The sequence below is a fragment of the Mauremys reevesii genome, linkage group 1, assembly GCF_016161935.1.
Source record: "Mauremys reevesii isolate NIE-2019 linkage group 1, ASM1616193v1, whole genome shotgun sequence".
Lineage (NCBI taxonomy): Eukaryota > Metazoa > Chordata > Testudines > Geoemydidae > Mauremys > Mauremys reevesii.
Window position 1 is genome coordinate 201,742,241 of NC_052623.1, and position 540,542 is coordinate 202,282,782.

The following is a 540,542-nucleotide window of genomic DNA, read 5'->3' on the forward strand; positions in this document are numbered from 1 at the left end:
GCCCACTCCCACCTTCAAATATGAAATCGACCACGTGGGAAGTAGCCATAAAAGAGGCGCTGTAGAGTAACAAGCACTTTGAAACTCCAGACAGAGTGTAGAGAACTATCCCAGGCCATTTGGGACACTAAGGCAGAGAGAGATTAGTTCAGGCCCTCATAGCACTGCTATGATAGAGCCAAGCATGGGAAAACGGGTAGGGTGACTAGCGGTCCTGATAAAATCAGGACTGTGCCCATATTAAGCAGTTTGTCCTGCATCCTGACCGAAGCATGGTCAGGATGCCATTTGTCCTGATATTTTGTTTTGGGCACAGCGGCCCGTTTTTATTTTTTCTGCTTAGGCAGCGGTGAGAGATCGGAGGAGTGCCTTTTCAATTGTTACACTTACCTGGCACATCCATGTCTTCGGCAGGCGGGTCCTTCAGTCGCTGAAGGTCTTCAGCTGAATTTCAGCGGCGGGTACTTCTTTCTTTGGCAGCAAGATTTATTATCCGCTGCCAAAGACCCGGATGCAGTGAGTATAAGAATTGAAAAGGCGCTCCCTTGCGGCAGTCCCGATATTTTGAAGTTATCTGGTCACCCTAAAACTGAGGAAGCAGCACTGGCCCCACAAGGGAGTCCATATGACCATCTCTGATACTTAAAGAGAATGGAAAGCTTAAAATGCTATTTTCTTATATAATACAGTTTGGCTTTCAATTTATTTTAATATAATTAAACAAATGTGCACCAAAACTATTAAACTCCTTGATTTACTTGCTCTTCATGTTTAAAATACACCAATCAGGCAGATGAGGATCTGAGGAAACAACTCAGGCCAAAGTCACCTCATGCATGGTAGCTGTGAATCTGGGCCCTTAGCTCTCTGCTGTGATAGTCTGTGTATTGTGACTTTACAGTTGCAGCTCCAGGTACCAACCATGGAATGGTTAAGGCTTATTCACTGGAGATCAGATCTTATATAGCCAGGTTCTAGTGAACAGTGATGTCTAGTGATGTCCATAAACATCACCATATTCCATTCTTCCTTTACAAAGAAGGACTTCCCCTAAATATAGTTTTCTAATGATTTGGTTCTACAGACTGCCAACTAGATTGTTTTGGTCGACCTTAACACTCAGAGTTCAACTTTGCATGACTCATGCCCCTTCATTTCCATATTTCTTATTCTTAATATTTGTTAGAAGTGTTTCTTCCATCTGGATAATTTCAGTCAAGGTTCCAATTATAGCAAACACTTAAAAGGTTGGTGTCTGTTGCCTATCATTTCTTTAACGAACAAACTATTAGCGATACATGGAGCACTGTTCTGTGCAATAAGCTTGGCCTACACCAACTAAAAAGTATGCAACACCCTTGTTTAGATATTTAGATGCACTACAGTTATTTTGCATAAATAATGATTTACTTAACTCTCGTACTTATCACTTTCTCTAAAAACTACAAACCTACTAAAGATGCATTTGAACAGGGGGCATGTATGGTGCAGTATGTTAAAGTACAAATATGCCTTTAACTCCTGCTAACCTAGACATGGTGTAAATGGAAAAGATGTTTGATTTTCATCCTCATGACATTTATTCAGCTCACAAAAGCACCCCATAATTCAGCACAGTTGGCAACCTGGTATGAAAAAGAGATGGTGCCACAGCTCAGACTTGAAGAGCTTGAAGTGGAAATATTGGAGAGAGAGCCTCAGCAAAGAGAAGTGGGAGGCTTGGTGGCATGGGAAACATACCTGTTAGGAAGACTCCTAGAAAAACACTAAAAATAGTCAAATCTATAGATCCGAAATTCAGTAAGTTTTGGAAGTTATAGTTTTGTAATATTTCAATGCCAGAAAAACTGAAAATAGTCTTTTAAAAGTTGAACTCACAAGGCTTGAAGGCTGTTTTTTGGGTACTGTTTTCTGCAACAGCACAAGTTAGTGGTACATAGAAGGTATATTTTTAAAGGGCAAATTCTCTATGCAATTTAATAGAATCTCTATACTAAAACAGGTAAGTTACATGTGTGTCTCAGTACTTCGGAAAACAAATTTTAAAATCATAGTTGGTAAAAATCAATACTGTTGAGGAGCAGGTTACAGTAGTGGAATGGTATTTGCTCATAACAGAAGCTAAACTGAAAGAGCAGGAAATGACTTATTAAATCTAAAGAGGATAATGCAATTAAGAAGGTATCTCCACAGATAAGACATTAGAACTAAGAATTAGCAATAAAGGCCCCAGTCCTGCAAATACTTATGCACATGCTTCAGTTTACATATAATTAGTCCCATTGGTTTATTAATTAAGAAATGGAAACGTGTGCTTACAATATCTACTCTAAAAGCAGCAAAGAGTCCTGTGGCACCTTATAGACTAACAGAAGTATTGGAGCATGAGCTTTCGTGGGTGAATCCGACGAAACGGGTATTCACTCACGAAAGCTCATGCTCCAATATGTCTGTTAGTCTATAAGGTGCCACAGGACTCTTTGCTGCTTTTACAGATCCAGACTAACACGGCTACCCCTCTGATACTTAATGTCTACTCTACAACTAAAATCCCACAGCTGGCCCATGTCAGTTGACTCTGGCTCATGGGGCTTGGGATAAGAGGCTGTTTAACTGTGGTGTAGACATTCAGGATTGGGCTGGAGACCTTAGACCATTATCCAAAGAGAGTTAAATTAAACAGAGAAAGAATTCCTCAAAAATAGAGGTAGCAGCTTCCATTTTACATCCAGAAACACTGAGGGCAACACACAAACATCTTTTCCTGTAATTCAGGACCCTGTAAGCTTCTAATGAATAATAAAAAGAAATAAGAGGAAGATAGAGAGGGAAGATAAATAGGTAACATTCTGAATCTTCTAATATATCCTTCCTATTTATAGTGCACTCTACACTGTAATTGGATTAGTTGTTTAGCAAAAAACTGCTGTGTAGCTACTTCATATTAAAAAAATGCAGCCTAGTAATATGAATTGCAAACAGTCTCCTCCTCCAATTGTGGATAATTACTTTGTGAGATACAAAAAAATAAACAAATACTGAAAATGTTTTTCATAGATTGTCTTATATAATTCTGTAGGATAAGAGGCCTGCAAGCAACCTATGAATTATCTCAGAAATGGTTAGTTTTTTATCATCCCTTTTGGTGGCATAAATTATGAATTCCATAATATTGGTGATGTTTAACCTACAGAGATAAACATAAGTTTTAATGCAGAGTTACTGTACCAGTTAGCTAAAAGGACATATATTGTTGATAATGAAGCAGTGTATATTACCTTCCTCCTATGTTTGAGATAAGCATGGCTAATTGTTATTTTAAAATAGAATGTGATTTTCACTATGAATAGCTGGATTCTTCAAGATATTAGAAATACTTCAGCTACTTGTGAAACAATTATACCCTGACTTCCCAAGTCAGTAATATAATGCAAAATTGTTTTTCCCTCCTCCCACTAATAGTGAGCAAAAATTGTTATATATTAATATGCCGTCAATATTTTTCGTAACAAAAATATGACAGAATTAGGAATGCTTTGTAATCAGCTTTTGAATTATTCTACCATTTGTTCATTTATAAACAGCAAAGTTCAAAACATAAGCTCTGATCCCTGCAATGTTGACCGTGGTCAGCCAATAAAATTAACAGAATGAATTTTAATGATAGGTGAACCATATATTTGTAAGTATATTACTGACAAAATGGAGCTTTGTCTATTTTCTACTGTTATATTTCATTTGACCTATGAAAGTGTTTCAAAATGAAAAGCAAACATAAGTACTTTAAAAAAAAATTCATACCAGCTGCCTGTGAACTGTAGCCAACTACTTTTCTCACTTTAAGTATCTATTTCACACACACACACACACACGTTACTTTTAGAAAAACTATAGTTAGGCCAACAGAAATCAAACAGTGCAAAATTAAATGCCTTCTGTTAGAACAAGTTATGTTCAAATTGTTCTGGTTTATTTACAATTGTAGTTATAAACAGTAACACAAACATCTTTACATTAACATTATGAAAAAAAAATCTCATTGCTGAAGTAGACACAGAGTCAGAGGCTCTTCAGAGGCTAGGAAGGGGGGAATGTAATACAACAGCTGCAGGGCAGAACTATAAATACAGGAGCATTGGGCCAGGTGCAATTTCATGCAAATACTTTCAATAGTTCAAGGTCTATTGGTGTTTATTCAGATATTTAAAAAAAGGGAATTTGTTCCAGAATTAAGGTGCCTTAGCTTGATTCCTACTAAAATAACTTAAAATAGCTGATTTTTATAAAGGTCAGTTTCATTTATTTCTTTATGATACATCAATTTTACATTTTATTAACTGTAAATACTAAGTGGTTTCCACACAGTACAGCTGATTCCCATAATCATCATTCCAAAGTTTTTGTTAATTTCAGCATCAGCATGCACAGAAACTATTCCATGGCCATAAGTGCATTCCTGGATTGGCTTGCTAACTTGAGAATCAAATTTAGATCAAATCTGAAAGCTGCAGATTAGTGAAAGCTATTTTAGATCAAATCTGAAAGCTGCTAGAATAGTTGTCAGTTCTGTGGCATTAAAGAATTTAAAATGTTATTCAAAGGAAAAATCCATATGGCCTTGAAAGTAACGAATAGTTATCACAGATATTCAGTGCTTTGACCACTTTGCTTTATTTGTGTGCATTAGTCTTGAGGCAGAACACACCTTCAAGTTAGTACAAATCCATCTGCGCTGAACTGAAGGGCTTTGAAATGACAAACCAAATAATATATTTTATTAGATATTTCACTTTTGATGGAGGCAGACAAATCACTTTCACCTGGTAATATGTCATGTGAAACATGAATTCCAATTTCATTTGCTCAAAAGCACTCACACATTTGTACTACAATAGTAACACTGCCTCAACCCAGGAAACATTTAATTTGCATAATTACAAAATGGTAATTTTTGTTCTTATTGTATACAGTTCAGTCTAGTATTTAAAAACAGTCATTTAACCATTCAAATTATTTTACCTGATAGTGTATACTAGGTTTTAAAAAAAAAACAACAACAACTTTTTTTCCCCCTCCACAGTATGGTTTGCATTTTTCAATCCCCTGGAGTTGAAGATTGATTGAACTGGATTCCAATCATTTTGAGAGGAGTAAGTTGTATTACTGAGCTTTTGTCTCTTCTGTTTACAAACCTAAGAATTGATAACAATACTTGATACTACCAGTAGGCAAAATCAAATTTACAGGCATTAGGCTTTAGACATTTTTGACTTCTAATTCTCAAGTTTACTTACGACACTTCAACTATTTTTCCATACCTGAAAGAGCTGCATTTCCTTCATATAGTTCTACACAACTGAACTGCTACATTAAAGCTGCTTTTAAAAAAACCTGACCTTTATAATAAACAACCTTTGCAAAAAACAAAATTGTTAAAAAAAAATAATTGAAATCCTGCTGAGAAATTAATAATTTACCCTATTTTAAGCCTGCTACTCAGGCATTCCCATCAGCAAACAGAGATGTTCTCTTAGGTTAGTATTCAGTTGGAAAGCAGTCATTTTGTGTCCACATACAGTATCTTGGTTGCCTCTTTTCTTTTTAAATCATTATCTTAAAAGTTTTTTGTTATTAGTTCTCCAACGCGTCCAGAACTTTCATGATCTGTTGTTTTATGGCTTTGGTAGCATCACCTGCATTTGGAATCAAATACCTTTAAAAGAGAAAGGACCCTCATTAATACATTGTGCCAACTTTCCATGCCACTCATAAAAACTGATGTCTGAATTCATCCTCTAGCTTTGTCTCAGTAACATTTGGGGAAAATCCCTTTTAAAATGTAAAACTATTGGGTAAACAGTAATATCCTTCATAGTTGGAATAAAAGAAAATTTTCTTCATGTGAATTCAATGCTGATGAAAAAGTATTCGGTTGAGAACCCTGGAGACTGAAGACCTTGATTTATTCATAGAAAGGTACAGAATGGGCAACAGCAGGGCAAGATTTCTCCATACATTACTCCATCAATGCATACCAATCCTAATCTGGAGAGACTTCTATGGACAAGAGAACAGTTCGTTTTCCATGCTTACCATTCAGTTCTTGCTCACTATATGGAAACTTCCAATGAAGTAGTGAATTAGTGCCATGTGTGGTGGCGTTTTTTGTGGTATGGACAACTTACTGCTGGGAACTGGACCAATACCACCAAATGCATTTCCCACAGGACACCCAAACAGGCATCAGATGATAATATCTTTTAGACACTACTGATCTGGGTAAAAAACCCTTCCAAAACAAGATGCTTCACTGCACATGCTTCTCTCCCAGGGAGAGGATGAGAGAACAACTAACCTGTGACATATGTTAGTCAAGTTACTTAATGCACTATTGGAAGGCGCTTTGTATTAAAGTGATGAGTCCACTATAAGAATTGATATAGAACAGATTTTCACCAGCAATCTTCAGGTTAAAGGCTGTATATCATATTACTTAATTCTCAGCTGTCCAATCCCCTAGGGACCAGTTTTTAAAATATATTTATAACTCTCAACTGCATGTCTTGTAGAACACAGACTTTACAGATAGCCTTAGGTTAATTTTATTCTGAAGACAATTATTTTGGGTCTGATCTCAAGTCCACTGAAGTCAACAGTCTTTGGATCGGACTCTTTATGGTTGGGAAAAATCAGACGTTCAAGAATCTGGAATCCATTATTTACATCACCAGGTAACATCTGTTTGTTAAGCATGAGCCTTCTTTATTAAAACAAAAACAAAAAAAATCCTTCACCTTAATGCCTTTAAAAACTGGCGTTTCACACACACACACGCACACAGAAATCTAAGAGAAACTATACACTGTAGTGAAAAAAAGAAGCAAGCCCAAAGCCCAAAATACTTCTCTTGCTTTGGAGGCTATGCCCTCCCTGCCCTCTCTCAAAATGATAAACCAACATCAACATCTTAGTACTGCCTTTTCAGATGATACATTTGAGGCTCTTGTAGCAGGATAGAAACTTGCATATAACCTCTTACATAGACCCATTACTAAGAGGACACTTTCCAGTAAAATGGTTACCAAAAGGAGTTATCTCAAAAATAAAAAAGCTAACTTAAAAACTATTTCAGAGGCATTTATACAGAGGTACGGGTGGAGAAGGAGACATTTCTCTACACGAATGATCTTACAAATTATTAGACCAAATCAGGCTACAATAAGTACTTTTTTTCCCTCTAAAATCCACAAACTCAGTATTCCTTGAGAGAGACTGCAGATCTGCTGTCTATCCTGATTCATGTCAGGACATTACAGCTATTAAAAATAAAGTGTTAGCTTTGGGTCTGATTCTGGAAGTGCCAAGTGCCTCTGATATCAACTGATATCAAAGGAAGTAGTGGCACACTCTACCTTGCAGGATGAGGCCCTTTGTTTTGTGATCAGTTCGTATTTGAGAAACATTCTTACCTTTCAACTGCCAAAATTTCTATGCCCGAAGTACTGCTGTTTCCATATTTAAAGGTGATTAGTTCTGGGTGTTTCTTCTTGGATGTAATTTTAACTACAGAGTTTAGGGCCTGACGAGACTGTATGTAAGCCAATCCCCTTCGTGATGGAATCTCCCTCAAACAGTACATGTGTGTTGCAGTTACTAAGAGATGACTTTAAAAAGAGAAAATTTACCAACAAATGAAGTAAAGGTCAAATATACAGAAAGTTTAATATTAAAGATAACTCTCACTCTGAGCTAGCTAACACACAGTTTTCAAATGCCAACAGTTTTATATTTATGCAGCACATTTAATTCAGAATTCCTAAACACTTTACGAACTTCTCTCAGAACTGAAATGCAAGCACTTCCGAAGTCAAACATGGCAGCTGTTTAATAGCACATAGCAAAACCATATAGCTTGTCAAGAACACTGACACTGCACAGGATTTAATAGCTAACATGTATATCTCACAGGGAGCCAACTCAAAGGTCCTGATCCTGCATCCTACATACATGCACAAGTATTTGGAGCTTTTGGGCTTTATCATCCTAGGTAACATTTTTAGAAAAGCGTGTTTTTTTTTCCTGGATGAGCTTTTCCAGGATGTAAATGTTTAGTTCTTTGGAACTATGATAAAATTCAACAGTGAAACACTGACTGCAGTCTCTGGTCAAATTCTAAAGTTTTACCTTCCACCAGATTCTTTTTAATAAAAATATAAAATAGTTTTCTGTCTGTCTCGCTAAATAAGAGCAAAACACAACTTTAAGCAACTTAGTGTTTTGAGCAAAGGACACCATGCTTTACACTACAGCCCAAGTTTGTTAGGTCCCTACAGTCACACGCTTCGGGTCAACTACGGGAAGATGCACTATGCATCATGCTCCAGTACCTCCTACTGACCAGATAAAAAGGTCACTGCAATTGTGTCCTGATTTAGAGGTAGAAGTGCCTCTGCAATACATTCTTGCGCGGATATTGACAAGGAAAGAGTGCAGCCCCACTTTGGACGTTTGGGGCCCTGATGCTGAAAATAAACCCAAACTTATTGAGAGTATTTTCTGAAACAACTTGTTTTGCAAAGGAGTTAGTACTATTATTTCTAGCAGTAAAATTCTGTACACATGCTGTAGAAATAGTCAAGGAGCATATTTGTACAGCACCTAGCACAACGACTAGGGCTTCTAGGCACTGTGACAATACAAATAATAAATACTACAGCTCTTAGTTACTTAGTGGCTCAGACGCTTATTGTTCATTATAGACAATATCCAGACACAACAACACCACCACTAGCTTTTTCATATAGCTTTTCATACTCAAGAATAAACAATACTTTAGTACCTAGGAAACATGTGTCCATTTTCTTTCACTTCATTACAGGGGAAATGATGCTTCACATCTGGTTTATTTATCCATGTATGAATGTTGACTACCTCTTTTCGGTCATCATCCGACATCGAGGCACTATCAATTTCATCTATATGGAAGAGGAAAAAATAACTTACACAGACAGAACATCTGTCAACTCTTCAATGTTTACAATGTTACTGCTTATTAAAAATAAAAATAATTAAGTTTCATATCCCAATTAGAACACTGAAGAATTCCAAACAGTATGTTTGATGTAAACCACAAAAGTGCCTGGAACCCATTATCTACTAAATCCAACCATCTTGCATCCACATTTGAGTTCTCACCTCCATTTTTTTAATTACTCCCTTTTCAAAGCTATTTTTGCATGCTCTAGTTTAAATTGCTTTGAAATAAACAAACATTCTGAGTTGTAGCTATGCACATCCACATCTAAAAAGGTAATATTTTAAGAAGGGACACTGAAGTTAGAAGCCATGGGACAAATTCTGCTCTCAATTACCAGGGGCGGCTCTAGGCATTTAGTCGCCCCAAGCACGGCGGCACGCCGCGGGGGGCGCTCTGCCGGTCGCCGGTCCCGTGGCTCCGGTGGACCTCCCGAGACGTGCCTGCAGAGGGTCCACTGGTCCCGCGGCTCCGGTGGACCTCCCACGGCATGCCACCCCAAGTAAGCGCTTGGCATGCTGGGGCCTGGAGCCACCCCTGTCAATTACACCGTTGTAAATCCAGTGTAACTGCACTGAAAATAGTTTCACTTTTTTTGTTCTTCTGCACTAGCACAATATATTTGTGCAATGTTGGTTTTGCTCATACTGCAGTATTTGTTTTAAAAAAAGAATGTTAAATTTAAAAAAATCCAAAAAGCTAATTGTTAAACAGTTTTTATTAAAAAATACGTAAGTACTATAGACAAAGCCTTATTGTGGACCTAAATTACCTGATCATATCCATTCTATACACCCTAGTCGGTAACATCGCATCCTCAAATGGAAATGGCAGAAATATTTGCAAACAACTTGTGAAAGTTACGTGTGGAAAGAGATTTTTCTGGGGGACAAGAACACACTGACAGAATTTACTGAACTGACAGTGGAAAAGCTTGTGCCCATCCTGATGGCAGCTATGTGATTACAGCACTCAATGACAATCAATCATTGATACAGTCGGTACGCATCTAAGGAGCATGTAGTCTTGGTTGAATAGCCATTAATGTGAACTATAAACCTTTTAGTTTGTGACTGCAGTGTCCACATAGAGGTGTTACAGCACAGCACTCCGGTGTGCACTGCTATTCACACCCTAGTCCAAACTGCAGAGCAGTATACACACAGCCTAACTGCCGGCCAAACAGACAACCTAGGATCTGACAATCAGATCGGATTTTTTTCTTCTTGCTCATTATCACCAGTAATAAAAGGTACTGCAGGCCAAAGTGTTTAACCTCAGTGGAGGTTAACAGTGTTGCATGGGTGTAAGTGATGACAGATGTCGGCTTGCAAGACCTTTAGAACAATGAGTGAAAACGAGAATGCAGTTTGACTGTCAGATCCCCAAGGTGAATTTGCAGAGTTGGCAGTTAAAGGGGGGGGGGGAGAACCACTCTTCAGGGTAGCGATTGTTTACTGTTCTGTGTTTGTACAATGCCCAGCACAATGGGGCCCTGTTCTTGCTTGGTCATTAAGCCCCTCTAATCTGATCAATAGCAAGAATCATTATTTAAAAATATTTTTGTAAATAGAAAATATTTAATTTGTAGTTAATGATAGACAACAATGGTACCCTGTGACAGTCAAATAGGAAAGAGGTCATGGTATGTGTCTAAATTAAGGGGACTTCAAATAAGAATAGAGTTTCCTACTGTACCAGTATCATATTCTTCTTCGTCTCCAATGCTGAATACCGGTTTTACACCACGGTAGGGTTTTCCCAATCGGTCACTGCTGCTAACATGTCTGTTGGCATGGGAAGAGGGCAGGAGGAGGAAAAATATTTTCAGATCTAATGGTACAACATTTCCTATAGCAGCATGCAATAGCGAAATGTGACCATATCTGTGCAACCAGAGAGGAATCCACAGGCTCAAAGTCTACTACAAGAAAGCTGGGAGTGGCCCAGAAAGCACCAGATTAGTAAAAGCAAATCATGGGGTTATTTGCCAGACTGAACACTTTTAAGCACTGTAACTGAAAACCAGGTAGTCCTGCATCTTGCATACAACTTCTAACCGTTCTCTCGAACAGCAAAAACATACTAAAATTCCAAAACATTTAAGGAGGTGCTTTGAAATACCCAGCAGAGCACTCTAGTGTTTGTCTGAATTACATTTTAACATTCTGTATGGCTCTGGAAGGATTGTAAATTGGGGTGGAGGGAAAAGATGGAGAATATGAAGAAGTATATTTGACAGTTCGCTGGACTGGCAAGAGGGTCACTCTGGGAGAGATTTTCCCAAAAGGATAACACTGTGTAGATACAAAAAGGAAACAAATCTGCTTCAGTTAAACATCTATAAAGCTCTGTTCCTGTTTTGAGCGAATATATTGATGCACACTCATTTATGCACATCTATTGAACTGGGTCCAAGCGGGTACCTGTGCCTTTAGGACTATATTGAAGAAAGCCGATATTTATCTATCCGTGAAAGTCTAACAAGTTGCTACATCTTCTAGGACTATTTGATTAGAAGTTACCGAATGAGAAAGAACATGGAAAAACTAATTGTTAATTGAGAAAAAACAAATATGCTATACAAAAAAAGCAATATAAAAATGTGCTCATTAGTGACTTAAGACAATAAGCATCAATGACACTGACAATCCAAGAGGGCAGTGATTCTATTTTATTATTTAGCTAGACTTTTGTGCATATAGAATTTTAAGAAAAAAGAATGAGGAAGAATACTGTAGATTACTGATTTGGTAAGAGGAGGTTATGTTTAATAAGATTATATATTTATAGTGTTAATTGAAATTCATAGCTAGGGTTTAAAAGAGGTCATATTTGCATTAACAGAGTAAGGTTAGCCAAAGCAAAAAAGAAAGGCCTACTATATAAAATTTTGCACCATATTAAACTAGAAATGGGGAATTCTACAGGAATTTCTGTTAAACAGTGCTAAATGAGACCAGTTTGTGGTACAGGTATCATTTAATCTAATTCCATTCAGTTGATAACCTGGAAAATCAGACTGTTTTTGCTAGTAAAGATACAATTGACTGAATTAATGAGACAAAAAGGTTTCTTTCCACTTTATACAGCTGGAATTTTAAGAAAAGCTTAGTCTTAGTACATTAATTTATCCTTGGTTCTAACTAGTTAATATTGTCAGTACAACATTCCAGTGGAAAAAAAAAGATGATTTGACTGTAGGGGAGCAATATTCCTTTAAGGGACAAGTACAAACTCAATGCAGCAATATTTCTTCATAACAAACAGAAGGTAGGATGGTCTGTCAGTTATAAATCACCTTAAGTACAACATTAAAAAGCTGCAAAGAAACAATTTTATAGTTTAATGTTAATGTTTCCTAAGAGGTTTTTATTTTTATTAAAGTAGCTTTATAAATCCTGAAATAACCATGTGTCTCAGTTTTACTGGGACATTTCTGTTTCTTTCCAAGGACTACAAGGATACCCTTAACAGTAACTATTGTTTTTGCTCACCCTATACCATCTCCCTTCTCTGGTAACGTTGGATGACCTAGAATAGCCAGCATGATGTTCCCCCATTCTCAGAGAATGGGCAAATCTACTAGAAAAAAGTGAATAAAAAATCCTTAAAACCAGAACTGATTTAAAAAAAAAAATCTATGACTTTTTCAGCACCCACTTCCATACAGCGCAACCTGCCAAGACTCAAATGTGGGACGCAATGTGTGACAAAGACCCAAAAATTAGGGAGACCAAAGTATTTTTTGTGCAGGAAATGCTGTGGATTCCTTCGTTTCACATAAGTAACTTTTTATAACCGCAGTTTCAAAATTATTTACATCAGAAATAATCATAACATTAAAAGTGAAAGGATACTAAATTTGTGTGGAACATAGTTAACTCTGGGAATGAAACGAGGGACAGTTGAGAGGTATGCCCGTTTTTCTGGCTCTGTTTGCTGGTCCCACAGTGTGAGCATCTCCATTCTGACTAGCATATTCCATCACTACATGCTAAGAATGTGCTTGGAATACGCAGTATTGTTGTAGACATGTCAGTCCCCAGACATTAGAGAGAGAAGGTGGGGTGAGGTAATATTTTTTATTGGACCAACTTCTGTTGGTGAGAGAGAGAAGATTTCCAGCTAACCTGAAGAAAAGTTCTGTGAAAGCTCAAAAGCTCATCTCGCTCACCAACAGAAGTTGGTGCAATAAGATATTACCTCACCCACCATGCAGTACTTTTAAATTTGCTCACAAAATTCCAAGAGAGCTTTAACAGTCTTAGACCATCCTGAGCTCTAAAGACACTTTTTGAACAGCTTGTAATAGGTCTCCTTTGAAGCTGAAGTCTCTCCTTCTGAAGCTCAAAATCGAAGCCTGCTAAATAAAGGCTTCTGCCACCATTCCCTACAACAAATAATTAATAAAAACTGAAGTGACTTGATTTTTAAAAAAAAAAAAGGTTTAAAATAAAAAGGAAGGAAACTTAAAGACTGAATAAAAGCCAAGAGAATAAGCAAGCACTGCAAATATCGCCCTTTTCTTCCCCTACCTGCAGAATAGCACTTGAAAAAGTTAAGACTTTGATGCAAAGCATAGCTTTTTAAAGTTGATATATAGAATTTCAGAGATGTCAGTGTGACCAATGCTTACATTGTGAAGTCATGCTAAAAAGGACAAAGGTGTTTTTAGTCAGATTGGTCTACTCATTGGCTTACCGCTCCATGCTTGCTCTGTCTGGCCAGGGAAGACTGAAAGACATTCTATAGCAAATTGGGGCAGAGGACAAAACAAAGTAATTAAAAAAAAATAAAAAACCTAGTATAAAAAAAATGAAGTGCTCTGTATCAGCAATTTTCCCCTACATATCCTCAAACCCAACAAATATTTCACCAGACCTAGCCAGGGACCACAGGAAGCTTAGAAGAAATTCTTTTAAGAGGCATTTCTACATTAGATGTGATTTCTATATGAGTCGTATTTGAATCTTAGTGCAACAGAAACAAAAGGGTATTTTTATTACAAGATACAGCATAGTTTAGGGCAGAAGTAAGTGGTAATTGCATCATTGCTACAGAGAAACCAAGCTGTAAACAACCCTTTTAGTTGAACTAAAAATTAAGTAGGTGAGGATTTGAGAACCATTGTTCACTATAGCAGCCATCCTGAGCCCCTCTAACAAGTAAACATATCTCAGTGCTGTAAAGGGTACTCAATAGCATCCATCTTTCACAACCTTGCAACTATTAAGACTTATAGTAATTGTTAAGAAGAGTTGTAAAATAGGCTACCAAATTTAGACTTAGTCACAATAAATATTTAGAAAACATCTTCTACTTTAAAACTAAAGCTGTCACAGGAATATTGATTTCACAACGGGTTCTGTTTTATTGTTGGGGAAACAAGACTCTTAAAACCTCTCTAGCTGAAAGGGGAAGTCTATGCCAGAACTGTGCTTAGAATGCAGGAGTTCATGGATCTCAGTTCTGAGTTCAAGCCACGAAGTCAGGACAAGCACTTTTTATATTTCTTTTTGTTTCAGCTCCTCCCCTTTAAGCAAATGCATGTGAAATGAGCAAAACTCTTTAAGATAGAGATTTAGGGTGGGATTTTCAAGAGTATTCAGTGTTGATTTAACTCTGCTCATACTCAAGTCAATGGGAGTCTAACAAACACCTTTGAAAAACCCATTCTAAATGCCTTTAATAAGTTTACAACAAAGAAACCTGTCCAGTGATATAGTGGCAGTTTGCTGAAATATCATCCAGAGATGATGGTGCAGATACTGGCCTTGGAATTATGAGCCAGCAACCTAGTCACGCTTTAAGACGATGATATATTGCAAATGCCGGTGAAGGAAATTCAAAAAAAAAAAAAGGGGGGGGCGAGAGAAGACAAATAAAACACACTCAAAGGGTGATAAACTGAAAGCTATCGTCTCTTGATTCTTATTATTTAGTCTAATCTTCATACTTGTAAAAACATCCAGTTGAAATGGGGAGGCATTCATCACTGATAATCACAATTACATATAAATAACCCACCTGTCCACAGGAGTTGATGTATTTTCAATAAAACTAATAACTTTTTCTTTCACATTCACAGATTTAGTCTTCAAAGCAACAGTCATTTTATTTACCAAGGACTTGACTCCTTTTCCATCACTTGAACCATTAGGAGAATCACCCTGTAAAAGTAAGTGCTCTAAGAATTAATTGTAACACAACATTTTTACTATCAGTAATTTGTTAAGAATGGAAAGTTACAACATACTGAGCACGATCACTTGCTACTGTTTACAGGAAAGTTCTATAGACAATTAATACTGTTTATCGTGGAAACAGGATTTAAAAAGAATGGCAGCCATACAGGACTAAAGTAAAGACCATTTAAAAGATAAGCTATCAAGCCCCACTACTTAGAAACATGCTCTGAAAATCCACTGAGAGGAAACAGTTCTAACCATGTAGAAATGTAAATGTATATAAAAATTAAAAGCCATATTCTACCTACCCCTAGAAGGGGCACAGAAGATTCAGGGAAGTTTCTTGGAATATTCCAAGGAAGGAAGGAAAAGACAGTTACTCACCGTTGTAACTGTTGTTCTTCGAGATGTGTTGCTCATATCCATTCCATGTAGGTGTGCGCGCGCCGCGTGCACGTTCGTCGGAAGACTTTTACCCTAGCAACACTCAGTGGGTCGGCTGGGTGCTCCCTGGAGTGGCGCCACCATGGCCCCAGATATATACCCCAGCCGACCCACCCACTCCTCAGTTCCTTCTTGCCGGCTACTCCGACAGTGGGGAAGGAGGGTGGGTTTGGAATGGATATGAGCAACACATCTCGAAGAACAACAGTTACAACGGTGAGTAACCGTCTTTTCTTCTTCAAGTGATTGCTCATATCCATTCCATGTAGGTGATTCCCAAGCCTTACCTAGGCGGTGGGGTCGGAGTGAGACGTGGCGGAATGTAAAACCGCCGAGCCAAAGGCTGCATCGTCCCTAGATTGCTGGACCAGAGCGTAGTGCGAAGCAAACATGTGGACCGATGACCAGGTCGCTGCACGGCATATCTCCTGGACCAGTACGTGTGCCAGGAAGGCGGCTGAAGAAGCCTGAGCCCTGGTAGAATGGGCAGTGAGGTGGCCCGCTGGGACATGGGCCAAGTCATAGCATGTGCGGATGCACGCTGTTAGCCAAGAGGAAATCCGTTGAGTGGAAACGGGAAGGCCTTTCATACGGTCCGCCACTGCCACGAAAGGCTGGGGGGACTTACGGAAGGGCTTTGTGCGGTCAATATAAAACGCAAGCGCCCTGTGGACATCTAAGGAGTGTAACCGCTGCTCCCGTGGAGATGAATGAGGCTTAGGGAAGAAAACAGGAAGGAAGATGTCCTAATTGGTATGGAAGGTCGAAACCACCTTAGGGAGAAAGGCGGGGTGTGGCCGCGATTGAACTTTGTCCTTATGAAAGACAGTGTAAGGGGGGGTCTACGGTGAGTGCTCGGAGACCCTCCTGGCCGAAGTAATGGCCACCAGAAAAACTGTCTTCCATGAAAGATATAGGAGAGAGCAAGTGGCCAGCGGCTCAAAGGGCGGACCCATAAGCTTGTTCAGTACTAGGTTAAGGTCCCAGGTGGGGGCGGGATGACGAACCTGAGGGTAGATGCGGTCCAGTCCCTTGCGGAACCTAGCAACCACCAGGTGAGAAAACACCGAGAGCCCACCTTCACCGGGATGGAAGGCGGATATGGCCACCAAGTGGACCTTCAGGGAAGATCAGGCAAGGCCCTGCTGCTTGAGGAGCCAGAGGTAGTCTAGAATGACCGGAACAGGGACCCTCAAGGGCGTAAGATCCTGTGACATACACCAGGCTGAGAAACGCTTCCACTTGGTCAAATATGTGGACCGAGTGGAAGGTTTCCTACTACTGAGCAGAACATGCTGCACAGGGGCGGAACAGCGCAGCTCCGAAGTGACTAGTCATGCAGGAGCCACGCCGTGAGGTGGAGAGACGGAAGATCCGGATGGCGGAGACCGCTGTGCTCCTGGGTTATATGGTCCGGGCAGAGGGGGAGGGTGATCGGGGAGGATACGGAGAGGCTGAGCAGCGTGGTGTACCAGGGCTGCCTGGGCCACACTGGAGCAATCAAGATTGGATGCGCCCTGTCCTGTCGGAGCTTCAACAGAACTTTGTGAACTAGTGGAAACGGGGGGAACGCATAGAGCAGCTGGTGTTTCCACTGAATGAGGAATGCGTCCGAGATCGATCCCGGTGAGTGCCCCCGGAACGAGCAGAACGCTTGGCACTTCCTGTTCGCACGAGTCGCGAATAGGTCCACTTGGGGAAAGCCCCACTTGCGGAAGATCGCGTGGATAATGTCCGGTCTTATGGACCACTTGTGGAACAGGAAGGATCTGCTCAGGTGATCCGCGAGAGTGTTCCAAACTCCCGGGAGTTAGGATGCCACCAGGTCGATCGCATGCGCTATGCAAAATTCCCATAGCTCGACGGCCTCGAGGCAAAGAGGGGAGGATCGGGTCCCTCCCTGCTTGTTTATGTAATACATGGCCATCGTGTTGTCCGTAAACATGGAGACTCAACGGCCGGACAGAAGCTTGTGAAATGCGTGGCATGCCAGGCGAACCGCTCTGAGCTCCCACACATTTATATGGAGGGAGAGTTCCTCCAATGACCACAGGCGTTGGGTGCGCAGGCGACCGAGGTGGGCTCCCCAGCCGAGGGATGATGCATCTGTCGTCAGAGACAGGGTGGGCTGCGGTGGGTGGAACGATAACCCCGCACACACCACGGAGGGATTCAGCCACCAGTCGAGGGAGCGCAGAGTACTCGGCGGAATGGTGACTAACATGTCCATCACATCCCTGCCCGGACGGTACACCGAATGTACATGCTGCCATGTGGCCTAGGAGACCGAGGCAAGTGCGGACCGAGGTTGTGGGAAAGGCCTGCAGACGATCGTGGACATGGTGAGGAATCCCGGCTGAGGCAGACAGGCCTTGGCTAGAGTGGAATCCAAGGTAGCTCCTATAAAGTCCAGCCTCTGCATGGGGACCAGGGTGGATTTGTCCTCGTTGAGCAGTAGGCCGAGACGTGTAAACAGGTCCTTTGCCACTTGTACATGTACCCTGACTTGCTCCTCGGAGGTTCCCTTGATGAGCCAGTCGTCCAGGTATGGGTACACGTGGAGCCCTTGGCGATGGAGTGGGCAGCGATCACCGCCATATATTTCGTGACTACTCAAGGCGCCGTGGAGAGGCCGAAGGGAAGGACCGAAAATTGGAAATGCCGATGGCCGGCTACAAAGCGGAGGTATCTCCTGTGCGGAGGAAAAATGGCTATGTGAAAATAAGCGTCCTTCATGTCGAGGGCAGCATCCCAGTCTCCGGGATCCAAGGACGGGATAATGGTCCCTAGGGAGACCATCCGGAATTTTAACTTTATCAGGAATTTGTTGAGGCCGTGTAGGTCTAGGATAGGCCTGAGACCCCCTTTTGACTTGGGGATCAGAAAGTAACGGGAGTAAAACCCTTTGCTCCATTCCTCCCTTGGCACCTCTTCTATCGCTCCGATGGTGAGAAGCGTCTGGACCTCTTGTAAGAGGAATTGCTCGTGAGAGGGGTCCCTGAAGAGGGACTGGGAGGGAGGGCGGTAAGGCGGGGTTGAAGCAAACTGGAGGTGGTATCCGTGCTTCACGGTGCGCAGGACCCAGATGTCTGAGGTCAGGTGGGACCACGCAGGGAAAAAATAAGAAAGGCGGTTGGAGAAGGGAGGGAAAGGATCCTGAACAGGAAGTGGTATGCTGTCCCTGGGCGCGCCTTCAAAAGGACGACTTCGGGTCCGGTTGCGGTTTGGAGGAGCTGCGGTTTTGGTTGGACTGAGGGCCTGAATAGCGCCTGCGGCCTCGGCGTCTGCCGAAATCCTGTCTCTGCCTAGGGACAGAGTACGGACGGAAGGGCTGGGGGCGGTAGGTGCGCCGCTGGGTCACTGAGGTATGCATGCCCAGGTTACGCATAGTGACCCTACTGTCCTTCAAATTCTGGAGTCTGGTGTCAGTCTTCTCCGAGAATAAACTCTTGCCCTCGAAGGGCAAGTCCTGAATAGTAAACTGAAGTTTGGGCAGAAGGTTGGAAGCCTGCAGCCAGGAGATGCGCCTCATGGTAACACCGGCCGCCAAGGTTCTGGCTGCGGAGTCCGCCGCGTCTAGGGAAGCCTGCAAGGAGGTCCTGGCCACCTTTTTCCCTTCCTCGAGGAAGGCTTTGAACTCCTGGCGGGAATCTGGGGGAAGCAACTCCCGGAATTTAGCCATCTCCACCCAGGTGTTATAATCGTAGCGACTCAGGAGAGCGTGCTGATTCGCTATGCGCAGCTGCAAGGCGCCTGCCGAATATACCTTGCAGCCCAGAAGGTCCATCCACCTGGCCTCCTTGGATTTCGGAGCGGGGGCTTGCTGTCCATGGCGCTCCTTATCATTGACGGACTGGACCACGAGGGAGGAAGGAGGAGGATGCATATACAGGTACTCGTACCCTTGGGATGGCACCATATATTTACGCTCGACTCCTTTTGCTGTCGGCGGAATAGAGGCCGGTGATTGCCACAGTGTGTCAGCCTTGGCCTGAATTGTTTTAATAAATGGCAGAGCCACTCTTGTGGATGCGTCAGCCGCAAGGATGCTGACGACAGGATCCTCGACCTCTGGGACCTCCTCCACCTGTAGGTTTATGTTAAGGGCAATTCTCCTGAGGAGGTCCTGGTGTGCCGTAAGGTCTATTGGGGGCAGGCTTGAGGACGATGAGCCAGCCACTGCCTCATCCGGCAAAGAAGAGGACGAGACGCCGGGGGCGAAGGCATCCTGTATCTGCTCTTGAGCCTGCTGGGGCTCCTGCTTGAGCTTCGCCAGTGAGGTGGATGTTTGAGCCAACTGGTCGTCCATGTCAGCTGGTGGAGGACAACTAACCGTGGCCTCAGGAGCCCGATGCTCGGAAGAGGCGGCCCGCGAGGGAACCAGAGGAGCACCTTGGGCCTGATAGTACACCCATGGTGTCCAAAAGTGCCACTGCTGAGCACCATGCACTTGGGAATGGGCTTCCTGAAACAGGCCCTCCAGCACATCCGCTTCATGGTCCTGGGAGTAGTAACTTCCCACCTGGGACGAAGCCGACGGATGTCTGGAAGGCCATGGCGGAGCAGAGAGGCCTTGGGCCCATGTCCCCACCGATCTGGTGCTCTTCCGCACGGGGGACCGGTGCCGCAAAGAACTCCGGTGCCGAGAACGAGACCGGGACCTACGACCGGCCCGGTGCCGGGAGGTCAACCAGGACCTGGAGTAGCGGCGTCAGGAGCGGCTCCTGGGTGAGCGGTGCCGTGAGCGGTCCCGGGATAGTAGGACAGCGACCGGGATGAAGAACGGTGCTGTGAGTCTGACCGGCGCCGCACCGTGGAGTGGTGCCGGGACTGCGAACGGCGCGAAGAGTGGGAACGGCACTGGGACCTGGAACGTCTGCGGGACCACGATCGAGAGCGGTGCCGGTCAGAAGCGCTGACAGAAGCTGGTCGGATTAGGGCCGGCTTCCCAATTGACTGAATCACCCGCACCGGCGGTGCCGGGGGTGGTGGCGGTGCCGGGTCTGACAGCGTGATCAGGTCCTTAGCCACTTCACAGACCTCCGGCGTGGATGGTATGATCAGCTCAACCACGGCGGGTGCTGGGGAGTCAGGTGCCGGGCTCGACGGCCCTTGGCGGACCGGAGTCGATGGCGTCGGCTTAGCAGGTGCCGCGGTGGGAGCGGGCACCGGGCGGTGCAACAGAGCCGAGCCCTCGTGCCGCGCTTCGGGTGGTGCCGGAGCGGCAGGGGTCTTAGCCTTCTTCGCTCTAGGAGACAGCGAGCGCCTCAGGCTTGACTTGGGAGCCGGGGACATCCGGTGCCAGGAAGGATTGGATGCACTGGTGCGGCTCAGTGCCGAAGAGGAACTTCTCGAGTCCGATGGTGGCGCACTCGGTGCCGAGAATGGAGGGGTAAGAGCCGCCTCCATAAGGAGCTGTTTAAGCCTAATGTCCCGCTCCTTTTTAGTGCGAGGCTTAAACGACTTGCAAATCGAGCACTTAGTAGATAAGTGCAACTCGCCGAGGCACTTCAAACAGGAGTCGTGCGGATCTCCTGTCGGCATCGGCCGATGGCAAGTCGAGCACGGCTTGAATCCCGGGGAGCCGGGCATGTGCACCGGTCCCGGTGCGGGGAGGGCCTAAGCCCCGAACCAGACTAAACCTACTAAATACTAACTTAACAACTAAGAACTAACTTATCTAAACTTAACTAAATCTACAACTATGTACAGAAAGAACGAGAACTGCGAGAATGCTAGGGAGGTGGAGGTCAGCTAAGCCGCACTCCACTGTTCCAACGACCGACACGGGCGGAAAGAAGGAACTAAGGAGTGGGTGGGTCGGCTGGGGTATATATCCAGGGCCATGGTGGCGCCACTCCAGGGGGCACCCAGCCGACCCACTGAGTGTTGCTAGGGTAAAAGTCTTCCGACGAATGTGCACGCGGCGCGCGCACACCTACATGGAATGGATATGAGCAATCACTCGAAGAAGAATTAGAGGTGCCATGAAAGTAGCTTCCATACCCTATGGATCCCTCAGATGCATATATAAAGGAGAATTTAGCCTCCCAGTGCACCATTTCTTGGAGATGGCTGGTCAACCTCATGCTGAAGTCATGTTGCTACTGGCTTTCACTAACCCATTAGACCTGAACAACCTCTCTTTCTGAAATAAGTGGCATTAGATATGTAATAGACCTGACGTGGGATTATGAAACAGTTTTGGAAGGACCAGCCACTGACTTGGTAAATAACTGGTTGAGTTCTTCTACACCTTTGGGAAGATTTCTTGAAATTCCAAAAGGATTTCTTATCATCCCATGTTCAGCCTTATGTATTGTATATACCCCAGAATGAGGAAGATCTAAGAATGGTATCTATTCCATATATTTTATTGAAATGCAACCAATGTGAGATTTCCTCTAAAGATCCTCTCTTCTAAGACAAGATGACTTCTGGCTACTTTCAGAAGGATATAAGATAGTTATCTGCAATTAAATATACATCTAAGAACAATTATAATCTGTAGCAATACATTCTGCAGGGTAGACTTGAGGTAAGAGAAGGGTAGATTTAGGCCATCTAGGACCCATCTTATCTACATCTATTGGACAGAGCAATAAATTATGTCTTGGATCCTTCTACCAGATATACACAGGTGCCACACAAGCGCAACACTCTCCACACAGATCCAATTGCAAGATTGGGGCCTAAATTAATAAAAACATGCACTTTGCGTTTATAGAATAGAAAGGCACTACGGAATACGCACCAAAAAAATCACTACTTCTTGTCATTTTCAAATGTACCGCCTGATCTATAAATACACTTACATCAACAGAGGAGTTTATGCTACTTCTTGAGCCTGAGGTACTAGCAATCCAGTGGCCATATCCATTTTCAGGTCCTTCCACATTGATGTCTGCTAAGTGCTGCTGGAGTGCTGTTAGAAAGGGCATTTTTAAAAGAAGTTCGGAGCCACATTTGAATGAGTCATTTGATCATGTCTCACTTCAGACTGCTGATGTCAACATTTACTCTAGATGATTTACAAAAACGCAGATAAGTTTAAATGCTACTCCTGCTACTGCTTTCTCCTTTCAATACTACAGAGCCTCTACACAAACTTATTGTAATGAAATAAAAGACAGAAAAAAACATTATGTAAAACATAGAAGCACCAGGAAATAATTGGCAGCTTCATTTTTGAACAGATGGAGAGCGTGTCAAAATAGTGCTATTAGTCAAAGTAGAAGCTATTAGTTCCTGATCCTACAATTTAGCACATGAGTGGACCCCTACACTCACGCAGAGCCTCACTGACTTCAATTGTGGTCTGCCCATGCATTGTAAATTGCAGCACTGGGAACCAAGTTACTGATGTTTAAGAAAACAAAGTAGTGAAAAATTACAGCACTGTTAACAAGTATTATTAGGAAACATTGTAGTTGTTTTTACATACATAGAAAAAACACTAGGGAGGATAAAGGTATTGGGAGGGAAGCTTCCCAGCCATTCATGATTAATTCAGAATTCAGGATACACTGTGACAATTGTAAAGCTAATTAAGAATGAACATGCAATTGCACAGTGTTCAAACAGCACATGACAAAAAGCTAGTGAATAAACTATGTTTGCCATCCATTTAACTGATTGCCAAACAACTACCAACAGTAATCCTAACAGCATTAAAAAACATATTCAAAGCTTTGTCAGGCCAAGAGTGAATGTAAAAGACATTATTAAATCAAAAACTTACCCATGAATCCGCCTTTGGCAATGCTTACATATTCCTTGTTTTTCTGCAACAAGAAAAAACACTGGAAATCATATTTGTGACACTCATGGATTTTCAAACTTAAGGCAGAAAAATAGGTCCCTACTCCAAGGGTGTGACATATGCGTAGCATACGTTACTTGATAAATTTGGAGTTTCTTTGAACCAAGGAAGTCTTATTTTTAAAAATGAGAGTGATAAAGTTATGGTCTAATGCCTTATTCCTGCACAAGCTTGTACATGGGCTTACCTTTAATCATTGGAATACTCTTACTGAAACCAATGGGACTACTCATGGGGTAAAGTTAAGCATGTGTGAGTGTTTACTATTTGGGATACTCAGGCCCTGATTCTGCAGAGAAGCAAGCTGCAAGTACCAGAGCATATATATATTTGTTGCTTGCTTTTCGACTTTCCTCCACATCACAAAGTTGCAGTCAGCTCCCTCTTCTTCATCGTAATGCCCCAGTATGTACCATAAATGGTTTTCACAGCTATCACAATACATAACTGACTCCATGAAGGCCAATCATTATTTTATTTGTAGCTAATGGCATGGTTCTGAAAAGCTTTTAAAAAATATATTTATTACATCTCAGCTTGTGTAAATTCCATCTTCAAGAATCTAAGTCACTCTACAAATTAAAACAATACCTACATTAAAAAAGGGATGGCCTAGAAAAGTCAGACACACTCACCAACAATGGGGGATGAGGTGGAGGAAAAATCCAAAAAGAAAAGCTGGTATAAAGGGAAGTAAAAATTGTTAAGGTGAACTGACTAGTGGAAAAACCTTCCATTTGGCACTCCTCTAGGACACCAAAAGAAATTAAGATCAGTATGCATTCAGTCGTAATAGTTTTGGAGAGATGTAGGAGAGAGAAGTCATTTCCCTTGGAATTTGATTTCTGAAGATGCCATCAGCTACACTTTGAATTGAATTCATGGCAGACTGCAAAAGGCTGGCATTACAAATGTTCTTTACAGGAGTAAAATTTTGTAATTGTGGCAGCTTCTGAATCAATTAAAAAGAAAATTAAGTATGAGTTAATTACAATAATTTTAGCCAGGATGTAATGAAAGTATGAATGACCATAGTGAGGCCCATGATGCACAGCTTTTACAGAGAACTGGAGATGGTACAGTTACAGCCATTCTGAAGCATTATTGCAACACGAATTTATAATCCCTAAATACTATTCCAAACCATATCATTATAACCCCAATCACTTATCTGAATCTCTACAGATTGGCTCCATGGTAGCTGTGAAATCACAGAACTGGTGGCAATAGCTTTGGAGGATTTCTATGGGGAATGCTCAGGTAAGATACTTCAACTTCAGACTGCATTAAACTTTCCTCCAGAGCTTCTTGAGATATGAGACTAATCCTTATAAGAGCCTAGAAGCAGACAGTAGAGAAGGGACTCTGACAGTGTGGTTCCAGTTAAGCCAAGGATTCTGGAGGGCTAAGTCAAACCGGGTGAAGGCATAACACCTCCATATCTACGTCCCTAGCTCTCTGATGGATCCCAGGTATCTGATCCCTGCATTTTCTCAGGGGAGGAGAAGAAAGAGCAGGAGGGAAGGGCAAGAATGAATCTTACCTTGCCATAGAATAATATGGAGAGAACTGTGCAAGTGCACCCTTGCAGAATTTTCCTGATGCCAAGATCCTCTACTGTGTATTTGTTTAAAGGAAGGCAAGATCTGGGTTGAAGTGAACAACTAATTTTGGTTGTCATTAAATGACTGCTCAAAACATGTGCAGTTATAAGAACAGTTAATGTGTAAAGAAAGTCTATTTTGTCACTTGTTACTATGTGTGAAAGAACGTAATTCTTCAGTTCAAACAATAATTCCAATATCCTAGCTGTACCTGTAAAAAGTGTGCCAACACCATGTTCATATACATGTCCTCCTCTTCCCTGCCACTTCCCATGAAACAGAGGTGCTCCCCACTAGCTATGGAGCCAGACTCAATGGATTGCTTCTGTGCTTCTAACAAGGATTTTACAGACTGTGCAAACTCTGATGGGTTCTGGAGCATCTACAGAATAAAATAAACAGAATGTTAACTATTTACTTTGCATACAACTTGTCAGCATACACACACAAAAAGACATCAGGGCTCTCATTTATTTGTTATTCGCTAAGCACTGTGTGCTCAGCACTTTACAAGGCAAATTAAAGACAGTCTGTGTCCTAGAGGTCATATTAGCTAACAAAGACACACACAGAAGACTTTTTGAGTAAAAATCCTCAGAATACTCTTGACTTTTATTAACAAACTGACAGGCTTAAGATATCCAGATGGATGAAAGGGTTATCAGTACACTTCAAAAGCTAAAACTGTGTTAGCCTCTAGACTACAGACCAGAATACATTACAGGCCAGATTTATCATACCAACAACAACAACATGAGCAGCCTGTCAAAAAGGGGAAGAAAAGTGGACTTCCCAAACCCAATGACACTTTTCTCCCCCCCTCAAGGAGCAGGGGCTTAAGAAGGGAAACTTAATTGAGACCATCAGAAAAATTCAGCTTACACAACAGGTTTTAAGATTTTTTATTTTTTTTAAAGTCCAGTTTTCTAGTTGGACTGAATAATGAGGCACAAAGATCTAACATCAAGGTGACACAGCAAGTCAATGGTTCAACCCAAATTAGAACCAGGATCCTCTTACAGCCAAATGCTGTAATTATTAATTACTGGTTAAACCCCACTACTTCCTGCCATTAAAGCCATTACATGGAGTCAAATACTTATTCCCCCGGTGAAAGTACTGTACTTGGTACATGTGAATAAAATGCATTAAGGTTACCTGAATAGCTTTTATTTTCAATCAGCAATTGTTTGAACATGCTGCTTCTTACATTAAATCCTCCACAATGTACCCCCCACCCACACACAAATAGAACTGCAACAGGTTATTTTTATTAATTGAACGTGTTTTCATCAGTTATATGACAGTTTGTCTTATTTATTCAAGTAAGGGCAATTATAGCCAGTCAACTGTAAAACTGCAGCAATTAATCCCAGTTTATATCTAATTTAAATGCCTGACAATTTTAATATATCCAGTACATTGAAAAGGGAAGACAGCAGTTTGAAGGACATAATTTTGATTAATAAAACGTATTATTCTATAACATTAAGCAGTTAAAGGGGCCTATTTCTACCTCAATGAACAGAAACATTCCATTAAGGCTAATGGAGTTATTATCCACAAGCATCAAAAGGAAAATATGTAAATTTCTTTCCTACATAAATATTGGTTTACTTGCAAAAAGAACTTAACTATACAGACAATAATTGTATTTAAATATTCAGTATTAACTATCTTCTGATTATTAAAACAATATTACAGAAACATGAAAACTAGTGATATAAATGAAAGACATTAAAACTTTCACTCATAACAACATAAGAACAGCCATACAGGGGTCAGACCAGTGGGCCATCTGGTATCCTGTCTTCCTAAAGTGGCCAGTGCCAGAAGCTTTAAAGGGAATGAACAGAACAGAACAATTATTGAATGATGGATGATCTTCTGTCATTCAGTCCCAGCTTCTGGCAATCAGAGGTTTAGGGACATCCAGAGTATGGGGTTGTGTCCCTGACCCTCTTGGCTAATAGCCCCTGATAGACCTATCTTCCATGAATTTATCTAATTCTTTTTTTAACCCATTTATAATTTTGGCCTTCACAACATCCCAAAAGTTCCACAGATTGCTGCTTTTACAGTCAAAGAATCCTGTCTTCGGATGCAAACAAAGAAGTTGTTTGCATCCACGAATTCACCCACGAAAGCTCATGCTGCAAAACGTCTGTTAGTTTATAAGGTGCCACAGGATTCTTTGCTGCTCTTACAGAACCAGACTAACACGGCTACCCCTCTGATACAGATTGACTGTGCACTGAGGGAAGAAGTATTTCCTTATGTTTGTTTTAAACCTGCGGCCTATAAATATAATTGGGTGACTCCTGATTCTTGTGCTATGCAAAGGGGTAAACACATCCCTATTCACTTTCTCCACAGCCTTCATGATTTTAGAGGCCACTATCATATGCCCACTGAGTCGTCTCTTTTCTAAGCTAAACAGTATCAGTCTTTTTAATCTCTCCTTGTTTGGATGGAGAGATCATTTTTGTTGCTCTTCTCTGTACTTTTTCCAATGCTAACATAGTGGCCATGTCGAATTAGGGTAGGTGTGGATGGAATTTGACGTTAATAGCTCTGGGAGCTATCCCACAGTGCACCACTCTGACGCTCTGGACAGCAGTCCAAGCTCGGATGCTCTGACCAGCCACACAGGAAAAGCCCCGGGAACATTTGAATTCCTTTTCCTGTCTGGCCAGTTTGAATCTCATTTCCTGGTTGGACATCGGGGCGAGCTCAGCAGCACTGGCAACGATGCAGAGCTCTCCAGCAGAGGTGTCCATGCAATCTCAGAATAGAAAGAGGGCCCCAGCATGGACTGATCGGGAAGTCTTGGATCTGATCGCTGTGTGGGGCGATGAGTCTGTGCTTTCGGAGCTGCGCTCCAAAAAACGGAATGCGAAGATCTACGAGAAGATCTCCAAAGCCATGACAGAGAGAGGATACAGCCGGGATGCAACGCAGTGCCGTGTGAAAATCAAGGAGCTGAGACAAGGCTACCAGAAGACCAAAGTGGCAAACGGACGCTCGGGATCCCAGCCCCAGACATGCCGTTTCTACGAGGAACTGCATTCCATTCTAGGTGCGGCCGCCACCACTACCCGACCACTGACCGTGGACTCTGAGGATGGGATAGTGTCAACGGCCGGTTCCTCGGAGATGTTCGCGGACGGGGAAGATGAGGAAGGAGATGAGGAGGATAAGGCAGTTGACAGCGCTTACAACACTGATTTCCCCGACAGCCAGGATCTCTTCATCACCCTCACGGAGATCCCCTAACCAACCCTCCCCAGCCGTTATCCCGGACCCTGAATCAGGGGACGGATCAGTCAGTAAGTGCTTTAAACATGTAAACATTTATTTTTAACAGAACAGGAATATTAACTATGCGAAAAGAAGGTCAATATATATGGGAATGGAACAGAAATCCTCATGGGAGATCTCCACGAAGCTCTCCTGGAGGTAATTGAAAAGCCTCTGCATGAGGTTCCTGGGGAGAGCGGCCTTATTGCGTCCTCCGTGGTAGCACACTTTTCCGCGCCAGGCTATCATCAGGTAGTCTGGTATCATTGCCTCGATGAGCATGGTGACATAGGGCCCTGATTTTTGATGGCTTTCACGCAGCATGCGGTCTTTATCTGTGTCACTGATCCTCAGCAGGGTGATCTCGCTCATGGTGGCCTGCTTTGAATTAGGGGAATGTTTGTATTGGGACTGCTTGACTGTTCCTTTACATAACTATAACCAGCGGTTTACAGCCACGTGGTGGAGGCTGAACAGGGGCAGCATACAGGGATCTTTCCCGGGGACAGCCGTGAGGGGGTGGGACAGGGGCAGAGTTCATGCTTTCTGGATTGCCGGCAGCAGGAACAGGCCAACGCTAGGAGCATTGCTTTGACCGTGAAAGGAAGGCACTGCTATAAATTAAGTTTTAAGCAGCCAAAAGTCTACGGCTTACCATGTCTGCCTGCTATTCAAATTCTGCTGTGCTGCCCCGCTTGTCTGATCTCCACTGCAAGACCCCAGGCACTGAATGCGAAGGCCGAAAAGTCGACCTTGTCCTAAGTGCGCATGAGATAGGTGCTGTGCATGGTCTTGTTCACAAAGACAGACTAGACTATGTTCATTGTTCGCAAAAATGTATCTTTGTAAGGAATTCACTCCCTTTTCCCCTCACACAGCTGCGACTGTCTCCCGACCTACCCCAGCATCCCCCTCACAGAGGCTGGCGCAGATTAGGCGGCGAAAGAAAAGGACATGGGACGAGATGTTCTCAGAACTTATGGGCTGCTCCCAAGCCGAGGCGGCACAGCAGACCCAGTGGAGGGAGAACATGTCGCAGCACCAGCGCTCACACAGCGAACGTGAGGACAAGTGGCGGCAGGAAGACCAGCAGGCGACTCTAACGCTGCTTGGACTAATCAGGGAGCAAACGGACACGTTCCGGCGCCTTGTGGATGTTGCCTCCGGAGGCAGGAGGACAGAGCCCCCCTGCAGTGTATCTGCAACCGCCCTCCCCCGCCACAAAGTCCCATATCCCCCTCACCCAAAGTACCAAGAAGGAGGGGCGGCAGGGGCCGTGAAAACTGTCACTCCACCCCTGCAGAGTGCTCAATTACAAGCAGGCTCTCATTCCCAAAATTTTGATAAGTCCTTTCCTTCCCGCCTCACCCAAGCCCCCGTCCCAGTTTCATCCCCTGTCTAGTTGATAATAAAAAATACTTTTCTGTTAATTATTGTTTCCGTCATGTTCTTTTAGAGGAGACTGTGTTTGAAGGCGGGGGGGAAGGGGGTTGGTAATTGGACAGGACAGTCAACTTTACCAGGGTACAGACATGGGGGCAGGTTCAGCAGCAGGTCACACACACAGTGCAGTCACTAGGCATCCTGGTCAGTCTGGGAGGTGGTTTTCATGTTCTGTGACTATGTGACTTTGTGGCGGGGGAGGGTGGTTAGAGATCTTATGCAGTGGTCCTTATCCTCGATCACAGAGCCACGCAGCAGTGTATTTGTAACCGTCCTCCCCCACCACAAAGTCACATAGCCCCCCCACACAGAGTCCCGAAAAGGAGGGGTGGCAGGCTCCGTTGAAACAATCAGTCCGCCACTGTGGACCGCTCTAGGAGCGGGAGCCTGTCATTCCTCGAGTTTAGAGGTGGTCTTTACATCACTACACACCCTACCCACCACAGTCTGCGTCCCAGTTTCAACCCTTTACCGCGAAATCAGTAATAAAGAAAACGGTGTTAATTAACAAAGTTCCATGTATTTTATTTTTAAGCGTGCGTTGGAAGGGGGGGAACGGGGTATGTAATTGCAGAGCATAGTCAACATTAGCTGGGTAAAGAAACGGGGGCAGGTTCAGCTTCTCTGTAAACAAACTTAATAGTCACAGGTTACCCTGCTCACTGAGGAACCTAGCTTTCAAAGCCTCCCGGATGCACGTCGCTTCCCGCTGGGCTCTTCTAATCGCACGGCTGTCTGGCTGGGCGTAATCAGCAGCCAGGCTATTTGCCTCAACCTCCCATCCTGCCATAAAGGTCTCCCCCTTGCTCTCACAGAGATTGTGGAGCACACAGCAAGCTGCAATAACAATGGGAATATTGGTTTCGCTGAGATCTGAGCGAGTCAGTAAGCTTCTCCATCTCCCCTTGAGACGTCCAAAAGCACACTCCACCACCATTCTGCACTTGCTCAGTCAGTAGTTGAAGAGTTCTTTGTCACTGTCCAGGGCGCCTGTATAGGGCTTCATGAGCCAGGGCATTAGCGGGTAGGCTGGGTCCCCGAGGATCACTATAGGCATCTCCACATCCCCAACAGTTATTTTGTGGTCCGGGAAGAAAATACCTTCCTACAGGCGTCTAAACAGACCAGAGTTCCTGAAAACACGCGCGTCATGAACCTTGCCCGGCCATCCGACGTTGATGTTGGTAAAACGTCCCCTATGGTCCACCAATGCTTGCAGCACCATTGAAAAGTAGCCCTTTCGGTTAATATACTGGCTGGCCTGGTGGTCCAGTCCCAGGATAGGGATGTGAGTTCCATCTATAGCCCCACCGCAGTTTGGGAATCCCATCGCGGCGAAGCCAGCTATGATGACCTGAACGTTTCCCAGGGTCACTACCTTTGAGAGCAGTAGCTCAACGATTGTGTTGGCTACTTGCATCACAGCAACCCCCACGGTAGATTTGCCCACGCCAAAGTGGTTCGCTACTGACCGGTAGCTGTCTGGCGTTGCAAGTTTCCAGAGGGCTATGGCCACTCGCTTCTGCACAGTCAGGGCTGCTCGCATCCGGGTGTCCTTGCGCTTCAGGGCAGGGGACAGCAACTCACACAGTTCAAGGAAAGTTCCCTTACGCATCCTAAAGTTTAGCAGCCACTGTGATTCATCCCAGATCTGCAGCACTATGCGGTCCCAACCAGTCTGTGCTTGTTTCCCGGGCCCAGAATCGCCGTTCCACAGCATGAACATGACCCATTGCCACCATGATGTCCACGGCGCGGGGTCCCGTGCTTTGTGAGAGGTCTGTGCCACTCTCAGACTTCATGTCCTCACCGCGCTGCCGTAGCCTCCTCGCCCGATTTCTCAGCATCTGACTGTGAAAAAGGTGGACGATAAGGTGCGAGGAGTTGACAACGGCCATAACTGCAGCGATGATCGCAGCGGGCTCCATGCTCGCAGTGCTGTGGCGTCCGCGCTGTCACTCACCAGAAAAGTGTGCGAACTGATTGCCTGCCGGCGCTTTCAGGGAGGGTGGGCGGGAGTGACGGTTGAATGACGACAGTTACCCAAAACCATCCTCGACACATTTTTTCCCCCAGCAGGCATTGGGGGCTCGACCCAGAATTCCAATGGGCAGCGGGGACTGCGGGAACTGTGGGATAGCTGCCCACAGTGCACCGCTTCCAATGTCGACGCTTGCCCCGTTAGTGTGGACTCTCAAAGTCGAATTACTGCCCTTAGTGTGGATACACACGTTCGACTTTGTAATATCGGTTCCACAAATTCGATTTAAGTAGAATCGAACTACTCTCGTAGTGCAGACATACCCTAAGATCTCTTTCTTGAGTGGTAACACTAGTTTAGATCCTATCATTTTGTATGTATAGTTGGGATAGTTTGCCAATGTATGTTACTTTGCATATAGCAACATTACATTTCATCTACCATTTTGTTGCATAGTCACCCACTTCTGTGATCAGAATGAACAATGATCAAAAAGCACTTTTTGAGCTACATTTATGGAATTCACTTCACTGAGCAACAAAAAACAGCCATTGCGGAGGTGAAAAAACTGCACTTCAAGACAGTTTAAGACAATAAGCGAATAACGTTATGGCACCCAACTGAAATGGCAGAGACAATTTCAAGAAGGCAAAAATGTGTAAAAAGAGTTCACACCCATACTTGTACAGTAATTCCAGTGGGATCTGTAATTAAATTAACAGGATCTCAGTATAACATTTCAGCTTCTCTCATACCTTCTCTCATAGTGCCATGAGAGCCAGCAGCACAGTGCCCCATAAAGCCACAATGTGGTCTTGCTTTTGTACTGACAAAGAAGAGTGACACCTACTCAATTATTCTGAGTTCTCATCCAAGCAAGATGAAATTTTGTGACACCAGGATTTTGCTTATGTTGGCTTTCTCCTGGTGTCACAAAAGATTAAATTTGTCAGCAAGATGGCTTATACCAGCAGTAAACTCAACAATGTAAATACACATTTAGTTTTAGATAAAATATATACTAAGTTTTAAGGAATACTATTTGCCAATATAACATTTCAGGGGAAAATATCTGGGGCAAAATGGGTGGAAACTTAAAAAACCCTAGGACTTTTAGAAAAAGCTCACTTCTGAAACATGGGAGTATAAACTGAAGACCACCACCAAGTGCTCCACTGACTAGAATTTGAGAACCAGTGGTTTGTGAAACTAGACACATCTCTCTCAGTTTTGTTTTAACTAAGGAAGTTAAAGAATAGCTTTTGTTGAAAACATAAAGCATACTAACCAAGTCTGAGTCAAGGTGAAATGCTGTTGATAAATGCCCAGCATTGTATTGTTCCGCAGGACGACAATCCACTACAAAGAACCTTACTCCTTCCTGAAAGAAAAACATTTTACCTGCTGCGATTTACTAATTTAAAGTTTAAAATAATTAAATGGGAAAGTCATACCATTCAAATGGATTTGTTATGCAATCACTTTTTAGTAAGAACTCCTATGCTATAGGGATGGGTCTCCTGATGTGACTTACTAGTTATCAAAAAATCTATGTTCAGTGTGGGAGTGTCCAGCTAGAGCAGTATAGCAATAACACCAAGAATGCCCTAACAGTGATCTTACATTAATATAGCAGTTTTCATTTCCAACAGACTCCAAGTGCTATATGCACAATGAAATCATTTTACCTATCAATGGGAAGAAATGCAGCCCCTACTTAATAGCGCACAACAATGCACAGTGAGAACCAACATTAAATTAAAGCTAAGCATGTGATTAAGTGCTTAGTTCAAAAGGGATAAATGTAAGCATATGTTCAATGCTTTACTGAATTGAGGCCAGAAAGCTGTTATTAAAAAGACAGGTACTTTTTAAAAGACAATACACTGGGCTTACATCAAACTACAACATTATTCATGTATTATACTAAAATATTGAGAATAAAGTCTCTGCATGCTCGTATATTTGTCTTACAAACTATTACACAAATACTTAGATCCTTAGCACAAATTAACACTTCACAACCCAAAGGCAGGATTCTCTTTTAGCAGTATTTTAGTCACAGTTGATCTTCCACAGGAATATTGTGTGTGCACACGTGCACGCAAGTGTGTGTTTTGTTTGGCTGTTTTTAAGTCTGCATCCCTATTTCAGGACATCAAATTAAGGGAATGTAACACTAGGCTCCTCATCTCCCATGAAAGGCTTGCTATTTTTGAGGTGGGGGGAAAATCATTGCCTCTCATAGCAAGGCTGCACTGTGGCCAGAAAATCCTTTACAAGAAAGCTAGAATCTCAAGGCCTGAAATTATTTCTAAATTAGCAAACAGTAACTTGTATTTTCAGCTCCTGGAAAATATTTCACCTAGATGGGGAAATAAAAGATTTTGCCTCTCCTTTTGGAAAACAGTAACGTAGTACATCTAGTTACTGACCCCTTGTTGCTGATTTGCTTGAAGAATCTCAGATACTGAAACTGCTAGACAGAGAGCTTGGCTCAAGTCTGTGTCGTCATCCTTGAGTCCCAACAAGCTGCTGCCAAAGAGACTGTGGTTGTTCTATTATGGTAAGACACAAAATACCTTTAACATTAATTGCAGTTATTCTACTTTAAAAAAAAAATCAGACTCCAATCTAAGATGGTTACTTCTACAATGTTACAGGTGTACGTTGGACTCTATAGACAAGTTAAAAGTAAGAGTCAACCATATCTTGGTCACATGAGTTTTTCCCATCAGAGAATTTCTGAAAACCAATAAAATAGCCAGACTTCCCTTTCATTCAAGTTTGTCAAAATAATAGTTTGACGTCCCAATATCTCTACGGTTGTGTCAACGTGGTTAAAAAAACCCATTTTTTCCATCTCAACAAACAAAAGTTGGTGTTGAGGAAATCCTGCCCCTTTGATTATCCCCATTACTTATCTACCACAAAACATCTGTACACCATGCTCAGAAGAAAGCACAAGTAAGCCACAAGTCATGAATACTAGTTACAAGTTATTAGTTGCACTGGAGTCAGTGGGACTATTTGTGACAGTAGGAAGTGCAAGACTATCCACTATACTAAGAGTCCTATTTATCCTTCATCTCAATAGCTTTTTCTGCTCACTTTCTCAAAATTCCATCCAAGATTGCGATCTGATCCCTTCCAGAGAACTACTGTCTCAGTTTGGCCTGTCTGAATTGCTCAGTGTTCAAAAAAAAATAATCACCAAGTTATAAAATAATTTCCTCAACTGCTTGGCTATTACCTTTCTGAAAGAAGCTGGAGTTTTACTATAATAATATTGTGCCAAAGAGAAAAGGTCTTCTATATCTTCTATATCCAAACTGGCTGGGGAAGTTTCTAGGAATCCTGTAACATGCAACATATGGAAATTAATACTTCAAACATTTAAATAAAACATTGCATGTGGCCTTTTCAAACAGTAAAATATACTTTCTTTAATAAAGCACAACACAATTAATTTTTTCAACTAACCTGCATGTTAATTTATCCTCTCATTCAGGAACATAGTTGTTTTGGAAGTTACATATTCAAAATATGTGGTATTTACCAGTACATTTGTGAATATAGCGCTGGCTTCTTAAGCTGCCTCTATTGTTGAGTGATGGGATGGGACTGCTATTCAAATCTCATTAGTTACAGACTGGTGGAGCCAGAAAATACAGGAAATATTTGTTATCCCCTTAAATGTTTCTGAACCTCAGAAACACACCACACACATGCATGTTATTTGCTAGATGTCTGAGCTTCAACTCAGAATTGCTCATGTTTAGTGCATTTCTATCTAAATTTAGAGTTTAACCCTCAATCAATACTTCATCTAGTAAAAAGAGAGCTCAGGAAGATCTGGGGAAAGCACCAAAAAATCTGAGTGACTATTGGACACTTATCCATCCATCACGATGAAAGGGTGCAACTCAGCAGTGTACGCCAATATGGCAAAAAAACCAAAACAACTTTATTGCAATTTATTTAAAAAAAAAAACACACTTTTTTTTTTAAAAGATTTAATCATTCATGGACCAGCATTTTCATTGATGTGAACCCAACTTTAGAAATATAATAGATGAGATCCCTACCCAAGGAGCCTACAGTCTAATTCATATAAATGAAGACAAGAGGGAAAGAACAAACACAAAAATGGGTGCATACAGCATCTGAGAGAAAGAGTTAGTGAGGGGACTGGATCATGAATAAAGAGAGGTTGTTTCAAGCACATGAAGAAAGGCATGCTGCCAAGTGTGGGAGAAGGAAAGGGAAATGCAAGAAAAGAATGGGTAGGATGCAAAAAGTGACAGGGGAGCAAAGGAAGAAATGAACGCAGAATACGAGCAGAAACAGTGTTGCAATGCAGAGATTTGAAAGTGACAATCAGGAACATTATGAAAAGAAACAGCTAGTGAGGGGATTTGCTGAGGAAGTGATGGAATCAGACTGGCAAATGGGGAAGATTATTTTAGCAGCAGCATTACAAGAGCAGTACGTACTTATCATTTCTTCTCTGCTGTCTGATTCTTGTTGTAAAATAACATCTCTGAAAATAGTCGAAACACAAGTATGGATTAAGTCAGTAAAAATAAACACCAAATATGGACAAAGCTGTGAGACCAACGAATTCATATTAACAACTATGTACTCACTTTGCATTGACAAGGATGATTAACATTAAGAAATAAATAAAAAATGGATCTGCTTGTTGTAGGTATCCATCCCATATTGCCTGAGTGACTTCAGCTGAGCAGTAATATGAAAAGAGGCTTCCAAGCTGAAAAGTTGGGGAATAGCGTGAGAGAAAGCAAAAGAGTCAGGAACAACTTTAGCAGGACTACAATACTGCTAACAGATAGACAAGCTAGCTAAAAGAAAAACATCAAAGTCACTTGAAATTGTACATCTGCACTGTGCACTGAAGGGTAATTCTACCCTTAAAAATTACTTTTGAAAAAGTTGCATAGTGGGGATCCAGATGGTTTCTCTATTTTTACATATGCTCACTTCACAGCTGAAGGGGTTTTTTTTGTTTGATTTTTGGTTTTTTTTTGCTTTTTTTACTGCCAGCCCTGCAAACTTAATTTGTGATCTGAAAGTTTGGCTGGGTTATTTCTGGCTCATCTGCCTCAGCAATACAGGTTTTGAAATTTAACTTAGTTAATAATTCTGATGAAGCGTAAGCCATAATAGAATTAATTCCCTACTGTTTTGTTGGCTCTGCAGAGCTAATCTTAACAAAAAGTAGTGAAATAACTTATTCTAGTCAGTAGAGCAAGCAGACATGACTTTGAATACACTGTGAAACAGTGAATACTTATTAAGGTGGTGCCATTTTTTCATGGCCACTTTTCACAGTTGAACCAGACTTCAACTTAAAGAGGGTCACACACTAGTTTGGCAGTGAGACACACCTCCTAAGTTTTAAATCATTAAGCTGACAACTGAGTTACTATCTATCTGCCAGGAATGGCGTGTTTTATTACCATTATAAAAAAAGTAATCTTTGGGCACACACACTTTTAAAAAATGCATCCTTTCCACTACACAGAAAGTGCAAAGTGGATGAAAGAAAACAAGCTGTGAATTTCCTTCCATGTGACAACATTTGTAATGATACTTAACTGAACGGCATAGTACATGGCTGATTTAGGGGCTTGCTGAGCCTTCTGTTGTGCCCCAGATGGGATGGCTACAGTCATGGCTTTCAATAGCACTTCACCTACTTTTAAAAGCTATCTTGAGAGCATTTAACACCTCCCAATTTGCTATTGTAATAAGGGTCGGAAGGTTTGAACAATTTTCAGTCACGCTCTGTTGAAAACGGTCTTTCTTTGAAGGACAATGGTGCACTGACAGATATAAATGGTGTTTCTTACAAACTTTTGTGTGTTTGAATCCCCACTCCCAATCCCTCAAAATATAGTGACCTTAGAAAGAGAAGTCATCCTAGTTTAACCTTTTAAAATAAAGTGAAAATCTAAGAGTAGCCTCTTAGCTAGTACAGCTACAAGTAGGATATTGAGTGCAACAACAATTCTGAAGGAGCCAAGGAAAAAACACTGAGCTAAAATGTGTTTTTTCCCCTAAAATTTGATTTTGAATATAATAGTTATTGAAACATACTTTCACTAGGGAGTAATATTCAGATATACTAGACAGACTACAGCCAAATCTGACTGCTGCTTTAGATGTTGACTGGCCAAAGTTAGATTTTATTTATTTGTGTGTTTGTGTGTATATGAATATTAGATTTTACCTGCTGCAGTTTAGTATTAAGTTGGTAGCAGCACAGAAAGCTCTAATTAAAAGAGGAGCTACTTTATACCCAGTTTTATGGCTTTTTATTCCTCTACCTTGAAGTGAAGAACCTTTGAAAAACTTGGTAGAGCCCAAGAATGCAAAAATAGATCCTAGCAGTCAGGGTGTATGTTTCATGGTTTACCACCAGTGTCTTTACTATATATACATTTTATAGACTTCTCTTGCAAAATATAATTTAAGAAAATTGTCCCAGAAACAATTTGGATTTTGATTTCCTACACTACTCTCGAGTTTGATCTTCCAGTCTTTTGATGCACATTCACGTTGACTTCAATATGATGTGTGACTACAAAACAAGTGCCAGGTCATATTAATTAGCAAATTAAAGGTGGTGGGGGGGGAGCCAATTCTTTAAGAGACAGTGATACACAGTCTTGGGCTGCAATCCTGTAAAGAATTATTTTAGTATTAGTTCTGTCAATTCAAATATTTTAGTTACGTGAGGGAGGAATTTAAAAAAACAGACAACAACTTGAATTTATAAACGGAGTTAGCCCTATTGTAATCCACAATCTCTGAACTAATGTGCATATGCAAAACAACTGAATATGTGGGGCAGGGCCGGATTAACTTATTGTGGGCCCCCCTGGGGAATGATTGTAAAAGGGGTCGGGGGTAAAAGCACAGTGGGGCAGAATCTAGGGTTGATCTCTGGAGCAAGGGAGGGGTCGGGGTCAGGGGCGGCTCTAGAAAATAGGCTGCCCCAGGCAGCGCGGTGTGCTGCGCCGCCCTTCCTCGGTCCCGCGGCGGGTCCCCTCTTCCCGCGGCTCCGGTTGAGCTCCCGCGGCAGGTCCACCGGAGCCCCGGGACGAGCGGACCTGCCGCAGGCATGACTGCGGGAGCTCCACCGGAGCCGCGGGAACAGCGGACCTCCCGCGGGCACGGCTGCGGACGGTTCGCGGGTCCGGCGGCTCCGCTTCAGCTGCCGCAGTCATGGCTGCGGGAGGTCCAGCCGAGCCGCGGGACGAGCACCCCCTCCGCAGTCATGCCTGCGGCAGGTCCGATCGTCCGCGGCTCCGGTGGACCTCCCGCAGGCATCACTGCGGCAGGTCCACCGGCCCAGCCTGCCGCCCCCTAGATTTGGCCGCCCTAGGCAACAGCTTGGTTTGCTGGTGCCTAGAGCCGCCCCTGGTCGGGGTAAACTTCAAGGGCTGGCGAGGGGGTAAACAGGATCCTCCTCCCCCCCCACATAGAGCGGGTACCTACCAGGTTCTAGCCCATTCTCTTTGTCTCTCTCTGCACTGAGCTGCCCCTCCTCCCACAGCAGCAGGACAGGTTCTCTTCCAGCCCTCTGGGATGGGTGTTGGGAGTGGAAGGAGCAGAGGCTAATGTGGTTACTCCTATAACCGGACATTTAGTTTCTAGTCAGCACTGCTAACCGGACACTCAGGTCCCATTTTCTACTGGAGTTTCCAGTCTAAAACTGGACACCTGACAACAGGGCTGCCAGAAAAACCTGAGGGAGGGAGAGGGGCAAGCAATCATTTTTAAAAGTAAGAGGGCTAAGCCTTAAGGGGGGGGGAGGCAAGTGGTGGGTGGGCTAGGGAGTGGTGAGGAGCTAGTGGGCAGGGCCATGTCTGCGGTACTGCCCAGGTAGGTTGGAGACTGTGGGGACCAAATGACACAGTATCCAGGGCCAGTGCAAGGATATTTTGCACCCTAGATGAAACTTCTGCCTTGTGCCCCGCCCCGAGCATCGCTTATTATAAATTTTAAAAAATGAATCCAGTGGAGTCACATCTTACATGCGGGGGTTAGGTTCTAAGGTCAGCGCATAAGAGGAAAATCGCGTATAGTGAAAATTACCATAAACTACAGTATACACTAGAACAAGGGTCCTCAACCTATGGCACACGTGCCAAAAGGTGGCACGCGAGCTGATTTTTTTTTTTTAAGGCAGGCTGCGGGTCCCAGCCACCGCTGAGCCTGCTGCCAGCCTGGGGTTCCGTTCACCCAGCTGCCAGACGGGGTCCCAGCTGGCAACTCCGCTCAGCCTCCTGCCGTTCACCCAGGCCGGCAGGAGGCTGAGCGGGGCCGGCAGCCGGAACCCCAGATCATCAGTGCGCTGAGCAGGGTTGGCGGCCGGGACCCCGGCTGGCAGGAGCCGGCCCATTGCTGGCCCTGCTCAGCCCTCTGCCGGCTGAGTGAACAGAATCCTAGGTTGGCAGCAGGCTCGGCGGTAGCCGAGACCCGCAGCCTGCCATTAAAAAAAAAAACCGGGAACGTAGCATGGTGGGAAAGGAGGTGGGGGAGGAGCCAGGCTGCTGCCAGCAGAGGCTGCCACGGAGCTGCAGCAGCCGGCAGCATCAAGCTTCTGACCCCACAGAAGAGAGCGGGAGGCGAAGAAGAGCAGGCCAGGGCCCCTTTCGACCGTGGGCCTGGTGCCATTGTAAATCCGGTATTGATGTGGGGAAGTGGTATGCAGTACTATTTAACCACCTTTTGGAAGTAGCAGTCAATTCAGACACTGCCACTCATACTTAATATGAACCACTTCCAATCCCTTGTATCAATAGCTTAGGTTTTATTTCTACAGTAAGGGTCTAATGTTCACAAGATCTCACCTTCTATTTGGAATGGAAAGGCTAGAGACTATAAAAGTGACATACTAAAAAACATACACCTTTGTGTTCTTCCTCTATTTCAGAACACTTTGGAAGTGATTAAAAAAAACCCTCCAAATTCCTTTTGCATCACTATTCCATAGCTCAGCAGTTTGTACTTAAAAGTTTCTACAGAAATTTATTTTTCATTATGTTTCCCTACTTTCACTTTATTACCCAGTTGAGTGCATACGAGTCCGGTGTCATCTTCTTAGTATCAAGAAAGGAGCAGAGTTCAGGCTCATGATACTGGAGGAGAAGCCTAAATAGATGAAATGGTCTCCCCTTCTGGAAACAATCCCTAAAAAGCAAGTAGAAAGACAATGTTTATGAAAACACCCTAATACTCCAGTCATTAGGCTTATTTTGGCAATTCTTAGCTAAGAAGAAAATATAACTTCATGTGTATTAAGAGGAAACATGTAATCCCTTCACTCATACAAGTGGCCACATCAAAGCTGATTAGATGGTATGGAGAATTAACAAATACTTTAACATTTTTAAACAATTTAAGCCACTACATTTAAATATCAAAATAAAGTTTAAACATTCTTTTGTGAAAGGCACTTTGGGCAGGAGTATGCCTCAATCTAAACAGAGAAAATTGTTAACTATTCTAATAGAACTGACCAAAGTGATTTTAAAACATCTCCACGTACACCTGAATAAAAATTTCACATTAAGCAACTAGTGGAGAGGGAAGAGAGGCAAATTATGGTATGGAGTAGGACAAAATAAATTTGGAAGACAGTAAAGACATCTTTCTTGTAAGTTAAGTCCACTCAATACACAGCTCTCCCACTCAATGTAGTTCACTTGAGTGTCTCTTATGTTGGCAATTCTATTACTGTATGTTGACGTTTCAAGTGAAACATTCCACCAATTTAATGTGTTATTTTAGTTATTAAAATATTTCTGCTTTCCCATTCAGTTAACAGTATAATGGTAAAAAACTGAAGAAAGACATTACATTGTCTTATTTTTTGCGTAACAATTTAGTCTAAAAAATTAATTTAAACCTGAATGGTTAATAGAAGAGTTCAAGTCACTCACACTTTACCAGCTACCAATATTCAAAATGGACTCAAAACTCTTTCAGAATTTAGAGAATTAGTTTTAGCTTACGATTGTAATAAAACCTCCATTTCAGACATAGTAGGATTTTTCTTAAATTGCTCTGCTGAATAAATTGCTCCCTACTACTGTAGTGGCCTGTCCAGATGTCTAGTTCTTGGGGTTCTCAAACTGGGGGTGGCCCCTCCACAGCGGGTCACAAGGTTATTACATGGGGGGGGGTCATGAGCTTTCAACCTCCAATTTATAATAGTGTAAAATATATTAAAAAGTATTTTTAATTTATAAGGGGGGGGGTCGCACTCAGAGGTTTGCTATGTGAAAGGGGTCACCAGTACAAAAGTTTGAGAACCACTGCTCTAATTGAAATGCAACTCACTGCCTCTCAAGAGCAACGAGTTCAAATACCTACCTCCTCACTCACTGGAGGGATGAAAAGGCAGAACGATACAAAAAGAAAAAAAAAGTGTTTGAGATACTGATTTAAGTATCACTCTCTAGCCAAAGAAAGAAGAGAGTTGACCACCTGAAGAGGAATCTGTTTTTCACCCCTCACTAGAGGGAATGTTAACATGGGAAACCAGAATTCTCAACCTAACACCTGCCAGCATTATCAAATGAGGATGGGAAATCCTGTAGACTCTACTATCAACCATTCACCAACTTTCTAGGTTGTTTATCACTATTTCAGATCATATACTAAAACACATTTTGTGCTAATGCCTATCTTTGCAGGATGTGATAAATGTGTGCTCATCTGTTTTCATTTTCTTCTGGTGAGTGGTAAAGAAATAACCCTTTATTAAAAACAGATGTGTCAATATTAATGGCTTGACATTTTCATGTAAGCAGTTAATTTACTCTGTCCAGCTACTCGAATCATTATTATTCTACAGGATAAGGAGGGAAATATAGCTAGCTGCAGGGAGAAGAGAACTTCCTTATTATTACAATAAATAAATAAACTTTCGAGAACAGGTACCACATGTAGCAAAGGTTTGAAAATCATTCTCTAAGAAAAATTCTATTAATTTTATACATTGTGTCTTCCTTCCCTTGCTTTGTTAAATAAGCTCTTTTCAAGAGAAACTGGCTATGGTTTAACAGTTCATCTGCTCTTTCTGCACATATCCCCACCTGATGTCAATGTTCTGTTAAAACAACCTGCTTACAATTAGGATTGCAGGTAAGTATCAGCAACAGGTAAATTATTAACAAGTGAGTGAGTGAGTGAGTAAAAAGTATAAGGATAATCCTATAGTTAAAACACTGGACTTGAACACAAAAGATCTGGGTTCTGTTCCCAACTCTTACAGACTGCCTGTGAAATATTAGCCACATTATTTAAATCTCTTCATTTCTCATTTGTAAAATGGGGATAATACTTCCTCTCACATCCTTTGTCTCATCTAGACTAAGATCTTTGAGCAGAGACTGTCCATTAGTATGTATATGTACAGCAGTTTGCACATTTGGAGTCTACAAGCACTACTGTAGTACAAGTAATATTAATTTTAATATGAGGGTGTAAATGTAGTGGTTAAAACAGCAGGTGCTGCTTAAGGATTCCCGAGTTTTATTTCCAAATTGATGATTACCTACTGTGTAGCTTGGGAAATCAGACCTTTCTGTGCCTCAGTTTACCCACCTATAACATGGGGACAATAGTATCTACTTCCTTTATGGGGATGTTGAGAAACTTAGTGTTTGTGAAGTGCTTTGACGTCACTGGAAGGCAGGCATCATAGATATGCAAAATGCTAATAAGGGAAGAGAAAGTTCATCTTACAGAACATATAGGCAGAACAGTTTCTAAACAAGTACTTCTGATATTGCATGAGGTGATAATGTGTTTTTTAAAAGGTTTAGGGAATGTGTGCCAGTTACATGTGAATTAGTTAAATCATGAAAACTTCGGTAGTCATTTTCTGGAATCATATCTAACATGTCTGTAGCATTTAGATTAGTTACATTTTCATACACTTCCAATTTTACAATAATCTGAGGGAATGTGGCAGTTTTGCTACAAATAATGTTACTCCTTTATTACTCTATACCATTTGCCAAAACCACCATAATGTATCTTTTGAGAAACTAGCTCTGAAAAATATACACATTCGATGCCAGCAACAGTAGTTCGTTTTCTCTCTCTCTCACACACATACATGTGCGCGCACACATTTTACCTAGGAATATACTTGTTCATGATAGCATAAAAACAGTTGTACAAATCACTGCGTGGAATTCGAAGATGCACCAGTGGCTTCAATAGATGTATCCAACCGAGGCAGGAACTGTATTTAACATTACGCGATTTACAGTAAAAGGTAGTAACGGATTCAATATCCAAAAGTAATACTGACTTCTCTTCTTCTGGCACTGACAGCTGTTCTGGAAATAAAAAAGTATAACAAATACTTCAGAAGCAGAGGTTTCATATGGCAGTTACACTCACATACAGAACTGTAACTGACTGCAGATACATTAGTTTGAATCAGGTTTTTAAGTGATGGTGTGAAGTCTAGATCTTAACATAGGTTGTCACAAATAAAAGTTTAATTTTGAACAGGCTTATTTTATAAAAAATGTGAATAAAAATCCATTTTAACTAAGTCTGATTTTTACTTTTAAAAGATTTTTCACACATTCCCTTCCTCTCTCTACCCTCCCCTCCCCCCAGTTCAGTCATCTCTCTTTATGTAGCTGAATTGGGTAATGACAAAAAAAGGGGAACGACTGACTATGTTTAATTAAAAAAAATTGAAAGGCAACCCATATTTAAGATGCTATAATATAAGTGTGTCCAGATGAAGTTTGTGGTGACAAGTTATTGTGCCACAGGGACCCCATGACCCATAACTGATGGTAAAAATTATCTACGAAGGAAGCATTTAAAAAGGGTTCCTTCGCAAAAGTTGATAAATATTTTTTATAATATATAAAAGAAAATGCACGTGTCATGTGAAGAGCTGTATAAATTTGCAGATGCAATACCTCACTGAAGTGTGAAATAGTGGATTTTAAATCCTGCTTTAAAAGTCTTAGATATAACCTTAACACCATGTTACACTGATTAGATTTATTACTTTAGTACAGTCACAAAACTAGTTGTATTAAAGTTTTCTTTTGGCTTGACTGAGAAAAGGGGGGGGGGGGGAACCACAAGGAGTAGTGACTTTACAGATGTAATGTGCCATAGTCCAATACAACATTAAAATTGATTGTGCCATTTTACTGTACTCCTGAAAAGCTAAGTAACTTAATAATATTAATAGTGGGGGTTTAGATTTTTTTTTTCTATTTACTTAAGTGATATTTTTTTCAGAAGTGAAACGGAAGAGGAATTCACACAGGGAACAGCTTTTTCTTCTCAATAGCTAATATATAAATACAAAAACAATATAAAAACTATTATTGGATAATAGGAAGTGGTAAATGAACCTGAGAGTCAGCATTGACTCAATGTTTTAGCATTGTGTTAGGAGGCACTGTGTCGCTTTTGGCATAAGCTGGCAACACATCCCAAAGTTCAAAACCTGAAGGGCATTATATAAAAAACATCAAACGCAATAGACCAACTTTTCTGAAGGTGGTAATTTACATTTTTCAACAGTCTCAATCACAGCCCTTTTTCCATTGGATTGTGTTTGGATTATGCAGTTTATCACATAATAGATAATACTTTGCACTTCCTTCGTGTCTTCCTTTCAAAGATAAAGTTCTGCTTGCACATCGGAGATATTCAATTATTATTCTGTGCTAAGCTTTTACCTTCCCCATCTAAAATCCCCTTCACAGTTTAAATACTAGTGAAGGTAATTATGTTAAACAACATGACGTTAAGAGAGCAGGCATTACAGAAATGTAGTTATCAAACTTACCAATTAGCTCTTGGCAATCCTTGTGAATTATGCTCTGTTCTGGTAGATCTAAACAACCATCCCAGGATGCCAGACTGTCCCCTTTTCCTACAACATTCAGTGCAATCTGAAAACAAACAGTTCTTCAATGCATTACTAGCTGTACCTCTACAGAGATCTAGTTACTGCACTCAATGAACTCTACAGATTTAAGCTCAAAAAAAGAGTAAACATTTCAAAACTGAATTAACACACATTTCAGAGTTCTGTATGGCACACATGCACCCACAAATTGGGGGTGTGTGTAATCATTTTATAATTATTCATGATACTGAAGCCATCAGCTTCAAATAAAAATATATCTGCAAGTATTATCCTCTTTCTTTAAAGTCATAGTTACCTTCCAGACTTTGGCTCTCGAATCAGCAGGCAGTGGTCTCCCTCGAATTATGTTTCTTACTGTTTCAAGGTCACAACCTCCTTCTTCTAGAGCTTCTTCAAGGTCTTTTTCCCTACAGAATTTTTAAAAAAATACATTTAAAAGTACTTTAAACAGAAAAAATGTTTTGATTATTCAGCATCATCCTGTATGTATACACATGTGATATCTGCTAAAGATCCCTCCAAGCTGGAGGATGCCATCAACCCCTCCTCCTTCCCCCAAAAAAATTAAAAATAAGTTTCCTGACCTGTTTATAAAAACTTAGATTATTGAAACCAAATACTGTAAAACCTGATTTATTTTTCACAGTGTGTGTGGTCTGCTTGACTTCGAATTCCACTCAGCTTAAATAATGAAAATGAATTATTTCATTTTTTGATTCTCATGAAGTGGCACATTACTACAAAATTGGTCTAACATTGCAGAAGAATGTTTAAACCTAAGGAGCTGCACTATTTTCCTTGATACGTTAGAGAGTCTAAGGAAGCATTTTTTTCACCCACACATTACACATTCAAATACAAATTCGAGACCTAAATTAGGTGGCAATGTCTCATTAAATAAATCATTAGATGACCTAGATACTGGAAAATATTTTTCCAGGTTTATCAATAGTTATCTCTTAACCCGTATTTCCTTTTTCAGATGCGTTCATGTCATGGGATGCTAGCCAATTAATTAACCTAGTCTTCAGTTTTATCTGGCATAATTAGTGTGACAAACGTGAAAGAAAACAAAAAAAACCCCAACAAATCAATGGATTGAAATGATATCAAAAAGCTTTTAACACTAATACTGCAATCTAATAAGTTAGCATATAATGGAATACTCAAGATATTCTAGTTGTAAGAATTTTTTTAATGTCTCACCAAAAATGTTTAAATGTAGACAAAACAGGTGATTATTCAGAAAGTGAAAACTTTGCATGTATTTTCAACAGATAAATATCTTCTTGATGGCTGCAGTTGAACATTTCACACACTTGCAGACTGAATGCACCTGCTGAGCTACCTCCTACAATTTCATGTAAAGTTACAGTGATGGCAAAACGGCAGGTGCAAGGGAGTAGCAGAAATGACAGTTAAACAGTTTGTCTACAGAGTGAGTGGAGCATGACATACTTGCCATATATTAAGTACAGAATGATTCTACCCTAAAATACAGAGATGTATATCTTGTGAATCAATTTATATACTTGCACATGTGGGTACTAAAGGGTAGTCAATGCAAGCCGTCTGTTAGTAACTACTGATGCCACACCACGTTCTACTTAGTGAATTTCGCTGTTCTTTAAAAAGGTATGTTTCATAAGGAAGAATTGTGGTACTGGCTGACATTAAATTAGAACATTCTATAGCAGACCCAATAAAATGCCTCATATTTGGGCACTTTTCTTATGGTATGTATCTGCCCATGGTCTTCAGTAGCTACAGTTCCTATTCCTGTAATGGATATACCAAGTCAGATGCTGAGTTTAGTATGCTACTTTTAATGTTTAACTACCCACTCCCAATGGAATTCCTTGATCAAGACATATCAACTCTAGTCTCTTAAAAGACACACACACAAAAATCTGATTTTCTAAAGATTAATCTCTATATTTCAAAAAAAGGCAAAGACCCAAACCTGTAAACATTTATGCACATGTTTAACTTTAAGCATCCATGTGTTCCATTGAAAACTACACAGGATGTTAGATGTTAAAGTTAAGTACCCGCACAACTGTTTGTGTCTTTTTCCAATAGGCTTATAAGCATAAGTGCTTTATATCAGATTTTATATGTAGATTGTGTGAAAGCCAACATATTCACACCCAGTTTGGATGAAAATGTAGTAAGACTTTGTAAGAAGAGGTTTACTTTTCTAGGTTTTTTTTTTTAATTAATCTATTATTTGTATAGCGGAAGTGCTTAGAAGCCCCAACCCAGATCAGGACCTCATTGTTCTAGGCACTGTATACGTACAAAGAGTTTACAGTCTAAGGCTTTGGTCAGGCAAGATACCTGCCCTTACATGTTACTCTGTAATTAAAAGTTATTTAGAGTTTAATAAGCAGCGCCCCAGAACGCTTGAAATAGATTACAGGTACATATCTGTTGGAGAGGAAACCCCCCCCCACACCTTCCCAAAGCTATTATGCACGTTCATGTTAGAGCAGTTGCTGATTTTAGATGAGAGACAGCAAAGTTGTCTTCATAGCTGTGCAATAAATGACCGTCTTAGCAGTACGGTTATGTCGAGAGGGTTATGATTCTAAATTGGGGAGTCTAAAGAACCAGCAGTAGCTGCAAAGCTTAATGTTTTATCTATTGTAGTATAATGCTTCCTACCTACCCCCTTAATAAATAGCTTATAACATCATTCATTAGAGCAATTCAGTTATAACTTTTCACTCCCATCTAAAAGAGACATGAGGAAAGCCAAGCTGCTCACTTGAATAATCTCCCAAATAGAAGAGATCCTCATTGATCAATACAAACCAAATGAGAAAATAAAACAACCAAAATATTTGCAAACCTGAATTCATTTGAGTGGTGAACAAATCCTTTCTGTGTTTTAAGACTTTAGAAAGCCTGATCCATATAGAACTAGAGATAAAATAAAAACTAAAAAATTTAGTGAGGGCTGTGTTTTGTGGTTCTCATATATTTATAAAATGGCCACACTAGCCACTTGATTTCTTTTTCATATGCTTCCTCTTGTGCAATCTGTTATTAGCACAATAATGTAACCTGTACCTAGCTGAAATTAATGTTCTGTTCAGAAGTCCAGTTTGACAGGTGGCAAACACAGGGTCAAACTTCATTTGACAAACACCAGACATTACACACAGCACAGCACTACCCAGTGTTTATCATCAGCACAATATGCTCTACGGTTTTAATGCCTGTAATTTCGGCATATAACCCTGCAAGGCAAAATAAATTAGCATTCCTTAACACACAGGACAAACATGGTTGAGTGGTGTCCACATACTGACACACAGTTGGGCAAAAATATGCAACCCTGTTTGCTCAGACACCCCTAATCTGTCTAACTATATTTGTACCAGTGCATTCTGGAAAATGTGGGCAGCGAACCCATTCTTCCATATTAGAAGATAAAGCACCTGGAGGACATACACACAGATCAGAACCAGCAGTATGTGGGCAATGCACTCTGGGATATCCAGGTACACAGAGGAGTGAGATGAAGGAGAAGCCACCAATCCTGTTAAGCAGGCACAATTAGGAGGTCCCATGGTATTGTAAAGCTCTAGTTTGTCAAACTGATTAGAGAGACAATCAAGTGTCAGATTAGGCCTATAGCATGGGTAAAATATGGTTAGCGGCTACAGTTTACTATCCAAGTATTAACCATGTGTGTGGAAACAAACCATGGTTACCACCAGCTACATAATTAACTGGTTAAAAGTCATAGTGTAGCTAGAGCCTCAGGCTGTAATATATAAACCATGTTTCAACATGTATTGGAGAGAACGTAATTAAAGACGAACATACCTACGGAACAACTATTCTGGAAATAATTAAGCAGACTAATTACAAACACACCTGGAAGAGAATTTCTAATGGACCCACTAGTTTTAATTCTGCAGCTACCAATACCTGGTATTTATAGATTAAAGAGCTGTGTATTTGTACTTGTATCAAAATTGGCTTTTGCCATAACGTAAATGGAAACAATCACACAGGGGGGAAATACCCAACAGTATAATGCCAGCTTAAAACAGTCATTCCCCAGAAATTCCATCATCAGTACTTTGTGCCCTGCAGAGCAAAAAAGAGGGATGGCACTGGTCTACTGCCTGACCTTGAAGAGTACTGAACTGATAGCATGGTTTGTCACTACAGAGGTGTTATCACCTTACATTAGATGGACAGCAACATAGAAGTTGTTTATATTACTCTGCTGTGGCTATGACAATCAGACACTCTTTTCTTCTAGCACACCTACAAAAACTGTTCAGAAGGGTGCGTGATGTAATCAACTGAGTTTATCATGGCTTGGTAAGAGAGCAGAGTCTCAATTGCTAATAGGAGCTTTCGGTTTTGTTTTGATTTTCCTCCAAATAAAAAAAACAATCAGATTCAGACTGATTTTAATGTTTCTTATGAAAGTGATATTACAGCAAGAAACTCCAAGAGCAAACTGCAAATGAGCTGGGCTCCTGTCCTTCATATGACTGGTGAAGGCCTGCACAAAAGTCAGTCCATTACTAATTACATTTATTATACCTCCTTTGGGAAGGATACAGCATCTCATCTCTTGAACAAGGCAAGCTAAGAGCCCTTAATAGCTTTGGTTTACATTCTGTGCCGGCTTCTCTGCTTTTATCTGGGTACAATTCAAAGTTTTGGTTACAGTCTATAACGTCTTGATTGTAGCTGGACCATTTATCTGAAAAACCAATTCTCTTGCACAAGGCATACCATTGCTGATGCCTGGAATTAGCTCTTTACAGCTAACAGCAGGTCTCTCTCAGTAGAGGTCCATTGCCTCTGAAATACACTCCCCCATCAGTCTATTAGAACCCAAGTTCAGCAAACTTCAGGATATACAGCAAGACTTGTTTGACCAAGGCTTTTAAAACTTGGGGAGGAGGTTGGGATGAAGAGAAGTCAGTCTTCTGTTGGTCCTTTTATGTTTAAAGACTTGTACTTTTTATGTAATGTTTATTTTATGTATGTAAGGCACCAAGGTGCTTGGTAATGACAACCAATAAATATTACTAAATGAATAATTACAAAAGCAGAACTTTCCTACCCACCAGTACTACCTTGGATGGAATTGGGAAGCACAGTTACAGAATGCTGCTTTTCACGAGATACATAAGTCATTACTTTGCAGTACAGTTTCTTTTCCCCAACTTTTCCAATTAGAATAAACAAAGGAAGCTGAGGCTTTTTACCTTTAATCTCTAAAAACCACCAGAAACTAGTCTGAAGCTTCCTCAATTTCTAGTGCAATTTGAATTCAATGTTCATAAACACTCACTTTTATTAAGGACCTATTTTAGCAAGTGCCCTGGGTGGCTGATTGATTATGTAAGGAAGGTTTCACTGTAGTGACATTTCATCATGTCTATGGTTGAAAATTATTTTCTTAGCAAATTAGTTATGCAAATTTTGCATGTCTAAGTTTGTAAATATTATAACAATACAGTGAAAGTAATTAGTAATCATGTGGTTTACTGAATTAGTTTGTAATGCTGAATATAAACCATTCAGGAAACTTTGACCAAACAGCACACTACTTCTGATAAACAAGGTGGTTTTTTTGGTCATCATAAATAAAACTAAGCTAAACGTCTAAACAAAAGGAATCCACATGCTCCTCACAATACAAATGATTCTATATATCTAGACAGAGAAAGAGAGAGCGCGCGAGTGCACTTTTTCTTGGCCTTTTATACAAGATCAAGCATAACATCAATATGATCTCTAACTGAGTGCATCCGGGACTATATCTCGCTCTTGTAGTGGGATAAATTCAAGCATCTAGTAGCCATTTTCCATCTCTAACTACCTCTAATCCTGACTCCTGTTAGTCTTTATGGAAGTTCACATAAATTACTGAGTGCGTTGAGTTCCTGGAAAGTTCTTATTAGGAAGACAGTCACCAAATTAGACCACAATTAAAATGTGAAAGCCAAATTAAGATATTTCATTCTTAACCCTTCAATTTCAATGGGGTGCTTAGAGTTAAGACGAGCACTTTCAAATAACGTTGATAGGACCTGCATGGTAAAACCAGACCTAATATTTCTGTATAGGTTTGCAGTCAGCTCCTTCCACACCTGTGAAGCAGCTCCATAACCTTGGCATACACATGACAAAGCTGCCAAATCAGACTCGAAGCTGTTGTGAGGTAAACAAGCAGGAAAGAGAGAGAGCAGAAAATATTTCTGGAACCAGATCACAGACAGAGGAGAGGCTGAACAGAGAGGCAAAACTACTGAGGAACTATTACTTTCACATATTTGGCAGTACAGCAACCCTTTATGCAGCTGCACAGCTAGCGTAGATCAAAGACCATCACTTGGATGATGCTTTGAAAACGTACCGCTTACATTTTTTATTCCGAGAAAGACACTTAGATATCTTACAATAAGAAATTACACCTCTACCCCGATATAATGCTGTCCTTGGGAGCCAAAAAATCTTACCGTGTTATAGTTGAAACCACGTTATATCGAACTTGGTTTGATCTGCTAGCGTGTGCAGCCCCACCTCCCACCCCGGAGCACTGCTTTACTGTGTTATTTCCGAATTTGTGTTATACTGGGTCACGTTATATCGGGGTAGAAGTGTACTATGTTACTTTTCTCCCCTATTTAGCTTAAATCCATGTGGCATCCACAGGCTAATCCAAAATTAGATTCTTTCATCTATTCTTGTTTACAGTCAATCAGTAATACATATCCTTCTGGTAAACCATCACACTCATTCATTAGTCTGTACAAACCTTATAAACAATTATCTCCACCCAGATTGCTACATTGCTTAGCCATATGCTGTTCGTAGATCTGTTTGTGCTACTATACTTGAAAAGATGCTCTCATTACTTGTATCCACCCTCCTTAGACGACAGCCTAGTATCATACCACTCATTATTTGCTTTAATATACTGCCCATCTTCATGGTAGCAAGCAGTACTGTAAGCATGTATTTGTTAGGTATGATTAACATTCATGCCCCCTGTACTTCCGGGGACAGAAACAAGGCTGCCATCAGTACACCCTGTCACACTCCCATCCTATCCATGCACACACCTAGCTCCTACTACCTTATTGGTCACTTTTAATTTAACCTTAAAGCAATTAATAAAAAAAAAACAAATAAGTTGAGAAATGTAAACAAGTCTAAACAGGACCTGAATTTTGAGTCCCTACCACTGTTTCATCTGCTGGCATCATGGCATTGGAACCTGCCCCTTTAAATGCTTTACATCTTGGCATTATCAGGAACATGGGCAGAAAAAGGAGAAAGCAGGAGCATATATGGCATTGCTGTTGTCACAGGAGATAAGGGGAATATGCATGGAGATCCATGCTAGCACAATCAGGGCTGCTAGCAGAGATCTATTAAGAAAATAGTACTCTCTCACTCAGAACAGAAAATAGATACAGTTCAAATTTACTTTCATCAAAGAAGTTCTTTTGTGGAGTCCCATGAAGTCATGTACAGAACCAGATAACCACCTTGTGCGTCTCTGGCTCTTTTATTTCAGTCTCATCACACTACTTCAAATTAAGGAGGAAAAGTTAAACCAGCAATGCTGGATTTATGAAATGTTTCTTGCAGAAACCACTTCCAGCTATACCGATTGGCTGAAAAGAGTACACACTTAAGGTCATGTTTTGCATCAGTTATAAAAATATTTGATAAAATACACATCATAAACTAACATACAGTAAATAAAAAACAAAACAAAACCTGCTGGCTGAGTGACCAACAGTAGAACAAACTGTCAGAGGCAATAGGGTTCATACTATTATATCTTGCAAATCTTTTTTAAAGAAAAGCTTTCTACTATAAAAACTTCAATCCACATATATTTTTCTACCCTCCAGAAATCTCTCTCTCCCCCACACCCAAATGTTTTGTAACCTAAGTTACCCTCTGGTTCCTATTTTTAATTAATGATCCTCTCACTGGAATGGAAAAGTTCCAGCAAAAGCTATTTTGTATTGATGTAAATAAAAAAGATCTTCAACTTTTAAAAAAGAGGTGCAGTGAAACATGCCCCAAATGCGGCACCATTTTGAATAACTCAAAAAAGGGTATTTTCCCCCTAAATGTGTTACAGTATCACATTTAACCTTGAGGTTTTGCAGATTTAGGAAGTAGTGTCATGAGCATCAAAAACTATTTACCATTGCAATACTATTTTATGTCGCATTACACTGTCTCAAACAGTTTAATTATGGTTCAGGAACCCAATGGTGAAATTTGGAAGCATAAGTAGTGATTACATCCACAATGAAAGCACCATTCGGTTTTCCAGTTAAAGTAGGTCTTGAGACTGTTGAATTGCTGATGTTGTTTAAAAAAAAAATGCTGTTGCATCCACTTGTGTGAGGCTTGAAAACTAAATAAGAGGGTAAATATATTAAGCACCTGCCAGTAGATTTTCTCAACTGTTAGGTTCATAACCATGTTTGCATCATATCACTATAGTTTTAAACGTAATCCTGATGTAAGGGAAACTAAATAGGATGTATTTTATCTCCTTCTCAACTGATGTTTCAAACTTTTAAATTACACTTAATTTCAATGAGAAAATGTGTATGCGCACAAGTAGAGACATACCAAAAATATGCTAAAAAAAGGAACACAAACTATTTGTTTCATTTAAGGGTTTCCACCCATTGTCTATTTCACAATGCATTTAGGGTTAAATGTTGACAACTATTCTTGCTTCAAACAAAAGTAATGATATTGCTGAATTCACACATCATGTTTACCCAAAAGTGGCAAATCGGCTAAAATGACTTATTTTGCAACCACGTATTAAATAAATATTTCCTACTTAAAAAAAAACAGTCCAAACAAATAAAACTCCCATGAAGTGGATCATAGCAATGTTGCACATTGTTTCAAAGTATATCCCCATATCAAAACAAAGACTTCTGGTTATTATCTGTTGACTATATACCCTAAACATCACTCTAAAACTTACAATTTGTTTCTTTTAAAGTTAGAAAACAATTTTATTGTTTTCCTCGATTTATGAGCTAAAATAGAGTTCTCTTACCCAACATGCCTCAAATTTTCATAAATCTGTTCTTCAAGAAATAAGGAAGAACTGTGGATTCTAACAGATATTTACAATTAACCACTAAAGAGAAAAATAAACTGACTATTACAGCACAGAAGGCTGTAGGTTTCCTACAGAATTTCTTCAGTAAATAGGTTTAACATACTTTTTCTATGTTCTCCTACGACAAAAGTGCTTGGATCCAAATGACTTGGTTTCACTGAGTTTCTCTGTATTTGTAGAAATCAAGTATTTTGTCCTTAAACTTCTCTGGAACTAGTGAGACAAAATGACCCGCCTCTCCCCCAGCGTCTCTCCACAACATGTTGATATTTTTAAAGCATACTATCTGGTGACAGCTGATTTTTCTTCATTTTTATTTTAAAAAAAGCATATCAAGCATTCAATCTGGGATCTTCGGGATCTACAACTTTTTGCTGGCTTTTAACTGATCCTGGTCATTTGTCCGAAGAGCCATGCCTCATCACTGATCTATATTCACAAACCTACACGTTTTGTGAAAGGATTAAGGGTAGTATGTGTCATTAAATGTTGCTAGATCCTACAAATTCAGGATATTATCACAAGCTCTGATCCTGTAATCAGATCTGTATAGGTGAATCCTTGCATCAACATGGAGCCTCTGACTCCAGCGGAGTTCTACCCATGAGATCTGAATCCAGGACCAGTTGGGATGAAGAGGAAAACAAAATGGTGTCTACACCTTGAAATGAATGTTTCAACCAGCAATGCCAAGTACAGTGTTATGCTCTCAAATCTTACATTAACATGGAGTTTTACATCAAGAAATATACCAAAGTTCTTTGCATACTATCCAGAGACAACACTTCATTCACCCCTTAAATTCCAACTACCTCTTGAGCAAAGCAGGTACTTAACAGCACATTGAAACATTATAAACACAATAAATTAAATTAAAAAGCAGATGGAATGTAGTGGGGACAGGCAAAAGGGTAATTACATCGATTGATATTTGGGCCAGACCATAAATTCTTGAAAGAGAAAAAACAACAACATGACATCTGTAGTCAAACAATCAGGATCTCAGTTTTACATCTCACCCAAAAGATACACTGCTAGCAACACGGTGACACTTGACATCATAATGTAGTTTTTGATTCTGAAAGAAAAATCATCCCCACAACTCCCTACAATGCCGAAGTTTTCACTGGGAAGCTCTCCCATTCAAATAATACCATCCCTGTTTAGTTTATTCCAATTACAATTGAATGTTACTATTCAGCATGGTATAAATACAGGCCACAAAGGGTAACATCTTCACAATTTTGCACTGAATCTGTATAGAACCAACATTGCTCATGCAGAACTCACTATTTAGTTTTTTCAAAAGCGCTTTAGCAATGTTTTGAGATCTTGAAGGTTGCATGTACTCTCAGCAATTAATATTGGAACTGGTAGGACTGGAGTATTTTTTCAAAGATTCTTTAACATGATTCAGATTTCATCTCAAGGATTATGCTTCAATGTTCCAAGCCCAACAGTTTTACAAGTGGGTGCTCTAGTGCAGAGGTTCTCAACCTTTTTCTTTCTGAGCCTCTCCCCCCAACATGCTATAAAAACTCTACAGCCCACCTGTGCCACAACAACTGTTTTTCTGCATATAAAAGCCAGGACCAGTGTTAGGGGATAGCAAGCAGGGCAATTGCCCGGGTCCCCATGCCACAGGGGGCCCTGCGAAGCTAAGTTGCTAAGGCTTTGGCTTTATAGGAACGGCCATACTGGGTCAGACCAAAGGTCCACCTAGCCCAGTATCCTGTCTTCTGACAGTGGCCAATGCCAGGTGCCCTAGAGCGAATGAACAGAACAGGTAATCACAAAGTGATCCATCCCCTGTCACCCATGCCCAGCTTCTGACAAACAGAGGCTAGGGACAGCATCCCCGTCCGTCTTGGCTAAAAGCCATTGATGGACCTTCAACTGCAGGTGGCAGGGCTTGGCTTTAGCCCCAAGCTGTGGCGGTTTGGCTTTCTACCTGGGCCCCAGCAAGTCTAATCTCAGCCCTGCTTGGCAGACCCCTGAAACAGTTGAGAACCACTGCTCTAGGGCATAATTATATATCCATATGAGTAGATCTTTATTTAGAATTGACAACACTTAGCATTTATACAGCGCTTTACCTGTAAAATGTGCTTCATAACTCTTAATTAATGAACACTGTACTTTATTAACTTTTCTGTAATCAGAAGAATGCAGTCAGTTTACAATTGCAAATTAACAAAACGGAGTAGTTAGATGTCTATACTACAAATGGCACAGCTGCAGTAGCAGGCAGTAGCTATGGCAGGGTTTTTTCTGTCAGTATAGTAAATCCATCCCCAGGGGAAGTGGAACTTTCCTTCACTTGAGGTGGGCAGGGGTGGGCAACCTACGGCCCATGGGCCAGATCCAGACTGCCACCCCTGTGGCGCCGTGGGGCTAAGGCAGGCCCCCTGCCTGCCCTGGCCCCATGCTGCTCCCAGAAGTAGCTAGCACCACGTCCCTGTGGCCCCTGGGGGAAGAGGGAGAGGCAAAGGACTCTGTGCGCTGCCCTCACCTGCGGGTACCTCCCCTGAAGCTCCCATTGACTGTGGTTCCCCGCTGTGCACCCCTGCCACCCTGGAGCCGCTCAAGGTAAGCGGTGCTGGGCTGGAGCCCACACCCCGAACCCCTCCTGCATCCCGCACCCCAATCCCCGCCACACTCCTCCTGCATCCCAGCCCCCTGCCACACCCAACCCCCTACTGCACCCCTCCAGCACCTCAACCCCCTGCCCTGAGCCCCCAACCTCCTGCCCTGAGTCCCGTGCCACACTCCACACCCCTCCCTGCACCCTAACCTCCTGCCATGAGCCCCCTCATACACCACACACCCCTCCTGCACCCCAACCCTTTCCCCTGAGTTCCTTCCTGCACACCGCACCCACTCCCATGTCCTGCACTCCCTCTCACACCCCAACCCCATGCCCCAGCCCTACATTCATGGCCCTGCATGCAATTTTCCCACCCAGATGTGGCCCTCAGGCCAAAAAGTTTGCCCACCCCTGACCTAGCTGCATCTACAGTGGGAGTCAGGTTAACTTTACTACGTTGTTCATGTTTTAGATCATGTAGACCAGGGCTTAGTTACACCAACATTCACATCAAATACAGTTCCTTTACGTTAGAGCTAGACTGATCAATAGAAAGCATACCTAGTACTGTACTAAATGTAGACTCTAAATACACAGACAAGTGGGCCAAAACAGGTGATTGGGAATTGGAAGATCACAATGAGTGGGGCAACTGCATAGGTGGCTGCACACAAGGGAACCAAAGGAAGCCTGCAGGTGTGTACGTGGAAGGGACAAAGAGCAAGGAGGCAGCAGAGGAGAGAGGTCACATGCAGGAGAGAGATACAAGGAGAGGAATAAAAAGGAAGGGAAATAGTTCAAGTGTTTAACCTTGGTATTCAACACCGCACGGAGCAAGATTTAGTCTCAAGTGACCATGAGAAGCCAGGCAGGCAGCACACACGGCACGTGGAGTAGCTACGGGGCGCACACTGCCCAAGATCCCATCCCTACGGCCACCGAAGGAGACGGGCTCTGAAGGCGCGGCGGGGCTTCCCCTCCCTCGGGGCTTCTCCAGGGGCACGGCCCTGTCTAGGGGTATCACCAGGGAAAGCCCGTGAGATGGGCCCCAGCTCAGAGGAGGAGGAGACGGAACGAAGCCGGAGGCAGCCGGCGGCTCTCGCCGGGCAAAGCCTTTTCACCGGGCGACACCAGCTCCCAGGAGCCGGCCGGACCCGCTGCCGCTGCCCCGGGCCGGCCCAGCCAAGAGCCCCCCCGCCCCGGCTGCCCCGGGCCGGCTCCCCCCGTCCCGGCCCGGGGAGCCGCAGCCGCGGGGGCGCCCCTGTCCCGCCCAGGGGCAAGTCCCCCCGGGCCGGCCGGGAGCGGAGAAGGGGCTCGCGCCCGGGCTCGCGCGAGGGGGTGACGGGCGCTCGCTCACCAGCCGCTCGGCAGCGCCTCGTCCCCTTCCGCCATAGCTGTTGACGTGCCCTCGCTTTGCCGTCAATCGCGGTCTATTTTCGACAGCCGGAGAAAACATTCCCCCAGCCCGCGGCGCTGTCGTAAAGACCAGGCTGGCCGTAAAGCGCGGAGACGGCGGCCGGTGACGTGAGGCCCTTGGGAGTCGTCAGGATGTGACGTGCGCGAGCTTCTTTTAGACCCGCCCCTTTGGAACGCTTTGGAAGGCGCTGCGCGGCTCGGGATACGTCTGTCCCAGGGGGCCAAGAGGCATCTGCTGGAGCCCACGCGCCGCCTCAGCTTTAGCGCTGTGTGCGGGCAGCGCGCGCAGGGTCTGCTCCGGGGCGGGGGCAGCTCGGTGCAACCACCATAAACATAAATCATAGCAATGGAGCTGGGGAGGGGGGAGCATTGCCCCACCCCACCGCCCAGTGTGGGATTTGTTGCAGGGGGCGGGGGGCTGAACCGAGGAGCTGAAGGAGACTGTGTGTCGATTACCTTGTTTTCTTCGGAAAGGCAAGGTGTTGCTCTAAGCGCAGTTACAAACATATTTTCGTGAGCCAATGATGTAGTTGTCACAGGGCTCTGTTATGCGAGTGGAGGAAGGGGGAGTTGATTCGCAAGAATAATCTGCTAAATTATGATCCACATTATGGAAAGATGTGAGAATCCCTGAGCAGTGTTATCAAGTGGAGTCAGGTGGAAGCAGTAAAAGTTACCTGAAGTCAACACAGGACTGCAGCTACCGCATGTGCATAGCAGAGATCAGCAGCTGCTATACCTGATAATTTGGCAGCTTGGAGGCTATGAAAAACCCTTCCCAAGAACAACAGGTGTGCATGTGTGATATGGAAGTGTGAAATAAAAGCACAGTAACTGAATGGGCCCCTTTGCTTTACTTAAAACCCACAACAGTTTACAAAGAAGCACCAGCAGAAAAAAATCTCCTATTCACCATGTTACAGAGAAACTTCAGGCTTCCCCGTAACTTCTTGTAAAGTTGCCACGTACAAACATGGAGGCCAGAGAAACCTGTGTGCCACTTCCCCAAGATAGAATCTGGAAGTCTGGGTAGGGTCTGGAAAGGAGTATTCCTTTTCTAGTGAGTGAGATGGAGGCTGTGTAGCGGAAAATGCTACAAAGGACCACTGCACTGAGCTACCCATGATCCCATCATAATTTAATGCAAAGTGATCTGTTGCCATTTGATCTGCTGCCTGTGAGGGACAGAAGAGGAATATCCCATCCAGGTTCAGACCTTTTTCTCCACTATTTAAGGGTAAGAGGTATAGATCAACCATGCTGATTGCCCAAGAGTGGAGGGGATACAGACACCACTTTCTGATCTCTCCTTTTCCTCTTGGTTGCACATCTAAAGGCCACTCAGCTGTAGGACAGTAACCAGAGGGAGTGGTGAGCAGTGGAGCTCCAATGCAATGCATTCCCCCGCCCTTTTTTTTTTTGAAGGAGGGAAGGAATCATGTTACTTCCCAATACATACAACACCCCTCCCTCCAGGCTGCCAGGTGCTTTCTGCAAGGGAGGGCATAAATCCTCCTCCAGTCTCCCCCTACAACATGGACATCTGTCTCTCTTAAGGAAGTAATTTCTTCCTGGTTCCCCAGGCTGTCAGGTTTTTAGGGGTCAAAGATGCTCCTGACCCCCACCTGTATGATTTAGTTGGGGATTGGTCCTGCTTTGAGCAGGGGGTTGGACTACATGACCTCCCAAGGTCCCTTCCAACCCTGATGTTCTATGATTCTGTACATTTAAGCAGTTGTCTTATCAGGTAGCCTCGACCCCTAAGCTGCTCCTTGGAAGGTATCCATACTTGCTAGTAGCATGGACCAATTTTTAAGCTAGAGGACCTGTTGTGGACACTGTCCCTTCCAATCCTGTTCTTCTACCTTCCGTGCCTCAACCACAGGGCTTCATTGCATGAAAATGATGGAAATAAATTAACTTTAATATTATATTATTGTGCAGCTGTTTGGTGTTAAAATATTTTTGTATCTGTGCTATTTATTTCTTCTTACTGTGTAGACTTTACATTTATTAGGATCGAATAGCCACTTGTTCCCCGCAGCCCCTGCTATTTAATCTCTCCAGGTTACATGTTCTTCTGCTTCATGGTTTGCTTCTGTGTCATCTGCTTATTTAATTATTTTGAACATATACCAAAGAAATACATTAAGTAGTCACACTGATTGAAAGACTTGTGTAGTTTGTTTATCTAGTTAGGTTTTGTTAGTTCAGTTAATTGCCTTGCTAAACAAGAAAGTGTGTGTGTGTGTGTGGGGGGGGGGCTGTTCCAAACATAAGGGAGAAGAAATATGGTGAGAGCCACAAAGCCAAGAGTGTCAAAGGGGCAGTAAAGCAGGAGAATTAGAAAAAGCCTGGAGGAATAGAGGGATATGATAGCAGAGATGCAAGCAGGGCCAAGAATATGTGGTGCCTCAAAAGGTGAAGACTCAGAGCTCAGATTTGATGTGATTACATGCAAAAAGTAATTTACAGAATTCAGAGGTCAGTGGTAGTCATGGAAAGAGTGGAATGGCAGGAGAGAAATAAAAGTAAAAGAACAAATGAGGAAAAAACACTCTATAAATAACAGATGTAAATAAATAGTTCCAAAGAAATTCCCCTCCAAAAGATGTAGGAAGACAAAATGGGTCTGAATTTAGGAAGATATTGTTTCCCAGGTAAGTTTTACTTAAGTGAAAGATTACTTTATTTGTATCTTCTAATCTAATGGACTGATTTATTATTTATACTTACTTCTATTAAGTGCCTATCTCCATCTGTAGTCATTTTTACATAACTCCAATACACAGTGCAGAGGTTAAAATTGCAACTTACATAATGAGCTACTTGTATTATATCATAATACTTGCCCTCCATAATAATAATTATTAAGCTTACATGTAATTCCCCTATAGCCTTGAAATGCACACACTCACTCTCCTCTCCCCAAAAAGAGTTTGGTAACAGGCCCCGAGTGTTAACGAACAGGGTTAGATTAATTTCTATGGAGCAATTGTGCCATCCCCTGATTATTTAAGGTAACTACACATATATATTCTTTCACACTATTGCCTTGGGCCAGTGGTTCTCAGCCACAGGCCCAAGGCCCCCTGAAGGGCATGAGCAGGTTTCCGGGGATTTGCCAAGCTGGCATTAGACTTGCTGGGGCCTGAGGCAGAAAGCCGAAGCCCTATCACCTGGGGCTGAAGCCTGAGTAACAGCTTCATGGGGGCCCCAGGCAGTTGCCCTGCTTGCTACCCCCTAACGCTGGCCCTGTCTTTTATATGCAGAAAAAGAGTTTTTGTGGCACAGGTGGGCCATGGAGTTTTTACAACGTGTGTGTGTGGCGAGGGGAGGGGGGTCTCAGAAAGAAAAAGGTTGAGAACCCCTGCCTTAGGCTATATTTCATGTATTCCATGTATATAAATGTATTATAGATCTGATGATAAGTGTGTGGCTTCTTTTTATAGAAAGATCAGGAGTACTTGTAGCACCTTAGAGACTAACAAATGTATTTGCGCATAAGCTTTTGTGGGCTACAGCCCACTTCTTCGCTGTAGCCCACGAAAGCTTATGCTCAAATAAATTTGTTAGTTTCTACGGTGCTACAAGTATTCCTGTTCTTTTTGCGGATACAGACTAACACGGCTGCTACTCTGAAACCTTCTTTTTACAGCATATTCATTTGTTGCATCTGATCATTGTATTTATCTGCTCTTTTGTTATTTGTGTACTTTAATTGCTTTTGCAAACAATAGACTATACATATATTATTATTTAAAATGAAGGGTCTGCTTATAAACATTGTGCTTCACTCAGACTAAGTGAACAATGTTTCCTTGAGTTTATTAGCATGATCTTTGGCCACAAACTTGAAAACCCACATGTACTTAACTTTACTACTGTGAATAGTTCCACTGATATCAACAAGACTACTCACAGTAGTAAAGTTAAGCCCATACATAAGTGTTTGCTGGACCAGGCCTTTAATTCTCATTAATATGTTAATTAATACCTGTTACTAATATTTCACTGCCTCAAAGTAGAATTGTTAAATCTTCAGACTGAGGCCACTTTTCCTTTACTAACAATGGGGCTTTGAATTGATTCCAGAGATCGTAAATACATTGCAAGATTATGCTGTTCTGTACACTTCCAAGGATATTTGAAGATTTACACTCAAATAAAGGACCAAATAGTATTACATTTCATGAGAGAAGACAACAGTTTCAAAGCAATTGCTACTGAATTATTGCATAAATATGATTTTTATCTTTATAAAGTATTTATTATATAACAATATATGTATTGCAACTTTTTGTGTAAATGTAAATGTCTCAAAATACTTTTCATAGCCAGTTACATTGTATAGCCTTCATCCTGCACATTTTTAGGAAACTGAATAATTTAATTTAGTTGGTTGAGTAGTCCCATTGACTTCAGTGGAACTACAGTTGTGACTAAAATTACACAATTCCTTAAGTGTTTGCAGGATCCATGTTCTATATGTGAAGAGGTGAAAAAGTTACAGGGTTACAATATATTTTCACATATTTATAGTCCTCTCTCAGGCAAGAGGTTATGAAGCATCACAATAAAGAAAGTAGATACACCGCTACCCCGAAATAACGCGGGGCAGGGCTGCAGCGGTGATTTAAAGAGCCTGGGGCTCCGGCCGCGGGGAGCCCCAAGGCCCTTTAAGTCACCTGTGGAGCCCCGCTGCCACAGCTCCAGGGTAGCGGTGGCAGGGCTCCGGCTGCTGCGAGGAGCCTGGGCCCTTTAAATCGCCAGCCCAGCCCCGCTGCTGCAGCTCAGGGGTAACGGCAGCAGGGCTCCAGCTGTGACTTAAAGGGCCCGGGGCTCCCTGCAGCAGCTGGAGCCCCGGACCCTTTAAAATGCTGCCTGAGTCCCACTGCTGGAGCCCCGGGGTAGTGGCGGCAGGGCTTCAGCGGTGATTTAAAAGGCCCTGGGCTCCCTGCAGCAGCCGGAGCCCTGGACCCTTTAAGTCACCACTTTAGCCCCACTGCTACCGCGCTATATGCGAACCCGTGTTATATCAGGTCACGTTATAGCGGGGTAGCAGTGTATCTCCACTCCCAGGGCCAAACAAGACAGATGCAGTCTGACTTAAATAAACATAATGAATGGTTGAGTTCTAGCTGCAGCTCCTTTTTCCCCATTGCAATCTTTGATTAACTTGATTGCAGCACTTGAAAATGGAACAGCTATTTTTTCTTACTACTTACTAATAAAAGAGTTGTAAAATATGCATGGTGAACAAAGGATAATAAATAATTTCAATATTACATGATGGAAAGCATCCTTAAACCTGCCAGACACATGCATATGTGCACAGATATGTAAGTACACTACAGACACATCACCTATCCATACTACACATGCTATTTGTACCCTGCCCTCCCCCCTTTTTAAAACGCCGGTCTTTTTCCCAAGCTGTCAATCCGAAAAGTTCTCCTTCACTGCTGGGTTTCAAAGAGAGTTAAAATACATTTCCCTGTTTTTCTCCCCACCAAACGGTCTTACGTCTGCGCTAACTCCGCATGCACATGTGCATATGCACACATCACATTCCCGTGAGGACACACTAGGTGCCCGGGCTTAGACACACCATGCGGACTCCACACACGTGGGCGCCTACACCACGTGTGCACAGGACTCCCGTGCACCCACGCCGCGCGCAGACAGCCCGAGTGCGGAGCCCTTTGCTTTACCCCCGCCGCAAGCCCGCCCCGCTGTGCCAGGCTCGGTAGCGAGGGGGGCGGGTCTCTGGCGGGAGGGGGCGGTGTCAGCAGGCGGCGGCGGCGTCCCCTGGAGCTGGTCCCGGGTTGCTCCCGGACGGTGTGGGGTAGCGGCGGCGTGGCGGCCTGCGGGGCGGCTGGGACACATGGGGGACGCGCTGGACGAGCCTTGGTGGGAGCCGCAGCCCGGAACACACAGTAGCAGCGACAGCAGTAACCCAGGTACCTGCTCGCGGCGGGGGGAGCTTGCTCCTCCCTTTGCTGGGCTCACAGCAGCAGCCCCTTCACTGGACTCCCCCTCCTCCTCCTTTCATTTCTTCCCTTTCCTCGTCTCCCTCACCGCCCTTCCTCTCTCACACAGACCCACTCCTCCTTTTCTCTCCGCGTGCCCCCTGGCTCCTTCCTTCCTCCCTCCTATCTCCCCTTCTCTCCAGAGTTGGGTGCAAACATTTCAAGTTTGCTTGTAAACAAAATGTCCAGTCTACATTCCTCTTCCGCAGGAGGAGTTATAAACATCAAACAGAAATTGTCACTGAAATAGACAATTTATATTTAAATAAAGATGGGGGAGAGGAACGGGATGCTTTGAGGTTAGAGCTTAACTGGTCCCTGGCTTTATTAAGCGTATAAAGTGTATTCTCTTCTGATTTGGGACTTCTGGTCTTCTGGGTATTGGCAGGGCTGTGTACTGTACATTGATGATACTTAGGTTTCTAAAAAGGCTTTTGAAACGTGGCATTTATAAAACTTTTGGAGGTAAACACGTGCAGCAGCTGGTGGGACTGGTCACTGTTTATCACTAGTGTCATGTATCTCAGAAGGATAGGAACTGAATTCTCAGCTCTTCCCTCAACCACGTTATTTGGCTGATGCTCTACAACTGCTTTGCCTGATGATAATAATTATTAATATATAACTCTTATAGTGCTTTTTCCTCAGTAGATCTCAAAGCACTTTAGAAAGGATATCTATTAAGGTATTAGGCTGCTGCCAAACTGTTCCAGTTAACATTGATGAATTAAAAAAAAAAAAAAACGTCTACACTGCATAGTAAATCTGGGTCTGCTAAACGAGTGGGCTTGGACCTGTCCCATAGTGGGACTCAGACCCATGCATCTTGGCAGGTTTGCAGGCCTGCGTCCTAAGAGGTTTCTGGCATAAGCCAGAAGGATTTGTGTGTGAAGAGTATGGGGTTTGGTCCTAAACCTGAGTATTAGCCTGGTCTAGTTATGGTACAAATATAAGTGAATTGGAGGACCTACCTAAAATATGGTTATAATAATAATTGGAGATATACCAATCTCCTAGAACTGGAAGGGACCTTGAAAGGTTAAATTCTGTCTACGACTGGTTCTCAACCAGAGGTACAGGTACCCTTGCGGGTACGCGGAGCTCTTCCAGGGGGTACATCAGCTCATCTAGATATGTCTAGGTTTACAACAGGCTGCATAAAAAGCACTAGCGGTCAGTACAAACTAAAATTTCATACAGACAATGACTTGTTTATAGTGCTCTATATACTACACGCTGAAATGCAAGTACAATATTAATATTCCAATTGATTTATTTTATTATTATAAGGTAAAAATGAGAAAGTAAGCAATTTTTTCACTGATAGTATGCTGTAACACTTTTGTATTTTTATATCTGATTTTGTAAGCAAGTAATTTTGAAATGAGATGTAATTTGGGGGTATGCAAGAGAAATCAGACTCCTGAAAGGGGTACAGTAGTTTGGAAAGGTTGAGAGCCACTGGTCTATGCAACAAACTTTAACTGTGTTGCAACTGTTTTAGGTGACAGCTGTGTCATAGCAGGGTCCTCTGAGTTGGTTGTACTGAGGGAACATTAGGGGTTCATAGGGAGGCCTTAGTAGTTGAGAGTGTTAAGTGAAATCCTGTGATATGATATCTGTATGGTTGGATGCAGTGCTTTGTTTTTGTGAGAGCATCTTGTAATTATTTTATTGTGACATTTTAGATTTTACAATGATTTCTTTTTAAACTTTGAGGGCGTACCTGTGGTTCGAGGCACCAGAGAAATACTTCGTGAAATCCTCTAGGGACTTCAGTTTTGCTATCTATTTTCTGTGGAAGGTGCTTGATACTCTGGTGATGGGCAGAAGTATAAAACCCTAAAATAAATAAAAAATAGAATACATTTATGTCACAGCCCTGTCCCCGTGCTGGATGCACAGTAGTGTTTGGACCCACATGCTGGGTTCATGTGCATTAAGTTCTCCTGGGCATTAGGAGGCTCTTTCTTTGGCCCCTAGGCTCACTGTCTGGGCATTGATTCTCTGTCTGATACCCTCTTCTTAAATTGGACTGTGCAGCCTAGCTGCCTTAGCCCCAGGACCAGTGCTTCTCTCCCCTGTAGATTAAGCACATCCTTTTCAGAGCTCCACTCTAGTGTGTGTCATGGTTACTGGGTTAGCTGCACTACTGTCCCTTCTTGGGGGTCTCTCTGAGTGCATCCCACAGATATCAGGCTGGAGTGGAATTCCACAACTCACCCACTCTCAGACCCCAGGACCTGGGTTACACCCCCCTGGTAACTAACCCGGACCAAGTGAGCAGATCCAGCTGCCGATGGACCCTGCCAGAGTTTCCCTTTGGGAGCTGCTGACAGCAGTTGACGAAGTGACTCAAAACTGCTGCTTCAAAACAAAGTTTTGTTCATTAATTTCTCAAAAGCACAAAGTATTTAGACCAAAGTGTAACAACAGTAAAAGGGCTACATGCAAAGGTGGTGTTTATACCTTTATAAGTTCCCCTCAGCTCAGTTAACTTCATCGCTTGCCATGAGTATCAGCTTGTCTTGCTCACAGCATCTGTATCTCTGTGTGTCTCAGTCACACTGTCAGTCTTTTCACTGTCACATCCTGGCCAGCCTCTCAGTTTACCCTCTAAGCTGCCTCCCTTTTCTAGGGTCTTTAGTTTTTTTGCCTCCTTTGATCCCAGGCTTGGGGAGGATGCCCCATTCTATCCTGGACGGAGGCAACCATTGTTATCTTACCTCCTTTGAAGTTGGGTACATCAGAGCTATCTTGTCTGTGTCATTGTTTTACCTTTCCTGGATTTCTGAACAATCCCCCTTTTCCAGCCTCCTTTGATTCAACTGTATGCATCCAGGAAGTGTTAATAATGCTAAACTGAACAGGGAAACAGAGTCACGTATAATATTTATAAAAATATAATACAGACATTTTCTCATTTTGTCACAGTGAGTACTGTGTACAGTTTAATTGTTCAGGGACACGTGGATGAAGCCAATAGGACACAGACTTTGCAGAGGGATTTCTTAAATTAGTGACTCTTTATTTGAGACAGCACAAGAGATATACAGATCCATGTAAAATAAGAAACACCTCTATGCCATTTCCTGCTTAAGTTTACTCACCACTCTTTAGCATTCTTTGGGATTTGGTCATTGTCCTTTCAGGCTTCCAAATCCCCTCTCCTGGGCTTCTCTGCTCCTCTACACATTTCTCTTGGTGAGAGAGAGAGCTGGTCCTTTTATAACTTCTAGTCTTCTTTCCATGTGAACCCTCCTGGTCATCCTCCAGGTCCCCCTCATGTCATCTGATGCTTGGTTACCACCCAACTGGAGTCCAGATTTGAAAAACTGGTTTATTGCAGCTTTGGCCACAGTCTTTGGCATAACCATTGCTCAGCTAGAGTAGGGGCAGGCCCTATTCAGTTCTGTTTGTGGTTCTTAAAGACCATTTCAGTCAGAGGCAGGCACTCAGGCGCTGCTCCCTCTCTCCTTAACATAAGAAGTGTGATGTACGAATACATACAAAAGGTAGTCAAACAGCAAATATACAGAGAGTTCATAACATGAAACTGGAATTCATAAATTGTATGTAGATAAGTCCCCCAATTGTCTTATAAAAATGATGGGCCATAAATCTTATTGGAATAAGTCATACAATCTTTTCTTGCAAGAGTGAGGTGTGGTATAAACTGATGTCAAGTGGATGATGTTTCAAAAATTGCCAATTTTGTGCCACTCTGTGGATGGTAACATCCTGAATTATTGGTGCAGGGCCACATATACTTGTAATGGATTGCATTACTGTAGTAAAAGAGTGTTCCACTCTAATAATACTCTCAGTGCTCTCAGGGCCAGCGCAACCCATTAGGTGACCTAGGCGGTCGCCTAGGCCGCTAACATTTGGGGGGCAGCAACCGGACCTTCTGCCGCCTCTGTCGGGGGCGGGACATTCCGTTGCCTAGGGCGGCAAAAAAGCTGGCGGCGCTCCTGAGTGCTCTTATCCTGTAAGGCTTTGAATTCCAAGTGCTGAATTTCAGACTGTTTTTCACTTCTGTGTTGTATTTCTCAGTAATAAAATGTTCTGTTAACATTAAAGCTGTCTTGTATCCAGCTCTCTGTGACTTGCTGAATACAGATTATTATTATTTTTAATAATACTACATGTTCATGTTTGGCAAGGTAAAGTGAGGTGGACTCTTGTTGACTAGATATTTGATGTTGGAAGCGAGCAGCAAAAATGAAACAAAACACTTCTGAAATTCAATATGGTGAATTCACAGGCTTGTGAAAAGGGCTGTAAGCACTGACCCGCAGTGCATGCTTTTCCTCTTCCCCTCTCCCTAGCAATACATTGGGCTTGTGCCCATTGTTTTTAGCCCTGAGGCTAATTGCTCCATGCTGTGCCAGTAGTTATTGCAGAATATTCATCCAAAAATAAAATGTGGTTGGTCCAACTGGAAAAGTAAGTGTAATGACATAAAATGTGGAGCTCAAGAAGCAGTGTTCTTTTTTTAACTGAGAACATTACATAAAAGAGCACTGAAGGATCTGAGTACCTAAGCATCTTTTCCCATCATTTAATCCACATAATATGATGATACCTGCATACAGCCAGCTACAGTAATTATTTTACAGTCCATTAAATAATTACATTTTCAGATAGCATGTTTGAGTATTACTGTGCAAGATGCTGTTGGTCACAGAATATAAGCAGCTTTTTAGGTTGTGCACGTCCTGGAAGGTGGTGTATCTGGGCTCCATGGCAGTCTGACCTAATCAGAGCCCAGTAATGTTAAGTGGTAACAAAAACTTGTAGTGAACAAATTGGCATGTGGTATATAGTTGCATCATCATTCTTAGCTCCATTTATGCTGAATTCACCATCAATTATCCTGTGGATAGGACTCTGAAGTAAGAATTTTTTGAAACCTGCCAACCACAAACACATAAGTACTTGGTTTCTCGAACACACAGGATAATAACTGTATGATGGTTACTGAAGTAAAGTCCCAAAATGTGCTCTAGCAAATCGAATTTAAAGCATGAGTATGGAGGAAGTTATATGGTAGATACATAGGAGCCCCTTTTCTCTCAAAATCTCTGTGATATTACTGTGGTATTGTACTTGATTCCCTCTTTATTTTGAGATCTCTATATAATTTTGTTCTCTGTGGTGTGCATTAGTAGCAGTGGGAACAGGTGATTACTGTACAGATCACATAATCTGCAGTCTACATCCTGTATCTGTGCTCCTGTCGTCAGGGTCCCTCTATGGAGCCAGTTGCTGCCACATGCAAGTACTTAGTTTGATACAAGTGACCATTAAGTTAAGAAGCTGTTACAGAATTTTCCCTTATTTTAATTCACTTCTTTATTCTCTGCATAGGATAGATGAAAAGTCTAGTGTTCAGTTTAGACTGAATAAGATGGACAATATAAAATGCTTTTACATCGTTTGACATGTAGGAGGAAATCAATCAGAATTTACAGTGTGAGATGCATACATTTAAAATATCCTGCCAACTTTGGGATTAAAAAAATAAAATGCTATTTTCTTGTCTAACTTTATTTGTTCAGATTTTTTAAAAAGCGCTTTTCCTAAAGCTGAAGGCGCTTATCAGAATAATATTTAAGATATAACACCAGTATACATTGACAAGCCCATCTACACCAACTCCAATGCACAAAATATAAGTCAACCAATGGGATAAGCTTCTTTTTCCAACCAATGCATTCCTTGACAGCCTCCCCCCTGCGGCGTGTTCTGTACCTTAGCAAAATTTTAAGTTAGAAGAAAACACCCATTAAAACAAAGGGTTTGTTTGAAACAGATTTTCAAATTCACCTAATAGGGATAAAAACCACAAAATATATATCCAAGCAGGTAATATGGGAGTTATCATTTGTGTATTTTTGGCCACACCATTAGAATGATTTATTATGTCAGCTCCTCTTTCATGATTATATCCTCACAACTGTTGAAGAAAAAAACAAATTTATTATTTTGGTAATAGTTCTCACTTTTTTGCGGTGTGAATATATATGCTGTTTGTAAGTGATTAATTATGCAATGATTTTTAAGGCTGGAAGGGACCATTATGATAATCTAGCCTGAAGAACCACACCCAATAATTTCTGCATCAAGACCATAACTTCTATAATCGGAGATTGGGGTTCTAATTTAAAGCAATGAGTTGGTGTGCTTGCTTCACAGCCAATTACTACATTGTGGAATATAAAAAAAAATGTTCAGTGTAATATCTCCTCCCCCACATCATGATGCAACTTTAAAACATCATGTTACTAACACTTTAAAAAATATGGTAGTGATATTGCATGGAGTTGGGGTGTGTGTGTGTGTGTGTGTGTGTGGAAGGGTTGATAAGGGACATTCAACAGACTTTTGAGGTTAAATTAGTGCAGGTGAGAGATGCTGGCTTGACAGCCATGGAGATTGAAGTCCTTTCTCTGTACAACAGGAGGAGCACCAGCAGCAATGGTGCAAGCTCCATTCATTGCCTACAACCAATGTGCCACAACCCTCTGAGTTGAAGGGACCACCTCCGGGAGCAGGGGTGGTCCTATGTTGTTCAGGGATTCTTTCTGTCCCCTTCCTGTCTGTGACCAGGTCTCTCCATATTTATTCTTCATACTTTCCTTGTCCCCCTCAACTCCATCAGGTTGCGGTGACTGACTCTACCAGTTGCTTGTGTGCTTCCTTTGGTCAATGCTACGTGGACCAGGATGCCAGGGGGTGGAGATGAATTGCAGTATTCCAAGAAGGGAGCAGGGCCAGGAAGTTTAATTTCTGTAGTGGCTCACCAGCACTAGAATTGTGTGGAGAACTGGAGGTGGTACTGTAGCTGGTGGGTTTGGGGCCTAGTCTCATAATGTAAGGTGCAGACTAGCATTGTCAAATTAGAAGTTAGTTCAATTGGAATTTTCATTTGCCAAGCCTGTTCAGTTTTTGGTCTCTCTATGGAGACTGGGAATGATGGTGCTAAATAGTGTCAGTCATAAGAACGGCCATACTGGGTCAGACCAGTGGTCCATCTATCCCAGTATCCTGTCTTCTGACAGCAGCCAGTGCCAGATGCTTCAAAGGGAATGAACAGAACAAGGCAACACCAAGTGATCACTCCTCTGGTCATTCAGTCTCGGCATCTGAGAGTCAGAGGCCTAGGGACAACTAGAGCATAAGGTTGCATCCTGGGCCATCTTGGCTAATAACCATTGATGGACGTATCCTCCATGAATTTGTCTAATTCTTTTGAATCCATTTATAGTTTTTGCTTTCACAACATCCCCTTCAACAAGTGCTACAGCCAGTCAGCACTCACTGGGAGTGGAATCTAGCTGGTGACCTAGATGTGAAAGACATGCTGATCTTATGACTTACCAGTCTCCTTCTGATAGGTTTCTAATATGAGTTAGGGGGTCTGCTGAAAATGAAGCCTGACTGGAGACATTTCTCCAGAATTGCTCTGATGAAATTTATAACATAATATATAATCAAATTGATAACTTTTTTTATAAGTAATCTCTGCTGTGTTTCTTGGTGGTGTAATTATTTTGAAACCATTATTTGTAATACACACTAAGGCCCAGTGCTGCAAGGTGCTGAGTGTCTCGTGGGGGATTATGAGCACCCTTTTTCCCAAAGACTTCTTTGGGATGTGAGAGTTCAACACCTTGCAGCACTGGGCCTCTGGCCCTAATAGCCTACACTTTATCTTTCAGATAGATGTAAGTATGGTAAATGAAATAATTAGAAGGAAGCCTACAGGTTTCTTCTTATATCTGAGGAAACTAGTTCTTGACTACTTCCTGTAAGTTTATCACAAAATACACCTTGTAGGGAGAATTTTGAATACATTTCTCACTAGATTGACTCTTTAATATTTAAGTACTGAGGGGGAATTTCTGATCAGTTGTTTAGAGCCATACATATTGCAGTCACACATTTGCAGAGATTGCCACAACTGTGCTTGTAGGATGTGTTGCCATAATGTCTTTGATTGAAGCAATTTAAAGTTCTAGCTATGAAGTTAAAAAATAGTGTTGGTTGGGTGCCAGGATCTTAGTTTTGCCTGGAGCAGAACAGTCCTGAGCCTCGTTGTTGTGGTCACCACTGACTTTCACTTAATTTGGGAATTAGAAATTCACTCTCGCTGCAAAAAGATCCATGTTAGCCTAATTTCAAAACTGCAGCTGTCCCACAAATCACATTTAGTAGGACCATTGGAATGAGTTCTCTAGAGGGGAAAAGGATGGGGGAGATAATGACAAGAGGAAGTCAAAACCATCTGTAGCACAAAACCCTATGAATTGGTCAGTGTTACAGGGTACACAACATTATACTCTCCAATAGCAAGGTTTTGTTTTTCATTTTAGACAAATAGCATCAATATTTTCAATGCACTCTTCTATAGTATTTGTTCACCTTTTCATGATGACCGTTCTGACAATTCATAATGACAATTATCCTTCAAGAAATAAAACAGTGTTGTTGTATTCTTATACAACTTGTTTATGTGTAACAGTTTTCAGTATCCTTATAGTAACAGTCCCTTTGCTGGAAAACACAAAGCCTTTTTTTTTTATTTATTCAAAAGCTGAGCAGAGACTCAAGTAGAAATGATTCTTTTAGCTAAATGCATAAATTCAGTAAAAGATCTGTAATAGGTATCAAGTAGACTGATCAAAAACTTCACAAAGATGGAGTTACAGTTGCAGGTACATATGTTGTTTATGTGTGAATGTTTGAGTTTGGTGGGGGGCGGGGGGAGGAAATCCCCCCAGGATATTAAGAACTAAGATTGCACTTCTGAGTGTAATATATGTTAATCTTAATAACCACAACTTTAACCCTGCTCCATGAGAGACAGCATGCACAAATGAGATCTAAATACCATAATTCCAGTAAAACTGCAAAGGTTAATACAGCTAATAAAAAAATAAAATAAAGTAAGGTCTCAGTTCTTGCATAGACTTTCATCATGCAGTGTTTGCTCACAAACAAGTGTAGTGACATCACATTAGTTTAATATGTTAGGGAATTGACCCTTTTCAGATTCCATTTTAAAAATTAATGGTGTGCTCATCCAAAGGCTCTGCATTTATTTAAGCTCTAGAAATCACATAATCAATGGCAGGTTTCATTAATTCCTCCATTCATAGAATCAGAGACATACAAGGCTGGAAAGAACCTGGAGAGGTTATCTAGTTCTAGTCCATCCTCCCCTGTGCTGAATCAGGACAAGTATACCTAGACCATCTGACAGATGTTTGTCTCACCTGTTCTTAAAAACCTCCAATGACAGGGATTCCACAACCTCCCTGGATAACCTCTTCTGGTGCTTGCTTATCCTTCTAGTTAGAAAATGTTTCCTAATATCTAACCTAAATCTCCCTTGCTGCAGATTGTCAATTACTTCTTGTCCTATGGTCAGTGGACATGGAGAACAATTGATCACTGTCCTCTCTATAACAACCCTTAACATATTTGAAGACTATCAGTTCACCTCTTAGGCTTCTTTTCTCAAGACTAAACATGCTCAGTTCTTTAAATCTTTCCTCATAGGTAATGTTTTCTAAACACTTCATCATTTTTGTTGCTCTCCTCTGGACTCTCTCCAATTTGTCCACATCTTGAAGTGTCGCACCCAAAACAGGACACTGCAGCTGAGAACTCACTAATGCTGAGCAGAGTGGAACATTACTTCCAGTGTCTTAAATATGACACTTCTCTTGTTATACCCCAGAATACTAGCATTTTTTTTTGCAATTGTATCACCTTGTTTACTCATTTAATTTGTGATCCAGTATAACCCCCAGATCCTTTTCAGCAGTACTACCACCTAGCCAGTTATTCCCCATTTTGTAGTTGTGAGTTTGATTTTTTCCTTCTGGAGTGTAGTATTTTGCACTAGTCTTTATTTTATTTCATCTTGTTGATTTCAGACCAATTCTCCAATTTGTCAAGGTCATTTTGAATTCTAATCATGTCCTCCAAAATGCCTGCAAACCCCTCCCAGCTTGGTGTCACCTGCAGATTTTATAAGTATACTTTTCATTCCGTTATGTGACTCATTAATGAAAATATTGAGTAGTACTGGACCCAGGACAGATCCCTGTGGCACCCCTCTAGATACACACTCCCAGTTTGAAAGCAAACTGTTGAGAACTACTCTTTGAGTAGTCTTTCAAGCAGTTGTGCACCCATTTTATAGTAATTTAATCTAGACTACATTTCCCTATTTTGCTTATGAGAGTGTCATGTGGGACTGTGAGAAAAGTCTTACTAAAATCAAGATATATAATGTCAACTGCGTCCCCCCCCACAGTAGGCCAGCAACCCTCTCAAAGAATGAAATTGGGTTGGTTTGGCATGATTTCTTCTTGACAAATCCACATGGCTTCTCATTTATCACCCTGTTATCCTCTAGGTACAAATAGATTATTCAGTAAATTGTTCCAGTATCTTTCCAGGTATCAACATTAGGCTGACAGGTCTATAATTCCTCTTTGTTCCCCTTTTTAAAAGATATAGATACGTTTGTCCTTGTCGAGCCCTCTGAGCGTCACCCGTCCTCCAAGGATTCTCAAAGATAATTGCTAGTAGTTCCGAGATTGTTTCAGATAGTTCTTTAAGTATCGTAGGGTACGTCTACACTACCTGCCGATTGGCAGGTAGCGATCGATCTATCGGTGATCGCTCTCCCGTCGACTGCTGAACTCCAGCAGTGCGAGAGACGGAAACAAAGTCGACAGGAGCCGTGGCCATCGATCCAGTGCCACGAGGACATGAAGTAAGTAATTTTAATTAAATCTAAAATACATTGACTTCAGCTACAATTCCCCCCCCGCCCCCCAGTGTAGACCAGGCCCTAGAGTGAAACTCTTCAGGCCCTGCAAACTTAAATGCATCTCACTTAACTAAGTATTTTGTAACTTGTTCTGTCTTCCTTCTTCTGTGTTGTTAATATTCGTTGTGTTAAGCATCTGATCACAATTTAATTTTTTTAATGAAGACTGAAGCAAAATAGGTATTAAACAGCTCAGTCTTCATGGTGTTGTTGGTTATTAGTTTTCTCTTCTCCCGCGCCCCGCTCAAGCAGAGTGTGGCGCGGCGATGACTCACTGGTGTAGCTCCTCCTGCTGGTCATCCTGGGAATTGCTCTCCAGCTCCAGAGCGCCCTCTGCTGGCTGATGTCCTGCTTGCCTCAGGCTCCAGTGTCCCACCCCTTTATCTTGGGTGCTGCCCCCTGGCAGTACCCCCACTCTCCAGGTTTCCCCTGCCCAGGAAACCCCCAACCCTCTATCTCCATCTCGCCTCAGTGGCTACTGCCAGTCGCCATCCAGCTCCCACTCACTGGGGCAGACTGCAGTCTATGAACCACTCATCATCGGCAAGGGGGGTTTGGACCTGCTGCCTTTACCTACCCCTGGGCTGCCCCTCTGCAACCCCAGTACCTGCTTTAGGCCTTCAGCAAGGCCTGCAGGCTGTGTGAGGGCAGAGGTTTCCAGCCTGGAACTCCCCAGCTCCTCTGGCCTTTCCCCCAGCCCTGCTCCACTCCAGGTACCCTTCTCAGCTCACAGGCAGCCCAGTCCTTGTCTCTCCAGCCAGAGAGAGACTGCCTGAACTACTGCCTCATAGCCCTTTTATAGGGCCAGCGGTGGCTTGATTGGGGCGTGGCCCAAGCTGTGGCTGCTTCTTCCTTTCTTTCATTTGTATCAGGATAGTTTGCCAAGTATTATATTCTCTCACTTAGACTCATAGACTTTAAGGTCAGAAGGGACCATTATGATCATCTAGTCTGACCTGCACAATGCAGGCCACAGAATCTCACCCATCCACTTCAATAACAAACCCCTAACCTACGTCTGAGTTACTGAAGTCCTCAAATTGTGGTTTGAAGACCTCAAGCTGCAGAGAATCCTCCATCTCTTCACCTAATATTGCTCAGCGGAACTCAACATTTTCAGCAAAAGTTTACAGGCGATTAAGAAACAATTGCACAATAACTATTACTGTATATACTCGATCATAAGCCGTTTCGTTTATAAGCCAACCCCCCACTCCAAGATGGATAAGTAAAAATGGTTTAAACCTAAAAATATCCACATTAAAACACAATTTCATAAGACCAACTGAAAACAAAATCCTTGTGTGGTAACTTGTCATTATGATTGTAATCAATGTTGTAAATCTACTAGGGTGGAATTAAGGTTGTGGTTATTAGTTGCAGACAGTGATGAGCTGCCAAAATATTAACAACAGGTTCCCTCCTCCTCACCTCACGGGGGGGTCGTGCCCCATCCAACCCCCCATGTTCCTTGACACACACACCCCCCCCGGGACCCTTGACCCATTCCCCCCTTCTCTGTCCCCTGACTGCCCCTTGCTGCCCCATCCAACCCCTCCTCTCATTCTTGATGGCCCCCGGGACCCCTGCCCCATCCAACCACCCCTTCTCTCTGTCCCTGACTGCCCCCACCACCTCATCCAACCCCTGCTCCTTCCCGACTGCCCCCGGGACCCTTGGCCGCATTCAATCCCCCTGTTCCCTGCCCTCTGACTGCCCTGACCCCTATCCACCCCCCCACAACCCACCGAACACCCCCTCCCTGCTCCCTTACCACACTCCCTGGGGCTGGGACCGGGTCCGCTCTGCCGGGACCGCGACCGGCGCCGCAGGGCCAGACTCCCCGGGCTGGGCCGGAGCCGCTTGGCCAGCACCGGGGCCAGAGCCGTGGGGCCCGACTCCTCGGGCCGGGCCGGAGCCGCTCAGCCGGCACCGGGGCCGGCGCCGGGGGGCCCGCCTCCCCGGGCTGGTCCGGAGCCGCTCGGCCGGCACCGGGCTGGAGCCGCGGGGCCCGACTCCCCGGGCTGGCCTGGGCCGGAGCCGCTCGGCGGGCACCGGGGCTGGAGCTGCGGGGCCCAAATCCCCAAGCCGGGCCAGAGCCGCTCAGCCGGGACCAGCCCGAGCCAGTGCTGCTTCGCTGGGACCGGGCTGGGGTGCTCGGCCAGGGCCAGGGGGAGCCGCTCAGGTGGAGCTGGATTGGGCTGCGCGCGCGCTGTCACCCCGGCCCTGCCCCGTGCCCGGCCCCGCCCCGTGCCCGGCTTACCTGCCTGTTGCTTGTTTCAGGCTTTCCGCAAACATTTGATTCGCGGGAAGCAGGGGAAGGGGAGGAGAAGGAGGGTGGAGCATTCAGGGGAAAGCGGGAGGTGAGCTGGGGCTGGGTGGACAGCTGCCCAAGCCTTTGTTAAATTTAAAAGCTTTTTAGAACCGGTTGTCCTGGAACCTCTCTGTGCCTCAGTTCCCCACCATCAAAATGGAGCTCACCACTGGTTGCAGAGGTGTGTGTGCCAAATTTTGGTTTATAATAGAAACTCATTTTGCAATTTAATTTGTCACTTCATGGTAAGGGCCAAATTCTGTTGTCATTTAACTTGCAGTAAATCAGGATTTACACTGGAGCACCGAGAGCAGAGTTTGGTCCAGAGAGCGTAACTGATGCGTTGTGGTTCTAGCCTGAGTGTTGCAGTCTTTTTTTACAGATCTGTGAATAGTTTTATCTCACTACTTGTGGAAACATTACCTTTTTCTGAAACAGCCCTTTGAAGTATATTTTACTCCTGGACATTGCAGAGAGTTGTTTACCTTTTCCCTCCATTTTGAAGGTAAGTGTTAGATACAGTTCTCATGATGTGTCGTTTTCCAGCATTGCTTTCTTGGAGTGGTTTGTTGAAATGCCCAGTAGGTGTTTTCACAGGTAATTTAGTCGTGCTCATGGACTTTGGTTTGGGAATCCGAGTGGGAATTGTACGATGGAATACATCAGCAATCTTGAAATAAACCAAGAAAAAATGTAAGCAGTTAGGGTGGGTGGTTTGTATAGTTCTTTAGTGCTCTTTCTCAGCTTTTCAGAAAAGAACATATACATTGATCTGATTAAGAACTGTTGTCGTAGTTTTCCTTGATTTTCAGTTTTGTTTTATTTTTAATGGTACACTGAGGCACATGAAACGATAGTTTTTGAATGTGAAAATGTTGAGGGAAGAATGAGTGCCTTGTTACTCTTTGGAGACTGTTGGAGGTTTCTTGTCTCTACGTGGCAGCAAAGTCTGTGTAATTCAAGAAAAGTCTCAGAAGAGTTTATGGGGTTTTGCAGCAACACAAGTGTTTTATTCTTGACTGAGCTATTACAGTCTACAACAAAATGCACCTTTTGGCTAAATCAACTAAATACTGAGAGGAAAAAAATGTATTTTAAAGATGGTCATGTTAGATGGGGTGGGATCTGAGTTACTACAGAGAATTCTTTCCTAGGTGTCTGGCTGGTGAGTCTTGCCCACATGCTCAGGGTTAGCTGATTGCCATATTTGGGGTCGGGAAGGAATTTTCCTCCAGGGCAGATTGGCAGAGGCCCTGGAGTTTTTTTGCCTTCCTCTGCAGCATGGGGCACGGGTCACTTGCTGGAGGATTCTCTGCACCTTGAGGTCTTTAAACCACGATTTGAGGACTTCACTAACTCAGACATAGGTTAGGGGTTTGTTACAGGAATGGGTGGGTGAGATTCTGTGGCCTGTATTGTGCAGGAGGTCAGACTAGATTATCATAATGGTCCCTTCTGACCTTAAAGTCTATGAGTCTATTTCTATGCAATGTGATAAGGGAAAAAATGCCAATGCACATCAAGATGTGTAACCTAAGGCACTATATCATGAAGGACGGATGTGATATTGATAGCACTTCCCTGTACAGCTTTCGTGAGACCTGCCTCAAGTATTGATTTCAGTGCACCTTGCCTTCCAGGGATGCATCATGACACAGCACAGGACTGAGAGTGAAGATACCTGGGATCTGTTCCCAGCTCTGCTATGGGCTTGTTGTGTGACTTTGGACAAATCATTTAATGTCTCCAGTTTCCCTACTTGTAAAATGGGGATGATATTAATCTTCCTTCATAATTTAAAAGTATGTTGATGTCTATTGATGTAAATGACTGTATGAGTACTTACTGTTGTTCTGGGCACCTCCTTAGTGTTAATCTCTCTCTCGCGCGTGTGTGTGTGTGTGTGTGTGTGTGTGTGTGTGTAAAACCCTAGACCAGGGGTCGGCAACCTTTCAGAAGTGGTGTGCGAAGTCTTCATTTATTCTAATTTAAGGTTTCATGTGCCAGTCATACATTTTAACATTTTAGACGGTCTCTTTCTATAAGTCTATAATATATAACTAAACTATTGTTGTATGTAAAGTAAATAAGGTTTTTAAAATGTTTAAGAAGCGTCATTTAAAATTAAATTAAAATGCAGAGCCCCCCAGACCGGTGGCCAGTACCCGGGCAGTGTGAGTGCCACTGAAAATCAGCTCGCGTGCCGCCTTCGGCCTCCCTGCCCTAGACAAACTGGAGAGCACCAAAAAGAGCTGGAGCTGCCTTATTAGCAAAGATTTAAAGAAATACTTAGGCATAACTTGGCCAGATGGCCATTTCATGGGGATGCATAGGTTTAATTGTTTGAAGAATGTGAACAGTAAAGAGAGAGTAGAATTGTTCTTTTTAGGGGCGCCATTGTACTGGGCTTTGTACAAACCAATAAAACAAAGGCTCCAGAGAGCTCACAGTCCAGGATTCAGTCTATATGCAGTTGGTGACTGAACTAACAAATGAGGGGGTGACAAGGTAACAGTACAGTTGTTTAGGATGTTCAAGGGGTTGAGTGTATCATAATGAAATTAAGAAAAAGAAAAATTTACACTGACTTTCCAGGATTAGAGCGTCTCAGTATTGTCATTTAACTTCCTTCAGCAATAGAGTAATTTATTTATTTTTGTGCTGGAGGCAGAACTTGCTCTGAATACGTTTATTGTATTTATCTTAACTGTATTAAGAAATCAAGGAAAGAATTAAGAAAGAAAAGTAACTTTTTTTTTTCTTTCTTGTGTGTGGATGTGTGTGGGTGGATGGGAGATATGTTGTTGCTTTATAAACATAAGGCAAAACGGCATTTGATTTAAACAGAAATATTTTGAGAAAAAATGGTAAACATTCCATTAATGCTGGTGAGGTTGCTGTGGATTAGTAGTTTCGAGGTTAGTTATAAGAGCAATTGTGATAAGTGGATAAATAGTTAAGTAATGTTTTTCCTCTTTCCTTGAATTGTTGCTGGAGGTTTAACAGCATTTTACAATACAGTTTTTCCCTTTGGGGAGACATTCCAGTGTAGGTAAACAATTTAAAATAAATCAGTTGAAGTGCTCATGCAATAAGTGGCTGATCACCTTTGTTAGCCTTCTTAAAACATTCATTTATTTGTTAACAATTTCCAGCTGATGTTAATTTTTTGTTTGTGTATTTTGCAGGAATCAGATTTCCCATTCCAGAAAAAGGTTTACTTGATGTTTTAAAATTATGATTTAATGTGGCTTTGCAGTTTCTCACTGATGTTTCAGGTTCATTTGATATTGTTACTGATATGTGTATTAGAGAAATGATTCATTTGATAAGGCCTGGTCTACATAGTTTTTGTATCTGTAAAACTCTTTTGGTTAAGGTGTGATTTTTTTTTTTGTTTAATTTTTTTAAAATTTTAATTGTGTGAACCAAAATAGTTATGCCATTACAACCCCGAGTGTGGATGCAGTGGCTGTAAAGATTCTCTATACTGGTATAAGACTTATCCATGTGTGAGTAAGCTATAGCGGTCCATGTGTTTCTAAACCAGTATAACTGCATCCCCACCTAGGGTAGTAGTAGCACTTCGACTATACCAGCATCGTTTAAGGGGTGAAACTTTTATGTGTAGACAAGGCCTTAAACCGATAAAACTGTTTTTATAGTTCTTTCCCTCCTCTTCCAGCACCTGAAAGTAGTTTTCTTTTTCACCAGCCCTGTCTCACAGTTGTTCAAGAATGAATGCTCAAAGAGAGAGGGAGGAATGAATATAGTAAAAAACACGAATGTTCAGTTTTCAAAACTAAAGGCTGAATCCAGTTAAAGCACCTAAGCACATGCTTAACTTTGTCTGACAGTCTCCTATTGACACACGTAAAGTTAAGCACCTACTTAAGTGTTTGCAGTGTTAGGGACTAAAAGATTGATTGAAAAATGTGAATCTCAGATATGAATGTTGAAAAGAACATTTTTGGGTTACCTTACCTAGATCATCCCCTTGCGTCATGGTGAGAATTATTGTCTGTAACGCATGTTTAGATTCTTGGGTGTGAAGTACCACAGTTGTTATGGTTATATGGTGAGAGTTCTATAGAATGAATCCTCAATTAGTTCCTTGTCTAGTCTTGAATGTACAGCATGGCAATGGTTATGTTCTAGTTATTACGTTTACTTCATCTGATGAAGTGGGTTCTAGCCCATGAAAGCTTATGCCCAAATAAATTTGTTAGTCTCTAAAGTGCCGCAAGGACTCTTCGTTGTTATTACTTTATAGTTATTACCGTTGCATTACTTGGAAGGTGTCAACCATTAGAATATTGTGTGTGTTGTTTTTTGTTTCTTCAGTGTGATATTAGTTCTGGGTCAATGAAGGAAAGTAAGTATTCCCATCAAGAATAATTTCTGCAAATACACACCACCCTCTTGCACACTGATTCCCTCTCCTCTGTGTCCCTTCCCTGGGAAGATGAAGGGTTCTCTCAGCTTTCCAGTCTTCTTTCTGACAACCAGAAGAAGCATTCCCTGAGCTGGTACAGCTGCTTGCTCCCTCTGTCCCTCAGTACTGCTGTTGGTCTCCCTGACTTCTCCCATGTAAATGCCCTCCCCTCTCTGCCTGCTCCCTGTTCAGAGAGTTGGCAGGGGGTGTGGAATTCAATTCAATCATCCTTTAAGTAGCAACTGATGCTTCCCAGCACCCAGCGTCCCTTTTTCATCACAGTTCCCACTTCTGCTTTCCAAACACCCCTAGAAACTAGCCCATTCCAAGATACTATCTACCTGGGATGTAGCTATTTCCAAAGTTTTCCATTGTGTAATAATACATACAGGTCTACTAACTAAGGGGAAGTATAAAAAAAGACATTCTTACTGTTTAGGCTTTAAAAATAGGCCTTGTTTGAGATGTGCAAAGCAAGCATTGAGTCTCAGTCTATAAGCACGATAGTAAAACATTAGATTCAGATATTAATTTCGCAGAATTAGATTAGCTTGTAAAATATGTTAAGGTTTGTTGGCAGTAATGTCAGCAGTCATTAAAATGATAAGGAATTGTAATGATGGCCCTGTTTTAAATTAAACACTATCAGCTATTTTAACAAATTAGAATTTTTCTCCTTTTATGTTTTCCGACTCATCTGTGTAAATTAACCCTTTTTTGGGGTACAGAAGTGTGTGTGTGTGTGTGTGTGTGTGTGTAAAGCAGGACGTGGGGGGGACGGGACGACAAGATGGGTATGTTGAAAGGTACCAGTTCTAGCTATCTGATGGCTGTCTCCATCTGCTTGAACCCTAGCTCTCCACTCTGTGGTACACCTAGCATGACATGTGGCTGCATGTTTTCCTGTTTTAGGGATTTATGCCTTTCATTAATGGACAAAGGGAAGGGTGCAGTGCTCATGGCTAGCTTTCCTCATATATCTTTCTGCCTCAATTATAGAAATGCATCAAGGAAAGATAACATTAAATTCGGTTCTTTTTCAGCACTTTGGTTTGAAAGGTTTGAACAGCAGAGGGAGTCCTCTCTTAATTTTTGTTCTGCTCAAACTCTCTGTTGGCTGTGGGACGGCTCTGTACAGACCTGTTATGCAAACAACCATATGCATATCTTGACAGATCTTAGTTTGTCCTTAGATTGCTGAGGGCAGTTGAAGTCTGAGCCTGGTCTAGAAAGGGCATATGGATGAGGCTGCCAAAAAGAAATGTGGTTATTGCTTACCCCTTGTTTTAAAACATTTATCTATGTGCTTTCTGAAGTCATTAACAGCTCAGTCCTGCTGTCCTTTTCAAGAGTGAGTTAGGGCTAAGTAAGGAGGGCAGGATTGAGCCCAAAGTAGCATTCTCTTTTAAGTTGCCAAATGATAAATTGTTGATTTGTATAGTTCTCTCCAGCCTCCCCCACCCCAACGCCCTTCCAGTTAGTCCAGGGGGTCTCAAACTGGGGATCGGGACCCCTGAGGGGTCGCGACTCACGAGGTTATTACATGGGGGGTCGTCAGCTGTCAGCTTCCACCCCAAACCCTGCTTTGCCTCCAGCATTTATAATGGTGTTAAATATATTAGAAAGTGTTCTTCATTTATAAGGGGGGAGGGTCACACTCAGAGGCTTGCTATGTGAAAGGGGTCACCAGTACAAAAGTTTGAGAAATACTGAGTTAGTCCTGTTTCACTGAGCTGTACTGTTCTGCAACAAAGGTCCCAAATGCTGCATCTTGTTGCTGTAGGGGTTTAGGTAACTGCTGTAGTATTTTGTTTTTTACAATTGCTAATGTGCTCTCTTCTGTCTTTGCCTTATGGAACCCTGGTCAACACTCTTGAGGCCAAGAATTCCCAACTTGATGCTTAACTGTAGACAGCCTACGTACCCTCTGAAGATACCAAAATAAGTAGTCTGACTTTTAAGAGGTATGGAGCACCCACAGTTCCTCCCTTAGCTGAGGGAGAAAAAGACATTTTGGAGCTGAGATTTGAATAAAGAGAAGCAAGTTGATAGGGTAGAGATGTTTGCAGGAGCCGCAGAGGAGAAGGCCTTTGTGCAGACACTTGGAAGATAGTGGGATGTACGTAGAACACAGTGGGTGTGACCAGAGGGAAGCTGGTCCATGGAGGATTTTCAGAAGGTCTGAAATGAATAGGAATCCAGTAATGCTGAGTAGCTTCACTTAAGTCCTGCTGTAGTAGTTCATATACCAAACTGTCACTAGATTGTTTATTCCTCTCCAGAGGTATTAATGTTAAACAAAACCAGTTTAGTTACAGAAGCGCAAACAAAGCATCTGCAACCACGTTTCTCTGTAGTTTCTGTCTTCTGATTTAAAGGGATGCTGTCATGGCTGACTTTTTCAAAATATGGCCTGTCTTTTTCATATATCTGTAAGTAGTCAGTATAGTGAGTTTACACAGTGCCTTTCCTCTCAAAATTTCTTCTTCTATGCTTTTTTATTTTCTTTATTCAAACTGCAGAGGCAGTGCCCATGAACAAACCCTACAGTAACTGACTGTAGTGCATGGTTAGGGTGCAGAATGGAGAATCTAGACACCTGTATTTTAATCCTGGCTATGCCCCTGACTCACTTTTTGACTGTGGGCAAGTCACTTCACATTTCTGAACCTGTTTCCTCATTTGTGAAGTGGGGTTAATGATTCTTGTCCTCCTTTGTAAAATGCTTTGTGTCCGATTGTGATACCCATTTAAGAACATAAGAACATAAGAAAGGCCATACCGGGTCAGACCAAAGGTCTATCTAGCCCAGTATCTGTCTACTGACAGTGGCCAATGCCAGGTGCCCCAGAGGGAGTGAATCTAACAGGCAATGATCAAGTGATCTCTCTCCTGCCATCCATCTCCATTCTCTGACGAACAGAGGCTAGGGACACCATTCTTACCCATTCTGGCTAATAGCCATTTATGGACTTAGCCACCAAGAATTTATCCAGTCCCCTTTTAAACATTGTTATAGTCCTAGCCTTCACAACCTCCTCAGGTAAGGAGTTCCACAAGTTGACTGTGCGCTGCGTGAAGAAGAACTTCCTTTTATTTGTTTTAAACCTGCTGCCTATTAATTTCATTTGGTGACCCCTAGTTCTTGTATTATGGGAATAAGAAAATAACTTTATGGAACATGTGGATTCGCTTAAGATTTTTACTTCATTTGAATCTACACTTTCTTTCACATGTAGTGGCACTCCTCCCCCTGCACGACCTGTTCTGTCCTTCCGATATATTTTGTACCTCGGAATGATTGTGTCCCATTGGTTGCTCTCAGTCCACCAGGTTTCTGTGATGCCTATTATATCTATATCCTCCTTTATCACAAGGCACTCTAATTCACCCATCTTATTATTTAGACTTCTGGCATTTGTGTACAAGCACTTTAAAAACTTGTCCGTGTTTATTAGCCTGCCTTTTTCTGATGTGCCAGATTCTCTTTTATGTGACTGTTTATCATCTGATCCGGCCCTTACATTATACTTTTCAGTCCTCTGCTCCTGACTATAACCTGGAGATTCTCTATCATCAGACTCTCCCCTAAGAGAAGTCTGTGTCCGATCCACACGCTCCTCTGCAGCAGTCGGCTTTCCCCCATCTCCTAGTTTAAAAACTGCTCTACAACCTTTTTAATGTTTAGTGCCAGCAGTCTGGTTCCACTTTGGTTTCAATGTGACTCTTTGTGGTACAAGGTACCATCGAACATGTATAACACAGGCTGGCCTTTTGTGATCTGTGCCTGAGACGTATCATTATTAATTTATTATTAAAATTTATTTATTTGTTGTTACAATTAGTAATGGGGGAGGAAGATATCAATAAAACCGTTTCAGCTGTAAGATGGTGGCTATTGCACCTAAAGTGCACATTGGCATTTCAAAACCTGTAGGAGAAATTAAAAAAATTCTGGCACTGCCTTTAATTAAAAAAAAAGGCTAATTGATGTTGAATTGCATATAGAACTTTAAAAAAAAAAGGGGAGGGCGGGGCGGGGAATTGCTCCTGGGTATTCAAGCCTGAATGCCAAGCGTTAAACTGGATTATATTTTTATGGTTGAATTGTAAACGCCTTAGAAACTGGTGTCTCTGTAAAAATACTGACAGGTCCTTAGCTGTAGCAGTGTGAATAGCTCACTATTACCATATTGTAAAGTACCAAGGGTGTTGAGCCAGTTGGCTCACTGGATAATCCTAACCCTATAATTTTGCCTATAATGAACAGCTCATGCTGTGGAACGAAGGACTCTTGGATTTTGCCATTTTTAACTGTTAGTCACTTTAAAATGGAAGTTAGAGGAGGAAAGGATTGGAAAAAGGTTAATTGTAATAACTTGTGGTGTTGATTTTTGCTTTACAATGCATATGATGCCCCAAGGGTATCTTGATTTTTATTGTAGAGTGTTTTATTTTCAGTGAGAGCAGGATAGAGCTGCTTAGTTTCATGAACTTGAACTATTCAGAAGGAAAATTCCTTTAGAAGTAGATGCAATTTCTGCCCCTGTGACATGATCGTTGTCAAAAGCTCAACCACACAGGCGAGGTCTGGTGCACAAAGATATTATTTTTTAGACTTTTCTGTGGAGCTCATCTCCACAATATCTGAGCCGTATAAAAAAGGCAAGTCTTAATATCCCCATTTTGATGGTGGGGAACTGAGGCACAGAGAGGTTACACAGGGAGTCAGGCAGAGTTGGGAATAGAAGCCAAAATATCCAGAGTCCCTTTCAAAAACCTTAACTACCAACATTTTATCATATACCCTTCTTCTCTTCAGGATTGTCTTAACTAGGACATTTTATCATCTTTAAACTTGGCTTTTAATAATTGAGATACCTGACACAGTGCTGACTGGTCAGCATAAACAAAGACATTTTGTGCCCATCATCAGGTCATCATCAATGAGCTGTGGGTAAAGTCTATCAGGACCAGGGTTTACCCAGGAGTAGCTGATGTGATGATGAACACAATTTGTTTTTGTCTGCAGTGACTAGTCATTCATGGTCAGTGTTGTGTCACCTAACTCAGTAGTTAAAAATTGTGTTTAAATGCAATTAAATCGTCTAGTGAAGACAAGCCTGTGCTCCAAAAGCAAGGTACTGCTTGAGTTTAAAGGGAAATCTCCATTTTCTGTTAGTAATTTAATTAGAGGATTTATTCACTCTGTAGTCTGGCCCCTAGAAGTGCCAGTACTTGAGTAGGATTGATTCTATCCAGTAGAGGGCAGTGTTGACACTTGTATGTTAGCCCATTACCTCCATGTACATTGGTAATGTTTTCAATAAACTCATTTCCTCTTGGTTTAAATCTGTTTATCTATTCCTTGCATATGATTGTTGGCAGCAGAGATTCTTTTGTACAGATTCTGGGCAACTAAGGATTGCTGTGATAACTTTTTTGGTAGTGTTTTGTTTTCAAAATGATTAGGGTGACCAGATGTCCCGATATTAGGGGCTTTGTCTTATTTAGCCAACTCTACCCTCCCCCCCCCTCCCCCCCAAAAAAAGTCCAGAATTTTCACACTTGCTCTCTGATCACCCAAAAAAAGATGCATATGAAGCTGTTGGACTAGGCATAAATGTATTTTAAAGCAAAAATTTCTTCAATACTGGGATTGATTGTGCAAAAATGTAAATACATATCCTCCCCCCTCCTTTATTATTTAACATACTTTGCAGGAGCACACAGAGGTCAACCATGATGGGGCCCCATTGTGTTGGTTAGTGCACAAACATTTGGAAAAGAACAGTCTCTGCCCCAAAGAGCTCACGAATGGGGTCCACATTTGGATTCTTGGGAACTGCTGTAGATTTCAGGATAAGTTTTTTCTTTTGTGAAATCCACATTTTAAAAGAGTTTTAACCAGGCTCACCTTCTAGTCTGTGGTGGGATGTTTCTGTTTTTTGTTTTTTGTGGTGTTCACTTCTAAAAGAGAAACACGGTCTGTAATGACCTGAGTATGAGTTTAAGAACTCCTGAGTTTTAATCTTGTCCAGGACTCGCTCTGTGGCTTTGAAGAAGTCACTTAACCCCTCTATCTCAGTTTCTCCAGCTATAAAATGAAGACATTGTTTCTTTCCTTCTTCACAGGGGTTCTGTGAACATTAATTAAAGTTAGTATTGTACTTTGAAGATGAGAGTGTTACGTCCTGTATGGGCTAAGTATTTTTGAGGGTAGTGCCAATATCTAAGTGAATACATACTTTTTCCCTTTTCAGAGAAACCATCAACAAGATGAAAGCCTTTTCTGGTATATTTAAAACCTCTTTATATGTGAATCCCACTCTGTGCCCTATTGTGAATCATGTTTGGTCATAACAGTTGACTAAACTGATTATTTCGAGTGTGTGTCTCTATGTTTGAGTCCCCTCAGTATGTTGGACAGGAGGTTATGTTCTCGTGCAGAGAATGCAATAATATTCTGTGGCTGTTGATTGTAGGATTTGTCCTTGTAATAACATTTCACAGTCAGATTATATTTGTCAAAACCTTCCTGTTACTGGGGTGGTTTTAGCATTTGATTTTAGCATTAAAATGTTTCTCTCACACCCACCCGTGAACTCTTAAGATCTTCTTTTCTTGTTACATTGGTAACATAATGTTTGTTCTACCCATTGCTTAAGTCTGGAGATTTGGGAGTTGAGTCAGCTTTTGTTTAGCCTGTCTCAATATCTAATATTTCCTAGTCATCAGGCACATGGTTCCTCCATCTCCATGCCCCAACCCAGCAGCATCAGAGTCATTTTAATCGTTCTGCCATAAAATTATTTCCCAATTTTTTTCTATGTGGGGAAGGATGCATTTTAAAACCTTGTAAGAGATGTAAGGAGTCCCAGGTTTTTTTTTCTTTTTTTCTTCCAGCTTTACTTGTCTATTCTTCTGGATAAGGAGGATTTAGCTGGCTGTACCTTCAATTTTCATCAATTCATCTCCTTAACTAGCTATTAGGGATTGCTGTTGAACAATGTCAGGCACTGTCTCTCATTAATCGGAAGAGCACGTTACTTCTGTAGTATTTTAACCTGTGAATTTTCCAAACAGCAGAAGACTAGGACCAAAAGTCAAAAGTATGTCTCTTGCAAGAAGGTAGAGAGCACTGCCGTGCTACTAGGCTGGCCCTCCTCCCAATGGGCAAGATTTTCAAACCTGTGTGCCTAAAATTACTCTCCTTTTCCCATATTTAGACACCTAAATAAATGGTCTGACTTCCAAATGTGGTGAGCACCCAGCAGCTCCCCTTGAGCTTATCGTCAAAGTGAAAATCCAGTACATCTGTCATGGGAGGATGCGGTTGAGGACACACAGGGAACAGTCATGTTGGGCATCAAAGAAGTGTGCTGAAAAGGGTGCTAGCTCCTCCCTTTCCATAACCAGTTAACCTCTGTTCTCTTTCCCTGAGGGTTTGACGCCATATCCAGGAGAAGGGTTTGTTCAAAGGCTTATTAGGAGAAGGGCTCACTGAAGGGTCTGGGAAGGGGTTGGTGTCAATGCATGATGAGACTTGCAAGAGTGGCCTTTGAAATGCTGGCAGCTTCTTAAGGTGATCATTCTGCAGGGGTTTACAAAGAACAGTGCAAAATATTGGTTTCGGACATTCCTGTTTTTCAAGGGCATATAGTGACCCTTACTGCTTGTCTTATGAGAAGGATGGAAGAGAGGCCTTAGTTGAACTTGCTTTCTAGGGAAATCTTTTGTGTACACCTGATCTAGAAATGTTTAATTTAATAATCAAGTATCTTTTTTTATCATTTTTTCCCCATAGTTTGCTAATTTCTTAAAGTCAAAGGGGGAGAAAACACTTTTTCCCTGTAGAAGTGAACCATGAAGCAGAACAGAGCAACTTGTCTTGTTTTTTTTGTCCTTTACTGCTTCCGTGTGACGTATAAGAATAGCTTCAAGCTTGCTTCCGCCCTCTGGCACGCGCACACGCTCATACAGTTTGTTTTTAACATTAGAAATGGCAGGGTCTCTTTTTTGGTAGAGAACGCTAGCAAGATCTTCTGAAAGTCTGAATTGTGAGATGCTGTTTGAGGCTGTAAACCTGAGTTGTAGTTTTCTCTCTTTCTCCAACTGAGACAATAAGAACAGCCATATTGGATCAGACCAAAGGTCCATCTAGCCCAGTATTCTGTCTTCTGACAGTGGCCAATGCCAGGTGCCCCAGAGGGAATGAACAGAACAGGTAATCATCAAGTGATCCATCCCGTCACCCATTCCCAGCTTCTGACAAACAGAGGCTAGGGACGCCATCCCTGCCCTTCCTGGCTAATAGCCATTGATGGACCTATCCTCCATGAACTTGTCTAGTTCTTTTTTGAACCCTGTTATAGTCTTGGCCTTCACAACATCCTCTGGCAAGGAGTTCCACAGGTAGACTGTGAGTTGTATGGAAAAAATACTTCCTTTTGTTTGTTTTAAATCTGCCTATTAACAATCTAACAACAGTTTACCTGTGGCAATGTGGATGGCGGTATGGGCTAGCTGCCCGAGTGCAGTCCTGTCTGTGACCCTCAGTAAGTACTCGAGTGGTTAATCCGTGTCACTGCCTGCACTACTGCAGCTACACTATGGTTTTTAGCACACTAGCTTCATCAAAGCTAGCGTGTGTACACCTACGCAACCTGGAATTATACCTCCCAGCTACAGTGTAGATGTACCCTAAGACTAGGCAACCCCTATACTCTTTGCCTTTCAAGACCAAGAATATTCCCCTCCCCTCATCTGTGTAGAGGGAGAGCCGCACTTCAGGTTACAACCTTATGAGATATCGTACTTCCAGAAATCTTGCTGAAATCTTCCAACAAAAAGAGCTGCACTTTCTATTGTAATTATGTAGAACAAAATATTTAAAAAGCTCTTTGATAGTCTTCATACACAATAATGAAGCACAGTAAGAGGCTTAAACTTTTTTTGCACTTTTCTGGTAATCTTTAAATACAAGAACCCAAGATTCAGATATGTCCTACTCTTATTTTTGTTCTGACTTCTCACAACAAAGGTACAGTTAAAAATGGAAAGAGAAGTAAGGGTAGAATGGAAGAGAGTCAGTGACAATCTCAAGGAATCTATACATGGTACAAGGAAGAAGATCACCAAATGTATCCACCTCCACTTTCACTCTAGAGATTGTTCCATTTCTTGTGATGCTAGTATGGTTTAATATTATGCTAACAATATATCCAATATATCCAAAGCAATGTCCATTTTTAACATCCAATTTAATTATTTTTAATTACTTTATAAATAAAAGGACAGCAAATTTTCTTCAAAACCTTGGGTCAGTGGCCGTTACACAAAATCTGATGTCTTTCATTTTCTCTTTCTCTGTCTGACACACATGCATGACATGCAAGTCTGTGTTTTGGTTAGCAAAATATTCAGTTGATGTGGTCTACTTATTTTTTTTTTCCCCTTCAAAACAGTCTGTGTTTTGAGCATGGCATGGTGTTCTGTTCCAGAGGTTCAATTCATCTGATCCAGCCTGGTTAACATTTTCTGTATCCATACTTTCACTATTATTATTATTTATTTGCATTATTACAATAGTGCTTAAAGGCCCTTCTCAGGTTTGGGGCTTAGCTGTGCTAGCTGCTGGAAAAACACAAAAGGTAGTTTCCACTTGCAAATGAAATAGTGATACTGACCCTATTTTTGTAAAGTATTTTGAGATCTTCTCATGAAAACTGCTTTATATTACCTAAATTGTTGTTCATTATTATATTTTAATATTATAATGCTTTGACCTTTTAATATAGCACCTTTTGTCAAGGGCTCATAAAGCAATTTATAGATAAATTAACTGAGCTTCATCCTCCACCCCACATAGGTAAATATTATCATGCCTGTTTTAGAGATGGGAAAATTGAGAGCTGGAGAGGTGAAGTGACTTGCCCAAGATGACATAGGGAAGTAGTAGCCGTTACTTCAACCACTAGACAACGATTCCTTTCTTTGTGACAACCTTAAAGCTACCTTCTTTTAGTTAAGAAAGTTATTTAAAATGAATTATGCTACAGTCTGTAAATATATCCAGAAACGCATTTGCTCCCTTGTGCACTACTGATCAGCTCTTTGGAATAAGAGAAAAGTGAACAATTTGTCTTCTGAAAGCCTGACTTGTAATTGAAGTTGTTGCTCCATCTTGCTCCTGTGGAAGTCAATGGCAAAAATAAATACATCATGGAGTCCATGACCCTGCAAGTATGATATGTTTAGTCTCTTTGGCAGAGGGCATATCTGTTGATCTTAATCAAAAGGTATACTGTTATGGGAAATGTGACAAAGATGCTCACAGGCAAGTTTGATACAACTTTTCTGTGAATAATAATATCCTATGGCTGTTTCCTTTGCCTTTTGTTCATTAAAAATTATTTTCCTGTAGTGAAAATGGTCTGTTAGTAAAAAATGAACACGGAAGAATAAACACTATCCGGTTGAATAATTAAACTTTTTAATGGTGTGATCTCTGGTCTAGGTCTTTTAATTCACTTAACATAGAACTCTTGTTCAGAAGAACAGGACAACTGTCCAAAGCACAAGAAATGACTAAATCTAATTCTTGCTGTATAGTTAGTTTTTTGAAAGACATTGTAACAGATTACTGCCTAGTTGTTAATCAACTAATTTCTGTGCATCTGGTTAGCCTGCAGGTGCAAACCAGAATATTTTGTTTTCTACATAATTTTAAAATAAAAACAAAATGTAATGCTAAATGTATGAGGACAGTAATAGGATTTTTTTTTAAAGGACTCTGGCATTTTCAGTATTTTCAAATATCTGCTAACAGAATATTGGTGATTACTGCAGAGTTATGCACTGTTGTAAAATGTGCACACCTACAGGATCTTAACAGTGTATGTTGAAAATTAGTTATGTAGAGATCTATTGTCCATTTTGGATTGGCATTGCAGAAAAGAATGCTAAAGCCAAATGTAATAGAGTATATGTTATTACCATCATATAAGATTATGCTCCTTTCGGTCTTGATTCTACAAGATGCTGAACACCTAGTGATAAGTAATTCCCATTAAAGTCGGTGGATGCTGAAGTCAATAAACCCCTTGCAGGATAAGAGCCTTAAGGAACCATCACATGCTGAGCCTGATTCTGGTTCCACTCAGTTCAGCTTTTGAAGTAGTTGAAGTTAAATGGATGTAAAACAGGAGCAAAGGGCTTGATCCAAAGCCCACTTTGGATCAGGCTGTAAGTGAGATTGGGTTGGGCTCACACTATCTTGCGTAGTTTAAATCTTTTAAAATATGCTGTTGTAATACTCTGGTGCACTTCTTTCTAGCTACCCAATGGGACCCAGTGCTCAGTCTAGAAGATACCATCAGAGATGCTTAGTTTTGCAGTTCTCAAACTCTGGATTTGTGTCTCCAGAGATAACATGCTTGTTCACAGCAAAAATGGTTTAAATAAATAATCTATAGAGGTGAGAAATAACAGACCTCAACCCTATTGTCCCTCTGCAAATTTGTGTACACAGAGTGAATCCCTTACCCAAAAAGTTCAGTGAATAGAAGATTGTTGGGAGTGGAATAGATCTGGACAAGGAGAAGAAGTCTGGAGATAAATGTGAGAAGGGAGGGACAGGCAGTAGAAACAAAAGTGAAACTGTTTGAGCAGCATATTGCAGAAGTCTTGAGGTCTTTCTGAGTGTAGCCTTCATTGATTTGAGATCTACCATACCATTCTCTCACTAGAAGGGAAAACCTATAATGGCAGCAGGCCATAAAAGAGACCCAGCTTGGGAATATTGTAATGAAGTTCCTCTATCTGTGGGTAAAACAAGCATGTGTGGAAAATGGAAACAGCGTAACAAAGAAATGCAAAGCCTGGTTGCCCAAATGAAATAACATGATGAGAAATCTATCTGGGGATTGGTCCTGCTTTGAGCAGGGGGTTGGACTAGATGACCTCCTGAGGTCCCTTCCAACTCTGATATTCTATGATTCTTTAAAAAATTATTTAATTGAAACTCCCATGGACCTTACTTTTATTTCTTTTTCCATTATTGCTGATTATCAAGATACATTTTTGTGTTTTCTGAATAGAAACTTTTCTTTTTACAATCAGTCATTGTCTTCTGTCATAATCATTAGCTCCCCCTTCAGCTTTAGCATGTGCTTAAAATCCTTTGTTGAATCAGTATTGAAGGACAATTAATATCACAGTTCATAATCATGGAAAAGATTATCTTTATTCTGACCAGTTCATCTTGAGCTGTGATATATGAAGTAGAGAGCTTCTATTTCTGCACAAATGTCTTTATGATGATTAGCAAAGTGGTGAAAAGATTTGTTTTCTAAATGCATAATTAAAATTGATGTTTAACTTTTTAAAAAGCTGTTTTTAAAAGAGTGAATTTCAGTAGTAGCTCCTTATTTAGAGAAAGAGAGGTGTTGGGGAAGTGAATTCAGGATCTTTTGGCCTTATAAATAATTCAAAATGAAGCTCTGGTGTCACTGTATGTAATGTTCTCCAAGAGGTTAGCATTGATTGCTTCTTACTCTTGGTATACAGACAAATTGAGGCCAGCATTGCTTATACTATTGTCATTATTTATTATTATATGCACTAATATAGCGTCCATCGCTGCGGTGCGTGACGCAGTTTTGTCTAAATAGCGGCATTGTATTATTAGTGTCTGTACTATGTAAGAATGTATAAATTCAAATAGCTGGACTATAGTATTCTCATTTTTTGTAACCAACTCATTTTATCATTTCAGAAATTATAATGTGTCCTATCATTCATTTTGCTTTCTCTTCTTCACTGTGCCTAACTAATATGTAGAATGATGGACTGTAATCTAGGTTCCAACCCTGCTGCCTCCTTCCCTTCTACTTTGAATAATAAAATCATGTTGTGGAGCCATTCTTCTGGTTGGTCTTTTTAAAATGTAAATGTGCTGTTAACATTCTTACAAAGTCTTTAAACGTTAGTATTTTTAATGTAGACTAAGAGCTTACCGTACAGAAAAAGAAAATATTTCTGTGATATAAACTTCTCAGCTCAACCCAATTACAAAGAAAAGATTTGAAGGAGGAAACAGATTGAGTTTTAACAGAATGACAAAGTGTTTAAAAAAATCCACACTCTCAAAATCCCCAGTGATTGACATGCCCCAAAACATGTGATTTATGCATCATGCACTTAAAATTGGTACTGTACATGTGATTTTGTGTGTGTTTGATCTAAAAATAACAATTTGAGTAATAAGGCTAGGAAACATTGGAGAATAGAAGGAAGGTAATGGAACCATTCTTATCTGTATTTAGCAGGCATTTCAGGGATTAAAATAAAAGTCTGTCATACATGCAAAAATACAAAATGCGCGCACACACCCACACACCAAAAGAACAAATAATTCTGCAAGCAATGGTAAAAACAACCAATTATTTACTGTTTTGTAATGTTAAAATATTTCACCAATACACCTTGCAGTCAAAAATAATGTGAGTTATGGAAAATGGAAATACATAAAGATGCATTTATACAAGTGGAAGACTAAATATTTTACATAAAGATATTTCAGTGAAAAGATATACAGTAAGTGCACACTTGATATGACTAAGCAGGCAAAACTTAACGTTAGTCCCAAATAGCATTGTACAGTTCATGCACAGATCTCTCCCAAAATAAAGGGGGTGTTCCAAATTATTCTTGCTGGGATGAAAAATAAGATGGGTTGTTGGTAAGGGAGTCAGCATGGATGGGGATCAGTTATAGACATTACTTACTGTAATTTGTGATTGCCGTGGGAGAGGAGTGGCTGTTGGTGTGATTGTGATACTGCTTGTGATTTTACTAGTAGGCTTACTGGGTGTTCCATTAGTTAGTGCTGGAGTTCTGTTATCCTGAACTGGAGTACAAGGTTTTGCTGAATTAGCAAGAGCCTGAACATAAGGACTTCCTAAATGAATATGGATTTTATTATCCTCAGTAGTTATTACACTTGAACCAGTGCTGTTAGATCTTTGAAAGTGCCATGATGATTGCCTGTCTGGGGATACTCTAAAAAGAGTATGCTTGGCACCTATTTCCAAAGGCTCTGGAGAAAGCATTTGTTCTGGAGAACTTGAAGAACCTGTCAGAGCCAACGGAGACATTGTCCTTTCTGGAGTTATTGAGCCACATGATTCAGGAGTTTGAGATCTTGCAAAAGTAGCCAATGTGATAGGTGGCATGGCTTGCTCTGGACTCATGTAACCGTCAGCTATTTTTGATTTTAAAGGCGTTAAAGAAGTATTTTGAATAATGGTTATTCTTTGCTTTGGTGTGCCACAGTTGGGTATAACTGCTGTACTAGTGTAAGAGTGAGGACTGTCTGTAGTAGGGCTTGTTATTTCAAGGGTAGCTGTGTTTTGTCCATGGTCTGGTGTAACCTTTATATGAAGAGGTTGACCAGGTGTATGACTTAGAACTAAGTCTCGTGGCTGTGCACAATTTCCATTCTGTTTGTCATGAATTTTTCCATTTTGAGAATGGCTTTCTTTGGACTTCATCCATGGGATCCATAACTTTTTGTTTACTGCATTTGCAATGGATGAATTGCATTTGAAAGACACTGTTTGCTCCTCATCATTGTTTTCGTCTTCATTATCACTCTCTTCGTACAATTGCCCATTTATGACTGCTCGTTCTAAAGGAACAAGGCTCTTGTAATCAGGTGGTTCATTGTCTGCTGGATCTGTCTGGACTTCTTTAGAGAGAACCTGCAAGTCAGAAATTCTCCTTCCATTAAGACTCGGTCTAAGGCTCTTACTGAAACGTCTGTATCTCTCTAATTCTTTGGTAAGGCTATCAATTTCTCTTGCTAACTCTCTGTTTTTCTTTTCTTGCTGGGTGAATTTCTTCTGAAGGACCATATGATCACCCCGTAGATGACATATTAGGTCTTCTGTTGCCATGTACTCGTGAATTTTCTCTTTCAATGCATCTACCTCTCTAGACAGGTGCCCTGACTTTGCTTCTTCTTCTTTAAGTTTTTTGAAAAGCCACTGTTCTTGGTTGGACTCGGCCTTCTCTACTAATTTATACTTAGCCAGTTCCATTTTCACACCCTCCAGTTCTTCTGATAGAAATGTAGCTTTGTCTCGTTCATTGATGTATCTTCGCTCTAGAGACTCAAACTCATCTTCAGTTTTCATGAGATCATCCTCTATGGCCTTCATTTCTTTCAGCTTATTTTTCAGCCTCTCAACTTCTTGAGCAAGTTCTTTAATCTTGTTGTTCTCCTGCTGTAAGGATGTGCTTGATTTAGTTGTCTCTTTGAGTTTATTTTTAAGAAACTCTTTTTCAGTGGCTTCTAGTGACTGAAGCCTTTTCCTTAGAATATTTACCTTGGAAAAGAGATCATTTCCTTTCTCTTCCTCTGCTTTAAGTTTGTTTTTCAGTTCATCTCGTTCCTTTGTTACACTGGACATTTTTTCCTCTGCATCAGATTTTGATTTCAGTGCCTTTTTACTTTCCTCAATTAGTTTTTCTGTAACTGACATCACTTTCTTTTGCTCCACCTGAAGCTGGGAAGTTGCAGATTGTAACTTTTCTTCTGTTTGCTTTATTTTTCCACTCATTGTCTTTCTTTCATCCACAAGCATGACCGTTAATGTTTTCAGTTTAGTTAAATCTTCCTTGAGTGTGAATTCTGTTTTTTCTAACTTGATTTCAGTGGCTTCAAGCTCTCCAATTCTAGCTTTTAAGCCTTCCAACTCCAGAGACAATTGCTTTGTTAACATTTTTTCTTTTTCGAGATTGCATTTCAGAGCATAACATTCTTGTTTGCTCTTATTGAAAGCATCTTCTAATTTCTCCAGCTCCATAATTCTTTTGTTGAGTTTGTCAACTTCTGCTTTAAAGTTCTTGTTTTGTGCTGCTTCTTTTTCTAATTTTTTATTAAGCTCTCTACACTGATCTTCTATTTTTATGAGCTCTTCATCTTTACCTTCCATTTCCAGGACACGTTTCCGTAATTCTTCTACTTCAGACATAAGGGTGGAATTTCCACATTCTCCTTTATTTATTTTTTCCCTTATGTCTTGCAGTTCTTCCTCTGCTTTTCGTAAAGATTTATTAGTCTCCTCTAATTCATCAATTTGTCGCGTGAGTGCTGTTAATTTTATCCTGAGCTGGCGATTCTGGCTGTCCTCATTGGTTAGTTTGGCCATCATTGTTTCTTGTTCTTGGGAAATCTTATTGGTTTGCGCTTGCAATTCTGCTTCCAGCCTGATGGCTTTCTGCTTCTCTTCTTCTGCTTTTGCTTCCGCAATGGTGAGTTTCTCGTGTACTTGCTCTGCAGTAATGATGAGCTCTTGGATTTTTTGACTTTGTTGGTTCAACTGTTCTGTAAGTCTTTGCTGTTCATCCACCACCATTAAAGCAAATGATTTCAGTTTTGTCAGTTCTTCTTTCAATTTGGTTATTTTCTTGTTGTTTTCCTTCTCTTTTTTTGCCTGATACGCTGTTTCTTGGTCAATCAGCTTTTTCAATCTGAAAAAACACAAAGTATGTTTGTTTTATTTTGTAGTAGTTTTTGTAGTAGAGTTTTTCAAAATACATATGTTTAGAATTATGATACCATCTAGAGTAGAGGTGAGCAAAGTACAATCTATGATGTAACCTGAGGCTGCCTGACTTTGTTGTGCAGCGGAAAAGGCCACAGAGACTAGAAGTCCTCACATTAAGTGCTTCATTTTAACCGGAGATGCCAGTCCATGTTGCTTATTCACATCTGTGGGCTCTACGAACTGTTTCTGCAATAAAGGTACAGTACAGCCTTCAGGCTTCTGCATTTGCCGGTGCAACTCCATCAATTGGGCAAGCTTCAGACACCCACTGTAGAACAAAATTAAATTGTCTGGTTCCTAAGGTCTGGTCTGCACAAACTGTTTTTATAGCTATTTAGCTGTATTGGTTATTTAGAAATTGATGTAGGTAAATCAATACTACAGTCTAATGTGGATGTCCATAGTAAGGGGTTGCATTGATTTAATTATGTCAGTGTAACAACTGATACAGCTAAATTAATACAAAAACAGTGTGTCAGCCACTTCTAAGTGAAAAGGGATCCTTGCCATCTTGTAGCAGTCTAATTCTGCTGTAAACAGGTAAATGCATAGGTTGGTAGTTGTTGTTTTGCACCTCAAAAATCCCAAATTCCTTGTTGTCCAAAACTCAGGTCTGATGGTGTATCTGAAAGTCATAGTATGAAACCTTGCCTTTTCGTGAAGGCTTGAGGTGTTCCTTGAGATTTTCCTAAAATCAGGTTTTACCTGTAACTGTTGTAGCTCAAGTACATCGCTACCTTGATATAACGCCACCTGATATAACACGAATTTGGATCTAACGCGGTAAAGCAGCGCTCCCGGGGGGCGGGGCTGTGCACTCTGGTGGATCAAAGCAAGTTCGATATCACATGGTTTCATCTATAATGCGATAAGATTTTTTGGCTCCCAAGGACAGCGTTATATCGAGGTAGAGGATATTTCAGTGGTAAAAGGTGTATGTTAGGACTGTGCATTTGTGTCCTGCAGGAACCGGAATAAACCCAAATATCTTAGTATTTAGATCTTTTCATGGGCCTTTCTTTTTTGTCTCTGAGTCATTGATGGGGCTGAAATAAAATGTAACCTGACCTTTTCACTATTTCTGCCTCCTTTCCATCAGCTCTTTTTACTTATTTCTGACCCACAAAGTAAGCTCCTTGAAGCGTTAAAAAAGCATGTGAAAAATATAAGTAGAAACAAAAAACATAATAGAAACACAAATACTAGAATCTCTGCACACCAAGTGTCTGTGCGTGTAATATCTATATTAAATAACATTCATTAGGAAAAAAGAGATTATGCGGCAAGACTCTTTCTAAAAGCTCATGTTACCATCATCATCATCTCATTCAGGAAGAACTAGGTGGTACTCCCATCCATGCTGCTCCTTAATAAGCTGTTCAGTGACTTGAGGAACATAGTCCTGAGGGCTTAGCATGCAGTCTCAGCAACACCTACCCATTTGGCAGTAATAGAGCCTGGATTCTTACATGGTAGTAGAAAGCTGCTGATACTATTTAGGTTGATCTGGTACTTGTCTCTTTCTAATGGTGGCAGTGAGTAGAGGTTTCCGACATTGGCTATACAAAATCTCTCACAGCACATTCACTGTACCCAAGGTATTTATTCTGTTACAGCAAATAAATCATTGCTCCTGCAGTGAAGTTCTTTATGTGCAAAATTGACAGCATGAACAATAATAATAAAATGTAGTAAGCTTAACTTATATGGAATCATTCTTACAAACATTGTTAAATTATTTACAGAGCTTTTAATAATATAATTGGGAAATGGACATGAAAAGACGTAGGCAAGGGGAGAATTTTTTTAAATGAACTTTGAGAAATGACAGTGGGTTGATAAGGCAGATGAATACAGGAAGTCTGCTCAAGATGGCAGGAGCAACAGTCAAAGACTTATTACTACATTGTTGGTATTAAAAAAAAGTTCTGCTTGACTCTTTCATTTTATATATTACAACTTGCATTTGTGTTCCCAACAGTGTAAATCTCCCTGTCTTCCCCACCCCTACCTCTGAGTGCTTTAGTAGTGAAGTTCAGTTGATGATTTGGTGTTGCCATAGACACAAAACCATAACAGAAGCATAACTAGCAGTTTCACTTGGATTTGTTCAGCTTTTGTGTGTGCCTGAGGTTAGCCATCTTATAATAATTTTGATTGAATTTATTCCAACTTATTAGTCTTGGTTTTACTTTATCAATTTTTTTCCTTATCTTGATCATTCTTTTTTAAAGGGATACTTCTGGACAAGGACCAAATGAGAAATACCTAAATTAGCTGTTGAATATATTACTGATTATCTTTTAATTAGGTGATATCTACTTTTCCCAAAAAACAAAAATGTTTGAATTCTTGCTATGCCTTAAAGTTTTATTTCTAGAGGACGTGGTTGGCCACAAAACCTTAAACAGTTCTAACTTTTCCATGGTTGTTTTATAGTGATTTTATAATGCAATTTAGTTAACAGATTTTTCTTTAATTTAAATGTTTCAGTTGACTGGTGTCTGAGTGAGTAGTCACAGAAATCTTTCAATATATGTACTGCATATGCATTCCAGTTTGTATCTTCATTCTCTTCTATAGCATTATCTCACTAGTTACTGGGACTGCTTGTTAAAGTAAGGGACCACCTGAGTTTTAATAAAGTCTTTGCTGAATTAGGGCCTGAGACTCAAGTGAGGTACACAAATTGAGCTTTGATCAAGTCTGTTCTGCGTCTGTAAGCTAATTATATTACTGGTACCTGTCCTGGCTCAATGTCTAATCTGGGTGAATTCTCTGGGGCCCAGTCAGTTTGGTCATTCTGAAGTCCTAGTCAGACATCTGGAAGGGATGTCTGCAGTATATTGAAAACATTATCCTCACTTAACTTTTTTTTTTTAATGGAATTTTGAAAACCTACTGGTAATAAAAAGCAAGTGTTTCTGTACCCACAAATTCATCTCTTCCCCAGCCTGCAAAAAAAAACAAAAAAACAAAAAAACCCAACCCAAGTAAACAATAGCTATCATCACTTTGCTTCTATGTTGTATCCTATTCCCATTCCCTTTCCCACATCTGTCTTTGTAAAATGTATGCTTTTGGGGGCATGGATTATATCCTCCCTGGGTTTAGAAAACACCAAATGCATAGAGGACATCACAATAATCTAAATAATGTATCTACCTTACCTTAAAATCCTGTTGCATATACATATAATGTTTGTCAAAAAATGGAAATGCATATAAACAGTGCAAAAATAAAAATACAAAACACATTGGTTTCATGTTTGTTTTCCTAAAATTTCTTACCAAAATTAGAGGAAAACAAAAAACCACCAACAGCAACAAAACACATACCTCTTACATTTAGGACAATGTAGAAATTACAATAAAATTTCCAAAATATTTCAACTGTATTTGTATTTTTATCTAGGTTTCTTAAAAATACTGTTTAACTAGAGAAAATCAAATACAAAATGGAATATTTTGATAATGCTCATAATTTCTTCACATCCATAATTGTAAGATAATTGTCTGGTTTTTGGAAAATAATTTTAGGAAGGTGACTGTGAAACTAATGTGTATGTTAAACTTTAGTTTTTGTTTCTGTATTTTAGACATATAGTATATGTGTATACAATATGAGATTTATGGGATTTTATCAGTGCTGTTATGTATTTGTTGTTGAGATGACAAAAGTAAAATAAATTGCCTTAATATCATAAATATTTTCATTGTCTTTTTTGATTGGATGTGAACATTTCCCTGTAGTGTTTGCAATTCAGGCATCACACTACAGTACTAGCCAACCAGAAAGTGAAATTGATAAGAAAAACATGAAACTGACTAGTTAGTTTTCATTGACCAGATTGAGAATCCCTTCCTGCAAATACTTAAGACGTTGATCCTGCAATGAGCTCGGTGTGGGTGGACCTTGAGGGGCTCTCTCTAGGAGTCTTCCTATGTGGAGCTCATTGCAGGAACAGGACTTGACTACCTAGAGGGTGTTGTGGGACTTTTCACAGTAGCAAGCAGTACACCTGGTGGGCAATGTGCACTTACTTTTTGTGCTTCACTGAGTCAGTCCTGAAACAGCGTAAAAGATGACAAGCAAATTTGATTTTGTACAGTGTTTTGAGGTTTAATACTTTAAGTTGTATCTATAATATAGCTAATTCCCTCCTCCCCCGTCCTTTTTTTTTTAATGTGATTTTTAACCTGCCAAGTCTCCTCTAAAGGACACTAATACATTTTACTGGAGAGTGATCAGGAAGGACAGGAAATCATCAATAAATCATCAGACTGTCCAATTAGGTTAAATATTTGAATTATTTTCATTTTGAGTTGTATTTCATAAGAATGTAGTTACATTTTAGACAAAGATAGATATATCATTTAGACAAAGCATTCATAGACAATTCCAAGTACTTGATCCCATGGGACCACAAGAGCACTTATTGAATCTGGTCCAGCAAAAACAGGTCTTGGAAGCTGTTTTTATAGACATGAATGTTAGGTAGTTAAACAGAGTCAAAGCAGTGTCTTATTACTGCTTGTCTTCAGAGCTTCTGTTATAGTTATATAAGTTATTAACCTTATTCTGGTTTATCATCACACATATATGAAATGCCAATTGCCTGTTCTTTAAAAAAAAATCATATTTGTCATCCTTGAAACTCTCATTTTTCATCATAATTAACTTTTTTCAATGCACATATTATAGCCTATTAGAGTCTCCATACGTATTAAACTCTTCTCCATACCTAACTGCTGGGTTAGATTCAACTGGGTTAGATTGCACTGATTATATTTAGTATCATATGACTCTCTGCCTCTTACAAAACATATCTAACAGCACCTTGTTTTACGGTGTCATGTGTTATGTTTTATAAGTGGGGTTTTCCAGTATCTTCATGTATTATATTACGTTAGTATAGTTTGACTTGAATTTTTGTGGGACAGTAGGGGAAGTGCTCTCTTAAAGTTTGTGTTGTGAAGAAACTAAAGAGATTGTGGCAGGAATGTGATCATAAGATCCTTGTTTTTGTAATCTTTTGCGTCTCGCTCTGTTTCTCATATTTAGTCTGTTCAAGAATGAAATATATATTTTTAAGTACCAAGAGTAAAACAGACCAACGTTTCTGCACAGTGAACCCTTGAAAAGGACAAATTCTCAAGGATTTAACAGAAAGGGACCTCGGCCTATAAAATTTGGACCTCGACAAGTCTCCCTTCAAATAGTGAAGAAGCAGCTGTAGCTAGAGTTTTGGTTCAGGACATGGAAATGACAGATATTTTAAGTGCCTAAGACACACAGAGACTTTTTTATAAAGCTTCAGATTCATATTTTTGAAGAGAATTCTAGTGTCTGTCTTGGAAGCTGTGTGTAAACCTAAAATATTTTCTGTATTTGTAAAGCTTACGGATGTGTTTATAGTTAATTTTAAGATGTCATTCAGCAAATATTCTACAGATGTCAATTTGAGGAGACTTGCTAACATGTTTTTGGACATGTATTTGAAATTCCTTTGTATAATGTAAACAAAAATTTTAAGCTGAAAGTTTGAAATGTAAATGAAATCATGATTATTACTCTGTCTGAGGCATTCTTCCCAGTAACTAGAAAAGCCAAAGCCTGGCCATTAACAAGAAAAGAAACATGCTTTATCACTTCTGGTAAGTCATACAAATTGGTGTGAGTTTTGACACCAATAGAGTTAAGTATTTCTTTCCGGAAGAAAGTCAGTCTTGCATTCCTTCATAGTTTATGGCAGTAAAGCTTGACTTTACTAATTATTTTCCAATCTTGGGACGTGTATGCATAAATTTTTCCTCCCCTACAATTCTACTTATTGATGTATAATGTTTATGAATACCTATGTTATGGCTATTTTTGTGTCCTATGTATTATCTTTATTGGTGCTTACTTTTTTCCTTTTATAAAGAAAATCAAAGGCTTCTAAAATCATAGCAGCAACAGCATGCTGCAGGTATTATATAATGTATTGGCTTTATCTGGATCTGTCAGCACTGCCCAACAGAATGGCAACACTTTATTTTAAAATTGTGCATCTCAGTATTTGACATTATTTTTAAATGATTTTTTAAGAATTAAGTCCAAATTTGAGCTAAAGGAAAATAAAAGACACATCGGATACAAGATCCAAAAGCATTTCCAGACAAATGTCTTGATATGAAAGTTTAATTTAAAATGGGAACTCTTACATTAAGGTATGTTCTCCACTGGGCAGTTAATCACATCTTGATATCATCCTTATAATTCCAAATTGTTTTATAAACTTAACATTCCTAGACAAATAACTAAATATACAGGGACCTGTGCTGCCGCCTCTGGGATGAAACGCAACAGAACCAGTTTAGGACAAGAAGTGAGGCATACCTTCTTCATCTGTAATTGTAGAGAATAGGTAACCAGAATATATTTACCTGAGTTGGAAGTTAGTCACGATGCTGGATGTGTACACAGACACACAGAGACAAATTCAGGAGGGGAAGAAAAAGTAATAGTCTCTATAACAACCAATGATGATTGGGGCTTTGGTTTTAGTCTTACTCTAAAATGCAATGCTCCTTTAATATCCTCCCAAAGACACCAGTTCAGTATTGACTGCTAAGAAAGTGTATTAGCTCTTGAGTTATCCACCACAGTTCTTTTTTATCTAAATGTACTTTGGTGATTATCCCTCCATACAACCTAATCAGATGGAGATCTGTTGGGATCATAAACAGAAGGCTTTGTGGTCTGGATGCACGAGTAACTTAATTTATGGAAATTAAAATGAAACACGCACAGAGAAAATAATATACCCCACTAAGTATATCAAGATATAATTTATCTGCAAGGCTGCGATGTATGTCTTTAAAAGGGACATGTAACTTGACTCTTTTAATTGACTAATTTTAGAAAATTTTAATATTTTGTTAGAACACGTACTTTGACAGTGCCGCAGAATCATTAAAAAAAGAGAGAGAGAGAGAGAGTAGTATGCACAGCCTCTCAACATTCCTTGAAAAACACTTATAACAGTTTGCTCTCCTTTTGATGTTTATTAAGTCTTTTGAGCAGTCCTGAGAATAGCAGCAAAAAACATGCTAGAATCTACCGTCTCCCCACATTATCCTTCTTGTATATGACTGCCTCCTTGGTTTCAGTTCAAATTTTGCTATTATTGCTAACTGTTCTCATGCAGGGCTTTGGGAAGTGTGTTTCCCAGAAACTCCTCCCCATCAGAAGTGCACAGTATCACACTAGTGCATAAGACAGAAGTTGAACTGACCAATAAAAAAAAAATCTCTGAAAATGACTATACACAACAACTGCTGTCAATGCCAAAAATCAAAGGTGAATATAGCTGAACCGCTTGATAATAGTGAACGTAACATAATAAAATGTAACATCCCGGGGGTGGGGTGGGGTGGAAGGGGAAGAGAGAAATACCAAAGCATAGCCCTCCACAGTAGCATTTAAGTTCAGAAAGGAACTAGACAAAAATCAGGAAGCTAGTTAAAAAGAAATTAAAAGGTACAGTGCCAAAAGTGAAATTCCTGCAAGCTGCATGGAAACTTTTTTATAGACACCATACTAGAGGCTCATTTTAAATGTATACCCCAAATTTAAAAACGTAGTAAGAGAACCAAAAAAGTGTCACCATGGCTAAACAACAAAAGTAAAAGACGGAGTTAGAGGCAGCAAGGCATCCTTTACAAAGTGGAAGTTAAATCCTAGTGAGGAAAAGAGAAAGGAGCATAAACTCTTTCAAATGAAGTGTAAAAGTATAATTAGGAAGGCCAAAAAAGAATTCAAGAACAGCTAGCCAAAGAGTCATAAAGTAACAGCAAATTTATTTAAAGTACATCAGAAGCAGGAAGCCTGCTAAACAACCCGTGGGATCAGTGGACGATCAAGATGCTAAAGGAGCACTGAAGGACAATAAGGCCATTGCAGAGAAACTAAATGAATTCTTTGCATTGGTCTTCACGGCTGAGGATGTGAGGGAGATTCCCCAACCTGAGCGGTTCTTTTTAGGTGACAAATCTGAGGAGCAGGAGGTTTTGGAACAAATTGATAAATTAAACAGTAATAAGTCACCAGGACTGGATTGTATTCACCCAAGGGTTCTGAAGGAACCCAAATGTGAAATTGCAGAACTACTAACTGTGGTAGTAGCCTATCATTTAAATCAGCTTCTGTAACAGATGACTGGAGGATGGCTATTGTAATGCCAATTTTTTTAAAAGGCTCCAGAGGTGATCCCAGCAATCACAGGCTGGTAAGTCTAACTGAAGTACCAGACAAACTGTTTGAAACTATAGGAAAAAATTATCAGACACATAGATTAACACAATTTGTTGGGGAAGAGTCAACATAATTTTCGTAAAAGGAAATTGTGCCTCACCAATCTACTAGAATTCTCTGAGGGGGTCAGCAAGCATGTGGACAAGGGGGACCTGGCTATAGTGTACTTAGATGTTCAGAAAGCCTTTGACAAGGTCCCTCACCAAAGGCTCATAAGCAAAGTAAGCTGTCATGGGATAAGAGGGAAGGTTCTCTAATGGATCAGTAACTGGTTAAAAGACAGGAAACAAAGGGTAGGAATAAATGGTCAGTTTTCAGAATGGAGAGAGGTAAATAGTGGTGTCCCCAGGGGTGTGTTCTGGGGCCAGTGTTGTTCAACATATTCATAGTGAGGTGAGCAATATTTGCTGATGATAAAGTACTCAAGATAGGTAAATCCAAAGCAGACTGCAAAGAGTTACAAAGTGATCTCACAGAACTGGGGGAGTGGGCAACAAAATGGCAAAAGAAATTCAAAATTGATAAATGCAAAGTACAACACATTGGAAAACATAATCCCAGCTATACATAAAAAATGATGGGGTTTAAATTAGCTGTTACCACTCAAGAAAGAGATCTTGGAGTCATTGTGGGTAATTCTCTGCAAGCATCAACTCAGTGTGCAGCGGCAATCAAAAAAGCTAACAGTGTTGTGAATCATAGTACAGAAAATATCATATTGCCTCTATATAAATCCATGGTACACCCACATCGTGAATATAGCATTCAGATCTGGTTGTCCCATCTCAAAAAAGATATATTAGAATTAGAAAAGGTACAGAAAAGGATAAAAATTATTAGGGGTATGGAACAGCTTCCTTGGAGGAGAGATTAATAAGACTGGGACTTTTCAGCTTGGAAAAGAGACGACTAAGAGGAGATATGATAGAAGTCTATAAAATCATGACTGGTGTGGAGAAAGTAAATAAGGAAGTGTTATTTACTCCTCATAATACAATAACTAGGAGTCACCAAATGAAATCAATAGGCAGCAGGTTTAAAACAAACAAAAGGAAGTATTTCTTCACACAACGCACAGTCAGTCTGTGGAAACCTTTGCCAGAGGATGTTGTGAAGGCCAAGTCTATAACAGGGTTAAAAAAAACAACCTAGATACGTTCATGGAGGATTGGTCCATCAATGGCTATTAGCCAGGATTTTCAGGGATGCAAAACCATGCTCTGAAGTGTCCCTGGCCTTTGTTTGCCAGAAGATGGGAACGAGCAACAGGGGATGGATTATTTGATGATTACCCGTTCTTTCTTTCCCTCTGAAGCACCTGGCATTGGCCACTGTTGGAAGACAGGATACTGGGCTAGGCGGATGATTGGGTTGACCCTGTATGGTCGTTCTTATGTTCTAAATGGTTTTGGCTTACTCCCAGCAGTTTGTATGCTGAAAAAAATTGTTTTGTCTATTTTCTTATAGTTCTTGTAATCGCTGGTGTTACAAGTAACAGTGGGTAAAATTTTTCCCATGGAAATCTGGTTTTCAAGTTATTGGTGTGTCTCTGTAATTATTATTATTATTTTTTTTTGGTCTCAAAAATTTGAGTGCGAGTTCTTTTGAAAAAACATAGTTACAAGTGAACTCTGTACTGACCAGACTACGGTAATGAGCTTTACTTGGGGTTATCCTTGAAAAACTCCCACAGAAGAGAGACAGCTTTTGGAGGACATGGAAGTATGAGTGCTGAGCTGTACTGTTCTGATGTTACATTTTGAGATACAGCTTTCTACGCCCCCCCCCCTTTTCCTGGATTTAACTGCTATTTGAATAATTTCTGTTTGATGTTAGAATTGACATATATTATTGTTAATATGACAATTGCATATAATTGTGCATGCAAGATAAATGTTAATCTTTTTCTGTTCTGAAGACTTGGTTCCTCTTTGACTGTCAATTTTAAATGAAACTATGAACTATTAGTGTGTGGTCACACCTACATGATGCTTTTATTTTCTTGGCTAATGGTTTGTTGTTGTTTTTAATATTACCATAGTGCATCCTTTTCCCAGCTTCCTTTCTGCAAAGCAAATTGCCTGTGAAGCCAGAAATAAAGAAAGTAACTTCAGATGCAGCACCAGAATTTGGAACTCCTTGAATTTACGTCAGCCAGGAAATTATAGTCTTGCAGATGGAAAGCTTACAGGAGGAAATGGAAAGATTAGTCTTGAGAGATGTGGTATAGTGGTCAGAGAAACAGGACTATGAGGCAAGAAATCTTGAGGTTTAATCCAGACAGTGCCTCTACCTTCCTCTTTGGCTTGAAAAAGTTAAATTCTATACCTCAACTTCTGCATCTATAAAATGGGGATAATAAGGTTGACCTATCTGACAGTATATTTTCAGAATCAAATGGTTAACCTTGAAAATGCTTTAAAAGGTCTAAGTATTGCCATTTCTCAAAAATCAAGACAAATCCAATGAAATCCATTACTAATTTTTGTATTCAAAGATTACAAATCCACTACATTTTTAATAAATTGAATTTATGGGGGAAATCTGTGTTCTACATCCTCCATTTTTTAAAAAGTGCATACTGTACAATTTATTGCTGGAAAACTCTACCCTTCTCAGCAGCCAGATATTAAATCCTTGCAAATAGCTCCTGTTACAAAATACTGAAAGCCTTGAAGATAAGCAACTATTGTGTTTGCCTTGGAATTCTTGTTGTTAAATTTTCTCTATGGCCAAGTATACATGGAGGTGGGTTTTGTTATTTCTGCAGAATATAAGTATCAGCCAGCATGCTGCTGCTGTAACACAGCAAGTGAAAACTATGTGCAAGAATTTATCTGTGGTTACAATAGAAAATCTTTTTATAATTCTTCCATAGCATCTTGAGCATCTCAAATCGCTACAAAAATTAATGCTTTAATCTTCCCCACTCCCCTGTGCGGTAGGAAAGTATTTTTCCTCTCTCTTCACAGGTGGGGAAATTAAGGCAAAGACAGATTAAGTGACTTGCCCAGTATAAAACAGGAAGTCTTTGGCAGGGCTGGAAATAAAATTAATATTTCCCAGTCTGTGACTAAGCATTGCATTACTGCAGTAAATGCTACCTACTGTGAAATGTGAAATTTCTAAGTAAATTTTATTTATTATGCATAGAATTGCAGCCGCGCTTGTGCAATAACATTTTCTGCCCCAGTTCTGAAGTCCCAAGGGGAAAATAAATTAGCTTGGATTTCAGATCTTAGAGCTAAGCATGCGTAATTACTTCTAAGTAACATACATACCACAATATTCTTAAATTTTAAGGGGTGACAATAAAAATACTATATAGGAGAGCCTGTCTACATTCTGTTTCAATGTAGTCCATACACCAGGATTAAAACTGTGTTTTTTGGCCCATCTATACTGAGTGGGTAAACGGAAGACCTGGTCTTACAGCCCTTGGTTGTGTGAGTGTGTGAGTGGTGCCGCTGACTTCAATGACTACAGGACAGAGCCCTCTATTTTAAAGCTGTTTAGCTGGAACTATGTTTGAACACTTTTAAAAACATGATGGAAAATGCCAGAGTAGAAGAAGAATGAAGTTTGTCTTTAGTTTCTGATCAGAATTATTTTAAAAAAATGAGTGAAATGATTGAATTGCCTAGGCCATATTCAGCTGAATGTAAGTCCTGTTGATGAAGCCCGTCATGAAACTTGCAACTTCAAGTCCCTATCAGAAGTGCAACCCCTTTAAGTCATCCCTGAACATAGCATATTACTGTTCAAGTCTTCAAGAATATCTCTGACATGCATTCTTTAGGTGGTTTCTACACAGATAACTGTTTTGTAATTTGTTGGTTCTTCTGTTCCTTTCTATGACATGTAGATCCATAGTTGTGTATTACATGATGCTGTTGTTACTCTTTTGTCTTTATGGTACGTGTTCCACCAGGAGCTGTGCTGATATCTTAACCAGCACTGAGTATAGTTAAACGAGTACCCTGATACAAAAAAAATTGTACTTAAATTTAGCTAATGTTTTTAGGATGACTTTGAGAATGGCTGTTTTCCAACAATAACTCATCACGTTACTCAGAGGAGACTGGCCATAAATGTCATTTTCCCACAGCATTTCCAGGAACTAGATGTTCTCTGAAATAATTTTAACATGTATTATATAGAAATAAATGTCTGGGCCAAATTCTCAGCCAGGGTCAGAATGGGTGGCATGACTGCATATCTGTTGTATACTGCTGGATGTATGAACTATGACCCTATTCATATACACCTTCAGCAGGCCTGTAAGTACTATGAAGCTAAAGCAGAAAGCCTTTAGTTAATAGCAGGCTGCTATAGTTACCAGAGTCAGCCTCTAGATCACATGGTGATCACTTGCATTATACATTCATGCTAATCTGGTTATAATTTCATTGTGTGCAATTACTTTATTTGATGTAGTTTTGTGGGGAAATCCATTGTATTTGTAGCAGAAAAAGTGAACCTTAATTGACACCATAAATTTTTGTTGATGCTAAATTTTCTGAAGTATTACAGTCAAGCCTTTACAAACAAAGACCCTAGTAAATTTGGTTTACATAAATGGCCTGTATTTGTTTAATAACAAAATCAAAAGTAAATGGAAACTATATTTGCAGTGAAAAAACCCTTATAGATAACTTTCATTTCTGATCTAAAAATGAATCTTTTCATCTACACCTGGTAAGGTAAATCCATCCATTTCTTGCTAATGTGGCAATCTGAATTGATGGCAATGTGCTGTACCTGAGGTTATTAGTCAAGACCACTTTAAAGCTATCACTGGTGCAGACTGCCACCACTTAGGCCTGCTATAGAGTGTTAATTTCAGAAAATATGTTATCAATTCTCCAAAGATTGCTTTTTTGCTTCCAAGTACAATTCAAAGTGTGATGGGATCTTTGGATATCTGGGGGACAGCCTGTCTGTCTATGATCTTCACCAGCCTTTTGAGGTCAGCTGAATCATTCCTGCTAAACATCGTTAGATCTGAACAAGTTGGTTGGAAGTGTGGAAATTGCATCATATTCTGGTTCACTAGAATCTGAGTCTGTTGACCATAAGCCTTGAACATGTCAATAAGAATATTTCCTATCCCAGGCTCTTGCCTGAGGGGCTGATTGTGAGGTAGTTGCAGGTTGGTTGTTTTAAGAGTAGATTGTAGGATGGGAGTCTACAGTCAAAAGCTAAAGTTGATATTACTCAGTGAATCGTGTGTATTCTTTTAAGGACCATATTGTAAATGTGACTAAGGGCTATTAGATAGATACATTTGATAAATTTAAATAACTCCTTTAATAATACATGATGGGACAAAAATAGCCCCGTTGAAGCAACTATTCTTAATCTTTTAATTAAAGCAGGGGTTAGGGTTCTCAAATGGGGGGTCATGACCCCTTGGGGGTTGCGAGGTTATTATGTGGGGGTTGTGAGCTGTCAGCCTCCATCCCCAGCATTTATAATAGTGTTAAATTAAAAACTATTTTTTAAATATTTTTAAGCAGGGGCCGCACTCAGAGGCTTGTGGTGTAAAAGTGGTCACCAGTCAGGGGCGGCTCTAGACCCCAGCGCGCCAAGCAGGCGCTTGGGGCGGCCATTTCCCGGGGGGGTGGCATTTGGCTCCAGTTGAGCTCCCGCCGGCATGCCTGCGGCAGGTCCACCGGAGCCCGGAACGAGCGGATCTGCCGCAGGCATGACTGCGGCGGGTCCCGTCTTCCCGCGGCTCCGGTTGAGCTCCCGCAGGCATGACTGCGGCAGGTCCGCTGGTCCCGGGCTCCGGTGGACGTGCCGCAGGCATGCCGGCAGGAGCTCAACCGGAGCTGCGGGAAGAGGGGACCCGCCGCGGGACCGGGGAAGGGCGGCGCAGCGCTCCGCGCTGCTTGGGGCAGCCTACTTTCTAGAGCCGCCCCTGTCACCAGTACAGAAGTTTGAGAACTTCTGGTTGGGGATCTACTATTGACTATCAAGAGCCAAAGATCAGTTGTTTCTTGTGTATCAACATAGGGTTTTCTGTTTTCCTGTTATTTGATGTTTTACTGCATTCACATTCAAATTCTCTGCTTTAACATGAAGGCCACAGTTGGAGATCCTTTTAGTCATATACCCACTTCAAATGTGAACAGTAGTTTGTTTCCAGAATCTGCTTCTGTTGTCGAGCTGTTTAAACACAGGCAGTGGCTAACATGCTTGCTTTGGAAACCAAATGTTTCTTTCTTTCATGGGGGGGGGGGGAATTATAATTGGTAGGGTGGAAAAAAGTAGATTTACTGGGTATAGCCATGCTCACTGTGGCCAATAGTTTCTTAATGTAGTTTATAACTGGTCTATCCCTTTAAAGCCAAGAGAGAGACTTATTTTACCATAACTGCACCATAGGGGTGTGATTTTTAAAGTGCACTAACATGCTGTGAATTAGTGAGTCCATGTAGACTTTGCTGGTGCACCCTAAAGGTTCCCTAGTGCACTTCAACGTACATCTCTGTTAAAGTGCACGAGGGAGTCTACATGGATCCATTAATGCACAGCATGTTAGTGAGTTTTAGAAATCACACCCAAGCCCAAAGATAGAATCATAGAATGTCAGGGTTGGAAGGGACCTCAGGAGGTCATCTAGTCCAACTCCCTGCTCAAAGTAGGACCAGTTCCCAACTAAATCATCCCAGCCAGGGTTTTGTCAAGCCTGACCGTAAAAACCTCTAAGATAGGCTCTTGTGAAAGCAAGTGGCTGTTTTCCTTGTAAAATCTATATACTGCATACAGTTTTCATGGAACATAGGAACTGCAAAATTATTCTGGATGTTCTGTCTGATTTTTTCCTATCCCAATATCATTCCTGCCTTTGCTGCTGATCTGTAGTGTTTAGGATATATTTCCCTATTTTCAGCTGTCACTTTTATTCATTATATAATAAAACTTTTTATCATTAATTTAAAAGTGAGTTCAAATGCAGAATGTGAAAAGAAAACCTTATCTCTAGAAGTTCTTGCAGTTGATTTGTTACCAAACCTTGTTAGCCTGAGTATATCTAAGGGTCAATGACAGGACCTAAATTGGACCCTCCCTAAAACCTGCAATTTTTTAATGACTCCTCGTCAAAGTAGAAAAAATCTGTCTTCAAAAGGATGGTGGAAACAGTTTAAACCTCTAGGCTGAGGAGACCAGTCAAAGCAAGAGCAAACCCAGCCTGTCTGGGCCAGAAATTTCCAAAGTGGCCACTGATTTTAGGGTACCCACCTCAAGGAATATTGAATCTTATTTTTCAGAGACGCTGAGCACACACAGTTCCAATTAAAGTGAATAGGCATTCAGCATCTCTGAAAAACAAGCTTGAAGGTGTCTCAGTTTGGACACCAAGAAATGGAGGTATCTAAAATCAGTGGCCACTTTGGATAATGTTGCCCTTAGTGTGTTAAGATGGATGTAGTTGTGTAATGTATACTGTATTGCCTTTCTGTTCTCCTGCCATCTCCCTTTTATGAGTGAGCAAGGGATTTAAATTGGAGAGTTTTGTCACTTTTAGTCTACTGCCAACCCAGAGAGGAGCAGAAGGACAGTGAGTGCATGTGCATATTTATTCTCCAGTCACAAGAACAACTGCCTCTGATCCCCAACAAATCAAGTCTCCCTGGTTTTCTTTGTTTGGGTTTTACCGTTTACTAGATGCAATATTAAGATTGTTGCGGAGCTTGTTTTGGAGGGTCGATAATTTTCTCCCTTGTATCAGGGAGACCTGTTTAGAAAAAAAATTGAAATTTAGGAGAAAATCAGTTTGGGCCTCTCAATATTAGCGATTTCACTGTCCAGAATGCAAGTCATTGTAGTTGGGAATTTCATTTATGTTGCTGGTGACAGGCTTTATCTCCTTATGTAAATGGTGCTACTTTGCAAATCAAGAATATTTTTGTAATAGGGAGAGATCTTTTCACATAAATTAACTGAACACTTGTTTTGTTCACATGCAAAATCATTAGCAGCACTTGGAGATCCGAAGTTTTCAAAAATGTGCACCCAAGTTAGGGTGCTCAGTGGTGGATTTCAGGTGTACAGCTGTGGAGTTGGGTGTCCTGTTTAGGCGTCCATCCTTACGAATTAGGCCTACTTTATTCATGCAGCGGTTTCACAGAGATCTGAAACAAAAATGTTCCACTTGAAAGTTCTGCTAAACCTGAAAAAAAGTATTACACTGGGAGGAATATTTTAAAGTTGAAAACTAGGCTCTAAGGGGGTTACTAGGCATCCCCCCATGTAGTCTATGTGTAGCTAATTATAATACACATAGGGTTTAGGAGTTTGTTTTCCCTGATGTGATGGATGACATCAGGTGTATAGTTCCAGGTGATTTATAGGCAAGTCTGATATTGTTAAAATCTCCTTATTTCTTATAGTTTGGATATGATGACTGCATCTCATGTAAGTTTTATACCAAAATATGGACAGAGACAACTCTTTTAAAGAAACAACTAGGTTAAAAATAATTTAAATCTACTTTTTTTCTGTTTATGCAGTTTACCTTTTCTCAGGGCAGCGACAATATGCTACTGAGGGCTTTATGTGGCCTTGAGTTCGGACTATGGGGGATGTGAATTGTAGCGCACAATAGCATGCTGCACTCTAACTGTCTTGTGTGGATGCTGCTTGCATGAGCTAAAAGGTACCTAGTTTGCATTAACATTGTCCTGACTAAGTCAATGCGAACTATTGTACCTTTTAGTTTTCACCAACACAATATGCTCTGGGCAGTTGGAGCATAACAATTCAGTGTGGGCTGCAATTCGCACCGCAGTAGGCTACACTGTGGCACAGTGTAGACCTAGTCTTAGTTTAAATTGTGTTTCTAGTTTTCTCTTTTAGTTTGTCATGTACAAGCTGCAATATTTGCTTTGCAAACACTGAAGGAGAAATTCATTAATTAACAAAAAATCCAGCTGTTTACACTGAATTCTAAAGACAGTTCATTGAAATGCTAGGTTTAAGACATATCTTTATAAAATGTAAATTGTTGCCAAAGTTGCCTTGACATTGGAGGATTATGTCTATGCTGCTGTTTCTTGGCAGCTCTGTGGGAGCCTACAAAGGAAAATGCAATTGGACTTGTGTCGTCTTTGTAGAATTTTGAAATATTAAAAAAAGCCCTGAAAATTTTTTGTCCGAAAAGATTTTTTTGCTTTAAGTTTTTAAAAGTTGAAGTAGCACTTAAAGATCCCAATTTGGATTGAGACCCATTGTTCTGGGTGCTGCACAAACATAGAAATGGACATTCAGTTCTGGTCTATTCTGGCAGAGATGAACGACGTCCTTGTAGGATCAGTAAGGGTGTGCTTTATTTTTTGTTTTTAATGAAAACCCACCTAACTGTTCACAAAGGCTTCTAAAGGTCCAGAAAACCCTGATTCTGATGGTGGTAAATCAGGTTTTACTTTTCAGGACAGAAAAGTGCTGCCCTCTTAAAACCAAAATTTCCAAAGTAGTCATGTATTTTGGGTGCCCAACCTGATATACATAGGATCTAGTTTTCTGAATGGTTGAACACCCACAATTCTAATTCATGCCATTAGGAACTCAGCAACCCCGAACATTAATCTGTAAGGTGACTGTGTTCCGCTCAGATGGCTCAGTATCTGTATACTCTGTTCTGGGGAAGTCAACTGGCTGTGGGCTCTGCCTGAAGCTGAACTAAAAAGCGGCTACACATGTTGCCAGCATGTGCATGATGGGACGTGCACAGAGGGTGGCCTTTGCGGCAGTAAAGGGCACGGTGCATTGTACACCTGAATGAGCAGGATAAAAGGAATCTTTTTTTATATGTTTGTTTCTGAAATGCCCTGTAGTCAAATTGGTTTGAACATTCAGCAGTTTCTAATGAGATTCATCCACTTCATTTACTTTTTTTAAAAAAAGAATTATATTATGACATTATTTTGTCATGTATGCCTTAATTTTCCAATCACAGAATTTGATCTATTTCTACCTGTTGCTTAAAGTTTTCTCTTCCCTTATCATTTCCCTCTTCCTCCTCCTTTTCCTCTCCCACTTAAGCTGCCCTAATGTGGAGACAGCACTGAGAGAGAGTTTGACTTTGGATTGTTTGCAAATTCGAGGTTACTCATCGCTACAAATAACACTTTAAAGACTTTTTCTCCTGAGTCTATGAACGCTTGAGAGAGACAGTTCTAAAGGCCTGATCCTGCACCATTGGTCAGTCAATGAGAGTTTTATTATTGACTTCAATAGGAGCAATCTGGACCCTGAAAACTCAAACAACACTGGCTCTTGTCTCAGGCCTGGTCTACACTGTGTGTGTGTGTGTGGGGGGGGGGAAGGGGGAATCGATCTAAGTTACACAACTTCAGCTATGTGAATAATGTAACTGAAGTCAATGTACTTAGATCTACTTACCAGGTGTCTTCACTGTGGTAAGTCGACTGCTGATGCTCCCCCGTCAACTCCGCCTGCACCTCTTGCTCCGGTGCAGTACCGAAGTCGACAGGAGAGTGCTCGGTGGTCGATTTATCGCATCTTCAGTAGATGCGATAAATCAACCCCTGCTGGATCGATCGCTCTGGAGGTAAGTGTAGACATGCCCTCATTAAGAGAAAACAGTGTTAGACTTCAAACTAAGGGCCTAACCCTGAAAGGTGCTGAGTGCCTCAGCTCCCATTGACTTAATTTACCTAAAAGGGCGTTAGATTTATAATTTTTTGGCAGTACCTTATACCCACCTGGAGATGAATACTAAATGGTTTTTGAAGAGTCAGTGGTTGAACTGACCAGCCTATCAGCTGCGTCAAACTAGCTCAGAGGTGTTTCAGAAGTTCCACTCAGTAAGAGACAGACAGACATAAACAATTCAAAATAGTTCACATTAGCAGTAATGTATAGTTATGTTCTTACCAGTGAGATGAAAGGTGAAAAGCATTAGACTGAACTCTTAGTCAGAACTTAAAAACTTTACTTAATGGTCTTAAAGGTTTTAACTACGTTTACAGTATAAAATATTTAGGATACTATCTTACAGATACCAGTTTTTAATTGTAAATGCATCAGTATTATTTAGTTACGACCACACCAAGGAGTTGACAGAAGTTGCTTGCAGAACAGTTCCAACAGAATGTACACCATTAGTAATCTTTCACTTTCCCATCTCTAAGTATGTTTGGCACAGATCTTTATTAAAAAAGGCATGAACCTTTTGAGAATTTGTACATAATGGGAATTTCAGTTGGGAGTGAAATTAAGAATGGCTTTTTGGATCTTTTTGAAGAATCCGTCCCAGCATTATATAAATCATACAAAAGTGCCGGTAATTAGCAGATTCATGCAGTGTCCTGATTTATCTAGAATTGATTGAGGAGGCAGGAGATTTAAAGTACTGTTATTTAGAGATGGAAAACTAGTTACATATTATTTATTTTGTTGCGGGAGAGGAAATAGGGGCATCATGCAGTTTTTCTTAGAAATTATATTTCATACAACTAATGGGCTAGTCTTAGTTATCATGGACTATTACCTTTTCACACTGAGTGTTGTAATGTTTTCTACCATAATACTACGTTTAAATAAAGAGCTATACGTTTGAAGACTGTTAATCAAATGTCCTCAATACATTCCTCAGGCAATTAATCAAAATAACAAGTATTATTGATTTTGGAAAGTGGGAAAAAAAGATAAAGACGACATTTCTGACTTCATCATAATGAGATCTTTCCCTAAAATAGGCTGTACCCAATTTAAATACATTTGTATTAAATTAAAAGTCAGTACAGGTAGGGAGAAATAATACACACTAGCAATAAATGATAAAATGGGGGAAGGAGCAAAGCAAAGAGCTGTAGATGTATAAATTCAGAGGGCCAACTTCTTCAGTCAAGTTTTTCCAGATTTATGCCAGTGTAAATGAGAACAGAATTGGCTTAAGAAAGTGCAAAATAAAGTGTTTCCCCTTAAAATTAAAAAAAAAAAAACTGACTACAGGGAACACAGGTGTTAAGGCATTGATTGATGCTATGATTTGAACCAGGCTTACTGCAGTTTATAGTACAGATGGTTCTGTGGGTATTGTTGAAACAGTAATTCATGGTTTCTGTTTCCCTCCTTCTCTATTAGATTCAAAAGAGCTGAATAGTCTAAGGGTGGAATTTTTCCATTTCCAGTTACAGCCTTTATCAAATAAACAGTTTTCTATTGCATATGAAATATTTCCATATAACTGAGTTGTCTATGGTTGTTTCCTTGTCAAATTGTGAACTCTCTTGTTCTTTGACTAAACGAGCAGTTTCTGAGACTCTGTTACTGGACTCTGCGTTAAGCAGTCTGGTTTATTTTTTTACTTCAGTGAATATTTCTCCTTTGTACATTTGGTAATTACATTGTTTAACTTTCTAAATCATGCATTAATTAAATCTGTTGGACATAATGATTAGGGAACACCGTTACCTCTGTGTTTTCTTAAACGATCATTTGGCGGAGGGATGGGGGGCAGAGGATAGAAGGCCACAGGTATAGCGAAAAAGTTGTAGGGATTACGACAGTGGAATCCAAACTTTTATTTAAAAAAATTAAACTTCCAATTATTGTGGTTGCTAGGATTCTTTTCACTCTGCAAATCAATATAGCATTTTCTTGTCAGCTGTGCAGCCAGCCAGACTGAAAGCATCAACCAAGGTGTGAATGCTGCCTGTTCATTATAATAGGGATTATCTTGAAAGCAAGGATGAGAGAGATTATTACTTAAATGCCAATGCTAATAATACAGGAGTACCAAATTTACCATTGAAATTAAATTTCAGTTTATAAATTAAGTTGTTGGAGCTATCTGGAAAATGCCTACTGAGCCAATTTTTTGCCTAAAAGCAGAACATTTTATAATGAAAATATTAAGACAATGTTTTACTTTTCCAGTCAGCCCTAGTTCTTAGTCTATTGTGGGAAAAAAATCTTCTTAAAAAAAATTCATAACAGTAAATTTTGTAGTTCGTCTTTAAAGCCACATATAGGTGACAGTGCATCAGTGGTCACGAATGCAATAGTTTTCATTCTTCCATGTATACTGCCAAACTAGAATATTGCAGGTTCTTTAACATTTCATAAAATAAAAGCAAACCTCTGCCAACGGTTTATACAGATTCCTTTTGATCTTGTGGACAGTAAATAATAGTGCTTTTTTGGTTTGTTTGTTTTTTTTGTTTACTTGGTGGGTTAATGTATAGGATGTGTTAGTCTGACTTTATATGTTTTAGAACTTAATTTGCGTATGTAATTTATTGACTGTAGAATAACGAAAATGTGATGTACACTTGGGACTTGATCCTGCAAATCTTTGTGCTTGAGTCTGTGCTTGTCTGCATAGTTCAGTTGCCTGCACTTGGATTATGCCTATGCGTAAGGATTACTCCTGTGAGTAACAGTTTACAGGTTTGGGTGTATAGTCATATAAGAGAATGGAGTGTTTCTGCAGGATGCAGACATAAAACACAATATCATATTAGAGTCTGATTTTGCAACATTCTGAGCACCTCCTAAAAAGTGCTGAGTACTCTCAGCTACTGGAAGTTTAGGACCTTGCAGAATCAGCCCTAGAAGGTAATGAATTACCTCTAATTTTTAAAGCATCATCACTTGCTATATGGCCAATAATTAAAATTCTTGAAACTAAGATCTGACAGTTCTTTCCTCTTTCTATTTGACATTTGCACACAAGACGCAGGAGTGCCTAGGACTTGAATAGTTTGTATAAATTAAATTAGTTTTATGGTTTTAAACAATGTGTAACCTTATTACAAAGTTGTGCTCCCAGCAATATTTCAAAACTCTGAGTACAATTTAAATGCCTCTTTGTAAACTACAATAAAAGATGTTCAAAAGTACAAATAAATTCTAGCATGCATGTGTGTACACATGTCTTCTAATATATCACATACACATATAAACACACCATATAAAGAGAAATGCAGTAGCTCTATTTAATGTATTACAATACAGTTGGATTCTTTCCACAGTCTTAAATGCAGTCATTATTCTGTCCGGCCCATTTGGAAAGTGTTCGTAATTCATAGCTCTCCCACTACCCCTTTAACATTAAAGAAATGCCTCATCTGCAGGATTTTTTAATTTTTTTTTAAAAGAAGAAAAGTTTAGAAATTGTTTCAATAGTTATGCTAGCTTTGAGCAACAGGACACATCTTCTGAATCCAGTGTTTTTGGAAATAATTATTGATGCTGATGATTTTTTAACCAGAAATGGCCATTGGTTGCTAAAAGAAGCTTTCCTCCCACTTCTCTCTTACCTTTTATGCATGGACTGTAGAATTCCCTGGTTTAGCTATTGCTCTATGGTGTTGGGATTTCAGTTCTCCTAAGCATCAGAGATGTGAGCATTCCGGCAGTTACACCAAACAATGAGAGATAGACTCCTTGCATGCCCCAAGCCTATGGAGCATTACGTCATTGCATTGCCATATAAGGAACTCCGTGTTGTGCAGACTCGTCGTGTCTGACTAGTGTACTTTAGTGATAGCCAGAACTTAGAAAGCTTATTAATGTATTCTGGCTCCAGCTGACGCTCAGAACTGTGTGAAATATTTCATTTGTCTACCCAGGTCATGGCCAAAAAGAATGTGCGGAAGGCATGGGTAACGGCAGTTCCTCTTTATTATTGATAATAAAGTCATGGAAAGTCGTTAGCTGATTATTTTATAATGTTTTCCTCTTCGTTTCTTAGCCCAGCATTAGAAAAAACATGGGCATCTGATTTAATAAAGTTGCCTGGAAGGGGTTTCTTTTTTTTGTTTTTAAGATGACAAAAAATGTGAGTTTAGCTGAACCCCTCTGAGAGTGATATGAGCTTCAAGCCTTCTCTTTTTTACTTTCTGTAAAGAGTCAGGGTCCTCAGAGGATAGTATTTTATTTCCTGATGATGTAACTACAAAACAATTCTTCAAGTGATGATGGGAATGCCAGATGAAATCCTATTTTATTTTCTTCAATGTTTTTCTTACAAAACCCTTTTTTCCTTTTCACATGTTTGTGTTTCAGCTAAGGCAATTAGGAGTTTGACCAACTATTTTTAGTGAGAAGGTTTTAAAAGAAACAAATCATTTCATTAAGGGACTGAGGAGACAAACAGGAAGATATAACCGTAAGACTTAAAATATCTCTCTGATTTCCTCTTCTGCAGCCCCACCACCACCCCCTAAAAACATTGGGGGACTATCTGCAATATGTAGGGGATTTGCTTGTTGAAGCCCCATTTAGGGTTAATGGGAGTTAACTGAATAAACCCCTACATATTGATATGAGAATTAGTCCATTAAGTACTTTCTAAACTTATGTTCTGCTCTGCTAAATGGATTATGGATGCATCTGCTTCATTTGCACCCCTTGAAATTTTAGTCTTCAGATGAGTTGGTGTGTGTGTTTACTTGAATCTGCTAAAAAGCTCATAATAAAACATTTTTTATTTAAATGCGAATAAGAAGGCCAATGTGATGGACAGTACTTGTGTTTAGATAGGGATGTTGTTTCCAGGTGCTAGAACAAATAAATACCAAAAATACGTATTTTATGGAAAAGACAGTGTAAGTATAATAAACACATGGGATCAAACTTCTGTCCCTTAAAAGATGTTCATGCTTTACTCAGAAATTTCAGTGGATCTCTTTGTACCACTACTGCAGTGGAACTTATTCCAAATTCTGTCGTGTGTGTGTGGATGTGGGTATGTATGGGTGTAATGGGTGTATACATACATGTGTGTGTGTGTGTGTATTGCATGAGAAGGGATCAGATCTGTACATCTTTCAAACCTAGTTGGCATTATAAATGCCCATATATAAATTCCTCCCGACCTGTATCTGGGAGACTGATATGCCTTATTATGAGAGAGACAAGGTGAGTGAGGTAATATCTTGTATTTTGTTGGTGAGAGAGACAAGTGTTCGAGCATTGTTATGGTTTGCTAATCCTATGGACAGAACAACATAATTTATTTAGCACTATGTGTAGATAACTGTCCATTGGCTGAAATTGTTGTTCGGATCCTTTAGCTAACACATGTTTGACCAGGAAATAATATTTTACACTTGTACAAGTACCTTTCATCGGAGTGCTTTACAAATGTTAATTAACCATCACAATACCACATTGAGGTGCTGTAACTCACTTCACTTTCCACTGAAAAGCCACCTCCTTAGTGTGGGTCTCGGCATCTGTTTAACAGAGCATAGCAGCACTACATAACATTTTAAGATAGGAAATGTAAGCATTTCTTTCCCTCGTCCTTCTCCATTCCGTTTTCTTCCATGTCACACTCTCCATGCTTCATGCCTGCTCTCCATTGATTCATCCTATCTCCATGTTAAGTTTACCTAGGTTCCAAGTGCCCTTCCACATAATATGGTCTGTTAGAATTGTGTGTGCAAAACTTTGAGGAGTAGAACGGTCCCAGCATCCCTATAAAACAAAAGGACCATCCTTCCCAATCTGGCTCTGTTTTGATGCTGCTACAGGAACACCCTGCTGTTAAGGAACAAAGCCCAGATAGTGCTCATTATAAGCTTGTGACATTCTCCTGTCTGTGTGTGTTGGGGGGTGGGGGGGAGAGGGAGTGATGCAAATCCCCCTGTTTATAAATCCGTGTTTACAGCAGGGATGGCCAAAGTATGACCTCGTAGTGTTCCTAATTAATCCTGCTCTGCAATAAAAATGTTCACCTCTGTAGCCTGTTGCAAAGCAGCTTTGCCACAGTGCATCTGCCAAGTATGTAATTACCTGTTTCCACTTGCTTGTTCTATAATGTCACAGTTTAATAACGGCGGGGATGGACGACTATTCCAAGTACTAAGTTGAAATACACCTCTACCCCGATAGAACGCGACCTGATATAACATGAATTCGGATATAACGCGGTAAAGCGGCGGGAAGCCCCGGGCCCTTTAAAGCGCCACCCGAGCCCTGGTGCTTTACCGCGTTAAGTCCAAATTTGTGTGGAGCCCCGGGCCCTTTAAATCACTGCCTGAGCCCGGCTGCCGGAGCTCGGGCAGTGATTTAAAGGTCCAGAGGCTGTGGCTGCTGCGGGGAGTCCCAGGCCTTTTAAATCCCCACCCGAGCCCCGCTGCTGGAGCTCTGGCAGTGATTTAAAGGGACCAGGGCTCCCTGCAGCGGCTGGAGCACTGGGCCCTTTAAATCACTGCCGGGGAAGCCGGTCCAGTCTGGCACGGCGTACCGGCCCGAACCCGATATAATGTGGTCTCACCTATAAGGCGGTGAGATTTTTTGGCTCCCAAGGACCGTGTTATATCGGGGTAGAGGTGTAGGGAAGAATTTTGTGTCAGGAAATATGTTATAAGTATTTCAACCCACTGATTAAAAAAATTAGTCTCAGTGTAATAGGTTGCCCAAGAGCCTTCCTTGGTGCTTGTTACACCTCTAGCCCAGAGTCTTTGGATGAAATCCTGCCCTTATTGAATTCAGTGGCAAAATTCCCTTTGACTTCGATAGAGCCAGGAATTCACCCTCTGTCAGGATATGTCTACACTGCAGCGTGGGTTGACTGACCTCACGTGCTAAAAACAGTAGCATGGACATTGCAGCATGAGTGGGAACACAGGCTACCCACGCTCGTACTGACCCCGGGGGTGAAGTGGGTTTGAACTTGTTGGTTAGCCCATGCTGTAATATTCACACTGCTATTTTTAGTGCAGTAGCGTGAGCAGAGCTAGTGCTTGTCTGCCTACCTGGGCTGGGAGTCACAATCTCAGCTACAATGTAGCCCTACCCTCAATGACAACTGTGCACCTTGTACAGGTCAGTACTCGTTTGTTTACCCCAATCAATCAGTGATTCCGTTTTGTCATTATACTGATTTGCAGTGTTTCTGTCATAACGAATGCACATACCCAGGGCCGGCTCCAGACCCCAGCGCGCCAAGCGCCTGCTTGGGGCGGCGTGTCGCGGGAGGGCGGCAGGTGGCTCCGGTGGACCTCCCGCAGACGTGCCTGCGGAGCATCTGCTGGTCCCGGGGCTTTGGTGGAGCATCCGCAGGCACGCCTGCGGGAGGTCCACTGGAGCCACAGGACCGGTGACCGCCAGAGCGCCCCCCGCGGCGTGCCGCCCTGCTTGGGGCAGCACAATTCCTAGAGCCGCCCCTGCACATACCTAACATTGTACGCTGCCCATGAGCCTTCAGTTTTGTAGCTCAGAGTGGCTTAAACCCAAACTGTGGCCACTTCAAAGACTCCATAGACCCTGCTGCTGAAACTGAGGTTTTCTGGTTTCAGTGAAGATGCTGAAGTTGTCAGGATGCTGGAGTGTCCTGTTCTTTTCAATTAATTTTATATGCAAACCAATGGAAACACTGTAAAAAAATGATTTATTTTTTAAAACTCTATGTGCATCCTCCAGAAATGATTGATTATGCTCACATGTTTCTGTGGTATCAGGGCACAATCCTGCAAGATGCTGTCTATCATATATGTATCAAGTATCAGGGGGTAGCCATGTTAGTCTGTATCCACAAAAACAACAAGGAGTCTGGTGGCACCTTAAAGACTAACAGATTTATTTGGGCATAAGCTTTCATGGGTAAAAAACCTTATGCCCAAATAAATCTGTTAGTGTTTAAGGTGCCACCAGACTCCTTATTATCATATATGTATGTTAGTACTGAATATAGAGACAGTCCTCTTAGCACTAATGAGTGTTTTAGTCATGCATCATCTTCCAGGAGCTTCTTATAGGTTTGTGTCCTTACAGAGTTTACTGATATTTCAGTACCCAACACCATGTTTTACGCTAATCCTTTGCTATTTTAAGGTTGCTAAGTGACTTTAGTGTTATTATCAGAGGGGTAGCCGTGTTAGTCTGGTTCTGTAAAAGCAGCAAAGAATCCTGTGGCACCTTTAGACTAACAGACGTTTTGCAGCATGAGCTTTCGTGGGTGAATACCCACTTCGTCGGATGCAAGCAGTGGAAATTTCCAGGAGCAGGTATAGAGATAACGAGCTTGCTTCTTGCTTGCTTATATATACCTGCCCCTGGAAATTTCCACTGCTTGCATCCGAAGAAGTGGGTATTCACCCACGAAAGCTCATGCTGCAAAACGTCTGTTAGTCTAAAGGTGCCACAGGATTCTTTGCTGCTTTTAGTGTTATTGTTATTTATTACTTGTACTCCAGTAGCACGTAGGAGCGCTAGTCATGATCAGGACCCTGTTGTGCTAGGCAGTGTACCAACAGAGCAAAAAGATAGTCCCTGCCCCAAAGAATGGACAATCTACATAAATTCTTTCATTGCTGCCAGTTCAGATTTTAGCAGGAGGAGTGAAGCGATCTTCATTCTACAAGGTGATTGGTCCGACTTTGTACTCACAGTGTGTAAAAAGATGCAGTCCTTGTGAGTGAAACTCACTGCATCATTGGGAGGACTGCAGAACATTAAGGTCTGACCACCATTCTCTACCATAAAAGAATTAGATAAGAGAGGGGAAAGCCTATTATTTAGGTCATGTTGCTTCTCTGTCTCCCTGAAAACAAGCTCTGTTTCCTTAGTGACTAATCATAGTTTTCAAAATTGTTGTTGCACTCGCAAGTATTACGGCAGGATAGAAAAACCAAAGAATCATAGAAATTAGAGACAAAAAGAAAACCCTATTAAGTCATCTAGCCTGTCTTATGCCAGAGCAGGACTGCTCCCTGTAGTGTGTTCTCGAATGCATTTTGTTTTTGACTGATTACTCTTTACATTAATGTTACTATTTAAACTGTGATAGTGTCTACTCTGTGGAAGAGCTTACTTGAAGAGAAGATCCCTACTTTGAAGAGCTAAAAAGGCACAAGCACATGAAGGATAGGGGAAGAAATATATAACATGCAAGGAAAGTGATTGGGGTGGTGATTGGCATGTGTGTTAGTTACATGTTTTAACTTTAAAATTAAGTTCATTAAATTCTTCCCCTTCTGTCCATTATTAAATCTCTTGTCCCACCTCCCTCATCACCCAGCCATTCCTAGCTACAGTTTCATAACCCTAACCATTCTAGCATTTGATTCTCTTTCCTTTCCGATTCACATCAAAGATAAAAAAAAAAAAAAGGACCTCAGTTCGGCAAATCATTTAAACATATGCTTTGTGTTTTGCTGAATAGGATGGACTTAAGCACCTACTTAAGTTTTATCATGTGTTTTAATGCTTGGCTGAAATAGGTCCTCAGTCAGCTGGTTCATGTTGGTGTTGCCTGAATAATTTTTTTTTTTACTTTTAAAAGGATACCACCAAGTAGTTTAGGTCCAAAATTTGAATTATAACAAATAGCCACAGAAATTGATAATTGTCAATTTTTTCAGTTAAAATTGTAAATACTTTTGAGACCATTTGTTCTTCTGGAGAACAGTGGTTGTGTAATTGGATATAAACATTTGCACACAGTGCTGGAAAATCAGAGGTAACAGAAAGCAGTGTTGATTTCAGGAATGAGCACCAAAGTGAAATTGACCAGTCTAGTTTCATTGCCTAACATACATGATGAACAGGTGAACTGCTGTCCAAATATTTGTTCTAATAACCTTGTATTTTATTTCTGAATACATGTCTAACCTTGTTCTATTGAAGTCTGTGGGAATTTTGCCATTAATTTAAATGGGAGCAAGATCAGGCTATACATTTATTTTATAATTTGATAGTATCCCTTTTAAATGATTAAAGCAGTTTAATTTGATTTTCCTCTTCCCGTAACATCTTATTCCATAGACTACTAGATCTCACCGTAAATTTTTTTTTTCTGGTTTTCAGACTAACTTTTTCTTCACTTTAGTTTCTGCACTTTAGTGAGATAAATTTTGAGGCTTTTATGGCTAAGTAAGAGTCTGAACCCCATTGATGTCCAATAGATTGTATATGTGGGGGGAAGCAGTGGAAAGTTCTTAAAGTAACATTCTCTTGTATCATTTGGCGTTCACTATGGGCCATGGACAGAAGCAGATTCAGATCTTCATTCCTTTGGCAGAGGGAGAGAATTGGGTATCCAAACTCTTGTATTACCTAGTGCAGGGGTTCTCAAACTTTTGTATGGTGAACCCTTTCACATAGCAAGCCTCTGAGTGCGACCCCCCCCCCTTATAAATTAAAAACACTTTTTTATATATTTAACACCATTATAAATGCTGGATGCAAAGCAGGGTTTGGGGTGGAGGCTGACAGCTTGTGACCCCTATTAATAACCGCATGACCCCCTCAGGGGTCCTGACCCCCAGTTTGAGAACCCCTGATGTAGTGTTCCTTCTCTCCTGTTTGGCAGATGCCACCAACTTCTAAGCCAGTTCTTATGAGGATTAGTTAGGTCCTTTTTCCTCAAGGCACAGCCTCAAGACATATAGTGACTGCATCTCTTCACTTAACCACTGATTCCTTTTCCCTTGACAGAGTCAGAAGACATTCCCTACCGGGTAATGCATTTAGTTCCTTATTGTGTATATGTGACCTTGAGAAAATTTTAGAAAAATGCACTGTAGGACAAATAACTACAAAGTTTGCCCAAAAGCAATATAAAAACATTTAATATACATTCTTCTTCCTAACCTAAACTAATGCTCATTTAAAAGGGGTGTTAGAAGACATGATACATAAAGAAGAAAATTTGGGATAGCTGAGATTTTGTCTTTAGGTAGTGAGTTGACCAGTCAACTGAATGTTATTTGACTGGTGAATTGGCAGGTTTTCTAAGCCTATAAACAGGGCATTAAAGAATGTCTCTCTTTGTTTCTGCTCCAGCAGAAAAGGCTGATGATCTAACACAGACATGGGCAAACTACAGCCCGCAGGCCGACCGTCCTGCCCTGCCCCTGAGCTCCTGGCCGGGGAGCCTAGCCCCCGGCCCCTCCCCTGCTGTTCCCCTTCCCCCGCCGCTCCCGCTGGGCAGCGTGGGGAGCGCAGCTGGCTCTGGCCGGGTGTCGTGGCTGCGGGGCTAGGAGCTGGGAGGGTTGGGTAAGGGAGCAGAGGGTCCCGGGGGGCCTGTCAGGGGGCGGGGATATGGATAGGGCTCGGGAGGGCAGTCAGGGGACAGGGAGCAGGGGGGGTTGGATAAGGGGTGGGATCCCAGGGGCAGTTAGGGGCGGGGGTCCCTGGAGGTGGTGGTCAGGGACGAGGATCAGAGGGCGGTTGGATAGGGGCTGTGAGTCCCGGGGGCTGTCAGTGGGCGGGGTGTGGATAGGGGTCAGGGCAGTCGGGGTACAGGGAGCAGGGGGGTTGGATAGGAGGCGAGGGTCCCGAGAGGGGGCGGTCAGGGGACAAGGAGCAGGGGGTTGGTGGTTCTGAGGGGGCAGTCAGGGGGCAGTAAGCGGGAGGGGGCGGATGGGGGTGGGGGCCAGGCAGTTTGGGGAGGCACAGCCTTCCCTACCCGGCCCTCCATACACTTGCACAATCCTGATATGGCTCTTGAGCCAAAAAGTTTGCCCACCCCTGATCGAACATCTATGTTTAATCAGGACAACATTAACCCTATCCTAACAGGTCAGGTTTAGAGTTTTCCCTACTGCTCTTCAACTTCAGATCTACCTCACCATGAATCCTGGTCCCTGTTACGATTTGTCTTTGTAAGACAGTAGCACTGGCTTAACCTAAGAAGTGAAATGAAGCAATTTAGTTATACCTGTATAAACTCCTCTATGGATATTCTTGCATTGGTTTAACTGAATCAATTTTAAAACACAATATAAGTTAAACCAGTACAACTTTTCCATGTAGACAAGGCTTCAAGTAGTGTCAGGAGAGGGTTTTGCCTATCAAGGCCTTGAAACAGATAGGCCAGGGTAGTATTTCATGGTGTCTTAAGTCCCTTCAGCGTCTTAGCACAGTTTTATATCTCCTCCCATCTGACTCTTCACATGCATGACTGAGACCTCCAGTTACCCTGCTTGTTATTCAGTACACCTGCTCCAGAGATACCTTGGAATGTGAAGCCCAGCATGCAGGCTGAAGTGATCTGTCATTGTGTTGCTTCTGGTATCCCAAAAGCTACAAGATTCATTAAGGGCCATGGCCTATCAAAAGTTTTACTGATCACTGATTAGGGCCAGTCCAGGACTAAAATATACTCAAATCTTTTGTTATTGTAGGTTGGTTTTTTTTCCTTCTCAATTGTGGCTTCCCATCTCCCCCTACCTGCAGCTTTAGCCAGTGAAAGTGTAACCATTACAGAAAGTTTCTGCTGAAGGTAGTTGGGTTATGTTAGTTGTGATTCTGAGCACTGCTGCTTACTGTATATGCGTATAAACGTATATAAAAATATATTCCTCAAATGATATTTTTTGTTAAGATTCACTGTCACCAAAAAATCTTTTTTTGTCTCCTAAGTGAACGCAACTCTGCTTCTTACTATCCAAATGGCCAGACACTAATCACTGTATAACAATACAATGGCTATAACAGTATTTTAAGGATACTGATCATTTTGGTATCTGCTTAAGAAATCTGTGCTGAACTAACACAGTGGTTAATACATCCCAGATGAGCTGTTTTGAATTGTGGATTTCTAGGGATGTAACACAACTTGAAAAACTTTGGTCCATTTGGGATTCAGAAATGCTGTGCTATTTGATGAGTTAATGATTTAGGAATTTGTCTTGGTTGTGTGGTTCAGTTCTCTAGTCTGGAAAAGTATTTACGGAATTTCTTGATCTCCTAGTGTGTAGTACATACTTAGTTTTTTGTATGAGCGTTGCCCATAGCTCGTACTATTCAAGGGAGTCTGTTGGATTTGGGGGATTTTTTTGCAGGCTTCAGATACCAGTTTGCTCCTGAGGTCTGCAACAAAAATTCCACAATATCCTTGAGGTAGGAGGAGAGCGACTATATTCAAAAGGGTATTGGTCAGGGGCGGCTCTATGGTTTTTGCAGCCCCAAGCACAGCAGTCAGGTGGCTTTCGGCGGCTTGCCTGCGGGCCGTCCGCTGGTCACGGAGATTCGTTGGCATGCCCGCAGGAGGTCTGATGGTGCCGCACATTCAGCATCCCCGCCGCCGAATTACCGCTAAAGCCGCGGGGCTGGCGGACCTCCCGCAGGTATGCCGCCGAATCTCCGTGACCAGCCCGCAGGCGAGCCGCTCTCACAGCAACCGGCAGGCTGCTCTCCCTTCCCCCCGGCTTGCCGCCCCAGGCACACACTTACTGCACTTGTGCCTGGAGCCGCCCCTGGTATTGGTTAATCTCCCATTTTTATGGAAGCTTCTGAAGGACAAGTCATCAGAGATGTTTTCATCTTAAATTCAGCAATAATAAGGATACATTGGTATTTGGGAATGCTTTCGTTAATCTGATAGTTTCAGGTACACTGCGTGCAGACTGGACTGTTGCTAAGAAAACCATATAGGGGATGATCTGAATGCTTGAATAAATTGTAAAGTGTTTCATACCAGAAAACTTTTCAGGGGCTCAAGGGAGTGACTTTAAAGCAATTCATATTCAGAGCTTAAAAAACAACAAACCACCAAATCTTCTGTTCCCTGAAATTTCACTTTTCTCATACACTCTTTTCAAAATAGTTTGCCATGGTGTTGTTGAGTGTTTGTTTGTTTCTTTTTTTTTTTTGATACCTCAGTTAGTTCCAGTTAACTTTATTCAGCTCTATTATCCATTTTTTAATTAAATGGATGGATAAAATTTCTGTTCTATTCCTTGTAATGTTATTTCCCACAATAACGTCTTCCAAACTAAAGGAATTTCAGTAGAACCTCACTTTTGGTTTACATTGGCTCCAGCCTTCAAGCTCAGATGTTCATTTTTCTAGTCTGCTGCTTTGATCACATCACCCCTTCTCTTTGCATCTTTCCACTGACTCCGCATCTTTATCGTATCAAACATAAGCTTCACAGCAAATTCTCCAGCCTACCTAACACTTCTCATTCCATATTGAGCTGTCAGTGCTCCAGTCAGCTCAGATGCCAGCTTGTTAAATTGCTTAACAGGCACCTTTGTGTTTTCTTCCATGCTTCCCCTCACACTTGGAAGGTGCTTCTTGTAAACGTCTACTAAGCTACATCATTGTCCTCCTTCAGATCCCTCTTAAAACTCTCCTTTGTCATGACACCTACAAAAACCTTGACAACAGTTAGGCTGTTGGTGTGCTGAGACCACTGCCGATCATGCTGACCAATATTGCTTCATTGTTTCCTTGTACTCCCTCATCTGTCTGTATCCATCTCTAGTTTCATGTCTTATAATTGAATTGTAAGCTCTTTAGGGTAGCAACCATCTTTTTGTTCTGTGTTTGTACAGCGCCTAGCACAAAGGGGTCCTGGTTCATGGCTGGCCTTCCTCAGACTACAATAATATAAATGAATAATGTAAAGTTTAATGCTCTTTAGATGAAGGATAACTACAGTCCATAAACAAAGTTGGTTTGTAATCATAGCACATATGTTTGTGTTTGATTTGTTTTTGTGTAGGACCAAGTGTATTCTAAGAGATGCATTGGTTTGTTTAATATAGTGGTAGAACGTTAGATTTAAAAAAAATCTAATGTGGAATACAGTTTTAAATTTAGGGTCTTAATGACTTACTCTCTGAGAGATATTATGTTGTTACTTAACAGAAAGATAAACAGAGTCGATCAGCTCCCTGAACTGGCATAGCATAAGTCATATTCCATATAATACTATTCTATTTCTCTTACGTGACTGTTTTTCCTAACAGTGACATTGCAACAGAAGAATCACAAGAATGTAAAACTTCTCTGCTCTTGGGTGATCCCATAGGTAAAAAGCTTTGGGCACTGTTTCTTTTTCCCATAGAAAATGCAAATATTTGTTCATAGTAGCTCAGTGGTTTGAGCATTGGGCTGCTAAACCCAGGGTTGTGAATTCAATCCTTGAGGGGGCGATTTGGGGATTGGTCCTGCTTTGAGCAGGGGGTTGGACTAGATGATCTCCTGAGGTCCCTTCTAACCCTAATAATCTATGATTCTATATCAGAGGGGTAGCCGTGTTAATCTGGATCTGTAAAAGCAGCAGAGAGTCCTGTGGCACCTTATAGACTAACAGACGTATTGGAGCATGAGCTTTCGTGGGTGAATACCCACTTCGTCGGATGCATGTACATGCATCCGACGAAGTGGGTATTCACCCACGAAAGCTCATGCTCCAATACGTCTGTTAGTCTATAAGGTGTCACAGGACTCTTTGCTGCTTTTATGATTCTATAGTTTTCCTCCTTCTGCCCCCTTCTGCCTACTCCTGGCTGTACCTATCTTAGTTACTCTTCTGCAATACAGTAAACAGCACTTATAGAATCTTTCCTATACAGTGATAAACTTCTCTTTTTTGCTAATTGAAATATATATATTTTCATACACACACACACACATATATATATATATATATATATATATATATATATATATATATATATATATATATATATATATATATATATATAAAAGAGGTGTTTGAGCTCAACGTATGATAAAGAACTACAGGCACAGATTACACTAGATATCCATTCTCAATCCCTAAACCTTTCTGTGCTGGTCAGTAAGACCCAATCATGACTTATTGGACCAAGATTAGTATTTGCATGCCTCAGATGGTTTAATAGTTTTTGAATACTTTAAATTTTTTATGAAGCCTGATATATCCTCATTATGCCTTTTTTGTTTGTTTATTTCATGGTATTCTTAGTAGATATACAGAGAGCGGGTAGCACATATGATGGGTTAATACTTTATATCCCTGGTGTGAAAAGGAAGAAGGTGAAGTGGACACAATTATACTAAATTAGCAGACAACATCCTGGTACAGGAAAGCCTTATCATATGTGTGAAATGACTGATATTTATAGCAAATGTAATAGGAATCAACATTTTATTTATTTATTGAAAATTGAACTTGGCACCTTTAACTTGTAATATTAATTCTGAGTCTAAACTGGTCTCAGTAGTGTCTGAAAGTTATTGCTGCATATTGTTTGTTACGTGGTCATTGTGGGGTGAATTAGAATTTTCTATACAGTTCATAGTGGACAGGTATCCACATTACACCACCACCACTGCAAGTAGGACCAATTGACATCCTAGTTGTTAGTTTTGGCTGAGAGGCCAAGATTTAAATGGGCAAGTAGGCAAAACTCATTTCTAACTCTTAGAATAAAAGAGCAGGGGACACACACACACCATATATATATGTATATGTATATAAATATTATAGGATCTAATGAATACTTTGGAATTGGACATGAAAAATCAAGTGACATGCGGTATTTTGTCACACGTTAAAATCTTTTATAGATGTTTGTGTTAGGAGACTTTTATATCTGAAAGTGTATCCAAGAAGTTTATGCTTCAGGACATGATAGCATTTCCGTTATCGGCTAGTTTAAACATTGTTTGACTCAGGGTGAAGTAATGGGGTCTGTTTAAGCTCTTATGGTTGATAGCCCTGAGGTTCCTGATTTCTTCAGTTCCTGTGGCTTTTGAGATGTCTTGGTTATGCTTTGGAAGGAGTGATTTATCAGCAGTGTTTCTCAAGACCTTGCTTTAAATGCAGCACTGACATTTGTTTTGGTGACAACACATACTTGTAATAGTGCTATCAACACAGGTACTGTACACATATTGATGTCAGAGTCTGGGTTGCTTAAACATACTTTGACTCATTGTTATTGCTCCATTGTTACCAGAAATGAATTCTTGTAGGCGTCTTTTAAGGATATATTGTAAGCAATAGAGCTGGCCCTCTAGGAAATGAATTCCCAGATGTTTCAGAGGATGGTTTGGGCTTTTTATGCTTAAGGTGTTTAGAAAGGAGCTTGGTATCATGTCTGAACATCTTTTTCCAATAAGGATTAATTATGTCTTTTTTGGAAGATGCAAGGATGTGAAAGTGGAGGTGGCTGAGTTTCTGAAATCCAGTTTCAGTTAGAACAAGATGGTAGCTCCATCTACTCTATACTGAAGCATTAAGGCAAGAGAAATCTAATTTTCTTTCTCTCCCAGCTGTTAACTCAGGGCTTGGCTACACTTGAAAGTTGCAGCGCTGGTGGAGGCTTTCCAGCGCTGCAATTAGTAACCGTCCACACCTGCAAGGCACATTCAGCGCTGCAACTCCCTGGCTGCAGCGCTGGCTGTACACCTGGTCTGGTTGGGGTGTAGCGATTGCAGTGCTGGTGATCCAGCGCTGCTCGTCAAGTGTGGACACACACCAGCGCTGTTATTGGCCTCCAGGGTATTAGCAGATATCCCAGAATGCTTTTAACTAAATTACTCTTTGTTTTGTTATGCTGCCTCTCTTTGTTTTGTTGTGAACTCGGAGCTCCGCGGAGCTCCGTTGCTCCCAGAGCTGCTTATCTAAAAAACAAACACAGCTCCTGTTTGCTGTGATCAATCTGTACCTGGCTGTGAACAATCAAATGAGATAATGAGGCAGGCATGGAAACAGCAGGGAGTCCGTTGGCTGCAGGCTGTTTGCAATTAAGAGTTAAGACTAAGGGGTCGGGAACATTTTCTGATTTTTCAAGTCAGGAAGCTAACACACAGTGTTGGCTCCAAAAATCCACTCTCTCTCTCTCTCTCCCCCGCTCCCTGTCACACTACGCCCCACCCCACCCCGCTCTTTTGAAAAGCCTGTTGCTGCCACTTGAACGCTAGGATAGCTGCCCATAATGCATCACTCCCAACAGCGCTGCAAATGCTGCAAATGTGGCCACACACCAGCGCTGGTAGCTGTCAGTGTGGCCACACACCAGCGCTGTCCCTACACAGCTGCACGACCAGCGCTGTAACTCCCAGCGCTGCAACTTTCAAGTGTAGCCAAGCCCTCAGAGGCCTTGTGTGCACTACTGGGGTGAGTTAACATAAGTTATGCTGCTCCAGTTTCTTACTCTTACTCTTCTTGGGGAGCTGGAGTACCAGAGTCAACCGGAGAGTGCTCTGCTGTTGATTGCAGCAGCATTGATCTCCCTGGTAGTGAAGACAAGCCCAGACTCTAGAAGTAGTCTGAATTCAGGAATGAAGCTGGTCTTTTTCCTATGCATGGAATTGGCTTCCATGCACCTTGAGAGGCCCTTCCATCAGATGGAGCTGGGTTCTGCTGTGGTCTGCATGCTGTCAGGGCTAATGAAAGCGACCCACTGTTTTGGCATGTTTTGGTGGTTTCTGTGACATTGGAGAAGAATGATCTCTTAGCTGCCAGGCTTCTAAATGTTTTTCATTTCAAACAATCTTCATTTGCTGCCACTGTCACTCAAGTTTCTGTCTCTCTCCATCTGTTTATCTTTCTTTGCCACTCTTTGCTACTAATCGTCTTCATGGAAGAATGAAAATTGAGATGATAATGGCAAGGACAGTCTGTTTTTAAAGTTCTTCAGTCCTTTTGGAGATTATCTTCTAAGATTCTCAAGAAGTAAAAAGGTTTGCCTTGTGTCTTCATGAATAAATCCTACTTTGTAGTCCTGATGTTATGGAACTGACATAGGCCACATGAGAGGACCACTTATTTATTGAGAGTGTATCTACAAATGTTGCAAGACACTTCCTGCATCAATGGAAGGGGTTTTTCCATCACTATAGTAAATTCATCCACTTGAAAGATGGTAGTTTGGCCGACAGAAGAATCCTTCTGTTGACCTAGCTGTGTCCACTGTGGAGGTTAGGTCGATCTAATTACATTGTGCAAGATGCAAAAAATGTTTACAGCCCTGAGCAGTGCAGCTACGTTAACCTAAGTTTTAGGTGTGGACCAGGCTTAAGTCAGATGTGTATGAAAAATTTAAACAGTCACAGGACATTCAAATATTACTGTTTCCACTTTATATAACAGTGAGATTTGTAGAAATGTGTTCCTTGTTGTAAAGATTATGTCTAAATCTGAAGGAGATTCTGATTAGTAAAAATCCTTCACATCTTTGAGTTACAGATTACATTTATGAAATATTTTCCCATGTATCTGGTATCTATTAAGAAATGCACAATTCATACATATATTCCTTTGACATGATGCTGCTGGGAGAAAAAAAGTTCTCCTTTGCCTGGATGCATTTCTCATGATTAGCATGGTCTTAATACACTGCTAGAAAACTCATTTTTCATATTATTGGCATTCCGAGGCTTAATCACAAATGCAGGTTTTTGAGACTGATTCCATTTGGAGTAAGATTTAGTGTAAATCTGACCACATAATCTGCCATCTCCCAGCAAGCTACCAGCTAGTGCTCCATAAACCACATGTGATTCATTGATCACAGTTTGAGAACTGCTAGGTTAAACTGAAACCATTTTTTCTGGGTGACTTCTTTGGAAAATGCAGTGAATTTTTAAGTAATTGTTCTTTCTTTGATTTGAGATAACATTATGTGTCAGAAATTTAGTGAGAACTCATAAGAGAGGTTGGTCAGGAGAGTAGGCGCAGCACTTTAACAGTTCCATTAGAAGTCAGCTCAAACTGAAAATGCTCAGACTTCTGGTTCACACCAGGTATGCTCAGAAGCTTGAAACCTATATAGCTAGGTCACTTCCATGGTGACATTACATTATCACAATTGGAGAATCACGTCAGTACTTGTCTTTGCATGCACAAAAGCTCCCCGGTGGGATATAAAATTTAAAAACATTACACCATCAGAGCAAAGGCTTATTTGGTTGATAAATGATACTGTAGCTGCTTGTGGAAGAAGTAACCTTATGAAATCGGTCTTTTCAGAGGCATTGCATTGTAGGTTGTAAGTATACCAGTGTATTGGTCCAAGCAGGCTGAATTACATGGAAAGGGTATACCTCAAACAGATGATTATTATTTTATTATTTTATTTTGGTACCAGTTCATTTTCATTTCCTTTTTTTTGTGATTGTTTTTTTTTTTGGTTCAAACTTTTACAGCTAGGTTTACAGACCATTTTGTTGAAATTTCAAATGTCGTAATTGCTGCTGTAATGAATTCAAACAAGGCAGAGCAATTTCCACAGTCATTGGTTTAATTTATTGGAGAGTGATCCACTTACAAACACTGGAAAGAAATCTCTTCAGTCATGGAATATTAAACTTGTCTTATTATGCTATTTTAAGCCCCGTTTAGTGTTGTTCACTTGTTAAATACCATATGTGTAAAATTGTTTGCCAGGCCACTTCAAGTATCCAAACTCAAAACTGATCTAATGTTGAGCTAGAATTTTATAGAAGATGTGGTATTGGGTTTATACTCCTCAGTTTGTGTTGAAGTGATATAAAAATTTCATTGTTATTGAGTGTTCTGATATTTTTCCTTATATTCTAATCTTAATGAAGTATATTGTTTTACAAACTGATCTTCTAAAAATAATAAGTCTCTTCGTGTTTGAAATTAAATCTCTTTTAAAAAAAATCACAATTAAAAAAAATTGCAACCAACCTCTTGAGTTTAAGGATATGATAATCATATTGTTGACTTTTTAATTTTTCTGTGGATTGAGTTTTCATTTTGAGGGTCATAGTTAAATCTTACTGAATAACTTTAGAATTAGGTCTGTGTTAGTAGCTCCCTTAGGCTAGGTCTTTTTATTTTGAGATTTGCATGTCAAGAGGTGGGTATTTAAGTACCATAACAGAACACTACTGCCTTCATGTTTGTGTTAGAACCCCACATTTGGGTTAGTCCTTCTACAGAGCACCCAAATTTCAACTGAAGTCTTTTTTGGGCACCCACAATCAGAGACTGCTTCTGAAAATGTTGGCCTTAACTTCTAGGCCTCAGTTTTCTCTTCTATAAATTGTGGACAATATCTCGAAGATAGTCGGATTATAAATGTTTGTAACATTTGAGATCCTTTGATGAAAGGTGCCAAAGAAGTGTGAAGTCTTTTTATTTCAGATGCTACTGTAGTTGTACCAGTCCACAACCGGCAGCAGAGTATTTGTACTTTTACCTATTTAATACTTCTGCCCTTATGCCCTCACAGGGAGAACAAGGCCAGCACTATTTACATTGATAATTAGTTAGTAAATAATGTCCATAAGGCGTTTTGAAGATGTAAAGTGCTATACAAGTCGCAATTACTATCAGCCAGAGGGGGTTTGGTACCATGCCATTTGTTTTTTGCTTGTTTCCTCTCACTAACCATCCAGCTTAGCAAACAATCTGTTCCTCTCTGTGTGGCATTCCCTCCCTTGGGAGGGTCTTCTTGTTGCTCATTAAGGTGGGGCAGACATCCTTATTTTCCAAATTTCCCAATAATCTTTGCACCAACTGTAGCAGTATTCCAAAGCAGATTCAAGCACAAAGGATTATGGTTATGTTTTGAGCAATAAATGTGCCTTTTTGTTCATCTGTGTTTACAAACAAGGATTCCATTTTGGATGGCTGTCCAGACTGTTACAACCCCCTGAGGGATTTGGGACTTACCCAAATATAGTACAGTTTTAGTTCCCCCTTCCTCATTATAATAATATATAATTAATGGATATCCTATCTCTTAGAACTGGAAGGGACCTTGGGTCATGGAGTCCAGCCCCCTGCCTTCACTAGCAAGACCAAGTACTGATTTTGTCCTAGATCCCAAAGTGGCCCCCTCAAGGATTGAACTCACAACCCTGGGTTTAGCAGGCCAATGCTCAAACCACTGAGCTATCCCTCCCCCCATTGCTTGCTTAACTAATACCAAAAGCCCTTCCTGGGGGATTGTTCAAAGCACAGAGCTTTCTTCTCTACTGTATTCCATCAGTGAAGGCAGGTGATTCAAGGCACACAATAGCTGCTGATAGGTCCCATTAACAAATTATTTTCTCATTACTACTGTCTGAAGATCGTTTTGGTAAAAACTACTTCAAGTACAGTTCTCCTCTACAAAATTTGTGTGAAAATAGCACCACTTTACATAAGAGAATGCTTGGGTCATATTGCTCACATTAAATGACAAAAGTCAGTTACTGCTGCATTTTACTTCTGTTATTGTTGCACAGTTAGCCCCGTGAGGAGATTGTGAACTGGGGTTTTTTCCCTTCTTTCTTGCATGCCAAGAGAGTTGCTTACTAAATTCCACCACTGAGATGGCACAAGTGTCAATGACAGCAGCAACTTTAGTATTGATGATGATGAGCAAGAAGAAAAGAACACTCAGCTTGACTCTCAGATCACAGGCTCAGTTTGCAGGACTGGCACTTTAGTAAAAACATCATGGAGCATGTTTAATTTGAAGTTGTTTAGAGGTAATCAGTATGGAGCACTTTGATGTAATTTTTACAGTCACTTTTTCAAAGCAGATCTACACTTTCAACTATTTAACTATCTTCTTCTAAAATTAATAGCTTATACCCTGACTTTCATCTCATGCAGCGTAGAGCAAAACATATTCCTTTGACAATACTTAGCCTCTCTAGTCCTCTGTACCTAATTGCCTGTTATTTAAAAGCAATAATTTTTAAGAACACAGGTTATGTGTAGTTCTAGTTTGTCCACTGAACGATTTAATGTGTGTTAAATCAAATAAAATTTATAAGGCAGTTATTTGCATACCGAATAGTAAAAGAATGTAAGAGTTCCAGAGAAGTGAGTAGCTGTTAGGATACGCATTATCTTTAGTAATTTCATTTTAGCTTATTTTTAACAAACTTTTTTTGAATTATTTTATAATCTATAAAAAGGGAAATAAGGTCAACCCAGGGAATTACAGACCGGTCAGGTTAACTTCTGTACCCGGAAAGATAATGGAGCAAATAATTAAGCAATCAAAAAGATAATAAGGTAATAAGTAACAGTCAGCATAGATTTGTCAAAAACAAATCATGTCAAACCAACCCGATAGCTTTTTTTGACAGGGTAACAAGCCTTGTGAATAGCGGGGAAACGGTAGATTGTGGTATATCTTGATTTTAGTAAAGCTTTTGATACTGTCCCACATTAACTTTTCATAAAGAGACTAGGGAAATGCAACTTAGATGGAGCTACTAGAAGGTGGGTGCAAAACTGGTTGGAAAACCATTCCAAGAAAGTAGTTATCAGTGGATCACAGTCATACTGGAAGGGCATAATGAGGTGGGGTCCCACCGGGACCAGTTCTAGGTCCGATTCTGTTCAATATCTTCATCAGTGATTTAGATAATGGCATACAGAGTACACTTATAAAGTTTGTAGACGATACCAAAGTGGGAGGGGTTGCAAGTGCTTTGGAGGGTAGGATTATTATTCAAAATGATCTGGACAAACTGGAGAAATGATCTGAAGTAAATAGGATGAAATTCAACAAGGACAAATGTCAAGTACTCCACTTAGGAAAGAACAATCAGTTACACACATACAAAATGGGAAATGACTGCCTAGGAAGGAGTTTTGCGGAAAGGGATCTAGAGGTCATAGTGGACCACAAGCTAAAGTTGAGTCAACAGTGTAACGCTGTTGCAAAAAACCTAAACATTCTGGGATGTATTAGCAGGAGTAGTTGTAAGCAAGACATGACAAGTAATTCTTCTGCTCTGCTCCGCGCTGAATAGGCCTCAGCTGGAGTACTGTGTCCAGTTCTGGACACCACATTTCAGGAAGGATGTGGACAAATTGGAGAGTCCAAAGAAGAGCAACAAAAATTATTAAAGGTCTAGAAAACATGACCTATGAGGGAACATTTTAAAAATTGGGTTTGTTTAGTCTGAAAAAGAGAAGAGTGAGAGGGGACATGATAGCAGTTTTCAAGTATGTAAAAGGTTGTTACAATGAGGAGGAAGAAAAATTGTTTTTCTTAACCTCTGATGATAGGAAAAGAGGCAATGGGCTTAAATTGCAGCAAGGGAGGTTTAGGTTGTACATTAAGAAAAACTTCTTACCTGTCAGTGTGGTTAAGCACTGGAATAAATCGCCTAGGGAGGTTGGGGAATCTCCATCATTGGAGATTTTTAAGAGCAGGTTAGACAAACACCTGTCAGGGATAGTCCAGATAATTAGTCCTGCCACGAGTGCAGGGGACTGGACTAGATAAACTCTTGAGGTCCCTTCCACTTCTATGATTCTATGAATATGAACATAATAGTAAAACAGTTTTGATTTTATGCAATTATTTTTTAAACAATTAAATTGGTCGCATTGGTTTTACCCTGCAAGGAATGTGTGTGTAGAAACCACCATTCAATTCTGCACACGATTAATGCTGGATAAGTACCTGTCACCTACAGTTGGTATAGTCTTGATGCAGTCCCATAAAGTCAAACATTTTGTGCAGATAATTAATATATAGCTATATATGGTTGTAAAACTACACACCTCCCATTGCTTTTATATTTGAGTTGAAATCTACTTAACCCTTATGATTTTAAGATTCAGTTATACTTTAACTAGTGTTTTTTTCCAGTATCTTTTAGTTTTGAAAGATTTATTATGACTATTACTAAATGTTATTTTATCTCTCTAAAGCTATTCAACACATTTTGTTTTTACACTAGATTTTGTCCTTATGCTGTCTGACTAGAATGACTCACTCTGGGAATGTTTGGTTATTTTTGTCCCATATTTTAACATATGTTCTGATGGGTTAACTTCCTGTTACCACTCTCCACTGCTAGGATGCCTAAAATGTAGCAGCTATCATCCATTTCAGTGTATGACTCATAATTCAACAACTGACTTTGCTCTACTGAGCTAGCACAGAACTTAGATAACCTGCTCTCCTGGGCTCTCAATCAGCTGGATTTCCAACTTTTGCCCATGTAGCAATAGTAGTAATCCTCAGGAGACCTGATGGAGTTATAGGCCATCACAGTGGCTTGAGATTTTTTTTTGTTTTTGTTTTTAAATGTTAGTTTCTTACTGAAAGTTTCTTTCTGTGTTCTGTGAAGAAACGTGTACATGGGTTTCCCCCTTCACCATTTTGTTTGGGAGAAAAATGCTGCTTTTCATTGTTTTCTGCTGTCCACTGCTTTTGAAAAACCTAAAAATGCACAGACTAGTCTGCTGCTGAAAGAAGCGATCCATAAAAAGATAGGGTTCTAAACACTGGTAAACTGTAGCAATGAGTTTACAAGAAAAGAATGTTGGATTACCAGTGTTTGATGCTTGGGTAAGCGATTCACAAAAGAATCCGCCATCTGGAAACCTAAAGGAGAAAAAGTTTATTTAAGGTGGCCTTAAAAAAAAAAAAAAAAAAGCTTGGTTTTGCAATACATGGCTAAAGTTATATATTCTGCAGCATGAGTCATGGATGTCTTTAGAGTTACACATCCTTGCATAGAAGGAATAAACTTTAAAGAAAAGGAAGTTAAGAGAAAACAGAAGTGTGAATAACTGCTAATGGTGCTCTCTCTCTGGCTCCATTCAGTCTGCCATTTCATCATACATAAAGGGGGTAGTTCAGAGATTCCTTTCTTGGCACATAAGTGGCAACACATGTTTGAAACAGTGAATGGAAACTGTAGGAAAAAAATGACAGGCATATGGCAATAGGAAGGCAAGGGAAAATTTGTTGCCCTAATGTTAGCCACATAATTGGTACACTTAACTACTGAAGGATGATTTATTTAAAGAAAAAACTGTATGCCCCACTTAGGCAGGTTTTCTGTATATAGTCTGTATCTTTCCAGTTCCTTAATAACTTGCCTTGCATACAAGTTAAACCCAGGGGCATGCAGCTTCCAGAATGGATGGCAGACAAGGGGGTGGCAGACAAGGGGGTCTGCATATGTGAGATGTAGGGGATCTTTGTTGAGGAGTAGAGGGGGGAAACCTGGGTATAAAAACAGTCCCTTGCTCATACACAAAAAATTAGTACATTTTAAGGGGGTGGGGAGGCAAGTAAAGTTGAAAATGGTTTTTAATTAATGTTATATTCACAATGTTTATGGCTTTTACACAACTTAATGTATTCATTCATTGTAGGAATGTAGGGCTGGCCAGAAATAAGTAATTAAATATGGGGGAGGCCTCATTTCTTGGAAGACAGAAGTAGGGAACTAAATTAATTAGCAGGCTGAAAACAGAATATTTGTGTAAACTTAAATAGCAGATGGGTCAGTAAGTGAAGAAGACTGGATGTTTGAGCCAGCTAAGATAAGAGGGAGAACACCCAGGGAGCCATTTGCTCCAAACAATATAACAATGGACCAAAAGTAAGTTAGGAATGTAAAGATGGGGTAAAAAGTAGGTTGAACATGGATTGTGGACACAGTATGCTGCAAAGGGATTGGTTCCTGCCAGGTAACCCAGCCAATCCAAAAATGTGTAATGCAACATATAGTAAATGTAATGAGATATGTAAATTTATATGAGGGAAAAGGTTTGCTTCATAACACTTCAGTCTGATCAACTCAGCCCAGCTTTCCTATAAGCCAAATAAAAGAACCTTAGTGACAAAACTGGAATTGAACTAAGTTCTTGGGAAACCAAATAGAAAAGATCTCAGGGGAACCACAACACTCAGTGTTTGGCCAATGTTTTCAAGGCTAAATACACACAGATTTAGTACTTTAATCTGAGGGTGTTGTGTTTTTAGGGTGTTGGAACAATTACTACCACTTTTTCTCTCTAATATCCTGGGACCAGCATGGCTACAACTATGCTGCATAATTAGTACCCTGACATTTAGGTCTAATTCATGTCTCTCCATTCATGGGTGTGCTACTGGGGGACAGGTCAGGAGAAACTATGTTTCCCAGCACTCTATCCAGGAAGAAGGCATAATCTGTCTCCAGGAGGGCCGGTGCTTGAGTGTCAGAATCAGAATTAGAACTGGTTGAAAATGGCTTTTTTCCTGCTAAAAATATTGACTTTTTGTTTAAAAAAAATGAAAAAGGTTTGGCCAGAACCCTAACATTTTCAGCCAAATGTAGACCTTAAAAAAAAGAAGATGACGAAGAAGAAAAGTGTTCAGATGAAAACTCAATATTCCATTGAAAAAACAGTTTTGACAGAATTTTCAATCAGTCCTCATCAGAGTGTCTCCAGCTATTTGTTCTCCTCTTGCTTGGCAGAGTGATTGAGTCCCTGGAGAGTTACAGTTGGGTGGTCAGAGTGTAAGCTGATCCCATAGGAGCTTACATTCTGAGGAATTCTTTGCCCATCTATAGCATGGCACAATTGAACAGGTGCATCATCTTCCTCTGAAGCCTCAGGTATTCGCCCCTCCCCCCCCCCTCCCGGCTGCAGGACTTGATGGGCCAGTAATGTGGCAAGCGCCATATTGCTGCTACAAGAAATGATAGACAGTGCACCCAGCATTACAAAGAAATATCTGTTTATAAGTTGGGTGTGTTATACCTTCCAACAGCACTTATCTTAAAGGTGACAAGTACCAAGAGTTTGCCAACTTTATTTTAAAGAAGAGAGGAGTTTAAGGTTCCAAAAAAGGCAAAATGTCTCTGGCTCTTGTTTAAAAAATGCAATTAGTGCTGTATTTGGACAAAACTAACTAACTCCCTAAAATCTTGAGAGATCTGAGCTACATATTCCCTGATTTCTTGATCAGAGTGAATGACGTCACAAATACTGTAGACAAAAGGAATGAAAACAAGGGTTTCAAATGGAAACCTGTTTATGGTATTTGAGGTGTCACTCATTCTAGCAAGAAGCCAGGAAATATGCAGTTCAGAATCAGCAGGATTGTAAAAGAGATGGTGACTGTCTGAAATTTTGTTAAAATACAGAAATATATATTTTTAAATAATGACCCTATTACTATCTCTCTCAAAATCAAACAAGAATCTTGGGAATTATAAACAAAATATCACCTTTCCAATTATTTTCATATTTATTAACCTACTGAAGTGTGTCTGCTCAGTTGTCCTACAGATTTCTCTGAAGTAACTAATTGACTTCAGTTGGATCACTTGAGGTTGCAGGACTGAGGAGGGAGACTGATGGCAGCGCTTTAACGTGGCAGTGCTTTAATGTGGCTGTATAATCACTGTATAATCACAGCACAGCGCTGGGAGAGCGCTCTCCCAGTGCTGTAAAAAACCCACCTCCACGAGGGGAGTAGCTACCAGTGCTGGGAATGTGGCTACCAGCACTGGTGCATTGTCTACACTGCCACTTTACAGCGCTGAAACTTGCAGCGCTCAGGGGGTGTTTTTTCACACCCCTGAGCGAGGAAGTTGCAGCACGGTAAAGTGGCAGTGTAGACAAGAGAGCATGCATGTGTATGTACGCTCCTGGACCCTGAGAACACCTAGTCTCAATAAACAACAGGTTTAGGGCTTGATAATGCCATCTTTACTCACATGAGTAACTTGCATCAGTTTCAACTACCCCCATGCTTCCTAACCAGTATTCCTCCACCCAAGGGAACAACTGTAGGGGGAAGAGGCTAGTTTTGTCTCCATGGAACATTCAGTCTTTGCCATCTCTTCTGAGACTGAGAACAAGAGAGGAGCCAATTAGCAACAATTGTGTAGGTGAAATATGAACCGAGGTATGCATATATATTTATAAGAGGACTAGCACACTGACATAATAGGCTGCCAAGCAGTCATTAGTTGGGAATAAATGTCAGTTACTATAAACCTGTACTGCATTTGAAATAGTGATCTAGAAATGGTATTTATATCCTATTACCAGTCATCTGAGTCAACTCAGTCCCTTCCTGTTAGATAGATTTCATTTTGACTGATATGAGTTTAAGAGGAGAATATGATTCTTATTAACCAGCAAGTGCTTAGAAATTATCCAGGGGTGTAATACACTTATGGAGCAGATACTGAGTAAACAACTTTTTTTTTTTTTTTTTTAAGCCTGGAATGCGTTTTGATGCTCCTTATATATATATATCTAAACTGTTTGCATGTTTTTAAATTATGTAAACACCAAGAATACTGGCTAGTTGAGGCAGTTAAAAAATAAAATACATTTAAAATAGCTTACTTGCAGACAAATAAATGAAATGTTAGAACATATGCACAGAAAGGATATTACACAGGTTACTGTGAGTTGTAGGCTGTATGCATACACGTTGAAATATTATGGTCACCATGTTAGGATTTTCCCAAGTACTTAAATTTTTTTGATTTAAAACATTAGTAAGTGTTTCTTGTCTTTCACAGAATAAACATCACAAAAATATATTTTAACCTTGAATTTTAAGACCCTTTTTGTGTGTGTTATGTATGTTTGGGTTACAAACTAGTACAGTCAACTTCATTTATAACAGCATGGTTATAGGGAATAAAAATACTTCCCAAACCAAACAAATTAAATTCACTACATTTTTTCTTGTCATTTCTGGTAATTATGGATATTTCCCAGCCTTTTTATAGACATTACTAAAGCAACAAATGAAAATGGATTTGGCAAATATAAAACAAAATTAGAGCAGATACATAGGTTTTTGCTAATAATTAATTGTACATAGACCTTACACTTATTTGACACATACTTTTGGAGGCAAAGGTTTTATTTTTTTGATAAGGGTATTTGTCACAGTATTCTGCACTAGCTGAATTCTTAGTGATCTTCAAAAGTAGCCACAATTACAGGACATTGAACTAGTCCTGTAATCTCAAACTGTGGTCTTCCTGGTGGTCCAAAGAATAATGTACTTGGAGAACCACGAGTGAGGTTTTGTGAAAGGAGGTAGATCCATGACAGGATCATAATGTCTTACTGTCATACTCTGCCTAATGGAAAGGTTAGAGAACCACTGTAGTTTTCTAGTCTTGAGGATAACCGAGGTGAGGTCTGCAACTGAGGTGAACATCTGCAACTTCTTAACCAGATATAAATGGAGTAAAGCACTCAAAGCTACTGCTGTTGTCAGATAATTCAGGTGCAAACAAGTACCAAAGAACACATGCACAACCCCACTCCATGATGGCCAAACCACAATAACAATAGACAAATTCCCTCAGCAGAGTAAGCAAATATTATACTTGTCAGAGTCTCCAAATGGGTCCCCAGCTCACCTGGATCACCTCAGTCTGTTCTAGTGGGAACCTCAGACAGCTTGTTCTCCTTCAAGTTCCTGTCTTACTCACACAGTAGGGAAAATAAGGTCACTGTGCTATCTGGGTCCAGCTGCAGATATGCAAGTACATTATGAACCTCTAGGAGCAAAATTGCCCCAAAGACTACAATGTGTTTGCGATTTGTGGTATGTCTCTTCTGTGGAAAACTTCATCTGAATCTTCTACACTAAGCCGGTGGAAATCTGGAATGTTATTAGCACCCTGAGAAGTGTGCATACCCTTCCTCATAATTTTTATGTCTTGTGTATTTTATAGAGCTGATGGATCACAAAATATTAACTATTTAAAGATACCAACTGTTTAACAGCTTGTGTAATAGGTGGTTCCTACAGGCTGAGATGACTCTGGACAAGTTGTTTTACTGGAAAAAGGAGGACTTTTGATTGCATGGAAACAATGCTGAGTCTCTTGTCTTCACTGAGGACCTACTGGCTCTTCCTTCCCTTTTTCTCAGCCTGTGTTTCTCCTTGTCTCCTACCCGCACTCCCAGTTCCTGAGGTGGTCCTTTTAAGAACCAGAAGGAGGTGGCAGTGCAGTGAGCAGCAGGCAGTTATTCCAGCATCAAGGGAGAGCGAGGCAGTAGCTCAGGTAAAGTGAGATGGATACATGAAATTCTCCACCTTTGGGAAATGGGTGTGAGGAATCTCCTCCAGCATTCATGCTGTGGGAGCTGAAGGAACAGAGGGAGGCGGAGTTGCAACTGAGTACAGGGGATGGGAAGAGAGAAAGGAAAGGGGAAGGGGCTGAATTCACTTTTCCTGGAAAGGTTGTAGGAGTTAAACAAGTTAACTTTAAGATATAAAAATCAGACACTCTATGTATCCATGGCCACCTGCATGCAGGTACGTGTCTGTTTGAAATTTGCCATTGGAAAGGTTAGCAACCCTGTTGATTAAAAAAGGCTGTGCAAATTGTTTGGAGTTTCTCACATGATTAAAATATCATATTTTGTGACCACAGTTTCAAAGCTGTGAAATATACCACTGCTTCCTGAAATTAGACTGATATATTTAACCAGTATACTGAAGCAAAATTCTTAACAAGAGCCAGGGCAAGTCCCCAAAGCATTTTAAAGGCAATTTTAAACCTATATGATAGCACTATGAGGATTAGCTAAAGTCAGCTGACAAACTACTTCTTATGTAATAATGCTACCACCACCTGATAATTATTGGTTCATAAAATAAAATTTAAAACAAAACACTACAAGAACAACTTTTCTTAAACATGCTAATTGTAATACTAAATATTACAAAGGAGATGAGGGAACCACAATGAGGGCTTAACATGTCTCTCAACCAATTCATGTCCTTGTCAACTAACTGCTGGAGTATGGGGAACTTACTGAGACAATGGATAACAAAGAACATGGCTGCCACATCTGTCACCAACTCCAGCCCACTTCCCTCTTACAAGAGCTCCTCTTCCCATATTTCTAGTCTGCGGGGTTTACATACAAATTTCATTCTCTTCTCGGTTTGTATTTAGCACTGGTCTTCCTTGGAAGACAGAACAGGAGGCACTGCAGAGACACATGACCAGTGTAGCTGCCAGCAAGGGAGCAAAAAATGTTTGGAGCCTTGCAGAAACAGAACTTACTTACATGAGACAGAAGGTGTAGAAGACAGTGAACACATACGCTGTGTCAGTAGAACTATGAGGCTGATAGAGAATCTTTGGTGTTAAAGATGGAAAAAAATCTATTAGATCATCTACTCCGTCTCTCCCTGTTAAGGAAGGATTGTTCCCTACAGTATAACTTCTGGTGATTTTGTTAAATCTAATTTAAAGTGCCTCAAATAAAGGAATTTTCACTGCAAGTGGGTGAAGATTACACATCCTACAGGCCTGATCCTGAAAATTCTTACTCATGTAGGAAGTCCCGTAGACTTGAATGGGACATAGGTTGCAGGATTGTCCTTTATTTATTTTATGGTGGATAAAAAAGGCACGAGAGAATTTTTTTCCCCAATTTTTTCTCTTAATTTTTTAATCTAAGAATTATTAGGAATGCCATATGTAGCCTTCCCTCTTTTCTTGCTGGACTTCTCCCTTGGTGGATCCAGAGATGTAACTCCTTGGGGAATTGATACTTTTAAAAAAAGAGCTTTTCCTCCCTGTTTGTAAAATGAGAAATAGGTGCTAACAAAGTCAAATCCGACACTCCTCCCTGTTGCCACCACCATGACCTACACAGAAACCTTTCAAAAGTTGTGTATGAAGTACACTACCCTTCTCAATGAATCAGGTTTTATTTTTTGGTTACACATATCTTTGATACCCACTGCCTTGGTATCTGGTGTCATAGACCAACTAATCATCCAAAGGGGATCTGAATTTCTAAAGCAAAAACATGTAGAAATAAAAAGAACCACCGACAAGCCTTACAGTCCTTCTTCCTTAAGAATCATCCTTCTTTATACATCACAAATAAATAAATTAAAATTTTAAAACAGCGCCCTTCCCCCCCCCCATTTTTCACCTTCTAGGCCGAATTTAATATAATAGTTTGAAAAGGAAGGAGGCATAAGCATTCATTAATCAGTTTAAATTAGAACAATTCTGTTGCCCTCATGGCAGTGATACTTCTCCCTGCGTTCTTATATGAAGGGTTTTTCCAGTGTTTATCATCAAAGTCCAAGAGAATCCATAGCACCTCATTCCACCTTATCTGGAAGGGCTTCCTGTTTCTACTGAACCACATGCAGCATTTTCTGATCCCAGGTGTAATCTGGAATTTATTTGTACCCATATTCAGATGGTTTAAAACGAGGTAACTTGTCAGCCAGCACAAAGAATTTCAGTGCATATTTACAACTGGAAAACATTGAACTGGACACAGCACAACTAGTTTTGGAAGCCCAGTCTTCTGGACTGGTGCAGATAGGAAATTGCATTATTGCTCTCCCTTTGGATTGTCACCCTAACCCTAATGGCAAAAAACAGTGATGCCAGCTGCTGATTGTAACAGAGGACTTGCCATGTTGGATGAGACCTAAGGTTCATCTAGTCCAGTATGCTGTCTCCAACACAGGCCTGCACCAGCTACTTCAGAGGGAGGTGTAACAACCTCACAGAGGGAGGTAATCTGTCCCCCACATTAGGTCTCATTTTGATCTCTAATAGATATTGGCCAAAGCTGTGAAGAATGAATTTTTTCCCAAACTTTTCAAATTTTTTTGTTAACTGCTGTAACTCTAGGTATTCTTGTTATCCTATAGATGTCAGGTCCATTTTTTTTAATCTTACTAAATTCTTGGCCTCGACAATCTCCTGTAACCATGAGTTTCACAGTCGAAATATGCATGAAATTGTGTGAAAATATTTTTTGTTTTGAATTTGCCACCTTTTAATTTAATTTAATGTAATGTCTTGTGTTATGAGACAGGAAGAACAGAAGCTACTTATCTACCTTCTGTATACATTCATTATTTATATGCTTTTATCATGTCCCCTCTTATAAAACTGTATGAAGTAACAAGATGGTATAGAGAAGGTAGATAAAATGTCTATATAAAGCCTCCTAAATACAGACATTCCAGTTTAAAGTTGCAATGAAATAAAGAACATTTTCTCTGCAAAACTTTTTAGCAAAATGCATTTTGTGTGTAACGTGTGTGTGTGTGTGTGTATGTGTGTGTATATATATGTGCATGAATATAAAATATTTTACTATAATATAATTTTAAGTTAATCTCAAAATTAATACTAAATCCTCAAAAGTGTAGTGACGAGCGATGACTCATTTTAGCTCATGTCAAAACAATGCACTTTAGTAATTTCCCTGTCCCTTGAGAAGCTATTAAACACTAACCAAATGCCTCAAAATGGAAGTGATGGAGTGTTTTAAATTATGCACTTTTGTTTGGCTTTTTGCCAGCATCTCATTGAAAAGGATTAAGGCAATGCAAGACCTGTAATTTACACTGACAATGATCATACACAGTTTACTAGCATCTTGGCCCTAGGTATTTTTAAACTAAACATTCAAACAAAACTCAGGTTCTTAATGTAAACAATTTTTGTAACTCTATACTTAGCCAAGTGATTAAAAAAATACAGCCACCTTTAGACTGGATATGTTTCAATATTTTCCCTTGTTGATAAATAAAAATATTGACCTTGAATATGGAGAACAGCAAGTAGTCATTTTGAGAAGATATTTTTCTTTTACTCTTAATTTAAATAGTTTTGGCTTTAACACCAATTTCCTAACTGTTTTCAATCTTTTACTGCCAAGTGGAACCTTGTGAGAAATAATTCAACCTCCCTACACAGAGTGTTGGCCAACCCAGCTCCATTTAAAAAGAACAGGAGTACTTGTGGCACTGACAACAGAATAGTGAATGAAAGTTAGTAGGCGTGTATAAACTGTGTAGCTTCCAGTTACTTTTAGGATTTTGCTTTTTCAAATGTGTGACCTTTCCAAAAGGTATATTTATTCCATGTGAAAAGAACTAACATGAGAGCTGTCTGCTATATGGGCACAATGATCTGCTGTGCAGTAATAATACTTTAGAGAGGGAGTGAGAGAGAGCACCTTTCATCTGAAGATATCACAGCCCTTCATAAAGTATTAAAATCCAAACATTATTTAGGTTGTAATCTTATGTCAGGGACCTTATTATAAATGTTATTAGGTAAGTGCCAATAACATGCACTTGGGGCTGCATAAGAGACACAAAAGACAAAGCTTACATTTTAAAAGAGACACACAGAAAATGAGGTGCACTGGGAGACCTAGAGGATGGTGATAACCTCTGTTCCACATCCTCCTTGATACTTTTGCAGCATCCAGTCCTCCCTGTTGTTTCTCTCTCAAGGCCCTTTTGCTTTCCCTCTACATCTTATCCCTGGACAACCTAATCCACTTGCACAAATTCAACTAACTTCTCCACGCTGATGATTCAAGTCTCTCTCCAGACAGGATCACTCCATCCTGTTCCATATGGAACTATCTCTCCGATGTGTTTACCTGTGTGGCCAGAGTGTGGCCCTTATCACCAACTCAGGCTCAATATGAACAACAACTCAAGCTTTTTATTTTTCCTGCCCTGGTTCTCTCTGTCCTTTCCCCCTACCTTATTATGGACATCACCACCATTATCCCCAGCACCCCTGTTCTCAGCCTCAGAGTCATCTTTTGATTTTCCTCCCTTTTATTTTTTCACAGACATCCAGGCTGTTAATGTGTCGGCTTGGTGCTTCCTTTGCAATATATTTATTGGAAAAGGGCTGTGTGGGCAGGTGGGACTTGAGAAGGGAGTCGGAGGCATTCAATGGCACCAGGTCCTTAGGTGAAGACCTCAGTGGGGGAAGAAAGGCAGAACTGTTTTATAAGATGATAGCATTGACGTTGAGGAAGACCATGAGGCCTCTGAAATGAGAGAAGGAAGCAAAGGTGGGATGTCATCCAAGGCTGGGTGGGGTGGGGTGGATGTCAGAGGGATGAGCAATGTGTTGTGTGCATGTGTATTGGAGGCAGAGGTGTTGGAGAGAATGGAGTTGAGGATTTGACTGTGGAATCAACTACAGTGAAGGAAAAGACAGGAACCTCAGGGTGTAGAGGTGCAGAGAGGATGGGGATGTTATAGAGTGGAACATTGTAATTGCCATAATGGATTAGACAGATAGTCCCACCTAGTTTAGTATCTTGTCACTGAGTATGGTTACTACAAGATGCTTCAGAGGAAGGTGCAAGAAATCCCATAACAGAAAAATATGTAATAACCAGACCATAGAGGAAGTTTCTTCCTCATCCCCTAGGCAGTTAGAAGTCATGTTTGTCTATTCTGTAAAGTACCTCACAGACTTCTGTGTGTAAATAATAATGAGGCTCAAATTCTGCTCTTGAATGGGCATGTGTAACTCCCACTGAAGCCAAAGGGAGGTGCACATATCCCACAGCACAATTTGCTCCTAATTAGTTAAGCATAATATCACCTTTGAGGTAAATATTATACCTATCATACAGATGGAGAAACTGAGACAGAGAGAGATTAAATGAGTTGCTGCCACGGTCACTGACAAAGCATGAAATAGAGCCCGGGACTCATGAGGCCCAGTTGTGTGCCTCTACCCATTAGACCACAAACATCCAAGTAAGCATATGTGAGAAGATTTTTAGGATTAAAATCATGGACCTTTTATGAGAAAGCGTCCATTTTGTTTCTGGTTACTTGTGATGTGCATGAATCCCTGCTGTGCCATTTCCTGTTAGCTTTGAGGTTTTTGTCACATAAATCCTATTAGCAACCTATTACCACAAGACCTAGGTGAGAGGATTCTGGGATTTTCCCAAATTGAAAGGCCTATGATAGAAAATTGATTCGGGAGTAATTTACTCCCCCTAATCCCTGTTGTTGTGTCAGAGAAGTGGCCTGATTTACTTAAATGCAGCAGAGATACATGTTTAGAATTATTGTGACAGTAGGCAAAAAATGTATTTCATCAGTTGCAAAACATGTATAGAACATGTATAGAAATGATGACAAGAATAAAAGAATTAAGAGAACTAGAATGATTAATGTATTATTTAACAGCTGAAGTATATGAGGAAAGATGGACCAAGAGGAATAAATTCGTTAAAATATAATTTTTTTAACAGTAATGTGTATGCTAATTATACCCCGTAATCTGTACTGCCTATACTCCTGTGTACACCTTTATCTTGTTTGTTTGTTATATTAAATGTCCTGGTGCATTTTGTGAAAGGTAATAGAATATTCCAATGCTGATATTTTAGTTGTTTATCATTATCCCCATTTAATATGTGGAGAAACTGAGGCATAAAGACGAGTGATGACTTGCAGCCACATAGCAAGTTATTTCCTGATCCCTGTTTCCATGGCCTAATTAAGAAAGTTGAGTTGACAAAACATCTTAAAGAAGATTTTCTTACTGAATAGGAAAGTGGTGCGGCTTTCCAAATGGGCATAAATTTACTTTGCAAAAGCAATCTTAGTGTCTGTGTTCCCTGCAATTGGAGTTGTAATTTCCGGTTTGGGTAGATGTACGCACACTCACATTCAGCGAGTGTGCTAAAGATAGCAGTGTAGCCTTGGCACCACTGGCTAGCTGCCTGAGTACAGTCCCATTTGAGATTATAGGTAAGCACTTCTGTGGCTTGTCTGCCACCCATGCCATTGTAGCTACACTGCTATTTTTAGCATGCTTACTTAATCAAAGTTAATGTGTTTGTCTACTTGGGCTGGAAATTAAACCTCCTGCTGCAAGGTAGACTGCCCCGTGTGTTCATCAATATTCTGGCTCTGAGCATCCCCACCCACACTATCTGTATTGCTATTAAGCACAGGAGCGATCTGCATGGAAAGGATGTACATAGCAGCCCCTATTGCAGGTTTTGGGAGTTTATACATGTCAACGTATGTCTCTTGCCTGGTTACACACATTGATGATTCTTGTTGCAGAGGGCCTGTGAAGCAATCTCTGCCACTTTCAGATGACTCTGCCACAATTATGATGACTTACCTTTTTTTTTTTAAAACCACCTCTCCTATATTGTGGCTTTACCTGAAATAATCTTTAATAGCCCAATTTTCAAAAGAGCTCAGCTCTCATTTAGGCACCTAAAATGAGGAGCCAGATTTTCCAGTGAGCTTTGCACTCAGCAGCTCCTATTGCTCATAATAGGACCTGCTGGTGCTGAGCTCTTTTGAAAGTCTGGCCCCACTTCATTTAGTTCCTAGATGGGAGGTGAGCTTTAAAATACAACCCTGGTTGTAGATGCTGAATGCTTAAAAATCTGGTGTTAAATATTTTTTTAAAGTATAGATTTTTTTTAAAGGCACACCTGCCCTTAGTTCTCTCACTGCACTTTTTACTTTTTTTTTTTTAAATCAATAAATAAAACAGTTCATTATGTAGATGTTGCCACAACTCTCCACATCTCAATCCCTCAGAAACGGGGAGGTTGGTATATTTGATGCTATCTCTTTTACTCTATGTGGTCAGGCAGGCTCTTGAATGTTAACCTTTGTGAAAATAGCATTACTTAATGCAGAACTGCAGCTTACAACAAGAAGTAGGTTTTCTGACTTTTTGGTTTCATTTGGATGGGCTCATATTACTTATGGGTGGGATATTCAAAAGTGCCTAAGCGATTCAACAGTACGAGCTCCATTGAAAACAGTGTGACTTGTGCCAAGTCACCTAGGTGTTTTTGAAAATCCCATCCTACTTTTTTGTGCAGTTAGATACGTTATATGCCTTCAGATAGTTTGTGTAGTTCTCCTTGGAAACCAATTCCTATGTGAAAGGAATTTCCATCCATACTGCCCCTGAATGATTTTCATCGAGTCACTATTGATGGGTTATTTGCTAACTTCAAGACCTGTAAAAACTCTGCCTGGGATCTGAGAGTTAAGGTGGGTCTCTCCTTGTTCATCATCATAAAAATAAAAGATTCAGCTCTATTACACTTGTACAGCCTCATTGGGTTTGCACAGGTGTAGCTGACTGGAACTGAGTAAACAATTTTGTTGGTGCACAAATCCAGCTGTGTTTCTTTTTTAGCTGTACTAATTCTGCATTAAGGCTTACAGAAATTAAAAGCACTAAAAACTTATTTTTTGTCACTGTGTCGGCGGATATAAATGAATACACACAATGATCAGAGTAAGCAGGTGCCACAGTAAGTAGTGTTGAGTTAGGAGGTGCCATTTTTATGTAGTAACCTTTCAGAATAGAACTGCACTATCTTAGCACTACATATTTAAAATAGGCAAGGTTTTTTCCCTTGTTAGAAAAATAACTATTATGATATACATCTTATTCTATTTCAGAGTAACTATCTTTCTCTGGGTGATGCTGTAACGCATGGAACATAGCTAGTCTAAATACAAGTACTAATTTATAATGCTGATATATCCTGAGGTAGACTGTAGCTCTGTTCTGAAATCTCTACTACAGGATTGCGTGCTTCATTTAAGAAAACCAAGATCTCTAAGGGCTTGTCTAAACTTACTGGGGGATTGAAGAGTGGCGATCAATGCATCAGTGGTCGATTTAGCAGGTCTAGTGAGGGCCTGCTAAATCAACCGCAGATCACTCTCCCTTCTACTCCTGTACTCCATCGGATCAAGATGAGTAGGGAGACATTGCATAGTCTCCCTACAGTAGACCCTGCAGTAAGTAGATCTAAGCTACATTGATTTGAGTTACAAACATGAAATTCAGACCAGGTTAATTCTAATGATTTGTAAAGTTTGAGAGCCTATCTGGCAAACCTGGGATGATTTGTGGTTTCAAACTGAATTCATGCAAAATTTATAATGTCACATGGTTTAGACATAAAAACTGATGAAACATGACTGGAGTTTTGTTTTCAGTTTCTTCATACCTGAAATTAAAGCAAAACTTGGAGTGGGAACCCATGCAAATCAGTACTAGAACTCTGCAAAATATTCTCCTCAACAAGTGGGACAGTGGGTGTGTGATGTTTGATGCCAACAATGGCAAAGAGTGATGAAGATCCTGTTGTTTCACTCTCTTTTGGAGCAAGGTCTTTCGAATGAGTCACTCTTTCTTGGGCCACATTCTTGAGGATATAAATTAGCGCAGCGTTTGCCCTTGTATGTGGAGCTGAAATAGGATATTTCAACCATCACTTGTTTCCAGGCCAGGCTGTCACATTAAAAAAAGTTCTTGAAGTATGTACAGGTGATTGTCTCCAGTCTCCTTTCATTGGGGGTGAACCTTCAAAACTCTGTCAGAGGGTACGTCTACACTACGGGACTATTCCGAATTTGCATAAACCGGTTTTGTAAAACAGATTTTATAAAATCGAGTGTGCGTGGCCACACTAAACACATTAAATCGGTGGTGTGCGTCCACGGTCCGAGGCTAGCGTTGATTTCTGGAGCATTGCACTGTGGGTAGCTACTCCGTAGCTATCCCATAGTTCCCGCAGCCTCCCCCGCCTCCCCTCCCCCGCCCCTTTGAATTTCCGGGTTGAGAAATTCATTGTCGCGGGTGGTTCTGGGTAAATGTCGTCAGTCACTCCTTCCGCTGGGAAAGCAACGGCAGACAAGCATTTCATGCCTTTTTTCCCTGGATTGCCCTGGCAGATGCCATAGCATGGCAATCATGGAGCCTGTGTAGCCTTTTGTGACTGTCACCGTATGTGGACTAGATGCCGCTCACAGAGGCGATTCAGCAGCGCTACACAGCAGCATGCTTTTGCTTTTGCATGATAGCAGGGATGGTTATCAGCCATATTGCACCATCTACCATACCATAAATTGGTAATAAGATGATTGTGGCTACCAGTCCTTTTGCACTGTTCCATTTGCTGCTGTCATAAGTGCCCCTGGATGCTCTTAGCCAGGGGCGCAAAAGCCAAAATTGGGAATGACTCCCTGAGTCAATCCCTCCTTTTTGGTATCTAAAAATAGAATCAGTCCTGCCTAGAATATGGGCAAGTCCCCTAGTCCTGCCTAGAATATGGGCAAGTGTACTAGAGAACCACTGTATCAGAGAACCAGAGAGCACAGCTGCTCTGTGTCAGATCCTGCAGAAATTATGAGCTGTATTCTATTCACAGGGGGTGCTCCTGCAACAACCCCACCTGTTGATTCCGTTCTTCCCTCAGCCTTCCTGGGCTACCGTAGCATTGTCCCCCCACTTGTGTGATGAAGTAATAAAGAATGCAGGAATAAGACACAGTGATTTGTTAGTGAGATATGAGTGGAAGGCAGCCTCCAGCTGCTATGATAGTCCAGACAGGACAGTAAGGAGTGTGTAGGAGAGGAGCCCAGCATCCCTCTGCTAGTTCAGGGGCACTTGAATCTTTTCTTTACACATGAAGGGTGGGGGCTGATGGAGCTCAGCCCCCTGTTTCTATGACGATGATGGTTATCAGCCATATTGCACCATCTACCATGAAAAATTAGGACCAGGCACCCTTGATCGACCTAACAGATGCTGGTCATCATGGTTACCAGTCCTTTTGCACTGCCCCTTTTGCCAATAGGCTGATGATGAGGACGGGTACCAGTCTTATTGCACCATCAGCCACCCATGGCGGGCGAAGCAAGGATGTTGGTGTTGAGTGCTGCAGCATCGGGTCTATCTGCAGCATTCAGTAAAGATAGGGTGACATGTTAAAGAGTCAAGAGAGGATTGTTTTCCCTTTCACTTCTGGGGTGGGTAGGGGGGTGCGTAAATTGCCGAGCTATGCCCTGACCCACCGCGGACACTGTGTTTGACCCTAGAAGCATTTGGAGCTCAGCCAAGAATGCAAATACTATTCGGAGACTGCAGGAACTGTGGGATAGCTTGAGTCCTCCAGTCCATGAGCGTCCATTTGATTCTTGGGCTTTCCGTTACGTTTGTCACGCAGCAGTGCGCTGAGTCCCTGCTATGGCGTCTGTCTGGAGATTTTTTAAAAATGATTTTGAATTTCGTCTTCTGTAACGGAGCGCTGATAGAACAGATTTGCCTGCCCTTACAGCGATCACATCCGCATGGTCCATGCGGGAGCTCTTTCTTTATTTTGATTTTTAACTGCATCGCCACCCGTGCTGATCGGAGCTCCACGCTGGGCAAACAGGAAATATTCAAAAGTTCGCGGGGCTTTTCCTGTCTACCTGGCCACTGCATCCGAGCTCAGATTGCTGTCCAGAGCGGTCAGTGGTGCACTGTGGGATAGCTCCCGGAGGCCAATACCGTCGATCAGCGTCCACACTAACCATAATCCGATATGTTAATACCGATGCTAGCGTTACTCCTCTCGTTAATGAGGAGTACAGAAACCGGTTTAAAGAGCCATTAAAATCGATATATGGTGCCTCCTAGTGTGGACGGTTGTGGCGTTAAATCGGTTTTACGCTCGTAAAACCGATTTAAACGCCTAGTGTAGACCAGGCCAGAGTTACAGTGTTGTGTGTTAATGTGTATTCATAGATCAGGAGAAAATTTAGTTCTAATATGAAGATGATCTACACAGGCATGATGCTTCAGTAAGAGGTGTGATTGACTAGTCATTAATAACTCAGATTTTATGGCTGTTGCACTGTATTCCAATAGTGAGCCTTTGTCAAGCATGTTTACAAGGTCCTTTTGAGTTTTCATTAAGTTTATTTAGTTTGTATTGGCTAAAGTTAGCTTACATCCCGTCTATAAGGATTTCAGAGGTTTATGGAAGACTGAAGAGAGAAAGAAGCTGAAGTAACTTTATTCAGTGAGCATGTTTATCCAAATATGTCATCGAACGTCTCAGTTTTCTTGGTAGAAAGCCAGTTAGAGATGAACTGGCTCACACTTCCATCTGATAGAATGCAAATAAATTCAGAATTCTGCTGACAAGACTATTGAAACAAACAAACAAAAAAGGCTTTTCAGGATTTCAGTTGTGGAGAGTTCTTCTCTGATAGTTCCCTAAATTAAATATAGGCTCAATTTTCACATGAGCACCTCATTCTCTATCTGAGCATCTAAATAAATGACTTGGTTTTTCAGAACTACTGAGCACTCACTGACTAGAAAGGGAGTTGCAGGTGCTGTGCAGCCCTGAAAATCAGGCCATTTGACTTTAAAACAAATTCACTAGTCATGAGTTTAGATGTCAGATTACTGTACATTGCTAACAGTTTTCCAATCTCATGACATCCCAAGTATTTGTTGTATGCAAATTGAAATGGGGCAGCGGGGGCATTTGCAAGATAAGTTGGAAGAATTTTCCTATTCGTAGTGGATTTTATTCCACTATCTGGATGCAGGAACTTCTGTTTTTCCAGCCTTTAAAGAAAGGAGTAGTTAGATTTGGATGTAATGAGATTTCAGTAGGGTCGTATTCATCATTTTCGACAGCTTGAAGAGAGAGGAGAGCTGGTAACTTATCACTTGTCTCTTAAGTTTTGTTGTTGTCTTTAATGCACCTACACTAAGAACCTCGGAAGGGTGCACCTTTCCCAAAACCAAATAAATATTCGTGTTGCAGTAGTGCTCAGAGACCTCCAGCAAGATCAGCGCCCTGTTGTGATAGGTTCTGGGAAAACACAGAGGAAGACAGAAATAAAATATTCCTCCCTACCACATCATGCTTTTAGCCGTGCTTCATAAAGGTGACTGAAGAACAAATATTTGTATCCATTGAATGTGCTAGCTTGCACCAAATTATCGAAAACTTCTTTCTAGAGGTGGCTACTCTGCAGAACATCCCTCGCAGGGCTTACATCTCTTCAAATGACTCAATTAAAGCAATGTTCTTTAGAATGCCAGCCTTAGGTCCTCATTCACAGTTCACTCATCTTTGCATAGGCAAAGTCTCATTGACTTCAGGTAGCATTTTGACTGTGTAGATATTTGGTAAGTACTTCAGGATTTGGTCCAGGAAGACATGGATTGCTACACCAAGGTAAGTGTGGTATCCTGCCAGTGGTCAATGTTGGGTGCTTCAGAGGAAAGTGTAAAAGCTCCATAATGTCTCTCATTGCTATTTCATGTGCAAAGATGGCTTGGCTAGTGGTAGCTTAACATGTATTAAAAAGTCTGTCTGTTAATACCGTTATATTTTTCTTGGAAATAAATAATTGTTGTTTTGTTTTTCCATTAGCTTTAATTGAAGCTGCCTCTGATGTGTTCCATTAGCTCACATCTGACCTTTAAAGAAGCTGTGAACAGAAAGCAACCTGGTTCTCTGTTTTCCTGAGTGCCAATGGGAAGGCAGTGTTAGAAATGCCAAACTGAACTGCCCCAGTTCTATTGAAGAATCTTGTTTTTACTCAAAGATACAGTTCCTTATTGCTGAGCATTTGTAGGAAACTTGTTAACCAAACTGCTACAGAGCAAAGCAAGTGCTGATTCACAGTACTCTCCATGGGGCAAATCATGAAGTCCTTTCTTAGTCCTTACTAATGTAAAACTCCTGTTTACTTCAATGGGAGTTGGTTAAGAGTGAGGGACTGATCCGGAGAGGTGCCAAGCACCTCCTGCAAGGTGCTGGATGACCTCAACTGTTTGGTTTTAGTGGTGTTTGAGCATGCTCAGCACCTTACAGGGTAAGGCCTTGTGTGAAGATTTCATGATTCGGCCCAATGTGTTGCTGAATCAAAATACTGTGGCTGAGTAATTTTATCATGTTAGGTAATGGACCAAACACTGAGAGATGTTGAATAACAGCAACTCCTGTTGACGTCAGTATGAGTAACAGGCGTTCCGCAGCTTTCAGGATTTGGCCCAAGATATGTATGTTCAGAGCCATCCCCATGACAGAAACAAAGTGTTACTGTTCTGAAGAGCGGTCTCACTAATGGCCTATTATAATAACTTAACTCAACTAGACAGTCTCGAAGCTGACACTATCAATACTCTTCTGTGTTGCACAGAATATCCTGGATACAAGAATGCAAGCACAAGCTGTCAAAGGCAATTCTGTGATCAAAGCTCATGGTGATATGCCATCTAGCCCATTACTTTTCTGGAGTCCATGAGTTTGCCCTTTTGCCAAACACAGAAGGGGAGAAGGGAGGACTGACAATAGTACTATGTGACTGATATGAGCCTGGAAGTTAGATGTGGTGTGTAATGGTACAATCAATCTATACAAAAGATGATTTTTTTTGCCTGTAACGAAGGGCATTTTGAGAACCTGTTGTTTGCACTCTCCCAGTTTCTGCTGTTTGCTATTTTTATTTTCATTCCAGCTGGTTGGGTAGCTATTTGGACATTTTCAACATAGCTGTATTTCCAGCTAATTTTTTGAAAGTTTCCCTTGGGGGAATAAAAATGTGCCTTCCTTATGGAGAAATATTTTTATTTCTTTTCTATATTTGTCAGCCTATCACACTCAAACTAGCACAGCAATTTTTCTTCTACACTTTAAAGTGAATTTTATTGTTGCTGAAAGATGCTGGATGGACAGCTGTGAACACTGAAGCCTTCTGTCCACAGAACTGTCACATGAGGATCAGCAGTTCAAGCTTTGACATGCCTCTCTCTCTCTGCCCGTGTCCCTCAGCATGTGTTCAGGGTAAAAGGAATGGTACAGTCTCCCTGGCTTTTCATTCCTGGGCTTTGCTTTTCTTAGACTGCTAACAAAGGTGTGTCAGTTTTAAACCTTGATTCTGCAAGATACTGAGTGCCTGAGTTCCCAAGTGAGGTGGACTTTTGGAACTGTACTGAGACAAGAAACTCATTGCATGCAGGTTATTGCCTTTTATTCCCTACTGATTTCAGCTGATGACCAAAATGTATAAATTAGCTTAGTAATGACTAAATTGGAGACATTACTGGACAGAAATATTTAGAGAGTACAAAGGCTTTAACTAAGATTAATGGGATGAAATAGAGGAAAAGGAAAATTTAGGATGAATAATAGACGAGACTAAGTGATGTAATAGGTATTCCGATACCAGTTCCTATTCCGTGAGCCATTCATTCCCTAATATAGTATTTTGAAATGGAACATCCTGACCTTTTTTACCTACCTACCTACCTATTTATTTATTTTTGTAACTCCCAAGAGGCTATTTCTGCATGTACACATATCCTAAGTCTTTATGCCTTTACTTTGGAAAGATGGGACAGGCTATGGTTCAAGTATAATGCACTGCTATTTCAGCTTAGTCACTCTGCTTGGTCTTCACACTTTCCAGTACATTCATGTATTACCTTGTCTGAGTGTGCATCGTTCTTTTGGATGTCATCCACAGTATACATTACAGACTCAAGGAACAAAATGTTTGTGGACACATGAAAAGTTGCATTTTCATGTAAGGGAATTTTGGGGTTATTTTAAAAAGACTTGACTGTAATCTTTGTTCTTAGCAGATTTGGAGCTAATAATTCACTTTACCTTTTCCTGTTTGTGTTTATTAATGCAGATTACAAGCATTGTGGCATTCATTTTCCTACAGAGCTTCAATCATAATCCATTAGAACATTTGTGTGTGTGGGTATATAATATACACCTCTACCCCGATGTAACGCTGTCCTCAGGAGCCAAAAAATCTTACTGCGTTATAGGTGAAACTGTGTTATATCGAACTTGCTTTGATCCACCAGAGTGCGCAGCCTTGCCCCACCGGAGCGCTGCTTTACTGCGTTATATCCGAATTCATGTTATATCGGGTCGCATTATATCGGGGTAGAGATGTACGTAAAAATCTCCAGTGATTTTGTAGCCAAGACATAAATAACTTTCATATTATGTCATGGGAAACTTAATTATGAGTTTTTAGACTGAATGCCTGGATGACTGATGATTGGCCTGTGCTATCTATTCTCATGGTCATTTTTCTCATCTGCGTGTTCAGTTATAAGACTAATTATAGCACTGTGAAGTAGTTCAACATTTCTGTTACAAGGAAGAGATCTTAACTGCATTAATTTTTTTCCTTCTCAGACAGGCATAAACCTTTCCCTGGACAACATCTTATTCTGGAAAATCATGGTAATGCTTTCTCACCCTCTTCTCTATCTCAGGAAATGAACTAGAGATTTTCTGTATATCAAACATTTTTTCAAATGCCCATTTGGAAATTTTAGTGCCACATTTTGTCACTTAGCCAGAAATACATGGCATCTTCTTTCGGTCGCAGACCTTATTGCAGCCATCCATGCCTTAGTCACTTTGAGATTAGAATGTGCTGTACATGGAGCAATGCTTCAAGTTTTATTCAACGACAAAACAGCAGAGTTATTGCAGAGCTAAAGATTGTTTGGTGGTATGTTGTCCCTGTGCAGAGATTTGAGTTGAAGAAAACTCAAAATTCTGAAAACCTGGAAGTGCACAAATAAGGTTGCCCTGGCAAACCTACCTCTGCTCTCTTTCAACAGTTCCTCTATATGCCCCAGTAACACATATACCTTTACTCTGCAAGCACCAGAATTTCTGAAATGTACAAATTCTTCACTTCCTTTCACATCCCATTCACTCTCACCCACAGGATTCCATCTAACACTATTAAAGGACAAAAAAATCCCAACTCAACCTATCCACGCTATCTGTTTCAAACATCCTCTACAGTGTATCTTTGGAAGCACCACATTAATCTGCCCTTAGATCAGGAAGTAGCCACTTGCACACCCTCCCCCTCCCTGATCACCCAGGAACTAGTAAAATACACGTTTTCTCAAACAACCAATCCCAAGGCTTGCCTACCACCCATCCTCATTGCCCAACACCTCGGCAGCTGTATCACCACTCCCTATCTCACCCCTCCCCACCCAGTATAACAAAAATTGTTTTTAGGCCGGCTGCTGACTATTCTGCTGTGTTCGTAGTAAACCACTCCAGAAAATAAAAATGTTGTAACAGAGACAACTTGCAGCAAGCCACATGAGTTATTATATCTTTACTGCACAGATATGCAAAGGTTTGGACTTGAAATGTCAGTGGTGGGGTGTTCACTAGGGCAGTGACATCAGCCCGTTCCCTCCAGCAAGCAGGGGCAAATACCAGGAAGGGTAAAGATCTATTTAAAATGAAGGAATGTTGGCATGAGAACAAGTGGCTATAAACTAGACATGAAGAAATTCAGCCTGAAAATTAGAAGATTTCTAACCAACCGAATGGTGAGGTTCTGGAGCAGCTTCCTGATAGGAGTTGTGGGGGCAAACAGCTTAATTAGTTTTAAAAGAGAGATGAACTAATTTAGGAGTGCAATTGTATGATGGGGTTGCTTGTGATGCTGGAGTGAGGGGGCAAGCATCAATGCCGTGGGGCTCACTTCCCATTTGTCTTATGTTACTAAAAGCTAATGCTTCAAGGTTTCAGCCAGCCACCTGCAGAGGTCAGGAAGGGATTCCCCCCTCAGCCTCTCACTCAGAAAAAGTATTCTGTGTTTTTAATTTTTAAACTCCCTCCTCTGAAGCATCAAGGATGTCTATGGTTGGAGATGGGACATTCGGTGGGATGGACCCAGGCTCTGTGGTGGTACCCAGCATTCTCTCTTTCAGGTGCTTGGTTGGCTGGTTCTTGCCCGCATGGGTCTAACTGACGGCCATATTTGGGGTTGGGAAGGAATTTTCCTCCAGGTCAGATTGGCAATGATACTGGGAGGGTTTTTTTTGCCTTCCTTGGAGGTGTGGGTCACTTGCCAGGATCATCTGGGTGTACATCACTTAGTCATTTCCCTGCCTTTGCAGGAACCTCAGTCACTGCTGCACTTTAGTCCCTCCTATGCCTGTGGCACATAATTGTCAAACTTCATGTGGGCTGTAATACTTTGGTCTAATTTTGGTTGTTGGGGATGAGAGGCGGGGTGCTGGGTGGTGGTGACGGCGGCGTTGGCTTGTGATAGGGTCAGACTAGATGATCTGGTGGTCCATTTTGGCCTCAAACTCTGTCATTCTACACAGGCAACCTTAAAGTGGCTTCATAGAAACCCACTTGTGGTTTTTTTTTTAAATTTATTGGTGCAGGTGTGCTGTAATCCTTCCAGCCTGCACATCTGTGCGAGCAAAGAAGTGACCATTTTCTTTGAAGCTATTCACAGTTTGGGTCCCCCAAAGACTTAGTGGCATGCACTACCTTACCTGACTGAGTGAGACCAATTTGGCCCTCATCACAGTGATAGTTTGATCTCTAGCTCTGAGCAAAACAAAAAACAAAACCCTGCCTAGAAACTTTTTGAAAAATGGCTGTTCGGGGGGGAGGGGGATGTTTATATCTCCACAACCAATAGCTCAAATAGGCCCATATTTGGTTCACTAACCCTACCCTGCACCCTCCTGAAGTGCACTCCAAATTTCAAAGGAAACCAGTTAAGCATGTCATATTTAGAGGACTCAGGGTATGTCTACACTACGAAATTGGGTCGATTTTATAGAATTCAATTTTTAGAAATTGATTTTATACAGTCGATTGCGTCTCCACACTAAGCGCGTTAAGTCGGTGGAATGCATCCTCACTACTGTAGCTAGCATCGACTTACGGAGCGGTGCACTGTGGTAGCTATCCCACAGTTCCAACAGTCTCTGTCGCCCATTGGAATTCTGGGTTAAGCTCCCAGTGCCTGATGGGGCAAACACATTGTCGCAGGTGGTTTTGGGTACATTTTGTCAGTCGCCCCTCCGTGAAAGCAACGGCAGACAATCGTTTCTGGACTTTTTTTCTGGGTTACCCATGCAGACGCCATACCACGGCAAGCATGGAGCCCGCTCAGCTCACCGTCACCGCTGCTGTTGTGGGCAAGTCTACTGTGGGGGCTGCTGTGATCCAAGTAGCCAATGCAATCATTGACATTCTGTTATCAAGGGTAGTGACTCTGGGAAATGTGTGGGCCTTTTTAGATTTTAGGTGCATCATATTCCTATCCTTTGTTGCTGGTCAAGAAATCTTGCATCCGTACATCCCAGTCCGGTTGGCGCTGTAACACCCCATAGCACTTCTGTGGTTGACACATGTAACAGCTCCAGGGCTCTTGCTCTTTTGCCTTGGCCGAGGTATCTTGCCCTACCCGGACCTCCAAGCATTCAACAAAGAAGCACCTGCAGCAGCTGGCGTTGCTACACAGCAGCAGACCTCAGTGCAACCAACATTCCCATTGTTATTGCTGCTTGCTGTGTGCTCCATAATAGCTGTGAGAGTAAGGGAGGGATGTTTATGGCAGGGTGGGAGGTTGAGGCAAATTGCCTGGCGTCCGATTTTGAGCAGCCAGACACCAGGGCAATTAGAAGAGCACAGCAAGGCGCACTGCGCATCAGAGAGGCTTTGAAAACCAGTTTCATGACTGGCCAGGCTATGGTGTGACAGTTGTGTGTGTTTCCTTGATGCAAACCCACCCCCTTTGTTGATTTTAATTTCCTGTAAGCCGACTACCTTCCCCCCTTTGAATAAAGTAACTATTGTTTTAAAACTATGCATTCTTTCTTTATAAAAAAAAAATGAGATAACGGACAAGGTAGCCCGGGTGGGGGAGGAGGGAAGGACAAGGCCACATTGCTTATTGTAGCCTCACTAAAAATCAAACTGTTTGAATGGCAGCCTTCTCTTGCTTGAGCCATCCTGTGGAGTGGAGTGGCTGGGTGCCCAGAGCCCCCCCTCCCGGCGTTCTTGGGCGTCTGGGTGAGGAGGCTATGGAACATGGGGAGGAGGGTAGGTGGTTATACAGTGGATGCAGCAGGAGTCTGTGCTCTTTTTGGCTTTCCTGCAGCTCCATCAGACACTTCATCACATCCATTTGCTCCCCCATTAGCCTCAGCTTCGTGTCCTGCCTCCGCTCTTTGCGCTCACTTAATTCATTCCTGGCCTCTGCCACTGAATGCCTCCATGCATTAAGCTGTGCCCCATCAGTGCGGGAGGACTGAATGAGCTTGGAAAACATGTCATCGCAAGTGCGGTTTTTTCGCCTTCTAATCTGCGAAAACCTCAGGGATGGAGATGATAGGGGGAGCATAGAAACATTATACGCTCTACGATTATACTGCCTGGTCACCTGTCTTGCTGAGTGTTGCTGAGTTCGCCACACTGACCAAACAGGAAATGAAATTCAAAAGTTCCCGGGGCTTTTCCTGTGTACCTGGCTAGTGCATCAGAGCTCAAAGTGCTGTCCAGAGCAGTCACAATGGAGCACTCTGGGATAGCTCCAAGAGGCCAAAACCATCGATTTGCGTCCGCACTATCCCAAATTCGACCCAGCAAAGTCAATTTTACTCCTCGTCGGGGAGGAGTACAGAAGTCGATTTTAAGAGCCCTTTAGGTTGACGGAACGGGGTTGGTTGTGTGGACGCATTCATTTTTAAATCGACCTAACGTGGCTAAATTCGACCTAACCCCGTAGTATAGACCAGGCCTCAGAAATGTTGACCTTTAAGAGGAAGTATTGACGCAACCTTAACTATAGTGACAGCATTGCACCTCTATAATTTAGAAGCTTAAAGTGATGTAGAATGTGAATACCTGATTGGTGAAGGTAGCATCTTGCGAGAAATGCATTATACCAGTGCTCAGTGATCTGCGCTGGTTGCTGGTTCAGTTCCAGGTAGAGTGTGTGGAGTTGGTGGTGTTTTATGAAACCCTAAACGTTCTGGTGCCTGCCAACTAGAAAGACCATCTTTCTCCTTGGGCAGTTACCGCTATGGTTGCAGTCATTGGTTGGAGCTATCAGCAAGGCATTCTTTGTGAGGGCCACATGACTTACAAATTCACTCCCCTTCCTTGGTCTGAAACAGTCTAAACCCATTGACCTTTAGGGCATGCAACAAGGCTTGTCTGTTTTCCCAGCCATGTAGGGAGGGTAGACTTTGGGTCTGAGGTGAAATGAGGTTTTGGTTTGTTTATTTTGTTAAGGTTTTAAGTGGATGGAGGTCGTTCCTTGTATTGTGCAATGTTGTCTATGATTTTAATTGATTTCAGGATGCCTAGTGCTGTAGACAAGCATCTTTTTAATTATTCAAAAATCTAAATAAATAAATAGTAATATCAGTCTAATTCCTGTCTCTAACTTCACTGGCGTCAGCGAGGTACACCAGAAATGAACTTGGCTTACAGTCCTTGGACCTGTCTCCAAATTTGTAATAGGTAGAACATTTTAAAATAACATTGAATTATGATTGCTTTTCTGTTGCTTTAATACTGATTGTGTGTTTGTGTTTTGAAGAAATTGCTTTAATTATTTTAATCTAACATACAGAAAAATGAGTTCTTAATGCATGTCAAAAAGCTCTTCTACCTCTGATGTTTTACTTTCTTTGATTTTACTTTCACTTAAAAAAAAGATAAAGTATTTTTATCATTATTTTAACCCTGCATTATGCTCAAGGAACTTTGTGAAAACCTTTGAATCATGTGGATTTTGACAAGGCTTTAGCTTCACAACATCTGTTGAAAGTTATGCTATGTAATGGTGCACAGTTTTTCATATACTAGCATGAGGTAATTAATCTGTGTGCATCACTTCCTGGAACTTGTCTTTATGCCTCAGTGGTATTAGTAGTAGGCCTATCCCATAGGGGTGTTGTATAGAATTACAGTGCTAAAGTTGTGTTTGTGGTGGGTCTCACTCATTCACCTACAAACACTAGATACCCATGAAAAAGGTCAAATGAATAGAGATCTGGCATCCATTTCACAACTTGCAAGACATAGTCTCAGGCATATGTAATATATAACCCATTGCCAGAAAACTGAAAGGAAATGATTGCATTTGAGTACAATGCAATCTACAACAATAGTTTAGTGTGCATGAAATTAAAAACTGCTGGTTACACATGTAGAATAAATAAGTCAAAAGTGTTTACTTTAGCTGTAACATTTTATATAGACAGTGTCATGCTTCTTAGAATACCTAAGAAGATTAATTTGTTTAAAATGAAGATATGAATTGTGGCAACTGTTGTAGGATAGTGGATTCTCCAGTGTAAGAGATACAGTATGATATTTTTATACCATATAAAGTGTCTCTTGAATATGTCAAAATTAAAGACAATAAACCTGATCTTACTTTTACAGTGTATAGTACCTTTTTGTCTAAATGGATTCTGAATGGCTTTGCAAGCTATACTGAATAACTGTGTCAATATAGTCTGATAGTCAATCACTTCACCTGTTACTTAAATACAGACACTAACTAATAGTGCACAACTATATAAAACATTTCTATAACTTTGCTGGAATTAAATATTGTTTCATACTGTAATGTGTGTGATGATACTTTGTAAAATAATTGCCTTTATCATTATTGAATTTAATTATAAATATGCTGAGTGTAATTAAATGTATTTAGGCAACTGGATATTTCTTCTTGGACTTCTATAGCTTATATTATCTGCTACTTAATCTAAATGTTAGAAAGCTTTGTGCTTTGCTGATTTTATTGCAACTCTCGTCTTCTACTATATTTCCTGACACAAGTGGTATGTTTCCACCTACAAGGAAGCAAAGGAGAGGACTGTCAGAGTGGATGTCTATCGCATTCCTTGCTGTTTTTTTCCCTTCCCTCTTTCAGTATGGAAGCATGGAATGCACATCTGTGCCTTCCTGCTCTTTCCTCCCCACTACCCTCACCTTCGCATCAGATCCCCTTCATATGAGAGGAAAATAAAGAAAAAGGCTTTTTTTTAGACTGTAAGTTCTTCTAGACTAGAATGTCTTTTTTAGCCTTGTACATCCCTGAGCACATTGTAGGTGTGAAGTAAAATATTGTAGCAATAGGGAATGGGAAAAAGGAGAAATGAAATATGAAGATAAGATGTAAAATGGGGAGGGAGGACGGTCAGGAGAAAAAGATGCCCATGCTGCCAAACCCTCAGTCAAATCCCAGACACTTAGGTTTTAGAGGCGCAAAATAGCAATCATCCTTAATGCTTAATCTGATGTTTTGCCTGCAGTGGCCTGTAAACAAGCCCCACAGCTCTTGTGCTGCAGTTGTGCAGGTGTGCCCTTTTTAATGGTAATAACTGCAGCTGCATGGCTTATTACTGCCTTCAGCACTGGGCCTGCATCCAGTCTCCATACAGACAACTTTTAGCAGAGAGCTTGTGGTGACAGAATGGACTCTACCAGGGTAGATAAAAATCTATGATTTAAAAAAAAAATCAGATTTTTTTATTTAAATCAGATTTTTTGATAAAATGCTTTTTGAGGGGAAAAAAACCTATCTAAAGATAGTTTTAATTAAAATACATTATAGCTCAAAGATATCTCATCATGGAATAGGGATTATAAATTCTAATTCGATAGTATGAGACAATATAGTCATGTAACGTTTAAGAAAAGTTTTGTAAATGAGTTCCAATAGTTCATGGGTTAGGGACCCAATCTTATGGGGTTCCAGGGGCTTCTGTATAGATTATTTTGGTTAATCTTTCTATCTAGAACAGGGATCTCAAACTCAAATCACCAGGAGGGCCACATGAGGACTAGTACATTGGCCCAAGGGTGGCATCACTGAAACCTTCCATGAGGCCCCGCCCCTTCTTCGCCTCATCCCACCATCATTCCATCCCCTTCCCCAAAGTCCCCTCCCCAACTATGCCCCCTCCCTGCCCCTATTCCAACCCCTTCCCCAAACCCCGGCCCCGCCTCTTCTCCGCCTCCTTCCCCGTCCCTCCTGGAAAGTCCTAAGCCTGCGAAACAGCTGTTTGGTGGTGGGAAAGCGCTGGTAGGTAGGTGGAGGAGTAGGGACACAGCGCGCTGCGCGGGGGAGGAGGGGAGCTTGGTGGGTTGCAGGAAATAACTCTGGGGATGGGGGGGCAGGGGAAATTGGCAGGCCGCAGGAAGGAACTCGGTGTGGGGGAGCGAGAGAGGGGGCAGGGGAGCTTGGAAGGCTGCAGGAAATAACTCTGGGGGGTGTGTGTGTGCAGGGGAGCTTGGCAGGCCGCAGGATGCGTCCTGCGGGCTGTGTGTTTGAGACCTCTGGTCTAGAAGATACCATCAGAGATGCTTAGTTTTGCAGTTCTCAAACTGTAGATTTGTGTCTCCAGAGATAACATGCTTGTTAAGAACAAAAATGTTTTAAAATAAATAATATATAGAGGTGAGAAATAACAGACCACTACCCTATTGTCCCTGTGCAAATTTGTGCACACAGAGTCAATCCCTTACCTCTCTCTAAAAGTGCAAAGTTTCAAAAAGTTCACTGAATAGAAGATTGTTGGGGGCGGAATAGATTTGGACAAGGAGAAGTCTGGAGATAAATGTGAGAAGGGAGGGACAGGCAGTAGAAACAAAAGTGAAACTGAGCAGCATATTCCAGAAGTCTTGAGGTCTTTCTGACTGTAGCTTTCATTGATTTGAGATCTACCATACCATTCTCACACTAGAAGGGAAAACCTATAATGGCAGCAGGCCATAAAAGAGACTCAGTTTGGGAATAAGAACCATTGAAGAAATATATGTTTGCTGATGATGTTTTAAAGAAAGTCACACCAGTGAACTGGTGGAAGTCACTTAAGCACTTGGATTCAGAGACTGTTGAAGTTAGGGTGACCAGATGTCCTGATTTTATAGGGACAGTCCCGATATTTGGGGCTTTTTCTTATATAGGCTCCTATTACCCACCACCCCCATCCCAATTTTTCACACTTGCTATGTGGTCACCATAGCTGAAGTGATAATCTCACTTTTAACAGCAGTAGCTTCTTCTGACGGTGTAGAAAGAATATTTTCTTCCTTTGGACTAATTCATTCCAAATTGAGAAATCATTTGGGACCTGAAAAAGCAGGAAAGCTTGTTTTTCTTTTCCAGATTATGAACAAACAGGAAAATGAAGGTGAAGATGACTGAGTTAGCTGCAGAAGCCAGTATTATAAGTTTCTCATGTTGACCTGGCTGACATAGTCAATTGAATTTTTTTTAAATATTTCATTTAACTATTTTAGTTAAAACAATTTTAACAAAAACAAACCTGAATTTTAAAAACTTGAATCTTTAACTAAATTAAAAAAATCAATGTGCTTGTTTTATTAAAATATTATATGTTTGCTGTTGAAGAAAAAAATCCAGAATACATGATGTTGTTGTTTTAGTTAAATAAAACAATTTAAATGTCTGTCTGGTGATGTTCTCCTCCTAATTCAGCATGGCAAGAAAATCCTCCAAATATTAGTGATTGACCCGTTGAATTGGAGATAGTTCATCTCCCAGTGACTTCATAAATATCTGCTTCGATTACCTTTGGTAAATGAAATAACCAAACAATTATTCATTTTGTGATATAGCTGTAAAACTAATCTGAAAAGTTTTCAAAATAAATCACTTAAAAAATGTATAGAGTGTACCTTCTAAAAATGAAACCTACATCTATCTCTGAGTTGTGAAGAATATGTATTAAGGTTATAACAACCAACAAGAAGGCACTTTTATGTAGAAATCCATGATTAAATTGAGTCTTCCTGACTAGTGATTTAAATCATGATTTAAATCAATTTGATTTAAATCAAATCCACCCTAACTCTACCTATTCTGGAGGCTCCAGTAGAAAAAAACAGCACCCTTCCTCTGCAGGCATAAGACAACGACTTACTCCCTGCCATGAGTCTGTAGGATTCATGCCAATCCGTGGTTAATTTGTGCCAGGGCTTGCCAGGGCTGAGCCCCGGCACCTTTAGGCTTGGCAGTTAAAAAAAAAAAAATGCTTGAGCCCTGGCACTGAATTGCTTGAGTGCCGGCACCTCTTTCATTACAAATGCCAATTCATTCCTATTTGGCCAGGGCACATACAGGTTATACTTTGTGCTTATATGTGGGAAAGACATTTCCAGTTATTATCCATTGTCCCCGCCCTGTTGCCCAGTGGCCCCTATAGTCTTCACAAAACTCTGCTTGTTTTTTTGGCTGGTAAGAATTGCAAAGAGCAGTGTGTGATACAGTGGGCTGTGTTTTAAAAAATAAGGAAAGAAAAACCAGCATTTACTCCGGGGTCGGCAGCCTTTCAGAAGTGCTGTGCCGAGTCTTCATTTATTCACTCTAATTTAAGGTTCTGCGTGCCGGTAATACATTTTAACGTTTTTAGAAGGTCTCTTTCTATAAGTCTATAATATATAACAAAACTATTGTTGTATGTAAAATAAAAAAGGTTTTAAAAATGTTTAAGAAGCTTCATTTAAAATTAAATTAAAATGCAGAGCCCCCCAGACGGGTGGCCAGGACCCAGGCAGTGTGAGTGCCACTGAAAATCAGCTTGCGTGCCGCAGGTTGCCTACCCCTGATTTTACTCATTGCAATAGTTAAATTTATTGCAGCATTTGCAATAATTCCTGTTCCTTTATTAATTTTATTATGTTTTAATAAGTAAAATAAGTGTAATATAAAATTGGCACATGTGACTGCGAATGAATAAAGGTAATGAAAGTATTAATTTTTCCTTCTGTCACTAACAAACTAGCAGCAGTTAAAAAAACAAAAAGCAAAACAACCCCGGAAAAGTAAATTCAACGTGTATCTACAGATACTTACAGTAAATCTCAGAAAGGGGATGTTAACCATCAAGATGCAATTTGGAAACCATTTTGTATTTCTTAATGAGAGAAGGCCATGGAGTGGTTGTCATAGGATGGCAACAAGAAAGGAGATTTAAAAAATAATAACAGCAAAAAACTAAAGATTTTAGCAGCCAATGTCTCGTTGAAAGTCCATCCAACATGGGTTTTCCACATCTAGAGAGCAAGCCTAAACTTCTGATGGTGGCAATTTACTAATAGTCTTGTTGCCATCCCATGAAGTCAGTCAAACTACTCCTATGATGATTAAAGTTAAACATATGCTTAAGTGCTTTGTTGGCTCAGGGCCAGCATGCTCAGCATTTTGCAGGATCAAGCCATAAGCTCTGTTTGCAAAAGAAAAGCAATGTCTGAGGAAACTACCTCAGTGGAAAGATGGAGACTGGGTTTTTTTTTGTTTTTTTGATAAATAAGTGACTGTTTCATCACCAAGAATGTCACTGAAAACTCATCATTTCAGCTCTTGGCTCCTATGCACCTTGAAATAGGAGACAGTTGCTTTCTGTTGAGATTGGAGGATGATAAAAAGCACCCAGTGATAAGTAAGAGCTGCAGCTGACTGATAGTTCCTCTAGTCTCACAACCATTTCAATGACAATTTCTAGTGCTCCAGCATAATTGGAGTTGGTTCCAAGAGATCCAAGTATTATTTTGGATGTATAATCCCGTATTATTCATAATCCCATTTGGCTTTCCTGCACACTACCCTTCCAAAGTTAAACCTTCTTGCATACACTGTAGTTTAATTATTTCATGAGACAAAGTTAGTGAAACAAAAGTTCTGGATTTTGCTTTGAAATGGAAATAATAATGTTACATAACTTTCCACGTTTAAAGGCGAAGGCTGCCTCTTACTTATGTGGAAAATTTGTTAAACTGCATTGATGAAAAACTGGCTGCTTTTTAAAAAATAGAATAAAAAATAAAGCCCAAAATCACTGGCATTGCTTTTCATGTGAAGCTTTTCACATAACTCTGCTTGTTCACAAGCCAAATGCAAAATTCGGGAAATCGGAATATTGGTAATGTTTTGAAGTGGAGTTTTGAAATGGGAAAAATGTCATTTTGTGTGTGTGCGTGTGTGAGTTTCAAACATCAAGCTCTAGAGCATAACATTAAGGGAGCTTCGCCTTAATTTATGTGAGATTTCTCCCCCCCCCCCACCCCCACTATGGCAGGCAATTGCTTAGAGATCTTGATGGCAACATCACTTGGCAAACATTTTGGACTGTGCTCAACATGTGACATCACACTCCTTCAGGGTTTTCCACATAAAATGAGTTCTCCAAAGAAAACAAAGAAATTGGGATTTAATCTGAAATCTAGTATTACATCCTCTAAGGTCTTATTAGTCACCTCAATAATTCCCTCCTCCTCCCTTGACAGATATTACTAAATGCTACAGATAATAGTAGTAAACCTTTTACAGTCTTTTTTATTATTATTATTATTATTTATTATTCCTAAAGATTCTTAATCCTACGTTTATTCCCCCCCCCCTTTTTTTTTAACAAGGATTGTGTAGTTTAGCTTGCTTTCTGTGCACACTCCCACTGATTTGGGTATAGCTGATTACAGTTTGTTTCATTTAGTATCTTGGGTTATTGTGCCCAGGCCCTTGGAAGTGAATTTCTCTTGCTTTTTGAGAGAGGTATGCGTGTTTGGGAAGAAGGGTGTAGACCAAAACATTGTCCGTTTTGTGTGTTGGCTCTTGATATATCAACATTTTACAATATGTTGGTTGGAGAGAAAGCCCACTGTGTGTCTCCTGGGAACCCTGTTCTTTCTTCTTTGCCTCCTGTGTCCATGTCCCTCTACATCTGTTTATATTTATCTATGAATAAGATAATTTTTCTTCTGTTATGTGTATAGCATTTATTTGTAATCGCAGTTCCATACATATGGCTTGGTCCTTGGTAGAAAGCCTGGATGCTGTCTGTGATAGACCTGAATGAGAGAGGTGCAGCAGCAGGAAGGGTGAAAGTAGAGAACAGTGCCAAAATACATGAAACATGATGTTATACAGGCGAAGCAGAGGAAGAATTATCTATGCATCATGTGAGTTTAGAATAGGCTTGACGTTCTCACACCCAAACATTTCCATCTGGAAGCTGTTCCTAAGCAAACGGAAATAGAGACGATATTCTCATATATTCTGGAGTAGCTGTCCAGGGAATAGGATACGTTCCTCAATTATTTTTTCCTGTACCTTTTGGGGATATGTTTGGGTTAATTGCTGTTTCAAAGAGGCGGGACATTTTAAAAGTTATTTTTTAAAGACAGTAAATGACATCAAACTCTTTTAATCCTTCCTTTGTGAGAGTCAGGGCAAAATCTTCATACTGTGCTTATGCAGGATGTTTGTGGCAATTCAGGGTTGCATTTTAGAAAGAAAGTTTTTTTTGTTTTGATACCATTGCAGGTCTGAAAGTGCTTAAGGACTTTCTCCTAATTTTCAAAGCTCTTAATAATTTTCTCTCTGCCTTTTTCAACCCTGTCTCTGTTCCTTTCAGTCTGTCCATATCTCTTCTGGATACTTCCTTTGTCTCCTTCCCCCACTCCAGACTGCATGCCTGCTTTCGAATTCGTACTATCCCGGACACTGACCTCCTTCAAAAACTTTGAAAGATGCACCAGTTCTATGCTGCATTTAGCTTATAATGTGCTCACACTTTTCTGTGATTTGTAGTATAATGTCCTTGTTATAATATTAAACTGTAAGTTGCTTGGGATGAGGATCTGTTAACTTATTGGCACACTTCACCTGCTGTACAGAGTTGTGTACATTGGTGGTTTGTATATACATTATTTTCAAAGCATTTTGGTTTGGAGATATTTTCTGGTCTTAGACTTAATGCAGAACAAGAAAGTAGAAAGCTACTTAGTCATTTTTGAATTAAGTAACATTTTGTTATCAAATGTAAAGCAACCTTACCTTTCTCGTTCTTGTTCCAGTAAATTTGTAAATTCATCACTTTTTTCCATATACTCTGTATGCTTCCTTTTCTCATCCTCTAGCTCATACAGAGTCTGTCTGTGTGATTTTTCTGCCATTAAAAGCTGCTCCAGCATTCGTTTATGAGTTTCTTTCTGTTTCTCAACAAGTTTGTCAAGCTGCAAAAGAAACAAAAACTCTTGCAGTGCTGTAAAATTTTTACTTGCTTCAGTATTTATTTGTTCACCCCAAATTATGCTAAATTCTTGCTTAGTCATCAATATTATCTTTAGAGAGACATTTTAAAGTACTACAGGCCCAAAGTTTAACCTAATAGAAAATAGAATTCATAACTTGATGGCCAAAATCTTTGGAATCTACTTGGAAAGCATTATTTAACTCCCCTTCATTGTTGAGAAATTTTAAAATAAATTAAGGTTTTATTCTGTGAGACTCTCAACTATGTTGTGATCAACAACTATCTCCTTAGCAGCTATTAACATTTACTGTTCCCAGAGCTGTGCTCATATTATCGATAATTCGGCGGAGAAACAGATGTCTTGGCATAAGGTGCTCTCTGCTTTAGGTAGGAGCTGGGGTTTTTTTGTTAAGCAAAAATAGCCATCTTAATTTCAGCTCCAATTTAAATATTACTAAACACCAATACAGTGTTTTACATTGAACCCTTTACAAACAATAACTAATTATTTTTCACAACATCCTTGTGAGGTAGGTGCCTATATCAAAAAGTGACTTCTGTCACAGTCCTCTAGCAGATGTATGGTAAAGCCAGGACTGGAACTCTGTTTCTGGCTCTGTCCTACATTCATTCCACTTAGCGCACTTCCTCCTGGGTGTGGGATGTACAAAATTTGGTGTTTATCTTACAAAAAATGACAAAACTGATGGAAGAATGCTACTTTTAAGTAACGAGGAGTTATTTTCATTATGTGACAGGATTGTTTGAAAGTAAAGTGTATGCTTTTTAGAAATATAAGCCTACATTTTCACAAGCAATTAGTGATTTGGCTTGCATCAATCTGTAAGTGCCCAACTTGAGACACCTTAAATGGGTATGACTTCCAGAGGGTAGGCATGCAGCACTTTCTGTAAATCAGGCCCCTTTTAAAGGTGTCTTATTCTTAAACCTCAGTAGTCACTTTTTAAAAATTTATGCCACATATTTTAACTTTCCTAAACAGCTTAAAAATTTATTTTGCCATTGGCAGAACTAGTGTTATTTTATTAAGTGATACTTTATTAAGCTGAATGTTGTTTATCAAAAATACCTGCGAATGCTTGATAGCTTTTAAAATTCAGTTCTCCTAAAAATGTGCAGGAATATGTGTGCAAAACTGGGAATAAAGGGTTGGATTTTGCACTTATGAGCCATTGATCTTGTTAGTGACGGTATGAGGAGGGATTGTTCTGCAGCCAGAGAAACTAGGAGGAATTCTGAATCTTTGTCCCACTGTTACTTCACCTCCTTCTTCTCAGAAGGTTGTCATTGTTCTTGTGTTGACTCAGTCATGTTAATTTCCTTTTTTTTGGACAGGTAAGTCTGCAGTATAAGGCTAGGGTCTTCTTTTAACCACATTCAGTTTTAGTAGGTCATGACTGTTTTTTAGTATTTTACTCTATTAACAGGAAAAAAATTCAGAAATCGTCAATGTCGGTAAAGCAAGCCCGGTTCTAGCTTTCAGTTGCTTCATCTTTCTGCATCTTTTCCCCATAAGGCACTTCATTGGCCCATAGAAATGCTGGAGGCCTCAGATTCTCCATGCCACCACTCATTACAAAGAATTTAATACCAAAGAGCATTATGGGTCATTGTCAGTTCATGCTCATTCAAGGTTCTCCCAAGATGAGAGATGATGGAAAATGTAAGGACTATACCTCTACCCTTCTGTCTAGAGTATAACATGAGTTTCTTGGATGAGCGAACGTTCTTTGTTCTTCCCCTGTGGGTCCCAGTATCTTCCCTAGTACCTGATCCAGATTCTTTGTAAGCTTTCTGCAGGCTGTCTTTCCTCCTCTTTAATCGTTGTTGACTTATTTGGTGATGCTGACAGTGACAAAATCAGAAGCATTTATTTATTAATATAGCATTTGTGTATTTGCCAAGCCAAGCAATAGCATTCTTAGTGGCCAAGTGGAGCTCCCGGCTTTTGGTTAGTGGACACTCCTTGACAATGTGTATCATTGTTTGATCTGCATGGTAGCTGCAGCTTGTTTCGAAGACCCCAATGGTGCTGATTGGCTGCACAGAGGCCTTACTCCGTCCAGAATTGGTTCAGAAAGGGCCCCTGATGACATGGCAGGTCATAGAATCATAGAATCTCAGGGTTGGAAGGGACCTCAGGAGGTCATCTAGTCCAACCCCCTGCTCAAAGCAGGATCAAACCCAACTAAATCATCCCAGCCAGGGCTTTGTCAAGCCTGACCTTAAAGACCTCTAAGGAAGGAGATTCCACCACCTACCTAGGTAACCCATTCCAGTGCTTCACCACCCTACTAGTGAAAAAGTTTTTCCTAATGTCCAACCTAAACCTCCCCCTCTGCAACTTGAGACCATTACTCCTTGCTCTGTCATCTTCTACCACTGAGAACAGTCTAGATCCATCCTCTTTGGAACCCCCTTTCAGGTAGTTGAAAGCAGCTATCAAATCCCCCCTCATTCTTCTCTTCTGCAGGCTAAACAATCTCAGTTCCCTCAGCCTCTCCTCGTAAGTCATGTGCTCCAGCCCCCTAATCATTTTTGTTGCCCTCCGCTGGACTCTTTCCAATTTTTCCACATCCTTCTTGTAGTGTGGGGCCCAAAACTGGACACAGTACTCCAAATGAGGCCTCGCCAGTGCTGAATAGAGGGGAATGATCACATCCCTCGATCTGCTGGAAATGCCCCTACTTATACAACCCAAAATGCCATTAGCCTTCTTGGCAACAAGGGCACACTGTTGACTCATTTGTAAGCTTTCTGCAGGCTGTCTTTCCTCCTCTTTAATCGTTGTTGACTTATTTGGTGATGCTGACAGTGACAAAATCAGAAGCCAGGCGAAGCCAGGCAGGCGAGCAGTAGGGTCTGTGATGAGGAACAGATTAGTGGTTGGTGTTAAAGCACCAGTCTTCCTGCCACAGGGACTCCGCTGTCATGTCCTGGCTTGGCAGCCTCAACCGCAGTGGGTGTCATGATGTCATGATGACAGATGTGTGGCTTCTGGGCTAAAAGGGTCATTGAACAAGGGCAAGTGTGGGTTGGCACGTACCTTCTCAAGCAGCTTGCCAGCTGCAATCTCCCCACGATGTAAGGGGGAGCAACATGGCTCAGAACTGGAAGCCATGGAAGATGAGTCAGTCAGAGAGTTCCTGTGATGATACGCATTGTTGAGCTGAGTTGCACATCAAGTTTGGTGTGTGCCGACCCACTCCTTACTGATGCACAGTACTCTGCTATTTAGGGGGGAGGGATAGCTCAGTGGTTTGAGCATTGGCCTGCTAAGCCCAGGGTTGTGAGTTCAATCCTTGAGGAGGCCACTTAGGGATCTGGGGCAAAAATTGGTCCTGCTGGTGAAGGCAGGGGGCTGGACTCGATGACCTTTCGAGGTCCCTTCTAGTTCTAGGAGATTGGTATATCTCCAATTATTACCTTTACCTATTATTACCTTTAGTATGAGATGGCAAGGACTGAGGTCCTTAGGGTTGAAGCATCTGTTCCCCAAAAAGAGCCTGTTAATTTGCTGAGAAGGTAGTTGCATGTCTTGACCTTTGCTTAGGTGGCCATTGTATGTCAGTGTTTGGTTGAGGGTCACACCCTCGATATGCGGGGTATGCTTCATGCTTCAGCCTCTGGCCATTCATTATGATGTTTAGTTCTCTTTTAGCATTGGCATGGTGGAGGTGGAATGTGCTAGGGACAGTCTTGCTGGTGGTAGGCTGAAGGCGCCAGGTCTTACAGTAGTTGAACAGCTTTGTAGCATTGTCACTCAGGGTCTTCTCCAGCTCGGAGAAAGTCTGAGTCTGTAGCCTGCAGCAAATGTTGTCGGCATAAATGAACTTCCATGACTGGGTGGATGATAGATCATTGATGTATAGCTGGAACATGATTGGGGCTAAAACAGACCTATAACCTATTCATCTGTTTTTTCCAAGCACTTGTTTTCTCACCTGCATGCACTCTGGACCATCTGTCTCGGAGTAGCAGTTCGATGGCATCAGTAACCCATGGAGGGAGGACTCTGGATATTTTAACAAGTAAATCCGTGTGCCATACCATGTGGTATGTTGCAGTGAGGTCAAGGAAAATAGTGCCTGTTTTCAAGGTTTCTTTGAAAACTGTTTTGAATGAATGTGGTTAGGGAAGTACTTGGTCACATGTGCTTCGACCTTATCAAAAGCCTTCTTGCTTGACATTCAAGGTGTTTTGTACCTCTGGTGGTGTTTGCTGTAAAATTAGATGCTCTAGAATCTTGAGCCACATAGAAAGCAGCGCATAGAGTAATGCCTGGGTTTTACTAGGTGGTGGTTTTGGGAGGCCAATGACTTTTGACATGCACCAGGTTTTCGTCCATCTTTCTTCATTGGTGACCCTTGTGAAGAATTGAGCCAGACAAGAGAAGGCACATGAGCCAAGATTTTTCAGGAACTCTGGAAGGACATTGTCATGGCCAGCAGCAGTGCCAGACTTGAAGTTATCTAGAATTCTGTCCAGCTCTGGAACTGTGAATGGTTCAGGGTAAGCTCTGGATTTATGTTGCCTTGGGAATACTCTCCATCTGCACTCAAATCTTCACTTCTTTTTCCAAGGGTTTCTTTCCCACGTAAAGCAGGTTCCTGGCTACTTGGTTAGCACTCAAAGATGATCAGCTTGGTGTCGGTGGTTGCTGGGCAACTCCAAGGTAACAAAGTAAACTCCAGTATTGCTGGCTGGAATGAGTAAAGTCCAGGTTCTTCGTTTTTTTCTCTCATCTGGCTTGGTGAGCACAGCTCAAAACTTCGATTAAGTGGTCGGCCATGTCCGGGTGACCAGATGACTCACACTGCTTGAGTAGAGCAGCACACGCCTCTTTAAGGCAGGGCATGTACACAGGGCAATATCTGTGTGGAATGGCTCTGGTGGCTGCTTTGTAGATGGCTCTACAGAAATGCCCGTAAGCCTGCTCTGTCGAGATGTGGTGGGGTGGTATTGTTACAGTACTCTGTCCCAGTGCCTGGCTGTATTTCTCCCAGATGGCTTTGTGCAGGTTCCATTGATGATGCTTTGTGCTTGTGATGCTTGGTAGCTGTATGATGGCTATTGAAGTCTCCAACATAAAGAGCTGTAAGCTTGGAAGGATCTGTTGACCCCAACTAATGCTAGAAGGCTCATGGATGTTTGCTGTCTGAAATGTGCTGATTTTGATGACATCGCAGTATTCGAAGGATGACAGATGGACCATATCTGCAATAGTAGCCCAAATGTATGTGGCAATCTGAAGCATTGGCAGGACTGTGAACTTCAAGTTGATGACATTCCAAACAGAAAAGATTATTTTTCATATGGGTTTCTTCATATGTGTCTTCTTCCTTCTTATTTTGGAAATATCCCTTCCTGTCTTTTCTTGGCACTCTTTATTGGTTGAGGGAAAGTTCTCTGTGTAGCCATGATGCAAGTAAATTCAAGTTCCATTTCAATCAAAACTAAGAATGAGAAGAAGTCATCCAGTTCCATAAATGTCAGTTTCAGCTCTTCTCTGAAGTGGCAAAAGACCTTTATTATTACAGTGGCTTAGATTTGTGCCTGATTAAGGGAAACATAAAATGGAACAGCTCCTCCCCGGCCTGCATCATTCAGTCAGGATTGGAAGTCCTTTGACCAAGAAAGTCTTGACTTGCTGGGCTGAAAGAGTCTTTCTGAGTTGGGGAAAATGTTTTCTTATTTGAAACCTAGATACGGTGGTTCTCCCAATAACCAAGACTTCATCTTGCAGTACGTTTGGCTGGATTCTGTCATGAGTTCCAGGGACGGAAGTGAGTTGGATTGAAAGATCAGCTTACAGCCCTTATTTTGTCCTCTTTCCTATTTACTGTGGTGCTTTTTCTGATCTGAGTGACACTCTTCTTTGTATGTAACTTATTATCTGTGATTTGTATGGTACTTTGGAGCTAGATGACAAGCATGGTAACATTGTTTTTTTTTAACTTGGGGTTGATGGTTCCAAGCAGGCCATTAGGATGTTCTTGACATCTCCCTCTTACACAAAAATGCATAGGAGGAGTATAAAGTAGACGACTCTCTTATCCAAGTATTTACTTTCTAAATAATTTAGTTAGAGAAGACTTGTAAATAAAAAGAATTCTCAGTCTCTTTTTATATGTGGGGAGGGTTCTGAGTTACTACAGAGAATTCTTTCCCATGTGTCTGGCTGGTGGGTCTTGCCCACATGCTCAGTGTCTAACTGTTCTCCATATTTGAGGTCGGGAAGGAAATTTCCCCCAGGTCTGATTGGCAGAAGCCCCAGCGGTTTTATGTCTTCCTCTGTAGCATAGGGCACAGGTCACTTGCTGGTTTGAACTAGAGTAAAATGTTAGAGTCTCTGTAACTTGAAGTCTTTAAATCAAGATTGGAGGGCTTTTGTAACTCAGCCAGAAGTTATGGATCTATTGAAGGAATGGGGGATGAGGTTCTGTGGCCTGCAATGTGCAGGAGATCAGAGTAGATGATCATGATGTTCCCTTTGGGCCTTAAGGTCTATATATGTCAGAGAGAGCATGGGGACAGTCTGCTACGGCCCTTTTGTTTATTAGTCAGGATATAAGAATGTTTTAGTGCTAAACTTTATCCAAAACCCATAAAAATACTCTCTTCCTGGATTAGTTTGCCCAACCATAGTGGATGGGTGGTAGATTGCCCCAGTCAGCATGGTCTCTTCTTTGTTGAATAATTCAATTTAATCAGAAAACTCCCCAACCTCTGGGGTCCAACCCATTCCTATGTGTCTATTGTGCACAGTCCAACCTTCTCAGTGCTCTCTTCTGCTTTGCAAACAGCTACATTTATAGCCCTTCTCCAAAACACGTGCAAAATTATAGCAAGACTGAACTCAAGTTAACCCCTTGTTCACTGGGGAGCAAGTAGAACTGGTGGGGGAAAAGAAGAAAGTTCAATTATTTTTAAATCTCCCCCTTTTAAGTAAAAATATAGGAATTCCAAAGCTGAAATATTTTGACCAGCTCTATTGTTCGTCAAAAAACAGAGGAAAATTTTTCTGAACATTGATTTGAAATATTTCCCAATTTTTTTAGATATTTTAATATTTCAAAATTTGTAAAAAATAAAATAAAATTCTAACCAGCTCTAGAAGCAAGTGTTCTGCGTCCCATTACACTGTGTCTGCATCAGACTGTTAAAACTTTGCTCCACACATTGTTAAAGTTCGTGCAGTCTCCTGCTCTCAGATGAGGTGTCTCTGAGGTGGCTTTCAGGCAGATAATATAAAAGTTGGCTATAAATAAGCATGGAGGAGACCCTCACTTTGGCTCAGCTGACAATTCAGTGGACTTGCTGAGCATGCTTCAGTAAGTGGTGAGTTTCTCCTGATGACGTTAGTGGAGTCACAGACAATGATATAAGGGAATGCAGGAAAATAGGCCGTGATAGGAGGTGTGAGGCTTGAGATTTTTTGGAGGTGTGTATCTGTGGGGACAGGGAGAAAGGAAGTCAGAAGTTGAGAGATCCATATGGCCATTGCTTCAGAAATGTGTATATGACTCCAATAGGGTGGAAATTGCTATCTTAGAAAACTTAATGAAACTTCTTGGCTTACATTTCATTAAAGCCAAACATAAAGGAATGGCTGGTTTCCCAGCGTATAAATGATTGTTGGAGGTGCATGCCCAGGGTAGTCACTCTGATATAATAAATGGTATTAAAAGGCAGAAAATATTCCTGTTTGTGATTCTTGGTGTGAAGGACATGGGAGCTCCCTATAGTATTTTATGAATATTATATGTTCTATCTGTTTGGAATTCCATTGTGGTGTTTGCTGTGATTACGGGAAGTTTATTAAAGCAGTGATTACTTGTATGTATGCAGGGAAGTGGGAAAAAAATTCACATTGTTCCATTCATTGATACTTAATGGACAATGCAGATGTCATTCACTTGGAAGTTTTGCCTCTGGCCTTACTGAGATCAGCAGCCTGGCTGTAACCTGGCGGGAGAGGGGACAGCAGCAGGCAGGAAACTGGAACAAAGAATTTGGTGTGGATAAAAGGACAATTCCTGTAGAAGAGGGGAGAGTGAGGCAAGGACTCTGGGGAGCAGACTGAACCTCAGTCCCCAGAAGGTGAAGGTGATAACTAGGCTTGCCTAAGCCTCTAGATAGGACAGATAGACGTATAGACTGTTTAGGAGTTTTTTTAACAAAATATTCTCTTGTTATGCTTTGATTGTACAGTTGAGAGCAAACAATACTCTGTTCTGAAAAGGCCTTTAGGGTCACTGTGTTCACAGCTTGTAACAGCTTCTGAAGGGAAGTTTTGTAAGTAGCTGAGCCCAGAGTGGCTGAGCAATCATGGTTGGTACACGGAGTACTGTAGCCAGAGGACAAGGTCTCAGAGTGGGAGAATTGTGGAATTCTGTTCAGTGGAGCAGCTGGGAGTGGAAATTTGGGTGGGTCTGACTTTCAGGTGGACGGGCAATGACAGATTGTACTAGCTCAGCTACTCCTCCCATGTCACGCCCTCTCTCTATCCCTGGTGCCGCAGATACAAGGCTTCACCTGCCAAGTGGGGCACATGCCTAGGGTGGCTCAGAAGATGGCCAGGCAGAGCTGCTGGAGCGTAACTTTCTGAAGGGCGGGTGCAAAGCTCCGTCCTGGATCTCAGGTGCCTCAGTGACGCTTTGGGCCGCTGTGGCAGTATTACACCCTGCTAAGATCAGGATGGGCCTGGAAGCTAAGTGGGTGAGCCGTGGCCACGCCTCTGATTCTGCTTTGAAAGAGGTATAGGCACAGGGCTTGTCACCTGGTGGGGTGCACTCTGAGACACTAAGGGAGGAAGGGTGAAAGGTAAAGATATCCCTAAACCATCATACTTGGTATCTACAGCTCTAGGATTGAAAGGATGTGAACTGCAATCCCAGTAAAGACACTGGATGTGAGAATTCTAAATAGGCATGATTGCTCCCAAAACACTCTGGCCAAATGTTGCATCTGCAAAAAATAGGCTTTATATACAGTCTCTGACTAAAGACCCAGAGAGTGCTAACAAGCAGCCCTGTAAATGTCCACTAAAAATATAATTACAAAGTCTTAATTAAATGATCTGTAATTTCTTCTTGCTGGCTGTGTGTTTTTGCTAGATCTAACACTTGGACATACTGTACAATACAATGGAAAATGTGAGAGGCTATTTCTTGCGTAATGATGAATAGTTTCACAAGCTAGAAGGTCACAAGAATTTAATCATTTAGAAACATTTTACCACCCACTGGTATCTAAAATCAAAACAGAATAGCATGCCTCATATCTGTTGTGCTGGAGCTGGATTCCTAAACTTTTTCTCTAGGCCGTTTTGTGTGTAGTGGCACTATGCCAGTATAAAATCTGAGAGAGTTGCTTTTCTTTATATAAATCCAATGTTCAGAGAATGAATAAATTAATAATGCCACTGTTAGAGTATGTGTGTGTGAATAATCTTTGGTTTAAGATTATATATGATAAAGCACTGTGCAGAGAGAGATTTGGGTCTTTCTGAATACATATTGGCATTTTTCCCTCCCTTTCAACAGTTTGAGCCAAATATTTGTTTAGACAAAATATACTTGTCCCAGCTACCAAGTTTCTAGCATTGATGTTACTTTTTTTCCCCCATGACTGTAATCCATGGGCACTGCCTGCCTTCTCCTATGGGCATTTGAAATTTGTAGCCAAAATGTGCAAGATGATAGAGATGCCATTGAATGTGCTCTGTTTAATAGGTGATAAGAGTGCATCCTTCTCTCAGCTGATTGGCATTGGACTTGAACAGATGGATTAAAACTTGATTGGGGCTAGACTGATGCAAGACATTAGCCACTCCCCCACCCCACCCCACCCCGCCCCACCCCACGAGACGTGATGGACAAATCTCAGGTTAGGACCCTTTGGAGTCTGACCAGAGAGGAAGGTGATGGCAAATTTCTGAGCTTCAGAGCATGAGGTCCAAAACAGCTGATCTACAGCTAATTTACTAGTGGCCATAGGGAGTTCTAAATCTGAAGTGGCTTGTTAATGATAGGGATATTAAAATAGAAAAAGAGAGGAGACTGTTAATCCTCCTATCCCTGTCTTTAAAAAAAATAAATTCAAAGTTGGGAAAAGGGCTTCCATCATGCAGTTGCCTCCAGTATGTTTGGTGCATTTCCTCTCATCTGTCAGACAAGTGGCAAGCAATCTGAAGTCAGGTTTATCCATGGCCAGTCTCTTGTCCTATAGCAGGCAAGGTAGACAGACATCGCAGGCAAATGAATCACATGTGACAGGTGTTATTCACGTTTCTTAAAGCACTACTGGAAGACACTCGGATACTACGGTGATGAGGGTAGTACAAAAAACTAGTATAGAATAGAATAGAGTTATCCCCAAATTGTTCTCTTGCCTCTCAGAGGCAGCTGCAGTTGGTACAGTCTCTTCAAGGTGTCACCTCCCCAACCCCCCCCCAGCCAAGCCTTTAAGGCTCCAGAGCCCTAATGGAGCAGAAGAAAGAAGATGGCTCTCTGAGGGAAGGAGAACAGAAAATATCACTCCTGTATGAGCATGTTCTGTGTAGAGTCCCCCGCCCCTCCCTCTGTCCTGTTGCAGTGATAGCAAGGTCAGATGGGATCAGGCTTGTTCCTGGCTCCTAATGTATGCAGCTCCTTGCCACTACCAGAGATAGAAGGAGAATGTACCATCCAGTAAAACCTAGCAAATTCAGACTCATAGGGGGAGTCCTGGGATAGGCAACACCCAGCTACTCTCTGTCCTAATTTGATTTATCTGGAGAGGGCTTCCACCCAAGGTCAGAGACTGGATCAGCCAATTGTTCATGGCCTCCCTACTGTCCCCCCAGTAGGGTATTTCTTCTCTCTCCCTAACCCAAGAATCTCCCAAAGGAGACCCTCTTTCTGCATCTTCTCAAGCCACCACCTCAGTAATCATGCAGGACTTCTTTTCTGGCTGTGAGCCAAAATATCCACCTGCTTACTTTTTATCTCATATTGGGAGTCTCTGGAGGAAGGAGAATTTGACCTGTAATCTAAGCCTTCAGATCTCTTCTGAGAATCCTGGAGTCTCTGTGGAGGAATGGGTTTAGTTATTCTGCCATCCCACTAAAACCCTGAAGATTTCTCCAATAGAGTCTAATGCCCAAGAGGATGAGGCTTGTTTGCCCATCTTTCTGTAGGGAGAATCATCGGACCAGGCTCTTCCTTGTTCATGGTAGGTTGCTAGGCCCCTGGTTCCCTTCCTTCTTGCCCCAAGAACCTGCAAAGAATCTTGTGACCGAATCATGCCTTTCATGATCTGTGACTGGCCCACACGAATGTGGGCCCAGCAGTAGCATCTCATTCCAAATCCTCAGACCGGTTCCTGGAGCCTATCATTTCCTTCTGCGATCATCTTGATCATAAAGTGGATAATATAGTCAGGAAAACCTGCCAGCTAGTAGACTGTGACCACTTCCATCTGCAGCTTTTACACCTCCAGGGTATCTATTTCAAATGTAAGACAACATTCCTTGATAGATAGAAATCTTCCATGTGCCTTGCTGAGGTTTTTCAGCCTCATCAGCATTGATCTGAGGTCCATCCATCTTGGAACTTACATCCTCAGTTCATGGGCTGTCTCTCACAGTTTTTCTAGATTCACCCTCTGGGGAACAGTCTCATCATAGCTTAATTTCCTCGCTTTCCTCTAACATCCTGGACTCCATTCTGAAAGAGGTCTCCGAGAAGAGAACCTCTCTGCCTGACATGAGAGAATTGTTTGAGAAGTGCAACTCCAGCCTGGGCAAGTAACATTCCTTTTGTGAGCTGGAATTGAAGTCCAAAATCTTTTCTGGCCAGTTCAAGACCAATAGGAATCCTTTCTGATTACTCCCATCCTGCCTCATCCACCTTTGTCTCTCCCTCTTCACCCCCACAAAAACCATCTCCCTGTTCTTTCCTCCAATGTTTACCTCAGCCCACCCTCACCAGAAAGTACATAGGAGTCTCTCATACCTATCCTCTGTCCCACCTAAACATCACCCCTCTCTCCTTTCATCCCAATGAAAATAAGCTACATCCTGTATATAAACTACATCCTGTGTAAAAATTACAACATGTTCTTGATCATGGATCAGTGTTGTAGCATGTCTGGTGAAGACGTGCTATGGCGACAGGAGAGCGCTCTCCCGTCAGCATAATTACTCCACCTCAATGAGAGGCAGAAGCTATGTCAGTGGGAGAGCATCTCCTGCTGACATAGCGTGGTATAGACATAACGTTAAGTCGATGTAACTTACGTTGCTCAGGTGGGTGGCTTTTAACACCCTTAAGCAATGTAAGTTACATCAACTTGAGCGGTAGTCTAGACAAGCCCTAAGATGTTCTGAGATCAATCAGATTGCATGAGAATCCTCAAAATTTTCCTGGTTAAAAGGCCAAGTTCCCTGCCCCTACAGTGTCTCTTGAAATCTGTTCAAGGAGGGAGAAAGCAGTGTATTTTTCTTGCCCTTAGGGGTACTCTTAATCGGTCTTAACATTTGAGTCAAGTCACAGTTTAAGCTGAATTTGGGCATTCTGCACTTAGCCCCTTGAAAGTGTTGATCCACATCATAAAACTGTGTCATAGATGTTAAAATTGGGAGAAAACGCTCAAGAGAAGCCAGAACAGCAGGCATTTTGCAGGTCAGGGCTGAGGTACATTGCCAGAGCTACATGAGGAAGTTCATAGAGTCCTTTTCCCCACAGTGTGGTTTTCCCTCACTTCTCATACATATGTACAAAAAGCAAGCAAAAAACTAAATTTTATCCCTAAAACGTAAAATAAATAAATAAAATAGAAAAACCGCCGTTTGCCAGTCCTTTGGTTTACTGAAATGTATGGCGTACCAGGGATCTGTATCATTTTTGCCATGCTCAGAATGTTTACCTCTGTCTTTGTAACTGCTAAGTCCAGTGATGTTAAAAAATCCTTTTGGTGCCATTAAGTGTTAGAAGGAAAAAAAAACTGTGCCTAAACTTATGCAAAAGAGCAGACTGCACTTAGTTTTTAAACTTCTTTTGACTGTTTTTCAAATAATTTCTATTCATACTCAAAGTATCTATGACGTAATACCATGGTGTTCTAAAATAAATTAACCTCTGCAATTTAACTTTCTGTTTTAGATTATAGCTAGAGATTTTAACCTTCCAGCTCCTGAAATGAGTCCTGACCTTTTGGCTGGCATTATTTTCTGTGAAATGAACTTTGTATCCTGGGGTATGTTTCTGTTTCTTCCATTTGGTGGAAGAAGTCTTGTTCATTACTTTTTTTTAATAACAGTAATCTATAATGAGCACTAAAATCATGTTTATCTGAATAAAGGGGGGACATTCAAGAATTTATTTGGATTAACTGATATAAAGAGATTTTTATGTAAGTGATATACACTGGGGGTCACAATTTAAATTCAGAGAAACATAGTTCAGATAGGACAACTTCTGTTGCTTAATTATCAGTTTTGTATTTCTGCCTTGATGAAGTCTGTAACCTTCAGTAATTTTAATAAATGGTAAAAAGCCAGATTCTACAGTTCTTGTGCACCATTGTAACTTCCATTGGGAGCGTAGAACATGCAAGGACTCAGGGTTGAGCCCTTAGAACCAAATTCACACCTGGCACAAGCAGAGAAATTCCCATGAAGCTAATGGAGATGTGTCTGCTTGCACCAGATATTAATTTGGTCCTCCAGAAAGCAAACTGATGCATTAAACAACATAGTTATTAGGCTAATTTTTAAAGGTCTGAGTAGACATTAACAATACTTACTACAACTTTCCTCCTTTCTCCCGGTGAAGTAAATAAATATAGAATTATAGAATCATAGGGCTGGAAAGGACCTTGAGAGGTCATCTAGTCCAGTCCCCTGCAGTCATGGCAGGACTAAGTATTATCTAGACCATTCCTGACAGGTGTTTGTCTAACCTGCTCTTAAAAACCTACCCCTACACAATTTATTCCAGTGCTTAACCACTCGGACAGTTAGGAAGTTTTTCCTAATGTCCAATTTAAACCTCCCTTGCTGCAATTGAAGGTCATTGTTTCTTGTCCTATCCTCAGAGGTTAAGAAGAACAATTCTTCTCCTCCTCCTGGTCACAACCCTTCACGTACTTGAAAACTGTTATCATGTACCCTCTCAGTCTTCTCTTTTCTAGACTAAACAAACCCAATTTTTTCCATCTTCCCTTGTAGGTCATGTTTTCTAGACCTTTAATCATTTTTGTTGCTCTTCTCTGGACTCTCACCAGTTTGTCCACATCCTTCATGAAACATGGCTCCCAGAACTGGACACAATACTCCAGTTGAGGCCTGATCAGCACGCAGTAGAGCGGAAGAATTACTTCTCGTGTCTTGCTTACAACACTCCTGCTAATACATCCCAGAATGATGTTTGCTTTTTTTGCAATAGCGTTACACTGTTGACTTGTATTTAGCTTGTGGTCCACTATGACCCCCAGATACCTTTCTGCAGTACTCCTTCCTCTAGGCAGTCATTTCTCATTTTGTATGTGTGCAACTGATTGTTCCTTCCGAAGTGAAATACTTTGCATTTGTCCTTATTGAATTTCTTCCTATTTACGGCAGAACATTTCTCCAGTTTGTCCAGATCATTTTGAATTTTAATCCTATTCTCCAAAGCACTTGCAACCCCTCCCAGCTTGGTATCATCCACAAGCTTTATAAGTGTACTCTGTATGCCATTATCTAAATCATTGATGAAGATATTGAATAGAACCGGACCTAGAACTGATCCCTGCGAGACCCCACTCGTATGCCCTTCCAGCAGGAGGAGTATGAGGAAAACAAACCTTGTGGGCTAAATGTATTGACTGCAATGGAGTTTCACCTGCTGAATTTTGCCCAGAGAGATTAAATTACTTCTCCAGGGTCATGTACCGAATTGCTGTGAGAGCCAGGATTAGAATGTCTTGGGTCTTTGCTGCATGCTAAATCAATTAGATCATGATGCCTTGTAATTTACAGCAAAGTGTATTCTGTACTTTGGTCTACTACCTGGTAGTCCATATGGGATGTGCAGTCTGAGAGCAATATCCTTCTCCCACTGAAGTCAATGGGACTTCTGCTATTCACTTTGATGGCAATATGGTTTGTCCCTGTGTGTGTATATTGAATAATACTATGCATACCTCTCCCATCGGCTTTTCATATATATCCTCTTGCCATTGTGCAGCCTTGGTTTGAATAGCATCTCGCTGGAGCGCCTCTAATACCTTTTTTGGAGTAACAAAGCCATATTGTGCTTCAAGCAAAGCCAGGTCAATTTTTTCAGCCTTAAGAACTCCTATGACTTCATCTTGAGCCTGCAGAAACACAAAGAATTCCAGTGAACTAGTTTTATGCATTGGCATGCTCAATGAGTAGCTTCTACATTAACATTTGGCAATAGTTTTTAAAGTGCTTTAAATTATATGTTAAGTACCCTTGAGATAATTGGTAAAGTGAACACTTTAAAAATATAAATATTTATAAAAATAAATATATAAAAAAGAAATATTGGTCTTTTGTATTTTCAAAATCCTATGCTTTATATATATATAAAAGCTCATATATATATATATATATATATATATATATATATATATATATATATATATATATATATATATATATATATATATATATATATATATATATATATATATATATATGAGCGTTTTAGGTACACTTTCTCTGATACTCAATATTTTGTTAAAAGTAGATTATGTAACTCAGTTTTTGTATGAACACACTTTTCATTGTACAAGAATTTAGAACAAAATGTCATTTCAGGTATTGGCATCTATTTTTAGATTTTCATGTAATTTTTAATGTACTTTGGGAAGCCAAGAAGCTTAGCATTCTCTGTTCACACAGGGTACAAAGGCAGCTTTTGTTGTTTAAACTGACTTAGAGGTAGTCAGCTTCTATTGTTACATGTACATGTTTGTGCATTGAAGCTAGTGAGGTACTTGGTGCAGAGGATGTGACCTTTCACAACATGCATTCCAAAAGCATGCAATAATGGCAGCTCTTTAAAACAAGATTAATTGCCCTTAAAGCTGGCAGAAGTGACCTGTGTGTGTGTGTGTGTGAGTGAGAGAGAGATTATGCATAGGGGAGTGTGTGTGAAATATATAAGGCCAAGATTTTCAAAAGTAACTAATAATATTAGGGTCCTCAATCCTGGGTGCCCCCTCAAGACACTTTAAAGGATGTTGAGTTACAGAAAGTGTAGAGCCCTGCTTTCTGAAAACCAGGCCTCTTTAAGATGTCTCAGGTTGCCCACCCAAAAAATCTAGTCATTTTTTAAAATCTTGGCTGCATATGTGTCCATTATACACTCTGTATATGTAATTGTATGTATTTTTCTTTATATATATAGCATAGTTACCTACATTATCTTTAAGAGTAGAGTGTTAATTTGCTTACGTAGTAGTATGTTTGCATATGTTCAGGGACAAAACAGCAGGCACGTGTACCTTTTATAAAGTTACTGTGTAACAAAGCCTATTGTGGAAACACATTCCTTGTATTTCTGGGGAGCCTATAGTATTTGATAGGTAACAAGATATAGGTATCTAAAACAAATAAAAGCAAATACTATGTAATTTTAAAAAATAAGTTCCTATTCCTTCATGGTGACAAATGTTAAGACGTTAGAGTGGGAGGAATGCCTGTAATACTAACTCTAAAAATGTCAAAAGGAAATACAGATAGTCAAGTCACTTAAAATAATTCTATACTAGGGTTTCTAGAAAAAATTGGCGATGACCTTTTCAGGTTGTACACTCAATATTGCTAACTCTCACGACTTTATCATGAGTGTCATACTATTTGCTTTTATTAAAGTTCCAGCCCCTGGAGTCATGAGAGTCTAATGAAGTAACAGTTAAAAAAAAAAAGTTTCTAACTCTCCTGGAGTTGGAAAAAAGCCGAAAAAGTGACTCAAGTAATCTCCTCTTGGAAAACAGAAGGCAAATAAAAGACACAAGATTTATAATTTTTAAAAATCTAATTTTTAAGATAATCTCATGATTTTGGGGGATTGAATCATAATTTTGGAAGGTTTGGAGTTGGTAGTACCGTGTACTGGCAAATCAGGAATCCAAAAAATTGCGTTCCTACTTTTTTTCTGCAAAAGTATTTTCTCTCTGACCTACAGGAATAACCTACAAATTACGCAGTCGCCCCAGTATGTTCATATTTTTAATGTAAACCATTTCAATTTTAAATATACTGAGAAGGTTGGACTCTCTTTTTAACTAGACAGAGATGTATTTGCTTAGAACTGTGTTTTCAGAGAGAGTGTTTGGGAAATTTGGGTCTTGATCTACATTTAGAGAGAAGGCAGGGAAACAGGTGATGACTATGAAAAACTTTAATACCACAGCGTTTTTCTTAATACACGCATCACTCCTGTGTTTTGGGCCCAGTATTGGCAGAGGGGGGGAAAGGGTTGCTAGGAATTTCCCTGTGGAAAGGGCCAAAATAACATATTCTACAATTAACAGTAGATTAGGGAGGGTGCGCATGTATATCTATGTTCAACTGGTCACTTATGTGTGTGAATGACCAGTTGAATAAACACACATGCAGAATATATATAATATTAGTGTGTGTCTACATATACATGTATTAATAATAAAAGTACTCACATAGGTAATGTCCAGATGTTAAACCGTGAAACCATGTGATAAATCAGCTCTCATTACTTTTATTAAATCACCTTGCTCGCCTCCATTTTTCTGCGAATACAGACTTCCATTCTCACTCCCAAATTATATTTGCCCAGGGTGGGCAGCATTCAGCCCTGGGCCATTGAGAGCTTTTACATATAGAAAAAGTCACAATTTTGAAATCCAATATCTCATGGCCATGGTGGGAGCCAGCACTCATTCCTGTAAGGCCTGATATAATGGACCTTTTGAGCTATTGTAAACCTATTTTAAGACATTTTAGGGGGTTTTATTGCTCCCTCTGAATCCAGTTGGACTCCAAGTAACTAATGCAGCTGGCTTTACAGGAGGTCACAAGAAATGGTCCCAATAAAAGCTTTTTATAATTTCTAAAACATTCCTAAAATAGTTATGTAACAAATATATTATATTCTGAATGCATGATGGGATTGTGTGGTATTAAAGTTTTACCAGTTGTCCATAGGGATGAATTCACACGTAGTTGCACACTTTGAGAGTAATGGGACCATTGAGCCACTAAGACGTTTCCATGATGACACCTACATATTTCAAATATGTTATATACTGGGATGAGTAGGGAAAGTCTAGTGTTTGTTTTGGGTTGAGATTTCGTGTCTGTGGTGTATGGATGAATATTTTATGTACTCTTACATTTTGCATTTGTACACCTGCACCCATTATAATAGGTGTGCTATCTAAAATGGGGTGGGGGGGAAGAGCATATATTTAGAGTAGATTATGCAATGAGCCTACAATCTGGAACATAAAACAAAAGAAGACTGCACCTGTAATTCACCCTCAAGCACACTAAGAAGAAATAGCAGGTCATCTCGAGAGAGGTCCTCTCCTTTCCTGGAATATCTTTTTTGTTTTTTCTCAGATTCAGGGCTTCTTTGGATGGTGCAGGTTTCTTTCTCCTTTTGTCCCCTTTTCATGTTTACTCTCCCAGCATAAGGAGTATCTTCCTTATGGTGGCCTCTTATCTTTTGCTGGCACTGTTTGGATTTGGTTGGACTTTCTGTGCTGTTACTTCTGGAGCGCATGTGTATGTCCCTGGAGCTGGAAGGAGGGGGGAAAAAGTAAAATATTTTAACCATCATTGAACATAGAGAATTACCGGTGGTGGCATTTACCTCAGAACAGAGGGTCCACAAAAGTCTGCATATGCCACTTAAGTGGAACAGAATATTAATGGTGTAAATGGTTCATAAGCAGACTGACCAAGTCTCCTGGTGTGTCAGGAAGATTCCCGTTTACAAGCAAAAAGCTTCCAATTCCTGATTTTTAATGTTATATCCTGCAACAGCAATGCTCCTTCTCCTGCTTGGTCCCAGCCATTCCAATCCCTTTCTCAGGTGCCTTACTGTGGGCCCCGAGGGAGAATTGGAGCGTTCAGTGCACCTCTTGCTCTCTGTGTTGGTGTGCATGCAGCTAGTCCCACCCCCGACAATAGCAAGCAGGTGCTTACACGCGCTCACACGCACTGGCCGTTTGGTCTATCTTGCTTGCACTCTGCAGCAGACAGGTTGTGGGGGTGGGATGTTGACTGGTTGGAATGTAGTGCTGGGTATCTCTGTGGCCATACTGCTCTTGCCAGAACTGTGACCACTGTGCACATTCAGCAGAGACGCGTCAAGGAGGCATGTGTCATGTGCCCCTGGCCCGCCACTGATCTCTGAAATTAGTTTGAAAATGTTGGTCAGTATGTCCCTAGGAGTTTGTGTGAACCCACTGCATTGGGATGAACTTTGCCCTCAGGATCTAAATGGATCTTAACTAGGGCATTGTGCCTCGCTGAAATACTGTCTGTCTGCATCACAGGAAACCCAAATTCCAGTGTGAAATATAGACTATGGGAATTTCACTTGATTAAGAGTGTTTTCACTGAGAATAAATTTATAATGTACCATTGTCTGCTGTTATTGGATATCTTTATGGAGTAAAGCTCTCTCTCTTTTTGGTAGTAAGTTTTTTAGAGTTGCCAATCCTCCAGGATTGTCCTGGAGTCTCCAGGAATTAAAGATTAATCTTTAATTAAAGATTATGTCATGTGATGAAACCTCCAGGAAAACATCCAGCCAAAATTGGCAATCCTGTTTTGAGATAAGGCACAGATGACAGTGCCTAGCCTAATGGAGCCCCAATCCTGACTAGGCCTTCTGAGTGCTATTATTTATATAACTATTACATCCTAAACATTGTTGTCAGTAAATTAATACTCTTACAAACATTAAATAACTCAAGGAGCTCAATCTACGCAGCTTCTCAAAAAGAAGGTGATTGGATGTCTGTATCGCAGTCTATAAATGCCTGTAGGAGGATCAGAACCATGGTCCCTTCAATCTAGCAAGCAAAGGTATAATTGGGTCCAGTGGCCAGAAATTGAAGCTAGATTAATTCAGACTTGAAAAAAGGTGAAAATATTTAATAGTGAAGGTAATTAGCCACTGGAATAATTTACCAAGGGTTGGGATGGATTCTCCACCACTGGAAAATTTTAAATCAATATTGGACATTTTTCTAAAAGATCTACTCTAGTTCAATCACACCTGTCAGATTTGAAATAGTAATTCAGGGAAGTCCTATGGCCTGTGTTATGCAGGAGGTCTGACTAGATGGTCACCGTGGTCCCTTCTGGCCAAAATCTGTGAATCTGTGAATAAGAATACTCCAGCAGAGTTTTTCCTTTTGTCTGATCCTGAATGAAAATCCTAATCCTAGGTTTATATCTTTAAATAAAGTTGGCTCCTATGATCATAACATAACAAATATAGTAGCATTTATGGTTTCAGTGCAGGAGGAGGATTCAAAGAGTAGGAGAGGGGAGAGCGCTTTTATTTCAACATAAATATGGGTTGATTAGTTAAAAGTGACTAAGAACATTTTGGAAAGGTAAGTGGAGTTAAGTATCACTGGAAATTTTCTATGGTGGTAAAGTCCCATTGTAATAGACACATAATAATTTTAAAGTATTCTTAAAGTCATCACAGGAGGAAATTTATGGTATTCCTTCTGGTCTCCCAGAGCCAGAATATAGCAGTTTTGAGGCAAAGTGCTTGGGATACCTATTTGATCAGGTTTTGCATTTGTTAGTATAAAGTTGGGGTAGGAGCTCATTGTAAGGCCAGCACCACCTACTGCATCAAGTCCCTCCTCAAAACTTATCTTTTCTGTAATATATTCAGAAGACTGCAACCTAATAATGGGTAGACAGGTGGCATGTTGTGATTACTGCTTCATTGGTTAAGAATTGTGCTTATCCTAATATTTCTGTTACCCTGTTTCTTACCCCACAACCCGACCCCACCCCACCCAACATGCTTGTTTGTATTATCTGCCTATTATGTCTTGTCTTTTAGATTGTAACCGCTTTAGTACCGGGATTGTTGTTTACTATATGTGTACAATGCCTATCACAATAGGGCCCTGGCCTGGCCCTCTACAGTCTAGGCATTACCACAGTAAAAGTGGTCAATAAGAATCATATCAACAAATACAGGGGTGATGTAGTAAATCCATTATCTGATCACCTATACACCATTATTCTGCAAGTGTAGAATGCCATGAAATGCATAAATGATGCACAAAGCCCTTCTTTATTTTTCTTCTAGTGGATTCTGCATGTTCTTTATGCAGCACCCTAAACTGCAGCTCCTGCTTGTTTTAAACTGATCATTCCAGGGCTCAAGAAGGCATTTCCTCCCCCAGGTATAGAATTGTCCTGTAGGCCAGGTGCATTACAGGGAGTTTTCACCTTCTTCTGAAAAATTAGGTTTTGCTACAACCAGAAGCAGGATTCTGGACTTGATAGAGCAATGGTCTGACCAGGAATGGCAAGTTCTGTGCTTCCCCTCCCTTTTCCCCTGCTTTTACACACACATGCTCATATCCTTGAGGACCCATGCCATGCACCTTCTTCACAACCAAAGAGGGCTGGCTGAGACCCACTTTGGAGTCTGTCAAGGCAACTCCTTAATCACCAAGACATGTCACTAGTTTCCTAATACAAGGTGCTTTTAGGGTGCCCAGTTAGCAAGTATGAAAAATAGGGACAGAGCGTGGGGGGTAATAGGCGCCTATATAAGAAAAAGCCCCAAATATCAGGATTGTCCCTATAAAATCAGGACACCATACTGCCAAGCTGCAAACACACCATCAGAGAGCCTTATGTGTTTGCAATGGAGACTGACCAGAAGAAACCTTTGCAAAGTGCGCTGTTTCATGGTCATGGGAGCACAGCCAGATTTTTTGTAATTCTCTGTTGGAGCCTGCAGCAGACAAAGGAAGGGATGGAAGCTGCTGTAGAGCCTGCTAAGTTCCATTTTAATGTTTATTAATATAGGAATGGGAGGGATTTCTGCTCTATGAACCAGTCAAAAGTTATGAGAAGCCCCAGCAAGCATGTATCCATTGATGGTGGATTGTATCCCAATGCCTTCACTTCACACACCTCAGCCCACCCCACCACGTGGAGTTCAAAATGATGACTGGGAAATGCAAGCAGTAAAAACGCCTTGAAAGTGAATTTTTACTGGAAAGGCGCAGAGTTTTGCTAGGGCTGTTCCTGTTTCCTAAAAATAATAACCTCACATTGCCACACTTGTAAGTACACCACTCTCAAACCATTCAACAGTGGAATGAGCCACTTGGAAACAGTGAACTCGTGAGTGTGTGTGTGTGTGTGTGTGTGTGTGTGTGTGTGTGTAAATGTGTTCCATTCACAAATCTAGTCCATTTTAATTAAAGGCAGTCCATAACACATTCACTGCTTTCCCCTCATCCACAGAGCCAGTTATCTCCTCATAGAAGGCAATTAGGTTAGTCAGGCATGACTTGCCCTTGGTGAATCCATGCTGACTGTTCCTGATCACTTTCCTCTCCTCTAAGTGCTTCAGAATTGATTCCTTGAGGACCTGCTCCATGATTTTTCCAGGGACTAAGTTGTCCCGGTTAACGTTGTTTTGTTGTTATGTTGCTGATCAGTTAGGGAACATGCTCATTTAAAGTTGTGCAATGCTCCACTATTACGTTGTTTGGCTGCCTGTTCCCCCCCCCCCACAGTGCCTGCCGGCAGCCCCCACAGATCAGCGCCTTCCCCCTCCTCCCCCCACCTCCTGCCCATGGCAATCAGCTGGCTTGCGGCATGTAGGAGGCAGGAGGGAGGGGGGAGGAGCGAGGACTCAGCGCGGAGGCTCCCCCTCCCTCCCCTGCCTCCTGAACACTGTAAACCAGTTGATTGCTCCGGGCGAGAGAGGGAGCCTGCACGCCAAGTCCTCGCGCCTCCCCCCTCCCTCCCATGCCTCCTGCCTGCGGCAGTCAGCTGGCTTGCAGCGTTCAGAAGGGGGAGGAGCGAGGATGCAACGTGCAAAGTAAAGGGGGAAGAAGAGGAGGGGGTAGAAGAGGCAGGTCAAGGGTGGGAGCTTGGAAGGGGTGGAGTGGATGGGCCAAGGGTTGAGCCCCCTACCCCCAGCAAAGTCAGTGCCTGTGCTTGCAAGAGCAGCAAAAGGAGCAGCTGGACAATCCATCCTCTTCCACTCTCTGACTCCACCACCTCAACCAAGCTTCATACTCAGCAGCGATGATTGTAGTATTAAATTGTTTCTTTAAAATTGTTTAAAACTTATACCTGTATTAAATTGCTTGTTTAAAATGTATATAATGCTTTTTGTCTGGCAAAAAAAAATTCCCTGGAACCTAACCCCCCCCCATTTACATTAATTCTTATGGGGAAATTGGATTTGCTTAACATCGTTTCACTTAAAGTTGCATTTTTCAGGAACATAACTACAACATTAAGTGAGGCGTTACTGTACTGAAGTTTAGTTTGGAAAAGTAACATTTTATGTCCTTGGAATTCCACAAGGAGTTTTCTTGTTCGCCTGCACCGAGCTATTTGAGACAATAACCCTCTGTCTTGTCCTAGTCCAGCCCCTCGACGTCTACAGGCTACGGAACCTCCACAGCTCACCCACACTGTGGTAGAAGCCTGGGCCAATGTACTTTCATGGACCATTCCAAGAGGAAGCATTTCCATGATGAACTTATGGTTGAAGTTCTGGACAGGGCCAATAGGCAGGTCCAGCACCAAAGACTTGTGGCTAGAGGAAAGGCATGGGGAGAGGCAAGAGGAAAGGCAGAGGCTGGCTGCACAGCTTGAGGATAGGGTTTCAGCATGGGAGCAGGCACTTCCTTCACAGTTCCTGGAACAGGAATGGTGGCAAAGGGAGAAGAACAGAGCTCAGCAGAAAGAGAGCTGTTTGAGCAGCTGGTATCACTAATGATCACAAGGGTACCAGCTCCTGCTGCATCACCCACACCATGGCCTGAGTCCCATGTGATGCTGTCCCGAAACAACTTGGAAATCTCTATGACTGGGTGGCCCATGCAAGCAGGCCCCATGGGCAGCTGGGCAGGGCAACTTTGCCCCATGCAGTCCTCTGTATTGCTTCCTCCCCTGTGGATGCTTCCACCCCCTCCCTGGCACCAAGCGCATAGCAATTGGGAAGGGAAAACAGGGAACATGCCATAGTAAGGAGTTTCTGTCTTGCACATGGTTTAGTTGGCTGCACTTATTCATGTACCTTTTTTTTTCTTTCTTTTTTTTTTTTTTAAAGTTCTGTTGTTACTGTTGTTTTGATGTGGTAATGGCAGCTGGCCTGCCTGGCAGTGGGTAAATGTTGTACTTTCCCAATATATGTTTATAAATTAAGCTTTTTATTTATCAAGCAAGTTTATTGCTATCAATGCATTGCATCATACAATGTGTATTTCAGATAAGAAAGTTAAAAACAGGATCAGGGACGCTTAGGAATTAGTATGCAAAGACTATTCCGGTTAGTTACATCAGTCTGTACTGTGACTCGCCCTCCCTCCCACATTGTTTGTGAAGATAAGGTTTAAAAAAACAACACCTTATTGTGCTGGCTTGCTGTTCAGTCTGTAGTGGATGTTCTGGGCTACTTTGGGTCCCTGTCCGTGTTACAGCGGTGTGAGATGCCAGATGAATCATCGTACACACAGATTATTAGGTTGCACATTGAATGAGTGATTTCTTTCTCCTTTCAGATTTGGTGATCATGCTGTCCGTTGATTTTATATTTTGGGAAACCTCCAACAGTGACTGAAGAACCACCATTGAAAATCTTCATGTTTCTGCAGACACTGTCCCTTTTTGTGCAGCAAACAAAGAACTACTGCAGGAGTGAAAAACATAGACTTCATCCACGCGTCTTGAAATGCTTCCCTTTCTCTTCCAAAGTGTCAGCTCCCTCCCCCCTCCCCCCCCACAACTCCAGTTGCAACATGGCGTAATGGTTGACCTTCTCAGTGCTCTTGACAGTTTAGACAGACCACTGACTGCAGCGTACTACACTGTGGCCACTGCAGAGAGATAATCCATTGTAGTGCAGATTAGGCTGGTTTTCTGTAAGGTTAGTCAGCTTTTGAATGGTTCCAGTGTAATTTATAAACTGGAACAAAGTCATTTTTAACTTTCCACTTGTGTTTTTACCTTTTTACATTGAGCAACATTTTCCACCCAGTTTTTTTTTTTAAATAGGACATGAAGTACCATGAAGTTTCTGGATATCAGCTGTCTCATGGCACCCTAAAGGGTCTGTCATCTCTTCAGAGCCAGGGTTCTGAACGTTAGCTTAATGGCTGGAAAATCTTTCTCTCTGTGTGCCTGTCTCTCAGCTGTACGCTATAACCACATCAAGAGGACCTACTTATACCAGAGATGTCTTGCAACATGGTTAAAACACTCTTCCCTCTTGTAGCGGAGATGGTAGTTCACCATACTGAGGCAATGTTAACTTCCCCTATAATCCGCATTGGAGGACAGAGCTCTCAACTGTACCGCGTTTCATGGTATTTTCTTCCTTTGAGCTAACTCAGGCTCCCCATTACTCTGTACCAACAACTAGGGTGGTACTAGAGCACAGAATGACAGCTGGTAGCAGCTGGGTAAGGAGAGGAGGAGACCTGACTCAAAGCACACCATCTTGCAACTCTGTGTGTTAATATTTATCTTTTGTAAAACAGTCTCTAGAGAGCAATGGTACTTGTACACTCTAGCTATAACATTACAAGGGGATCAGGTGCTTGCTACCTATTAAGCTTGTCATCATTCCCATGTGGAACTCTTGCTGGCCAGCTAGATGATCTTTGCCCGTTTACTTGCTTTCGGATGATGCGTTGTCTGCCTCCTTGGTAGTGTTTGCAGAGCATCTTGGAGTACATGGCAGGGTGATAATATCCCTGCTTACCAGATGCAGTGCAGCTCTCTAGACCCTGTCACAGTCACATTGTCAGACCTGAATTGAGTGGGTGTTAAACTGCAGCATTTCTCTCTCTCTCTAGTTGGAACACCAGTTGAGGGAAGTAATTTCATCAAATAGGTTTGAGACCTTAGGATCTGTTCTCATTGTGTGGGTCTTTAAAAACATTTTTTTATCTCCTAACATAAATGTTCTTTTACATTTAAGAAAGAAATCTTAGTGATGGGCTAATCTATAAGATCAAAATATGCTCTCCTTAAGAGCCACAATAACAAATGATTGAATGTTTCTATGACATTAATTTGGTCTCCACCCTCTCAATCATATTGTGAGAGATATGAAACTGCATTTGTCTCTTTGGCAGCAGTGAACAAGCAGGTGGCTCAGAAATCCCCACTGTTTTTGTGGGAAAGACAGAAATATCCTGCAGAGATGACTTCACCACAGATACCGGAGGGTTTTAAGAAACATCCATCTTTTTTTTTTCCTTTTCCCATCAGTATTTTCTCTCTTTAGCCAGTGATTGACTTATGAGCTAACAAAATCGCTCACAGGAGCAAATATTCTATTAATCCCATGGTAAGGATCTTGGATTGTTGAGAACTTGATATTCCTTCCAAGAGTCCATGACTAAGCAAGGAATTATGTGTTTCTTTTTTTAAACTTCTCTTATTTAAAGGGATATAGTCAAAACAAGAGAGCTCTTTTCTTCAACAGCTAACTCACCTGGGAGCTCTCAAGGATTCAGCGAGCGCTTCTGTTCCTCCACAGGGTCTGTAAGATGGAACTAAGTATCCAGGAGATCCAAGAGCAGGACAGGTCCTCTGCTTGCTCCCCAGTGAGTCTCTTGGCATGGTATCACAGGAGAGTCAAACTGCTGTCACAGGGAGAATAAACAAGCGGCCTGTATTTCTCTCTGTAATAGGGTCTTGTTAAAACTTGGGACCCCTGGTCTTAGCTTTTCAAGGATCCTGCAGCAGCAGTTTTACATAATTCAGGAGAGTCGTTATTCAAACTGGGCAAGAATCTGGCTCCAAGAGATCACGCAAATGTTTCCAAAGAAAGAAAGAGAGCACCTTGAAAGCCATTTCTGTGGTGGAGCCTGGTATGTTCTTTCAACTGACCAATGTTCAGTTTACCATATCTTCGGCTGGGGGAGTCCATTTGGGTCAAAGGATGACACCGGGTCTTTGAAATACATCAGAGAGAATTCTTCCGTAGCAATGTGCTCAGGCTAAAAGTGGTGTGATATACCCTCCTTCCCTATAAACTAGGTTCCTTCGTCACTAATGCCTTGCTGAGATCTGGCCCTGGAAGCCAATATAAGCCAGCAGAAGAGCACTTAAAGTACGTCTCCAAAAAACTCTCCTAGGCTGATGGGCAGACTTGAGTCTTTGCATCATTCGTGCAGTTCATGTCCCAAAGAATCAGGCAAAGGGCTGTCAGTGCCACCGAAGTTCAGTCTAGCTTGTGCCTTTCTTCCCTTTTTTAAAGCTATGGAGAGCCTGGGAAAGGTCTGGAAGGATCACTTGAAGGTCAGACTGATTGATTGTGCTGAATTGGCATAAGAAGTCTTTTCTTGTTTTAACCAGAATTCTGCAGATATTGTACATACCCTGTAGCTACTTTGCAATAAGATGTCTTGTTGTCAGTTTTAAATTTTTGAGCCTTAATCTTCAGATCAGGGATCTCCAAATCTTTCATAGTGTGGATTACATCTTAATAGAAAGATTGTCTTGTGGATTATGATTACACCAGCCGCCTTTCTTTGTATTGACATAAATCTGTTCCCCTCCCAGTCATGGTCAAATGGGCTATCTCTTCTGTTCCCTTTGGCATATGTTCTTGATGTAGCTACAGCAGTTGCTTACATGGCAAAAGTGATATTAGGAGATAATTGTGATGTATTTTTAGCTTCATATAACTAAAGTTAACAGTTGGAAACAGGGAGAAAGAGTGAATACCACGTGTCCAGTCAGCCCTCACCATATGAATAGCGAGTACTCTGTGGCTCGCCAGTGGCTTGCAGACCACAGTTTCAGAGCCACTGATTTAGAAGCAATTTTATGTTAATATTGTGGTTTGAGAACTCAAGAACTGGTATTCACAGTATACAGCTCTTAGAATGCATGCTACAGTTACCCAAAACACGCGTTAAAGTTTATTCACATTATCAGAAATGTTAAGTGCTATTAAGCATTCATGTTTAATTGTTTCTGATCTTTTGAAAGAGGTGTATTTCCATTCAGAGACTACAAACCTCTTTATGCATTAGATCAAAGTTCACTAACAAAAATGTCCACCCATTCCCAATCTATAGCACCTATATAGGGCCCAGTCTTTTTCTTATTGAAGTCAGTGGCCAAATTCAGAGATGAGTCTAAGGGTACGTCTACAGTACAGAATTAATTCGAAGTTATTTCATTCGAATTTCCTGAATCGAGTTCCTACATTCGATGTTATGTGTCCCCACTATAGCGCGTGAATTCAGCGGAGTGTGTCCACAGTACTGAGGCTAGCATCGAATGGCAGAGCGTTGCACTGTGGTAGCTATCCCCCAGTTCCCGCAGTCTCTGCTGCCCATTAGAATTGTGGGTTAAACTCCCAGTGCATGATGGGGCAAAAACATTCTCGCGGGTTTTTCTGGGTGTGTGCCGTCACTCGCTCCTCCCTCCATGAAAGCTACAGCAGACGCCATCCTGCCAGCAGACGGTGCAGCACGGTGCACCACCTGTTTCCTGGTATGATGAATCCACTTTGAATGTCCTCTCCTCTTTCTATCTACTCTTTCATCTAACAATTCCCCACCATTTCGCGGCCATCGTGAACAGAGCCACACAGCTTCCACCGCAAACTCTGCTCACGTTACCACCGCAAACTCTGCTCTCACCACTTTTTCCATGTTGTTGGTCCTGGGCTCCCGTGGAAGCTACAGAAGGCAACAATTCCCTGCTGTTTCTCGTCCATCGTGAACAGAGCCGCACAGCTTCCACCGCAAACTCTGCTCACGTTACCACCGCAAACTCTGCTCTCACCACTTTTTCCATGTTGTTGGTCCTGGGCTCCCGTGGAAGCTACAGAAGGCAACAATTCCCTGCTGTTTCTCGCCCATCGTGAACAGATCCGCACAGCTTCTGCCGCAAACTCTGCTCATGCTTCTGCCGCAAACTCTGCTCTCGCCACTTTTCCATGTTGTCGGTCTTGGGCTCCCATGGAAGCTACAGAAGACAACCATTTACTGCCTTTTATCGGCCATCTTGAACCAAACAACTCATTTCGCGCCCTTTTTCAAGGATTACCCGTGCAGGCGCCATTGTGCAGCAAACATGCTGCATTTTTGACCTTTGTAAATACCTCGCGCGTTATCCAGCAGTATTTCAGTACCTGCAAAACTGGGTGAGGAAGCGACGACCGTGCGATTGCGATTACTATACTGATGAGGACATGAACACAGACATTCCTAGAAGCACGGCATGTGGCGATTGGGAGATCATGGTGCCATTGGGCCATGTCCATGCCGTGGAACACCGATTCTGGACCTGGGAAACAAGCATAGACTGGTGGGATCGTGTAGTGTTGCAGGTCTGGGATGATTCCCAATGGCTGCGAAACTTTCGTATGCGTAGGGCCACTTTCATGGAAATTTGTGACTTGCTGTCCCCTGTCTGAAGTGCAAAGACACCAGAATGAGAGCAGCCCTGGCTGTTGAGAAGTGAGTGGCTATAGCACTGTGGAAGCTTGAAACGCCCGACAGCTACCAGTCAGTCGGGAATCAGTTTGGAGTAGGCAAATCTACTGTAGGGGCTGCTGTGCTGCAAGTAGCCAACACAATCATTGACCAGCTGCTATCAAGGGTAGTGACTTTGGGAAATGTACAGACCATTGTGGATGGCTTTAATGTGCTGGGGTTCCCTAACTGCGGTGGGGCGATAGACAGAACTCATATCCCTACCTTGGCCCCGGCACACCGGGACGGCCAGTACATAAACCGCAAGGGGTACTTTTCCATGGTGCTGCAAGCACTGGTGGATCACAAGGGATGTTTCACCGACATCAATGTGGGATGGCTGGGAAAGGTGCATGACGCTCACATCTTCAGGAACTCTGGTCTGTTTGAACAGCTGCAGAAAGGGACTTACTTCCCAGACCAGAAAATTACTGTTGAGGATGTTGAAATGCCGATAGTTATCCTCAGAGACCCAGCCTACCCCTTAATGCCATGGCTCATGAAGCCGTACACAGGCACCCTTGACAGTAGTAAGGAGCAGTTCAACTATAGGCTGAGCAAGTGCAGAATGGTGGTGGAATGTGCTTTTGATGTTTGGAAGGGCACTGGTGCAGTTTACTGACTCGGTTAGATCTCAGCACAACCAATAATCCAATTGTAATTGCTGCTTGCTGTGTGCTCCACAATATCTGTGAGAGTAAGGGGGAGACGTTTATGGCGGGGTGGGAGGTTGAGGCAACTCGCCTGGCTGCCAACTTCGCACAGCCAGACAACAGGGTGATTAGAAGAGCGAAGCAGGATGCGCTGCGCATCAGAGAAGCTTTGAAATCCAGTTTCATGACTGGCCAGTCTATAGTGTGACAGTTCTGTTTGTTTCTCTTGAAGTTACCCGCGCCCTATATATATGAAAGGAAATAAAGTCAAAATTGTTTTAAAACTGTTCTTTATTATTTTATGCACAATGCATTGAGAGCAATTATAAGGTAGACTGGGGGAGGGGGAAGGTTGGAGGGGGGGTGGAGGAGGGAAGGAGAAGTCCAAAAACCAAATCAAAAGTTTGCATCTCCCAGCTTTCTGGTGCTTGGGCGATCCTCTGGGGTTGAGTGTGTGGGTCCCTCGTAGCCTCCCCCCTCGTGTTCTTGGGTGTCTGGGTGAGGAGGCTGTGGAACTTGGGGGTGGAAGGAGTTTGATTATACAGGGGCTGCAGCGGCAGTGGTCTTGCTGCCTTTCCCACATTAGATCCACCATACAGTGGAGCATGTCAGTTTGCTCCCTCATGAGCTTGACTATAGCATCCTGCTCCTTTCCCATAGCAAGCAATGCCTGGTGGGTTTGCCATATAAAAGGAGGGCCTGCGGGTTCTCTGGGATGATCACTGCACACAACAAGCCCCCAACCGCGTGGCTCCGATCAGGCTCAGAGCAGGGAAGAGCCATTTACTCTAAACACGAACAGCCCAGCACAGCTGGGTTCTCGCCCCCCACTGCATGGCTCCGATCAGGCTCTCACTCACCAGAAGTACCTTCTCCAGGGTTATGGAACAGGAGCCGCCTTGGGAGTGAGGGGAGGTTACTGGCTCCAGCATTAAGATTAGTTCCTGGCTAGGGGGGAAAACGGATTCCCCACTTGCTGCCTGTATACTGTCCTCCTCCTCCTCGCTCCGTGCAACTCCCCTCTTGCAGGTGTCTGTGGACAGTGGTGGGATAGTGGTGGCATCACCCCCCGTAATTGCATGCAGCTCACGTTAGAACTGGAATGTATGTGGCTGTGACCCAGAGCGCCCATTTCCTCCCTGGCTTTTTGGTACGCTTGCCTGAGCTCCTTGATTTTTGTACGACACTGCTCTGTGTCCCTGGAGTAGCCTCTTTCTGTCATGGCCCTGGAGACTTTAGCGTACGTATTTGCGTTCCCTTTTTTTGGGAACGTAGTTCTGCCATAACAGACTCATCTCCCCAGCATGCAGTGAGGTCCAGTACCTCCCGTTCGGACCATGCTGGGGCTCGTCTGCGAATCCGGGACTGTGTGATCTCCTGTGATGGTGGACTCTGCATGATTGCCTGTGATGGTGGACTGTGCTGATGGTCATCTGTGCTGCTGGTGACCAAACAGGAAATGAAATTCAAAAGTTCCCAGGGCTTTTCCTGCCCACCTGGCTAGTGCATTGGAGTTGAGAGTGTTGAGCAGTCACAAGGGAGCATCCTGGGATAGCTCCTGGAGGCCAATAATGTCGATTTGCATCCACAATACCTTTAACCCGAGGTTGCGATCTCGATTTAAGCGCTACGCCACTTGCCTAGGCGGAGTACAGAAATCGAATTAAAGAGCCCTTTAAATTGAAAAAAAACTGTTTGGTCATGTGGACAGAATCATTTTTCTTCGAAATAACTCGGCTAATTCCGAAATAACAGGCTAGTGTAGACCAGGCCTACGATTGTGTAATTTACACCTTCTGGCCCCCCTTACACAATTCCCAACTGCTGTAGAGATATACCCTAAGAGTTGGACCATCTCCCAAACACATTGTTACACCTTCCTGTTAGTTGCTTTTCTTGCTAAACCAGTCTTTTTCACACACCTCTGTTTGTTACACCAGCTGTACCTCCTCTAGATTAAGTAAAGGCGTTTCAGCTTTTGTATGTGGGTGGTAGTCTGAGGGATGAGAAAGTACACCAGTATAATTTACATGTTGAAGATGCTGGAAGGAAGTAGACTTACTCAGATTCCCCTCTGAATTTGGCTCATTTGAGGATTTTGCCATTGATTTCAATGCAAGGAAGATTAGAATCAGTGATTCTGAAGTTAAATCATTTGATACCTGTGTATTATAGCTTAGCTGTAAAGTAGTGATGAGTGACAAGGCTCTGCCATTATACGGCTCTGTTTTCAGGAGTTTATAACTTTTGGGGAGAGGTAGATAGGTTGCTCTTAGCTGAAATTTCTATTGCTTATTCTCCCAAAAGTGGGTTGAGGGGAGGGTTGTTTAACTACATTCAATTGCTTATGAGATCTCAATTTGTGAAGGGAATATTTTTTCACTATTTAAATTATTCGTATGCTTATTTTATATTCAAACACTTTTTAAATAGGTTCTTTCTAATACTTTGAACTTACCATGGAACGTAGTCCTCAGTGAGGACAAGTGATTTTGATGTGATTTGAAGAAATTTGGTTAGAAAATACAGTTCTAAGCATTTAAAACGATGGGCTGCATTATCTTTTACTCCCTTTTTAACAAAGATGAGATGCTCACCTGGCATCTTCAGTACCACCCATTGAAATAAAATGCAGCTTTCTTATATTTCAGTTATTATGCCAGGTTGCATTCCAAGTATTTTTGCCTTTTTTATTAGCTTAAAACATAGTTCACATTATTTAATATAGATTTTGTGGTTTAATATTTAGTCTGCAGCTGCTGTAATTTAGCGTTCAGTATATAATTATTCTGTAATTATAGGACTATTCAAAGCAAAAGCTGGAAATCATAGAATATCAGGGTTGGAAGGGACCTCAGGAGGTCATGTAGTCCAACCCCCTCCTCAAAGCAGGACCAATCTGTAGACAGATTTTCACCCCAGATCCCTAAATGGTCCACTGAAGGATTGAACGCACACCCCTGGATTTAGCAAGTCAATGCTCAAACCACTGAGCTATCCCTCCCCCTACTGCTACATGAAAAGAAAATGTTCCTACTTTTCAAATTGTGTACCTAAATGCAGCCTTTATCATTGTACCCTAAAATTAACCGGACAACAGACAACTGTGTAGCAGAAAGACTCAGATCTTATATTTTTACAATACTTGAAGATAAATATAACCCATGTATGGTTGGGTTTTTTTGTTTTGTTTTGTTTTTTAAAGGAGAAAAGAGAATGGTATAGAGAAGGTAGACTGGAAACTTGTGTTTTCTCTTTTTCAGAATATGAGATCAGACATTCAGCAGAATTGAAAGATGGCAAATTCAAAGCTGATTAAACAAATACTTTTTTCAAATGGCCCTCATTAATCTGTGGTGCTTTCATTACCACAGGATATCACTGAGGCAGAGAGTTTAGCAGGATTCAAGAAGGAATTAGACATTAAGGAGCAGGTGGCAAACGTCCCCAGCTAAGTATAAAAGATGACTTTGCCAGAGGGCTGGAAGTTGTGGAGGAATGGAAAATTATATTAGGGTCATAGGAGCAACGAGAGGGAAAACAATGAGCAGACTCCCCCAACATCTTAGATATCTATACAAGAGGAATGACATAACTGGCATCACAGAGACTTGACGGGATAAATTTCATGATTGGCATACTGGAATAGAGGGTGATAGTTTGTTCAGGAAGGACAGGCAGAGAAAAATGGGAGGAGATGCATTGCACATCAAGAATGTATACACTTGTCCTGAGGTCCAGAAGGAGGTGAGGAGCAGACCAGTTGGAAGTTTCACAGTGAAGATGAAAGGGGGAAAAACAGGGGTGATGTTATGGTAGAGGTCTACTGCAGACCACCAAATCAGGAAGAGGAGGTGGATGAGGCATTTCTAGAACAAATATCAGAAATATTCAAAACACAAGACCTGGACCTGGTAGTGATGGGGGACTATACCTACCCAGACATATTTTAGAAAAGTAATGGCAAAACTCAAAATGTTCACTAAATTCTTGGAATATGTTAAGGATAACTTCTTGCTTCAGAACATGGAGGAAGTAACTGGTGGGGAGAGCTATTTTAGATTTTATTTTGACTAAGGGAGGAATTGCTTGTGAAACTTAGGGCTTGTCTGCACTACTGGCCATATCGACGGGCAATGATCAATCTGGCGGGGGTTGATTTATCGTGTCTAGTATAGATGTGATAAATTGACCGCCGATCGCTCTAGCGTTGACTTCGGTACTCCATCTCAACGAAAAGCGCAAGGGGAATCGACAGGAGAGCGTTTCTTGTTGACACACCACAGTAAAGACACCATGGTAAGTAGATCTAAGTATGTCGACTTCGGCTACATTATTCACATAGCTGAAATTGCCTAACTTCGATCGATTCCTCCCCACCCATCTCCAGAGTGTAGACAAGCCCTGAAGGTGGAATGTAACTTAGGTGAATGTGATCATAAGTTCATAGGCTTCATGATTCTAATGAAAGGAACGAGTGAGAACAGCTGAATAAAGACAGGATTAAAAAAAAAAGCAGACTTTAACAAACTCAGAGAACTAGTAGATAATGTCCCCTGGGGAAGAAAATCTAAGGGAATAAAGAGTTCAAGAGAACTGGCATTTTCACACAGAGACAATATGAAGCGCACAACAGCAAACTATTCCAATGCAAAGGAAGGTTAGGAAGAATACTAAGAGACTGATATGGCTCCATCTGGAATTCTTTAATGATCTGAAGATCAAAAAGGACTCCTACCAAAAGTGGAAATGTGGACAGATTTAAGAATGAATGCAAAAGAATAGCACAAGCATATAGGCACAAAATGAATTTCACCAAGCAAGAGACATAAAAGGCAATAAGTAGAGGTTCTAGAGATAAATTAGGAGCAAGAGAAAGGTGAAAGAAGGTGTAGGTCCACTACTTAATGAGAAAGGAGAGCTAATAACACAGGCACACTGCACCATAGTAACGCTAACTCAGGAACCAATCCATGCAACAAACCTCGATGCCAACTCTACCCACATATCTACACCAGCGACACCATCACAGTACCTAACCAGATCAGCCACACCATCACCGGTTCATGCACCTGCATGTCCACCAATGTAATATACGCCATCATATGCCAGCAATGCCCCTCTGCTATGTACATCGGCCAAACTGGACAGTCTCTACGGAAAAAGATAAATGGACACAAATCAGATATTAGGAATGGCAATATACAAAAACCTGTAGGAGAACACTTCAACCTCCCTGGCCACACAATAGCAGATCTTAAGGTGTCCATCCTGCAGCAAAAAAACTTCAGGACCAGACTTCAAAAAGAAACTGCTGAGCTTCAGTTCATCTGCATTTTGACACCATCAGCTCAGGATTAAACAAAGACTGTGAATGGCTTGCCAACTACAAAACCAGTTTCTCCTCTCTTGGTTTTCACACCTCAGCTACTAGAAGAGGGCCTCATCATCCCTGATTGAACTAACCTCGTTATCTCTAGCCTGCTTCTTGCTTGCTTATATATACCTGCCCCTGTAAATTTCCACTACATGCATCTGACGAAGTGGGTATTCACCCACGAAAGCTCATGCTCCAAAACGTCTGTTAGTCTATAAGGTGCCACAAGACTCTTTGCTGCTTTTACAGATCCAGACTAACATGGCTACCCCTCTGATACTTAACACAGGAGTAGGCAACCTATGGCACGGGTGCCGAAGGCGGCACGCGAGCTGATTTTCAGTGGCACTCACACTGCCCAGGTCCTGGCCACCAGTCTGGGGGGCTTTGCATTTTAGTTTAATTTTAAATGAAGCTTCTTAAACATTTTAAAAGCCTTATTTACTTTACATACAACAATAGTTTACTTACATATTATAGACTTGTAGAAAAAGACCTTCTAAAAACGTTAAAATGTATTACTGGCACGTGAAACCTTAAATTAGAGTGAATAAATGAAGATTCGGCACACCACTTCTGAAAGGTTGCCGACCCCATAATAACACATGATGCCTCACCAAGACTGAGGTGTTTAATGCCCATTTTGCATCAGTTTTCTCTAAGAAATTTAATTGTGAATGTATGCTTAACACAATATTAACAACAAGAGGGAAGAACTCAAGCCAGAATAGGAAAGGACCGGTTAAAAAATATCTAGATAATTTAGATGTATTCAAGTTGGCAGGGACTGATAAAAATTTACCCCAGGGAAAAGAAACTAACTGAGGCAATCTCAGAACTATTAGCAGTTATCTTTGAGAACTCATGGAGGCTGGGTGAGATCCCAGAGGGCTGGAAAAGAGAAAACGGAATACCTATCTTTAAAAGGAGGAGTGAAGGGGATCCAGGAAATTACAGCTTAACTTTGATATCTGGAAAGATACTGGAACAAATTATTAAACAATCAGTTTGTAAGCACCAGAGGATATTAGGTTGATAAATAACAACTAACATGGATTTGTCAAGAACAAATCATGCCAAACCAACCTAATTTCCTTCTTAGTGGTGTAGTGGATGCGGGGAAGCAGTAGACATAAGCTTGTTTGCATAAGGCTTTGGACACAGTCCCACATTACATTCACATAATGTGGAAATGTGGTCTAGATGAAGTTATTATAAAGTGGGTGCATATAACTGGTTGAAATACCATACCCTGAGTAATTATCAAAGGTTTTCTGTCAAATTGGGAGGATGTATCTAGTGGGGTCGCACAGGGGTCAGTCCAGGGTTTGGTACTATTCAACATTTTCATTAATGACTTTGATAAAGAAGTGAAGAGTATGCTTATAAAATTTGTGGATGACACCAACATGGGAGAAGTCACAAGAACTTCAGAGGACTGATTTAGAATTTAAAATGACCTTGAAAAATTGGAGAATTCGTCTAAAGTCAACTAGATGAAATTCAATAAAGACAAGTGCAAAGTCCATCACTTAGGAAGGAAAAATCAAATATACAACTATAAAATGAGGAATAACTGGGTGGGGGAGTAGTACTGCTCAGGGGTTATAGTGGATCACAAATTGAATGTGAGCCAAAAATATGAAGGAATTGTGAAAAAAAAAGCTAATATCGTTCTGGGGTGTATTAACAGTAGTGTCATAAGTAAGACACGAGAGGTAATTGTTCCACTCAGCTTGATGCTAGTGAGGCTCATCTAGAATATTGTGTGCAGTTTTGGGTGCTAATCTTTAACACAGGTGTGGACAGATTGGAGAGCATCTAGGGGAAAGCAACAAAAAATGATAAAGGGCTTAGAAACATGAGTAGGGCCCTACCAAATTTGCAGTCCATTTTGGTCAATTTCATGGCCATAGGATATTAAAAATTGTAAATTTCATGATTTCAGCTGTTTAAATCTGAAATTTCATGGTGTTGTAATTCTTGGGATCCTGACCCAAAAAGGAATTGCAAAGTTATTGTATGGGGGGGTGGGTGGGGGTTGGGCTACTGCTACCTTACTTCTGCTCTGTTGCTGATGGCGGTGCTGCCTTCAGAGCTGGGCAGCTGAAGAATGATGGCTGCTGGCTGGGAGCCCAGTGCTGAAGGCAGAGCCGCCGCCAGCAGCAGCACAAAAGTAAGGATGGCATGGTATGGTATTGCTACCCTTACTTCTGCACTGCTTCTGGCGGGGTGGTGCCTTCAGAGCTGGGCGCCTGGCCAGCAGCTGCCTCTCTCCAGCCACCCAGTTCTGAAGGCAGCACAGAAGTAAGGGTGGCAATACCACAATCCTCCTAAAATAACCTTGTGACCCCCCCTGCAACTCCCTTTTGGGTCAGGACTCCCAATTTGAGAAACACGGGTCTCCCCTGTGAAATCAGTATAGGATAATGTAAAAGCACACAAATATCAGATTTCACAGGGGGAGACCAGATTTCACGGTCCGTGACGTATTTTTCATGGCTGTGAATTTGGTAGAGCCCTACCTATGAGGAAAGGCATATTTGGTCTTGAGAAAGAAAGAGTGATGGGGGATCTGATAACGTCTTCAAATACATTCAGGGCTGTTATAAAGAGGACAGTGATCAATTGTTCTCCACGTCCACTGAATGTAGGATTAGTAGTAATGGGCTTAATCTTCTGCAATAGATATTTAGCTTAGATATTAGGAAAAATTTTCTAACTACAAGGCAATTTAAATGCTGGCATAGACTTCCAAGGGCGGTTATGGAATGTCCACCTTTGGAAGTTTTTAAGGACAGGATAGACAAACACCTGTCAGGGATGGTCTAGGTCAGGGGTAGGCAACCTATGGCACAGGTGCCAAAGGCGGCACGCGAGCTGATTTTCAGTGGCACTCTCACTGCCCGGGTCCTGGCCACCAGTCCGGGGGGCTCTGCATTTTAATTTAATTTTAAATGAAGCTTCTTAAACATTCTGAAACCTTATTTACTTTACATACAACAATAGTTTAGTTATATATTATAGACTTTTATAGAAAGAGACCTTCTAAAAAGGTTAAAATGTATTACTGGCACGCGAAACCTTAAATTAGAGTGAATAAATGAAGACTTGGCACACCACTTCTGAAAGGTTGCTGACCCCTGGTCTAGGTTTATGGTCAGAACAGGTAGATGGACTTGATGACCTCTGTTTCTTCTTCCAACCCTATATTTCTATGATTTGTATGGATAACAAGAATGTCCAGGATAGTATATTCAATATTTTAAAAAAAGTTTTGGAAGGGATATACGCTTCCGTGCTTCATGGCATAAACCAGACTCTTACTTGTCAGGGTTAGGCTTAAGCAGAATCTTTCCCTATGGGCAGGTCATTCCATAACTGCCTAGTGAAGGGTTTCTTACACTTTCTTCTGAAACAGCTGGTACAGGCTACTGTCTTTGACAGGCTATTGGTGTTAGTGCTACCTTATAATTATTTATACAAAATTGTATCCACTGGATAGTTTATTGCAGTGCTACTTAACTGGGCAAAATGTATTCATGTTTAAAACATCTTTTCAAAGCTGCCATATACAAAACGCTATAATAGAGTATAGAGAACAATTCTGTAGAGAGAGGTGGACAAAAATGAGCTGATACGCTCTAATGTGACTTTTCCATCGCTGACTTCTATGATTAAATCTACCTCCCCTCTCTCCTTTTTACCTGCCAGCGTGCTACTCACAATATGCGGATTATCCCTGTGTGGTGGTAGGTGGAATTGCTCTATTAAAGCAGAGTTTGTGATAAATTATTTGGTGATGTCTTTGTGCTCTCCAGTAATGTGGCCTAAAGTATTCTGAGAACTTCTTCCTAATCTGATCTCTCCCACGATAATCCAATTTAAGAAACAGATGGTTTTATAATGTCAGATTTATAGTTCATAAGAGGAAGTAACCACCAGGTTTTGGGATTTTACTGTTGTTTTTTTTCTTAAAGAAAAAAGTCATTGTGGCCTCTAAGTGCCCATTAGCTTCCTAACCACTTGTGTCCATCTCTGGTCCCAGCTTCATTCATTTTTGCTGTGGAGTTAGAGATAAGGCTGTATTCAAAACAGCAAAAGACAGCAATGGGAGCTCTACACATGTAGAAGAAATGTAGAATGGGCAACTGAGATTGCAGTGTGGATTGAAGAATAAAACTATACCCTTAATACAGCCCAATAAGCGCTTCCTAATTTGCTGCTCTTTTTCTTCAGGGATAGTTTAACGAGCATAGCTTTGCTGAGTGTGGGAGTGTTCTCTTCAGCATTGCTCTCCTGCACACATGAAAATAAACCACAGGCTTCTGAATATCCTGAGAATAGTTTCTTCAAAGGAAGATCAAAAGTGTTTACTAATGTCTGATGAGGCCGCATGCCTGTCTCGCTCATGAACTCATGTCTATGGTGAGCGTGTTAAAGGACAATCAGGATCATTATTCCACTTGTTTGATCATTAGCTACTTAGTTTGAGCGTAAATGACTCTTGTTTGGAGGGGGAAAGAGAAGAAAAAGCTGCACAGATGTCCCATAATTTTATCAAGACATGAGTAATACAGCTATGCACAAGCCCAAACCTCTGTTGTGCTTCCCTTGCATTCTGTGGGATGATCTACTTGAACTTCAAACAAAAATACTTGGAGTTTTTCATGTTCAAAAGTTCTGTAGAGACATTTTAAAAATTCAGTTGTATCCATTTTTATGGATTTTACAAATGATGTAAAATATCCAATTTTTGGTTTGCAAGAGTTCATCAAAACTGATTTTGGCTTGCATGGGTGTCTGGATTCACCTGGTTTTTCACGTAAACCATACAAAACTAAGGATCACCCCAGTTTGCTCTAAAAGTTTTATCAACTTCGCTCAAATCCAGAATTCTCAAACTTTTGAAAGCTTGTGCTCTACTTTCAGAAAATGGATCAATTTGTGTTCTTCCCCCCATCCATTCTGCAACTTTGCCCTGGGTTTTAAAGGCCTACTTATCTTAATTTATGCATCTTTTGTGCCCTTTGGTCTCTCCTTTGTACTTCCTAGGAGAATGCACCCCACTTTTAAGACTGCTTAGAGCAGCATTTCTCATTCCAGACATTTTATACCATACTCATCACCATGGTATCTAAACATCTGGATTTCAACAAAACTAGGTTGAGATTCAAGTTTGTAATTAATCCTAGGGTGTTGGATTTCATAACTGATTTCACACAGCCCTCATAAATGACCTTATTCTGCAGCAACCCAGAAATCTGAAAGTAAGCCTCAAAGTTCATTCAATCAGAAATTAAACCATGTAAATTTTCTTTTGTACTGTCACTTTAGAGCATTCGTCTAATTCATAATCTGGATTTTCCTTTTTCATTATAAAGCTCCAATTCAGATGTAGTTTGTTCAGTGAACCACTACATTGTGCTGCAGTAATTAGAGGAATATTGTATTATCACAATTATTCCCTTCTGTATATACTGTAATACAGAAGGTGTGATCTCACATGTTATTGTTCTCTGGTTTGTTTATTAAACATTAATAATAATGAGTTTATAATTGTAAATTAACACCTAATCATGATTATGCCAGACACAAATAACCTGCCTGAATTGGACAACAGAGGTCTTTTGTATTGTATAAGAAATATGCTGAAAAACTGCTTTCCTGGATCTGTAAACTAACACAAAATAGAAATGTTAAAAGCATTGCAGGGTTTTTCCCACCCTTACTCCTGCCCTCATGGAAGGTCATCCAGTATTTTCCATTTTTTCCCCAGATTTAGGGCCCAGTATTCTTAAAGGTGCTGATCACCAACAACACCTTTTGAACTGAGAGTAATGGGACTTGAATCTGTCAAGATCAGCTCTTCAGTCCTCTTGATGAGCTCCCTCCCAGAAAGTGCTAGATCAGTGACTCTCAAACTTTTTTACTGGTGACCCCTTTCATATAGCAAGCCTCTGAATGCACCCCACCCCAAATATATATAAAAAAGGTGTTTTTAATTTATAACACCATTATAAATGCTGGAGGCAAAGCGGGATTTGGGGTGGAGGTTGACAGCTCACGACCCCCCATGTAATAACCTCATGACCCCCTGAGGGGTCCCGACCCCCAGTTTGAGAACCCGTGTGCTAGATCCTGCTTCCTGTGGCACTGCCTAGGTTAGTCAGAGAAAGGGAATGTTGGAGAGTGATAAGAGCTTATTCCCTATCCTCTGAGAAAAGAATGCTGCTCCATCGTGCACCCAGTTCTTGTCAGTTTATGACACAAACGCTGATCCTCTGCCAAAGATCCACTCGGACCAGGTCATCCTTTGACTTGCCAGCATTCACAGTGATAATACACTGCACTGTATCTGTTTTTACTAGGAGCCCCCAGACATGCAAGGTACAAACATCATCTATGAAGTTGTGAGCGTTCTCCTTTTTCAAATTCAATTAGATTGAGGGTGCTCTCTACTTCTGCATGATTGGGACTTCAGATTGTAATCTCTTTGAGGGCATGGACTCTTGTTTTGTTTTGTTTTGTTTTAAAACCTCATTGTGCAAACTGTCTGTTGATTTCATTGACAGCAGGACCATGCCCTTTGTTTGCTACTTTCTACCTATTGTAAAGTGCACGAGGCAAATAAATAATAATGTGAAGAATATAGACGTCTCCGTGTAGCTTATCACTTCAGCTCCATGGTTGCTTGCTACTTTTTTGTAAGAGATATTTTAATTGAGATTAATTTTCTCTTATTGCCTGAAATGAGCCTAAGTAAAATCATGCCTTTGGCTCCGAGTGATGGTTTATATATTTTATATGGTTAATATTATTAATTGGTAGCTGTGGCTCTGCATATTTGGCAGGCAAATGAAGGGGAGAATGACAAGTACAGATTTTGAAAGGTAACTATATAAGGTGAAAATTCTTTTTTGTCTGTGTTCAGATTACAGGTTTTATAAGCCACGATATTCATTATTATTTATTGTAGTAGTTTACAGTTTTAGACCTTTCAGCTCTCTTGGGAATATACCCAGCTCCAATGATGTAACTTTGGAAAATGCAATAAAAATCCATTGGAAACCACAGCTTTCTAATAGGAAGTTTCTTGAAAGCAGTAAAATTAAATTGCCTCCACACTGAAAAAGGAAGTGGAATCGATGGCTGTACGCTGGGTAAAATTGACTCTTGTATGTCCCCAATTTTCGTGGTTGAAATTGTGTGTATCTAGGTTGTCATGTCTGGTTGGAGGGGTAAGGGGTGGAACTTGTAAATTTCTTCTGTTATTAGATAGCATAATTCACAATTCCACTACATAGGCTTCATACTTAAGGAAGTATGTTCCTGATTTGCAGCCACAGCTGTGATTTCATCCTGTTTTTGATTATGTTGTAATTCAGTCTTCTGAGGGTAACATGTATTTCAGAGGCGGCTTTGAACACATTGTCATTTGTTCCTTTCTTTGTTTTTCTACTTGTTCAGATAAAGATGGTTGTGGACAATTCCTATGGCTGCTGGCTGCTGGGAGTCAAGGATGGGGGGAAAAACACAGAAAGACACATGGCTATGTAGTGATACTGAGCTACAGGAGTGGCATGGTGTGGGGAGATCTCTGATTACTCAGGGTACGTCCACACTAGGGTAGCGATCGATCTGTCGGGGATTGATTTATCGTGTCTCATCTAGACGCGATAAATTGGTCCCCGAACGCATTCCTTGTTGACTCCAGAACTCCCCCAGGGTGAGAGGCGGAAGGGGAGTCCCACACCGTGAGGACGGGAGGTAAGTCGATCTGAGGGTACGTCTACACTACGGGACTATTCCATATTAAATAAATTAAATTTTAATTTTTAAAACAGATTTTATAAAATTATAAAACCAACCACAACACACACATTAAATGGTGTGTGCGGTGGTGTCGTCGGGCTAGTGTTTTTTTTCTGTTGCACTGTGTAGCTGGTAGCTTCGTAGCTCCCATCCCCCATTCCCCCCCCCCCCCCCGCCCCTTGAACTTGAGTTGAGATGCCTGAGGGGCAAAAAAAAAAAAATGTGGGTGGTGGTTGGGGGTAAGGCGTGTCTTCTCCCTCTCTCTGAAAGCTGGCAAAGCACAAGCATCTTTTTTTTTTTTTTTTTTCCCCTGATTGCCCTGGCAGATGCCATAGCATGGAGCCTGTTTTTTTTTTTTTTTGTGACTGTCTGTGTGTGTATGTATAGATGCAGACACAGCAGCAGCAGCAGGCACACACAAGCATTTTTTTTTTTGCATGACAGCAGAGATGGTTACTAGCCATACTGCACCATCTACCATACCATAAATGGGTAATAAGATGGTAGGTATCCAGTTTTCTTTGCACTGTGTGCCAGTTGCCATTTGCTGCTGCCCCTGCCCAAGGGCCAATCAGCCAAAAAAAAAAAAAAATGATGAAACCTCCCTCCCTCCTCCTGGTATCTAAAAAAAAAAATAGTCCCTGCCTAGAATATGGGTGTAGTGTAGAGAGAACCACTCATATCAGTAGAGCAGAGAGCACAGCAGCTGCTGTGTGTCATCCAGAAAATTATATGCTGTATGCTATATCAGGGGGGGTGCTCCTGCAACAACCCCACCTGTTGATTCCGTTCCCCCAGCCCCCCCTGGGCTGCATAGCATTTGTACCCCACTTGTGTGATGAATTCATAAAGAATGCAGGAATAAGACACAGTGACTTGTTAGTGAGAAAAATGAGTGGAGCAGCAGCCAGCTATATCCAGAGAGGAGAGGGACAGTAAGGAATGTGGAGAGCCCAGCATCCCTCTGCTAGTCAGGGGGCAATTGAATCTTTTCTTACACATGAAGGGTGGGGGCTGATGGAGCTCAGCCCCTGTTGCTGATGGATGATACCAGCCCACCCACCACCACCACCAAAAAAAAGAAAATTAGGGCCAGCCGCCCTTGACGGATGCGGGATGCTAGTCGCATGGTTAGTACCAGCCTTGCTGCTGCCCCCATGTGCAGTAGGCTGATGACGGTATCAGTCTTACTGCACCATCTGCACCCACCATGGCGGGGGGGAGGGAGAATGTTGGTGTTTGTGGCTGCAGCATCGCATCTCTATCTGCATCAAAAAGATATAGGTGACATAAAAGAAAAAAGAGAGAGAAGATGTTTTTTTTTTTCACTTCTGGGTGGGGGTGTGTGTAAATCTGCTGAGCTATGCCCTGACCCACCATGGGACACTGTGTTGACCCTAGAAGCATTTGGAGCTCAGCCAAGAATGCAAATACTTTCGGAGACTGCAGGAACTGTGGGATAGCATAGCTTGAGTCCTCCAGTCCTCCCCCATTTGATTCTTGCTTTTTTGGCTTTTCTTTCGTCACGCAGTCGCTGCTGAGCCTGCCCTGCTCTGTCATCTGAGAATTTTAAAAAATGATTCTGAATTTCATCTTCTTCAACGGAGCGATGATGAACGATTTGCCTGCCTGCACAGATCACATCATCCGCATGGTCCATGCTGCTTTTTTTTTTTTTTTTGATTTGGACTGCGCGCCACCCGTGCTGATCGGAGCCACGCTGGGCAAAACAGAAAATATCAAAAGTTCGCGGGGCTTTTCCTGTCTACCTGGCCAGTGCATCCGAGTTCAGAATGCTGTCCAGAGGTCACTGGGTGCTCACTGTGACCGCCCCCGAGGCCAATACCGTCAATCAGCGGCCACACTAACCCTAATCCGATATGGTAATACCGATACTAGCGTTACTCCTCTCGTTAGGGAGGAGTACAGAAACCGGTTTAAAGAGCCATTAAAATCGATATAAGGTACATCCTAGTGTGGACGGTTGTGGCGTTAAATCGGTTTTACGCTCCTAAAACCGATTTAAACGCCTAGTGTAGACCAGGCTTAAGATATGTCAACTTCAGCTACACTATTCTCGTAGCTGAAGTTGCGTATCTTAGATCGATCTCTCCCCACCCACCCCCAGTGTAGACCAGGAAATACACAGTATAAGAAGATTCTGTGGGAGTTTATGGACTGATCTTCAACAAGAAGTCAAAGATGGTTTTGCCACTGACATCAGTGGGAACAAGATTGGGGCCTTTATTGGTTGTGGTGAGTGGTTTTTTGATGGTGGTGGGACAGACTTGGGCTTTGTGTAGTTGTTTGGCTGGAGGTGAGACGATGGAGACAGAAACATCACATGTGGTTAATACTTGCATTCATGCAAAAATCTTCCACCCTCCAAAAAGTTAAACAGACACTGAACCCCACCCTAAAAGCTATTGGGAACTGTTGAGCACCCTCAGCACATATATTACTTTAGTAGGAGTTGAGGTTGCTTAGCGCTTCACAGGGGCACTCTAGCATTTTGTAGAATTGGGCCCTTTATCCTCCATGCATATTCCTTGGTGTTGCCCTTTATGTATTCAGAAGTGGCTCAGCTCAGGTGCTAATATGCCCACTTCCTTATGAATCTCGTCCATCACATCTCCCATGTTTGATGGCATACTGCACTTTTCCCATTCAGTCTAGATACATAGGCTCAACCCTCAAGTATGAGACAATATTCATATCAGAAGAAAAAATTCACTTCCAACATAGGAGGTTAGTTTGTGAACATTTGCTTAATTTTTTTTAAAGGTGCTTTTGTTGATGTTTTATTCCTGAATGGTTAGAAATGAGTAATTCTAACAGGCAAAAGGTGAATATTTAGTATTAAGACACACTAGCAGATTAAAAGTATATAGTCTTTCTGTAAGAGCATAAATTTTCTTAACACTCTGTTCTGATCAATTCAGTTTTTGTTGTGTGAATAAGTATTTAAAACATGTTGATAGTGGAGTGGTTTTACCTTGATTAAGAGAATATCCAGACCTGAACAACCTCTGGTTTCAGTACATGCCATTTAGAATGGAAGGCATGGTCACAGGTAATAAATTGGAATATTTCTCTGACAAGAAAACATTACTTTTTTTCTGCACTCTGATTATGTGTAGTTAGAAAAAACAGAATTGCTCTTATTTAAAAAAAAAAAGGTTCCTTCCTCCACTCTTGCTACTTAGCACAGCATTGTAGAAATCAGGGTATACCTGGTAGAATCCTTTGACCTTTACTCACACAAGTAATCCTTTGAAGTCTGTGGGACTATTCACATGAACAAGGATTACTTAGACAAGCCCTACTCGCATATCTGGTGACACCTAGGGCTTGTCTACACTTGAAATGTAGCACTTCAGTGTAGATACTTCCTACGTAGACAGGAGCGGGTCTCCTTTCCGTGTAGGTAATCCACCTCCCCACGAGGCCATAACTAGGTTGGCGGAAGAATTCTTGTGTCAACTTAGTGCGGTCTATACGGGGACTTAGGTTGGCTTAACTACATTTTTCAGGAGTGTGGATTTTCACACACCCTTGGGTGACGTAGATGGTTCTATCAGATTTTCTAGTGTAGACCAGCCTCAGGAAAGTGAATTTAAAGTAGATTAGTTAAACTGCATTAAACTTCTGTGTCGACACTCTCACTCAGAATAAAAGTAGCATGTAGACAAACCTTAAGGATTGCAGGATTAGGGCTTTATTTTTGCAACTCTTGTTGCCAGTATAAATCTGATGAAACATTTATTTATTTGGCTTTAAAGAGGCTATCTGGTCAGGTTCAAAATGTAGCTTTATAAAGCTTAATATTAAACATATATGTCTTCATTAATTGTTTTAGGTTCCAGAGGAGACAGTTTTTTCTTTTAGATTTAGTAATTTCCTTGCAGCATTTCCAGCTGAAATACCAAGAGAGTCAGGGCTGGTGGATAGACCAAGAACAGTTTTCATGGTAAAATCTAAGGAAAATGCAAAAAGTAAATGTAGAGTATTGATGATTACAAGTAAACAAGAATTTTTTTGTCCAAAATCCTTTCAATTTTAGTAACCTTGGATGGTGTTAGTAATGGAGGTAACAGCATTTTGTTTATCTAACTTACCTTACTGTACTGTCCTTTTAAATCGTAAATTGATCTAATAAATAGTGGGGTATTTGATAATTCCAAAGACTGTTTTAAATTTAGGGACCAATCCTGCAAACCCTATTAGGTATTAGTGCTCTCTCTTGGGAAAGGTCCTATTGATGACAACAGGACAACTGACAGTAGTGAGCACTACAGGTAATAATAAATTGTGTTGGAGTCATTAGGACTACTTACAGTAGTAAGTAGAAAGAACAGGAGTACTTGTGGCACCTTAGAGACTAACAAATTTATTTGAGCATAAGCTTGAACACCCAGTGCATTTTTGTAGGATTAGACCCTTTGTTTGCATAATTTTATTTGCATGCAAATAAAATGTTCTTTTAATGTAGGCCTCGGTTTATAAAGGTACTTCAGCACTTGCCTAAAATTACAGTACATGAGCCGTTCCACTAACAAACTAACTGTTCATATGCTTAAGTTAGGCACATGATTAAATAGTTTGAATCAGGGTCACAATGAGGCCCCTTATGGAGTGCTCTCTATACAGCAAAGAGTGTAGCAGGAAAGTTCATTGATTTAATAGACTTTTTAAAAAAAAGTTAATCATTATCTCCCACCAGGGGAGCCATGTAAAGCTTCTGGTCTGTTTTGGCTAGGATGGAATGTTGTTCTTTTCCCTTACTGCAGTCTGGGTGTATGTTCTTATTTAAGTGGCATGCTATATGACTGTTGGCTCACCTGCATTTGAAAGGTGACGTGGAAACCTTTCCGTGGTTCTATACATACCACTTTGGGTGCTGTAGATCATCCTTGTTTTCACTTCAAAAAGTTGAAAAGGATAGTTGTGCTATCATTGAAAAATGTAAGCATTTGTGCCTGGATTTAAAAAGCAAATTGTGGGTAAAAAGGACATCCAAACAGATCGCTTCCCATTAGGGCGTGATTAATAAATGTTTAATATAGACAAATCCTTATCTCGATGGCATTGTCCCCACATTTGTTAAACCAGCAATGTCCCATTCAGTACCAGACCTGTGTTCTCCCTGATAATTGGGACTTGGTGGGATATGAGGGCTAAGGTTTTGTACTGGATATAATTCAATTTAGCAAGTTTAACTTGACCCTAAATTATTATTGTTCAGGGCCTCATAAAAATAGTTTGAAGGCTTAGGCAAGACTACAGTAATAAATGTAGTGTGCAGACTTTGAAAAATATTAACAGAATCCTTGTGAAGTTATACAGACCACCTGTGCAATACGTAACTGCTGAGAGTTAGACCCCCTTATGGACTTGTACTGTACTTGTAAGAAATAGTTTTGTCGAATTTGCAGTTACCTGGTTAAGCATTGAGTCTGGGTCCTCTGCTCCCTCAGCTTGTAGATGTGACAATGGAATTATGGGCATTTTCTAGATGCAGGAGTGCCAGTTGTACCCAGGACTGCTGTTGTGAGTGGGGAGGCACTTAGGAACTTTGTCCCCATCTTGGCCCTTGCTCCTGACTGTCTCAGAGCTTTGATTAGCAGCTGCAGACTGAGTCAGATCATCAGCTCCTTCCCCCTGCTAATAAACTCTCCTGTGGGAGTAGAATTCAGTTTGCCTCCCAGCTGCACAGCAGAGGGGCAGAGGGATAGGAGAATCTGCAGGTGGAAATGGGGAGGAAATAAGCTTTACCAAAACATATATTTACGCATGCACTTTACCCCCAGGGAAAAGACGAAGGAGAAAATGAACCACATGGGATGTGTTAGTTGCTTAATGCACTTCTGGAAGGTGTGCAGATACTTCTGTGATGAGTGTAGTATAAGAAGCTGTGTACAACAGAGCATAATAGAGAGACTGCGAGTGCAGCTGCCACTTGGGCCCAGGTGACAGTCACTCCCCTGGGCTTTTTCTTGGGGATGAGGACTGAAAGGTGCATCCCTCTGTCATGCATTAGAGGCCCGAAAGTGAGAAAGCCTAGGGTGAGGGGAGGGCAGGACAGGGAAAGGAGAAGGGAGACCACTTGCGGGCCTGCTCCCATAGCTCATCCTGGTGCCTATAAATCCCAGCTGAACCTTTGACTAAGGGTATGTCTACACTGGCAGAGTTACGGCGCTGGCAGTTACAGCTCCACTCAGAGAACGCTGAAGAGAAACGGCTGTTGTGTGTTCACACTGTCAGCTGCCTGCACAACAGCGTGTTCACACTTGCAGCAGTATTTGGAGCGGTGCACTCTGGGCAGCTACCCCACAGAGCATCTCTTCCTCTTCTGCCGCTAAGAGTTGTGGGAAGGCGGAGGGGGGGGTCACGCGGCGTCCTGGGTCCTGTCCCAATGCCCCGTGATGCATTGCTTCGCATCCCAGCAATCCCTGTGCTTCCGTCCGCATTTGGCACCATCTTTCAACGGTTTGTGTACCTGCCTCTTGGGGCAGCAGGAATGGATCCCACCCTGTTGACCAGAATGCTGCTTGCTCTGACCAACACATCATGAGTGGCAGCGGAGTTATTCCTTAAACTACAAAGGCAAGAGTGCGACATTGATTTTGCCACGTGTAGTAGCTATGATACGAGACTTCTTGTGGCATTCACGGAGGTGCTGACCACAGTGGAACGTCACTTTTGGGTTCAGGAAACAAGCACTGAGTGATGGGATCACATCGTGATTCACGTTTGGAATGACAAGCAGTGGCTGCAGAACTTTGGCATGAGGAAAGCCACATTAATGGGACTGTGTGAGGAGCTCTCCCCATCCCTGTAGTGCAAGGACATGAGAATGAGAGCTGCCCTGTCATTGGAGAAATGGGTGGTGATTGCACTGTGGAACCTGGCTACTCCAGACTGCTACCGATGGGTCGCTAACCAGTTCAGAGTGGGAAAGTCGACTGTTGGACTCGTGTTGACGGAAGTGTGCAGGGCTGTTAATCGCATCCTGCTCCAAAAGACCGTGACTCTGGGCAGTGTGCATGACATTGTGGATGGCTCTGCACAAATGAGCTTCTCTAACTGCGGCGGGGTGATAGGTGGCACGGACATTCCAATTCTGGCACCAGACCACCTAGCCACTGAGTACATTAATCTGAACGGGTATTCCTCTGTGGTTCTCCAGGTGCTTGTGGATCACCGTGGGCATTTCACGGACATTAACGCAGGCTGGTGTGGAAAGGTGCATGACACACGCATCTTTCAGAACACTGGCCTGTTCAGGAAGCCGCAAGCAGGGACTTTCTTCCCGGACCAGAAGATCACTGCAGGGGAAGTCGAAATGCCCATTGTGATCCTGGGAGACCCTGCCTATGCCTTAATGCTGTGGCTTATGAAGCCATACATGGGGCACCTTGACAGCAGCAAGGAGCGGTTCAACAACAGGGTGTCTACACTGGCACCGCGGCGCTGTACCCCTGGTGCAGAAAGCTGTATGTTTCTCGTTGGGGTGGTATTTTTACAGTCCTGCAACTGCGCTGTTTCTACGCACTAAGTGGCTTGGCAGTGTGTACACCTCGGGAGTTACACCGCAGAAAGCTGCTTTGCTGCACAGAAACTTGCCAGTGTAGACAAGGCCTAAGTAATTTTTCCTCTTCGCCCATGTTTGGCAGGGCTCAGAATAGGACAAGACATAGGAGCCTAGTCCAAGGTGGAAAGGAGACTGCAGAGGTGGAATAAACAGACATACAGATAAAGTCCTAATTCCTTGTCATTGTGGAGGAAATGGGACCAGGAAAGCTGGGGTTTAGGGGTGAATGTCAGGCAATATTGTACTTTCAGCTTTGTTGAACAACAGAGTTAATATTATGCATACTTTGGAATCTCTTCTGAGGAGCACCTTGGGGATGGGGGGGAGGGGACGGGAGAGGGGGGAAAAGGTCCAATGAGCAGGACAGAGAGGCAGAAACTTCCTTCATTGACACAGACATTGTGTGTGGCCTTAAGCAAACCGCTTCTCCATACCTTGCTTTTTTCTGAAAGATGAGGATAATAGTTAATTACTTATTTCACAGGGCTGTTGTGAGGACTGAGTGGTTTTGACAGCTCTTTGAAGAAGGAAAGTACAATGTAAAGTGCTATGTCCAAAGTTGGATGTCTAAAGTTAAACACCTATATACCAGATATAATCTCCCCAAATAAATTAATGGCTTCATTTTTTTTCCAGAGGTGCTAAACACCATCGACACCCAGTAGGTAGTTCTGAAGATTTTTACTTTTGTTGGGGGTTGCAGCTGTTGAGCACATCTGAAAATCAGGCCATTTTCATTTAGATGCCTAAATGTGGATTCAGGAGCCTGACTTTAGGCATCCAAATTTAATTATTTTGGCCTGTATATCATGTTTTTTTATTTTACTTTGTTATTTAGTTATCCATGATTTGGAAGTTTGATGTTCATTCTCATAGAAATTTGGAGAGTGAAAAATAATTTGCTTAGTATAAGAAGATGCTCTGTACAAAGCAAATTTAGGCACTGGAAGGAAACAGTTTATAATAAAGCACTGTGCTTTGAGAGAAACCCAATCTTGCCAAGGTAAAAGAACGTTTTAAAAACAAAATCTAGCCCTTGCTGGTATAATAAAAATGAATTTGAGTCCAGTGTGATGCACTGAAAAGCAGTTGCTGAAGCATTAGAGAATGAATTGGGTTTCAGAGATTTACATTTGGAAAATAAATGCTCTAGATGGAGTACTAGCCCATAAATTCATCGGGGGCTTCTGATGATATCCTAAATGTAAAGGTGTATGATGTAGGATTTCAGTATCAACTTACAGTTCTTGAAAGTTGATGCTGTAACACGTTTTTTTCCATCCATTAATTAATACAGTGGCAAGGCAGAATAACTTCACATGTCTGATGCTTTATATTGCTAATTGCAGCTGCCATGAGTAATTATTTCCATTGAAAACTATTCATGTTTCTGTATATAGTAACAGGTTCTTACAACAGGTATGAAATTAAATTGCTACCCTTCTCTAAGAGGAATATTGAAGTTATGTATGGAGCTGAGACATTTCATTTGAATACACGTTTTTCAGTAGATTTGTTGGAGACTTTAAGATCTTCTATTTGCCTCTGAAGCTTTCCATGTGAAATTAGTACTGTTGAAAGGTGCTGGATTGTAGTCCTGAAGAATGAAGGTCTCTCGTTAAAGATCGGATAAATCATGGGCAGTGGCAATGGGTGAGCTTGGCAGACAGCATGGCAGACATGACTCAACCCTGATCTAAAGAAACCATCTTCAGGAGTGAGAGGCAGATCGTTCTTCAGGTCTATTCAATCCTTACCCTCTCTGCTGAGAGTGCCAATATGTATGGTGCTTTTCAGGATGTTATTACAACCAAAGTTGTAACTGATATATTTATTTTTGATGTTTTTAATATAATAGTAATATTAAGATTTGTCTCGCTGTAACTGAGCGCTCTCAGACTGCATGCAATAGAAGTACTGTAAAACTGAGTGACCTACAGGAGATGTTACTTAACTTAGAAAGGCATTTTGGGCCAGAACTGACCAAACCAGTCCTACATCATGTGCTACCTTAACTTCCCTCCCAGTGCTCCAAACGGAGTTAATAGTCCTTGAGATGAGGATTTTAGGAACTAATCTATATTAAACCCTGAGCCATTGCCAGTTGCTTCAGACTGGAATTTTAAATACTGTGGTTTTCTTTTCTGTACTCATTATACAAATTCTGTAGGGGAGAGAGAATGGAATTTGGAAATGTCTGATGTCCAACATCCTTGTTTAAAAAAAGACTTATGTTAATGAACAGCATCTGTATAAGTTTGGGATAGCATCCTGCATATTCCTAAGGAATTGGCTTTATTGTGAAGGGATGTGTCTTATGAGAATGACAATTATCGGAGGGGTAGCCGTGTTAGTCTGGATCTGTAAAAGCAGCAAAGAGTCCTGTGGCTGTGTGTTAAATCATAGGATCTCTTTATGTATTACTATATTTTGAGGGCAGCATAGAACATGTTTATCCAGCTGTGACTCAGGACTCCTATTGAATAAGAAACAGATACCTCCATTAGAGCACCAATTGTGAGTTAGTACATTTTGCATGGTTCCTAGCCTCAAAAAACAAATATCTTCATTACAAGGTATTCTGTTAAAAGAAAGATGACAGTGTAATCCCCATTGTTGAAGAACATCTTTTGATAGTTTAATGCCATTGACATTGTGAAACAACTGCAAGCTGATTATTGCATTTATCAAAAAAGCAGTATGGGAACTGCTTCAGGCTCCTTTATCTTTCAACACCTCCCAAAGCCCAAGGAGGTTTACGCAAGGGCTGCTGGGGAGAGTTGATTAAACTGATGCATGAACCTGATCTGACAAGATAAAAAAAAAACAGTATCAAAATTTAAATTTGTATTGGCTGAAATAATCTGGGCTTCTGTTGAGGTAGTTTATAATGGAGTGGGAGTGACTCAGTGTCAGAAATCTGCATGTATTTTGAGCATATTAACTGACATTTTAATATGGAACTGTAACTGCTTCAGGCTTGCATTTATGCAGCACCAAACTGAAGTCTCTACCTTTCTTTCTCAAGATCCTAGAGAGTTTTAATAGCAATTAGAGATGCAAAGAAATCATATATCCTAGAATTGATCGACTCACTGATGCAGGACTGTTCTCTTTAGTTATTTTCTACTGCTTTTCCAGTCTAGTTTTAGGTATTTCCAGGGATGAGCCTTTCACCATTTTTCTTTGGGAAATTATTTTGCAGTCTTCTTAAGGCTTACGGAAGCTCTTCTGATATTTAGTCTAAATCATGTTGGTCTTTATAGGCTTCTGTCACTGAACTTGCACCCGAACATGCAGGGATTGGCTTGCTGATAACCAGGGCCAGCTCATCAAGCAGGTGTTTGGGGCGGCACTTTCAAGGATTCGGCAGCAATTCGGCGGAGGGTCCCTCATTCCTGCTCGGAGTGAAGGACCTCCCGCTGAATGGCTGTAGATCGCGATTTTTTTTTTTTGGCTATATATATATATATATAATTGGAGATATACCAATCTCCTAGAACTGGAAGGGACCTCGAAAGGTCATTGAGTCCAGCCCCCTGCCTTCACTAGCAGGACCAGTTTTTGCCCCAGATCCCTAAGTGGCCTCCTCAAGGAGTGAACTCACAACCCTGGGTTTAGCAGGCCAATGCTCAAACCACTGAGCTATCCCTCCCCCGCAGGGGTTTTGCTTGGGGCGGCAAAACCCCTGGAGCCAGCCCTGCTGATAACCCCAGCAAATTGATTCCTGTTTTGTTTCTGATGCTGCCTCTTACTTAGAAGATAGATATGATGATACCCATTTCTCAATGGTGTTGTGAAGTTTGTAAAACTCCTTGAGTTCCTCAGATGAAAGGCAGGTGATATATTCATATTCTTTCAAAATAGATGTAGTTGCTAGACTCTCTTAGGCTATTTTTTCCTTTCCTCAGAAAGGGTTTCAAAATAAAGTTGGTCACTTTGAAATCTTGATATTTAAATTTTCATCTAAATCTTGTGTATGCCCCAGATAAGCAAGATAGTTCAGCAGGTGCCTAACATTAAGTACATGAATAGTTCCATTAATGTCAATAGTACTACTCACATTCTTAAAATTAGGCTCATATTGCTGAATCAAGGCCTTAATTCAAAAATTAAACTTTATCCCTTAAACTTTTCGTATTGAACAACTTTTCCATTCCATCAAAGGTAATTTATCCCTAAAGAATTTGCTGCTTTTATCTCAACAGAATTAGGTGCCAATTTATACATACCACACATTCAAGACAAGATTATTATGTTTTGTTTTTGAATCCTGAAGGAATGATGTAATTTTAAAATTGTTTTCACAAACTGGAATATTTTTGGGAAGATCTTGTTCAGACTCTCATATATCTTGCTAGTGAGGATGTACTATTTGGTCACTAGGCAGTATGTAACAACTGCCACAAGTCTTAAAGTTTGTTTCTTCCCTTTTTTGCATTGACACTAACTTGGATCCTGGTGTCTTGCAAGGCCATTGTTCCCCCTCATCAAATCCAATGTGGTCTTAAAAGATGGGGCAGTAAGAGAGTTTTAATGCCATGCTGCAAAAGGAAGCATCAACATTCCTCTGAGAAAATGAATCAAAATGGCTTCTGCTAATCCTCCTGATCTCATGGAGATACGGTCAGACAACCAGTGATCCAGCTTGAAAACTCAAGCAAAGTTTGTGGTGACAGTAGGAGAGGGAAATACTGGTGCCAACTTATGGTAGAGTCTATACAAATTCCATTTAGTTTCTGCTGCTTGCACAGCCTTAGGCTTTGTCTACACTGGAACTTTGTTGGCAAAACTTTTGTTGTTCGGTGTGTTAAAAAACCCACACCCCTGAACGGCAAAAGTTTTACTGATGAAATGCGCTGGTGTGAACAGTGCTTTGTCGGCAAGAGCGCTCTCCTGCCAAAAAAGCTGCTGCCTCTCATTGGGGTTGGAATATTTTTGTCGGCAGGAGAACTTTCTCCTGCCAACAAACAGCAGCTACAGCCTTTTAGCGGCACGGCTGTAGCGGCACAGCCATGTCGCTAAAAGGTGCGTAGTGTAGACAAAGCCTTAGGTATGCTTCTTTGGTTCCATTTAGTAAATATTTTTTGTTTTACAGTCAATGAAACAGCCAAGTGGGACTCAGCAGAACAACGCTGATAAGCCTTATAATGTGCTTTAAAACCTGGCTATTGTTCAGCAAGCATGCTGGAACAGTTTTTTATAGTGGGGGTGCTGAGAGCCATTGAACCAAATGATAAACCCTGTATAAGATGGGAACCACTCCTAGTTCCAGCACAGATGTTGTTCAGTGCTCTGCCCCAAGCGTTCTCTCCCCTTCCTCCACACAGATGATGTAAAGCTGGGATGCCTGGATTGCAACTGGTGGACTCTGTATCATCAGCCTTAACTATACAGGCACTCAGAAGATTGGCCTGTTGGTTAGGGTGCTAGCCTGGAACTCTGAGGACCTGGGTTCAATTTCCTCCTCTGCCACAGACATTCTTTGTGACTTCAGGCAAGTCACTTAGGGCCAGGATTTTTAAACATAGGGGTCTAATTCCCTTGATTTCAGTGGGAGTTAGGCCCCTACATTCCTTTAAAAAACTGATCCTTAGTCTCTCAGTGCCTCAGTCTTCCTTCTGTAAAATGGGAATGATAGTACTTCCATACCTCCTGGGGGATAAATATATTGAAGATTGTGAGGTGCTCATCATATGATGGTAATTGGGCCATATAAGTATCTTAGATAGGAGGATGAACCATGTGAGTGAAAGCATCCGTCTACTTTGTGATTTAAGTAATCAGCTATCCAAATTAGTTCATTTTCTGAATCAGGCTCAGTGGTCTTCAGGATTATCCAAATTTATAAAATAATTCTGCAGCCCAGCCATGAGTTCCACTGGCTATATCAGCTAGATAGTTAAGATGGCACTGTGATTATTTGTACGTGTATTAGACATTATGTTACTCAAACACAATCTTGTAAAACTGCTTGTCATCAACACCCAAGGTATTGCTGATAACATATTTAGAAAGTTCCCTACTGTGAAAGAGTCCTGTATGATGACTTTATTTTATAGTGAAGTCAATGGGAGTTATGCCCAAATAAGGATGGAATGTTGAATAATGACCTGAGTTTAGGATTTGCTTGTTATTTGTATTGTAGTAGTGCCCAGTCAGGGTGGCAGGATTAGGATGCCACTGTGCTGGATGCTGCACTAATACATAGTAAGAGAATCCCTGCCTTAGCATTTACAATCTAATACAACAAAAACAGATGAAGAGTGGGGGGGTAGAACACAAGCCAATCTGTCTGGGTGGTGATAGTTACGTATCATCTTAATTAGTTTTGTCATTCTTCCTGTCACATGAAGATGGAGGCAGGACAGCCACTGAAATATGTCCCATATTTATACTAATTATATATATTACTTCAGTGATACCCAGCCGCTCCTCAGCCTTGCCATTATTAGTTGGCTAGCTTATTGTAGTCCTTATAAGAGAAATGGATCTCGGAGGAATATATTAGTGGCCTTAAGGATCAATTGAAGGAGGGTGTTTCATGCTGAAATCGCAGTGTGGAAGAGAGCGAGAGACATTTTTGGGGGGAGGAGCAGTTTGATAACTGCTATTATGCATATTTAACCTGAATTGTAACACATCCTGGGATGCCACAATGAAAGCTTTCAGAGCCCAAATTCCCAAGGTGTAATTGAGAAGGAGGAGACCTGAATAACTTCTGTGTAAGAGCAATTTTAAATGACACACAACTAGTTGAGGAACCTGGATAGAAAGAGAATAGTGATGGCTTGGGGGAAGAAATTGTACAGGGTAGGCAGCCTACAACGTTTCAGAGGTTTCTTTCCCTCTTCCTCTGTGTACTACAGAAAATCATGCAATTTGGGATATCAAATCAGCCCTGGAAGAGTAGAACTGAACTGGGAGTGTGTTCTCTTATGAGAGCAAGGAACTAATAGAGACAATGCCTTGATAGGCCTGACTACACTACAATTCCTCCTCACTGGCAGTTTCTTCTGGCTTTTGTATTACATTAGGGCTTGTCTACATAACTCACAAGTGCAGATCACACGGGTGTGAATTGCAGTGTGCGTTAAAGCATTGGGCTGTAACTGCCTTAATGTAGACATTGCTAGCGCAAATTAAAAGATACCTAGTTAGCATTAACATAGCTCTGTTTCAATCAGGGCTATGTTAATGCAAACAAGGTACCTTTTAGCAAAGGCAAGTTACAGCCCAACACTTTAGTGCATATAAATGCTGCAGTTCACCCCCCCCCCCCGTATTCCACACTGTGGGTCTGTGTAGACAAGTCCCCAGTCAAAACTGCTGAGAAGTCTTGTCTTCACTAGGGTGCCTACATTTACTTACATCAGTTCATCTGAACAAATGATAGGGAATTAGGTGGCTAGCAAGTTAGCCAAGCACTTGAGACTATGGGTACGTCCAGACTACCCGCCGGGTCGGCGGATAGCGATCGATCTGTCAGGGATCGATATATTGCGTCTCGTCTAGACACGATATATCGATACCGAAAAGCTCTCCTGTCAAATCCGGAACTCCACCAGGGCGAGCGGCGGTAGTGGAGTCGACGGGGGAGCCACAGCCGTCGATCCCGCGCCATGAGGACGGGAGGTAAGTCGAAATAAGATACGTCGGCTTCAGCTACGCTATTCCTGTAGCTGAAGTTGCCTCTCTTACATCGAATCCCCCACCTCCCAGTGTAGACCAGGCCTCTGTTTACAATTAAACTCATGCTTAAGTCCATCTCTCTTCAACAAAGCACTTAAGCACGTGCTTAAACCTCACTTGAGTCTATGGGACTTTCACTTAAAAATATGTATTTAGGTGCTTTTTCTTTGCACAGGGATAGACTTAAGCAGATGTTTAAATGTTTTCCTGAACTGGGGCCTTATTTCTTAAAATGACCTATGTCAATAAGGTTCACTTCCCGTCAGTGCTGCTGATTAAAATCTCTGTGACCTTGTGCAAATCACTTAAATTCTCTCTGCCTTCCTTTACCTAAGCATAAAGTTTAATCCATTCTTTTAAAACAAACGTTTGAAATCATTAAATGGAAATGCCATTATTTCTGTGATGTTCACGTCAGGCTGAAAAAATTATTTTTGTGAGGCAAATAAGGAGTTAAAGGCTCTTGTAGTTTCAAAGAAACGTCTAACAGCTGCTGTAAACTATCTGTACAATCCTAGATGACCTCATTCTTGTTATACAATAGTGATAATATCCAAAAAGGGTTTAAAAAAAGAAAAAAGGACATGTTCTAGAAATGTACACGTGGTATGTAAAATGATCAGAAAAATGCTCTCTCAAAGGGCTACATACTACAAGAATAAAGTTAATTTAAATTAGATGGTAAAATTAAATTTATACAAAAATGTATTTACAGCAACAGTATTTCTGTCCAAAAGACTGTTCTTGGTTACTTAGTGTACAAATGGCAAATAAAAACTCATTTTGATACATGCTGTACGCTAATAGCCACCATTCAGATGTAATTTAATTACAGATTGCTATCTCCATGAAGCTGCTTTTTAGTGGCAATAATATATAGGAATCAGATGTGTTTTTGACAATTTTTGTATGAGTTTGGAGAGATTATTAAGCTCGCGAAAGAGTGGAGTTGAGTATCGGATTTTTGTTACTTAAATAAATTTTTCATCCTTTAGGTATCAAGCTGAATTAGGGATCTGTAGATCTCTAAATGCACATGTTAACTTATTAGCTAAATATGAGCTACATTTCTGAACTGAGTGGAAATGAAACTTTTTCGCTTTACATTCTGTATTGAATGCTTTAAAATAAAAAGGATTCTCAGGATGGTGCCAGTTCAGTTCAGGAGATATAAGGATCTCTTCCAAATCTTCTGCCCAAGAAACCACGGACCCTAATAAACTAGGAGTGTTTGAAAAATGTTGACATGTTTGATTAACAGTCACTCCACAAGACACTTTTATATAGATAATTTGAAAATGTGACAGGTTCGGATTATTTTTTTGGTTTTGTTGTTTAACACATATCTTGTAAAATAAAAACGAAGTGCTATTTCTTTTGTATTATTGGTTGTTTACTAAATTCTTAAAACATGAAAATAAAATCTTTCCTACCAGTTTTGTACTTTTCTGTTTGCAAACAGTGAGTTTTCCTCTTGGTCACATACCGTAATAGTGTTCAGAATTGTCTCTTGTAGTATGAATCTGGAATAAAAAAGAAAAGTTCATAACATAGTTTTATAACAAGCATAGGCAGGCATTACTTAAAGGCGTGATCCAAAGCCTATTGAAGTCAATGCAAAGATGTCCATTGATTTAAGTAGGCTTCGGTAAATTTCTGCAAAACAGTTTATTCGGAGGAAGCCTGTGGTTCTGTTTAGGATTTCTACCCTCTGAATTATAAAGCATACAGACCATGCTCATCATTTGTAATTGGTCAGCTTGGTCTGTGTCCATGGAAGAGGTACATAAATTGTATGTATTTGTTCCATTTCTTCTACTTGTAACACAGTAAAAATGTCATTTTCCTTCATAATGAAAAATAGAAAAATGCAGCAAACTTTATGCTGGGATTTTTTATACTAAAAATCCATGTTTACGAGTTAATAGGTGCAAGCTATGTCAAGCATGCCCCTTGGCCTGTTGTATGGTGCAGTGCCTATTGCATGGCAGATTTGGGAGTCTGATTGGGAAATGGCATTGCACTGATATTGACTATTATAAGGCTAGGAACTGTTGGTCTTTTTAATCTGAGTTACAGTGCTAGAGCTCATTGAGTTGATGTTTTAGAGAGATTAAGGATGGTCACTAAAATAAAGTGCTAGGCAAAAAACAAAAGCCTACTGTATGCTGAGGCATAAAATAAGTGGTCTGTATGTTTAGAAAATCCAAAAATGTAACAAAGAACAAAAAGGGAAAGCTGAATGTGACTCTTTGGAATCACAAAAACAATTTTTATTCTGACCTTACTGGGCAACTCATTTATTGAATACACACAGAGAGCCTTTTCAAACTAAATTACATTTCATATTTGCCCACTCCATCTGGAATCTAGTGCCAAAGTGAAAACCACATAATATATTTTTAGGATTAAACCAGCTATTACTGATAGATAATGACAGTGCAGGAGGAGAAGGCACCAGTTAGTCTGCATTAGCTCATGAATTCTGGATAACTCTTTAGTGAACTCTTAAGATTTGTGAAATTCTACCAGTCTATGCTGATGTCTCACTGCATTTTTGACATGATGAATTATCTCTATCTCTTTTCCCAAGTCACTGACAGGTCACTTCATATACCACCAAAATAGCACTCCCTCTGCTTTTTGAGGTACTGTGCCATGTAGTCCTTATTATAAAATTGAATAAAACAGATGATTTAACGTCGTCTTAGCTAGAATAATATCGCCCCTTATAATAAAACACACTTTGGGGTTTACAAACCTAATGGCCCCATTCATCTCAATTATGTATTCTGATTTAACTTTTATTTATTCCAATATTTTGAACAGGTAGATGCTAGACTTTGGATCTATAGTGACTTTCGGTGAGGTTTTTGTTCCTAAATGCCTAAGTCACTTCTGCAAATACTTATATGTGTGTTTGAAAATGTTAAATCTAATCTTTAGTTACAAAGGGATCTCACTTAACCATGAGACTGGGCAACAAAATGGCAGGTGAAATTCAGTGTTGATAAGTGCAAAGTAATGCACATTGGCAAACATATTCCCAACTGTACATACAAAATAATGAGGTCTAAATTAGCTGTTACCACTAGGGTTGTCAACTTTCTAACTGCAGAAAACTGTATACCCCAACCCAAGGCCCTGCCCCTGCCCTACCCCTTTTCCGAGGCCCCACCCTCCACTCACTCCATTCCCTCTCCCTCCGTCACTCGCTGTCCCCCACACTCGCTCATTTTCACCAGTCTGGCACAGGGGGTTGGGGTACGGGCGTGAGTGAGTGCTCCGTCGGGGGGTACAGGCTCTGGGGTGGGGCCGGGGATTTGGGCCTTGGAGTGCAGGAGTGGGCTTTGGGCTGGGGCAGGGGGTTGGGGTGTGGGAGAGGGTGAGGGTGAGGGCTCCAGCTGGGGGTGCAGGGTCGGGGGTGGGGCTGGGGATGGGGGGTTTGCAGTGCAGGAGAAGACTCTGGGCTTGGGCCGAGGAGGCTGAGGTTCAGGGGGAGTGAGGGCTCCAGCTGGGTGTGTCGGAGGGGGCTCAGGGCTGGGGCAGGGGGGTTGGGGTGCAGGAGGGGGCTCAGGGGGGTGGGCTCCAGCTGGGTGGTGCTTACTTCAGGGGCTCCCAGAAGCGACTGGCATGTTCGGCTCCTAGGCGAAGGAGCAGCCCTGGAGACTCCACATGCTGCCCCTGCCCCAAGCACTGGATCCACAGCTTCCATTGGCTGCGGTTCACGGCCAATGGGAGCTGCATAGGTGGCACCTGTGGGTGGGAGAAGCATGCAGCAGAGCCCCGCAGCCGCTCCTTTGCCTAGGAGCCTGACATGCTGCTTCCATGAGCTGTGCGGAGCCTGCCAGCCCCATTGAGCCAGCAGTGCCACCAACCAGACTTTTAACGGAATTGCCAGGGTCCCTTTTTGCCCAGGTGTTCCAGTCGAAAACTGGACACCTGGCAACCCTAGTTACCACTCAAGAAAGAGATCTTGACGTCATCATGGTTACTTCTCTGAAAACATCTGCTCAATGTGCAGTGGCAGTTAAAAAAGCAAAGAGATGAAATTAATGGACAACAGGTTTAAAAGCAACAGAAGGAATTACTTCCTCACACAACACATAGTCAGCCTGTGGAACTCGTTGCCAGAGGATGTTGTGAAGGCCAAACTATAGCAGGGTTCAAAAAAGTACTAGATAAGGTCATGGCTATTAGCCAAGATGTTGAGATGACAGCCAGAAGCTGGGGTTGGATGGCAGGGGATAGATCACTGAATAAATTGCCCTGTTCTGTTTATTCCCTCTGAAGCATCTAGCATTGAGCTAGATGGACCATTGGTCTGATCCAGTCTGACTGTTTTTCTATTCTTATGTAGATCTTATAGAGGGCATATTCCTGATGAAATAGTGTGAAATATAAAAATCACTCTAGAATCCAGTGACTATCATGTTTACTTTTTACAGGAAAAAGGAATTTACAAGAATATTCCACGCACAGCTGAATTAAGTTAATATGCAAAGTGCCACCTTTCCAGCAAAAAGAAAATAACAAATCGTAAATGTTAGAGATGAGCAAAGATATGTAAGACCAATCACCCTGTCTTCCTTCCTTTGCAGGACTGAATTGTAGATCTACTTTGTCACACCTACATATAGTTAGCCTGTTGAATTTTTGGCTGCAAGAAGGCCATTGAGCTTTTACAGACGGGATTAAAAACAAAAAACACCAGATATCTTTATGACCAATGATGATCTAATGTAAGGAGAATTGAAACTTATGCTTCAGGGTTAGGGAAGAACTTTTTGCCTGATGTGCAATATTACATAATCAGCTATGTTTTGGTTATGTATTTTCACCTTTCTCAGAAGCATCAATTATTGGACAGTCTTTGAAGCAGATTAGACTTGGATTGGATAGACCAGTGGGCTGACTAAGGGTACATCTACACTACGGGATTATTCCGATTTTACATAAACCGGTTTAGTAAAACAGATTGTATAAAATCGAGTGCACGCGGCCACACTAAGCACACTAATTCGGTGGTGTGCGTCCACGGTCCGAGGTTAGCATCGATTTCTGGAGCGTTGCACTGTGGGTAGCAATTCCGTAGCTATCCCATAGTTCCCGCAGTCTCCCCCGCCCCTTGGAATTCTGGGTTGAGATCCCAGTGCCTGATGGGGCAAAAATCATTGTCGCGGGTGGTTCTGGGTAAAGGTCGTCAGTCACTCCTTCCTCTGGGAAAGCAATGGCAGACAATCATTTCGCGCCCTTTTTCCCTGGATTGCCCTGGCAGACGCCATAGCATGGCAACCATGGAGCCTGTTTTGCCTTTTGTCACTGTCACCGTATGCGTACTAGATGCCGCTGACAGAGGCGAATCAGCAGCGCTACACAGCAGCATTCATTTGCTTTTGCATGATAGCAGAGATGGTTATCAGCCGTTCTGTACCATCTGCTTCCATTGTAAATTGACAATGAGATGATGGTTACCAGTCCTTCTTACTGTACTCTCTGCTGCTATCATGGGTGCCCCTGGCTGAGGTCGGCCGGGGGCGCAAAAGACAAAAATGGGAATGACTCCCCGAGTCAATCCCTCCTTTTTGGTATTTAAAAATAGAATCAGTCCTGCCTAGAATATGGGGCAAGTGTACTAGAGAACCAGTGTATCAGAGAACCAGAGAGCACAGCCACTCCGTGTCAGATCCCGCAGAAATGATGAGCTGCATGCCATTCACAGGGGGTGCCCCTGCAACAACCCCACCTGTTGCTTCCCTCCTCCCCCAGCCTTCCTGGGCTACCGTTGCAGTGTCCCCCCATTTGTGTGATGAAGTAATAAAGAATGCAGGAATAAGAAACAGTGACTTGTTAGTGAGATAAAATGAGGGGAAGGCAGCCTCCAGCTGCTATGATAGTCCAGGCAGGACATTAAGCAGTGTAGGGGAGAGGAGCCCAGCATGCCGCTGCTATGATAGTCCAGGCAGTACACAATCTTTTCTTTACACATGAAGGGCGGGGGCTGATGGAGCTCAGCCCCCTGTTGCTATGATGAAGATGGTTACCAGCCGTGCTGTACCATCTACTGGGAAAGATCAGGAGTTTTTTACCCAGGCGCCCCTGGCCGACCTCACCTGAGGCCAGCCAGGAGCACTAACGGGCTGATGATGAGGACAGATACCAGTCCTTCTGCACTGCACCATCTGCCACAAGGCTGATGATGATGACGGATATCAGTCACATTGCACCATCTGACACCAGGGAGGGGGAAAGAGGATACTGCAATTGACTGCCGCAGCATCGCGTCTACCAGCAGCATTCAGTAGACATAGGGTGACATTTAAAAGAGTCAAGAGACGATTTTTTTCCCTTTTACTTGTGGGGGTGGGGGTAAATTGGCGAGCTATGCCCTGAACCACCGCGGACAATGTGTTTGACCCTACAGGCATTGGGAGCTCAGCCAAGAATGCAAATGCTTTTCGGAGACTGCAGGAACTGTGGGATAGCTGGAGTCCTCAGTCCCCCCTCCCTCCCTCCATGAGTGTCCATTTGATTCTTTGGCTTTCCGTAACGCTTGTCATGCAGCAGTGTGCTGAGTCCCTGCTGTGGCCTGTGTCTGGAGATTTTTTAAAAATGCTTTGGAATTTCGTCTTCTATAACGGAGCTCTGATAGAACAGATTTGCCTGCCCATACAGCGATCACATCCGTACGGTCCATGCTGGAGCTCTTTTTGGATTTGGATTTTGGACTGCATCGCCACCCGTGCTGATCAGAGCTCCACGCTGGGCAAACAGGAAATGATATTCAAAAGTTCGCGGGGCTTTTCCTGTCTACCTGGCCTTTGCATCCGAGTTCAGATTGCTGTCCAGAGCGGTCACAGTGGTGCACTGTGGGATACCGCCCGGAGGCCAATACCGTCGATTTGCGGCCACACTAGCCCTAATCCGATATGGTAATACCGATATTAGCGCTACTCCTCTCGTTAGGGAGGAGTACAGAAACTGGTTTAAAGAGCCCTTTATATCGATATAAAGGGCCTCTTAGTGTGGACGGCTGCGGCGTTAAATTGGTTTAACGGTCCTAAAATCGGTTTAAACGCATAGTGTAGACCAGGCCTCTGTGTGGCAAATCCCATCTCATTGCAGTACTTAATAGAACAACCATCCAAAGGGGAAAAGTAAATTCACACAAACTTCACAGCTGGTTATGTCACCTTATGACGACGTAATATCTCTTAACTCATTGTGACAAAACTCTTTTGTTAAGAACCAAACAGCTGTTTGCTTTCTTTAATCACTCTGAGTCATAGATTGCAGCAAACTTTGTGTTGGTTTAGTTTGTTTTGTTTTTCTAATAACCCTGGAGAGTTCTATTATTTTCCTTGTCATACTTCTGTCCTTAGTGCTCTGCTCTTGTTAATATAAGCTATTCATATAGTCATTCAGCATTCCCAGTAGATCAACAAAGGGCAGTTGGGTACCCAACTTATTTTGAAAGTCGCGTGTTTTGAAAATCTTTCCATTGTCAAAATGCCATAAATATTTTCATCTGATTTATTCTGTATTTCAGGCAAGTTACATTTTTTAATTTCTCAAGATTATGCCATGTTTGACAGTATGACCTTCCATTCTTCCATCATCATTAGAAAGATGTTACATCAGCCATGTGTCAGACATATTAGAAAAGTACTTCTTCATGTTATACATCTGTGATCTAAACTATAATATACACATTTAATGTTATGTTCACAGTCTGAAGAAAACTTCAAATGCTGCTGTTCTTCAAAATTCTACATTTTTTCCCTTTCAGTAATATATATGCAAGACATATGCTTTTAAAATATTAAAATATAACTTCTAAATAAACAGTAATCCTCCACTCTGCTCCACCAAACTGTTATATTGCATGTTTCTACTTACATGGATTATATGTATGTTCCTATGACCTCCCTCTCATAATATTGTTTATTAATATTTTTAAAGCCAAAGGATATATTGAAGGAATTTGGAATGAAAGTACTACATTTAATCTCTGAAATCATTATAATTAGGGCTGTCGATTAATCGCAGTTAACTCATGCAATTAACTCAAAAAATTTATTGTGATTTATTTTTGTTTTAATTGCACTGTTAAATAAGAGAATACCAATTGAAATTTATTAAATATTTTGGATGTTTTTCTACATTTCAAATATATTGATTTCAATTACAACACAGAATATAAAGTGTACAGTGCTTACTTTATATTATTATTTCTATTACAAATATTTGCACTGTAAAAATGATAAACAAAAGAAATAGTATTTTTCAATTCACCTCATACAAGTACTGTAGTGCAATCTCTTTGTTGTGAAAGTGCAATTTATAAATGTAGATTTTTTTTTGTTGGTTACATAACTGCATTCAAAAACAAAACAATGTAAAACTTTAGACCCTACAAGTGCACTCAGTCCTACTTCTTGTTCAGCCAATCGCTAAGACAAACAACTTTGTTTACATTTAGGGGAGATAATGCTACCAGCTTCTTACTTACAATGTCACCTGAAAGTGAGAACAGGTGTTCCCATGGCACTTTTGTAGCTGGCATTGCAAGGTATTTATATACCAGATATGCTTAACATTCGTATGCCCCTTCATGCTTTGTTCCAGAGGACATGCTTCCATGCTGATGACGCTTATTAAAAAATAATGCGTTAATTAAATTTGTGACTGAACTCCTTGGGGGAGAGTTGTATGTCTCCTGCTCTGTGTTTTACCTGCATTCTGCTATATCCGAGACTGCTATAACGTGAAATATGATGACCGAGCATGTTGTCGGTTTTAAGAACACTTTCCCTGCAGATTTGACAAAACTCAAAGAAGGTACCAATGTGGGATTTCTAAAGATAGCTATAGCACTCGACCCAAGGTTTAAGAATCTGAAGTGCCTTCCAAAACCTGAAAGGGACGAGGTGTGGGGCATGCTTAAAAGAGCAACACTTTGATGCAGAAATTACAGAACCCAAACCACCAAAAAAGAAAATCAACCTTCTGCTGGTGGCATCTGACTAAGATGATGAAAATGAACATGCATCGGTCTGCATTGCTTTGGATCGTTATCGAGCAGAACCCATCATCAGCATGGATGCATGTTCTGTGGAATGGGGATTGAAGCATGAAGGGACATATGAATCTGTAGCGCATCTTGGAAATATCTTGCAACGCTGGCTACAACAGTGCCATGAGAATGCCTATTCTTACTTTCAGGTGACATTGTAAACAGGAAGCGGGCAGCATTATCTCCTGCACATGTAAACAAACTTGTTTGTCTGAGCGATTGGCTGAACAAGAAGTAGGACTGTGTGGCCTTGTAGGCTCTAAAGTTTGACATTGTTTTATTTTTGAATGCAATTACTTTTTGTGCATAATTCTACTTTTGTAAGTTCAACTTTCATGATAAAGAGATTGCACTACAGTACTTGTATAAGGTGAATTGAAATACAATTTACTTTTACAGTGCAAATATTTATACTAAAAATAAATATAAAGTAAGCACTGTGTACTTTGTATTCTGTGTTTAAATTTAAATCAATATATTTGAAAATGTGGAAGACATCCAAAATATTTAAATAAGTGGTATTTTATTGTTTAACGGCGCAATTAATCACACAATTAATCATGATTAATTTTTTTAATTGCGTGATTAATCGTGATTAATTTTTCAATCTCTTGACAGCCCTAATTATAATAAAATGACTTTCATGTGTTTTACAGAGTTGACAAACCAATCAGGTTTCACTGAAAATCTATTCAGATACCATTCCACATTGACCGTTTTTAGCAAGGGACTATCTAAAAACATTGTTGGAAATCTCCCAGGCAAACATCCGTGAGTTTTTTATTAAAAAGAATTAGGCAAAAATCAAGTGTCTCAAGAATTATACATGTGCAAAGCAGCAACAAATTCTGATATTTCCTACAATGTGATATATTTCTTTCCAAATGTCATCTGCATATGGACTCCTTGGCATTCTATATGGAATTTAGGCCCCTTGTTTCATGACGTTAACTGACTAATGCAGTTTCTTGAAAGCGTGAAATTGAATTTCCTCTTAGGACATGTTTTGGACACCCTTGAATTGTTCTAACAGAATGCTTAAATCCTTCCCCTCGTGGTCCCTTTCCCCCATACACTGTATGTTTGGACTGTACTGCAAATCAATTACAACCAGTAAAACACAATGTTACATAAAGTATACTATAAGCCATTAGCTCCTCATTAGCCGCTCATTATTTTAGCTTCATAATCACTGTAAAACATTCTGGTAAGTTTCATGAGAGTCAGCTTGGTGGGAGTCAGTAGACCTGGGTTCTGTGCTGTGCCACTGACCCACTATGTGTGTGTGTCCTTGAGCAAGTCAGTTCACACTCTGTGCTTCAGTTTTCCAATCTGCAAAATGGGGATAATGACACTTACCTCTCCCATGTTGTAAACTACTTTTGAAATCTATAGATAGGAAAGCAGACGGAACCTTGTTTTTAAAGGTCTCCTCCTCCAGAAGTATCATACACAGCAAACTAAATTAAATTCAGTTTATCTATCGCAAAAGAATGAAGGGTTAAGTTGGCCCTACTGGGATTTGAATTTGTTGCTCTTGAGCAGGGTTGGTCTCATGAGCCATATGCAGCTCTTTTACCATTAAAGTGCGGCTCACAGAACCCCCTTCCCGCCCACCTCCCCATTCTCCTCCTACCAAACTGGAGGGGCAGGCTCGGGATCTCTGTCTTTCAGCGGGGTGGTGGGGTAGGGACTTCTGCCTAGCAGGAAGGGGGTGTCTCGGGGCTTCAGCCCTGCAGGGCGCACCTGCCAGGGTTCAGGGCTTAAGCAGGAGTGGGCCTGAATCCCCAAGCCCCATCAGGTGCCTCCTGAGGGGCTGACACCCCAAGCCCCAGTCCCCAGCAGGTGTGCCCGAGCTCTCAAACTTCTGAACATTGTCGGCCCTGGCTTTTATATGCAGAAAACCAGCTATTGTGGCACAGGTGGGCTGCAGAGTTTTTATAGCATGTTGGGGGGCTGGAGGGACTCAGAAATATAAAGGTTGAGAACCCCTGTGTTGGAGAACACCCACATATGTAGGAAAAATATGTATGACACTGAATTGCCCCTTGGGAGGATGCAGCATGTGTTCCCATTCACAAATAACCAGCATGTTGGGGTTGTGTGTGTGTGTGTGTGTGTGTGTGTGTAAGTGGGGCATGGCAATGCATCCTTTTGCCCTTCCTGGGCCTCCTTTGGGGTGGCTAAACTCTCCAGGGGTGTGAGAAGTCAGTGGCCTCTTCAGTCAGGAGAGGGGAGAGTCTGCAACTGTGAATAGTCCTTGCATAGGGTCATACAGGGTGGGGAAGCCTCCTTTTACCCTTGTGTATCTGGGTATCAGTCTGGCCCTTAATGTATATAAGGTAGATAACAAATATGTTCTGAATAACTTCTGGTAGCACAGACCTCATTGGTGGAGACAGGACAGAGTTAATCTAAAATTCTTTTGTATGTGACATAGTGCTAAGTGGGTACGTCTACACAGCCTGTGGCAACAAGCCTCCCACCCCAAGTTGACAGACTCAGGCTTGCAGAGCTCGCGCTAGTGGGCTAAAAATAGTGGGTAGGCAATGTTTTGAAGTTGTGTCTAGGCTTCAGAGTCCAGTCTCCAGCCCAAGTCACAACTTCAAAGTGATGTCTACAAAGCTACCTTTAGAGCACTAGCATGAGCCCTGCAAGCTCATCTTGTCAACCTGGGCTGGGAGGCTCACCTGCCAGGGGCTGCGTAGACATAGCCATTATGGGCAAACTGCTGAGATATCCCCTAATAAATGTTTTAAAGACATAACTCACTTTATTTAGATCAAGGCTATGGATGCACAGAATAAATTATGGTATTTGATAGATATTCTTTGAAGTCTGAATGTAATTGTTCTAAGAGCATACTCAAGTTAGGCTTCATAAATTTTGTTCATGGTTTCTAACGCTGGAGTAATTTTGAAAGTGAAATCTGTTTTCTCACATAATTCCTTCCTTTGCCTGCACTCTCTGGACACTTAACATTCTTTTTCAGTTTTGTTTTTTCGTTTACAATTTTTTCAAGTGTTTTAAAAAAACATCTAAGTGAACTTAATGCTTTGAAAAGGGTTGGATTGAGAGATCTGGGCATTGAAATGTGTGAAATACATTCCCAGGGCATGGACATGGCAGGCCAAGTTTCCCTGACACTGGCCTGACAGTTTGCCTCAACCCTGTTTATAGAAGGGCCGTTTCTGGAGGCTAGTTCAGTCTCCGTGGCCCATTCAGCCCTCAACCAGTCTGCTGAGACTCCCAGCTTGGATGCATTTGCGGATGAGGCAGATGCCTGCTTGTTACAAATTTAGACCAATAAGTTATTTCACACAGGTCACTGAACAGCTTCCAGGAGAAAATGGCTTTCAGTTACAGATCTGGGTAGGTTTTAAATTGGTGACCTGGAGGTGGAAAGTGCTCATTTACGTAAGCCTCTGAATCATCTCAACTCTCTAGTTTCAGTTTTAATAAAATAACTTTAATCATTTAAAAAAACAGATACATATAACACACTAGGGAAACTATCCAAACTGATGTAAAAAAAGTTATATTTTCTTTATGGTTAATTTTTATTCTATATATTTTTCTGTTTAAAATGGACATATCCCATATATGAGTGAGACAAGAAGGGTGAGGTAATATTGACCTGTAGGTAAACACTTTTCACAAGGTGATCACTCTATATGTGACCTGTCAGTCCACATCTTCAAAGGAAACCTGTACAACATTTTCAAAAGACGAGCTTGGGAGCTTAAATTCATAACTTTGCTAGACACTGAAAATCATGGTTTTAATAAAGACACTGGGTTTAAGGTTTATTACAACAACTGTAATCCATTAACTCCCCTTTTTGTCCAGTAACTACAGGGCTGTTAATGGGCCACTTCACCTTGAATGGTCCCATTGAATATGTGCTAACTATTTATGTTAAACTATCTGTTCAATCTTGTATATAGCTGTGACCCTCTGGGTATGTCTACACTACAATTAGACACCCGCAGCTGGCCCATGCCAACTGACCTGGGCTCACAAGGCTTGGGCCAAAGGCTGTTTAATTGCGGTGTAGATGTTCGGGCTTGGGCTGTGGCTCGAGCTTTGGAACCCTTCCACCTCGCAGGCTCCTAGAGCCCAGGCTGCAGCCCCAACTCAAATGTCAACACTGCAATTAAACAGCCCTTTAGCCTGAGACCTCCGAGCCCGAGTCAGCTGGCCCCAGCCAGCCACAGGTTTTTAATTGCAGTTTTGACATACCTTCTGAGTACCTTTTCCAGACCTGTAGAAGAGCTTCGTGTAGGTTGAGAGCTTGTCTTGCTCACCAACAGAAGTTGGTCCAATAAAAGATATTACCTCACCCACCTTGTCTCTCTAATATCCTGGGACCAACACAGCTACAACAACACTGCATATATCACCTATGTGATAGATTATGTTACGTTACACTAGCATGAATACTGGGAAGACCAAGGTTATGTTAGCTGAGGGAGGAGGACTCATTGTAAAAGATATCAGTCAGATAGTTTAGAAGAGTGAAAGAATTTCAATACTTAGGATAAATGGTTGCTGATGATGGTGCTCTCCTGAGTGATACCCAGATCATACTGAAGCTACGTGATGTGAATGGCAGGAGCCACCACAGTTCTTTGTGACAAAAATGCCCATAGGGTAGAAAGTATAAAACTATAATTTGACTTGGCCAGTCACAAGAAAGGAAATCGGTATGCTTGCCGCCACGGAAATGAAGATGTTGAGCTGGTCAGATGTTTAAACTCTCTTTGATAGGAAATAAAACAAGTTTGTAAGGGGCCTGATGCCATTTGCTCCAGCTGAAGACAAGTTGAAGGAGGCTAGGCCATGTTGGTGTGGGCATATCCAGCAGAGACTGGAGAGCTGTATTGATTGGTAGGATGGCTCTTGCAGTGACTGTGGACAGAAGACAACCAAGAGGGAGTCCAAAGACACAGTCCGTGGACCAGATATCAGTGGACCTCAGACAGACCAATCTGCGTTATAGCTTGAATGGTTGTGAGTTTTGGAAGAATGCTGCAAAAGTTGCCAACCCAGAATAGGGAAGTGGCAACGAAGAAGAAATAATATATATTGCAATACATTTAAGTTACAAACGTATTTATTTTGTATAATACTTAAATGCTGAGTAAATATTTAAGTATTTAATCAAAGGAAACAGGAGCAGCAACAAAATGAATACAAATAATCAACAGGAACAGTAAAGCCGACAGCTGACAATGTAGATGTGACAGTGGGCTGTGGAAGTGGGAAAGATGAGGAGATTGAAGCACTAGAGCAGGGAGTGTTTGGAGGGGAGATAACCTGGTTTTGAGATGGAAAATTAAGCCACAGTCCTATGATTTGAAGTCATGAAGTTGAGACTGCTCAGCAGTTCACAGGGTTGGTCCCTAAGATGACAAAATGAGAGAAGAAGAGTTCCAGAAAACTGGAGCTAAGAAAGAAACATGCAGTGTGTTTAGCATCACAACTTGCTTATCCATTACACTTCTTAAAGTTGCAAGAACCTGAATGAAGGGTACAGGCACTGGGATATTGAATAATGCTATGGGGATATTTACATACACATATGGAGACTCCAGTAAGCTCTTGTATAGTGGACACTCCAATAATACTGCAAGTATTAACCCGCTCCTACTGAAGTCAGTGGCACAGCTCCCCTAGATAAGGCCCTGCATGGTTTGCAGTGCATCTAATAAACAATACTCCTACCTTGCTATGAAAGTTTTATTGAAATGTACTGAAGTGCAGTAGTTGAAGGATAATTTCCTTCTGCTTTAAAGTAAAATGTATAACCTTTAATTACCTGTAGGATGCATGCAAATTATTGGCAATTCTTCCAAATAACTATTCCATCCTTCTATGAAAGGGTACAGTAGCCCTGCATTCTAATTTAAACAACCTTTGTATATCCCACAAAACATTTTTACTTAACCAAGTTATATTGCAATCTTAAAAAAAAAAATTCTAAACACACTTTACATTTAGATTTGTTTTCCTAATTGTTCCCTTAATGATTTAATTAAAATATCTGTCTTGGACACTAAATGATGTGTCCTATATAACCTTATGTACATACTGCAATACTATGTTCATCATATAAGGTATTTAAGGATCTAGCTGAAGCAATCTTGGCACTGTTAGCAATTATCTTAGAGAACTTGGAGGATGGATTTGGTCCCAGAGGACTGGAGAAGGGAAAACATAGTGTCCGTCTTTTAAAAGGGAAACAACAAGGACCAGGGGGATTATAGACCAGTCGGCCTAACTTTAATACCAGGAAAGATACTGGAACAAATTATTCAACAATCCATTTGTTAGGGGATAATAAGGTTATAAGGAATAGCCAGCATGGATTTGTCAAGAACAAATCATGCCAAACCAAACTAATTTCCTTTGTTGACAAGGTTACTGGCCTAGTGGATGGGGGGAAGCAGTAAATATGATAAATCTTGATTCCTGTAGGGCTTTTGACACAGTCCCACTTCACAGTCTGAAAAGCAAACTAGGGAAATGTGGTGCACATTAAGTTACCATGAGGCGGGTATACAACTTATTGAGAGACTGTACCCAAAGAATAATCATTAGTGGTTTGCTGTCAGACTGACAAGATGTATCTAGTTGAGACCTGTAGGGGTCTGTCCTTGGTCTGGTACTAGTCAATGTTTCATTAATGACTTAGATAATAGAGTAGAGAATATGATTATAAAATGTATGGATGGCACCAAGCTGGGAGAGGTTACAGGCATTTTGGAGGACAGGATTAGAATTCAAAACAGCCCTTGACAAATTGGAGAATTGGTCTGTAATCAGCAAGATAAATTCAGAAAAGACAAGAGCAAAGTACTATGCTTAGGAAGAAAAAATCAAAGGCGCAGCTACAAAATGGAGACTAACTGGCTAGGTGGTAGTACTGCTGAAAAGGATCTGGGGGTTATAGTGGATCACAAATTAAATGAGAGTTAGCAATGTGATGCAGTTGTGAAAAAGGCTATTGTTATTCTGGGGTGTATTAAAAGAAGCATCACATGTAACACGCTGAAGGTAATTGTCCCTCTCTGTTTGGCACTAGTGAGGCCTCAGTTGGACTACTCAGTCCACTTCTGGGTGCTACAGTTTAGGAAAGATGTGGACAATGTGGAGAAAGTCCAGAGGAGAGCAACAAAAAAGATAAAAGGTTTAGAAAACCTGACATGAGGAAAGGTTAAAAAAATCGGGCATGTTTAATCTTGAGAAAAGAAGACTGAGGGGGTAATAGTTTTCAAATAAGGGCTGTTATAAAGATAGGGATCTATTGTTCTCCATGTCCACTGAAGGCAGGACGAGAAATAATGGACTTAATTGCAGCAAGGGAGATTTAGGTTAGGTATTAGGAAAAAGTTTCTATCTATAAGGGTAATTAAGCTCTGTAATATACTTCAGAGGGAGGTTGTGGAATCCCAGTCATTGGAGATTTGTAAGAACAAGATGGACAAACACCTGTTAGGAGTGGTCTGGGTTTCTGCCTCAGTGCTGAGGGCTGGAGTTGATGAGCTGTCAAGGTCCATTTGCACAATCAGAGACATCACTTAGGGAATGAACAGGGCTCTGACATCCCTGTTTACCCTGGACCACACTTTTGTATGTCCTCTGTGTGAAATCCCAGAAGTTTTCTCTCTGAGTAGTGTTCAACAGAGGGATTATTTTGTTTGGCTCATTTGTGTGTTCCTCCAGCTGCCCAGTGGCCTGCCTGCCATGAAAGACACTCTGTCTTCTTTCTTAACAAGCTGCAAAACAAAGTTTTGGTTTGAGTTTTTGAGTTACAGGTTTGGGCAGGCTCTTACTTTTTACTCAACCCCGTGTGCACATCTTTATTATTTATTGTATTCTCAATAACTGATTAATCAGTAATCCCTGAACTAGCAATTTTCCTGTGGAATGGAAAGGGTTTATTTTCTTGTGGGGCGTGTTAAGGAGTTGAAATGAAATTCAGGTTGGTCTTGAGTTTCTTGACATGCGAAAGCGTTTGTTCTGTTAGCATTGCCTTTCTCCCTGTAAATCAGACATTCTTCTTGGGTTGCATAAGGTTACTCGTGACATGATTAATGCAGGAAGGTTAGAGAGGAATGACGTAGTGGCTCATGCAAAGTTTACCTGAGAATTATCTCTAGCTCTTTACTGTTTAGTGTCTGTGTGAGTCATGTGCTGACGCCTTGCCATCTCCTGTTCTTCAGCTGGGTAAGATCACACTTACCTCACTTTATGCATTTCTTCTTTTCATGCCAGATCTGATTAGAAGCACTTTTGTTTTAAGCCCTATATTTATGAAACATTAAATATAATTTTTACAGATAAGTGACCTCTCTTTTAAGCAAAAAGAGTCATTTGATATTTGTGGTTCAAGCAACTGTGGAAACTTGGTGGGGATATTGCCGTCCTTAGATGAATTCTGTTTCTATCAACTTTAGCTCTTTTAAAATGCCTGATGATTTAATGACGATAGCTTGACAGCAGGAATGAGCTTCCTCAGATAAATATACATAAGTCCTCAGATATTGGCGTTCACTAGCCATCCTGATATGGATGTGTGTGCACATATGCAAACTTTATGCTGTAAAAATATAGGCAAGTTTGTAGCAAAGCCACTCGTTTCTAAACCCTGCTGTTGCTTTACAGCTATCTCAGCTGAGGCCCTGCCTGTAACTACAACTGTTTTAGGGAAGCTCATTATAACAGTCGATTCCTTAACAGGGTTACAACAAGGTTCCAGTTATTGGTGAAGATGGAACATGAATTTTGTCCCTGATGCGTGTTAAAGTCTTAGACTTTGTCCAGTAGTCTGGGGTCAGGCTTCTGATTAGTTTGTAGCTCTCTGGCACATGGGGGTGGGGTTCAAGATATAACTGAGTGATGGCTCACAGTTCCCCAAGTCTGGCCTACTTCAATCTCCTTTTTCTATTATTCTATTATTTTTCTTTAAGACATAGATTTCTTACAGGCTCTTGGAAGTGCGTACCGTGGAGTTAGCCACCAGGCTTGTTAGAACTAGGGCATAATTCTAAGAGATGCCAAGTGGTCTCAAGTCCCGTTTAAAGAGATCACTGTGGACATGAGGACAATGAACACCATGCAGAAGGTTCTCAGACTTTTGCAAGCTTAGCGCGTTTCCTTTGTCAGACTATCATGAAGTCTTTGGCACACTCATACACCCGAGTTTAGCATATGGTAGCACTGTGTCTGCTACTATGTGTATAAACTATATAAACAGTAAGCATTTTTTACACAACATAATACAAATAGCGATGGAGGCTAATAGTGAAAATTTGTTGTCATTTTTCAGCCAGCTCCTACTGTTCAACATGTCGAAGCCCTAATGTGGGACACAATGTGTGGAAAAAGATCTAAACTGGTTGACATAGAAAAAGGATATGTGGAACTTTAAAATGACCTGGGATTCATTCTTTTAGTGAAAAACTCTTTCTATAACCTCAGTTTCATAATTCTTAATTTGTGCTATTTTTAACAATAAAAGAAAGGAAACACAAAGTTTGTTCGAAGCATAGATAATGTTGGGACCGAAATGAATGACATCCCTCTAAATGATGTTCACTTGAAAAGTATGGGTAAGGGGAAGTATGCTTTGTAGTAAACTGGGTAATTCTCTGAATTGTACCTGACACAAACTGTACTGATGGTTGAAAATAAATGGTATAATACATAGTTGCTGATTGCATTATTGAAATGCATATTTTAACGAGATGAGAATTTATCTAGTTACACATTTAAGGTAAAGTTATACTGGACAATTAATTTTAATGAAAATAATGTAAATCTATAAGAATATGGTTTTTAAATTTAAGATATTCTAAAGTCATGGAACAAATTCTGCCGTATTATTTGTGAAATATTTGATCATGAAATTAAAGTTTGTCACAATGCATATACACAAAGGAACAGTGTTAAAATTGCACGTGCAACCTTAACATTGTTTGTACTTTTTTCCTATTAAAAAAATCGTATGAAATCTGCATTGGTTTCACTGAGTTACAAATAAAACTGTGAATGGATTAATGTTGAAAGAATTTGAAAATTTAACTTACTCTTCACCAATTAATTGTGTGTGAGTTTTTTAAATAATTTACAGTTTGAGCAATGAAAAAGGTCTGCTGTGTTTAACTTTCTTGTTCTTACGCTAACAATGGATAAGGAAAAGTTATTTACTTATTCACATAATACAAGAACTAGGAGTCACCAAATGAAATTAATAGGCAGCAGGTTTAAAACAAATAAAAGGAAGTTCTTCTTCACGCAGCGCACAGTCAACTTGTGGAACTCCTTACCTGAGGAGGTTGTGAAGGCTAGGACTATAACAATGTTTAAAAGGGGACTGGATAAATTCATGGTGGCTAAGTCCATAAATGGCTATTAGCCAGGATGGGTAAGAATGGTGTCCCTAGCCTCTGTTCATCAGAGGATGGAGATGGATGGCAGGAGAGAGATCATTTGATCATTGCCTGTTAGGTTCACTCCCTCAGGGGCACCTGGCATTGGCCACTGTCGGTAGACAGATACTGGGCTAGATGGACCTTTGGTCTGACCCGGTACGGCCTTTCTTATGTTCTTATGTTCTTAATATGTGGGTTGCAAAAGTTTCAGAAATGTATAAGTAGCTTTTCATTGAAATATTTTAAACTTGTTCAAAAAATTCTAAGATTTTGGTTTTTTGTGTTTTTTGTTCACCAAAACCAAATGTGTAGTACAAACTCTCTTTAATAAAGTAAAAATCAAAAATAAATTTTAGATATTTTCACTATGCTATGTAAAAACCCTTCCCCTAAAATCTTGAGGAAGGACTTCATCAGCAGTCCAGTTAATGTTGAACTGAAATTTCACTTAGCCACTTAAGTTAAGTAGCAAACCGTATGCAAATAACCCCATTCAGTGTTCCTTACGCAGTCAAAACTCCTGAGTTCAATGGGAGTTCTGAGTAAGGAAGGGCCGAAGGGCCCAAAAGCAGGAAACAGATTTACTAAAGACTTTCCTGGCTCAGGTAACCTAATAACAAGTGTAACAAGCCAAAATAACCAAGTTACTTTCTTGGCCAGAACTATAGTGCATTGTCTGCAATTATTTGATTACCTAATTCTTGCTTTCTGTAAGGGATTTATTTACTGTTTACACATGACATGCCTCACTCAGAACAAAAATAACTTGCTTTGTTCAATGTTTTCATAGTGTCTTGCCTTCACATGTAGTTTGTCTATAGTCAGTGCTGTTCGCCATCGCTATTTTTACCTTAATCACCAGGTTTGTTAATGTGTGTAGTTAGACAGTTTTTTTCCAGTGAGGCTTGCACCATCTTTTAGTGTTTCATTTTCCCCAGAGCTTTTCATTTTACAGATTTTCTTGTGTTATCTTTGGCAAGTGTTTAAAATGCAACAGCAGCCAACAACATTACAGTATCCCTCTCTTTGTCTCTAATGGAAACCCGTGATGTCTCTTCAAAAAAAGCAGAAAAAAAATCCATCTTTTATTAATAAGTGCAAGTATTATTGTATTTCTATTGCCATTTGCAATGTATAAATCACAGTGATGTAATAATAAGACCAAAGGAAGCATGCAGATGACAAACGTAGCTTTACATTAGATGGTGCTACTTTATGTTCTGTAGAGAATCCATGAAACCTCTGGCACCCGCTCTTCCGATTGTTAGCCTAGAGTTTGCACACTCAGTATGTAAATTAATCATATGATCAAAAAAACAACAAAAATGAAACCAACACAAGTACACAACAGCTGTCATACATCAAAATGACCAGGGGAAACTCAAAAGTAAAAAAAGAAAGGACAGTCTCAAGCAGATAGAAACAGAGCAACCAAAACCAGGAAACAGATGGTGCTGGCAGTCATGTGCATGCCAGTCAATGGAAGTGCCACATATGTAAGCACAGATGTAATATAGTTGAAAGATACAAAGAGAAGCAGTGTGGTAACCTAGAGTCAGGATCCAACATTCAAAGCTCAGTAGTTTACTGAGGAGAGTTGTGTCTTGGTCAGATTGCTCCCTTCTGAACTGTACAATTAGGGTCTTGACTCAAAGTCCCAATAGAAAATGCTGTATTAATTACAGTAACTTTATTTGACTATCGTTTGTATGGGGGAAGCCAGATGATACCTCCTTATCTGCTTTCTTTTAAGACTGTTTTGGCTTCCCCTTCTTGTGAAAGGGAGCATTAACCATGTCCGAACAGCATGGCTGTTGAGAAAGATATCATCTAGTGACCTGAGCATGGGACTAAGAGCCAGGAATGCTTGAGTTCTTTAAACTCCGACACTGACTCCTTTTGTTGGCTTGGATATGTTGCCTGATGTCTTTCTGTCTCAATTCCCATGTGTGAAATGGGACTGATAATATTATCTACCGTAGAAAAATACGGGGGGAAATTAATGACAATTCCCCCCTCCCTTTTTTTTTCAATTTATTTTTCACAGAAATTTCAAAATTCCAAAGAATGTCGACTAGCTCTAATACTGTCCCCCAGGGGAACTGTGATAATTTATTACTGTTTGTCAAATGCTTTGAAGATGAAAAAAGCAAAATATTATATGAATGAAATAAAATTATTGCTTGTATTATATTGGTAGTTGTGAGGGATAACACTCAGTAGACAAAAATCAGGAAATAGACAGGACTTAACTCCAGGGCAGCTGTAGTGTGAGAGTATAACTTTAGCAGTATGTTTTTGGTGTTCAAGCACTGAGCTGGGACTCAGGAGATCTGGATTCAGTTCCCAACTATGCCATATGCTTTATGTATAAAGTCCCTTTCCCTCTCTGTACGTCAATTTCTCAGCTGTAAAATGAGCATAATAATACTTCCTTTCTCAGTTTTGTCTATTTAGATTGTAAGCTCTTGGGGGCAAGCACTTTCTCTTATGTGTATATGCCATATCCTAAAATAATGAGACACTGATCTCAGTGTGGGCCTCTAGGTAATGCCATAACAATAATAAGGCAAAACTGATTGCATTAGCTAGTACAAATTGTTAGATGATAATTCACAATTAAATTCAACATGGCAGACTAGATTACTTGCAACAATGACATTTGAAAGGTCATTGGATTGTCTAGTTTAGTGGCGATAAGATAGATTGCACATTTTTGTTATGTTTGAGGATTCTGTATTTTTTCATAACAAACACGTCCCATATTTAATTGAGCCAACATCCCTGTGTGGGTATATATGATGTTTGCTAACCTGGAACCTGTTGTTTTTTCTTCTACAAGACTTTTATCCTGGGATAGCCCCTTTCTGTATGTGTGAAGCCTCAGTAGAGGTCTGTGTCCATTTACGGTTACTGCTTCAAGAAACTGCTTCAGAGAATAGGAAAACCCCGTTCATAACTTAGGAAAACCCCTTTCATAACTTAAATACTACTTGATTTGTAAAACAATGAAACTAAATTAGAAAACAAAAAACAAAAATACCTCACCAGCAGAACTGGATGAATTTGGGTATATAGAATAGCATGTTCATGACTGATACTACAATTTTAAGGATGCCTCACAGTAGGGAGGGACTTCTCCCAGGCCAGTTGTTTACATGAAGCTAACTTTAAGCACCAATCCATTGGCCAGCCAGGAAAAGACAATAGCGGACCATTAGAATTAATGGGAAAACATTGGAACAATATGAAACCGAAAAGAAAACCCCAGTCTTGGGCCATGTCTACACTACTACTTATGCTGGGAAAACTTATGTTGCTCAGGGGTGTGAAAAAACACCCCAAGCGACGTATGTTTGGCTGGCTTAAGCGCTCATGTGCACAATGCTGTGTCAGTGGGAGAGTTTCTCCCACTGACATAGCTACTGCCGCTCATGGAGGTGGTTTTATTATGTCGACAGGAGAGCTTTCTCCCATCGGCATAGAGCGGCTACACGAGCAATCTTACAGGGGTGCAGCTGCATCGGTACAGCTGTGCCCTGTAAGTTTGTGCAGACATGGCTTTATTAAGCCAACAGAAGAGCTCTCTCTGTTGGCTTAGAGTGTCTTCACCAGATGTGCTATAGCAGTGCAGCTGCGCCAGTGTTAATTTGTAGTGTAGACCTGCCCTAAGAGGGGAGGGAATTTCTCATACTATGAATCACCATAGTCTGAGAGAGAGAGAAAAAAATAACTGCAAACCTTTAAAAGAAAAGGAATTTGAAATGAAGGCCATCCAGAAACTGAGGGCCAGCATCAAGGTGGGTGTTGTCTGTGAAATGCTCGATCCCCTTTGTGATGGAGGTACCCTGGAAAACTGTTCAGAGGAAATAGATAATGTATTAGAAAAGGGAATCTAGTTAATACAGAAGTGTAAAACGTGAGGTTCTGTCTTTGTTTATTTTTTTGTGTAACTTGTCAGTATTTGCTTTTCCCTGACTATTTCATCTTTGATTTTTCTATCAAATAAAGCTTTTGTTTATTTTTATCCCAAGCAGGTCACTGTTGTGCAGAGTGTGTGTGTCAAAGTGAACTCATAATTGGGGTCAGGTGTCACTCTTTTGGGGGTTATGAACCAGAAGGGGAAAGTCTGAGTGTCTGGTAATTAAGGATGGGGGGTAAATGGATTTGGGGAAACCCAGAACTGGAAGGGCTGTTGGGGTCACTCTACAAAGAGTAACTAGGGTGGTGGAAGCTGGGGTGAGACTTCTATGCTTATCGGTTAGCTATGGTGTCAAGGCTTGGGTTTGTAGCAGCATAGCATTAAAGCATCTTAAGTAACAAGGCAGGTGGGGACAGCACCCCTTATTGGTCTGGATGATCCTCACAATGTCATAGCGAAGCTTGTCAGTTGTGCTGGTAAAGGTACCTGCTCCAATCCCTATGTTATTTATGTGCTCCATTTTGGGAAAGGAGTGAACAGCAAAGACCAAAACACCTGTATCAAGTGATCTAATTACTATGGGTCCTTTGTCACCAAGAGATCCAAAAACCATCCTTGTGTCCACTTCTTCTTGAGTTCTGAGCAAGGCTTGGGCTTTTTCAACACATCTAATGATGATGGACTTGCTACTTCACCACTGGAAAAGCCTCCAGTAAGGAAGAGGGTTTGTGTTGTGTATGTTTCTGCACTCTAAGGTGCCTTATGAACCATATATTCAAAAAGGAATTTTACAAGAGTCTTCCTATTGGATGCCATATTTAGAAACTTTTTCCACAGAGGCACAGGGGCATCTACCAATCACCTGGTATTTCTTTCATCCAATCTTAGATCCTGTCTAGCGTGGTTTTTCTGCAGTTTTCACAGAGTTACTGTTGTCATATCTGTCAAAGACTTTGATTACAGAATTAGCTTTGTCATATCCTTTTAGGACCTGCCTCAAGTACTCAGCGACCAGTTCATTAGATGTATGGAATTTGTCTCCAGCCATAATTTGTATGACAGTCCTAGCGTCTGATGTACACTGTGATTTCTTTGTTGTATGCTCTTAGCTCATGGATTCTTTCAGTTTGAGCTTCCAGCTGATGCCTTAATTCAACGTTGTCTGTTTTGTTGTTCCATCAGCATGGAAGAGGGATATAGATACAGGTTGTATTGCATGATTAAGAAGAGTTGCAATTGAAACATCATCTTTGCATCTTGGTAAGGACAGGACTCAGCAGAAAACAATTTCTGAACTGATAGCTGCTGTGATTGTCTCCCTTGCTAGGCTTACATTTGGTCATTTTAGCCATGTCAGCAAATGTTTGAATGCCAGAATTGGTGACTGGGCTGAAGAAGCTGTAGTGTCCCCTCAGGATCAAATACACCTTTCACAAATCTCTCCATTTGTTCTTCACCAACATCTGCTATTTTCAGCAGAGACCCTTGTATATATGATGTTACTCGCAGTCCAGTAGACATGTTGATAATTACCTCTGGAAGTGATTCAGGGTCAAACGGGTTTGTCATATTGTTGATGACATGGTTGGTAAGAGCTTTAACATGCTTTTCATCCCTCTTCAGTGCAGAGACAAGGACTTGTTTGTGGACTTTGTCCTCACAACTACTTTTTAGGCCACTTCTTTCTCTCATAACTTTTTCACGTTCATAATATGAAATGGTTCAGTGTCATCTCTAACACTGATACTGATCTGTGTATAACTATCACTGAATTAAAAAGCTAGTTTCTAGAATATTTCAAAGGATAGTGCTACATGCATAGGCAGTTACAAACTGGAACCTTCTATCAGGCATACTAGATGCTACATCATATGTACAAAAGCTTACAAATGGAGAAGCATTACATTAGGAATTCACATACATCTATAGCTACCCACTAGGCAGTACAAACTGAGGGTATGCAATCTACCGCTACTGATGCACAGCCTTCGGTATGAGACTGATCTGGTCATCAAATTTTAGTTGAAAATACAGAAAACTTATGAGATACTCTAAGAATTAACAATATGTGAACACTTTTCATGTTAATATATTGCAAAATATTGATATTCACCATTTTTGCCACATGCTAAACAGCATTATTATTTTTGGGGGAAAAAAACTTGCTCATGCAAAACCAATAAAAGTCTTTTAATACATTGTCTTTTGGTAGCTTTGACCAATAAATATCACATTAAGGTATTGAAATTAACTTAAATAGTAAAAACTGTAGTCAGTCATGTTGCAGTATTTCTGGAACTATCTAAAAAAAGGACACTTTCTCATTTTGGGTACCATTGTTTCACCTCTCCTACAGGCTTATGGCAGCACTTGATAGCTCCGCATCATACCGCTTCAAAATGGATGTAAAAATAAGCTTTCAAATAATATACGATGTGGGTGTGAGTAGTGTGAGTACATTAAACTCCGAAAAATATGGCCCTTTTTGGAGACTTGCCGCATGCCTACTATATCAATGAGGAACAAATAAACAAAGCCTCCAAAACGTCCTTGCTTATGGAGACTTGAATTTCAAATCAAGTATCGGAACAATCCTGTTCAGATTTTACTGTGGATTTAGCCACAGGTTTCATGTGACCCTGTTCATAAACAGGGCCGGCTCCAGGCACCAGCCGACCAAGCACATGCTTGGGGCGGCACCTTATAAGGGGCGGCCAATCTTCGGGTGGTGGGGTGGCACTCGGGGTTTTTTTTTGGTTTGGTGGGGGGCGGCGCTCGAGGGATTTTTTTGTTTGTTTCGGCCAGGTGGCTCTCGGGGGTTGTTTGTTTTGGCCGGGCGGTGCAGCGCTTGGGGGTGTGTGTGCGCTTCAGCGTGGCGGCTCTCGGGGGGTTTCTTTCAGCGGGGCAGGGCAGTGCTCTGGGGGGGTGTTTCAGCGGGGCAGGATGGCACTCGGGGGGGGGGGTGTTTCAGCGGGGCAGGGCAGCGCTCGGGTGTGTGTGTTTCAGCAGGGCAGGGTGGTGCTCGTGGGGGATTGTTTCGGCGGAGCAGAGTGGCGCTCGGTGGCGGTTGTTACGGCGGGGCGGCGCTTGGGGGTGTGTGTTGCGAGGCGGGTTTTTTTTTGCTTGGGGAGGCAAACAAGTTAAAGCCGGTCCTGTTCATAAAACATATTTTCCTTTCACTAGAGACCACTTGTTGCAGGATAACTAATGCCCACTATACATATTTAGGAACTGCAAAGAGTTTTCAAAAGTAAAAAGAAGCAAAGATTAATAAACACAATTAAAAAAATTATTTGTAAAGAAAAAAACTGATTTCTCTTAACTTGTAATAACTAGAGCTGGTTGACATTTTTCATTTTGAAACTTTTTAAAGAAATATTTTTGGAAAACTAACACTTTTGTGAAAAAAATCAATTTTTAAAAAATTGTCTGATTCATTTTCAACAAAAAAATGAAAACTACTTGTTTATGTGTGGTTTTTGGTCCCCAGCCCATTTTCACACTTTGCCACTGTAAACGGAAAAGAAGGGAATGGTGCAGTGAAAATTTAATTAGCTCCACAACAAATTCCTTTGATCACAGTTGTTTACAAAAGTTAACAATTATTTGGAATCAAACTTCAAAATTCAGCATGACAAGGACAAGCAAAGACACATCCCTAATGATTGCACATAACAGCCCATGCACACACGTCTGAATTCAAATAAATGTATAGTATTGCTCATTTTTTAAACACCGTGAAATATGAATGAAGGACCTTCATCTCCAGCAAGCAAGCTTCTCTCTTAAGTGACCACCTTGCAGTCTCCACATGTGGTTCTCAGTAGTTTTGTGTGAATTTTAGATGAAATCCCACCTCTATTAAGTAACCCTTTTTTTTAACTGGTCCCTTGGGTTTCACTGTACTAATACAAAATTTCCTTTATTGCTTGTTTGTATATATTAGCAGTCTCCCTGTTAATGTTAATTACTGGGTCAAAGAAATGGCAATTTCCTGTTCTGATGTTAGTGTCTTGTTTTCTTTGGGTTGTTCCATGGTTGTCATGATATCCACAATTCATTATTTTGGAATTACTGGTGTTTTTAAAGTGTGATATACTTAGTGATGATTTTTACTTTTCTTACTTGTAGGTAAGAACACTTCTTGCAGTGCTTTTGCCCTTGGTGGAATTTGACGTTTGGTAAAGTATTAACCTGTCTTTATTAAAAGCTTTGAAATTTTACCTTTCTGCTTTTCAAAGTGAAGTTACTAAGGCAAGTGGGACTTGCCTTAGTAACGGTGCATGGTTCTCTGAATCATAGGAAAAACCATGAAGACAAGATGATTACCAAGTAATTATGCGTGTTCTTAAATGCTTGTTATCAGAGCACTTGAAGTTTCATATAAATGCTTTGTTGGTTTTCATCCCCATTTTCTATGTTAAAAATGTAGGCATATTAAAGGAGTTTATAATTAGCAGGTACAGATGAGGCTGTAACTTGTTTAGGCCTTAATTAAATGCTATATTTAAGCACATGGGTAGTATGGGATTACTCTTCCGTTTAAAGTTAAGCATGTGCTTAAGTACCTCACTGAATCATGGTTTTAATGATGAGACAAAGGGTTGCAAAAGCAGGATTTCAAACTCTTGCTCTTTTGAGTAGAGAAGTCTGATAGGTCTTTATTTTATGGATTGTTTAGCAATGGAAGGGACCTCTCTGCTATATTTCCCCTCCCCACCCCCCAAGTATTGACTCTAGAATTAGCTATTGTATATTGTGATGATAGAATTCTAGGGACAAGACCATTCATTTAGAAGTTGCCACTGGTTCTCCTAGTGAGAGGAGAATTGGTACATTGTGGAGAGTATAACTATAAATATGATTTCCTGTGTATTGGACACAGTTTGCCAGTTGCTGGAAACTTTTTTAGAAAAGAGATCTTGTCTGGTTACAATTCACAATTAACTTATGGAAATTGACTTTTGGTTGAGAACAGCAGGCCATTTCTTTTTGCCAAGGATACTGTACATTGATACATAGTATTGCAGCACTGATGTTTGCTTTTTCTATATGTATATAGTTTTAATTAGCGAGAGGCCCATGCATGAGGTAATGCTGGAAAGAGACATTTAAAATCCTGTAATTCTTCATAAAGAATTATGGAAACACTGATATTGCTATCTCCTTGGTCAAAACTATGTGTCACTTGGACAGTATGTAGCTGTTTGCATCTGAGGCAAGTGAGAGCATATTTTCTGTGCTTCCGTATACTGTGTATTCCTCTGGGTTTTGTATGTTTATAGAGGACTAAAAATAAAATAAAGAAGTAATGTAATACATGCTGGGAAATGAGATCTCTTTGTCTTTAAACTATACCATCTGAATTTTCATAGATTTTAGGGCTAGAAGAGACCATTATGATTATATAGTTTGGCCTCCTGCATAGTGCAGGCTAAAGAACTTCTTCCAACAATCAAATGATTATTGGAAAAGACTTACCGGTACTTGGAATTTAGCCATAGCACTCCATTAAAATCAATGCAAGTTGTGTGGCTAAGTCCTCTAATGCACTGAAGATATAGGTGTGCTTCTTTCTTATCCCTCCATCTGTTAGATTATTTGATGGTGTTCTCAGGTTAACACTGTGGAGGCTATGAGACAAATTCTGGGAGCACATTGTTCATCGTTGCGCACAGAAGCACATGCGCAGCAGGAGGAGGAGCAAAGAGCAGGAGATTTTCATGCTGATCTTTGCTGGTGCCAAAATCCTCAAGCCCCACCTCACCTAAGGAACATAGACTTCCCATTTGGCTTTTGTACCTACATACATCCCTGATGCTCAGCTTCCCTCTGCAGATTATTTCTGCTTCTACCAAAACTATCTGGATGAGTTTGTGGTAGGGATGGTGGAATGTTCCTCCTGTGACAGGGACCCCATAACCCTGTAATATTGGTGAGCGTCTGTTCTGGGTTGTGTAAGCGTAGAGGCAGCGTTTGGCCGCAGATGCACATACAGTTTGTATACATATGCTATGCACAGAGTACAGATATATATGGTAGGCATGTGTGTAATTTTCTCTAACCTATATTCCAAGGCTGGCCAAACTGCGGCTTGCGAGCCGCATGTGGCTCTTTTACAGTTGAAGTGTGGCTCGCGGAGCCTCCCCACCCCTATTCTCCGCCTAACAGACTGGGGGAGAAACTCAGGGCTTCTTCTGTGCGGTGGGATGATGGGGCTAGGGGCTTTTGCCAGAGACCACTGGTGCATGCTCTGGTGGGGCACAATTTAAAGGTTCAGCCCCCCCAACTGCTTGACTCATGCCCCCAAGCACACCCTCCCTTTTACCCTTAGCAGCCCCTCCCTGCAGCTCCCAGGTGTTTGCCGCTGCCTCTCCCTAGGGCCGCAGCTCCCAGCTTGCCAGCTCCAGCAGCTGCCACACAGGGAGGGGGCCTGGTAGCACCATGTGACCGAGTGGGGCCAGCAAACCCTGGCAAAAATCGGGGGGAGGGGGTGAGGTGACCTCACATGCCCCCCATGTGTCACCTCTGGCTTCAGCCCAGTGGGGAAGGGGTGTCTCTGGGCTTCAGCCACACAAGAGACAGCTTCCAGGGCGCGGGGCTTAAGCCCTGAGCCCCAGCACACGCGCCCTGGCTCTCAAACTTCTGAAGATTGTCCTGTGTGGCTCGGAGAGTCAACTGGAAATCCAGCAGCCTGAATACAGCAGCCTGATTAAGCTGTAATCCTTCTCTCTCAGTGATACCCTAGACTGAAGCAACCATTTTCCCTTTAAAAAAAAACCTTAGTAGGAATGTATGATGTAGCTCATAACCTTAAAAAAAAAAAATTAATGAGTATAATCCAAATCCTTCACATTAAAATGTGATCTTTTAAATGTAACTTTTAAATATTTTGGTTCCTTGTTTTCACTGTTGTTGGATATCCTTATTTTGTACAGACAGTATCTCCTGCTGAGTTGGAAGAGTTAAATACAAACTTAAATTACTAATACATTACATCAGTTGTTCTCTAGCACTTATATTTTCTAGTAGGATACCCATTTACTGCCAGAAACATGACTCAGAAGATCAATAGCAAGCAATCTGTACAAGTTTACACAAGAGAACGAAAATATTTCATTTTTATAAGCATCGAGCTTCAAAAGCATATTACAAAAATAGGGCTGTGGGTTTGCTCTAGGGAGGTCACCTCTTTTAATTTTTACTATTGCTTGCAGAAGTAATGTTGGGAAATCCTGGGGTTTTGTTAGAAGATCACTGGTCACTTACTGGTGATGAGAGGAATTTTTTGTGGTCGTGATCCCAAATGCTATCCTTTAACAACGATTATTCATTATGTTTCTGTCCAGACAGGTAGTCATTTCAAAGCAAATTTACTTTACAAACTAGTTTATGGCACACATTAACAGAACTGAGGCTTTAGGTTTGTGTCCTTGATTCTTTTAATTACAAATCAGACTAACAGGAACAATAGTTCCCAGATTAGATGTTGGTCATGGTTTAAAATATTATTTATATCAGGAAGGCAGGTGTTTGAGGGATAGCTCAGTGGTTTGAGCATTGGCCTGCGAAACCCAGGGTTGTGAGTTCAGTCCTTGAGGGGGCCACTTAGGGATCTGGGGCAAAATCAGTACTTGGTCCTGCTAGTGAAGGCAGGGGCTGGACTTGATGAACCTTCGGGGTCCCTTCCAGTTCTATGAGATAGGCATATTTCCCAATATAAAAAATGGTGGAAGAGCTTGAGAGAAGATCTTGATTCAATAATTATAGGCCAGAACATATCCCTGGTTGGGTTATACCCACATAGGGGCAGAGAAACTTCTTGAGATTGTACATGCTGTGGAAATCATCATCTCTAGAAGTGTGTGGGGTTTGCTCCCCTCATGGAACTAGCCTGGAATTCCACTCTCATAAACCAGCAAAAACCTATAGATCCACAAGTCCTTTGCCTTCAATCTGGGTCCCAGCTTCCCTAAGGCGCTCTGACTCTATGAATCCCTGACCATCCTAAAACTTGCCCATAAGAAAGAAAGGTGTTCCTAGCTGCAGAAAGGAAATCCTGCAAAGCTAATGCTCACAGGGTCAACTTGAGTTTGCTCTCTTTTTTTCTCTTGAAGGGGAAGGGGAATGCAATATAATGGAGAACAGCCGTTCCAGCCTCTCCCGTACATGGATCCCAAGACCTGCACCACTTCTCCAAAAAGGGTTTTGTGGAATTAGATTAATGTTGTAACGGAAGTCTCTTCATCCCACCCTTATGCCACCTGCTCATATAAGGAGTTCTACAGTGCATCCCTGCAGTATGGTTTTTAACAGGAACTCTGACCCACATTGTTTTCTGAAAACTCTTATGTTGTTTATTTGCTGTTTAAATAAGGCTAAGTGGAAAAAGATAAGGAGAGTGCGAATATTGGGTTTGGAGATCCATTTTTCTTTAGCGGATCTTGATAGAATGAATTGCAGTTCTGTGTTTGCTGCCTGTTGAAACTGATAATATAAATTCCAATTGGTGGAGATTAAGGGTGTTATTGTGTACAGCGCAGGTGTGGCGCACAAAATAAAAAACGATGAGCAGAACCCGATCCTGCATTAAAGAGTGCTCGTGTGCAGCCACCAAACTGCTTGTGCTTGGTAGGAAGAATAAGGCCTAAGAGTGAAGCACATAGCTAACCACCTCATTAGCTATTGAGGACTATACGTAACTCCATGTCTCCTCGGGTGCTGTCAAGGGGCTTGAGACTTACTGCTGCTTAAATTGTAGGACTACGCCTAACACTTGCCATTACTTGCTCTAGTACGTAGCCTGCATAAACACCTGAGCTGAAGTGCAATAGATTTGTGCTTCCTGCTGTGCCCCACCAGGGACGTGTGGGAGCAAGGCTTGCGAAGGAGAACAAAAGGGAGGAAAATTGAGTAATGTTGTGCTTTTCAAGTAGCGTGTAGCCCTGTTAATTTAGCTGTTGGTGTGTAGGCACTGTAATACCTGTGCACCTGACTCTAGATGAGAACTAGTAAGAAAATATGACTTGGATTATTTCTAGAGTCAGATCCTTTAGAACATTCTGTGCAAGTGACTCCAGATTCACCATTGGCCTTAACACTCTACCTTGCCAATATTCCTCCAATTCTGTTTGTCATTACTAGTGCATGTGGCTGTAATGTTGTCTTGAACTAAAATATGTCCAGCAAAAGTTTGGAAGGATTCTTTTGTCCACCTGCTTAGTCTGCATGTACTTGCAGGAAGTCCATTTGCCATATCATTGTAACCATATTTGTGCACTACATTAGATAGTCTTGAGTGTGGTTTGGTTAATTTTGACACCTAATAAATTACAATATTACAGTAAATTAAAACTCTTCCATGATTTTCATTGGTTAACATTTGTCACAAAAGATGTCAGAATTAAACTGGTACTGAACTAATACAGATATGTGCCTCCTTTTCTGTGTATTCCCATTTCTTCTAGGTTGCTGTATTATGCTTTTTATAGAAAGCTAGCTCTTGGATTATTGGCTTAATATTTCAAACACTGCATTTGTTGATGCAATTGATGAGTAAAGTGTGTGTGTGTGTATATATATATATATGTGTGTGTGTGTGTGTGTGTGTGTGTGTGTATTTTAAAAAACAGCCAGTAAAAATAATGAACAAAACTCAGCGTTTAGGGGAAAAGCCTTTATTGCTTAGCAAATAAACCTCTCTCTAAACTCATGCTTTTTATGAAATTGTATTTGGCTTTTGATTTGACATCTTGTACTTAGTCAATGATTGTTGCACTAGCAGCAGGATATCTAGCCGTTCAAAAAGCTTCCTGCATTTCCACTGATGGTGACCTTAGCTGGATAGCATCCTTCTGTTGGACTTAAAATGTTTTGACATTTCATAAACTTCTGCTTTCAACAAAACCCACAATTAAAAAATAAAAGAGTGTGGGTCACAGATGATCAGTAAATACAGAGAAGATTTGGTAACAACCTAACTAATAAGGGCTTTTCACTTTGAGTTGATTGCTCTGGTTTGACCAAGTTTTTGCTATAATCTGTTCAAAAAGTAACAGTAAACCTAATTATTCCTACTAATTTACCCATCACAAAGTATTGTTCCTTTTTTAATTTTTTTAAAATATTCCTTGTCAAAATGCTATGACAACTAGTTGGTTTTAAGTAAACAGAACCTGGCTCTGAAAAGACAGTATATCTGAAAGTTGAACATGGATGGCAGCCATTGGCATTAGAAGGAGTTAGAAACCACAGATTGTTTTCTCATTGGACGAAGAGCTTAAAGCAGCGTAAAGTTAATTGAAGAATTCCTTGAAAGTGAAGTCAGACTAAAATAAAAGCTTCAGGTCTATAATTTAGTAAATGTGAAAGCTCTGTAAGCAGCAGTGAAGCTAAAAAAGATTGAAAAGAACATATTTTAGTAAACATATCTGGCTTGTGTTATGGATTGTCCTGTTTTAATTATTTGTCTGAATAATGTAGAAATGCAGTAGGATCTCTAATTAGGTGAAGTTTGATTTATTGAGCTGGCCCTATATAAACCATGATGTCATGCTGAACTGCACAAAATTACAGCTCGGCTCTTGCAGTTTAAAATCATTATTTTTAAACTTTGGAATGCTTCAGTTTTGTGCAGCTTGGTTTTTAGCTTCATGAACTTAAGACATTTTTTCTCCGACCAAAATGTTTTGTCGCAGTTTAATCAGCATGAAAGAACTATTGCAGTGGACTTTGGTGCACTTCTTTACAATAAATATTGTTGGTAATTAAGGAGAAAGGGGCAGGAAGGTACATGTTAGCTGTCTGAGTGATTGAGGAATAGGAACAATAGGTACTGACTCAAATTTTGCCAAGTATCTAGATGCTGATTGTATCTGTAAGTATAGGAAGGAAATCCAGGATCTACAAAGCATGAAGTAATGCACAGATTTGCCATGGGAATTTAAATGTGTACTCAGGATTGTCCAAGGTGTTGATAACCTTATGACAGTTGCTAAGCACTCTCAGCTCTTACGTCGGAGATGAGGCAGTTAGTATGTTGCAGTACTGGGAACCAAGTTATGAATTTTCATTCTGAACATTAAACTTACGGTAAACCAGAAATTCCTAGTGCTGCTGCTTAAAACTTGCACTCTCTGTTTCTATCTTTAAGAGTCTTAGGATACTTTTGTGCTATCCATGAAAATAAAAATATTCAAGATTTGGATGCCTTGTCATCTCATGTAATACTACTGAGTATACGTAGAAACTTTTATGCAGTGGGAGCTAATCCTGAAGCCCCCTTACTCAGATGTTATTTGGTGCCTTCTTATTTCCCATTGGCCTCCATGGTAGCTTAGCCTTTGTAACCACTGAGTCAGAACTAGGATCAGATTACCCCACCCACATCAATATCCAGGAAGAGAGGAGGGGGCCTTCCACACTTGGATCTTCCCACTTTTTTATGGAAAGGGGGAATCAGTCATGTCTATGATATTGTTCTTTCCCCTCTCTGGGTCTTGCAGGGGTCTCTCTAGAGGTGTGGGGTTGGGGCTGGATAGATGAGTGAAGATGGGGCCAAAGGGTACACACAATGTTTCCCTTCCAGCCCCATGAAACTTAGTCAGCAAAGACATTGCAACCTAGGACTTGCTAATGTTTTCTTTGGAGATGCTAGGGGCAGCTGTGGCCAAGGAGAGTACTTGGTAGCATGAGTGTAATGGAGCTGCGATGCCAAGAAGCTAGGGATAAGATCCAGAGCTGATGATGGAGACGTGGCTCCATATGCCCCAGGATATGCCATGTTAGGAGGCAGGCCCTGCAGTCTTTCTTCAGAGTGGGGGAGGCAAACGCTACTTCCCCAGTGAGATGTGAAGGGGATTTCCAAGAGAGGAACCTCACAGAAATTTCTTCCCATGGGTTTTACTTGTGGGAGGTGGTGATCTGACCCTGAAAAATCACTTCAGGACAGGACCTTGCTTAAGTGAATGCAAAACTGTAATGTGATGAGGATCCTTAATTATACAACAGCTTACTGTATTTATTTCATATAAGTTATATATAAACTGTATATCAAAAAGGTTCATAAACAGCCATAGGACTTCTTGGTGCAGTTTTTAAAAGGTCTTTTACAATCAATGTCACTGTTTACAGTTGGTTGTAGACCAACATATTGTTTTTAGCCCTTGAGTTCACTTGTTAGCCCTTCCACTACTTTTTCAGTTTAGTTAATGAGGTTTAGAGGAGATGCTATGTAGGAGAAGAAAGGAGCATGTAGTATAGATGGTGCCAGTGAACATAAATAGATGGAAAATATGCACCAGTTTACTAACAAATGGTATGTACAGACAGTGGAAAGAAAGTGTGCTCGTCTCTTGAGTTCAGTTTAGGAAAACATATATGCCATGTTTGTTTTGACTTCCAGAAGTTGTCAGGCAAACAACAACCTGAACCATTTAGAATAGGATTACTATTTAATCCTTTGAGTGCCTTCAGATATCCAATGTACAGTCAGCAATATGGCAGCTGTAATTCCTTGATGTCATTCTACCATAATATTGACAGAAATTGGAGAATTGTAACATCATGCTGAAGAGTTTCCATTTCTTTTATTGCAATTCCAAAATAGATTTTGTACAGAGGCTGAAATATTCCCAAAGAATGACCAGCTTTCTACCAGACAGAGGTCAGCTAGCTTCTGGTTTAGAGACAATCAGGTTAAAGATTAGTGATAGATTTCAAATAATTCCATTATTAGATGCGTGTGCTCTGTTGCGAGGAACATGAAAAAATAGTTAAATGTGAACCATTATCTAGTTAAGAGATTGCGTGACTGGAACCTTGCCATAGGATAGTGGGGTCCAGCGACTGGACATTGATCCTGTGGTGCTGCTCAATTACAGTGACTTTATCATTTGTGTGTTTGTTTGGATTTTTTATAATACTGACATTGGGCTTGGACCCAGAGTTTGCTGTTGATCCTGTACCACAGCCTTCTCTGGAACTGGTTTCAGAAACAGAGTCACTTCATGCTCCTCACTTGGAGCCTGTTGCTGGCTCCCAGCAGTCCCCATGTTGGATTCAGGAGACAGCAGGGCACCATTCCGGCTGGCCAGGTTGTCATGCACCATGGTTGGCTCCATGCTGAGCTCAGTGCCCAGCCCCCTGTCAAACTCATAAAATGGGCATGAGATTGGCGAGTTGCCAGAGGTGCAGTTCTGGTCCCTGGTCTTCTGGTACTCGCTCTTGAGCTGCTTAATCCACTCCCAGCACTGGTCACTGGTTAGGTAAATTTGCAAAGCTGTCAGCTTTTTAGCTATCTGCTGGTACTTGTGGTCATCCCTGGTACCCTGGGTTAGCATGATTTGTGTACAGAGAAAAGGCAGGTTAGGCTTGAGCTTGAGTCTGAGCCTGGGCTTACATTGCAGTGTAGACATACCCCAAGAGACATAGAAGAGACGGCCTGGTCCGTGCCTTGAGGAGTTTACAGTCTAAATCAATGTAGTTCTTTTTTATAGACCAAATGACTGATATAGATGTACTCATTTTGTCTGATAGCTTTTTGTCTGAAGTTCGACTGCTGTGTTGTTGTTGTGTATTTGTTCATTTTGTATTACCATAGCATCTAGGAGCCCTAGTTGTGAACCAAGACCTCATTGTACCAAATGCTGTAAAAACATTGACTAAAGCACTTACTCTAAGATGGTCAGTTTACTGTATATTGGAACAAGTTACCTAGGAACATGGTGGATTCTCCATCAATCAAAGTATTAAGACTGGATATCTTTCTAAAAGGTATGTTATAGCCCATCAGACATTATGGGCTTGATGCAGAAATTACTGGGTGAGGTTCTGTGCCCTATGTTTATACAGAAAAACATTTTAGATGGTCATAGTCCCTCCTGGCCTTAAAATTTTGGAATCTGGTTGCTGGATCAGACAAGTTCTTCTAAAACCATTCTGTGTGTGAAATAGGACCACACAGCAGTATCGCACCTGTGAAATTCTGCTTCCTGCTATAAAGCCAGTGAAGATGGCATGGTGATGAGTGACAGTGTAAGAGCCTACATTGGTAGGAATTAAACACATTGTTAGATAACTTGGAAATTTTTGAAAGATCGCCAACTGTATGCACTTAAATTACAGTGTTTTCAGTAGCTTCCCTTTCATTACATTTCACAATTTAAGGCAGTCTAGTAGCACTTGGGGGAAAAAAAGACTCTTTGCTAATGTGTGAATGAAGCTACTTGGTCAGCATTTAGGCAAACAACCAACACTGACGGTAGTGCATGAGGCCGCTCCAAGGAAGTTGAGAGAAAAACTTTAGCTAAGCGAGCTCTCTAAATGTGAAATCACCGTGCGTATGTCTACACTGCAATTAAAAACCTGCGGCTGGCCTGTGCCAGCTGACTCAGGCTCACTGGGCTCAGGCTTAAGGGCTGTTTAATTGCGATGTAGACATTTGGGCTCAGGCTGCAACCCAAACTCGGGCACCCTCCCACAGCATGGGGTTCTAGAGCCCGGGCTCCAGCTGCAGTGTAGACATACCCTAACGCGGCATTCAGTGAAGGACAGGGGAAGGAGTGGGTCTAGCCGCAACATAACATCAATGAGCCTCTTGGTGTTGATAACTCAAGCCATTGTCTAGTGGAGGAGATGAAGACATACTTTGCCTCTGCTGGTATCCCCTCAAACTCTGCCAGCTCTGCAGCTTAAAGCTGAGTTTCTGTACTGCACCTAGGGATCCTCTGACTTCAACTAGCATTTTGCCTGAGTAAGGACTGCAGGATTTGGGCCAGTCATTATATCTGAGTTTAGATGGCAATATTAAATGCTTCACTTGCATTCATTTAACCTAACAATACCTCCTGTAAGAGAGGTTTTACAGGTGTAGAAACGGACAGACGTGTGATGTGACTTGCCCGGAGCGACAAAGGGAGCATATTTCAGGATAAACTCCTGTGGCCCTGTCTCCAGACACCATGCCACTAGAAATTCATAAAGTACTCAAACTTCATGTTGACTTTGCCCAATTAGAACACTGTAATTTAGAATAGTTTCTAAGCAGAGCAGACATTTGTAGGTATCTTTGCATAATCCACATCTGTTAAATATAAAAGAACTACAGTTAAGCAGTCATGGAAATAAAGGATATAATGCCCTTCTGAGGTTCGGTAACTTCATAACACACGTGAGAGCCGCTATAGATCATTTATTGCCAACCTCCCAAAATGCAATTTCTTGTTGCATTTTTTTCCTATTTCAAGTACCAGAAAAGTTGTGTATCAACGTGACACATATTGACAGTAATCTCTGTGTCCTCACATGAATAGTGCGATTTTAAGTGTGCTCGACTGCTCTGCTTGACTTTTTTTTAGTCATTATCCCTTTATTGTTGCAGTATGCAATTATATCACATACTTATTACACAAAAAGATAAGGATTTCAGTCAACTGCCACTCAGGAAACTCAGCACAATGATATCCTTACGAACCCTACATGAGCATAATTACATCACTTCTTTTCCACTCCACAGAACAATTAGTCATTTTTGTCCCACACCCTTAAATAGTTACCAGGCTTAAACTCTCCTTCAGGCAGTTATTACCCTGTGCCCCATCCTCAAAGAGACTTGACAGAATGTTCAAGGAGGCAGGAGTGGAGAATTCCCAACCCTTCTGATGTGTGAGAGAGGTTGGATGTTTACATGCAGTGTTGTGTAGGAGCTTCTGTTGCCTTGCCCTGGAATAGGCCTAAATTTACGTTCACAGAATGGTATGCTCACAGTAAACAGCCTTTGCACTGATCAAAGGCTTCGGATTCACTTCAGTTAATCACCCACAAAAGCAAGCCATTAATGGCCCTCGTCTGCTGTGAACATTATCCTCTAAGAAAGAGAGCATTCTAAAATGGGTTTATTGAAAATGACAAAAATGGATAATTTAATTGAACAAATTTATTTTTATGAGATTTTAAAAGGATGCTTTTATTTTTAGTAAATAGGTTTTAGTGTCTCTGCTTTAAGTTTAAAATGTTGATGGAAAGGTGTGCGTGTGTGGGGGTGGGTGGAGGAGAAATCAGTAAAACACGTCCTCCTGGTTTTAATTTTGGGGCGCACAGATTAAACACCTAATATGTTGCTCTCAAAGGAAAAAATGTTGTTATGGACATATGATGTACATGCAGAGCAAATGCTGGCTGTTTTATGACTGAACGGTACTAAAATTCTGTTTATTGTCAGCCTTTTCACATATGAATCATGTTATTTAATCCAGATTTCTTTGAAACCACAGCCAGACGTGCAGTATGGATGAACACTCAGAGAAACCAATTGGTGTTATGCACTCTGTCGCTTTTAATTTTGTTTAGCTTAATCATGAATTGACGCACAGAGGGAGAAATGTTTATTTCCATTATCCATATATTAAGAGTTACAAGTTGAGGTAATGCTGATTAAAGGGTCACAGTCAACTCAGAAATCATACGTCTGTCAGAAAAATATTTGCGTTGTATTGTTACAAGAAACAGCTAAGTTTATTGTAACCAAAAGATATTGAAGCAGGGACTTTGTGTGTTCATACAGCACCTAGCGCAATGGGGCTCTTAGGTACTACAGTAATACTAGTACTAATTAGAGAAACATGTCTTTTGGGGTTTTTTAGTCCATGAAGTGTGCTTGGCAGTAGTGTGCATGTGCGTGTGCGTGTGTGTGTCCTATTTCACTGTTTCCCTTGTGCAGTCAGGAAGGATGAGTAAGTTTCTCCCTTTGTTTTATATGGGTCTTTCACACAATGATAGAGGAGAAGAAAAAGATCAACAAAAATTAGGAAAATTGTGAAAGAATTTGCAAAGAAATTGGCATGGAGACTAAGGGGCAAGTACCTGAAAACTCATTTAATTTCCTACTTTAAGTGAACTAGATTTGAAGTAGATGGCATCCCTTTAAAAATACAAATATCTTTGATCTTTTCTGTTGGCGGAAGCCTTTTAAACCAAGTTCCTGTCTGCTCTGTGTGGATGTTAAGGACTAGATTGTGACTAAACCTGGACAGAGGGTGGAGAGAGAGAGGATACCGAACACCCTCCCTATTCATTCACCTCTTTCTTACCCTGCAAAGGGACCAGTCATACTCTCAGGTCTTTTGCACCCTACCTCAGCAAGCTTCATAGTCAAAATTTATCATGGGTGCATCTCCTCTAGTGGTAGCAACACTGGAAACTATAGTGTAGAGCAAAATTGGGTGTTTTAATCATTGACTTGTCAAACCCTAAATACATCTGCATTACAGCTTCCATTGTTGCTACCAGGAGCAGAACTGTTCTTATACACTCATCTCCTGAACACAAGGTCTTCTCTGGGTTGCTGCAAAGTGTGGTGCTGGCCTCTGTAGAGGAAGCAGCAAGGTGAGTGTGACAATAGGCTTGCTCTCTCCCGCTCCTCAGCAGCCAGCTGACCTGGGCTAGCAAGGGGATGCGCACCTGCTCTGCTCTTTCCAAGGGAGGATCACTTTTTCCTGCTGATATCTGATAGTCCTTGAGGCATTATCCCTGATTCACACACAATGCCTCCACTCCCCTTCTGCAAGATTTTGGGTGTGCATGAGCACTCTAGCTCTAACAAACTCTTATAAGCAGTGCCATGGGATTTTCTCAGTGTCCTTGAAAAGAATGTCCCTTCCCCACACTACTGTGCAGAGGATGCCACCCTATACTGAAGAGTCAGCTGTGTTTCATGTTGCAGTACGAAGCCCTTGGTCAGCTTTCAGCCTGAAAGGAGCTAAATGTAAACCACACCTAAGTATGAACATCTAACTTACTGTATTTTCTTTTTTTCTATACCCATTCTGTAACCATCCTACACAAGTCATGAAAATCAGAGTTCTGTAGATAGGAAATAAGTGTTCCAATGCATTTATTCCTGTTGGGAATGTATGTGCATGGTAATGCTTGTGAAGTTGTCTTCTTATCCTCAGACCGTATTGCATACATGGTAATGCTTTCCACTTCTGTAACACCTACAGTCTGATGGTCCCAAACTGCTTTTCAGTCGTTAATTAAGACTGCTATTGCTTCTGTGGTCATTAAGTATATATTCTCATTTTTTCTGACACAGAAATGACATCACAGTGACCCTAAGTGACTTTTCCAGTCTTACTGAGCAAGTGAGCAGCAGTGTCACTAGAATGCACAGTTCTTGTCTGCCAGTCATCTGCTGAACCTCTAGACTGTGCTTTCTCCCGATTATATAGTTAGTATGCTACATATAGTAAATAACTAGAAATGTTTCTTCGGAGCTGATAGTAAACTGCCGTGCTGTAGCAAACATATTTGGAACAGTCAGTAAACTGAGAGAGGTCAGTTGGGAGTAATCAATTAGAACTTTGTTAATAAACCTAATGATACCATCTAAATGGGACCGAATCCTTAAAGGTAATATGCTGGTGCACTGACATCCTGTGTCATAGTCTTATGAGCAGATTTCCTTATCAGTCAAAACTTAAGCAGAAACATTTTTTTAAAATTGTTGATAGAAAATGTCTTCTATTTAAGTGCAGCCAATGAGCTCTGGGTTAAGATAGGTAAGTTCTAATATTCCACAATATATACTGTTGAGGGGAAGAGGTTGATAAGGAAATAAAGGTTTTAGCGTCTCAGTTTGGTGTGTACAAATGCGAAAATTTCCACTAATGTACAAAGGGGTCAGATCTTGCTTACAGCAGTAGGGTGCTGTTCAAATAAATAAGACTTAGTTATGTGAGTAAAACAAGCAGGATACAGTAGTAAGTTTATAGTGAAGACCAATATGTGGGAATGTTACGTTCTTACGTCTCCTAGTGAACGAGCTATAATTAACTGCTGGTATTCTTGATTTTCTTCTTTTTTATATCTGATGGTTCATTAATTCTGGTATTTTTCTTATATCATATGTGGATAGAAGAAAAATTGTGCTCATCAAATAGGAAATCAAAAATATTCCCCTCATTTGTTTTTGCAATAATGATTTTGGATGGATGCTACCTATTTCTTTATATTTTTAAACTGTAAATGATTTTCAGATAGTCCTATCACATAATCACACTTATTTTTTATTTCTTTTTGCGGCTAATTTCTTGGGGTTTTTTTAATTGTCCTTTTTTGTATCTTGAGACTGCTGTAGAAAAATAATTTACCTGTAGCAGGAGTTCAAAAGTTATTTCTTATTTGGGGAGTGAAGAACAGTTTTCAAACAGCAAATGTCAAATTTAGCATTGCTCAGACAGACCTATGAATTTTTAATCTAATTTTTAAATAATCTAAAAATTAGATCTAGAATAATCATAATAGTAAAATAATCTGTGGCTCAGTCGTGTAGTATGCTGAGTACTCACATGACTTCAGTGGGAGTTGAGAGCACTAGCTACTGTGTAGCTACACAGTTGAGCCCAATATGAGAAGAGAGGCAACTATCCCTTTTTTCCTGGCAATATTGATTAAGAACTTTTGTAAATATTTACTCTTGGTTTTGTTTTAGGGGATTAAGCTGGGTTGCAGAGGAAGATGTTCATTTAAATTGTTTGTGCTTTCCTCCTTATTCATCGTCAGTCAATTTAATGTGTAAAATCTATTATGCTATCTCCTTCCCTTCTGAAATAAGGGAATGTTTTACATTCACATTCTCAATATGATGATGCTACAGAACAGTCCTGATAATGTTTCCTTGCTCAATCAAAACAGAAGAGACTTTGCTAAAATTGTTTTTTGTTTGCTTAAAAATGAAAAAAAAAATATTTCATCAGAAATTTTCAAGTCAGTACCCTTGGTAGGACTCAGATATTTGTCAATAGTGTAGGGTCATAAATGGTTGTGAAGTGTTTTTTTTTAAGTCTGTCAAGAAATCTGAACTGCATTTCAAGTAATTTGTTTTGCCCAATGTTTTAAGGATTTATTTCCAGGAATTTTATACAGTGTCTTTGTCTGTTGGTGCAACAAATCCTGACATGTTTTTGATACTGTATGTGTGAGACGATTGGTGGTAAAGCTGGTTTGCTGTGTTATGATTCTGTTCCAAATATTAGCTGATGTTGAAACTGAAGAGCAAACAGATTTATCTGGGAAACAGCAAAAAAAAAAAAAGGGACTTGAAAATACAAAATAATTATGAATGGATTAAATGAAATATATGATGCTTCTCTTTGAAATTGTTGATGGGGTAAAACCTCTTGTGTGGGTTATTTCCATATAGCACATTAGGAACCATGTCAGATTAGATTCACCGAGATTCTGTCTGTTTACCTTGGAGGTGGATTTTGCCCTCTTCCTTCAGCATTCACTTTATCAACAGCCACAAAAACTAGAATACCATGCTGTTAATTATATTATGTTGGTTACTGCCTTTCATGTGGGTCATACACAGTATGCAAAAAAAAAAAAAAAAAAAAGGGAAATTTACAGAGTCCCGATTAGTCAAATAACATACTGAAAGTAATCATCCTCCATTTTTCATTAAGGCTGTGATTCAGGAAGGTACATATGCAGGTGCCTGGCCTTAAGCAAATGAATAGTCTCACTGACTTCTGTTTGACGTGTTTAAGTACCATGCTGATCAGGGGCCTAGAGGCCATTTAGCACCTCTCAGGTTTAGGCCTCTAATTCAATGTAGCAGCCAATTATCTAAGGCTTGATCGACACTACATACTTACTTCAGTATGCCACACCCTGAGCAATATAGTTATACAGACCTTAACACTCCCCGTCTTCCCCCGCTACACATAGACAGTGCTATGCCTGCAGGAGAGCGTCTCCCGTTGACGTAGCTACCACCTCTTGGGAAGGTGGAGTTATTAAGCTGATGGGAAAGGTCTCTCTCACCAGCTTAGAGCGTCTTCACCAGACATGCTCGAGCAGCACAGCTACACCAGTGTACTGCGCTGATGTAAATTTGTAGTGTAGACCTGCCCTAAATGTATTGTATTAAGGTAAAATATACTGATCAACTGGGCTTCATGTCTCTAATTGTTGTAAAACTACTGTACTACCTCAATGCTCTGGTTCATGCTTTTTTTCTTTACCAGTGGTTGGTTACTTTCCTTCAGCTTTAGACTATGCTACTTTGGTTCCAGGTTGACCTGTCTTAAAAGATCACTGCTTTGGTAGAAATTTCCCCACTAAATTAAGGCAACAAGCAAAAGGGACTAGAAATAGGCTCATTCACCATGGAAAGTTCTTTTCATTATGTTTCTAATCTGGGCTCTTTCTGTATCCAGAGTTTCTTTATCCTGCGTCACTGAGTTTGTTTCAGTTCATTTCTACCCACTCTCACTCCTCCACGTGTGTATCTTTTTTTACTACCCTTTTAATCATGCTGAAAAGAAGAACATGACTAGCGTGATATCCAGACAATCTCCACACCATTCACAAGAGAGAAATTTATGCTGAGGAAGGCAGATTCCTGGTGGTGGAACAATTTGTATATTGGGAGTGCTGAGAGCCATTGAACCAAACTGTAAACTCTGTATATAATAGAAATCACTTCAAGCCAGGGGGTGCAGCAGCACCCGCAGTTCCAGCACCTATGGCAGACTCATGGGCCTACAGATGCCACTGGGGTGGCATTTATGTCTGTGATTAGTTAGCTGATACTACAACAGTTTCTGTGTATCCTGTGAACATAGCAGTTATTCATTTTCACCTATGTATCTTAGGTTCTCCTATGGTCCCTACTACGGTAGTATCTGAACACCTCCTACTTTTTAATATATTTATCCTTACAGCACCATCGTATGAGGAAGTGGTATTATCTCAGTTTTACAGATGAAATAGATAGGCACAGAGTGAATTGCTTGAGGTCTCACAGTAAGTCTGTGGCAAAACAGGGAATTGAACCTGGGTCTTCCAAATCTCAGGCTAGTATAGCACTTGACATTGTTCCTTTAAATCTGATATGAAATGGCTGGTAAAGCTGTAATTTTTATGTTGTGTTTATTGTAATTCACTTTTAATATATCCCCTCTTGTGGTTCTTTGGTGTTGTGGTAATGACTGTGGTACATTTGCCCAGACTTGCAAATGTAATTCATAGTAGGGGAAGAATCTAAAATGTAGTTAACAATTAACAGGAAAGTACTGCCTGTGTGCAAAAATGACCCTGCCTGCATATGTTATATGTATTTTCCAGCACGGGGGAAATATTTATTTGCTCTTTCATTTGCATATTATATATTATTAAATATAGTAATTGTTACTGAGTTTTGACATGTTACGCTTTTTGTGCTTTTTAGTTTCTAATAAAGACATGGTTCTCAGCAAGCCTATAAATGATATATTAAAGGTTTTCCCAGGAGAAACATATGCATGGTTCCAGTTAATAACATTGGCGTTTTAATAAGGAAGAGCACAGACGTGATAGTGGTTTGGGAGGCAGCTGAGGTAACATCTAAAAACATCTGGTGCAAGTTTCTTTAGGAGCTCAAATAACTACATAGACATTAACTTGGGTAATCTTTTTTTCCTATATTCTATCCAATTTAATTATTTCAATTATGGACATTTGCATGTTCATCATTACAATGGCCGGGCCCCCTCAACTCTACTTATATGCCCTGAGCTTGAAACAATGAGTATTTATAGGGTTGTAAAGGATGATTTGTAAAAATGACTGCTTCACTTTCAAAGGAAACACAGTAAATGCATCATTTGATTTTTCGTGTAAATTAAAAAGCTTTTTGACATTTCCACTCCTATGTTCAGTGATTGTTTGCGGATAGGGGACTCTTTGGGATGTGTTGTACTAAAGGTGTCTATATATCATCTTAGATCACAGGTGGACTGAGTTTTATTTCTACCCTGTCACCCTCCATTTGCATGTGTATATAAACAGGTTCAACCTGATTCTCACTTTCTGTCATGTTTTCCAATTACAGATGAAAGAATTTTTCCTCATAGACGTTCTTGGCCTAAGAATATTTCAGGGACACTTACACAGGAGATTTGATATTTCTACTCGCTGGCTTGGTATCTCTGGTTACACTGCTGGGTAGTCGAGAATAAAATGAAAAATGTTCCAGATTCTCTGATAAACTGTCTTTTCTGTGAATTCTGATACGTTATTTCTTGGGAAGTTCGCTGAGAAGCTTCTTGTAGGCCAACTTCAGCAATATCTTGCCATCTCAAATGTTTTAGATCCTTGTCAATCAGGCTTCACACCAATAGTAACTGATTTCCTCATGGCAATGGACACAGGACAAGCATCTTAGCTAATACCATTAGACCTGTCACCAGCCCTTGACGTGTTTGATTGTGAGGTATTCTCAACACAATTGCAGGTCCCGGCATGTGTGGATAGAGTTGCTTTAACAGTGGGGATATGCTTATTGCTTTCAGAGGGCAATTGCTCTTCTTCAAGGCCTCTTACTTGTGGAATTCTAGAGGGCTCAGTTTTGGGGTCTTACTTGTCCAGCATCTAAATGAAGTCTTGGGGGAAGACTGAGGCACTGTGGGCTGCAGTGTCATCAGTCTAGTGAGGTGGTGTGGCCTCCTCCAACACAGAGGGGGAGGAACCACCCTTTGTGCCCGTGGGGGTGGAGTCAGACCTGTCTTGCCCCTCCCACCGGAAGTGGGTTCCAGGAACAGGAAGTATAAAAGGCAGAGCCTCTGGCTCAGTTGCAGTCAGGACGCCGAGGGAGACAGACATGTCCTGCTTCCTCCAGCCTGCTGACTCTGCTGCCGAGCCCAGCCACACCCTGCCTGCTGGGGAACCTATGTCTACCTTGGACCCACCAGAGCTGCCGCTTGCCACCTACCCGGAGGAGATGGAAGATGCCCCGTGGTTCCAGGTACATCCTGAGGGGAGCGGAGGAAGTGGCCCAGGAACAGCTGACTTCATTCTGCCTGTAGAGCTGTCTGAAGCACGGTCTGCATGTTGTGGCTGGAATCTCCGCTGACCCAGTAGAGGACCATTCTACCACTGTTAGGGCCTGGGGGAGTAGAGTGGGTCTGGGCCCCCCCTGCCACCCCACTCATGGGGTGGCAGCCTCCTCTCGCCAGGTCAAGAGACCTGCATTTGTCAGTTGTCCACCATAGCTAGGACACCTGACTTCTGGGTTTTTGCTCCGTCCCTGACTCTAACAGGCTCAGAGCTTAATTGACTCCAGGTCTTTTGCTCTGTCCCTGCATTCAGGGCTCAGAGCTTAATTGACTGCTGTGTTTGCCCTGTCCCTGGCTAGAGGGCTCAGAAGTGACAGATTATTGTGTTGGCCCTTCCTCTGCTTGAAGGGGCCCAGAGTTTATAGACTCTGGCTGCTGCTTAAAGAGCTCAGGGACTATAGCGAATGGGCTGCCCAGCCCCACCTAAGGGCCGCAGCCTGTTGCCCATTTGGGATCTCAGCCCTGTTAAACTGATCAGGACGCTAACGCCTGGTTTACCAATCCCCCTCTGATACTAGCTGGCAATCTCAACAACGTAGTGAGGTGGTGTGGCCACCCGATGAGGGGAGGGATGACTGCCACACCACTACATTAGTATGTTGATGGAACACAGTTCTCTGTCTCCTTTTCACTAAGCATTGGCACAGCAGTCCCAAGGCATAATGAGGGTGTAGTGGACCTGAATGTCAACTGATTAGCTTAACCTAAATCTGGACAGGATCAGGGGATGCTGGCTGTTGGAGGCATCACTTTGAAGAAGTGCCAGGGACCATGATGGTATCCTTGTTTGAGGAAGCTTGCCCACTGATTGTTAAGGGTCCACAATTTCAATCATACTGTAATGCCTCTTTACACGAAGAGCCCAGATAGCAGAGGCAGCTGGGAATGAAGCCCCCATTCATTGTCCTAGCCACAGAGAGTCATGCATTTGTCACCTCCTAAATATAATTAAAGTAACATGATCTATCTAGTGCTGACCATGGGAACTACTCAGAGGCTTCATCTGATGCAGATGTATCTCCCTGTCTTCTAAGTGGGACAGGTTCCACTTGTTGCATATGGATGATATGTCTTGAGAAGTTACTTCTTTAATTAGAAACTGACCTATTCCAATTTCTTATGTAAATCAAAGCAGTTTTATATATATTCACTATATGATAATCCAGAAAATCCATTCTAATCTCTCACATGATGTTATTGCAGTATTATTGTTACAAAGCAGATTATTGCAGTACCAGATTTTGATATCGGGCCACATGTTCTCAGATTGCAGGTCTGATCCCTTTGGGAGAAGGGGGCTTAACCAACCAACCAATGTCAAATGGGAGGGAGAGGTTGAGACCCATTGATCTTAAAGATAATTAAAATAACAAAAATATTCATAATACCCAAAGGGATAACACCATATTGTAGATGAATTGTTAGATGTTAGATGTCTTCCTAGTTATATAAATGCATAACTCTAGTCTTATATCGCTAATCTTGCTTTTTGTCCACTTATTACAAAAGTTTTAGAATCTATAATCTGTCCTGTTTTAAAAGAACATATTGCTTCCAGGCTGAGTCCTTGTATGCCAAGTTTAATTTGAGAATGACTTTTTATAGGCAAATGATAAACTCCTGAAAAAACAAACATATCCTTAATTGTAACAAATGAGTTGCTATTTTATTATGAATGTAACCTAATGTCAATAGAGCTAAATATTTACTTTCTAGCTTATTTAGTTCAGCTTTGTTCCTTTCTAAACTACACATTTCTCCGCTGCATCCCTTCATCAACTAGCTAGTCTTCCCAAACTCATAATCTCGGTATTTGTGATGTTAAAGAAACCAGAGTGTGAGGTCAAAATTTCCATTACATAGCTGGATAGGAATTTCAAGGAACAATGCCAAAATCATTTAAAAAATAAATTTACAGGAAAGATGACTCATCAATCAACAATTGCAGTGCTAGAAAATAGAATTAGTTGTATACAGTCTGGTAATAAAAAGAGGCATGACAGGCAGGGGTGAAACAGGGTGAATGTTTTGTGCTTCCACAGTTTTTTTTTTTTTTTTTTTTTACCTTGACCCCCATTTCCTGCCCTTCTCAGACAGGAGGAGATTTTGCAACTCTCAGCTCAGTGCAAGGATTAGCCATTGCAAATCTTAACTTTTCTCATGCCTCCCCCACGTTAAAGCTACCTAGTAAGAAAAGTTAGCTGGTTTGGAGTGGCTTGCACTACCATAGAATAAAAACATGTACTACAGCATAGCAGGGATTTGAGCGGGCAGGGTAAGGGGCAATTTCCCTTTCTCCAAAATACTGAAATAATACAGTAAGAGACATTTTCTGATGGTGAGATGCATTGGGCTGTGGAATAGTCTCTCAGGGAAGTGATGGAAGCCCCATTGATGTGACATTTAAAACTATATTGGACAAAGCACTACAAAGTGTACGGTATCCAGGTAATATCCTGCATTGGTTCTTCACCATCTCTCCCTTTAATCCGCCCCACACACACACGCTCCAGCAGGTTTGACTGGATGATCTGTTAGGTCTCTTCTGTTATTTTTTTTAACCCAGCTGTGTCTCAGAATGTTGAAATTGTTAGCCAGGCCAGCCTTAAGCATGAGCAAAATAAATGGCTGCTTGGAGCTTCACACATTGGGGACCCCACCTCTCCTGCAAGCTTTGCATTTCACAGCCCAGCCCCGCTTCTTTGTCTGTTAGGGGGATTGGAGTGGGTAAGAAATGACATATCATCATGCTGTCTCCTGCAAGCTGGACCAGAATGGAGACCATTTCATAACCTGAAACTTCCCTGCCAGCAGGTTTTGCCCTGGGCACAGCCATTTATTAAGGCAACCCTGATCATTAGATGCTTCTGTAGAATAACTACTGCTAATGGTAATAACTGCATCCTGGGCATCCAACAGTGTTGCTTTTTAGCCTCAGAGTTCATTAGCTCAGGATACAATTATTAGTTTATAAATAGGAAGCACCCTCATGCAGCTGCCAAACTAAATACTGTTATTCTGTATTTCCTTTTATTGCCAGGCTCTCTTCCCTGGAACAACAGTATGGAAATAATGGGACATGGGCAACTGGTTTAAAGGACGTGTAGGTTACAGGCAATTTGCCTGCAAATTTTCCTGTAATGAAGGTTGATGCTTCAACACGTTACTGCCCTGACCATGATATAACATTTTGATCTTGCCTGTGTACACTAGACCAGACCACGTTACAAGCATGTGTAACAAGCCACGTTACCTAGCTGTTGGCAAAGACTAAGCTGGATTCTTCCCTCTGTGCATTGGGGTGGAGGAAGTTTTCCCTTTGCATACATGGAATGACCAAGGGTGTTGGCCCCTGAAGCTCAAGGATGTTGAAAGAGCTGCCCGAAGCCAGAGCCATCTGCAGGGAGAGGCCTGGCTTTGCACTACCTCCGGGCTTTCCCAACTTCATCTGTCTCCTGGGTCGCATGTCTTCTCTGGGAGTCAGTCAGCCAGAGGATTGCCTGCCCTCTGCTGATCCCAGAACCTGCCCCCTCTCCAACATGGGGAGAAGTTCAGTTTGTGTAGATGGAGCCCACCACCTAAGTTCATACTGACTGGGTCACTACTGAACTTGAATGAGGAGTCCCTTAGGCTTCAAAGGTAAGTATGGCAAGAAAGCAGCACAGCTCACCATCAGCTTCCCCTTTACTTGGGTTCATGTCCCCTCAGTTCTTTTCTTCATATGCTTTTGTGAAGAGAGTCCCTCCCCGCCTGCCCCCTCCTGGGCTTGAATGAAAGGCTGGAGGGATAGCCACAAAACTCTCACCACCCATTTCTGTGCCTTAGTTTTCCCTCAATAATAATAAATGAAATAAGATCAAACCTCTACCCCCTTCCCACTCAACCAATGCAAAGTACCCCCTCTGTCCTTAAGCGTGGAAAGAACCTAGCATGTATCTATTTTCTTTTCTTTTAAGGCATTATGATACCATGGTGATAAACGAGGAATTAATAAAACCCTTGATACAGAGAGAGAGAGAGACTTTACTGAGAAAGTTCTTGGTTATTTTCCCATCCATCCAACCATAACCTTATATGAACAAATTTTTCATTTTGTTTGTTTTATGGGAGGGATTATACTTTGTTACTCTTTACATAACTATTCAGTACAAAAAATTAAAAATACAATTTAATCACCAAATGAATCAGAATAGCTTTATTGCTTAAATGTTGTACAGGAATTAATTAGTATAAACCACTTTTAACATGCATTACTGTGAGTGTAAATACATATTGAATCATCGCTTTGTTTTGGGTGTTTTTCTGTTATACTTTTTATAGCATTGTCAACTCTTGTTATAGCAGTGGAGGAGAGTTTTCTATACTGCATGCTGTTCCATTTCAGATGCAATGTCTCTGTCATCATTTTTATTACGCATAGAATCACTTGAAGTCCCATGATCCTTTAGCCTAATGTGCCGTAATCTCTCTGTAAGCTTGACGGTATCTCCTAATAGGGAGCTTGAAATTAAAAACCTCAGAAACGTCAGTATAGGCTCGAAAGCAGCTTTTCAGAGTCAATAGCTGGCAGCACCTCTCATTTTTCCATCATTAAAAACTGAATTTTTTATTGTTGACCCATTAGTAAATGAAACAAAGGTGGGTCAAATTTTAGTAAAAGCAGAAAAGCATTAATTTTTTAAACGTATGAATAATGTTAATTGTCATGGAGAACTGTGTATAGTAACATTGCCTTTTACTGTCTTTAGTATTTAAATACCAATCTGATGTGTGTGGATAGTTGGCTTGATGCAGAGATACCCACAATTCAGGAAAATCAAAGGTCAGATCTACAGTGTTGTAAAATTGTTGTTGCACTGTGCTCATCACTGTACATATCCGCCTTCTTGTCCCGTCAGCATGCAGGGCTCAGTAACAGTCTGTTTATTATGTGATATTTTAACTACAGTAAAATGACTGGCATTTAGACACCTCGGTCACTTAAACGCTGCTGAAAGTGTTACCCAATAGCAATAACGTTATTTCCTCTTTATTTTCCTGAGTGATAATCCCCTTCCTTTAGTGTTGTAAAGTAGGAAACTGAAATCTAATGCACCCAATAATCAGGTTATGAAATTTAGGAAGCAGACTAAAAATCATAGGAGGAATGATAGTCCCATTTAAGTAAAACGTTACCTATATTGTGTGAGTTCCAAGTGTAACATTTAAAAATATATATACATAGGTGAACTGTCAAGAATTGCTGTGACATTTCATTCCGAATGGTATATAAGTGGTTTTATAAAGCATTCCAACAGAGTGAAACAATTGGTGATGGTTCTGCTATGAACTTTTTTTTTTCCTGACAAGAGAGCTTCTCCCATATGGAACTTTTTCCCCTGTGTTGTTTTTGGTTTATTAAACAAAAACAAAAACAAAAAAACAAACAAACAAAAAGTAAAACAAGATGTTCTATTGGGAAAATGTATTATTTTTATAAGAAGCATGTAAAAAAGAATGATGTTGAAAAGGGATATCCTTGATTAACCAGGCAGTGCTGGAATAGACTTTACTTAAAAAATATTTTGCTTTCCTTCAGAACAATATTTCTCCTTAGCCTTTAATGAGGCTTTACCAGCACACACTGGAAAATTTTCAAAAGTGCCTAAGTAAGCCCAAGGCCCCTATTCAAAAATGACATAGGCATTTAAGTCGCATGTGACATAGGGTTTTATGTGCCGAAGTCACTTTTGAAAATGGAAATTGGGCTCCCAAATCACTGAGGTGCTTTGGGTAAAATTTTCAAAAGTCACTCTCTTTCCAAATTTCAGTCTTCATTGGCCATCCGAAAGCACAGGCCTCTAGTTTTAAAATAAAGTTAGTTTGATTTTTTTTAGCCCATGTGAGTTCTTGCTCTATCCATTACTGCAGTTATAGCTATTTAGAGCTCCCATGTTTCCTTTGTCCTGGTGTCATCCCAACCATGATCTTACTACTTCTGGATTCAATAGTGGTCTGATAACGAAACGGACTGGGGGAGCATGCAGTTGGCTTGCCTATATTTCGCATAGACTCCCTGATAACTGCCTATATTGGATATAAGACTCCCTCATAATTCATAGGCTGGGCTCCACTCCCTGCAGAGAGCCCCCTGCAGAAGTATATTCTTTGTATTTCCTTCATACAGTGTATTTAATTTTAAAACAGACAGTGCCCCAGACCAGAAGAAGAGCTCTGTGGAGCTCGAAAGGTTGTCTCTTTCACCAACAGAAGTTGGTCCAATAAAAGATACTACTTCACCCACCTTGCCTCGCTCATATTCTGGGACCAACATGGCTACAACAACACAGCAAAGAACCCAGCAAACACCAGGCAGTTTTATACAAAGAGGAAAACAGGCCATCTCAACAGCCAGACACATTTGCCTGAGGTTCTCAGCAAGATGAATCTGTTAGCAAAGTCTGTGATAGGATCGAGGGGCACTATCTGGTTCCTTATAAACTCAAGCTTCCTTTTCCCCTTCCCCTTGAAAAAGTGGTTATGGAAGGAGCTGTAAGAGTGGTTGCATGGCAGGTGGAGTGGTAGAGACTGCCTGTGGGAAGGTTGGGCATCACATCCACAAGTCAGAGGACAGAGCTGAACCTCATGCTGGGGAGTTTTTCTGTTTACTTTTTATTTAGGTAAACTTAAATGCGTTGGTAAAAACAGTCACCCTTTAGGAGAAGACTTTGCTGCCTCTGACTAGGGTTTTTTCCTGTGCAGTGTCGTTCTACCAGCTTACAAAGTGCTTCAGCATATCTGGGATCCTGGATAGTGATTGCCTGGTGAGGGAGAAGAGGACACTGTTTATAACTTCATGAGTTGGGTTAATTAAACATCTATGATTTTTATCTTTACTTTTCTAAGAAGGAGCTTGGCTACACTTGAGAGTTGCAGCGCTGGTGGAGGCTTTCCAGCTCTGCAATTAGTAACCGTACACACCTGCAAGGCACATCCAGCGCTGCAACTCCCTGGCTGCAGCGCTGGCTGAACACCTGGTCTGCTTGGGGTGTAGCGAGTGCAGCGCTGGTGATTCAGCACTGCTCATCAAGTGTGGACACACACCAGCGCTGTTATTAGCCTGAAGGGTATTAGGAGATATCCCAGAATGCTTTTAACTAAATTACTCTCTTTGTTTTGTTATGCAGCCTCTCTTTGTTTTGTTGTGAACTCGGGGCTCTGGAGCTCCGGTGCTCCGGGAGCTGCTTATCAAACACCTCCTGTTTGCTGTGATCAATCTGTACCTGACTGTGAACAATCAAATGAGATAACCCCTGTGAATGAGGCAGGCAGGGAGTGAGTGTTTGCTTGACAGAAACAGCGGGGGCAGAGGGGAGAAAGGGAGTCCGTTGGATGCAGGCTGTTTGCAGTTAAGAGTTAAGGGTAAGGGATTGGGAACATTTTCTGATTTTGCAAGACAAGAAGCTAACACACAGTGTTGGCTCCAAAAATCCACTCTCTCTCTCTCTCTCCCCCCGCTCCCTGTCACACTACGCCCCACCCTACCCCCCTCTTTTGAAAAGCACGTTGCTGCCACTTGAATGCTGGGATAGCTGCCCATAATGCATCACTCCCAACAGCGCTGCAAATGCTGCAAATGTGGCCACACTGCAGCGCTGGTAGCTGTGAGTGTGGCCACACACCAGCGCTGTTCCTACACAGCTGGATGACCAGCGCTGTAACTCTCAAGTGTAGCCAAGCCCAGAATATAATGTATAGTGGAAACCTGAGAGATGCAATGTACAAGCGTCCTTGACATACAGTTTTTTGAACTAACTGTGTTAAAATACCACCCAAGCAACTAGCAATAATCGGTTGTCTAGTAAAGGAGTCTCTCTTAATTAAAGCACGAACAGGATTATACTAGAAAGCAAGAGAACTTAGCAGGGCATTGCCTATTTGAAGTGACCATTAATGCAGGTGTCAGGGTGGTTTATGAAAATACACGGTGGAACTATGAAAATACATAGAGAAACTGTTTAAGAGGAGGAGCATCATACTCACTACGTTGAGGGGTACTTTAGGGCAATTTTTTGAGATAGACGTTTACACCGTATTGCCAGCCCGTGGATCCCAAATTCAAAACCCTTTCTTTACATTTCTCAAACATGACATGAATGGATGTTGCACTTAAAAGGATGAGTCATTACATATGTCTCATGGTACAAAGCAAATTGCTGTAACAGAATTGCCTTGGTCATAAATTTCTATGAATTGTAGCCATGTGTCTTTAAATTCCTCCTGTTTCTCATTCAAATTAAATGTTACTCTATCAATACTTACCAGATCTCTCTCACTTTCATGTCTGTCTGTCATATTTTAGCCCCTTTGATGCTATGCCATTTTTGAAGTAGCAATATCAGTCTTTAACAGTTTAAATTAGCTCATAACACAAATATTTTTATTTATCTAATCCACGCACACAGCGTACCCCTTGTCACCATTATACCTAAGCATGTAATAAAACAAATAGATTTAAATTGTGTATTTGAGCATAATAAAAATAATTAGCATCTTTACAAGTTTTATTGAAAAACTGAAACTTCCTAATTGACTGGGAATTTACAGAAGTGGCTGAAAGGGGATAAGCAAGAACCTCTTGAACAGCTCAGAAAACTAGGATCTGAAGCTTTTTACCAGTGAGTCACTAGTTCAAATCTGTTACCAGCTGATGATTGTTCAGTACCTCACATGAAATGGAGTGATTCCAGGTTAGTTCCCAATAGACAGATTCCAATCACAGAAGCCACCCACCGCAGTGGCCACTTATTGTCAACTTTGCTGACAGTCTCTGTTGAGAGGCCATAAACTACTCCCTCAACCCTAGGGCTGGTCTTCCCAAGAAACAGGGTTGAGTTAGTGTTGGGGCGAAGGTTGAGCTGGAAAAGAACAATAGGTTGCATCCTTCTCCCTACAAGTGCAAATTATAGGGTCAGGTTAACTATTGTCAGTGCAGTGACAGGTAAATTACATTTCTCTCAACCCACAAAGCCCATCTGCACCTTGGTGAGGGCTTCATCCTGAGCGAGGGGGAAGTGGTATTTCTCTCAACACCTTGACCTGAGATTTCTGCTGTGGTGGGAGCAAATTTCATTTGCTGCCAAGGCTCCTGGCAGAAGCTGCTAAGGGACACAGTGAATCAATGCATCTCCCAGCTGACCTGGCAATAGCCCTTTACCAGCCATCAGTGCCTGGTTACGTGTCTCTCCCCCCCATCCCCAAAACAACAAAAACAAAAAACCCAGAACCACCTCCTGTGTATTTTCTACCTCAGAGACCCTCCATTAGCTTTTACGCCAAGCAGCGGGTGAATCAGACCAGTTTTTGTCTCTAGAGAAGACATGTATTAGTAGTTAGTAAACTGATAATGGATTTGATCTTGGTTCTCTTTATTTCACAGTGAACAACCCTCTCTAAAACAAAGCCTGTCTGTGCACTCCATGTTCACGAGTAAGAAAAAAAATCTATTAAAGGCCCCAGACATTTTTCTTTTAATTCTTGCTGGAGTCATGTAATCTTTTGATGACTTGCTGGAGTCATGAAACTATTCTGATGTTGGCAGCTAGCATGAAAACATTGACCGATTCTCATCTCCGATACGCAGCATGCATCTCTGTGTAGCTATTTTTGAGTCACATTCCAATGTGCAGACAAAGGAAGGTCTGCTTTGCTTTTGTGGCCATCGTGTTTTTTATTTCTGAGCTGAACGCTATTGTTGCAATGGTTTTTTCCCCTCAAATTTTAGAATTAGGTCTGGCATCTCTGTGGTTCAGCATATTTGCTGGCCTTTTGACATTTGCAGTAGTCATCATAATGGGAGAACATGTATTTATCATTTTACGCAAAAGCTATTTCACTCCTGTCTACCCTGATACAGCATGCAGAGTTGAATGTTCATCTATATAAGTGGTTGATTTTTCATAACAGGTTTTTAAAAAAGAAAAGGAGGTAATTCTGATAGCATCCATAGGATCTTACACTATCCCTGTTCAAAGCCAGTAGAGTTTGTAGATTGATGCTGCTAGAAATAGCCGTGCAGCCATTAAATATTAAATCCAGTTTGTTGGATAAAACACATTTTTACACAAATTATTAAAAAACACTGCCTTATTTTTCCTCTTTTTCTCTCCACTTTTACTTTTATATTTCAATGTGTTTTTTGGGGGGGAGGAGGAGGGTCAGAGTTGGTTAACTTTTTGACTCCTCTCCATGTTGCCATTTCTCTATCTGCCTTTCTCCTGCTCGCAGATTTCAGATTTGGCCGGTCAGCCTTTCCCCTATTTTTTTCTTCAGAGATTTTCTCTTTCTCCACGTAACTTCCCTTCTCCATCATTCCTTCCCCCCCCTTCCCTGCCCTGGTCAGTTTGTGACGGGGGCCAGAGCTTGGGTTCTGCTCACCCTCCAAGTGCTGGTGAATTGACAGTCAGTTCCATATTTCTTTCTTAAGAAAAGAATCTCAGATTCCTGAATGGAAGCCCAAACTATCCCTTTTGCTCCAGAGGTTCTCCCAGTTTTTCTCCACTGGACCAGTCTTCCTGTGACTCCAAGCCCGAAGGACTGCTTCAAGTCTTTTTTCTCTACAGTTTTGTCATTATAATGTGTTGTGTCATGCACACGCTCCTCTCCACCCCTGAAGCAGGTGATACATGGAGTCATAGATTTCTTCAAGACCAGATAGGTCCATTATCATTTGTTCTGACATAGTAAATGGGACTTGGAGGCACAGTAGGTTAGACGCTTCCACTCTTCTCCCCCTTCAGAAGCTCCATTTTTAGGGATCTCTAAACAAAAAACCCCCACAACAACGTGGTGGGTTGTTATTCTGCAACTATAACTATACTTGGGATTTTTTTTTTAATTGTCAGTGAACTGTATGAGAATCAACTTAATATGCTGGTCTAATGATTTAAATATGTATGTATGTAGACAATTGTTCAAATGCATGTTATTTGTGCTGTGCAATAAAAATTACTGCAAATGCACAAAAATCAATTTTCTAACTTAAATAACAAGCTATTTTTACAAAAAGACAAAAGGTCCAGTTTTGTGGGATTGGCTAAAAACTGGCACAAATTTATTCAAAAATGTCATTTCTGGGTCATATTATAGGAGTTCAAAAATTGTCCGTCCGTGCATCTTCTGCCATTTAAAATTGTTTATAATGTCTGAATAGATTTTGTCATGGGGTTTCTATTAAGCCAATTTCATCCATGAATGAATCCTCATGTGCCACCCATAAACCGAGATGCCACTCTCCTAGCATGAACATAATCATAGAATTGTAGGACTGGAAGGGACCTCAAGAGGTCATCTAGTCCAGTCCCCTGCACTCAAGGCAGGACTAAGCATTATCTAATGCAGAATCACCAAAAGGCGAAATACTACAGAAGTGTTCTGATGCTTCCTGAGTCTCCTTAAATTGAAGAGTAAAAAATGTCTCTTTTTTGAATGATAGGTTTCTCTCTCTGACATATTTAGGCATGGCTTCAGCCTTGTGCAGTCTAGGATTTTCTATTCCATCAATGCACTTCATGTTCTAACAGTTACCTATCAGACACAGTGTATGTTAGTTTGGGCTAAGTTTAATGCAATATTAGAGTTGTATATTAAAACACAAAGAGCCAGAGGGGCCAATTTTCCCACTGTGAGACACCAGTGACTTCCTTTTTAGTCAATGGAAGTTAATTGTGTCCTGCAGTGGGAGAATCAGGAGCAAGAAATGCAAAAGTTAAGCTTCCCATGGTAATATTGTCTCACCTACATTACACTATATATTTAATACCATAGAACCTCAGAGTTACAGACACTTCAGGAAGGGAGGTTGTTTGTAACTCTGAAATGTTTGTAACTCTGAACAAAATGTTATGGTTGTTCTTTCAAAAGTTTACAACTGAACATTGAATTAATAGAGCTTTGAAACTTTACTATGCAGAAGAAAAATGCTGCCTTCCCTTTAGTGTGTGTGTGTGTGTGTGTGTGTGTGCGCGTGTGTGTGTGTCTGCTTCTGCTTCTGCCTGATTGTGTACTTCCAGTTCCAAGTGAGGTGTGTGATTGACTGTTCAATTTGGAACTTTGGTGTTTGTAACTCTGAGGTTCTCCTTTAGTCTAAATAGCGGATGGGGCGGGGAGGCGGGGGTTAACAGTGATTGAAACCTTGTACTACCTGCTTTTGAGTAGGAACTCGCAGCATTGCTTTCAGATGAAACCCTCAATCCTTCTCCAAAAACTATGGAGAAGAAGGGTGTTCATTCTAAACTTGGGCCCAGATTTTTGGTTTTGAAACAGATTGCAAAACCAGGCAAGTTTCTTATGCTTTCAGGTGTCATGGCAAAAGGTTTTCATAGTGGTAGGTTTCAGTATCTTGTAGCACACAGTGGGGGAGAATATTTTCTGCTTACTTAGCGGAGTGCGGAAGATTGTCGTTTTCTGTTTGCGCAGAGTTCAGGTACATTGTCCATCCTTCTATTTTCTTATGCAAACTGTCATAGGGAGCCCTGCTCCTGACCTTTGTGCTGTTCTTAGGCCTTTGGTTGCCCCTTCCTCATAACGAGAGATGTAGAAGCCGACTGCCTCCTTTCTTTCCTCCCTCTCTGTCTTGCGGATTGCACAAGTCTTGGAAAATTTAATACAGCATTTGTCAAAGCATGCCTTGCATTCTGGCATGGTTTAAAATAAATGTGTGTTGGAGGGGAATCATGTTACGCTGCTCGTTTTGAGGGGAATTTGGGGTCATGGTTTAGCATTCTATTGGTCTTGTCATCCAAAAGCAGTGGGGATGTCTCTGTAATCACTTAGGGCATGGACATAGTTTTTACTGAAATATATTCCATGCCATGGAAGCCTGTGCAAAACCACAGAAAGCCTGACTAATCAATTCTTTCTGGGTTGCAGTGGTGTACGTTGTGTCCATATCTCTTGCTCTATCTAACCTGTTAGCTCCCCAGTCTAGGTTTTACATACTTGTCTCCAAACCTTTCAACGGTATTTGATCTTTTTTCTATTATAAGGTGGGTGAGTTGACAGTACTACAAACATAGCGGAATCAGAGGACCTGGTTACAGCACAGTCCCAGTTCGTAGCATGGATAGGATATTAACTGCATTTTGCCAACAGATGTATCTTGTCTGGTTACAGGAGGTTAACAAATTGTCATTTACATCATAGCAATATGAAACAACAAGGATGGGAATTAGTAAAGTAGTGGTGAATATATATGCCATTTACCTCCAGATTGCCAGTTCAAATACACCCTAGGCCAGTAGTAACCGAAAGAAGGTACAATTGGATAACTGTTAAGTGGCTTGTGTGAAATGAATTTGGTAGTTTCAGTTCCATTCCCACTGGACAACTGTCTATGTTACAAACTCCCCACCCCCATATTTGGCATTACTCAGATTGCAAGTTCCTTGGGGCAGAGACCATCTTTTATCTGTGTCTGTGCAGCACCTAGCACAATGGACTCCTGCTCTGTAATTAGGGCTCCTAGGTGCAACAGTAATACATATAATTAATAATAATTGGGGTCTTGGTTTACGATTGAATGGGCATAGAAAGTGAAGTACCTTCTTGCTAGCATGTCTGAATTCTCCACATTAGAACTGAGGCAGATTGATCTAACACTAAGATGTGAGTCTCAGTTTTAGTTTATTGGTGATGGCAGGGTGAGTGCCCTTTCTGTTCTGGAAAAAAACTGATGGCAAAAAGTAAAAGTTGAGATTAGAGGATGTACGTGTGTACCTCAGGTCAGACTGGCTCCAAAATGAGGGATGTTCCTTTGTTATTAAGGCCAGCTCCAGTGATCTGAGACATTAATGGAATATTCTTTGTGAGTCCAGTTTTAAAATTTGGTTGCCACAGTTTTGCATTTGGCTGCTCAGATCACTTAGGACCAGAATTTCCCATCTTCATGTGCCTAAAAGTTAGACACCTAAATTCATCTCTAGTTGCATATATCTGAAATATGGGTCTTGTCTACACTGCCAGTTTAGAGCCCTAAAACTTTCTCATACCCCCATGAGTGATGCAAATTCTAGAGCTGTGAAGTGGCAGTGTAGACAGTGCACTAGCGCTGGTAGCTCCTCCCCTCGTGGGGGTGGTTTTTTTACAGCCGTGACCACCACTGGTGCTGCGACCACTCAGCCACATTAAAGCGCTGCCGCAGCAGCGCTTTAACCTTGGTAGTGAAGGCATACCCATGGTGTTTAACTTCAGTTGGAAAATTTAGTCCTTGGTGTCTGATCCTACAAGGTACTGAGCATCCTGATCTCTCACTGAAAGTCGGTACAAGTTGAAGGCGCTCCACAGGATTAGCTTTCTTATACTTTTAGAGAGTCATGGTAGGTGCCTATGTGCAAATTGGTCTCCATGTTCTCATCACCTAAACCCACAACCTCAAGGTCATCTTCAGCTCCCTCCTCCCACTACACACAGACCAAAACAAAGTCTCATCACTTCTTTGACTACATTCTTTAATATTTGACCCATCCTTTCTGCCCTGCAGGATCCTGCTCCTCTGATATCTTTGTTGTGATAATCTTCCTCCTCTAGCATGTTCAAACTGCTGCTTGCCAAAAGTGTCTTTCCTATTCATTCCTTCATGTCACTTAGCCCTGTTCCTTCTGACTCACTGGTTGTCTGTTGCACAGCACAGCAAATGTCAACTTTCTGTCTTTTCTTTCAAGGCTCAACACAGTGCTGATCTACATACATCTATATTTTATCCTCAAGTTTTGATTCTCCTCCCTTCTCACTCTACTCTGATAGTGACACTAGGCTCTTCCTCTTCCATTTCACCTGCTCGTAGTTGTGGCTGTGTCTTCTCCCCTGCTGCCTTTGGAATGACCTCATTGAAATCTTTTCTTAAAATCTCATCTTTCCACACAGGCCTACAAAATGTAAAAAATCCCCAAACAAACAAAAGAAGCATCTGGAACTAATGAACTTACATACCTGCCATTGCCCTGATCACTTTGCTTGTATGTTGTATCCCTTTATCACTCCCTCTCCATCTACTTTTGCATATTTGGAAATTGGGAGCTCCTTGAAGTGGGGATTGTATTTTTCTAAGAGTTTAGTGCGTAGCACATTTTGGGTCCTGCTGGAGTACAAATAACTATTAATAACTGGGTACCATCACTTAAAAGTTTGAAAACTGAGCCTTGCTGTTGAATGTTTCTTTTGGTATTCAGACCCCCTTAATCAAACAACCAAATGATTTATCAGGTATGTGATGACAATCCTTCAAAAAACAAATTCCTCATCCTTCCAACCCTCCTTCCTTCTATAAAGTACAAACATTTTGCTTCCAAAATACAAGATACACCTCTACCCTGATAGAATGCGACCTGATATAACACGAATTCAGATATAACATGGTAAAGCAGCGGGGAGCCCTGTGTCCTTTAAAGCACCACCCGAACCCTGCTGCTTTACCGCGTTATATCCGAATTCATGTGGAGCCCTGGGCCCTTTTACATCCCCACCTGAGCCCCGCTGCCAGCGCTCCGGCGGTGATTTAAAGGGCTCGGGGCTCCCCACAGCAGCTGGAGTAGCAGGCCCTTTAAATCCCCGCCGGGGCTCTGGCAGTCGGGCTCGGGCGGTGATTTAAAGGGCCCAGGGTTCTAGCTGCTGCGGGGAGCCCCGGGCCCTTTAAATCCAGGCCCAAACCTCGCTGCCAGAGCTCCGGTGGTGATTTAAAGGGCCCGGGGCTCCCCGCAGTGGCTGGAGCATCGAGCCCTTTAAATCACCATCAGGAAAGCCGGTCCAGTCTGGCACGGCGTACCAGACCAAACCCAATATAACGCGGTCTCACCTATAAGGCGGTGAGATTTTTTGGCTCTCGAGGACCGCGTTATATCAGGGTAGAGGTGTATCAAAAATAATTTCAGAAGAGTTGTAGAGATTTAATTTCAAAATTGTTTAGCTTTCAAAATTACATTTCACCTAACTACGTTCTTCCGCCAACATAGCTACCACCATTCATTACAGGTGGTTTAATGATGTTGACAGGAGAGCTCTCTCTTGTTGGCATAGAGCAGCTACATGGGAGATCTTACAATGGTGCAGCTGCATCTGTACTGCTGTGCCAGTGTAAGGTCTCTAGTGTAGACATGGCCTAAGTTAAAAGGAGGATCTGCTCCTTGTAGTAGCTGGAAGAAGTGGTAGGCAGGTTTTTATTGCAGCTCAGCAGCAGTTCATAATAACATTGTATGGACCTCAGACTATTTGGAAAGGGGAACAGGCATGTGAACAAACTGTTATATATCCTCTTTCTTTGAAGTGGTTGCCCATTTATTTAATTTTACTTTAATATTTAATAATAAACTAAACATGTTTAGTCTCTCAAAATTCCACTTTGTGCAGTTTCTTAAACCTTTGTGTGACATTAAAATAGTTTATTTTATGGGGTCTCATTTGCACTACTCCTCTCTTTTAATAATTAAATGATAATTTAATAAAAAAATTAAAATACCCTTTAAAATATCTCTGAGGTTGAGCCTGGGAATATTTCTTTTTCATCTGTTTCTCATAGTCAGCACAGTAATGTAACATTTAAGCACACAGAAGTTTCTCAAAAGAAAAGAAACAAGATCTGAATAGCCTGAACTCTCCACATTCATAAGCTTTTCTCAGTGACAAATAGCCACCTGGAAAGTATCAGTTAATTCATTCTTACTCATTCTTGAGTCTTTTAAGAGGTAGCTTTGGCAAGATTTTGTAAATGTAGAAACCTAAACAGAGAAACTAGAGAAAGATAGCTAATGAAAGACTTGGCTTTGGTGATGAAAATGCCTTACAAGTTTTATTAAAAGCTTGATTGCACCTGGATTCATGAGGATTTCCACAGATCTGCCCTGATGACATCTACAGTTAAATTAGAACTGTTCTATGAAAGACAACCTAATATGGTCTTAGATTTCATTGGTCTTCCCACTGCCCTGTTCTCCCCCCAGTCAGTTCCTCTGGAATCAGCATATACTGGAAAGAAACCATTTTATAAAAGAGGGCACTTGGTGTGTATAGTGTGGAATGATATTGTAAAATCAGCCGAGACTTGAGGCGGTAGGGTCTGTCTTTGTGTGGAGATCCTCAGTCATTTCTATAGCAAACCCAACTCTTCTCTTCACAGGAACCGAAATCAAAATCAAAATCTGAGCTGACAAATGGCTTCATAAAGACAGTGGGAGAGGTTAGACCAGTGGTTCTCAACCAGGGTACTTTTACCCCTGGGGGTACGCAGAGGTCTTCCAGGGGGTATATGGACGTATCTAGATATTTGCCTAGTTTTACAACAGGCTACATAAAAAGCACTAGTGAAGTCAGTGCAGACTAAAATTTCATACAGAAAATGACTTGTATACTATACTGCGCTATATACAATACACTGAAATGTAAGTACAATATTTATATTCCAGTTGATTTATTTTAGAATTATATGGTAAAAATGAGAAAGTTAGCAACTTTTCAGTATTAGTTTTGCTTTTGTATTTTTATGTCTGATTTTGTAAGCAAGTAGTTTTTAAGTGAAGTGAAACTTGGGGAGAAATCAGACTCCTGAAAGGGGTACAGTCATCTGGAAAGGTTGAGAGCCACTGGGTTAGAAGATCTGATCAGAAGATGTTGATTTAAGAACCATCAAAGACTACAAAAGGGGAAAAGGAAAAACAATCAGAAGTGCTGTCTTTTTATCGGTGTATCAGTTTCCCTTCATGACTACTTGTGGTGAAAGCTTTATTGATAGCTTTCAGCTATGTATCATTATAATACATACAATAGGTATTACGTAATACGAAAAATATGCCGTGGTGAGCAAGAAAACAAGTGTTAGATAGTCCTATGGACAATATCAAAATGCTCTCCCTCTTATTAAATGTAGCAACACTTCATCAGATATAATAAAGGCACATCATCAACTTAACATTCATTACACCAGCCATAGCATTTTTCAAGTAATACCCAAAGTTGCTGTAACTGAAATTGATTAGAGCAAAAAATGTTTCTCTCAGTTGTTTTCAATTGTACATTTGGCACCCTTTAATTATATTTAGTTTCACTGTTCCGCTTGTTTAGCCAGCTAGCCAAGTGAGTTTCCCCTCATTATTTGTGGGGGTTTCTGACAGCAAGGAAGGAGAGAAAAGCATTTCTCAAAAGCTATGAAAATGTGATTGGAAAACCATAAGAATGAACAGGACAACTTGGGGAGGTGTAATCTCTTTTAATTATTTTAAAACGATTAGATTTAAAGTTGACTGTTTCCCTTTATTCAATGACTATTTTCTGTGACAAAGGCGACTTGCGAAAAGCACCTGTGGCCTGCAGCACCATCTTTCAAAGAATTGTAATCCCCACCGCAAATGAAATAAGGAGGTGGGGAGCCTAAGTGCAGATTCTTTCCTTTCATGTGCAAATACAGCTCCTACTGAAGTCAGTGAGAGCCACATGTGTGCAGCTGAGATCAGACTTTAAGCCCCAGTTCAGTCCTACTGAAGTCAATGGAGTTACTCACCTTGCTGAATCAGGGCATTAGCCCTTAAATTTCTCTCATTCCAAGATTCCAGACAGTAAAATATAGTTTTCTTTAAAGTGATAATAGAAGAGGATGCCCTCCTGTGAAGAACCATTTCCTCTAAACCAGGGGTTACCTACCACGTTAGGGCATAAAGCTGTTTCTGTGAGGAATGGGGGAATGACATTTTCTGCAGAATATAAATTTTCATTGGGAAAAAATTCTATTTTTCTTGTCATTAGTAGGATCAGAAGAAACCCATTCCAAATGTAAACAGATGCAGTAATTAGGTTTATAGTATCTTTGGGAATGAGCAGTTTATGCCATTTTCAATGGCAGTGTATTCATTTTTACAGTTTTTTTAATGTGAAATTATCAAAAGTACATGCCTTTACATGTAAAGAGCAACTGTGGCCAAACCTGGCACAATGAACTTAAAAAGTATCAAATTGTTATTATTTGCAGAATGTGGGTTTGTTTGGTTGTTTTTTTCTGAAATAACACTCTGGATTCTGGGATATGATGGCTACAGGGGAAAAAGTAGGTGGTTTGGTGTTGTGGAATGAGAAAGTGGATAATGTTAGGTATGTGGTGGGGGAGAGGGAGAGCAGATTGAGAACCCTTGCTTGAAACTAAATAATCTGGCACTAATTTCCAAATATTTCCCTTTCAAGTCATTGGTTGTTTCATTTCAGTAGACAGAGCTCCTATCTGAGAAACTATTGTAAGCCATAAAGGATTCAAGGAAGCTAAGGGCAACACCTTAATCAAAATAGGGAATGTCTAAGGTATATTAATACCAGAAAAATACAAAGAAAAGATGTAGCTATACACAGTGCCTCATATATAGTGGGTTACCCCTTTTCAACCACAGTGGTTAGTCAAAATTCAGGGCCTTGTATGTTGTTTCTGTTGAAAATATTAATTGTCAATGGAAGTATTTTCTTTTATGCAGTCTTATTTATTTACAAGTAATGTACAAAGTTCTGCTCCTTGGAACTCGGGGGGTACCAAATGCATGGGATAGCCTCTTTGTTTATGGCCCCAAGCCTTTTTAGCCAGCACCAGACCAAGAACCTGTCTCTGTGTTTCTTGTCTGCAATCCAGCTTGTCTTTTCCACATACCTGATCACACCTGATCAGAACCATATGCAATGGAACCCTTCACACACACAGTCCTAGTTTCTGGGAAGACTCTATTATGGCTTGTTTTAGGTGAGGTCTCCCCAACTTATCCCACACACTTACTGAAAGAAAAAATTATATTTTATTTCGGAAATGGCATAGCTAGACCGTATCATTTTACAGCTTTACTTTTTTGGCCTTTTTCATTGCAGAATCACAAAGGACCTCACTAAAGTAATTTTTCTTATGAGTTCACACCCATTAGACAAAACCGGAAGATGACTTAAGCGTTCTTGTACCATAGTAGATTGTCTGCAGGTTTTGATGGGTGCCAGCTTGCTGAAACTTGTTTCCATTTCTGCCACAGTTACTGGCAATGTGCAAAAAATGGGTAGGGCTGTGCACACTTCACTGAAAACTAGTTGTAGTTTTTTGTTTTAAATCTCACTAAATAAGATAAGTGGTGGCAGTTCAAGTTCTTTTCCAAAAGTAGACCTGAAGATTTTTTTTTTCAGATGCAACATTTCATGTGGAAAGTTCTCCAAAAGATCCATAGGATACTTGAGAACTAGACATGTGGATGTTTGTTCCAGTTCCTCAGGATGGAGTGTGACATATATTTTAGAACTGAACGTAAAACAAATGTAATTGGACAATGTTACCTGTGAGTTGGAGCAAAGTTGCATAGAACATGTTCCTTCTGAATAAAGACTTTGGGTACTTATGTTCGATGTATCAGGGATCGATTTATCACGTCTCATCTAGACACGATAAATCAATCCCGAATCGACGCCCGTACTCCACCTCGGCAGGAGGAGTAAGCAGAGTCGACAGGGGAGCTGCGGCAGTCGACTCGCCACTGTGAGGACGCCCAGGTAAATTGAACTAAGATACTTCGACTTCAGTTACGCGAATAGCTAGTGTAGCCCAGGCCTTTGTTTCATCTTCAGAGGTGATAGAACGTGATTCCTCAGGTGTCTCATCATGAAATATTTTCCATTTTTTACCTCTCTTCTGCAGTAATTGTGGTAAAATTCCCATAGCTATCACCACAAAGCGTGCTTCTAATAGAATTTTGAGCCACTGATCTCAGAGTTGCTTTAAGTCTTCATAATATCAGCAATGAGAGTTGACCCTGAACCAAGAGAGATTCCTCAGCTTGTAGAATCTTGTTTCTCTTATCAGGACTTGAAGGATCTTTATACCAGAAGCTTGCCAATAAAAGGCATGAAAATGAAGTGAAATACTGTTTTAGTGCTACCACTTCTGATCAAGTTTTGTGTGTCAAATTTAATTCAAGAGCTCATTCCAGTGCTGTCAGAATACCTGGTATATACTTTGTTATTGAACAGACAGCTTCAGCACGTGCACTCCAACGTGTGCCTGACTGAAAATAGAGTGAATAGTGTATCTTATTGGTTACAATCTTCCACCTCTCAGACTGGCACTAAAAACATGAAAAGTCACTGTCCACAACCAAAAAGTGTTACTGTTTCAGAATGTGCGGCTACAGCATTAACTGCTATGAGATTAAGTGAATAAGAAGGGCAAGGAGAATACATAGCAAGTTTATTTTTTGGCATAATGCAAGCCTGAATGCGTTTTAATTTTCCTGACATATTAGAGCCATTATCAAATCTTGGACCTCTATAATCATCAAATGGAATGTTATGATGCTTTATGCTGGCACTTAGCATTTAGGCTGCTCTGTTTTCTACTTTTTTGATCAAAGTTGATGAACTCAAGAAATCTTTCTTGAATATTAAATGCATCACTGCCTTGTTCCTGAACTACAAACCTCAATACAACACATTTTGTTCATGATGAGAGGCATCAAGACTAACATCCCATATGACGGAATAATAGATGGCTTTCTCTCTCTCTCTCTCTCTCTCTGCAAGAACGGCCTTCTGCATGCTTTTACTGCATAATTCAATGCACTTGTTCTGCGTCTCCCATAAGAGGTAATGTACCTGTCCTTGGGTTGTTCTATCCTCTGTCTGCTTCTGTTAGACTTGAGCCAAGTGGTCATGAGTTATGTTGTCATAAAGAGCTAGTAACTCAAGAGTTCCAAGAAGGTTACTGTTGTGTGGATCACCAGTCAGATTATTGTCCCCTAGGAATGCTAAACCTCTTGAAGTGAGATGTCAGATAATATCCAACATTCTTTCCAGTATTGCTCTCCATCTGACAGTGACTGGTCTAATTCCTTCCACCGGCAACAGCAGGTTTTATGTTCTCTGCTCTTTCCATGTTCAGGAAGTTTATTATATAGTTTGTGCCATTTTTGCACAGTTGGCAAATATCCTTCACTTTTTGCCAGTACACTGCATTGTTTGTTTGTCTTCCCCTTCCGAAAATTGTTGACATGGAAAGCAGTACATTGCTGGGTAGGTAGCACTCCGAGCAAGCCATGTTCTCTGTTGTTGGAAGTTTTATATTTGAGAAGAAATATAGGTAAACTACGGCCATCAACATCTTTTGGCATTAACTTTGTTACCTTCCGCATTTCTTTGAAATTCATTACACCAGATAGGACAATTTTTTCACAAACAGAATCTGTAATGTGTGTAGGCCACACTCCTGGATCATTTTAAAAACATGAATCCATAAATATTATAGCACTACTGTCTCCTGCTTCTTTCAAGCCTTCCTCTGAGTCTGCTGGTGCTGGTGATAATATTACTCAACTACTCTTGGAGGTCATTACAGATTGGAATCACGTGATTCATTTGTCTGCTTTTCTTCATCAACTTCCACAGTGTCTATATTGAAATCATCTTCATCTTGCTGTTTTACAGTTCCCCACTTTTTGCATTGCTTGACCTAGAGTATTGACAGGTTTCAGAGTAGCCTATTGAGTAGCCACTATTGAGTGGCCTTGCCTGTCTGGAAAAACTTTAGGATTGACTGGCATCCTCTAGGGTCTTTTCTTCCCCTTTCTTTAAGCTCCTGATGTTTGTGGCTGCCTGATTTGTATTTGTAGCCAGATGGGAGCATGGCACATATATTAATGAAACATCAGCGACAAATACCCTCTAAGGACCCTGGAGGTACTGTTCCTTGTCCCTGGAATCTTGTCTCAACCCTTCTGCACATCCTAGAGGACCAGCTCACTGTTCAGAATCTCAAACTAAAACATCCACAGTTTAGCCTGAATTTTTTTTCTCATGGTGATAGACTGGTGGTCTTCTGGATGGGCCCTGGTAAAGTGTACCAATTTCCCCCATTTTTCTGTGGCCTGCTTTCAAGAAATACTTCTTCTATTGGCTTAGCTAAAAGTAGCCCTTTATGGGTCACATGCTGCCTTCAGGCCCCACAGGGGTCAGAATCTCTGCTCCTGTCATACATGGGATGGACAGATGGACACGCATGCATACAACACATACACACACCATATCTATCCAGAGGACAGAGGACTTTTCTAAACATTTATGTCTGCTTCAGTCTTCCTCATGATAATCAAACATAACCGCTACCCCATTACAATCTTTTTTACCCAGTCAACATGTTTAAAAGAGAAATATTTTTATTCCTTTTTTTGGATGTTTGTCAACTGCATCCTTAGTTTTGCAGGTAATCAATAATATAATGTTTGGCAACAGGGCACAGTTTTGGATGCTGCTATGAGAAACAGCATGCCCATATCTTAGTTTGTTTAAAGTATCTAATTGTCTGGGATTTTTTACCAAGCTCATCACCGTGGATTTGAGTGGCACCTCAGGTCTCAGGATTACAGTGGGCAAAACTTGGGTAGATGACCTACTGTAGGCAGTCTACACACGGGCCAAATCTTTAGTTCCTTATTTAGTTTTGTACTTAGGAAAATAGGAGTTCTGCCTCCTGTCTGAGGACTGAGCCTCCCAACTCCCGTTAAAATCAGTGACAAGACTCCCATTGACTTTAGCGGAAGTTGGATCAGGCTCTATTTCTGGGGAGGATGCAAGACTCAACGAATTTACATAAAAGCTCAACTTCGAGAGTAGAGCAGGATTATGGTTGTGAAGGAAGCAATTACCTAATATTATTATGAATAATCATGTTTATTACAGCAGTGCCTAAGAACCAACCAAGGATGGGGCCCCATTGTGCTAGGCACTGTACAAACACAGGCTAGCAGACAGTCCCTGCTCTGGAGAGCTCACAGTCTGAACAGACAGGACAGACAGCGGGTGGGAGAAGAGGTCAAACACACAAGGCAGAGTGAACAGTGTGGTGGCAACAAACATCATGTTAATGTCACTATTTTGTACTGCTTTTGAGTGGGGTGAGATGGGGGTCAATTAGGAAGAGATACTCTAGGGAGAAGGGAGAGGGATTTTGAAAAGAAGGGGAAGTGAGTAGGAGGGGTCAAGTATGGAGTGAAGCTGAATTGAAGAGACTGAGGGTATGGCTACACTGGCGATTTGCAGCGCTGGAAAGCCTCCACCAGCGCTGCAATTAGTAAGTGGCCACACCTGCAGGGCACTTCCAGCGCTGCAACTCCCTGGCTGCAGCGCTGGCCGTACACCTCACTCGGCATGGGGAATAAGGATTCCAGCGCTAGTGCTGCAGCGCTGGTCATCAAGTGTGGCCACACACCAGCGCTGTGATTGGCCTCCAGGGTATAAGGTGTATCCCAGAATGCTTTTATAAATTACTCTCTCTGTTTTGTTATGCAGCCTCTCTTTGTTTTGTTGTGAACGAGCTCCGCGCGGAGCTCCGTTGCCGCTTATCTAAAAAACAAACAGAGCTCCTGTTTGCTGTGATCAATCTGTACCTGGCTGTAAACAATCAAATGAGAGGCAGGCAGGGAGCAAATGAAACAGCGGGGAGTCGTGTTGGCTGCAGGCTGTTTGCAATTAAGAGTTAAGACTAAGGGGTCGGAAAAATGTTCTGATTTTTCAAGGCAGGAAGCTAAACACACAGTGTTGGCTCCAAAAATCCACTCTCTCTCTCCCCCCGCTCCCTGTCACACTAGACCCCACTCCACCCCCCTCTTTTGAAAAGCACGTTGCAGCCACTTGAATGCTGGGATAGCTGCCCATAATGCATCACTCCCAACAGCGCTGCTAATGTTGCAAATGTGGCCACACACCAGCGCTGGTAGCTGTGAGTGTGGCCACACACCAGCGCTGCTCCTACACAGCTGGATGACCAGCGCTGCAAACTACCAGCACTGCAAACCGTAAGTGTAGCCATACCCTGAGGGAGGGGAGAGGGTTGGAGCAAACAGCCAATCTCCACAGGGCAAAGAAAGCCCAGTCAAAACTGTAGAAAATTCCCCTTCTCTGCGAGATGAACTTAGTCCAAAAGGTTTAAATGAGGGGCATACCTGATGTCTGGGTGCCACATTTGCTATTGGCCTCTCCATACCTTTCAGGGAATGTACTGTGTGCGCTACACACCTGCACTCCTATATGCATTTTTTTCCCCTGTGAAATGTAACTGAGTATTTGCAAATGATGTGGAACGTAAGTGTTGTTAATTTCAAAACCAGGAATATTTTCCATCCGATAAGAAGCTTGGAAAGAGATTAAAAGCCATTCTATCCTTTCCATGCCATGCTACCCCTACATTTAGCAGCTGTGATTTAAAAAAATAATTGTTTGGAATCTGTTTTCATGAAATTGTGCTTCTTCAGTTAATATACCAGAGACAGAGCAAGTATCAAAAAGTAAGTCTGCATAGGGTATGTCCCCATTCTTCCTTTACTGTATATCATTTTGATAATACCATCATAACAGGCCATTTCACCCTCACAACAGCTGTACTTGTCAGTCTGTTGCACTAAAATGCATCTTCTGCCTTTCATCAGGCATGAAGGGACATATTGTACATTGCAGTGCTACGTTAAGTATTCCCTAGTTTGCTTTAATTACCTTTTACCTAATTGTATTTCACACTCTTTAGTTTATCCATTCACATTTCAGTGTTAAACTAAGATACTTTACGGGCCTTGCGATCACAGAACCAAGTGGGAGGGAGGAAAGGAGGGAGAGGGGGAATACTGATTACTGAAAATAGGGAGAGAGGGGTAAGAATAATTAGGAATACACATTGGAACTTCTAAATCTTCTTAGAAGAACAGAGCATGGGTCTATTTGAAATTTAAAAATGTTCTTTCCAGTCTGAGCAGTGACAGAATGTATAAATTTAACATTTTTGTTTTGCCTCCATTCAGTGTCTGTAAAATAGGGGGTAATAATGTATCCTATATTCCTCCTTTTTCTGTCTTGTCCATGTAAGACTCCATCCTGCAAAAAATTATACATGTGCTTAACTTTATGCACTATGAATAATCCCTTTGATTTCAAGGGACGACTCACAATGCATAAAGCTAAGGATGTACATAACTCTTTGCAGGCTTGTTTCAGACTCTATATAGTCCGAGATCAGGCTGCCATTACGCACACACACACACAGCCTGATCTCAGTTTGGACCCATTGATACTAATGGAATACAAATAATAATAAATAAACTGTCCCAGATTGAGGTGTCAGTAGAGGAGGTTTTGGAACAAAATTGATAAATAGTAATAAGTCACCAAGAGAAAATGGTATTCACCCAGGAGGACTGAAGGAAGTCAGATATGAAAGTGCAGAACTACTAACTGTGGTATGTAACCTATCACTTAAATCAGCCACTGTACCAGATGACTGGCAGATAGCTAATGTAATGCTGATTTTTAAAAAAGCCTCCAAAGGTGATTCTGTCAATTACAAGCCAGGAAGCCTCACGTCAGCGCCAGACAAATTGGTTGCAGCTATAGTAAAGAACAGAATGATCAGACACAAAGATAAACATATTTTGAGGAGGAGTCAAGATGGCTTTTGTGATAGAACATCTTTGAGGGCGTCAACAAAGATGTGGATAAAGGTGGTCTACTTGGACTTTTCAGAAAGTTTTTGATAAGGTCCATCACCAAAGGCTCTTAAGTAAAGTAAGCAGTCATGGGATAAGAGGGACGATCCTCTCATGGATCAGTAACTGGTTAAAAGGTAGGAATAAATGGTAAGTTTTCACAGTGGAGCGAGCTAAATAGTGGGGTCCGCCAAAGAACTATACAGGGAACTGTGTTGTTCAACATACTGCATACTGTAGAACCTCAGAGTTATGAACACGTCAGGAATGGAGGTTATTCGTAACACTGAAATGTTCATGACTCTGAACAAAAATGTTATGGTTGTTCTTTCAAAAGTTTACAACTGAACATTGATTTAATACAGCATTGAAACTACTATGCAGAATAAAAACGCTGCTTTCCCTTTATTTTTATAATTTTTTGTTTAACACAGTACTGTAATGTATTTGCCTTTTTTGGGGGGTCTCTGTTGCTGCCTGATTGCATACTTCCAATTCCAAATGAGATATGTGGTTGACTGTTCAGTTCGTAATTCTGATGTTAGTAACTCTGAGGTGCTACTGTATTCATAAATGATCTGGAAAAGAGGGTAAACAGTGATGTGGCAAAATTTGCATATGATACAAAATGCTCAAGATAGTTAAATCCAACACTTACTGTGAAGAGTTACCAAGGGATTTCACAAAACTGGGTGACCAGGCAACAAAATGGCAGATGAAATTCAGCGTTGATAACTGCAGACTAATGCACATTAGAAAAAAATAATCCCAACTATACATACAAAATGATGAAGTCTAAATTAGGTGTTATTGCTCAAGAAAGAGATCTTGGAGTCATCGTAGCTAGTTCCCTGAAAACATCTGCTCAGTGTGCAGTGGTAGTCAAAAAAGCTAGCAATGTTAGGAGCCATTAGAAAAGGGATAGATAATAAAACAGAAAATATAATGCCCCTATATAAATGCATGGTATGCCCACACCTTGAATACTGTCTGCAGTTGAATAGGCAGCAGGTTTAAAACAAATAAAAGGAAGTTCTTCTTCACACAGCGCACAGTCAACTTGTGGAACTCCTTGTCTGAGGAGGTTGTGAAGGCTAGGACTATAACAGCGTTTAAAAGAGAACTGGATAAATTCATGGAGGTTAGGTCCATTAATGGCTATTAGCCAGGATGGGGTAAGGAATGGTGTCCCTAGACTCTGTTTGTCAGGGTGGAGATGGATGGCAGGAGAGAGATCACTTGATCATTACCTGTTAGGTTCACTCCCTCTGGGGCACCTGGCATTGGCCACTGTCGGTAGACAGGATACTGGGCTAGATGGACCTTTGGTCTGATCCAGTACGGCCGTTCTTATGTTTGGTCACCCCATCTCATAAAAGTTATATTAGAATTGGAAAAGATACAGGGAAGGGCAACAAAAATGATTAGGTGTATGGAACAGCTTCCATACAAGGAGAGATTAAGAAGACAGGGACTGTTGAAAAGAGATGAAAAAGTAGGGGATATGATAGAAGTCTATAAAATCATGAGTGGTGTGTGTAGAAAGTGAATAGGGAAGTGTTGTTTACCTCTTCACATAACACAAGAACTAGGGGGTCACCTAATGAAATTAACAGTCACCGGGTTTAAAACAAACATAAGGAAGTACTTCCTTCACAGTGCATAGTCAACCTGTGAAACTCGTTGCCAGGGGATGTTGTAAAGTTCAAAAATATAACTGGGTTAAAAAAATAATTAGATAAGTTCCTAGAGGATAGGTCCATAAATGGCTGTTATCCAAGATGGTCAGGGATGCAATCCCATGCTCCGGGTGTCCCTTAATCTTCAACATCCAGATGCTGGGACAGGATAACAGGGATGGATCACTCAAACTTGTCCTATTCTGTTCATTCCTTTTGAAGTATCTGGCACTCTCCAATGTCAGAAGACAGGATACTGAACTAGATGGGTCATTGGTCATAATCTGTATGTATGTTCTTATGTTCTTAAGTGAATGATAGTGTAATGGTATGAATGTGTGTATGATAATGTCCCCTAAGAGCTGACCCAACGAGGCTCAGAAACTACTCATTAGTAGGTATTCTCCTTCAGTTGCAGTGGTAGAGGGTGGTGTGTGTGTGTGTGAAGTGCCACAAGACTCAGTAGTGCCAGCACATGCAGTTTTTTCTAGTGACTGTCCCCATTATCCTCAATGTGTTACACTGAGCTGACATTTGGAGATAGAGCTAACAGTATCACAGGACACTTGAAATAGTGGAGGGAGAATGGTGAGCTTCCAGTTTATGTGCTGCCTAGTCGTCTTACCCTTTCTATTCTGCAAATTGTGCCATATTCATAATTAATTACGTCAACTAATTTTCAATATTCAGATTACAAGAACAACATATCAGTTCAGCTTCCAACAGCATGCAATTCCCTGTGGAACTTAATTGTTTTGTTTATGCAGCAAAGAATCCTGTGGCACCTTATAGACTAACAGACGTTTTGCAGCATGAGCTTTCGTGGGTGAATACCCACTTCTTCGGATGCAAGTCAGAAGTGGGTATTCACCCACGAAAGCTCATGCTGCAAAACGTCTGTTAGTCTATAAGGTGCCACAGGATTCTTTGCTGCTTTTACAGAACCAGACTAACATGGCTACCCCTCTGATACTTGTTTTGTTTATATGTAGTAAGTCACTTACCATGTGGTAAGAAGTAACAATAGATTAAATTGTTTAAATCATGTCATAATGATTTAAAACAATGAAAACAGCGAGGCTGTGTTCTTTAAACAGAAGCGCACACAAAATCTGGCCCATGGAGCCCATTGGTAGAGAACCTGCTACACAGAATGCTGTGTGTGTTGCTTGTGTGGCGTTCCAATATTGCTTTCTCCCTGGTTCTCAACCTGTAAAAGAAAACTGTCATCGGCAGTCTTCCATGTCAGAGAGTCTTCACAATGGGTGTTCCCTGTCTCCATGGCAACTGAAGGCAGACCAGATCTTTGCTCTGGACCTGGGTTTTAAGACCGCCCCTCAGGAAGAACTTTCCAGAATGCTCTGCCTCAGCTGGCACATATGACAGAATCCAGGTCATATGACAGAATCCGGTTTCCCTCCGGAGCAAAGGTTTCAAAGGATTTGTATAGGATTTTTAACTAAATATCTGTTTCTTCTATGGCTCCTTAGAAGTGCTAAAAACTGCTAGATCTCGGCGCTCTCATCAAGTCCATAAAGAGATCGATACACCCAGGTGGAAATGTTGAAATCCATTGTTCTAGCACTAGCTTTCCAAACTTCAGATAATATGAAAATAAACCTCCTGGGGAGCTACTGGGGAAGAGTCACTCAGAAATGCTTTAGCTTCTGCTACAGCAAGAAGTATTATCAATACAGAATACTCCCTTTTTGGACTTGTAACCCCTACACTGGTATTCACAAAAGCCATATTGTCCTTCCCCTTCAAGTGAACGGGGTATGTGTCTAGATGGTACAAGGCCCTGCAGCCATCTTTGAAAGCCTTCAGAAACATGGCATTTTAGTGAACAAGTGGAAGGGTCAATTACAGCCCTCACAAAACTCCAGAATCAAAATTATCATCCAAGACCATCTTTATATCAAAAGAGAGATGGAAGAAAATAGTGTCTGATTTGCCAAACTTTAGCACACCTCTTCTAAGAGAAAATCTCTGACTCAGCTCCTGGGTTAGTTTGGTCTTGTGTGGAAACCTGCCTGGCAAATTCTTTGTTTGCTTCTACAGCAATTGCAGCAAATCAGTTATATAAGGATCTTAATCCAAATTTGGTACAAACATCTCTTGATAAATTATATTTGATGTTGGGTCCAGAGAAGATGGTTGTGAGCACAGACACCAGTTCCTATGTAAGGGAAACATATCAGTACTCCTATATGACTTGGGGCAGGTCGGGAAAGGAGTGTGTGCGGATGTGGCCCAAGCAGAGTACAACTTGTCTCATGCTATGGGGCCATCTAGCTCACTTCTGCTGGAAATGGAGAAAATGCTTCAGAAACAGCTAAGATGGCAAAAATCTTTCATTGCTGATTGCAGAAGTAGCTTTGTTTATGTCATGGGGTGGGGGAAGCTCTTGCTCTGTTCCTCAGGGTTCTACAACAAGAAGGAAAGAAAGGGTCAGCTGGCTCAGCAAGACTTACCTAGAACCAAGGGAACACAGTCTAGATATGCTAGTCTTTTGGTGCTTCACCAGTCAGGTTGGAAGTTTATTGATGAATTTATGTACAAGCAAGTCCAGTTGGAAAACCAAGAGGTTACATGAGGAAGAGACACTGGAAAGCAGGGGAGGTGGTCCCCTTTTCTCAGAAGTAGGCTAAAAGGCTTCCTTTATGCCTTTCCTCCCTCTTCCACTGACAGTAAAGATGGTAAAGAAGATTATGAAGGATCAGGAAACAAAGGTTATAATCACTTTCTCATTATCCTTCAGGTCTTGGTTCTCAGACCTGATTTAGATGTAACTGGAATCTCCTCTCAAACTTCTACAACAGTGGTCCCCAATGCGGTGCCCACGGGTGCCATGGTGCCCTCCGGGGTGTCTATGTGCACCCACGTACTGGCCAGCGGATGAGCATCTGCCGAAATGCTGCCGAGAAGCAGCATCATCCAGAGGCGTCGCTGCCGAAATGCTGCTGATTTTCAGTGGTATTTCAGTGGCGACACCTCTGGATGACGCTGCTTCTCGGCGGCATTTTGGAGGATGCTCGTCCACTGGCCACGGGCCTTCTGTGGCTCGTCGTCCGGCGCCCGCCAGACAAAAAAGATTGGGGACCACTGTTCTACAACAAACACATTCACCCTAGTAGGGACCTATCCTGACCCCTCAGGTGGGAAGCTTAGAGGAAGGAACTACAGTCACTATGAAGATGATAAACATCCTCTGACTATCTCAGAGGAGATTGACAGATGATGTATTACTGGAAGTTTAATGTTGCTGTTACAGGAGACACATATCAGAGCAACAGATGAAGCAAAAGACATTATAGTGCTTTTACAAGATGGCCTGACCATGGAGCTCAAATTCAACACCCTTTGGAAAGACAAGTCAGCAACTGCAGGCAAACTGCATTGTAAGAAATCCATGAAAGTCTCTCATCACTGTCACACAACAGATCCCTGGGACTGTCACACTTATCAGTCCTTTGGCAATATGCAGATTCCTGTCATGGTCTTGCTGCGTGAGTTAAATAACCTAATAAAACCACAATCGGTAGGTCTCTTCCTCTTTTCATTGAAGGTATCTTTCTTGTATACTCGCCACTTCCTTGCCCAAGGATTTTCCCAGATTTGCTGTACTCTCAGAGAAATCTCTCTTATGGGTTCTATCAAACAGGGTAGTTCTGTGAACTAACCAGCTGTCCATCCTCAAGATCGCCACAATCTTCATCATAGAATAGGAAGTGATAGTGTTGCCCTTCTGATTGAATCCAAATATCCTCAGGGAGTAGAAATGTATAAGTTAGATGTGAACAGAGCCTACAGAGGAATAAAGGTGTATATAGCAGAGGTAGTCAAAGCCTCAGATACAACTCTTCTCATGACTATGCACTCTGTGAAAACAGCAGCGATTTTGCGGGATGAAGAGATTACATAAATGTTTTGAGGAGGTTTGTAAGGCATGATCGTCCATCCACACTTTCTCCAACACAATAGAGTTGACATACTCACCTCTGCTGAAGCAGCATTTGGTAGAAGGGTATTACGGAACATGGTACCCCAGTAACCCTTATGTTCCTTTTCAGTTCTACATGGATAAATAGAATTTTCCCTCCTTTTGGATAATTTACTGCTTTTACACCCCATAATGAAGACTGTGTAATATGGAGGGGACCAATAAAGGGAAAATTCTTTCTCATTTGTGAATTTTCATTCTGGGATCATCCATGTCAGAAAGTCTGACCCTCCCTTGGGAGGACTGCATTATGTCCAAGATTGTTTTGCCTGGCTATTGGTCTTCTGTTAAGAGTTTGAAATGGAAGAGGGAGTTCCTCCAGGAAATCCCTAAATTTCATGTCAGTGTTATTCTGTGAATAGTTTGAGTTGAATAGCACCTTTAAACTTTTATATAGCTAGTATTTTTCAGCTTTGGAATCTTTCAATGATCTGGTTTGCCTCCAGTTGCCACAGAAATGGGGAATACCCACTGTGAAGACTGACTGAGATGGAGGGTCCTAAAAAGAAAAGCTGTGGGAAAATTCTCTCTTACCTTTTTTGTCTCACAGAGCAGCAGTATGAAGATCCATGTTAAGGTCCATATCTCCAGTCTTGTATTACAACAAATTTGTGAGCTAAATAGGACTTTATAGTTGAGTGCTGGTTGATGCTGCAAATTTACAATTGCAGCAGAGCTAGATCTCAGATCCTCCTGGCTCCTGCCACTCAAGCTAAAGAAGAATCTCCTCTGGCTGTTATCTGTACAGAGCATGCATTTGAGCAGTTCTAATTCCATCCTGTAGAAGCCCGTGGTACACAGCCAGTTTAATGCAATATATGGTAATCAGCTGAATGTAATTCTGTCTTTGCTCCTGCCCGCTGGATTTAATGGGGTTGCACAGCATGCTTGAGGGCAGAAACTTTTATTTTCAAATTTATTTGACATTTTAGGGCCTGTTGTTTTTGGCAAAGGACTTCAGAGAAATTGCTGCTGGCATTATGGGAGGCCAATCCCCCAAAGTCTAAATCGGTTTCCACTCCATTTTTGACATGTGATTGGTTGCTAGTTAAAGAGGTATGTTTATCTCCACAGCTAGGCAAACAAAAGAAGCTGTTCTGTTCACTCCATGCATGTTTCTGTTCTCCATGTTCTGTCCTCCTGCTCCTAGCTGCTCCCCATATCCCATACCATCTTATCAAGTGTCCCTAGTCTGTCTTTCTATTGCTCTTGCTGGGGTTCCTCTCTCTTTCTGGACTTTTCATTCTGTTTTCTCAATTAGTCTGTGCTCTGCTATTCTTCTGCTTCATTAATCTCTCTTTTGTCCTTTATCAACTAATTTTCGGCCCCAAACAATCCGTGAACATTTGATTCTCTGACTCCTTCCTCTTGCTCCCCAATCAAGTCTTCTAGCCATCTTTTGCTCCCCAGGAGTACCAGTCAATTAGATAGTCTGTCCCTCATCTGTTCTGCTATCTTCATGTTCTTCCAGCTCACCTGCAAGGTTTCTTTGTTCTTCCTCCTGCCCCACGGGAGATCCTGAGGTAGAGGGAGAGCATGTGGTCCCATCAGGTCCTTTCCTCCTCTTCCCAAACCGATGTGATCGTTTTGAATGGAGAAGGAAACGCTCTGCTCAGAGACAGCACAGCACCAGTGCTACGTACCCACCCACATTTCTACCTGTGCTGTCCTCACCCCTGCAGGTTCACTGGCAAAGAGGGAAAGTAAATAAAGTGGCTCTTACTCTTATTCCTCTCCCTGCTTATTTGCGCTGTGACCTGGTAGCCATTGGAGTGTGATGCTGAGTACATACAGCAGCTGCAGAGTGAGGTTTGGGGTCTTGGGGAGGGAGTGGAGAGGGCCAGAGTATATAAAAAAAATAAAATAAAATTGAAGATATACCAATCTCCTATAACTGGAAGGGACCTTGAAAGGTCATCGAGTCCAGCCCCCTGCCTTCACTAGCAGGACCAAGTACTGATTTTTGCCCCAGCTCCCCAAGTGGCCCCCTCAAGGATTGAACCCACAACCCTTGGTCTAGCAGGTCAATGCACAAACCACTGAGCTATCCCTTCCCCCATTTTATGTCTGACTCTCTTGCTTCCTGGTCTGACGCCACCAGAGGTAAAGCACTCTAGGGAGTGACTGAAAAGTAATCTCTGTGCCTGATCTCAGATGGGCACTGAGTAGCTCCAAAGGACCCATTCCTCTTCAGCTTATAGGACAATGGTCTTAATTGTTGAGGATGGCATATGATCCTACACTGTAAACCACAGCAGCAGGTTCTCCAGTCACTGATGTGAAGCTTATGGGCTGCAATGCTGAATGAAACATACATCTCTTTAAAACACCTGGCTTGAGTTTAAGGAGAAAGATGAAATGTTGGAAGCTGAGCAGACAACGTGTTTGGCTTTAGATAAGTTTAAAGAAGACTTGTTATTGAAATGGCTCATGTGAATTAGTTAACATGCAAGAATTTATTGTACTTTCACTTCCTGTGCTCCTATTTCCTGTCTGGGTGTTAAAAGGAAACCCTAATCAGTACATTGTGATTAACCACCAATTCAGTAGTAAATTCAGTGTTTTAGGTTTACTTGCCTGTGAACATTGTTGTTGTAAAGAGCAGAATTGCTCAGTCCACAATTCACAATGGGAATGATGAACACTGAACTCTGTGTTCACTGAATTCATTGCTTGTGTATTGAAAACAGAGTAACTTCTGACCTGACAGCTACAAAATACACTTTGAAGCTGAGGAGCTGACATGGGTTTATTTCAATCTTTCCTCGCCCAGCAGATGGCACTATGCAATAATGGGATTTTTACCTAGCGTTCATGTGATGTAATTGGATCATAATTGTTTAAAATGTAAAAGACGTATTAGATTGTTGAGTCCATCTCACTGCTAGCACAGAATATAGTCCCTGGAGAGAGGGGTTAGATACTTATTTCTTTTAGACTATTGTAATACTCTCTACTGTCACATTGGGCCCAATTCTGTGTAGGACACTTTTACAACTATTTAGCACTGTTGATTTCGGGTGAGTTGCCCTGGACCCTTTTAATCAAGATCAAAATCAGGCTCACAATATTTTGCAGATGAAATGAGTCCCATTACTATTTAAAAAGCTCTGGTGCCTTTTAATCATGTTTAATTTGATGCAACATACAAAAGATAGCATTCCCATATAATCGGATGACCCCCATTCTTGCTTAACCCTTTTGGAGCTGTACTATTCTCTTATTGACAAGGTTTTGTAGAATGTGCTGTAGTACAGTGGTTCTCAAACTAGGGCTGCCACTTGATCAAGGAACGCCCCGGCGGGCCGAGCCCGTTTGTTTACCTACCGCATCCGCAGGTTCAGCAGATCGTGGCTCTCACTGGCTGCGGTTTGCCGCTCCAGGCCAATGGGGGCTGCAGGAAGGGTGGCCAGCATGTCCCTCAGCCCACGCCACTTCCCGCAGCCCCCATTGGCCTGGAGCGGCGAACCGTGGCCAGCAGGAACTGTGATCGGCTGAACCTGCGGACACGGCAGGTAAACAAACCGGCCCAGCCCGCCAGGGGCTTTCCCTGAACACGTGGCGTCCCTAGTTTGAGAACCACTGCTGTAGAGTTCTGATGTGTTATCTTTTGGATCTTGTGTAGGATCTTTTCACCTGCTCTCCATTCAGTAATGCACTGTCACTGAAAAGCTCAACTGTTTGATCAGTGCATAATATTTCAACTGACTGTCATCAGGAATCTTTAGCTCCACCTGTCACTTGGTCTTGCAGACATCTGAAGCATGTGTGCCTCTTGCCAGTTCTGTGAGCTTTTCTTTTCAAAGACCTGGTTGGCAAATGCTGCAAACTCCAGGCAACAAAGCTGAAGTAAATCTAGACGATGATCCTTCTAGTTTTTTAGACTGATAGCTTCAGACCATTTTCTTCTCTGCTGCTGAAAGCAGCACAATCAAGATCTGAAAAGCCATTATTTACTACTGCGGGAAAAGAAGACCTGAGTTCTAATTCTGACTCCAGCATGGATTTCTGTATGGCATCTAGGTTAAGCCACTTAACCTGTCTAAGTGGTTTCTAATATCTAAAATGGGGATAATACTTCCTTACCACACACGTGTTATGAAGCAAACTTGTAAAGTACTTTGAAGCTGGAAAGTGCTAGGTAATGTTAAATATTCTTGTTATTTTTAATTGAATCGTAAGTAGCCTGTACAGCTACAAGGAAGCCTTCTGAGCCACTGTATACTGAATGGGCTCTTCAAAGTAGCCTGATCCTTTTCAATTTTTCAGAGACATTAATAGTTTCCTGGCTCAGTGTTTTAGGAAATGTCATCATAGTCTGGAGGAACCAGTAAAAACATAAGTCACCTATTTTGTTTGATCGCTTTATGCCAGGATATTTGATTCTGGGAGCTGGAGAAGGGGAAGAACTGTTCCATTTATATGGGTGTAAGATGTAAAGTTTTAAGTCTACTTTCATAAAGTATGCAAAATTCAGAAACTAGATTCTGAACTCCATGTGAAAAACAGAATGTTTGAGTTGTTAGGCAGGGGCTCAAGATAGTTTTAGCAAAAAGTTTAACAATAGAAGCAACCAAACTGGATAGACCAAATCAATAATCCTCTTAATTACCTAAGTGCAGTGTTATTTTTCTTCCTGATATGGTCACTGCTTCTGCACCAGCTAGGAGGGAAATAATTTTTGGAGAGGAGCATTTGTTGGCTTTAATCATATTTTGTCCTTCTAAAATGGCAAGGGCTTAAAACAAGTTAAGGGATGAAACTTTATAAAAATGTAGCAAATTGTGTATAAGAGCAGCAGCATTTTACTGGGTGTGCTCACTGCAAAATTAAAGTAGCCTTTAGGCATCTCTGATGCCAGGAAATGCAGTAGTTTAAAAAGAGGGACTACTTTGTCCCAGACCTTTTACCTAGAGCCTCAAATCCAGGGTGTGTCTAAATCTTGCAGATTCTTTCTGCATAACATCTCTAAAACAGTGGTTCTCAAACTAGGGCTGCCACTTGTTCAGGGAAAGCCCCATGCGGGCTGGGCCGGTTTGTTTACCTGCCGCGTCCGCAGGTTCGGCCGATCGCGGTTCCCACTGGCCACGGTTCGCCACTCCAGGCCAGTGGGGGCTTCGGGAAGCAGCGCGGGCTGAGGGACATGCTGGCCACCCTTCCTGCAGCCCTGTAACGATGCAGGACTCATCCCTCCGGTGCCTCTTGCTGGTTGTCCAGGGAATTAGCTCTTCCAGCCTCTGGAGCGCCCTCTGCAAGCCGGTGTCCCACTGCCGCTGGCCCCTGTGTTCCTCCCAGGACCTGGTGCCTCTTGTGTTTGGGGTGCTGACTCCTGTCAGTACCCCCACAGTCTCAGGGTCTCCCCATCCAGGGGAACCCCCATTCCCCTATCTCTACCTCACCTCAGTTGTAGGCTACTGCCAGTCACCAACTCGCCCCCATGCCCTGGGGCAGACTGCAGTGTCAGCCACTCATCATGGGCAAGGTTGGGTCTGGACCTGCTGCCTCTCTCTGCAACCCAGTACCTCTATGGGGCCTTGGACAAGGCCCTGTGGCCTGAGGAGTTGCCAGCCTGGAGCTCCCCAGCCCCTCTGGCCTTTCCCTAGCCCTGCCTCACTCTAGACACTATGAACTTCCCAGCAGCCAGGCCCTCTCTCTCTGAAGGCAGAGAGAGACTCCTCCTGGGCCTCTGGCTCACAGCCTTTTTATACAGGCCAGCTGTGGCCAGACTGGGGTGTGGCCCAGCTGCAGCTGCTCTGCCAATCAGCCCAGCTTTTCCCCCTGCCCCAGCCCTCTGCCCGGGCTGCTTTAAACCCTTCCGGGCAGGAGCGGGTGACATCCCCCCTACAAGCCCCCATTGGCCTGGAGCAGCCAGTGGGAGCCGCGATTGGCCAAACCTGCGGACGTGGCAGGTAAACAAACTGGCTTGGCCCACCAGACACTTTCCCTGAACAAGCGGCGGCCCTAGTTTGAGAACCACTGCTCTAAAATACAGCCTTTCCTACCCGTCCACACAGGTAAAACTCTCCTCCAGGCTCTCTTCATCTCGCATCTTGATTATTCTCTCTGGCCTTGACAAATGTCATCTTGCCCTGCTCATATCCATTCACAATGATGCTTCAAAGATCATTTTCCTAGCCAGTCACTCTGACCATGTCATCCTTCTCTCTGCATCCCTTCTTCTCTATTGTGTCAAATGTCAACCGCTTGTATTCACTTTCAAGGCCTTCAGTCCCTTCCCAACCTATCATCTCTCAGTTGCTACTCAGCTGTTGATGCTTGCCTTCAATCAGCCCATGATGCCAGCCTCTGTTTGACACCTATTACATTTTCAGTCATCTTTTTGTCTTCTCCTGTGCCAATCCTCATGCTTGGGAGGCATTCCTTGTAAATATCTGCAGAGATACCTCATTATCCACCTTCCAATCCCTGCTCAAAACTCTCTTTTCTTGTGATGACTACAAAAAACTTGACAACAGTTGAATTGCTGGTGTGCAGAGACAGCTGCCTGTCATGATGAACAATACAGAGACGAGATAGGTGATAATCTAATTGTTCACTTGTACTCCCCCACAAGTACTCCCCTGTCAGTATCCATCTGCATAGAAAGTCCCTGCCCCAAGGAGCTTACAATCTTTTTGTTCTGTGTTTGTACAGCACCTAGCACAATGGGGTCCTGGTTTGTGACCAGGGCAAATACTACGATAATACAAATAATAATAATAAAAATATTTGATTTGAAATAATGGAAAGCAAACCATAAAATGTCTGTAATAGACATCAGGCCATGTTCTGATCTCAGTTACACTGGTGTAAATCCAGAATACTGAATATTGAAAAATGCTACATGACACAAAGCTGACTTAAGATATCTGGAAGTGTATTTTGTATTAGGGCTAAGGAATAACCTACCTAAAATTTTGGTCATAGCTAAATTCCAGGTTATTGAGAGTGCTGAATGAGATTCTTCATACTGTCTTGTTTTTAGAACCATATATTTTAATAATATTAATTTACCTGATGGATCCTTAACCTGAAAGTGCCTTTCCTACAGTATGTTTTAATATTTTATTTCCATGAAGTTCCAGCATCCGAAGATTGCCAGCCTGCACCACAGTGACCCGACAGCATATCTATATTATACAAGAGAATAAGAATGGCCATACTGGGCTAGGTGGAGCATTGGTCTGACTTAGTATGGCCATTTTTATATTCTAAAGAAAAAGCCAAGCCAGTTATTAAAATATGTGTCTTTTACGTTTGTATACAGTTATAGAAATAACCTAATATTTTTAATGTCTTTAGAAGCATTTATTTATATATTTTGGTGAATGCTTTATTTTTTATCTTAAATGTTCTGTATTTTCCTTTAGAAAAGCAAAGGGCCATATTTAGGATGAGTCAAATCTCAAAGACCTTACCTGGTGTTAATTGTGTCCTTACTGAGGCAGAGTTCCCAGTAAGCATGTGGATGAAGTCCTGGTCACAACCTCCTCAGTCTGCTGTGCCTGTAGAGTGCAGCCAGTCATACTAACTAACCCAGCTCCGCCACCCCAACTCCTCAGTAGCACTCAAGGGATCGTTAGGTCTACCTTGTGACTAACTTCTGCCTGGGTGAGTTGTGTGCAGCAGGAAGTCTCCTGTGCACTTTCCCCATCTCCCCCTAGCACACACTCCGGGGCGGGGAAGGGTGGTACCTCCCTCTAGCGCACCCTGCAGGGAGTAGTCGGAATTTGTCCCAGTGCTTGGGAGGTAATGCACTGTGTTCTCTCATTTAATCTTCTGTCTTCCTGAACTATTAGAGACCAAGTGTAATATTTGTCAGTAATCTGGAGAAACTGAAGTGTAACACTTACTTCATCCTACACAGCTATGTTTTGGAAATGAAGTGCAGCACTGACAGAGAATGCCACCACCGGAGCACATTGCATCCTGCCACGTTACACAAACTTTTTTCCACAACGGGAATAAGTAAACATGGATCCTTTCAACATTCACTGTAACCTCAGAAGGAGCCGATATGCTGTTGTCATTCACTAAGAATCCAAAATTTGTTTAGACAGCAGTTCATGTGCCACAGATCCACATCAAAAAGCCGTTGAGGATTTCAGAAAGAGGGTACAATTCCTCAGTTGCCTCATGAAAACACAGTCTGGACTGTAGGAAGTATAGCTACTGAATCTAGCTGCTGTTGCATTTTATGAATCAATCAAATTGTTAATGTTATGATTGCACAAGTAGGCAACATCCCTTGAGAGCATTTAACATTAACTCCTGCCAGAAATCTGTCCCTTATGTTTTTCAGAGAATTTCCTCTCCGCCTCTTTACAGCTAATGAGCCCAATTCTGGTTCTTTGTACTTTTTTCCACTCATACAGGTTTAAATTAATCAGCCCCTGAGATTGCACTCCACTGCTTGTTACTGGAGTAGACAATTTGGAGATCTTATTAGCTCACCAGCTGCTGTCAGGTGATTATCCAGCTAGCTGTAGTTACCCGAATTGTCTTTTGTTTTTCCTGCCTGTGTCTGGCAAGAAAGTTGGCAACCCTTTTGTTTTTGATATGGACCTTTGTCCTCTTGAGAGGAGATGGCTACACTGTACTCTGCCAGGGGCCACACCTTCAATCTGCTAATAAACTGAAGCTGGTCCTGAATGTGTTTGCCACTTGGCAGTATCTTGCTGGGAGTTCATGACTCCAGTTGCTGCATAGTAGTTCCAGAGTGGAGTTGAAGGTGTTGCTTTCGATCTATAAAGCTTTTAAATTGGCTTGGAAACTGTCAACCATTTCTTTCTTTGTGTGATATTGCTGCTGTTCTAGCAAGCAGAGGTGCTCAGACTAGATGCCTACCTGCCAAGGCCTACCTGGAGTGGCAGTCACACATTTGGCCCTGCTGTCACTTTCCCTCAGACTTGCTGAAATCACCCTCAAATCAGGGCTGCAGAGAATGAGCAGTGTTCCCCCAGCAGTCCTGCCTTCCAGGAAATACGAGTTGCTTTCAGGGCTGATGAGCTCCCAAAACTCCCTTGGCCTGATGTGCCTCTTCGGTGCAGTAGGGTCAGACTCCAGGGAGGAGGAGGAGGAGGAGGAGGAAGTCAGTGCTGGCTGCTTCACATCTGCCTGCCTCCTGCGCTAATGGGATATTTGGGAAGGATGCACTTTTCTCAGATTTCTGGCTAATTGACTAGTGCTTTCATGTTGCTTAGCTGATAGTGCTGGACTTATTGTTGTGTAGTTGAGTTTTGAAATGTGTGAGCATTGTCTACGTGTGTGTATGTATATATACATACACCTACGTGTGTGTGGGGACATGCCTTCAAAATAAATAAATATACATATAATATCTTTGACACTGACATGTCAACCAGCAATTAAGAAATATGTCCTAAACAACAAGAACTAGATTCAATAATATAAATTCCACCATCTTTCACACCAGACAACTCCAGTCCTTGCTGCAAAAAGCACTGAAGCTAAATTTAAAAAACCTTGACATGTTATATCCCACTGTAAGCTAACAGACTGAAACAGAGGAGAAAAAAAGAGAGTCCAAGTATTACTTACATTGTATTTGTGTTCTTGTGTCATAATGTGCGTCTTGGCTATAGTTATTTTGTGAAAATAAATCTGATGTATTCAGTTAGGTTTGACTATCTTATGGACACTGTGTATAGAGCAGATACAAGGCAGAAACCTTATCTTCAGACTTGTGTGTAAAGGGCCTAGCACACTTTTGGCTCTGTATTAATAATAATAATAATAAGGCCAAAACCTCACTGCTAGCTAGTGAACAAAACAAACCCCTAGACTTTGAAGCTGTGTCATCTAAGAGTTATATTTCATTAGAGCAGATATTAAAAACTCCAATGTCAGGCAAGAAATGTAGCTGAGTTCAAGTGTACAAAACAAACAGGAAATTTTTTCCTAATGTGTTGTCACTTTAGTAGTCTGGCAGTCATTTAGCTTCACTCATAAAACTCATAGCATCCATCTTTGTTTTTAAGTCCTCAAAAGGGGAAGTCCTCATGGCCATTTTCTAAACATTAAAAGCTTTGTTTCCAGTGGAAAATACCATTTCTATTAAAGCACACGACAGCATGCTGAGTGCTCTGAAAGCTTCAAAAACCAGTTATGAGGACTCCTGCTCTCTGAGAACTACAGACCAGATGTCCACCGGGATCGCCGTGAGTTGGCCTGAGAATGCCAGATATTTGAAGTGACAGTGTTTTAAACATTGATTCAGAGAAAAGCAAACAGCACTTAAAGGAGTCACGGATATTACAGGCTTAAAAACAAAAATTGTCAAATCCTCTTTTCCCACTAGGGGGCTTATAGACAGTCTTGCTTTAGTGTAGTGGTTTTCAATCTTTTTTCATTTGTGGACCCCTAAACATTTTGAATGGAGGTGCGGACCCCTTTGGAAATCTTACACATGGTCTGCAGACCCTCAGTGGTCATCAGACCACAGGTTGAAAAGCACTGTTCTATGGTAACGACTAACCTTTCACAGACCCCTTACACATAGTCTGCGGACCCCCGGTTGAAAACCACTGCTTTAGTGGAAATGAAAATGTGCACAATAATTGTAATGGGCTGGTTGCTGTCACTATAATTAAAAGCTGCAAAAGAGTTTATACTCAAATCCTGTGTTTTCACAACCTTCTGAAACATTTACCGATCAGGCTGATATTTTCCATGCATGGACACTGTAAAATTGTGAAGGCTTTTTTTTTTTTTTAAATGCTTTGAGAAGTTTAGCAATTAAAAGAGGGTTAAAAAACATGTAAAAATGAAATCCTGACCACCTTTATTTCTGTGGGATGAACTTGAATACATTTGAACTTTGAAATGTCAAATGTGGTATGTAAGTGTGCTTAACTAGCTAAATGTTAGGATTACTGTGGTGGCGGGAGAGAATACTTCGTAACAGGTAATGGTACATGTTGGAGTTGGAGAGTTTTTGCAAAGAGATATGTAGTCATCTTTTTTTTTTTTTCCAGTGTCTGAAAAGTTTGACTGGGTTTTCAAAGTGGAAAAACTGGGACACTCGTATTCCTGTAGAATTTAATAGAAACTTATAATCTTGCTGTAGGTTTTTTGACCAGCCAGATGGAATTTAATAGAAAAATTATATAATTCTTCAACAAAACCTTACAGACGCAGTCTTGCAGTCTATTAAATCCCAGAGGCTTTTATAGTATTTTCTGTAGTACCCTATTTATGTGATGCCTGTTAAACTCTAGAGTTCTCCTTATGGAAAAGTCCTATAGAGATGTGGAGGAAGCACAGGGTATAATAGTGGTGGGGTGTTGGTGAGTCTGAACTGGTGGGTTTGGCTCTTTGGCCTTGATCTTGCAAACTGATCCCTGTGAACAGATCCCTGCATTTCCATGGAGCCCCATTGACTTCTCTGTGGCTCCGTGCGAGCATGGGTGTCCAGCAGTGTGGCTCACCTTGTGGTATCAGGGCCTGCATATGAGTGATTTCATATTAGGGTTTTCAGAGGGTTCACTGAGAGGCCCCAAGGGGAGGGCAGTGTGGAAACATGCAACAGGCCTGGTTAGGAGAGATCCTTGTAGTGTACCTCTGTTCAGCCAGCCTATCAGTTTCATTTGCTCAGGAGGACAGTTTGCAGGAATTGTAAAAACTGGATAAATCAACCTTATTTTGCTCAAAACGGCAGTGACACAGACAGGCCCTGAAAACAGGAACATTCCCAGCTTTCAGAGCACATGATTATCCTGTACTTGGCTATTCCCATAATAAGTGATGTGATTGCTACTATTTCAGGTTGGTGTGTGTTTTCTCTTCACAGTTACCATGGTACCAGTGAAACAGATACATACCGTATGTATAGTTGAACTATAAAAAGACATAAGTCCATAACACAGATTTGCTTTCAGCACTATATTTATGGCATAATGGTGTTAACTACAGTAACTTTTTGCCTCTCACTAAAGCTGCATGCACTTAGTGCTCTCTGTTTTAGATCACGTGTATATTTGTTGTAAGTACCCAACCGTGCTCTGTTCCTATTGAGGTCAATAGGCCTACTAACCTTAATTTGCAATTATGAAATTGCAGAACTACTGATTTTAGTATGTCGCCTCTCACTGAAATCAGCCTGTGTACCGGATGTCTGGCAGGTAGCTAAGGTAACACTGATTTTTAAAGAGGGCTTCAGATGAGATCCTTGCAATTACAGGGAAACTGGTAGAAACGCTAGTGAAAGAACAGAATTACCGGACACATATATAATTCAGATTTGTTAGGGAAGAGTCAACAAGACTTTTGTAAAGGGAGTCACGCTTCACCAACCTGTTAGAATTTTTTGAAGGAGTCAACAAGCATGTGGATAAGGGTGATCCAGTGGATACAGTGTACTTGAATTTTCAGAAAGCTTTTGACAAGGTCTCTCACCAAAGGCTCATAAGCAAACTAAACAGTCATTAGATAAGTGGGAAGGTCCTCTCATGGATCAGTAACTGGCTGAAAGATCGGAAATAAAGAGTAGGAAAATATGTTCCTAATAGAGAGAGGCAAATAGTGGGGCCACCAATGAATCTGTACTGGGACATGTGTTGTTCAACATATTAATTAATGATCTCGAAAAGGTGGCAAACAGTGAAGTGGCAAAGTTTGCAGATGACACAAAGTTATTCAAGATAGTTAAGTCCAAAGCATACTGTGAGAAATTACAAAGGGATCTCACAAAACTGGGTGACTGAATGACAAAATGACAGATGAAATTCTACAGTTCTGAGTGCAAAGTAATGGAAAAAATAATCCCAACTTTACATATGCAATGATATGTTTTAAAAGAGCTGTTATCACCCAAGAAAGATTTTGGAGTCACTGTGGACAGTTCTCTGAAAACTTCCTCTCCATGCGCAGCAGCGGTCAAAAAGGCTGTATCCAGTTTAGGTGGTGGTGTTTTATTAAAGTTTGGATCTGCTCACCACCTCTCATCTGTTGTGGTTGAGAGCAGTGGAAAGGAGTAGATAATTGGTATTGTAGCTATTGGTGTCTGCAGCAGTGGATTTCAGCTGTCCCCATTGGTGAGAATTTCAGTGACTGAATGGCAGAGAGAAGCAAATGGAAGCCAGCTAGCTACTTGAACAAAGCCGCTGTACTGGAAATGTGGAGATATGAATCAGCTTTGAAAGAGATAATGATGTGTTTGAGCTGCTGGTGAGAATAGAGTCCCTGAAAAACTAAAAAAAGATTGACTGTGGCTGAGAGTGTCCGCAAAGAATCATAGAGACATCATCTACTCGTGGTGATAGCTATTATAAGAATGCATTGAAAGAAGGAGTATCGATAGCTCATGAACAGTGACTGCTGGTGCAGAATGTCACAGGAGTTCAAATTTTCTCATTGCCCTAAAGTGTTTCAGGAGCTGAACTCTTCTAACCTCACGTCGTCCCTCAATAATCTTGTGTTCTATATGATTTCTGCAGTACCTCTTGGGCCAGTAACATTGTGAGCTAACTGTGTGCAGGCTCAGGCTGTCAAATATTATTTCTGTTTTCCATATTAGAATGTGAACAGAATCCATCGGAGGATAGTGAATTAGTGTGCTTCCCTCATTTCTGTTCACAGCAGGATATATTTGTTTTGCCTTAATGTAGGGAACTAGAAGGGCTCTTGTATGTATGTTAATTGTACATTGTGTTTCTAAACTCAAGGTAGAGACTTACTATGGCTTGATCCTGCACTAGTCAAGTCAATGGATTTTTTTCTATTGTCTTCAATGTAAGCAGGAGCAGGCTCCTAGATTGTTGATTCACAAGCGAGGCAAGTGGGTAAGATCTTTTCTTTGGCATGTGCTGTTTCTCAAGGTGGTGCTGTTGTGCTTTGTTCATCATTTGGTTGTGGTTTACAAGCTGAATTCTGTTCTTCTGCCTAAGAGCATATGGCCTTGGCATCTCAAGTCTTTCAGTATTGTTGGTTTATTGCTGATAGAAAGGATTTCAGCACAGCCTTCCCTGAGTTGGATTTCTACATTTGTTTTATGTTTGTTTAGTGATATTTGCAGTATTGCCATCCCCAAGCATTCAAAAATCGTCAGGTCCCCGAAATCATGACACTGGCTTAAAAATAATTAGATTCAAAACTGAAGCTGGGTTCTTTTAGTTTGCTTTCTGGGATTGGAGCCTTTAGGGGGTCACTTTTTCAAACTTTCATCTATACAACTAGGAAGGCTAGAAACTTTTTTGTTTAAATTAAAGCTGAGTGTTTCACAAAATCATTGACTGCAGGAGCTGGGGATAGAGGAAAACACCAAACAGTATGAGACTTGTAATAAAATCATGAGAGTTGGAAACACTGGGTGCCAGTCATGAGTACGTTTGAAACTTCAATTAGGCTCCACATGGGCACCAGAGTTTGTCTTAGTGGATCCAGTTGCTAGATTAGAGGCATAATTACTTGGGCTTGGGAGTTCTTTTTAGTGGTCTTTTGATATGTTAATTTAATTTTGTATGTATTTTTTTTAACATCTTGTAGTATTTGAGCATTGAGTGTATTCATGGTTGACGTCCCATAGCCAGAAAATCTCAGTGGGACTCTTGACTCAAGGCTCTGTTTGGGCTGATCTGATTGCAGAATTGGGGCCTTAAATTGTAATTTAAATAATAAAAAATAGACAACTCTTTTTAGACCCATGTAGAAGTTCACATGCCTAAACTCAGTAAACACATCAGCTTGCTGCTGTAAACCTCTTTCCTCGCCACATCTCTCCATTACTGTTTGTTACCATCACCCCCACCACAACACACATTTCATCATGTCCAAATTAGAGAGCATCTCATTCTTCTGTTTGTACTGTAAAGCAGCCAGCATATTTTTGGGTGCCGTGAAAATAACTTTACATCAGTGAAGAAGAAAACAAAGAACCTCCTAGCTGAGTTTACCTCTTTGAAGAAAGCTTGAGTGAACAGGCTTTGCAGCATGGCCAGAAAGTTAACAAGCTGTCAGCAAAGTTGGGAAACAAATTCTCTAAGGTGGGAAATGGAGGACTGAGAACCCACTGCTTCCATCCCCACAGATACAAATGTAGGGGCTGTCAGCTTAAGTGCCCCAACTGATCTCAGCTATAAGGGTAAGCCACAAATAGATATATGATCTTGGAGATATACAGGACCTGAACCCTGAAGGGCTTAATGCAGAATGCTGCTATTTGTTTACTGGCGCCGTTACTGTATAGAGTATATTATACCTGTGCTCCGGAAACCTGCTTCCAGATTGTTTCTGGGTGCAATTCCAGGTTCTATTTTTGATCTCTAAAGTGGCCCTGATCATGTAGTTCAAATGGTGGTTAGAATCCAGAGGTTATTATTCTCAGAGTCTGCGGTGTACACTGGAAGAATTTGTATTGTAAACTCTGAAATATTTTAACCATAGTAAACTATATTAATTTTGATATTTGTTGCTTAAAGAGACAATATCAGCTGAATTTTTGACCCCACATTCACATTTTGAAAAAACAGAAATGCTTTCGTGACATTTTAAAAAAATCTGCTGAAACAATGTTTTTGTTTGGCTTTAAAATTCCTCTGCACTGTAACAGGATGCTAGTTACTGCTTTGAGAATCAGAAACTAAAACTAGCTATGAACAGAAGTGAATCTGATCAGCCTAGTTTTCATTGTTCAAGCAGTGTGAAATCTGTATAAAGTAATCGCACAACATTAAAATGGGCAATAGTAAATTAGAATTTTGAAATTTGTTCGGTGCTAATAATACAAAATGTTATTCGTGACATAGGTACAGAATTACCTGCTTAAGCACCGTCTACCAACAGTGGGGAATTAGACTCCCTAATAAGTCAATTCTCCTTTGCATTTAGCCAAAGTTTATTTTCAAGCTTTGTCTGTTGATTTTTTGGTCTGTTCATGCGCCCTCAATCTGTGTTTCTAGTATACAGTAAATGCCTTTCTTCCCCTAAATTGTACCAAATGCTCAGGGGTGAGTGAAGGTGCCCACAAATTATAAAAGAAATGGAGGACAGTTAGATTGGTGTTCCATATCCAATATGGATAGTACAACTGAAATCATATAAATGTATAAACATTCCGCATGTAAGATTCTTGAGATATGAATCATCTATATTTTGTGTCATGTAGAACGCCAAGTCCACCGTTGGAGCTTAAATTAATAATAATGCAGTGAAAAAGGCCATGTCTAGTAAGGCTTCTTTCTATTGATCATTAGTAAATAAATACCGTCACTTTATGCTTCCTTAAGGCACTGGCAGCTTTCTCATCCCTTCCGTGACTCCACATTTTTATTGTGATAGTTCTACACAGAGCTACAATCAGTTTCTGTGAGTGACAAGATTAGGAAGTTATGTTCTAATGTTACATCTTTTGATGGATGTGATTGTGAGAATTCACTCCTGCAGAAAATGTGAATAACATCTGTCCATGTGCTCCTAAGATTGCTAAGGAAGTTCTGTCAGTTATTCTGCAGCTGCGTGCAAGTACCTCGTCCATTGATCCTTGGCCAACTTGGCTTGTTAAAACTTTCCTAGCGGCTCTGTTTTCATTCATCACTGCAGTTGTAAATCCATCTGTTAATAACAGTTACTTTCCTTGAAATGTTACTAGCTTGCTTGACCTATATACTGCTCATTTAAAAAAAAATCAGTGTCTGTTTTTTTCAAAAGGAAAAGCTTTCAAGTTATCAACAAGTCTTGAACTTGACTTTTCCTCCATATCTACTGAAAAATGCACTGGCAGCTCAGCCCTAGGAACATTCAACAAACAGAGACATATGGAGGAAATGCAGCCATCTCTGGGATGAAACATGGCTGCTATTTAACAGTGCACTACTGTAGCAGTTTTGGACAGGAATTGAAGGATCTTTTATCCAACTAAAACTGTAAGGAAAATCTTGGGAGATGGAATGAAATCATTCAGGTTGGAATTTGGCCAGAGCATGGGAGAGTGGGGATGGAGATTAACATCTTTAATGAGCACAAGTGGCCAAGACTTCCGTTTTAGATAGAACCCCCAGAACAGTAACCTGAACAGAATGCTGTAGTAGGGTTTTCGTACTGACTCGGGAGGAAATAAAGTCCACAGTAAGGTACTGACTCTCCAAAGTGATTTCTGAAAAACCTTATTTCCCCCCCTCAAAGTACTGGCTGCATCCATTGTAGCTTAGCTTATGAGATCAGGCAAAGTGATAGAATGAGGTTGAGTGGCTAATACTGTCATTTTGAGTTTTTCCCCAGATTGTAAAGTACATTGAGTAAGACACTGCCAGTTTTACAGCGTTATTCTTCAGAGTAGAACTGCACTTCAAGGAGCTTCAGTTTTTAAGGTCTAAACACGTTGATTTTGGGAAAAATTTCAATCATTACACTCAGCCCAGCAGTGTAAAAATTCATACTATAGGTAACTTCTTCATGTTTTTCTACTTTTTGCTTCTGTCAGTCCTGAGGGGCTTTAGTGGGATGGGTCAGATTTTGATGTCATTTACTTCTTCATGCTTGTGAAATTGCTTGAAGACAATGTGGGACTGCACAAGTGTAAATAAGTCTATAGAATCTTTATTACTGGTAATGATGCACAGACTGAAAAGGCGGTGAGTGGGGGACCCCAGCTTGACTCTCAAATTCCAGATTGAATTAGGAGAGCTGCAGTTGGAAAAGATCCTCATATTACATGCAAGCTGTGCATCTTTTGTGTGGAATCACTGGGACCCGATGAATATTGACTTCATCACTTTTTGTGGAATAACTATATTATGGGAAAGGGGCGGAGTAGGCTGTGATACAGCATAGCACCACCTTGCTGAAGCCATTACTTATTCTCCAACATTTCTGCTTTAGCTTTAAGAAAGAAAGTTTCTAGGCATTATGGTTGAGAGAAAACTCTTTACACGCCATGGGCAGTTCGACCAGTGCAGTAATGACTACCTGAGTCTGTAGACAGCCTGAAACTAAAGCTCTGACCAATGGGTATTAACTCAGATGTCTGGGACTTTAAAATATCAACGTTTAAATCATGGACATTAAACTTTTATTGCTCATGAAAACATGGAAGAAAGGAAAGGGATGTCATATTTTGAAGATCTGCACAATCTCCTGTGATTAACATTGTATTCCGGTGACATGAGAGTGGGTGCCATTCGGGATTTTTATTTCAAATTGTGTGGGTTTTTTTCCAAAGGAGGACTTCAAAGAAGAAATGTGCTGTGGGAATCCCTTGGGTAAGACCTACTATATACAATAAGAGCTCCTTGCAAGGTAGATCATATTTTGTTGTTACTATATCCTTATATTGTCTTAAGGACATTCCAGTTTGTTGGCCGTACTGACTTGGCTACAGTGTGGACACAGAACTTCTGGACATGTCCACGAGTCAATGTATTCTAGGTTGGACTGGTAGCTGGTCTTTCCTTTAGATCTCTGCCTCCAGTGTCTTACAGATGGAGTTGTTTCTATACTAGTCTAGTAAATCTCTCCTGTTGTGTTTCTCTCTCTCTCCTTTTTCAGGATCCATTGCTTTCACATTCATTAAAAATGCTCACAGGACATATTTATTTGTTCATTTCCATTCCATTTAGTAAGTGTTTTGGGAAATCTACAGAGCTGCACTCATGGAGTGATGGAAAGGAAGCAAGTTACTTGCAGAGTCTCCATTTCCATTCTCTGACATACTGAACTCCTCACTGTACACTCTCCTTTAACTAGGCTACCTACAGTACTTTATTTTGTACAGTGCTGTCTCTTTTACAGTCAGGCTCAGGTGCATTCTAAGTATCTTACATTTATTAGCTGGGATGCGATGACATGAGTATGGGTATGGCTAGTTACATTCCTCTTGACCTGGGGAGCGTGAATATCCTGCTGTGCTGAGGAAGAGCTGTGTGTGCTCGGAAAGAAGAACAGGAACTCCTCCAGGAAGTGAGTAATTCTGTTTTTATTATGCCCATCATAGATGAGTGCAGATAGACATGATACCAGTTACACCAATATGCAGTGCTTCTGCCGTTCTGCTTACTCTACAAACGTCAGCTCCCCGCTTCTCGTCCTCTCTCACCGAGTTACATAAAACCTGCCCTATCCCAAGTGCATGCAAAGAGTACATTTTGTGTCAGGCTCAAAGAAGAAGGCTTTTGTGCTGCTTTTCCTGGATGGGAAAGCATAATAAGCTTTTAAACAGAGTATTGTGTGTAATATACTGTTTAATAGTGAAATGGTCCTTTGTTAATGCTTCAGCAAGTCAACCATTTTCTTAGTCAATAAGTTACTGTATGTGCCTAAAACTAACTGTTCATGAGATTAAGCAAAACTTTCATGTCTGTCAGTGACATGCCCCTGGATATGGCTTGTCATAGTTTTTCTTTTTTGATTTCTTTAACTGTCCTCAGAGACTTTGAAAACCTTTCTAACAATTCTTACTGACTGCAATGACACACGTTAATGGAAATATGGCAAATAACCGCAGGCTATAAAATTCAGTGAGTAAGATGCTCATGACTCTAGCAGATGTGTAAATGTTTAATTTTTACATCAGCAAAAGCTTTTTATGGAGAAATCCTCTTTTCTCCTAAAAACAAATGCCAGCAAGTTTTTTGTCTTAAAAGGTTGTTCAACATTACTGTTTGCTTTCCCAAGACTTGATGCTACTTATTTTTGTGACGCTTAGTAAATAATATTCTAATTTGTTGCACAATATCTTTCCTCTCTTAGACAGTGGAAAAAGTTGACACGGCTATTGGATTTGTAAAAAGAGACTCATATTTAAAAAAAATACTAAAGTGTCAATAGGCATTGATTTGTGGCTTTATCCTATTTATGAAGAAGTACATGGAAGTCTGTTATGTTTGATTTATTGTTTTGTAGAGTTAGAATGCATTATTTGATTTCATTTATATAGCACTGCAAGGGGGCATGGTGGTTTATAGGAGAACATAAACGTGATGGGATATTAATTTGGTGTGGGTATTTGAGAGATGTAGCAAAGTGCTTTGCTTTGCCTCCATGTATACATTGAGTGAGTGAGTGAGTGAGTTTTGGCTCCCTAAGTGCTTTTTATAAATGTTAAATTACAAACATTGAAACTAAATGCTATTCCACTAAAATCAGTGGGACCAGGGTTTGTCTTATGGCAATTAAATCTAGACCAGATTCTGTTCTGTTAGACTGGTGTAAACCCAAAATAATTCACTTATTCTGTCCCATTGTACCAGTTAGGTGAATACTCTACAGTAGGTGGGTAATGTAAATAAATGTTCTACAAAGATGCTGAGTTTTCAACTAGGAGGTCTTTAGATGGATTATCTCAGTTGATTGCAACTCCCACAGTATCATATGAGGAGAGGGGCATTTTCTAAGGTAGCTAGGACTTGAAACAAAATAGCTTTATAGATCAAAGCCAAAACCTTAATCTTTACCCAGGTATCATCTGGCAGCAAGTACAAAATATATCACAGCTTTCTCTCATCTTCCCTTTTGTGTAAACTAGCACAGAAATGCTAGCTAAGATCCTTCTTGTAAGACAAACTTTGTCCTCAGCTACACCCCTGCAACCCCACTGCCCATTTAACTCCAGTCTTACGGATGGAACTGAAGGCAGAATCTGGCTTCTAGTTATATTGAAATGTTATGAATCAGTTTCCCATCCTATAAATGTGACAGCCAAAGCAAACAAGATGTTAATAATTCAGCTCTGCTGGCTATTTTGGCATTAATTAACACACACAAAGAAGCAAAAGCATAATTGATAGTCATGTTATTGACTCCATTTCAGTGTTTTTAAAAGCAAATGACTATCTGTGGGGGGAATGCATGACATACCACCAGCATCAAAAAGATATCCATAATAGGAATTTTGTTTTGTAGTCCTTTGAATATGAAGCCAGCAGACCTTACAATCCTCTTACAAAACATACTTATGCACTTTGCTAAGTTTTGATAACTAGACACCCTGCAGAATTAAAAAAAAATAAACCTGATCTTGAGCTCCTTCCAAACTACTAACAGCTCTCATTACATTTTATGGTTTAGGGAGCAAAATATAAAAACTGTCTGTAAGGGCACAGGATGCCAACTATTCTGAAAAGATAAAAATTTCTGATTATTTTACAGGGTCATGAACTGCCTGACTATAAATCAGTGTTATTCCTGTAAAATTTGCGCTTCAGCTTTTTGGAACAGATTTTCGGACACTGTTCAGTGGAATACTTTTTAAAGTATTCTTTACCCAGAGTCATAAGTAAATCCCACCAGGCTTTAAATAACCTGTACTGTAATGTCACTGTGGTTACACATGAGAACAATTAGTAGGGCCTGCCTTGTTTTATCTACTACATTACTGGCAGTGTGTCAGAAATGCCATACTTCGGAAATGTCATGTTAAGAAATATTTTCCATCGTCCACTTGAGTGTGGGCCTTGTTATGAATTTGACTTAAAAAAATCACACTGGCTGTGAAAATGTGACAGATGGTCTTTTATTTCTGTATTGCATCAGTTTTTAAACTAATTTCATTTAGTAATAAACATGTATCTGGGCCCTATTTGGAGACTCAGTTACATTTTCTTTGCACTTGCACAAAAAAAGTCTGTGTAATAAAAAAAAAAAATCAGTTCAAGGGGAAAAAAATCTTAAAGTAATATACCTGAAATTAAGGACAGTTGAGTGGATTTCATGCTTAGTTCCACTAGTCATTCTCAGTGTGTTGATTTTTAAAAAATTATTTTGGTATATTGCTTTGGAAGAATAGTAGTTCTGTTTTGTCACTTTCTTTCCTCTTAACAAATTGCTTTGTCGTCTATACTCTCTGAAGGTATAGTTTAAAATATATATAATGTGTGGGTACTTGTGTGCGTGCGCCCATGCGGTATCCTAGTTACTGACAAGTCCAGCATAAGCTGTCTTCATCTAAACTTCTGAAACATCTTCTGAACAGCCTTCAGAGCTTAACTTCTAACCTACTAACATCTTGGACTGAATAACTGTTGTGTGGCTCAAAATTCTGTGACCACTCTCGCTCTCTCCCCCTTCCCCCCATAGAGACCTCCATTACAATCCCCCCCTCTCTGTTCAGACCCCCCTGTGAAGACCGCCTCTGAACAAGGACCTCAAGATGGCAGCCTCAAAACCCACAGGCTTCAGGCTTTCCCCCATCCTGTGGTGGACTTCTGCTTAAAGACAGGCACAGGAAGTGCCTCTTCTGCTTGGATTAATCCCACATCCCAAATAAATGCTTGGTTTGCTTTTTGTTCTCTACTCAAATCTGAAAATCATGGGATGCGAGATCCTGACTCCAATTCTTAGAATAATCCAAGAGAGAGGTGTTGGACCCAGAAGTTCCAGGCTCTAAGACCCCTGTACCTGGCAAACCTGTATCTTTCATCAAGCAGTCAGGTGATGCCCAAGGCCCTCAGCAAAGACGTGGCACCAAGTAAAGAACCAGCACGAATGGTGGATTTGACACCAGCCCAGAACAATGTGGATTTGGTCGGAGCCCCGATTCCAAAGATTTGGGACTATATGCTGCTCCTGAAACTGTTACGACTGGCATTTAGCAATCTGAGTCCAACTGGGAGCAATATCAGCCCATCATGCTTAAATTCAGTTACATTCAGTTTTCTGACACCCTGTGGCATCAAGAGTCATCATGGGCCTTCTTCACGCCTGCCCTCCAGTTAAAGATCTAGCTCACACCTGAACCTTAATGTGGTTCTCCTGAAGCTCATGGACCCTCCCTTCAAACCTCTGTCAGAATGTTTGCTTGTTATGCCAGCTTACCATCAAGATGGTCATCTTAGTTGCCATCATGTCAGCATGATGAGTCTGTGAAATCCAAGCCTAATGGCTGAACTGCCATACATGTCATTTCACAGGGACAAGGTGTTAATGAGACCACATACCAAATTAATTCCCAAGGTGATCTCAGAATTTCATCTGAATCAATTGCTGGTCTTCTTTCTGAAACCTCACTCTTCTCCTACAGAAAGAAACTTTGCACTCTGGACATCTCAGGAGCTCAGACAAGACTAAGTCCTTCCAGCCTTCTCACCATCTCTTTGTGGCCTTTTGAGATATATCCAGGGGCGGCTCTACAAATTCGGCCGCCCCAAGCAGTCATGCCCGGGAGGCGCCCCGAGCTGCGGGAGCAGCGGACCTCCCGCGGGCATGACTGCGGAGGGTCCGCTGGTCGCGCGACTCGGCTGGACCTCCCGCAGCTGCGGGCGGTTCGCTGGTCCGGCGGCTCCGCTTGAGCTGCTGCAGTCATGCCTGCGGGAGGTCCAGCCGAGGCGCGGGACCAGCGAACCGTCCGCAGTCATGCCCACGGGAGGTCCGCTGCTCCCGGGGCTCCGGTGGACCTCCCACAGGCATGACTGTGGCAGGTCCACCGGCCCAGCCTGCCGCCTCCCCGGGAAAGGGCCGCCCCAGGCGGGTGCTTGCCCCGCTGGGCTCTGGAGACGGCCCTGGATATATCAAAGGGCCAGACAGTCTTCCCAGAGACTCACCAAGTGGATTACACTGAACATTTCCATTGGTTGCCTGCTGGCTGGTGAGCTTCTCCCTCCGAACGTCAAGATGCATTCCCCCAGAGCACAGCCTGCTTCAGAAATGTGTCAGCCTCAGAGATTTGCAAGGCAACTACTAGGAGTAAGCTGCTGACCAGGGCCGGCTCCAGGCACCAACGAAGGAAGCAGGTGCCTGGGGCGGCCAATAGAAAGGGGTGGCAGTCCGTCCTTTTTTGAGGTGGCATGTCCAGGTCTGCAGCGGCAATTCGGCGGCGGGTCCTTCAGTGCCTCGCTTCCTCTTCGGCAGCACTTCGGCAGCAGCTCAATCGCCCTGCTTCAGTCTTCGGCGGCACTTCGGCAGCGGGTTCTTCAATCGGGTTTTTCTTTTCTTCTTCTTTTTTTTTTCACCGCTTGGGGTGGCAAAAAAGCTGGAGCCGGCCCTGCTGCTGACCTTCAATGAACGTTACACCATTGACATGGCAGCCGGGGCAGAAGCCAAGTTTGAAATGGCAATACTGCAAAATTTGTTTGAGTTGCGACTCTTCAGTCCTACCATCCAAGGAGGTTACTGCTTGCCCATCACCTACAGTGGGATCCACACTGACACATACTCAAAGAAAGGTTAATTACCATGCAGTAATTGTGGTTCTTCAAGATATTGTAGTCAGTGTGGATCCTATGACCTGCCCTCTGTCCCTGCTTTCAGAATTCTCAGGAAACACAGGCTTTCAGTTACAAGGAAACTGAGGGAGTGTTGTGGCTGTTCCACCCTTTATGCCCTTTTATGGGACCATGAGGAGGGTCAGGGTGCATGCATGGCCTCAAGTGATAGTGCTGGCTAAAAGAATCCGGTGTTGTGTACATGGGGCATATGGGAACTTTCAGTAGGTTCTGCACTGACTGCAACATCTTGAAAAACCACAAACACCATAATGTAAATAACTGTTATTTTCCCCACCTCACAGAGGTGCTGCAAGGAGAACAGTAAAAAGTTGGTGAGGTGATTAGTTACTGTGATAATGGAGGCTATTTAAGCACCTTAGACACAAGTCTCACGTGTCCTAGTTAATTCTTAAGTATCGGGCAAAACAAGTTTTGCTCATAAAGCTTAGGGACAAGTTCTGGCTTTAATGGAAAAATGGTGCATTTCAACTGGTTACGCTGTCACATAGTTAAAGTGTTTTTGAAATATCAAATTTTTTGTGTGTATGAAGCACAAACAAGATGTTTTTTACCCAGTTCTTTTCCAGTTCTTTTGCTTTCAAGACATAAAACTCCTGGCATGCTGATAAAAGATGTTGCCAACATACCAGCTCTTTTCTTTTTGTGGTTGCAGCGTTCTCAAGTATGCAACACACTACACTTAGTTTTGTTTTGGTTTACTTTGTTGTAGTTATGCCAACATAACATAACACGCAAACTCTGGACACATCAAAGCAACTTTGTCAGAGATGTTATCTTTCATGTGATGATTTATGCGTCCTTGTCATCTTTGAATTCAACACGGGTTACTTACATATTGATTCTACATGCTTTCCTTCCCCAAATTGCTAAGTCTGGGATGCACATGGCTTATATCCATGTGATATGTCTCTAGGGCTGTCATTCGGGAGCCAGCTATAAGCGTTAACATAACCAAACTTCTAGAGAGTTTTAATTTACAGTTCTGTGGGAAATGTATCCAAGACACTTCAATTTCAGTTCAGTTCATGGGCTACTCCATTGTTTTTAGTGCACAAGGACATAATTGAATGCAATTGGAGTTCAAAAGCCAGTCAAGACCAGAGTGGCTACAAACAAGAACTCATCCGGCATATTGTTTTCTCGGTCATATTTTGAATAAAACAAATGTGTAAACAAAGTTTAGTCTCTAAGTTAACTAAGATAATTAACAGTCTAGCTGTATGTGTCTGGCTTATATAAATACATATTCTTATTGCACTACAGTGTTACATACAATAACAATAACAATAACCCTGTTTCATTTCTATGAAACGTTATCAATTTAATCCCTATTCTATTCCGTTGATCTTTTCCATATCTGTACTTGTTCCTGGTGTCAGTGAATACAGAGAAGTTTAGTGTTCCCATTTTTATTGTGTCTTTCAGTTATCTCACAATGTTAGTGATTGTGTGTAGTGTTAAAAATGTATATTCAGGTCCAGGATTAAATTACTTTGTTCCTAATGATGTTACATGCACACCTGCATGTCAAAACAGCCAAGAGAATTACTTGGTATAGTGAATCTAGACCATAACCACTTGATTTCCTCCTAAATTAAAATTCTCCTTATTTCCAGTGGATTCTTTTACTGAAATGATATAGCTGAAGACAAGGAAAATTAAAACTCCTTGTATATGAATCCTTATTAAAAAACCAGCATAGAGTATGAACTCGCAGACATACTGTATTTAGGATTGTTTTAACATAAGCACAGCGTGTATGGCCTGATGTCAAGGAAATGACAAAAGCAAGGCCACTGTAGGCTAACTATAGCTTCAGTTCTTCACACTCTACATGTGCAGGATGCTGCTTGCACATCCTCCCCATTGTAAGGAAACTTTGGTAGGGATCTTTCCCAGCGTGGTAGCTGGTACTTTCAATTTGACAGAGACAAGCAGCTACAACTTTTAAGGCCATGTCTAAACTAGGGGAAAAAAGTATAATTTGAACATGTTAGCTAGCACAAATTGCAATCCTACTAGGGTAGGTCCATACTTACCGCACGGGTTGACGCGGTGAGTTCGACTTCTCGGAGTTCGAACTATCGCGTCTAATCAAGACGCGATAGTTCGAACTCCCCACGTGCTCCGGTCGACTCCGGAACTCCACCGCCGCAAACGGCGGTGGCGGAGTCGACCTTGGAGCCGCGGAGTTCGACCCCGCTGCGTCTGGACGGGTAAGTCAGTCGAACTAAGGTAGTTCGACTTCAGCTACGCTATTCGCGTAGCTGAAGTCGCGTACCTTAGTTCGACACCCCCCCGTAGTGTAGACCAGGCCCTAGTGTAGACCATGTAAATTGTAGTTTGAACCTAGTTAGTTGGTTGAGGTAAGTCTGGGCTCCACCCTAGGATATGTTGACCATCTAACGTGTTGAAGATGCACCAGTTTTTTTCCTCAGTGAAAAGGCCTCAATTGGCCATTTTGCTGGCTGCCTCAATTCTACTTCTGTAAAGTGGGGGTAATAATATTTCTATAGCTGACAGGAGGCTTGTGATAAACTACCTAATGTGTGTTAGGTTTTCAAATACTATGGTGATGGGGCCAGGTATTATTTATATTATCGGTAGCACCTAGGATCTTCAGTCATGGACCAGGACCCGATTGCGCTAGGCACTGTACAAACACAAAACAAAAAGACAGCCCATGCCCCCACGAGCTTACAATCCAAGTAAGGTAGGTAGATGGGTCATAGAGCATGCCCTGAAAGTTCACAGATATGGGCAGTTCTGCATCAGGAGGGAAGAAAATTCCAAATGTGAGGTCTGTGCATAACTTGCAATTTATTTTTAGTTCTCAACGTGAAAGACAGGTTTGGTTGGCTGGGGTGGTAAATATGCTAACTGACACTTCATTACAAAATAAAATGTTGTGTTACACATTATTTATACAGCTGGCATAGTGAAAAACTGCCATTTTGTGTGCTTGGCTGCAACTATGACTTTTCTTAAGTGCAGTGGTTATCTGTCAATAGTGACACAGTACTGTGGAAAAGTTGGTGAGATGTCACTGGTCATTTAAAATGATGAAAAAATATGTTCTTCTCTATGTGGCTACATTGGTGCAGATGTTTGCTATTGTCTCATCAAGAATTAAATGTAATTGGTCTGTCCTACTATGACTTTAAGATAGTCAAGAGAACATTATCTCACAATAAAAAATAATTGAAATCTCCTTTTAGGCTAGTGCACATGTGGCTAATATGGACGTTGGCCACAGATGCTGTAATTATGGTTTTAAGACTTGAGATAATTCTGAAGGGAACCTGATTCTGATCTCATATACATTGGTGTAACTGCATAGACTTCAGTTGAGTTGCTCCTCATTCACATTGGTGTGAGATCAGAATCAGACCCTAAATCTTTATTACTGATACGTTTGTGTGCATGATGTGTATCTCACAGTATATCAGAGGACTCCACCTTTTGTAAACTGTATTTTCAATAGCATATTTAAAGATGGATTTATCCAGGTTCTGAGTAAAATTACAAAGCAAGGAGGACAGAACAAACCTTTTGGTTTGCAGCGACTGTGATTTGTGCTTCCTTTGTGTGCTATGACAGAAGTGAATGCACAGGCACTTGGGTTTTGTAAGCATTTGACCTTCAGCCTTGAGCTTCACAGCACACTTGAGATATATTTGCATATGCTATTTAAAATCTGTACAGTTGTTCATTGGACCTTATATAGAAATTCACATTATCCCGGTTCACTGTGTCTGGGCAATGGAATTATGTACAAACCTGGGCTTTCTAAATGTTCCTAATGTTCCACCACTTCCCTCCCCCAGAAAATTTTGACTTTTTGTCAGAAAACTCAAAATCACCCAAGTTTTCACTCACAAATAGAAATTTGTTTTGGCCAAAAGTGGACACTTTCTGCCGAAAATGTGTAGTTGAAAATCCAATTTTCCATTGAAAAACAGCCCTTTTGGTGGAAAACTTTCAACCAACACTAGCAAGAGAATGTGAACTTTTGAGGTCACAGATGGACATTAAAGAGCAGCAGTTGGAGGAAATATTCTTTCCCCAAAACTCAATGTTTTGCACTCAGCAGAGCACTTCCCCAGAGTTAACCTTTTGCAAGATAGCTTTGATTTGTGTAGACATGTGACATGAGAAGCCCTAGTTTTTGATAACGCATGTTGGCTTTGATGAGTTTGGGGTGAACTAAAAGAGAAGTGAGGCTGGGATTTTCAAAGTCTCTAGGAACTCTGTTGTCGAAATCCCATTGAGAATCAATAGGATTTAGTCACCAGAATCCCTTAAACTGCAGGCAATTCAGCACCTGTGAAAAATTCGACCATGGGTTTCTAGGGTGCAACATCATTTTAACTAATAGGACTTTGAATATTGTTTTGTACAGACAATCAGTTTACAATAGGAATTTTCTTCACTGGTTTATCGAGACCTTAGAATGGATTTCCATAAGTGTTTCCTATAGGTTGCTTTTGAGGGCAAACATGTCTGCTGCAGAGTGATTTTTTTCTTTCTTCCAAAACGTCTTAGTGATGATTGGGTTGGGAAAAAATGTGAGCTGTTATCAGTAAATATTTTAGGAGAAACAAAAATCTGAAAGATTGTTCGTCCTAGTAGATGTGATTATCTCTCAAAGCAGAAAATAAGAATATGCCCCATCTGTGTGCTGCTGGACAGTTTTGAATGGTTTGTAATTTAAAGAAAAGAGGATTTTTTGGAGGAAGGGTGTCAATCTGAATTCTTTGCTTATTCCAAGAGAATAAAAAAGCACTAAAAATTCCCCCAAGTGTTCAACCTGCAACATTCTAGCTACTGATTCAGTGTCATTAATCTGGTTCTCATGAGATTCTATTATTATGGCAGTTAAAAATCAATTGACAGAGTCCATTCTTATCACCAAGAAACTTTATATGCATCTGTATGAAAGTGACAGATTGCCAGAGTCAAGTATTCAGAATGCTTAGACCGATAAAGGACTCATTTAGAATCAGGCATCCTCAATTTTGCAGCTGCAGTGAATTGCTAGTGTAACCCACCTTAACCCCTGTAGGTCTTTGTCCCCTGCTACTGACTGGATCGCATGGGAGATTTGAGTCTGCCCATTGTCGCCTGCCACAGGACCGAGTCCTTTAGCTCGGTCAGCAGAGGCTCATGCTTTTAGATCCAGAGATCCCATGTTAATTCCCCACAAACCATCCATCCAGGGGGTTATCACACTAGGAAAAAGCATGAATGAACTGCAAGCACAAGACTGTGATTTATTTCATTGTGGGCACAAAATTGTTTAAAAATCAGGGCTGCAATATTTACCTTTTCCCTTTCTTTAAAAATACGAGTATTTCTCGAGGTGCCCTTGTTATGGTGCGGTTCATATGAATTTTTCAACACATCACACTGGAAGAATAATCTTCAGCATTAAGGAAAACTTGGAACAACTCTTCGAATACAGGTTAGGTTTTCTTAACATACGCAGGGAGAAATCCAGGCCCTCGATGCTTTTGCCTTCTTAAAGAAAAACACATAACGATTTACATGGACCGAGCACCTTGTCCTCACCCTACCACAAAGAACATTTAGGTTGGGATGTTCAAAATTTTCAGCATTGGCTTAATTCTCTTCCCACTGAAATGAACTGGAGCTTTTACTATTGATTTCAGTGGGATCAGAGCTGAGCGAACACTGAGTGCTTTTGAAGATTTCACCCATGGAGTGCACAAGCCTCAGGATTTAGGGGATGTTCGAAAACTTGTGGTCTGTAGTTCTTTCTTTATAGATGTGCACATATGCCTAACCTGCAGGTTTAAATTTTGCCATTCCTTGGTATCATAGCTACATATCCTTACTATATGTTAGTACCTTTGTAATCCAGGCACACTCTTTACTAATTTTTGTGTTTTAAATTTCTTTGACTAGCAAATGTATTTAATTACCACCAAACACTGTTTACTTCTTGCTGATGGATGGTAAAACCTTAAAGCCAGTTTTTCATAAACATTTCCAGGAACCTGGTGCAATCTTGATGGTGTGAGAACAGCTAATGAGGTCAGCCCTAATTCTTACTTATCTTGGGATTCAGCCCTTCCGCAGTTGTTCTTCAATAGTGAAATTCTTGGTTCAGAGCCAGTATTGAGAGATGGAACCAGCAGGGAGAAATTGTGTAGTTTGCTGATAGCTGATGGCACAGTAATTTGGGAAAGTCAAAATTCTGAAAGCTTCACAAAGCAGTAATCTGGGGTGCAGCCATTTTGTCAAGAGGAAGTTGTGAAGCTTTTGACACTATATGGTGTCAAGACATAACTGAGGAGTAAGTCACAGACGAGTTTTGAAGACCTGTAAACATTCTGACAGTGGTGCTGGAACAATTTGTATAGTGGGGATGCTGAGAACCATTGAAGCAAACTGTAAACCCTGTATACAATGGAAACAACCTCAAAGCCAGGGGGTGCGGCAGCATCCCCAGCACTCCTAGTTCCAGCACCCGTGAGAGTGTGAAAGGGCTTGTCTACACTGCAATTTACAGCGCTGAAACTTTCTCACTTGGGTGTGAAAAAACATCCCCCTGAGCTCAGCAAGTTTTAGCGCTATAAAGCGCCTGTGCAGACAGTGCACCAGCACTGGTAGCTATGCTCCTCGTGGAGGTGTTTTTTTTAGAGCGCTGGTGGAGCTCTCTCCCAGCGCTGCGCTGCAACCACACAAGCCACGTTAAAGCGCTGCTGCGGTAGCGCTTTAGCGTTGCCAGCTTAGACTAGCCCAAAGAAAATGCGTTCTGGGCAATTTGTGGATGAATTAGGTGTCTAGTCACTCTTCTTTTAGAACCCTTACAAATTTGCTAATGCTTACGTAAAGGGTCTGCCTGGTTCTGTTCGTTAGATACCTTCTTTAGTTTTCTTCAGTTTGCTTTCCTGGTTGTTCCATATTATTGCATATTTTAAAGTAGATTTTAAAAGAACTTGAACCAGTGCCCAGGGCTACATGTCTGCAAAGCAGCTTTGAAGTACAGGTAACTTTAAACTTGAGGTCGTTTTGAAAAATGTTGCTCCAGGGACTCAACCATTAAATATTATCCCAGCATTTCCTTAGAGATTTTATGTGTACTGTGCAGTTCCCTATAGTGAAGTGCAAAAGCATTTGTATTGTCTATTTTATAAACGGCAGGATTATATGTAGAGGTTTTTTGGAAAGACCTAGTATTTTACAGGAGAGGGAAAATCCAAATTTGAAGCTAATGTTTAGCAGAACATTGATTCCTACTATATGACCAAGTAATAGGCTTCATAAATTATATTATCACTGAGAATAAACATGTTCTGACTACATTTCCAGTTTTAAAAAATTACTGGCTATCTAATTCTTCAGTTAATCCCTCCATTTGAACTCTCTGTCTCTTGAGTACATTTTTTGCCATAGCTGAAAGAGATGAGTTGGAAGGGAATAACTGACTTTTCTGCAAGCAGCGTGGGACAGTTTCTTAACTTCATTTAGCTAGGTCCTTAAATGTTGATGGGGCATCTAGTTCACAAGCCTTTCTGACCAAGAACAATTATCCCTCCAATTCAACCTCCTCTTTTCTTAATCCAGGGCTGCTGGAACAATTTGTATAGTGGGGATGCTGAAAGCCATTGAACCAAACTGTAAACCCTGTATATCAGCGGTGGGCAACCTGCCGCCCATCAGGGTAATCTGCTGGCGGGCCACGAGACAGTTTGTTTACATTCACCGTCGGCAGGCATGGCGGCCTGCAGCTCCCAGTGGCCGGGTACGGCGAAGTGCAGCCACTGGGAGCTGCGGGTGGCCGTGCCTGCAGACAGTTAGTGTAAACAAACTGTCTTGCAGCCCGCCAGCAGATTACCCTGACGGGCGGCAGGTTGCCCACCACTGCTGTGCATAATGGAAACCACTTCAATCCAGGGGATGCGGCAGCACCCCTAGTTCCAGCACCTATGATCCCCTTACCCTTAATCTACCCAGGAAAGCCTGTTTGAGTACGAATGTGCTAGGTGCATTGTTTTTTTTCATTTTTGTTCCACTCTAGACTTGAACTAGTGTTGCTTAATCTACAGTATCATTATGCAGTGCTGAGAGAAATGTTCATTGTAAATATAATTGTTGCAGTTCTGATTTGTCCACCTAGCTGTTTCTTTTATTGTGCTTTAGACTGAGGAGACAATATGCTGGCCAGAAATACATCAAGGAGAATACTTCCTTATGTATTCAGGGGAAAGGTAACATTTATCTCAGTGGGCTACTGAGGTAATTCTCAATAATATTCCACCTCATTGCAAGAAAGCTCCTGAGAAGCCTGAGCACCAGTAGAAACTACTGGAAAGGTGTTTTGGTTTTTTTGGTGGGCTGGACTTAGTGCTTCAGGGTGGGGGCATCTCTTGCAGCAACAACCAGTTGCATGTACAGTATATTCCCCATCAGATGTGTTGCTAACACACACTTATACTTGTTACTGTGCATGCTGAACATTATGAAAATGCATAGGGGGTTGTGTTGGATTAACCATGGTAATGAATAATGTACTGAAATGATTCTTTATTTAGAGTACTGTTATGTTCTCTTTCTATAACTGGCAAGGTCACTCTTCAGAGTTGGCTAACGTACATTACATCAATTTCTTAGCTGTTTTTCCTCATGGAACTTCAAATGTTTAAAGTATTTTTAGTGGAGACAATCTTGACCACTCTTTAGCTGTTGTAAAGCATAAACTGACCGATGGTGACATACTACCGGGGAAGGTTGTTATGCCATTTAGATATAACCAATAAACATCTCCTTACTCCAAAAGCACTAGAAAAGCCAAATTGTTAAACTGAAGTGAATTGCTCTCTGTGTTACTTTACAATAGGAGCTGACATGAAATGTCAGTGGGGGATTAGTACATGCAGCCTGCTGCTGTCAAGGATTGCGGTTAAGTACTTGTGCCACTTGGTCAAACCACGATGTCAAGCTGTGGTGAGTGCTGAATTGCTAAAGTCGCCTCAGGTTACTTGACTTGGGTTTGTACGCAAGCGGGGAAAGGTGATTGACTGGCAGAGTTACTCAGTCAACACTGATCTTAGAACAAAGTTGAAGAACAGTCTCATTTGAAATAATATTTCTTCTTCCCGATGGTTCATCAATGGCAACAGCATCGGGGTGGGGGGGGTGGGGGGGTGGTTACAGTGAAATGTAATTCCCTCGGCGTTGCCCCAAGGAAGAATAAGTCTGTTAAACTGCCATATTTAAATTATGTTAATTCTTCTTGCCACCTGATTTGGATAGATTCATGGTTTCTCAGCCATACTCAGACTTGACATCCCATCAGTGGTTCCCTTACTGTCATCCAGGAACATGTGGACAGATTTTTGCTATTGTAAGAATCTGTTTGTACCACACTTCTTCCTCTGAACCAAACCTGAACCTTTTAGAAGACTTGGATCTATTCAGCAAAGAAGCTCCCTGCCACTGACCTCAAACAGGTCCCCAGCTCTCTGATGGCCACTCTTCCCAGCCCTGTTCCTCCCTCATGGCCCTGTCTTCTTGCTCCCTCTCCTCAACAGCCTCCCCATGCTGCTGCATCACTTACCCAGGCACAACTTTTTCCAGTGAAAGATCCTTCTACCTCTCTTTTAAGGGAAGAGTAAGCAACTTGTGTCTTGGGCTCTGTGGCGTTAGTAATAATAAGGCAGTGAATAATGGTTAAGTAGCATTGCTGCTACTAAGTTTGGACAAAGGTACAAGACTAGCCAGGGATCCTCTTAAACCAACCACACCTTATCCTTCTATTTCTCAAGTGTAACAATAAGGCTCAGTTCTGTAGTGGCAGCACAATTACAGGAGTGAGACGGAGAAAGACCCATATCCCTGTTTACAACAGGGCTGAGCTCCCATTGAAGTGAAAGTCAGTACACAGCTGGCTGGCCTTTTTCTCACCTGACAGTCTTCCTCTCCCTAGCTTAATGATCAATACGGGGTTCAATCTTTGCCCTGTGCCCTGGCTTCATCTCCAGTACATATCTGTAATTCATTTTCATGGTGTTCATTTAACTTGTTCTCTGACTCGTGGGGTACACAAGACATCTGTATGAGGCAGCTGAAACTCCACAGCAAATTAACACATGCATAACTGAACAGAAGGTGTGCACGAAGTGTTGAAAAATACGGATACTAATCCCAAACTGGTCATTAAGGTAAAGCGGGGAAGTGGTTGCTGGCCACTGGTGGAAGTCAGATGGTTTGAGTGAAAACGGGGAGGAGGCTGAACTGAGGTAAGCTGCTACAGAGTCCCCAAAATTCTAGGAATGATTGTATTGGGTCATCTAGTCCATACCCTTGTGCTGCCATGTAAGGGTTCCAGACATCAGCTCTGTTATCCTGATCATGAGCTGTGGGGGGAGGAGGGTGAGCACCCAATGAAATTTTCTAGCAACCACTTCAAACAGTTGGGAAAGTTACAGGTAAGGAGCAGCTTCCAAATCCTCCTCATAATCAGGAGGCTGCTGTGACACTAGAGCCTTTGAGGAGGAAAAAACACATTAATGATAACAAACTAGCAGCAGGTCTCTGAGTATCCCCTCCCCTCAGCTGGCTCTAAGGCAGTTTGTTATTGCCAAGTCAGTGACTTCTCCTGCACTAGTTACAGAAGAGCAAGCTGGAGGTCTGTCATGTCATGAGAGAATAAATGAGAGAATGAATAAATGAGAGAATAAAGTGAGTGGATCAATTAAAAAGAAAGAGATTGATTCATGGTGGGTTGGAATGTTTAGGGATATTTTTAATGATATCCTTATATTGAAACTGTCAGTTTATGCACCTGTGGCATATTTCACTGCTGGCATTAGGCCACAAGGGTTCTTCATTCAAAGAAAGTATGTTTAAAAAAAGAAAAGAAAAAAGTAAATAGACTGTTCTTAACACGGTAATTACTAGTTATGAAAAACAGCATTCCTGAATTTAAAAGAGAAGGATGCTTTCTGGAACGAAAAGTCCTGCATTTCAAGAGTTAGGGTCAGATAGATTTTCTGCCAACCCTTCTCCCTGCACCCAGCTGTGTGCTCATGCTCAGATTTGGCTTCCTTCAGATGATATAAAACAAAAAGAAGTTTTTCCCTACATTCTTTGAATTCTTGAATTCAGCATTGGGTCAGTTATGTGCATCCCAAGTTGCTGTCTGTGTTTGTTCATCAGATTATATTTATATTTAAATATATAAATATATTTATTTATATTTAAGTTCTGTGAGTTTATCTATGAGCTGGAGTCCTATGAATTAGCTAATCTGAGAAGGCAAGCTTTTTAAAAAAGACATAATGTGTATAACTCCACTTATGTTTATGTTGGAGATGCACAGACACTGAAAGCTTAAGAAGCAGTCTTAAGTGCTGTTGAACTGCTGTTGAACATAAAAAAATATTTTTCTGTCCTTAATAAGCTTTGTTATATTTTTCTTATATTTGTTATGAGTGAGGAGGCACTTCTCATATAAACTCCTATGTCCAGGTGCTCCTGCTACACTGAAAAAAAAAAACCCTTTGTGTTGGTATTTTTCTTGTTCTCAGCTTACAGATGATTATTAAAATTTATTTAAATGTTATTTACTCGCTCTGGAGTTAATGCATAAAGGCAAGGGAATAAAGCAAACTGTTCATGCCCTTTGAAATGTAAGGCCAGATCTGATTACATTTACACCAGCATAGATTAAATTGGAATTTGGCTGGTTTCATTTGCCTAATGGTGGAAGTGGCTGTATGCAGCTTGGTGTATGAAAGGCAGGCGAAGAGTGAGGCCTTGTAAGATCGGTAGTACACTCTTGCTATACTTTCTGTGTATTTTTTAGCCTCCCTAAATTAATTATGGGTGAGAGTCAGTGTTGGCATAATTCTGCTCCAATTGAAGTTCACTGACTTCAGTGAAAAGTGCTTTTGAAAATCTCACCTTATAACTACAATACTCTGCCTATTCAGAGTGTGGTACAGACTTTAAGGGCCTGATTTTGCATCTCTTGCTTCTGTTGGCGAGCCCTTATCCATGTGAGTAGTGCTACTGAAGTCAAGGGGACACTGCTTTTCTGAATAAATGCTTACGAACGTGAATACGGATTGCACAACTAGGCCCTAATACTTTGAATAAACGTGCTAATGGCTGAGCACAGTGGGCCCCTGCAGTTGGTAGCACCACACATGTACTTTAAAAAAACAAAACAAAACCAACAACCAGGGAAATTAAATGCAGAACTACATATTCTAATTGCATCATTAATGGTGGGATTTTAATTGCATTAAAGTCACCTTATTTGAATGCATTGTTCCCACTGCAGCAATAGTGACATTACACATATGTAATAAACATTAGGGATCATTAGTACTTGTATATAGCATGCTACATTTTTAAATTACTGGACAAAAATTAATCCTCACATCTTCTATATGAGATAATTAATAAAATTAGTGTGATTTAGTGAATGGGGAGCTGAAACTGGGAAATGGAAGACCTGGGTTCTTTTCGTAGCATTGCCACTGACCAGATATGTGACGTTAGGCAAGTCACTTCACCATTCTGCACTTCATCCCCTATTATGGGGATAACTTACTCTCCTTTGTAAAGCATTTTGCACTTCTGTAACCACTTTCATTTGTAGATTTCAAAGTATTATTATTTATCACATTTACGTAAGTTCAAGAATGCTCAACTAGACTTGCTGTTGGAACCATAAGTTTGAATGCCCTGATTTTTGAGGGATTAGAATTTCAGTCTTAACATTGCACAGTATTGTTGCTTGTTTTAACATTGCTTTTGCATTTAGTGCACGCTGCGGTTGAGTTGGAATGGCAAACTACAGCTAAAGATAATTTTGACAAGGGGGGAAAGAGCCAAGCTTACAGATGTGGAACTTGGAATGGTACTTGTCCATAAATAGATGTCACTCCATGAAGAAACAGGATACACATTCTAAAACAGGGTTAATGTCTACAGTCAGGGGGTTATATTACACTCACCTTCAGCATGGATTCTGTTTTCACTGCTGATATCCAGACATATGACTATTCTAAGAAAAGTGACTCATGGTTTTTCGAGATTTGTCACCAACTGATTTATTGACAGATCAATCCCTTCCCATGCAATCTAACTTTAAAGGCAGATATATTATAGCAATAATGGCAGCAACTGCTTTAGTTAAGGTTGCATAATAGTTTCATATCTAACTCCTATGTTTTCAGTTGCTCATAATTTTTTGGCTGAAATTTTCCTGGCCTTGTCTGTGGCTGAAGGGTTTTTTTTTAAGTTTGAGCAAAAATGGGTCAGCCACGTTTTGAGTACTAACAGAATATAAAAATATTCTTTTGTATTATCAATAATCAGTGATTTTTTAAATAAACAAACACCCTCTGAAGCAGCTTGGGTTTGAAAATTTGGATGTGACAGAAATAGCCCTCACTGAAAAGTGCCCCAAATGCTCCAGAGGCCATTGTTTTTGACTTAATCACTGGATGTGATTTTTCAAGGCTGAAACTGAGCATGGGAAGTAAACATTTCCAAGTCCATTCATAAAGTGAACTAAGGAATTAATGCACATTCATCTCAAGCTAATTTAGCTGAGTAGTACATTGAAGTATATTGCTGAATATTGGTAGGGAGACCTGGACTGGGGAAAGTTCTCCTGAATGCTTTGCAGTGTTCAAAGGCTCGGTGGGACATCTCCTGCATAACTTGGTAAAGTGTTAATGTTTGATGGCAGAATGCGTACAGAAAAATAACGGGGACGATTGTATCTTTCCAGTCCACACAGTGTCTGGCCCTTAGACATGGTTTTAGTTTTGTACTTCCATAATCTGCAACTCTTTATTTTTGAAACAGGCTTATAACATAGCTTTGCTTGATTAAAATGTTCCTGGAAAATGTGGATTGCACCAGTAATGTGATCAAATATTTTTTTAAACCTGTTTTATTTTAAATTAATTGTTAGTAACGCTCAACTTTTATGAAAATATATATAATAAATTAGAAGTTTTTTTGTCCTTTAACTATTGTGACTGACACCTAAACAGCCTGTAATCCAGGCTGACAATAACCTTGATAGCAACTAAGAACTCTTCTGTCAATGTTTCTAATGTGTGAGAGACAAAACCATAATTTTCTTCAGCATGCCAAAGCTCCTCTGCTATCCATATTTTTGCTTGAAGAAATACATTTACTGTGGCCAATGTAAACAAAATTCCATTCTCCGCTCAATGTCCATTTGAGCTGCTCTACATTCTGCATCCTTGGGCAGATCTTGGGTCTAAACCTATGTCTGTTAGCTAGCAGCCTGTCAAAATTATTGTTTAGTGGGCAAACAGGTATAGGGAAATTAAGTGGTGTTGTCATATGATGGATATGGCTTCAAAGAAAATTGTAGTTTATTCTGTGATCCAAATTCAGAGGAATCTGAGTGACTCTATAGAGAATCTTAATTTGGTGCAACATACATATTTATTTGGCCTTCCTTCAATGTGATGATGACTTAGATTCCCTCAGACCTGGTTAGGCTTCCTTACACTTGCGTAACAGTAAGTGGGTGTAATTAGGTCCAATGGAGTTTGGGTATGAAGAGTCTAACTTCTTCCACCATGTACATGTGACACCTGATGGTCAGGATTGAACCTGGGACCTCAAGATCTAAAACATGAAACTACAGCTAGAGCTAAAAGACCCAGTTTATCAGAGGTGGTAGGAGACTGATAAACCTCTTTATATGGTACAGCTATTGCAGGGGGGCAAAGACCCACTTGGCTAGAGTAGGACATACATCACCTCTGAATTTGGCCGTCACTTTAGGAATCTTCTTTGAACTAGTTTAGTAAATAGACTAATATAGCTAGATTGCAAAATGATTGCATATAACTCCTTGTTCTCCCCAAATCGCATAAAGAACTGATTCCTTGGAAGTGCAAACTGATTTTCAGAGGTTCGAATACCCAGAGCTCCAGTTTAAGTAAGTGGGAGCCACAGAAGCTCAGCACCTCTGAAAATCAGGGCTAAGGTGTTGCAAGTTGAGAACACAAAAGTGAAGAAATTTAAAAGTAGTGGCCTCTTTTGATGTTTTTAGCTTTAGCGTTTGAGAGCTGTTATGCATGGCAACAAATGCCTGTATGTGCATGTACTCTCATACACAGGGGAATGTTGGCTGCCGACCACAGTCTTGTGCAAGGTATAAATACTTGGATAGACTTTAGGTGGATGAGTGTCTACAAAACTTCGGAGCATTTAGTTTACTGTGGATGACACAAGCTTGAAGCCATGTGATAATACGATAATAAGTGTGGTATAAATGCTTAGGTAAGCAGGTATATAAATCCAATCATTTTGATGTGGGCAGAATACCTCAGAAAATAGGTAATTCATCTTGTCAAAATATGTTTTTAAAAGGTAATATTAACTATGACATCTTCATCAACTTGTTCTGATGATGAAATGTGGGTGGGGTGACACTATTCATCTATACTGTTTCTGTATAATTACCCATTAAAAAGCTTCCTTTGACTCTAAGATTATCATGCTAACATGTTCTAAATCCAATTTTTACTGAAGAAAATAACTGTAAAATTAACTGACTTCTGCTCACTGGTAGCAACTTATGTGAGCTCCTCCTCCTTGGGAGATGGGGGTGGGAAAAGCAGAAGGGAAGAAAGGAAGGATCTCGGGGATCATTAGAGAAAACAGCCTCCAGAGAAGCCTATGAAAACTTAGGGGACAGGCTGTGTACAATGGCTAGGCTGGAGGTAGCTGTGGAGGGACAGGTTAGGGGAGACAGTCAGGATTAATGGCGATAGGTGGCAGTATAAAACCCATAGATTAATGAAGTAGAGCTGGGTGAAATTTTTCACCTGAAACTTGTTTAGTTGGAAAAATGCAGATTCAATGACATTGAAACATTTTGCAAATATGTTTCCATTTCATCAAATTGTTCAGTTTGAAATACAATTCTGAACAATTCAAAAAGTTTCATTGACCTTTTCATAACGAAACAGTTAGAATTTTCAGTTCAAAGCAACTTTTCAGTTTATAAATTTCCCTCAATTTTATTTAATAAAAAAATCAAAAACCTTTAACAATGGTCAAAATGGAAAGGAAACAAAATAATGTTTTTTCAACTTTTTCAATTTGCTAAAAATCCCAAAATTTCATTTTTGGGGTTGACCCAAAACAAAATATTTTAAAAATTTTTTTGAATTGCCAGCGAACAGAAAAATCCATTATTCCACAGCTCTAAGATGAAGGGAAATACAGGTCTGTCACATCTTACATGCATTTAACATGTGCGATTTCAGCTTTGCACAGTCGGGAGAAAGAAAAAAAAACTGGGCGATTCCATCAGCGTGAGACACGAATCTGCTGTTCCCACTAAAATATTTTTTGGGGGGGACTTGACAGCAACAACATGTCTTTAGGCCTGTGATAAGGTTCTCCCCTATAATAACCCTGGAGGGTTGGCCAAAAAAACAACAACAAAAAACCCCAGTTTAAATAGTGTGTCTACCCCGGAGTGAGTGTGAGATGGGAGAAGCGAATCTTCTGTTCCCACTACAGTACTCAGTCCCCCTGTGCCTCTCATACTGTGCACATCTCGCTGTGCTGAGTGAGATTCTGTGCCTGTACTGTTTAAAGAGACAGTATGTATTTTTCGTACTGTATAACATGGCCCATAAACGCAAGGCACCTACTTCATCTGGTGCTCAACTGAAGAAACAGTGATGTGTTCCAACTCTGGAGGAAAAACTGGCTGTGTTGGACTTATTGAGAGACGGTATGTCCATCGCCAATGTGGCGCGTAAATACGGCCGCAACGAATCTAGCATCGGTGCCATCAAGATTTGAGAGACAGAAATTCGTCAAGCCGTGGCATCAAGTGCTCCAGTAACTGCTAAGGTGACGAGCCAAGTGCGTGATAAGACTTTAGTGAAGACTGAAAAGGCATTAAACTTATGGCTGGAAGACATGAGCCGTAAACATGTTGCGAGAAAAGGCTCTTAGGATCTATGCGCTGTTCAAACCTCCCGCCGAAGAGGGACAGCCTTCTGATAAGAAGGAATTCAAAGCCAGCCAAGGTTGGCTTAACAGTTTTAGGAACCATTTCAACCTCAAAAACGTGCAGACTACTGGTGAAGCTGCATCTGCCAATGAGGATGCAGCAAAAGCCTACCCCGAACAATTAAAGAAAATCATAGAGGAAAGCTGTCTTCCAGAACAAGTTATTAATACTGACGAGACTGGTCTCTTCTGGCAAAAATAAGCTTGCTCTACAGGGCTGCAAATCCCTGCTGCAAAGCCCTAAAACTAAAGGGCTTAAAAAGGGCTGCAAAAAAATAAAAAAAAAAAAAAGCAAAAAAAAAAAAGGCTGTTCTTTCTTGTTCAAAAATTTGAACAGGTGATGGCAGCATTTTTTCATTGAGAGAAAAAGGATGTGACTTAAAGTGTTGATTGTTGAAGAAAAAGTTGGCAAAAGTGTTGTTAAAGTGTGGCTAACCTGTTCTGCTCTGAGTTGTGCACTCTCCTCCAATACCACCTCCATCCCCCAATTCTCCACCCCCCCCTCATACCATGTTTCAAGGCCACATAACCAAGGTGTCATTTCATCATGATCACTTAGCGCCATATATCCTTTTACGCCATGGATGATGTTAATGCTATGATTCAAATGAGATGATGTTGAAGCTTACATTGATGCATGATGCAATCATTGCTCAAACAATGCAATGCATGCATGAAAAATGCCAATGGCTGAAATGTATGGAATAAAAGGTGAAGAGTGATGTGAAAGGTGAATGTGATTGATTTTGAAAGTGCAATCAATTTCATGGTGCAAGTGGCCATTGTGGTGGTGATGGGTGGTGGGTGGTGGAGGAATTGGAAGAATTGATGAATGAGAGAAGTTGAAGAAGGACTGAGATGAAAAGAAATAGAAGACAGAAAAGAAAGATGATGAAAAGAAATGAAAGGAATGAAGAGAAGAGCAATTTGAATCTTCATCTTAAAAGAATCTACACCAATGAATGATTTATTGAATGATTGAATTATGAAAATGAAATCCTCATAAAAATGCCGTCAAATGGATGATGATGAATACGAATGAGAAATTGGATTGAGTAAAGAATGAGAACAGAAACAGTTGCCAATCATGACACCAGCAAAAGAACAAACAACCACAAAAAAAACAAAAGCAACAAGCACAAAAAGCACACAGCAGCACCAACAGAGCCTGAAAACAACTCAACCGACCAGGCTCACAAGCCAACCACCCGTCGTGACCCTGGCCTGGCACCTGGCCTCCTGACCTCTCAATCGAGATCATATGAGGAGGAGAGTTGGAAATAAGGGTGTGTGTAAGTATAGGAAGAACAAGAAAATGTATAGATAAGAATGAATGACAGGACTGGTTTATAGCATGGCTATGTACTGTTTTTTTTTTTTTTTTTTTTTTTTCTTCTTCTTTTCATTCTTTATGTTTTCTGTTATACTGTATAATTATATTTATATTATAAATATGTATTATATATTATATACTATACTGTATATTGTATATACATAGTATAGTATATACTGTACTGTGTATAGTAAATTGTACTTTATGGGTGATTTATTCATTTTTGGGTCATTGCCTATTTTTTTTTTTTTTTTGCTTTGCTTGCGCTGTTGACCTAATAGTGCCATAAGATGCGACAGACCTGAAATATCAAATACCTTTTTTTTTTTTTTTAAATCAAATACAAAAAAAAAAATAAAGTAAGTCAAAGTTACATTACAGGTTCTGTTAGTAAAGAAAACCACAAAAATTTATGTATTTTCTGTGGTCTAGACATACAAATATATAATATATAGCCCATATCCCTCCCCCCCAAAAAAAAAAAAAAAAAAAAAAATAAAAAAAAACTGAACTGGAGGAACTCCAGGTATGCTCGGTGTTTAGGAGAGGAGAGAGAGGTCTTGTGTGGGAGTGGGGGGAGGGAGGGCTCTTTTGTGCATTTAAGGCACTGGGCTGCATCAGGGTTGGTGTGGAACCCAAGTAGCTCCAAGGTGCATGAAGCTCAGAGCTCCTCTGCATGCCTCTGTAGGAGGGAGGGAGGTTTTTGTGCACACCTCTTAAAAAAGTACAACACATGCATCTCCTCTCTCTCCTGTGTTGCTGCTGCCCTGGAGGGAAGGGTCAGACAAGAGAGGGTATATGTGGGGGGCAGACCTCCTTGCATCCACCCTTCCCTTTATGTATCTGCATGACTGGTACACGCACACAAAAAAATAAGAAAATGTGAGATGAATATTTGAGGATGAAACTTACTTTAGGCAAAAAAGGGTGGGACATTTCAGTTTAAAAGCAATAAAGCACACGCATAACTGACGGTGATGATAATGGATTTCCTTTGCCAGAGGAAGTGATAAAGACTGTCTGGGAAAAATTATCCCTTGCCAAGCACCTATTTCTGTAATCCTTTAAATTTTTTTTAACTTGACAGTACTTACAGACATGCTATTTTATAGTGGGTTTTTCAGCAGATAGTACAGTAGTAATTTATAGCAGAAAACAATCACAATTTTATGAAGACAATTACATTCTTAGGCCCATGTAAATTATTTCCAGACTGGAAAACAGAGATTTGTGTCTAGCAATAATTGCTTGTGGAACCAAGGCTTAGGGAGAGTTTAGACTGAAAAGCCAAAAGGGTAAAGCATCAAATTACTGCATTAGAACAAGGCCCAAGCCCAGCTTTTCTACTTGGAGAGGCAGTTTCTGTACAGACTTGCAAGTTCCAAGCACTGAGATATTTTGCATACTGTGCTACCAGCCGAGTGCTTAGCTCAGGTTTCAAAAAGAGCTTAGGTGATGCATTTAACACCTGCTGTGTATGCTGAAGGTTAAAACTATGTTCAAATAAGAACAACATGAACAGAAACTACTGATCTAACTGCCCCAGCAAGCAACGGGAATGGGAAATCCCCCACCAGGAAAGGTTGAAAGCGGCAACACACACACAGCGCTGCCTTAAATTATCTAGAATTTCCCTAACTTCCCTAATTTTCCATTTTTCCTCCCCGCTTCAACAGCAAGCAAATGCAACATGCTTCACTTGGGGTTAACCCCCTAAAAAGCATAGCTGGGGTATAACATAGCAGTGTATTACCCCCGTGCTCTGAGTTCTACATTGGCTAATATCTAAGTCCTCATTCCCCGCTTTCCAATTCCTAAATAGGCTCAGCACACAGATGTCTCAGTGCTCACTCTTCTCTGCTCCCCATACACTTAGCAGGGATGTATCAGTTGACGGAGCTCTGTTTGAACTCATGATGTCAGAAATAAGGCATTCTCCACCGAGAGTTTGCAGTTGTAGACTTGCAGCTGTCATGGATCCAACATCTCCAGCTCTTGAAATTTTATCATAAGGCTCATGATATTTCGTGGTTTTCTTAAAGCCACAACTCCTGGAATCATGGTCACTGGAGAATCTAAGCTTTTATTTAAAAAAGAAAAGAAAAAAAGAGAGAGCTTTCTAGCCTTTATGGTTGCAAAGAAAACCTTGAAAACATGAACCCTAAAGGTTCGGAAGCCAGAAAGCAAATAAAAAAATCTCATTTTAAAAAAAAATCATGTGATTTTAAGCCAGTCTCATTATTTTTAGGGGGCCTGACTCATGATTTGTGAGCAATTGAGGTCGGCAGTACTATATCAGAATTTACCATCTTTACATCATTTTGCTAGGTGCATGTGTACAGGCAAGAGTTTCTTCCTAACAATCGTGTTGTGAGATACTCCACAACTATCTCTAAAATCACCCACCAATGTCTGAGCAACAGAGCAACTTCACAGGACAAGGGAGGAGGACTCTTCCAACTAGAACTAATCTGTCTTTAATTTTGCAAAATACTCACATGCTATAGTGATGAGTGCTTTAGAAACACATGTAACAACAACACAGTGATGACTCCAGGCTTCCCTGCAGAATTCATTAGATCTAATATGGGAGCTCTCAACACACACAGCTCAAAAAGAGTCAATATCACCTTGGCATAATGCGTTTCTTTATGGGGGAATTTGTATGTCTCCATTCCGTAAAACTCATCCCCCTGAATTGTGAAGAAATTGGTTTTGCTCCAGAAATGTGTGAAATGCAGTAATGTCTGCCAAATAAACTTTAGGGAAAGAGATTGAAGAGTGATTGTTACATATTCGAAGTATTCAAGCTATTTAAATAGAATAACTATCTAGAACGCCATCCTGCAGTATCCGAGGGATAATCTCCACCACTTATAGTGTCCACCTTTCCATGAGACATTTTCCTATTGAGGAATTATGATACTTTTTAGGCACAACAAAATATGTGAATTTCTGCCCTTTTAAAAGAACCAACATGCCAAAAGAAAAAAACTCCAGACAAGGATGAAGCAAATCGTTCTTGGCAATGCTTAAGCAGTTCTTGCCTATTTTACAGTTTGGTGAGATCGTTAACTGCTACCCTCTTATAAATGAGAACCTTATTTTTGTCTCAGCCGTTTTAGGGTACTGAATATCATGACTTCATTTTTTTGATTCAGCTGCACCAAGCCACCACTAATTGGAGGAAAGAGAGCAACACACTTCAAACCCCATTAGATGGGAAAAGTAGTCGGAAGTCCCACTGATTCTCTTGTTTAACTCCGATCTGACTGATACTAGAGTTAATTAAGTATTCTCACTCAAGAACAGTTCATATACCAGCTCCTTACTCAAATCCTTCTTTAGGATCTATTTCCAAGCATCTCATACTCAAGGCTGCTCTGGAGTCAGTCAAGCAGGGTGATTGCCTTGGGCTGGCTGTGTGTTGTGGTGTGTTTTGCTCAGGTGCTCAGAGTTGGGCACTGAAAACGTTTTCTACCCTGGCTGGCAAGCATATAGAAATTCTATACAGACCTACGCACAAGTTACAAATAGAGTTATACTCACATCCTTAACAACAGTGTTAGGGTCTAATGGGTCTCTCATGGCTCGATCATCAGTTTTCCCATTCTGGGCATCTCCTTTTTATAATGTGATTCTGTCTATACTTACATTCTGTGCATGTCCATAAAAGTGTCAATCCTCTTTTCTCTTATTGGTCTGTGTTCCCTGGAAACTTAAGGGACCCCAATTTTCTATAGGCTGTGTGAGTTCCCTTTGTTCTCATTAGTACTGATGCACAACCTGTATCCTGTGGGTAAGACGCATATTGGAGACAGATGCACCTTTACAGCATTTTTATGATTTAATATTAATCTTCTGGGTAATTTTGAACAGTATTGCCACTTGGCACCTCTTTTCCCATAATCTTAGGACATCAGGTCATTTTCCAGTCATTGGCTTATGTCGTCATTTCTTGTTTCCAAGGCCTAAATTAGCTAAACTAAACTCTTTCAGGCTTCATCCTACAGGTTATTGCATTTCAGCTTGTCTTACTCCTGGCTAATACTTGATTCTATGAAATACTGATCAATCATATACTTTTATAATCCTATAATTCATTCTAATTAACATACAATGAATATATATGATATAACATATTGATTAATCATAACATCACACAATAAATGGTTAATAAACTAAAATCATTGGCTACATTTCGGCCACACAAGTATAAATCAAGAAGTTCTTCTTGCTCTGGCCTTGAATAATGGGGGTAGTTTCTCAAAGAACTGGAAAGTACACACGGCTGACAAATGAACTCTCCAGGGATTCCGGACTTATCTGCTGCTTTCAACACAGGCATCCGCAAGTGACTGCTAACTTGCCTGCCGAACAAAACATGAGTCAGTGGAATCAGTCTCAGATGGTTAATCTCGTTCCCATCAGAGGGCTGAAATGGGCAGCTGCTCCTCCTCACCATGAGTGCTCTCCATGGCTTTCCAAAAGGCTAGAACCTTCCCCTCTGAAGCGCTACATTATTCTTCTTGTCTGAGGCAGAGTGCTGTCATCCAGCTTCTTCGCTGTGCAGAAGAACACCAGCTGTCTCAAACTGAGCCCAAGTAACATGGATGGGATGCTTGTATCAAGGAGAAGCATTTCTTAAGATCTTGTAGGATCACTGCGGGGTCATCTTTTCTATTGATTATCAAAGAGGTGCATGGTCTCGGAATCCTACTGCACCTTGGGCTATGCCTGTTTACCCACAGTTGTTGGAAGTGCCTTTTTCTACCGTCTAGTTGTAAAATAGTCACACCTCCTCCTCTCTCAGACAAAGACCCGGACACAACGGCTCTCGCCTTCGTTAGTTTAGATGGGCTACTGCTACTTTCTCTACATGGGGCTAACAAAGGAAGGTGCACAGAATACAACAGCATATCCCCTGAGCAAAGCAGATATCCTCCCCCGCCCCAAAAAAAATCACCAGTGAAGTATGTGATGCACTCTTGTGTCCCAGTCATGGTCCTCACCCTGAAAGTCTTCAGTAGGCTAGGATCCATCTGTCTAAAAGAGCTCCTTCTCCCTGTTCACCACTCTGAGGTCTTGTGAGCAGTAGTTGCAATGTAGCTGTTGTTACTGAGGTCAACACTCATTCTTAGTAAAAAACATCCAGCCAAGAAACTCTTCTATCATAAGAGATCAGGATAAACTTATGAACTGTGCTCTAAAGCAGGAAGAAAAGACTCATTTGTTCACTAGCCCTTGTTATGAGTGGTCACACTGACAAATTAAACAAACAGTAGCCCCTTAGGGTAGGTCTATACTGCAATTCAACACACAAAGCTGCACCCTACCAGCTGACTCAAGTTTGCAGGGCTCGGGCTACGGGGCTGTTTAACTGCAGTGGAGATGCCTGCTGGGACACCAGCCCAAGCCTGAATGTCTACACTACTGCCTTGGGTGGCAGGCCAGTCCTCGCCCACAGACAACCTGCCAACCTGAAGCATATTCTCACCAGTAACTGCACACCGCACCATAGTAGCTCTAGCTCAGGAACCAATCCATGCAACAAACCTCGATGCCAACTCTGCCCACATATCTACACCAGCGACACCATCACAGAACCTAACCAGATCAGCCACACCATCACCGGTTCATTCACCTGCACGTCCACCAATGTAATATACACCATCATATGCCAGCAATGCCCCTCTGCTATGTACAACGGCCAAACTGGACAGTCTCTAAGGAAAAGGATAAATGGACACAAATCAGTTATTAGGAATGGCAATATACAAAAACCTGTAGGAGAACACTTCAACCTCCCTGGCCACACAATAGCAGATCTTAAGGTGGCCATCCTACAGTAAAAAAACGTCAGGACCAGACTTCAAAGAGAAACTGCTGAGCTTCAGTTCATCTGCAAATTTGACACCATCAGCTCAGGATTAAACAAAGGCTGTGAATGGCTTGCCAACTACAGAACCAGTTTCTCCTCCCTTGGTTTTCACACCTCTACTGCTAGAACAGGGCCTCATCCTCCCTGATTGAACTAACCTCGTTATCTCTAGCTTGCTTCTTGCTTGCATATATATACCTGCCCCTGGAAATTTCCACTACTTGCATCCAAAGACGTGGGTATTCACCCACGAAAGCTCATGCTGCAAAACGTCTGTTAGTCTATAAGGTGCCACAGGATTCTTTGCTGCTTTTACACTACAATTAAACAGTCCCATAGCTTGAACAAACAGTAGCCCCTTAGGGTAGGTCTATACTGCAATTCAACACACGAAGCTGCACCCTATCAGCTGACTCAAGTTTGCAGGGCTCGGGCTATGGGGCTGTTGAGCCCTACGAGCCCAAATCAGTTGGCATGGGCCAGCCAGGGATGTTTAATTGCAGTGTAGACTTACCCTTAGAAACTTCTAGTATAAAATTCCTGTACTTAGCACATCGACACTACAATGACTGGCACAATGTAAGTACATGGATGGATGGACGGATGGATAGATAGAATACATGGATAGAGATCAAAGAGCGCTGGGGACGATATCTATCTTTGAACCAGAATCCTGTATCCTGTACCCATACAAAGCTACAGGATCAAGCGCAGCTGTGCTTTTGAGAAATGTTCACACCATCATGTTACAGTTATTTTCACATGCACTGTCCTTTAAGGAGAGTGAAGTCCTTGAAATTCTGTGAGTAAAGTTCAATTTTTTAAAAGCATAGTAAAGAAACAAGTTGTAAATGCAGTTTCACTCCAGGGTAAGATGAATTCCAGACTGATTTCAAGCATAAGAAATCAAGGACCTGGAACAGGTGATCAGAAAAGTATATTACAGTTTGATATGTTATAAATCAAACTGACTCTTAAGAGATCATTCAAGCAATCTGCGTGGCTATTGTACAATGCATTCATATTGTATATATGTAAATATCCAGTGCAGACCAACTGAAACTGCATTTCCCACTATAAAAGAAAATAAGATTAGTCCCCCCCAACCCCAGTTTACAACAGTAATAAATGTAGGCTCAGGGCATTTCCTGGGGATTAGCAACTGGACAACATTAACTATGATTAATCCTCAGGAAATGTCCCATGTCTTGGTCATTATTGCCTGTGTGGGGAAGTACTGTGTTGTAGGCAAATGTTAACCGAGAAGATACAGTTTTAGTCACCACAGATATGGAGCAGAAATGTATTCAGGTTTCCCATATAATGAAAAGTACTTGAGAGGCCTGATTGTAGGCATTCAGTATGTAATAACTTCAAAATGTTGAAAGGAAACACTATTAGGTTAAAATAAATCCATGTATTTAAAGACAAGCTGCTTCCCTCCCTCCATTGCTGCTAAAAACTAGACTTTCTAGAAAGTTTCAATTTCTGATTCTGGTTCTCATAAGTTTGGGCTGCAAATGAGAAAATAAAACAAACCTGTGTTTATTGTAAATTTTAAAATGTGCATGAGGTCATTTTTATTGGGATTCATAATGATTTTGCACAAAACCTAAATGTTGGGCCCAAACTACTTGATGGTTTGTCATTCACCATGTATTTGTCAGAAAGATATATAATTGGTTAAGCTTAAATAGATACATCACAACTTTGGGGGTTATTCTGGAAACTGTGCAAGATTTCAGCATGCATAACTCGTTACTTATCTGTAGTCACTATTGATTTTGAATGTATGTTATCCAATGAATGGTTATAAAATGGTAAGTAATACTGTTTTTCTAATTTCTGACTAAGGCCTGGTCTACACTAGGACTTTAATTCGAATTTAGCAGCGTTAATTCGAATTAACCGCGCACCCGTCCACACCAGGAAGCCATTTAATTCAACCTAGAGGGCTCTTTAGTTCGAATTCGGTACTCCACCCCGACGAGGGGAGTAGCGCTAAATTCGACATGGCTATGTCGAATTAGGCTAGGTGTGGATGCAAATCGAACTTAGTAGCTCCGGGAGCTATCCCACACTGCACCACTGTGTTGACGATCTGGACAGCAGTCCGAGCTCAGATGTTCTGATCAGCCATACAGGAAAAGCCCTGGGAAAATTTGAATTCCTTTTCCTGTCTGGCCAGTTTGAATCTCATTTCCTGTGTGGACGTCGTGGCGAGCTCAGCAGCACTGGCAACGATGCAGAGCTCTCCAGCAGAGGAGTCCAGGGAATCTCAGAGTAGAAAGAGGGCCCCAGCATGGACTGACCGGGAAGTCTTGGATCTGATCGCTGTGTGGGGCGATGAGTCTGTGCTTTCGGAGCTGCGCTCCAAAAAACGTAATGCGAAGACCTACGAGAAGGTCTCCAAAGCCATGGCACTCAGAGGATACAGCCGGGATGCAACGCAGTGCCGCGTGAAAATCAAGGACCTGAGACAAGGCTACCAAAAAATCAAAGCGGCAAACGGACGCTCCGGAGCCCAGCCCCAGACATGCTGCTTTTACGAGGCACTGCATGCCATTCTCGGTGGGTCTGCCACCACTGCCCCACCAGTGACCGTGGACTCTGAGGATGGGATAGTATCGACGGGCAGTTTCTCGGCGATGTTCGCCGATGGGGAAGATGAGGAAGGGTTTGTGGAGGACAAGGCAGGCGACAGCGCTTACAATACTGCTTTCCCCGACAGCCAGGATCTCTTCATCACCCTCACAGAGATCCCCTACCAACCCTCCCCGGCCGTTAACCCGGACTCCGAATCAGGGGAAGGATCAGTCGGTAAGTTCTATAAACATGTAAACATTTATTTTTTTAAAAACAGGAATAAAAACTATATGAAAAGAAGGTCAATACATATAGGGATCGAACAGAAATCCTCTTGGGACAGTTCCACGAAGCTCTCGTAGAGGTACTCGAAAAGCCTCCGCAGGAGGTTCCTGGGGAGAGGTGCCTTATTGGGTGCTCCGTGGAAGCACACTCTTCCGCGCCAGGCCATCCTGAGGTACAGTGGGAGCATCACCTCGACCAGCATAGCAGCATAGGGCCCTGGTCTGTGCAGGGATTCACGCAGCATGCACTCTCTGTCTCTCCTAGTGACCCGCCTCAGGGTGATCTCGCTTGGCGACTGCTGCATCTAATTAGGGGAATTACTGTAAAGTTACTATTGTGAATGCTTCACTTTTCCTTTGCATAACAATGACCGTCGTTTAACAGCCACGTGTTGGAGGCTGCAGAGGAAAAGCATACAGGGATCTTTCCCGGGGACAGCCGCGAGGGGCTGGAACAGGGTCAGACTTTATGCTTTCCAGATTGCCTGCAGCAGGAGGGCACTGCTATCCATTAACTGTTAAGCAGCCTAAAGTTTACGGCTTACCAGGCCTGGCTGCTACACGGATTCTGCTGTCCTGCCCCGCTTGTCCGATCTCCAGTGCAAGACCCCAGGCAATGAAAGCGAATGCCGAAAATTCAAACTTGTCCTGAGAGCACATGAGATAGGTGCCCTGTATGGTCTCGTTCACAGAAACTGAGTAGACTGTGTTCACTGTTCGCAAACGTATCTTTGCAAGGAAATCACTTCCTTTTTCCCATCACACAGCTGCTGCTCTTTCCCGAACTGCCCCGGCATCCCCCTCACAGATGCTGGCGCACATTAGGCGGCGAAAGAAAGACTCGGGACGAGATGTTCGCTGAACTGATGGCCTGCTCCAGAGCCGAGGCGGCCCAGCAGAGCCAGTGGAGGGAGACCCTCTCTCAGCAGCAGCGCTCACACAGCAAACGGGAGGACAGGTGGCGGCAGGAAGACCAGCAGGCGACTCAAACGCTGCTTGGACTAATGAGGGAGCAAACGGACACGCTCCGGCGCCTTGTGGATGTTCTGCAGGACCGCAGGCAGGAGCAGAGAGCCCCCCTGAACTGTATCTGCAACCGCCCTCCCCCGCCACAAAGTCCTGTCCCCCCCTCACCCAAAATCACAAGAAGGAGGGGCGCTAGGGGCCGTGAAAACTGTCACTCCACCCCAGCAGAGTGCTCATGTACCAAACAGCTCTCATTCCCTAAAGTATGAGAAGTGCTTCCCTTCCTGGCTCACCCGATCCAAAATCCCAGTTTCATCCCCCAACTGTGTAGTTGAGTATTAAAAATAGTTTGCTGTTCATTGCTGTTTCCGTCATGTTTCTTTGCAGAAGACTTTGTGTGAAGGGGAGATAGGGGTTTGTTAATTGCATAGGACAGCCACCATTACCAGGGTGCACACATTGGGGCAGGATCAACAGCAGGTCACACACAGAGTGCAGTCACTAGGCACCTGGGTCACTCTGGGAGGTGTCTGCTGGCCCAGGTCAGTCTGGGAGGTGTATGCTGCCCCAGGGTCCGAGCGCCTGGCATCCACAAATGGCAAGGCAGGCTGCCCGTACCATGCCCTTCCACCCTAGCCATGAACCTCTCCGACGCCCTGAGCCCCAGCCAGAGCCATCATCCCCCTACACCTACTCACCCTTCCCACACACCCCTCACCCCTTCCTGCAAACCCACCCCTTCCTGCACACTCTCCTGTAACCGTCCTCCCCCCAGAGACCGCTGTAGGAGCAGGAGCCTGTCAGTCCTCGAGTGTAGAAGCGGTCTGTACATCACTGCACACCCTACCCATCACAGTCTGCGTCCCTGTTTCAACCCTTTAACGCGAATTCGTTAGTAAAGAAAACTTTGTGAATTAAAAATGTTCCAATAAATTTATTTTTAAACGTCTGTTGGAAGGGGGGAAACCTGGGGAACGGGGTATGTAACCGCTGAAAAAAGTCAATAGTAACTGAAACAGGGGCAGGTTTAGTTTCTCTGTAAAGAGACTGGACAGTCATAGGTTACCCTGCTCTCTGAGGAACCTAGCTTTCAAAGCCTCCCGGATGCACAGCGCTTTCCGCTGGGCTCTTCTAATGGCACGGGTGTCTGGCTGAGCATAATCAGCAGCCAGGCGATTTGCCTCAACCTCCCATCCCGCCATAAAGGTCTCCCCCTTGCTCTCACAGAGATTGTGGAGCACACAGCAAGCTGCAATAACAATGGGGATATTGGTTTCGCTGAGATCTGAGCGAGTCAGTAAGCTCCTCCATCTCCCCTTGAGACGTCCGAAAGCACACTCCACCACCATTCTGCACTTGCTCAGCCGGTAGTTGAAGAGCTCCTTGTCACTGTCCAGGGCGCCTGTATAGGGCTTCATGAGCCAGGGCATTAGCGGGTAGGCTGGGTCCCCGAGGATCACTGTAGGCATCTCCACATCCCCAACAGTTATTTTGTGGTCCGGGAAGAAACTACCTTCCTGCAGGCGTCTAAACAGACCAGAGTTCCTGAAAACACGCGCGTCATGAACCTTGCCCGGCCACCCGACGTAGATGTCGGTAAAATGTCCCCTATGGTCCACCAGTGCTTGCAGCACCATTGAAAAGTAGCCCTTTCGGTTAATATACTGGCTGGCCTGGTGGGCCGGTCCCAGGATAGGGATGTGAGTGCCATCTATAGCCCCACCGCAGTTTGGGAATCCCATCGCGGCGAAGCCATCTATGACGACCTGGACATTTCCCAGGGTCACTACCTTTGAGAGCAGTAGGTCAACGATTGCGTGGGCTACTTGCATCACAGCAACCCCCACGGTAGATTTGCCCACGCCAAAGTGGTTCGCTACTGACCGGTAGCTGTCTGGCGTGGCAAGTTTCCAGAGGGCTATGGCCACTCGCTTCTGCACAGTCAGGGCTGCTCGCATCCGGGTGTCCTGGCGCTTCAGGGCAGAGGCCAGCAAGTCACACAGTTCAAGGAAAGTGCCCTTACGCATCCTGAAGTTTCGCAGCCACTGTGATTCATCCCAGACCTGCAGCACTATGCGGTCCCACCAGTCCGTGCTTGTTTCCCGGGCCCAGATTCGCCGTCCCATAGCATGAACGTGACCCATTGCCACCATGATCTCCGCGGTGCGGGATCCTGTGCTTTGTGAGAGGTCTGTGCCACTCTGACACTTCATGTCCTCACCGTGCTGCCGGAGCCTCCTCGCCCGATTTCTCAGCATCTGACTGTGGAAGAGGTGGACGATAAGGTGCGAGGAGTTGACAACGGCCATAAGTGCAGCGATGATCGCAGCGGGCTCCATGCTCGCAGTCACTGACCAGAAAAGTGCGGTAACAGATTTCCCGCCGGCGCTTTCAGGGAGAGAGGGCGGGAGTGACGGTTGAATGACGACAGTTACCCAAAACCACCCTCGACACATTTTTCCCCCAGCAGGCATTGGGGGCTCTACCCAGCATTCCAATGGGAAGCGGGGACTGCGGGAACTGTGGGATAGCTGCCCAGAATGCACCGCTCCAATGTCAACGCTTGCTCCGTTAGTGTGAATACACAAATTCGAATTCATAAGGTCGAATCCACAAATTCGACCTAAGTTAAATTGAACTACTCTTGTAGTGTAGACATACCCTAAGTTAGGGATAGCTCAGTGGTTTGAGCATTGGCCTGCTAAACCCAGGGTTGTGAGTTCAGTTCTTGAGGAGGCCACTTAGGGATCTGGGGCAAAAATTGGTCCTGCTAGTGAAGGCAGGGTGCTGGACTCGATGACCTTTTGAGGTCCCTTCCAGTTCTAGGAGATTGGTATATCTCCAATTATTACCTTTATAAGTGTTTTAATTACATATAATGGTGGAATGTCTTTGTAATACTAATACTTTGATATCCGGGCCTCATGACATCAGAGTTAATAATAATCCAGATAATGGAGCTCTAAGTATTTTTAAAATGTTCTGCAGTTATGAAAAATTATTTTTAACTGGGAAATTAAGGATCCTAAAGATTAAGAAATGTATTGAAAAAGGATTTGGCACCGGAATTTATACGCAGTATATAGCAGCTACGTCACCATACAGCTTTATAGGATGAGAGAGTATTTAAAGTCTCCGTCACAGGAATGAGAAAACATCAACAATAAATTGTTACCTCTGAGGCTTGCAAGAAAGAGTAAAGAGTTTATTAAAACAAAGTTAAAAGATATTCTAAAACCAGTATTTCAGTCTGCAGACTGAGATGAGGTAAATGGGAATTAAGAATCCAGCCCTGATTGATTAAACCTTACTCAACTGAAACTTCCATTCAACCGGTGTTTGTTTATGTCCTCCAAGGCTTTATGTTCAACACAGCCTGACGACACCTCTCTGCTGACCTCCATTTCCCCCATCTCCCCTCCTCCCCGCCCCGCCTCCCCACTCCAGCAGAGCTAGCTGGCCCAATATATAGGACTAATTCTCTCACTACTTTGGTCTGGCTGTTTGATGAAGTAACTTATGGATAGATGTTCCTTCCCAGCAACATGCAACCAATAAAACATTACATTGATCCTGACTTGAACTCATTTATTACTTCTGTAGTTTAACCCTTTGATTCTTTTGAATGTTGCTAGTTCTGGTAACTGGCGAACAACTCTGAAAGCTGTTACATCTAGACGTTGCTGTCCTCTTCACTGATAGTGATACCTATCCAGACTCCTTTGTATCAATGACAAAGTTCCACCTTCGTGTGTTTTCCTGGCATTGATTTTGCTATAAAGGAAACAAGAGGAAGAAACCACAGTTCCTCGCAGGGCCTAGAGTGAGAAATTCATAGTGTGTGAAAATGTGCAGGGAATCGGAGGATATCTGCATTATGAGGCATTGTCTCCTGCACTGAGGGCAGGGCCTAGAGAAAATACCGCTTCTGTGTCCTCTGTACCATGTATTCCGACCCTAGCTTTACAAAATCTTTTTCCAGTAATTCCTTGGGTTGTGTGCAACAGTCAAACCCTATGGATAGGACTGATCCATCTCCATCTTTTGTTCGATACCAACACATTCTCCAAGGCAGTTTTGGTCTAATAGAGCTATGAGAAAGTGACACTTTAAATATTTCTTATTACTATGCAGAATTTTCAGAACTGTAATTTCAGGGTTAAATTCTATCTTATTCAGCCAGAGCTGTGTCTTTGATAGAGCCAGCCTCAGGTTAGTTTTTCATCTTGACATTTTGAAGACAGGTACATGGAGCTCATTACAAACCACTACTTCTTTTTCAGTGGCTCACGCAGAGACTCTATGTTCCTTCTGTCCTTATTGTACAAGGGAAAAATGAAGGTAGTAAATTAACTAATTATTCTTTATGCTTCTACAGCACTTTCCCCCAAGGATCTGATAGCCTTTTACAAATATTAATTAAGCTTCAAACCACCTCAGTAAGGTAGGTGTCAGGAGCCCAAGCGCCGGCAGACTGGTTCAGTCGTTAGAACCATACTGGGGGTGGCCAGGAACCAGAGCTGGAGCCAGGAAGCAGAGCCAAGGATCAGAGCCAGACTCAGGAGCCAGGAACCGAAGCCAAGGGTCAGAGCCAGAGCCAGGAAAGGGACACAGGGCTGAGGTAGGGCAGGAACAAGTCAGGAGCAAGGCTGGAGCATGAGCAATCACAGCAGCAGGCAAAGCATCGAGCAACCAGCAACCTGCTACTGGCTCCCTTCAGCCAATCAGGCGGGTTGCCAGTCAGGCAGTCCTACCACAACCCAGCCATAGGTGCTGGAGTAGGGGTGCCTGGTGTGTGGCTGCACCCCCTGGCTTGAAGTGGTTTCCATCAAATATATCATATCCAGTCCAGGCTATACAGTTTGGTTCAATGGCTCTCAGCACCCACACTATACAAATTGTTCCAGCTCCCCTGAACCCAGCTGAGCTCATTTATCTGCCTGGAGGTGGGGCTGACTAGTCCTCAGGCTCAGCTGATGATGCTCTGTCCTGACAATAGAAAGTGTTACTGGGTCCTTTTTTCAAATGGGCAAACTGAGGCAGAAAGAGTTTTAGTGACTTGCCAAAGATCCCAGCATGTCAATATTAGAGCTAGGAGTAAAATCTAGGAATCTTTACCCCCGACACGGAATACAACCACTAGACAGCCCTTCACACAGATCTGCATATAGCTGCACTACAAGTGTACTGTCTGGAGCCACCTCCTCTGAATGTGTGTAAGAGGTATTTATGCAGAATGCAAAGAATATGTGCAACATAAATTAATGCCTTTAATATACCTTCAACAATTGTAAAATCTGAAACTGCCAAGCAGTTAGTGTTTTACCTTCTCTAAAATAATGTAAAACTTATAGATAGATAGATTGTCTTCAATTATGAAGGCACACTTTAGAAGATGACAGAGAAGGAGCCAGCCCTGATTGCTCCAATGGCCTGATGATAATGCTCTGCATTACTTAGTGAGACCTGCTGTTGATTTCTTGTGTCGTGTTCCACTGGCTGGAGGGGGCATCTCTTACAACTTAACAGGAGCAAACTGGGTGGGATTTATAAAATGGGAGAGAATTGGGATTCATGAGATTAACCCCTGGGAAAATTTTTAAAGACTGTTCCCTCTATAATTAGGCCCTATGTGTCCCTCTACATAGACTGACTAGCGGTCAGGTGAAAGTAGTTATAATGGGAGATTAATGCTCTAGTTTTACCCTTGAGATGTAGGCTCAAGTTCTATGTTACAAACTGACAGAGTTGGGTCATCTCAGTCTGAACTTGAAATGTCTGCTTGTCCACATCAAAAAAACTATTAAATAATTTTGCTGACTCTGCTCCTGAGCAGTCAAACAGCATGGGGTGTTGCTGCTGAGGCTTGATGTGCACTAGCACAGCTATGTAGGAAGAACTGCAGAGCAACTGACTGTGCTACTTTTGTGTCCATCTAATTGGTTTTAATCTGTCACTTTTCACGAGTACAAATAAATTACGTATTCACCCCCTTTTCCAAGTGGGATTTCCCCTCCTAATTATTGATATAGTTAATGGAAGAGTTTAATTTTGAAACCTAAAGACATGTTGCGTTTTGTTTATTTTTGGGATAGCAATAGGGTGACTTTTGCAGTAACTGACAAACTGAAGTGGTAGCTAGTTCTGTTCCATTCCATTCCGAGTCTAATACCACCCTCATCAGCAGGATATCTGAGCCCCACTTTACTTGCATAAGCAGCTACAGCACATGTTTATGTTCCAAACTGGGAATTCAAACAGCTGATCTTGGCATCGCACTCCTGCAGACCCAACAAAAGGTACCAAACCTTAAAATGATTTCACAAGGTGACACCAACACCAATGGAGTCCCCTGTGTAGTGAGTGACTCTGATTAACAATTTACAAGCCAAATGCTTGTTCCTCTTTCATAATGGCTCTCGGCAAAAGAGCAAGCACTGCCCTTTTCATCCCTTAATTCTACTCCACCAAACAAGGGATGTTCGGCGGGAAGCGATCGATTTTTTGGGGATCGATATATCGCGTCTCATCTAGATGCGATATATCGATCGATCCCCCCCCGCCCCCACCCTCCAGACTCCCACACTCCAGCGGCGAGCGGCAGAGTCAACACGGGGAGCCACGGACGTTGATCCCGCGCCATGAGGACCCGAGGTTAATCGATCTAAAATACTTCGACTTCAGCTATGCTATTCATGTAGCTGAAGTTGCGTATCTTAGATAGATACCCCCCCACCTCCCAGTGTAGACCAGCCCTAAGTAACATTTTCTGCCTGTTTTACTTTCATAAGTTATCTTATTGAATGGGACTACTCACGTAACTAAGACAAACACATGTGGCCTAACATTTCCAGTTTTCATTGTATTATGCACATTATTTTTCAAGCTGTTGAACTTCATAGAGAGATCTTCCCAAATATTTATCATCCAAAGGTCTATTGTTGGGAGTGTCCTGCATTTTTTCCTCTCTTGGTTATGCATTCTCTCTCATGCAGCATTGTTTATGGTATAGGAAATTCCACAAATACTGTGGTAAAGTAAAATGTAATGGCACGCTAAATATTGATTTTTTTTAAATAGTGTTCATTGTGTGCGTAAGAGAGATTTCACACTGTTCTTACTTTCCGTGTAAATGACCAGCCATAGGGCCAGCAATAAACAACTCTTAGAAAAGGTGGCTTTGAATAAAAGTTGGAAAAAATGAATTAGAAAGGTTACTTTAAAATATTTGCTTAAAGCAGGGGACTGTCTGTTGGAGTTGGTCTTCAATCCATATTTCTCTGTATATAAAATGCATAGATATGCACAAATACATCTCTTTGCAGTAGGAGAGAGAGTGGAATTCAGTACAGTCATTATACTTAGATTTAATTTGTTAGTCCTGGTGCAGGTTACGGAAGCCAGTGACATTTAGTATATATAACTGAAGATGAAATTTATCTGCCTTTTCCCGCATAATTATGGCCCTATCATGCAAATGGGAATGTTATTGAAAAATATTTTTAATAAAACAATGTAATCTTAGAATGAAATGTACTGTTAAATCAGCACTGCATGTACAGTATTACACTCCCTCGGCAGCTGGCATTGAAGTCTACAGCTATACTGTTCTTAGAAAGGCCACTTCAGCGAAGTTTTGGCATTGCTGCCAATGCTTTTCTAGGCTTTTCAGCTCCTCTATTTAATTTGTGGACTTTACTTAGCATACTGAGAGATTAAATGTACATTCTGAACTCGTGTCAGATAGGGCTTCAGAGCACAAACCCAAGTTTCAGGCCATGGTGGAGATGTTATAGTAATTTCCCCTTACTGTCTTCCTTCTGGACTTTTCTGAGCTAATCCCTTGTCGGAGTAAGGATCTGTCTGTGAACCTGCTATAGAACATCTGTTGCCATGGAAAGAAATAGATCTCCAACCTTAATGCTCATTTTCAGTTTACTACTCTAATCTGTCAGTAGCCTGGAAGCTGTAAACAGCTATGTTTAATTTTGAATATAAAGCAAGACACAGTCCAGTAAAAGTCGTCATTTTTCAAATACGGCTGAAAGTGGATATGTAAGGTAGAGATAATAATCTTTATGCTGAAAATGTATAAACTGATGCACACAAAACGGAGATGTTTCTTTGGATGGCAAATCAAATGGTTCAAATACTGTGATTTGGTCATTTTAATTCTCTTGTCATCTTTTTTTTCTTTTCTTAAATAAAGATTTCATTGTTATTCTCCCTCCTCACCCAGCAAAGTGTAAGGGCCATTTTAAAAAAATACTCTCCTCTAAGAGAATCAAAGGTGCAAATCATGACATGCCCTCCCTGCAGCCGGTCCCAAACATCACCTTTGTGTTGTGTGAGTGGATGGACAATGGGCATCCATGTAGTAGAACTCCCTAATTTGCCTGTAGGTGAGGGTTAGGGGTAGGATGGGAGCATGGCCAGAACATCTGCATATGGGGCAACAGTGGGGCTGCATCTGAGGTAACATGTGGTACCTGAAAAGCTCAGGTGGGCACTGGCTACTACATGTGGTGGTTACGGATTACAGTTTCATTCTTGTGCTTTTTGCATGCTGTAATCTGAGCACAAGGCCCATTTACTCACGTTGTGCCATTTTCCCCAGGAGTTGGCTCTAAGGGCAAAATTCATCCCACACAGGGGGGACTCTCTGTTCTCTTTCTGCCACAGCAGTAGGTTCTTCACCAATTCTGAATAGTCTGTTACAGAGGTGAGTATTGGGGCATATGTCGATGGAGGGACCACTAGACCCAGGTCTAAGTTGATACAGTGTCCAGGAATCTGTGCTTGGAGGACAGAGGAATAGCAGTCAATATTCCAGCCCATAAACTGTAATAGCAGTCACAAAGAGGCTGTGTTAGCCCCTCTAGCCTGCCCATGACTGCAGGTGGCAGTCCCCAGCCTGCCCTTGGATAGAAACACAAAGCCAGGTGCTTCGGGGAGAGTAAGAGTGAATTACCCCATATGAGGATAGTATTTTCTAATGCACAGTTGAAATGCAGTGTCGGAGATGCTTGTGTTCACTCCAGCAATGTCCCAGACCGAGAGAGAGCACACAGGCTGTGGACTCCATTGTTTTTCTCAGAGCAGAATATCTGTTGTTCTACACTGAGATGTCACTAAGATGTTATTTGTCTGGTGCACAGAGGGTGAAATCCAGAGGGCAACCCCATGGACAAGTTTTTTCTTTTTCTCTGTCGCATTGTGAGAGATGGATTTGTAAAAGCAGGTCAGACGCAGCTTGGGGCTGTGTGGCTTGTTGTGAGTATCAACTCTGATTTTTCTTCCTCCCTGTCACTAGTAAAATGAGGTGGGAAAATAGATTCTTCAGCAGAAAATGAAATGATGTGGTGAATTCTTTGCTTAACTCCAGTTTTGAAAATTTTTGTTGTCCTTGTTGGCTATCTAATAGCCAGCCCATCATCCTCCTTTTGCATATGTGAGGGCACCATCTCCATTATCGTTCCCCGTAATAGTGTATGCTAAGAGTCATGATAATCAGCATGAAACAGTGTTGAAATGAGTTAATTTGCAAGCACAGCATACCTGCATAAAACATGAAATGCAGCATGATTATTCCATGGGAAATCTGTGTTCGGCTCTTGGGATGACTTAATGAAGAATCCTAGGCCTGGTTTACACAGAGGGGCGGGGTCAATGTAAGATATGCAACTTCAGCTACGGGAATAGCGTAGCTGAAGTCGAAGTATCTTATTTTGACTTACCTCCCGTCCTCACAGCGCGGAATCGATGGCTGCGGCTCCCCCTGTCAACTCCACTACCGCCACTCGCCCTGGTGGAGTTCCAGAATCGACAGAAGCGCGTTTGGGGATCGATATATCGCGTTTAGACGAGACGCAATATATTGATCCCCGATAAACCGATCGCTACCTGCTGATCCGGCGGGTAGTTTAGACATACCCCTAGACTGTAAGCTGAATGAGGGCAAGGACTGCCATTTTCTCTATACTGAGGCTAGCACAATGGGGCTCCAACCTGGTTCCCCTCAAGTTGCTGCCACAGAATAAATGCTTATTCATGAGAGCAACTGAATTGCTGCTAATTAGACAGTGATTTAGTTTTGAATATATTTGGCCACTTTCTCTCTTTCTTCCCTCTTCCATTGCAGCCCTCTCCTCTCCCATCACATTACTTTTTCTTTGGCTGAGGGACGCTGGGCACAGTGCCCTTTTCATCCTGATCACCAGCCAAAGGGAGTCACTTGGGAAAATTGTCACATACTCTGGCTCCACCTCAGAGCCTGAGTAGTGATTCCATTCCCTTTTGGCTCAGGGACAGCAAGCTGGAGTGAGCGGAATACCCCAGCTCCAGTTGCTGTTTGGTTGCATTGGGAGATGCTCGGTGTAGGCGAGCATATTAGCATCGGTTTTGGTTATCTGAATATGGCTGAATAATTCCAGCTGATACGTGTGTTGTTTGGATTTGGTCACCCATCTGTTTACTCTGTCAGCACCAGAATTATTATTTTACCTCAGTTTTTAGCACTGGTGTGATGGCCACTGAATACTGTGTCCAGTTCTGCTGCTCACAATTCAAGAAGGATGTTGATAAATTGGAGAGTATTCATAGAAGAGCCACAAGAATGACTAAAGGATTAGAAAACAAGTTGTATAGGGATAGACTCAAGGAGCTTGATCTAGTTAGTTTTATACAGTGGTTCTCAACCTTTCCAGACTACTGCACCCCTTTCAGGAATCGGATTTGTCTTGTGTACCCCCAATATTCACCTAACTTAAAAACTACTTGCTTACAAAATCAGACATAAAAATACAAAAGTGTCACAATGCACTGTTACTGACAAATTGCTTATGTTCTAATTTTGTCTGTGTGAAATTTTAGTTTGTATTGATTTTGCTAGTGCTTTTTAAGTAGCCAGTTGTAAAACTAGGCAAATCTGTAGATGAGTTGATGTATCCTCTGGAAGACCTCTGCATACCCCCACAGGTACATGTACCCCTGGTTTAGAACCATTGGCTTAATAAAGAGAAGGTTAAATGGTGACTTGATTACTGTTTATATGTACCTACATGGGGAACAAATATTTAATATCAGGCTCCTCAGTCTAGCAGAGAAAGGTATAATATGATCCCATGGCTAGAAGTTGAAGCTAGACAAATTTAAACTGAAAATGAGGCATAAATTTCTAATTTTGAGAGTATTTAGCCATTGGAATGATTTACCAGGGGTTGTGGTGGATTCTCCATTATTGGCAGTTTTAAAATCAAGATTGGATGTTTTTCTAAAAGATCTGCACCACGAATTATTTTGAGGAAGTTGTCTGGCCTGTGTTATACAGAAGATCAGACTAAATGGTCACATTGGTTCACAATGGTTCCTTCTGGCCTTGGAATCAATGAATTGATGAATGTGCCCTTGGAGCTCTGCCTAGACAGCTGGCAGCATATGGGTAATCAACAGACAGGCACTCCTCATATATTTCTCTCATCTCCCATCCAGTTAAAACAATTCTGTCTACAAAGACTTGTTACTATTTTTAGTTTATGTTGGTAACTGCTCAATACTATTAAGTCCTTACCTGGTAATGAACTTTAGAAACACATTAGCACTTCTTCTACAGCCCAACATACAGTATGTTGTCCTCCAGTTTCCTCACATTAAAAAATCCTCCAGAAAATCTCTGAATGATCACCTCTTACTTAGCCCAAATCTACACAATGACAGATTCCTTTAACAGTTATTCGTTAAGATCCATGAACTCTTAGGAAGCACTTTTGTGGAAATGGATGTCAGCCATTATGTCTTTCGTTGTGCCAAAAATCAGTCAAATACTCAGGTCTTGCAAGTACGTTGCTAAATGAAATTGGAAAGAAGGAAACATCAGAGGGTGATTTTATATGTTAAGAAAAGTGATCAAGATAAATGATCAAGATAAATTCCTTCAGCATGTGAGACTCTTGCCAGAATGTAAGCATTATACTTTTATAGCCTAATGTAATATACTATACAAAAGAGTTTAATAGCAGATATATTAGAAAAAGGAGACAGGAATTAATTACAGAAATTGAACTGGATGGCATTGCATAGATGAACTAATTCCATATGAGTGGTAGTGCTCTCCTGTTGCCTTATTATTCTTCCTAAAATAAAGGCCACCAGCCTTCAATTGCATCAACTGAGGTATAGGCTTTTGCAACAAGTTTGCACTGGGAACAGAAAGGAGAACTTCTAGTGGTACAACGTCAAAAATATCTGGAGCTTTTGTTCACAATGAAACTTATTGGCTGAGTGTTTTCTAGAATTGACACCTATTTGCATTTGCTTTTCAGAAAGCCATTGTGGTGTTGCATTGGTGTATACGTCCATGTTCCATTAACACATTGTGACATATCCTCATCACATAGCAACACAACCTCCTCATGTTGACTCATGACATTGGATGGTGATGTCATGTGATCTGAAGTGTGTTAGGGGCTCATTTATTTGTTCTGCCATCCAGCAGAACAAGGGATGGACCCAGACCATGTCACACATGTGGGGGCTAGTTATAACCTTATCAGTCATCCTTATAACATTCATTAGCACCAATGGGTGATACATGAGCAAATCAAAAGCAAAAATAGACTCTAAAGTTTTACATTTGAGGATCCTAGCACATTAGCATTGAATGAGTGAGACTTGTAGAGGTGTTTATTAAGGCTAAGGACATAAATAACCACGCACGAGGCTATTGCATTAAACTGCTCTTACACCTTAGTTCTATTGGTGTATCTCCACTAAGGGTACGTCTTCACTACCCACCGGATTGGCGGGTAGCAATCGATTTCTCGGAGTTTGATATATCGCGTCTCATCTAGACGCGATATATCGAACCCCGAACGTGCTCCTGTCGACTCCGGAACTCCACCAACGCGAATGGCGGTACGGAGTCGACATGGGGAGCCGCGGAGGTTGATCCCGCGCCGTGAGGACGGTAAGTAATTCGAGCTAAGGTACTTCGACTTCAGCTACGCTATTCACGTAGCTGAAGTTGCGTACCTTAGATCGACCGCCCCCCCAGTGTAGACCAGACCTAAGATGACTCCATAAGGCCATCAGGACCAACGAAAGGTCTGGCAGTAACAAAATATTGATTTTATTCAGTGCACTGTACTTATAAGGTTTGTAATACTTCAGGTGTGCTAGTATTATTGTTTGAGCATCATTTCACAGTTTGCATTAAAACAAGAACTTAATGTGACTGGAGAATACACAGGAAAGCCATTTTTTCACTCTACAGAAGTGTTTAGCTCTAAGTAGAAATTAATTGTAATGTTAAGAATTGCAAGGTGCATGCCATGATGCGCTGAAGCAATTCAGGATTCTTTACTTCATTATGAACAGAGATTCATTTAGATCAGACTTCACTATAAACAGATTCCTTTGTTCATCACATTCCTGTGGAAAGGAAATTAGCATTGTACGATTCCGTAACATTTAAGTAATAAACGTGTCACCCCTCTAGTTGGATAGATTTCTTCCTAACCTTTACTACGTATGGCATGTTGTATTCTGTCCATGTTTTTCTTGTAAACATCATAACAGATTAAAGTAGATAAGGAAAACAATTAAACTACTTTTGCTTTTAAGTTTTATAAGGAAACAATGTGCTACCAGTCTGAAGCATTCTGTTGTAAAGAAAAAACCTCTATCATATGACCCCTGTATCCTGCCTATAGCTGCCCTGAAGCTGTGCAACTTCTTTGGAAATGTGACAGAGCTGAGCACCTTTTTGAGTGACCTTTGTTTAAAATGATCCTTGCTGCTTGCAGTGAACCCTATTTTACATGCTTACTGTCAATGGAAAGCATATTTTCGGAACCTGCATATACTTAATGCACATAAATATAATATAATCACTAACTACACACACATGCATACATTCACATATATTCTCACATACACACGCTTTTTGCTTACTTTCAGAATGTAACAGTTTCTTTTCTTGGAGTGTACTTTCTAATACTAAATCTGTAATATTTACTGTGATGTTCATAAATCTGATTTAATCAGACATAGATACTGTATTGCACATGCTGGTGTATTCTTAATTATTTTCCTGTTTACTTCCCATATTAATAATGTGAATTGATATTTTATACATAGTCAGTCAAATAGCTGAGAATTTCTCCAGACCCATATTCAGGTCATTAACCCAAAAAACATTCATGTTAAGGGTAAATAGAGTACAGCTCTAACAGAAGAATCATGTCTGGTGCATTAAACAAATGACTCAATTTCTCAATGATGATGATATTATCAAGGTAGAACAAACTTACCTTAGTGCAGGAAATCTTCCTCTGCTGTATTCTGGACAATTTCCTTCCTCTCATTCACTCCAAAGGGGCAAATCCACTTTCATAAAGAAAATTGTCTATTTAAAGATACAGAATGAAGGAAATTGATGATTCCTCCTCCGAGCTCCCAATTCACTTGTTTTAGCAAGTTGCGAATCCTAGTCACAACAGTAATTCAGAATGATTTTTCTGTTTGTATTCTGTAGGCTGAGTAGCAGCAACAGAGAGTTATACCCAGAGACACGAGACAGTGCTGCAAGGGAGAGACAGTAGGGAACCATGGCACTGACTTGGACCAAACTCTAAATATAACCCAACCCACTTTCTGTGCCGTTCTCTTCATACTCTGAAGGCAGATGACCTTGTCAGAAAACTGACCTCACAGGCTGTCACTCTCCACAAAGAGGATCTAATGGGACAGAGCTGCAGTGTAATGGGACAAAAAAGCAAGCAGCCATCTGTTTGTAGCAAACAAGTGTAGGTATGAACTCTATTTTTATGGTAATTACAGTCTAGATCAAGATCAAGAGATACAGCTCTTTATTTGGACATTTCAGACACACTCTGCATACAAGTTTAGAACAGGGATAACAGATGGGATATTGCTTTGAATCATCTTGTACCTTCCAGCCTTAAACATTACAGAGCCTTGAAGGAAGATGAGTAGGAAGGGCAAGATATTTCCCCTTCTAAAAACAATGTGTATAGTGTAGTGCTTCCCTTTATAACATTTTAACATTAAGATCTATATATCTAGTCTCTCTCTCTCTTTCTCTCTCTCTCTCTCTCCTTTTCTTGCTGGTTTTCCTGAGATTTTGGGAAAGGTTTGGGGTAAACCATGAAATTTATGTATGAAAGGGTTACAAATAGCGTATATAGGGTGGGGAATGTAACTTGCGTTGAGACCAATTTACAGGGAAAAGTGAGTATATGCAGAAGGGAGAAGTTTTACAGAAGGAAATATGTGAGTTATAGAAATAAAACTTTTAGGCCTTTAGCCTTTGATGGAGAACTGTGCTTTTAAACAGATATTGATATTTATAATCCAGTTAGTTTTCCACCAACCCTAAGTGGTAATATTTCAGGATATTTCTTCTTAAGCTGACGGAGAATTAACTTGATAATATACTATAAAACTATGTTACAAAGTCACTCAGTGACTCGTGTGAAAAACAACTTTTATACCCACATTTTCTATTCTATGGAGGAAGTCAGGACATAGGCTTGTTTGCAATAGTATTCTCTATTTCAATGTGATTGTTGTTGGCAACATCCAACTGGCTCCCATGTATTGAATGCCACTCATAAAATCATAGAAATGTAAGGCTGGAAGGGACCTCTAGAGGTCATCACACCCAGCCTCCTGCGCTAAGGCAGGACCATGTAAACCTAAACTATCTCTGACATCCCTGTTCTTAAAAAGCTCCATCAATGGGGATTCCATAACCTCCCTTGGAAGCCGATTCCAGAGTTTAACTATCCTTATTGTTAGAAAGTTTTCCCTAATATCTAACCTAAATTTCATTTGCTGCAGATTAAGTTCATTACTCCTTGTCCTACCTTCAGTGGACATGGAGAACAACTGATCTCCTTCCTCTTTATAACAGCCCTTAACGTATTTGAAGACTGTTGTCCAGGGCCGCCCAGAGGATTCGGGGGGCCTGGGGTCTTCAGCAGCGGGAGTCCTTGCGCTTCGGGTCTTTGGGCACTTTGGCGGCGGGTCCCAGAGCAAGTGAAGGACCCACTGCTGAAGACCTGGAGTTGAAAGAGCCCCTGCCACCGAAGACCTGGAGCAGAAGGAGCCACCGCCGCTGAAGAAGAAGCAGCTCTGGGTCTTCGGCGTTGGGTCCTTCACTCGATCTGGGTGTGTTCGGCGGCACTGAGGGACCTGCTGCCGAAGACCCACTGAAAACTCTCATGGGGGCCCCTGAAAACTCTTGTGGGGGCCCCTGTGGGGCCCGGGGCCTGGGACAAAATGCCTCACTTGCCATCCCCCTGGGCAGCCCTGCGGTTGTCAACACCCCCACCCACCCACCCCCGGTCTTTCTTTCTCCAGATTAAACATGCCCAATTTTTTTAAACTTTTCCTCATAGGTCAGGTTTTCTAAACCTTTTATCATTTTTTTTGCTGCCCCCTGTACTCTCTCTAATTCATCCACATCTTTCCTAAAATGTGGCTCCCAGAACTGGACATAATTCTCCAACTGAGACCTCACCAATGCCAAGTATAGCAGGACAGTTACCTCCTGTGTCTTACGTATGACAGTCCTGTAAATACGCCCCAGAATTATATTAGCCTTTTTTTTAACTGCATCACATTATTAACTCATGTTCAATTTGTGATCCACTATAACCCCTAGATCCTTTTCAGCAGTACTACTGCCTAGCTAGTTATTCCCCATTTTGTAGTTGTGCATCTGATTTTTCCTTCCTAAGTGTAGTACTTTGCACGTCTTTATTGAATTTCATCTTGCTGGATTCAGACCAATTCTCCAGTTTGTCAAGGTTGTTTTTAATTGTAATCCTGACCTCCAAAATGCTTGCAACCCCTCCCAGTTTGGTGCATCTGTAGATTTTATAAGCATACTCTCATCTATCCAAATTATCAATGAAAATATTGAATAATACCGGACCCAGGGCAGACCCCTGCACAACCCTACCTAAGTACGCCCTCCCAGTTTGACAATGAACTATTGATAACTATGCTTTGAGTACATTTTGTTTTCAACCAGTTGTACCCTCACCTTGTAGTAATTTCATCTAGATGACATTTCCCTAGTTTGCATATGAGAATGTCCTGTGGGACTGTGTCAAGAGCCTTTCTAAAATGAAGATATATCACATCTACTGCTTCCTCCTTATCCACTAAGTCAGTAAACTTGTCAAAGGAAGAAATGAGGTTGTTTTGGCATGATATGTTCTTGACAAATCCTTGCTGTCTATTTCTTATAGCCCTGCTATACTCTAGGTGCTTACAAATGGATTGTTTAATAATTTGTTCCTGTATCAAAATTAGGCTGACTGGTATACAATCCCTCTTGTCCTCTTTGTTCCCCTTTTTAAAGATAGGTATTATTTTTGCCCTTCTTCAGTCTGAGATTGCTTCAGATAGTTCATATGCATGCCACACTATTCTTAATGGTAAAACAAGCCTCAGAAAGGAAATAGGGGCATTATAACCATGAGTGATACTATATGCCTCCAAATAAAATAAAATAAAAGAGATTGAATAGCAGTAGAGGCAAGCAAAACAGCAATATTCTAACTTTGAACAGCAATGCTAGAGTCAAAGATATCATAAAAAACTAAACCTATTATTAATTAAATGGAATATCTATTAGTACCGTGTATCATAACATCTTTATGGATGGCTCCTGTAGGCCAAAAAGCTAGCTGTAATAAAGGAAGTTGGTGTTTGACTTTTGAGAGAATATGAAAAATGAATTAGGCTGCCTCCAGACAACTTCTGTTTTCTTCATATACATTCTCAGGGCGGTGGATTGGCTCTCTGATACCTTTATGATGTTATGGTAGCATGTTTCCTTATTCTGTTGCCAGATGATATCAGGACTAGCATAGAAAATAATCTATAATCTAGTTTATGGAATGGATTAGCAGGGTTTCTGATTTCTGGTACTGCATTCCTGTGGTATCTTGAGCATGTTTTTAATAAAGAGGCCTGTGCTTGTGGTATATCTCTGCCAGTTGCTTTACCTAGCATAGTGCAGGCTGTTATATATTAGAATTGAATGGGCTGTTAAGACCAGCTCCTCTGTTGAATTGTTAGGGGGAGCTCCTCTAGGTCAGGTTTGAGGTGCATTGGTGGGGCTATGTGAGGGAAGCTTGTACTACCACCGCCTATGTATCATGACTTCTGTATATGTAGAACTTCAGGTTCTAGAGCTGTCAATCCACTACATTTCACCAGCATTACTGTCAGACTTCTCTCCCTCACCATCCCTCGCATCATCATAAAATATCGGAAGGATCATGATTTCAGAAAGTCAGTCATTTCTTCATTCCCAAACCAACCGAGTAAGAAAAAATCCTTTCTAAAGTGAATATCGTTAATTCTTTTGGCATTTATTACCAATGCCCTTTTCTGCAGATAAATTCTAGGGTAGATGCAAGGTGACTGTGTAAGTTCTGGAGGTTCCTAAACCTTATAGTCTGAGGCAACCCCTTTAACTATAGAGTTAAATATTAACTCATGCCTATTCAAAGTTGTCTATGGATATTTTGCATTGGTTGTCCACATATTAATCCTTCTAAAAGACCCATTTCTACCTTGCTCTTTATAGTGAATTAAATTGACTTGTATATAAATTGACTGTAGCTGTTTCCTTTCACCTAACTTTTGTCTCGTTGTTTGTCTGTAGACTGGGGGCTCCTTGGAATGTTTGGAAAGTACTTATAATGTAGTGTATTCACTGTTAAGGGAAATGTCCCATATGGAGGTTCTTTAAAAGTACTAAGTAAATAGGGTATGTGGGTGTGGTTTAATATTTCCACAAAGAGACATTTTTGAAGCAGAACGCTGTTGTTCAGTTAGATGATTCTTTTCAATTGATTCATCTTCTGAGTAAAATCATAGTCCCTGGACAGTTGTTGTCATTAAAATTCCATGGCACTTTTTACAAGACTAGAGGTATTAACCCCTGTGTCCTGTCCAAATTTTAAGGTGGTTATTACATTCGGACTCTCAATTCCCTTGTGATTTTAGTTGGATACAGAGTTCCCTTGCTGTTTTAAATGGTAGGTAGTGTTGCGTGCAGTGTTAAATCCAGCATTGGCAGCATTTGAGTTGTTTGTGAAGTGGTTCTTGTATATGCAAGAATAGAAGCATCTTTTGTAATCCATCAGAAAGAAAGGCCCTAAATAAGTGTGAAATATTTATTTTATTGTTGTTTTAATAAGCATCCGAAACACTTTTAAACAGCTGAGATCCTCATGTTCCATGTTACCTCAATAAAGCCAAAGTGACTTTCTGGAAATATTTTTTTTTAATTACTTATGAGCTGAAAGAACATGCAAAATTTCAGTACAAAGTAATTTTTGAGAAATGTAAACAGCTGGGAGATTTGTAAGAGACGAAAGTGCATCTGAGCTTTCACTATAATGTCAGTGATTTTAACTTTGCCATAGGTAACAGGTCTCTTTTGTACATCATGTTAAAATATAAAGGCATCTTGAAGCACGAGTTGTTCCAGTGAGGTGCTAGTTATGAGGAAGTTAACTAGAATGGGAAACAATAAAATGGCCTGTCAGATCCTTAACAGTGTATTTGTTGGTTTGTACTTTGACCACTTAGGATTTCAAAACCAGGTAAATAGATACATTTTCTAAAATCATTTGCCTTCTGTTCCAGTAAAAGAGCATTGCGGTCCCACTTGCCTCATTATCTCAGAAAGCAAAAGTGAACAACATCAGACCCCTCAGTCATAGGGGAACACAATCATTCTGATTAGCATCAGGAGGTACTGCTGGTTAGAAAGAGATAACCAGCTATTTTTATCTGTAGCCGCTCTTCTTCTGTCATGTTTGTACATTTCCTCCTTCTTGTAGTGATATCTTTTGATGCAATATTTCTTTTAAATGTCAAGTAATCCGGACACTGAATTGTAGTCAGTCTGCAACCTGAGCCTAATTTAGAGCGTTGTAGAGCTAATCTCATATGACACAGATCCGTATAAGTTATTTTAATGTGCTAGGTTAGACAGTTCTACCTGTCTGTCACTTGTAGACATATTCCTTTTTCTGTTCTGGTTCACTTCCAGTTAGTGAATCAAGGTGAACTCACGACTGGTTTGGAAGCATCAGCTCTGGTTGGGGGTGGAGGGTGTTGAAAGAAGAAGCTGGAAAGGGGAGTTGCAGGGGAGGTAATTCTTAGAAATGCTCCACAAAGAATTTTTTCAGATACAGAGTATGACAGATATTAATGTCTGCATACTAAGCGTGTTGGACCATGTCCGAGCAAATCTAAAAATAACATGAAACTTCGCCATCAAGGACTGTTCTTGTCAGCTGAAATGGTAGGGTTTTTAGTTCACGTTGCCACTAAGCAAAGGAAGAAGGAAACTGTGTTGAGCACTGTACCAGTAGACTTGTCCAGCAATTCAGCATCAGTAAATTTTTCTTATGAATTGACCAAGAAGAATATTTACATTCTGTGAGAAATTTTTCTTTATGGAACAAAGTCGTGCCTTTGTTTGGAACCAATAAGTATAAATCTTTACAGATTGTTTGTACAGCCACAGTTTAGAGATAGGTTAAATAAAATATCCTGGGAAGGCATTAGGATCATCTTCGTCATTCCTGAACAGGACAGGCTTTCTGCCTGTTTGGTTGGTCAGTCCCCTAATAAGATTGTGCCTATTTCTGCTCAGTCACATATGGCAGGTGCCCATGGGTCTCAGATGTGCATTACAATGCTTTCTTTGGCTACAGACACACCCTTTCAGAAGCCTAATTGCAGTTAAAGTAAGGGATTCTGGAGTCCATTTGGGATCTCAGAAGGCCCACTGCCCTGAATAAATGGAGAAGCCTGTTCTGGAAAAAGAAAGCCCAGTGCATATGAGTGAGGAAAAGAAGAGATGGACTGGATGGATTGCTGTGGTTGGTGAGAGGAGTGGAGTGCGAAACATAGGCAAGAATCAAAGGTAATCACCTGATGTAACCATTGGGCCAGGTTGTCACCTCTGCCGCCAAGGACAGACTAAGCAAAGGTTGACATAGAGCTAAGTGTGACACAGTCATTGTAAGGCAAAGCTTCATGTGCCACTGTGAACTGTGCCTACTAGTAATTATTCTGGTAGTTCCCAGCTACTTGCTTTGTTGCTTTTAGAACCCAAGTGCTAAGATATCTGAGTATTTGAATGCATTCTATGTGAGGGGCCTGTCCTGGACCCATGACCAGAAAGGCCCTGAAGAAGTTACTTCCACAAGTTTTACTAAGTTGGAAAATCTTTCTCATGCAATAAATTGGAAAGGAAAGATCTGTATTAATTTTTAAAGAAGAGAGGCACTTTGCTGAGTCAGTCAGTCTTTCCATGTAGCATCAAAGATTTCCAGTGAGCTATAATTATTCTGCCCTTTTATGTGATTGAACATTAATTTTTCATTTCCTGTCATTACACTTGCTATCTTAATGCTTTCTAATATTTAATCTTGTTTTATTGTCTGAACTTCAACATGTTTTGCTAATCCTTAGCCACGAGGGACACATTTTGGGTTTTTTTCAGTCTTCTTGATTTCTCAGTAGTGCTTCAGTACACTGCTTACTGGGAGGAGGAAGGGAGGGGGAGAAGGAATACAGTCAGTGGTGTTGGAACAGTTTGTATAGTGTGGGGTGCTGAGAGCCATTGAACCAAACTGTAAATCCTGGATACAATGGAAACCACTTCAAGCCAGGAGGTGCTGTCGCACCCCAGCACCTCTAGTTCCAGGACCTATGATTACAGTCTTTTTGGGAGGGAGGACAGAAAGGAGGCGGAAATGTTTTGCCATTTGAGTCTTTTCTCTTTCCAATTTACCAGAGATGCTTTGGAAGTGAGGGGAGGAACCACTTTTCTTGTAGCTGATTTTGATGATGTGTTGATCTCTCCTATGATTATTATTATTACTACTACTACTACTGTAGAAGACCCAGTCATAGACCAGGACTCCATTGTGCTTAGAGCTGTACACGCACAGAACAAAAGGATGGTAAAGTGTAGTTTTTGTTTTGTAATAAATCTGCTTGGCAACCATTTGACCATCTACTAGGATATCACACCATGGAAATTAAGGACTTCATGTTAGCTGAAGGGAAGAACTCGGATACTCCTTCACCAAAAGCCAAGGACTCTACCATTTGAACTGAAGGATAACCTGCTGTTGATATTAGCAGTATAGGCCTTTAGCACGTATCTGAGTAATTCTGATTCCATCCAGTAGGCACTTCCAACTGCTGCTTCCCCCGACCTTCAGTGCTTCCTCTCTCTCTACTAGACCAGACATCTCTCTACCTCCAAGATGCCTCTTTCATTAATCGCCCCTGTGACAGCTGCTATTCAGCTCCCAGTTCAGCCTAGTTCAGTTAAAAGCAGCTAATCTGTTCCCCAGACATTAATGAGCATCATGGCGAGGCTGGGAAGGAAAGTGGGAGTTTATCTCTCACATGCTGCCTTGGGGAGTAGTAGTGGGGTCATATTTCAGAGGGGAAATGCAGCTTCCTCCTCTCCTAACCCCACTTTGAGACCAGCCATGCTGGTCAGCACCACTGTGGAGGTAGTGGGGCAACTTCTAACTGAGCTAGGGATGAGCTGGAAGGTGGTTTTGTTCCACAGCAGTTTAATTTAAAGGAGAACTTGACTGAAGCAGTCACACAATGTATGCTTGAAGTAATTTGTGGAGAACAGGAAAAGACAGAATATCAAAGAACTGCATTAAGATTAATTATCCAGTTCACTGAAAAATTAGGTAATTTTAAATGACAGAGGTAAGAAAAAGATGTGAAATTGTGTGCTTGGTTGGTTTTTTTTTTTATTTTTTTCCCCCAAGTAATCTGAGATTTCAAGTCAGAGCATAGTAATTTGGGGGTTTTCCCCCAACTGAAACTTTACACAGAGCTAAATATTTCTCTTTGTGCTAGCAGCTCTGGGAAATAAAATTCTTCCTAAGTTAATGGGTATGTTGTAGATCAAGAATGTTTTGTTTTTTGTTTGTTTAAACAACAAAATCCTACTATTTTTCAGTGACCTCATGCCCAGACTGAGTGGACCTTACTCACCTAAAGAGTCAAAAAAATTTTTTTTATGCTGCAGTACTCGTCAGTGTATAAAGACAACATAGCAACAACAACAAAATCTTATTATTCTACAGCACCCGGGGTTAGAAGGCACCTTGTAGAATATATAAAAGATGTATGCTCTGTCTCAAGTTGCTTACAGTCTAATTTTAGATACGATACTTTAGAGCAACAAGTGGGAAGGAGGGGGAATAGAGAAAAGGATGAGATTTACAATAATAGATTATGTAGTAACCTGAGTTTGTTATGAGTACATCTGACTAGTGCTGCTACATTATCCGTTGTTTAATTTATTTTCCTTCCCGCTCATTTCTGTCACACTCCCTGGTTCTCTGACTGATGTTAGTTAGTGTTGTTTGAATGCACCATGGAGGGAGTGATTTGAATGATGAAAAAGAAAGGAACTGGTTGCAAGTGTGTTCCATGCAGAGAGAGCTACATGATAGATGGCACAAAGATGGGAGTGGGAGGAGAATATAGGAATTACTAGGGTGGTGGTTATCCATGGTTCATCTAGTCCAGTATCATATCTCTGACAGTGGCAAGAACTGGATGCTTCAGAGAAAGCTGAAAGAAACTCCAGAGTGCACAATTATGAACTAGTCTGCCCACAGGGGAAGTTTTTTCATAAATCCATGACAACGGCTGCCTTATATCATAAAACAGGAGCGTTACATCCCTTCTAAAAATGGTTAGAACAAAGGGCTTAATAATGAGAAATTATGCCAGCAAACACAAATCCACACCTATTAACTAATACGAACAAACTTGCATCCTACTTCAAGACATGTTATTTAATTTTCACAACCAGGAGTCATTAAATAGTACAGTCTGGAGAAAGTTACCTGGCAAATGTCCCTGCTAAGCAGATGTGATGTTTAATAAGGGACACAATAAAGGGGAATCTGCTATGTGCGGATTGGAAAAAAAAAAGTTTGGAATTATAGCACTGGATGTGTTTGAAGAAATGTGATAAATTTGTGATATATATATGTATGAAAGCTTACATGCGCATGGTAAAGCTTTCATGGTTACCATATTTAGAGAGCGAGAGAGTGTGTGTGTGTATTTCTATATTTAGATGTCTAGTGCCTGGAGGAGTATAATATACTGCTGGGAATACCGAGAGCTGTGAGACACTGTACTATCCCTCTGCCTCAGCAATAGTGAGTTTTGCTGGTGATTAGACTGTATGTCAGCTCCCTGCTGCACCAGCCAGTCTTCCTCACCAGCAAACTGCTCAAGGCTCTCCTGGCCCAAACTTCACCTGGCAAGGAACAGTCAGTGAAGTTCAGCCCCACAGCTCTTCTTTGTTTCTTTGCAATGCACAGCTCCTACCACTGTGTATTCACAGAAAATACTAAGTTTGCTGCTTTGTTAAAGAGTCAGTACATCATAACTTATTAATTTAATTGGGGTAAATATACCCTTCTCTTCAAACACAGCACTGAAATGGTTTATAGTAAAAGTAAAACAAATGTATTAACAAAAGACCATGGATTAAATGATATCAAGTGAAGGAGAGAAAGGTAGAGCAAGTAAAAGGGAAAACATGTGTCTAAAAGTCTAAATCTTTATCTTTATTTACCAGTCTTTGTTCAAGATGGTTTCTTTTATCCACAGTCTCCTTTCCAGCTGTTTACTGGCCAGGAGCCATCACTGAGATCAAATTGCTTAAGATCGTCTTATCAGATGCAGAGCTTGCCAAGCCAATTTGCGGCAGCCTCATCAGCAAAGTGCAGAGCCCTAAGACCACCATTAAATCTGGTCAGAAGTCAGTCAACCAGTGATGTGTAACATTGTCTGTCTCTGGCCACAGCTGCATGTGGGGACCTCTTGTTGGCTCCAGGTGTGAAGGCTGGCCAGGGCCGGTGCAAGGATGTTTCACGCCCTAGGCGAAACTTCCACCTTGTGCCCTCCCCCATCCCCGAGCCCCCGCCCTGAACCCCCTCCCCCCACGGAAGCTCCCCTCCCGCCCTGAGGCACCCCTCCCACCCCAGCTCACCCCTGCTCCGCCTCCACCCCGGGCACACTGTCGCTGCTTCACTTCTCCCACCTCCCAGGCTTGTGGCGCCAATCAGCTTAGGCGCCGCAAGCCTGGGAGGCGGGAGAAGTGAAGCAGCCACGGCATGCTCGGGGAGGAGGCGGGGCAGGGGTGAGCTGGGGCGGGGAGTTCCCCTGCGTGCCATCCTCCCCTACCTGCTGCAGGCGGCCCTCCCCGCACCTGCTTGCCCCAGCTCCCTCCACCTAAATGCCGGCGGCGACCGGGGCGGCCGAAGATCCGACCGCCGCGGTCGCTGCCGGAAAAAAAGCCGCCCCCCAAATCCTAGCACCCTAGGTGACTGCCTAGGTCGCCTAAATGGTTGCACTGGCCCTGAGGCTGGTTATACATTAACCCTGGACCATTCACAATCGGTTCAGGAAGGCCCATGAACAGCATGGGAAGTCAAAACTGGATACACCGAGTCATTTATAAGAGACTTGTTTCTGATGTCAGCTGCAGACCATTCTTCAAGCCAAGTAGTCATCCCAGAGACATCTGGGCAGGCAAGAGGGCCCACAGTGGGTGCTTTGACAGCAAGCGTACTTACCCGTGGATGATCAGAAAGGGGTGTGTATTTCATCTTCTTAACCATTCTGGCTGTAGCATCCTCACAATGGATGTGCTTAATGGATGTGTGCTTATGGTACTGATGTGGGTTGAATCATACCAGCTGCGATGCATATGGTTGAGTATAGTTGTGTGTCAGTCAACTTGATGTGAAATGAATGGAGCCAGACCGGAGCACAGTATTCTGCTGCAGAGTAGCAGAGGGCTAACCCAGATAATAGGAGTTTGCTCCCCTAGAAGTGCCAACCAATTTGCTTAGATGGTTGTTCTGCCTCCTTACCTTAGCTGCAGTGTCCTCAGGTGGTTAAGATATGGGGAAGACCTCTCTAGGGTGACTCTGGGGTAGACTGTGTGGGATTTATGTTTCAAGCAATGAAATTAGGATAAATCACTGTTAATGCTTCAGTCAGCTGCTGGCAATCCCTCGGCATTGAGCTGCAGTATTCTCAGGACTAGTCTGATGGCTTGAAGGTTGCAGGAGGGGAGTGGAATTGCATCAGGAATGTCGGCTGACAAGTGACCGAGATTCAGCCCTAGAAAGGACTTTGAATGCAGTCTGCTGATTGGATAATCAGCTTCTCCGGTATGAACTCCGTACTCATGGGTGGTGTGATGAGAACACTGATCCATTGCCCCCGCCTCTTAAGATGGTTTCTCTCTTTGTTATGTGTATCGTTGATATAGGGTGTTCATCCCACATTAGCCTCAGAAGGAACCAATTAACCATATGGGCCACACCAGAGAGAGAGAAAGCTAGGGGCTGAGAAAAGCTAATTGATAATGGGCAGGAGCCAGCTGAGCTTGTATAAAGCCAGGAAGTTTTCAGCAGCAGGGGGATGCAGGGGGAGAGTCTGAGGTCACACTCTGGGCACAGAGAGGTGGGGCAGGAAAAAACCCAAGGGGAGTAAAAGCTCCATGATCCTTGCCATGTGGGAAGGGCTTACCCAGAGGCATTTTGGGGAAGAAAGTCTGTGGAAGGCAGAGTATGAAGAAGCCCAGGGAAAGAGCCATGAGAATTGAGGCTGTTTAGACCTTGGCTGCTGATGATAGGGTCCCTTGAGCTGGATCCTGGAGTAGTGAGCAGGTCTGGGTTCCCCTAGCAGCCACTCAGAAGTAGCTCAGGACAGGTGAAGGCTGCATCTGGACAGTTGATCCAGTGTGATGTCAGTGCCCCAGAAGGGGAGGACTGAATAGTGACCTGGTCAGAGGGATGAGTCATGAAGAGGGACCCAGGGACCCAAGACCCAGAGAGAGGCCAGGGTGCAAGAACCAATGGAAGGAGGCGCCAGACCAGGTGAGAGCTATCCCCAGATCCAGCCACAAGAAGGAGCTCCAGGAGTGAGGTTATCCCATTACAATCCCACAGGGATTTCTTTATCTTACAAATCAGAAAGGCTTCCTGGGGATTCAGTCTCCTGTGTTTCTCTGGAGTGCAAGAACCATTGTTAATTCTCTGTCTCTTGAGTTCAGGAAAAAGATACCCTCTACTGGTTTAGCTTGATAGCTTTATTTACTGCTCAAATGTAAATTGAGGTAAACCCACATTCCATTGTCTAAGACAGACGTGTTTATCACCTGGACTAAGCTGTCTTGTCTGACTTAAACATCATGCTGAGGGAAGTCACAACTTCACATATAAGGTAACACATGCATTTTACAACAATATTAGTAACCAGTGTGTTATTGGCTTTCATATGATATCGAACAAGGCATATTCTGTATATTATTATTGAAGTGGTGCGTACAGTGAGAATATAAGGGTGCTTCGGGTCACGAGTCTGTCACTTCTGGCAGATGTGAGATACAGCTGCTGGTGGTGTGGTACTGAAAGAAAAAGTGAAACAGCACCAAAGTCCTTACCAGCACTTCTATTTAGTTATCCACATCAAAAGCATTAAGTGAAAATGCAATAACCATATATGAGAATAAACACCAGTATAGGTGTTATCCTGTATCAATAGGAAAATTAATACAGACAACTGTTCCTTTAAATAACAGCATCCATGCAGTAAACTATTCCGTCGGTGCATGGACATCAAGTCACTATGTCAATAAAGGTACAAGTCAACAGTTTATTAATAAACCAGATTCTGGAACATTGAAAGGGACACTTAGGAAACACAACCGATAATATGAAGGAGGAACTTGTTTTGTCTTTAATTCTGTGGGAGAGGTGCCGCCACATTCACTCACATTGAGCAGTACTTTACTCCATGAGCAACCCATTCACTTTAAGGTAACTATCCACAGAGTAAGGTACTGCTTAATCTGAGGAAGAGTGGCAGAACTTGGCCTTGTGGCATTTGAGCACACACAACAAAACATTTCTAGCATTGCTAGAACTGGAGTTGACGTGGTGTCACAAACAATGATAGTTTGAAGCCATCTACTGTATTACTGGGATATGAATGACTGTTTCCAGAATAGGTGCCAAGTCCAGATGTCATGTAGAATAAGAAATAGTTCATTAAGACGTACTCAAACTGGAGATGTGTGCATATAGGACATTTGTTATTATCTTCAGAGCCTGCTCTTATTTTCATTCCAAGCTGAAAGAGGACAAGGATCTTGCATCGTAGTGTGGTCCAAAACTCAGACAGGCAGTGAACAGGTGGTGCATTGTTTGAGGTTATATCATGGACACCATTTGTCCGCTCTTAGATTTATGTAACCAGCAGAGTACCCGGCTAGATACAAGAGAAGGGGTATTTGACTTACTGTTAAAGACTCTCACTCTTCCCTTTCTGGATATGCGAGATTAGGATTCATAAAGAAATATTTAAAGATAGCTGTCAGTTTTCCTTGTTCCCCATGCAGTGCCTGTTAGTTACAGTATGCAACAAGTATCCTGAGAAGCAACTGATGCATCATTTGCACAGATACACAAATATATTCCAGTACGGACTCGGATGGATTGGGTGGTGGGGTTGAACCATTGGATGGACTGCATTTAGGGTGACCAGATGTCCCGATTTTATAGGGACAGTCCCGATTTTTTTTCTTATATACATTCCTATTACCCCCCCACCCCCTGTCCTGATTTTTCACACTTGCTGTCTGGTCACCCTAACTGCATTCAAATAACCAGGCCATAGAATACACTGCAGGGTTACAGCAGGTCGTGTAGAAGTTGGTAACTCTACAAGCTTCCTGTTGGGTGGTGGAACAGAGAGTGAACCTATCACTTGCAAAAGCAGGATGCCTTATGTGGCTTGTCACTAATGCCTTCTCACTACAGCCAGGGAAGTTGCTCCCCCAAGTCCAAACAACACAGTTCCCTTAAACTGACCCAGTCTCAGGCCTCCATCCAGGTGCCCACGTCAAATATGATGAAAATTTCTGTAAATCTTATTTCATCATATAAAAGAAAAGGTTCTACCAATCCCAAAGGGTCAGACACGTTATCTCCCAGATCTTACCCAAATATGTTTCAGATCTTATCCAAATATGCGCTACAGCCAATTCTTATTAACTAAACTAAAATTTATTAAAAAACAAAAGAGAGAGTATGTTAGAAGATCAATATACATATAGACATGACTTCAGTTTGTTTAGGTACAGATTCATAACAGAGATAGTGAGCTTTGTAGTTGCGAAGGGTTCTTTCAGAAATAGTTCATAGTTTGTAGTCCAATGTCCAAATATCATATTCAGGGCGTACCAGCATAACTAGGACCTCAGTCTTGCAACTCAAACGTCCCGTGATGAAGCCTAAGCAGATCTGAGATGACAGAATCAGGACCCAAGGATCTTTTATACAATTTCATGTCTTTTGACAAATTGGAGGTCCTCAGAGAACAAAAGGTAATTAGGATGACTTCGAAGGAAGTGCGGCACTGGTACTTAGCTATACGAATTAACATAAGGCCATTTGCTTGTTCCTCCACTATTCACAGTACATTTCACAGAGAGAAGACTACCGAGATATCCCGTGTTTACAATTCATTTAAATGATATCAGAATACAGCATAGACAGGGACTGTTGATTTCATTGTCAACCCTACTCATACATATATAAATACACAAAAACACAAACATTATCTCCCCACGTCTTTTGAGGGTTATTTATTTTGCGGGATGTTTAACCCTCTCTAGCCATGTGTCACAGTGCGAATGAAGGGTCATACCTATGTGACTGGAGAGCATAATCTGCAGTCACTTTGGAAGGAAGTGGGGTTGATGGCACAGAGAAGGAAACACTCACTCCCAGATGGGCCTCTAAGAGAATATTATATTAGCCGGGGAACAAAGAGAGTGAGAATTTGATGGACCAATACAGACACCTGAACTCTCAGATCTAAATGAACTTGCTTAACCTGCTGAATCTGCAAAATTATACATTATCAGACTTGGCTGTTGTCCAGGGCTAGATTATATAGGACTTTATATCCTTCGTTGAACTGAAATGTCTATTTTTGAGCAAATGTGTTCTATTTAAGGGTTTTTAAAATGTAACCTTTACCCCCTTATTCTGATCACTCCTCATGGCCACTAAGGTTTCCCTGAGTTGTGCTATAGGAGAATAAGTCCTCCAAGAAGTGTAGAGGTGCCACACTTCCTGTAGACTCTAGATGCAGGCATAGGTGCTGGAACTAGAGGGTGTGGCTTCACCCACTGGCTTGAAGTGGTTTCCAACATATACGTTTGATTCAATTACTCTCATCACCCCCACTATATAAATTGTTCCAGCACCAATGGATGCAGGCTGTGGTTTCCTAGGACACTTCATGCTGAGACAGAAAACCTCACTCCAGAGCACAAGGAAGCATAGGGCGCAGACACAGACCAATGGACACTGCTACTGAAAATCTGATGGTCTCAGATGCATGGAGCGCATGCACACCCACAGTGAATAGCCCAAAGGGACGACACATCTCGAAGAACTACAATTTCCAGAAGGTAAATAACATTAATTACATATTGCATGAAAAGTTCCACAAGCCTTAAGAAAAAGGCTAAAAGAACAGCTATGAAACATGACAGTAAATGGTATCATTCGGAGAATAGAATCACCAACCAATTGGGTTCACTCCTTAATGAAAAAGAAGGGGGACAATGGCTGTGTATGGACGCTAAGGAGTGAACAAAAACATAAAGAGAAAACTTCCACTTGGCCTCAAAAAAAGTGAACTGTTGTCTGAGATAGCAGGAGCCAAATTATTCAGCAAATTAGTTCCTTCATTTGGATTTTGGCATATCCCCTCAGATACTCAGAGCTCCAAGATCTGCACTTTCAACCCACCATTTGGCACAAACTACTTCCCAAGACACTATGTTCGGCTCCAAAAGTATTTCCCCGTACAATGAGCCAGATAGATGTGAGAGGAATTAGCAAGTGTGAAAGTGTACATTAATGATGTAATAATTTTGGGGCAGCACTGCCATTGTACATCAGGAACAACTGAAGAAAGTATTTGGAAACTGCGAGAGCTAATAACCTTAAGGTGAATAAGGCCAATTTCAAGCAATGGAAATAACATACTTGGGAGAGAGACTGACCTCCAAGGGAATCGTGCCCAGTGAATCAAAGATTGAAGCAATACTGAACATACTGAAGATAGAAAGATAATTCAGAGTTTGCGAGGTGTGTTGAATTATGTCAGCAAATATATGCCTACCTGTACTCCACACACAGTTCATCTAAGACATCTCACAAGGTCACCAAATGAGTGTAGATGTCTAATGTGATTTAAAGCACATTCTGATACCAGCTCCAGTGCTGCAATTTTATGACTGATTGAAAGACATTAAACTCTCCACAGACACCTTGAAAGGAGAGCTGGGAATAGTAATATATTTCACTATCATGGAACTGATTGGTTGCCAGCCTCAAATGCATCTAGGGCTGTGACAGCTGCAGAGAATATATAGGCACAAATTGAAAGAGAGACATTAGATCTGGTGTATGGATGTACAAGATTTCATTACTTTCTCTGTGGTCATATCTTCAAAGCAGAAATTGGTCACAATCCATTGATTGCAGTACACAAAAAGGGACTTGGAGAAGCATAACCAAGAATACAGTGACTACTTTTGAAATTACAAAAGCATGATGTGATCCTGGAGTTCTAACCTGGATGCCACTTAGTAAGGGTAGACACACTATCAAGATCATATGTTCCATCTGACAATATACAGCCTGATCATCTGGAACAAGCAGTTAACATACATGTGAATATAAGTGTCAAATGGTGTATTTTTAGGCTAAAGATAAAATGATATAAGCAGAGATGCAAGTGATAAGTAGAGGAGGAAAAAAACATTTCCCACCTGCCTATTCCCTTTCAGTGATCTCAGAAGTGCTCTTAAAGGGAACACAGATCGTGGTTCCCACAGAAGTGAGAAGGGAAATATTGGAACAGATACATGAAGGGCACCTGGGAATGACCAAATCAAAAAGGGAGAAGTTTTATTGTTGCCACAGATGAACAGTGACATTGAAGAAATGGTGAGCGGGAGTGGAACATGTCAGAAATATAAAGATTCCCAGTTGAAAAAAACAATGGTACCGTATGAACAACTTGAGATTCTATGAGACAAAGTTGGAATTCACATGTTCATCTTGAAAAGACATGATCACGTATTTATAATAGAGTACTTACCCAATTTCCCAGAAGTAAACACACTTGAAGATACCACAGCAGCACCAATAGTCAGGCATCGTAAATCTGATTTGCACATCATGGAATTTCAAGAACACTAACTGGCAATGGACCATAGTTCAAGAATAGGTATTTCCTGGACTTTGGTAAAACATATGGCTTTCATCATGAGACATCTAGTCCCACGTATTGTGAGATCAATGGATTATCTGAATGTGGACTATGTATACTGAAGAAGTTGCTCAAAAAAGCTGTGGATGCAAGAGAAGATCCATACTTAGCACTACTCAGCTATAGCACTACATTGCTGCAACGTGGAAAGTCATCCATTGAACTCTTCTGCAACAGACATATAAATACTTGATTATCAGGTATGGGACAATGGAAAGGGTTATTAAGAAGTATTTGATAGTGAGGGGGAAAACTGGGAAAGTACAACTTGATGAATACAATAAAGGAGCAAGACCCCCTCCACAGTTAAAAAACAAAGTGAGTATTTGGCAAGATGGACACTGACCAGTCCAAGCTACAGTGATCAAAGAGGAGTCACCTAACTTGTACTCAGTGATCACAGAGGAAAGCAAAATCTTACAAAGGAATTTTATGCATCTGCTCAAGATACCTGAAAACTTGGCCGAGACAAATGAAGTGAGAGCAGACATACTAGCTGAAAACAATTCACAGACTGTGACCCTGTTATTGAGCATGAGACAGATCAGCTTGTTACAGGCAAGAACTTGCCTAAAGAGAGTTTGCAATACAGCAGATTGAGATGTGTTAGGGTTGTGTTTAAGCAACCTTAAGATTTAAGTCAGTTCAGGGTGCAGGAGCAGGCATTGGGTACTGGCTCTGGGAAAGGGCTCAGGGCTGGGGATTGGGGTGCGGGCTCCAGCTAGGCGGCACTTACCTCGGGCGGCTCCCAGTTGTCAGCGCAGTGGGGCTAAGGCAGGCTTCCTACCTGCTCTGGCCCCATGCTGCTCCCAGAAGGGGCCAACACACCCCTGTGGCCCCTGGGGGGCGGCACGTGGCTCCGCGCGCTGCCCCTCTCTGCAGGCACTGCCCCCGCAGCTCCCATTGGCCTCAGTTCCCCATTCCAGGCCAAAGGGAGCTGCAGGAGTGGTGCTTGCAGGCAGGAGCATCATGCAGAGGGAGACCCCTGCTCTCCCCTTCCCTGGGGTGGAGGTGACGTGCTGGCCAGTTCCGGGGAGCCGCATGGGGCTGGGAAGGCAGGGTGCAAGCCTGCTTTAGCGGCAGCCCCACTACACCATCGGACTTTTAGCGGCCAGAGATTGTGATTGACTGGGAGAGTCTCCAGGATCAAGCAGTCAATCGGGATGGACCGGTTGGTGACCGCTGTTTTATAGTATTTTTTTAGTTCAGTCAGGAAATTTAAAACAGGGAAGATGTGCTGTAGACTAAGTCCTCCAGGGAATGGAGAGATGCCACACTTCCTGCAGACTCTAGATACTACCTTCAGTTTCCTGTGACACGCTCTCTGTTGGGGCAGAAACAGAGAAACCCAGAACAGGGCAGTTGCAGGCTGCAGCTATACAGAATATGTGGCAAAGTTCCTCCTCTCCTCTAGTAGGTCCTGCGCTTATTGGCGTATTTCTTCCCCTCAGTGGTTTTCCCCTTGGATGAAACCCATAGACTGGATCAACTACTCCTATGTCTGATTAGGAGTAGAGGGGCTAGGGGAACCCGGGCCTGCCCTCTACTCCGGGTTCCAGTCCAGGGCCCTGTGAATTGCAGCAGTCTCTATAGTGCTACTTGTAACTGCTGCTTGACCGCTACAGCTCCCTGGGCTACTTCCCCATAGCCTCCTTCAAACACCTTCTTTATCCTCACCACAGGATCCTCCTGGTGTCTGATGCTGCTTGATTGTATGGTGTTTTCCTCAATCCTCCAGTAGTACCCCCTCTCAGTTCTTAGTTCCTTGTGTCTCTTGCTCCCAGCTCCTCATGCACACTTCTTTCCTCTGGCTCCTCCTCCCTAGACTGGAGTGAGCTCCCCTTTTTATACCAGGTGCCTTGATTAGCCTGTCCTGATTGGCTGCAGGTGCTCCAATCAATGTAGCTCTCCTCGGTACCTTCTAGAAAGTTCTTAATTGGCCCCAGGTGCCTTGATTAGCCTGGAGCAACTGCCATTTTGGTTCCCATGTTACTAGGGATTTGCTTAGCCTGGAGCTAACATACCTGCTCCTCAATACTTTCCTGTAGCCATCCGGCCTTGCTCCATCACATATCCCCCCCTCTGCTCAATACCATAGGGTTGGGCAACTTGGGACACCAGGCAGTGTGCTCGTGAAAGACCATCAGCGTTGCTGTGGTGGCATCCAGCCCTATGCTGTATACGGAACTGGAATGGTTGTAGGGATAAGAACCACCTGGTGACCCTTGCATTCTTTTCCTTATTTCTCTGCATCCACTGGAAGGGTGCGTGGTCTGTCACAAGAGTAAATCGCCAGCCCAAGAGGTAATAACGCGGCGTCTCCATGGCCCATTTGACAGCGAGGCATTCTCTCTCGACTACTGCATACTTCTGTTCTCGTGGGAGCAGCTTTCTGCTTAGGTAGAGAATCGGGTGTTCTTCATCTCCAATCATTTGTGACAGAACTGCCCCCAACCCCACCTCAGAAGCATCTGTCTGTAAAATAAATTCCTTGATAAAGTCTGGGGCTATGAGTATGGGGTCATTACAGAGGGCCGTCCGAAGGTCTACAAATGCCCCCTCTGCAGCGTCGGTCCACTTTACCATGTCTGGACCTCGAGCCTTCACCAGGTCCGTTAGAGGACTTGCCTGCTGGCGAAGTGGGGAATAAACCGTCGGTAGTAGCCTACCACGCCTAGGAATGCACGGACCTGCTTCTTTCGGGTCGGCCGGGGCCAGTTTTGAATTGCTTCTAGTTTATTAGTTTGGGGCTTCACTATACCCCTTCCTACAATATATCCCAGGTACCTAGCTTCTGCTAGTCCTATGGCGCACTTAGCAGGATTAGCGGTGAGGCCAGCCCGCCTTAAGGTGCGTAGCACTGCCTCAACCTTCTCCAAGTGGGTTCCCCAGTCTGGCGTATGGATGATGACATCATCTAGGTATGCAGCTGCATAACTAGTATGGGGGCGCAGCAGCTTATCCATGAGGCGCTGGAATGTGGCTGGGGCCCCATGTAACCCAAAAGGGAGAACAGTGTACTGGAATAGCCCGTCTGGGGTGGAGAACGCTGTCTTTTCTTTAGCTTCTTTGGTCAGGGGAATCTGCCAATACCCTTTTGTCAGATCCAGTGTAGTCAAGAAACGGGCACTACCCAGTCTGGGGTTGGGTGTTTGCTTCGGAAGGGGCTTTCCTTGCGTAGTTGGGTCAATTCCCTGGCTGTCATGTGTCTTTCTACCAGCGTGATCATCTCATCATAGGTGCACGGATCGTTCTGGCCTACCCATTTGCGGAGATCTGGTGGCAGTGCCCTCGTGTACCGGTCGATGACCAGAACTTCTAGTATCTCTTCCGGACTCCGGGATTCTGTTTGCAACCACTTTCGTGCGAGATGGATGAGGTCATATAATTGGGATCGTGGGGTTTTGTCTTCCCGGTACCTCCACTCATGATACCGCTGGGCCCATACTGCGAATGTTATGTTGGCCAGATCTGGGGTCTCTGCCTTCAGCTGGGAGTAGTCTAGTGCAGCTTCTTCAGGCAGATCATGGTAGGCCTTCTGGGCCTCCCCACACAGGAACGGGGCAAGGATGCCAGCCCACTGATCTCGAGGCCAGGCCTCCCGTAGAGCTGTCCTCTCAAAGGCCAGAAGGTATGCCTCTACATCATCTTCCCTTGTCATTTTCTGCAGCCAATGGCTGGCCTGTATGAGCCGTGTCCCATCATGCCCATGGTTCATTTCTGCAAGGGTCTTTACCTGGCTTACCAGTTCCTGCAACATAGCTCGGTCTTGAACAGCTTGGTCCATCAGCAGGCGGTTAGTTTCTTGCTGCAGCCGCACTGCTTCTTGCTGGGCAGCTGCCTGGACACGGGTAGCCTCCTGCTGGGCCGCCGTGGCTTGTATCAGTGCCCGTACTACCTCATCCATTGTGGTAACAAATTGTAATCCCCTTCCTCTTTTTTTTTTCTTGTGTGTGTGTGTTTTTAAATCACCCTCCTTCTTCCGCTGCGCTGTGCACACCAAAGATCCCTCCCCTGACACCAGTTGTGGCAAAGTTCCTCCTCTCCTCTAGTAGGTCCTGCACTTATTGGCGGATTTCTTCCCCTCAGTGGTTTTCCCCTTGGATGAAACCCATAGTCTGGATCAACTACTCCTATGTCTGATTAGGAGTAGCGGGGCTAGGGGGGAACCCGGGCCCGCCCTCTACTCTGGGTTCCAGCCCAGGGCCCTGTGAATTGCAGCAGTCTCTATAGTGCTACTTGTAACCGCTGCTTGACCGCTACAGCTCCCTGGGCTACTTCCCCATAGCCTCCTTCAAACACCTTCTTTATCCTCACCACAGGATCCTCCTGGTGTCTGATGCTGCTTGATTGTATGGTGTTTTCCTCAATCCTCCAGTAGTACCCCCTCTCAGTTCTTAGTTCCTTGTGTCTCTTGCTCCCAGCTCCTCATGCACACTTCTTTCCTCTGGCTCCTCCTCCCTAGACTGGAGTGAGCTCCCCCTTTTTATACCAGGTGCCTTGATTAGCCTGTCCTGATTGGCTGCAGGTGCTCCAATCAATGTAGCTCTCCTCGGTACCTTCTAGAAAGTTCTTAATTGGCCCCAGGTGCCTTGATTAGCCTGTTCTGATTGGCTGCAGGTGCTCCAAGCAATGTAGCTCTCTCCGGTGCCTTCTAGAAAGTTCTTAATTGGCCCCAGGTGTCTTGATTAGCCTGGAGCAACTGCCATTTTGGTTCCCATGGTACTAGGGATTTGCTTAGCCTGGAGCTAACATACCTGCTTCTCAATACTTTCCTGTAGCCATCCGGCCTTGCTCCATCACAAATAGTAGAAACTTTTCTTACTTCATTTTTTGTACATAGTTCCTGCTTATAATAAAGTGTTTATCTTAACACCACTTTGGGACAAGCAAATCATTCCCTTAGGCCTTTGACTAAGTGCTCCGGGCAAGAAATGTTTTTCACCACCACTCTAGATCTGCAATATTAGGGTTTGGTTTTGTTCACTTTCCTCTTGGGATTTCAAAATCTCTTCTGATCCTTCATAGGTGGCAAATGAATGCCTGTTCTTTCTTGGCCCACAATTCTGATCTGAATAAAGTTCATTAGCATGTTGATAGGTCCCTCTCAGTGAGGGGGCTGTTGCATGTGTGGGAGAGAAAATAAATTTCCTTTTCAGTCCCCATCCTGCTTCTAGAGTGATTACAGTTTTCCATAATCAAATCTGTGTCCAATATAATTTCATGACAGATGGTATCCAGTCTATTACAGAGTGTTTACTGATTTTTTTTCTTCCATTACTAGCTATCAAGCTCACAAACTTTAAACTCAGCAGCTTGCAAAGGATACTTACTGTAATTCAGATTCTCCAAAATGTGAGAAAGCATGGAACTTAGACTGTAATAGTCTCCAGGGATAAATATGTAAAATCATTGATAACCATTATGTTATGTTAGGATTTTCCCATGTGATTCCAAATTATTGTGTTGATGTGTAGAAATCTGTTTATAAAAATCTCCAACTTCCATTGCAAAACTTTAATGTGCATTGTTGCATCTCTGGAGGAGTGAGGACTATATAGACTTTTTCATTCCAATGCTTCATTTTTCAGTAAATAAATCACAGTGTGTTAGTAAGTGCCAAATACAGTTCATTGTCTCTCTCTTTTGTCTCTCTTTATTAATCTCTTGAGCCTGTAAGTACTTACTGCTGGTGGTCACGCAGATATTACATAATAGTGAATGGGCATGTCTTCTGTAGTTTAATGCTTAAAATATCATATTGTTCACATTTTTCAAATAAAGAGCAAAATCTTTAGATGGGCTACTGCTAAGCTCAGAGTGCAGGAGAGTTCAACTATTGTCAATACATATTAGGAACAGAAAAAGTAAGATCCCCCAAATTATTGGATACAGAAATTGAATTAGTCACTTTTAATAATTAAAATTGATAGGATGAAGATTCTGACCATTAGCAGCGGAGTAACTATCGATAGTAATTTGGTCTATATCAGAAAGTTTTTTGCAGTTGAATAAAAGCATCTAAACTGCTTTCCTAGGTTAACTTGACATCTGCTTGAAATGGGAGGCTAATGTTACCTCTTTGAGTGGTCTTTTTTCCCAATGGTTCCCTTAAAAAAAATTCAGAATGTTCCTTGATCCATATTATTTTTCTCAAAACATCAGCGCTTTTTAGCTTTCTGGTCATTCTGTTTTAAGTGTGGGAATGATGACATTCCCTAACAAGAGTCCCATGGCCTAAAATTCTACACACTGAATTGAATATATATATCTTTATGGAATAGAACATGTCACCAAGTTTCACATTCTTGCTTTTATAAGTAATTAATACTAATAAAGCAGTTTGGACTTTCAGCCTGAGCTATTTTTTTCTCAAAGTGCAAGTCTTGTGTCTTGGGGGAGAGGGAGGGAGTAGCTGACTTCTTCTAAGAGACATGCCAACAAATCTACCAAGAAAGGGATGTTTTCCCAGCAATCCTATGGTCTAAAAATTATTATTTTCTAGCAGTAGTATTGTTGCTGGTTTGTTGATCTAGCAGTGATTTATTAGGATTGGTCCACAACTGAACATAGGAAATCTTGGGCCATGGATCAGGGTCATGCGTTTACTTGTCTTGAAATAAAGCTGAGCAATGTAACTAAACTTATAGAACTGTAGTTAATAAACAGTGAATGGATATGTTTTTGGCATTTTGCTGAATGAGACTGAGATTTCTTGGAGAGGTTGTAAATTACTATTAATAATACTGCAGGTAGCAGGTTATTCACTGAATTCCACAAAGATAGGAAAACAGATTGTTTTATAGAGCAGAGGATTGAAAATATTAAGAGTGACTACGGAAGTAATCCTCAGTCACTTGTATTTTGGAACTATGTTACTTGCTGCTGAAGTTGTTTCATGTAAATAAACTGGGCATGATGTTACAATGACCCCTCTCCCAATAGAAGCTATTATCACTATTGTTGTACATTTTTCTAACGGAAAGTTGAGAGGTGTGTTTAAAAAAAACTGCATTTTTTTTCTCAGCTCCTTCTGATGATGAAGAAATGGAAAAATCAACCAACACAAGTAAACCAGTACAGCCTGACTCAGACTCCGGGTCCAAACCTGCTACAGCAAAGAAAAGAAAACAGGTTGGTAAGATTTGTGACTGTATTGATCGTAGAGATAATAATACGTAATGAAATCAGGCTTTTCACCCTAAATAAATGGTGCATTTCTCCACTTACTGTCCTGATCTCTTGCTTGGTACTGCTGTGTTGCCTGCATTATTTGGAAACGATTAGGTTCCAATCTTAAGAGATTTCAGTCATAACTTTAGTCTCATTTTATACAGGTACAACAGGGCGCAGAGCCAATCTCTTTCCCCAGGCTTGAGTCAGGTGACTGTGCAGTGGTGTACGGCTAAGTGATGTGCCAGTCTTTTAATGTTGACATTGCCTGAAGATTCTTATATTTTATTATTTAAATATTGTACAGCACCGAGAGAGACAACCGGAACCTGCCCTCATTGAAATGGCCCTTAGACTTGAGTGAGGAATGATTGGGTCCCAGATGATGGAGATTGTTAGAGCCCAGTTTTGCAAAATGTACAGCACCTTCAACTCCCACTGAAACCAGTAGGAATTGAGGACGCTGAGCACCTCGCCGGATGTGCTTAATAATAAAAGATGCAGCAAGCTCACTGACTAAACTGGCAAGTAGGCAGCAAGAAGATTCATCCATAACACACTATGGAGTTTAAAAGGTCTCCTAGTATTGTTGCCTTCAAGGTATCATACACGGGAGTGGCCTGGATGGATATAAGGGATTAGGAATGAGATAAGAATCTTTCTGCTTTCGGTTTTCAGTTTGGCCTGGGTCAGTCGTAGCTAGAAGTTCTAGCTGTGTGATGGCTAGCCAGTGGTATAGGTGAAATAAGCTTGTAGTATCATTCCAGCTTGTGATGGACAAGTGTCAGAAACACCATTGGCATTTATTGCCACCATTTTTGATAGTCTCTGCAGTCACCAAGGACTGAATGGGCCATGGACAGTGAACTTCTGTCCACCTCCTAGTCATGATGGGGGCTCTGTGGCTGAGTAATGTGGGGGAGGCTTACGCTACCAGTGCCCATCCTGTACCTGTTCTGCAGATAAACAGAGGAGTTCAAGGCTGTTAGTACAGCAATTTTTGCCACCACTAACTACAGTTTAACATTTAAAATGAAATAACAGTCATTGCAAAGAATAAGCTTCTGTACATGTAGCACTGCCTCCTACTGGAGGGAATTAGACTGCTTAACTGTGGCCTAGGACAGGGGTTCGTAACGGGGTCTGTTAACCCTTTCGGAGGGCCGGGGCAGGGCCGGCTCCAGACCCCAGCGCGCCAAGCGTGTGCTTAGGGCGGCGTGCCACAGGAGGGCAGCAGGCGGCTCCGGTGGACCTCCCGCAGGCATGCCTGTGGGAGGTCCACCGGAGCCGCGGGACCGGCGACCGCCAGAACGCCCCCCGTGGCGTGCCGCCCTGCTTGGGGCGGCGCAATTCCTAGAGCCGTCCCTGGGCCGGGGGTCCCCAAGGCTAAAACCCAGAGCCCAAGCCCCATCCCGCAGGGCTGAAGCCAGGACCGCAGAGTTGAAGCCCCGAGCCCTGGTGCTCCCAACGGGGCATCAGCACTGAGCCCATGGGCAGAGTTGGGAGGCACGGGGTTGTTGCCCTCCCCCCCAACTACACTGCAAGAGCAGGGCAGTCCCAGGGTAGCTCCACTCCTGGCCAGGTTGGAGGCGGGAAGCCAGAGCTGGGCATGGGCAGTGCAGGGCAGCTCTTGCTCTCGCTGGTGCCATGGAGCAGGCAGCTACAGCGTTCCCTCGTCTCCTGCTGCTGTAGGGGGTTGAAGCTCACAGCCCCCTTTGCTCATGCAGCCAGTAAGAGCCGCCTAGGCAGGGGAACCCGGTTCCATGAGGAGCAGAGCCCTCGAGGAACAGGAACCGCAGGGGAGCTTTCTCAGCACATAGGCCCTAGCTACCTCCTCCCTACACTCTGAGCTACCCCCCCCCCGGCCTGCCCACAGCCCCAAGCTACCCCCCTGCCTGCACACAGCCCCGAGCTACAGCCCCTAGCTACCCCCCTCTCTGCACCCTGAGCTACCCTCTTGCCTGCACACAGCCCCGAGCTACCCTCCTGCCTGCACACAGCTCCGAGCTACAGCCCCTAGCTACCCCCCTCTCTGCACCCTGAGCTACCCTCCCGCCTGCACACAGCCCCGAGCTACCCCCCTGCCCGCACACAGCCCCGAGCTACCCCCCTGCCTGCACACAGCCCCGAGCTACCCCCCTCTCTGCACCCCGAGCTACCCCCCAGCCTGCACACAGCCCTGAGCTAACTTCTCCCCCCCCCCGCCAGCACACAGCCCCTAACTACCCCCTCTCTGCACCCCGAGCTAATCTTCGGGCCTGCACACAGCCCTAGCTACCCTCTTCTCTGCACCCCAAGCAGGGGCGGCTCTAGGAATTGCGCCGCCCCAAGCAGGGCGGCACGCCGCGGGGGGCGCTCTGGTGGTTGCCGGTCCTGCGGCTCTGGTGGACCTCCTGCAGACGTGCCTGCGGAGGGTCCACTGGTCCTGCGGCTCCGGTGGACCTCCCGCAGGCACGCGTGCGGATGCTCCACCGAAGCCGCGGGACCAGTGGACCCTCCTCAGGCATGCCTGCGGGAGGTCCACCGGAGCCGCCTGCCGCCCTCCTGTGGGACGCCGCCCCAAGCGCGCGCTTGGCGCTCTGGGGTCTGGAGCCGGCCCTGACCCCTGGCTACCCCCCTGCCCGCACACAGCCCCTAGCTACCCCTCTTCCTGCCCCCTGAGCTGTTTTCAAACTTTTTGAGCTGAACCCCCCTATTTTTGAGTTATAATTTTTGGTTGCCCCGTCCCCCAACCCAGTTGCCCCCCTCCCCCAACTGATAGGTGGCCTGCTGAGGTGAGTCGGGGTGGAGGTGGCGCTCCCTCCAGGGACCCTGCCGTGCAGAGTTGGCTTGAGCCCCGATGGCCCCTGTCCATCCAAAATAGAAGTCAAACTACACCCATGCCTGAGCACCCGCCCCCTGCCTCCCCTCCCCCGCTGCACCCTGGAGTTTTTATTGCATGTTGTAGGGGGCCTCAGAAAGAAAAAGGTTGAGAACCTCTGGCCTAGGACATATGCTGCTAACAGAGATCTTTGTTTAGTTTAAGGAGTAGAAGCCTGGATTTTGGAGCAGGGGGGCTCTGAGTTTTAGCCCCACAACAGCTATGATGCTCCATGTGGCAATGGTGTGCGGCATCATGAGGCCACAAATTCATTACAGTATCACACAGCTCTTTTCTTGCAAGAAAGTTTGCTAATCAATATTTTTACAGAGGTGCCTATAATTTTAATGTTTGTATTTCACTTGAATCCAGCATTTCTGGTGTATATTAAATTGCAGATTTAATCCACTTCATTCCTGTCTAATCCACAGTCCAGAAGCTATTTTGTTGTGGCCTTGGTGTATGGAAACCAGTCAGGAGAGAAATAAATGGAATTAACAACATATATATTTTCAGTCCACAGAGTATTTTGATAGTTTAATTAATTCATAGACTGCAGACCCACAATGAAAAGAACAATTTGTCTCCATTTTAAAGCAGTTGGTTGAAATGTTTATTTTTTCAGTAACTCCCAAATTCAGTGGATGGCCTAATTGGAATGTAAACTTTCACTCTCTCTCTCTCTCAGACGCAAGAATGTTTTCACTTTACATTTTGGTTTTTCAGTAACTTGGCGACATGCGAAGAGATGTTGCATTAGAAACATAACACAGGAAACATTTTATGTTCTGTCTGTGATTAACAAACATGGAATTCATGGCATTTTATTTCATAAATCAAAGGTCTCAGCACAAATTTCCTGTTTTTCTGCATTTTTAAAACTTCCGTGTAAAAATAGCACAAAAATATGCAGAGTACATGAAGCCAGGTCAAAATCAGTGGGTAGTCTGCACAGTACAATTCAGAAGGAAAAAATGCAAATAATTTTTTTTAAAGGCGATTTGCAAAAAGCTGCTGAATGAGCAAGAGTAGGAGAAAACTTGCAGAAGGGTCTGAAGCTCGATCTAGATAAGATGCTTAAACTACTGAAGTTTCCAAACCGTCAGCAAAGGACACACATAAGCTTACAACCATTCACTGTACAGTAATTAGATTTATCCAAACATCTCAGTTATATGTGGTGTGGAGTTGTTCTGTTGGAATGAATTATACGTGTATTCCTGGGCTCATCAGCTCACCAAGCCTTCACTGTTCCTCTACCAAAGGAGTCTTGTGCATCTAAGTGGAACAAAATAGTTAATGAGTCTAGGCTAGTTTCAGTGGAAAATCATTAAAAATAATGGTTCTGTGCATGTTACAGTGGAAGACTGGCAATGGAGAGAGAAGCTATGTCCATAATGGCCAGATATGGCCATTTCCTGCAATATCCTGGACAAACCTTACTGAATTAAGTTTATGTATCTTGGGAGTTCATTATATTAAAAATGCAAATGTTTATGTATTATTGTGGGATTGTATGTACCGTATATACTCGTTCATAAGCTGAATATTTTTAGTAAAAAAGGGAAGCACCAGAGAAGGGGGTCGGCTTATGAACGGGTATAGAGGGGGAGAGGTGGGACACAGCCCCTCCCCACAACAGAGGGAGCAAGGAGAGGCAGCAGAGCCAGAAGGGAAGAGGTGGGGCCAGAGTCTCTCTGCTTCTGGCCACTGCTCTCCCCCAGCCTCCAAAGCAGCTGCAGCTCCGGGGCTGGCAGACTGCAGCCCTGCCGCTCGGCCCCGTCCCCCAGAGCAGGCTGTGGCAGCGCTGCCTGGCCCAGCCAGCTGGAGCAGCTCCAGCCAGGCCAGAGACATCCTCCCCTGGCTCTCCCCAGACAAGGTGGGAAGGGATGGGATGGGGAGAGAGTGTGGGGGTCCCGAAGGGATGGGATGGGAAGAGTGAGGGGTCCCGGGCTAGAGGTGGGGTCATGTGGGGGGTGGTCAGGGGTTACTCCCCTGACTCCCAGCTTCTCCCCCTGTGACCTCTGGACATGATCTCTCTAGTTTGCCACCTTTACAAACTGAATGCTCATATACTGATCATCCTAAATACATACAAGTGGGGAGAAATGAACCAAAGAGACATTTCATGGACTAAAAAGCCAGTCTTCATGGTATTAAATGAAGAATAGCATAGAACAAAATTTGAAAACATCTCTTGAAAGATGTTACATTATAAACATAAAAGAAAGGAAATCAGAAATACAGAAAAATCATTATTTCCAGTTATTCTCTCCTAACTGTATGGTATAGGTCACCAGCTGGTTGGTTAGGTTGTACCCAATTATTACAAAGGCCTGTTTGGCAAAGTTAGAATGAGTTCTTTTTGCGGATACAGACTAACACGGCTGCTACTCTGAAACCGGTTAGAATGATTGTCTCACACAATAATAGAGATTCGCTTTTTCCTCCTGATTTTTTGTTGTTGTATTAAACATGCTGTATACTGGATGATAAAGGTGTGCCTATGACTCGTATGTTTCAGGTTTCTGTACTTTTTTTCTGTTCTCTGTTACACCAGTGTGAATATGAAGTAGTTCCAGAAGTTACTTCAGATTTACACAACTGTAACAGAGCAGAGTTTTACCCCAGACCTGTACATATTATTTTTTTCCTCTATCAGTATCTGAATCTTTGTACCCAACTTCTGCCCCCATACCATCATGTTTTGGGGTAATAACATCTCTCATGATGAATCTCTTTTTACAACATCTGCTTTGCAGCCTGCGGAATGTTTTCTAACTCGTCCTGAGGAAAAAGAAGAACACACTGTGAAGGTGAAAAGGAGAAGGAAGGTATTGGAAACTCCCCCTCCATCCCCTGCCCAACTAAAAGTTCAACACAAATGGTTTTTGAGGCTGGATGGGTGTGCTTTTATAAGACATGTCAGCTTCAGGATAGCACAATGCCAGTGGTGTCCTTTAAATGGTTTTAGAAGCTTGTTTCCCTTGGTGTAGTGTACTGAGACCATAACATTGCAGCCAGTTTTATGAAAGAGAGAAAATCAACTCTGTCTTAGAAGAGAAACCTTTCTCAACTCCAGTCAAATACCTGCTTCACACCTATGTACCCAACCGCAACCTTGTGTCCAAAGCTGACTAGAAGACCTTGATGCAGGGATTGAAAGGGCATTGGGGGAGATAGAATCATCCCATCCCATCCTTTCAGCCAGGCCACAGCAGTTACTGCATTTCATGGGCAGTAGTGATTTGGTCCCTTTTCTCCCCACAGTATAGTTACTGGGGTCCTTGTTCTGTATTGACCTTCTGACCATGACCCATGCCTGCCCCCAGGGGCACCCTCCACAGTCCTTGTTGAGATGATATAGCACAAAGTGTGTTGTCTTTCTGAACAGACTAAAATGCTTAGCTGTCTCACAGAGCAGGTACGCAGGGTTTTAATTTCATGTTAGATCTTGTACCCACCCCAGTGGATGGGAGGATTTTGCCTTAGATGCAGGTCTGGCGTTAATAACCATGCCACTTTCTTTGCAGCCCAAACAAATGCATCCCATGATGAAAATGGGTGACTTGATCTAAAATAAATCTCCAGTTTTCATGCAAACAGTAGAGGCTTAGTTAGATCTTTTTTTTCCAGTGGTAATATGCCATTAAGTCTGTACACATAACCTGTCAAGTAATCATCATGAAGAATTTATTATACTGCACTACCATATAGGTCCCAAACTAATGACTCTCTTTTATAAATAAATAAATAATTAAAATAAAATCCTTTGCTCCTTAAGCATCTGGAATGAATTGGAAGAAAAATTAATAAAACTTCCTGTGTGAAGAACATTTTCCCACAGCTCTCCGTGAAGAAAAAGGGTATGATCAGGTGTCCTTGCACTGACTGTTATGGAATTTCTCATTAACATCAGCATCTTCCTCAAGAGAACCATAATTTTCCAGAAGGAATTGAGTGAGTCAGTGAATGACGTAATGAGCCAGTGAAACGGCAATTATCTCGTGGTACTAAGCAGAATGAGTCTTGTTGATCTTGGGTTATTATCTGTTAGATAATTACTCTCTATAAAACATCTCCAAAAAGTGGCCCAGCTTGCAGTCATTACACAGCAGGAAAATTTTACTGAATCAGGATGGAACTTGAGTTACTGCTGTTCACTGAGTGAAATCACATAGACACTGTAAGGGCTTGCACCAAGTCTGCTGCAAATGCTCCCAGTGCTTTCAAAAGGTTCTGGTTCAGGGCCTAAATGTTTTGGGACTGGGCAAAAAAATTTCAAGACCTTTCATAGGGCCAGGTTACGATCTCTGTAGTCACATTGGTGAGCAGTTAGCTGGGACTGCTTAAGCAAGTAACATGTCACTAACAGGAAAAAGGAGTTCACAGTCTGGCTGTTAGGGTTGTCCATATTTTAATACCTTCTGTCATGCCAAGCTGCCTTCTCCCCTTGAAAAGCTCTTGTTTTTAAAAGAAGTAAGGTCATTTAAATAAAGAGGGATCCATGTTCTCTTCCCTTGTCATTCATTTAATTAATTAATTTTAAAAGTGAAATTATGACTTAAAAGTATGGCAAAACTCTGACTCATTTCAGTGTGATTAAGATTAAGCCCTAAATGGGGACTTCATTTATAAAATACCATTTTCATGACTGCTGGTTAAAGGTAGGCTGCTCAGAATTTTTTTTAAAAAGTTTGTCACTCTCCTTTATGATGTATGAAAATGGTCTCAAAGTGTCTATATATAATATTGCTTTTGAAATTTCAACTGCTGACATGTCCTTATGCTGTACAATCCAGCATCCCTGCTCCTGTCTCCCAGTTGGAGGCTGAAAACTGTACCTCAGGTTTCAGTCTCCTGAGATATCACCATCCAGGTCCTAGAAAGATCTTGCCAAAATCCTCCAACAAACAGATGGAAACGAGGACCCTGGTATTCTTGATGTCGTTGCCAACCCTCCAGGATTGGCCCAGAGTCTCCAGGAATTAAAGATTAATCTTTAATTAAAGATTATGTCATGTGATGAAATCTCCAGGAATACACCCAACTAAGATTGGCAACCCTAATTCTTGATATTTTTAGAGAGGTATTGTCAACCCCAATAATTCAAAATTCATGAACTAGGTCTCCCTGACTCATGATCAGTTTAAAAGCAATAACATTTCAAATAAATCTTGGGATTTTTTTTTCTTTGCCTGTTGGTTTTTGAGCTGCTAGGGTATTCTCTAGTCATGTTTCCAAACTGTTCTATGCAATCAAGAAGGCTGCAAGCTTACCTTTTAAATTTAAATGAGAGCTGAGATTCTTCAGTAATCTCTTGACTCCTGTAGCTGGAGCTTTAAGAAAAAACACCCATTATTGTAATATTTGAGAGACTTGGCAACACTGTTAAAGTAATAAATTAAAAAACCTATCACCCAACCCCTCCCCCAACACAACCTTTGAGAAAATGCCAGTATTGCAGTAAAGTGCATAACAGAGGTACACAGTAAAGATGTTTTGGTTTTTACTTCACAGGGCATCTTCATAGGCTGCGGACCCAGTTCTGAAATTTTCACTCCCAATGAAGCAACTGGAGTTTTGCCCAATTATAAGGACTTTAGGACTGAGTTTCACTTGTATAAGATTATGAAGAAACATACTCTTACAGATTATCATTGGATTGTCAAATAGCAAACACCATATTGAAAATGCCTTACATCTCCTTTTTTTACTTTTGTTTGTAGAAGAAAATTTCTGATATTCTTGCAAAATCATCTCCAAAACCAGGTGTCCCTGAAGACCTACAAAAGCTACTTAATCAACACTTTGGTACTAAACGTTCAGTGATTGAACTAGAAGAGTTAAAACTGCCAGGTAATATGTGCTGTATCAAAGAGATGTCTTGTGCATTTCCTTTTGCGTGGGGGATGGGGATTCATCTGTTTTAGGAACTAAAAGATTTCTTAATTCAGATCTCTGAGTTTTATGGGGTTTTATGAGAATTTTTTCTTGTAGGGTATTGCTGTGCTGTTTGAGTTGTGAATTCTTTTGGAATAAGTAAGTGGGTTTGTTTTCTAAATGGTGCAGTTAAGGAAACGAAAGGAAGCATTGTTTCAACATATCCAGTCATGGCAGAACATTAATTTCAGGAAGTTTCTTTTTTGATAGAAGTGTGGGGATTTCTAAGTAATGGTTTCCAAGTTACTGAGAGCCAGGAAAATTGGTCTTATTCCTGTGGTTAGTGGAGCTGTACTCAAGACATTTAAGATAAGGCTTCACCTGAGCTGAAATAAATTCTAAAGAAGGAAGAATAGTCAGACACCGTTCTGAATTAGTTATAGAATGCTGACTACACTGCTCTTATCACCTGTTGGCTTTTTGGTGAGCTATATGAAATGAGCTGGCAGCTTTAGTCCAGACCTAGTGGACGGATTTTGTACCAAAACTGGCTGCTTGTTGGCAGTCTGACTGGAGAGAGACTGGTGAGCCCAGTGATAAAATGGGCAGGGCATGGAGACTGAACTCCCATCTCACCCCATTAAAGGTTTGTGTGGAAGAGGAAACTGCACTGCTGTGCGTTCTGTTCTATGAATAAAGTGGAATTAGTTTTCCAGTGCTGTCAGTGTGAAGGGGAAAAGGGTGGGTTGTAATAAAAATCATTACAGTTTTCTTTTTGGTTTAGACAGAGAGGCCTTTCCCTCCCCCCTGTAGCTTACCTTAACCTCTAAAAACTTTAGCCTAAAAAATTTAATGATTCCTTATTTTGAGCCCAAGTTGTAGCATTAATTCTTGTTGTTGGGTTATATAAGAAGATACTCTGAGCTCCTATTTATTGATATTGTATACTTAGAGTCAAAAGGGCCCCAGTAACAAGTCTGTTGGCTCTTGTTTTATCTCACTGATACTCACTGAACTCTTTGTACCCTGTGCCACCACTACGATCCTTTCAGCCAAGCTGCACTCTCTGTTTTTGACTGTTCAAAGCTTGTCTTTCTAGATAACTGCACTCTCTTCCCAGCTTCATGCAGAGACATGTGATCCTAGACTGACCCTCCTTTCTTTCTCTAGGGTTTGCTTAGCTTTCTTCTTGAATCAAGGGAGAGTTTTGCCATCCTGCTGCGTTGCATCCTAAAAACCAGAGAAGTCTCTTTCATCCTCTGTATTGCTTTGAAGCACTTACATTTTATAATTCTAAACCCATAAGGTTTTGTGGAAATAACAATACTCTGTTGCTTTCCTATTAAGAAAGGCCTTTAGGCTAGTGAAGCGACTCATTTCCATATGGATTGGGTCTTGGGTTGTTTTTTTCTTTCTTTTCTTGAAGGGGGAATTGGAAGCTTACAAAGCCAAAGGGATTGGTGGCTTCTGTAGCTGTCAAGTCATTCATATCAACTCACTGGGCAGAACAGAGGGCAACGATTTGAAGTTGTTTATTCGTGTTAGCAAAATACTAAACATAGAGGTTCGGGTTTGAGCCAACTTGGTTTCTGGCTGCTGCAAGCTGTAGTTATGTGGTTTTAATCCTTTCTGGGTTTTTTAAGGTATTGTTAACATCCCGGTTCTGCTGGTTTGGTGAAAATAGTCATTGACCCACGACATGTATTTAGTTTCCTTTTGAAATTGGAAAATTAAGAACTCTATCCTTCTACGTCTTGCTCTGAATTATTCAACATTATTAAATCATTAATATGAGTTACTGTATTCAGACTGGCTAGGCCCTCATTAGCACAAATAATGGCAAAGATTGATTACACAACTACCCTGAAGGACTGAAAATGGGCAGCACCAAAAATAGACATATAGAGCTGTGAAATTACTCCTTGTAAAGTCTTTTCTATGCTGCCCTTTGGACTCATTTAGTCCCCCAAATGTATAAATCAAAGACTGATCCTGCAAGGTATTGAGCACCCTCACCTCCTCTTAGGCCTGGTCTACACAACGCGTTTAAACCGTTTTTAGGAGCGTAAAACCGATTTAACGCCACACCCATCCACACTAAGAGGCCCTTTATATCGATTTCTGTACTCCTCCCTAACGAGAGGAGTAGCGCTAGTATCGGAATTACCATATCGGATTAGGGTTAGTGTGGCCGCAGATTGACGGTATTGGCCTCCGGGTGGTATCCCACAGTGCACCACTGACCGCTCTGGACAGCAATCTGAACTCAGATGCAGTGGCCAGGTAGACAGGAAAAGCCCCGCAAACTTTTGAATATTTCCTGTTTGCCCAGCGTGGAGCTCCAATCAGCACGTGTGGCGATGCAGTTAAAAATCAAAATAAAAAAAGAGCTCCAGCATGGACCATACGGATGTGATCGCTGTAAGGGCAGGCAAATCTGTTCTATCAGCGCTCCGTTACAGAAGACGAAATTCAAAATCATTTTTAAAAATTCTCCAGCCAGACACCATAGCAGGGACTCAGCGCACTGCTGCGTGACAAGCGTAACGGAAAACCAAAGAATCAAATGGACGCTTATGGAGGGAGGGAGCGGGGACTGGAGGACTCAAGCAATCCCACAGTTCCTGCAGTCTCTGAAAAGCATTTGTATTCTTGGCTGAGCTCCAAATGCTTCTAGGGTCAAACACAGTGTCCGCGGTGGTTCAGGGCATAGCTCGGCAATTTATGCCCCCACCCTCCCACCCCCAGAAGTGAAAGGGAAAACAATCCTCTCTTGACTCTTTTACATGTCACCCTATCTTTACTGAATGCTGCAGATAGACGCGATGCTGCAGCAGTCAACACCAACATCCTTGCTTCCCCCCCCCCCCCGCCATGGGTGGCTGATGGTGCAATATTGCTGATATCCACTGTCATCATCAGCCTTTTGGCACATGGGGCAGTGCAAAAGGACTGGTAACCATGCTGACTAGCATCCAGTGAGGTCGACCATGGGCGCCTGTGTAAAAAACTCCTGATTTTTCCTGGTAGATGGTGCAGTATGGCTGGTAACCATCTTCATCATAGCAACAGGGGGCTGAGCTCCATCAGCCCCCGCCCTTCATGTGTAAAGAAAAGATTCAGTTGTCCCTGGACTAGCAGCGGGATGCTGGGCTCCTCTCCCCCACACTGCTTAATGTCCTGTCTGGACTATCATAGCAGCTGGAGGCTGCCTTCCACTCATTTCTCACTAACAAGTCACTGTGTTATTCCTGCATTCTTTATTACTTCATCACACAAGTGGGGGGACACTGCTACGGTAGCCCAGGAAGGCTGGGGGAGAATGGAATCAACAGGTGGGATTGTTGCAGGAGCACCCCCTGTGAATAGCATACAGCTCATAATTTCTGCGGGATCTGACACAGAGCAGCTGTGCTCTCTGGTTCTATGATACACTGGTTCTCTAGTACACTTGCCCCATATTCTAGGCAACACTGATTCTATTTTTAGATACCAAAAAGGAGGGATTGACTCAGGGAGTCATTCCCAATTTTGGCTTTTGCGCCCCCGGCTGATCTCAGCCAGGGGCACTTATGACAGCAGCAGATGGTGCAGTGCAAAAGGACTGGTAACCATGATCATCTTATTGCCAATTTATGGCATGGTAGATGGTACAGTATGGCTGATAACCATCTCTGCTGTCATGCAAAAGCAAATGCATGCTGCTGTGTAGCGCTGCTGAATCGCCTCTGTCAGCGGCATCTAGTACACATACGGTGACAGTCACAAAAGGCAAAACAGGCTCCATGATTGCCATGCTATGGCATCTGCCAGGGCAATCCAGGGAAAAAAGGCGCGAAATGCTTGTCTGCCGTTGCTTTCCCAGAGGAAGGAGTGACTGACGACATTTACCCAGAACCACCCGCGACAATGATTTTTGCCCCATCAGGCACTGGGATCTCAACCCGGAAATTCCAAGGGGCGGGGGAGGCTGCAGGAACTATGGGATAGCTACGGAATAGCTACCCACAGTGCAATGCTCCAGAAATCGACGCTAGCCTCGGACCGTGGACACACACCACCGATTTAATGTGTTTAGTGTGGCCGCGCACACTCGATTTTATACAATCTGTTTTGCTAAACCGTTTTATGTAAATTCAGAATAATCCCGTAGTGTAGACGTACCCTTAGACACAGCCCCTAACTAAACAATTAGGAAGTGATTTTAATACCAGGGGTCAGATTCTGAATTCTGGTGGTATAATCCTAAAACTGCAGCAATAGAAAATCCACCACATGGAGGGTGCAATGATGGAAAGCAGCTTCCTTCAGCAAATTTAGCTGGCAGGGCTTCTGCTGTGCTCCAGCTATAAATTAAGTCTGCCTTCACATCCACCCTGTCAGAAATGGTGAAGTGAGGTTGGCAGCAATAACATAGCCTCCGCTTTGTTTGAATCTGAGTGCTTCCCCGCTCGGGTGCCCGGGGATCAGTTGACAAGAGATAGCTGCTGGGGTTAATTCGGTCCAAAACACACTAGCGGATAGATTGAGGTGTTAAGTTGTGGGAGCCCTGGGCTCGTGGGACCCCCACAATGAGCCGGTACTGAGAGCGTGTGGAATTGGTCGACGCTACGCCCGGCTCATGAGACAGCTCATGGTGTCCGACACCATCAGGTGGTCCAGAGACATCTATACGGAACACATCATGGGACACCATCAGTAAATACCAGGTTGAGTAATTGAGACCACTGACCAGGGAAATAACCCACTTCCTTCCCTGATGATCCAAGGGACGCACCCCACACATGGACTTATTCACTACACTGATACTGACTTGGACTCTTAATACATTCCATGGGTAGCGTACCGGAGCCCACTTATCCACTGACGCTTTTAAAAACTCTCGCACCCCAATCTGGGTCTGTGCTGTTTATGTGATATGTATGTATCTCTTCATCCTTATAACCAATACCTGTAATCCCCCATAACTCAAGCCTGATCCCAGATGTACAGTACCTTCCCTCTTAACTTGTGTATGTTTAATCTTAAACATTAACTTTAATACAAATTTTAAATCTGTTCTGTTCAATGTTTGGGCAAGTAACATGCTGATAATTACATGTGCATCCACAATCAAAATGCTTTCTCATGATCACTTAATACTAATTATTTAGAACTAGGAGAGACAAACAGAAGGAAAGCTGTTAAACTGGCAAGTGAAGCTCTGGTCTGTGATTCAGTGCAAGTTCTGTATTTGCCACTTTGAAATACCTCAGGCTAGAATTTTATGCCATCCTACTTTAAACCAAATTCTAGGGGGGCACCACAGTTACAGTATCAGAAACAAACTGCCCATCCTTGATATTTCGCACAAATCATGTGCAACCATATACCTTTTGTGTCCTCTCATTGAGGTTTTCAGATTGACACCAAATTGCCTTTACTAACACATAAGGTATTTTACAACAAGTGATCAGAGTGATTAACTATTTTTAATCCAATAGTTTTATCATTGTCAGAATAAAAAATATTTAATCTACATGATTACAGACACATTACCTAACATACCCCTCCTAAAGATATGCTTCCTGGAGTGCCAAGTTTCATGCAGCATAATGATGGTGCGGTAGGGTACATCTGGAAGTCTGTGTTAAAACTCTGAGTTTGTGCGTTCTCACAAAAAGGAGGAGACTAATGGTCATTGACAGCTATTGGTTTAACTGAATGGGGATTAGCGGCTGGGTAAAATTTTGGCAGATTTATATCTGGGATGGGGAGAGTGTCATTGAGAGAGCCTCCTAGTGAGGATGGGGAATTAAAATGCATGTCAATACAGTAACTCCTCGCTTAACGTTGTAGTTATGTTCCTGAAAAATGCAACTTTACGCGAAACGATGTTAAGTGAATCCAATTTCCCCATAAGAATTAATATAAATAGGGGGGATTGGGTTCCAGGGAATTTTTTTTCACCAGACAAAAAAATATATATTATATAGATATGCACACAGTATACATTTTAAACAATTTAATACTGTTCACAGCTATGATGATTGTGAAGCTTGGCTGAGGTGGTGAAATTAGAGGGTGGAAGAGAGAGGGATATTTCCCAGGGAATGCCTTACTGCTAAATGATGAACTAGCACTCGGCTGAGCCCTCAAGGGTTAACATGTTGTTAATGTTGCCTCTCACACAAGGCAGCATGAATATGAGGGAGGGGAGACAGCATAGCAGACAGAGACAGACACACACCTTGTGTATGGGAGAGAGAGAGAGAGATGCACACTGCCCCTTTAAGTAAGCTGACCCAGTCTTAAGTGCATTGTCTTTTTAAGTGGATCAGGAAGTTGAGACAGCAGCTGCTGCCCCAAGCTCTCTCTGTCTCTCTCCTTCAGTGTCCCCTCCCTGCTCTATATGGAGAAGGGGTAAGTGGGGTGCAGGAGCAGGGGGGAGGGGGACACCCTGACATTAGCCCCCTCCTTCCCGCCCTGCACAGCAAGCAGGAGTCTCTGGGAGCAGCTCCAAGGCAGAGAGCAGGAGCAGTACATGGCAGTGGGGGGAGGGACAGCTGAACTGCCAATTGCTAGCCTGCTAGGCGGCTGCAGCACAGGGAATTTAGTGGAGCGGGGAGCTGATAGGGGGGCTGCCAGTGCACCCTGGTTACAAGCCCCCACCAGCTAGCTTCAACAGGCTGCTGTTCCTGCAAGCAGTGGACAAATCAGGCGGCTGCCAAACAACGTTGGAAAGGAGCATTGCACAACTTTAAATGAGCGTGTTCCCTAATTGATTAGCAACGTAACAATGAAACAACGTTAACCGGGACGACTTTAAGTGAGGAGTTACTGTATTTATATAACTGTAATTGAACATAATTTACAGAGTTGTGCAATGTGAAAGTCCAGAGAGAAAAGTAACCCCATTGATAAGAGGATGACCCACGTCTTACTTTTATTGTATTCCATCCTGATTGTTTTAGTGACTCCTGAATGTAGGATTTGCCATGTTAGATTGGACCACTGGTCCAACCAGTCATAATGGTTCTGGCTGTGGCTTCTGATTGATGCCACAAAGGCATATGAAAACCCTCCATTATGTATGTGGTCAGTTGTGTAATGCTATATTTATGGGGGGTGAGGAGAGAAAAACATTCAGATAATTGAGGAGGGAATTAAAATTGTGTTGATAGATTTTACCATGATTCGGTTAACCAGTTCACAAACTCATTGCTGTTGCGTAGTGGGGACCACAAAACTCTGCCTTTCCAAAGGGCAATCCACATAGTTTTCAAAGAATAAGCATTACTGGTAGATTTAATCCAAGAACGATTTAATAGATATACCTAGTGCTGTACTGTAAACTTATGAATATACTCAATTGTTCTGTTGCAAATCTGTCAACAAAAACATTTTGTCTCTTATGGTTTCAGATTCCTGTTTCCTGCCATCCAATGACCTCACCCACAGTTTTTCTTCATACCTGAAGGAAAGTGAGTAAAATATTGGTCGCAAGGAGAGTGGAGTTTGTTTATTAAAAAAATGTTTAGTGCAGTATTCAAGAGAAAGTAGAATCCTCATGCTATACACAAGATAGTATGCATATCTGCCCACTTAAGAACATAAGAATGGCCATACTGGGACAGACCAAAGGTCCATCTAGCCTAGTATCTTGTCTTCCAACAGTGGACAATACCAGGTGCCCCGGAGGGAATGAGCAGAACAGGCAATCATCAAGTGATTCATTCCCTGTCACCCATTCCCAGCTTCTGGCAAACAGAGGCTAGGGAAACCATCTCTGCCCCTCCTGGCTAATAGCCATTGATGTACCTATCCTCCATTAATTTATCTAGTTCTTTTTTTGAACCCTGTTATAGTCTTGGCCTTCACAACATCCTCTGGCCTGGAGTTCCAGAGGTTGACTGTGCGTTGTGTGAAAAAATACTTCCTTTTGTTTGTTTTAAACCTGCTGTCTATTAATTTCATTGGGTGACCACTAGTTCTTGTGTAATTAGAAGGAGTAAATAACACTTTCTTATTTACTTTCTCCACACCAATCATGATTTTATAGACCTCTATCATATCCCCCCCTTAGTCATCTCTTTTCCAAGCTGAAAAGTCCCAGTCTTATTAATCTCTCCTCATACGGCAGCCGTCCCATACCCCTAATAATTTGTGTTGCCCTTTTTTAAACGTTTTTCCAAGTCCAATATATCTTTTTTGAGATGGGGCGACCACATCTGCATGCAGTATTCAAGATGTGGGCATACCATGTATTTATATAGAGGCAATATGATATTTTCTGTCCTGTATTCTATCCCTTTCTTAATGATTCCTAACATTCTGTTTGCTTTTTTGACTGCCGCTGCACATTTGAGTGGATGTTTTCAGAGAACTATCCATCATTTTATACATATAGTTGGGATTATGTTTTCCAATGTGCATTACATTGCCTTTATCAACATTGAATTTCATCTGCCATTTTGTTGCCCAGTCACCCAGTTTTGAGAGATCCTTTTGTAGCTCTTTGCAGTCTGCCTGGGACTTAACTATCTTGAGTTTTGTATCATCTGCAAATTTGCCACCTCACTGTTTACCCCTTTTTCCAGATCATTTATGAATATATTGAATAGACTGGGCCCAGTACAGACCCCTGGGGGACACCACTATTTACCTCTCTCCATTCTGAAAACTGACCATTTATTCCTACCATTTGTTTCCTATATTTTAACCAGTTACTAATCCATGAAAGAACCTTCCCTCTTATCCCATGACTGCTTACTTTGCTTAAGAGCCTTTGGTGAGGGATCTTGTCAAAGGCTTTCTGAAAATCTAAATACATTATATCCACTGGATCCCCCTTGTCCACATGCTTTTTGACTCCCTCAAAGAATTCTAGTAGATTGGTGAGGAATGATTTCCCTTTACAAAAACAATGTCGACTCTTCCCCAACAAATTATGTTCATCTATATGTCTGACAATTTTGTTCTTTACTATAGTTTCAACCAGTTTGCCTGGTACTGAAGTCAGGCTTACTGGCCTTTAATTGCGAGGATCACCTCTGGAGCCCTTTTTAAAAATTGGCATCACTTTAGCTATCCTCCAGTCATTTGGTACAGAAGCTGATTTAAATGATAGGTTATGGATGACAGTGAGTAGTCCTGCAATTTCACATTTGAGTTCCTTCAGAACTCTTGGGTGAATACCATCCTGGTCTTGGTGACTTATTACTGTTTAGTTTACCAATTTGTTCCAAAACCTCCTCTAATGGTGCCTCAATTTGGGTCAATTCCTCAGATTTGTCACCTAAAAAGAATGGCTCAGGTTGGGGAATCTCCCTCACATCCTCAGCCGGGAAAACTGATGCAAAGAATTCATTTAGTTTCTCCGCAATGGCCTGATCGTCCTTGAGTGCTCCTTTAGCATCTCGAGCGTCCAGTGACCCCATTGGTTGGTTAGCAGGCTTCCTGCTTCTGATGTATTTAAAAAAAATTTGCTATCACTTTTTGAGTCTTTGGCTAGCTGTTCTTCACATTCTTTCATGGCATTCTTAATTATATTTTTACACTTCATTAGCCAGTTTTTATGCTCCTTTCTATTTTCCTCATTAGGATTTAACTTCCACTTTTTAAAGGATTAAAATTAATATTGACCTTGAAATATTCATAAATTCAGTTATATTACATCTTTTATGTTTCTGCATGTTTGTATTCTGCAAGATTATTATTTTGCATCAACATATTTTAGTTTTGCTTTTAAATAATATTTGGGAAAATATTTCTTAATTAAATATGTAAGGCTATGTCTATGCTTACGGTAGTGTGCAGAGTACATACAATGCACGCCCCCCCCCAGCATGGGTATAAATAGCAGTGTAGATGGTGAGGTTTACATGAGTAAAGACATGCCAGAACCTTATGGCATATGCCCTACACGGATCTCTACATGCCCAAGCAGTCCCTCCCTAGCTACACTGTTGTCTTTAGCAGTGCAGTGTTCCGCTGCCTCCTTGCTGCTGGAGACTTTCCCCACCATAAGGAAAGACTCTGGCAGTGGTGAAAGGCTGGGGGAGAAGGGAGCAAGGGAGCAGAGAGAGGCTCTGGCAGCTCCCCGCTGCTGGGGCCTTTCCCTGCTGCAGTGAAAGACTCCTGTAGCGTGGGAAGGCTCTGGCAGTGGGGAGGCAGCAGGAAAAGGCTCTGGAAACTTTTTGTGTAGCTGGAGTCTTTCCCCACTCCCTCCCCCCTATCAGAGCCTTTCACTGCTTTGTGTAGCTACACATCTCAGTGTGGACTCAGCTTGCGTTTTTCACTGAGTGGTGTAGCTATGCGTACCCTATACGTCGCCACCTGTGTAGACAAGGCCTGATTATGTTGTCTTAATTTTATTGTACCATTTCTACCTGTCCCTGGCTACTAGTAATGGGAATTTTTATTCTCTTCTGTCCTGGTTAAGTAGATCTGCTTTTACATCCTTGTGATACAGTTGCAATAAATGTATTCCATTTAACAACTGTTCTCTCTATTAAAGCACTACTATAAATCAAATTGCATTGCAAATTTCGGGTCAGATGAAGTCGATGGATTTGTGCGTGTTTTTACAATGGCTGCATTTTGACCCTTATGTAACCTGTTTTCTAATGTAACCTATTTGATAATCATATTTCATTGTTTGGTACATGAGCCATTTTGTTTGTTAATTTTTTGGAAATATCTTAATTTACATGTTTTACAAACTGAGATTGTGAAGTAGTGTGCTGTAAGTATATTCTTTCGGCAGGCAGCTATTCATCATGTACTTGTGTAATTTAGCATTGCAATATGTATTTAAGTCATAGCTTTCTCTGTGTACTTTGTATTTCTTGTTGCAGTCTGTCCCAAATGGGCAAAACTTCGTAAAAACCACAAGGAGAAGTCGTCTGTGCTGATGCTGATTATCTGCAGTTCTGCTCTCCGTTGTTTGGAGCTCATTAAGTATGTTGAAAGCAAATGTTATGTTGAGACTGGCACCCGGTCAGAGGTTTTGCCTGGACCCCTAGACATAAAGGCAAAACTGGGACAATGTCCTTTGCTAGCCAACAAAATTACTGACTCAACTGATGCAATATCCTTCATTCCTCCAAAGCGTGGTACTGTGGTATTTGGTTTAGACTAAAGTAGAACTTAATAACTCAGCTGCATAGATCTACTGTTTTTGTTACAAACCAAAAGTAAAGTATAGTTGCTCTTAGAAAGACATTCAGCCTATTACACTTAAGAACAGATTAAGTGCATAAAAATGCATAGCTCAACACTATCATTTTGAGTACAGTGTCAGGACATTTCTGTAACAAAGTTCAGTAGAAACACAGGGCACTGGGACCTCTGTGGAGACCAGTGTGTCTGGCCTGTATTAGTGTTTCTCATTCTTTTCAGGTTGGCAACCCCTTCTTCACTATAAAAATAAGAGTAAAGAAAATGTATCAGTGATAATAGATTGTAATAAAATTTTCAGTGACTCACATCCCCACCTCGCTTGGATTTTGTGACTCTGCTTCCCAGGGTCACGATTCACTGGTTGAGAAACACTGGTCTGTGTAATGTCCTGTTTTCACCTGCCTGGAATACTAGGCCTGCTCTGGAGGGTGTGATTCTGTCACTCCTTAGGGACTGATTTACAGAGAATAAGCTTTATTTTGAATTCTGTCTTCTGTGTTTTTGAGTCTTTATGGTTACATGTACAATCTTTTCTCTGCAACCATGAGGGCTAGAATCTTTTTTTTTTTCCCCTGCTGAAAGCTGAGAGTTTCCTAACTTCATTAGCTTGGCCTTAAAGAAAAATACTAACTATTGTGACACTGGTGATAAAATATTGGCTGCTCCATGAAGCCAGGGTCTTCACAAATCCAGCTCTGTTTGCAAGACTGGCACAAGGAACATTTTTTCCCCTCCCATAGCTTAGACACTCTGGATGTACTAGCAGTTTTTCTAGATGACCCAGCCCTAATGCCTGTTTCCCTAACTCATGAAGCCATAGGGTGGAAATCTGGACAGGAGCAAGGAGCTATTTCAGTCCCCCCAGAGTTGCTGATGTCCGTGCACTATGTTGTTGGTAGGCTAAAGGGCAGGTTGCGGGAGGGAGGTGTGTGACATGCACTGACTGGAGTGTGGATCATCTGCCCCGTATTCTCTCTGTTAGTTGTAATTTGCATCATATTTGTGAGGGCCAGGGGAAAATGTTTGCTGGTGACTGAGAGGGAGATGTGTGGAGGTTTCTGCCAGCTTTGAGCCGCCTGATTACTGGAAATGTTGCCAATATCAGAGATGCCAACATCATGAATGTATGTATTTGAGAACAAATTGTACCTTATTGCTTTTTAGCGGGATAAGTGCTGTTTAACAAATGAATGTTGTTCTTCGAGTGCTTGCTCGTGTTGATTCTATTTTAGGTGTGCACGCACCCACGTGTGCTCCCATCGGAGATTTTTGCCTTAGCGGTATCCATAGGTCGGCAGTGGCGCCCTCTTAGTGCCGTGTTCATGCATCGATATATTAGGCGTCGCCAGCCCTACACCCTCTCAGTTCCTTCTTACTGCCTGTGGTGGTTAGTTGGAGCGCCTTTCCCTCGCCTGATAGGGGTTAGCAGTTCTTCAGTTTTCGAGCCTTAAGGCCTTGTAAATAGTTTGTTTACCGTAGTTAGAAAGTCGTTAGTTAGAGATAGCGTCCCAGCGGGGACTTTGCCCCAGGCGGGGCATGCCTCAGTCTCTGGGTTTTAAGCCCTGCTCTGACTGCAGCAGGCCTATGCCTGTTAGTGACCTCCATAGCAGCTGCCTCAAGTGCTTGGGGGAATTGCCTGGGAAGAATCAAGTGTCGCATCTGTGAGAACTTTTGTCTCAGGACTCAGAAAGAGCGAGACATCCATTTGAGAGCTCTTCTCACGGAGGCTGCTCTCCGCCCAGTGTCTGAGCCTTCCCAGCCAGACTCTGCCCCGAGCACCTCGGCGTCAGTGTGCAGCACACCCCTGGCACTGGGCTGTGCCCGGCACCGCTCCCCGTCGCCGGTGCCTACGAAGTGGTCGAAGAAGAGCGACTCCCTGGCACCGAGCAAGAAGGGCAAAGGACCCAGTTCAGACTGTCAGCCCACACCAGAGCCACATGGGGACACCTGCCCGATTGGGGCCCCGTAGCCCCCCAAGGGATCCGCCACTGACTCCAGGGAGCGGTGGGGGACCCAGACTAGTGGCAGGGCTGACACCTTCCCAGGCTCTCCTGGCACCCAGAGAGCAGAGACCTCTACCAGCACTGCCAGCACCACGTGAGTCCTAGGACATGGCAAAGGCTCTCGGTGAGTGCAAGCCAGCTGCATAGACCCCCTAGAGGGCAGGAGAATGATGCCAGTCTCTGGAGACAAGACAGCGCTCTCGGTTTCCACACCCCAGGTCTCTGTCTTCTGCGGGACGTCCTACATCGCCAGCACCATGCTCACAGTCTCCACCCTCTCGATGCAGGTCACCTAGTACAGGGGTTCTCAAACTGGGGGCTGGGAACCCTTAGGGGTCGCGAGGTTATTACATGGGGGTTGCGAGCTGTCAGCCTCCACCCCAATCCCCACTTTGCCTCCAGCATTTATAATGGTGTTAAATATATTAAAAAGTGTTTTTAATTTATAAGGGGGGGTTGCACTCAGAGGTTTGCTATGTGAAAGGGGTCACCAGTACAAAAGTTTGAGAACCACTGGCCTAGAGGAAGGCACTGGTCACCGTATTGCTGGCACCAATCATCCTCCTGCCAGCTGTCTCCTCAGCGCAGATCCACATCTCCCAGAGAGTGGGAGTGGTCTCCGTTATGGTACTGATCCTCCCGGTCCCGGCACCGATCCTTCTACTAGAGGCAACGGTCTCCTGCGGTGACAGTTAGCCACCAGACGCTAGTTTTGACAGCCCCTCCGTGTTCACCTGAAGGTGATTCCTCTGGTACAGAAAGAAAATTCAGCCCCCTCACTGCAACAGCACCAGAGCGATTGTGCACTTGAGGCTGCGTCGACCACCGTGATGCCGTTGTGGCAGCAAGGCCAATGGCCCTACTGGAGCGTGTTGGGCATACCTGTGATGCCGATGCCTCCATGTGTCCATTCCTCAGCCGCCGCCTTGGAGCAGCAACCAACAGCACCAGTGGCGTAAGGCCACTGGTCGTGGGACGATCTGTCCCTCTGCATAAATGTCAGGGAGCTCAAAGCGGTTCACTTGGCCTGCCAGCTTCCCTGTCCCACATGAAGGGCAAGGTGGTGCATGTCCTGACAGACAATACTGCTGTGATGTATTACATCAACAGGTAGGGCAGAGCTAGGTCGTTGATTCTTTGCAAGAAGCTGTCCGCCGTTGGGACTTCTCTGTACAGCATGTCATTCATCTGGTAGCCATGCATCTACCCGGGCCAGGAATGGGTTATCAGATCACCTCAGCAGGACTTTCTCGTCTCAGCACGAGTGATCGCTCCATCTGGAGGCGCTCAGTGGGATCTTCCGGAGGTGGGGGACTCCCCAGGTGGACCTGTTTGTGTCCTGTCAGAATCGGAAATGCCACGTGTTCTGCTCATTCCGGAGATTGGACAGGAGCCCTCTCTCCAGACGCCTTTCTGCTCCCATGGTCAGGGGCTCTGATGTCCACCTTCCCGCCGGTGCCACTAATTCACGAGGTCCTTATGAAGATTAAACAGGACACAGCAAAGCTGATCCTGATAGCCTTTGCGTGGCCTTGGCAGCACTGGTTCAGCATGCTGCTGGACCTTCTGGCAGCCTCCCCAATGCAGCTTCCTCTCTGGCTGGACCGGCTGTCCCAGAACCAGGTCTTCTGCAACCGAACCTGGCGTCGCTGCACTTGACAGCATGGCTTCTGCATGGCTAAATGTGGAGGAACGGGAATGCTCAGCCCATGTCCAACAGGCCTTGTTGGGTAGCAGAAAGCCCTCCACCAGAGCGACCTGCCTGGCTAAGTGGAAGCGGTTCAAATGCTGGACCTCAGCCTGGGATATCCGTGCTGAGCAGGCTTCGCTGCAGGTAATCCTGGACTATCTCCTGCACCTCAGGCTCCAAGGGCTGTCCTTGTCATCAATGGAAGTCCACTTGGCCGCTATTTCAGCCTTCCACCCTCTGCCCCAGGCAGATTGGTCTTCACTCACAACATGACAGTCCGGTTTTTGAAAGGTCTGGAGAGTCTCTACCCTCATTTCAGGGATCCTGTCCCTCCCTGGGACCACAACCTCATGCTGACGTGGCTCAGGGGTCCGTCCTTCGAGCCTCTCCCTTCTCCTCCTCTCCTGGAAAGTTTCTTTCCTGGTCACAATCACATCTGCCTGTAGGGTGTCTGAGATCAGGGTGTTTACTTCAGAGCTGACCTATATGGTGTTTTACAGGGACAAGGTCCACATCTTCATAGCCTCAGTGGTGTAGGATTTTCTCTGAACTTTCCCCCTGTTTGCACACAGATCCCTGTCAGCACACACACTCATTCTTCATACACAGAACTTATTTGTTCATAAGGACTTCTCTGAACCACCAGACGGTGCATCCAGTCACTCTGCTCCAGCTGTGCTGAAGTCTCTAGTCCCTTCTGGGAAGGGAGCCCAAGCTTCGTCTTTCACTCAGGTTCTCTGCTAAGCTCACTGCTGACTTCACAGGCTGGGCTTTGTGCTGGTAGGGTGACATCACAGTGCAGAACTGAGATGTTGTCTCTGTCATCTCTTTCCATTGTCCCCGATGTGGACAGGAGTGTTACTCCCTTACTTTGGCATGGAAAGTCTTTCGGTAACTAACAGTGCACGGAAGTCTCATTCCGCACTCCCTGTTGTTGGGAGAGTGGAGCAGAAAAAGTGTGAGTTTCCCTCTCTCTTCTGTCATATTAGCTGCACAGTTATTCATCTCTGGTTCCTCATGTGCTTTTCTTTCTCCTGCTTTCTGTCCCTTTGCCATCACTGATTCTAGATTTTGTGGGCTCTGTTTTTGTTTTCCATGTTTTGCTGGCATGTAGGTCGTGTCCCAGCTTCTATCCCATCCCATCCCATCCTGCTGTCTGTCCCAGTAGCCGTTCCTGTGTCTGATCCACCCTGTTGTACGGTCGCTTTCCTTTCTCTCTCATTTCTCTGAGACTGATGTGGTGTCTGCAGGACCCTTCTCCTTAGTTGGTTCCTGTCCAGCAATTGTTGTTAATTTTATGCTGAGGTGCTGCTACTGTCCCTGATGCTCCCTGGGCCTTGTAACTTGTGAAAACCAGGGTGAGGATACTGCGGGAACAGGCTCTGGTGTATCCACATAAAGGGGGGAGGGATAGCTCAGTAGTTTGAACATTGGCCTGCTAAACCCAGGGTTGTGAGTTCAATCCTTGAGGGGGCCATTTAGAGATCTTGGGCAAAAATCTGTCTGGGGATTGGTCCTGCTTTGAGCAGGGGGTTGGACTAGATGACCTCTTGAGGTCCCTTCCAACCCTGATATTCTGTGAATTGATGGAGTATTAAAAAAGCGCATTTGCTCCATTTGATTCCACAGGTATAGGGTTGATGAGATTAGTATATTGATTCAGGAGATTTGAAAGGCTTCCTGCCCAAACCTGACTTCCCCAACAGAAGGTATGGAAATCAGGATTTGTTTCTCTTTCCCCAGTCTCTTGATGAGAAGTCTGGTAGTTTCTGCAACATACATTGCTAGATCAGTGGTTTGCATTCTCCACTCTGTACTCTTGATCCAAATATCCAGGCTCCTCTGCTCCCAGCTTTCCCAATAGCAGGTGCAGATCTTGCTATCCCACAATACATCATGGAATGAAGAGCAGAGAAGTGCAAGGCTGGGCTGAAGGCATGAAAACTGTGGTCATGTCTCCTCTCCTAGCTCCAGAACTCACATGATGACAGTTGAATCTCAGTATTGTTTTAAAAAAAAGTTTCTAGACTTCATGGTTGTAAAGGAAGGCTTTAACATGTGACTTGCATGTCAATGGTGCATTGATTTCTTCCTAAGTGCAGGAAAAAGCCTATTTCAACTGGAGTTTTGTAAACTCCATACTCATTTTCTCCTGCTGAGTTTATTATACAGATCATGACATTTTCTATATATAGAACTATGTCCCAAATCAAAGGCTTAGGATGCAATTCTGGTCTTCTGATAAAAAGAGTTGTGGTCTACACAGGTGTGGATATCAAGGTTCCTTTGTGTAGTAAGGGTTATGACAGCCCAGAAGGGATGATTTTTCTAATAATTGCATAAATAAATTGTAATAACTTGAATTTCCAGTTCAGAATGCTTTCTGGTGTGCCTATAATTCAATAGTGAAATCATTCTTTTATTTAAATTTGGCAATTGATTAGTCAATAGTCTTGAAATAAGTCAATTGTAAAAGTACATGTTCTTTAAATATTACATAAATATCTATCAAAAAGATGTACGTAAATTACTCCTAAATTGTGCCCTCTAGTATGTAGGTCTGGTTGCAGATCATTACAAGTACCAAATATAGATTTAAATAATCATTCATTTGGGATGTTTTCAAAGCACAAATAGGAATCAATGGGAATTGGGCACCTAACTCATTTAGACAGCCCATTCAAAAACACTAGTTTTAACTATTTTTGGTTTCCTCTTATGCCTGTTATACACACAGAATCCGAGTTCTGATGTTTGAGTTTATTTTTAATTTATCCTTTACTAGGTCAATGACGGCATTCAAAGGAGACTGCAAAGTTATTAAATTGTTTGCAAAACACAAAAAGGTAAGCAAGTTCTGCACTAGTTTTGGTGAAATAGCTAACCAATCACATGCCATTGTCTTCGATGTGATACTGTAATGATACTTTTCATGGACATAGCTCCTTTCTTTAGAAGAGGGCTTCCTTTCTGTACCCCAACAGCACAGTTCTGGGCATCCAACCAAGCACTTCCTCTGATTGCACTTCAAACTCTCCTCATGCCCCTGTGGGTTTTTTGTGCAGGATGGGCACCTACATTAAGATCAGAACATCCATCAGTAACCTGCGTGGTACCCAGTCAAACATTCTGTGTCTCAAACCAGCCTCTGATTTTGTGCCTGCTTAAAAACCAAAACCAAAAAGCATGTGCATGTGTTCCCATCCACAAACTCCACCTTCACCCACATTGATGGGCGCAAATCAGGTAGTGAGATGCTCAGCCACCCAGTGCAAATGCCTGTTTGTGTGTACAAATGATAGGAAAGGAAGCAAGGAAATCAGAGACGCTGGGTGAAAATTTGGCCTTCTATATAAATACTGTCAATCAGGTAAATGTCACACACAGTATATTTCATCCTTCTCCAGTCTTGGGCAGATTAGTGTGAATCCAGTTTTGCATTAACTTTCCCCAGGTTGTGTGCTCTCCATTTAGTTCTAGAGGATTGATTTAATTGTTGGGAGGCCAATGCTATTCAGACCTCAGAAAAAGTATTCAGGGTCAGATTTTGAAAAGCACAATCGAGTGAATTTCAGTTATTGACTATCAGAGGGAGTTGGACACCTCACTGCCCTTTGTGCCTTTCCCCCATATGTACCAGTTTTACAATCTGAGAGATGAACAGTGTGTCTCTTGCTGTCTGAATGTACCATGCTTTAGCTTCCACACGCTAACCGTCGGTGTGGACCCCAGTACTATATACTAAAAGTTAACATAAGAACATAAGAAAGGCCGTACCGGGTCAGACCAAAGGTCCATCTAGCCCAGTATCTGTCTACCGACAGTGGCCAATGCCAGGTGCCCCTGAGGGAGTGAACCTAACAGGCAATGATCAAGTGATCTCTCTCCTGCCATCCATCTCCATCCTCTGCCGAAAAGAGGCTAGGGACACCATTCTTACCCATCCTGGCTAATAGCCATTTATGGACTTAGCCACCATGAATTTATCCAGTCCCCTTTTAAACATTGTTATAGTCCTAGCCTTCACAACCTCCTCAGGTAAGGAGTTCCACAAGTTGACTGTGCACTGCGTGAAGAAGAACTTCCTTTTATTTGTTTTAAACCTGCTGCCTATTAATTTCATTTGGTGACCCCTAGTTCTTGTATTATGGGAATAAGTAAATAACTTTTCCTTATCCACTGTCTCAACATCACTCATGATTTTATATACCTCTATCATGTCCGCCCTTAGTCTTCTCTTTTCCAAACTGAAGAGTCCTAGCCTCTTTAATCTTTCCTCATATGGGACCCTCTCTAAACCCCTAATCATTTTAGTTGCTCTTTTCTGAACCTTTTCTAGTGCTAGAATATCTTTTTTGAGGTGAGGAGACCACATCTGTACACAGTATTCGAGATGTGGGCGTACCATGGATTTATATAAGGGCAATAATATATTCTCAGTCTTATTCTCTATCCCCTTTTTAATGATTCCTAACATCCTGTTTGCTTTTTTGAACGCCTCTGCACACTGCGTGGACATCTTCAGAGAACTATCCACGATAACTCCAAGATCTTTTTCCTGACTCGTTGTAGCTAAATTAGCCCCCATCATGTTGTATGTATAGTTGGGGTTATTTTTTCCAATGTGCATTACTTTACATTTATCCACATTAAATTTCATTTGCCATTTTGTTGCCCAATCACTTAGTTTTGTGAGATCTTTTTCAAGTTCTTCACAATCTGCTTTGGTCTTAACTATCTTGAGTAGTTTAGTATCATCTGCAAACTTTGCCACCTCACCGTTTACCCCTTTCTCCAGATCATTTATGAATAAATTGAATAGGATTGGTCCCAGGACTGACCCTTGGGGAACACCACTAGTTACCCCTCTCCATTCTGAGAATTTACCATTTATTCCTACCCTTTGTTCCCTGTCCTTTAACCAGTTCTCAATCCATGAAAGGACCTTTCCTTTTATCCCATGACAGCTTAATTTACATAAGAGCCTTTGGTGAGGGACCTTGTCAAAGGCTTTCTGGAAATCTAAGTACACTATGTCCACCGGATCCCCCTTGTCCACATGTTTGTTGACCCCTTCAAAGAACTCTAATAGATTAGTAAGACATGATTTCCCTTTACAGAAACCATGTTGACTATTGCTCAAGAGTTTATGTTTTTCTATGTGTCTGACAATTTTATTCTTTACTATTGTTTCAACTAATTTGCCCGGTACCGACGTTAGACTTACTGGTCTGTAATTGCCGGGATCACCCCTAGAGCCCTTTTTAAATATTGGCGTTACATTAGCTAACTTCCAGTCATTGGGTACAGAAGCCGATTTAAAGGATAGGTTACAAACCTTAGTTAATAGTTCATAACTTCACATTTGAGTTCTTTCAGAACTCTTGGGTGAATGCCATCGGGTCCCGTGACTTGTTAATGTTGAATTTATCAATTAATTCCAAAACCTCCTCTAGTGACACTTCAATCTGTGACAGTTCCTCAGATTTGTCACCTACAAAAGCCAGCTCAGGTTTGGGAATCTCCCTAACATCCTCAGCCATGAAGACTGAAGCAAAGAATCCATTTAGTTTCTCCGCAATGACTTTATCATCTTTAAGCGCTCCTTTTGTATTTTCATCGTCAAGGGGCCCCACTGGTTGTTTAGCAGGCTTCCTGCTTCTGATGTACTTAAAAAACATTTTGTTATTACCTTTGGAGTTTTTGGCTAGCCGTTCTTCAAACTCCTCTTTGGCTTTTCTTATTACACTCTTGCACTTAAGTTGGCAGTGTTTGTGCTCCTTTCTATTTGCCTCACTAGGATTTGACTTCCACTTTTTAAAGGAAGTCTTTTTATCTCTCACTGCTTCTTTTACATGGTTGTTAAGCCACGGTGGCTCTTTTTTAGTTCTTTTACTGTTTTTCTTAATTTGGGGTATACATTGAAGTTGGGCCTCTATTATGGTGTCTTTAAAAAGGGCCCACGCAACTTGCAGGGATTTCACTTTAGTCACTGTACCTTGTAACTTTTGTCTAACTAACCCCCTCATTTTTGTATAGTTCCCCCTTTTGAAATTAAAGGCCACAGTGTTGGGCAGTTGAGATGTTCTTCCCACCACAGGGATGTTGAATGCTATTGTATTATGGTCACTATTTCCAAGCGGTCCTGCTATAGTTACCTCTTGGACCAGCTCCTGCGCTCCACTCAGGATTAAATCTAGAGTCGCCTCTCCTTGTGGGTTCCGCACCAGCTGCTCCATGAAGCAGTCATTTAAAGTATCGAGAAATTTTATCTCTGCATTTCGTCCTGAAGTGAAATGTTCCCAGTCAATATGGGGATAATTGAAATCCCCCACTATTATTGGGTTCTTAATTTTGATAGCCTCTCTAATTTCCCTTAGCATTTCATCATCACTATTACTGTCCTGGTCAGGTGGTCGATAATAGATCCCTACTGTTATATTTTTACTAGAGCATGAAATTTCTATCCATAGAGACTCTATGGAACCTGTGGATTCGCTTAAGATTTTTACTTAATTTGAATCTACACTTTCTTTAACATATAGTGCCACTCCTCCCCCTGCATGGCCTGTCCTGTCCTTCCGATATATTTTGTACCCCGGAATGATTGTGTCCCATTGATTGCTCTCAGTCCACCAGGTTTCTGTGATGCCTATTATATCTATATCCTCCTTTATCACAAGGCACTCTAGTTCACCCATCTTATTGTTTAGACTTCTGGCATTTGTGTACAAGCACTTAAACAGGGACAAGTTTTTAATTAGCCTGCCTTTTTCTGATGTGCCAGATTCTTTTTTTATGTGACTGTTTATCATCTGATCCGGCCCTTACATTATACTTCTCATTCCTCTGCTCCTGACTATAACCTGGAGATTCTCTATCATCAGACTCTCCCCTAAGAGAAGTCTGTGTCCGATCCACATGCTCCTCTGCAGCAGTCGGCTTTCCCCCATCTCCTAGTTTAAAAACTGCTCTACAACCTTTTTAATGTTTAGTGCCAGCAGTCTGGTTCCACTTTGGTTTAGGTGGAGCCCATCTCTCCTGTATAGGCTCCTCCCATCCCAGAAGTTTCCCCAGTTCCTAATGAATGTGAATCCCTCCTCTCTACACCATCGTCTCATCCACGCATTGAGACTCTGAAGCTCTGCCTGCCTACCTGGCCCTGCGCGTGGAACTGGGAGCATTTCTGAAAATGCCACCATAGAGGTCCTGGATTTCAGTCTCTTCCCTAGCAGCCTAAATTTGGCTTCCAGGACATCTCTCCTACCCTTCCCTATGTCATTGGTACCTACATGTACCACGACCACCGGCTCCTCCCCAGCACTACACATAAGTCTATCTAGATGCCTCGAGAGATCCGCAACCTTCGCACCAGGAAGGCAAGTCACCATACGGTTCTCCCGGTCATCACAGACCCAGCTAGCTACATTTCTAATAATCGAATCTCCCATTACTAACACCTGCCTTTTCCTAGAAACTGGAGTTCCCTCCCCCGGAGAGGCAACCTCAGTGCGAGAGGCAACCCCAGCACCATCTGGAAGGAGGGTCCCAACTTCGGGAAGGTTTCCCTCTGCTCCCATCGACTGCTCTACTTCCCTGGGCCCTTCTTCCTCCTCAACAGCACAGGAGCTGTCTAAGTGGAGGTGGGACAATTCTACAGTGTCCCGGAACGCCTCATCAACATACCTCTCTGCCTCTCTCAGCTCCTCCAGTTCCGCCACCCTGGCCTCCAAAGCCCGTACATGGTCTCTGAGGGTCCTTAATGTGCTTATGGGACTCTTAATGCATGGTAGCAGGGCCCACTGGGACAGTTACGTGCAGCAGGCTAGAATACTGTAGATTATACCCCAGCTTGCTGTGCACTACTTCTCCATATGGACCTGACTTTAGATGGTGTTTTAAGAGGAGTTATTGTGCTACTTGGAATTTACCTCCAATGTGGAATAAAATGTTCTTTAAGAGGGAATCCTAAACACTTGTGGGTTTTCTGATGCAACATCTTCTCATTCTGTCCTTGAATTAGATAAAAGAACAGATGAACATGCTGGAGAATGGTGTCATCCACCTGGGTGTAGGAACACCTGGAAGAATAAAAGCTCTAGTAAAACAAGGTAGGAAAGGAGGCTGGAATGGGCTCTGGTAATGGACATGTTGCACATGGCAGAATAAGTGAAACTTCAATAGAGTTTGAAGGTTCTGGACTAACCTGAGTCAGTGAATTTGGCGATCTACTCTCAAATGCAGGTCAAGAATATAAAGTTAAAAATCCAGGAAGCTGAACACAGTGGCTTAGACAAAAGGACAATGCACAATTCTGAGTTCAATTTAAGCTTTTATTGAAAAACCCTCCCAAAAAATCTGGATTTGCTTGGTCTTTCAGTTTATTATTCACAATCTCCTGCCAGGCATGAAGTTCTTGAACAGGAAGTTAGTTTATCTGTTTAACCCTCCTTCTCCTTCCCAAATCTAAGTTTTTTTCCTGCCATATATTTTGCTTCCTAAATAGATATTTGCAATAAAAACAAAATGTAGCATAGATATCACAGGATACTAACCATAGTCCTGTCATGGTTAGTTCCTTCTTCAGGTCATTTGGCCAAGCTATACCCTGCTCAAGGGTGGGAGCTGGCTCTGGCATGGGACTTCACTGTTTCTTCCTCCAGGAAGCACAGGAACAGTGAGATGTTTCATTGTTGCTGTCTTTTACAACAGTGTTAAGATATCCCAATTCAACAGCACGTCATAGAGCTGATGTTGCTGCATCAGCCCAAAGATATGTCAAGAGGAGAGACAGTGGGCTAGGACCAGAAGCTGACCATGTGTTCTTCATGTCTAGAGCTGTTTGACAGTTCAGTGCTGCCACGGGAGGTTACTGAGAAAAAAGCTAGCAAGAAAAATTGTGGACATCACCCACTAGATATGGAAGAGTTAGCAGGGCTGGCAGAAGGTCATTTCCCAAAGAACCATCTGCCTCCTTGTTTCCTTCCATTCAGATGGAAGATGACCAAAGCCCTTCGCAGTGCTGCTGGTCTAAAGCTTATTTAGGGCCTGATTGTGCAAGTTTCTGAGCATCCTCAATTCCCACTGATAGGCTCTTGTTGGCTCAAGTCCTTATAATTTACCAGTTCGTCGTCAGCCATGGAAACTCAGCTCCTGTGGTTTCATGAAGAGGAAGTCTGGGGAATTCTTTGCAGGCAGGATATTGGCTCTTGACAAGCCTGGCAACAGCAGTTGCTCTGCTTTTGTGTTTATCTTCTTGAAAAGGCATGGGATTATGTGGTAAGGACGTTTACAGTGTCATTGCGTTAGTTTTCCAACCAGCAAATGTAGTGCTTAATGTTTAATGCCCTGGGAACAGACTGCAAAGGATGCAAAAGTCAAAAATCATTTTGATAAGCACATGTCATTTTACCTTTTTTATAGTAAGACTTGCACTGTCTTTTCAGATGGCCTTAGCTTGAACTCCTTGAAGTATCTGGTTTTGGATTGGAACTGGAGAGATCAGAAGTTAAGGAGAATGATTGATATCCCTGAGGTACAGTATGGTCACCTTTTTAAACAATGACGTAATTATATGAACCTTTCTGTCTAGACGTAGTTAACACTTGAAATGCTGGGAAGTCAGGATTTTCTTCTGTGAGACTGACTTCTGGTATCAGTACTCAAGGAACAGAAAGGAATTAGCATTTTACCTATAATTCTGCACACTGGGTTCTCCAACTCCGAACTAAGGCACTTCACTTCATCTCTCATCTCATGAGCTGCAGCAAACAGTACCAATGTGTTCCAGCGCCCTCTACCAATTTTTCCTGCTCAGATGTCTGTGAGCTAGTAGTTCTGCCCCTCCCAGAGACTCTCAGCAACCAGCTCCTGGGAGGAAAATTTTCCTCAGAAATTGAAGAAAAGGAAATAAGATTCAGCAGCTTTTGAGGACACATTTACTGACTCCGAGATGGAAGGAGCACATTGGCCTGTTGAATCACACTACAGCCTTGTCTAGAACAATATGACACCATAGAACAGCACATCTCATGGGTCTGTAAGCCACTGGTAGAGCCTTCTCATGCTGACAATTCCATGTGCTTTTCAGTGGCATGTTGCAGCACTCGCATTGTTAGGTGTGCAGCGTTGTGCTGTGGTATTGTGCTATTTGATATGTAGTAGGCTATATAGATAACCAGTATTCAGCCCAGAGAGAGAACTGACCACAAGTCTCTCCAATCAGTATGAAAAGGCTACCTCTCTCCCGTGCATGCATAGGTAACGTCTAAACGGTCAGTGTCTGGAGCCTCCAGAGGACAATCCCTTTCACAGGCAGCACAGACCTCTTTCACAAGGAAGAAAATTGTCACCCACCTTGCTCTGTATTTCAACATGTTTTTGAGTGTGTTGTATCACACACCATCACGTGCGCAAGGTTGTATTTCTCATGCTCCAGGATGAACGACAGTGTCTGCTAAAATACCTTGAAGAAATCAAGTTGCAAAAAGAGCAGCTTCACTTAATGAAGCGAAGAGGCTCCCCCTTGTGGTCAATCATCAATAGACATCTCAAGGTGTGAGTTTGATAGGGTACTTGGATTAAAACGGATGTGTCAGCCATTTGGACACTGATGAACGGACCACAGAAATATTAGCAAAGGACACTGGCACAAAGCTCTACTATTACGAAAAGTGCTCTGGGCTCATGTGGAGTACAGATGGACCAGGGTTTCTGTGAGTCAGCCACAGGCAGCAAACTGCAGCCTCTGGCTGATCTACCTAGATTTGAACCTGTGCTATTGCAAACCTGAGACTGAGGCCTCCTAGCCATTCCTTACAGCTTAACTAAACATTTGTTCTGCAGGGATGCTGCCTGGATAACAAAATTTTGACTCGAACTGTATTTAACTAGAAAAAAATAATGTACCATTAAGAATACAAAATTAAAAGCCTAGGAATTGTGCAAGTTAAGGATGAATGTGTAACACCAACTTTGCCCTTTTGTGCATCTTCTGCATTATGGAACAGCCTTCAATCACATGCTGTGTATCTGATAAAACAACATACGGGATTTTCCCCCAACAATCTTGAATACGTGTGTGAAGCATCTTGTAGTACAATACTTTGTACTACTTCATATGCCAGAAAGAGTTCAGGAAAATCATTTATATGAAAGGTATGTACTAAACTGCACTCAACATATTACAGATAAAATGTCATAACAGGGCAATCGTGAATCCCAACAGGTCCTGGCAAAGGCAAGACTTTACATTTGAAGTCAAATCTCATTGAGCCAGGCACCTTGTTCTCCTACTTGTGTGTAAAATGCCAAGAACACTATAAATAGTAATAAATAATAACATGATAGCGCCAGATTTTCAGAAATGGCTTCCAGTTTGTGGACCTGCCAAAATCACACAACTAATTGATATCCACAGTTAAGGGAAGGTGGGAGTGATGATAGTGTGTAACTGCTAGCAACTCAATTAGCAGACTCAGTCAAATGATGTACTAATTCTTTTGTATCCATAATTAATCATGTATGCAAAATTGCACCAATACAGTTGGGGACCAGGCAGAGGCACTTTTACAAGATGACCCTGATTTCTTCAATAACTTCTGTTTGCAGAATAACTCTTGGTCCTGTAGAATTAACAGGATTCATTATTACTGCATCTTACTGTAAATATGGCAGTACTATTTGTTTAAATACATGGAAGCCAAGGAGCACTGGAAACACAAGCATATTTTTATATTAGCGTACGGAAAAACTCATAGCCTGATTTTTCGGAGGTGTGAAGCGCCCACAGCTTCCTCTAAATGCACACTTACCTCATTTCCAGGTGGGAGTGGAGAAGGCAGCAGAGAGGACAGAGGTTGTGGGCTAAGAACAACGCAGAGAGCAGCCCTTCTTGGACACGTTGGTGTGCAGGGTTAATTTTTTACCTGGTGGAGTTCTAATAAACTCACAAGTTTAAAAACAAAAACCAAAGCCCTCCCATGCCTTGTTTCTAGACCCCACCACATCTGGAGAGAACAGGGACATCCTGATGCCAGGCTCTTGCAGTGTCACAGGCAGAGTTATGTATTCTTCCACATTTCCTAACTTAACGCTGGGCAGATGTGTAACCCTAACATCACATTAGGGAAAGTTGTTGTATGTTCATGTCCCTGTTTGCCCCTCCCTGCACCCTAAATAGGAGAGAGAGAAAAGGAGACATTCAGAATAATCAGGCTAGAGGAGCTTCCAAGGCTCTCTCCTGAAGAACTTCTAAACTCTGCCAAAGCATAACGAGCCCAGTACAGTCTGGCTTCACAGTCTAAACTGCCTATAGACAAAGTTTTCTCACCAGAACTTACTACGTAGATATTGGCTGCAATACAAAGTACTAGCCTAGCTCCCAAGGTTGACAAAAGTCCCCAATGTGCAAGCATCCCACTGAGCTTTTCAGACCCTTTTGTAACCCCATTACGCTTGTTCTTTTTGTAAACAGTATAGAGGCTGAGCCTTCAGGTAGTCTGAAAATATCATAAGAACATAACATAAGAACATAAGAATGGCCGTACCGGGTCAGACCAAAGGTCCATCTAGCCCAGTATCTGTCTACCGACAGTGGCCAATGCCAGGTGCCCCAGAGGGAGTGAACCTAACAGGCAATGATCAAGTGATCTCTCGCCTGCCATCCATCTCCATCCTCTGATGAACAGAGGCTAGGGACACCATTCTTTACCCATCCTGGCTAATAGCCATTTATGGACTTTACCACCATGAATTTATCCAGTTCTCTTTTAAACACTGTTATAGTCCTAGCCTTCACAACCTCCTCAGGTAAGGAGTTCCACAAGTTGACTGTGCTGCATGAAGAACTTCCTTTTATTTGTTTTAAACATGCTGCCTATTAAATTCATTTGGTGACCCCTAGTTCTTGTATTATGGGAATAAGTAAATAACTTTTCCTTATCCACTTTCTCAACATCACTCATGATTTTATATACCTCTATCATATCCCCCCTTAGTCTCCTCTTTTCCAAGCTGAAGAGACCTAGCCTCTTTAATCTTTCCTCATATGGGACCCTCTCCAAACCCCTAATCATTTTAGTTGCCCTTTTCTGAACCTTTTCTAGTGCTAGAATATCTTTTTTGAGGTGAGGAGACCACATCTGTACACAGTATTCCAGATGTGGGCGTACCATGGATTTATATAAGGGCAATAATATATTCTCAGTCTTATTCTCTATCCCCTTTTTAATGATTCCTAACATCCTGTTTGCTTTTTTGAACGCCTCTGCACACTGCATGGACATCTTCAGAGAACTATCCACGATGACTCCAAGATCTTTTTCCTGACTCGTTGTAGCTAAATTAGCCCCCATGATATTGTATGTATAGTTGGGGTTATTTTTTCCAATGTGCATTACTTTACATTTATCCACATTAAATTTCATTTGCCATTTTGTTGCCCAATCACTTAGTTTTGTGAGATCTTTTTGAAGTTCTTCACAATCTGCTTTGGTCTTAACTATCTTGAGTAGTTTAGTGTCATCTGCAAACTTTGCCACCTCACTGTTTACCCCTTTCTCCAGATCATTTATGAATAAATTGAATCGGATTGGTTCTAGGACTGACCCTTCTGAGAATTTACCATTAATTCCTACCCTTTGTTCCCTGTCGTTTAACCAGTTCTCAATCCATGAAAGGACCTTCCCTTTTATCCCATGACAGCTTAATTTACGTAAGAGCCTTTGGTGAGGGACCTTGTCAAAGGCTTTCTGGAAATCTAAGTACACTTTGTCCACTGGATCCTCCTTGTCCACGTTTGTTGACCCCTTCAAAGAACTCTAATAGATTAGTAAGACACGATTTCCCTTTACAGAAACCATGTTGACTGTTGCTCAACAGTTTATGTTTTTCTATGTGTCTGACAAGTTTATTCTTAACTATTGTTTTGACTAATTTGCCCGGTACCGACGTTAGACTTACCGGTCTGTAATTGCCGGGATCACCTCTAGAACCCTTTTTAAATATTGGCGTTACATTAGCTAACTTCCAGTCATTGGGTACAGAAGCCGATTTAAAGGACAGGTTACAAACCTTAGTTAATAGTTCCGCAACTTCACATTTGAGTTCTTTCAGAACTCTTGGGTGAATGCCATCGGGTCCCGGTGACTTGTTAATGTTGAGTTTATCAATTAATTCCAAAACCTCCTCTAGTGACACTTCAATCTGTGACAGTTCCTCAGATTTGTCACCTACAAAAGCCGGCTCAGGTTTGGTAATCTCCCTAACATCCTCAGCCGTGAAGACTGAAGCAAAGAATTCATTTAGTTTCTCCGCAATGACTTTATCGTCTTTAAGCTCTCCTTTTGTATTTCGATCGTCAAGGGGCCCCACTGGTTGTTTAGCAGGCTTCCTACTTCTGATGTACTTAAAAAACATTTTGTTATTACCTTTTGAGTTTTTGGCTAGCCACCCTTCAAACTCCTCTTTGGCTTTTCTTATTACACTCTTGCACTTAATTTGGCAGTGTTTATGCTCCTTTCTATTTGCCTCACTAGTATTTGACTTCCACTTTTTAAAGGAAGTCTTTTTATCTCTGACTGCTTCTTTTACATGGTTGTTAAGCCACAGTGGCTCTTTTTTAGTTCTTTTACTGTGTTTCTTATTTTGGGGTATACATTGAAGTTGGGCCTCTATTATGGTGTCTTTAAAAAGCGCCCATGCAGCTTGCAGGGATTTCACTGTACCTTTTAACTTTTGTATAACTAACCCCCTCATTTTTGTGTAGTTCCCCCTTTTGAAATTAAATGCCACAGTGTTGGGCTGTTGAGGTGTTCTTCCCTCCACAGGGATGTTAAATGTTATTATATGATGGTCACTATTTGCAAGCAGTCCTGCTATAGTAACCTCTTGGACCAGATCCTGTGCTCCACTCAGGATTAAATCTAGAGTTGCCTCTCCCTTTGAGGGTTCCCATACCAGCTGCTCCATGAAGCAGTCATTTAAAGTATCGAGAAATTTTATCTCTGCATTTCGTCCTGAAGTGAAATGTTCCCAGTCAATATAGGGATAATTGAAATCCCCCACTATTATTGGGTTCTTAATTTTGATAGCCTCTCTAATCTCCCTTAGCATTTCATCGTCACTATCACTGTCCTGGTCAGGTGGTCGATAATAGATCCCTAAAGTTATATTTTTATTAGAGCTTGAAATTTCTATCCATAGAGATTCTATGGAACATGTGGATTCACTTAAGATTTTTACTTCATTTGAATCTACATTTGCTTTCACATATAGTGCCACTCCTCCCCCCGCACAACCTGTTCTGTCCTTTTGATATATTCTGTACCCCGGAATGATTGTGTCCCATTGATTGTCCCCACTCCACCAGGTTTCTGTGATGTCTATTATATCAATATCCTCCTTTAACACGAGGCACTCTAGTTTACCCATCTTATTATTTAGACTTCTGGCATTTGTGTACAAGAACTTTAAAAATGTGTCCCTGTTTATTTGTCTGCCCTTTTCTGATGTGCCAGATTCTATTTTATGTGACTGTTTCTCATCTGATCCGGCCCTTACATTATCCTCTTCCGTCCTCTGCTCCTGACTATAACCTGGAGATTCTCTATCATCAGACTCTCCCCTAAGAGAAGTCTGTGTCCGATCCACATGCTCCTCTGCAGCAGTCGGCTTTCCCCCATCTCCTAGTTTAAAAATTGCTCTACAACCTTTTTAATGTTTAGTGCCAGCAGTCTGGTTCCACTTTGGTTTAGGTGGAGCCCATCTCTCCTGTATAGGCTCCCCCATCCCAAAAGTTTCCCCAGTTCCTAATGAACGTAAACCCCTCCTCTCTACACCATCGTCTCATCCACGCATTGAGACTCTGAAGCTCTGCCTGCCTATCTGGCCCTACGCGTGGAACTGGGAGCATTTCTGAGAGTGCCACCATAGAGGTCCTGGATTTCAGTCTCTTCCCTAGCAGCCTAAATTTGGGTTCCAGGACATCTCTCCTACCCTTCCCTATGTCATTGGTACCTACATGTATCACGACCTCTGGCTCCTCCCCAGCACTACACATAAGTCTGTCTAGATGCCTCGAGAGATCCGCAACCTTCGCACCAGGCAGGCAAGTCACCATACGGTTCTCCCAGTCATCACAGACCCAGCTATCTAAATTTCTAATGATCGAATCTCCCATTACTAACACCTGCCTTTTCCTAGAAACTGGAGTTCCCTCCCCCGGGGAGGTAACCTCAGTGCGAGAGGCAACCCCAGCACCATCTGGAAGGAGGGTCCCAACTATGGGAAGGTTTCCCTCTGCTCCCATTGACTGCTCTGCTTCCCTGGGCCTTTCTTCCTCCTCAACAGCGCAGGGGCTGTCTGACCGGAGGTGGGACAATTCTACAGTGTCCCGGAAAGCCTCATCAACATGCCTCTCTTAGCTCCTCCAGTTCTGCCACCCTGGCCTCCAAAGTCCGTACATGGTCTCTGAGGGCCAGGAGCTCCTTTCACCGACTGCACACATACGCCACCCGCCCACAGGGCAGGTAATCATACATGCTGCACTCAGCGCAATAAACTGGATAGCCCCCACTCTGCTGCTGGGCTTCTGCCTGCATCGTCTCCTAGTTAATGAAAGGGTGGTTTAAAGAAAGAGGTTTTGGATGTAGTTTGGTTTATAGGTTTTAAGGGGACTACAGGGGCAAAGATAGGACCGACAAGGGACCCCCGCTCCCTTCCCACTCCCCTGCTAAACTCCCTTGCGAAATTCCCTGTTAGCAGCACCTGTTCGCAAAAAAAACCAACCAAACACTTCAGCTTGTGAAGTTCAGCTAGTCAAGTTGCGTGAGCAAAAAAGCTTTTAAAATGTACTTCAATTGGAGAGATTATTCCCCCCCCCTTTATATAACTCAAAAAGGGCAGAACAGAAATTTGCCAGGCTTTTCCCACAACCTTCATCTCTTCATCTCTGGGCTGAGCTGAAGCCTGGAAACATTCAGCCCAAAAGGTGAACTCTGTAAGGTAGTCAGAGCTGACAATGGCGTTATAATGAAAGCCCTGGTGTAACCATAACTGCAGTGGAGCTCCTGGCCTTGCTATGCAAGTCTGATGGTCTTAAAAGTAGATAAGCTAAGAGACATTCATCTAAATAGGTAGTTTCTAGAGTTTATTATGTTTCTTTTGTAAAACTTGTGTTTGTGTGTGAGGGTCTCTCCTTTACTCCGCCTCTAATAAAACTCGTGTAGCTAAGCAGAATAACAGTGTGTGTGCAGAGCACTTTCAGTAATCTTCCTACTTCATGTCTTGTTTAATTTTTGTTTCCTCCAGATAAGAAGAGAAGCAATTGACCTTCTGGAAATGGGAATTATAAAGCTGTGCAGAGAGAATTCTGTGAAGCTGGGACTCTTTTAATGGTGTAACTAACACGGATGCAATTTACAGCTGTATTTCACTTCTCATTGTCTGTAGTAGGCAACTGTTCAGTGGCTGACTGGATTCAGTTCTTCCGTTTCTGAGATGCTTAGCAGAAATGCATATTACAATGTTTGTCAGCTTCTGGCCCTCTTATAATAAAGCAAAAGTTTGCATGTAGATTCTGTACCAGAGATTGTTATTGCCTGAACAGTATGATACTGAAATTAGATGTATGTTGCATGTAAAACAGTAGGTGTGGGTTCTCTACTACCCTTAGGACACTGAGGATGAGTGCACTTGTCCTGAGTGAATCCCACAGCCACTCTTCTTCTGTCCCCTCCTTCCACTCTTCCAAAAGGACACCTTCACTCCCCCTCTAGGAGTGATAGAAGACAGCCCGTGCCAGTTCTGGGCACCTCTGGCCCAGAAATTCCCAACCCTCACTGTTGCTGCTCCCTGGCATGCAGAAGGCATCTGGCCATTACAGAAACCGGTCCAGAGTTAGTCAAGAAGTTTTAGCCATATCGCTCCTTTAGTACCTTATGTAGCTACCCCCACAGCGTGTTGATGAGTTAGAGCGCTCTTGTCCTCCACAACCCCTGTCACTACATTATATCATAAAGATGCATGCTGGAAAATAACAGTGGCTCTTGCACTCTCACCACTGTTCATGCTAGGGCAGAAAACTTTGAAGGCTAAGTGCTTCTTAAGATAGAAAATTACCATGATACCTACAGCATAAAAACGGTCTAATCTTGCAACTCTTATTCATGTGAGTGATCCCACCAACCAGTGTTGCTATTGTCATGAGATAGAAGCTGTAGAATCATGACCATATCTGCCGCTGACAAATCACGTGATACGTAATGACGACTGGCAAAATTTGCTGAATACTATTCAACCACACTGCACATCAAAGTTAGTACCTGTTAGTGGGTACTGTGTTGCTGTAGGGACCATCTTTCAAATAGACACAAAACTGAAGCCCTGACCACTTGTGGTGAGTAAAAATCCTATAGCCCTTTTCATGAGGTTTAGCTGGTTTCCACATTATCAGCAAATAAAGAATTTGTTACTAGAATTTTAGTTAATGTTGATTACTGTGATGTCAGGATACAATTTGCTGTTCCTTGGCTGTGTTGGCATATAGAGCAAAACATATTCATTGGACTAGTTAGCAAAACGTGGGTATCAGTAGTAGGGAACACGCACATGGATTGAAAAATGAAACAAAGTCTTTAGTAAACATTTCTGGGTGCTTTTGGCTAAAAGTCAAAACTGCCTGTACATGGATGATTTAATAGGAATTTATGTAATCAAACATTGGCGTGATCTGTTAACAAATTCCATTTATAATGCATGTCAGCCAGTGAGTACGAGGGAATATACCTTGGAATGCAGTCTGAATTCTTTAGCTCTTGTTCTGTCAAGCCACTTACTACATTGCTAGATCTCTCCCTTGACCTGCAGCTTCTGTGTTGGTTACATTGTTGACTAGATTGTGGTCAGGCTTAAAGTGAGGTGATGAGAAGAGGATGCAATGATCATTCCTTTTGGGATCTTGTGCTCCCAGTGCAAAAGGGGAAAGGTGCACAGTACCAAAACTAGCACTGGAGAACTCAAAGGGGGCCATACCAACTCTCCAAACGCTGTGCCCTTACAAAGGGCGTTGCAGTTCCTGCCTTGGTAAGTTCTCCAGCAGGGACACTCACTGGGTAGGAGCCTTTCACATTGTCATCCAACACAGCATTCTCTTGTAAAAGCCATTTTTGCTTTTGATAGCACTGCTGTGTTTAGGGTGACTATGGAAATAAAGGGAAGAGAGGGAGTAAGGGATCAGACTGTGTACAGACCTTTCAAGTAGCAGGCAGTGCCCCTGCAAGTGATCAATAGCTCAGAACTTAGTGAAACCTAATAAACTCTTTACAGAAGAACCTCAGAGTTATGAACCCCAGAGTTACAAACTGACCAGTCAATCAGATTCCTCACTCGGAACCGAAAGTACGCAATCAGGCAGCAGCAGAGACCAAAAAAAGAAAACACAGTACAGTACAGTCAATGCTCTGCTGTAAACTTTTGAAAGAACCATAACATTTTGTTCAGTTACAAACAATCTCCATTCCCGAGGTGTTCGTCACTCTGAGGTTCTACTGTACTAAGTGGTGCAGCAGAAAAAGACTCTCAGTGACTTTCCCAGAGTATCCGGAGTGTCTAGGGTGCAGTCCCTGTGACTCTGACTAAAGTACACCGTGGCTGATAGCACCAGCTGATTAAGGTGATTGAGGTCACCAACGGACAAGATGAGCCTGTACTGAGAAAGAGAGGTCTAGTTAATGAGTAATTACAGGAAGTAACAAAGGTTTATAGAAACAACACAGCCTCCAACATCAGAGAGAGTTTTTAAGTTGAGACCAAGTCTAACACAGACACCCTTACCCCTTCCCCACCCCCCAAAACACACACCCTTCTCCAACGGCAACAGCATGAAAAATAAGAACAGCCAAGGAACACAGGAATGTCCCTCCAGATGTCCAGATAACAGCGCATTTAAACAACAGAAACTGCCAGCCTGGAAGCCCAAGCTCACAGCTCCGACTGTCCTCTCCAGCTTCTTTACCATTGGACTCTTCTGCCTCCTCATGGGAATCTGTCTAATATTGTATGCAAGAAGTGTCAAAGAAATCCAGGTTTGTTCCAGGTGGTTTTCTTGATGAGTATTATTAGAGAGTGGCTCAAAGAGGGGTAGTAATTCAATTGTGGATGTACTCCCTTTACCCAAGGGTGTCAAGCAAACCCACAATACCCCAGGTGAAAGTGGTCACCATTAAAAAGTCAGCATTTGCTAATTTACCAGATGGCAATATCTGGGATGTTGTCATTTGTCCCTGTGCTTAGAGGAGGAAATAAACTGTGGTAACTTTGGTATTGTTAGGCACTAAAAAATGTCAATAAATATTTGTCAAGCCAGAATCCTAAAACACAAAGAGACTACTCATGTGTTACTGATGGCTGCTGCAGGTAGAGCAGGTTGAATACTAAAAGCCAATTTCAAAATCAAAGTATTAAATTCAATCCACTGACTTGTTACCTCCTGTTATTTTGTTCTTTATGAGTGTTTAGACAGCTAGTATTTGTGTAAATGATCATGAATCTTGAAAGTTTCACAGTTCTGGCAAAAATTATTACTAGGCTGATAAATTGTTTTTGAAGTGCGTTATGTGTTTTTCTCTAGTTTTGGAAATTTGTCATCCAGTTGGGAAGCAGTACAATACTATGTGTACCAATCACACACCCTGGATAATGAATAGACCAGCAAAAAAAAAACCCCAAACAAACCAGGATTGGTTTGTGTCTGACTTGTGAGCAGAAAAGAGGAATAAATCTCCAACTCATAGTATTCACAATGAATAATTCAACCTGTTTTAGCTGTAATTAGGTAATTTAATATCAGTTTTACAGTAGGGGGGCGGGGAATGTTAAAACACAGAATGATTTACACTAGATCTCACAGCAAGTCAGTTGGCCAGCACACTAGGCTCCCTGTTCTCTCTCTAAACCACATTGCCATCTGTGATGTACATACTGTATACAGCACCCACTAGAATTGACAAGGACAGCGAGATTATTTCTTTGTTTGGCCTGTGGGGTGAAAAAAACAAACAAAATAGGACATGGTGATTTGCATGGGCCAGTTACCTTACAGGAAAAAAATTTGGCTTGTTTATCCATTAGGATGGTCTCACAACCCAAACTTTACCTCTTGTATTTTGTAGTCTGAGCGTACACTGTAATGGATAAAAATATGAAAAGACAAAGAAATTGTCAGTCCTTATTATAAATTTTTGCTAAATGTGATGATAGGATGGTATTATTTTTCAGTTATTAAGTGCACTTGTTTTGGATGAAAGGTGCTAAATAAATGCAAAATATTAAATAGAGTGAGAAAATAATGCTATTTTCAATATAGTGTTTGCCACAGTTACTGTGGACCTGACTCTCACCACTGCTCTGCTCTCTTTGTGCTGCCCAGGTGGCACAAAAAGAGCAGAAACTGGTTTCATCCCCCACACTCCAACTGGGGATTCCCTTGTTTGTTGTTCGTTTATTTGCCGAGGGTGCCCAGTGGTGAGTGCAGCGCCAGCATAACTGGCTCCTATAGCAACCCCCCTGCAATTCGGGATTAGAGGGTAGGAATCCAGAGCACTCCAGGTATTGTCATCTGGCAGACAGCCCCTAGGGATTGTTACCAGCTGATGGAATTCAGGTCAGTCCTCAGGGCAATTTAAACTCCTCCCATGCTGGCAGAGAGCCAGCTGGAGAATCGGGGTGCCCTAAGAATGGCACCCCAAGGGGAATATTAGGCATAGCAGAGAATCTGGATCTGTATGCTTACCCCCTGTGGTGGTGGTGGTTGAATCCCTGTTGCAGCCTTCACTCTGAGACCACCATCTTTCTGGCTGGGAAGGGCAGGCCACAAGTTACTTGAGAGTCTGTTGGATTTATCGCTTCATCAGCCAGGTGGAGTGCTGTTGAGCAGTGCAAGACACTCCCTTTGTGTGTGTGTGTGTGGGAGGGGTCACTGGCTCCTCAGCAAGAACAGGATTTAAGTTAGGGACAGAGTTTTCAAAAGTGTCTTTGGGAATTAGAAGCCTAAATCTTACCAACATCCAATGAGATTAAGGCTTCTAAGTGTTGAAGTCACTTTGGAAAATAGGACTTAGGTTCCTGAGTCTCTTAGATGCTTTTGAAAATTTTACCCCCAGTCATGCGCATGCTCACATTGAGCAGACCTGAAGAGAGGGTCATTTGTAGACCCTGGCAGCTGAGAGTCTAGTTTTTCCCAAAGTGGGGTTTTACAGCATATAATCCGGGGTGGACAAAACTTTTTGGCCTGAGGGCCACATCTGAGTGGGGAAATTGCATGCAGGGCCATGAATGTAGGGTTGTGGGAGGGAGTGCAGGGTGTGGGAGGGGGTGTGGTGTGCAGGAAGGGGCTCAGGGAAAGGGGTTGGGGCACAGGAGGGATGTGGGGTGTACAAGGAGGCTCAGGGCAGGGGGTTGGGGTGCAGGAGGGTGTGGAGTGTGGGAGGGCACTCAAAAAGGGGGTTAGGGCGCAAGGTGTGGCAGGGGGCTCAGGGCAGGGGGTTGGGGTGCAGGAGTTGGGGTGCGGAATGTAGGAGGGCTTGGGGTGTGGGCTCCGGCCTGGCGCCACTTACCTGGAGCAGCTCCGGGGTGGCAGTGGTGCGCAGTGGGGCTAAGACAGGCTCCACACCTACCCTGGCCCCACGCTGCTCCTGGAAGCGGCTGGCACTATGGCCCCTGGGGGAGGGGAGGTGAGGCAGAGGGCTCCGTGCACTGCCCTTGCCTGCAGGTACCTCCCCTGAAGCTCCCATTGGCCGCTGTTCCCCATTCCTGGCAAATGGGAGCTGCAGGGGGTGGTGCCTGTAGGCGAGGGCAGCGCACTGAGCCCTCCGCCCCCCCACTCCCTCAGGGGCCGCAGGGACATGGTGCCAGCCGCTTCCTGGAGCAGTGCAAAGCCCATGGTGCCACCGGGGTGGCAATTCCACGGGCCAGATCCAAAGCCCTGGCGGGGGTTCGGCCGTACTTTGCATACCCCAACATAATCTTTGCTTGCTTATCTCTTTGACAGATTAACTACTCAGACATATGTTTGAATTGTTCAAAACTGCGTGAAAACTCCTCGAACTGGGATAAAGAATGCAACTGTATTGTGCACTTCACACTGCAGGAGAATATGCTGGTAGGTAAATGTGCGAAACCAACCATAGACTAGAGTTCCTGTATTTCTGTATGTGTAAGAAGTAGAAATTTTGTCCTATAAATGACACTAAGCCAGTTTCTGAAGGGCTTTATGTCAATACCTTTCACAAACCTAAAGCCCCTTACATCCAAAATATATGCCTTTGCCATTGTTGTTATTCATTTTGGCAAATCCCATAAATTAAGCAAGATCAGGCTGCATAATATTTAAATTGGAGACCTCCCAGGTGAAAACAGATGCTGCAAGAAGTGCTGTAGATTCAAGAGGTGACTTCTCTTTCTTCTGAATCAGTAGTGAGTCAATGCCCTAGTAGGGACCCAGTGCCACACCCTGGTGTTAGTTGGTACTGTGCTGCTGGGGTAGGATCTTCTTTCAGATGAGACATAAAATTGAAGCCCTGGACACTTTTGGTAAGTAAAACTCCTGTAGCTCTTTCCACAACTTTAGGGTTCTTCAGAGTGAAAGGAGCTGTAAAAGCAGTAGACATGAAAATCCTCCAGCCGTAAGAATGTGTCAAAGTTTGAAGAACATTTAAAATTAAAAGTAAAAATGTCAGTTTCCCATATTGCATGTACAAACTGGTACTTCTGCTGCTTGTATTAGATCTGGTCTGTAGATTCAAGACTCAAAATTTTGAAAAGGGCTAAAGGGCTTGTCTACACTGCACTAAAGACAGGCCTATGGGGGTGTGAACTGCAGAATACTCTAGCATGTTGCTCTCTACCTGGGCCTATGTAGACCCTGGTGGTGCAAACTAAATGGTACCTAGTGTGCATTAACATAATCCTGTAAACTACATCAATGCAAGGTATACAGTACTGAAGGGTGTTCCTGGGGCCCTTACAGCACTCTGTGGTTCACACCCCCATTAACTGGTCTGTGGCACCATGCATACAAGCCCCAAGTCTGTTTTCAAAAGGGATTTAGGAGCCAAAAGTGCCTAAGTCTCTTGAAAATAGGACTTAGGCTCCTAAGCATTTTTGAAAATTTTACCCTTAATCTACACAACTCTCAGTGCAGCACCTTTCGCAAGTGCTAAATTCACTTTACATTTCTTTTTTTTAAAAAGCTGATAATTGAATTTAATAATCTTAACATATTTAGAAAACTGTGGGTCCAATCCTGCAACCTTTCCACATAAAAAGACTGTGACCTCAATGGAATGACTCATGTTGTTTCATAGCACCTTCCATTCAGCGATGCCAAAGCAATGGGTGGGGGAAATGATGGTATTCTGTCCATGCTCCACCCACAAGTCCAAGATAAGTGAATGTTTCTGCTAAAATAATCAGCTGAAATGTAGTTAACACCACATCCATCAGGCTGTCCGCCCCCCTCTCCCCTGATATTTTTTCCAACAGTTTGTAACAATGACCTCTTTTGTTTATGCTCTCCTCATCCTATGTTATTCTCCTTTGAATTCTAGGGTGATGTTTTTATGTACTATCGTCTGCAAAACTTTTTTCAGAACCACCGTCGGTATGTCCTCTCCAGAAGTGATGCACAATTGCTGGGTCAAGATGTAAACGTAAGTGTATTTCTTATTGTTCCATCATCAATATTTTCATCAGGTGAGGAGGCTCTTAGTGTGTGGTTCTCTGGTTAAAAAGTAGTTTCTAGTACTACACCTGCCTCTAGGTCCTTCTGCCAGTTTTTGTGGTTTTACAACATTTACCTTTTTAATTTTTTTACTGTTTTTCCTCTGTTGCTGTGTAACCTTAGATCACCAGAGCTGCTCCTGGGGTCTCCTGTTGCAACATGGCCCCTCTATTTCCCCTCCAGGGTAGGCTGTGATTATAAACCACAGTTGGGCCCAAAAGTGCATAAAAAAAGCCAGAGCTCAATATTTTTATTCGTCTGTTTCTTTGAATTCGGAGCACTAGACCTGGCCATCTCATTTGTGGGGAATAGAAAATGTGGTCAGCTGCAGGGGGTTGAGCTCCCTTTCTTAACTCCTTGAGGTTAGAAGGCACTGTAAACTTTTCTACTAGCATTTCCCACTTGTAACAGTTCAGAGGTGTTGCAAAGCTTCGGTATTAAATACAGAAGCAACAGTCACAAATTGTAACTCTGATAAACAATTTGGTTATCTTAGAAGCTGTAGCATGCGTGTGCAAACAGAGAAGCAGACTGACTTCAATGCCTGGAAAAGGAGTTTTTATAAGAATGTGCTGTGAGGTCTACAGATCACAAGTGCTGAAAATTATCAGCAATATCATCAGTAGTTGGATTTTATTGAAGGTTTGCTAGCAGTTTTAGACCCAATCTACACGAGCTGGGGACATGGCTACAAGACAGCTCTCCCAGGGAACAGATGGCACCTAGCCATTTTTTTACACGTCTTCAATCCATGGTAAAGGCTTAGATAAGTCCAACGTTTTAGTAGAGTTTGGGGATGCAGTTAAATGTCCTGTCTATACTGAAAAATGGAACCATGTTGTAACTGGGTCGGGGAATATGTCATTGTAACTGGTTGTAATTGTTATTTGTTATTCTAGTCTAGGTGGGCCCTAAGATCCTCTTTGTGTGACCGCCTTTATTTTAAAAAGTGATGAAGTGCTGAGCACTCACCCTTCGAATGCCAGGCCCCTTTAAGAGGACTCAAATGGAGTACCGACAAACTGAGGCAACCAAAACCATTTGTTTGAACAGATCAGCCTGCAGTTACAGCAGTGTTAAGGCACACCGTTATAACATCATTGCAGCTCAGCTGTGTTATAGCATAGACTCGCATTCCAGTGCAGATGGGACAAAACTCTGTTATAACCCTGTTAACAGACCTAAGCTGGTCTTTCAGTGTTGCAACCACTCTCTTATATGTAAAATATGAATATAACAGAAAGAAAGAGACTAGAGAAAACAAATCTCTATTGTTTTCAGTATGTTTAGTTTCCGCATAAACAGTTTCACAGTTTCCCCTGTATAGTTAGTTGGTTTTCCCTGCTTGTGTGGATCTGTCACACAGCAACAGTCTGTCTGTGCTGGGAAGTATGCTACCAGCAGCTGTGTAGACACTAGACCTCGGCAGATATGCCTCACCCCAGTCTCATTCTATTTGAGCCCATCTCTAATGTGACAGGAAAGCACTGGCAACTCCTAGCACTCTTAGGTGTTTGGTGGTTTTCTTTTTTGGGTTTTTTTTTTCCGGTTTGTTTGTTTTTTTTAAAGAGGGAAATAAGAGTAAAAGATTGACCAAACAAATGTTGATCAGGAAAAGACATTTCTAATTGTCCTTTGACCTTGGGTTCAGATTCAGAACAGCAATTGTGAGCCTTTCACAACCTATCCAAACGGAACTCCAATGGCTCCATGCGGCGCCATCGCCAACAGTATGTTCAATGGTAAGTACCTTCCTCATCTGATTTATTCACCTGCACAGATGTAACCAATTTAAATATCTCTGTGCCCCTGAGACCTCACAGAGCCCCATCTAAGTGCTGATCCTTGCATGTTCTCTGCATGTCTGATCCTTGCATCTCTGTCTGTCTGTCTGTCTGTCTCATATATGGATGTTAAACCGTTTGACAGTGTGGCCAAAATGGATATGGCTCCCTACAAGCTGCTCTGCAATGACTCCACTTACATTACTGAACTCGCTGAGACACCATGTGTGTGCAGGGGTCCACCCCCATGATCCAGTTACAGGATTGGGGAACTGAGTATCCTAGAAAAAGAGGAAGACTGTAATCTACAGACTTAATCCTAGCTTTACAACAGGCTATTGGGTGGGCCTGGAAAACTCAGCTTCCGCTTTCTTAGGGTGACTGGCTTAAAAGTGTGTGGCACATTCTTGAAATGGAGAATCTGATCTAGGCTTGGTCTACACAAACAGTTGCTCTGTCTTAACTAAAGTTGTGTTTCTAAACTGATGCAAACCCCTCCATGGACATACTTATATTGGCTTAATAATCCTGATTTATAGTGATTTAACTTGTCAGTCAATTTACATGTGTAAGCTAAACTGCTATAACCAGTTTTAAACCAACATAAGGCCAGGTCTGCACATCAACGGCTTTTGTACAAGCACAACTACATTGATTAGAGAATCTAATCTTTTTTTAACCAATATAGTTATACTGATACAGCAACTCTAGCATGGATGCAGCTATGCCAATATAGCTTCTCTGCTTCTCACAACTTCAGTGTGTAGACACAGCCTCACTCTCATGAAGACAAATCAAAATGTTTCTTCAAGACATTGACTCCCTGGGTTATAACTTTACTGCAAAAAAAAAAAAAAGTGGGAGGGCATTTATACAGCAAGATAACTTTCTCCCTGTAAAATCCGGGTGGAGACAAGACAGAGGTAGCTTTTACCTCGATGTTGCTAGCTGAGGTCAACACTAAACCCCCCACCTGGAGTTTTCCTCAAAAAATACAGTGAGGTAAAAACTACCTGTCCCTTGTCTCCCCCAGGATTTTACAGGGAGAAAGCTATCCTGACATTGTTCTCAGAAGCTGACAAGCTAATTAATAAAGAACTACAGTTTTCAGGTTTAAAAAAAAAATCAGTTTAAGGTTGTAGCTACTTGTCACATTATTTCTTTCCATATTTTCTCAATGTAGACAAAGATGCACATTCTGTTCCATGAAAATGAAGGGGGTGGTGCATGACTCTAGTACACTTTCCCTTAGTTTCTTTTTGGATGTTGGAAAAGATGATTAAAGGAAATTGCTGGTAATAAGTTACAAAGGCTCTTCAGCCTATAGCAGCTTCAGTTAACAAATCTTCTTCATATATCTTTGACATCTGATTTTTGCATATTATAGAACCTGCTTCAGAAATGCAAGTGGAGACTTCAAACCCCAGCAAGTAGGATCACATTCATTTCAGTTATACTACCTAACAAAATCCAAGGCAGGGGTAAATAGGAGAGTAAGCCTTCTCAGAGATTGTAACTAGCATTTCTTCTCTAGCTCCTCAAAAAAAAACACAAAAAAACCCACCAGCTTCAGGTCACACAATCCAAAGAATTTGATCACAGAGGAATCAAGGGATGTCAATGAAATACAGCTGTGGATATTCTGCCATGGTGACGCAAGGAGAATTTCCAGTAGGGATATGGTCAGCTTTTACAACTTCCAAGGGTGCTTTTACTCAGGAAATTTAAATGGTCCTTTACTTGTGAGGCACACAGAATGTTTACATCAGGGATAGGCAACCTATGGCATGGGTGCCAAAGGCAGCACGTGAGCTGATTTTCAGTGGCACTTACACTGCCAGGGTCCTGGCCACTGGTCCGAGGGGGCTCTGCCTTTTAATTTCATTTTAAATGAAGTTTCTTAAACATTTAAAAAACCTTATTTACTTTACATACAACAATAGTTTAGTTATATATTATAGACGTATAGAAAAAGACCTTCTAAAAACATTAGAATGTATTACCGGCACGTGAAACCTTAAATTAGAGTGAATAAATTAAGACTCGGCACCCCACTTCTGAAAGGTTGCTGACCTCTGGTGTACATAATACAGTAATGATAAAACCCTCTCCCGGTCTTTTCTTTGTTTGTTCACAGGACTCTCTTTCTCTCTCTCTCTCTTTTTAAGGTTTCACTTGGTCAGGATGACTACTGGAGTGACTGCTGGAAGTTGTAGACTGTTAATAACATGTATTACTTTGGATCTCCCTGCAGATTCTATTCAACTTTTTTACTATTTTAACTCATCCACTGCTATCGAAGTCCCATTGCTGAAGAGTGGAAATAGTTGGTGGTCAGATAAAAATGTGAAATTTCGGAATCCAACATCATATAATCTCTCTTCTGCATTTGCGGGTAAGAATGATTCCACTGCCATGCCTTACTATAAAAGTCTTTCTTCTGTTTGTGGAAGTCTCCTGAGACAGGTACAATCTCCAGGAGATGGGTCTATGTGTTCTTCCCGATGACAGGTAACTTATCCAGGGGAAGCACTGTGAGAGCAACCTCACAAGACCACCTCCAACTTTTCAATGGGGAAATAGGCCACATGTAGGGAGGAGACTATGATGTTATGAAGAGAAAAAGACGTTTTAGAAGGTCAGGAGAGTGATGCCCCACTACTTTCCTCACCCACTAAATGTCTTGGGCAAAAGGAGTTAACCAAGTGGAATCACCTACTTGTTCCAGCTTTAAATATATATTCATTAGCACCGTTTTGTTATTACTATTAGTTTGTATTGTAGTAGACTATAGTAGCCCCAGTCATGGACTCAGGACTCCATGGTGCTAGGTCCTGTGCAAACACAGAACAAGAAAACAGTCCCTGTCCCTTAAGAAGTAACAATCTAAGTAGTATCGATATTCTTCTAAATATTGTAGAAAGATTTTCAAATGAACGACAAATAGGATGCATATGTTTACTGCTCTTTTAGTGCATTTTGTTGGTATACAGAAAGGAATCGATGCATAAAAATGAAAAATAAAGGTGAACAATTACATGCAGAGGGAAAGTTGTCTTATAATTAGAGTGAGGCACTATTCCTGTACAAGTAACTTTGCCTCTCCTGCACCGGTTTCCCCATCTATAAAATGAGGATAATACTTTTTACCACAGGGATGTTGTGAGGTTCAGTTCGTTAATGTCTGAGAGGTGATCTGAGATCTTTGGATGGAAAGTGTGATTTGCTCTGTGTCTTGTGAATATTGGACAGAACCTCTGTCTGACTGTATTCTTGGTTGACCATCAGAAACCCAGAAGGATTAAATAATTTAACTACCTGTCTTAGCAGTGTTCTAGACATTGATAGCTCATCCCTATTCTCCATCTTCCTCTCCAGGAACAACAAGGCCTCCTTACTGGCAGAAACCAGCTTATTTACTGGATGAGGAGGATGAAAGGAACAATGGTTATATAAACGATGACTTTATCATCTGGATGCGGGTGTCAGCCTTTCCCACATTCAGAAACCTTTACCGTCGTCTCAGCCACACCAACCAGTTTGCTGATGGTCTCCCAGCAGGGAATTACACCTTCCACATTACCTACAGTATCCTTTCATCATGTCCAAGGTACTCCTTAATTTTTAAGCAGGTAAAAAAAAGAGATGCCTGCTAGTATGGTGGCTTGCCAGTAATACAGCATAAAACTTGAGGGAGATCTGGTTTGGGGGGAATCCCTGGATTTCCTGCAGCCAGTGCTGGTGCAGTTAAGACATGTCTCTTAAATGCCCTATATCAGGCCATGTGACACTAGATCTAACTTCTGAGGCAACTGCTTGCCTGAACTTTGGCTGGAAGCATAGCCTGGCAGTGCCAGCTTTGGTACAGCTGCTGGGGAATTAAAAAGGCTTAGACTGTATCCACACAGCATAACCTGAGGGGTGAATTTATACTGATATAGTTATACTGCTGTCCCCTCCTGTGTGGACACACTTAGGGCATGTCTACACTGCAGTCAAGGGTGTGAATGGCAGCTTGTGTAGACATATCTACATTAGTGGCACTATAGCTAGCTCACTGAAAACAGAAGCGAGGAGGCTGTGGGGCAGGCTTCAGCATGGGCTACATTAGCGAGTACATATCCTGGGAGTCAGGCAGGCTTGTGGAGCCCATGCTGAAGACTGTGCCACGGCATCTTCCCTTTTGTTTTTAGTGAGCTAGCTAGAGTACAGCTAGCACAGGGACAGTTACATGAGCTGCCATTAACATCCCTGGCTGCAATGTAGATGTCCCTTATTTTACTACAAGATGGCTATTTTCTAGCTCAGCTGATAGCAGTGGCTGTCAGTCTTTCCAGATGACTGTGCCCCTTTCAGGAGTCTGATTTGTCTTGTGTACTCCCGAGTTTCACCTTACTGAAAAACTATGTGCTTACAAAATCAGACATAAACATACAAAAATGTCAGAGCACAGTATTACTACAAAATTGCTTCCTTTCTCATATTTACCATATAATTCTAAACTAAATCAATTGGAATATAAATACTGTACTTACATTTCAGTGTAGAGTATATAGAGCAGTATAAACAAGTCATCATCTATATGAAATTTGAGTTGGTACTGACTTCGCTAGTGCTTTTTATGCAGCCTGTTGTAAGACTAGGAAAATATCTAGATGAGTTGATGTGTCCTCTGGAAGACCTCTGCGTACCCCCAGGGGTACACGTACCTCTGGTTGAGAACCACTGGGCTAGATGTTTTAGAGCCACTGGCTTATGTTGCTTGTGAAGGGTTTAAAATTAAACTGAATAAAAATATCCACACATGGGGTTATATCTGAATAACTATTTTGGCATAAATGGTAAAATTCTCCCATGTAGACAAGGCCTTAGATGAATACACATGACTCAGAATTGAGAGGTGGGGATGCAACAAGAACATTATGTGGAGTGTCCTCATGTCAGAGACTGGATTGTCAAGGAAAGTGCTAAAAGGTTCTTCAGTACAATAGCACCCAAAAAGCTAATTTCCCAGTAATTTTTGCAGGCTGCCTTTAAATATTATGATGCAGCTTCAGTGCAGTACATAGCTGTATGAGGATGAATCTGACATCATGTTATTAAAGAATCGAATGTATTTCAATAATTTTGCTAAGACTGTAGATGCACATGATGTGTGTGAGTTTCTTACCCTCACCCAGCCATTTTGGGGGTTGTGCAGCCACTGGTAACAAGAGGCAAGGGGATACAGAATAGTTAAAAGCACTATAAAAGACTTTTACAACAAATGCAAAAATCACCCCCTTGTGTACTTTGAAGAGTATTTTTTTAATACACCTTACTGTACATTTCATCCTGATTGTTAATTAAACTTTAACGTCGCCTAATCAGATTTCCCTGTTACCAAATTCAAAGGGAAAAAGCAGGTGGTTCTCTCAACCATCACATGGAGTGGAGGGAGTAACCTCTTCCTGGGAATTGCCTACACGGTTTCTGGTGCGGTGATAGTGTTGGCAGGTTTTATCATAACTGCAATTCACTTAAAACTCAGAAAAAAGAAAACGTACTTTCAGAGATAACCCAAATTACATAGCTTTCTGAATAACATACAGGTGCACCTTTGAGCAAGGGATGTGGGGAGCATGGACCTTTCACACTGTCCTCCTAGCGGTGGAGACATTTCAGTCATGGTATGGATTTGGTAAACACAAAAGTGTTACGAGCAGGGTGATGTGTTTTCATAACCCGAAACATATACAATCTGATCAGCTTGGCTTGGTTTATGGTCTTATTAGCATATGAATTACATAGAAGTAAATTTTCCCTTAGTGACTATCCATCAAGGTCTGAGATGAGCATCAGTAAGAGAAATCTTAGTAATTTTAGAACTACAAACTAGATGGTATTGGGCCAAACCTCAAGGTCCTTACTCAGTTTTTACTAAGTCCTTACTCAGGCAGAACTCCTATTGACTTCACTGGGAGCTTTCCATGAGTAACAACTGATGCCCTGATCCAACAAAGCACTTAGGCATTGGGTATTCTCACTGAAATCAGTGGGACTATTCGTGTGCTTGAAGTTACATGCAAGCTTAAGGGTCAAATTTTAAAGGTATTTAGGGGCTTAACTCACATTGATTTCAGTGGGAGTTAGGTGCCTTTAAAAATTTGGTCCTAAGAGCTTTGCTGCATCAGTGCCTGAGTGAGGACCTTGAGATTTGTTCCTCTGGGAGCATACCCTGGATGTTAGGGGTGGGAGAGTCTCTCACTTAAGTGAATGGGGTTGGGTAGAGTTCAATCCTCATTGAATGCATTTAAACCTTCTTTGCTGCTGTTTAGCTGAAGACCGTTTTCTGCAAGGCTGGAGTAAGAGGACAGCAGTGTGGTGATTTACATTTTACAGGTTAACCTTGTGATAGAAAAGCTAAAGTTTAGACTCTGAAGAAAAGAAGAAATAGGACTAAAATGTAAACATGACCATTTACATGTCAGCATTAACTATTTCACTGCTGATCACTTCAGCAGAAACATTTAGCTAACATGATTAGGCCACAATCCCAAATTGTCTCCTACTCTACCCCTGTGCCAAAAGCTCCAGCTGTCGCTCCTACACCGTCGCCAAGACCTCCAACTTCTTACCAGACAACTTCTAAGGCATTGTCAATAGAAAATGAGACAATTTGAAAATACGGGGCAGGATAAACTTAATTTAATGTAATCTATAAATAAATACTGAGACTGCTTAATTGTATCATTTGCATGGTTAGTTAACTTATAAACCTCAGTTTTTAAAAATGTAAATAGAATTTCCAGTCTGTCGCAGAATCTAGGGAACTTTGCTGCAGAATTTAGATCAAGTTCGCTGTGGAGTACATGGATGATTATGGGGGTGGGGTGGGGGGGTTCATTGTGAAAGTGCATATGAAATTAAAACTAATATTCCTTTACTTAACATGAGTTTCTGTGCTTGCTATTTTATACTGATTTATAAATGCCCCAAAATTAAAAAAACAAAACAAAAGAAATTAACATTGATCTTCAGAGCCCTTTACATACATTAACTAACTAATCCTCCCAGCACCTTGTGAAATAGCCGTTTGCCTTCTTGTAGAAATGGGGAAGTTGAGGCAAAGAGAGATTTAGGGTACAATTTTTGAGAGCATCTAAGTCGCATTTTCAAAAGTGATTTAGGCACTTAGGAGCTTACGGATGGGTCAATGCTTAAAACGCTGTAGTGGCGCAGCTGCACCAATGCAGATGAGCCATTGTAGAGGGTCAGAGAAGATGCTTCTATGCCGACAGGAGATCGTCTCCTCTCAGGGCGTGTCTACATTATGAAATTAGGTCGATTTGATAGAAGTCGATCTTTAGCAACCGATTTTATACAGTCGATCGTGCATGTCCCCACTAAGCACAGTAGGTCGGCGGAGTGCGTCCTCAATACCGTGGCTAGCATCGACTCACGAAGTGGTGCACTGTGGGTAACTATCCCACAGTCCCTGCTGCCCATTGGAATTCTGGGTTAAGTTCCCAATGCCTGATGGGGCAAAAACATTGTCGCATGTGGTTTTGGGTACATATCGTCAGTCTCCTCTCCCTCCTTGGAAGCAACAGCAAACAATCATTTCACACCTTTTTTCCCTGGGTTATCCTTCAGACGCCATAGCACAGCAAGCATGGAGCCCGCTCAGCTGTACACTACTTTTGTGAGCATTGCAAGCACCTTGTGCATTATCCTGCAGTATGTTTAGAGCCTAGCTAGGAGCCGCCAGCACGAGGACGATTGTGATGAGGACATGGACACAGACGTTCCTGAAAGCATGGGATGTGGCAATTGGGACATCATGGCGGCAGTGGGGCATGTTGAAACAGTGGAATACCGATTCTGGGCCCGGCAAACAAGCACAGACTGGTGGAACTGCATAGTGTTGCAGGTGTGGGATGATTCCCAGTGGCTGCGAAACTTTCACATGCATAAGGGCACTTTCGTGGAACTTTGTGAGTTGCTTTCCCCTGCCCTGAAGCGCAGGAATACCAAGATGAGAGCTGCCCTGACAGTTGAGAAGTGAGCGGCGATAGCCCTGTGGAAGCTTGCAACGCCAGACAGCTACTGGTCAGTTGGGAATCAATTCAGAGTGGGCAAATCTACCGTGGGGGCTGCTGTGATCCAAGTAGCCAGGGCAATCAATACCCTTCTGTTATCAAGGGTAGTGACTCTGGGAAATGTGGAGGGCATAGTGGATGGCTTTGCTGCAATGGGGTTCCCTAACTGTGGTGGGGCGATAGATGGAATGCATATCCCTATCTTGGCACCGGAGCACCTTGCCAAACAGTACATAAACCACAAGGGGTACTTCTCAATGGATCACAAGGGATGTTTCACCAACATCAATGTGGGATGGTTGGGAAAGGTGCATGATGCTCGCATCTTTTGGAACTCTGGGCTGTTCGGAAAGCTGCAAGCAGGGACTTTCTTTCCAGACCAGAAAATTACCATTGGGGATGTTGAAATGCCAGTAGTTATCCTCGGGGACCCAGCCTACCCCTTGCTCCCATGGCTCATGAATCCATACACAGGCAGCCTGGACAGTGCTAAGGAGCAGTTCAACTATAGCCTGAGCAAGTGCAGAATGGTGGCAGAATGTGCTTTTGGGCGTTTAAAAGGGCACTGGCGCAGTTTGCTGAGTAGGTTAGAGCTCAGCGAAAACAATATTCCCATTGTTATTGCTGCTTGCTGTGTGCTCTATAATATCTGTGATAGTAAGGGGGAGACCTTTATGGCAGGGTGGGAGGTTGAGGAAGATCGCCCGGTGGCCAATTTTGAACAGCCAGATACCAGGGCAATTAGAAGAGCACACCGAGGCATGCTGTGCATCAGAGAGGCTTTGAAAAAGTTTCATGACTGGCCAGGCTACGGTGTGACAGTTGTGTGTGTTTGTCCTTGATGCAAAGCTGCCCTCTTTGGTGACTGTACTTCCTTGTAAGTCAATCCCCCTCCCCCGCTGGACCACAGCTGGCACAGGAAATAAAGTCTCTGTTGTTCTGAATCCATGCATTCTTTATTTATTAAAAAAAAAACCTTGAGATCACTGGCAACGCTGACTAGTAAAAGGAAGCCCATGTGTACAAAGGGTTTGATAACAGGGTGGGATGGGGGAGGTGGGAAGGACAAGGACACATTGCTTATTGTAGCCACACTACAAATCAAAGCTGTTTGAATGACAGGCTTCTGTTGCTTGGGCCATCCTCTGAAGTTAAGTGGCAGGGTGCCCAGAGCCTACCCCCCACCCTTGCGTTCTTGGGCGTCTGGGTGAGGCGGATATGGAACTTGGCGAGGAGGGCAGGCAGTTATACAATGGATGCAGTGGTGGTCTGTGCTCTTGTTGGCTTGCCTGCAATTCCACCAGACGCCTGATCATGTCCGTTTTTATCCCCATTAGCCTCAGCATCTCCTCCTACGTGTTCTGATCACGCTTACTGTATCCTTTCCTGGCCTCTGCCACCGAATGCCTCCATGCATTCAGCTGTGCCCTATCAGTGTGGGAGGATTGCATGAGCTTGGAAAACATGTCATCGTGAGTGCGGTTTTTTTGCCTTCTAATCTGCGATAACTTCAGGAACGGAGATGATACAAGGAGCATAGAAACATTTGCAGCTGCAGTAGGGAAAAAGGGAGAGTTCACTTTACAGAAGATACATTTCTAAGAATAAAAGGGAGCCTCTTTCACAGTGAATCAAACAATCCACAGCAGACAGCACATGTGTTTTAGGTACAAAGTCGCATGTTGCCTTTTATATTGAGCGCCTGCCAGTATGGTGACACAACACACACGGCTGGGCAACAGAATTTGGTTTGCAGACAGCCATGGTAAGTCAAAGGCTTCTTCCACGTTCATAACATGTGGAAATGGTTTCAAACTGCAGCACCCTCCTTTCCCATAGTAACCAATGCCAGTTGTGTTTGCCGTTTAAAAGGAGTGGCTGCGGTTGCCGTTTAAGAGGAGGGGCTGGGGTTTTGGGGTGGATGTGTGGCACACCCCTTCCCCACAGCGTGGCTATTCTCTGGGATGATCCCTTTTAGCCAAATGCAAACAGCCCAGCATGCCCGGTGTCTAATGTGTTGGGAATCACCAAACAGAGGGGATTACTGTTCCCTTACAAAACTTCCGCTATTTCAAGCAGGTGACCATGAATGATATCACTCTCCTGAGGCTGACACAGAAAGATAAAGACGGAATGTTGCATGAATGCGACCAAAACCCAGGACCATTCGCTGCCATGCTTTGTGCTGCAATGATTCCAGACCACTTGCTACTGGCTTGGCGTGGTAAAGTGTCCTACCGTGGAGGATGAAATAAGGCAGCCCTCCCCAGAAACCTTCTGCGAAATACCTGTCAGAGTACGTCCAGGAGAACTTCATGGAGATATCCTGGAGGATTCCCACTCCATCCCCAGACACATTAACAGACTTCTCCAGTAGCTGTACTGGCCGCGAATGCATCCCAATTGTTCAGGGAAAATCAAACATTAAACACAATTGCTTTAAACCCCTGAAGCGTCGTTACAAATGTGCACTCACCAGAGGTGCCTTCCCCACCATCATGGTCCGGGAACAATTCGCCCTGAGAGGGTATTGGTGAGGAAAAGGTCCTGGCTGCCGGGGAGAACGGATTCTCCGCTTGCCTGCTGTGCATTCTCCTCCTCCTCCTCCTCCTCTTGCTCATCCACAAAATCCTCATCTGTGTTGCGTTAGGCTCCCCCATTCCAGCTGTCCATGGACAGTGGTGGGATAGTGATAGGGTCCCCCCACCAGAATGGCATGTAGCTGATCATAGAAGCGGCATGTATGGGGCTCTGACCTGGCGTGGCCGTTTGCTTCCTTTGTCTTTTGGTAGGTTTGCCTGAGCTCTTTAAGTTTCACGCAGCACTGCTGTGCATCACTGGTGTAGTGTGTCTCCACCATGCCCTGTGAGATTTTGGCATATATATTAGCATTTCTTCTGCTGGATCGGAGTTCTGCCTGCACAGATTCTTTTCCCCATACAGCAATCAGATCCCGGGGCTCCCGGTCACTCCATGCTGGAGCTCGTTTGTAATTCTGGGACTGCATAGTCACCTGTTCTGCTGAGCTCGCCATGCTGACCAAACAGGAAAAGAAATTCAAAAGTTGCCCCGGGGCTTTTCCTGTGTACCTGGCTAGAGCATCGGAGTTGAAAGTGCTGTCCAGAGCAGTCACATTGGAGCATTCTGGGATAGCTCCCAGAGACCAATACAACCGAATTGCATAGTGCTGCATCTACACTACCCTAAATTTGACCCAGGAAGGTTGATTTTTAGTGCTATTTCCCTTGTCAGGGAGGAGTACAGCAGTCGATTTTAAGGGCCCTTTTGGTCAGCAGAACAGTTTGGGTGTGTAGACACATTCATTATAAAATCAACCTAACGTGGCTAAATTCAACCTAACCTCGTAGTGTAAACCAGGCCTCAGCATAGTTAATCCACCTCCATGAGAGGCAGTAGCTACGTTAACATAGTGCTGTCTACACCACGGGTTAGGTCAGTATAACTGCATCACTCAGGGGTGTGGATTTTTCACACTCCTGAGTGACATAGTTATACCAGCGTAAGTTTATAGTGCAGACCTGGTTCTTTCCTGCCACGCAGAATGCACAGTTTCACAGACAGACTTTTGAGCTGAAGAAGTATGTCATTTATTTGCTGCTTCAGTGAGTGATCAGTCCACCGAAATGGCACAATATAGGGTTAAATGCAAGTGTTTCTCCACATTCATTCAGGTGCTCGCCTTAAATACAATGTTGCAAAGTTATTCATTATATATTGCCATAAACGCTTTTTCGGCCTAGCAGTAAGATTAGTTTGCTGACCCAGTTGTTTACCTGAGCAGGTTGCTGGCTCCGTTTTTTACCTGGCTGTTCTCTTTCCTTGCCAGACAAGCTGGAATCTTTTCACATGTCCCAGCACTTAAAATATACATTCTACATATACATCCTACATATCCCCTCCTTTTCTTGTTTTACATGCACCCATGTTTCCACCCTCTATTAGGTACTTGTCCCTTTCTTCTGGTTCAGGGTGTCTCCAGAAAAACACCCTCTGCTTGGTGCATATTAATATTCCTGCAAAATCTGTAGGCTTTGTGGTACAAGATGCCATCTGTGTACTACCATTCTTGTCCAATACTTCCATACAGAATGTCCATTATTACAGTAGCACCGCCAACTGTCTTGCTCCTTTGTCCAGGGCCGGCTCCGGGCTTTTTGCCACCCCAAGCGGTGGAGGGAAAAAAAAAAAAGTCGTGATCGGCGGTACTTCGGCGACAGCTCCACCGCGCCACTGTCTCCTTCGGCGGCAGGTCCTTCCCTCTGAGAGGGACTGAAGGACCCACCACCGAATTGCCGCCGAAGAGCCTGACGTGCCACCCCAAGCACCTGCTTGCTGAGCTGGTGCCTGGAGCCGGCCCTGCCTCTGTCATGCCTGAATACGTCCATGGGGAGAGTCCTTTGATCCAGATGACCATCAGTTCAATTACTATTCCTAGCTCTCTCCTTACATTGTTCAGTGTTAGTGGTTGCGGCATGCCTATGTAAGAAATACTAGATATGGTTTCTGCACTCAATTAACTTTTATGTGGTGGGCCCCCTACCAGCCATCTGGGGAAAACATGACTTGGGCCGTAAGATGTCAACCAGCCGGGCTAGGCTGCTATTGATGGCCTCTGTATACACAACCCAAATCCATGCCCTACGTATCTCAAGAATGCCTGCACATCCCTTGCACCGCATGAGAGATTGTTGCCAATTAATGTGCCATACACGGGCCTGGGGATGTTAGGCCTAGAACACACAATGTCTTGCTGAACATTTTGCGTTGATATACACACAACCACCCTATCAAGCAAAACACACAGATTATAATTAAGCCTTGCATAAGACACATGATTATCACCGGCTGCAGGATCAGGTGTTGTATTCCAGTTTCCATGTTAGAATGCATTAAGTCATTCCACCAGTTTTTGGCTCCTGCTGTTCTAATGCCTTTTCCCAATTTTGTGATAGTGTTCACATCCTCACCCATACTTCACCTGAGGATATGTGACTTCTTGCTTGTTTCTTGAGCAGTGCCCCATACAACCTCTGCTAACTTCAGCAAGGCTCTCCAATGCATTGATAGCGGAATCTCTAATTTTATATTATGAAACAAATCTCCCCCGACCAGGTTATATTTTGAGCGATAACGTGGGGCATAATTTGCCAGTTTTCATTTCCAAATTTTATACTGTTTAATCATAGAATCATAGACCTTAAGGTCAAAAGGGATCATTATGATCATCTAGTCTGACCTCCTGCACAACACAGGCCTCAGAATCTTACCCACCCACTCCTGTATCAAACCTGTGTCTGAGCCAATGAAGTCTCAAATCATGGTTTAAAGACTTCAAAGTGCAGAGAATCCTCCAGCAAGTGACCCGTGTCCCATCCTGCAGAGGAAGGTGAAAAACTCCCAGGGCCTCTGCCAATCTGCCCTGGAGGAAAATTCCTTCCAGACCCCAAATATGGCGATTAGCTAAACCCTGAGCATGTGGCAAGACTCACCAGCCAGACACCCAGGAAAGAATTCTCTGTAGTAACTCAGATCCCACCCCATCTAACATCCCATCACAAGCCATTGGGCATTTTTACCACTAATAGTCAAAGACCAATTAATTGCCAAAATTAGGCTATCCCATCATACCATCTCCTCCATAAACTTATCAAGCTTGGTCTTGAAGCCAGATATGTCTTTTGCCCCCACTAATCCCCTTGGAAGGCTGTTCCAGAACTTCACTCCTTTGATGGTTAGAAACCTTCGTCTAATTTCAAGTCTAAACTTCCTAGTGTCCAGTTTATATCCATTTATTCTTGTGTCCACGTTGGTACTGAGCTTAACTAATTCCTCTCCCTCCCTGGTATTTATTCCTCTGATATATTTGTAGAGAGCAATCATATCTCCCCTCAGCCTTCTTTTGGTTAGGCTAAACAAGCCAAGGTCTTTGAGTCTCCTTTCATAAGACAGGTTTTCCATTCCTCCCATCATCCTAGTAGTTCTTCTCTGTACCTGTTCCAGTTTAAATTCATCCTTCTTAAACATGGGAGACTAGAACTGCACACAATATTCCAGATGAGGTCTCACCAGTGCCTTGTATAACGGTACTAACACCTCCTTATCTCTACTGGAAATACCTCGCCTGATGCATCCCAAGACTGCATTAGCTTTTTTTCACGGCCACATCACATTGGCGGCTCATTGTCATCCTGTGATCAACCAATACTCCGAGGTCCTTCTCCTCCTCTGTTACTTCCAACTGATGCCTCCCCAGCTTATAACAATAATTCTTGTTATTAATCCCTAAATGCATGACCTTGCACTTTTCACTATTAAATTTCATCCTATTACTATTACTCCAGTTTACAAGGTCATCCAGATCTTCCTGTATGATATCCCGGTCCTTCTCTGTATTGGCAATACCTCCCAGCTTTGTGTCATCCACAAACTTTATTAGCACATTCCCACTTTTTGTGCCAAGGTCAGTAATAAAAAGATTAATGACACGTTGCTGCATTGTGTGTCTTCTGAGACCTTTACACAATTTCTGTGCCCTACCAAGGTGACACTTGACACATTATTAGTATTATTTAGATCAGTGTTTCCCAAACGTGGGATGCAGCTTGTGTAGGGAAAGCCCCTGGCAGGCCGGGCCAGTTTGTTTACCTGCCACGTCCGCAGGTTCAGCCGATCATGGCTCCCACTGGCCGCGGTTCACTGCTCCAGGCCAATGGGGGCTGCAGGAAGTGGCGGCTAGTATGTCCCTTGGCCCGCGCCGCTTCCAGCACCTCCCATTGGCCCGGAGCAGCCATCTGCGGCCAGTGGGAGCCGCAATCGGCCGAATCTGCGGACGGGGCAGGTAAACAAACTGGCCCGGCCCGCCAGGGGCTTTCCCTACACACACGGTGTCCCAAGTTTGGGAAACACTGGTTTAGATGATAGCAGACCTTTCCATTCCCTAAGTGTGTAATATGGTTTTGGGCCCGACAGATGGCAGTGCTTACTCGTGTTCCCACGCCCACCTTTTACCAATTGCAATTACCCTGGCTGATAAACCCACACCTCCTGAATATCCTCTACACATCCAGAGAAATATGCTTTACCAAGCCTTCCTGCCTCGTCCTTTACAGTATTGCCCATTTATTACCTTTCATAGGGTACATGAGCGACTCATTATGTAAAATGCCAATATTAATGATTGGATAGGTATTTATGAAAGTTCCATTCAAGGGACTGAAGGCCAGCACATTGGGTCCATTCACAATTTAAAATTGTAACGTTCCACCACCTGGGATCTATTCAGGAACTAACGTTCACTTTTACAGAATAGAAAGAATTGCAGTCTACTGGCCAGTGTCCATGTAATAAGCTCCTAATTATACCTTGAACATCCTTTAACAAATTTAATTCAACCATAGCACATTGTCTGGCCCATGTCTCATTAAGCACAGCCTTTTCCCCAATTAGGATTGCAGATTAGATTAAGGAGAGCAATTTTTAAATGTTCCGTGAGGACTGTGCTGGTTTTTAGGAATTGTACCTGCCTTTGGCCCACCTCCCATAGATTGTCTCCTATATTTGTAGCATAACCTAATTTCCTTCGCAGATTTTCTATATCGCCTGCATTTAGTATTGCAACTCCCATACCTATTCTGCCTATCCAGTCCCCCCACACAGACCTTTTCTTTCTCCAAAATTCCTCCATTCTTGGGATTGTTTGTAGTGCATTTGAGCAGTTTGGGTAGGTCTGAGTAATACTTCTTATTGCTAGCTCCGGATAATCTGTACAACAGCCCAGGATGCATTTGCAGTTCTTTGTGCCTTTCCCAATTTACCTCCCAAGGACCACCCTTCCTATATATGGATCTGGCTTCCTTGCCCACCACCCATGGGGCATTATGATTGTCTGTACAGATATTATATCCTTTTCTGCACAATGTCACCTTACATTCATGGAGGCCTGTAGTCAACTTGTTTACTGGGAGAACTGATCATGTTTTGAATCGTTTCCTTAAAGATGCTGGCACCACCCAATAAGTGGCATAATGCTCCAAAAGAATTCCACCCATAATTCTTGCTTGCAAAGGAAAGTGCTGCACAGCCATTGCCAGGACTGCTTAAAACCCGATCTTGTAATGTTAAACTATAGCCAGCACTTGGAAGCATATGGATCTATATATTTTTATTACACACCGAAAAAGGAGGGACACCTGCCAAAAGCTGAATGCAAGCTTCTAAATTTGCCTAGCCAGAGTTGATGACATCATAGCTGCTTAAAGCAGTGCAGGGCATCTGGTTTCCTTGTCATCAATTGTTTACAGAGCAGGTAAATAACGGAGAAAATTATTGTAAATGAAATGTCGTTTCATCTGAACGTTATGGGGATAATAAAATAATTGGAGGGATGAGTAATTGTGGCAGTTGCTGGTAAATGATTCACATTGAGTGACATAATCTAGGTTCCTATAACAGGGAATTTTGGGCTAATGTGGTTGAAGTAAATAGGGTTTTTCTGTATTTTGTTTATGAATCTGTGTATATGTTTTAATGAATGTACTTGTAATTTTGAAGTCCATTACTAATTTGGATTCTGACGTGTTTACCTTTTAAAAGCGACGTAGTTCACCTTTAACGCTACATCCAGAAAAAAAAAATCCTACTATTATAAAAATCTTATTTTGAATTGAAATCTAGCTTCTAAATTAAAGTGCAGCATACAAAGGATTTATATTTTAATGTCAAAAACTCATGCACTACTTATATGTTGTTGCCAGCTCCCATCACGATTGAATTTCATTAGTAGGAAATATATATTAACTGAAGCATGAATTACAGGACATTTCAATAGCACTTGGGTTATAGTATTTGCCAAGTTCCTTTCAGGCTTTTTCGTTTCATTGCTAATGCAGATATGTCCAACATCTGTCTGTCTTGGTTAGTTTTTCTCTGTTGCAAACAGACACATTTGCTTAAATCATCTGGGCCAAAAATAAAAAGGATGGACTCTTGAATGATTGTGATAGGTCTATGATCTGTAGTAACTGAAATAACTAATTATACACTGTAGCTATTTTATACAAATAGCTCTGTAGCATGGAGATTATTATTAATAATACATATAATGCCATAAATTGTAATGATGCATTGCAGTGTAAAACACATTTCTAGCCTCTGAAAAATCAAAGTAAAACCACTGTGTTGCCAGCCTAGCAGGAACTGTTTGAACCACTCTGTTTTTAAACAGGATTTTCAAACAAGTTCCATTACTTGCAACTGGGGCATCAGTGGCATGTTTCCTTTTGAGTCAATATTGAATCCCTACCTTGGTATAGTGTTAGAGACACAGTGCTGTTGGGACCAATTCTTGACCTCCACAGTCATTAAAAATCTCATGGCACATTTTTCAAGACCAGGTGACTGCAGTGTCCTGCACTGTCCTGGCCAAATTCAAATTCAGTTGGATATGGTATTTGTCCTCACTCACTGTCCTAAGATGTTGTGTAATGTTACTGTGTGTTGGGAAATAACTGTCTCATTTTGTCTCAGAGGTGTTGGGTGTTGGGTATGAAAGATATTCTACAAATGTTAGTCATCATAACAATCTGGGTAATTATAATGTTAGATATTGATAGTTCCTTTCCTTCTTGACTCTGTTTCTTGTCGACATGCCATTCTCCCTATGATGCTTTCACAATACACAGTCACTAGCGCAAGGACAGTACTAGGGATTCACATTGCTGTTACTTGAGAACTGCCATGAATTTTTAATCTAATCCCAAACACTTGATGCATTGATTATAATAGTAGAGTTAACAAAGCAGTTTCTTCGTACATGGAGGAGTCATCAATAGAACAAGTGTCTTTGGATAGTTCAGTTTGACAGATGGTTTCAATGCAAGCCTCTGATTTTTCACATAGCTTTTAATTGTTTTCAGTCTGAAAGCCATAAAAGTCTAACCGATGCTGAAAATTTGATTGTTATAGATTTTTATTCAGAGGTTTGATGGTTGAAATATTGTGTATAACAAAATGTCAATTTTTCACCCAATTATGGTTTTTATGTTTTTGTTTGTGTAGATAGGGAGGGCTATTCAGAGGAGTAACTGGGTGTACAGGCATTTTGAGGCTTATGAGGCTAACTCCCCTAAGCCAATTTTGCTTAGTTTGTTCCAGGTTTGCCTGTTAAGAATCCCAGTGTGAAAAGGGACACTGTCACTGAGGGGAAGAAAGTGGTCTTGAAGTAGTCATCTGTGGTTGATCAAGAAGCCCATTCGGCACGCATGAGTGTTTAGGGCCTGAGGCCATGGAGAGATGAGCTGTATCTCCCATCTTCTTTCAGTGGCAGATTAGGCTGGCTCCTAGCAGTTCTAGCTAGTCTCTCTCAGAGGAACAGGAGAATAGGGCAGGCTGGGAATATAAGACTATCATGGCAGACCTACTTGTAGTCTTCACTTCTGGTAATGACTTATAGGAAATAGGTGGTGAATGTAGTACTGAAAAACAATACCTCAAATTGGCCCGAGAAGGCACTGTGCTCCTGCAAGTGCCCTCTTTCATGGGGAAGTACAAATGGAAAGTCTGAGTACTTGTCACATGGTGTGTCAATAAAACTAGATTTGTATTTCCTACATTTTCCCCATCATCCGGATCCTTTGGCATCCTCCTGCACATTTGAGGAAAGTCATGTGTGCTTTCCTTTTGTTTGGTCATCTTGTCATTTATATTGTACTCCTCACTTTAGTATCTGAATGCTTTAAGCAGTGTTTGGAAAGGTTTCAGCTCTAAAAATCTGCTAATGATTCTGCAGAGCAAATCCTGCAGTGATTTTTTGACTCAGCTAATTTTTTATTCATCTTAAGGATAAGTACATGACACAAAAAATGAAATAACGTTTTATTGCAGTGTAGACATACACTTAGGTGCCCTCTGATTAGTCAGTGCTAGAAAGGGTGTCAGTACTGTTTTTCAGAAGTTATGATTTGAAAATGCAGCGGGACTGATCCGGCAGAGCTGATAAAGTATGGCACTTGTAGGAGGTGGAACTGAAATAGTTTGTGCATTTTATTAGCATTGTGTATCTTTTATTGGAATGAAGAGATTGGATTGACACTATAGCTTATTAACCTGGGCTTGATCTGGCCCTCATTTTCATTGGTGTAATTCAGTTCACTTGTTTCAGATTTCCACTGTTGTGAATTAATCAGACGCACCTGCAGCGGCAATGCATAAGTGAGTGCGCTGCATCAGCCCGGCATTGGGCTCAGGGCTTTGGCCTTGGCAGCTTCTGCTCCAGTCACGTCTCTGGGTGCCCGGACTCAGAGCTTCTGGCCCCCTGTGGTCAGGACTTTCATGCCCCTCCCCGCTCCTGCCGGCGCTCTGGGTGCCTGGGCTCGGGGCTTCTGCCCGGCCTCTGCAGTGAGAGCTCGGGGCTTCCCTTGCAGTTCCTTCTGGGGCTCAAGGGTCCACTTCTCTGGGTGCCCCGAAAATGGTAGGAGCCGAGGTGCTCCCAAGTAGTAGGTAGGAGCTGAGGTGCTGCCAACAGCAGGGCCCCACCTGCACATCTGGGAACCTCCTCTAGCTTCAGAAAGGTTGCTGGCTGCTGCCCTTGGAGCCCAGGTCTGAAGGCAGCACACAAGTGAGGGTGACAATGCTGTGACCCCCCCACAACAATCTCTGAACTCCCTCATTCTCCCAGGTTGGTCGGTACCCCCATGGTTACAATACCAGGAAATGTCATGTGGAAACATCTGAAATGGTGACGTTGGTCAATTTCAAGGTGAGAGGGTTTGTAAATTAGTCAAAGTGAGCCCTGAATTTGGTAGGGACGTGGCTATTATGGAGGCCCGAGCAGGTTTGCACTCCCAGTTCTCCTGAAAGGCCATGGAGAATTCCTGCTGCCTGAGAAACTTCCCAGAACAAGCTACCAGGACTGGGGGGAAACTAAGGAAACCAACCAAAGCCTGAGCTAGGATGGAGAGCATTGATCCAAGCCGTGTTTGAACCCCTCCACCCCCACCTGCCTGCCTGCGGTGAAACGGACAGAGGGACACTGATTTCTAGTTGTGAACTTGCTACAGACCGTGGGCTTCAGCACAAGCCGTACAGCCCATACTCTGAACTCTTGGATAAACAGCAAAGCTGGCTTTTCCGAAACCTTTTCCCCCAGTGCCCTGCATCCACTTGGGATTGTGCCCAGCAGAGGCTGGTGGAGAGGAGGGGAAGAGAGAGGAGGCCACGCAAACGTTGTGGCGTCTGCACTACCCCACAGACACACACACACACAGCAATGCAGGGCATAATATCCAGAACAGTAAATTATTTGGCCATAACCTACCAAATCCTCAGTGTTGAAAGTCCAATTTCTCTAGAAAACAATGGGAGGGAGGGGTTAGAGAGTTGCAGTAACCACCTGGACTTCCAGTCTCTGGCCAGGCACATCCTCCTCTCCAGAGTTTTCACTGCTATCGTCTCCAAACTGGTCCTCCTGATCTAATGTGAGGTCACATCCTGGCCTTTAGGGACATTGGTAAGATCTTTCCTGTTCCCTCATTATCCTGCCTGATAAGGATCCCGCCAGGGCTCAGCTAAATGGCATGTGGCATGACAGGCTCTTTGCTGAGGGCCCTTGACAGCACCCAATCAAGATCTGAATCGGACGGGCACGGGCAGCTGCATTGCCTGACTTTTTACTGGACTCCTGGACCCTCTCATGCTGCTGCAAATGTTCCTTCTTGCTCAGTGCTGAGCAGCAGAATGCTCCTTGCCCTTTGGCTGTGCGACATCCAGACGTCTAGTCCTGCTGCTCTGAAAGAAACCGTCTTCACAGCCCTAATCCCAGGGCCGCCAAGAGGGGGGGGGCAATTTGCCCCGGGCCCCAGGCTCCACAGGGGCCCCCAAGAGAACAGCTGAGGCTCCCGCCTCTGCCCCTCTCCTGGAGCCTTAGCGCATCAAGTGGCATCCTCAGACAGTGCCGCAGCATGGCCCCAGCGGGGCCCCTGAGCTCCGCCCCGCTCAGAGCGGGGCTGCGAGCTCCAGGCTGAGCTCAGCTCCATCTGCTCGGCGGGGAGCTCGCAGCCCCGCCCCCTCCCCACGCGGCTCGGAGCAGGGCAGAGCTCAGGCCCCGCCGGAGACTCGCTGCAGCTGTTCAGCGACGCGCTGAGGCTCCGGGTGAGGAGGGAGCCGGGGTAAGAGGCTGGGGCCACGGGGGTTGGCTAAGGGGCAGGGAGTCCTGGGGACAGTCAGGGCACAGGGAGGGGGAAGAGGTTAGGGGAGTGGTCAGGGGGCAGGGAATGGGGAGGATTGGATTGGGGGCGTTCTGGGGGGTGGTCTGTCAGGACTCAGCGGGTGGGGGGTGGATAGGGGTTGGGGCAGACAGGGAGCAGGGGTGGGGTCCCATGGTGGTGGTTGGGGGGGTCTCTGGGGGACGGTGAGGGACAAGGAGCAGGTTGGGGCAGGGATTCTGAGGGGGGCAGTCGGGGGGGCAGGAAGTGGGTGGGGGTTGGATAGGGGGCAGAGCCAGGCTGTTTGGCGCAGGGCACAGCTTTCTCTACCCTAAAGCTCATTCAGCAGTTTGAGGCTTGCAGACGAGCCAAGCTGTTAGCTTTTCCATTAGGGCTACCATCCCTTTCACTTCTCAAATGCCAAATTATAGTCTATATGTAATTTCAGTGCCATAGGGAGATTCATGTCAGGGGAAGGGAGCTTCATTTAAAATTAGCCACTGGGGGAGGGATCACATGAGAAGAGCAATATCCTTCCCAACCCTACCAAGGGAGACCCCTCTCCCCTGCATTCCCTGAGGCTCCAGAAGGGTTAATTCAGTGGTTCTCAAACTTTTGTCCTGGTGACCCTTTCACATAGCAAACCTCTAAGTGCGACCCCCCCCCCCGTTATAAATTGAAAACACTTTTTTATATATTTAACACTATTATAAATGCTGGAGGCAAAGTGGGGTTTGAGGTGGAGGCTGACAGCTCACGACCCCCAGTAATAACCTCGTGACCTCCTGAGGGGTCCTGACCTCCAGTTTGAGAACCCCTGGATTAATTTAATTTTAGCACCCTGTGTCCATTCACATGCATGTGCTATTTTGAGCATTTCAGTTTTGACAACATAGGCTCATCCCCGATTCTGGAACAAGCTCAAATGCTCAGTTCGTGGAGTATGTACATAAGCTATACTAAAGGCAAACCCACAGTAACTGTCTCCAGTTTGTGAGGGACCGCATGGAGCCAGTCTCTAGGAAACAGGTAAATGCATGGAGATTAAGTTCATTAATGGCTATTAGCCAGGATGGGTAAGGAATGGTGTCCCTAGCCTCTTTTTCTCAGAGAGTGGAGATGGGTGGCAGGAGCGAGATCACTTGATCATTACCTGATAGGTTCACTCCCTCTGGGGCACTTGGCATTGGCCATTGTCAGTAGACAAGATACTGGGCTGGATGGCCTTTGGTTTGACCCAGTATGGCTGTTCTTATGTTCTAACCTAAATGAACCCAAAGTTATGGAGACAGATATGAGTCAAGGAGCCAGCAGAGTATCAGAAATCTGGAAAAATCTCTGCCTGGATGGGCTCAGGCATTTGGTCACAAGCTGAGGTGGTTCAAAAATTTTGGATTTTTTTTTAAGCAGAATTTTTTTATTGTTTCTTTAAACAATCAAACACAGCAAGCAGCAAATATTTGGCCACACACTTCTGAAACCTCAAACCATATTCAGGTTTTGACAGACTAATTTCAGCTTTTCAATTAAAAAAACAACAAATTTTGAAGGAAAGCGGATATTGTCCGTGATTTTTTTCTGCTTTTTAAAAACCCCTAGTTTTCAATCCAGAAAAAATTTTGATGGAAAATATTTGTCCAGTCCTTTTAATGAGCTTTAGTGCCTTTTAGCACTAGCTGATGCTGAGAACCAGTGATATCTTGTAAAGAAGTTTTCTCAAAACTGGGTTTGTGCCAAAATGCAGAAGGTTTATTTTTCCCAGGGGCACCCATGGTGGGGAGCAAGTGGGGCAATTTGCCATTGGCCCCGCAATGGCCCTCAGGAGAATATAGTATTGCAATTTTTTTTAAATTGAAGGGGCCCCCAAAATTTCTTTGCCCCAGGCCCTCTGAATTCTCTGGGCAGCCCTGCCTAATCCTGGCAGATATTGATTAAAATCTTGCCATGCTCCTCTAAGTGTATTTGTAATTGGTCGTGCTTCTTGCTAGAGGGGATTTTCAGACAGATGAACTGCATAAAACAGAGGGAAAAACAGAGGGAAGCATCAACATGTCTAAGAAGTTGCACAATATTTGAAGACCATATATTGGTGTCTGTCTACCTCCTGCTGCCGGGAGACACAGCTGGTATTTTAACGACAGACTCACTCCACTTGTGCCTGACCTGAGATTCAGGAGGGCTAGCTCAGTGGTTTGAGCATTGGCCTGCTAAATCTAGTATTGTGAGTTCAATCTTTGAGGAGGCTATCTAGGGAATGGAGGTAAAATTCTGTCTGGGGATGGGTCCTGCTTTGAGCAGGGGGTTGGACTAGATACCTCCTGAGTTCCCTTCCAACCTTGCTATTCTATGAATTCTGTCCTCTTGTGTTGGCAGAACAAATAAACCCCACCTCTAATTACCCCTTACACAATCCATTTGAGTTCAAGTAAGGGAGATCTGTCTTGCAACAAGTTTTAACATTACGGGGCAAAGACTAAGGTGAGTGGTTTAGTTTTCTTTCAGTTCTAATACCTGAGGAAAGCTTCAAAATCCATTCTGTCGACCAAGAGGAAAGATTGCTTTTCTGTTCTCAAAGTGCTGATGCATTTGACCCCAAAATGTTGTCTTCATTTTCTCTCCCAAAATAACTTGCAGTGAAATGGGACCAACTGCCTAAACTATCCTGAACGCTGCATGTCAGAGTTTGGGACTATCAGAATAGATCATCACCTAGCGTCAGTTGTCACGGATCCATCAGCATCAGCAGATCTATGGTGATTTATACCAACCGAGTGTCTGGTCCATTCTGCTGTACTGAGTTAAAAGGTGTCATACGCTGTGCAAATCAAGATGAAAATAGTCTGTTTAAAATTACCTCTTGGTTTCACAGAATCTTGTTTAATGGAGGGTTTTTTCTTTTTTTTCTAAAAATGTGTTTCATTTATTTGAATAGCAAACATTTTCATTTAAAATTTCCCAGAGTAAGTTTTGTGCTGGTGAAATATTCCCAGTCGACAGCCCTGGAGAGAGAAGATTGTGAATAAAGACAATACAGTATGGAATGGGCTTCCCCAGTGCACCATTCTCTGCCCCCATGGAAGCTCTCATGGGTTCGCGGTGGATACACACCGATAAGAGAATGAAATCTCTCTTGCATAGTTGAGTTTTCTTCTTAGTTTGAAGCGGGAGAAGGAATAGGAACATCTGGACTCACCTAGCTTCCAAGGGAACCATCTTTCTTGATGCTGTTTGACCTGCAATTCATTGTGGCCCTTTAGGTGGAGATCAGTGGGTATTCTCTAGGAAGCTGCTTCATGACTCTGCTAACGAACTATCTTCTGAGAAGGACAGACTGGTCCTGCCACTGTCTCCAGTCACTCACGGTAAATTATAGAGATTTGTAGCCGTAGGTTGTACAGGATGATAAGATACTGCATGTGAGCACGGGAGAGAGGGAGATGTTTTACTTAGTATTCATTAGGGTCCTTTCTTTTGGAGGGGGAAGCTTTTCCAAACTCACTTGCTGCCTCTGCTTCCCCACTGAAGAACTCCAGTTTTAGGCTGTGCAAGAAGCCAGAACAGGCACGAGGGTTTCACCCATAGTTTTAATTCAGCTCCCGCTGCTTAACTGCTCTTCATTCATATCTCCTCAGTTAATATACAGTGAACGAGTGTGAACATAATCTTACTGATTTCAACAAGAATGCTGGTTATTGAACTTATCAGAGTTTATTCCTAGTTTGTGGTTTTAATTGATTTATTATAAATAGCATAGCTCCTGGCTTAGTTATGGAAAAGTAGGTAGACAGGTAGACACTAGACAGATCGATGTTTTTCTCTTGGGATAGATAGACAGAGACATGGTTATCTCTGGGGTTAGATAGACAGAAGTACGTCATTAGATAGACACAGGAGAAAGGAAGGATGGTCCAGAGGTTATCACACTCAACTAAGACTTGAGGGGTCTGAGTTTAAGTTCTGCCTCCACTGCAGACTTCCTTTGCGACCTTGAGCATATCACTTATGGGCAGATTTTTTTAAAGGGATTTCAGTTCCTAAATCCCATTGAAATCAGTGGGATTTATGTGGCCTAAATACCTTTAAAAAACCTGGGTTTAGTCTCCCTTTGCCTCAGTTTGTCACTTGTAATATGGAGGTAAGAGAAGGAGCGTTGTAAGCAAGAGACAAGAAGTGATTCTTCTGCTCTACTCCGCGCTGATTAGGCCTCAACTGGAGTCTAGTGTCCAGTTCTGGGCACCACTTTTCAGGAAAGATGTGGACCAATTGCAGAGAGTCCAGATAAGAGCGACAAAAACATGACTGCCATGTCTCCGTGTGGCTTCCAGAGCAGCAGCACATCCCCTATCTGCCTTCTAGTCATAGGGAAAGCAAGGAGGCTCCACACATTCTCCTTGTCCCAAACACCACCCCTGCAGCTCCCATTGGCTGGGAACCGCAGCCAATGGGAGCTCCAGGTGTGGCGCCTGCAGACAGGGCAGTTTGCCCACCCCTGGGCTAAGGGCACACAGTGTTCACAGTTACATGGCCCATGATGCTAACCCCCATCACTCCCTGGTTAAATCTTCAAACAAGCCCCTTCGTGCTTCCTCCCATTCTGCCCCCCACACTTGGGAGGAGCTCCCTGTAAACATCAGCAAAACGACCTCCTCATCCCAGGGACTGTTTGACTCGCTAATTATTCCCTGTCCAGCAGGCTTGCCATCTCCTTATGGACTTGCTGCCACAATGTACCAGTTCTGTGGGATGCTTTGCTGGGTGCAGGTTGTGATCCCACAGTGTTCATCTTAGGCAACTTTTGTGAGTCAGGCCTGGCCTGCTTGATAATACCTGCCAGTGACTTTGCAGCACAGCCATGACCTCTGTCTTTTCAGTTACGGTAACCTCTTCACACACCTCAATGCTCTCGAGTGGGATATCTCTATGGCATTCAGGCCTCAGATCAGGAACAGGGGCTGTCTTACAATCCTCTGCACAGAATAGCATCTTGACAACGGCTTCACTGTTGTGATGCACTTTTAAGCTGTTTATATGCACAGTCCGAGGTGCGTCCCTGCTGCGGGGCCTGTGTACATTGCAGGTAACAGCGTGACCCCTCCCTACCTACCACCTCAGAAGGCCCCTCCCATCAGTTTTGCAAGTGGTACTTTTCCACAAGGAATAACACCAGCCGCAGATCCCCTGCATCAAACGATCGCTCACAAGGAGAGCGGAACCCCCTTTATCCCATCGAATTGGGACCAGGGCCAGATTGGTTAACCAAAACGTCGGATAATCAGATGAATGGGAATGTGCCAGGCTGCAGCGCCATCTAGGGACCATAGGAGAGATTGCCCACTTCTGGACCTGTGTGCGCTGGTTGTTGGGTTAATACCGAGAACCGGATATTGGAGGGTCAGATAAACAGGGTTCTACTGTATTGTGATCATCTCATTCTTTCCGAGCTGCTTGGCTTCTAGTGAGGCTTTGCGTCACTATTCCAATCATGGATTTAGGGAAACCTAATTTAGGCTCCTCCCTGTGAAAGGGGAAGGAAAAGTGAAGTGCTTCACTAAGATCAACCTGACCAGAATGAAATGGTTCCATTTTTTTGTTTCAAAAGGACATTTGGCTTGAGAAGTTTATTTTATTTTGGATGAGATTGTGCCTTTCATGGTTTGTGCCACACAAGCAGACAAGTTAGAGAAAATATAAAATTCTCTTGCTGGACGTTCGCAAAGTCTCGCTAATTTGTTTCGTAGGAGCCAGAACAACAACACGTAAGAACCCAAAACTCAGAGGGAGAGAACGCAGGCTACTGCCTATAACAGAGAGGCACAACTCACTGCGGACCTGCTGACCGGCTGCTGCTACGCCCCGATTGTGTGCTGCGCTACCGAGCTCCCCAGCATGCAAGGACACCCGGGAACCCTGCCCAACATTTAAAGTTACAGTATTCAATTTTAATACAACCACAAATGCACCAGAGCATCAACATTTTCTGTTTAACGAGGTCTCTCCTTTTTTGGAACCCTTGTTTCTAAACATGCCATGCAGGATTTGAATCAAATTTCAGCAACTAATTATCATGTGGATGGAATCATCATTAATGTGTATTCTGTGTAGTTATGTTGTTGGCTTCTTTAGGAAATTTGGGGAAACGGGAGCACTGGAAAAGCCTCCCCCACAAACACACATACACGCCACACATTTGCTGCCCACTGGTGCTGCCTGAGCAGTAGCCTTGTGACATCAGAGAGAACCCACCACTCAGCACTCCCTCCCTCCGCTTCATTTTCATACTTGGGGAGAATGACTAGCACCCTGGCTGCCATGGCAACAGCTACCTTTGACAGCTGGTTGCCTCCTTGTAACTAGATCATCATCACAGACAGGAAGTTTGTAATGAAACAGAACCAGAGCTGGAGAACTGGGACAGCCCCTGCTGTGCTCAGTGGGGTTTGTGCTGCGGTATGGTGCTGTGTTCCTTCGCAAAGGGCAGGTGTTTGCTACTGTCCTCAGTAAGGCCTAGGTGAAAACAAGATGCAAAATTCCAGCTCTTTTTCTTGGATATTGTTTCTCTGCTTCTTGCACATTCAGGGTTACAGCTGAGAACTTTCACTGACCCTGAAGTTGCATGAAATGAGTATTGTTTTAATGCAGTTTAATGTAATGACTTTCAATACTCTGATCAGCACAGCACTGAGTGGTGAAACAGGGATTTTCACCAAGCTAACAATGGCAATAAAATATAGACTGAACCAACGCATGAGTAAGAGCTTCGTTGTTTAAACAGCTTGTAGAGGTGCGGACTCACCTCCACGGCACCTCCTGCCGGTGACTTCTGGGAATTAGCTCATTCCAGCTCTGGAGCGCCCTCTGCAGGCCAGTGATCCGCCTGTCCTCTGGCCCCGAGTCCCTCCCTGGACCCGGTGCCCCTTTAGCTGGGGTGCTGCCCCCTGGCAGTAACCCCTCAGTCTCAGGATCTCCCCTCCTTGGGGAACCTCCAACCCACTATTCCCACCTCACATCAGTATATGGCTACTGTTAGTCATCGTCTAGCCCTGCGCCCTGGGGCAGGCTGCAGGATAAGCCACTCATCACTGGCAAGGAGGGTCTGGACCTGCTGCCTTGGCCTACCTCTGGGCTGCCCTCTGCAACCCCCAGGACCTGTTGGCCTTGTGCTAGGCCACAGCCTGGGGCTTTCCAGGCTGGAGCTCCCCAGCTCCTCTGCCTGTCTCCAGCCCTGCTCCACTCAGGTACCCTGTCTCTAGCTCCCTGCAGCCAGGCCCTTCTCCCTCGATAGACAGAGAGAGACTGATCCTTCCGGCTTCTCTGGCCTTCTTATAAGGCCGTGTCGCTCAGTTTGGGGCATGGCCCCAGCTGCAGCTACTTCCCCCAGTCAGCCAGGGTTTTACCTTGCCCAGCCCAGCCCTCTGCAGGGCTTTTCCAACCCCTTTCAGGCTGGAGCGGGGGGTCACCCCCTTACACAGCACAGAGATAAAAGATTTTCTTTCTATTAAAAAAAACCAAAGGAAATTAACAAACAAAAACCCTTCATTTAATGTTACTCACGTTTGCTTTCATCAGTACAATCATTAGGAAATACAAAGTCAAGGCTTTTAAACAGGATGAAAAGGTTACAAAGTGAAGCATTCGCAGGTTAGCAAATGTCCAAAGAAGTGTTGCCCTGGCACCCTCAATTCCGTCCTCTTGTGCATTTGCAGGATGATGCAGACTTTAATGACATGATCCCATAGTATTTTTTCCCACAGGACCCCTGCCTTATTCAGTGCACAGGGGTTTATGCTCTGGGGCTGTGTATTGAAGGAGTCTGTTGCCTGTAGGATCCCTGCCTCATTTCTTGCAGAGTTAACGTTGCACAGGCAATGCTTATTCTGGTATTTCCTAACTTGAGAGTGCTTCACTTTGCAGCCTTTTAGTCCTCTGTGCATTTCCTAATGTTTATAGCTTGCTTTACTGAGGAGAACAGTCTCCATAACAAAGGGCTTGGTTATTTGTGTGTGTGTGATGTCTCCATTATTTATCTGGTCAGTGTCACTAGTGTGCGCTTTACAAGACAGAGAAAGTAAGGACACACCCTGATACAAAGCCCCTATGATCTAAGGAAGACTGACACATACAAAGAAAGCAGGAGATGTAAGAACTAGGACGTTCTTTCTTTCTTCTGATGAACAGTCATTTATTTATTATGAATTATTATTATGATTAAAGAAAGGGTGGTGGGTTGGGGAACTTGTGTGGTGAGGAGGTTCTATGCAGAAGTTTCCATTGTTTGGCACATGCAGCTGATCTGAAGTGCCGCGCAGTGCTAGGTTTTGGGTAGCAAGCCCCCTCACAATGGCAACGAGCCTTTTCAGAACTCTGATGCAATCTTCCCTTCATGCTCATCATCTCTGGTGGCCTTTAACCTTAGGCTCATCTCAAGCTCTTTTCACCTATGGAATGCTCTCTGCTGATTTGCTGCCTTCGCGTGGTATGCCCCATTTCTAGCCAGATTTGTCCAGTCCTTTGTTCCTGTAGAACTCAGTGTGGCTGGAACATTAGACTGGAAGAGTTTGCAACAAAAACAGTATGCAGCGTTCTGGGGTTTTGAGTACTGTGGCAGAGCTCTGACCTTGCTCCCGTGGGTCCTGCGCTTCTAGGTGGTTTATTGTAGCCTCAGTGGCTCACTGTGACCCTCCACGTAGCCCTTCTCTCTCTAGGGCCAGGGTTACAGTCTACTGAGCCCTTTTCATCATAGGCTGCAAGGAGGTTGGTGAGAGAACTCCCCCAGTCTCTGTTCAGCCTCCTGTCCTGACAGGGACCTGACTTCCCCTTCCAGGAGCTGTTCCTGTAGTGGTGGGTTGGGGGGAACCCGGGCCCACCCTCTACTCCGGGTTCCAGCCCAGGGACCCTAATGGTAGCAGTTGTTGACAGCCAACCTTTCACTGCCAGAGTTGCTACATTTCCCTGGGCCACTTCCCCACAGCTCTCCTGCTTCTCCCTTCTTCACCCTTACCTTAGGGCTCCTTTAACAATGGTTTGAGGGTGTCTTCAGTAACCAGCCCTTCAGCCGCACTTCCTCTCCTCTGGCTCCCTGACTCCCATGCCTGACTGGAGTGAGCCCTTTTTATAGTATCAGCAGGACCTTAATTAGAGTCAGGTGGTCACATTAGCTTAATGGCCTCACCTGACTCGTTACAGGTTAATTAGAGACAGGTGTTCTCATTAGCCTGGAGCAGCCCCTGCTCTGGTCAGTCAGGGAACAGAAAACTGTTAATCCAGTGGCCAGTATATCTGCCTTCTGCTATTCTGCTGTACCCAACTGCCCTGGGTCTATCACAGTACATAAGCCATGGCCTCTCCACTTTGTCACCATTGGGGATTTCACACCAGGAATGTGTTGGATGGAAACTTCTATTTTCATTGTCTTTGGGGAACATGAAGTTTTTCACTTGCTGTGGCCCAGGCAGTACAAGGAAGTCCCTCAGGCTACTGCTCAAGTGGGTCCACAGTCCTGGATCATCTAGATTTAAGGAACTAAACTCAGCAGCAGCTGTTTCTTGTGCCTCCACCACACTCTTCTCTGATCTACACTTTTCTTCAGGAATGTGCATGGTTACATCCATTTGAGATGGAGATATGGATGCTGCAGTAGCTGCCAGGTCTCCTGCACTCTGACTACCTGGAAGATCAGGCATCTCCTCACCACTCCCATTCTCACTGGGGCCGGAAGGCTCCCCGTGAACATTTGTGTCTATGTATCTCAGGAGAGCTCCTTCCTGCTTAGACAGAAAAGCTTCCTTTGCTTTCTTTCTTTTTCTGAATGCTGCCCCAGAGGGGCGTTTTCTTCTTTCACTCATGACTGCTGTTCTGTGCCAGCTAGAGTGGCAGGGGACAAATAAGCAGGCTGGTAGCAGGGTCTGAATGAGGATATCAGCGTCTTAAGGGACTACTCGGCTCCTACTACTTCAGTTGACTGCCTGTTCTCCTCAAGCGGGTTCAGGGAAGCAGCAGGAAATGGGAAGCTCCCTGAGTAGCTGGTGTTAATCAGTCCATGCTCCTGGGGGTGCTCGAGAGGTACATTAGAGGCTCCTCCTCCTCTCTGTCCCTGCAGCTCCTGTTGCTTTCTGTTATTCCCTCTCCCCTTTTCTCCTGCCTGCCTGTTATGTCTCTTGTGCCCCCTTCCTCCAGCACAGCACTCCACCAGCTCTGTGCATCTGATGATGATGTTCGTCCATCGTTTTCGAAGAAGACCTTAACATCTATCAGGTTGTGAACTATCCACGGTGCGTCCGCAAATGGCTGGTAAGGCCAATACGGGCACGGAATGTTCTGCCACATGTCGGGCAGACATGTGTGGGCACCACTGTTACAACATTTGCAGCTCTGGCTTTACTGAGTGCTCGCTTCTGTTGTGCTAGGGTTATCCTTCTGGCTTCAGATGTCTGGCAGCCTTGGTGGCTCAGCGTACGCCATGTCAATCGGTCTTGTGCCAGGGTTTCCCAGGAGGTGATGTCGATATCCAGGGACTTAAGAGAGGCTTTGAGCGTATCTTTGTATCGCTTCTTTTGTCCCCCGTGCGATCGCTTTCCTTGAGACAGCTCACCATAGAAGAGCTGTTTGGGGATGCGGTGGTCTGGCATCCTTGCAACATGGCCTGCCCAGCGTGTCTGGGCTTTCATAAGCAGAGTGTAAACTGACGGCAGGCCTGCTCTGGAAAGGACTTCTGTGTCAGGCACCTTATCCTGCCACCGAATCCTCAGAAGTCTGCGGAGGCAAGTCGTGTGGAAGTGGTTCAATTGCCTAACGTGCCTCCTGTATACAGTCCAGGTCTCACTGGCATACATCAAGGTAGTTAGCACTACTGCTTGGTAGACTTTAAGCTTTGTAGCAAGGCTTATTCCACGGCGGTCCCACACGTTGGTCAGCAGTCCGCCAAATGCAGAGCTTGCCTTGGCGATTCTGCAGTTGACCTCAATGTCAATTGTCACTGCGCGGGAGAGGGTGCTGCCAAGGTATGTAAATTGGTCCACTGCTTGCAGCTTTTGCCCCTTCACTGTGATGGTGGGCTCCTGGTGTTGGGCTTTCGGAGCTGGCTGGTGCATCGCTTCGGTTTTCTTTATGTTGATAAGAAGGCCGAAGTTATCACATGCTGCTGCGAATTTGTTCATGATGGCTTGCATTTCCTGCTCTGATCCAGCATTCAAGGCACAATCGTCAGCAAAAAGGAGGTCTCGTAGCACAGTCTCCTTTATCTTGGTGACAGCCTGGAGTCTTCGCAGGTTGAACAGTTTCCCATCAGTCCTGTATCTCAGGCTGACTCCCAAGGAACTGTTCTGAAAGGCGTCTGACAGCATGGCTGAAAACATCATGCTGAACAGGGTCGGTGCCAACACACACCCTTGCTTGACGCCATTTGTGATGGGAAAGGCCTCTGAAGCTTCTCCGTCATCCAGAACATGAGCCGTCATGCCGTCGTGGAACTGACGTACCATCAGGATGAATCTATCAGGGCACCCAAACTTCGACATGATACGCCACAGACCTTCATGACTGACAGTGTCAAAAGCCTTAGTGAGATCCACAAAGATGGTGTACCGTTCACGATTCTGCTCTTGACACTTCTCTTGGAGCTGTCGGACTGCGAAGATCATGTCCACAGTGCCACGCTCTTTACGAAAGCCGCACTGTGTCTCGGGTAATAGACCCTGTTCCAGGTGGACAATCAGGCGATTCAGCAACACTCGTGCCTGTAGGATTTCAGTCTCTGATGGTGGAACGTCCAGACTGTGGTTGATATCCGCCTGGGGCATTCTATCAATCGCCTCGTTATTAATGGAAGATGGGCGGTTCAGTACGGATTGAAAATGCTCAGCCCAACGCTGTAGAATCAGAGTCTTCTCAGTAATGAGAGTTACACCATCTAAATCCAGTAAAGGAGAGCTCCCTGAGGGCCGAGGGCCGTACAAGGATCTGATGGCTTCATAGAACCGTTTCGCATCATTTCTATCAGCAAACATCTGGATTTCACCTGCCTTGGCACTCAACCAGGAGTCCTGCATCCTGCGAAGCTTGCTCTGTACGGTCCTGCGAGTGTTGTTAAAGGCATTTTTCTTAGCTGATGACGACGGGTCATTCTGATGAGCACGGTAAAGGCGGTACTTTTCAGCAAGTAAGGCCTTGATCTCTTCATCATTTTCATCAAACCAGTCCTGCTGTTTCCTGTGTGAGGGTCCAAGAACCTTCAGTGCAGAAGAGTGCACAATATTCCGGAAGCGTTCCCAGTCCTTCTCAGCATTTTCCTCTAATTGCAGCTCTAAGAGTTGGTTGTCAAGATCTTCTGCTAGTAAAGCTGCTGTATTGGGGTTCCTCAGTTTACTGACGTTAATCTTTTTCACCACAGCTCTGTTTCCCTGCGGATGTCTCTTTGGCTTGATGTAAAGGCTTAATTTAGAGATGATGAGTCTATGATCAGTCCAACAGTCAGCACTCGGCATGGCCTTAGTCACCCTTACATCCTGTCTGTCTTTCCTCCGCACGATGACATAATCAATGAGATGCCAGTGCTTGGAGCGTGGATGCACCCAAGACGTCTTTTTGCGAGTGGGCAGGCGGAAGATGGTATTGGTAATGATCAGATCATGAGCCACACATGTCTTCAGGAGTAGTAGGCCATTGCTGTTACATTTGCCGATTCCATTTTTTCCAATGACGCCATTCCAGGCAGAGTGATCAGATCCTACTCTCGCGTTAAAATCGCCAAGTAGAATCAGCCTGTCAGTACGCTTCACAGATGAGAGTAGGGCATCAAGATCTTCATAAAACTTGTCCTTTACTTCATCCGGATTCGTCATTGTGGGTGCGTAAGCGCTGATTAGTATAGCTTGCTTTCCTCTCGGTAGTGGAAGATGCAGCGTCATGAGTCGGTCGTTCACACCCTTGGGAAGACTGGCAAATTTGTGGACAAGTTGATTCTTAACCGCAAAGCCAACTCCAGATTCACGACGTTCGTCACTGCTACGTCCACACCAGAAGAATGTGTAACCACCCCCTATTTCTGTGAGCTGACCTTCGTTGGCTAGATGAGTTTCACACAAGGCTGCAATATCGATGTTAAATCTTGCGAGCTCTCTAGCGACCAGGGCTGTTCTTCTTTCTGGTCGATCTGCTGAGGGGTTATCTTGAAGCGTGCGTACATTCCATGTACCAATAATGATTGGTGTGACCTTGCGGTTTGTTATTTGAAGTTTTGTTGTTCGACCACATAAGATGGGATCCCCTCCAGCCGTGGTAAGCTGGCAAGGGTTCTGTGAAGCAAACAATGTTTAGGGCACCTTTTCTAGCCCCTTCCTCTTGCTACGGAGGTGAGCAGTGCGGTCCTAAAAAGGGCTGCTCAGTCACTCAGGTAGACGCCGAATCCAGCTGTTGCTTCGATCAGCAAGAAGACGACCATTAGACCTGAGCCGCCTGTGTGCAGGTCCGTGGCTACAGCTCCCAGTGTATCCACACCTGCTGCTTCGTCGCTCGCCCATCGCCACAGGACTTTGAAATTTACGGAAGTTAGGAGATGTCAAGACTTGCGCGTGGATTGGATTAAAGTGAGGGAGAGGTGCGCATAGTCAGCCTCACTCTCTCTTCCCAGATCCCATCTTGCTCCAATGGCAGGACAAGAGTCGAGACGGTTGGAGATGGGCTGGGCGCAGTGGTTGACCAGGGCATCTTTCGCGTCTTGCCGTGCTCTTAGCGTACCACACCGCTTGCAGAAACCGCCTTCATGACCGTTGGTCCTATTCTAGAAGGTCTCATCCGCTCAATCCGCCGGAGTCTGTCTTCACATGCTCGGGATAGACAAAGCCCTATCTCACTGGAGGTCTAAGCCCAACGGCTACCCTCAACCTGGTTTAGCCAGCCTGTCGAAGCTGTTGCCCGGGGTGTGGCCGCTGCGCATGCTACAGCTACAGGGAGCCACAGGTGAGAGCTGAGTGACAGGTGGGGACCAAAGGTGGACGAGCTGCCCTGAAAGGACACGACATGCCCCTACACCAGAGGTGCTACCCCTCCCTGAACACCCCATACACCCCTCTGTGCATCTACAGCAGAGAGAAAAAACATATGCACCAGCACCAGACACAATTTTCTATGCTCTGGGTCCTAATGGTGCCCTGCCACAGTCTGACACCTGCGGCAGCCGCCTCAGTTCGCCTCATGGTAAGGCCAGCCCTGTCCTGTCGGCATGGAGAACCTAATTCCCATTGAGGTCAGCCAGGGAGGCTGGATGTGCACATTGCAGGAAATAGATGGTCAGGGCAGCAAAATCCCCTGAAAAAACCGCGTCTTGCTAATTGCAACCCAGGCTCTCCCTGTGTGGCTCTTCGTCCTGCCTCTGTTGGCAGGAGCATGAGCAGAGCTTTCTGAGACAGCTGCTGCGGCTGTGGCCAGCCAGCGAAGTGCGTTTCCCATCGTCTCTCTTCTGGCTGTGGATGTTTGACTGCAGCAGCCCTGCAGAGGTCCCGGCCTCGCTCTCTAATGTCCATTCTCCTCTTGCTTTCATGGCGCTTCTTGGACCATGGAGTAGCCTCATGAAAACATCCCAGCTGTGGGCACAGGCACCAGCACCGATTCCCCAAGCCAAAGTCCCCTTTGCAATCCAGGGAACCAGCCTGGGTTGTCTGGAGCGCAGGGTGTGGCCCATGGTGACTGCAGACACTGCCCCTGCTGCACAGCGACTCCTGGGACCCCTCTAGCCCATCAGCACTCGGCTCTCCCGCATTCTGCTGAGCGGCTGAGATCTGGGGGAACAGAAACCCTTTGTGAGAGATGGAAAATCTCCTCCCAGGAACACTCTGTCAATGGCTGCCAGACACCGTCCCTGTGAAACCCCAAATGTGCAGCCCCTCAGATTCCCACAGGGGAGATCTCAGCTCATTCATTTGTTACCTGGCTCCTGGGCTCTGGGGCTCTGGAATGCGGTGTGGTCTAGTGGGTGGAGCTGGATTTGTTGACAGTGAATGAGAGGGGCTTGTGCTGAAGGACCCTGGGTCAATCCCCACCAATTCCTGTGATGTCTACATGTGGCCATGATTTTACTCACCTCTCAATGTAGGTTATTTAGTCCATTCCTGGACACACGTGTTACATCTGCTGCTGGCCACCCCTGAGATGTAGGTCCTTCATCCACACAAGGACATGGCACATCAAAGTCAATCCAGCAGCTCCCATCCGGTCTTCACCTCCGCAATGGACGGCGAGCTCTAACCTGACCAGAGAAAGACAGGGTGGTGTTCTTCAGGGGAATCTGCTGGAGCTCCTGCATCCCCTGCTCCACCTCACACCCCGACACGCTAAGGGTTTTCCAAAGATACCACTAATCTCGGATAAACAAAGCAGCTGAGATGAGGTCAGTGTGGGTGGATTTACTGAGCAGACTGGTTCTAATGGAAGAACAGATTTCTTCCCTGCTCTAGGGAGATTCCCATAGGAAAAGTCTCGGATGGTTGGGGTGGAGGCAATGCAAACCCTCAGCAGGAAATCAGGACTCGGGGAGTTAAGGGGTGTCTCTGTCCTGCTGGAGGGAACAGATCTGGAGACCAGGAAGAGCACTAGTGGCATTGTAGGAAAGCCAGTGACTTCTACCTGTGAAGGTGGCTAAAGCTTCTGGCAGACACTAGAGTCCCGGATCCTTACACCTCCTTTGGGGATCCCTTTCCTAGGAATAAAATAAGGACACCACACAGAGAATGACATTTGAATCCCAGGTCTGGGATCCAGGGAAAAGGGATGATCTCAGCCAGGCTATGTACCAGGAACCTGATTTTGGTCCCAAGAGCCACAATTACCCAGAGGAGGTTTTCTTCCCCATTTGCTTTCAGGTTATTTACTCACAGGATTCATTTGTCTGCTTTGCCGGGTCTCCACTCTCTGCAGCTGTTCATTGGTTTTAGTAACAGTCTTTCAGTTTTTGCTTCTGTTTCCATTTCTTACAGTGTAGCATCTGCTCAGCACTTTTTAAAAAAATAAAACAATTCAAAACAAAATCCTGATCCTATATTGAAGAGGAAGGTTCCTGAGAATTTGGCTGCAGAACTTTAGTGTCTGCATATTTCAGTCCCTATTATTTATTCAGGTGCAGGTCTGATGCCATCTGCACCCCCAAGAATGCCCATATGATGCAGGGGGGGGGTCTTAGAATACCTGTTAAAAGAGAAGAAGAGAGTAGATTAAAAGGTGGGGAAATCAACCAATGCATCAGCACGTCTCTGCATCATTAAAGCACCAGGCATGTGAGCGAAACAGGTTAAAATCCCCATGGTTCTTTCCCACTAGACAGACGTCCAGAAAGAAAAAGGCCTTCAGCCAATTATTTCCTTACACTCGGAAGGGGTGAAATTCAGCCCTGTGCAGACAGCCAGGGCAAGGTCTGTGCATCACAGCGGGGTTAAGTGGCACTTCACTGCCCAGGTGCTGGGAGACTTCGGTGGCAGTTTTCCTCCTGGATTGGAACAGCCGGTTGGAATCCTGTGAGGTACAGAGCAGAGAGAGGTTTGGGCCACAACGTTCACCTCAGAGGCTGAGCTTCTGCAGACTTTTGGGATGTTCCCATCTGAGGAGGAGGATTTTGGCCAGCCCCAGCTCAGAGCTTTCAGTCACTTCAACCAGTGATTCTCTGGCACAGTTGATCTAAAGCAGCTGAACTTTTCAGGCCTTGCCCCCATCTCCGACCCCCCTCCCACCTCGCATTGCCCCCTAACAGCCCTCTCCCTTCTCTCGATCCCTGCCAAGCCCAAATACAGAGTCTAGCCCACGCTCCTCCTCTCTTAGACCCTCTCCTCACATGACCCTTCCCTACCTTTGAGAGGCTGATCCCTGTGCCCTTTACCCAGCTCCTGGAGAAATCATGGCTCCTCAGGACAACCTAGGAGTGGATGGTTCCAACCTCTGTGTGGGGTGCGTGGTTTTCCGTCTAAGCATCACTGAGAGCCAGCACGTCTCGATTTCACAGGATGAGTAAAGTCTAGGAAGCGCTGCTCTTCTTGAGGAATTCCAACTTCGCCCCATTTATGAATGGCTTCCACTTTATTTGGATCAATGGTAACATCTTCTGGGGAGAGGATGTACCCCCAAAAACTCTGTGGAGAGTTGGCTGGAGGTTCCGCTTTTCCAATTCTGCATTGAGACCATGCTGCCGAAACCTCTCCAGGTTTGGATGTGCTGCGCGTGCTGCTCTGGGTTCTCCAAAAAGAGATGTCTGTCACCCGAATAGATGACACTGTCCCCAAATACATCACTGATTAAGTGTTTCAAGGTCAGGGGACCGTTAGTTAGCTCAACTAGCATATCAGACCGTTAAAATGTCCATCGTGTGTTTTGAAATCTGTCTTCCATTTGTCCCTTGCCCAAACGAGCGTTAGATTGGAAATCCTTGCAGATGAAGGTTGATGAAAACCTTTGCAGATTTCCTGTGAGCCAACAATTGTGGGATTCACAGCAGAGGGTAATGGTTTCAAATGATCACTTTGTTCAGGAGCTGATTGTCTAAAGAGAGGCGTTGCAGAGTCCCACATTTCTTCTTCTCAAAAAGGGCCTGCTCTTAGGACTGGTTTTCATGACTGTACGCAGGGAGATCCACTAATTCTGGTCCCAACAATGCGTAAATACAGGGAAAAGCAACTTTCAGCCAAGGTGGTAGGTCAACAGGGCAGTCATAGTCCCGGTCCAGAGGTAACGAGTCCACATTTCTTTCCACGGTATCCATGTAACCTTGGTATTTATCAGGAACACCACCATTAATCAAACCCTAACCCCTCCCCTTGACCCTCCCAAGCCCTACCCGTTAACCCCTTAGTCCCTCCCACCTGTCACCGGAAGTCCCGCCCCATGGGGGGTTTTAACTCTGGGGTCAAGGTGGCCCCATGACTGGAAGCAAGGTGTGTCATGTGACCCCTCTAAGAACTCCTTCCACCACTCTCTACCAATCAGGATGGGTTTCATCCCAGAAGGACCACCCTGAGAGGAGATTTGACCAGTCAGGGTGAGTTCCGAGGTGGGGTGACCCATCCAGAAGTGGGTCATGTGACCCCTCTAAGAACTCCTCCCACCGCCATCTACCAATTAGGATGGGTTTGACCCGATAGGACTGCCCTAAGAGGAGATTTTGACCAATCAGGGAGAATTCCAGGGCAGGGTGACCCGTCCGGAAGTGGGCCGTATGACCCCACTAAGAACTCCTCCCAAGGCCCTCTGCCAATCAGAGTGCAGCACCATTACCCCATAAGTCCCAGCACCGGACAGATGAGGCCATCTCTTACCAGGGACACATGGTTTAGAAATCGTGGGAAGGCTGCTGAGAGGAAACCTGGACTCCTTCACCACCCCCGTGAGAACTTCAGACTCTGTCTTAATCCCGACGGTCTTTGACCATCCGCGGAGAAAGCGCTACATCAGCGACAGTGCCGAGGAGGAGGAGGGAGCGACTGAGGGGAGCCCTTCGGCCCAGCCATTGATGGATAAACCGGAACCAGAACCCCAAACCCAACTGCTTGTGAGACACCCCAATGAGCATGGTGGCCTCTCTTTGTCCACCCCCTTAGAGGTGGAGTGCGATTGAGGCTCAGGGGTGTCACCGGTGGAGAAGGTGAACAGAAAAGACGTCACACAGGTAAATGAATGGTGAAGAAGCAATCGCTTCTTAATGGGTAAGGAACCGAGGGTTGTGTAAATCTAAAAACAAGCAGTGGGCTGCTTACACTGTTTCTGTTATGAAAATCAACAGCTCAATGATGCCTTCCTACATGGCCTGGAAACCCTGGACAGCGTTGCATGAAGCAGGGAAGATAACCGGGCCCACCTTGGTTTTGCTCAACGCCGATACAAATTGTTGAAGAGGACTCTGAGGATGATGGCCATGAGGGGTTTCGGAGGAGGCTTGGCATAGAACTAACTGGGCCAGTGCCACGTCGTGAGCGTAAAAAAGTCACGCGGACTATTGTATGTGTTGCTGTTTATGCTGCCCTTAAGCACTGCCTGAGGGAAAAGCTTTGTGAAGAATGCGAGGGCCGTGTCATAGATTTGCCAGGCCAACGGCCCATGACTGGGTGACTTGGTCTTTAGTGGATATAAACCACAAGCTCTGGGGCCTATGTGCTGAGCTGGGTTTGGAAAGATGATTAAACACCATTATTGCCAGAGGTTTTGCAGTGCAATGTCTGTGCCTAAGCCAAGAACATTCAGCGCAAGGGGGAACCTTGATCAATGCTGTGCAATTGAGTGGAGCCCCTGACTGTGTTTTAAAGAAAATAACCTGCTTACAGCTGGAGTGGAAAAATTGGAGGCACCTTCTGGTTCATTTTCTTTAAAACACAGTCAGGGTCTCCACTCACTTGCACAGCATTTCTCCAGTTATGGCAATCATGTGAACAAGGACGTGTGTATTACAAATTGTTTTTTTGGTATAAAACCTGTTGAAAAATCTCTATTCAGGGGGATGACAGTTCGCTGCGTGCCCCTCCCCCCCCCGCATGCTCGTAATAAAGGGGCCTCGGGCGATTCTGATCCAAACACAACGCGGGGTCATTTTTCCACGACACGGCGTGATATTGGCCATCTAGTCCGCACAAAAAGTTACAGATCCCTGCTTAAGGAAAAGACTATTTGTAAGAAATCCAAAAGGATTCAGCTAGAGGGGACAAACACATGATAGAAAACTTGGTAGCTGTAAATTTAAAAAACAAACCCTATTGAAAAGGGCTTTGTGACTATCCGTGTTTCTGTTCCAAGGCCTTTGGCCCTTAAATGAGCTAAAAGTTTTAATGAAGCATCTTGGCTTGGTTTCAAGGAGCTGTATGTCTTTTAAATCAAAAATCAATTGTGTGTGAGAACCTAGCGCTTGGGGGTTTTGTGTGTAAAAGTGACCCATTTACAGCAAAAAGCTGAAATGTATGTTGTGTGGGGGGGAATCCTAAGAAATGTGCTTACAGTAAAACAAACAGGCTGTTCAGACCTGTGTTTGAGTACAATAGAGTTGACTTATCCTGTTGAACTGAGTGGGTTTAACCCCCCCACCCCCACTGAATAGCCAGGGTGACTGCGATTACTTACCCTTGGTGCCATAGGGTTAAATTTGATGTGGGTGGGTGGGTGGCTGTGGATGGTGAGTTCTGATTAATATGAAATGAAATAAAACTTCAGGAATTCACAGATGCTATTGGACAGTTTCAATATGACCCCAGGAGTTGGTGGAACACTATTGGACAGATTAAGTATGGCCCTGGAGTTGGTTGAATGCTCTGGGTCGTTCTTTCTAGAAAACACCCCCACCCAAAACTTTAAGCATGAAAGAAACATGTTTAAAAAAAACCCTCAAGCCCCAAGACATTCATTGATCTCTGCAAAGGGCCCCCCGCTTGGAAATGGGGACTGTTCAATACTCTAAGATGGCCCCACAGAAACATTTATTTTAACTTACAAGAAAAAAGAAAAAAAAAAGCCCTGTTGTGCAGACAGCTTGGTCCCCCCACCCCAGATCACCACAGGGGGTGCTGCGGGAGGGGTGCCTAAAGTCCTTAAGGATCTATTAATTCAGAGCTGTGGGGATTAAATTAAGCTGCTAGCTACTACGCTGAAGTCTGTTTGAAACAATGGGCTAAGATGGTATAAAAACCTCAGGTCTGTTGGAGACTGTTCTTTTCAACAGAAACTTTCTTCAAAAGCTGCTGGACGGCAGACAGAGGTACGGCTGGCTGGCTTCAACTCTGAAACTATATATTGTATAATGCCACTCTTTGCCCAGGCTGTCTTAGGAAAATAATGGTGCCTATCTTCATTGCAGCGTGATCTGCTTAGCATGGACCCAGTAACTTTAAGCTGCAGTTCACCACCAGGCCAAGGTAAAAACCATTTTAACTATAGTAGTGCTTAATATTGTTTTCAAAACCTTTAGTTATTACACAGTTTGTATAGGGATTTGGTGGTAATAGTCACTAACATTTTTGCTTGTTCTTTAACCGGAAGGCCCAAACACACATGGTGGGAACAGGACAAGCATGTGCCTGCAACACTGGATCCCTTAGTGAAAGGGAACTTTTTTGCAACTGGCTTTTAAAAGCATGGTGGGGAGGGGTGTTATTGAAAAGTATATGGAGGCAAACTTGGTTTGGTGTGTTTCTAAAGCTGCTGATTTGTGTGTGCGAGGGGTCTGGGCAAGGCATAGGTGTAGGGTGTAAAAGCACTTGGTTTGTTTCTAACCAACAGGAGTTTTTTCCTGTGCAAAATGTGGTTTAAAATGGATTTTAAAAGCAGTTTGGTTTTTATTCTGCAAAATGAGATGTATTTTAAAAAATGTTTTTGAGGTTTTTGTTGTTATTTGTTTGTTTGTTGTTTTTTGGTTTATGTTTTAAGTGGTAGAAATAAACTCAAAACCCGTTTGTCGCACAGCCTGAACTGGATGATTTGCTTTAAAGCTGTGACTTGTTAAAGAGAAAAAAACCCCTAATGAATATTTAGTTTTGAAGTTTACAAGAGGGTTTCCTGTGTTTTATAATAATGCTGTTTGCTCCACAGTACGGTGGAAACATGAGAGATCCCTAGAGCAGAGGGAAAACAAGCTCAGAAGAAAAGGGAACGAGACAGCTGAAAGGGAAAATTCACCAGCATCAGTGACTGATGGATGGATGATGCCCAGTGAATATATTTTGCTTATTGGTTGGGTTGTTCTATGAGGTTTTGTATTTGAAGTGAATAAATACATGGGTGCGGGTGAGAAAGATGGTAAAGTTCAGTTTTGTAAAATGGTTCCCCCCACGCCCCATAGGCCTGGGCAACTTTTCTGACAATGCTTAGTCAGCGCTACACGGACACCTCCTCCAGAACCGCCAAAGAGCCAGGAATCTGCTTGGAGACCTTTAACAACGCAAAACAGCACAAGAGTGCAGATGAAGCACCCGGGCAGTCCCAACCTCATATCCGTCAAAGCCAAGGGCAAAACAAGACTCTGGTAAACAACCACAACTCCAGTTCCTCAGCGGCCACTGCCATCGGAAACCCTGAATAAACACCCACATTCACAAACCCGGAGCATGCGCTCGAGGGGCTCTGAACGTGCGCAGAACCACCCACATTCACAAACCCGGAGCATGCGCTCGAGGGGCTCTGAACGTGCGCAGAACCACACACATTCACAAACCCGGAGCATGCGCTCGAGGGGCTCTGAACGTGCGCAGAACCACACACATTCACAAACCTGGAGCTTGCGCTCGAGGGGCTCTGAACGTGCGCAGAACCACACACATTCACAAACCCAGAACTCAAGCTCAAGGGGCTCTGAACATGCGCAGAACCACATACATTCACAAACCCGGAGCGCGAGATCGAGGGGCTCTGAACGTGCGCAGAACCACATACATTCACAAACCCGGAGCATGCGCTCTAGGGGTTGTGAATAAAACACCAAGGACTGACAAACCATTCTCCCAAAACCATAAGCTCGTCACCGCTCCCCTATATTCTAGTATTTGGGAACAGTTTGATGGTTCATTCGGAAAACTGATGGACGCTGTGTCCCCGGGGGGGCGGGGGCTAAAAGAACGGCATTCTAAAGAGAGTTGGGAAAAATCTGACGCTTTGCTCAGAACACTGGTGACCTCTGTATCCTCAGGGAGCCTAACGACCGACCGCAACTCGCTTACTGGATGCTGAAATGAGTCTGTTCTTCAAAGAACCGACTGAGCCGAATACTAAAAGGCTAAACCTTACAGCGCCGAGCTTCAAAGGTGCCTAATGTAGGTGAAGCCGAGCGATGCGGAGAAAGTGAAAATCAGTCTGTTTCTACCAGAACAGGGACTGAATGTAACTGCAACCCCCCAGAAACACCAAAGAGCTCAGAGCCTGTTGCTCAGCAGGTGCTGGATAACGCGAAGAAGCGTTCTAAGAAAAATGCATTTGTACTGCTAAAGAAGCTGGGCCAGGCTACAAATCTCTCTTCCTGGAACGATAAAGGGGTTTTGTGTACAAAGGCTCTGTGGTTAATGGTTCTAACATGCTCGACTTAGTCCGGGCCGTGACCCAGACGCGCTCTGTTCCTAGCAGATATGGACCTTAAAGATGGGATGTGTTTATGAATGTCATGGTGGAACGGAACATACCACCTTCCGTCATGGGCACTGCGGCCAAGAGAGCTCTATGGAACGTCTCATGACCTCGACCATCACTTAATCCAGAGGTGACAGTAAGCCGGTACGGGCCAGTACGGAGTACCAGCCAGAGCCAGTACGCCGTGCCAGACCGCACCGGCTTCCTCGGTGGGGATTTAAAGGGCTCAGAGCTCCCGCGGCTGCAGGGAGACCAGAGTCCTTTAAATTCCTCCCGCAGCTCCAGGAGCCGGGCTGGGGCTGGGATTTAAAGGGCTCACAGCAGCAGGGCCGCCCAGAGGATTCCAGGGGCCCGGGGTCTTCGGCAGTGGGGTGCAGCCAGGTCTTTGGGGCACTTCAGCCGAATTACCGCCGAAGACCTGGCTGCATTTCGGCGGCGGGTCCCACTTCGGCGGTAATTTGCCAGTGGGGGGTCCTTCTGCCCCGGAGCGGAAGGACCCCCCACTGGCGAAGACCGGGAGCAGAAGAAGCTCTTGGGCCCGGCCCTGCAAGAGTTTTCCGAGCCCCCTGGAGCGAGTGAAGGACCCCGCTTCAGAGGCCCCGAAAAACTCTCGTGGGGGCCCCTGTGGGGCCCAGGGCCTGGGGCAAATTGCCCCTCTTGCCTGCCCCAGGCGGCCCTGCACAGCAGGGGTGAAAGTAACTTCCAGGACTTACCGGTACTGCTGGAGTCCTGAGGGGGCGTGGCCTCAACCGGAAGAGGCGGGGCCTCAAGATTTAAAGGTCCTGGAGCATCGGCTGTGGCTGGGAGCCCCAGGGCCTTTAAATCAACCCTGGGCTCAGGGGCAAATTAAAGGGCCCAGGGCTCAGGCCGCCGCGGAGCCCCGAGCCCTTTAAATTCTCCCGCAGCTCCAGCAGCCGGGTTCGGGTGTGGATTTAAAGGGCCCGGAGCTCCCACGGCTGCAGGGAGCCAGAGCATTGGCTGGGATTTGAAGGGCCCGGAGCTCCTGCCACTGCAGGGAGCACCGAGCTTTTTAATTCCCAGCCCCAGCCCGGCTGCCGGAGCTGCGGTGGGAGGGGAGGAGGGATTTAAAGGGCTCTGGGCTTCCCATAGCTGCGGGAGCTCCGAGCCCTTTAAATCCTGGACCCAGCCCAGCTGCCAGAGCTGCAGGGGAAAATTAAAGGGCTCTGGGCTCCCTGCAGCTGCTGGAGCTCTGAGCCGTTCAAATCCCTGCCGAGGAAGATGGTGCGGTCCGGCACGGCGTATTGGCTCTTCCTGGTACGCCGTACTGGACTGTAATGGCTTATTTTTATCTCTGCTTCAGAGATCCCATGGCTGCGGGGAGCCCAGAGACCTTTAATTCCCCCCCGCAGCTCCGGAAGCCAGGCTGGAGCCAGGATTTAAAGGGCTCAGAGCTCCCGCGGCTACAGGGAACCCAGAGCCCTTTAAATTCCCCCGCAGCTCTGGCAGCCGGGTTCAGATGTGGATTTAAAGGGCCCGGAGCTCCCACGGCTGCAGGGAGCCAGAGCATTTCCGGGCTGGGGCCAGGATTTGAAGGGCCCGGAGCTCCTGCCGCTGCGGGGAGCACCGAGCTTTTTAATTCCCAGCCCCAGCCTGTCTGCCAGAACTGCGGTGGGAGGGGAGGAGGGATTTAAAGGGCTCTGGGCTCCCCGCAGCCCCCGGAGCTCTGAGCCCTTTAAATCCCCGCTGAGGAAGCTGGTGCGGTCCGGCACAGCGTACTGGCTCTTGCCACTACGCCGTACTGGCCCGTACCGGCTTACTTTCACCTCTGGCTCAGAACTCCTACAGCTGCGGGGAGCCCAGAGCCATTTAAATTCCCCCCGCAGCTCCAGGAGCTGGGCTGGGGCGGGAATTAAAGGGCTCAGAGCTCCTGCAGTTGCTGGGAACCCAGAGCCCATTAAATCTCCCCCCCTGCAGCTCCAGGAGCTGGGCTGGGGCCGGGATTTAATGGGCTCACAGCAGGGGTGAAAGTAACTTCCAGGATTTACTGGTACTGCTGGAATCCTAAGGGGGCGTGGCCTAAACCGGAAGAGGCGGGGCCTCAAGATTTAAAGGTCCTGGAGCATCGGCTGCAGCTGGGAGCCCCAGGGCCTTTAAATCAACCCTGGGCTCAGGGGCAAATTAAAGGGCCCAGGGCTCAGGCCGCCGTAGAGCCCCGAGCTATTTAAATTCCCCCCGCAGCTCCAGCAGCCGGATTCGGGTGTGGATTTAAAGGGCCCAGAGCTCCCATGACTGCAGGGAGCACTGAGCCCTTTAAATCTGGCCCCAGCCCGGCTGCCAGAGCTGCGGGGGAAAATTAAAGGGCTCTCGGCTCTCTGCAGCCGCCAGAGCTCTGAGCCGTTCAAATCCCTGCTGAGGAAGCCGGTGCGGTCCGGCACGGCATATTGGCTCTTCCTGGTACGCCGTACTGGACCATAATGGCTTATTTTCATCTCGCTTCAGAGATCCCACGGCTGCGGGGAGCCCAGAGCCCTTTAAATACCCCCCGCAGCTCCAGAAGCCAGGCTGGGGCTGGGAATTAAAGGTCTCAGAGCTCCCGCGGCTACAGGGAGCCCAGAGCTCTTTAAATTCCCCCACAGCTCTGGCAGCCGGGTTCAGGTGTGGATTTAAAGGGCCTGGAGCTCCCACGGCTGCAGGGAGCCAGAGCATTGCCAGACTGGGGCCGGGAATTAAAGGGCTCAGAGCTCCGGCAGTTGCTGGGAACCCAGAGCCCATTAAATCTCACCCCCGTGCCCTCCCCGCAGCTCCAGCAGCTGGGCTGGGGCCAGGATTTAATGGGCTCAGCGCTCCCCGTGGCTGCGTAGATCCCAGAGCCCTTTAATTCCCCCCCCCCCCGCAGCTCCAGCACCCAGGCTGGGGCAGGGAATTAAAGGGCTGAGAGCTCTCCGCAGCGGCAGGAGCTCCAAGCCCTTTAAATCCTGGCTCCAGCCAGGTAAGGCTCAGGCTCCCCACAGCCATGGGAGCTCCGGGCCCATTAAATCCATGCTCGAACCCGGCTGCCAGAGCTGCGGGGGGAATTTAAAGGCCCTGGGGCTCCCAGCCACAGCCGATACTCCGGGATCTTTAAATCTTGAGAGGCCCCGCCCCTTCGGGTTGAGGCCACACCCCCTCAGGACTCCGGCAGAACTGGTAAGTCCTGGAAGTTACTTTCACCCCTGACTTAATCATTCCTTTACCTGTGTTCACCTTGTGCGCCGGTGACTCCCCCGAGCTGCAATCGCCTTCCACCTCTAAGGGGGTGAACAAAGAGAGGCCACCATGCTCGTTGGGGTGTCTCACAAGCAGTTGGGTTTTGGGTTCGGGTTCCGGCGTATCCATCAACGGCTGGGCCAAAGGGCTCCCCTCGGTCGCTCCCTCCTCCTCCTCGGCACTGTCGCTGATGTAGCGCTTTCTCCGCGGATGGTCAAAGACCCTCGGGGCGAAGACAGAGTCCGAAGTTCTCACGGGGGTGGTGAAGGAGTCCAGGTTTCCTCTCAGCAGCCTTCCCACGATTTCTAAACCATGTGTCCTTGGCAAGAGATGGCCTCGTCCGTCCGGCGCTGGGACTTATGAGGTGATGGTGCTGCACTCTGATTGGTAGAGGGCCCTGGGAGGAGTTCTTAGTGGGATCATACGGCCCTCTCCCAGACAGGTCACCCTGCCCCAGAACTCGCCCTGATTGGTCAGAATCCCCTCTTGGGGTGGTCCTGTCAGGACAAAACCGATCCTAATTGGTTGAGGGCAGTGAGAGGAGTTCTTAGAGGGGTCACAAGACACACGTCGGGATGGGTCACCCTCCCACCCCAGAGCTCGCCCTGATTGGTCAAATCTCCTCTTGGGGTGGTCCTTCCGGGAGGAAACCCATCCTGATTGGCAGAGGGTGGTGGGAGGAGTTCTTAGAGGGGTCACATGACACACCTGGCTTCCAGTCATGTGGCCGCCTTGACCACGAAGTAATACCCCCATGGGGCGGGACTTCCGGAGACAGGTGGGAGGGACTAAGGGGTCATGGGGCGGGGTTAGGGTTTGATTAATGGTGGGGCCTGTCTACTGCTGCCGGGTGTTGAGTATTTGCAGGCAGAACGGGAGCCAGTGTCCATGTCCAGGCCGGAGGTCGAAGCCGGGTGGTCAGAAGTATGAGGCAAAGTCCATATCCACGCAAAGGTCGAATCCGTGTAGTCAAAATCGGAGGGGTTGGGGAAGATCAGGAGGAGGAGGAGGAGGCAGGGCTGGAGCGGGTGGGTGGAGGGCCTGGAGCGAGGCTAGAGAAAGGCAAGGAGAATACTGAGCTGGGGTTCAGAACCCAAATCTGGAGCCAAGAAGGGTCACACCAAAGTCATAGCCAGAGACCGGAACCAAGAGTCCAGCCAGAGTCAACAGCGAGAAACCGGAGGGCAGGGCAGGGCAGGGGGTACATGCGGGCGGGAATGAGGATGACTTACTGGAGCCTGGAGACCCCTCATCGGGGGACTCCCTTCCTAGCAATAACAGAAGGACAGCGGGATGACAAAGATGTCTCTGAGCCTGGGGACCAAGCCAAGGGGAGCTCCCATCCAGGCTGTGTGCCAGGACCCCGTCACCCTCCCTGTTCATTTCACACTCACAGACCCCCTGGCCGGAGGGGAGAATAAAAGGCAGAAGCAAAGGTGCCCCTGGGGGAAAGGCTCTAGGACGGGACCCAGTCCACTTCCCAGATCTACACCCAGGATTGTGTGACCAGGCCCACAGCCCTTCCTCTGCGTCTCAGTTCCCACCTGCCGGACGGGGAGGCTCCTCCTCTGCTCCAGGGTGTTCAGGGGAAGTTTCATTCCTGGCTGGGAAGGGCTCAGAGACCAGGTGGGTGGATTGGGCCCCGGCTGGGGGATGGTCGGACATTTGCTGCGTCAGGGGTGACAGGTCTGAGCAGTGACGACGGGGGAGAGGCTCCATGTCAGGCCACCCCTCCCAGACTGCAATGGCTATTGAGCATAACCCCTGGCTCTGCGGATGCTCTCACTTCTGGGCCAGCCCCACAGCCTGATTCTTCCCAACCAGTATCTGGCCTGGCCCCAGCCCCAGGGGTCGGGGTGGGGCAGGGTCACCAGAGCGAGGTGCTCGGCCTTGGTTTCTCTCAGTGCTGCGGGGGGCTCTATGGCCGCTCCCCCCAGCCCTTCCCCCCAAGCACAGTGAGACAGAGCAGTACCTGCAGCAGGGGGTGGGAGCTGGTCATGCGAGGGGGGGGGTCTTCAATGCTGCCCCAAAGAGCACAGCCCCTGCAGGGCATCGGGCACCTGGCCCAACATCCTGATATTAAACAGCTGGACCGTTATATTGGCTGTGATGTCCTCCTGTTGCAAGGGAACAAGGATCAATCAGAGACTCCGAAACCCATGAGAACGAAGGGTATTAACGGCACCGGGAGCCAGCAACATTTCCTCCCCACGTCTGAGGGACGGATTCCCCCGCCCAACCCCCGAGACGAAATCCTCTCTCTTCTCTAGTGACTTCCATCCCCTCTCCCACCATTGTGGAATGAACTCCTGCCCTCACTCCTCTCAGTCCCCCCGCGAGAACTGTTCTACCTCCCAACCCAGCGGGAATCCAGCTCCGCTCCCCAGAGTCCCCTCAGCCACCCTCGCCCCCTCCAGCTGGGGGCTGGGAGGCTTTGGGCAGTAGTGCCAGGGGGTGAGAGGAAGTGGACACCTTTCCACAAGGAATCCCCATGTCCTTAACGTGATGCCATGGGCAGTGGCTCTGGTGAATGGGGCACTTAAGCAGCCTCTACTGACTGACTCCTCCAGTTCTCCCAGAGCAGGTGGGGGCTGGGATAACACGATACCAGAGCTCTAGGAACCAGCCTGAGGCCCCGAGGGGGATGAAAGGCTCACAGAGGTGGCTAGGGGAGTTGGCAGCCCCTAGCATGAGCAATGGCAGCGTGTCGTGCTGACGTGACGCCTGTTAGGAAATAGCCTTGCTGGGGAGCTGGGTCTGCCCTGCTTTGAGCTGCTCAGGGGACAAGCTGGCACTGACCAATGGCACCTGCCTGGGGTCACCCTCTCCTTGCTCCCTGGTCAGCGCATGGGGATGGGATGGGAGTGATTTTCAATGGCCTGGAGGTGAAAGGCCCTGGGGGTCTCTCCCCAGGTGACCCCTCTTTGGTTACCTCGTCCTCTAGCAGCTGGCCGGCTTCCCCCAAGATGGAATAGGTCAGCACCAGGCCAGCCTGGCTGACGCGGAGGAGGGGGTGGTGGATGGCCAGCAGGCCCGCCTGGAGGAAACTGCTCTTCTGGTCTTCGCTGAATATTTCTCCAAAGACCTAAAACCAAAAGAACCAGAGCCCTTACAGTGGCCCAGAACCAGGCTCCAAATCCCTCAAGTGTCTCACAAGGTGGAGAAGAGTCCTGGGGCAGCCAACCTTTGGGGTCCCATGGACCAGGAACCCCCGTCAGTAGGAGGCTGCAGGCACTGAGGCCTCCAATAGCTCTTATGGAGCAGGATTCACCGCAGGTGCCATGAGATGCTGGGAATGAGTCTGCGCGCTCTGGAACCCAGCTCACACAGACAGCCCAGGATCCCTGCTGCTCCCAGCAGCGATAGCTCCTGCAGCTCACCCGCTAGAGGTTCGGGGTCTTTTAGATCTGGTTCATTCCCACACCTCACCCCACGGACAATCCCAGGAGCCTCACATACTCTGTGGAAATAAGGAGCAGGCTCTTGCCCTGTGTCCATGACACACTCACTGCAGGGGGAGTCAGCTCCACACGTGAGCTGCTGCAATGCACCGGCGGAGAGTCCTTACCTCTCCCACCCTGGCCAGGTTTCTATACCCCAGGCGCTCGGGGTCATGGAGCCTGTCCCGGCACCACAGGTCTGCGGCCTTGCTGGTGTTGAGCCCTGGGAGAGAGAGACACACCCATTGGGGAGGTTTGGCCTTCCGCTTTCAGTGCCTGTTTCCTTCTGGGTGCACACTGGCCAGGCTCCTCCTGGCATCCGCGGCCCAATGGAATCGCAGGGTCCATGCCAGGCGGGATAGTACCAGAAGGGGGATTTGTTTCAGCCATCACAGTAATCATGTGACCCTTACGGTCATTGTGCTCTGGGAGTGGGTGCCTGTTCATGGGGGTGTCTAATACTGAGAACCCCCCACACCCACTGAAGTCCCATTGCCCAGCAGAGGGAGTCTCAGAGGAGGGGCCTTGTTTCTATTGGGGTTCCTCTTCCCCGCTACAGCGGGTCTAAGCAGAGAGGCCTTAGTTCTAGAGGCGTCCCAATGGCCAGCTGGAGCTAGTCTCCCAGAGGCTCGTTTCCATGGGGACCCATTGCCCAGCTGGGTTTCTTACCACTCTTCTGAAGCAGGAGCCAGTAAAGCCAGTATATCCCACCCCTGGCATGCCGACTGATGTCACTGGCTGGGTGGGATATCCAGAGACCCAGCTGCAGCACAAATTCACCTGCCTTGGAGAAGGTGGAGGAGGTCTGGTGGAAGGAGGAGGAGAGGGGAATCCATCACCATTCTCCCTTCAGCTCCCCAGCGCCCCTGGACCTGAGCTCTGCTCCCACCCCTCTGTAGGAGGCGCTGGGGGACAGGAGCGACAGCCTTCTTCCTCTCTGCCCCCAAGGGAGCTCGGAGCAAAGAGAGCAGGGCAAGTGCCCTCGCTGAGCACTCGCTGCCTCGCGGCTCCAGAATAACAAGGGCCCTGAGGCCAGGCACGACCCTGCCAGCCAGCGGCCTATGGAACGCAGTCCCTTACGGACCCGGGGGGACCAATTTGCCAGGGGATGAGGAACTTGACTCTGCAGGACGCTGGGGTCAGAGGTCACTTACATCAAATCCAGGCAGGGAGGTGGCAAACTGGAGCAGGGCCGCGCTGGTCTGGACGGCCCTGGCTCTCTCCTGGGTGTTGTTTGCCAGGAGAGAGCGATGGATGTGCTGCGGGAGAAGGAGGCAGGGGAGGGTCAGCGGGCAGGCGTACATGCTCTACAAACCAGCCTCTCCCCCTCCCCAAGGGGCTGAGACTTTGTGCTCAGGGTGGAGTAGCCGAGCCCTGGTGGCAGAGCTTGAAAAGGGGGTTCAGTCTCTCAGGCCCCAGCCAGGCCTGGTGCTCTCTGTTAGTGCTTAATGCAACCACGCAGAGCTCTGGCTGACAGTCCCAGCTCCTTCCCCCTGCACTGGCAGCTCTGGGAACATGTGGCCGGCTGGCTCCAAGCTGGGAGGACACAATGGAAATGTGGCTCTTCTAGTCTCTCCTTCGCTGCCCTCCCACAGGGCTCAGGGGCAATTCCACCCCAGACCGTCCATTCTACTCACCTCCAGGAGGTGCTGCAGCTTCTCCACGGTGGGGGTCTCTGTTAGGCGGCCCCTGAGGATGGTGTCCAGGCTCCGCGAATAGCGGTTGTGCAGAGCCTGCAAGAAGAGGGAGCACCCATCAGTCATGGGACATGGGGCTACACCAGTCAGGGGACAATTAGGAGGATTCTCCAGGAGCCCTGGCAAGACTCAAAAGGAACATCCTGGCCTCTCCCATTCACATCACTCTAGGGACACTTAGCAAGAGTTCATGGCCGGATGCCTGCTGCCTCGTCAATCCCTGCTCTTCGCAGTTCTCTGTGCAGGGCCTGGTACCCAGCAGAGTATGGACCAGCCAAACTGCAATGGGTGGAAGGTAGGATCCCCGGGAGAGTCCAGGCAGGAGATCAGAGAATGAGGAGAGGAGGGAAGGCTGGGATCAGCCATGGAGGGGTAACGCAATCCCCTCTGAACCCCTGATCCATGAACAGCACGTCAGGATCAAGGCACATGCCCTGGACCCCACACCCAAACCAGCTCCAGGGCTCAGGACCTCCATGGGGTTGGACAGGGAAAGCTGCCCCCTTCCCAAAACCAGTGTCTCCCTGCGCAGACAGGGGTTGGAACTTGGACAGTGTCTGCGAGGACCTTGGCCTGTGTGGGACAAATGTCCCCACTTTGGGGTGCCAGATAACAGAGGAGATGTGTCCCCCCATTGGGGGTGAGGGATTCTCTGGTGCAAGACCCCCTGCCTGGGTGGGGACGGAACAAGGAGCAGGACAGACTGGGTGGCAGCGGAGCTGGGGGATTTTTGTACCTCAGCTCTGCCCTGCAGGTGCTGCTGGATCACCAAGATGATGTCTTCTTCAGGGCACAAATCCTGCTCCTCCTCCTCCTCCTCCTCGCACTCCTCCTCTTTCTCCTCCTCAGGCCATGACACCTGGGCACTGGGGGTGTCTGCACCAGGGAGGGAAGGAGAAAGTTTAATCCCTTCTGCTGTTGGGGGGATGTAGTGGACAGAGAAGGCTCCATGTTTCCCCTTTCTGTAAGGAGCCCCATGGCGGTGAGGGCCCCACCCTGCCCCTCCCAGAGACGCCCTCAGCCCCATCAGCCTCAGGGCCCCGTGGCAGTCGGCCCCCGCCCCCACATGGTCAGGGGAGGCTGGAGCTCCCCGACTCCACCCAGCATCCCCTGCCTTGGGGCGTGGCTGTGCCACCCCCACTGGTGTTAGTGGAGCTCATGTGGGTCAGTCCCGGCGCCTTGGCGAGCCCATGGGCACAGGGTGTTACTAGTCCCTCACCACCCCAGTCTGGTGGTGATGCCTTTGAATCTGCTAGGATAGAGTCCCCTATCTTGTATCTATTTCTAGAGCCTATATTTTTTCTTACCTTCTACACAGATGACAACGTCTTTGAAACAAATTCCACACGGGAATGACAAACACACACACAGAATCTCCTGCACACCAACGTCTCTTGGTCCTCGGTGAGAGACCGCGAGCTGGAGTCTTGCTGCAGCAAGGCTACAGGGCTCTCTGAGGTTCCCCCTGCCCCGCATCCCTGTCCTGCCTGGCTGTTGGCAAGGGAGCTCTGTGAGGTCACAGACGCCTCATCATCGTTGCCCAATAGGCTGAGTTCCTGCCAAAGGCCTTTGTGACATCACTGCCACACCCACCTTTCCCTGGCAGGCCTGATGTCTGCCCCTGGCCAGCCCAGCTGGGTGTTTGAGCTGCACCCCGGATCACCCCACTAGCTCAATATTGATTCTGAGGAGCAAGCAGGCCACCCAGTAAAACAGCAGGGTCTGTTCCGCACCCCACACTGAGCTTTTCATAGCGGTTATGAAACAATTCGATCTCCTAATCTGGCCTCTATTTCACAGGCTTTGAAATTTCACACACTTTGCACCATATGAAGCCCAATTGCTTGTAAGTCACTAAAAGGCACCTTCCAGAATGACAGGCAGTTGTGACGTGAGGACACCAGGAAACAGAGACTCCACCTCTCCCCTGGGTAATTTGTTCCAGTGGCTAGTCTCTCTCACTGTCAAAACTGTGTGCCTAAGTCTCCTTTGAATTTCTCTGGCTTCAGCTGGCAGCTGTTCATTCTTGTTGTGCCTTTTTTGGCTAGATCAAATTAGCCCTGCCCCGTGAAATCCGATCTCCCCGTCCTGCTGGACCCCCCAGCCAGGAGAACCCAGTAGGGGCCTCCTAGCTGTTTCCCTGCCCAGCTGGGGACAGGACTTCCTCTCCGTGGGGATATCAGATGCACCTGCAGAGGCAATGCAGAAGTGAGTGTGCTGCATCAGCCCGGCGTTGGGCTCAGGGCTTTGCTCTTGGCAGTTCTGCTCCACTCACGTCTCTGGGTGCCCGGACTCAGAACTTCTGGCCCCCTGTGGCTGCAGCCAGTGCTGGGGCACCGGGCTCAGGACTTTCATGCCCCTCCCCGCTCCTGCCGGCGCTCTGGGTGCCTGGGCTCGGGGCTTCTGCCCGGCCTCTGCAGTGAGAGCTCGGGGCTTCCCTTGCAGGTCTTTCTGGGGCTCAGGGGTCCATTTCTCTGGATGCCCCAAAAATGGTAGGAGCCGAGGTGCTCCCAAGTAGTCGGTAGGAGCTGAGGTGCTGCCAACAGCAGGGCCTCACCTGCACATCTGGGAACCTCCTCTAGCTTCAGAAAGGTTGCTGGCTGCTGCCCTTGGAGCCCAGGTCTGAAGGCAGCACACAAGTGAGGGTGGCAATGCTGTGACCCCACCACAACAACCTCTGAACTCCCCCATTCTCCCAGGTTGATCGGGACCCCCATGGTTACAATACCAGGAAATGTCAGGTGGAAACATCGAAACGGTGACGTTGGTCAATTTCAAGGCCAGAGGTTTGTAAACTAGTCAAAGTGAGCCCTGAATTTGGTAGGGACGTGGCTATTATGGAGGCCCGAGCAGGTTTGCACTCCCAGTTCTCCTGAAAGGCCGTGGAGCATTCCTGCTGCCTGAGAAACTTTCCAGAATAAGCTACCAGGACTGGGAGAGAAATGAAGGAAACCAACCAAAGTCTGAGCTAGGATGGAGAGCATTGATCCAAGCCGTGTTTGAACCCCTCCACCCCCACCTGCCTGCCTGCGGTGAAACGGACAGAGGGGCACTGATTTCTAGTTGTGAACTTGCTGCAGACCGTGGGCTTTAGCACAAGCCATGCAGCCCATACTCTGAACTCTTGGATAACCAGCAAAGCTGGCTTTTCCGAAACCTTTCCCCCCAATGCTCTGCATCCACTTGGGATTGTGCCCAGCAGAGGCTGGGGGAGGGGAAGGGAAGGGAGAGGAGGCCATGCAAATGTTGTGGCATCTGCACAACCCCCCAGACACACACAGCAATGCAGGGCATAATATCCAGGACAGTAAATTATTTGGCCATAACCTACCAAATCCTCAGTGTTGAAAGTCCAATTTCTCTAGAAAACAATGGGAGGGAGGGGTTAGAGAGCTGCAGTAACCACGTGGGCTTCCAGTCTCTGGCCAGGCACATCCCCCTCTCCCGAGTTTTCACTGGTATTATCTCCAAACTGGTCCTCCTGATCTAATGTGAGGTCACATCCTGGCCTTTAGGGACATTGGCAGGATCTTCCCTGTTCCCAGCTGCAGCATCACCCTCGTTATCCTGCCTGATAAGGATCCCGCCAGGGCTCAGCTAAATGGCATGTGGCATGACAGGCTCTTTGCTGGGGGCCTTGGCAGCGCTCAATCGAGATCTGAATCGGACGGGCACGTGCAGCTGCATTTCCTGACTTTTTACTGGACTCCTGGACCCTCTCATGCTGCTGCTGCAAATGTTCCTTCTCATTCAGCGCTGAGCAGCAGAATGCTCCTTGCCCTTTGGCTGTGCGACATCCAGACGTCTAGTCCTGCTGCTCTGAAAGAAACCGTCTTCACAGCTCTAATCCTGGCAGATATTGATTAAAATCTTCCCCTGCTCCTCTAAGTGTATTTGTGATTGGACATGCTGCTTGCTAGGGGGGATTTTTAGATACATGAACTGCATAAAACAGAGGGAAAGACAAAAGGAAGCATCAACATGTCTAAGAACTTGAACAATAGTTGAAGACCATATATTGGTGTCTAACTACCTCCTGCTGCCAGGAAATGCAACTCGTATTTTAACGACACACTCACTCTGCTTGTGCCTGAATTGTGATTCAGAGCTCTGAGGAATTCTGTCCCCTGGTGTTGGCAGAACAAATAAACCCCACCTCCCATTACACAATCCATTTGAGTTCAAGAGAGAGAGATCTCTATCTTGCAACAAGCTTCAACATTACGGGGCAAAGACTAAGATGAGAGGTCAATTTTTCTTGCAGTTCTAATACCCGAGGAAAACTCCAAAATCCATTCTGTTGACCAAGAGAAAAGATTGTTTTTCTGTTCTCAAAGTGCTGATGCTTTTGACCCCAAAATGTTGTCTTCGTTTTCTCTCACGAAATAACTTGCAGTGAAATGGGACCAACTGCCTAAACTATCCTGAAAGCTGCATGTCGGAGTTTGGGAATATCAGGACAGATCATCACCTGGCATCAGTTGTCACGGATCCATCAGCATCAGCAGATCTATGGTGATTTATACCAACTGAGTGTCTGGTCCATTGTGCTGTAACGAGTTAAAAGATTTCATACGCTGTGCATATGAAGATGAAAATGTAGGGTGGAAGAGACCTCATGTAGTTGAGTCAGGCTCTGCATGCTAGGGCAAGACCCCTTGGTTTCAAAGAATCTTGTTTAATGGAGGGTTTTTTCTTTTTTTTTTTTCTAAAAATGTGCTTCATTTATTTGAATATCAAACATTTTCATTTAAAATTTCCCAGAGTAAGTTTTGTGCTGGTGAAATATTCCCAGTCAACAGCTCTGGAGAGAGCAGATTGTGAATAAAGACAGTACAGAATGGAATGCGCTTCCCCAGTGCACCATTCTCTGCCCCCATGGAAGGTCTCATGGGTTCGGGGTGGATACACACCAACAATGGAATGAAATCTCTCTTGCATAGTTGAGTTTTCTTCTTAGTTTGAAGTGGGAGAAGGAACAGGAACATCTGGACCCACCTAGCTTCCAAGGGAACCATCTTTCTTGATGCTGTTTGACCTGCAATTCATTGTGGCCCATTAGGTGGAGATTCTCTAGGAAGTTGCTTTATGACTCTGCTAATGAACTATCTTCTGAGAAGGACAGACTGGTCCTGCCACTGTCTCCAGTCACTCACGGTAAATTATAGAGATTTGTAGCCGTAGGTTGTACAGGATGATAAGATACTGCATGTGAGCACAGGAGAGAGGGAGATGTTTTACTTGGTATTCATTAGGGTCCTTTTCTTTGGAGGTGGAGGCTTTTCCAAACTCACTTGCTGCCTCTGCTTCCCCACTGCAGAACTCCAGTTTTAGGCTGTGCAAGAAGCCAGAGCAGGCATAAGGGTCTCACCTATAGTTTTAATTCAGCTCCCGCTGCTTAACTTTGCTCTTCATTCATATCTCCTCAGTTAATATACAGTGAACGAGTGTGACCATAATCTTACTGATTTCAACAAGAATGCTGGTTATTGAACTTATCAGAGTTTATTCCTAGTTTGTGGTTTTAATTGACTTCTTATACATAGCATAGCTCCTGCTTTAATTATGAAAAGGTGATAGACAGGTAGACACTAGACAGACGGATGTTTTGCTATGGGCCTAGATAGACAGAGACATGGTTATGTCTGGGGTTAGATAGACAGAAAGACATCATTAGACACACACAGGAGAAAGGAAGGATGGTCCAGAGGTTATGGCACTCATCTAGGACTTGAGGGGTCTGAGTTTAAATTCTGCCTCCACTGCAGACTTCCTTTGTGATCTTGAGCAAATCACTTTGGGCCAGATTTTTTAAAGGGATTTCAGTTCCTAAATCCCATTGAAATCCATGGGATTTATGTGGCCTAAATACCTTTTAAAAACCTGGGGTTAGTCTCCCTCTGCCTCTGTTTGCCACTTGTAATATGGAGGTCAGAGAAGGAGCGTTGTAAGCAAGACACAAGAAGTGATTTTTCTGCCCTACTCCGCACTGATTAGGCCAAAGCTGGAGTCTTGTGTCCAGTTCTGGGCACCACTTTTCAGGAAAGATGTGGCCCAATTGCAGAGAGTCCAGATAAGAGCGACAAAAACGCGAGTGCCATGTCTCCGTGTGGCTCGCAGAAGCAGCAGCACATCCCCAATCCGGCTTCTATGCATAGGGAAAGCCAGGAGGCTCCACACGCTGCCTGTGTCCTAAGCACCGCCTCTGCAGCTCCCATTGCTGGGAACCACAGCCAATGGGAGCTCCAGGTGTGGCGCCTGCAGACAGGGCAGTTTGCCCACCCCTGGGCTAAGGGCACACAGTGTTCGCAGTTGCATGGCCCATGATGCTAACCCCCATCACTCCCTGGTTAAATCTTCAAACAAGCCCCTTCGTGCTTCCTCCCATTCTGCCCCCCACACTCGGGAGGAGCTCCCTGTAAACATCAGCAAAACGACCTCCTCATCCCAGGGACTGTTTGACTCTTTAATTATTCCCTGTCCAGCAGGCTTGCCATCTCCTTATGAACTTGCTGTTGCTCCTGGTTACCCCGGGGTCTACAACCGCCCGAACGCCCACAATGATTGGATCCAGAAGAACGTGCCTGGTGTGACTTTCAAGGTGGTGAACTTCACTACCACTGTCAGTCCGAATGGTGCCAGTCTGTCTGCCATCGTTCCCAGGGTCCTCCTCCTTGTTGTGCTTCTGCGACTGGTCATCTGAACCCCGTCCCCCCGCCTCCTAGACTGGCTCCCCATCACACCCCAGTTCTTCCTCATCTTTGGTGCCGACAGACCATGTGTGCAGTGACACTAGACCCCAGTATTCACACCCTACACACGACAGTAACAATCTTTGTGCAAAATACACATTGTGAGGTATCCTTTGAAAACTGATACCTCTCTGACCATTCATATCCCTGTGTGATATAGGTACGCGATGGTTGCTAAGAGTTATGGACATACACTGGAATGGTCACTAAAATGAGTTCAAACTCCATATGCCGGGGGAGTTGCTAAACAGATTGATCCTAAGTGAAGGACTGTGTGTTTAACTCAGTTTACATTCAAGCCGCACACAGACCCATCAAAGCTCACACTGAGAAGCGGGGGACAAGACAGCCTGGTGTCTACACCCAGCAGGAGAGAGAAGCTCTTCTGGGTTTTATTTTTCAGAAGGGTCCATTGCAAAGATTTACTGGTCTGAACTTCATGTGATAATCAACTGAATCAACTGATTGGATACAATAGTACTGTATTATACGAGAGTACGGGGTGAGGTTTTTCTGAAAACAAATGACCCCTTGGTGCTTAATATCATTGTGAAATGTCTGTATAAACACTATACGAGGAAATGTGGATACTTTATGATATGCTTTAAAGTCTGCAGCCAAACAGGGAGACACAGGTTCTCTTACAGACTGCGGGGGAGGGAGGCGCTAGGTACCTGTCTCCTATACAAATTAAGCCTGGTGGGATGAAAACAATGGAAGCCCCTTTTACACACAGAGGGATGGGAAGTCCCAGGCAGGAAGAACAGCCTGAAGCCATCCTGCCTCTTGAAACAAGCTCGTTGACCTTTGGGAGATATAAGCCAGGAGAGAAACCGTCTTTGGCCTCCATCACTAGACAGACCCAAAAGAACAGAGCTCTTGCAAGCTGAGGAAGTTGTGTCCTTCAATCAAGGGGTGCAGGTGGGGGCTGAAGTTTCTGGAACTGAACATAGATGAGAAACCTGCTTAGGCAAAGATCTTTCCCCTAGGCAGATAAGGGAAGCCAGCCCCTTGTGCCTCTGTGGAAGGTCCTGCCTGAGGGAAAGCAAGCAGAACTGACTGCTTGTGGTTGCTACACACCAAAGACTACAAAAGATTCAGGTTGCTCCCAGTCCTAAGAGACCAGTCACTTGTCTCAGATCAATTTGTACCTCAGACTTCACACCAAAGACACTCCTTGCAGCCAGTCCTGTCATGATCTATCTAAGGATGTATTAACTAGGCAGAAGCAATGAGAGTTATTTATCGGTTAAAGCAGGCAAAGCTAGACACAGAGGAGTTACAGTCCATGGTTCCAACAGGTGGCAGAGCTGTAGTAATCTCTCAGCACTGACTGTCTTTTAGGACTAACGCAGGGTGAACCTGGGGCTCTCGGCTTCTGTTTCCTAGCTCCAGCCCTGTCACAGTCCAACCAGCAAAAAGAGAGCACTGTTACAGTTATAAAGCCAAACGTACATATCGCCTTATTCCACGGGAAACAGATGTTTCAAATGAAATGAATGCATGCAGCAGCTTAGACACATTCCATAGACTCTGAGCCAGTGGTCCCCAAACTGTGAGGTGTGCCCCCCCGGGGGGGAACAGAGGAACATCCTGGGGGGTGCATAGGGAGTGCCACCCAGACCCACTCTCTTCCGCTCTAGCCTGGGGTCCAGTCCCAGCCACCTGGACACTGAAAGTCCAGTTACCCGCAGTAACCAGCCTCCGCCCCGGGGGGTGGAGGCCTGGAGGAGCACTGAAGGGCAGCTCCGGTGAGAGAGGTACCGGCAGCTCCCCCGTCCCGTCCCGAGCGTGGCTCCCCATCCCCCGTCCTGCCCCATCACACACCCCATGCGGCAGTGCTTAGTTGGGTGTGCCCCCACCTGCGGGTGTCTGGGTAACTGCCAGAGGTTTGGAGCCTGACATCGGCATCACAATGTGAAGGCCGGCTGTGGTTGGTGTGTTTGGGAGGGGTCCGTGGTCCCACAGTCCAGACTGAACCCCGGGGACTAAGTCACAGGTGGTCACGATTGTCTTTCCATGTTTCACGCCCTCCCACCCCTGCCCTCTCCCCGGGGGGGCTCTGCTCTCCGACTCCTCTCCCCAGCCCTGTATCTCGCCAAGGAAGGAAGGAAGCAGCACGTGGAGTGGTCCCGTTCCTCGCCCCCCAGCAGGGGCAGTGCCAGCCGCAACACGGCCAGTGGGGACCCAGATACCTCCTCATGCTGTTGCCCAAGGAGCAGCCTCCCCAGATGCTCTCGGCAGGGGACTGGCTCAGTGCAGCTCCCAGCCTGGCGATGCCCAAGCACTGCCTGGGAATAAAGGTAACAGGCCGGCATTTATATAAATTGCCTCACTGGCTGGGCTTTAACACACCAGAAATGGTGAGATTTGCTGCTCCTCACCCCCCAGGCCATGAGATAAGTGCAGTCAAATTCGTTTAAAATTCCCTGTTATCTCGGTCCCTCAATGGCCCCTCAGACACCTGTCTTTGTTCCCCAGCCCCAAGTCTGCTGGGAATCAAATGAGGGCCCTTGACAGCGCTCAATCAAGATCTGAATCGGACGGGCACGTGCAGCTGCATTTCCTGACTTTTTACTGGACTCCTGGACCCTCTCATGCTGCTGCTGCAAATGTTCCTTCTCGCTCAGCGCTCAGCAGCAGAATGCTCCTTGCCCTTTGGCTGTGCGACATCCAGACGTCTAGTCCTGCTGCTCTGAAAGAAACCGTCTTCACAGCCCTAATCCTGGCAGATATTGATTAAAATCTTCCCCTGCTCCTCTAAGTGTATTTGTGATTGGACGTGCTGCTTGCTAGGGGGGATTTTCAGATACATGAACTGCATGAAACAGAGGGAAAGACAAAGAGAAGCATCAACATGTCTAAGAACTTGAACAATATTTGAAGACCATATATTGGTGTCTACCTACTTCCTGCTGCCAGGAGACGCAACTGGTATTTTAATGAGACACATACCCCACCTGTGCCTGATCTGAGATTCAGCACCCTGAGGAGGAATAGCTCAGTGGTTTAAGAATTGGCCTGTTAAATCCAGGCTTCTGAGTTCAATCCTTGAGGGAACTGGGGTAAAATTCTGTTTGGGGATGGGTCCTGCCTTGAGCAAGGGGTTAGACTAGATACCTCAGATGTCCCTTCCAACCCTGCACACACACATGCATTTTAATTTTTCACATTGACAAGGTAAAGAATTGTAGAAATCTAGTACCAAAATAGCCACCTTACTAGGAAAGAGGGCTTCCAGATGAGTGTGACTTTATGCTTCCTTTTCCATATGGAAATTTTGATTCCTATCTTTGGTGTTTCTTTGTCTCATGGAGAAATGCAACAACTTTGTTACTGGCGACCTTGTTCATAACCACAGATGGGCAAATCTGAAAAAAACTAGGAGCTGTAATAAAAAGCAGCCAAAGAAGACCAGTTTGTGCAGAAGATGCATATCTCAGGGAAATGACTGAATATTCATGCAAATATATTGTTCACCATGTTTTTATTTGCAAGATTTTAACCCAAAATGATCTCAAAGTATTAAAGTGCTTGAATGAAAAGTCCACCAGCTATTCCAGTTTATAGCAGCTCAGGATCTGGCTCCATAACTTTACCTTTAAAGAGATTTCAGGTAGGAGCCCACGTAGAGAGGTGGTTGGGTGGGTCTGGCTGTATTTTGCATTGGCTGAGTTGGCCAGTGGACTGGTCATGCCATTTTGTTATGGATGTTGTTTCATTAATGATCTGGAGGATGGCGTGGACTGCACCCTCAGCAAGTTTGCAGATGACACTAAACTGGGAGGAGTGGTAGATACGCTGGAGGGTAGGGATAGGATACAGCGGAACCTAGACAAATTAGAGGATTGGGCCAAAAGAAACCTGATGAGGTTCAACAAGGACAAGTGCAGAGTCCTGCACTTAAGACGGAAGAATCCCATGCACTGCTACAGACTAGGGACCGAATGGCTAGGAAGCAGTTCTGCAGAAAAGGACCTAGTGGTTACAGTGGACGAGAAGCTGGAGATGAGTCAGCAGTGTGCCCTTGTTGCCAAGAAGACTAATGGCATTTTGGGCTGTATAAGTAGGGGCATTGCCAGCAGATCGAGGGATGTGATCATTCCCCTCTATTCGACATCGGTGAGGCCTCATCTGGAGACTGTGTCCAGTTTTGGGCCCCACACTACAAGAAGGATGTGGAAAATTGGAAAGAGTCCAGCAGAGGGCAACAAAAATGATCAGGGGGCTGGAGCACATGACTTATGAGGAGAGGCTGAGGGAACTGGGATTGTTTAGTCTGCAGAAGAGAAGAATATGGGGGGGATTTGATAGCTGCTTTCAATTGCCTGAAGGGGGGTTCCAAAGTGCATGGAGCTAGGCTGTTCTCAGTGGTAGCAGATGACAGAACAAGGAGTAATGGTCTCAAGTTGCAGTGGGGGAGGTTTAGGATGGATATTAGGAAACACTATTTCACTAGGAGGATGGTGAAGCACTGGACTGGGTTCCCTAGGGAGGTGGTGGAATCTCCATCCTTAGAGGTTTTTAAGGCCCAGCTTGACAAAGCCCTGGCTGGGATGATTTAGTTGGGAATTGGTCCTGCTTTGAGCAGGGGGTTGGACTAGATACCTCCTGAGGTCCCTTCCAACCCTGAGAGTCTAGGATTCTACTAATCAATTAAAGGCAGGTAAAGCTGTCACAAACATCTTGGGATTTTAGACCCTGCTTTCAATTTCCTGATTTCAGTGCATTCAAAATCTCATACTGAATAGTTCAGTAAAAGAGGACGTGTTTTTTCCTCTGTGAGTTCATGTACATTTATAATTCGGTGTGAACTTTACTGATCTCTTTGCCTTGAAGATCTCCTGCTTTAGGGAGTGCAGAAGGTTCAAATACACTGAGTGTCACCTTGCCTTGCTTCTCACTCTGCTAGCTGGAAAGATGATAAAATCGGATATTAACAAATAGCCTGACCCAAAGAGCGCTGAAAGAAATGGAAAAAACTTCCCTTGGCGTCAATCTGTTTTGGATCAGACTCTCCGACAGTGAGTGGGAACGCTACATTCCTAGGAGATAGATGAAAATTCCCCTCCTCCCACAAAAACAAACAAATCTCCTTTGCATTGAACTTTTCCATGGAAATGTCAGCATTTTTACAACAAATAAAATAAAATAATAATAATCAATACAAATATTGTTATTCGGGAGTCCTAGCAATGTAGGGTGGAAGGGACCTCATGGAGTCAAGTCAGGCTCCCCATGCTGGGGCAAGACCAAGTAACAATCCCGATGGGTGTTTCTCTGACCTGTTTTCAAACACCTTCAGCGCTGAGCAGTCCACATGCTGATCTGTCCAGCTGAAGTTCCTCAGGCTTCCATTCTCCTATATAGGCCAGTCTTGCTGGTTCGACTACATCTCCCAGTTGCTCCATTTCAAAACCAAAATACTTCAGATTTCAGCCAAAATAGACCAGCCCCCAAATAGTTTGGATTTGGCGTTTTATTCATAGAAGCTCAACACTTTCCAAGGGGACAGGTGGGAATTTTGACCAGCTCGACATAAAAAGCCTCTCTTAACAGGGAGGGTAATTAACTCTTGGGATGATTTACCAAGGGTTGTGGTGGATACTCAGTTTACGGACGATTTTTAATTCAAGATTGGATGATTTTTTAAAAGACATGCTCTAATTTACAATGAAAACTATTGGAAAAAAATTATGACCTGTGTTATACCAGCAATTAGACTAGATTGGGTGGGGGGGTTGAATTTATCGTCTGCGAACACCGTGGGATCCACAGACTGTATCTAAGGGGTCCTCCAAAGGTGGTTGTTACCATAGAACACGGCTTCTCAACCTGTGGGCCGTGGATTCCTAGGGCTCCACAGATTGTGTCTACAATTTCCACCTCCATTCAAAATTTTGGATTCATCCACAAATGAGAAAAAAATCCACTGGTCTAGATAATCAAAATGGGCTTTGGAATCTCTGACTAAATTGAATTTCCGTTGTTTCGGCATCTCTTAAGAGAGAACACGAGTCTCCACTGTACATCAGATTTATTGTTGTGGTACCCATTGCATCTATCCCCTCCTCTGCCTCTCCTTTGGCACAGAGCACAGTGACAGGAGAAATGGCTCCCGGAAACTGCACCAGAGTGACTGGCTTCATTTTCCGGGGAATCACGGACAGTCTAAAGCTGCAAAACATCCTCTTTGTGTTCTTCTTTGCCATTTATTTCTGCACGCTGGTGGGGAATGTCTGGGTGATTGTGCTGATTAGCGTTGACTCCCAACTCCACAGCTCCATGTACTTTTTCCTCAGCAACTTGTTCCTCTTAGATGTTGTCTCCTCCTCTGTGATTGCCCCCAAGGCGATGCTCAGTTCCCTAGTGGCGAGTAAAGACATTTCTTTCCCTGGGTGTGTGGTTCAGTTTTTCCTCTTCTCTTTCTGTGCCAACAATGAGCTTTGCCTCCTGGCTGTGATGGCCTACGATCGCTTTGTGGCCGTCTGCCACCCATTGCTTTATAATGTCATCCTGTCCAAGAGAGTCTGCTTCCAGCTGGTGGCTGGCTCTTACCTGTGCGCCTGTATCAATGCCACTGTGCATACGTGAACTGAATTCAGTCTGTCCTTTGGCCACTTCACTGTCCTCGATCATTTCTTCTGCGATATTCGCCCACTCCAAGAAATCTCCTGCTCTGACTTTCGTATCAATAAGTGAGTGCATTTCATCTTTGCAGCCATAAAAACAATAAGCACCATTTTCACCATCCTCATCTCCTACACTTACATCATCTTTGCCATCCTGAGGATCCGCTCCACAGCAGGAAGGCACAAAGCCTTCTCCACCTGCACCTCCCACCTGACTGTCGTTTCCATCTTATATGGGACCCTGATCTTTACATATTTACGACCCTCGTCTGGCAGCTCACTGGACTGGGAGAAAATGGTGGCCGTGTCCTTGTGATCCCCCTGCTGAACCCCCTGATCTACAGCTTGAGGAACAAGGGGGTGAAGGACACCCTGAGGAGGACAATACACCAGAAAATTGTACCTCGCTGTATGTAAATATGGGGACTGGTTTTTCTGATCAGTACTGGAGTGCAGATATGAGCTAGTTCTCGCTCATTAAGTCATTGTGCAGAAATTTCTGCATATCATCATATGATTTACAGGTGAAAACAATATGGAAATGGAACTTGAGCCCGATAATGAAGGAAGGCGCCATGTTTCTTGAAAAACAGTGTCCAGTAACTGTGTTACAGCTTCCCTTTAGGCACTGATATGTGATTTCTGCAGTATAGACACCTCCCCCTGCTTGTTCCACTACCTTCTGAACTACGTTGGTTAACTTAGCAGATGATATAAAGAGGAGATGCTCAGACTGTAATTATTTCCGTTTGCCACCACTATTATCTCAGTTCCCACAGACCCCACCTGAAAACCCTGTACAATTAAATAAAGGGAGGTGCACATGGAGAGGTGTTTTTATAGCTAGATAGTCAGACAGATGGTTCTGTTCAGGGACAGACAGGTAGACACTAGACAGACGGATGTTTTGCTATGGGCCTAGATAGACAGAGACATGGTTATGTCTGGGGTTAGATAGACAGAAAGACATCATTAGACACACACAGGAGAAAGGAAGGATGCCAGAGGTTATCACACTCGCCTAAGACTTGAGGGGTCTGAGTTTAAATTCCACCTCCACTGCAGACTTCCTTTGTGATCTTGAGCAAATCACTTTGGGCCAGATTTTTTAAAGGGATTTCAGTTCCTAAATCCCATTGAAATCCATGGGACTTATGTGGCCTAAATACCTTTAAAACACCTGTGTTTAGTCTCCCTTTGTCTCTGTTTGCCACTTGTAATATGGAGGCAAGAGAAGGAGTGTTGTAAGCAAGACACAAGAAGTGATTCTTCTGCTCTACTCCACGCTGATTAGGCCGCAACTGGAGTCTTGTGTCCAGTTCTGGGCACCACTTTTCAGGAAAGATGTGACCCAATTGCAGAGAGTTCAGATAAGAGCGACAAAAACGTGAGTACCATGTCTCCGTGTGGCTCGCAGAAGCAGCAACGCATCCCCAATCTGGCTTCTGTGCATAGGGAAAGCCAGGAGGCGCCACACACTGCCCATGCCCCAAGCACCATGCCTGCAACTCCCATTGGCTGGGAACCACAGCCAATGGGAGCTTCAGGGGCGGTGCCTGCAGACAGGGTGGTTTGCCCATCCCTGGTTTAAGGCCACACATTGTTCGTAGTTACATGGCCCATGATGCTAACCACCATCACTCCCTTGTTAAATCCTCAAACAAGCCCCTTCGTGTTCCTCCCATTCTGCCCCCCACACTCGGGAGGAGCTCCCTATAAACATCAGCAAAATGACCTCCTCATCCCAGGGACTGTTTCACTCTTTAATTATTCCCTGTCCAGCAGGCTTGTCATCTCCTTATGGACTTGCTGCCACAATGTACCAGTTCTGTGGGATGCTTTGCTGGGTGCAGGTTGTGATCCCACAGTGTTCATTGTGCAAGTGAAATGAATTATATTAAAGAAATAGAATGAATTAAAGAATGCTGGATGTGCCTTTAAGTAGAAATGAAAAGAATGCTGCGATCCAGGTGTCAGGAAAGCAGACATTAAGGTAGAACAATTGCTCCACTGAAGGGATATATTGGTGACATATTAGCCTTAGATCAATAAAAGTTAGTAAGGAAGTAGGATATGCATTTTGCTCTCTTTGTCCCTTTGTTTAGTTTGCACCTTTTTATCTGTATAAATAAGACTGTTTGGGTCTTGTATGGGGGCTCACATTATCTGGGTGTTATTAGCAGAGAGCTGTGCTAATAAAACAGAGTGCTCTGACAAACAGAGTCCTGAGTCTAACCTTGACATCACCTTCGGCAACTTTTGTGAGTCAGGCCTGGCCTGCTTGATAATACCTGCCAGTGAAGCTGCACCAAAGCCATGACCACTGTCTTTTCACTTAGGGTGACCTCTTCACACACCTCAATGCTCTCGAGTGGGATATCTCTATGGCATTCAGGCCTCAGATCAGGAACAGGGGCTGTCTTACAATCCTCTGCACAGAATAGCATCTTGACAACGGCTTCACTGTTGTGATGCACTTTTAAGCTGTTTATATGCACAGTCCGAGGTGCGTCCCTGCTGCGGGGCCTGTGTACATTGCAGGTAACAGCGTGAGCCCTCCCTACCTACCACCTCAGAAGGCCCCTCCCATCAGTTTTGCAAGTGGTACTTTTCCACAAGGAATAACACCAGCCGCAGATCCCCTGCATCAAACGATCGCTCACAAGGAGAGCGGAACCCCCTTTATCCCATCGAATTGGGACCAGGGCCAGATTGGTTAACCAAAACGTCGGAAAATCGGATGAATGGGAACGTGCCAGGCTGCAGCGCCATCTAGGGACCATAGGAGAGATTGCCCACTTCTGGACCTGTGTGCGCTGGTTGTTGGGTTAATACCGAGAACCGGATATTGGAGGGTCAGATAAACAGGGTTCTACTGTATTGTGATCATCTCATTCTTTCCGAGCTGCTTGGCTTCTAGTGAGGCTTTGCGTCACTATTCCAATCATGGATTTAGGGAAACCTAATTTAGGCTCCTCCCGGTGAAAGGGGAAGGAAAAGTGAAGTGCTTCACTAAGATCAACCTGACCAGAATGAAATGGTTCCATTTTTTTGTTTCAAAAGGACATTTGGCTTGAGAAGTTTATTTTATTTTGGATGAGATTGTGCCTTTCCTGGTGTCAAAGTTAGATTCAGGACTCACAGTTTGTCAGACCACTCTGTTTTATTAGCACAGCGCTCTGCTAATAACACCCAGATAATGTGAGCACCATGCAAGACACAAACTATCTTATTTATACAGATAAAAGGGTGAGAACTTAACAAGATAACAAAGGAAGCAGAATCAGATAAGTTTACCTGGGCTAGGCATGCATATCTTATTTCCTTACTAACTATTACCCATCTTCTGTTAATGTTTCGCCATTAGCACCATTGTTTATGCCTAATGTTTCTTTTCCTGGCACCTGTATTTCAACATTTCTTATTTCTGCTTAAAGGTACATACAACATTTCTTTAATCCATTCTTATTTTTACAATATAATTCATTCTACTTTCACAATCCCTCCTTTTGGTCAAGCTCACGCCATGACCAAAATTTTACTGGGTTCCACATATTAACCGTTCTTTATCTCTTTGTTCATCAGCAATATTCAAAATCATCATATTAGCACTCTGTTCTGGGGCAGTCACCTGAGTGGCATGCTTTACACAATTTTGGGTACAACAGGAGACTAACTGAAAACATACAAAAATTATTAGGATTCCAAACAGGATAGTCAGGGCTCCCTGAAACAACCAGTTTCCTATGCCAGAGAATACTTAGCCACTTCCATAAAGAACTTGGCTCTTCATGGGGAAGATATGCGATTTGTTCTAAGTGGCTAGCGTGATCTATTACCTCATTGGTATCGTCAGGTATAAACACACAACATTGTTTTCCAATGAGAGCACAGGTCCCTCCTTTGGCTGCCAGCACTATGTACAATGCCTGACGGTTTTGGAGGGCCACCTGTCGGATCGCCCCTGTTTCTTTGGCCAGGGCTCTTAAACTTTCTTCAGTTTTATTTGCCATTATTTTAACTACTTCTTTTAACCTCAGGAGCCTTTTTGCCTGGTGTATTACTCCCCCAAGTGGGTTAAAGGAACTGCCAATAGTCTCTTCCCAGGTGTCATTACTGTTCCATATTGTGTTAAACGGACAAGGTCCTCCAGTGAGGTCTGGGAAATTGAGTGGGATAGCCAGGACAGGAACATCAGTTTGAGAGTGGGCTGGGATGTGGCTGCAGACCCAGCATTTAGAAATATTAAGGGTCTGAGCTATTCACACTTGCTGCTGGATAAAAGAATTGTCATTGTGGACTCCCCAGACCTTCAGACACCAATAGCCGAGGAACAGGCACCACCAGAGGCGCATGTTGGAGGCAGGGCCCTTCTGGTTCTGACAACCTCAACTGAGGGAACTGTAGTCACAGTTTTACATCCACCAGGCAGCAGGCGCTAGGCTCACTACTGCTTTTTCTTGGGCCTTGCTTTAGGTAGTCGTCTGCTTCTGGCAACCCTTACAAGAACGTAGATTGTAAGGTATTGCAGGCTGTTCCTCTACGTCAGGGGTGGTGCATTCTTACACGGCAAAGCATGTATTCATGCTGCGGATGCCAGACAGTTTAACAGCCGTCTGGGTAGTAAGCAGTGCCTGATGATTCTTTGATACTCTTTTTTAAGTCTTTTTGCTTCTTTCCTTGACTCTGGCTATAAGAATGGCCTTCACACCTTATCTTTTCCTGATGCATTCATTCCTCATTCACACAAACAGATTGAGAATACAAACAGTAGTATTTTATATCGAGCAAAAAGGCATTGCAAATTAAACCTTGCTAAGTTTTACAATTAATAATCAAGACAATTTACATTGAGACCCAGGCCTTCAATGTTTCTCTAATTTACTTAACATAGACACAATAGAGAATCCTGTCTCTTACTACCTAAATCTTAAAACAAAGAGTTAGAGAGGGCCCAATTTGTAAAGCATATGGGAAAACAAGTTAGAGAGGGCCCAATTTGTAATGCATATGGGAAAACAGAATCTTATAGTCCCAAAGGGTCATTTCTTTCTGCTATTCAAAAAGGGTGGCTAGCAGGATGAAATCAAATTATACATTATGAAGTCCAGCTCCTACATATCCCCCTTTTGACACTAAGATTATCAATCGCCAGTGTCACTTCTTATGTAATAAAATACTGGGAGGTGATTTGGGCCTATGGCTCTAGCTTTGCATACATTTGTGTTATCCACCAGCATATTTTAAACATTTCAATTAAACACATACAATTTAAAACCATAAACAATCTGGGGTAGTAACATTAGTATGCCAGTAGTTGTGGGAGACCATCCAGATAATATGAATGGTTCTGTTTCCCACATTGTTTTGTTTGTTAGTTCCTAAAAACAATGTTACCTTTTTACCTTTTTAAACAGATAATTGGTAACTGTTTGCCATTCAATGCCAAGATTGATAGAGAACTCAGCTAAATCAGTGCTTACAGTAAGGTGAGACTTTTTGGTTGTGGCAAATAGTAAATGTGATTATTGGTAAACACAGTACTTACATTACATGTACATTTGTCTACTGGTGGGTTGCTAACACTTTTATCCTTTTAAAACACTTCTTTCCAAGAATTAACACACACATTGCCCGTTATACAATACTTTGGTCTAATTATTAATTTTATCCCACATACAGGATCCTAGTGAGATGTCTTTACTACAGGGCTTTGGAGCAACAGGCATGGATAAGTATACCCACTTTTGAGGAGTCCACTTGGTACAACCTCTAGTGTCCAATAGTTTCCCTTCCTCCCCAGCCCACTGGCTTGAGGTCTGGGGTAGCCAGAAGGATCCCAGGTGCAATCTGGGGAGTGGGCTAACTTTCCATATCTTTGCTTCCAGAGCCTGTTGGTGTGCAATTTTAACAACAATTTCTTCACTTAACAAATTTTGTCTTACCGTACTGGAGACATACTGCATCCAGTTATATTGATAGGTATTAAACAATTATCTTTTTCGTTGCTTTAACAGATGTATTAAAACCTTAATATTCTCTGATATTACCCAAAACATCTTATGTTCTAAATATCTGCATTTTAGTACATTCCATAGCTATTGCAGTATTTTTTTTTAACTTTTATTTGTTTTTGTAATAGGTTGTTCTGTAGCTGGTATTAGCTTTTTCTGATTTTCTGAAAGACAAAAATAACATTTTTCTACCCCTTTCAGGGTGGCATTGATAGTTACTTAAAAGATTCCTTTCTTTTACAAATACCCTTGCTGATTGCAGGCAAAACAGAGGAATTACCCCCATGTTTTCCTGTGTTTTTTGTTCTATAGGCAGGCCAGGTTTTAATGGCTTCTACTTTTTAAGGGTTATGGGGAAATTATTCCACTGTTTAGTTATTAAATTCATGAGGTGGTGTACCTCAAGTTTTTCTTCTTATATAGCAGACCAAGTTTGTAATGTTTTTCCTGCTGTGTTAAGCTTTAAGTTTATTCACAGGTAATAGCTGAGAAGCATCATTACCATATTACCTTCAAGGATTTTTCCAAAAATCATACACACTATACGTTGTTACAGGGGTACTTACTAACATTACATTTATTTCAATGTTTAATATTAACAATAACATTTAGCATCAAATCTCTTAAAGGGATCTTGTTATACCATGTCTTTTATTTAGGCAATTTCCCACCTACATGGCAGGTGAGGACACTGAGGCCTTCCTGAAAAATTTTAAAAGGACCTGCCATGGGTACAGCATCCCTGAAGACCAGTACAAGGACTGGTCAGGAAAGTGGACTTTTGCTGTCTGTGACAATTATTCCATCCCCATGCTATTGGGGGAGGACTTGGCCAACCATGTGGAGCTGGCCAAGAGGGGGGGAGTGGTCACCCGCAGCCAGGCCAAACAAGCTTCCACTCCCATCCCTGTTCCTGAGCCGTCCACCAGGGCCCCGTCTGTGTTACCAGAGACCCAGACAGAGGTGGTGGAACCGGATCTCATGCCAACAACAGCCATAGTACATCCAGTCCCAGAACCGGAACTGGAAGAGCAACCAGCGACAGAACCATTGCCAGCACTGACGCCAGCGCTTGCAAACCCGTCTCCAACCTCATCGCCGGAGGGTGCCAGCGGGCCTAAACTGGCAGAAGCAGCGGACAACCCTACCCAAGAGGCTCAGCCATAGCCTGAAATATCACCTAGTGCACCAGCGGAGAGCGGTTCACAGTCAACAGAAACAACCTCATCACCTACATCGCTTCCAGAGGGACCAAGCCCAAGTCCACAGGCTACGGAGGAACTGGTGTCTCCAGCCTCAAGGGAACAGTTCCAGACTGAGCAGGAAGCCGATGACAGCCTTAACACAGCTTGTGCGGCGGCACGGAGCAACCCACCGCCTCTCAGCTCTTCTACCCAATCCCAGTTTGTTGTAGAACAAGGACTTTTATATAAGGAGATTCTTTCTGGTGGACACCAGGAAGGCTGGCATCCTCAAAAACAGTTGGTAGTTCCAACTAAGTACCGAGAAAAGCTCTTACGCTTGGCCCATGATCATTCCAGTGGTCATTCCGGGGTGAACAAAACCAAAAACTGGGAGGGGATGGGCAAAAATGTTGCCAAGTATGTCCGGTCAAATGGATAAAAAGTGTTCTTCAATGTCAAATATCTTGTTTTTTACATACTTAGTAATATAGGTAATAGTGCATGTGTTTTATTAATCTGTTTATTTTAAAGTTCTAGGAGGAAATCACCGCCAGTGTGGTTCCCCCACTGTCTGCGATTTGGGGTGTGTGTCATAAATAAACAGATCAGGGTTAAGGTCTCTTTTACCTGTAAAGGGTTAACAAGCTCAGTAACCTGATGAACACCTGACCAGAGGACCAATCAAGGGACAAGATAATTTCAAATCTCTGTGGAGGGAAGTCTTTGTCTGTGTTTCTTTGTTTGGAGTTAGTCTCTTTTTGGATTTAAGAGAGGCCAGTCATATCCTTCAAGTTCTCCAAGTTTCCTGAAATAGCCTCTTCTATTCAATATAGTGAGTATTAGTTAAAAAGGCGGATTAGTCTTTTGAGTTGCTTTCTGTATTTGCAATTGTGTGTTTGCTGGAAAAATTCTTTATTTCTGTTTGCTGTTACTGATTATTCTGAGGAGGAGGGAGGGGGAAGTCTCTCCAGGTTTATAAGTCAGACCCTGTGATATTTTTCCATCCTGGTATTACAGAGATAGTGTACTTTCTTTCTTTCTTTCTTTTTAATAAAATCTTTTCTTTTTAGAACTTGATTGATTTCTTCCCTTGTTTGGATTTTCAGGGGAAGGGGAGGGGGAAAAGTGAATCCCTCTTTGTTTTGATTCAAGGAATTTGAATCCAGGTATCTCTCCTAAGCACTAGGAGAGGGGAGGGGGGAAATGGTTGTTTCCCTTTGTGTTGAGATTCAAGTTTGAATCTGTGTTCCCCAGGGAGAGTTTTGGGGGAACAGGGAGTGTGTCAGACACTTAAAACTTGACTGGTGGCAGCAAAAACCAGATCTAACTAAGATTTTAGTTTGGAGGAGTCCATGCAGGTCCCCATCTTGTGAACGCTAAAGTTCAAAGTGGGGAATAAACCTATGACAAGTGCACAGGGGTTTATGCTCTGGGGCTGTGTATTGAAGGAGTCTGTTGCCTGTAGGATCCCTGCCTCATTTCTTGCAGAGTTAACGTTGCACAGGCAATGCTTATTCTGGTATTTCCTAACTTGAGAGTGCTTCACTTTGCAGCCTTTTAGTCCTCTGTGCATTTCCTAATGTTTATAGCTTGCTTTACTGAGGAGAACAGTCTCCATAACAAAGGGCTTGGTTATTTGTGTGTGTGTGATGTCTCCATTATTTATCTGGTCAGTGTCACTAGTGTGTGCTTTACAAGACAGAGAAAGTAAGGACACACCCTGATACAAAGCCCCTATGATCTAAGGAAGACTGACACATACAAAGAAAGCAGGAGATGTAAGAACTAGGACGTTCTTTCTTTCTTCTGATGAACAGTCATTTATTTATTATGAATTATTATTATGATTAAAGAAAGGGTGGTGGGTTGGGGAACTTGTGTGGTGAGGAGGTTCTATGCAGAAGTTTCCATTGTTTGGCACATGCAGCTGATCTGAAGTGCCGCGCAGTGCTAGGTTTTGGGTAGCAAGCCCCCTCACAATGGCAATGAGCCTTTTCAGAACTCTGATGCAATCTTCCCTTCATGCTCATCATCTCTGGTAGCCTTTAACCTTAGGCTCATCTCCAGCTCTTTCCAGCTATGGAATGCTCTCTGCTGATTTGCTGCCTTCTCGTGGCATGCCCCATTTCTAGCCAGATTTGTCCAGTCCTTTGTTCCTGTAGAACTCAGTGTGGCTGGAACGTTAGACTGGAAGAGTTTGCAACAAAAACAGTATGCAGCGTTCTGGGGTTTTGAGTACTGTGGCAGAGCTCTGACCTTGCTCCCGTGGGTCCTGCGCTTCTAGGCGGTTTATTGTAGCCTCAGTGGCTCACTGTGACCCTCCACGTAGCCCTTCTCTCTCTAGGGCCAGGGTTACAGTCTACTGAGCCCTTTTCATCATAGGCTGCAAGGAGGCTGGTGAGAGAACTCCCACAGTCTCTGTTCAGCCTCCTGTCCTGACAGGGACCTGACTTCCCCTTCCAGGAGCTGTTCCTGTAGTGGTGGGTTGGGGGGAACCCGGGCCCACCCTCTACTCTGGGTTCCAGCCCAGGGACCCTAATGGTAGCAGTTGTTGGCAGCCAACCTTTCACTGCCAGAGTTGCTACATTTCCCTGGGCCACTTCCCCACAGCTCTCCTGCTTCTCCCTTCTTCACCCTTACCTTAGGGCTCCTTTAACGATGGTTTGAGGGTGTCTTCAGTAACCAGCCCTTCAGCCGCACTTCCTCTCCTCTGGCTCCCTGACTTCCCTGCCTGACTGGAGTGAGCCCTTTTTATAGTATCAGCAGGACCTTAATTAGAGTCAGGTGGTCACATTAGCTTAATGGCCTCACCTGACTCGTTACAGGTTAATTAGAGACAGGTGTTCTCATTAGCCTGGAGCAGCCCCTGCTCTGGTCAGTCAGGGAACAGAAAACTGTTAATCCAGTGGCCAGTATATCTGCCTTCTGCTATTCTGCTGTACCCAACTGCCCTGGGTCTATCACAGTACATAAGCCATGGCCTCTCCACTTTGTCACCATTGGGGATTTCACACCAGGAATGTGTTGGATGGAAACTTCTCTTTTCATTGTCTTTGGGGAACATGAAGTTTTTCACTTGCTGTGGCCCAGGCAGTACAAGGAAGTCCCTCAGGCTACTGCTCAAGTGGGTCCACAGTCCTGGATCATCTAGATTTAAGGAACTAAACTCAGCAGCAGCTGTTTCTTGTGCCTCCACCACACTCTTCTCTGATCTACACTTTTCTTCAGGAATGTGCATGGTTACATCCATTTGAGATGGAGATATGGATGCTGCAGTAGCTGCCAGGTCTCCTGCACTCTGACTACCTGGAAGATCAGGCATCTCCTCACCACTCCCATCCTCACTGGGGCCGGAAGGCTCCCCGTGAACATTTGTGTCTATGTATCTCAGGAGAGCTCCTTCCTGCTTAGACAGAAAAGCTTCCTTTGCTTTCTTTCTTTTTCTGAATGCTGCCTCAGGGGGGCGTTTTCTTCTTTCACTCATGACTGCTGTTCTGTGCCAGCTAGAGTGGCAGGGGACAAATAAGCAGGCTGGTAGCAGGGTCTGAATGAGGATATCAGCGTCTTAAGGGACTACTCGGCTCCTACTACTTCAGTTGACTGCCTGTTCTCCTCAAGCGGGTTCAGGGAAGCAGCAGGAAATAGGAAGCTCCCTGAGAAGCTGGTGTTAATCAGTCCATGCTCCTGGGGGTGCTCGAGAGGTACATTAGAGGCTCCTCCTCCTCTCTGTCCCTGCAGCTCCTGTTGCTTTCTGTTATTCCCTCTCCCCTTTTCTCCTGCCTGCCTGTTATGTCTCTTGTGCCCCCTTCCTCCAGCACAGCACTCCACCAGCTCTGTGCATCTGATGATGATGTTCGTCCATCGTTTTCGAAGAAGACCTTAACATCTATCAGGTTGTGAGCTGTCCACGGTGCGTCCGCAAATGGCTGGTAAGGCCAATACGGGCACGGAATGTTCTGCCACATGTCGGGCAGACATGTGTGGGCACCACTGTTACAACATTTGCAGCTCTGGCTTTACGGAGTGCTCGCTTCTCTTGTGCTAGGGTTATCCTTCTGGCTTCAGATGTCTGGCAGCCTTGGTGGATCAGCGTACGCCATGTCGATCGGTCTTGTGCCAGGGTTTCCCAGGAGGTGATGTCGATATCCAGGGACTTAAGAGAGGCTTTGAGCGTATCTTTGTATCGCTTCTTTTGTCCCCCGTGCGATCGCTTTCCTTGAGACAGCTCACCATAGAAGAGCTGTTTGGGGATGCGGTGGTCTGGCATCCTTGCAACATGGCCTGCCCAGCGTGTCTGGGCTTTCATAAGCAGAGTGTAAACTGACGGCAGGCCTGCTCTGGAAAGGACTTCTGTGTCAGGCACCTTATCCTGCCACCGAATCCTCAGAAGTCTGCAGAGGCAAGTCATGTGGAAGTGGTTCAATTGCCTAGCGTCCCTCCTGTATACAGTCCAGGTCTCACTGGCATACATCAAGGTAGTTAGCACTACTGCTTGGTAGACTTTAAGCTTTGTAGAAAGGCTTATTCCACGGCGGTCCCACACGTTGGTCAGCAGTCCGCCAAATGCAGAGCTTGCCTTGGCGATTCTGCAGTTGACCTCGATGTCAATTGTCACTGCGCGGGAGAGGGTGCTGCCAAGGTATGTAAATTGGTCCACTGCTTGCAGCTTTTGCCCCTTCACTGTGATGGTGGGCTCTTGGTGTAGGGCTTTTGGAGCTGGCTGGTGCATCGCTTCGGTTTTCTTTATGTTGATAAGAAGGCCGAAGTTATCGCATGCTGCTGCGAATTTGTTCATGCTGGCTTGCATTTCCTGCTCTGATCCAGCATTCAAGGCACAATCGTCAACAAAAAGGAGGTCTCGTAGCACAGTCTCCTTTATCTTGGTGACAGCCTGGAGTCTTCGCAGGTTGAACAGTTTCCCATCAGTCCTGTATCTCAGGCTGACTCCCAAGGAACTGTTCTGAAAGGCGTCTGACAGCATGGCTGAAAACATCATGCTGAACAGGGTCGGTGCCAACACACACCCTTGCTTGACACCATTTGTGATGGGAAAGGCCTCTGAAGCGTCTCCGTCATCCAGAACATGAGCCGTCATGCCGTCGTGGAACCGACGTACCATCAGGATGAATCTATCAGGGCACCCAGACTTCGACATGATACGCCACAGACCTTCATGACTGACAGTGTCAAAAGCCTTAGTGAGATCCACAAAGATGGTGTACAGTTCACGATTCTGCTCTTGACACTTCTCTTGGAGCTGTCGGACTGCGAAGATCATGTCCACAGTGCCACGCTCTTTACGAAAGCCGCACTGTGTCTCGGGTAATAGACCCTGTTCCAGGTGGTCAATCAGGCGATTCAGCAACACTCGTGCAAAGATCTTGCCTGCGCTGGAAAGCAATGATATTCCTCTATGATTGTCGCAGACTTTTCGATTTCCTTTCCTCTTATAGAGGTGTACGATGGACGTGTCTTTCAATTCCTGAGGAATAGACCCTTGATTCCAGAAGGACTGAAACAGTTGAGTGAGTTTGTCAACAAGCACTGCACCACCATCCTTATAAACTTCTGCTGGGATCGCATCAGATCCTGAGGCCTTGCCACTGGACAGCTGGCTAATGGCCTGTAGGATTTCAGTCTCTGATGGTGGAACGTCCAGACTGTGGTTGATATCCGCCTGGGGCATTCTATCAATCGCCTCGTTATTAATGGAAGATGGGCGGTTCAGTACGGATTGAAAATGCTCAGCCCAACGCTGTAGAATCAGAGTCTTCTCAGTAATGAGAGTTACACCATCTAAATCCAGTAAAGGAGGGCCGCACAAGGATCTGATGGCTTCATAGAACTGTTTGGCATCGTTTCTATCAGCAAACATCTGGATTTCACCTGCCTTGGCACTCAACAAGGAGTCCTGCATCTTGTGAAGCTTGCTCTGTACGGTCCTGCGAGTGTTGTTAAAGGCATTTTTCTTAGCTGATGACGACGGGTCGTTCTGATGAGCACAGTAAAGGCGGTGCTTTTCAGCAAGTAAGACCTTGATCTCTTCATCGTTTTCATCAAACCAGTCCTGCTGTTTCCTGTGTGAGGGTCCAAGAACCTTTAGTGCAGAAGAGTGCACAATATTCCGGAAGCGTTCCCAGTCCTTCTCAGCATTTTCCTCTAATTGCAGGTCTAAGAGTTGGTTGTCAAGATCTTCTGCTAGTAAAGCTGCTGTATTGGGGTTCCTCAGTTTACTGACGTTAATCTTTTTCACCACAGCTCTGTTTCCCTGCGGACGTCTCTTTGGCTTGATGTAAAGGCTTAATTTAGAGATGATGAGTCTATGATCAGTCCAACAGTCAGCACTCGGCATGGCCTTAGTCACCCTTACATCCTGTCTGCCTTTCCTCCGCACGATGACATAATCAATGAGATGCCAGTGCTTGGAGCGTGGATGCATCCAGGATGTCTTTTTGCGAGTGGGCAGGCGGAAGATGGTATTGGTAATGATCAGATCATGAGCCACACATGTCTTCAGGAGTAGTAGGCCATTGCTGTTACATTTGCCGATTCCATTTTTTCCAATGATGCCATTCCAGGTAGAGTGATCAGATCCTACTCTCGCGTTAAAATCGCCAAGTAGAATCAGCCTGTCGGTACGCTTCACAGATGAGAGTAGGGCATCAAGATCTTCATAAAACTTGTCCTTTACTTCATCCGGATTCGTCATTGTGGGTGCGTAAGCGCTGATTAGTATAGCTTGCTTTCCTCTCGGTAGTGGAAGATGCAGCGTCATGAGTCGGTCGTTCACACCCTTGGGAAGACTGGCAAATTTGCGGACAAGTTGATTCTTAACCGCAAAGCCAACTCCAAATTCACGACGTTCGTCACTGCTACGTCCACACCAGAAGAATGTGTAACCACCCCCTATTTCTGTGAGCTGACCTTCGTTGGCTAGACGAGTTTCACACAAGGCTGCAATATCGATGTTAAATCTTGCGAGCTCTCTAGCGACCAGGGCTGTTCTTCTTTCTGGTCGATCTGCTGAGGGGTTATCTTGAAGCGTGCGTACATTCCATGTACCAATAATGAGTTATTTGAAGTTTTGTTGTTTGACCGCATAAGATGGGATCCCCTCCAGCCGCGGTAAGCTGGCCAGGGTTCTGTGAAGCAAACAATGTTTAGGGCACCTTTTCTAGCCCCTTCCTCTTGCTACAGAGGTGAGCAGTGCAGTCCTAAAAAGGGCTGCTCAGTCACTCAGGTAGATGCCGAATCCAGCTGTTGCTTCGATCAGCAAGAAGACGACCATTAGACCTGAGCCGCCTGTGTGCAGGTCCGCGGCTACAGCTCCCAGTGTATCCACACCTGCTGCTTCATCGCTCGCCCATCGCCACAGGACTTTGAAATTTACGGAAGTTAGGAGATGTCAAGACTTGCGCGTGGATTGGATTAAAGTGAGGGAGAGGTGCGCATAGTCAGCCTCACTCTCTCTTCCCAGATCCCATCTTGCTCCAATGGCAGGACAAGAGTCGAGACGGTTGGAGATGGGCTGGGCGCAGTGGTTGACCAGGGCATCTTTCGCGTCTTGCCGTGCTCTTAGCGTACCACACCGCTTGCAGAAACCGCCTTCATGACCGTTGGTCCTATTCTAGAAGGTCTCATCCGCTCAATCCGCCGGAGTCTGTCTTCACATGCTCGGGATAGACAAAGCCCTATCTCACTGGAGGTCTAAGCCCAACGGCTACCCTCAACCTGGTTTAGCCAGCCTGTCGAAGCTGTTGCCCGGGGTGTGGCCGCTGCGCATGCTACAGCTACAGGGAGCCACAGGTGAGAGCTGAGTGACAGGTGGGGACCAAAGGTGGACGAGCTGCCCTGAAAGGACACGACATGCCCCTACACCAGAGGTGCTACCCCTCCCTGAACACCCCATACACCCCTCTGTGCATCTACAGCAGAGAGAAAAAACATATGCACCAGCACCAGACACAATTTTCTATGCTCTGGGTCCTAATGGTGCCCTGCCACAGTCTGACACCTGCGGCAGCCGCCTCAGTTCGCCTCATGGTAAGGCCAGCCCTGTCCTGTCGGCACGGAGAACCTAACTCCCATTGAGGTCAGCCAGGGAGGCTGGATGTGCACATTGCAGGAAATAGATGGTCAGGGCAGCAAAATCCACTGAAAAAACCGCGTCTTGCTAATTGCAACCCAGGCTCTCCCTGTGTGGCTCTTCGTCCTGCCTCTGTTGGCAGGAGCATGAGCAGAGCTTTCTGAGACAGCTGCTGCGGCTGTGGCCAGCCAGCGAAGTGCATTTCCCATCGTCTCTCTTCTGGCTGTGGATGTTTGACTGCAG

The 540,542-nt window shown here is 42.8% G+C and overlaps 5 protein-coding genes and 1 pseudogene across 17 annotated transcripts; 3 read left to right on the plus strand and 3 right to left on the minus strand.

The window, feature by feature from the left end:
* Positions 1 to 3,935: 3,935 nt before the first annotated feature.
* TBC1D23 (TBC1 domain family member 23) lies at positions 3,936 to 59,079 on the minus strand. 4 transcript variants are annotated; one of them, XM_039545686.1, is made up of 19 exons: positions 58,887 to 59,072; positions 46,078 to 46,189; positions 45,699 to 45,804; positions 44,004 to 44,208; positions 40,921 to 41,044; positions 36,469 to 36,593; positions 36,316 to 36,362; positions 35,073 to 35,176; positions 34,255 to 34,377; positions 33,108 to 33,200; positions 25,307 to 25,477; positions 23,411 to 23,453; positions 22,485 to 22,594; positions 15,065 to 15,207; positions 13,739 to 13,783; positions 10,733 to 10,821; positions 8,840 to 8,975; positions 7,470 to 7,664; positions 3,936 to 5,713 (listed from the first exon to the last, which is right to left on the minus strand). In XM_039545686.1, exons 1-19 carry the CDS (start codon positions 58,919 to 58,921, stop codon positions 5,632 to 5,634), a joined length of 2,088 nt encoding a protein of 695 aa, XP_039401620.1. In that variant the 5' UTR covers positions 58,922 to 59,072; the 3' UTR covers positions 3,936 to 5,631. The 4 variants fall into 4 exon arrangements, with proteins under 4 accessions (XP_039401620.1, XP_039401635.1, XP_039401644.1 ...); XM_039545701.1 differs by having other exon boundaries at positions 5,632 to 5,713; positions 44,181 to 44,208; positions 58,887 to 59,079; XM_039545710.1 differs by having other exon boundaries at positions 5,632 to 5,713; positions 46,078 to 46,193; positions 58,887 to 58,941.
* Positions 59,080 to 64,609: 5,530 nt separating this feature from the next.
* On the plus strand, positions 64,610 to 449,934 carry CMSS1 (cms1 ribosomal small subunit homolog). Of its 6 annotated transcripts, none has more exons than XM_039537809.1 (11): positions 64,610 to 64,908; positions 164,755 to 164,802; positions 408,616 to 408,722; positions 414,384 to 414,455; positions 417,351 to 417,480; positions 424,908 to 424,967; positions 428,343 to 428,445; positions 435,146 to 435,206; positions 440,384 to 440,471; positions 441,807 to 441,895; positions 449,671 to 449,934. In XM_039537809.1, the coding sequence occupies exons 1-11, from the start codon at positions 64,833 to 64,835 to the stop codon at positions 449,752 to 449,754; spliced, it is 918 nt and encodes a 305-aa protein (XP_039393743.1). In that variant the 5' UTR covers positions 64,610 to 64,832; the 3' UTR covers positions 449,755 to 449,934. The 6 variants fall into 6 exon arrangements, with proteins under 6 accessions (XP_039393743.1, XP_039393757.1, XP_039393749.1 ...); XM_039537823.1 differs by lacking the exon at positions 164,755 to 164,802 and adding an exon at positions 242,160 to 242,230 and having other exon boundaries at positions 64,613 to 64,908; XM_039537815.1 differs by lacking the exon at positions 164,755 to 164,802 and having other exon boundaries at positions 64,613 to 64,908.
* On the minus strand, positions 70,537 to 227,609 carry FILIP1L (filamin A interacting protein 1 like). 5 transcript variants are annotated; one of them, XM_039537797.1, is made up of 7 exons: positions 203,084 to 203,267; positions 196,958 to 197,231; positions 193,623 to 193,796; positions 178,232 to 178,410; positions 96,372 to 99,120; positions 78,632 to 78,816; positions 70,853 to 70,939 (listed from the first exon to the last, which is right to left on the minus strand). In XM_039537797.1, exons 1-7 carry the CDS (start codon positions 203,179 to 203,181, stop codon positions 70,903 to 70,905), a joined length of 3,696 nt encoding a protein of 1,231 aa, XP_039393731.1. In that variant the 5' UTR covers positions 203,182 to 203,267; the 3' UTR covers positions 70,853 to 70,902. The 5 variants fall into 5 exon arrangements, 3 of the variants coding, with proteins under 3 accessions (XP_039393731.1, XP_039393715.1, XP_039393724.1); XM_039537781.1 differs by lacking the exons at positions 70,853 to 70,939; positions 78,632 to 78,816; positions 203,084 to 203,267 and adding an exon at positions 227,463 to 227,609 and having other exon boundaries at positions 95,821 to 99,120; XR_005598186.1 differs by lacking the exons at positions 96,372 to 99,120; positions 178,232 to 178,410; positions 193,623 to 193,796; positions 196,958 to 197,231; positions 203,084 to 203,267 and adding an exon at positions 82,131 to 82,204 and having other exon boundaries at positions 70,537 to 70,939; positions 78,570 to 78,816.
* A 2,195-nt stretch (positions 449,935 to 452,129) lies between the features above and the next one.
* Positions 452,130 to 465,757, plus strand: LOC120376403 (cell cycle control protein 50C-like). The gene is made up of 7 exons (XM_039496978.1): positions 452,130 to 452,444; positions 455,408 to 455,518; positions 456,966 to 457,067; positions 458,790 to 458,880; positions 461,177 to 461,317; positions 462,301 to 462,510; positions 464,293 to 465,757. The coding sequence occupies exons 1-7, from the start codon at positions 452,241 to 452,243 to the stop codon at positions 464,478 to 464,480; spliced, it is 1,047 nt and encodes a 348-aa protein (XP_039352912.1). The 5' UTR covers positions 452,130 to 452,240; the 3' UTR covers positions 464,481 to 465,757.
* Positions 465,758 to 507,410: 41,653 nt separating this feature from the next.
* Positions 507,411 to 514,382, minus strand: LOC120408962 (maestro heat-like repeat-containing protein family member 7). The gene is made up of 10 exons (XM_039546217.1): positions 514,360 to 514,382; positions 512,939 to 513,072; positions 512,368 to 512,507; positions 511,572 to 511,667; positions 511,089 to 511,193; positions 510,604 to 510,739; positions 510,063 to 510,157; positions 509,427 to 509,579; positions 508,467 to 508,611; positions 507,411 to 507,546 (listed from the first exon to the last, which is right to left on the minus strand). Exons 1-9 carry the CDS (start codon positions 514,380 to 514,382, stop codon positions 508,510 to 508,512), a joined length of 984 nt encoding a protein of 327 aa, XP_039402151.1. The 3' UTR covers positions 507,411 to 507,546; positions 508,467 to 508,509.
* A 10,112-nt stretch (positions 514,383 to 524,494) lies between these two features.
* Positions 524,495 to 525,432, plus strand: LOC120409008 (annotated as a pseudogene).
* Positions 525,433 to 540,542: the final 15,110 nt, after the last annotated feature.

Bases quoted from the DNA above. Each gene is read 5' to 3' on its own strand.
- FILIP1L (XM_039537797.1), bottom strand. From the start codon at position 203,181: ATGATTCATCTGGCATCTCACACCGCTGTAACACGGACAGGGACCCAA. The intron at 193,797-196,957 runs GTGCAGTCTTCT...GTGTTTCTGCAG, and splicing joins TGCTTGAGGGTGAATTACAG to GCTCAAGATGAAGTCATAGG. The intron at 178,411-193,622 runs GTATGCATAGTA...TTTCTTTTGCAG, and splicing joins ATGAAAAGCCGATGGGAGAG to CTTGACAAACTTGTTGAGAA.
- LOC120376403 (XM_039496978.1), top strand. From the start codon at position 452,241: ATGAAAAATAAGAACAGCCAAGGAACACAGGAATGTCCCTCCAGATGT. The intron at 452,445-455,407 runs GTTTGTTCCAGG...TCTCTTTGACAG, and splicing joins GAAGTGTCAAAGAAATCCAG to ATTAACTACTCAGACATATG. The intron at 455,519-456,965 runs GTAGGTAAATGT...TTTGAATTCTAG, and splicing joins CACTGCAGGAGAATATGCTG to GGTGATGTTTTTATGTACTA.
- TBC1D23 (XM_039545686.1), bottom strand. From the start codon at position 58,921: ATGGCGGAAGGGGACGAGGCGCTGCCGAGCGGCTG. The intron at 45,805-46,077 runs GTAACTATGACT...GTTTGTTTTCAG, and splicing joins CGAGAGCCAAAGTCTGGAAG to ATTGCACTGAATGTTGTAGG. The intron at 10,822-13,738 runs GTAAGCCAATGA...CCATGCCAACAG, and splicing joins GACAGAGCAAGCATGGAGCG to ACATGTTAGCAGCAGTGACC.
- CMSS1 (XM_039537809.1), top strand. From the start codon at position 64,833: ATGGGGGACGCGCTGGACGAGCCTTGGTGGGAGCCGCAGCCCGGAACA. The intron at 64,909-164,754 runs GTACCTGCTCGC...TTTCCTTCTCAG, and splicing joins CAGCGACAGCAGTAACCCAG to ACAGGCATAAACCTTTCCCT. The intron at 408,723-414,383 runs GTTGGTAAGATT...TCTGCTTTGCAG, and splicing joins CAGCAAAGAAAAGAAAACAG to CCTGCGGAATGTTTTCTAAC.
- LOC120408962 (XM_039546217.1), bottom strand. From the start codon at position 514,382: ATGTTTCCACCTGACATTTCCTG. The intron at 511,668-512,367 runs GTACAAAAATCC...CTCTTCTTGCAG, and splicing joins ACCTGCAGGGCAGAGCTGAG to GCTCTGCACAACCGCTATTC. The intron at 510,158-510,603 runs GTAAGAAACCCA...TCTCTCTCCCAG, and splicing joins GCTCCTGCTTCAGAAGAGTG to GGCTCAACACCAGCAAGGCC.